Source organism: Schistocerca gregaria, chromosome X (genome assembly GCF_023897955.1).
Source record: "Schistocerca gregaria isolate iqSchGreg1 chromosome X, iqSchGreg1.2, whole genome shotgun sequence".
NCBI lineage: Eukaryota > Metazoa > Arthropoda > Insecta > Orthoptera > Acrididae > Schistocerca > Schistocerca gregaria.
Genome location: NC_064931.1, coordinates 413,276,925 through 413,853,640, shown reverse-complemented (window position 1 = coordinate 413,853,640; position 576,716 = coordinate 413,276,925). Strand labels below are relative to the sequence as shown.

General features: G+C 43.0%; 1 protein-coding gene across 2 annotated transcripts; it reads left to right on the top strand.

Annotated features, from left to right (window-relative positions):
• Positions 1-116,826: 116,826 nt before the first annotated feature.
• Positions 116,827-401,134, top strand: LOC126299045 (uncharacterized). Of its 2 annotated transcripts, none has more exons than XR_007552714.1 (3): positions 116,827-117,197; positions 241,285-241,343; positions 400,857-401,134. XR_007552714.1 is itself a non-coding variant. In XM_049990697.1 (3 exons), the coding sequence occupies exons 1-3, from the start codon at positions 117,353-117,355 to the stop codon at positions 400,986-400,988; spliced, it is 309 nt and encodes a 102-aa protein (XP_049846654.1). In that variant the 5' UTR covers positions 117,216-117,352; the 3' UTR covers positions 400,989-401,134. The 2 variants fall into 2 exon arrangements, 1 of the variants encoding a protein (XP_049846654.1); XM_049990697.1 differs by lacking the exon at positions 116,827-117,197 and adding an exon at positions 117,216-117,470.
• The last annotated feature ends 175,582 nt before the right edge of the window (positions 401,135-576,716 follow it).

The window sequence follows — 576,716 nt, the reverse complement described above, 5'->3', positions numbered from 1 at the left end:
ATTGCCATCGTGAAAATGGAAATTTTGGTGACAATTGCATGTTGGCTGGCTACGAAAAAGTGAAATTTTTATATTCTTGTTTCCCAAGTGATGACTAAGGTCGACGGGAGGGATGGACTCTGGAAGTAAAGTCTCTTGTGAGGTCTGAGGCTCACCCTACCATGTTAGTGGGGTCCATAGGTCATCGTACATATCAGAATGCATGTCTCATCACTAGAGGGTACTTGAGGTACATTCCTTTTACACGGCACACACACAAAAATATAGAGACCGAAACACTTTATTATTTCTTAAATGCACAAATAATGAGACACATCTACATAAGAAAATTCACATATTTGAGCTTCCACTTTTCAACTTGATTGAAAAAGATAATACGTTTTTATACAATACGATTGCTTTTGCTGGTTGACTGTATTGCCATTATCGTCAAACGTTCATTGAAGTGCCAAATGTTAATCATAAATTAACTGTTGATGATTTATTGTACACAACATAATGGATTAATGCTTGTTCATTAATTTATTTACACTGCACTAGTATTTCTGTATAAGTGATTTCTAGAATATCAAATGTACATTGTGAAGGGAAATGAGATACAGGTGCCCCTTACCTGCATAATAGCACATGTATATTAACTATGTTTCTCTTGTAAGACCAGACGAAGAAATTGTATTCATTTTGACTGTGGTTCTACATCTGACTTTCACTGTTGTTGTTGTTGTTGTTGTTGTTGTTGTGGTCTTCAGTCCTGAGACTGGTTTGATGCAGCTCTCCATGCCACTCTATCCTGTGCAAGCTTCTTCATCTCACAGTACCTACTGCAACCTACATCCTTCTGAACCTGCTTAGTGTATTCATCTCTTGGTCTCCCTCTATGATTTTTACCCTCCATGCTGCCCTCCAATACTACATTGGTGATGCCTCAGAACATGCCCTACCAACCGATCCCTTCTTCTAGTCAAGTTGTGTCACAAATTTCTCTTCTCCCCAATTCTATTCGATACCTCATCATTAGTTATGTGATCTACCCATCTAATCTTAAGCATTCTTCTGTAGCACCACATTTCGAAAGCTTCTATTCTCTTCTTGTCCAAACTATTTATCGTCCATGTTTCACTTTCATACATGGCAACACTCCATACAAATACTTTCAGAAATGACTTCCTCACACTTAAATCAATACTCGATGTTAACAAATTTCTCTTCCTCAGAAACGCTTTCCTTGCCATTGCCAGTCTACATTTTATATCCTCTCTACTTCGACCATCATCAGTTATTTTGCTCCCCAAATAGCAAAACTCCATTACTACTTTAAGTGTCTCATTTCCTAATCTAATTCCCTCAGCATCACCTGATTTAATTCGACTACATTCCATTATCCTCGTTTTGCTTTTGTTGATGTTCATCTTATATCCTCCTTTCAAGACACTGTCCAATCCGTTCAACTGCTCTTCCAAGTCCTTTGCTGTCTCTGACAGAATTTCAATGTGATCGGCGAACCTCAAAGTTTTTATTTCTTCTCCATGGATTTTAATACCTACTCTGAATTTTTCCTTTGTTTCCTTTACTGCTTGCTCAATATACAGATTGAATAACGTCGGGGAGAGGCTAAAACCCTGTCTCACTCCCTTCCCAACAACTGCTTCCCTTTCATGTCCCTCGACTATTATAACTGCCATCTGGTTTCTGTACAAATTGTAAATAGCCTTTCGCTCCCTGTATTTTACCCCTGCCACCTTTAGAATTTGAAAGAGAGTATTCCAGTCAACATTGTCAAACGCTTTCTCTAAGTCTACAAATGCTAGAAACGTAGGTTTGCCTTTCCTTAATCTTTCTTCTAAGATAAGGCGTAAGGTCAGTATTGCCTCACGTGTTCCAGTATTTCTACGGAATCCAAACTGATCTGCCCCGAGGTTGGCTTCTACTAGTTTTTCCATTCGTCTGGAAAGAATTTGTGTTAGTATTTTGCAGCTGTGGCTTATTAAACTTATGGTTCGGTAATTTTCACATCTGACTTTCACTACTGAATTATAAGTTTTATTACTGATATTGTATCATCAGATTCTGTTATTGTGTTGAGACTTGAGCTTTTGATATTAATGGTGCTGATATTTCATCTCTGATTCTTAGCATACTAGTGAGAACAGTTAGCATCGATTGTAAAAAGCATTTAACCTTAGGTTAAAATAGAAAATGACCTTAGTTCAAACTTAACCTGGAAATCTGCACTGCATAAACATGATTACTAGATGATATCATCGTTAAGTCAGATCATATTTGACTGGTAAAAATTTGCGGTTCAAAGTCAGGTTCAGCTCTAATTGTCAGTTTATAATGTAGTGGCACTACGATTCACCGCTTTTGTTTTTAGCAGATACCAACTGAAACAATGAAAAAAAGTTTTTATTAACACAAAAAATGACAAGTAAATATATGAATATGCCATTTCCACACTGCTGATGCTCAAAATACTTTTTTTCGACATGGAAGGTTAGGTTAAGGAAATTACTGGCTACCGTGTGTGCTTAATGATCAAACTAATAACAGCTCTTGGGAGAAGACTCGTAATTTATGTGATTAGTTCAAAGACATTTTAGGCACCTAGCAGCAGAGTAAGAATGAAAATTCAAAATATTTACAGTGAACAGTTAAGTATGGGAATTTTGACAGCAGCCAATAACTATTCAGTATCACTTTATATGTTCTCTTTCGCCTGGAGTGGCAATAACTATGCAATTTGTATTAAATTTTTAACTACCAAAAATGTCCTTAAACTGCTATGATAATTCCATGTGCGCTGATAAAGAGAATGTAAGAATGTTGAAATACTACATACTGGTAACTTCATTTCATTCAGTTCAGTGGCTGAGAGGTTGTGTTGTGGACTGCTGTCTAGAAGATTTCATGTTTGAACCTGTCAATTCCTTAATTTTTTTTCATTTGTTACTGTTTTCTGTACATTATTGCTCATATAGATAATTACAACAGCATTATCATTCCATACCACAGAAACCATACCATACTGTCCATTTTCCATGCATTCTGAACCACGTTGGGCAAAATTCTGTGTGAATTACATTGTTTCCCTTCATTTATTTTACAAAATTTGAGCATGAAGATGTGTCCACAGAGGACAACAAAGATGAGATTCAATGAGTGAAATGGTAAACCCAATCTTGGAGTTAAATAACACGTCATTTAAGCTGAGGTTTCATTTAGAGAAAAGTACTGTAGAGCACTTGAGATTAAGGCTCAGAGCCTGTCTGATGAAACCAATCAAAAGAAACCCATCACTGACTGCAATGTGCTTGTTGCTGTTAACCTTAAGATTTTATGCCATGGGAACCTTTCATGTAGTTGGTGGTGATGTGTTTAAAGTGGATATAGCAACAGCTTGCAGTGCTGTCCGTAAGGTATCAGCCTTACAAGAGAATTAAAGTCAACGCCAACTTCTCTCCATGCCTCTACCTTGTCGGCCACACTGACTCTTTCTTTTTGCATACAATTATGTCTTTGTACTGACCCAACACAATTTCCAGCAGCAAATCTTTCCCATATTGAGGAAAGTTTGGCAATCTCTCCTTTTTATGTTTACTTGCTTCCATGGTTATACCATGACACCTTCGATAATAAATACTGCATATCTACGATGTATGATAAATCTTTGTGGTTGAAGTGCAGTAATCGTATCGATAGCCGATTTTAGCTGTGTTGCCAAGCATGTTATGCACTACCTAAGATCAAATCTGAACCTGCTTTGGAGGATGAAGGTTCAGCATTATACAACAGATCTGAGTCCTGAACATAGTTCCCTTTCTGATCTAATGTCAGATTTAATCTCCAGTTAGTGATGATTATACAATTGACCCTCAGATTTACTGAACTCTAACTGAGATTTGTTCCCCCAGTACTATCCCCATGTCCCAACAAAAATAGATAGCCATAGCATAACAGTGATTAATAATTTATTTCAGAATCAAACATGCTCCCATGAAATAGATGTTAGCTCAGTCATATCTGGTTTACCTGAGTGTAATTGTACTGTAGCAAGAAAGCATTCCTATTAATAAGTTTTATCAGGAAAGGTAAAAGTACAGTTTTGCAGAATTATATATATTTTGACTATGTTACAGGACAGCATTTGAAAAGAATTTGCTTGATAAATAATGGAAAAGTGTGTGCACCGATATGAAACTTTCTGGCTGGTTATAAGTTCTGTGTGCCAGACTGAGACTGAGACTAAGGACCTTTGCCGTTTGCGGGCAAATGCTCTACTTACTGAGCTACCCAAGCATGTCGGCTTTACTTCTACCAGTACCTCATCTCCTACCTTCCAAACTTCCCAGAGTTCTCTTGCGAAACTTGCAATACTAGCACTTCTGCAATGATGGATATTGCGAAGATGTGGCTTAGCCACAGCCTGGTAGATATTTCCCAAATAAAATGTTTGCTCTGCAGCAGAATGTGTGCTGATATGAAACTTCCTGGGTGATTATAACTGTGTGCTGGCCCGAAACTTGAACTCAGGACTTTTGCCTTCTGTGGGCAAGTTTAATTCCACCAGTACCTCATTTCTGCCTTCCAAACTTCAAAGAAGCTGCATAGTGAAAATCTCATTCTAGTCTGTGGTTAAGCCACATCTCCACAATATCCTTTCTTCCACAAGTGCTAGTTTTGCAAGAGAGCTCCTGTCAAATCTGGAAGATAGGAACTTAGGTATTGGTGGAAGTAAAGCTGTAGAGGTGGGTTGTGAGTAGTGCTTGGGTAACTCAGTCGATAAAAGTAATTGCCTGTGAAAGACAAAGGTCCTGAGCCTGAGTCTTCGATTGGCACACAGTTTTAATCTGCTAGGGTGTTTCAATGGAAAGGTGTTTGACACGGATGCTAGGCTAAACAGTACTTTGATGCAGTAGGATAACTTCAATAAATACTTAAAAATTCTAAATGATATTGGAAAATTCAGCACTGTGTCATCGAAAATGCAAAAACCATGTACTCTGGGAAAAAAACCTATCAATAACAAACGTTCGCCATGAAAAGACAGTAGTTTTATTGTATCAACTGTCAAGGATATTATATTATTGTGTAGTTCACTAAAAAGCAGTAACTGTTTCAGTTATGGTAATATTTCAACATTGTTACTAAACTCTACAACAGGGCTTCCCAACCTCTTCAGCTGGCGGCCCAACCTCTTCAGCTGACGGACCCCTTCTTCAGTCAAAAATCCACGGTGGACCCCTAGTCAGTCAAGAGCATAGTAACTTTAAATTTCAGAGTGAAACCCATGGGATCTGAAAGCTTCATAATGCAACTGCCATGTTCCCTATGAGCCTCCTTCCCTCCCCCCGAAGTACCAATAGTCTCTGGTTTAGAGATGAATGAAAACAACTTGAAAATACTTTTCTTTTCAAAGAAAACAATTCTGACAGAGGAGGTTTACCTTTTACAAGGTGGCATGTGAAAAGTCCTCATTTGCTTACGCTTGCAGCCAGTTGCCACAATATAGTGCCAGGGTGGTTGTTGTTGTTGTTGTTGTGTTCTTCAGTCCTGAGGCTGGTTTGATGCAGCTCTCCATGCTACTCTATCTTGTGTAAGCTTCTACATCTCCCAGTACCTACTGCAACCTACATCCTTCTGAATCTGCTTAGTGTATTCATCTCTTGGTCTCCCTCTACGATTTTTACCCTCCACGCTATCCTCCAATACTAAATTGGTGATCCCTTGATGCCTCAGAACATGTCCTACCAATCGATCCCTTCTTCTAGTCAAGTTGTGCCACAAACTTCTCTTCGCCCCAATCCTATTCAATGCTTCCTCATTAGTTATGTGATCTACCCATCTAATCTTCAGCATTCTTCTGTAGCACCACATTTCAAAAGCTTCTATTCTCTTCTTGTCCAAACTATTTATCGCCCATGTTTCACTTCCATACATGGCAACACTCCATACAAATACTTTCAGAAATGACCTCCTGACACTTAAATCTACACTCCATATTATCAAATTTCTCTTCTTCAGAAACACTTTCCTTGCCATTGCCAGTCTACATTTTATATCCTCTCTACTTTGACCATCATCAGTTATTTTGCTCCCCAAATAGCAAAACTCCTTTACTACTTTAAGTGTCTCATTTCCTAATCTAATTCCCTCAACATCACCCGACTTAATTCGACTGCATTCCATTATCCTCGTTTTGCTTTTGTTGATGTTCATCTTATATCCTCCTTTCAAGACACTGTCCAATCCGTTCAACTGCTCTTCCAAGTCCTTTGCTGTCTCTGACAGAATTACAATGTCATCGGCGAACCTCAAAGTTTTTATTTCTTCTCCATGGATTTTAATACCTACTCTGAATTTTTCTTTTATTTCCTTCACTGTTTGCTCAATATACAGATTGAATAACATTGGGGAGAGACTACAACCCTGTCTCACTCCCTTCCCAACCACTGCCTCCATTTCATGTCGCTCATCTCTTATAACTGCCATCTGGTTTCTGTACAAATTGTAAATAGCCTTTCGCTCCCTGTATTTTAGCCCTGCCACCTTCATAATTTGAAAGAGAGTATTTCAGTCAACATTGTCAAAAGCTTTCTCTAAGTCTACAAATGCTAGAAACGTAGGTTTGCCCTTCCTTAATCTAGCATCTAAGATAAGTCGTAGGATCAGTATTGCCTCACGTGTGCCAACATTTCTACGGAATCCAAACTGATCTTCCCCGAGGTCAGCTTCTACCAGTTTTTTCGTTCGTCTGTAAAGAATTCGCGTTAGTATTTTGCAGCTGTGATTTATTAAACTGATAGTTCGGTAATTTTCACATCTGTCAACGCTTGCTTTCTTGGGATTGGAATTATTATATTAGTCTTGAAGTCTGAGGGTATTTCGCCTGTCTCATACATCTTGCTCACCAGATGGTAGAGTTTTGTCAGGACTGGCTCTCCCAAGGCCATCAGTAGTTCTATTGGAATGTTGTCTATTCCCGGGGCCTTGTTTCGACTTAGGTCTTTCAGTGCTCTGTCAAACTCTTCATGCAGTATCATATCTCCCATTTCATCTTCTTCTACATCTTCTTCCATTTCCATAATATTGTTCTCAAGTACATCACCCTTGTATAGACCTTCTATACACTCCTTTCTGCTTTCCCTTCTTTGCTTAGAACTGGGTTTCCATCTGAGCCCTTGATGTTCATGCAAGTGGTTCTCTTATCTCCAACGGTCTCTTTAATTTTCCTGTAGGCAGTATCTATCTTACCCCTAGTGAGATAAGCCCCTACATCCTTACATTTGTCCTCCAGCCATCCCTGCTTAGCCATTTTGAACTTCCTGTTGATCTTATTTTCGAGGCATTAGTATTCCTTTTTGCCTGCCTCGTTTACTGCGTTTTTATATTTTCTCCTTTCATCAATTAAATTCAATATTTCTTCTGTTACCCAAAGATTTCTGCTAGCCCTCATCTTTTTATCTACTTGATCCTCTGCCGCCTTCACTACTTCATCCCTCAAAGCTACCCATTCTTCTTATACAGTGTTTCTTTCCCCCATTCCTGTCAATTTTTCCCTTATGCTTTCCCTGAAACTCTCCACAACCTCTGGTTCTGTCAGTTTATCCAGGTCCCATCTCCTTAAATTCCCACCTTTTTGCAGTTTCTTCAGTTTTAATCTACAGGTAATAACCAATAGATTGTGGTCAGAGTCCATATCTGCCCCTGGTAATGTCTTACAATTTAAAACCCAGTTCCTAAATCTCTGTCTTACCATTATATAATCTATCTGAAACCTGTCAGTATCTCCAGGCTTCTTCCATGTATACAGCCTTCTTTTATGATTCTTGAACCAAGTGTTAGCTATGATTAAGTTGTGCTCTGTGCAAAATTCTACCAGGCGGCTTCTTCTTTCATTTCTTAGCCCCAAACCATATTCACCTACTATGTTTCCTTCTCTCCCTTTTCCTACTACCGAATTCCAGTCACCCATGACTATTAAATTTTCATCTCCTTTCACTATCTAAATAATTTCTTTTATTTCATCATACATTTCTTCAATTTCTTCATTATCTGCAGAGCTAGTTGGCATATAAACATGTACTACTGTAGTAGGCATGGGCTTTGTATCTATCTTGGCCACAATAATGCATTCACTATGCTGTTTGTAGTAGCTTACCTGCATTCCTATTTTCCTATTCATTATTAAACCTACTCCTGCATTACCCCTATTTGATTGTGTGTTTATAACCCTGTAGTCACCTGACTGGAAGTCTTGTTCCTCCTGCCACCGAACTTCACTAATTCCCACTATATCTAACTTTAACCTATCCATTTCCCTTTTTAAATTTTCTAACCTACCTGCCCGATTAAGGGATCTGACATTCCACGCTCCGATCCGTAGAATGCCAGTTTTCTTTCTCCTGATAATGACACCCTCTTGAGTAGTCCACACCCAGAGATCCTAATGGGGGACTATTTTACCTCCGGAATATTTTACCCAAGAGGACGCCATCATCATTTAATCATACAGTAAAGCTGCATGCCCTTGGGAAAAATTACGGAATTTTGGATACAGTGAATGGGTTGATCACCCACTCATATTTCTGCAGCTTCTTATCTTCAGCTGTTGGAAAATAATGCTCCAACAATGACATCAAGCTTCGTAGATGTTCCAGGATTTGATGAAACAAATTCTTCCCAAGCGCCAATGTTTTGTTTTTCAAAAACTCCTTGAGAAGAGGAAAACACTCGACCTCCTCCTCCTCCTTGACACACTCTGCCCAAAAATTGATTTTCTTCTTGAACGCTCGAACTTTGTCGATAGCAGTGACCTTTGTTTCACTTTGCCCTTGGAGTGAAATATTCATTTCATTCATTTTGGAGAAAATATCTCACAAATAGGCAAGTATACACTGCCAATTTTCATCATTATTAAGGTCTGCTAATTTGGTGTTATGCTCCAAAAGGAAAGCTAATCTTAACTCGTACAATCGAGAGAGTGCATTTCCAAGTGAGAGCCACCTCACGTCTGTGTGGATAAGCAGAGAACGATGAAGGTTTCTCATATCTTCACACAGTATTGTGAAAAGTCTTGACTTCAACGGCCTTGCTTTTGTGTAGTTAATGATTTGAATGGATTCGTCTAAAACTTTCTTGAACAAAACAGGCATTTGTTTCGTAGCCAAAGCATATCTGTGGAGAGCACAATAACTACTGCTGCAATTCTTGGCGTTTTATTTTATTTTTGTTAGGTTTTTATAGCAATCTCTGGGTGATCTGAACTGAACAACAGCATGTAAATTGTGGTTAACATGGGTGTTCATATTAAACAGGTTTTTAATTTTTCCAGTGTATAGTCGACTATAGTGGTAACTGAAACCAGTAAAAAGACATTCTGGAAGGCTCAGTGGATCAACACAGGTATGTATCTATCCTTGGGGACCATGTTCACTCTTACTTGCAGTTTGTTTTTCGTCATCACGACGGCTCCTACCACATCCAGTATACAACGTGCATGTACGTGCATGGTTCAAAGAGAAGAGATGATCTTCACTACTGAAGATTAAATCTAACTTTGGCTCAGAAGGGGGTAAATCATGCTGCCACAAAAGTCTTTAGTCACTTACCTATTAGCACCAAAAGTGTGACAGATAGCCATATAACATTTAAGAGGAAATTAAAAGAATTTCTTAATGGCAACTCCTTCTACTCATTAGATAAATTTTTGGATACAATAAGTCGGTAATTTCTACAATAAAAAAAAATTAAGTGTCATGTCATGTAATATTTTGTGTAATGTAATATCTTGTATAGACTCCTTTTATTAACCTGATACGTTCCACATCATTACGAAGTGTCGTATTCATGATCTACATCTACATGACTACTCTGCAATTCACATTTAAGTGCTTGGCAGAGGGTTCATCAAACCACAATCATACTATCTCTCTACCATTCCATTTCTGTTCGAGCTATGATTTCTCTTATTTTATTTTGATGATCATTCCTACCTATGTGGGTTGGGCTCAACAAAATATTTTCGCATTTGGAAGAGAAAGTTGGTGACTGAAATTTTGTAAATAGATCTCGCCGTGACGAAAAATGTCTTTGCTTTAATCACTTCCATCCCAACTCGTGTATCATATCTGCCACACTCTCTCCCCTATTATATGATAATACAAAACGAGCTGCCCTTTTTTGCACCCTTTCGATGTCCTCCGTCAATCCCACCTGGTAAGGATTCCACACCATGCTACACAAACGAGTGTAGTGTAAGCTGTCTCTTTAGTGGACTTGTTGCATCTTCTAAGTGTCCTGCCAATGAAACGCAACCTTTGGCTCGCCTTCCCCACATTATTATCTATGGAACAAGTACTAATCTAATCTAACCAGGATGGGTTTATCATACTCCCCTGGCCACCAAGCTCTCTGGATTTAAATCTAATCAAGATTGGGCTATTCATACCGTGATCATCAGTAAAGAAATTAGTGTAGCTGGCCATGGCACTGAAGTGAGCATGGCTCCACATCCCTATTGGTATCTTGCAGAACCTCACTGACACTCTTCCTAAATATTTCGCAGCAGCCCATGCTGCAAAAGGTAGTTATTCAGGCTTTTGAGATGTGGTCATATCAATGTAACTGGACAGTGTAATTTCCACATAGTCTATGCATTCCTGTATAGGTTTTAGTATAAATGTTTTATATTCAGGTATTAAAGTGTATGATAATCACCTGGCAGGAAACTGGAAATCCCCAGATATTAACAAACCAAATAAAAGAGGACATAATTAACCACTCCTATAAATTATCATAATAACTGAACAACAGGGTGTAGATTGTGGTTAACATGGTTTTCATATTAAACAGGTTTTTAATTTTTCCAGTTTATAGTCGTCTATAGTGGTAACTGAAATCAGTAAAAAGACATAAAGACTGGTAGTGAAGCATCATATAAAATTATAAACTTGACTAATGTATGGGGACAACCAGTGGCTTTATTCAAAGTTGCTCTTTTTCTGTTAATATGCATATTTATTATAAAATAAACTGGAAGTAATTTCTATAATTATTAGTAAATGTGAATCAATGCTGGTCATAGTTTGTTGTTAGATTACTTTTTAGAAGTAGCCTACATTGATTACTCCTGCCTGTTAACGTATAAGGTGATGTGTTACATATCCATGAACGGTTCTCTTCAGATTGATCTTAGAAAACATAATGTGTAACTGAATGAGTGAAGAATAAATGAAACTTCCATTACACAGGGGGCCATACATAGAGATTTCTTGTAGTTAAAAGAGTATTCGCAGGGAACTTTAAGATCACAAAAATAAAATTTGTGCAAGTCATGAATATGGTGCACAGCTTTCTACGACTAGTTGATTTATGAATTTCCAACTTATTCTCAAAATTGAAGTGATACCAAATTTTATTATAACGTGAATGTACTGCCCCCTTTTTTTTTTTGTTAATGATAGTCATAATTGCTTTAGTAAATATTTACAAGATTTATGAGTTTGAATCCCATACATAATTCTATTACACTCTTCTGAGGAATGAATGTTTCAGGTTTCAGTGTAGACTTATCCCAGAATATTACGCCATAGGACATTTATGAGCCGTCTGGAGTGGCCGAGCAGTTATAGGTGCTACAGTCTGAAACCGCACGACCGCTACAGTTGCAGGTTTGAATCCTGCCTTGAGCATGGATGTGTGTGATGTCCTTAGGTTAGTTAGGTTTAAGAAATTCTAAGTTCTAGGGGACTGATGACTTCAGCAGTTCTACATCTCGAAACCTGGACAGCAAGCTACACCGCAATGCATCAACCCGACATGGTACGGATCCCACACTGATGAGCAATACTCAAGTATAGGTCAAACGAGTGTTTTGTAAACCACCTCCTTTGTTGATGCACTACATTTCCTAAGGACTCTCCCAGTGAGTCTCAACCTGGTACCCGCTTCACCAACAATATATTTTATATGATCATTCCACTTCAAGTCGTTCCGCATGCACACTCCCATATATTTTACAGAAGTAACTGCTACCAGTGTTTGTTCCGTTATCATATATTCATACAATAAAGGACCCTTCTTTCTATGTATTCACAATACATCTCACCATGTCATAGCAGTGGAGTGGACATGCAGTGGAATGGGCAAAAATATGGAAACACAAATAACACATACCACATTAACGTGCCTAATACAGTGCAGGAAAACCATTGGCATTCAAAACACTTTCATGTCGTACCAGAATGGATCAATACAGGTCTTTTGCTCTTTTCAAGGGAATCTCATACCACTCCTCCCACAAAATAGAGGAAAGTTCAGGTAACGATGATGGAGGTGGGCAGCGATCATGCACCTTTTTCTCCAAGGTAGGCCAAAAAGACTCAATAATACTGAGGTCTGGAGACTGGTGGCCAGGAGAGAAGCGACAATTCATCCCTGTTCTCATAAAATGAGTCCTGGAAGATCTACATCTACATTTATACTCCACAAGCCACCCAACGGTGTGTGGCAGAGGGCACTTTACGTGCCACTGTCATTACCTCCCTTTCCTGTTCCAGTCGCGTATGGTTCGCGGGAAGAATGACTGCCGGAAAGCCTCCATGCATGCTTGAATCTCTCTAATTTTACATTTGTGATCTCCTCGGGAGGTATAAGTAGGGGGAAGGAATATATTCGATACCTCATCCAGAAACGCACCCTCTCGAAACATGGCGAGCAAGCTACACGGCAATGCAGAGCGCCTCTCTTGCAGAGTCTGCCACTTGAGTTTGCTAAACATCTCCGTAACGCTATCACTGTTACCAAATAACCCTGTGACGAAACACACCACTCTTCTTTGGATCTTCTCTATCTCCTCCGTCAACCCGATCTGGTACAGATCCCACACTGATGAGCAATACTCAAGTATAGGTCAAACGAGTGTTTTGTAAACCACCTCCTTTGTTGATGGACTACATTTTCTAAGGACTCTCCCAATGAATCTCAACCTGGTACCTGCCTTACCAACAATTAATTTTATATGATCATTCCACTTCAAATCGTTCCGCATGCATACTCCCAGATATTTTACAGAAGTAACTGCTACCAGTGTTTGTTCCACTATATAATCATACAGTAAAAGATCCCTCTTTCTATGTATTCACAATACATTTCATTTGTCTATGTTACGAGTCAGTTGCCACTCTCTGCACCAAGTGCCTATCCACAGCAGATCTTCCTGCATTTTGATGAAATTTTCTAATGCTGCAACTTCTCTGTATACTACAGCATCATCTGCAAAAATCCACATGGAACTTGCAACATTATCTACTACGTCATTTATATATATTGTGAAAAGCAATGGTCCCATAAGACTCCCCTGTGGCATGCCACAGGTTACTTTAACGTCTGTAGATGTCTCTCCATTGAGAACAACATGCTGTGTTCTGTTTGTTATAAACTCTTCAATCCAGCCACACAGCTGGTCTGATATTCTGTAGGCTCTTACTTTGTTTATCAGGTGACAGTGTGGAACTGTATCGAATGTCTTCCGGAAGTCAAGGAAAATGCCATCTACATGGGAGCCTGTATCTAATATTTTCTGGGTCTCATGAACAAATAAAGCAAGTTGGGTCTCACACGATCGCTGTTTCTGGAATTCATGTTGATTCCTACAGAGTAGATCCTGGGTTTCCAGAAATGACATGATACATGAGCAAAAAACATGCTCTAAAATTCTACGACAGATCGATGTCAGAGACATAGGCCTATAGTTTTGCGCATCTGCTTGACGACCCTTCTTGAAGACTGGGACTGCCTGTGCTCTTTCCCAATCATTTGGAACCTTCTGTTCCTCTAGAGTCTTGCGGTACACGGCTGTTAGAAGGGGGGGCAAGTTCTTTCGCGTACTCTGTGTAGAATCAAATTGGTATCCCACCAGGTCCAGTGGACTTTCCATTGTTGAGTGATTTCAGTTGCTTTTCTATTCCTTGGACACTTATTTTGATGTCAGCCATTTTTTCGTTTGTACGAGGATTAGGAGAAGGAACTGCAGTGTGGTCTTCCTCTGGGAAACAGCTTTGGAAAAAGGTGTTTAGTATTCAGTTTTACACGTGTCATCCTCTGTGTCAATGCCATCATCATCCCATAGTGTCTGGATATGCTGTTTCGAGCCACTTGCTGATTTAACGTAAGACCAGAACTTCCTAGGATTTTCTGTCAAGTCGGTACATAGAATTTTACTTTCGAATTCACTGAATGCTTTACGCATAACCCTCCTTACGCTAACTTTGACATCGTTTAGATTCTGTTTGTCTGACAGGTTTTGGCTGCATTTAAACTTGCAGTGAAGCTCTCTTTGCTTTCACAGTAGTTTCCTAAATTTGTTGTTGAACCTCAGTGGGTTTTTCCCGTCCCTCACAGTTTTACTCGGTACATACCTCTCTAAAATGCATTTTACGATTGCTTTGAACTTTTTCCATAAACACTCTACATTGTCAGTGTCAGAAGAGAAATTTTCATTTTGATCTGTTAGGTAGTCTGAAATTGGCCTTCTATTACTCTTGCTAAACAGATAAACTTTCCTCCTTTTTTTTATATTCCTATTTACTTCCATATTCAGGGATGCTGCAACGGCCTTATGATCACTGATTCCCTGTTCTGCACTTACAGAGTCGAAAAGTTTGGGTCTGTTTGTTATCAGTAGGTCCAAGATGTTATCTCCACGAGTCGGTTCTCTGTTTAATTGCTCGAGGTAATTTTCGGATAGTGCACTCAGTATAATGTCACTCGGTGCTCTGTCCCTACCACCCGTCCTAAACATCTGAGTGTCCCAGTCTATATCTGGTAAATTGAAATCTCCACCTAAGACTATAACATGCTGAGAAAATTTATGTGAAATGTATTCCAAATTTTCTCTCAGTTGTTCTGCCACTAATGCTGCTGAGTCAGGAGGTCGGTAAAAGGAGCCAATTATTAACCTAGCTCGGTTGTTGAGTGTAACCTCCACCCATAATAATTCACAAGAACTATCCACTTCTACTTCACTACAGGATAAACTACTACTAACAGCGACAAACACGCCACCACTGGTTGCGTGCAATCTATCCTTTCTAAACAGCGTCTGTGCCTTTGTAAAAATTTCGCAGAATTTATTTCTGGTTTCAGCCAGCTTTCCGTACCTATAACGATTTCAGCTTTGGTGCTTTCTACCAGCGCTTGAAGTTCCGGTACTTTACCAATGCAGCTTCGACAGTTTACAATTACAATACTGATTGCTGCTTGGTCCCCGCATGTCCTGACTTTGCCCCGCACCCTTTGAGGCTGTTGCCCTTTCTGTACTTGCCCGAGGCCATCTAACCTAAAAAACCACCCAGTCCAACTCCTGCTACCCATGCAGCTGCCTGCTGTGTGTAGTGGACTCCTGACCTATCCAGTGGAACCTGTAACCCCACCACCCTATGGCGCAAGTCGAGGAATCTGCAGCCCACACGGTCACAGAACCGTCTCAGCCTCTGATCCAGACCCTCCACTCGGCTCTGTACCAAAGGTCCACAGTCAGTCGTCTCAATGATGCTGCAGACGGTGAGCTCTGCTTTCATCCTGCTAGCAAGACTGGCAGTCTTCACCAAATCAGATAGCCACCAGAAGGCAGAGAGGATTTCCTCCGATCCATAGCGACACACATCATTGGTGCCGACATGAGTGACCACCTGCAGATGGGTGCACCCTGTACCCTTCATGGCATCCGGAAGGACCCTTTCCACATCTGGAATGACTCCCCCATTATGCACACAGAGTGCACATTGGTTTTCTTCCCCTCTCTTGCTGCTATATCCCTAAGGGGCCCCATTACACGCCTGACGTTGGAGCTCCCAACTGCCAGTAAGGCCACCCTTTGCGACCGCCCAGATCTTACAGACTGAGGGGCAACCTCCGGAACAGGCTCAGAGCCATTTGAACCATTTCGACATTTATGAAAGAACATAGTATTTATATCCCGATTTATATCTCTGTCTTATTTCTATTGCAAAAGTAACTAAACTTTTGATTTTAAAAGTGTCGTAGCATGAGTGTCGTAGTTAAAGTTCTTGCACAATGTAACCATGCAAAGTAGGATAGATTACGACAGATCTTTTTGAGGTGCTATATTTGCTACTGATGCAATGTTTTATATGTACCCAACTTAATGAACAGCCTTTTTTGAAAAATTCAGAGAATGATAATTCTTGGAAGACCAGGTAAGTACTGCACAAAATATCATTTAAGATTTTCACAGTTAACACTTCTTGATTTGCTTCAACATTAATTCTTGCATCATGAACAAAAATACATAATTTGGGCTCCTGCTTCAAATGATGTTGTATGTCACTCATTTGTAGATAAACAATCTGTGACTGCTTTCTTTCCTAATCTTTCTTTTGCCAACCAGGTGGTCTGTCTCTAATAACCTTGAAGTCAGTGACATGTTAAAAAGGTGAAACATTCTCATCTCTAAGTTTTATAATTAATGATGCCCTTCCATCTGTAAGTTGCCATATAGTTCTTCTGTTTCAATAAGAAGTTAATGATTCCAGTTTTGTACCATTATTAAAAAAAAAAGACATACATTTTATGTAACAGGATGTTCAGGTTCATACAGTCAGATACTCTGAATAAGTTATAGATATCACTAACATTGCCTAACTAAATAATCTCACCAGAGAAAATATTAGTCACTCCCTTAAAAGAGCACACTAGTCACTTTGGAGCCCTGTGGATTATTTATACCTGGTATCAGGTGGTTACATGAGCCTCCAGGATTAATGTAAGTTATGACACGTGAAATTGTGTGCATGTGCCAATAAATTATATAGAGTCACTGCAGCAGTGTGGGTTGAGGTGGAGATGTGGCTGAAGGGCAGAAATGAACTGGCATGTTTGAATGTGTCCATCACCACACTATGAGTTGCCCAACTTGTTGGTGTATTGATATGGATGGACAAGTGTATCTAGAAGAAACAATGTACTACTCACATCTATGTAACACAGCATCAGAAGTGTGGCCATAAAAAGATCATGACGAACATGGACTGGAGGTAAGTGCCATACCTAATAAGTAACAATAGGTTTCCAACCTGATATGAGTTGCTTCTGTCAGTGAATCTGGGTCAGTCTCAGCAAGTTTCTGAGGGAATACTGTGAAGGAAACTGCTTACAATAGCTCGTGCTCACAGCAGCAAATACAGCTGTGTGTCTTCAACAGCCAAATAACATAGGCACTGGACAGTAACTGACTGGAGGGGTGTGCTGTCATTTGACAAGTCACAATTTTGCCTTTTTTTTCTAATGTTGTAATGCATCGAGTGCACTGAAGGCCCAATGAAGTATTTAATCTGCTCTGTGTGGAGGGTATAGTCTGAGTTCGAGGTGGTGGCGATATTTTGAGGGTGTTTTTTATACCATGATTTGGACCCACTCATTCAGATTACCATAAAAATTAACCATGATGTTTATTTCAACATTATTGGTGATAAAGTGTTGCCCTTCCTTCTAAATCTTCAAACTGAGTATGCTTTGGACACTCCCACGTTTCATGATGACAACAGTCTTGTTCACAGTGCTGCATCTTGAAATTCCTGGTTTTCTGAACACTCAGACATCCTATTACATCTCCAATGACCTGTTATATCACCCAGTCTTAATCTTATAGTAAATGTATGGTACTATTTGGAGACCAGTAGAACATCCCCACTGTTCGGTAGTCCTAAATGCTCTATTAATCAATGAGCAGCTTCAGCTGGATATAATACATCTGAAGAAGTTTGTGGGCTCTTTCCCTCACTGAATTGAATCCACTTACAAGCTAGGGGTTGGTGTTATTTGGTATTAGCATCATGTTTCCTGGAGATGACTAATTTTTTTTTCTGTTATGCTTACACTTAAGTGCACAATCTTCACAAAAATGCTAAAAATTATGAAGGCAGAGAAAAACCACACAGTACTTTTTTACACTTGTGGAACTACTGTTCTTTTAGAGAGTACCAAGTATTACCTAACTTGATCTATAAGAAAATTAGCCAATGCTTTTATTTGTAAAAGATTGCTCAATTTTTCTTATTCCAGAAAAAAAGCTTTATGTTATAAAGCTTTATGATTATTGCATATATTATGTAATTTTATATTACCACAAACAAATAACGTATGTAGTAGCTTGGGTGTACCAGTGGTACAGTAGTTACGTAGCTTGCAACAATGTGAAGTTTGTTTTGAGGGAAGCAATTTAATGGTACAAGTGGTTACATAAGCAAGGTATAATGTTAAATATTTTGGAAACAGTTTTGATGAATGGAAACAAATAACTAAAATGTATTTTATAAGTAACACCGTTTAACTGATTGTTAAACAAGCAGTACAAATAACCAAAGATCTTCTTAAGATGGTGACTTCAGTCAGTACTGTTTTGGCAGTGCACTCAAATACTGATGCTGATTGGCTGGCCATTCCAGTTATGGTGTATTTGAGGAATGTGCATATAGTACCGCCAAAGAGGGTAGGTGAGATTACAATTTTAAGTTTCTTGAGGACGAATGCAGCTATTCATGCAACAGTTTGACAGAGTTGAAATTACATGTGCAGAAAAAGCACATGGTTACAATTGTCAAAGAAACAATTGTATTCAACTGAGGGGGTGATGAGTACTCTCATATAATAACTAATTTATCATGTGCTAAGCTAGTTTTAATTATACTATCAACTGGCTAAGTACAGTAACAGTTACATTTTTCATTCTTTCTGGCCACAGTGTTAATCTGAAAATAGGTTTAAATGCATGTATAAAGATAGTTCTCTTGTATTAATAGCCTATTCTTTCTTGTTTGCCTCAAATTGTACCCTCTGTAAATTTTGCATAGCTCAAATATTTGTATTCAGAAACCCGTTCCTGTGCTAATTAAAGCTTTTGTATGTTCAAAATTACAACAGTAATGATAGAGAGTTATTCTGAGGGTGGTTTGAAAAGTTCTCAATCACCACAATAGGTCAGTGCTAGCGCAACAAGTTGTTCACATGATATTCGTTGGACCGTTGCCTGTAAACACGTGCCACATAAGTGCTCTTGGAAGAGGGCTGTGGTGGTGACATGGCTCTGTTGTTGTTCCCACATACTGACTTGTGAAGATTGAAAAAATCGAAACTCGAGCAGTGACTAAGTACTTCAGAAAGAAAGGTATTAAAGCAAACGACATTCATGCCAATTTCCAGAATACACTGGGGAGCTCTGCTCCTTCATATTCAACTGTTGCTCACCAATTGAAAGTGCGTGAAATTGCTCATGCCTATTGGATGTCATCTGAAAGGGTAAATCACATTTTAACTGACGAATTAGAAATGAAAAAATTATCTGCGAGATGGGTGCTGTGACTCTTGATGCACACGCCCACACACGTGCCATCACTATGGCAAAATTACACAAACTAAGGTATGAATTGTTGCCACACCCACCTTATTAATCTGGTATGGCTCCGTTAGACTTCCATCTCTTCTCAAAACTGAAAATTTTCTTTGGTGGTCGAAGATTTACTTCAAACGAAGAATTGATAGCCGGAGTTGACAACTATTTTGCAGGTCTGGAGGAAACTCATTTTCGAGATGGGTTCAAGGCACAGGAACATTGTTGGACCAAGTGCATTAATGTACAAGGAGACTATATTGAAAAATCAAAAAGGTTCAGTGATGTCAGTACTTTTTTTCTATTCTGTTCCAAGAACTTTTCAAACCACCCTCGTATATATTGAAGTACATCTTTGCTATGAATGAACTGATTTACAGCGGCAGAGTTTGGGCTAGTATAATCTTTCTCTAATGGTTGTTTCAGTAGTTCTTCAGTGGAAGTCTGAAGAGGAGAAGGCAAAGAGCAGTAGCCTCTTGAAGCTGTGAAAGGAAAGAATCATATTTAAATGCCATAGATCATGGAAATTAGCTCAACTGAGAAAAATGTGTAACTTGTTCTGCTGTTTATTTCAGAACATATTTTGGCTATGAACAGTACATTGGTTTTCTGCACCTCTGTAGACCTGGGTGAAGCCATTGCATTTGCTGGTGTTCTGGTTGAACTTTAGAATTTGTATATTCTTGCAGAAGGTGTTCCTAGGCACACAATTCATACTCATAATTAAACTCTTGCTGAATTTTTTATAATGTAAGGCTGTTATATACAGGGTGTTACAAAGAGGTATGGCCAAACTTTCAGGAACATTCCTCACACACAAAGAAAGAAAATATGTTATGTGGACATGTGTCCAGAAATGCTTACTTTCCATGTTAGAGCTCATTTTATTACTTCTCTTCAAATCACATTAATCATGGAATGTAAACACACAGCAACAGAATGTACCAGTGTGACTTCAAACACTTTGTTACAGGAAATGTTCAAAATGTCCTCCGTTAGCGAGGATACATGCATCCACCCTCCGTCGCATGGAATCCCTGATGCGCTGATGCAGCCCTGGAGAATGGCGTATTGTATCACAACCATCCACAATATGAGCACGAAGAGTCTCTACATTTGGTACCGGTGTTGCGTAGACAAGAGCTTTCAAATGCCCCCATAAATGAAAGTCAAGAGGGTTGAGGTCAGGAGCGCGTGGAAGCCATGGAATTGGTCTGCCTCTACCAATCCATCTGTCACTGAATCTGTTGTTGAGAAGCATACGAACACTTAGACTGAAATGTGCAGGAGCTCCACCGTGCATGAACCACATGTTGTGTTGTACTTGTAAAGGCACATGTTCTAGCAGCACAGGTAGAGTATCCCGTATGAAATCATGGCGGTGAATCAAGCAAGTACAGTACATACTGACTAAACTAAAATGAGCTCTAACATGGAAATTAAGCGTTTCCGGACATATGTCGACATAACATCTTTTCTTTATTTGTGTGTGAGGAATGTTTCCTGAAAGTTTGGCCGTACCTTTTTGTAACACCCTGTATAGCTAACTTATTATTTAGAATCAGCTGTAAGTGAGGAAAATGTGCAGTGTTTGTCAGTTTTTACCAAAGATGTGGAGGAATTTTATTGTAAATTTGTTGGTGGAAACTTTACTGTAAGTGATCATGATAATAGTGATTGGCATTCCTGTTTCTAGCTCCCTCATATTGAGAATGCAGACAGTGAATTTTACACAGCACATTATCCAGTGTAAGTGTCAATAATGACATGTTCTTGAGTTGTGAGTATTTCTAATTAATTGCCAGTATGGTTAGTGTTGGAGAACAGTTTGAAATGATTTTACGTTAATGTATGTTACAAATGTCTGTTAGCATGTTGGCCTACTTGAACAGGTTGTTGTAATATACGCAATAAGAGATTACTAATGAAGTACAGTAATCAAAGTGTCTTACAGACTTAACTTACCCACGAACAGACTCTTTGCAGAAGTCTTTCACCATTTTTAAGATCTCCTTTCAAAAGACAGCATTTTGCAATTGCTGTGTTACGTAGACTATACTTTGGGTGGATGAATGCAACATAGTGCAAATCTGCCCCATATATTAAGACTAAGTATCATAAAATACTATCTTCTGGGTTTTGGTACATAAGAAGCATGACAGGCATGTTTTGGCACATAAAAGATATAATTGATTACTAAATTGATATTTATTGATAGCACTGTTGGTACAAGAAACTAATTACAGTGTCATGAAACACCCATAACAAGGGCAACCACTTAGTCACTGAACAGGGCCAGTCACAGGAGGGACACTGAGAAACACAATAAACAATCTGTTGCTTAGCTGACAACTGCAGGCATTGACATATCCCTTTGCACAAGCGACCACTAATGCACTACACAATCTGTTGCTTGCGTGACCATTGAAACCACAGCATACCCCATTACAAAAGCAACCACTGGAATAATGACACTATCACAGCTGACATAACAAATCAGCATGTTACATCTTCAGTCTTCAGTCTGTGTGAGTATGCGTTATATGCAGGTCCAGCAAAGCTGCAGCTATGGGGACACTTCTGAAACCTCTGCTTCATAATCCTTCTGTACCTCCATAAACTGGGCACACGATGAGGTAAAAATACTCTTGGTAAAAATTGTACACTAAAATTGGAGCCTCTTTATTGGAGTCCTGTATTATATTTGCATGCAGATTCGCAAGTCCACACAAAAGTAGCAAGCCATTTAGTATGTTCCTTTTCATTTAATATGAGAGTTACACTGTACTAAGAGGATAATGAGGTGGCAGAACATTACAACAATGGTTATAAAAGCTAACTGGACTGCAGTGACTGGACTTACTGACCTCTAACTAACTGCATTTAGCATGGTGCGAGACTTCTTTTTCTTTGGTTTCTGAGGGAGCTTGTGAACAGGGTGCACCCTGGATTTGGGATGGGCGAAGCACTGTTTGATGTAATGAAACAGCACATCCAAGTGGCCAGCAGGGACTTTGGCATTCACGCAGGGCAGGTAGTGTAAGGTGTTGTCTCCATGAAAGTTGCATCACCAGGTGAGGTCCAGAGGACCAGAGGATGACTTGTCTCCAGCTTTGCAGCTGAGCAGTGCTGAGGGGAGAAACTTTGTCAGTGAGAGACCAGCACTCTGGCATGTTCTGAAGAGTTCCTTCAGCAGAAAACAACATAGTGATTTCCTTAAGAAACATGGCATGCTGCAAAATAAGAACATGGCCTCAAGGGCAGTTCTTTACTTTGTGAGAGTTGCTGAGGTGACGCTAGCTGCTGGGGATGGGAGTGTGTGATTGGTAAGATGGAGCATAAGGATAAGTTATTTCGAAAAAATGGATTCATCACAAAGCCATTGGAGTTTTAGCGTGGTGTGTTTTTCTGGTGGGACTTTTGCTGAAAAAGCTATCACACTAGTGGCAGGCTGACAGTTCTTTTACAGGAGTTGGTGGTCATTTCTCGTTTGGTGGGAGGGAGAGCAGGCTATATGATTCAGCTAGAAAATTCGGAGTTTATACAGGGATGGGGGCAAGTGCACATGGAAGAGTTCATCCAGAGACAGAGGTGAAGGTGGATCTTGGAGTTGGTCCGAGGCCCAGAGTTTCACATTCCTCACCCTGTACGTCAGACAGACAGTCGTGACGCAACATATTGCTCATCTTATGTTGACAGTTCACGGTTAGCATTATTAGCAGCCTTAGTCAGAATCTAGTCAGATCATTGCAGTTATCTGTCTCAAGTTCAGCACTGCTTTGGTACAATCATGCATTTTTCTGTGTCCAATGATTAGGCAACAGTCACTAGTCATTTAGTTGGAAGCTCCTGGGTCATTTTTAGAATGTCAGTTGTATCTAAAGGGTATGTTCTCATGACTTTCAAGTAACTCCAAGAACCAGCAGCTCCAGCTGGTGTATTCCACAGAATGTAACTTTGTAATATTAACTGAGGTTGTTAGATAGCCAGATGTATTTCATGCTTATGTTTTAATTGAATAAATTAACATATTTATTTAAAACTTGTTCCTGTTAATTCCTCTAATTAATCTCATTTTAATATTATGCAATTTTCCACTTTAGGATCCAAAGCTAGGCCATAATTTCTTTGCGTTAGTAAATCTGTTTCTGCAAAGTAATTCAACTTGGGTCGAATCTGGCTCTCAATTTTCTTGCTCAGGGTAACCATTTGAAACAGACATGGGGTTTTGAATGCATTTTAGCAGTGGCCCACTGTGGCTGACTTTGCAAACTCACAGCTGAACTAACTGTGCTGCAGTGCTATCTACAGGCCTACACAGTATGTTCACAACTTGCCCAGCAGATCATAATCCTGTCGTTGGCTGAACTGTGCAACAGTTGCCAGTTGCAGCAGCTACACAGCCCCCTCCCCCTCTTGCACCCCCCGGGAGTAGCAGAGCATGGAGGTGAATCAGGTTGTCAAGTGCACTTGTTTGCTCAGAGCAGAATTCATGGTTCTGGATCAGTGAATTTGCTGACTGGAGAGTTGGTTGTGTTGGTGGTAGTGGTAGTGGTCATGGTGGTGGTGGAGGGGGCTGGTGGTGGTGGGGATGGTGGCAATGAGGCTGGATGATGGGAGGGCATAGATGTTGTCTCAGGTAAAAATTTATAAGTTGGCTTTATGTAGTCCAGTGACACCATCTGGATGTTCCTGCTGATGGCAACTTCACCTAACAATCTCATGATTACCAGAGTAAGGAGATTGGAGAACAGGCCCAACCCCCTAAATCTGGACCATTTCATGTGGTAGGACCAGTGTCAGAGGCTCTTGAATGGAAGTTGTGCTGGGGAGATATTGGTGGTAGAAGTTCAGCATTCCAAGGAACTGACGGAGTTCTCAGACAGCTTATGGGCACTGAATTTCCTGAATAGCCTAAACGTTTTCAGTGAGGAGAGTGATGCCATCTGCACAAATGTGATGATGAAGGAATGTCACCAGGAGGGGGGGACCAAAGATGCATCCAGAGGGTTTAATGATAACTCTGAAACCATTTAGCCATTGAAATACTGCTGTCAGTTGTTCACAGTGTTGCTGCAGAGAAGAAGAGAATACCAATATGTTGTCAAGATAGGGTAAGTCACGTACCACAATGTCAATGAATCATTACCGTGTCTTTGCAGCATTTCAGAGACAAAATGTAATTTATAGTGTTCCATCGGGACAAAGGGCAAGGTGATGGTTGTTTTGGAATGTCTTCCGTGGTGACTGGTGTCTGCACGAATGCCTTCGTGTAGTCAAGGATGCTGAACACCGAAATGCCACTGAGGGCATGGTTGATGTCATGAATGTTTGGTACCAGATATTTGTTTGGGATGGAACATGCTTTAAGAGAATGATAGTCACCATAGGGTCATCAGGATGCATCCTTCTTTGATACAAGGTGGAGAGGAGAAGACTAGGGGCTGTCAAATGGTGAATGATGCCATCCTGAACCATAATGTCGAACGCAGCGTTAGCAGCAGAAGGTCATTCTGGCGTGAGGTGTCATGGTCTGCTGAAAGGATGGCCATGTGTGGTGTGGATATGATTGACCATGCTGTGCTGTGCCTCTTGTACTGCTCCAGGTGTGCGTATGATGGCAGGGAAATGATCAAGAAGGTCCTGGTACTGCCCTGCATTGCCAACATGGACAAGTTTCAGTGCAAAGGTTTGCACAACATGGCGAAACCCGGCAGTTGAGCCACCAGAGTCCTTGTCAGTGAGATGAGAGCCAGCAGTGTGAGGGAAGAGCGGAAAATGTGCTAGGAAATCAGCACCAGTAATTGACTCTGCGGTACCTGTGATGGTGAATTTGCAGCAGAAGGTGTGGTTCAGTTCTAGATATAATTGAATTGGGTAGACACCATAGTAGGTGATGAGTGAGTTGCTGACAGTTGACAGCCAAAATAGAGTTGTTGGTCGATACTCAGGGAGCAGCAGCCTCGGACAGACACACAGGTCAGACCACTGTCTATAAGGAAATGCTGGCCATACCTTCTTTCCGAGATGAACAAGCAATGTGAGGCCTCCTGGCATCTGTGCGTGCATACTTAAACATGCTACTGTAATTTGACTGGTTGCACAGTGGGTAGCACTTGGAAGTTTGCTCATCAAACATGTGGAAGTACCAATACATAGTGTGCTGGCCTATGGCATAATGACATTCATGAATGTGCGGGTGAGGGAATGGCAGTGTGGGAACAGCAGCACGAACGTGAGCTGTGAGGATGTCAATCTGGGTCAAAAGCAACTGGAATTCCTGGTTGGCCACTGTGGGTGCCAAAGAAATGCAGTCTGCTGTGTGGGAAGGTGGTATGCTGTTGTGCTAGAGGTGGTGTTGGTTAGGCTGGTAGTGGCAGAACGTGGAGCTGTAGAGAGGGCCTTGACCATGGTATCGAGGGCCACTGTTGTTGTAGTGGAAGTGTCTGCCAAGTAGCAAGGGTGGTATGTTCGTAGCTAGGCAGCTAATTCAGCCAAAGCACATGGAGCACCTCATCTGGAATTGTGCCAATGTCGACCGTGCTGTGGAGGCTGTGCAGGAACTCTGATGGAGTTCTGTTGCCAACATTGTTGGCAATAATTAGCTGACATATGCTCTCAACTGGGGACACAGAGAGGCAGTATACGTTTTGGTTTGCCTCTTGAGGTCCTGGTATGGCTCAATAGGTGGTGGTGCAGTGAAGATGTCAGTGACCTCAGTGGCATATTGCTGGTGAAGTTGGCTGACAAAGTAAGTGTACTATGTATGCTCTAATGTTATGTTACTGCTGGCCTCGACCTGCCTCAACCAGAGGGCTGAACATGTATGCCAAATAGGTAGTAGTTGGATGATGATGTGGGTGACAATGGGATGCAGTTTGCTGGTCAATGAAAAGGTAACAATGCCAGCAGTGGTTGTGTGGTCAGTGAAAGCATCTTGTTGGAGACACAGTATAACCCCACTTTTACGTTCCCGGAATTAACGTTTTCCCGCCATTTACGACAGTTTTTATCGCTCCCTTCAAATTTCCTATGTTCACAACGTTAATTCGCACCCGTTTTTACGTTAACATATCAGTAATTTTCCCTCCATTTAAGTTTTATGAAACAATATTCATGGAGGAAAAAAACTGGCGTAATTGACATAAAATGACGCAGGCACAGCGTTTGCCTTCAAGTAGTGTTTATATACATTTGACTTTCGTGACGCCGGGGTGCTCCACTAAACAAATCTTAAGTCAGAAAAAAAAAGAAAAAAAAAACGTGATTTGTATCCTGCCGCTGCCAACCACAACTCGGCGAAGTGGCTGAACGGAGAAACTGTTTCGATAGAAGACGGATGAACGCGCAACTTCTGAGGAATATTCATTTGTTTCGAGTCGATATCAACTTTATCTATCAGTACTGTGTGCTAGAATAAGTAGTACCCTTACTTTATTGTAGCCACGTCGTTTCGGCGTTAACTTGACCCTGTGATAATGATTACATACAGAGGATATCCATTTTCCAGTATTTGAAACTTGCTAAATTCGGTAGTCCACGTAACGTGTTCGTTGTCTTGTGTGAAGTGATCGAAGTCTGTGGTTAGTTGTTTCTTTCACATTGTTGTTTTCTGTCGCAGTTTAGGATGGAAAATGCCGGTACTGACAAAAGAGACAGAAAAACCCTTTCTATGGAAGAAAAAGTAAAAATTCTGGAAAGAGTTGATGTGCACCGTGGAACATGTGTTGCATTAGTGGAGTTTAGCAATACCGGTATTTACATTGAACATTATCGTGAGAAACAAAGAGCCTATTCTGGAAAGTGTAAGTAACAGTGGGCGAAATAAAAAAGAATGAAATATGAAAACTATTCTAAATACTCAGAACTAGAAGAAATTACGAAGAACTGGTTTCAGGCAGCACATGCATCCAATATTCCAATAAACAGTGAGATTGTCGTCAATGTACAGTACTTGGGATTGAGGACTTCACAGCATCAAACAGGTGGATAGGTAGATTCAAGAAGCAGTACAATATAGTGTATAAAACTGTATGTGGCGAAGAAAACAGTGTGGACATAAGAGGTTTTACAGATTGGCAGGTTACAAGACCTTTTGAAACAGTATAAACTGAAGGATATCTTCAATATTGACGAAACAGGTCTGTTTTGCAGCGTATTGCCAAATAAAATACATGCCTTTCGTACATGCCTTTAAAGGCGAAAACTGCCATGGAGCTAAACACAGCAAAGTTCGCCTGACAGTAATGTTAGTCACGAATGCGAATGGTTCCGAAAAAATTAAACCATTTGTGATTGGCAAGTCCAAAAAATCACAGAATTTTAAAAACATAAAAACACTACCAACGAACTACAGTGCCAATAAAAAAGCGTGGATGACGTCGGAATTGTTCGAGAAACAATTGCGTTGTCTTGATGCAAGAATGGGCACTCACAACAGAAAAATTCTCCTGTTAGTGGATTGTTGTCCTGCGCATCCGAGAAATATTAGCCTACGTAATGTGAAATTAGAGTTTCTGCCACCAAATTGCACAAGTAAATTACAGCCTTTGGAGTTTGGTATCATCCATGCCTTCAAAACACGCTATAGGAAGGCCATTGTGAAGAAGGCATTAACTTTGATGGAAGTTGGGAAAGACCCAGCCTCCTTTAAAGTGCAATTTTAGATGATTTACATTATATTGCGAAGGCATGGACAGATTTACGGCTGCCACCATCTCCAATTGTTTCTGAAAAGCGGGATTCATCGAAGCCGACGACGGAAATGGATCTGACACACCAGACGTGAGTGTTAGTGACAACGGTGAAAAACTGCTTGCATCATCTTGGGAAAAGCTCCAGCTTCAGCATCCGGTTCACGATTTCTTACACATTGATGACGAAGTTGTCACTGTGGAAAGTGTTTCTGTTGACGACGTTGTCGACTTCAAGAAAATGCAGAAAGTGACAGTGAAAGTGATAGTGATGAGGACAGTGAAGTCCCCTCATTTGCAGTTGTTAATGCAGCAGTGGTAACGATTAAAAAATATATTTCAGCTGAGGATGTTAATGACAAAGTTTTCCATTGTGTTTATGAACTCAAAAACCACATTGAAAAAATTCATCAGACAAAATTAAAAAAACCCACAATTTTGGATTTTTTTGTACCCATTTGTTAACGTCGCGTTTATAGACCAGCCTAATTAAAGGTCAGTATAATAAATATAAATGGCGTTGCAATCTTTTGTAAATGTGTGCATAAAATACTTAAGTGTAGTATGGTTTCCTTCCCTGGAATTTTGGTGGTGGATACAGTCTGATCTCTGTCGTAACCCCGGTGTCTACGTTGATTTGAAAGTGTCAGTTTGGCTGGGAGCTGACTAAGTCAGTGAGTGTGAAATAAAGGCTGTAGTGACAGATTGATCTGTAGTGTAATGTCGTATTTAACGCACTTTACGTTATTTCAGTCACCTATATATGCAAAATCAGAAACAGCAAGATAAATGGCCGGAAATGCAGAAGCATCTGATTCCACCAATCTGCTTTGACCCATGACGTCACACATATGGCGGAAACGGCTATACACCACGAATCCAATATGGCGCCTATGATGTCATTACGTAAACATGATAAACACGAAAATACATCGAAAAACCAACACACACACACACACACACACACGTTCCACAAGAAACCTAATAACACTAACGTGACAAGCGCGGGAAATTGGTGTTTTTTGGGTGGGGATGAACTAAATATAAACAAATTTAGACACACACCCCCATAGAAAACCACACAAAACGACGAAAAAATAAAAAAAATGGTTCAAATGGCTCTGAGCACTATGGGACTCAACTGCTGTGGTCATTAGTCCCCTAGAACTTAGAACCACTTAAACCTAACTAACCTAGGGACATCACACACATCCATGCCCGAGGCAGGATTCGAACCTGCGACCGTAGCAGTCGCACGGTTCCGGACTGCGCGCCTAGAACCGCGAGACCACCGCGGCCGGCACGAAAAAATCCTACAACACAAAACTCCCCAAATTCCTCTGGAATCGGACACTTTCCTTGACCTACATAGCTCGACATCATCTCCCGATCACACACATTGGAATTGAACACTTCCCTTGACCTACACAGCTCAACAGCAACTCCCAATAACGGAACGCCAACAGCGACAACCACACATTGTAATGGAACACTTCCCTTGACCCCAACACTCAACAAATACATTAGAAACAAGAAAAATAAAAACTTACCACAACCAAGTTCCAGCGCCGCAACCTAGGTCGGCCACCACAATCAGACAGGCGCGCACGCACACACACACACACACACACACACACACACACACACACACACACACACACACACACGAAACCACAAACCAACGAAAAAATACACACCCAAAAGAAAGACCCAACACCCCCCCCCCCCAACCCAACCTCCCACCTCACCCCAGAATAAACTACCCATAAACAAAAACCAAACGCAAAATGAAAAAATCTCAATCACACACTACAACTCAACAAAAACTGCAACAAAGTAGATCCTCCACACCAAAATCACAAACCAACGCGCTCCCCCCCCCCCCCCCCCTCATTCCCTGAGCTGCAGCCACCCACCCAAACCACCCTAACTAACCATCTTCAGGATATACATTTTACTAATAGCCCTAAGAACACCAAAAGAAACAATAACCCTCAGGGATGCTCTTCCGCCAACAATACTCATCTACAAGACACTGAAGGTTGGAAGAGCGTCTCTTCCCCCTCCCAAGAACTGACCTAACGTCTGCCCACATCTCCTCTATAGTATTTGTACAAGCCCCTGTCTCATAATTTTTGAACTCTAAACTATGGTTAACAACTAAATGATTGTATCCACTCTCACCCAACCCCCTATAAGAAAGAAATGCATCTGAAACTACAGTGGAACCTGGTTCTGAAAACTCATCAATTAACGCCACTAATTCCACCTTAGACTGCCCCTCCACAACCCTGAAAAAACATTTGGAACACCCACACCCTGGTACAACAGCCCCCCCACCCACACCCAGAGACCAACCGCGGACTTACCCCTCCCATACTTCCTTTTCCCAAACTGCAACTCGTCCACCTCCACAACAACTCCAGGTCCACCCAACTTACCCCTGTACATAATAAACTCAGAACATATTTCACTACAAAACGAAAACCAGTCAAGCACACTCCTCTCACTCACGCCAGTCTGATGCGCACAAAAACTATGTGAGGATCTATAACAAAAGTAATACGTCATCAAAACAATGTCACGCATATCCAACCTAGACTTCTCGAACCAGGAACCGCGACGTATCAAGTGCCACAGGCCATCCTTATGGCAACGCCACATATAACAGTCCCTGGTCTGAGATGCCGGACCTTCTACATCTACACCTACATCCACCTCTACATGATTACTCCGCAATTCACATTTAAGTGCTTGGCAGAGGGTTCATCGAACCACAATCATACTATCTCCCTACCATTCCACTCCCGAACAGTGCGCGGGAAAAACGAACACCTAAACCTTTCTGTTCGAGCTCTGATTTCTCTTATTTTATTTTGATGATCATTCCTACCTATGTAGGTTGGCCTCAACAAAATATTTTCACATTCAGAAGAGAAAGTTGGTGACTGAAATTTCATAAATAGATCTCGCCGCGACGAAAAACGTCTTTGCTTTAACGACTTCCATCCCAACTCGCGTATCATATCTGCCACACTCTCTCCCCTATTACGGGATAATACAAACCGAGCTGCCCTTTTTTGCACCCTTTCGATGTCCTCCGTCAATCCCACCTGGTAAGGATCCCACACCGCGCAGCAATATTCTAACAGAGGACGAACGAGTGTAGTGTAAGCTGTCTCTTTAGTGGACTTGTTGCATCTTCTAAGTGTCCTGCCAATGAAACGCAACCTTTGGCTCGCCTTCCCCACAATATTATCTATGTGGTCTTTCCAACTGAAGTTGTACGAAGTTTTTACACCCAGGTACTTAGTTGAATTGACAGACTTGACAATTGTACTATTTATCAAGTAATCGAATTCCAACGGATTTCTTTCGGAACTCATGTGGATCACCTCACACTTTTCGTTATTTAGCGTCAACTGCCACCTGCCACACCACACAGCAATCTTTTCTAAATCGCTTTGCAACTGATACTGGTCTTCGGATGACCTTACTAGACGCTAAATCACAGCATCATCTGTGAACAACCTAAGAGAACTGCTCAGATTGTCACCCAGGTCATTTATATAGATCAGGAACAGCAGAGGTCCCAGGACGCTTCCCTGGGGACCACCTGATATCACTTCAGTTTTACTCGATGAGTTGCCGTCTATTACTACAAACTGCGACCTTCCTGACAGTAAATCACGAATCCAGTCACACATAGGACCGCAGCTTGATTAGAAGTCGTTTGTGAGAAATGGTGTCAAAAGCTTTCCGGAAATCTAGAAATACGGAATCAACTTGAGATCCCCTGTCGATAGCGGCCATTACTTTGTGCGAATGAAGAGCTAGCTGCGTTGCACAAGACTGATGTTTTCTGAAACCATGCTGATTATGTATCATTTGATCATTCCCTTTGAGGTGATTCATAATGTTTGAATACAGTATATGCTCCAAAACCGTACTGCAAACCGACGTCAATGACATAGGTCTGTAGTTCGATGGATTACTCCTACTACCCTTCTTAAACACTGGTGCAACCTGCACAATTTTCTAATCTGCAGGTACAGATCTATCGGTGAGCGAGCGGTTGTATATGATTACTAAGTAGGGAGCTATACTATCAGTGTAATCTGAAAGGAACCTAATCAGTATACAATGTGGACCTGAAGACTTGCCTGTATCAAGCGATTTGAGTTGCTTCACAACCACTAAGGTATCTACTCCTAAGAAACTCATGCTAGCAGCTGTTCGTGTTTCAAATTCTGGAATATTGCATTCCTTTGGCCAATCTCATCTCATGCCCACAAATAGAGCACTTGACAACCTCCGTTATCAAACCAAAGAGCTGCAAAAATTTAATGAGCTCTAACAGAGTCTCACCTATCATTGCAGTCAAGCGAATACTGTTGATTGTATCCTTCATATCCATACCTAACCAAAAACAGCAACCAATTAATTTATTCAAATTAACACACGACCTACAGCAAACAGCACTACAACAACTTTCACACAAAACCACTAAATTGTTAACTCACTGAAACGAATTCCGGTCGAAACACAGCCAAAACGTGAACAAGTTACTAGAATGAGTAAGACCAAACTGAACCCATTACACCACACAACACGAAACCCCTAAACACACCACGAACCGCAACACAGCGACACTTACAAACGCGCCACACTCACAAACTAAACTCCGCACTGTCATGACGTCACACACCACAACAGCCTTACGTCACGGGTCAAAGCCGTCGGGTGGGATCGGACGCTTCAGTTGACCCAAATGGCTGGTACTGTACACATTTGCTGACATCACTTTCGCAGGAAAGTTACACTGAAAATGATGTAGTTTAGAGAGATCTTTAATGCAGTATACGCTTGACAGGCACTTTTCATACGCATCAAATATAAATACTAAAACTGCCAATTGCATCACTTTGGCTTTGCAAACACGTAAATCAACATGGCGGCCGTGTGGTTTGCATTATTTTTAATGCGATTTGTTGTGTTAAAGTGTCGGTGAATGTCATGTCACCTGCTAAAAATAGCACTAAATTCAGATAAGCTTTAATTTTAAAAATTCCCTGATGAGTATTTTTTTGCCTATTATCTACATATATCATACAAAACTACGAAAATGGAAAGGGGGCTCCATACACAACCAGTAAAACTTAAAAAAGTCATTTCCCACATTTATCATTTTCCTGCAGTTTATGCCATTGTTTCAAGTCCCTTGAAAAGTATAAAAGCGGGGTTTTACTGTAATTATGATGTATACACACATGCACAGCAGTTGGTTTGTGCTAGCCGGGTGCCTCCACTCTGAGATTATTTATGTAGAAAGTATAAGAGGCATATTGTGACACATAATAGACACAACTGCTCACTAAGTTAACATTTACTTATCTCATTGTTGGTACAAGAAACTAGTCACATAATGATCTCAATGTCATGAAACACAAGTCACTGGGATGACCACTTAGTTACTATACAGGGCCTGTTGCAGGAGCAACCATTGAAAAACACTGTAAACAATCTGTCACTTGGGCAACCACTGCACTCACAGACATATTCCATCCTACAAGCGACCACTAATGCATTATACAATCCATCACTTAGGTGATTACTGAAACCACAGCACCATATCACAAGAGACCTCTGAAATCATGACATTGTCATAGCACACATTACAAATCACCATGTTCCATCTTGTGTCTGTATGCAACATGTTCCACCTTGTGTTTGTATGCATTATTTGTGGATCCAGTGAAGTTGCAGTAGTGGGGACACATCTGAAACCTCTGCTCCATAATTCTTATTGACCCCTTTAAATTGGGCATACAATGGAACAAAAACACTTTTGATAAAAATTAGGCACCAAACTTGCAACCTCTATCACTGGGATCCTGCATTATATTTTTGTGTGAGTTGGTTACCTGCATACTAGCAGCACCATACCGTGGCCAACTGTGTAAGCTCACAGTTGACTGACTGTGCTGGCAATGTCTTTTATCAGGTTGTGCTTTAAGTTCAGCAGATCATGCTACTGTGGCTAGCTGAACTGTGCATTTGCCAGTTGGGGGCACTACAGGTTCTTTGAAGACACAAGTCATGGATGTAAATTTAAGACTTAACACAACAGGTGCAATGTGCACATTTGCAGTGATAGTGTACTGTTACTACGAAATTAATCTGTAGCAAATCACATCTCAACATAAACACAAAATTGGCCCAGCCTACTGCAGGGCTTTGTAGAGTGCGAGGAAAGGAAGCTGCAGTCTCATTCCTTGCATGGAATTCTGATCATCATGGCCCTAATGTATTGAAGTGATTTTCCTGTAATTTGGTTTTTACACTATCGTCTAGATGTACTATTGGTCAGTGCAGCAGGAAACACATTGTTTTATCACACTGCAATTATCATGCAATTAAGTTTCAGCATTGGATGATAGCCAGAGAATACTAACGTTATTGCTCGTACTGTCAGTTCCGATTTTTTACATTTTCTTTGGACTGTAGTCTGTGGTGACAGTATGTTTCTCAACATTTGGTTCAGTCATTGAGCTAGCAGCTGTGGCCAAGCGGTTCTAGGCAATTCAGTCTGGAACGGCACGACTGCTATGGTCGCAGGTTCGAATACTGTCTCGGGCATTGGCGTGTGTGATGTCCTTAGGTTAGTTAGGTTTAAGTAGTTAAACATTCTAGGGGACTGATGACCTCTGATGTTAGGTCCCATAGTGCTCAGAGCCATTTGAACCATTTTTTCCTCAGTCGTTGACCATTGCCTACACTGACGGAAAAAAATTGCAGCACCAGGAAATAACCGACATAAAGTAACAAAGTGTTGGGAATACATTTGTCTAGATAACATAGTTAAGTGATTATCATTACGAGGTCACAGACTAATGGAAGCACGAGATAAGCTATTGCAAACGTGAAATTCTGGTACATTAATAACTGGTGTAACCGTTAGAATGTTGAATACAAGCATGCAACCATGCATGCATTGTGTTGCACAGGTGACAGATGTCAGTCTGTGGGATGGAGTTCCATGCCTTTGCATTTGTTCAGTCAAGTCAGGGATGGTTAATGCTGTTTGTGGATGATGCTGGAGTTGTCACCCAATGCTGCCCCATACATGGTCAATTGGAGATAGATCTGGTGATCAAGCAGGCCAAGGCAACATGTTGACACTTAGTAGAGCGTGATGGGTTACAACAGTGGTATGTGGGCCAGCGTTATCCTCATAGTGGCACTAGTAGCACCACTCTTGTGCAACTGTTGCACAATCTGAATAGATATCATCTTTCAGATGTAAAAAACGCGCCTACCAACTTTCTTTTATGTCACCCAACTTCTTCTTGTTGCTGCAATTTTTTTCCATCAATTTATGTTTGCCTTCCATAAGGTATGTCTGTTTAACTTGATAAGTATTGACCTCTCCACTATAACTTCATACCTCTCACTTCTCTCTTTCGAGATGAGACACTGTTTAGGTGATTTGTCTTACAAACTTACTTTATTGATCAGTTTGATACTCTGCTCCTTCTTTCACTTTATTCAATTAATAGTTTTTTACCTACATTGCATGGTAATATTGTATTTCTTTAGTATGTTCAATGTTTGTCATCAGGGATTAAATTGTACAAGGTGGCATGAGAGGTGAAGGAGTAGGCACCTAGATTAAGGCAATGAAATGAACAACAAAAGGTTAACGGTCAAAAAACTGATCCCTGAAGATATTTATTCCTGAAAGAGAGTATACACTGGTGCCTTGAGAGGGAGAGAGGTGACCACAGAAACCCAAAGAATAGCTCATGGAAGTCTAACTCATGGCATGGGCGTGCAGAAAGGGAACATGTTAGTGGTGCAACCACCGAAGGGCAAGAGAGAACTGCATCTCCATGCAGCTCATTGTGTGTCGACATCTGAGGCAGCATGTGATTTGTCTTATGCCATCGCATTGGCCGAGGAGGTTGAACAAAATTCACTGGAGGTGTCCCTTGTTCAGCACCCATCACTGTGAGAACATGTCAGCATCCCTCGCTGAAGATGTGAGACCATGAGTGGCTGCCCAGCATCCGAGCTTGTTATAATGTCTCATCAAAGAGGAAAAAAAATTATCTTTTGAAAATGTATTACATCTGTCCTCTCCAGGTGGGGGACACCCACAAATCTTTCCCCCTCCCACTGGTAAGAAATTTATATTTATTGATGGGAATTCAAAGATAGACCAAATCTTTCGATTCCATTGGATTGTCAGCTTGAAATGGCCTTAAAACTAAGAGAGGGTTTAATATTTTGATATTTCATTGCAGAGAATATGGACATATATTAAATATTAAAGTATTACAGTGATAAAGTATGGTTCAACATAAGAGTCACAATAAACTGTCTCTTTGTTGTCTTTCCATTATCACAAAATAAGAATGTGTCTTTGTAATATCTTGCCTGGCACACTTGGATGGTCTGATCGGTGACAGAGAGGTGTTGTGCACAAATGTGCATCGGGTAGACCTTGGTGTATAACTGCAAAATGCAACGTGGCTGCAGAAGCGCAGTGGCTGGTGGTGCATTCTGGGATAATAGAAAGGTGTTAATGTAATAAGGGTCTCTTTCCTTTCAATTGGTACACCTCAGTAGTGATAGAAAGATGAGTTTGTTTCACCACTAGTAATATGAAACTAAGTTTTGTTCATTAAGTACAAAAATGGTGGCATTGAATTCAAGAATCCCTTTGAAAATTACTTCTCATGAATAACCTTACAACTATCCTTACATGTCTAAGCGGGTGGGGGATCCTTGCTTCACTGGCTTGTAAAATTGCCTGGTGACTAGCACTCAGGAGGAACAAGTTGAGGGGGTTTACAGAAATTTTTACAAAACCATCTTCTGTATGAAAACCACAGGATAACACCAACCAGCACTAGAGATAGAGGAGTGGAAATGCTGCTATGCAATGTCACAGTGAATGTATATTTCTGCCAGTGCCAATCTTCAACATATCTGATAGCACAATTCATGCTAATGAGTTCTTTTCCTGCAAAATAAGCCACTGCAAGGATTGTGGCAAGTGCTCGTCTGTAACATTAAGTGGGCAGCAACAAAATGTTATGGGAATTCACTGCTAAGGGTAGGTGCAGTAGGTACAACAGAAATGCTTTCACACTAATGTTAAAGTGGTATTCCAACTGAATTCAAATTGTTCAAATGTCTCTAAGTACTATGGGACTTAACATCTGAGGTCATCAGTCCCCTAGACTTAGAACTACTTAAACCTAAGTAACCTAAGGACACCACACACATCCATGCCCGAGGCAGGATTCAAACCTGCGACCGTAGAAGCAGCACGGTTCCAGACTGAAGCGCCTAGAACTGCTCGGCCACAATGGCCAGCATTCCAACTGAGTAGATAGTTTAAAGGGTGAAGTGATAATGTCATAGTGGGAGCTACTGAATAGCAATACATTGTTGATTATAGATATATGAAAAGTTTGAGGCACCAGGGTATGGTTGCAGCAGACTGGAATAATACTTAACAGTTTGGGTACAGAGTACAGTGTGCTATTACTGACAGGGACGAATACCGGTGATTGTAGTGTAATCCAAATTCGAAGGTGTGGAAGTCTGGTCAACTCAGCTAACATAAGAGCTATCACACAGCTTGATACATCTGATAGAATTGTTAGATCTGAAAACAAATAATTCTTGGTTTTGACACACCGTTGCAGCTTTCCAACCATTAAAGTGGCATGTGTTTGCCAGTCCTGATAAGGAATCATGGGTGTGCCAAGTAATACATTTTTGTAATGGTTCCCACACAACAGGGAATGTGTGTAAATGATAACATTTATATTCACAAGTGGTAGTTTTATTTGGCGGTAGTTTTATTTGCACTAAGAGGCTGTCATTAAGGTGGTTATTTTCACATGTGCAGCAGTGTAGTAATAAGACAGGGTTAATGATTTCTAAAGGTACCATAAGTGAAGGAAGACATTGGTTAATACAGGCACAAACAAATCAATGGTCAGGAGGGTGGAACTGAGTTTATGTTGTAAACCTGGGTGGATAATATTATGCAAAGTGTTAATGTGTTACTGAGCTGCATGAGTCTTTTAGAGAAGCATTTGTATGTCTCGTGTCACTGCTAGCACAGTAGTGAGGTTGGATAAATCCTCATGTATCAACAGGAGATCTTGGGTAACAACATTTTTAAATATCTCATATTGTATGAACCCAGTGTGTTAAATGGAGGCAAGCAGATTGTCTTCTAGATGTGTGTATCACACATGTTGGTGGCTGAGCTTGTCATGATTACTATTTGAAAGGGCAGTGGCATGTTGCATAGTGGTGTTCCATCATTTGGTGTTAGCATAGTCAGTGGTCCCAAACACAGTTTTAAATACAGATCCTCCTGCTGCAAACCACAATTTCTTTATATATTGGGGTGGAACAGCATCGGAAATGATGCATACCTGTTCACTGACATCATTAGCCAAGTTAATTACATCCTGTAGAGAATGGAAGGCTTCAGGCTGCTTAGTGCTGACTAAAGTATGCTTAAATTTTATCAGTTTCTGTGTCACATATTGCAGTTTAGCTTCTTCATTGTGGAATGATAAAAATTTGACTTCGCAAGGATTACAGCTTGATGCAGTGTATGCAGGAGATTGCTTTTACATGTTGAAATAACACCCCTTATTGGGACAGCCGAATATGGAATGGTGGCCACCTAACAATGGTGGTTAAACAGAGAAATATAATACCACAACTTAACCTGATGCACTCGATAGAAGGTATAAACCTTCATAGTATGCAATAGGAGAATGATAGTGAAGACAACATGTGAGTTCACAGGGAAGCATGCTCGTTAAAGTGTGTTTCAGTGCCTAACTACCCCTTGCACATTACTTTCAAGAGCGACCAGTAGTGTTGTCCATGAACAGCCAACACCATAAATAGTGCATCATTATGGCAGCAAAGTAAAGAATGCCCACACTTATTCACGAGACACATTGTCACAAACCCCGACATGGCACACTTTGTAGTTACAATAAGCTCTCAAGTATATTGTTGATGTATCAATCTTTAAATGAAGGAATTATAGCAGACACATGCCAGTAGCAGCAAACTTGGCAAGTGACAGATACATTACTTCTACCTCCTCATAGTGGGCGAAGGGGTGAGAGGGAAGCGAGGCAAGGGGCATTAGCCCCACCTTTAACAATGGCTGCTACTATAGCATGTAACACTTAGCAACACACAGTGTATATGTCTTCATAAAGCCACCCAAGACCTTAAAAACGGCTGAAAATCTCTGTATCAGTGAACACCAATGAGACTTAAAGTTATGACGTACAAGGAAACCATGGAATTTACCCACTTCATGTATGGAAACACTTTTAATGAATGGGGCAATCTGTTTATTCAGTTCCACTGAACCTAATTACTGTGATTGTGCAACTGTGGATAAGATCATTCTTTTAGTGTTAATAGAAGTGTGCGTAAGGAGTGTGAAAGATGGCTTGGTTATAATTGTCAAAAGGAGTTAAGCACTTCACTCCAGGTAGAGCTCAAGGACTACAATTAAATAATTAAATTTGGCATGTTATATTTGTGTCTGTCTGACTTTCATTTGGAAGTTCTAATACTCATCTCAAGAAAATGTGTAAGGTATGAGATTACAACAAGATATTAGGGACTACAAGAAGAGGATCAGTTACAGAAGAGGACACTACTGGAATAAGGGGCGGGTAACCTCTTCTCACTTTCTCTGCATATGCAAACATATAAAAAGCTGAAAGCGAAATACATACAACAAAATTCATGCCATGACTTGTAGGCTACAAGTAAGTGGTGCGATGCCATGCAGCAGGCAAGTATTTGATTGAGATACATGGCCCTGTTCCCAAGAGGAAAAAGGTGGGAAACTCGTCTACATGGCCATCACTCTCGACAGTGCAAAACATATGTTTAAAGTTATTGGTATTCCACCAAGGCTCATCTGAGTCAGCTAAGGGTGTCACTTGGCTATTATAATTGTAGTTATACAGAGGCAGCTAGTAAAATAGCTGCCAATACGAGAATGGAGAGAGTGATCTATTCTGTGTCCCAAAGAACAAGGAAACTATATCTCCACAGTGGAAATCTGTGCCAAAACCATGCCAACAGAATAAGATAAGAGTGTATGAGTAGGTTAAAACAGAATAGTCCACTAGGAAGAACTGTCATAATTGGCTGGGAATCTCTGTGTTCACTCGACACACCTCACCATTTGTGAGTTCCTGGAGGACCTTGATTCTGTATGATAATTGTAGCTGCATTGGTAATACATTACTCCTGATCATGTGATAGTGTCACGTAATGGTGCCAAGAACAGAGAGGATATCTAGGCCATGCCTGTGATGGTGGAACGGGTTTCTTCTTCTGTGGCACTGTCCTAACAGCCAGTGGCTTGTCTCTATGCTGATCTATCAGAGGAGTAAGACTGAGATGCTACACCATCCCCTCAATAAGGTTTTAACGTATCAAAGTGAATTATCACAGGACCATCTAGTAGGTGCATTTCTGTGTTGAGAGAGTAAGTCAAACATATGATTTTATAAGGGCCTTTCTAAAGGTGGAATGAACTTTTTAGTTTTGCCTTTCTTAACTGTAGGTTTGTGTAATAACACCCAGTTGCACGACTGATACAGAGGCAGTACTTCTCTTTTATTTTTCCTCTGTACTGGCTTGGCTGTTGCCTTCATATTGTTATGTTGGACTTGACATCAGATTCCTTTAAATCTGTGTGCTAAGCTCCTCACTTCTTTTGAGTCTACACAGTGGTAGCTTATCTATCTTCAAGGGAGGGCACATGGGATGACCATAAACTACCTTGAGCAGGGTGTACCCTGTTGGCTCATGAATTCTGCTATTTTAAACTGATTGTATGAAAGGAGTGTGTTTGACTGACATAATAGAGTAACACTTATTTAACAGTCTTATGCATGTGTTCAACACAGTCATTATAATTTGGATGCAAGCAGGTAGTTCTGTACTTTTTAATTGTAAGCAGTTTGAATATTTGTACAAATAATGAGGACATAACATTTGTTCCTGATCAGTTAGTATAGCATCAGGGCTGCCAAATAGTAGCACCAGGTGATTTATAAATGCTTTAGCCATGGTTTCAGCCATGATACCAGCAATTAACATTAATATTATGCATCAGTAAACCTGGTAAATTATTGAGAGGATGTACTTATTCTTTCGCTTTGGCTTTGGAAAAAAGGTTGAATTCCATCAAGGGCTACAGTTTCAAATAGTTTATATGCATTTGTTAAGGAGAGCAATGGAATATGTGACTGCATCACCTGTGACCACTGAGCAAAACACAAACATACAACATCAAGAGCAAAGTCCGAGCCATCACAGGAGAGTATAAATGTTTTTTTCAAAGTCAGGATATATCAACAGAGATGAACTCATCAAATCTTCTTTAACTTTCTGCATGAGAGTTTCATATTCTGTGGACAATTCAAAAGTTACTCCTTTCTTTAATAACTTGGTTAAAAGTTTAGTCAGAGTGGCCTAATCATTTATGAAATGATGATAGTAATTACTTAACCCCAGAAAGCTTCATAATATCTTTATATTGGTTGGGGCAGGGAAGTTATCCATAGCTTTCATCAATCACAGGTCCGGTTTTATCCCATCAGATCTGATAATATGTCCCAAGTACTGGACTTACGATTCTGCAAAAAAGTATCTTGCAATTTCAAACTTAGATGGACATTCTGTAACCTCACCAATACATTTTTCAATCATTCTTTATGTTCTTAGATAGTACAAGAGAAAATGATTATATCATCCAGATAGACCAGACAGGTAGTGGGTTTCAGACCTCTTAACAACAAATCAGTAAACCTTTGAAATGTCGTGGGTACATTTCTTAGACCAGAAGACATCTGCAAAAACTGGTACAAACCAAGAGGTAAAACAAAAGCTAGTTTGGGTCAGTCCTGAGGGGCCATCGGGATCTGATGGTAACACAAGCACAGGTCAAATGTAGTGAAAAACTTATAATTTCATAACTGGTTGAATGTTTCATGAATACGTGGAAAGGGATGGCTATCAGGGCTGGTGACCTTATTCGTTGCACATGTTCATACAAAGGTAGTAGGTCTTCTCACCACTAATAGATTTTTTCAGGAGAATGAAAATCGGGCTGAAGCAGGGACTAGCTGATGGTTGAATAATTCTGTCATCAAGTTGTTGGATTGTTTCTTCCAAAACAGACTGAAGTTTATATGAAGTTTGGTACAGTTTATGGGAAATAGGCCTTGCATTTCCCATTCGAAATCGTGCTGTACACGATCAGTATCCGGCAGGTATTGCTTCTCTTCAAAAACCCACAGATACTTCTCTAAAACTGGGTATAATAAACTTTGCTCATGGCCAGTTAAATGGGACATCTTATTCTGTAACTGTTGCTTCAGAGGTGATGTGATTGTGTAGACTACTCAGCCTGCTGATAATTTTCCTTTGTCCTTAAACCTCTTTTTGGCAATGGACTTCTCATTCTCTGTTACTTCTTGCATACTGGCCAGTATAGTTCCCCTTGGTATTGTCACATCTTGGATTCCAAAATTATCTGAACACATGGGATAGAATTTTCTCTCCCACAGTTTCTGCTCTGCACAGGTTTCATTTCACATGTCTTTGTGTTCTATCAAGGACATAATTCTGAGTGAGTGGTCAGTCAAAACGACTATCCCCTTAGGCTTCTGCATTTTGACAGTCAGCCAGAGAATGTTTCTGGTGCTGCCAGTTATCATTACATTGGTGGATTCTTTAAACTCAAAGATGTGTGGTGTATCAGAATTTCAGGGGATGAGCCCCTTCCTCGGATGCTGTCTACATCTACATCTACATCTACATCTACATCCATACTCCGCAAGCCACCTGACGGTGTGTGGCGGAGGGTACCCTGAGTACCTCTATCGGTTCTCCCTTCTATTCCAGTCCCGTATTGTACGTGGAAAGAAGGATTGTCGGTATGCTTCTGTGTGGGCTCTAATCTCTCTGATTTTATCCGCATGGTCTCTTCGCGAGATATACGTAGGAGGGAGCAATATTCTGCTTGACTCTTCGGTGAAGGTATGTTCTTGAAACTTTAACAAAAGCCCGTACCGAGCTATTGAGCGTCTCTCCTGCAGAGTCTTCCACTGGAGTTTATCTATCATCTCCGTAACGCTTTCGCGATTACTAAATGATCCTGTAACGAAGCGCGCTGCTCTCCGCTGGATCTTCTCTATCTCTTCTATCAACCCTATCTGGTGCGGATCCCATACTGCTGAGCAGTATTCAAGCAGTGGGCGAACAAGCGTACTGTAACCTACTTCCTTTGTTGTCGGATTGCATTTCCTTAGGATTCTTCCAATGAATCTCAGTCTGGCATCTGATTTACCGACAATCAACTTTATATGATCATTCCATTTTAAATCACTCCTAATGCGTACTCCCAGATAATTTATGGAATTAACTGCTTCCAGTTGCTGACCTGCTATTTTGTAGCTAAATGATAAGGGACCTATCTTTCTATCTTTCTATCACATTACACTTGCCTACATTGAGATTCAATTGCCATTCCGTGCACCATGCGTCAATTCGCTGCAGATCCTCCTGCATTTCAGTACAATTTTCCATTGTTGCAATCTCTCGATACACCACAGCATCATCTGCAAAAAGCCTCAGTGAACTTCCGATGTCATCCATCAGGTCATTTATGTATATTGTGAATAGCAACGGTCCTATGACACTCCCCCGCGGCACACCTGAAATCACTCTTACTTCGGAAGACTTCTCTCCATTGAGAATGACATGCTGCGTTCTGTTATCTAGGAACTCCTCAATCCAATCACACAATTGATCTGATAGTCCGTATGCTCTTACTTTGTTCATTAAACGACTGTGGGGAACTGTGTCAAATGCCTTGCGGAAGTCAAGAAACACGGCATCTACCTGTGAACCCGTGTCTAAGGCCCTCTGAGTCTCGTGGGCGAATAGCGCGAGCTGGGTTTCACACGACCGTCTTTTTCGAAACCCATGCTGATTCCTACAGAGTAGATTTCTAGTCTCCAGAAAAGACATTATACTCGAACATAATGTTCCAAAATTCTACAACTGATCGACGTCACTACCAAGTTGGTGAGCTGCTTCATCAAATTTGATAGTGTGTGCCCAGAAGTCAATCACACTCTGATACTGACATAGAAAATCGTTTCCCAATATGATGCCAAAGTCAGGCCTTCTCTGATTCCCTGCTACCATCTCAAATTCATAAGTGGTGTTATTGATTTTTAACTTAACTGAACTTGCAACTTCAGAATTTATAACTTCAGTAACCAAACCATTAATACATCACTGGGACAGTTTTAATGGCTGCTCATCACCAGGAGAAAGAAATGCTAAATTCATCTGGGCATTCGTGTCCACTAAAATTCGAGCTGATTTTCCTCACATTTCTCCCCTCACAATAATGTTTGCCACCTCCTTCAAACTTCGATAATTTATGGGGTTCATTGACTTTGCTTGGGGTGGTATTGTGTGGTAGGGCCTGCATTCATGCTGTATCCCTGATTAGAATGCACATGACCACAGAATGATCTTTTGATTCTGTGGGCAGTGTATTCTTAAATGCCCAAATTTTCACAATTAGGACAATGAGGTGTTATTAAACAGGTATCAGTCATGTGACAAGCACACTTTCTCAGCCACGGACTGATCCATTAGTAAACACATGGTACAACTCACAGTTACACATGAGGTTGGTAACAAAGCATCCAACTTCTTCACATAATTGTATCAGGTGGACTATTTCATGGAGTGAAATGAGGAACACAATCTTAATCTCTCTGCCAATTTGCAATTTAATACTGTGGATGAAAACATCAGTTGCATGTGCCTCAGTCCCTGCAAGGAGTACATGACTGTGGGTCATATCCCGACCAAGGGTATAAGTTTTGCACAAGACTGTTCATATGCAATATGTAAATTGTTTGAAATCTTCCCCAGACCATTGCCTGAGGGTGGACAATTTGTCAGAGCATTAACAAATGCCACACTTGTTGGAATGCTGATCTTCTAAACCTTTTGCCAGGGATCCATTTCTCTCTCCATATTTTAAGGTGTCAACCAACTCCACATACATGCGTGCACCTCCGATTAAGTTAAATCGTGCCACATTCAACAGAAAAGTGTCAGGCCAAGTGCAAACATGGCCCAAATTGTAAACATTTTGCAAAAAGGTTTCCACATTATCTATGGATTTCCCCAAGAAGGAGGGAATAGAACTGACTGCAGAAAAACTACTGACAATAGTAGATGGTTTACGTGAGGCATTAGCTGAGCTAGTTTCAACCCCTCTAGCTTTACCAAGGGTAGCTTGAACACCGAAATCTACCTTTGGTGGAGCTTGTTGGGATGCTAAGCTAGCTTTTTTCTCTTCCAAATCTGTATTTTGACCATGGCATCATTACGTCCGTGCTTCACTGTAAGGAATCAATGAGGTTTTCATCCTTGTTGTCTGAGGCATTCTTACCCCAATGTTGTGTTTTTGGAGGCACGGTTACAGCAAATGAGGAGCCTACAGTAACAATTGTGAACCAAAATAGCATACAAAATAAAACAAACCATACAAGGCTATGATTCTCTACTCCTTCAGACTGCTAGTTGGCACATACTTTCACTGGTAGGTCAGTGACAGGATACAAAAGTACAGGCGAGCAACACTTACGTTAATGACATCACATGAAGATGGGGGTGGCGGTGCATCGTGATGCCACAGACATCATGGCCCATGGGACAGTGGCAGCATGGGGATGGTGGCAGTGAAGTGAGGACTAAGCAGGTGTTGATCCCAGGACTGTCATAGCGATGGCAAAAACAGGCAGCAAGGAAACCAAATGCAGGCCAAGTTTGAGTAGCAGGCACTCAGTGAGCAGCAGAGATTTGAATAGGACATGGGCTGTGGCTGTGTGTTAGCTGGCTAGAATTCAGTGCAGCTGAGAACTATAATGGAAGCATTGCAATGCAGATGACTCACACATAGCAAGACAGTGCATCCATGTGCACAAATATGCACAAGAGTTGCAATGTTGGATATGTGTGGCATAGTGAGAACAGAGTCTATGTGCTTCACAGTACTGGTTTAATTCAAAACAGAGGTGGCCACAGGCCACACTAAAAGATGTGCCCAACAGTTGCCCATTGCTAACACATGAGATACTGGCAACAACTTGGACAACTATTCCACAGTGGATGCTGAGACACATCTCACTTATCTGACAACAGAACTGTACACGGAAGCATGAGAGATGAGGGACCTGGCATCTGGATTAATGTGTCAAGATTTTAAACATGGCTGAAACAGCAACTGTTGAAATTCTTCATGGTAAATGATGACAGCCAAAACAGTTGCAGGATAAAGATTTCTTAAAATTCTTGACCACGGTTTTGATATATATATAAATATACCTTCATCAGAAGTAAAATACCCTGAACAGGAAGACACTTTCATTAGCAAAAACTTAGCATCGGAAATGAGACAGAAAAAACACTATAGCTTAAGTAACCGTAAAATTACCAGAGTATTACAGGCACAAAAACTTTTAGTCACTTACTAAAATTACATCCCGCAATGGAGGTTAATAAAACAATTGTGCCAAAGGCGTCATCAGTAGTCAAAACATCATCTCCATTTATACAACACGATTATGGACAGAGGGTCGGTACGAACACAGCTTAGCGTCAGTACTTCGTCTATGAACTATCGTGATGAGGGTGTGAAAGCCCTAGGGCAGATTCGCTATTATGTATTTTACCGTTTAAGTTATGCGAGATTCTCGTGCATAACACTAGTGCCCTCTCTCGTTAGATGTGTTCTGTAGTGCAAGCTTCATCTGCTTGGCACTAGGACACAGGTAAATTGGTTTCATATTTTCTATTTTACATAGATGTTTTTAAATGGTTGTGATATGTATTATTTATTAGGACAGAAGGTTTGAATTAGCACAACTTCTAATAATTTTGATGTGCATGTGTATTATATTCAAGGATTTTAATGTGCACGAGTGTCTGGCACTTACCACAAGTGCCCTCTCTCGGCGGACCTATCTGCCCTACGGCTTTCACACCCTCGTCACGATAGCTCATAGGCAAAGCACTGGTGCTAAGCTATGTTTGCATGTTTTATTACTCTCCATTGCAGCATGTAATTTTAGTAAATGACTAAAACTTTTTGTGCCTTTAAAACTCTGGTAATTTTATGGTTACTTAAGCTATAGTGTTTTTCTTTCTCATTTCCGATGCTAAGTTTTTGTTAATGGAAGTGTCATCCTGTTCAGGGTGTTTTACTTCTGATGAAGGTATATTTATATATATACCGAAACCATGGTCAAGAATTTTAATATATCTTTATCCTGCAACTGTTTTGGCTGTCATCATTTACCATGATGTATTAATGAGGGTGAATAAATGACAAAAGATTATGTGCCAAAAAACTGATACGCAAAGAGGTTTATTTCCGAAAGAGGGTATACATTGGAGACTAAAAGAAAGCAAGAGGTGGCCACAGACACCTAAAGTTTTGCTCATGGAAGTCTAACACATGGCATGGCGGAGCAGTTCAATCAATGGTGAGCAAGAGAGATGATGCGACTCCATGCAGTCTCTTGTGTGTCTGCACCTGAGGCACCTTGTGATTCCTCTTAGCCCATGCCACTAGCTGAGAAGTGGGAGGAAAGTTCACCAAAGGTGTTCCTTGTTCAGCATTTATCACTGTGAGAACTCTTTTAACACATTAGCATCAATCGATGAAGGTATGAAACAGTGGGCAGCAGCCCAGAATTCAAGCTAGCTACGATGTCTCAATGAAGAAGAGAAAAATTATTTGTAAAAAATGTTATCATGTCTCCAGGTGCTGGACACTTGCACAAAATACTCTTTCAAAATGATCCAGAAGCAAACATGTTAACTGCATACTGGAAGTTGTGGACAAAAACTGTAGCGTACCGGTTTATCATACTGAAACGGTAGATTAGATCACATTTAGCTCTTTGGCGCTGTGTTATTTTGTAGTGTCTGTGTGCACAAGTTGCTGGCCAGTAAAATTAAATATGCAGTGAAAAACATCCAGTAACTGGTTTTGTGGTCAAAGAGTAGTTGCTTTTAGGAATGCAACTGATAGGCACTTATTAGTTTTGTACAGGACAGCTTAAGTTAGATCAAAACAAACATACGCAAAGAAAGATCTGATCATTTTGGTACATTGTGCCCCCACCTTATGCAGAACTGCTTGATGAATGGGCTCATAAAATGTTTGAACGACATAACGTATGAGGAGATAAAAGGTGGCCAAAATAAAAGTGGACTGGAAAATACCTGAGGATGAAATGAAATACATTAGCATAGTTAATGAAAAGAACTACACTTTACAGAAATTGCCACTGTTAATGGTGTGAATAAGTTATAACACTGTTATTACAAACTGCTTATCTCAGAACAGTTTTATTTCAACCACACTGTAGTAATTGGCTTCCCCCTCCCGGTGTTATACTTCTCTTTCAAATAGTGCTCTTCTACTGCTGGCTTAGTGTACCACACCAGTCTATGTTTTTAATAAAAGTGCCTCAGTACATAGCTATTTTCCCAAATGGATATTTTCCAGATTTATATGGCGAATTATACACATTCCTCTTTTTGGTCATGTGACATTTTGTACAGACATAGTCAATGGAAAGTACTGAGGATATGAAGATTACACATTTATAAAAATATTAATAGAATTTACCACAAGTGATGTGTATGTACAAGTTTGATTGCAAATACACATGATTATGTTAATACAACATCATACATACAGTTCATCACACACATCATTGCTAAAATATGCCTGGTAATATTACGTTACAAAATTCCACTTCATTCTGGAACAGAATGAACTGGGTTCCATCACAAATGACCTTAGCTGATGATGTTTCAGAGATGATTAGATAATTATGCACCATAATGGCCACGTTTCTGATACATCAATGTTGTGTCATAGGATACATAAATTTAATTGCAGTTTCTGGTTCTATAACTGTGCACAGAACTGTCTTGGTGTATACATTTGAGGTGCACAAATATACACTTGTAAAGAGTGTTATTTCGTTGTTCAGGCATTGGAGGTTCAGTAGTGGAAAGAAAACATGAATCTTATCTTCTTATGCTGCAAATGATTCTGATGGCTTGTTTTTGGTTTTTGAATATACACTCCTGGAAATGGAAAAAAGAACACATTGACACCGGTGTGTCAGACCCACCATACTTGCTCCGGACACTGCGAGAGGGCTGTACAAGCAATGATCACACGCACGGCACAGCGGACACACCAGGAACCGCGGTGTTGGCCGTCGAATGGCGCTAGCTGTGCAGCATTTGTGCACCGCCGCCGTCAGTGTCAGCCAGTTTGCCGTGGCATACGGAGCTCCATCGCAGTCTTTAACACTGGTAGCATGCCGCGACAGCGTGGACGTGAACCGTATGTGCAGTTGACGGACTTTGAGCGAGGGCGTATAGTGGGCATGCGGGAGGCCGGGTGGACGTACCGCCGAATTGCTCAACACGTGGGGCGTGAGGTCCCCACAGTACATCGATGTTGTCGCCAGTGGTCGGCGCAAGGTGCACGTGCCCGTCGACCTGGGACCGGACCGCAGCGACGCACGGATGCACGCCAAGACCGTAGGATCCTACGCAGTGCCGTAGGGGAACGCACCGCCACTTCCCAGCAAATTAGGGACACTGTTGCTCCTGGGGTATCGGCGAGGACCATTCGCAACCGTCTCCATGAAGCTGGGCTACGGTCCCGCACACCGTTAGGCCGTCTTCCGCTCACGCCCCAACATCGTGCAGCCCGCCTCCAGTGGTGTCGCGACAGGTGTGAATGGAGGGACGAATGGAGACGTGTCGTCTTCAGCGATGAGAGTCGCTTCTGCCTTGGTGCCAATGATGGTCGTATGCGTGTTTGGCGCAGTGCAGGTGAGCGCCACAATCAGGACTGCATACGACCGAGGCACAAAGGGCCAACACCCGGCATCATTGTGTGGGGAGCGATCTCCTACACTGGCCGTACACCTCTGGTGATCGTCGAGGGGACACTGAATAGTGCACTGTACATCCAAACCGTCATCGAACCCATCGTTCTACCATTCCTAGACCGGCAAGGGAACTTGCTGTTCCAACAGGACAATGCACGTCCGCATGTATCCCGTGCCACCCAACTTGCTCTAGAAGGTGTAAGTCAACTACCCTGGCCAGCAAGATCTCCGGATCTGTCCTCCATTGAGCATGTTTGGGACTGGATGAAGCGTCGTCTCACGCGGTCTGCACGTCCAGCACGAACGCTGGTCCAACTGAGGCGCCAGGTGGAAATGACATGGCAAGCCGTTCCACAGGACTACATCCAGCATCTCTACGATCGTCTCCATGGGAGAGTAGCAGCCTGCATTGCTGCGAAAGGTGGATGTACACTGTACTAGTGCCGACATTGTGCATGCTCTGTTGCCTGTGTCTATGTGCCTGTGGTTCTGTCAGTGTGATCATGTGATGTATCTGACCCCAGGAATGTGTCAATAAAGTTTCCCCTTCCTGGGACAATGAATTCACGGTGTTCTTATTTCAATTTCCAGGAGTGTAGTTTGACTACAAGAAGAATTTCTCCAGAGTATTACTTCATATATGATTGATGACTGGAAATGTGCATAAAACACTTGTACTGCTGTTTCTCTGTTACATATAACACATTGACTATAGTTTAGCTGTAAGAACTTTTGTTAATGTTAATACACTATAGCAAAGAGCTTCTCAAATGCTTTGTGAAGCCAACAGCTGAGTTACTGATCAGTAATTGTTTACATTGGCTGTGGCTTTCTATTTGTGCATGAGGATGACTTTCGCAACTTTTAGAAGATTTGGATATGTACATGTGCAAAAGGAACGATTAATAATACGCTTCAGAAGTTCAAAAATATAATGTTGTGTTTGATTTATAATACAGTGTAGAATATCAGCAAAACCACGACAGTTTCTTTAATCTGAATGTCCATGGTACACAAAAGAGGTCAGAACCCTCTTACATAAGGAACGAAAAAAGCATGCAAAATTTAAAAGAACAACATAAAAATCTCCAAGGCTTAACTTGGCATGCACGTTGAACGACGCCATTTTATTCCCCAGTTAGTTATTCCCCGAATAGCGTTTATGTCCAGTCAAGTTGGCAACCTGGGTACTTTCGCTTACGCCATTTAATAATTTCTTAGTCGTCGTCTGTAGAAATAGTGTGTCAAATATGAATGATAAGCGTTCCAGATCGCAAAACTATTCGCTTCAGGATACTTTGAGGCTAGTAGATACTGTAGATGAGTTCTAGAGTGTAGTAGAAAACACGAAAACTGCTGCATTCTCATTTAATGAATATATTAGTGCAAAATATTTAACTATATTAGTAGGGTACTAATATGTGTAACAATATAACGACCTATCTTGCAGAGGATCAGGTATTTCTTGTATGAATAATAACAGATCTTTCTAGATTTCCGAATAAAGAACGGAAAAAGTATGCCACATTTTCCATTCACAAAAAACTTCACATAGATCGACAGAGCAGGTACAACAGACGAACGATTCTCTTTATCTTTAAGAAAGTAACACGTAACTATAATACTCGTAAAAGGTAGCGGAGGCAACAGATTGGTGGCGCCACATATGCGGAATATAAGTTCCAAGCTGTGTACAATTATAGACACAATTTGATATAATTGGCAACAGAAGGACGCCACAATTCTATTCAGATGCAACATTTCCATCAAATGTAGCTGTATGGTAGATAGTGAACAGTAAGTAGCCACATAATATGGAAGCAACTGTGAAATGCGGTCTGCTTTGGGAAGTAGTTGGTTTTTTCAGTCTCTCCAACAAACTGTGACAACACAGGCATCATGGGGACTGATTTCATTGAAAACTCTGAGAAGTGTTGCTGGCTAGCTAGCTAGTTGCTGTGTTTACGACTTAGAATGATTAATTCATTACAGTGACAATGAGTGTTCTACAGAAAATACCTTTGATGAATTATTGAACACTATTTGTGCATCCAATTTTGCAATTCTTGGGCATATATAAATCCTGTTTCTATGATGTGATTACTAATTATATTGAGAGTTCTATGAGAAGAACAAGGTGACAACATATAAAATAAGCAACCATTATTTTTTATAATCCTAAATATTTGAGGAACAGTAACTATGTCATATAATTTTGACTTGTGCAATAATCTCTAGCAGCTACATGTATTCAAGGAGGGAAGGGGAAGTAACTTGATGCATGACACTTTCACTGTGTTCTTCCTTCTTTTCTACAGGCATCTCAGCTTAAAACTGTCAGTTTTATTTTCGTAATGAAAATACCTTTTGTCAAACGTAAAGGAATTAGAGGAGTTGCAGGTGGTGCTGCTTCAAAAGTAGCTTGACTAGAATCAAAGAAGGAAGGAACAACTGTATTGGTTCAAAAAGAGCATAAAGCTCTAAAGTAGATCCAGAAAATAAAAATTAAAACAAACGATTTCAGGATAAAATATATTAAATAATATACATTTGTTTATTTTATTGTCATTTATTTACATCAGAGAACCTAAGTAATTAAAAAACTGTCTCTTGTGCATGTTGTCCAGTGTCATGCACATCCTTTTAATAATCGTGCTGTCTGTCCCCTTAACAAAACTAATGAAGTCTCCACTAGACAGAAGGATATCACCAGAGGCAAAATATTTGAACATCCTTAGTAGCTTGTTCATTGGTGGAACAGGGTCAATTCTGAAATAAAGAAAAGAACGACATGAGACAGTTCAAGAGAAATTTAAAAACATAACTTGCCAGCCAATCCTTCCACTGTTATGATTATGTAGATTCAAAAACCAAAGATTCCTGTTAGCTGAATGATAAGTACCTATGTTCTTATAACACAAAGATAACAATTTTACTTTATGATAAATATGAATGTGGTTATGTGGACAATATTAATAACTGAGAAATACAAAAGTTATCTGCTACTGCTTTCTTAAAAAAATAGTTCTCTGTTAATTTTACTGTGTTAAAACATAGCAGGAGTAAAAACAAATAATTTACATTTTTATGGAAATAATTCTACATGGTGGACAATTTTGTTGCTCTGAAACATTCACTAAAAGATGGAAAATTGTTGTCCCAGTAGGAGATAAGAGTGAATAATATTTTCTGCTATACATTTGGCTGAATGAACTCAGAACATTTGGGGATTATCAGACTTTTTATTATATTAAACAATCATAATAAGGCACCTATTTTAGAAAAGTAGTACTTCACACTAGTACAATATAAGACATTTCAGTGTAAGTTCCTTTCAACTAGCTACAGTTTGACACAAGGAAGGGCACTGAAAATAACTTGATATTCAAGGAAAATAAAACCATATCATTCCAGGCATTCCTTCCACTTGCTACAACTGTGCATATTCAATAATCAGATTCCTCTGCTGCTCTTATAACATGCATATATAGCTACTATTTTATGATAAAATGGTTGGGCTTATGTGGATTATACTAATAATTGAGAAACACAACAGCTATGTTCTATAGCTAAAATGCTAACTTTTGTCTCAGTCTTACTGTGTTAAACTTAGTCTAAGTAAGCACAAATAGTTCACAAGCTTCAGTGAGTAACAATATGTGGGAGACAATGCTGTTGCTCTGAGGCATTAATGGGCCTCTGATCCTAATATTTGATTTTTTTGATTTATTGATCCCTTTTCATCTATAGCTGCACAATGAGCAAGAGATATTGGGATTTTTATATTAATATTAACAGTTTTTTTACATATAATATTCTTTGTACATAATAACACACATCAATATATCAGTTAATGATGAATACTTAAATAAATGTTGCTATGCTAAATACAGAGAGATAAAATTCAAATGTTCTTCTGAATGAGACAACATTTGGGAAAACATAGAAAAAATTAGTTTTGTAGGTATTCATTTACTGTGTAAAAGCAGTGATCAACCAAATACGACTTCAGTTTAGATTTGAAATGACCAATGTTTTGTATGTGTTTAATGTTATCTGGTAAGGCATTGTATAGTTTGATACTAGGATGGATAAGGCTGTTTTGAAAAAAAAAAACTTTGTGTTGGCACTTTGAACATGTACATCCAATTTTTGTCTTGTATCATAGCTGTGTATTGTGTGATTTTGAGTGATGAGTGGTCTTTTTGTATGTAAGTTTTGCTTTAAATACATTCTGTTTTCAAGTATATATATGCAAGGAAGTGGCAGGATCATCCTTTTTTGGAAACAATGGTCTACATGATTTGCAATTATCTACCCCTTCCATTATTCTTATAATTTTTTTTAAATTTTGAATGTTTTGATGGCATCTCCAGAATTTCCCCAGAACATAATCCCATACTGGAGGGTGTTGCAGCTGGTACAGTTGTTTAAGGCATGTAACACAAAACAAGAAGTACTTAACTTTTTGTTCATCTGCTCAGTATGTGCTTTCCATTTCAAGTTGTCTTGTAGATGAAGTCCAAGAAATTTGGTACAGGCTGTTTTGGCAATTGTCTGTCCATATAGCTCTAAATTGGGTGATATCAGATTATTTGTTTGTGCTGTGTGTATATCCATAGCTACAGTTTTTCAGTGTTTATTATTAAGTTATTGTCATCAAAGTAACATGTTAGCCTGTCAGTGGCTTCTTTTATGTTTTTACAAGAGTTTCTTCTGAGTTTCCTGTAATTAGAACACTCGTATCATGAGCAAATTGAAATATTTTACTGCTGTCATTGCTTATGTTTAGGTCATTTACACAGAGTAAGAACAGAACAGGACACATTACTGATCCTTGTGGCACTCCATATTTAACTGTCAGTAGCTTGGAATTATATTTCCTAATGACATTGTCCCTTTCTTGACCTATTTCCACATATTGTTCCCTGTTCTTAAGGTAAGAGCTGAGCCAGTTGTTAGCTGTTCCCTTAATGCCAAGATTTTCTAGCTTGTGTAGCAATTTGTTATGATTTATGGTGTCAAATGCCTTTGACAAATCTAAAAATATGCCCATGGTAAGTTTTTGTTGTCTAATGCTATAAGTGCCTCTAATATACTCCTGGAAATTGAAATAAGAACACCGTGAATTCATTGTCCCAGGAAGGGGAAACTTTATTGACACATTCCTGGGGTCAGATATATCACATGATCACACTGACAGAACCACAGGCACATAGACACAGGCAACAGAGCATGCACAATGTCGGCACTAGTACAGTGTATATCCACCTTTCGCAGCAATGCAGGCTGCTATTCTCCCATGGAGACGATCGTAGAGATGCTGGATGTAGTCCTGTGGAACGGCTTGCCATGCCATATCCGCCTGGCGCCGCAGTTGGACCAGCGTTCGTGCTGGACGTGCAGACCGCGTGAGACGACGCTTCATCCAGTCCCAAACATGCTCAATGGAGGACAGATCCGGAGATCTTGCTGGCCAGGGTAGTTGACTTACACCTTCTAGAGCAAGTTGGGTGGCACGGGATACATGCGGACGTGCATTGTCCTGTTGGAACAGCAAGTTCCCTTGCCGGTCTAGGAATGGTAGAACGATGGGTTCGATGACGGTTTGGATGTACAGTGCACTATTCAGTGTCCCCTCGACGATCACCAGAGGTGTACGGCCAGTGTAGGAGATCGCTCCCCACACAATGATGCCGGGTGTTGGCCCTTTGTGCCTCGGTCGTATGCAGTCCTGATTGTGGCGCTCACCTGCACTGCGCCAAACACGCATCGACCATCATTGGCACCAAGGCAGAAGCGACTCTCATCGCTGAAGACGACACGTCTCCATTCGTCCCTCCATTCACACCTGTCGCGACATCACTGGAGGCGGGCTGCACGATTTTGGGGCGTGAGCGGAAGACGGCCTAACGGTGTGCGGGACCGTAGCCCAGCTTCATGGAGACGGTTGCGAATGGTCCTCGCCGATACCCCAGGAGCAACAGTGTCCCTAATTTGCTGGGAAGTGGCGGTGCGTTCCCCTACGGCACTGCGTAGGATCCTACGGTCTTGGCGTGCATCCGTGCGTCGCTGCGGTCCGGTCCCAGGTCGACGGGCACGTGCACCTTGCGCCGACCACTGGCGACAACATCGATGTACTGTGGAGACCTCACGCCCCACGTGTTGAGCAATTCGGCGGTACGTCCACCCGGCCTCCCGCATGCCCACTATACGCCCTCGCTCAAAGTCCGTCAACTGCACATACGGTTCACGTCCACGCTGTCGCGGCATGCTACCAGTGTTAAAGACTGCGATGGAGCTCCGTATGCCACGGCAAACTGGCTGACACTGACGGCGGCGGTGCACAAATGCTGCGCAGCTAGCGCCATTCGACGGCCAACACCGCGGTTCCTGGTGTGTCCGCTGTGCCGTGCGTGTGATCATTGCTTGTACAGCCCTCTCGCAGTGTCCGGAGCAAGTATGGTGGGTCTGACACACCGGTGTCAATGTGTTTTTTTCCATTTCCAAGAGTGTAGAAAGAAGTGAACTGCTGATTCAGTTGAACGGTTTGCTCTAAATCCGAGTAGAGATTCTGACAGAATACCATTATCCTCTAAGAAGTCTGTTAGCCTCTTATTGAAGAGCCTTTCTAACATCTTTGAGAAAACTGACAGAAGTGCCAGTGGTCTGTAGTTGGAAATATCATCTTTGTTTCCTTTCTTGTATAATGGCTTTTGATGTTTTCAAACATGAAGTAAAAGTTCCTGTAGTAAAAGATAGCTTACATGAGTTGGTCAAGGGCTCAGTAATCAAGTCCCCACACTTCTTTATAATGAAATCAGGTATATCATCTACACCCACAGAGTGTTTCATTTTGAGACTTTTTATTGTAACCTGTACTTCTTCTATATTTGTTGGGTATAGAAACATTGATCTGCTTGAGACTTTTTTCCCTGTTTCTGTTTCACTAAAAGGCGGAAAGTTGTTCTGACACTGCTGTGGTGTATACAGAAAGGGACATTCCCAACAGAATATAGAGTAGTACATTATTTTTTGTTATTAACGTAATGTGGTTGAGTGAAATTGAGGCACTACTGTTTTACCAAAGCGTTTAGCAACACGAAAAATCGATATTTTGTCCAAAACAGGAAAAATTTCAAAAATGGTTCAAAACGCTCTGAGCACTATGGGATTTAACATCTGAGGTCATCAGTCCCCTAGAACTTAGAACTACTTAAACCTATCTAACCTAGGGACATCACCCACATCTAAGCCCGAGGCAGGATTCGAACCTGCGACTGTAGCAGTCGTGCGGTTCCGGACTGAAGCGCATAGAACCGCTCGGCCACCATGCCCGGCCAGGAAAAACTGTTAATATAAATATTACACACAAATGGTATGGTTTTTCAGTTTGGTTAAGTCTATTACGACACTGTATGCTAAATAAAACGAAATAGTCCTTTCCACTACACGGCAGTTGGAACACACGGGAGATAAGCAAGATTATTTTGGCACGAATCGCCGTTTTTATGTGCCCGATCTATATAACTAACACAACGGAATTCACGAAGTCCGTCATATGCCCCACAGAAGACTGAAAAGGTGAAGCACGGCTTCCTTTGATAAGTGAAATCTAGATTTAAATTCGGAATCGGCGTTGTCTCACTTTCTTCTTCTTCCTCATTCTCATGAACGGTTCATCTAAAATCTCGCCATCGCTGTCTGTATGTGTCACTATTCTTGCCATCTTGAAAACGTATTCCCCGGTTAAGCTCGGTAATCGACCAGAAATCGCCGGTTAAGTCATCTCATATTTATTCTCTGGTTAGGCGTTATTCCGGGTTCGTACGACGCGTTTCTCCCTCTATTCCGATAATGGAGCTTAACAGGCTTTTAATCGGAGAATGTACAACCTGTCCCAAGACTGGTAATGTTTTACTGGAGTTCGAAACTTATCGCAGACTTCAATGCGAGATGCGTTTAATAGCTTCTACAACGTAAGTCTGCCTCGAAAGCTGACAGAAAATCCAAAGAGATTCTGGTCGTAAATACCAGCGGCAAGGAACAATCAATTCCTCCACCGTACGATACCAATGGTAGCATTAACCATAGACCATATATAACATAGAACACGCATGTCCCTCTCTCTGGCGTGTTCAGGATTTAACCCACATCTAAGTCACGTGACTCAGGGCAGAAAGCCGAGTTCCTGTCTTTATGCGGTGTGTGAAGTGGAGCTGACAGTTACAGTTTTTCCCATTTGTAGCTGAAATCAAGCTCTGATTTTGACAATTCAACGAACTGTAGCACTACTGTTCCACATGTAGTAGTGCAGTTAACGTAGGTTTTCCGAAATTCCTGATAACAAAGCAAAGGTTACTGCTTTTACATGTCGTCGCGTTGAAACGTATTCACAATTCTTTTTAACAAGTGACAGAATAACTGTTGTTTAGTGAATAATTTTTTTATTTTCACTGTGAATTTTTGTAGTTCACCACTTCCACAGGAGTGGAAGACAAAATAACAATTTCGCAAGCAGCATTAATTTTCTAACGATTCCACAATACGTGTGAAATGTTATATGCTTCTGCAAAAAAAGGAAATGCGTTTACGTGCATGTCAGGTATTTACACAAAATAAGGGCATATGTTTTGTGACTTTTTCTTAATCTAGTACAGATACTGAAACGATAGGAAGCGTAATATATTACAAAATGTTGATTATACTTGTGTAGTGATCTGGATATTAACAATATACCGTCTTCAAATCTTAGTCATTCATCAAGTTTTGCATCCAAGGACCAACATCCATCTTAACCTTCAACTAATGGAAAAACCTCTGCAAGGACTTTGAAATAGTTGCCTTTCATAATTGTGATTTTCATCTATTTGTGAAGTGTGCAGGGATAAAAGAAGACTTCTCTGGGCATATAGGAAGGTCATTAATTATGCTGCTAATAAAAAGCACAAAATTTGATCTATAACGAAATTACACTGTAGATTGAGAAACACAGGGATGTGGACTGAGTCAAGATCTACAATAACAACAAGCAAATTGTAGACAGTCTGTATTAACATTAATATACTACCTATACACTGCATTGTTATATTTATACCTACAGCAGGAAAAAGGAAGTTCCTACTTTGGAAAAAGCTGCCACATTTACAGTTACACTACATACACAAATCAAAACAGTTTTGCATCACCTCGGTTCCGAGAGTTCCGGAACTGTATAGAAAATTGGTATAGAGATCAACATGAACACCATTTCCGCCCTTTTTACTGCACATGAAAACCAAACATTGCATGTAGTACCACCATACATCGAGACCTTTAGAGGTGGTGGTCCAGATTGCTGTACACACCGGTACCTCTAATACCCAGTAACATGTCCTCTTGCATTGATGTATTCGTCGTGGCATACTACCCACAAGTTCATCAACGCATTGTTGGTCCAGACTGCCCCATTCCTCAACGGCGATTCGGCGTAGATCCGTCAAAGTGGTTGGTGGGTCACGTCGTCCATAAACAGCCCTTTTCAATCTATCCCAGGCAAGTTCGATAGGGTTCATGTCTGCAGAACATGCTAGCCACTCTAGTCGAGCGATGTTGTTATCCTCAAGGAAGTCATTCACAAGATGTGCACGATGGGCGCGCCAATTGTCGTCCATGACGGCGAATGCCTCGACAATATACTGCCGATATGGTTGCACTGCTGGTCGGAGGATGTCATTTACGTATCACAGAGCTGTTACAGCGCCTTCCATGACCACCAGTGGTGTACATCAGCCCCACATAATGCCAACCCAAAACAGCAGGGTATCTCTACCTTGCTGCACTCTCTGGACAGTGTGTCTGAGGCGTTCAGACTGACCAGATTGCCTTCAAACACGTCTCTGACGACTGTCTGGTTGAAGGCATGTGCAACACTCATCAGTGAAGAGAACGTGATGCCAATCCTGAGCGGTCCATTTGGCATGTTGTTGGGCCCATCTGTACTGCACTGCATAGTGTCGTGGTTGCAAAGATGGACCTCGACATGGACATCAGGAGTGAAGTTGCGCATCATGCAGCGTGCTGTACACAGTTTGAGTCATAACATGACGTCCTGTGGCTGCACGAAAAGCATTATTCAACATGATGGTGTTGCTGTCAGCGTTCCTCTGAGCCATAATCCGTAGGTAGCGGTCACCCACTGCAGTAGTAGTCCTTGGGCGGCCTGAGCGAGGGATATCATCGACAGATGCTGTGTCTCTGTATCTCCTCTATTTTTGATGTATGTTTGACTCCCACTGTTAGCTTAATACTTGCTTGATTACCGTTCTATTTTCCAAACAAAATAGTTACATATATCTGCAAAAAACTGAGTCGTGCTTATTGTGCATTACTATTTAACATATAGCTTTGCAACACACATTCATGCCTACCAAGTAATCAACAGAACTTTTTAATTATTGTATCTACACTGAAGCGCCAAAGAAACTGGTACAGGTATGCGTATTCAAATACAGAATATGCAAACAGGCAGAATATGGCAGCGCCTTCGGCAGCGCCTATAACAGACAACAGGCATATGGCGCAGTTGTTAGTTTGGTTATTGTTGTTACAATGGCATGTTATCAAGATTTAAGTGAGTTTCAACATGGTGTAATAATCAGCGCCTGACCGATAGGACACAGCGTCTCTGAGGTAGCGATGAAGTGGGGATTTTCCCATACAACCATTTCATGAGTGTACCATGCATATCAGGAATCCGGTAAAACATCAAATCTCCGACATCGCTGTGGCCTTAAAAAATCCTGCAAGAATGGAACTAATTACGACTAAAGAGAATCGTTCAATGTGACAGAAGTGCAACTCTTCTGTAAATTGCTGCAGATTTCATTTCTGTACCATCAACAAGGGTCAGTGTGCGAACCATTCAACGAAATATCAGCGATATGATCTTGCAGAGCAGAGGGCCCACTGTTGCAAAACTCGATCCCGCAAATCACTTAAGCATTATTCTGCTGGAGCAGAAGTGAGCCAGCCTCGGAGAGGAAGCATTGTATTAATATTTGAGAAGTGACAATGGACAGCGCTGACCAAGTGGTGCCAGGGAACAAACAAGGCTACATGCCAAACAGTGGCAGGCCACGACAGGGGAAATTTCCTCACCTCCCCTTATATGGAAATGGAAGTATACTGAATACGTGACTAGCCTCGCCTAGTGCATAGTAGCATGTTCTAGAAGCCGCCCTGTGACGGCACACAAGCAGTATAAATAAGGGCTCACGAGGACCCAGTCAGTAGTCGAGATCTGCGGTGTATAGAGGTACAGACTCTTTGTTGTTCTGCACCAGACATGGGACTTACAAGGGGAAGGCCTCAGACACGGCCAACCGATTCGGCTCAGATTTGACAAGTCGCTTGTGTACAACCTAAAACGAAGGAATCTAAGATATTTTGGGTCAACACCCCCACGTTTTTGAGAAAATCACCCCTAAAGGTTATGACGAGCGATCGACTCAAAATTGGCGGGATCGATAGATAATTCTAAATAGAGCATTTTTCATCATCAGGTATGAGGTCCGAAAACGCATACTTTTCCAGAACTCGAGGTAAGAAACTTTTACAAATGCCGCTTCTGTACCCACATGATTAACGCCTATCGCCGACAGCGCCGTTAGCGTCTGCCGGCACGGTAGCTCAGCGTGCTCGGTAAGGGGTTAGCAGGCCACTGTAATAAAAAAAAACGGAGTTAATCGATCAACAACGAACTTAAACGGATGTCTTACGACGTCCGCTCCGAGCAGATGCAACGAACGAAACCGAACAAATTGAGACTAAAAAAAAAAAAAAATATTACGCGACAGCCAAGGTAACTGGCTGGTAATCGGTAAACCCGCGTTCGAATCTCGAAGAAAACTAGCGGATGTTATTCTTTTCGTTTGTATTTTTCCATATCTCAATTTATAGGTATAGGGGGGTTAATAAGGTAAGTAAATCAATAAGGAAAGATAATAATAATAAGGTAGGCAAACTAATTTCCCAAACGCCGTGAGTTAGTAAACTATTAAACTCTTAAGCATTGTCACATGAAAACAACTCAGAGTAAAAGTGCTGCGACTTCCTCACGAGGGATCACAGATAGTCAACCGTGCGACACTTGTTTACAGCGAGGAGAGTTATTTTGTCCTGGTTGCCTCTTCGTCATATCATAGGGAAGGAAAAGTGTAGCTGTCGAAAGATTGCATTCATTAGATGCTCTTGGTGCCGTGAGTATATTTGTCTCGAATGTTTATATGACAAGTACATCCATCTAGTTGTTCGAAGAAAAGTGAGGACACGTAACAGTGACTAGAAGAGCCACTGTAAAGTGACCTGGAGTAACATTTTAGTTGTTTACTATCCCAAGAGATTTGAGAAATTTATTTGGCTACCTTATTACCATTCGTATCATTCCTATCCCTATCAACTGAGATATGGAAAAAAACCAAAAGAATAACATCCACTACGTTTCTTCGAGATTCGCAGCCAGTTACCTTCGTCGTTGCGCTATCGGTGCTGTCGGCGAAAAGCGTTGACCATGTGGGGACAGAAGCGGCAGTTGTAAAAGTTTCTTACCTCGATTTCTGGAAAAGTATGCTTTTTCTGACCCCATACCTGATGATGAAAAATGTTCTGTTTACAATTATCTACCGATCCCGCCAATTTTGAGTCGATCGCTCGTCATAACCTTTACGGGTGATTTTCTCAAAAATGCGGGGTGTTGACCCAAAATATCTTAGATTCCTTCGTTTTAGGTTTTACTCAAGCGACCTGCCAAATCTGAGCCGAATCGGTTGGCCGTGTCTGAGGCCTTTCCCTTGTTAGAACTATTCACCAGCTTGGCTCCGTAATACTCATGGAGGTAAATTCAGTAGATTGGAATTTGAAGACTCTTCATTTTTCAGATGAGAGGGAACTGATGACTTATACCCTGCTTCCCTAACCAATACTGGCTGAGTTCTGTACTCTGCACCACCTCATAGCTTGATTCTTCCAGCTGTTGGAGTTTCGGAAGCTACGCACACCTACTTCCACTCGTCGAGAGGGTCGACAGAGGTAAGTTGTAGCAACATGTGACTGAGTTGTAGCAACGTTCCAATCTCACTCCCTGTCGGGACGTGACAGGAGCGGAAGAAAAACTGGCGCGAAGTGTGGGGTAGTAGGTGGCCATCCAGGAGAGACAGACATCCAGAGTACAGGAATAGGCGTAGAGGAAGTAGAAATGGAGCAAAAGAGGCACAGATAGCGGAAGCAAACATGAACAAGAGACAACATCAGCAGCAGACGTGGGCAGGAAGCCCATCTTACCAGAAGTGCCATTGCCAGCAGACATGGGCAGGAGGCCCACCGTACCAGAACTGACAGCGGCAGCAGACTGGGCTCACTATTTCAGAGGCATCACTGGCTGCCAATATTAGCGAGAGGCTCACAGTACCACTGCGGCGTCGTCATCGACTGCAGACATGAGCGTGGGGCTCACAACACAACAGTACCAGCCAGCATGTAGTGCAGGACTACTGAGAAGATTAGTGAAACTTACATCTACCACCGATTCAGCTCCCAACAGTAGTGCTAACAGACTGTACCTAAGTTATAGTGCAGCAAAATAATTAGAATTTCGACGGAGACAGGGAGCAACTCTCGTAATTTCTAGGTAACTGGGACAGTGCTTACAAACTAGTAAAACCAAACTCTAAGCGAGTGTTTCTCAAATATATTATAGGGCAAATGACGGGTTCTGCCCTTAGTAAAGTCCAAGTTAGAGATCACATTGAGACATGGTCCAGAGTGAGGGAGAGTCTGATGGAAAATTATGCAAATAAGCGTACACTAGATTTATATGCTTGCAAAATCTTTAATAGCCAGCAAACAAAGGATGAAAGTGTCGTTCAATCGGGTCTCGAGTAGATTCAGTGCAGTTTCACTTCCGGGAAGCCATGAGGAACGTGATGACGGCAGACGAGATTCCAGACAGTTGCACGTTGATAGGCAAGTTAGGAAGGGCTGTATTTATACAAGGCCCATTTAATGATAGAATAAAGACAGTAGAGCGAGCTCAAGGAGAAAGAATCACTCTGTTAGAAGCCATTGATTTAGCATGTACAGAAGAGAGCGCAATTACCTCTGAAAAAGAAAAAATAGCCGACAGGTAGTATCTCCAAAGAAAGTTGGCAAGAAATGGTGTTATAACTGCGGGAAAGAAGGTTATTTAGTGTTAGAATGCAGAAGGAAAGTCCAGATACGCAAGATTAGTCAGACCAAGGAGTCACTGTCCCAACCCATGAGAACTAAGCTACCCAAAAATAAAATAGATGTCGGCCACTTCAGAGGAAATGGTCCTCACGGAGAATGTCCTGCACCAGTGAGGTGTACTAAAGGCTACTTGATCAGACATTTTCCGCCCTGCACGAGAGCCAAACCTGTTACATGTTTTAATGCCGTTGCACAGGACACTATGCAAGTGATTGTAACGGGATTGTTGCTCCAACATACGTTGACAAGATAAGCCAGAAAATGGAACAAGAGTGAGATGCAGCAGTTACATTATGCTGCGACTGGCATAGTACACACAGCAGACTACATCAGGAAGAATGACTATGTACAGTTACATAGGAATGATAGAGAGCCAGATTGGGCTATTAGTAGGCAGTGGAGCACATGTTAGCTTAATCAAAGCTGTTGCATTATAATGGAAAGTAAGAGACCCCAGAATGGTTGTCACGATAAGAAGGAGATTCGAACTGAAGGGCAGGTTAAATTAAAACTGCATACAAAAGGAGGTGCGGAATATTATCATGATTTCCAAGTCGTAGGGGCACAAATGGACTTGCCATTCGAAGGATTAATATGAGGGACTTCTTAGAAAAGCACAGGGTGATGCTTGATTATTCGAACAGAGGTAGTAAGCTTCAAAATGAACGGGTAGAATTAAAGGAAACCACAGAGGACGCAACATTACCGAAACCAGCCTGAGTTGTAAACACAGAAAGAGCAAGTTACGCGTCTGTAATCAAACACGGACGAAAGGGAGAGTCCACGCTAACAGATAACAGATTCTGAGAGAAATAGACGGCATGGGCCGATCACAATGGTCGATTCATTCAGATCCTTTGTACTGGGATATAGGAGCCTCTACATAGCGGTGAGAACATTTGCGTATGTTGAGGGCAGGAATTCTATCACGTTAGGAGCGCTGGGAAGACTACGTTCGGCGTTATTCTGCGTTATTTTCGTAAACAGGTTCTGTTAGGGCAAGAATTTTCGTGCATACAAGCTGAGACATTAAGAAAGTGAGCGTTATACTGGGGCAGTATACAATTTCCGCGAGGTCGACACAGTGCTTCTTTTTTTTTTTTTTTTCCTCTGTCATCACCGGTAAAGACAAGTGCTGTCCAGAGATATCTCGTACATGGGGGCTGCACCTTGCAGTATGTGACGTCAGTATAACAGTGGCTGTATACATGAAAATAGGTGCAACTTACGCCTGCGTTTGGCGGCGGCTCGCGAATGTGACAACGCGCGTGTCCCTGGCTGGTCGTGCCAGCATAGGTGCCAAGGCGAACACGTATTTGGATAGGAATTTTTCTGGTGTCAAGTATGAATGGGATGTCACCGCCTCATGCCTGAGGGCATCTGTGTGTAGTTTGACAGCTGATGGCCGTGTCACTTTGTGGGGGTTGCCGCTATCCTCCAGTGCACACTACTGGACAGGGGGTGGTGGACAGTGTCTGCGCGTATTGATTGGTATATGTTGCACTATTTTGAGAGCAGGTCTGTAAGCTGTGCTGTGCATTATGTGGACAGTTTACGAGCACTGAGCACTGTGCTGCATTATTTAGGAGGGGTCTGCATGTCTGTACTGAAATTATTTCACTAAATTAGGAGTTCTTTGTGTGTCTGGAGAGCATTATTTAGGAGTAGTTTACAGATCTGTGAGCTGTGTGGTTTTTTTTTTTTTTTTTCCTTTATTGTCATTTTATACCTACAAAGGTAGGCCGGCAGCGGCCTAATATGCCGCTCTTCGGCCACAAGATACATACAAGAGATAAAAACAGGAAGACATAATCTCAAAACACAGACATGGAGGACAAAAATCAGAAGACAACAGAGAATAAAAAGAAATGAAGTCGTTCACCGACGCAGCACTGTTTCAGTTTTAAAAAGACGGGCAGCACAGCACGGAACAGAGAACACTAGCACAGGTGAACGGTGGAGCAGAAAACGAAGAAACACTCGAGGCACAGACGGGACGAAAGACACGGACACTGCGGAGATGGGCTTCGGCGCTTGCAGGGGCACTGTCCACACCGAAAAGCTGGGGGCCTGCCAAGGGAAAAAACAGGGGGAGGGAAGGAGGGAGGGGGAGATAGGATGCCAGGGAGGAGGAGGGGAGAAAACGAAAAAAGGGGGGTGGAAGCCCAGGGAGAGGGGGAGGGGAGGTAAGGATGAAAGGAGGGAGAGAGGGAGGGAGAGAAGGGAGAGAGGGTGCCCACAGGAAAATGAGAGGAGAGGGGAAGGCAACGCTCAAAGTTGGTAGGAGGGGTAGATGGAGGGGAGGAGGGCATCATCCGGGAGGGGGAGTCGGCGGAAGCCACCTTGGGAGAGGGTGTGGAGAGTGTGAAGATGGAGAGCAGGTGGGATACAGGAGTACAGGCGCGGCAGTGGGTTGGGGTGGGAGAGGATGGAAGAGACAAGCGGGTGGGGAGGATCAAGCTTGCGGGAGGTGTAGAGGATCCGTATCCGTTGGAGGAAGAGAAGGAGGTGTGGGAAGGGGATGAGGTCATAGAGGAGCCGCGTGGGGGAAGGGAGGCGGATGCGATAGGCGAGGCGGAGTGCATGCCGTTCAAGGATTTGAAGGGATTTGTAAAAGGTAGGCGGGGCAGAGATCCAGGCGGGATGGGCATAACAGAGGATAGGGCGGATGAGAGATTTATAGGTGTGGAGGACGGTGGAGGGGTCCAGACCCCATGTGCGGCCAGAAAGGAGCTTCAGGAGGTGGAGTCGGGAGCGTGCCTTGGCTTGGATTGTCCGGAGATGAGGGGTCCAGGAGAGGCGACGGTCAAGGGTGACGCCAAGGTACTTGAGGGTGGGTGTGAGGTTAATAGGACGGCCATAAATGGTAAGATAGAAATCAAGGAGACGGAAGGAAGGGGTGGTTTTGCCTACGATGATTGCCTGGGTCTTGGAAGGATTGACCTTGAGCAACCACTGGTTACACCAAGAGGTGAACCGGTCAAGATGGGATTGGAGAAGGTGTTGGGAGCGTTGCAGGGTGGGGGCAAGGGCAAGGAAGGCGGTGTCATCGGCGTACTGGAGAAGGTGAAGGGGGGGTGCAGGTGGAGGCATGTCCGCCGTATAAAGAAGGTAAAGAAGAGGGGAAAGGACGGAACCTTGGGGCACACCGGCAGAGGGGTAGAAGGTGTAGGAATCAGTGTTGTGGATAGTGACATAGGAAGGGCGGTGGGAAATGAAGGAGGCGATCAGACGGACGTAGTTAATAGGAAGAGCAAAGGTTTGGAGCTTGAAGAGGAGACCAGAATGCCACACTCGGTCATAGGCGCGTTCAAGGTCAAGGGAGAGGAATATGGCGGAGCGACGGGAGTTGAGTTGTTCGGAGAGGAGGTGAGTGAGGTGAAGGAGAAGGTCATCGGCAGAGAAGGATGGTCGAAAGCCACATTGGGTGGAGGGAAGGAAGCGGTGCCGGTGGAGATGCTGGTGGATGCGGCGGGTTAGAATGGATTCCAGGACCTTGCTGAAGACCGAGGTAAGGCTTATAGGACGGTAGGAGGAGACAGCGGAAGGTGGTTTATCGGGTTTGAGGAACATCAGGATCCGGGAGGTTTTCCACAGGTCGGGGTAGAAGCCGGTGGACAAGACCACATTGTACAGCCTGGCCAGGGTGGAGAGGAAGGGGGCGGGAGCTTCACGGAGGTGACGGTAAGTAACACGGTCGTGACCAGGAGCAGTGTTGCGTTTGGTGCGGAGTATATCGATGATGTCTTGAGTAGTTATAGGGGTATTGAGTTCAGTGTGTGTAATGTTGTCCAAGTACTGGAAGCCAGGAGCTAGTGGAGGGATAGAGGTGTCAGTTCGATCGCGGACATCGGGGAAGAGGGAATAATCGAACTGGGGATCGTCAGGGATGGTAAAGACATCGGTGAGGTAGGAGGCAAAATGGTTGGCCTTACTAAGGTTGTCAGGAAAGGGATTGTCATTATGAAGGAGAGGATAGTAAGGGGGGGTTTTGATCCAGTAAGGCGGCGGAAGGCTGACCAGTATTTGGACGAGTTAATAGGTAGGGTAGCATTAAGACGGGTGCATGTCTGTCGCCAGTCCCGGCGTTTCTTAGCCGCGAGCAAGTTCCGGATGTGTCTCTGGAGTTGCCGGTGGCGTTGTAGTATGTCCCGGTCACGCGTGTGGAGGAAGGCACGGTAGAGACGACGGGATTCTCGAAGGAGGAGGACGGCCTGTGGGGGTAAAGTGGGACGGTGCGGGTGGATGGCGACGGTAGGGATGTGGGCCTCCACGGCCTCAGACAAGGTCTGCTGGAGAAAGGATGCGGCATGGGTTATGTCATGTGGGCGGTGGTAGGTGAGGGGGTGGCTATCGACCCAGGTAGTAAGGGTATCCCGGTATGCATTCCAGTCGGCACGGGAGTAATCATGGACATACTTGGGGGGAGGGTCAAGGCGAGGATCGGGACGGGGGCGACGACCGTCTGATATGGTAAGAAGGACAGGGAGATGGTCACTGCCAATAGGGTCGAGGACGTCCACCGCTATGCGGCCAAGGAGATTGGGGGAGGCTAGGACGACATCGGGTGTGGTATTGGATTCAGGGCGGGTGTGTTGGGGAAGAGGAAGGACATCTCCTTGGATGGTGGCGAGGAACCGATGCCACCGCCGTAACTGGGTGGCGGAGCGACTATGGATATTGAGATCTGCGGCAATCACGTAGGAGGAGAAGGTACGGTCGATGTGGGAAAGGAAGTCAAAAGGAATAGGGGCAGAGGGGCGGACATAGATGGTGGCGCAGGTAACGGTGAGGCCGGGGAAGAATAGACTAAGGATCAGGTGTTCCGTGGGGTTGGGAAGGAGGGGTTGGAGCCGAACAGGGATCTGGCGATGGTGGCCAATGGCAACTCCGCCACGCGCTATCGGGAGGGGGTTGTCAGAGCGGTGAAGGAGGTAGGGCGAGGTATGGACAGTATGGTGGGGCTGGAGGAATGTTTCGTTTAGGAGGAAGGCATCCACGCGGTGGGTGGTGAGGGTATGCATAAGGAGATTCTTGTTGACAGGAAGGGAACGGATGTTGTTAAACAGGATACGTTGCTGTCGCGCCATAGTGGGAATTTAGACGAGGGTGTCGAGACGGGAGAAGGTAAAATGGGCCTGGTTATGGGAGTAGGTGGCGTAAGTGTTGAGCTGGAAGACGGAACGGGCGGCAAGGGATACCTGCTGGAGGGTGTGGGGGCGCTGAAAGGGGTGGATGTTCTGAAGGACAACGGTTACAAAGCGGATGATGTCCTCAGCTGTGGGGGGGGACGGAGGGAATTGCCGGGAGGGGTGGGGGCATCCAAGGGGCGGACAGGGACAGTGAGTTCAGGAGCGGAGGGAGGGGGTCGGGCCTTGCACTTTTGGGAGTAGGTTGGGTGTTGGAGGTTACAGGTGTTACAGGAGGGGGGGGACTGAAGGTTGGGGCACTGCCGGAGGAAGTGCGCTTCTTTGCAGTGCGGGCAGACGGGGGCCTCGCGGCACTCAGATGTAGGATGTGCATTATAGCGCAAGCACCTCTGGCAGCGGATGGACTGTGGAGGGGAGCGGGAGGGGTCGACCTTATAACGGCGGTTGAAAAGGAGGGCACCCTCCTTGAGGAGGAGGTCTATGGAGGGAGCATGCTCGGAGAACACCCGCATGAGGCGGGTGGGGCCGGCTGGATTGTGAATCCGGCGGACAGCTCGAACCTCTAGATAGGGATGGGCCTTCAGCTCCGCCAACACCTCCTCCTCCGTGATCATCGGGCTAAGCCGAGTGATCACGGCAGTGAGGGTCGGTGGGCGACGGGGCGGCTGGGGTTGTCGGGATGAGGAGGGGGGGGGGAGCAGGGGCAAGGGAGGCATGGGGACCAAACCGTTTGAGGGGAATGCGGGAGAGAATGTCGGAGTGGAGGGTGGGGCTGGGGGATGTGATCAGGACGGAGTCCCGACGGGGGGTGAGAAGGGAGATCGGGGCTCCGGGGAAGTGCTGGCGGAGGAGAAGGGTAAGATTGCGGGCCTCCAGGAGAGAGGGATCAGGGTGAGAAAGGAGGTACCTGTAGGAGGGGGAGGTAGAGGAGGGAGTAGATAGGGAAGGTGAGGTGGTATCCATGGCATCCTGGGGGGTTGGAGGGGGGAGAGTCTGCGACTTCTTGGGAGCAGAAGAGGCTGGGGTGCCGCTGGGACGTTTCACAGCGGGAGAGGGACGGGAAGAGGTGTGGGGGATGGGGACGACCGGGAGATGGCGGGAGATGGCAGGTCCCACCGGCGGTGCAGGCACTGGTGGTGGTGCTGGTGCTGGCGCTGGGGCTGGAGCTGGCGCCACAGAAGATGCAGTGGCAGTGGTTGGCACTGGCGATGGCGAGGGCGATGGTGATGGTGATGGTGATGGTGATGACGATGATGATGGTGTGGCGTGGGTGGTGGCCCGACGGGCAACAACCCTGGCGGGGGTGGCATGAGTCACATGTGGGAGGGGAGGGAATGGGTCACGTGAGGCATGGGGGGTAGGAACAGGGGAGGGAGCAACAAAAGGAGCGGGGGTGGGAAGAGTGAGGAGGGGGGGAATATATGGGGGAGGCGGTGAATGAGCACACCACGTGATGGTGGTGGCAGCAAGTGAGGGGGACGTGTACACGATTGCAGTGGTAGTGGCGGTAGTTGTGGGGGTTGTCATGGTGAGAGGATAAGTGGGAGAGGGGAAAAGAGGAAAAATAACAGGGGACAGTCAAAGGACAAGGACAAGAGACTGACGAAGAGGAAGGGTAAGACGTAAGCAGAGACGACAGAAAGAAAGACGGGCAGGGAGCGGCGGCGGCGGCGGCGGCAGCGGCGGCAGCGGCGGTCGGCAACAGCAGCAGCGGCAGGAACCGGATACGGTGGCGGCAACCGGCGGCGACGCCGGCGGGAGACCGGCGGCGGCGGCGGCGGCGGCGGCGGCGGTTGGCAAAAGCAGCAGCGGCAGCAGCGGCAGGAACCGGATACGATGGCGGCAACCGGCGTCGGCGGGAGACCGGCGGCGGCGGCGGCGGCGGCGGCGGCGGCGGCGGCGGCGGCGGCGGTGGGAACCGGCGGCGGCGGCAGCGGCGGCTGGGACCAACGGCGGCAAAGGCTCGGGACAACGGCAGCTGCAGCGATCACTGAAACTCCTAGCACTTCGAAATTAACGACAATAATATCGAAGGGCGCAACCCTCTCGAGTTACGCCGAAGAACGAGCTGTGTGGCGTGACCCAAGGCATATAGCTGTGTGGCGTGACCCAAGGCATATCAGAGCATGTGTTTTGTATGTGTGTGATAAATATACTCCATCCCTAAATAAAATGTTCGAAAATAAATAGAGTACATTCCTTCCTTACACTCCCCAGCAGCCCACCGCAGGCTGAGTTATTTTCACGCCATTTTCCCCCTCCAGACAACCTTCTGGGATTAGATCACAGGAGAGAAGGCAACACCCTCTGGTGGCAGTAATGTATACTAGGTCAGCTGGAGTCTAGATCTCGTGGTGGAGACATTGATTGCAAAATAAAAACGTATGTCTGTCATAGGCAGAGTGGTTTTCCCGCCATTCCCCCGCCATCTTGGATGATGTCATGCACTTTGCACGTTAGTACACATTAGTGCACGTTAGTACAAGTTAGTATATGTTAGTGCTCGTTAGTACACTTTAGTACACGTTAGTATACATTAGCTCAACTACATGGGTCGGTAAGCCTTCGGCGGACCTCGGAAGAGTTCCGCCCTTCGATACCTTGCAGAGTACTGCTACGTATCGAAGTGTTAGGGCTTCGCAGAAGTCGCAGTCGCAGTCGCAGTCGCAGTCGCAGTCGCAGTTCCGGAACCGCCAGCAGCAGCAGCAGCAGCAGCAGCAGTTTCCAGTGCCGCCAGTTTTGCAGTAGCAGTCGTCGCCGGACCCAGCCGCAGCTTCCGGACCCAGCCGCCGCCGCCGCCGCCGCCGCCGCAGCTTCCGGCCCCCGCCGCCGCCGCCGCCGCCGCCGCCGCCGCCGCAGCTTCCGGCCCCCGCCGCCGCCGCCGCCGCCGCCGCCGCCAGGACCCAGTGCTTCGTCTTCCTCTCCTGCTTTCGTTGTCGTCGCTATTCTCGTCTTCGTCTTTGCCTTCATCCTTTCGCTCCTCGACGTCTCTCATCTGTCATCTGTAATCTGTTCCTGACTTTGTCCCTTGTCTGTCCCCATTCTTCTTTTCTGTGTTTCCAGTTTTCCTTACTGCCATCATGACCACCCCCACCACCACCGCCACTACCACCGCCATCGTCTATACGACGCCCTCCCTCGCTGCCACTACTCTTACTTGGTGTGCTCAGTCGCCCCCGTCCTACTATATCCCGCCCCTCCTCACCCTTCCCACCCCAGCTCCCTTTGTCGCCCCATCCCCTGCTCCTTCTCCCCAAGCCTCCACACACGACCCCTTTCCCCCACTCCCCCACACCACTCATGCGGCCCCTGCCAGGGTTGTGTCTCGTCGGGCTACGACCCATGCCGCACCATCGCCGGCGCCAGCACCACCACCTGCAGCAGCGCCACAACCAGCAGCAGCACCAACAGCAGCACCAACAGCAGCACCAGCACCAGCACCGACACCGGGACCTGCCGCTTCCCGTCATCTCCCCGTCACTCCTGTGCCCCACACCTCCTCCCATCCTGTCCCCGCTGTTAAGCGTCCCAGTGGCACCCCCGCCTCCTCTGCACCCAAGAAGTCCCAGCATCTTCCCCCTCCCCCACCCCTAGATGCCATGGATGTCTCCCCTCCAGCCCCCTCTACTTCCTCTTCTAACTCCCCCTCCTACAGGTATCTCCTCTCCCGTCCTGATCCCTCTCTCCTGGAGGCCCGCAACCTGACCTTGCTCCTCCGCCAATACTTCCCTGCAGCCCCCATCTCCCTTCTTACCCCCCGTAGGGACTCTGTCTTGATCACCTCCCCAAGCCCTACCCTACACTCCGACATCCTCTCCCGAATTCCTCTCACCCGATTTGGACCTAATGCCTCCCTTGCCCCTGCTCCTTCCCCTTCCTCCCCCCGTCAACCCCAACCCCCACGTCGCCCGCCGACCCTCACCGCCGTGATCACTCGGCTTAGCCCGACGATCACGGAGGAAGAGGTGCTGGCGGAGTTGAAGGCCCACCCGTACCTGGAGGTGCGAGCTGTTCGCCGCATTTTCAACTCTGCGGGCCCCACTCGCCTTATGCGAGTTTTCTCCGAACACGCTCCCTCCATCGACCATCTCCTTAAGGAGGGTGCCCTCCTCTTCCACCGCCGGTATAAGGTTGACCCCTCCCGCTCCCCACCACAATCCATTCGCTGCCAGAGGTGTCTGCGTTATAACGCACACCCAACATCAGAGTGCCGCGAGGCCCCAGTCTGCCCGCATTGTAAGCAAGCGCACTTCCTCCGGCAGTGCCCCAACCTTCAGTCTCCTCCCTCCTGCAATACCTGCAACCTCCAACACCCTACCTACTCCCAGAAATGCAAGGCTCGACCTCCTCCATCCGCTCCTGAACTCACTGTTCCTCTCCGCCCTTTGGATGACCCCACCCCTCCTGGCAATTCCCTCCGTCCTCCCCCCACCGCAGAGGACATCATCAGGTTCGTCACAATAGTGCTCCAGAACGTCCATCCCTTTCAGCGTCCCCACACCCTCCACCAGATTTCCCTCGCTGCCCGTTCCGTGTTCCACCTCAACACCTACGCCACCTATTCCCACAACCAGGCCCATTTCACCTTCTCCCGTCTCGACACCCTCGTTTAAATTCCCATTATGGCACGACAGCACCGTATCCTGTTCAATAACATCCGCTCCCTTCCCACCAACAAGCACCTCCTTATGCATACCCTTACGACCCACCGTGTGGATGCCTTCCTTCTGAACGAAACCTTTCTTCAGCCCCACCACACCGTCCACACCTCGCCCTACCTCCTTCACCGGTCTGACAATCCACTCCAGATAGCGCGTGGCGGAGTTGCCATTGGCCACCACCGCCAGATCCCTGTCCGGCTCCAACCCCTCCTTCCTGACCCCACAGAACACTTGATCCTTAGTCTCTTCTTCCCCGGCCTTACCCTTACCTGTGCCACCATCTATGTCCGCCCCGCTGCACCTATTCCTTTCGACTTCCTTTCCCACATCGACCGTACCTTCTCCTCCTACGTGATCGCCGCCGACCTTAACATCCATAGTCGTTCTGCCGCCCAGTTACGGCGGTGGCATCGGTTCCTTGCCACCCTCCAAGGCGACGTCCTTCCAATTCCCCAACACACCCGCCCTGAATCCAATACCACTCCCGATGTCGTCCTAGCCTCCCCCACCCTGCTTGGCCGCATAGCGGTGGACGTCCTTGATCCCATTGGCAGTGACCATCTCCCTGTCCTCCTCACTGTATCAGACGGTCGTCGCCCCCGTCCCGACCCGCGCCATGACCCTCCCCCGAAATATGTCCATGACTACTCCCGTGCCAACTGGAATGCCTACCGGGACTCCCTTGCTCTCCAGGTCGATAGCCACCCCCTCACCTACCACCAACCTGATGACGTTACCCGTGCTGCCTCCTTTCTCCAGCAGACCTTGTCTGAGGCCGTGGAGGCCCACGTCCCTACCATTGCCATCCATCCGCACCGCCCCACCTTACCCCCACAGGCCGTCCTTCTCCTGCGTGAATCCCGTCGGCTCTACCGTGCCTTCCTTCACACACGTGACCAGGACACACTACGACGCCACCGGCAACTACAGCGACACATCAGGAACTTACTCACGGCAAAGAAACGCCGGGACTGGCGACAGACATGCACCCGTCTTAATGCCACCTTACCTATCAACTCGTCCAAGTACTGGTCAGCCTTCCGCCGCCTTACCGGATCTAAACCCTCTCCCTACTACCCTCTCCTTCATGATGACCACCCCTTCCCTGATGCCCTTAGTAAGGCCAACCATTTCGCCTCCTACCTCTCCGATATCCTTACCATCCCTGACGATCCCCAGTTCGATTATTCCCTCTTTCCTGATGTCCGTGATCGAACTGATACCTCTGTCCCCCCGCTTGCTCCTGGCTTCCAGTACTTGGACAACATCACACACACAGAACTAAATACCCCAATCACCACTCAAGATATCATTGCTACACTTCGCCCTAAACGCAACACTGCTCCCGGTCACGATCGTGTTACTTACCGTCACCTCCGTGAAGCTCCTGCCTCCTTCCTCTCCACATTGGCCAGGCTCTACAATGTGGTCCTGTCCACCGGCTACTACCCCGACCTGTGGAAAACCTCCCGGATCCTGATGTTCCTCAAGCCCGACAAACCGCCTTCCGCTGTCTCCTCCTACCGTCCCATCAGCCTTACCTCGGTCTTCAGCAAGGTCCTGGAATCCATTCTTACCCGCCGCCTACACAAGCACCTTCACCAACACCGCCTCCTCCCCCCTACCCAATGTGGCTTTCGGCCGTCCTTCTCAGCCGATGACCTCCTCCTTCACCTCACTCACCTCCTCTCCGAACAACTCAATTCCCGTCGTTCCGCCATCTTCCTTTCCCTCGACCTCGAACGCGCATATGACCGTGTGTGGCATTCCGGTCTCCTTTTCAAGCTCCAAACCTTTGCTCTTCCTCTCAACTATGTCCGTCTGGTCGCTTCCTTCCTTTCCCACCGTCCTTCCTATGTCACCATCCACAACACTGATTCCTACACCTTCTACCCCTCCGCCGGTGTGCCCCAAGGTTCCGTCCTTTCCCCTCTTCTCTACCTCCTTTACACGGCAGACATGCCTCCACCTGCACCTCCCCTACACCTTCTCCAGTACGCCGATGACACTGCCTTCCTTGCCCTCGCTCCCACCCTGCAACGCTCCCAGCACCTTCTCCAATCCTATCTTGACCGGTTCACCACTTGGTGTAACCAGTGGTTGCTCAAGGTCAATCCATCCAAGACCCAGGCGATCATTGTAGGCAAAACCACTCGTTCCTTCCGTCTCCTTGATTTCTATCTTACTATTTATGGCCGTCCCATCACCCTCACACCTACTCTCACGTACCTTGGTGTCACCCTCGACCGTCGCCTCTCCTGGAACCCACATCTCCGGACGATCCAAGCCAAGGCACGCTCCCGCCTCCGCCTCCTTAAGCTCCTTTCTGGCCGTACATGGGGTCTGGACCCTTCCACCATCCTCTACACCTACAAGTCCCTCATCCGTCCTATCCTTTGCTATGCTCATCCCGCCTGGATCTCTGCCCCTCCTACCTTCTACAAGTCCATTCAGATCCTAGAACGCCATGCGCTCCGCCTCGCCTATCGCATCCGTCTCCCTTCCCCCACGCGGATCCTCTATGACCTGATTCCCTTCCCGCACCTCCTCCTTTTCCTCGAACGGTTACGGATCCTCTACACCTCCCGCAAGCTTGATCCTCCACACCCTCTTGTCTCTCCCATCCTCTCCCACCCCAACCCGCTGCCGCGCCTGCATTCCTATATCCCACCTGCTCTCCATCTTTACACCCTCCACACCCTCTCCCTCGGTGGCTTCCGTCAACTCCCCCTCCCTGATGATGCCCTCCTCCCCTCCATCTACCCCTCCTACCAACTTTGAGCCTTACCTTCCCTCTCCTCTCCTTTTCCTGTGGGCACCCTCTCTCCCTTCTCTCCCTCCCTCCCCTCCCCTTTCTCCTTGGGCTTCCACTCCCCCTACCCTCCCCCTTCTCCTCCATCCCTCTCCTCCACTGGCATCTTCCCCTCCCCCTCTCTCTCCTCTTCCCCACACCTTTTCCCCTTGGCAGGCCACGACTCTGCTGTCTTCCATCAGTTACTTTCATCGTCCTACGCCGAAGACCATCGCCTGTGTTTGTGCCTCGACTCTCCTGCAGTGTGTTTGTGTTTCGTCGTTTGTGCTCCGCTGGTTCACGTGTGGCCATCTGCCATCTGCGTTTGTGCACCGTGTTTCTCCGCTTTTATCCATTGTGCTACGCACGTGACCGACTCCGTTTTAACTCTGTTTTGTCTACTGTTTGTACCCCGCCGTCTTGATTGTTTTTATATCTCACTCATCTCTGTTCTGTGTATACTCTGAGGCCGAAGAGCGGCATACTTGGTCCGCTGCCGGCCTACCTGTTTGTCACAGGTATTAAAATCACAATAAAGGAAAAAAAAAAAATGGGTCGGTAAGGGGACATGGCAGTCGGCTGAGAATCGTGGTGGAGACTTTAACTATTTCCTTCCAAGCCCAGGTGGGCGTGGCATTCACGAAAATTCATTACAAGTCCATAATAGCGCTCTCTGGTGGTGTCAATATGTACTAGTCCTCGTGGTGAACACAATGTATGCCGCCACCTTGAATAACGGTAGTCGCGTCATCAGATGACGTCACGGACGACAGCATTGGATGGTGATGCTGTCTATAATTGTTTAAATAAAGACTGGTGCATGATTTCGATAGTTGACGATTAACAAGCATGCTTGCAGAGTCTTTTAGAGGGATTACTATTTTGACAATTTAGGAGTTGTTTGGCTCTCTGGATGTAAATGTATTGCATTATTTACGAGTCGTGTGCCTGTCTGTAGGCTGTGCAATGCGTTATTTTGACAGTTTACAATTAGCAGGCGTGTGTGTAGAGCATTATACATGAGTTATTTACGAGTAGTTTGCAGGTCTGTATGGTGTGTGGCATGTCAGAGCGTGTGTTCTGTATCACTGTGATAAATATACTCCATCCCTTGATAAATTGTTCCAAAATAAATAAAGTACCCTTCTTCCTCTCTCCAACAGCCCAGTGCAGGCTAATTCCATTTCCCTAGAATCCCTAGGAAGAGGTAACAGTCGGCTGACTGAGTTTAGTCCAAGTGTCATTTCTTTGCAGCAATTTTCTTAGGTTGGTAGCGAAACACCAAGTGAACTTTCTTTACTGCCAATATTCAAACTTGGCGCCGGTTCCTAGGAAGAGTTGGCAGTTGGGTGACTAAGGTTAGTGGAGGTAGGCCAAGTGACCTATCTTCCCGCGATTGTCTTAGGTTGGTAGCGAAACCCCAAGTGATCTTTCTTTATTGCCAAAATTGAAACATGGCGCCAGTCCATAGGAAGAAGTGGCGGTCAGCTTACTTAGGTTACTGGAGGTAGCCCGAGTGACCTATCTTCCCATGATTTTCTTAGCTTAGTAGAGATAACCGTGGTGTGATGCATTATCCTGTTGAATTTGTACTTCCAGCCATTTTTCTGGGGGAGGGGGGCATGGCACTTTCCCACCAAAATTCAAACTTCACGCCGAAAGCCGCCATATTGTATGACGTCATGGCCTCCATCTTGGTTGACGTCATGCACTGTCGCCAAGTCTACACGCCGCCATCTTGGATGACGTCATCGCCGCCATCGTGGATACATCTAGCAACAATGGAATGTGCGATTGTGCCGCTGTTGTCCCAATACTTTTATTCAGACATTAATGAAGTTCGATACCACTGTGTTTGTCTTAATATTATTGTATATTTCTTATAGATGAACTGCTCTCTCAGGAGAATAAGGTAAACAGCATTTCTTACCGCATCATTATCAGTTTCATAAATTCTTGTGTTTGTTAAGGTTGCAGCTTTGTCTGGTAAAGTGTCAGAGGGGAGTACACTTCTGGTGACAACATTTTCACTTCCTGACCTGGTGCCAAAAAGGTGAACAGAATTCTAAAATCAGCAGTTAACATAAAAGAAAAATGAAAGTACTGATGGTAGTAGTACAACAAGCACTCATCACAGTAAAACTGAACTTATGCAAAACTTATATCCTTGTACTGTGGAAATTTATTACTGTTTAACTTAACATAAATCTTTTAGAATCAACTTTATTTAATCCAGTTTTTTGCTGCAGTGGAAACTCTGTATGAGGAGAAGAAGACAAAAAATAGTACACTCATCTTAAAAATTAAGACGACAGACACAGAAATTTGGAAACTGATATTCTGAATTACACACTGAAAGAAATATAAAGCATTAATTTCATTCTTGTCAGCAACACAAGTTAAGAAAAATGCATAGAAGGTTTACAAAATTTACATCACACAGACGAGCACAAAAGATGCAGTTCAACTGCAGGTGACGACTTCAGTAGCTGTAGGTGCTGCCACATATGCATATAATTCTATTTTCAAAACAACCACAAAAGTACTGATTACTAAACAAAACTATTTTTGTGTGGATAATTCTAATGAGAACATGGTGTGTCTTCTTACGTGTAGTCGCACTTCGTCGTCTACCTTATCTTACAATACTCAACGGGTACAACTTTTTTTCAGTTGATGTAGCCTACATGATTATCAAGGTAAGAACAGTTTGAAACATGTTTATTCTGCTACAGGAAAACATCATTCCTTACATCCTGCAAAGCTGAGGTAGCTAATTTCTTAAAAAAGGTTTTTCACATTAAAAATGGACATTTGTGTAATACTTTCTGATCCATTTTGCACAGATAAACACGATCATTTGATATAATAGATAAGCCACCTCTGTTTTTTTCTCTTCAAGATACCGGTACTAGAAACTTTAGAACATAATGAAATTTACCAAATGCGGCACTCCAGTTTTTTGTTCAATTTCCTAGCCAAATACAAAGTGTAAGAAACTGGATGAGATTTGTAATCATAGTCGTTATTTATTACAATGGCAGAGCTATCAGCACTAGTAGGTTTACCAATCTGAATGTGTACCAAAAATCTCTTCGAAGAAGCTTCAGACTGCTTGATTGATATTCTGTTCCTCCACGGCTTAACATAGCATCAAAAAAACTTCCAGCAGATACTGAGTGAGTTTATATGCCACTACGAATGTCCTTCGTGGTGCAGATCTGTTTCTGATAGTGACATACACAATTGAGCTGCTTGGGGGAACAAAATGGTAAGCGCCAAAATCACAGTTTCGAGATACAGAGCATCTAAAGTTTCAATTGATCTGCAAATCTGAATAATTTTTTGAAGAGTTCTTTTATTCTGTAGTGATTCTAACATCTATCTTCTACTATACAGACATAAATGAAACTCAGAATTGACTAAAACAAACGAAATATACAAATATTATTACATTACTATACACCATTAACTACACATACTGATATAACATCACATATTAAATTTTGCAGTAAGTCTTCAACAATTTACTGAAACTGCAAAATTATTCATCAGTCTCATTAATAATGTCTTTTTCATCCAAAACTGTTGGCTTTAGTGACAGGAAAAATCCATGGTGGACAGGAGGTATGTAATTTAGGAGCGACAGGACGTCAGCAACTTTCTTCTTTTCAATAAGCCTTGGCCGATTGTATTTAAGTCAAAGCGCAGGAACTGGTCTTTGCCTTCCACGTTTTCCGAGGCTTATTTCATGCCAAATGTCATGACAAAATGTCTCGCTGATGACTGAAGATGGTGGATATTCGGAGGTCACCTTCCACCTACATACTTTACTTAGGTAGACGTCTCGACCATCAACTGTCTTCTTTCTGAAGACAAACGCTTCTTTAGAGTGTCGTATTTGATAGAAATCCTCTCTTTTCATATTATGTACAAGCAATGGATTCTTCTTAGCCGACTTCTTGATGATCTCGCACCATTGATCTGGACTGTACATATCTTGTACTTGTCGGCGAACGTAATTTTCAGTTGTCGCGAAATCTCTATCGGACGGCAACATTGTGTGCCCGCTCACGAGGAAGTGGTGTTCAATCACACGAAATCTACCAGTTGAAATTAGATCTTTCCAAAACAGTACTATGTTCCAGTTCTTATTTTGGCCACAGCAGTTATCAGATATCGCAATGAGAGTCTCTCATTTTATGTCGTTTTCCTCAAAGTAATGTAAAAGGCAGCTCAAAATTTCCTCTGATCCACGGGCAGCAGTAGTCTCATTCCACAAAAGCAGTGACCTTTCTTCTTGACACAACCATGAACATTGAGATTATACAACCAAATCTTTCTTTTGTAAAAAGCTGCACCACAACTTAACTTAGGAACTGGGAGAGTCTGCTGCAAGTCAAAAGTCACAACATGTAGATTACTGTCTGCTTATGCTCGTTTTGTCTGGATGGCAATGTTAACTTGCACTGCTTCTGCCCGACGTTGGTGTAATTCCAACTGATGCTCCAGACTTACTTTCAGTTGCCGGCCGATGTGGACGAGCAGTTGTAGGCGGTTCAGCCTGGCACCGTGCTACCGCTACAGTCGCAGGTTCGAATCCTGCCTCGGGCATGGATGTGTGTGATGTCCTTAGGTTAGTTAGGTTGAAGTAGTTCTAAGTTCTAGGGGACTGATGATCTCAGATGTTAAGTCTCGGTTTTACTTTCTTATGTAGCATTTTCCTTCTTTTCCTGCTTTCTGTGAGTGTGTGCTTCAGTTTTATTAGATCTGTCCACATTCGTTCCTTTTAATGTGTGTCAGGGCGCTGATAACCTCGATGTTAAGCGCCCATAAGCCCCACACACACAAGCACAAGTCCCATAGTGCTCAGAGCCATTTGAACTTTTTTTTCAGTTGGGGGGTATCAGTGCTCTCAGTTTGCACTTTGAGCATGTCAGAAATCTTACACGTATCATTCTTCGGTGACTTTACTCCTATGTTATACTCTTCAGTGAAAATTCGCCTGTACTTGTCTGCAGATACAGGCTCATAGGACATCTCCTTCCAGAAAACATTCTTATAGTGCCCGTAACAAGAGGCGATTATTGCATCTGCGCCCAGGTACATCTGGCACGACGGTTTGAGCGTCTATAATGACTCACGTATTTCGGTATTTTGTCGATGTCTTCCCTGACATGGTTAACACTAGTTTCAGAGTAGGCATGCGGACGTACGGTATGCTTGCTCCTTTTGTCCTCGGGTGGCGTGGTCGATCAGGATGCGACTTTCTTCTGTATATTTTCGACACGACCACGATTGTTTTGTAGACCATGAATGGCTAGAAAAGCTTTCTTGAATACTTTTATATCACTGCCACTAACTTTTACGCTGTGGGAAATAGTACAGTTGCTTCGGGAATTTTCTCCAGCTGCTTTTCGGCGACGTACAACAGTATTTGATTTCATTGCACCAAATAAGTATGCATTTTGAACGTTTCACCTACTTCCCAAAATGTTTTGAATAGTTTCATCACATTCAAATCTCCTACTTTTTCGAAACATTTACGAGGGCACTGGCAATTAGGTCCCACAGTTGCTCCTGTACGAGAAACATACTCTTCGCCGAAATTACGCCTCTTCTGTTTAATTTTGCGTTGAGAATGGACTCTGAGCCTTTTCCGAGACGACCTCTTTGTATGTTCGAGGGCCCCTTCCTGAATGGTTTCTGCAGGAGCGATACACTGTTTGTTGCTTTGGGCAATATGAGCTGATTCGCTATTAACCTGTGTAACAATAAAAACTACTATTACCGTTACCATTATTATTATTACATATAACAATATAAATGAGAAATGCGCATTCACACACCACTTAGCGAAAAAAATGTAGTCATTCTAAAACAACCTCAAAATTAACGTACTTCAGGAATATAATGGTATGTACATGCACTTACCATTATGTTCGTGAAACGTACTAAAGACAGTATATTTACAAAATAACATACCACTGAGTCATCTGAATCGTTAGGAATGTATTCTGGATCCCTCTCGAAGATATTAGTATCATTGGAAGTATATTCCTCGTCTTCTGCCATGTTCACTGTTGCCATAATCTCGGATATGTTTTTACTTGCGCCATTCTCTCTGTCACTTACCGTTATGTTTCCGCAACCGACGGACAGTGGCGCTTACCATTAAGCTCGGCCCTGTCATCTGTTGAATGAATTTGGAACTACTAGTAAGTTTACTGCATTGTGCATCCCACAGGTGGTGTCATTAGCCATCTACCGCAAAATACACGGCGATGGCGCTTACCATTGTGTTCTCCCGAGCAGCTAAATTACGGATGAATGTAGGCAGTTAATTATATCCATAAAATCTGTTCTTATTGAGTGAACCATTAAGTTCCCACAGTCATATCTTACTAATAGAAAACAAAGGGTGTCATTACGTAACACTTCAGCAGTAGGCAATCAGACATCATCTGACTACGAAGAAATTACATGTGGTGTTCCCCAAAGTTCCATACTAGGTCCACTACTGCTTCTTGGGTATATTAATGACCTGTCACCTGTTACATTACCAGATGCCAAGTTTGTCGTATTTGCAGATGATACAAACTTTGCAATAAATAGTAAATAAAATATAAATTTAGAAAGGGCAGCTAATCAAATTTTTGCTGACATTAATAAGTGGTTCATAGCCAATTCACTGTCATTAAACTTTGAAAAGACCCACTATATGCAGTTCAGAACTTCCAAGAGATTTCCTTCTGGTGTGTGTATAAAATAGGATGACATAGAAATAGGAGAAGTTGAGAGTGTAAAATTCTTGGGATTACAACTTGATAATAAATTCAGTTGGGAGCAGCATACGAACGAACTGCTAAATCGCCTAAACAAGTCTGTGTTTGTAATGCGAATGATGACAGACATAGGAGATATAAATATAAAAAACTGGCATATTTTGCCTATTTTCACTCCATTATGTCATATGGTATCATATTTTGGGGTAACTCCACAAACAGAGAAAAAATTTTTAGAGTACAGAAACGTATAATAAGAGTAATGAGTAGAGTAAATCCAAGAACATCAAGTCGAAACCTGTTCAAAGAATTGGGCATATTAACTACAGCTTCTTAGCATATTTATTCCTTAATGAAGTTTTTTGTAAATAATACATCTCTTTTTCAAACTAACTGGTCAGTACACAGTATCATTACTAGGAATAAGAACAATATACATAAAGATTTAAAATCACTTACTCTTGCCCAGGAAGGAGTCCACTATTCAGCAACGCATATTTTCAATAAGTTACCAGCAACCATTAAAAGTTTAGTTTCAGACAAGGCACAGTTTAAACATAATTTAAAAGAATTTTGTGTGGCCAACTCCTTCCATTCCATCCATGAGTTTCTTAACAAGTGCAGTAGACCATTTTAATGAAGATTTATTATACAATACTTGGTTGTAACAGCCAAGTAACTACCTACTGTGTGAATGATGGGTGTATGGAAAGAAGATGTAGGTCTTAAGTCTGTAAATAGTGGAAGTTTAATTTTAAATCTTGTACATAATCTGACTGTTCTTAGCTGAGGATCACTGAAATGAATAATTTACTTTAATTTTTGACAATATTTGGTTGTAATAGTCAAGAAACTAGCAAATGTCTGAATGATGGATTTAATGAAACCAGATGTAAGTATTAAACCTGTAAATATTAGAAGTTTAAATTTAATTCATGTACATAATTTTACTGTTTATTGACTGAGGATCATTAAAATTAATGAAACTCAAGTTTTTCTAATTACATTTCTGTAATGTGTTTATCTGACATTGTTCCACAACCAGGAGGATTCCCTCTTTTATGGACCAATGGAATGAATAATTAATCTAATCTATTCTAAAGGAGATTCTTTTAACGTAAACTGACAGTCTTTTACTTGGTTTACATACCGGAAATATAAGTGGCAAAAGTCGTAAAATACAAACGCTTATTTTGCGTAGAAAGCGTACCTTATTGTTATAAATGGATTTCGTTTCTTATAAAACCATGACAAAACATTTCACGTGTTTTTTTGAAGAATCGTCAGAAAAGTATTGTTGCCAGCCAAACTGATATTTTATGTTCCACTCCTGTGGAAACGGTGTACTATAAGACTAACAGTGCAACAAAAACAAGTATTCACGTAAGAACTGTAAATTTGTTGCTTGTAAACAAAACTGTCAGAATGTTTCACCTGGCTACACGTAAAAACGATAATCAAAGCATTAATATTAAGAATTTCGGAGAAAAAGATTAACTGCACTACTACATGTGTAATAACAATAAGGCAAATTGCTTTTTTGTTAAAATCAACGCTTGCTTTCAGCTATAAATGAGAAAAACTGCCAACTCCACCCCACACAGTGCGTAATAAGAGAAATTCGGCGTCCTGGCCCGAGTCACTTAGATGTTGGTTTTTGTGCAATGACGTCACGCGCACTCTATTGTGTTATCTGTGGTCAATGATATTACCGATGACAATTCACTTAAGGACCGGTTGAATAATCAACGGTTAGCAGCTGATTTAGCGCTATTCCCGGAATAGCGAGAGAAACACTTTGTACGAACCAGGAATAACGCCTAACCGACGAATAAACTTGTGATAACATAACCGGCGATTTTTGGCTGGTCAGCGTGCTTAGCAGGGGAATAAGTTTTGAAGATGGCAGAAATAGTGACAGATGCAGTTGCAGACAGCAATTAGGAGATTTTGTCTGAACTCTTCATGAGAATGAGGAAGGAGGAAAAAGTGAGACGACGCCGATGCCGAATTCAAATGCAGATTTTGCCTGTTAAAGAGAGCCGTACTTCATATTTCAATTTTGTACGCGAGAAACTGGAGTATATGACTGACAGATGAGGCTATTAGTCTGTTTCCTAAAATATTACTGTTTATTTGTAGTAGAATGCATTTGATTTTAGCACTTTGTGAATTCCGTTGTGTTATTTATGTAAATCAGGCACAATAAAATGACGATTCGTGCCAAAATAGTCTCATTTTTCTGACGTGTGTTACAGTTCCTGCAGCTGTGGAAAAGACTGTTTTGTTTCATTTAGCAGTGCCTTAATAGGCTTAACCAGATCGAAGAACCACAGCAGTTATGGGTGCTATTCGTATTAACAGCTGTTTCAGTTTTAGACAAAAACATTGATTTTTCATGTAGCAAAATGTTTTGATAAGACGGTAGTGTCCCTGTTTCATTCAGCTACATTACTTCAGTAGCAGAAAATGTTGTTCCACTCTTGTTTTCTATTAGGAATTACCGATTCTCTAAAGGTCGCAGCAGTGTCAAAACAACTTTCACAGTTTAGTGAAAATTTTAGGACTGCAGGCCCATTAATGCTTCAGAGAAACAACATTGAGTCCCACATATTGTGATTCACTGCAGCTTGTGAACTATATGTGCTTACTCACGCTAAGTTTAACACAGAAAAATGAACAGGAAAGTTAGTATTTAAAAAAAAATGGAGATGCCTCCTCAGCTACAGAACATGGCCATTGTGTTTCTCAAGACAACAGTATTATCCACATAAGTCCATCCATATTTATCATAAAGTAATAGCTTAATGTGTATGTTATAGGTGCAGAATAGAAGTCTAATTAAAAATCAATGTAGTTGTAGCATGTGGAAGGAGTGCCTGCAATGCTATATTTTTATCTTCCTTTGAATATCCAAGTTATTTTCAGTGTCTTCCTTTATTTCTGATTGTAGCTAGCTGAAGGTAACTTAAATTGAAATGTCTTATACTGCGATTCTGTGAAGTACCGTTTTTCTGAAATTGATGGCTTATGATGATTGTTCAAAGTAACAAAAAGTTTGATGGTATTTTTAATGTCCAGAGTTCACTCAGCCACATCTTTAGCAGAAAATATTGTTCACTTTTATCTTCCATTGAGACAACTTCTTTCCATCTTTTAGTGAATGATCCAGATCAAACAAATTGTACATCACCTTGAATTATTCCTATGAACATATAAATTATTTGTTGTTACTCAAACTAGATTTATCACAGTAAAATTAACAGGAAAGTCAGTCTTTTTAAGAAAGCTATAGAATATGGCCATTGTGTTTCTCTATTATTAGTATTATCCACACAAACACATCCATTTTTACTATAAAGTAATTGTTGTCTCTGTGCCATAGGAGCATAGGTACTTGTCATTCAGCTAACAGGGAGTCTTTAGTTATTTAATCTCCATAATCATAGCAGTAGGAGTGGCTAGCAAGATATGTTTTTAAATTTATCTTGAATTGTCACCAAAAAATGGCTCTGAGCACTATGGGACTTAACTTCTGAGGTCATCAGTCCCCTAGAACTTAGAACTACTTAAACATAACTAACCTAAGTATATCACACACATCCATGCCCGAGGCAGGATTCGAACCTGCGACCGTAGCGGTCGCGCGGCTCCAGACTGTAGCGCCTAGAACCACTCGGCCACCCATGCCGGCAATTGTCACATGTCATTCTGTTACTTTCTTTCAGAAATGGCACTGTTCCACCAATGAAACATCTGCTACTGCCACTCAAATATTTTGTCTCTGGTGACCTTTTCTGTCTGTTGTAGTTTTCATTGGTATTGGCAAGGCCAGTAGAATTATTAAAAGTATGTGTATGCGATTGGACAACATATACAAGGGGCAGTTTTATTAATTATTTAAGTTATCTGGTGTAATTAAGTGAAAATAAAATAAACACATGTATATGGAATAACATACTTTTATTCTGTAACCATTTGTGTAATTTATGTTTTCTGGTCCTAATTTTGAACTTCATACTCTTTTCTTTTTTAAGCAACATAGTTCTTCCTCCCTTTTCTTGTTCTTGTCATGCTACCTTTGCAGCAGCACCATCCGCAACTCTGCTAATTTTTTCACATTTGAGAACAGATATAAATTACTAATAATCACATTACAGAAACATGATTTATATATGCCTAATAACTGCAAAAGTGGATGCACAATGTTCATTAATTTAGCAAAGATACTTTCTGTAAAAACTTTTACTGCTGTAATGAATTAATTATTCTAAGACATAAATACAACAGCAAGCTGGCTATCATCATCTATCAGGATTGTCAGTCAAGTCAGTCTGAATGATGTCTGTGTTGTCACAGTTGGAGACTCTGAAAAGACCAACTATTTCACACAGCAGCCCGCATTTCACAGTTGCTTTTATATTATGTCCTTACTTCGATTGTGGTGTCAACTTGACAACTGTATCAAATCGTAAATTTCATTGTACACAACATGGAACTTACATTGCACGTATGCGGCACCACCTATCTGTAGCCTCTGCTACCTTTTCTAGGCATAATATTTATGTGCTTCTTTATTGGGAAAAAAATCGTACATCTGTTGTAGTTGCTCAGTCTATCTGTGTGAAGTTGTTAATGAATGGAAATTTGTTGTATTTTTTCCCAAACTTTATTCTGAAATCTAGAAAGATCTTACTGATCAAATAACAAACACCTGATCCTTTAATTAATTTTAGGATAGATCGTTATACTGTTACCCTATAAACTTAGTTAAATGTTTTGCACTAATGTTTTCATTGAATGAGACCTTAGAGGTTTTCTTGTTTTCTATTACGCTCTTGAAATCGTCTACAGGATCTACCAGTCTCAAAATATCATTAAACGAACAATTTTTTAAACCTGGAACGCTTACCGCTGGCGTTAGACACGCTATTTTTGCAGACGACGACTAAAGTATGTATGAAACGATGTACGTGAAAACATCCAGTGTGCTCTTAAGCTGTTGTCAACTGGAGAGGAACTCTGTTCCAGGAATAACTAACCAGGGAATAAAATGGTGTCATACAGCATGTGCCCAAAGTTAACCCGCGGTTAGCATAATCCTCGGTTAACTATCCCTCGATTTAACCCGAGATTGCACAATTGGTCCTAAAGCAGAGTTGTTAAACTTAGTTTTAAGAAATTGATTCACCAAAGAAGACTAAGTAAATATTCCAGAATTCGAATCAAGGACAGCTGCCAACACGAGTAGCTTGGAAGTGGATATCCTTGGTGTAGGGGAGCAGTTTACAGCACTTAATAAATGCAAGTCTTCCAGTCCAGATAGTATACCAGTTATGCTTCTTTCAGAGTATACTGATACATATGTCCCATAGTTAGCACTCATACAATCGCTCTCTCGACGAAAGATCCGTACTTTTTTTAAAATCTTCTGGGACTTAACTGCTAAGGTCATCAGTCCCTAAGCTTACACACTACTTAACCTAAATTATCCTATAGACAAACACACACACCCATGCCCGAGGGAGGACTCGAACCTCCGGCGGGACCACCCGCACAGTCCATGACTGCAGCGCCTAAGACCGCTCGGCTAATCCCGCGCGGCCAAAGATCCGTACTAAAAGACTGGAAAGTTGCACAAATCACACCAATAGTTAGGAACGGGAGTAGGAGTAATCCAATGAATTGCAGACCCAGGTCACTGACGTCGATTTGCAGTAGAATTTTGGAAAATATGGCTACAGTGTTCGAACATTATGAATAACTTTGAAGAAAACAGACTAGTGACACATAGTCAACATGGATTCAGAAAATATCTTTCTTGTGAAATATAACTAGCTCTTTATTCGTACGAAGTAATAAGTGCTACCGACAGGGGATCTCAACTTGATTCCATATTTATAGATTTCCAGAAGGCGTTTGACATCGTTCCTCCAAATAGACTTCTTATTAAATGTGCGTATGGAGTGTCGCTTCAGTTGTGTAGTACTCGACGGAAAATCATCGAGTAAAACAGAAGTGCTATCCGGCGTTACCTAGTGAAGTGATAAGAACTTCTGCCGTTCGTAATCTATCTAAAACATTTAGGAGACAATCTGTGAAGCCCTCTCAGACTGTTTGTAGACGATATAGTGCCGTATAGTAATGTCACAGTCGGTAATGTCATCAGACGATCAAGATGGTTTACATAAAATATGTGAACGGTGTGAAAAGGGGCAATTGATTAAGATGGTTTAGATAAAATATCTGTATGATGCGAAAAGTGGCAATTGTCTATGAATAAGGGAAAATGTGAGATCACCCACATGCGTCAAAAAGAAGACAGCTAAATTTTGGATACATGACAAAGTACATAAATTTAAAGGCTGTCGGTTCAACTAAATGCATGGGAATTACAATTAAGAACAACTCAAACAGGAACGATTTCATATATAATGTTGTGGGTAAGGGAAAATAAAAACTACGTTTTATAAGCAACAGGTTTACTGAAGGGACTGCTTACGCTATGCTTGTCCGTCTTGTGCTAGACTGCTGCTGTGCTGTGTGGGCCCCCTACCAGATAGGACTGACGGAAGACATCGAAAAAGTCCCAAGAAGGGCAGCTCTTTTTGTATTATCGCGAAATGGGGGAGAAAGTGTCACACAGATGATGTGCAAGTTGGGGTAACAGTCATTAAACCAAAGGCGTTTTTCGTTGTGGCGAGATCTGTTCACGAAATTTCCATCGCAAACTTTCTTCTCTGAATGCCAAAATATTTTATTGTTGCAAACCTGCATAGGGAGAAATGAACACCGCAATAAAATAAGTGAAGTTAGGACTCTTACAGAAAAATTTAAGTGTTCATTTTCCCATGCGCTGTTAGAGACTGAGGTAGCAGAGAAAGAGTATGAAGGTGGTTTGAGAATCCCCTGCCAGGCACTTAAGTGTGAACTTCGTAGTAATGATGCAGATGTTAATGAGGTCACTCTGTACGATATGTTTGAGACACATATTCCATGGGAGGTTTGTAGATTTCACTGTGCTGCATACGAAGAGTTTGAGAGCTATTTAGAATAATATCATTTGCTATTTTCCTGAAGTACTCATTAAAACTATTGGCTACTGAAGTGGTATCAGATTCTTCTCCATATTCCTGTTTAAGCTTGTATTTTTTGCCACTGGCTGTGTGCCTGTTTCAGACCTGATGATATTCCACGGGACCTGTGTCTTGATTTGCAGGTCTGTTCATCATTACCAATATTTTGAAACTTTAGTAACTTTGTGGTAGATAATACTTTACTCTTTGATATAGCTTTGCATTCCTAATTTTAGTTCGACACAGACATGACAACACTGCAGAGTAGTCATTGTCGGCACAAATTATCTACAGGGTGAGTCACTAACTATTGCCACCTAGAATAACTCCGAAAGTACGATAATAGCCGAAAAGTTTGTGGGACAAATGTTACATGGGGCAACGGGGGCAGTAATATGACGTTGGTTTTTTGTTGCTAGGTGGCGTCTGGGATACTATAGTTTAGTACTTATTTTCTGATAGCGGCTATCGAGACGAATCCAGTGATGTGTAACAGTAAGGCCTTAGACGGTCAACGAAGGTCAAAAATGTGGCATGAATGTCCATTTACAGAAGGAGTTCGAAGTGATGACCATTGGCATCAATCAGTGCTGTAATCTCCTTATCACGGATTGAGTGGTATTCCTTATCACTTCGGCACTTATCGAAGCACATGCTCTGACAGTTCTCTCTCATTCAAATACTAAATATTCGCTGAATACGGCGTATCCATCTAACGTACCATTGACATGTAAACACCAGTTGACCGTTTCGCAATACAACATTAATAGCAACGGTAAGACTAGTATCGGCGAATGAAGCGAATGTGGATGATTTATTCCTTAGAAGAAAAAGTCGATATGCTTCTCATTTACGGAGAATGCCAACGAAATTCAGTGAGAGCTAGAGACTTATACGCAGAAAGATATCCTCAACGTACTCACCCTACACGTCGTGCATTAAAAACGTGTGTATGATAAATTGAGAGCAACTGGATCTTTAACGCATTGGAAACATATCCTGCAAAGGAAAGTTACTAACGAGGAAACGGAAATTGGTACTCTTGCCACTGTGGTTCGAGAGTCTTTTGTTAGTTCGCGTCCAATCACAAGGGAACCTGGCATGAGCCAGAGCAGAATACAGTGAAACAAAAGTAAATTAGGGCCAATGTACATAAATATTGTTCGTGTTAGCATATCAGTCTCTACCAAGAATTACCTGGTACGGATTGTATGCGTCGCATTGAATTCTGCCGATGGGTTCAACTTCAGATTCAGAGGGATAACACTTTTATTAATTTGTTTTTGTTTACTGACGAGGCTACATTCACGAACCATGGAAATGTTAATTTGCACAACATGCTTTTTTGGGCAACTGAAAATCCATGTTGGCTGCCGCAGGTTGCACACAAAAAACCGTGGTCGGTGAATGTATGGTGTGGGATTCTGGAGGACAGCTTTATAGGCCCCTATTTCATCGAAGGTAATCTTAATGGTAGGAAGTACACCACATTCCTGCAAGAAACATTAGGTCTGTTACTGGAAGAAATACCTTTAGGAACGAGGAACAGGATGTGGCATCAACATGATGGATGTCTGGCACATTTTTCGCTGATGGCTAGAAATGAGTTGCAGAGACAGTTCCCAAATCGTTGTATTGGACGTGGAGGAGGTGTGTCGTAGCCGGCTTGTTCGCCAGACTTGGCGCCTCTGGGTTTTTTCCTTGTGGGGATTCGTAAAAGACATTGTTTATAAAGATCTTCCAACTACACCTGAAGATGTGCGAGACAGAATTGTCAGAGCATGTGCTTCGATAAGTGCCCATGTGATAGGGAATACCACTCAATCCATGATAAGAAGATTGCACCGCTGCATTGATACCAATGGTCATCACACCTGATGTAAATAGACGTTCATGCCACCTTTGTGATATTCGTTGACCTTCAAAGACCTTGCTGTTACACATCATTGGATTCGTCTCAATAGCCGCTATCGCAAAATAGGTACCAAACTATAGAATCCTATTTTTAAAAAACCATAATTTTGACCTTCATATTCCTAAAGCGACCCCAACTAGCAACAAAAAACCAACGTCATATTATGGCCCCCGTTGTCCCATGCAACTTTTGTCGCACATACTTTTCAGCCACTATCACACATTCGGAGTTATTATTTGTGGCAATAGTTAGTGACTCGCCCTGTATACTAACCAACGATGGGTAGACTACACACCAGGGCGCTGTAACCTGGGAGACGGAATGAATTTCAACAGACAATTCAATCTACAGTAACTGCCGGGGTGGCCGAGCGGTTCTAGGCGCTACAGTCTGGAACCGCGCGACCGCTACGTCGCAGGTTCGAATTCTGCCTCGGACATGGGTGTGTCTGATGTCCTTAGGTTAGTTAGGTTTAAGTAGTTCTAAGTTCTAGGGGACTGATGACCTCAGAAGTTAAGTCCCATAGTGCTCAGAGCCATCAATCTACAGTGGAATACAGAGTCCGAACACCACGTGGAGAGCGAACAAAGAGGTAAACACAACACGCTGCCATTGCAGCCAGCTGACAACAGCGCATATTGAAACAGAACACTGCGCAAGGTGGATGGTTGTCTGTGGACGTTGAAATAAGCATTAGAATTGCTGGACTAGGCCTATTGCCGCTGGCAGGTAAACATCTACGTCAGTCGTTCTGCCCAAGCTAGACTTCGCACGTGCCCTCCGAGACAGCGTCATGTACTATTCCACTGTGATAACCACACCAGCTCCTCTGCATAAATCTTGATGTCTGTTGACAGGGATACTAAATCCTTCCCCCCCCCCCCCCCCTGAAGAAGCCATGTGGGGCCAAAACTGGTAAAGTTTGTGCCATGACACCTGGCGCAAGACTGGAGATGGCGCAAGATTCCTTGGCAGCAGATCGATCATCGAAGGAGACAACCCCGAAGGAGCTTGCTCCACCAGAGGTTGGAAAACTGCAGAGGCTGGGGTAACAGTTCGTCCACTAACATGGGCGGGGGCGAAGACTTTGCCACTGGCGATCAGGGAGAAGAGGGCAACAGTTCATATTCTATAGGCTCTGCCGCAGTAGGCACACGAGCTAACCCTATTTTCAGCGTATTCCATGATTGAATGTAGGATGGCAGAGGATGTGGTGCAGGCAGAAGCGGGTGAGCATCCTGTTAGAATTGGGAATCTCCGCCTCCCCATTCAGAATAAAGCCGTGACCAATCTTGTCGTCCAGCTGACCTGCGAGATGGCAGCATTTAAGATCCAACAGGTCATGGCTACAACTGACTGGAACGGCGATTCAGCGGCTCCAGCATAACCGAACAACTGCTGACGTTTGTCGCCCACCACTAAACCTGACAGCTACTCGTACTGCTGGCTGAAAGACTGGACCCAAACAGCAACTCCATGAGGAAAATACATTGGGCTGCGATTGTCTGGGGCATTCAGCTCAGAGTGCAACAGATTCAACGGACCACGCAACTTGTGCCCATGCAGACATTCTGCCATACTACATCCGTTAACCAGCATCGTCTTATACATATCCAGAAAATATGACAGTGACTTGTCTCTTTACTGGGGTCTTGAATATACACATGAAACGCTCCACCTATGAGTTAGATGCTGCGTTTAATGGGCTAGTAATCAGATGCTGGATACCATTGCAATGCGAAAGTCTTCAAACTCTCACAACGCGAACTGCTGACTGTTATTGGATATGAGGGTCTAGGGGTGCTCTCGATAGAAAAAATTACTGACAACATATCAACAATTGCTGTCGACATTATGGAATACAGTTTGGTGACATACGGCAAACTTAACAATGTATCAACAACCAGTAAGCACATGCTTTCCACAAATAGGTTCACAATATCGATGTGCACCCTGTCCCAAGGGTACTTCAGGACCGTCCAACGAGAAAACTGATATGACACCATAGCCTGGTTTCTTGAACATGCCATACAAGCTCACACAAGATGTTCAGTGTCGCGACTGATTATTGGCCTGTAGACACGACAAAATACCAAAGCCTTCGTATACAGTGAAGGCGTCCTGCAGCTGGACTATGTAAGGGCTCAGTGTCTGAGGGACGACCATTCGACAACTTTGCTCCCCCATGGTTAACACAAGGACCTTCTCGACAACGCTGAGTCGATCATATAGGAGAAAGAACGTACGCTATGCTGAATCAACTCCCGAAAGAACACGCTCCGGCCACCCCACTCTGAGAGATGAAACAGTTTTGTGGAAAAGCAAATCGACAACTGTGGCGGTTGTGACCTCCTGTACTGTCAAAGGAAAATCCAGTAACGCCTGCCGCAAGACATCGTCCAAGGCGAAAACGAGAGCCTCCTGTCAGTTGAGCTCCAGATTCGATCCCACTGACAATTGTGAAGGTGCATCCACATTCGCATGCTGGGTGGTGGATTGGTATTGAATGTCATAAAAATAATTACCGAGGAAGAGCACCCACCTCGGCAATCGATGGACAATTCTCAAAAATGGTTCAAATGGCTCTGAGCACTATGGGCTTAACTTCTAAGGTCATCAGTCCGCTAGAATGTAGAACTACTTAAACCTAACTAACCTAAGGACATCATACGCATCCATGTCCGAGGCAGGATTCGAACCTGCGACCGTAGCGGTCGCACGGTTCCAGACTGTAGCGCCTAGAACCGCTCGGCCACTAAGGCCGGTGGTGGACAGTTCTATTTGGCAGCTTGGAACGAGGGCCGAATAAGGAGACCAGTGGCTTATTGTTGTTGATTAGTAGGACTCTGCCTCATACAAGAAGATGTGAAACCTTATAATTCCGAAAATGATAGACAGTGCCTACTTTTCCACCTGTGAATAATTACATTGTGCCACAGAAGTGATGGGCTGTTCAGTGTCATCTGGGTTCTGATGGGCTATGACCACACCAGTGCCGCAGCCCAGGATTAAAAAACTTTACCCGGCGTAAAAGAAGCCAAACAGAGAGTACAGCGCAAGCACTGCTTGAGGGACTGAGAAGCCCATTGACAGACAATAGACCAGACAAATGTAATGCGCTTTTGGCGAAGTTGATTTAGAGGATGTTTTGGCAGCATGATAACTTCACTGTATTGCTAAGCGGATTAAAATTCTAAGATAATGTATTCCCTCTTTGCTATCAAAACACAGCCCACTCTTCTAATACAAGGTCACATCCCGTAAGCGACGTGATAACATGCGGATCAGATAAATTTTCAGTCATTTTTAACAAATCAATACCATTTGTGCCTTGTTCTTACAACAGGCAGCCTCAGGGTTTTCTCGTGCATGCTTGCTTAATTTGAACATACAGGAAGTAAATTTTTTGCACAATGCATATTTTGATTTTTTATACTTTTCACTTTAACCTTGCATTTTCATCACTTTTTCCTACCTTTAGTGCATAATATTAATCTATTGTGGGTAATACTGAATTTTTCTCAGTTTTACTCCATAAAATAAGGAATTTATGTGAAGAACGATAATTATCACGGAGTTTTCACCAAGCAGAGATATAATTTCGTTACTTAGGAGTGCTGTATTTTCTCAAACCACTAAGAAGCAGTCATGATCTAATTTGTTCGGCAGAGAAACTAGAACAGTTTTTGGTGGCGAAAATGCGTAGTATCTGGAATTATTCAAGCCTACACTTTCGAATACTTGCTCATTTAAGAGTTCGTCTGTCACTTCTTGCAATGTAGAAAAATCGTTTTGTGCGTTAACAAATTTCTCAGCATATAAACACATCAGCCTGAATGAGGAGAATTGGAATTAATGTTAATTTATTGTGTGGCTTTTGGTGCTGCAAGTATCTGGAGAGATAGCCTGTTCTCCTTTGATGCAGCTGAGGGAACTGAAATCTGTTAATAAAGAAATGAAATAGGAAATAAATGGCTGTGGCATATAGTAAGAGCCCAAAACCGGCATTCGCCTAAAATCAAAATTGGAAACCACAGGAACCCAGTTCCCCACCTCCTTCTGCTCCCTGTCCCCATGCCCCTGCCCCTCCACCTCCCCCTCCATTCCCCTCACCCTCCCTCTCCTCACCCCTCTACCCTTGAAAATGCTGTGAAATTGAAATTTGATTGGAAATTCAAAAAACGACAGGAAATTTAAATTTATTGGCAGGAATATCAAATTTTGTATGTTCACTTTGAAGTTCATAGATCAAATGACCTAGTTCACAACACCACCACCAGAGGGCACTATTGGACCTCTCCCATTCCCTTCTTCACCCCCCCCCCCCCCCACCATCCTCCTTTTGGAAATTGGCGGGAAAAGGACTAAGTATGTGCTGGGCTGCCACATAGGACAGATATCAGTCTTTTTTTGTATGAACTGTGGAATATTGTTTATTTAAACAATTTTAGTTGCCATTAATTGAGCACTATACAGTAGATCCATCTAGTTACGTCAGTAACCCCTGGATGTGTAGTGGATATTTTCGCTATTGGTTTAGCACTAGAGAGTTGTTCCAGCTGTTCCAGCAAATCCAGCCAACAGCCCCATATGCGAGGGATGAATAGTAATGATAGGACAGCAAGCTATCACAAAAGTACAGGAGAGTAGCCTGGTTCTGATCTACAAGTGAATAGCTGCTGCTGGGAGGAACATAAGGATGGATAATAATAATATTAGAATAGCAACCCACTGTCCAATGCGCCCGTTGTTTTTCTTAATTGTGATTTCATTCGCCTGCCCCATATGGTGCAGGGGAATGGCAGCAGCACAATCCGCCGCTCTTAATCTGAGTGACATTACAAAAAATGAAAAGAGGCAACTATACATAAAATAAGGGCGGAAAAAGGGGTATATAAAAACATAGTAAATGGAGACAATGGAAGTTAAAATATACACTGACATGGGGACGTTCATTGGGGGACATTTAGAAAAATTGACATAAAGTTAAAAGAACACAGTTGGCGATTAGTAGGGCACTTAAAAGACACTGGAGTCACGCACACAAATTAAAAGGTGGCCACAGTAAAAAAAACACACAGAACAAGAGACACTTAAAAAAACATGGAGCACACATGAAGAATAAAAACTACTGGGAGGGACCTGCCGAGGCCTCAGAGGAGGTAAAAAGAGGTGAGAAGAAGGTGCAGTGGTGTAGGGGGGCAGGAGCAAAACAAAAAAAGGGGGATCAGGAGGGGGGTGCACCAAGAGGCAGGAGATGGGCTGGGTGGGAGATGGAAGGCAAGTTAGGTAGGAGCACTGACATAGAAGGGGGTACAGGAAAGGGAGGGGTTTGTAGGAGGGAGGAAAACTGCTCAGGGGAAGAGAAGAGGAGGGGAGCAGGAGCCCTGAGGGGGAGGGGGGAAGTTGGGGTTAGAGTTGGTAGGAGAGGTAGATATCAGGGCGAAGCTCATTATCCAGGAGGGGTAGGTGCTGGAAGTTGTGTTGGGAAAGGAGGTGGAGAGTGTGGAGATGGAAAGAGAGCGGGACACAAGAGTAAAGGCAAGGCAACGGACTGGGGCTAGAGAGGACAGAAGATGAGAGGGGGTGAAGGGGGGTGGCGGGGGATCGAGGCGGTGGGCGATAAACAGGGTGCAGATGTATTCGAGACTGCGCCTGTGACACTTTGCTCCTGTATACAGGACTCCTGTAGAACATCATTTGGGAACAGAACACACTTATACCATTTATCAGTCGCAGGTCGCATCCCAGCCAACAGAAACATGGGAAATATATAGTACGACATTTTTTATAATGTATTACTGATTATCTTTCCTGAACACAGTGTCTCAAGACATCAAAGAAAACTGACGAGCTGGCCGCAGTGGCTGAGCGGTTCTAGGCTCTTCAGTCCGGAACCACGTGACTGCTACGGTCGCAGCTTCGAATCCTGCCTCAGGCATGGATATGTGTGATGTCCTTAGGTTAGTTAGGTTTAAGTAGTTCTAAGTTCTAGGGGACTGATGATCCCAAATGTTAAGTCCCATTGTGCTCAGAGCCATTTGAACCATTTTTTCAAAACTGACCAGTCACTTCCAATTATTTCCAGTTTAGTCCAGCGCCAAATACTGGTTACCTGAAGAGCCAGCCTGCCAGGACAACCGTGAGCCACAACAGCCATAAGCCTCGACTTCCAGCCACCTGACATCCTCGTGACCACTCCCACCACCAGCCACGGCACAATGTGGAGTGACTTAGACGAGCTACAGCTCCGGGTCTGATACAGACTCGTCAGTTTACAAAAAAATCCGAAATGGGGATGTTGTTTTTTCAATACAGCTCGAATTTCTCAAGAGAAATGTATATTCCATCCTTTTATGCGAGTTATTTCCGAAGATTGGACCGTACATGCGTTTTCACATCGCTAAAGTATCGTATAGAGGGTCTATACAAGGGCGATGTACTTGAGGGCAATATTATGGAAATGGAAGAGGATGTAGATGAAGATGAAGATGAAAGAGGAGATATGATTGTGCGTGAAGAGTTTGACAGAGCACTGAAAGAGCTGAGTCGAAACAAGGCCCCGGGAGTAGACAACATCCCATTAGAACTACTGACAGCATTGGGAGAGCCAGCACTGACAAAACTCTACCATCTGGTGAGCAAGATGTATGAGACAGGCAAAATACCCTCAGACTTGAAGAAGAATATAATAATTTCAATCCCAAAGAAAGCAGGTGTTGACAGATGTGAAAATTACCGAACTATCAGCTTAATTAGTCACGACTAGAAAATACTAACCCACGTTTCTAGCATTTGTAGACTTAGAGAAAGCTTTTGACAATGTTGATTGGAATACTGTCTTTCAAAGGTGGCAGGGGTAAAATACAGGGAGCGAAAGGCTATCAACAATTTGTACGGAAACCAGATGGCAGTTATAAGAGCCGAGGGACATGAAAGGGAAGCAGTGGTTGGGACGGGAGTGAGACAGGGTTGTAGCCTATCCCTGATGTTATTCAATCTGTATATTGAGCAAGCAGTAAAGGAAACAAAAGAAAAATTTGGAATAGGTATTAAAATCTATGGAGAAAAAATAAAAACTTTGAGGTTCGCCGATGACATTGTAATTCTGTCAGAGACAGCAAAGGACTTGGAAGAGCAGTTGAACGGAATGGACAGTGTCTTCAAAGGAGGATATAAGATGAACATTAACAAAAGCAAAAAGAGGATAATGGAATGTAGTCGAATTAAGTCGGGTGACGCTGAGAGAATTAGATGAGGAAATGAGATACTTAAAGTAGTAATGGAGTTTTGCTATTTGGGGAGCAAAATAACTGATGATGGTCGAAGTAAGAGAGGATATAAAATGTGGACTGGCAATGGCAAGGAAAGCAGTTCTGAAGAAGAGAAATTTGTTAACATCGAGTATAGATTTAAGTGTAAGGAAGTCGTTTCTGAAAGTATTTGTATGGAGTGTAGCCATGTATGGAAGTGAAACATGGACGATAAATAGTTTGGACAAGAAGAGAAAAGAAGCTTTTGATATGTGGTGCTACAGAAGAATGCTGAAGATTAGGTGGGTAGATCACATAACTAATGAGGAGGTATTGAATAGAACTGGGGAGAAGAGGAGTTTGTGGCACAACATGAATAGAAGAAAAGATCGGTTAGTAGGACATGTTCTGAGGCATCCGGGGATCTCAAATTTAGCATTGGAGGGTAGCGTGGAGGGTAAAAAACGTAGAGGGAGACCAAGAGATGAATACACTAAGCAGATTCAGAAGGATGTAGGTTGCAGTAGGTACTGGGAGATGAAGAAGCTTGCACAGGATAGAGTAGCATGGAGAGCTGCATCAAACCAGTCTCAGGACTGAAGACCACAACAACAACAACAACAACAACAATAACAAAGTATCGTTACACGCTGTGAAAATCCTTAACAACACTATTGCATAGGTTATATTCCATCTAAGTACATTTACACCTACATGGATCTCTGCAAATCTAATTTGAGTGCCTGGCAGAGGGTTCATCAAACCACCTTCGCAATTCTCTATTATTCCAATCTCGTATCGCGCGGATAGAATGAACATCTATATCTTCCCGTGCGAGCTCTAATTTCACTTATTTTATAGTGGTGATCGTTCCTCCCTATGTAGGTCGGTGTAAAATAAATATTTTCGTATTCGGAGGAGAAACTTGGTGACTAGGAATTTCCTGAGAAGAGTCCGTCGCAATGAAAAACGCCTCACTTTTAATGATTTCCAGCCCAAATTCTGTATTATTTCTGTGACATTTTCTCCCATATCTCTCGATAATACAAAACCTGCTGACTTTTTTTGAACTTTTTCGATGTACATAGTCAGTCCTATTTGTTAAGGATCCCAGACGCGCAGCAATATTGTAGAGGACGGACAAGCGTAGTTTATGCAGTATCCTTAGTACGTCTGTTACATTTTCTAAATGTCCTGCCAATAAAACGCAGTCTTTTGTTAGCCTTCTCCACAACATTTTGTATGTGTTCTTTCTAATTTACGTTGTTCGTAATTGTAATACCTAGGTATTTAGTTGAATTTACGGCTTTTAGATTAGACTGATTTATCGTGTAACCGAAGTTTAACGAGTTCCTTTTAGCACTCATGTGGATGACATCACACTTTTCGTTATTTAGGGTCAATTGCCACTTTTCTGCACCATTCAGATATTTTTTCTAAATCGTTTTTAGTCGATAAACGACAGCGTCATCTGCAAACAACCGAAGACGGCTGCTCAGATTGTCTCCCAAATCGTTTATATGGATAAGGAACAGCAAAGGGCCTATAACACTACCTTCGGGAAGGCCAGAAATCACTTCTGTTTTATTCGATGACTTTCCGTCAATTACTACTAACTGTGACCTCTCTGACAGGAAATCGCAAATCCAGTCACATAACTGAGACGATATTCCATAAGCACGCAATTTCACTAAGAGCCGCTTGTGTGGTACAGTGTCAAAAGCCTTCGGGAAATCGACGAATACGGAATCGATCCTAAATCCCTTGTCAATAGCACTCAGCACTTAATGTGAATAATGAGCTAGTTGTGTTTCACAGGAACGATGCTTTCTAAACCCACGTTAACTGTGTGTCAATAGACCATTTCCTTCAAGGTAATTCATAATGTTCGAACAGAATATACACTTCTGGAAATGGACCAAAGAACACATTGACACCGGTGTGTCAGACCCACCATACTTGCTCCAGACACTGCGAGAGGGCTGTACAAGCAATGATCACACGCACGGCACAGCGGACACACCAGGAACCGCGGTGTTGGCCGTCGAATGGCGCTAGCTGCGCAGCATTTGTGCACCGTCGCCGTCAGTGTCAGCCACTTTGCCGTGGCATACGGAGCTCCATCGCAGTCTTTAACACTGGTAGCATGCCGCGACAGCGTGGACGTGAACCGTGTGTGCAGTTGACGGACTTTGAGCGAGGGCGTATAGTGGACATGCGGGAGGCCGGGTGGACGTACCGCCGAATTACTCAACACGTGGGGCGTGAGGTCTCCATAGTACATCGATGTTGTAGCCAGTGGTCGGCGGAAGGTGCACGTGCCCGTCGACCTGGGACCGGACCGCAGCGACGCACGGATGCACGCCAAGACCGTAGGATCCTACGCAGTGCCGTAGGGGACTGCACCGCCACTTCCCAGGGACACTGTTGCTCCTGGGGTATCGGCAAGGACCATTCGCAACCGTCTCCATGAAGCTGGGCTACGGTCCCGCACACCGTTAGGCCGTCTTCCGCTCACGCCCCAACATCGTGCAGCCCGCCTCCAGTGGTGTCGCGACAGGTGTGAATGGAGGGACGAATGGAGACGTGTCGTCTTCAGCGATGAGAGTCGCTTCTGCCTTGGTGCCAATGATGGTCGTATGCGTGTTTGGCGCCGTGCAGGTGAGCGCCACAATCAGGACTGCATACGACCGAGGCACACAGGGCCAACACCCGGCATCATGGTGTGGGGAGCGATCTCCTACACTGGCCGTACACCTCTGGTGATCGTCGAGGGGACACTGAATAGTGCACGGTACATCCAAACCGTCATCGAACCCATCGTTCTACCACTCCTAGACCGGCAAGGGAACTTGCTGTTCCAACAGGACAATGCACGTCCGCATGTATCCCGTGCCACCCAACGTGCTCTAGAAGGTGTAAGTCAACTACCCTGGCCAGCAAGATCTCCGGATCTGTCCCCCATTGAGCATGTTTGGGACCGGATGAAGCGTCGTCTCACGCGGTCTGCACGTCCAGCACGAACGCTGGTCCAACTGAGGCGCCAGGTGGAAATGGCATGGCAAGCCGTTCCACAGGACTACATCCAGCATCTCTACGATCGTCTCCATGGGAGAATAGCAGCCTGCATTGCTGCGAAAGGTGGATATACACTGTACTAGTGCCGACATTGTGCATGCTCTGTTGCCTGTGTCTATGTGCCTGTGGACAATGTATTCACGGTGTTCTTATTTCAATTTCCAGGAGTGTATTTTCTAAAATCCTGCTGCATATCGACTTTAACAGGATGGACCTGTAATTTAGTGGATTACCCCTACTACCTTTCATGAATATTGGTGTGACCTGTGCAACTTTCCAGTCTTTGGGTAGGGGTCTTTCGTCGAACGAACGGTTGTATATGACTGTTAAGTATGGAGCTAATGCATCAGCATACTCCTAAAGGAACGTAATTGGTATATAGCCTGGACCAGAAGACTTGCTTTTATTAAGTGATATAAGTTGCTTCACTTCTACGTTTCTCATGTTGGCAGCTGTTCTCGATTCGAATTCTGGAATATTTACTTCATCTTCTTTTGTGAAGGCATTTCGGAAGGCTGTGTTTAGTAACTATGCTTTGGCAGCACTGTCTTCGATAGTATCTCCATTGCTATCGCGTAGAGAAGGCATTGATTATTTCTTGCCGCTAACATACTTCACATACTACCAAAATCTCTTTGGACTTTCTGCCAGGTTTGAAGACAAAATTTCGTTGTGGAAACTGTTATAAGCATCTCGCATTGAAGCCCGCGCTAAATTTCGAGCTTCTGTAAAAGATCGCCAATCTTGGGGATTTTGCGTCTGTTTAAATTTGGTATGTTTCTGCAACAGTGTCCCAGCCCGTTTTGTGTACCAAGGAGGATCAACTCCGTCGTTTGTTAATTTATTTGGTATAAATCTCTCAATTGCTGCCGATACTATTTCTTTGAATTCAAACCACATCTGGTCTATAATTATATTATTAATTTGGAATGAGCGTAGATTGCCTCTCAAATGAATTTTTAACAGCTTTTTTGAATAGGTATATTTTTCGCTTATTTTTGGAGGATTTGGGGATTACAATATTCAACCTCGTTACGATAACCCTGTGTTCATTAATCCCTGAATAGGTTTTGATGCTCGTTATTAACTCAGGATTATTTGTTGCTAAGAGGTCAAGTGTGTTTTCAGAACCGTTTACTATTCGCGTGGGCTCATGAACTAGCTGCTCGAAATAATTTTCAGAGAATGCGTTTAGCATTATTTCGGATGATATTTTATGCGTACCTCCGGAATTAAGCATGTATTTTCACCAACATATCGAGGGTAAATTAAAGTCACCACCAACTATTATCTTATGAGTCGGGTACGTGTTTGAAATCACTCTCAAGTTTTCTTTGAACCTTTCAGGAACTGTATAACCTGAATTGGAAGGTCGGTAAAAGGATCCAATTATTATTTTATTCCGGTTGCCAACAATGACCTCTGCCCATACTAACTCACAGGAAGTATCTACCTCAATTTCGCGCAAGGTAAACTACTTCTGACAGCAACAAACACGCCACATCCAACCGTGTTTAGCCTACCCTTTCGGAACGCCGTTACGTTCTTCGCAAAAATTTCCGCTGAGCTTATATCCGGCTTTAGGCAGCTTTCAGTGCCTATAAAGATTTCAGCATCAGTGCTTTCTATCAGCGCTTGGAGCTCTGGTACTTTCCCAACACAGCTACGACAATTTTCAACAGTTATACCAATGGTTCATGTATCTACTTTCTTCCTGTGTTCAGCCTGCACCCTTTGCGACTGAAGCCCTTCTCGTGTTTTCCCGAGACCCTCTAACCTAAGAAACTGCCAAGTCCACGCCACACAGCCCCTGTTACCCGTGTAGCCGCCTCTCGTCAGGTAGACAAATCTGTTCTTATCTACCACGTGCTGTATCACAGGGCTAGAATGTTAAACTCATTTTTGGCACATGACGGAGTGCTAAGAGCATGCTCTACCTTTATCACAGGATGTCTCCTCACTTCTGAACTCTCTTAAAGTAGACAAACGTCTTGTCACATACGAAGTCTCTCAAGGCAACAGCATAGACGAGTTGTAAATATCAGGATTATACTACGTCCCACTTTATAAATTCGATAATATAGCTGATTTTATTACGATGATGGTCTCTACTTACGTAGGAAAGAAACTGAAATTGCAGTAAAAGATCTCACCGCAACGATAAAACGTCTAATTTCCGCTCCAACTCTTCAATCATATCCCTGGTACTCTCACTCTCTCTTCCACCCACCGGTGGCAGGTCATTGATATCAAATTGATGTGCTAATTAATTAAATTGATCATGATAGTCCCGTTGCATGGTGAGTAATTTTGTCCTGCAGTCGGATTACGCTCCCCAGGTAACCATTACAGACGCTTTCATGACGTCTCTGTAGGCTTCCCACAGGCTAGTTAGTCACTTCCTCTGATGGGAGTAAGTCACTGCTCCTGAACTAATCTGTTCAGTCTATGGGGGGATGTAGGATGTTTCACTCTCTCCTCCACTCCCACAACGCCTCCGCCACTGGAATGCATGTGAACAGCTGCCACCGGGTATCGAACCTCCGCCTGTACTTCAGGGCTGTACCGCTCCCGGCCGACCACCTACCGCTCGCCAAGCCGGACAGCTGTTAATGATTCTAGACTCGCAAAAGTTGTCCTATCCTTCTCGGAAGGACTGGATGCTTAAATGTCGCTGTGGGAAATACCAGGGTGTTGAACAAAATGCTTCCTCTTATCCTTCTGCAAACTGATACTTTCTGAGACACTTTTTCGAAATATCCTGGAAAGGCTGACGCAGTTAGTAATAACAAAATACCTGCCTACTGACCGCCACACCCCAAACTCGTACGAGCCTGCACATCCAGTTTTCCCTCAGAATACAGCCCTATCGAAGTGTTCCTATTGGTACCCGCCAAGTTAGTGGGCAGATGCTTCGAGAACTCAAATGGGAATACCTAGAGGGAAGACAACGATCTTTTCTAGGAACCGTATTGAGAACTGGCGTTTGAAGCTGGCCGCAGAAAGATTATACTGCCGCCAACGTACATTTCACATAAGGATCACGAAGATAAGATACGAGAAATTAGCGCTCACATGGAGGTCTATATGTAGTCTTTTTCCCTAGCTCTATTTGAGAGTGGCCCAGGAAACGGAGTGACTAATACTGGTTCAAATGGTTCAAATGGCTCTGAGCACTATGGGACTTAACATCTTAGGTCATCAGTCCCCTAGAACTTAGAACTACTTAAACCTAACTAACCTAAGGACATCACACAACACCCAGCCATCACGAGGCAGAGAAAATCCCTGACCCCGCCGGGAATCGAACCCGGGAACCCGGGCGTGGGAAGCGAGAACGCTACCGCACGACCACGAGATGCGGGCGACTAATACTGGTGCAGGGTACACTCCGCCACACACCGTACGATGGCTTGCGAACTAAGGACATAGATGTAAATGTAAATTTAGTCTTCCTATTAAGATGTCAGTCCATCCATTTATAGGCACACAAAACTCTAGGAAGAATGTTCTCTCTTATTTATCGAGAAAACAAAAGATGGAACTTCTGCTGCTAATTGCCTCTCTGTGGAAACTTTCGTATTAGCCACTAATTTTATCATTGCAGTCACATTGCGAGTCGTATGTGAAAGGTTGTATACACTACTGGGCATTAAAATTGCTACACCACGAAGATGACGTGCTACAGACGCGAAATTTAATCGACAGGAAGAAGATGCTGTGATATGGCCGGCGTTGACTAGTGAAACGTTGTTGTGATGCCTCGTGTAAGCAGGAGAAATGCGTACCATCACGTTTCCGACTTTGATAAAGGTCGGATTGTAGCCTATCGCGGTTGCGGTTTATCGTATCGCGACATTGCTACTCGCGTTGGCCGAGATCCAACGCCTGTTAGCAGAATATGGAACGGCGTGCTGGATCGCAACGGCCTAGTATCACTAGCAGTCGAGATGACACACATCTTATCCGCATGGCTGTAACGGATCGAGAAGCCACGTCTCGATCCCTGAGTCAACAGATGGGGACGTTTGCAAGACAACGACCATCTGCACGAACAGTTATACGACATTTGCAGCAGCACGGACTATCAGCTCGTGTGCCATGGCCGCGGTTACCCTCGACGCTGCATCACAGACAGGAGAGCCTGCGATGGTGTACTCAACTGCGAACCTGGGTGCGCGAATGGCAAAACGTCATTTTTTCGGATGAATCCAGGTTCTGTTTACAGCATCATGATGGTCGCATCTGTGTTTGGCGACATCGCAGTGAACAAACATTGGAAGCGTGTATTCGTCATCGCCATACTGGCGTATCACCTGGCGTGATGGTATGGGTTGCTATTGGTTACACGTCTCGGTCACCTCTTGTTCGCATTGACGGCACTTTGAACAGTGGACGTTACATTTCAGATGTGATACGACCCGCGGCTGTACCATTCACTCGATCCCTGCGAAACCCCACATTTCAGCAGGATAATGAACGACTGCATGTTGCAGGTACTGTACGGGCCTTTCTGGATACAGAAAATGTTCGACTGTTGCAATGGCCAGCACATTCTCCAGATCTCTCACCAATTGAGAATGTTTGGTCAATGGTGGCCGAGGAACTGGCTCGTCACAATACGCCAGTCACTACTCTTGATGAACTGTGGTATCGTGTTGAAACTGCATGGGCAGCTGTACCTGTACACGCCATCCAAGCTCTGTTTGACTCAATGCCCAGGCGTATCAAGGCCGTTATTACGGCCAGAGGTGGTTGTTCTGGGCACTGATTTCTCAGAATCTATGCACTCAAATTGCATGCAAATGTAATCACATGTTAGTTCTAGTATAATATATTTGTCCAATGAAAACCCTCTTATCATCACCATTTCTTCTTGGTGTAGCAATATTAATGGCAAGTAGTGTATGTTTGCCCGCAATACTGAGAAGAAACGGTAAAGAGCTCATCTCTCAACCCTCCTTTCGCCATAGTATGGCTTACCTGTCGTATTTTCACGAATCTTCCCTTATTCGATATATAGCATTTGAATCCGCCTGATTTCGACGAGTAAGAGATGTGCCCCGCCAAGTTACAAACTTACAGAATGCTAATTCCCTTGAAATCGCATCACGAGAGCTATTGTAATGAGAAAAATAGCGCGCTAACATACAGGAGTTCACAACCATGCAGATTATATACGGAGTGCACAAAGAAATTCAGGAGTGTAGCACCTATAATTCATCGATATCGAATGATGGTGCATAAATATAGCTCTGTATGTGTCATAATCTCCTTTATAGTGGCGACTGTGTAATGGTGACCCAGTCTTCCTTGACATCACAGTGTCCCTCTCTCCCCTGGTTATTTGTGTAACATCCAATGGAGTAAAACTACAAACTATAAAAACTTCGCTAATGTTCTTCCAGTAATTTTCGGGTTTGCAGCCGGATCCCATCAACATTCTGTCACGATATTTCGGCCCAGAGACTTTGGCCATCTTCAGGTGAGTAGACGATGTACTGAAGGGTCTTGATGCGGTTTGAAGACTATGTTGAGCAGCTCGAATTTACTAGTTAGCTTCGATGTCGTCTCACTATTAGTAACTTGTTCAGTGATGATTTGACGGCTTTGTTTGAACTTACTCTCTCCTCAACTTATTTTTTATTTAATAACGAATTTTTTGAATAAACTGATGGTTCCGCCGTGGGGAGTCCCTTGTGGTGGCCAATCTTTTTATGCAGGACTTTGAGGAGAAAGCCCTTGAGTCGGCCGTGTTAAAGCCTACGGTTTTCTGGCGTTACGTAGATGATACTTTCGTTGTATCGCCTCATGGAAGACAAGAACTAGAAACATTCTTTTGTCATTTAAACTCTTTACATAAGAACATCAAGGTTACTATGGAGATTGAGAAAGATGGGACTTTACCCTTTCTAGACGTGTTAGTACGCCGTAAGAACGATGGGTCTTTGGGAAATTCGGTGTACAGAAAACCCATACATACGAATCTATATCTTCAGGCGTCCAGCTGTCATCACCCCGCACAAACCGCCGGTGTTCTTAGCACTCTAATTCATCGGGCGCATTTAATATCGGATGCTGATAGCCTTCACGAAGAATTAGTGCATCTGGAAAAGATTTTTAAAGAGCATGGCTATACTTCGCGTCAAATACGGTCGGCCATGCACAAGTATAATAACAAGAAGCAACTCTCGGAGGACACTGATGACGACTATAAATCGACTGCGTTCCTTCCATATGCTGGGAACCTGTCTTCTAAAATAGGCAGATTGCTTAGGAAGAATAATGTTAATGTCAACTTCCGTCCACCAGCAAAGAGCAGGGCCTTAGTCGGATCCGCTAAAGACGATCTGCAATTGAGGAAGGCGGGTGTTTATAAAATCCCCCGTGAGTGTGGCGCTGCATACATATAAGTCAGACGACACGAATGCTCCACGAACGCTGTGTAGAACTCAAAAGACACTGCGGCATACTTTAAGATCAGCAGTAGCAGAACATTGCATTTCCATGGAACATGAAATGGAATACAAAAATACCAAAATATTGGCACCGGTTTCCAGCTCCTGGGACTCTGTAATTAAAAAATGTGTGAAAACTTAATAAATCGTGATAACGGCTTTCAGCTGGATAAAAACTGGAATCTAGTTATTAAAATTATGCAGTCACAATGGAATCGACATGCTCAGACGATACTCAGCAACTAAATTGTTCTTACTTCACCACTGAGGACAGCACACACAACTTGGCTGCCTCGCGCATGTCACCTCCTAACGCATGCGCCGTAAACCGCCAGGGCGATTCAAATGCGCGGAATTCGCTATAAATATAATGACTGCATCAGATCTCTTCCTCGCCACCGGCTTCTACCCCGACCAGTGGAAAACCTCCCGTATCCTGATGTTCTCCAAACCCAACAATCCGTCATCTGATGCCTCTTCCTATCCTCCTATATGTCTCACATCGGTGTTCAGCAAGCTCTTGGACTCCATTCTTATCCGCGCATCCATCACCACCTCCACCGAAACCATCTCCTCCCCAACACCCAGTGTCGCTTTCGACCTTCCTTCTCTGCCCATGACCAACTCCTATGCCTCACTCATCTCATCTCCCTCCAGCTTAGCTCCCGTTGCTCCGCCATTTTTGTCTCCCTCGACCTCGAAAAGGCCTTCGACCGTGTCTGACATCCTGGTCTCCTGTTTAAATTCCAAACCTATGCCCTTCTTGTCAACTACATCCGTCTGATGGCCTCCTTCCTCTCCCGCCGCCACTCCTATGTTACCACGCATAATGACAATTTCCACATCTTCTACCCCTCTGCAGGTGTGCCCCAGGGCTCTGTCCTCTCCCCTCTTCTCTACCTCCTGTTCACGGCAGATATGCCCCAACCCCCCACCCCCTTCCAGTACACCTCTTGCAGTATGCCGAAGACACCACATTCCTTGCCCTCCCTCCTACCCTCCAACGGTCCCAACGCCTTCTCCAGAATCCCCTTGACCTTTTTGCCGCATGGTGTAACCAGTGGTTCCTGAAAATCAATTTTTCCAAGACCCAGGCAATCATCGTAGGTTGTACCACTCGCTTCTTTTGGCTCCTGGATTTCTCCCCTACCATCTGCGCCCGTCCTGTCAGCCTCTCCCCCACCCTCACCTACCTTGGCCTCACCATTGACCATCACCTCACCTGGATCCGTCATCTCCGCTCCATCCAGTCCAAAGCCCACAACCGCCCCCGACTCCTCAAACTCCTCCCTGGCCGGACATGGGGTTTGCACCCCTCTACCAACCTCCACACCTACAAATCCTTAATCCATCCCATCCTCTGTTATGCCAGTCCTGCCTGGATATCCATCCCCCCCCCCCCCAAATTCTATAAGTCCCTCCAGATCCTTGAGCGTCACGCACTTCGCCTCGCCTTCCGTGTACGCCTCCCATCCCCCACGCAGATCCTCTATGACCTCATTGCTTTCACCCATTTCCTCCTATTCCTCGAACATATCCGCATACTCTACACCTCCCATCGCCTTGATCCCCCTCACCCCCTGATTGGTCCTCTCCTTTCCTGTCCCCGCCCTCTGCTATGCCTTCACTGTTATATCCCCCCTACCCTCCATCTCTACACCCTTCATCTCCTTTCCCAAGGTGGCTTCCGTCAACTCCTCCTCCCAGATAATGCCCTCTCTGCCTCCATTTATATCTCCTATCAAATCTGATCCTCACCCCCCTCCTTTCCCCCCTTCCATCCTGTTTTCTCCCCGCCTAACCTCTTCCTATCCCCCTTCTCCCCTCCCACCCGAGTCCTTTTGTATTCCCCTCCTCTGCCTTTCCGCACTCCCTGTTGCGTCTGCCCAGCACGCACCCCCCCCCCCCCACGCTCCCCCCTCTTATGGGTCCTCGTCCTCCATCGGCTCCTTTCCCCCCTTCCCCCCTTCGTTTTTCCTCTCCTTCCCCCCTTTTATTTCCCATCATCTCTCCAGGTTCCCCCCACCTGCCCTCGGCTGTGGTATGTCATCTTTGCCAACCTTCTAGTGCAGTGTTTCAAGTGAATGTTCAGTGTTGTTCGTCTTTCCAAAGTGTTGCGAACAGAAATCATGCTGTCGCTGGGTGTGAATTTTATGTCTCTTGTGAACAGAAACCAGACTGTCGCTGTGTTTTTTAATTGTCTGTCTATTATTTTACCTGTCTGCTTCATATATATTTTATTAGCATCATCATCCCTTTGTCTATGTTTTTAAGTTCCACGATTTTTCCGCCATGTTACCATTTAAGTCTCCAAGTTTATCGCCCTTTTTATTATTTATTATTTTCATCTTTTTAAAACAAATTCTGTAGGCTGAAGAGTGTCATCCTAAGCAGCTGTCAGCACGCCCCCTTCGGTGGGAATCGAAACTCAATAAAGAAAAAAGAAAAGAAACAGGTTTCTTCACCACGTCTCTCTCTTCTGATATATTGGGAAACAAATACTGTGTGCATGTTGACATTGACCATATGTGGTGAACCCATTTAAATATACTTGTATTAGTCAACGGGAGCAGGCGACCAGTGATTGAAGTCGCCTCCACAGACCTCTGTAAAATTTCGACACCTGTATTGGAGGAAGACCATATCGACTATCAGTCACAAGGAAAGGCATCTTGTGTTGTTGTTTCATAAGCAATTTCATACATTGTTTTTTGCTTTAACACATCGAAGCACTGTTTGACTACAGCTGTGTACACAGCCTCACATTTTGTTTTTCTACCACGACTTCATGATCTGTGTCAGGAGCTAAACCGACATTAACATGCTTCGATCCATTGGCTATCACAGAAAGCTGGACATCGCATGCTGTAAACAATGCTTCCCTCACAACTCATAAGTTGTTTGAAATAAAAGACAGAGGTGGTGTTTCTTATTGACAAAAATGTGGAACATATCGCAACATTTGGAAATTGGAAGAGTTTGTGGCATTGTGGAGTGTTTCCAAACAGGTATCCAAGGCAATGACCTCTACATTTAATCTCTTCTTCCACAGTGATGGGGTAGCAGATGCCTTGGTGTTCCGTTCTGAAGAGACCAAGAGCATTGATTTCTCATATTTCAGCCATGTAAGCGACCACTGTTGCGGTGTTGGCCATCCCCAGGTGTTGCTCCCACCAAGGCTATCTCCAGCTCAAACAAATAGTGTCAATCAATTATTACATGGTAATCAACAGCGTACCAGTGGATGGATGGGATCGAAACGACACCATCGATATGGGGTGATGTGCTGTAATAAGCACAAGGGTTGATAGTGTGATCAATTTTAGCAATTTTAACAGTTTTTCCGTAATTTCAACGGCAACCAGTGACATGGCATCTTGCTTCCAAATTTCTGTATCATCGCAAAACCACCCCTCCACTACTTTGTGAGTACCATTTACTAGATTGCGAATGTAGATAGATGACTGCACAGTACGTCCATTCATGACTAATTCTTGGACATATACACCAAAATATACCAGACAACTACACAGATGCAGTTACGTTGTCTACATATTTTTGGCATTCCAATCGTAGCGCGGATTATACGATTACGATTGGCAGTCTTTTCCTGTGTGCATTGGAGGCACAGAGTATCCTCTCATTCATTGTATCAAGTTGGATATTAAAAGATCTCCCTGCACTGTCCTTGACAAACCCACCCTAGACCACTGTCGTCAATTTAATCTGCAACTGACCAGAAATAGGAGGGTACTATATCCACTACATTCCACATTTCATGAAGGAACAGAGTGAGATGAGTCCTCAACTACTGTTCAGCAAAGACTGTTCCCCACCAGTCTTACTCACAGCACCCATCCAAGTGAACAAGATCTCTCCAGATGCGTGCATGTCCAGGAGGTTAGCACTCTTATCGATGTATAGTAGATATGGGAGTGTTGTGGTGCTATAACAGACGGTTAAGAAGATACATTTGGCTTATGCATGGTGGAACTCCAGACGGATGGAGTTTGAAGCATTTTACAAAATCAACTGTGTTATCAATTCTGAATTATCGTTCTAGTGACTAAGGTCAGTACCAAGAAGGTTCTAGAAAGAGAGACATGATTGTAGGACAAAGCACATGCCCTCCTAAGGCTACATGGTTCTGCACTTATACACGCAAAAATGTTTAAGCCACGTCGTTTTCAAAATACACTACTGGCCATTAAAATTGCTACACCATGAAGATGACGTGCTACAGACGCGAAACTTAACCGACAGGAAGAAGATGCTGTGATATGCAAACGATTAGCTTTTCAGAGCATTCACACAAGGTTGGCGCTGGTGGTGACACCTACAACGTGCTGACATGAGGAAAATTTCCAACCGATTTCTCATACACAAACAGCAGTTGACCGGCATTGCCTGGTGAAACTTTGTCGTGCTGCCTCGTGTAAGGAGCAGAAATGCGTACCATCACGTTTCCGACTTTGACAAAGGTCGGATTGTAGCCTATCGCGATTGCGGTTTATCGTATCGCGACATTGCTGCTCGCGTTGGTCGAGGTCCAATGACTGTTAGCAGAATATGGAATCGGTGGGTTCTGGAGGGTAATATGGAACGCCGTGCTGGATCCCAACGGCCTCGTATCACTAGCAGTCGAGATGACAGGCATCTTATCCGCATGGCTGTAACGCATCGTGCAGCCAGGTCTTGATCCCTGAGTCAACAGATGGGGACGTTTGCAAGACAACGACCATCTGCACGAACAGTTCGACGACGTTTGCAGCAGCATGGACTATCAGCTCGGAGACCATGGCTGCGGTTACCTTTGTGGCTGCAGCACAGACAGGAACGCCTGCGATGGTGTACTCCTGGACGAACCTGGGTGCACGAATGGCAAAACGTCATTTTTCCGATGTATCCAGGTTCTGTTTACAGCATGATGATGGTCGGAACCGTGTTTGGCGACATCGCGGTGAACGGACATTGAAAGTGTGTATTCGTCATCGCCATACTGGCGTATCACCCGGCGTGATGGTATGGAGTGCCATTGGTTACACGTCTCGGTCAGCTCTTGTTCGCATTGACGGCACTTTGAACAGTGGACGTTACATTTCAGATGTGTTATGACCTGTGGCTCTACCCTACATTCGATCCATGCGAAACCATGCATTTCGGCAGGATAATGCACGACCGCATGTTGCAGGTCCTGTACGGGCCTTCCTGGATACAGAAAATGTTCGACTGCTGCCGTGGCCAGCACATTCTCCGGATCTCTCACCAATTGAGAATGTTTGGTCAATGGTGGCGGAGGAACTGGCTCATCACAATACGCCAGTCTCTACTCTTGAACTGTGGTGTCGTGTTGAAGCTGCATGGGCAGCTGTACCTGTACACACCATCCAAGCTCTGTTTGACTCAATGCCCAGGCGTATCAAGGCCGTTATTACGGCCAGAGGCTGTTGTTCTGGGTACTGATTTCTCGGGATCTATGCACCCAAATTGCGTGAAAATGTAATCACATGTCAGTTCTGATATAATATATTTGTTCAATGACTACCCGCTTATCATCTGCATTTCTTCTTGGGGTAGCAATTTTAATGGTCAGCAGTGTATTAGTCATGTGGAGCGCAATGCTCTTAATACTCTAGTGCAGTGCATATATTTCGAACCTCTGAAATACATCCACTGTCATGTTTTCTATCTCACTCACTACAGAGAAGCACTTTAAAATGATGAAACTACTTCCTTCTGCATACATACAGTATGTTGATTTCACTCTCGACCAGAATATCCGCTACGGTCGAAGGTTCGAACCCTGCCTCGGGCATGGATGTGTGTGATGACGTTAGGTTTAAGTAGTTCTAAGTTCTAGGGGACTGATAACCTCAGGTGTTGAGTCCCATAGTGCTCAGAGCCATTTGGCCAGAATATAAGAATTGTCAGAACAGTGGTTTGTTTTTCGATTAACAACTGTCTGTGTACGGATTTATGCTTTCTTTGTGTCTGTTGTCAATATGGCACTGTTTCTTAAGATGCTTCCTCGTTTTGTGTGTATCTCTAGGGGGCTGTGTATCATCTTTAATTGTTGTAAAAAATGGCTTCTGAGCGCTATGGGACTTAACGTCTGAGGTCATCAATCCCCTAAAACTTAGAACTACTTAAACCTTACTAACCTAAGGACATCACACACATCCATGCCCGAGGCAGGATTCGAACCTGCGACCGTAGCCGTCGCGGGGTTCCAGACTGTAGCGCCTCGAATCGCTGGCCGTGACCACTGATCCCGGTCTCTATATGAACATCATAAAAGGGTTCGGGTCTGTTACCACCCAAGCTATCATATTTGCACAGTGGGAACGGTGCCAAACAAGCTGTTCGAGGTACAGTTCAAAGAAAGCTCTTATAACATTTCTGCAAGAGATGTTCACCTCGCCCACCACTTACGAAGCAGTAATTTCCCCCCTCGATTTTTTTTTGGATAGGGGTGTAGTTGCTTAAAATCTCCCCCGAGTCTTTCATGTGACGTCGGCTTTATGGTTATGTAGCGTAGTAGGGGGATTAAATTTTAACACTTCAGGTGATTTAGATACGGGCCACTGACGCGGTTAGACAAGGATGACAGAAAATAATCGGCCGTGGCGTTATTGTGTAAACTAGTTCTAGTTCACCTTAACTGATTTAAGTAATCTAGACATTGGAATGCCAGTTCACCTGTTCATTAACGTATTAACGGCTGCACCACCTCACTGGATTCTCCGAGGTGACCACAGGGGAGGAGGAAGAAAATACGGTACAGCTGCAGACGAAGGGGAGGAAGTGACCGGTGACGGTGGTACCGTGACCCACGTGTGGTGCGTCGAAAGCCATGCCGAGCATGTGCCCGTGCACGAGCGCCTACAGAGGGCCGACGGCGCTTGCATCCTGTATCCTGCTTCCGCGGCCGTCGACGCACCGTTAATCGGCAGCCGGTGGGCGCCAAAATGTTAATTTTGATTTAGCTGCGAGCTCGCGAGAGGTGAACGTATTGCCCGTTACGGATCCGAAGCTGGTCTCGCTTCGAGGTCTCAGCCTGTCGGAATTACCCGTGCCGGCAGACAGACCTTCGGCGCTCCCGGATCTGCCTAGCTGACGGTTCCGGCTCCACTTGCATTGCCCGCTCTGCTATGTAAACTCGCCTCTCCACTGCAGTTTCGCTCGTGCACTCGGTCCATTAACAGCGAGTGTCCGGTGTACGGGTAGATGCTACAGCCTCTGCTGCAGTGGCTACGATACGTCACTACTACCGCCGTGTTTGTCATATTTGAGTTCGTTGTGTTAGCAATGACCATTTTTCATGCTGTGCGTTAGGTAAAGCTGAGAAATAGGCCTGTTTTTTACCAGGTGCTCTGATGCATTAGTTATAACTGTCATAGTGCACTATGTGACTATCCCGCGAAGGTGCGAGCTGCGTGCGTGAAAAGTGACATTAATGGCAGTCTCGCTTAGCGCCCTTTGATAACGGAATCAGTCATCAGATGTACCTGCACGACTTTACGCAGGAACGTCATTTGTTTCGCGAGTATATTGTGCGGTGAGTACGGCAAAAAACTGGTATCCTCTTTGGAGTTGGTCGTTGTGTCAACAGATGGCGCTGCAGTAGTCTCTGTGATAGAGCTCTATTCTCTGTCAGGGCCGCAGGCTGTGTCTCAGGTTTCTAAGTTTGAACATTATATACATAACTTTTTAATGGTTCTCGAGTTCTTTTCTCCCATCTTATCGTTTATGTTAATATCAACTACGCACATACTGTTTCTCAGAACAATTTTAAAGCTGCAAAATGTTTTATTCAAAGTGGATCCTAACGGTAAGTGGTTTATCGGTATCCATACACGAATGTAGTAGTTGCTAAGCTGCGAGAGAATCGTGTTAATTGTTAAGGAATGAGTCACCTTCCGCGAAGCTTTGGAACATCTACTTGGCAAGCGTCTCCATCACGAATGTGCTTTGTTGCTTTGAGCGGGTTGGTCACGAACTAAGTTTCATACTTGCAGCAATATGCCAGTTGCTCTTTCGCATAGCAATGTCTAACTGTCCCGAATACATACGTATGTTTCCGTTCAAAGGTAGAGAAGGATCTTTCTATACAATTTTTATATCGTACTCAATCATTTTTCATTTTATTAATCCATCTATGTTTGTTTCTTCTTTTCGCTACCAGATGGAAACATACATGCTTACGTTAAAAATAGAGGTGTAAAATGCCCCTACAAGGTATTTTATTGAAACTATTTCTTACAAGTACTTCCATCATTTCTTCACTTCATGCATGACAATGATTCGGAACAAGAAATGCCTCAACAGGACCAAAATAGTAAACGTGAAATTAATTGGTGCATTAAAAAAGAGTGAAGTGTTACTCTCAGGTAATGTTTTAATCCGATTATGCATCGGACCTGTGAGTATTACAATTTTAATCATTAGTTCCTTTACTGTGTAAGTACACTATTTACTGAAGGGTGACAATTTTCTTGTAGGCAGATCCAACTTTTATAAATGGGCGTTTATTTTCTGTAAACTGTAGGGTTATTGACATTCAGTATGTCTTCTTTCCGGCCAGAGTGGCTTCTTGACATTTTGCAGTAAATATAAGACCACACAAAATCTACTGAGATGAGAACTTGATGTTGGGATGGAAGCTAGACAACGTGGCTACAGCTGCTCGTCTTAGTTAACAAACTCTGTGTCATGTATCCACGTAATGCACCAGCCTGCTAAACTGGTCCCTATGTGTGTCAGTTCGCAGCCACGAGTAAAAATTACGCGACTCACACCGACCACAGCTTCATTGTTAGACTTGCTCAGTACGTAACAAGAAAACGACCCAGTTCCGTAAGGGGGCAAGCAGCTCAATCATTTCCTTCCAGCCGACTATCACTTGTAAATTATTCCTCTTCATCCGACGTAAATGTATTCCTGGAATAAATTCATAAATATTTCTGAATTCTGTTGATGACTTTGTGACATTTTGAGTCTTATGTTTTTAAATATGAACAATTTCGGCAAAGCACAGTTTGCGAAGCTTTTTATCTTGGAAAAGATTAAAGATCCTTGCTTGTGCTGATATTAGTCATATATTTAACTTCTTCCAACACGAATTTAGTGTTTAATCTAATTCTGAGTGTATGTTTACAGTAATTGCAGTGTTTCATTTATTCGACTAAAAAATAAAATATGGATGTACTGGTGTAGAGTTTCGTGTAGATTTCCTCGGATAACGTACTTATTTAAATTCCTCTTCTTTGTTTGCTGTTTTTCATGTTCCATCATATTATCTCCATTTTCTGGTTTTCTTTATTCAGGTCACATTGATAATGATTTTTTTCAGCGTAGGTGTCATTCATTTATTTTATTTACTGACCTATTTCTGTAGTTTACGATTCCTGAATATTATTTCAGACATTTTTTTAAATTTCTGTGATACGAGCTTAAACCTACTTACATTTTGACAATAATACTTGAATATTTGCATCGTTAATCTGTTTTCAGTCATTCTGTAAAGTTGTCCAAAATTATATGAACCTTCTCTTTGCCATTATTTAAAATATTTTCGGTATAGATTTGAAGTTTTCTCATCGCGTCTCACTTTACAGTCACCTGTTGCACGTATTTCCTGTTATTAATTTGTTTCATTTCTTTGTGACACGTCTAGCCTATCTAGATTATGTTTGACTGTTAAGATTCCGCATGCGTGTAAACATTCTGGCATTACCACTGTGGTGTCATGCCCCAGTTTTATAGTTCTTTAGGTACATTTTTTGTTACAAATGTTCTGAGTTAAATTTTTCTATTCTACCTTTTCTTACTTGCTTTGTTGTTGATTTTTCTGATACATTGTCTGTCTTAATAATTAAAAATTTCGTACATAATCTGCTTCACCTGTTGGTGTATGTTTTAGTACATCAATTTGCATTTGCTATGAATTACATTTTTAAGGCATAACTGCTAGATCACATTTGTTTATAAAGGGTGCTTTAATGACTTTTGACAGTAGTAATCTAAAACATGACTCTTACGTACTCGGATGATGCTGGGCGCAGTCAGACTACTACCCTATCCACTGCGTTGCAGCTGAATCTGCCCCTCCCTCCCCACTACCGCTATCTGTCGTCTACCAACACACCCTTGGCCAATCCATTCAAACGCTGCTTCCTTCCCCCTCCGCTCTATGGTACCACGTCACCGGGTCTCTCCACCCCACACACGCGTATTTTCAAAGGAGACACAATCTACAAACTTTCGTTTGACCAAAAGCAAATCTGTAGACGTTGAGAACTAAGCTACTGAATGGAAACTGTAACTAAATATTCATTTTACCTTTTTCGTAGCAGAATCAAAAGTAGGAATCATCAAAGTAGTGGAATGTTTCGTCATCTTACAGAACACAATTATGTAGTGGAAAACACGCAGCGCAGGTTGAAACGCTGGTATGGTGAATTGTAGTACCTATTAACACAGTGTATCACTCGGAATCTCCATGAAGTGGCTCAAAACGCAGAGTACAATGATTTCAGTTTGATTGACATTAAATAAATGCGTTGAGTTAGGTTAACCGTTCTGCATAACTTTTGACTCCTATGGGGATAAAGATGATTTGGTTAGACATTCGATTTCTGTGCAACTCACGGCTTTTATACAAATAAGCAAAGTATTAAATAACTTACCTACTTAACATTCGATAGTTTTAACATGGAACTATGCTGAATTTTATGAGCTTCACTAATGTGTGCACGATTTCCGTTGTTCATCTAAAAAACATGTAGGCGTCAACAACCAATAAACTTACTGTGGTTGTGTAAACGAAATTTTTTAAATACGCTGTTATTTCACGGTATAACTTTAATTTGCTTGAACCCTTATAACATTGAGACTTCTGGAACAGTCTTCCTCACTTCAATGAATGCTTTAATGAAAGTGGCTAAATGAAGTTATCTAAAAAAAAAAAAAAAAATACTCTCTTCCCTGTTCATGGCATCTGAAGCTTAGGCAACAGTATTCAAACGAAATATTTCTTGGAAGTTGATAAGTCCAGTGCATTAAGGTCTTTGTCCTTGTACTAGAAATTTAGTTAAGGGAAATATAGTCATGGAAAAATTTGCACTGTTTTGTTTATTTTATAGAATAACTATCGAGACGTAAGAGATATGGAAGGCAGTTTAAACACTTTTTTAATTAGAGAAATTGGTAACGACGACTGCTGACGCATCTGTACTAGTACTATACACTTATTGCTTTAATTCTACCCAGCTTTGCAATACAGTTCATCCAGGCTATACAAACATTTTCAAATGCATTCCCAATTTCTGAATCCTTCCTCGGGGAAAATTCGATTCTTTATAGTTCGTATAGACATATGCACAGCATGAGAAGAATGTTAAGCCACCTCAGTGAAAAATGTCAACGCAATTTCAAAAAAATTCGTAACTCAACGGATTTTTTCTAGGAGAAAATGGACTTATTCACGATTGTTTCTCGGTATTTTTGCTATGTTCACTTTGTATAATTATTTCACTTTTTGTTTTTCCTCTTTCAGAGATACAGTTTGATCTGAAGACAGAACAAGGCCTACTCAGCTGTTTAAAAATTTTTCACGAAGACATAATAGATCATTATACAATAAATTTTATGGTGTTTGAGATGAACGTCTTGTGTTCTAGTACAAACTACATTTCCATTAGCGCTCAAGTATAGAGCTTTTTTCCTTTATTCTTTTTTTTCACGAAAGTGTAAAGAGAAATGATTCGGAAACATTGCACAGTAATGTAGTTCATAATGAACTGAAATGTAACTTAACGACCCCCTAACTCGATCTTCACACAAAAGCATACGTCTCAGACGAATGAAGTTAAGAAAGGTATGAAGAGCCTACATTATATTAAACAAAGTGAAAATATATCTGCATTGCAAGTAAACGGTCATTTTTGTTTTGAGAACGAAATTGAACACCGAGTTATTAAATTTATCTCTTAATCACCACTTTGCAGAGCAATACTGATATTTTCAGTACTGAGTGACTGAGGTATTTACTTTATTGCATTTTTTCAACGACAACTTGTTCACCACTGACTGCATATATTTGCGGTAAATCCCAGTTTTAGCTATAAGCCATTAAAATAGTTTTTAAAAAATGAATGGGTTTGAGGATGTATGGCTCTTGGTAGCGTTGGCTATAAAAGCAAGAGAAGCTCACATACTTTTCATTTCTTTAATCCAAACTATTGGATAATGGCTTAAAGCCGAGACTGGCCTTGTGAAATCTACAATAAATATTTGCAGTTAATCGAGACATTGTTGTCACTCAAAAAATTCATCGACACTGCGAACCCAAATCCAATACAATCAAGTACATTGTATGTTGTTGCATTTGGAAACAGTATTTATAAGAGAACGCTTATTCAAACAAAACTTTGTGCATCTTAGTAAAATTATCTTAGTTTTAACACTAGTATTTTGTGATCTTCATGCTATCTATAATAGTATCACATTTTCATAAGCTTCATATTGTAACAGAAACACTGCAGAAATGCAGCATGAACTGGAGTAATTGATTAAGAGAATATAGCTATTATCGAACAATGTGGTACCTCTGGAAGTATTGGGGTGTGTTCCTTTCAAAAGCATTCTTGGAAATAGGTCAAATCTGTAACTATCACCGAAGTGCAATTATTTTTGTTTTAGAACAGCTCCGAAAAGGAAATATTAAGAACGTCTCTTACAGAATTTGAACGAGGACATCTGTAATTCACGTGTGACATACTCACGGATGTATTTCGTTGCTACGTAGGTCCACATCAACACACGCTAATCAAATACTTGTTCTGTGGCGTCTTAATTCGCAATTTTGTCTCTAGAAATGTATAATTCTCAGCTAGTGAAACATGAGCACCAGTTTAACACCGCTCCATGAAAATTTATTATAAATACATTCATTCATTCATTCATTCATGTATTTGCTTATTCATTCACATATAGTGCTCCGTAGATAGCAGCATGAAACAGAACTATTAGGGTAACAGAAAAGATCAAATATTAATTTAACAGAGAGAAGAAGCTATGATTCTGCGGACTTACTACAGAAACTACGGTTCTGTACACTTACTACAGTATGTACTAATTGTCTTTCACGGTAGTTTTATCACACGATATTAATAACGTGCAGTTAGTTTAGCCTACACACTCAAGGTGGAAATGAACCACTCAATTAAAACGTTATGAAGCCGAGATTCAAAAAGTATAATCGTTTGTTTCAGTTATCTGGAGCTGCCAGTCTGTAGTGTATTTATTGTAACGGCGGAAACTTAAACTATCAGAAATGTTATTCCCTATCTTACTAACAGGGATTTACAATTCCGAAGACGGGATATGTTGTTAGTGGAGAGGCCTTTAAGATATGATTTAAAGAATTTTGGAATTTCAGGGACTTCTCAGTTTCCTACCTTGCTTGTCCGTGAATTTCTTAACAAACTTTTTCATTAGGAAACAGTACTTACCCCGAAAACAGGCTTTTAAATTCAGTATGGTAACGGTTTTTAAATCTTATGTCCTTTCTCCCTATTTCGCAGTTCACCCTAGCGGCACTTTAATTATTACTCATAAGTGGCATTAAAGGTCAATAAGTATACTAGTATGTGAATACACGAATGTCAGGTTGCTTGAAAGGGCTTCTACATGACATTGCAATGTTGTAATTACAACCTGTCAAGGGCTTGGACAACTTTTAATCTCATCTATGTTTTCAGTATTTCGTTATGTGGAGTTCTAAATAATAGTGCGTATTTATGCTGTTTTCAGAGACGTGTAAAGAATAATGTGATTTACAGTCCGTCCTACGTGCGATTTAATGCAACAGAAATTTTCTGCTTGGGTCTCTGATGAAGATTATCATAAAAAAGGACCACCGTCGTGTAATGTAAGGAAGAAACTTCAGGACTGAATATCGAGTCAACGACAAGTATGTAGAAGCTTGGATAGAAATTGGGAAAGAAATCGGCAGCACTCCGACCTTCATTGAATTATGAAATATCCGGGAAATATAAATCTGGATAGACAGGCGATGATTTTAACCCCCATCTACCCGAATACGAGTCCAGGGCCTTAACCATTGCTCCATCTTGCTACATGACCGCCTGCAAAGAAATGGTATTCATAGAATTTCATATATAAAATCTCAGGAAACATTTCAGCATTGCGATCTTACCATTTAGCGAACTTCTTATGTCACGAGCGCATCATCAAACATTAAATGGAATTTAAAAAAGTCCGCAATAACATGAGTAAGCTTCCACATGAACTGAAGACTCCTAAAATTGTAAGGACAAGTCGCAGATTTTCATTCTCAGGTTTAAGGCTTTAATCGTGACAGACTTCCATCCACTGAAGGATGCTGTATGGCCCCTTGGTAGTTTAGAGTACTAGGAAAATATGTTTTATGAATAAATAATGTGGTACATACAATCGTTTTACGGTAAATACGATTCACTTAAATCACTCTAAAAGCAGACGAATACTCTTCATGTGTGAATACTTCAGGTCCATAAAGGATTTATGGGGAAGTGTTTATCCCTGCCTTGCTGAAAGCAGGCCTCACTCAACAAGTAGGCGTTGTAAGTGTCTTAACCTCTGTGTCATCTTGCTAGATCTCTTCGTGAATTAATTGCTTGTGAACAGCAATGACGTTAATTTCCAGGATGGCATGTGTGGCTTCGTAGTTTTTAAGTGAGGTGGTGCAGTGGTTAACGAGGAGCGGCTTCCAGATCCCCGTCAGGCCATTCTGATGTAGGTTTTCCGCGTTGTCCTTAAATCGCGAATATTTGACGCTTCCTTTGAAAAGAGCATGATTGATTCCTTCCTATGTTTGTCCTTTCAAGCTTCTTCTCTAATGGCATCGCGTCGAATGAACCTTAAACCAACATCTTTTATCTTCTCAAAGACGATAAATTGGGTTGGTACCAGACAGTCTTCGCTTGTACATTTCCGCCTATTGAAGTAAGACACATTATTCTCAAATTATGTTGAGGACACTAACAATACGAATATATTATTAACAGACTCTTAGTCTTTTTTCGAGCAGGCAATTATTATTTCTTTTACATTATTATTTTTCGCTCATTGCTCTCCGTCTTCATTCACTGTATTTTTATTTTCTTATACTAACGCCCTTAGAAGCTAGAATGCTTCGCTTAGAATTTTTGCAAATAACCTTTTAATTAAGTAACGTGTTTGCCAAAAAAATTTATCTCCATTTATTCATGGGCAATGATAGTGAGCTACAGAAGGAGACGAACATGTAAATGAAGAACAGTTTACCCTGATAACGAGAAAAGGAAAATTAGGAATTACGGTTCCGTCGACGAGATGATTTTTAGGAACTGAGCCTAAATTCGTTTAGAAGAGGAAATAAAAAGGAAATTGACCGCATCCTTTTCGAAATAATCATCGTAGAATTCGCCTTAGTCATTTAATCATTTTAGGAAAACTAAAGTAAATCTAAGTCTGGATGACAACATTGTGCTGGCTTGGATAACAAACCATTCCTTAGAGCATCATGGGATGAATCCACATCCTTTTCCAGGGAATCCTGCGGGATTTAAATAACTGAGTTCGGGGAACCGCCGAAAATGTGAATCAGCTTATTAGTTCTAGGTCATTGGGGGGGGGGGGGGGAGGGGGGTGTTAAAATAAACTGTTGATTGGTCAGTCTCATAGAGGTGCTAACTTGATGCTGTTAGAATGGAGCAGGTTCTGTGTTGGGACAGGGTTACGTTATTTCAATTCCTTTCCTTCCTTGCTCATTCACAACAACATAAGCACAACGCTACACTGTACAAACATTCACCCTAATCATTCACACTGTACATTTACGCATCAGAGACACCATTTTGCTCAGTGGTGCCATACTCGACACCATGCAGGATCTCAGCGGCCCCAAGCGAGTAGCGACCGAGAGGACAGACACTACATTGTTTCTTCGGTTGTGCAGGATCGTACAGACGCGAGAAACGTCATGTACCTTGAGTCAGGTCATGGGTTTGTTTGCAACAAGACAGATATTTATAAAGACAGTTCTATGTCGTCTGGTACCCAGTGAACACTGAGACCATTTTCGGGGTTACCTTTGACTCAGGACCAGAGAGGCCATCACTGCAGACGGAGTGATGATTTGTCGTCTTTTCAAACGACTGCCGGATCTGCGTACATTATTACGATGAACGTATCCGTATAATAAGACTTCGAAGAGAACGAACATTGTCATGTTGTATTCATTGTCCTTGTACTGGTCCAGTGTATAGCGTGATGATATGGGGTTCCGTTGGGTGCACAAACAGATCACCTCTTGTTCACACAGCCGATAGTGTGGACAGCAGGCGGCACATTTCTGACTTGTTAAGGCCGAAGACCCCTCATGTAATCTTTAATCAGGATATGGCAAGACTCCATGTTGGTGTCCTGGCCGACGTCGAGAAATAGGTATTTGACAATTGCCAAAAATAGGATGTTTTCTATATCCCTTACCCCTTGAAAACATCTGGTCATCGGATTCCGGGAGACTAGCACCACACCACACTGCAGTCACTGGGATTGACTATCTCTGCTATAGATTTGAAGCCGCATGTAATGATGTTCCTGTTATTGTCATCCATGATCATGTCCACCTGGGTTATTTGCTACCCTTCGTGGTTTTGCAATTTTTATGGCCATCTTTGGCCCTATTTGAAGTAATTTTCATGTTGTTATGTAACGGTGACAGTTAAACGTTAGTACGAAAGTAGAAAGCAGGTTGCTGGCAATATATAGTATGAATTGGAAAATAAGTGCAGTTGTAGTTTAGCGTATAGTCGACATGTAGGTAATTAGAAACGCAGCATTTTATGGGCTCTGAAGGGGATTGGAGGAAAAATCGGCCATGGCCTCGTGGATGAGTCATCTTGGAATTCGGTTGAAGTGGTTTGGGGAAACGACGGAAAACCTAAATCAAGATGACCGCACGCGAATTTATAATCGGCTCCTCTGGAATATTAGTAAAGTATCTTTCGTGACCTCAATATCCATAGCAGAACAGACAAAGAGGGGGTACAAACAAGTACAATAAGGTAAAAGGATATACAGGGTGACAATTATTGAACTATATGAAAAAAGTAAATTAGTTACTAAGTATGGCGTGCACACATTTTATTCGACATCTAAACGTCACTACAGATATTCGGATTTTAGTTATGGCGCGTTCGAGATGACTTCCATAATTGGCACAGACGAATAGCGAAATTCTGCATGAGTCGCTGAAGTTTCGGAACATCGGTGCTGTTGATGACCTCCTGAAGAGCTGTTTTCAGCTCAGCAATGGTTTTGTGGGTTACTGCTGTACACCTTATCTTCAATACAGCCCCACAAGAAGGAGTCGCATGTGTTCATATGCGGAGAATATGTCGTCGAATCAAAGCCCATGCCAGAATGTGAACCCCAAAGTGCTCCTCCAGGACATCAAGGGCTGCCCTGCTTCGATGTGGTCGAGCACCCGTTGAGGGTGAAGGGACTTCTCGATCGCGAATGGCGGATTGTCAGCCCGCAAATGCGCCAATTTCGCTTATGGACGAACCCATCCAAATGAAAGTGGGCTTCGTCGCTAAAGCAAACCATGCATGAACATACTAGTTCCCATCATGCCCCGCGGCCAACCGTGCAGCTTGAATGTCCTAACGCAAACCGCACAGAAGTTATGAAGATTTTATTTAATACAGTTCAAAAATTGTCACCCTGTAAATCATTGAATAATTACTTTCTGGAACCAACTACGCAGAGCGAATAGAAACGGCGTCGAAAAAATTTCGGAGGTGATTCAGGCATATTTCTGAAGTACTTTAATATCAGGAACCCGAGATCTCCGGTGACTCATTACACAGTAATAATATAATCGTTATTTATTCTGTTTGTTACGCCAGTACCATTTACTTCTGTGAAAATACCTTTGCAACAGCTAAGAAACCGAGCGAGGTGGCGCAGTGGTTAGCACACTGGACTCGCATTCGGGAGCACGACGGTTCAAACCCGCGTCCGGCCATCCTGATTCAGGTTTTCCGTGATTTCCCTAAATCACTTCAGGCAAATGCCGGGCTGGTTCCTTTCAAAGGGCAAGTCCGACTTCCTTCCCCATCCTTCCCTAATCCGATGGGACCGATGGCCTCACTGTTTGGCCCCTTTCACCAAATCAACCAACCAACCAATAGTGAAGAAGCCTGTTAATATGCAATCACTTAAATAGAATGATCCGGTTTCTCGTAGATGCCTATGTATGAATGCAAAAGTACTGCGATGTAGTTACTGCTGCTGTTGCTGCGGGGGCCGGCCGGGGTGGCCGAGCTGTTCTAGGCGCTACAGTCTGGAACCGCGGGACCGCTACGGTTGCAGGTTCGAATCCTTCCTCTGGCATGGATGTGTGCTATATCCTTAGGTTAGTTAGGTTTAAGTTGTTCTAAGTTCTAGGGGACTCAGAAGTTAAGTTCCATAATGCTCAGAGCCATTTTTTTGTTGCTGAGGGGCAGGACCACAGCGTCGTTGTGCCACTCTTCCATAGCATTCAGTGATTCAAACACGAAGTGTATACGGGCCAAATTTTCATCATTATACTTATCCGTGCTGTTGTGCTGCTTTGTATCACTGTTAATACACGACTAACACTATCGGAAATACAAATTCGAGACAGAACAAGTAAATACTAAATGCAAGCTTGAGGGCGAAGTGTAATGTGGGGATTGCTGTTGTTGACAGCTTGAAACGTCCCCTTAGAACAATTTATACATGACTGTGCTTAAACTGACACACAATATTTTTAGCGCAACGCAATCTGACTTTCAAAAATCCCTACGAAAGAATGGCCCTGACTAACATTAACCTATACGTTTCACAAATCACATACCTCAAAAAAATCTTCGTTACTCGAACTACTGCAAAACAGCGAGCGCCACTACTGCCAGCTAACTAAAAGAATCAAACTACGGAAGGCACTAACTACTGGTAGGTATAGTTAGCAAATGAAAGATTTTAATAGAGAACAAACAGTGTATTTACCTTAATAGTCAAAATATATATGGTAGTTCATGACATCCAGTCTTACAAATTACAAAACTCCGCCATCTCTCTCCCCACATCCACCACTGCTGGCGGCTCACCTCCAACTGCGCAACGCTACGCGCTGTTAGCATCCAGCTGCCGCTGCTCAACACAATGGCAGACAACAATGCGAACCAGCCACAGACTGCACACGGCACAGCCAGTGATTTTCAGAGCGCTACATGGCGTTACCAATAAAAAAACGTAAACAGCCTACTTACAAGCTATGAACCAGGGTTATTGAATGCGTTTGATTCCAAACAAAACACACAACCTATGTCATGAATATATGCACTGACGTGCAGAAATTTTCAGAGAAATACGTAGATAAATGGGAGCCTTTTTATGCGGATAATTATCGTTCTGGAGGTTACCACTCCCGTCGGAGAAGATATCAAGTAATAATGTCCTCGTAGTCCATAGCTGTCATGGTGCGTTCGATTACTACCACAGATACCGTGAAAGACTAGGTGAATGTCCCGCATAGCATAATACGGCCCCATCGATCTGCGTCTGTGGTTCGATGAATATTTCGAGCAGCCGTTCCCCTGTATGGCTGCGTATCCGGACACAGCCATCGACGTTATTCATCCTACTAGGCTACACGTTTACATTGATCCACGGCCAAGCCTCGAATATTCAGTACCCATTGCAATCGTAACTAACGACGCCGCTGGATCAGCATGGGAACATGAAGAGGTCGTCGGCTGTAGAGCCTCGTGTACAACAGCCTGCACTGAACGGTATGTCCAAAACACTTGTGACTGCACCAGCACAGCACTCTGTCGTCATATTTGTCACAGGTCATTGCCTATCTCGCTTTACATAGCAGGCAAGTCTCCAAATTCCACTTTCTGTGAAGGGATATGGACGTCCAACTTCTTGTCGCCTACTTATGATTTCACCGTCCTGCAACCACATTCGACAGATTCTCACGACCGTAGCACGCGAACAGGCGAGCAGCTCCGCTGTTTCTGAGATGATCGTTCACAGGCACTGGACTATAGCAATCTGCCCTTTGTGAAACTCGCTTATGGCAGTGGATTTCGCCATTTTCGGCCCGTATCGTCGCTGAAATGATTCCCCATTCTATGTAAACTGGCGGGTGAAGGGAAAGGGGGGTGGGGGAAGGAGAAAGGAAAGGAAGCGAAGAAATTCACGTCATCTGCACCAAGACTTTGAGTGGAGTCAGCACCGACGAGTGGAAATGTATGCCACACCGGTATTTGAACCCAGGATCTCCTGATTACTAACAAGTTGTGTTAACCAATGTGCCACCTGGGACAGCTGCATCAGGACTTGAGTGGAGTGACCAGTGACGAGTGAAAATGTGTGCCGAACTGCGATTCTAACCCAGGATGTCCTGCTTACTAGGCATTTGTGTTAACCATTGTGCCAACTGGACACAGTGATTATCGCAACTGCGTGGAGTATCTCGTTACGCCCCTTAGCCTGCCCTCATTCCCACCGAGTGCTACCTATCCGCAGTCCTCTTCCGCGTCTCCCTTGCTTGCTACTTTAAGATTCCTGCAGGAGGTCTAACGTGACTGTGCATTTGCACTGAAGCTGGTGGATTCATAGCCCATCGAGCTGAATCAATTATATGAGTGCGTGGTGTCTGTTCTTTCGGTTATGTCCGAAAGAACTGACACCACGCGTTCATTTAAATGATTCCCCATTTGTGACTGCTCCGCCCTTTGGTGGTCATCATAGAATGTCATCATAGAATGTCATAGAAATGTAAGAAAGTTCTGAGTAAAATAAATAAGAGTACTAAACAACCTTGCAAATTACAGAGAAATATTGTGGAGGAGTGTGACTGCATACCATAGATCCGAAGAGGAAATATGCAAGTCGGACGAGCATGTTTGAAGCTAGGACAACAGAAAAAGCACGAGTAGCAAGTATGAGGCAAAACATTGTATAAACATTTGGGTGAAAAAGAAGTTTGAAATGGGGAATTACTAATGGTGGCTCAAGAGCAGAAAAAATTACTATCGTATATACGGAACACGAGTAAATCGTGAAGAAGTGGGAGAAGGAATGAAACCTGGAGTCCTTAACGGAAATGATCAGAAAATGGAAAGAGAAGGATGTTAATGGCAGTGGCCATGAGAGACAAAAATATGCACAACGTTTACCAGAGTCAGTCACTCTTGTACACTGAAGCAGCAGTATTTGACTGCGCATCTCCGGAAAAGAATAAAAAATGACAAGTATTTGATAAAAATTTTCTACAGCCACTTTTCAGTAATTGGTTACATGACGTGTTTCGGGGCATCAATATCTCATTTTAATATCCATCACAAACCACTTATCTTATTACCAAAATTCGCATTGTGTAAAAATCATAAGTATATCCAAACTGCTCTTCCATGCTTTGCATAAATGTTATCATACCAGCGTTAAGAGCTCATACACACATAAAATTTCATGCAAGAGTATTTTCCAAATCAATCGCCAAATTCTACGTGTAGACAGCATTAAACACTGTACAATTAGTTGTGCCATTTTCACTGTAATTCAAGTGGTCTGAGAAGATTTGAAAATGGGACAGTAAGGTAAAAAAAAGTTCGAAGTGACTGTGGAATGGTTTTTGATCAGATTCCTGAAACATGACAGTCACAGTATCGCAAAATACACCCTCAAATTGCATAAAACATTTAGAACAGAAAAGAACTTGAGGAGTAGTACCTAAAGGGGATTCGAGAAGTGACCTTATTGATTTGGCTGACATTCTACATGAAAAAATGATACTAATTGACCCATAAAAGTCTGAAAATGTCGATGAGAGAAACGGCTGGAAGTACACGTTGATGATGAACGAAGGGAGAAAAATCTTGATATGAAATATAGACCGTTTATCCTTAACAGTATGGGGTGATTCAAAATGAGAAAGATCAGTTAGGCACTGAAGTACTCTGTTGTCTCTAGTGTTCCAACAATCCGTAGAAACGTCAGAAGAAGAATGTCATTTATTGAGTTTTATGTGAAAACCAGCTTGCGCTGCTCTCATATGACACCCTAACGCCACAGATCTAGGAACTCTGGTGAGTGCAGTATTTATTGACTTACGAAAAGCGTTTAACTCAGTACAAAACCAACACTTGCAAAAGAAATAACGATTATGTGGGGTACCAAACGAAATTTGTGCCTGGTTTGAGGATTTGTTGGTAGGAAGGTCTCACCATGCTGTCTTGGGTGGAGAGTCAAAGACAAATGTAAAAGTACATTCAGGCGTGTTCCAGAGGTTGGGGCCCTTTCTGTTCATAAAGTGTATTGATGTCCTGGCAGACAGTATTATTAGTGATCTTACACTTATTGCATATGAAGCAGTTATCTATAATGAAGCACTGTCTGAAAAATGCTACAAAGACATTCAGTCAGATCTTGATAAGATTTTAGTATGGTGCAAAGATTGGATACTTAGCTGAAGTGATCAGAAATGCAAAATTGTGTATATCACTACGACTACAATATCGGCGTGCCACATATGGAATCACCAAATTCATGCAAATATCTAGCTGCAGCAGACAGGACACAGAACTTTTGCAAAGAAGGTCAGCACGAATGGTCACAGGTTTCTTTGACTCACACAAGAACGTCCCGCAAACAACCGAAAACGTGACCTGACAGATGCTTGAAGATAGAGCTAGAATTAAGACAGGAATCAGGAATATTTTATAACACCCTGGGTATTACTTCCATATGGACAAGGAAGCATGATTAAACAAATTACAGTCCACACAGAGTCATTTAAGCAGTTATTTTTCCCACGCTCTGTTAGCTAATGGAACGTGGTACAATGAGAAGAACTCTCTGTCATGCTCTTCACAATGGTTTGCAGAGTATAGATATAGATGTAATCTGATTTGAAACCCTTCCAATATTCTGTTGGGAAAAAAGCTCTCATTTCTTGATTAAGCTTAAAATTTGGATATTAGCGCAGGGCAAAAACTTGATGAAACGACAGGCATAAAATTGATGATGCCTTCCTCGTAGAATGGGAGTGCATACTCAGCGCCAAAGATGTAGTGATGAAATGTAGCCTTCAGACATTGCCCTTCGAGCGGTCTCATTGTAAGAACTGACACCTATTCATATCTCGTGATTGGTACGACCACAGACCAACGCAACAGGTCATTGTAGAGGAATGACGTCATTACATACTACGTAGGCAATCGGATAGATAACCCACCGAAGAAAATAGCGTTCACTCTTCGTGAATAACGTGTTCGTGGTACACCATCTCACAGATGTTCCATTGCCTATTTCTAACAGTTCTTTTATTGACGAGTTAATCAATATGAAAATGTATTTTATCGGAAAACAAGAGGGCAAAGATTTTGTCGTGACCGACATCAGCCATCTACACGTGGCATTCACGGCGATTTTTCTTTGTGTCAGCGAGTTAAGCAATTAGCGTATTTCAGTCGTTTAGACGCTATCAATTTTCTGAGCGTGGTCTCCACGGTAGGGATGGCGATTATTGATGAAACAAACGTTTTCGATTATATCGTCTTTTTTTCTCGCCAGTTTAACCTCACTGTTAAAACCGCTCAATGTAACTAGTTTCTGAAATAATCGATTTTCAGTTCTTTATTTGCTATTATTTCCTGTAATAAAAGTAGAAGTCGGCAAAGATTAAAAAAATTGACTCTTACTATTTCAAGAATCGTAGAATCAAAATATTAAATTAAATAGGCAAATAAAAGACATTTTAGGTCGTCCACCTTTCGCTGCTTGTCTCGAAAAGTGGTGAGTGGATGAGTACTACAAAAAATCACTAATATTCTCCTACAGATTCTAAGGTTTTGAAACTCTGTTCAAAAATCATGTTTTAATCGTAAAACACACCGCTGGCTGGATATTATGAATAGTCAGCGATAAGGGTGAAAACTGAGGTTGAAGAACTCTGATTTTCGTGCTAATTTGTTCGCTTTCGAGGCCTACAAGCTTATAAACGTATCTAACGTACACACAGGCAGCAGGTCGGCTATTTTCTGTTTGTTATGAATACTGTTAATGAATTGTTAAGTTTTTAATTTATTTCTGTTACCATACTTTCCTTCCTCTTGTATTGTTTCGTAGCAATGACAGACAAATCTTTAATCTTTTAAAGCAAATGAAGCATTGTACTTCATTACTACGTCACTTCGTTAAAATATTTCCGGTCTAGGGTCGGTGCCATTCTGCAATACAACGGATGTCCGGGGACGACAGCTAGAAACTACAGGTGTGGGCAAGTCTTGCTCACTGTACGTACACACGTACATTAAGCCACGATACTCGCCAACAGGCATTTTATAATCTAACCAGTGCTGTGCGATTTTCATGCCATGTGTTTGTTGGTCGTTTCTGTCCACGTTGTTATGAAAACAACTCTGATCACTTTTCCCGTTTTCTGTAAAAAAGCAATATTTCGAACCAACGCAGATTTTTAAACAAATGTTAATTTAAAGGTGGAAAAATTTAGTACTGGTGCCATGACTAATTGATATCAGTTTTTTCGTCGTTATTAGTAAAAAATAAAAAAACACCCGTTTTAACCAAGACCAAACAAATACCGAAAAATACCGGTTATTAAGAACGAAAATACCGGTATTGGTTTCTTTTCCATTCTTACTCCGCGGAGCTTTCTCGAATAAACTTTTCTCATAAGCGATCAACAGTTTCCTAAAAAATCCACCCACTGCTTCTGAATACGTCAAGTGTAGAAATTCAGTTCCCAAATAGATAGTCTGAACACATTCTGGAGTTCGTTATTGTCGTCTGATCACCTCCTTGTGTCAGATCAAATTTGCACTAGATGCTGCACATTGCAGTTTTTATTTGTCTTTCGCGATTGTGGAAAAAGTCAGATCTTCAACATAACTAGGTACGTGATTCCTGTAAACGGCTTTTCCACAAAAAAGAATGGTCTGGAAATCTTTACTGGGGAAACGACACAAAACACAAATAGCTTTCGAGAATCTCTCTCGTTCTCGGCTATGGTACGTAGCTACTGTGTTGCCGATATTCTTACGTTGTAGCTGTTCACTTTTCCACTGAAATGGAACGTAGCTTCGTCACTGAATACTAAACTTGAAAGGAAATGGTTACCCTCCATCTTCACGCCTAGAGTGATTTCACAAAACTATACACGTTGTTGTTAATCTCCATCATGAAGAGCTTGAAGCAAATCAGTCCTGTACGGTTTGAAACACACCTGACAGACGCATGAGGAATAGCTAACTCCCTCGTGACACAAAGAGGAGACTTCACTACGCGCAAAACTGCGTAATGCGCTCTGTGTACTGAATGAACACACGGTGGTGGCGAACGCGTTTTCCCTTACATAAACGACCAGTGTCTTGAATCTGGTGGTGCCACTGTCGGATGCTTTGAGCTGTAGGAAGTGCAGTGCCGTACTCTCGACGAAAATCGTGCCGCATGGCTGTAACTGAATTACATCTGTAGAAATGGCGAAGGCAAAACGCCTTATTTTGCCGCATTAATCCACATTTCGACCCGGCTCACATTGAGTAATGAATGAGCGGGAGAGCGAGGGAGGAGCGCCATGGTGATCCCCATCGGCAACCGCAGAAACAGTCAACTTACAACTGACACCATAGCAAACTTTTAGTTCCGATGCGTTCAATTGAAACTTACTCAAAGCTTTATCTTCATTCATGTAGAAGATACAGTTTGGTGAAATCGAAAGAATCATTCTGAAACATTCTCTATCGCACGCAAGTGAGTGAAGCATGTCTGCGGTACATTCAATAGCAATCCAGAGAGGGTGATATTAACATGATCGTCACCAGGCACCGAAATTTTTCCAGACTCTGGCACTTAGGTGTGTATGAGGTTAAAGTTAGTGAAAATCACTATCAGTGCAATGAAACTGAATATCAGCAACACTTTTTTCGTGACATTGCACTGTAATTATCACGATCTCACATATAACGAAAGTCGAAAGAAAACGTGTTTATTGTGTGATGTGAAGGAGTATGCTAATTTACTCAAAAGTAGATATGGCTGTGTTTCTAAAATAGAAAAATGGCCGATTGCTCTTCTCTATAACCAAACGTAAACTATCTTTCGAAAGTTAATGTTAGTCTCATACTTAGTGAGCTTTAGGACTATAGTGAAATCCTCCAACACATTAGTGTTACTGATTGGCCGTTGCATTGCACCATCTTGTACGACGGGCTTTCAATAAATAATGCAACAATTTTTTCCTGAAAGCAGGTAGGTTTCATTTAGGATTTCCATACACAATGTTATTCCATCTCCTTCTGGCTACAAAACCCTATTTTTCAACATGATCTCCATTCACATTAATGGGAGGACCTGTATGCGCGCATGATACCACTCTACTGGTCGATGCATCAATAACCTTCCCATCATCCACATGTTGCTACCCGAGGAGTGTATACTTCGTTGGACCAACCAGGTGGAAGTCCTCAGGTGCGAGATCCCGGCTGTAGGGTAGATGAGGAAATACGGTCCAGTGAAATTTCGTAAGCAACTCTCGGACGCACAGACTTGTGTGAGGCCTTGCTCTGCCATGGAGATGGAGAAGTTCGTTTTCATTTCTGTGGCGACCAACACAATGAAGTTGTTTCTTCAGTCTTCTAAGCGTAGCACATTACACTTCAGAACTGATCGTTGCACCGTGAGGGAGGACATCAGACTCTGACGTCCAGTTGAGCAGTGGGATCTTTGACTGTGATTTATCGATCATCTCGAATGAGTGTCCACACGTTCCAATATTGCAGGCGTCACAGTTGTGTGCCGGCCGGCCGGCGCGCGGGAGATGGGACAGGATTGCGCGACATTGTTGCGATGATGACAGACACATCGCCCAACGACTGACCGTGCTTTTGTTCACTTCCAGGTATCTGTAAACATTGTGCAAGCGCCTATGCATCTATTATGAAGGCTACGTGTAGCACCACCTATCGGAACTATGTGAACATATGGGAGCTGCAGTGGGAATATTCCACGATGTTCCACAACAAATTCCGCAAATTTTCAATCGAAACTGGTCGAGAAAAACTTGTGTTGCCTTACTTATTGAACGTCCCTCGTAATAGCGTGTGTGTGCTTGTGTGTATGTGTGTGTGTGTTGTGTGTGCGTAGGCTGTCCCTTGCTCTCATCCCATAATAACATAAACAAAACACCAAGCTGCAAAAACACTCATCATAGACGTACGCACGACACGCTTACACATGCAGTAGCCTACTCCTCTCGAATGGCACATACCGAGCGAGCTGGCGCATTGGTCAGACACTGAACTGGCATTCGGGAGGAAAGCGATTCTGATTTACGTTTTTCGTGGTTTCTCTGAAATGCTGGGATGAGTCCTTCGAAAAAAGGCTTATTTTCTTTACTACCCCAATCCAACCCGTATTTTTGACGTGCCTCTCGTGACCCAGTTGACGGACCGTTGAATCTTAATCTTTCTTCCTTGCTTTTGAATGGCACTAAGAGCTGAGTTAAATGTTCATATGCTGTGAGAGAGTCGCCATTCACAGTATCACATGTTCTAACTTCAGGAGACTCTGTGGAGAGGCATATGAGTTGACCCAGAATATATGCGCGTAAAGTTTGTTTATTAACTAGCTGAGACACGCAGCGTTGCCCGGGTATTTATTTATTCCAGTCTTCTATTAGTCCATCACATCATCCTTCCTCTCTCTGTCCATCTCCTCCTTCTCCCTCTCTCTGTCCACCTCCTCCATCTCTCACTTTCTGTCTATCTCTTTCTCTTTCCTCTCTCTGTCCATTTCCCCCTCATCTATCTGTATCCTCTCCTCCTGATTCTATCTGTGCCTAACTCCTCCTTCGCCCTCGCTGGCTGTCCATTTGCTCGTCTTCCCTTCTCTTTCCACGTTATCACACTCACCCCGAAAGGAGGCTAGTGGTTCTTACCCTACAGTATTTCTTTCTAGATTGTAACTAATATGTGTATCAAATTTATTTGAAATCGTTCCAGGGGTTTAGGATGAGCTTTTTACCCGTGGCTTTGCTCGCATGTGCACAGGTCAAAAATATTTCACACATATTTAACGTTCTTCACGCGTTTTTGTACACATATTTGACTTGTATGTCTAGCGAATTTTGCCCTGCAGTCTTATTTTGACGCAGCTTAATGTTTATGATTGTTTATTATGTCGTATCCCCTGAAGTATGTACTGTACAATGATATAATTTTGCAAGTACATCCAACGGCATATGCGGATACGATCTGCAAAATGTGTCACGAATACAATTATTAGTAAAAAAGTATTAAATTAAAACGTTATGTTTCATGTGGCAGTTTTACTGCATGAGGAGGGAAACTGTAACAAGCGACAAATTTTTTCTTTTCAACATTTCGTTTGGGCGGTCAGCAAGAGGTAGTTTCGTAAAGGTTTGAAATTACGTGAAAAGTTTGTTGCAAGTCTCTAAGCGCTCTCATTCTGAAATGCTGCATAACTAAAGTATGGGTATTCTTGCGTGGTGGGCAGCGTTACTTTTTCACCACCACCTCAACTCTTTGGATAGGCTACACGGTGATTCTTTCCATAGAGTAGAAGATATGTGTACCAAGTTTCGGTTGAAATTGGTCCAGTGGCTTAGGAGGAGATGTGGAACATACAAACGTACTCATACATACATAATTACAGCCATTTTTATAATTCGTATGGATTTAGGTGCTCTCCACGCAACTACGAAAACGCTTTTAGTCATAACTCTCGTGTTTACCTTTGTTCAGTACAGCAATCGTCAATTAGTCTTTGTCATGGATTCTCCTGCAACTTTTTAATTTGGAGCACTAGAAATTTCAAAATGTTTACATAACTATTTGAACGGGTCTAAGGTTTCCATTGAGCTCCATGTTGACCAGTATGACGTGGCAGATGAAGATAGCAAAAGCCGAAGTTTTAAATTTCGTGTTCAAGAAATCGTTCAAGCAGGAGAATCGTAAAAACATCCCGTTATTTGACCATCGGACAGAATCATTTATGGACGACATAGTAATACGCATCTCTGGTGTAGGGAAACAGCTGAAATATTTGAAAGAAAATGAGTCATCAGGTCAGGATAGAATCCCAGTTCGCATTTACAGGCATTGGCGCCTTACCTAGCTTGCATTTATCGCGAATCTCTCGCTCAGCACGAAGTCCAAACGACTGGAAAAATGCTTAGGTGACTCCTGTACATAAGAAGGCTGAAAGACGGACCTGGAAAATTGCAGACCAATATTCATGACTTAGCTTTGCTGCAGAATCCTTGAACATGTTCTCAGTTCGAATACAATAAATTTTGTTGAGACTGAGAAGGTTATGTTCATGAATCAGCATGGTTTTAGAAAGTATCGCTGGTGCGAAACTCAGCTTGCCATTTTCTCGCATGATATACTGCGAACTATGAATGAAGGGCAACAGGCAGATTCCATATTTCTAGATATACTGAAAGCATTTGACACGGTGCCCCATTGAGGTTGTTAACGAATGTACGAGCTTATAGAATAAGTGCCCCATTGAGGCTGTTAACGAAGGTACGAGCATATACAGGGTGTTACAAAAAGGTACGGCCAAACTTTCAGGAAACATTCCTCACACACAAAGAAAGAAAATATGTTATGTGGACATGTGTCCGGAAACGCTTACTTTCCATGTTAGAGCTCATTTTATTACTTCTCTTCAAATCACATTAATCATGGAATGGAAACACACAGCAACAGAACGTACCAGCGTGACTTCAAACACTTTGTTACAGGAAATGTTCAAAATGTCCTTCGTTAGCGAGGATACATGCATCCACCCTCCGTCGCATGGAATCCCTGATGCGCTGATGCAGCCCTGGAGAATGGCGTATTGTATCACAGCGGTTCACAATACGAGCACGAAGAGTCTCTACATTTGGTACAGGCGTTGCGTAGACAAGAGCTTTCAAATGCCCCCATAAATGAAAGTCAAGAGGGTTGAGGTCAGGAGAGCGTGGAGGCCATGGAATTGGTCCGCCTCTACCAATCCATCGGTCACCGAATCTGTTGTTGATAAGGGTACGAACACTTCGACTGAAATGTGCAGGAGCTCCATCGAGCATGAACCACATGTTGTGTCGTACTTGTAAAGGCACATGTTCTAGCAGCACAGGTAGAGTATCCCGAATGAAATCATGATAACGTGCTCCATTGAGCGTAGGTGGACGAAACTAAAATGAGCTCTAACATGGAAATTAAGCGTTTCCGGACACATATCCACATAACATCTTTTCTTTATTTGTGTGTGAGGAATGTTTCCTCAACGTTTGGCCGTACCTTTTTGTAACACCCTGTAGAATAAGTACACAGACATGTGAGTGTCTCGAAGACTTCTCAAGTTATAGAATCCAGTATGTTGCCCTCGACGGAGAGTATTCATCAGAGAAAGGGTATCGTCAGGAGTGCCCCAGGGAAGTGTGATAGAACTGCTCTTGTTCTCTACATACATAAATGATTTGGCGGACGCAGTGGGCAGCGATCTGTTTCCTGATGACGCTGTGGTGTTCGGTAAGGTATCGAAGTTGAGTGACTGTAGGAAGATACATGATGACTTAGACAAAATTTCTCGTGATGAATGGCAGCTAGCTCAAAATGTGGGAAAATGCAAGTTAATGCGGATGAGTACCAAAAACAAACCCTTAATGTTCGGTTTCAGCATTAATAGCGTACTGCTTGACACAGTCACGTCGTTTAAATATGTGGGCGTAACGGTGCAAAGCGATATGAAATGGAACGAGCGTGTGAGGACTGTGGTAGAGAAGGCGAAGGGTCGACCTCGGTTTATTGGGAGATTTAAGGAAGCGTGGTTTATCTTTAAAGGAGACCGCATCTAGGACGCTGGAACGACCTATTCTTGAATGCTGCTCGATTGTTTGAGATGCGTACCAAGTGCTACTGAAGGAGGACATCGAAGAAATTCAGAGGCGGGTTGCTAGATTTTTTACCGGTAGTTTCGAGCAACGCGCAAACGTTACGGAGATGCTTCGGGAACTCAAATGGGAATCCAAAAAGGCGACCTTCTTTTCGAGGGCTACCGTCGGGAAAATTTAGACAAGCGGCATTTGAAGCTGACTGCCGAATGATTCTACTGCCGCCATTATACATTGCACGTAAGGGCCATGTAGATGAGACACGAGAAATAAGGGCCCATACGGAGGCATACAGACAGTCAGTTTTCCGTTTCTCTATTTGTAAGCGGAACAGAAAAGGAAATGACTAGTAGTTGTACAGGGTACCCTCTGGTACGCACCGTTCAGGTTTGCGGAGTGTCTGTGTGGATGTTGATGTAAATAATGTGCACGCCTGTAAGTTTCGCAGGTCTGTCCTTTTCGCTTATATTTTTTTGTTTTACATTGGCTTATATATGATTAGTTTGGTCTTTGTTGACTTGTTCGCATAGAGTAAAGCGCAGCAAGCCAGCTTGCGAGACAGGGAGGTGAGCCACACACGTATCGAATCAATGTGGCACACCAAGAAGACAGATTTTGGGTTTTTGACTTTTTCCCACACTCGTCTCGCAGATTCATCTCCAGGTACACATATACTCTTCGGAACCACAGTGCACAAATAGTTAACACACACACACACACACACACACACACACACACACACAGGGAGAGAGAGAGAGAGAGAAGCGCGCGTACCTGCGAGCGTAACGAAGCTTACACGATTGACAGGAAGCTGATGTACATGACTGTCCTCCAGAATAACTGACGATTGCTGAGACAGAAACTGCACCCAGCCGCAGAATTAAAAAAAAAAAAGCTACGCAATCATGAACAGGTGACTGCCCACTATTAGCGGGTCCCGCTACAATGAGACCAACGTTAGCGGACAAAGAGAAGAAATTGTTAAGGCTTTCGTGGCCACTTGTTGACAAACTGCCTATTGGCTTCTGTCTCGGGTTCTTCGGCCGACGTTCATCTAATGATTTTTCTGGTACAGGTACGTCGATGACACTTTCGTTGTGTGGAGCCATGGTGAAGAACAGGTCAGTGACTTCCTAAGGCACTTGAACAGCCTCCATGCCAACATGACATTTACCATGGAAGTAGAAAAGAACAAGAAACTGCCATTTCTAGATGTGCTGGTCACAAGGGACGGCGGAAACCTGGGACACAGCGTGTATCGAAAACCGACACACACGGTCCGATACCTGCACAAACTGTCAAACCGCCACCCGAGCCAGAAAAGAGGCACGATTAGTACGCCCGTAACGAGATCAGGACGAATATGTGAGCCGCAACACCTCAAACGAGAAATGCAACATCTGGAAACTGTCCTGAGGAGCAATGGGTACTCCACAAATTATATTAGCAGTGTAACAGAGCCAAAAACTCGGCAAAGTAAGGAACCAGAAAAAGAAATGTCGGGTACGGCCTTTCTGCCATATATTCCCAGAGTGACGGACAGAATCGGCCGTATATTGCGCAAACATGGCGTAAAGACGATTTTCAAACCGACAAGGAAGATCAAAGAGTGTCTTAGATCGGCGAAGGAGCAAAGAGACCCACTTGCAATGTCGGGACTATACCGTATACCATGCACATGCGAAAAAGTCTATGTCGGAATGACTGGACGACCCATTAACACCAGGATCAAAAAGCATAAGCGAAACTGCAGGTTGGGGCAGGTGGAGAAATCGGCCGTGGCAGAGCACGCACTAAATGAGACCGACCACGTAATAAAATTCGCTGACACGGAAGTTCTGACTGTAGAGAAGCACTATCACACGCGCTTGTTCAGAGAAGCTTTAGAAATACAAAAACACGCGAACAGTTTGAACAAGAAAGAGGAAAGCCTTAAGGTAAACGGATCCTGGCTTCCCGTACTGCCTGGAACGACCGTCGCAGGCAGCAAGAGGAGAACCGCACCGGAAATGACGGCGGAGAAGCCCTCGGACGTTGGCGCGCCAGGTCCATATAGTCTGCGGCCGCGAGCTCGGCTCCAGTTCACCACCAGCAATGGAGGGTGAAGCTTTGACAATGCCAGCCACTCGTGCTGGCGAAACGTCAGAAAAATCATTAGATGAACGAACGGCCGAAGACCCCGAGACAGAAGCAAATAGGCAGTTTGTCAAAGAGAAGAAAACTTTGGAGTTTATAGCTCTGCGAATAAAAGTGCTTTGAAATTTGCATGCATGCATTACATCATTACGCAAACGAGAAGCAAACGGGGTAACACAACCTCTTAGGTTTTTTTTCTGAATATAACTCAACTGTTATGGTGAAAAACGAAGTATGGTAATTCCATGAAAAAAAAACTACTTTTGCGGATGTGGAATTGCAGCATACTTCTTGCCATGCTGTTTCTTCTCTTTTGGAGCGTAGACCGGAGATGATTATAATTTATGGAACTACACTCCTGGAAATTGAAATAAGAACACCGTGAATTCATTGTCCCAGGAAGGGGAAACTTTATTGACACATTCCTGGGGTCAGATACATCACATGATCACACTGACAGAACCACAGGCACATAGACACAGGCAACAGAGCATGCACAATGTCGGCACTAGTACAGTGTACATCCACCTTTCGCAGCAATGCAGGCTGCTATTCTCCCATGGAGACGATCGTAGAGATGCTGGATGTAGTCCTGTGGAACGGCTTGCCATGCCGTTTCCACCTGACGCCTCAGTTGGACCAGCGTTCGTGCTGGACGTGCAGACCGCGTGAGACGACGCTTCATCCAGTCTCAAACATGCTCAATGGGGGACAGATCCGGAGATCTTGCTGGCCAGGGTGGTTGACTTACACCTTCTAGAGCACGTTGGGTGGCACGGGATACATGCGGACGTGCATTGTCCTGTTGGAACACAAGTTCCCTTGCCGGTCTAGGAATGGTAGAACGATGGGTTCGATGACGGTTTGGATGTACCGTGCACTAATCAGTGTCCCCTCGACGATCACCAGAGGTGTACGGCCAGTGTAGGAGATCGCTCCCCACACCATGATGCCGGGTGTTGGCCCTGTGTGCCTCGGTCGTATGCAGTCCTGATTGTGGCGCTCACCTGCACGGCGCCAAACACGCATACGACCATCATTGGCACCAAGGCAGAAGCGACTCTCATCGCTGAAGACGACACGTCTCCATTCGTCCCTCCATTCACGCCTGTCGCGACACCACTGGAGGCGGGCTGCACGATGTTGGGGCGTGAGCGGAAGACGGCCTAACGGTGTGTGGGACCATAGCCCAGCTTCATGGAGACGGTTGCGAATGGTCCTCGCCGATACCCCAGGAGCAACAGTGTCCCTGGGAAGTGGCGGTGCGGTCCCCTACGGCACTGCGTAGGATCCTACGGTCTTGGCGTGCATCCGTGCGTCGCTGCGGTCCGGTCCCAGGTCGACGGGCACGTTCACCTTCCGCCGACCACTGGCGACAACATCGATGTACTGTGGAGACCTCACACCCCACGTGTTGAGCAATTCGGCGGTACGTCCACCTGGCCTCCCGCATGCCCACTATACTCCCTCGCTGAAAGTCCGTCAACTGCACATACGGTTCACGTCCACGCTGTTGCGGCATGCTACCAGTGTTAAAGACTGCGATGGAGCTCCGTATGCCACGGCAAACTGGCTGACACTGACGGCGGCGGTGCACAAATGCTGCGCAGCTAGCGCCATTCGATGGCCAACACCGCGGTTCCTGGTGTGTTCGCTGTGCCGTGCGTGTGATCATTGCTTGTACAGCCCTCTCGCAGTGTCCGGAGCAAGTATGGTGGGTCTGACACACCGGTGTCAATGTGTTCTTTTATCAATTTCCAGGAGTGTAGTTTCAAGGATTCACAGCCGCGAAAGATAGGTTCCTATATCCTGACACTGATGGAGTGAGTAGCTATACAGTCTGTCGTCATCTTTGCAACTGAAATTTTGAACAGCAGCCTTTAAAGAACAGGTACGTATTGAAAAAGGAGTATAAAAAGTAATATCTGCTTGGTCTCATTGTATTTAATTAAGTATGTTGTTTGCATTAGGTCGTAGCTTACTTTAGGAAAGTATTCGCTCTGTAACCCATCAACACACGCTGTATAAAATTCCCCCGTGTTTGATATTTAATTAAATTAAGGGATTGAGAATTATATTGATACGCAGAATGCGGTGTCCTTTCTTGTACAAATGGTCATTTAATGAACAGGAGTAACTTCTGACGTGGTACAGGGACATACCGAGTGGTTTTAATTAAAGTGTAGCAATTCATAGAGGCCTAGAGCGGGCTGTAATTATCGTGTGACAGCGAAACTTGGTAGATACTCTAATGAGTTAATGCGGAACCGATTGACGCTGAAAAAAAAGTTCCAGTTATGATCCCCAGGTGAAAATCTGGCACTATGAGTGTGAGAAAGATGTATACCCGTAGAAGCCTTTCCACATGTAATGGATTAGGAAAGATGTGCAGGCGGAAAAGGTCAAACAAATGAGAAAGGCATAATGTTAATTATTAACTGCCGCTTACACAATTTATTCAGTTTGAGCATCAGAGACGTCGACCAGACGCTGCAACTGTAGAACGACGTGATCAATAGTTGCTTAGAGCAGTTCTGGTGGAATCCGAGTAGCGTGTTAGTCTATATTGGCCTTCAGATTAGGTGGAGACCGGACGTGTCCCTAGTAAACGCGTTCTTTTAGATATCCCCAAAGCCAAAAGTCCCATCAATTCATATCAAGTGATCTTGCAGGCAATGAAGCTGGAAAACCTCTGGAGGAAGGTGGAATGAAGCAGGTCTTTCAATGTACGAGCGACATTAGGTGTTGCCCAAGCTTGCATGAAAACAGTGGTTTCCACACAGTTGCCCTCTTTCAAAGTAGGGAACCAAATACTATACAAGGAGACGTCGATAACGTGCAGACGTGACGGTACATCTGGCAGGCCATCTGGTGTGTTCTCTTCAAAGAAGAACGGACCGATAATGAAAGTGCTTGTGAATCAACGCCACACAGTCACATACGGCGAGTGCAATGGCTCTTCGTGCACAAAACGCAATTTAACAGTATCCCAAATTCGGTAGTTCTTTGTATTCACTGCACCCTGTAGCGTAAAATGTGTCTCGTCACTCCACAGAATATTACCCGGCCATATGTCATCAACTTCGATTCGTGTCAGAAACCGAAGAGAAAATTGAGAACGTTGCTGCTGAGGTTTTAGTTGCTGCACTTTCTGCAACTTGTACGAGAACCAGTGTAAAATAGACCGCAAAACTTTGCGTACTGTTGAACATGGAATGGCCAGTTACAGCAACAGCAACCTCGTCAGTAACTTCCAGCGGGGTAGCTCGCCTTCCTCTTCCAGGTGCCACACCAAGCTCACCCATGTTTTCAATTTTCAATATCATCATCTTTAAACCATGTAATGACATCGCCTCTCTCCTCACACCTTTCAGTCGGCAATATTCTCTCAATGCAGCACTGTTATTGCTCCCGTTATATAAACCAGTTTCTCAACAGCCTTGCTGTTCACTCATGTTATGGCTTGTCAAATGAAAACGTAAATATCATACCATCGTAGAACAGTTTACAGAACGAGATTTGCACCTGGTGGCTACAACTGGAACTAATTTGTTTTCCAGGGTAAATACGTCCCTCATTAATGCATTAGCACTGCAATACGATAATTACAGCACACACTGACCCTCCGTGAGTAGTTGTACTTTAATTACAAACACCCAGTTTGACGGGACCACAGCTTTAGTGCAATTGAGAGAAATCTGCAGTAAGTGGCAGATTTTTATTCATTCGAGTAATGTATTCTGCTTGTGCGATTAGAGCGTAGTTCAGTTTTGCTACTGAGCGAAGTGGCGCAGTGGCACACTGGACTCGAATTCGGGAGAAGGATGGTTAAGTCATCGTCCGGCCATCCATATTTAGGTTTACTGTGATTTCCCTAAATCACTCCAGGCAGATACCGGGATGATTCCTTTGAAAAGGTGAAGGATGATTTCTTTTCCCATACCTACGCAATCCGCGCTTGTGTTCCGTCTCTAATGAGCTCGCTGACGATGGGACGTAAATTCTAATCTTTCTTTCTTCCTTTGAACAGCGCTCACAAATCTCAGACTCTTGCCAGATACACTACTAGTCATTAAAATTGCTACACCAAGAAGAAATGAAGATGATAAACGGGTATTCATTGGACAAATGTATTATACTAGAACTGACATGTGATTACATTTTCACGCAATTTTGGTGCATAGATCCCGAGAAATCAGTACCCAGAACAACCACCTCTGGCCGTAATAACGGCCTTGATACGCCTGGGCATTGAGTCAACCAGAGCTTGGATGGCGTGTACAGGTACAGCTGCCAATGCATCTTCAACACGATACTACAGTTCATCACGAGTAGTGACTGCAGTATTGTGATGAGCCAGATGCTCTGCCACCATTGACCAGACGTTTTCAGTTGGTGAGAGAGCTGGAGAATGTGCTGGCCAGGGCAGCAATCGAACATTTTCTGTACCCAGAAAGGCCCGTACAGGGCCTGCAACATCGGGTAGTGCATTATCCTGCTGTAATGTAGGGTTTCGCAGGGATCGAATGAAGGGTAGAGCCACGGGTCGTAACACATCTGAAATGTAACGTCCACTGTTGAAAGTGCCGTCAATGCGAACAAGAGGTGACCCATACCATCACGCCGCGTATTACGCCAGTATGGCGATGACGAATACACGCTTCCAATGTGCGTTCACCGCGATGTCGCCAAATACGGATGTGACCATCATGATGCTGTAAACAGAAACTGGATTCATCCGAAAAAAGACGTTTTGCCATTCGTGTGCCCAGGTTCGTCGTTGAGTACACCATCGCAGGAGCCCTGTCTGTGATGCAGCGTCAAGGGTAACCGCAGCCACGGTCTCCGTGCTGATAGTCCATGCTGCTGCAAACGTCGTCGAACTGTTGGTGCAGATGGTTGTTGTCTTGCAAACGTCCCCAATCTATTGACCCAGGGATCGAGACGTGGCTGCACGATCCGTTACAGCCATGCGGATAAGATGCCTGTCGTCTCGACTACTAGTGATTTGAGGCCGTTGGGATCCAGCACGGCGTTCCGTATTACCCTCCTGAACCCGCCGATTGAAAATATACTGCTAACAGTCATTGGATCTCGACCAACGCGAGCAGCAATGTCGCGATACGATAAACCGCAATCGCGATAGGCTACAATCCGACCTTTACCAAAGTCGGAAACGTGATGGTAAGCATTTCTCCTCCTTACACGAGGCATCACAACAACTTTTCACCAGGCAACGCCGGTCAACTGCTGTTTGTGTATGAGAAATCGGTTGGAAGCTTTTCTCATGTGGGCACGTTGTAGGTGTCGCCACCAGCACCAACCTTGTGTGAATGCTCTGAAAAGCTAATCATTTGCATATCACAACATCTTCTTCGTGTCGGTTAAATTTCACGTCTGTGGCTCGTCATCTTCGTCGTGTAGCAATTTTAATGGCCAGTGGTGTATTATTAATACACTCCTGGAAATTGAAATAAGAACACCGTGAATTCATTGTCCCACGAAGAGGAAACTTTATTGACACATTCCTGGGGTCAGATACATCACATGATCACACTGACAGAACCACAGGCACATAGACACAGGCAACAGAGCATGCACAATGTCGGCACTAGTACAGTGTACATCCACCTTTCGCAGCAATGCAGGCTGCTATTCTCCCATGGAGACGATCGTAGAGATGCTGGATGTAGTCATGTGGAACGGCTTGCCATGCCGTTTCCACCTGACGCCTCAGTTGGACCAGCGTTCGTGCTGGACGTGCAGACCGCGTGAGACGACGCTTCATCCAGTCTCAAACATGCTCAATGGGGGACAGATCCGGAGATCTTGCTGGCCAGGGTGGTTGACTTACACCTTCTAGAGCACGTTGGGTGGCACGGGATACATGCGGACGTGCATTGTCCTGTTGGAACACAAGTTCCCTTGCCGGTCTAGGAATGGTAGAACGATGGGTTCGATGACGGTTTGGATGTACCGTGCACTAATCAGTGTCCCCTCGACGATCACCAGAGGTGTACGGCCAGTGTAGGAGATCGCTCCCCACACCATGATGCCGGGTGTTGGCCCTGTGTGCCTCGGTCGTATGCAGTCCTGATTGTGGCGCTCACCTGCACGGCGCCAAACACGCATACGACCATCATTGGCACCAAGGCAGAAGCGACTCTCATCGCTGAAGACGACACGTCTCCATTCGTCCCTCCATTCACGCCTGTCGCGACACCACTGGAGGCGGGCTGCACGATGTTGGGGCGTGAGCGGAAGACGGCCTAACGGTGTGCGGGACCATAGCCCAGCTTCATGGAGACGGTTGCGAATGGTCCTCGCCGATACCCCAGGAGCAACAGTGTCCCTGGGAAGTGGCGGTGCGGTCCCCTACGGCACTGCGTAGGATCCTACGGTCTTGGCGTGCATCCGTGCGTCGCTGCGGTCCGGTCCCAGGTCGACGGGCACGTTCACCTTCCGCCGACCACTGGCGACAACATCGATGTACTGTGGAGACCTCACACCCCACGTGTTGAGCAATTCGGCGGTACGTCCACCTGGCCTCCCGCATGCCCACTATACTCCCTCGCTGAAAGTCCGTCAACTGCACATACGGTTCACGTCCACGCTGTTGCGGCATGCTACCAGTGCTAAAGACTGCGATGGAGCTCCGTATGCCACGGCAAACTGGCTGACACTGACGGCGGCGGTGCACAAATGCTGCGCAGCTAGCGCCATTCGATGGCCAACACCGCGGTTCCTGGTGTGTTCGCTGTGCCGTGCGTGTGATCATTGCTTGTACAGCCCTCTCGCAGTGTCCGGAGCAAGTATGGTGGGTCTGACACACCGGTGTCAATGTGTTCTTTTATCAATTTCCAGGAGTGTAGTTTCAAGGATTCACAGCCGCGAAAGATAGGTTCCTATATCCTGACACTGATGGAGTGAGTAGCTATACAGTCTGTCGTCATCTTTGCAACTGAAATTTTGAACAGCAGCCTTTAAAGAACAGGTACGTATTGAAAAAGGAGTATAAAAAGTAATATCTGCTTGGTCTCATTGTATTTAATTAAGTATGTTGTTTGCATTAGGTCGTAGCTTACTTTAGGAAAGTATTCGCTCTGTAACCCATCAACACACGCTGTATAAAATTCCCCCGTGTTTGATATTTAATTAAATTAAGGGATTGAGAATTATATTGATACGCAGAATGCGGTGTCCTTTCTTGTACAAATGGTCATTTAATGAACAGGAGTAACTTCTGACGTGGTACAGGGACATACCGAGTGGTTTTAATTAAAGTGTAGCAATTCATAGAGGCCTAGAGCGGGCTGTAATTATCGTGTGACAGCGAAACTTGGTAGATACTCTAATGAGTTAATGCGGAACCGATTGACGCTGAAAAAAAAGTTCCAGTTATGATCCCCAGGTGAAAATCTGGCACTATGAGTGTGAGAAAGATGTATACCCGTAGAAGCCTTTCCACATGTAATGGATTAGGAAAGATGTGCAGGCGGAAAAGGTCAAACAAATGAGAAAGGCATAATGTTAATTATTAACTGCCGCTTACACAATTTATTCAGTTTGAGCATCAGAGACGTCGACCAGACGCTGCAACTGTAGAACGACGTGATCAATAGTTGCTTAGAGCAGTTCTGGTGGAATCCGAGTAGCGTGTTAGTCTATATTGGCCTTCAGATTAGGTGGAGACCGGACGTGTCCCTAGTAAACGCGTTCTTTTAGATATCCCCAAAGCCAAAAGTCCCATCAATTCATATCAAGTGATCTTGCAGGCAATGAAGCTGGAAAACCTCTGGAGGAAGGTGGAATGAAGCAGGTCTTTCAATGTACGAGCGACATTAGGTGTTGCCCAAGCTTGCATGAAAACAGTGGTTTCCACACAGTTGCCCTCTTTCAAAGTAGGGAACCAAATACTATACAAGGAGACGTCGATAACGTGCAGACGTGACGGTACATCTGGCAGGCCATCTGGTGTGTTCTCTTCAAAGAAGAACGGACCGATAATGAAAGTGCTTGTGAATCAACGCCACACAGTCACATACGGCGAGTGCAATGGCTCTTCGTGCACAAAACGCAATTTAACAGTATCCCAAATTCGGTAGTTCTTTGTATTCACTGCACCCTGTAGCGTAAAATGTGTCTCGTCACTCCACAGAATATTACCCGGCCATATGTCATCAACTTCGATTCGTGTCAGAAACCGAAGAGAAAATTGAGAACGTTGCTGCTGAGGTTTTAGTTGCTGCACTTTCTGCAACTTGTACGAGAACCAGTGTAAAATAGACCGCAAAACTTTGCGTACTGTTGAACATGGAATGGCCAGTTACAGCAACAGCAACCTCGTCAGTAACTTCCAGCGGGGTAGCTCGCCTTCCTCTTCCAGGTGCCACACCAAGCTCACCCATGTTTTCAATTTTCAATATCATCATCTTTAAACCATGTAATGACATCGCCTCTCTCCTCACACCTTTCAGTCGGCAATATTCTCTCAATGCAGCACTGTTATTGCTCCCGTTATATAAACCAGTTTCTCAACAGCCTTGCTGTTCACTCATGTTATGGCTTGTCAAATGAAAACGTAAATATCATACCATCGTAGAACAGTTTACAGAACGAGATTTGCACCTGGTGGCTACAACTGGAACTAATTTGTTTTCCAGGGTAAATACGTCCCTCATTAATGCATTAGCACTGCAATACGATAATTACAGCACACACTGACCCTCCGTGAGTAGTTGTACTTTAATTACAAACACCCAGTTTGACGGGACCACAGCTTTAGTGCAATTGAGAGAAATCTGCAGTAAGTGGCAGATTTTTATTCATTCGAGTAATGTATTCTGCTTGTGCGATTAGAGCGTAGTTCAGTTTTGCTACTGAGCGAAGTGGCGCAGTGGCACACTGGACTCGAATTCGGGAGAAGGATGGTTAAGTCATCGTCCGGCCATCCATATTTAGGTTTACTGTGATTTCCCTAAATCACTCCAGGCAGATACCGGGATGATTCCTTTGAAAAGGTGAAGGATGATTTCTTTTCCCATACCTACGCAATCCGCGCTTGTGTTCCGTCTCTAATGAGCTCGCTGACGATGGGACGTAAATTCTAATCTTTCTTTCTTCCTTTGAACAGCGCTCACAAATCTCAGACTCTTGCCAGATACACTACTAGACATTAAAATTGCTACACCAAGAAGAAATGAAGATGATAAACGGGTATTCATTGGACAAATGTATTATACTAGAACTGACATGTGATTACATTTTCACGCAATTTTGGTGCATAGATCCCGAGAAATCAGTACCCAGAACAACCACCTCTGGCCGTAATAACGGCCTTGATACGCCTGGGCATTGAGTCAACCAGAGCTTGGATGGCGTGTACAGGTACAGCTGCCAATGCATCTTCAACACGATACTACAGTTCATCACGAGTAGTGACTGCAGTATTGTGATGAGCCAGATGCTCTGCCACCATTGACCAGACGTTTTCAGTTGGTGAGAGAGCTGGAGAATGTGCTGGCCAGGGCAGCAATCGAACATTTTCTGTACCCAGAAAGGCCCGTACAGGGCCTGCAACATCGGGTAGTGCATTATCCTGCTGTAATGTAGGGTTTCGCAGGGATCGAATGAAGGGTAGAGCCACGGGTCGTAACACATCTGAAATGTAACGTCCACTGTTGAAAGTGCCGTCAATGCGAACAAGAGGTGACCCATACCATCACGCCGCGTATTACGCCAGTATGGCGATGACGAATACACGCTTCCAATGTGCGTTCACCGCGATGTCGCCAAATACGGATGTGACCATCATGATGCTGTAAACAGAAACTGGATTCATCCGAAAAAAGACGTTTTGCCATTCGTGTGCCCAGGTTCGTCGTTGAGTACACCATCGCAGGAGCCCTGTCTGTGATGCAGCGTCAAGGGTAACCGCAGCCACGGTCTCCGTGCTGATAGTCCATGCTGCTGCAAACGTCGTCGAACTGTTGGTGCAGATGGTTGTTGTCTTGCAAACGTCCCCAATCTATTGACCCAGGGATCGAGACGTGGCTGCACGATCCGTTACAGCCATGCGGATAAGATGCCTGTCGTCTCGACTACTAGTGATTTGAGGCCGTTGGGATCCAGCACGGCGTTCCGTATTACCCTCCTGAACCCGCCGATTGAAAATATACTGCTAACAGTCATTGGATCTCGACCAACGCGAGCAGCAATGTCGCGATACGATAAACCGCAATCGCGATAGGCTACAATCCGACCTTTACCAAAGTCGGAAACGTGATGGTAAGCATTTCTCCTCCTTACACGAGGCATCACAACAACTTTTCACCAGGCAACGCCGGTCAACTGCTGTTTGTGTATGAGAAATCGGTTGGAAGCTTTTCTCATGTGGGCACGTTGTAGGTGTCGCCACCAGCACCAACCTTGTGTGAATGCTCTGAAAAGCTAATCATTTGCATATCACAACATCTTCTTCGTGTCGGTTAAATTTCACGTCTGTGGCTCGTCATCTTCGTCGTGTAGCAATTTTAATGGCCAGTGGTGTATTATTAATACACTCCTGGAAATTGAAATAAGAACACCGTGAATTCATTGTCCCACGAAGAGGAAACTTTATTGACACATTCCTGGGGTCAGATACATCACATGATCACACTGACAGAACCACAGGCACATAGACACAGGCAACAGAGCATGCACAATGTCGGCACTAGTACAGTGTACATCCACCTTTCGCAGCAATGCAGGCTGCTATTCTCCCATGGAGACGATCGTAGAGATGCTGGATGCAGTCCTGTGGAACGGCTTGCCATGCCATTTCCACCTGGCGCCTCAGTTGGACCAGCGTTCGTGCTGGACGTGCAGACCGCGTGAGACGACGCTTCATCCAGTCCCAAACATGCTCAATGGGGGACAGATCCGGAGATCTTGCTGGCCAGGGTAGTTGACTTACACCTTCTAGAGCACGTTGGGTGGCACAGGATACATGCGGACGTGCATTGTCCTGTTGGAACAGCAAGTTCCCTTGCCGGTCTAGGAATGGTAGAACGATGGGTTCGATGACGGTTTGGATGTACCGTGCACTAATCAGTGTCCCCTCGACGATCACCAGAGGTGTACGGCCAGTGTAGGAGATCGCTCCCCACACCATGATGCCGGGTGTTGGCCCTGTGTGCCTCGGTCGTATGCAGTCCTGATTGTGGCGCTCACCTGCACGGCGCCAAACACGCATACGACCATCATTGGCACCAAGGCAGAAGCGACTCTCATCGCTGAAGACGACACGTCTCCATTCGTCCCTCCATTCACGCCTGTCGCGACACCACTGGAGGCGGGCTGCACGATGTTGGGGCGTGAGCGGAAGACGGCCTAACGGTGTGCGGGACCGTAGCCCAGCTTCATGGAGACGGTTGCGAATGGTCCTCGCCGATACCCCAGGAGCAACAGTGTCCCTAATTTGCTGGGAAGTGGCGGTGCGGTCCCCTACGGCACTGCGTAGGATCCTACGGTCTTGGCGTGCATCCGTGCGTCGCTGCGGTCCGGTCCCAGGTCGACGGGCACGTGCACCTTCCGCCGACCACTGGCGACAACATCGATGTACTGTGGAGACCTCACACCCCACGTGTTGAGCAATTCGGCGGTACGTCCACCCGACCTGCCGCATGCCCACTATAGGCCCTCGCTCAAAGTCCGTCAACTGCACATACGGTTCACGTCCACGCTGTCGCGGCATGCTACCAGTGTTAAAGAGTGCGATGGAGCTCCGTATGCCACGGCAAACTGGCTAACACTGACGGCAGCGGTGCACAAATGCTGCGCAGCTAGCGCCATTCGACGGCCAACACCGCGGTTCCTGGTGTGTCCGCTGTGCCATGCGTGTGACCATTGCTTGTACAGCCCTCTCGCAGTGTCCGGAGCAAGTATGGTGGGTCTGACACACCGGTGTCAATGTGTTCTTTTTTCCATTTCCAGGAGTGTAGATGAAATAGCGAAAACCTAAAGAAGAAGAACCTGTTTAGTATCAGGTTAGTTTAGTTAGCGTGGACCACTATTTCATCACTTTTGTCACTTCAGCAACAATATACCGCTACAGGTTCACAGCAGTAAATTATAATAACATTGTAAGATACTGAATTTTTCTAGCTTTCTTCTGCATTAAGACACTGTTTAATTTAAATAACATTAAAATTAAGATCGCCAGTACAAGATATAAACTAGAACTGGCAGTTTGGACAGCAAATGATTTATTTATAGAATATTAGATTAAAAGACAGAGACATACTTAGACGATGTAAACTGACAAAGCAAAAGAAATATCTACTCAGGTTACCAAAGAGGAACATTACTGGAGCTATTGTGCAGAAGAAGAATTCAATCCTTCACAACTGTACATATAAATTTATTTTCTCTGCAAAATATTCTCTACATTTCCGAAACTTTACTGCAGACCTATTTTTAAAAGTTGGATTTCACTTTTTAAGGCTTACCACCACAAATGGTTACAAGTGAGCCATCTACGAATCGACGTATCATACTTATATTGTATATTTACCTATTATTTATTGATCTGCAAAGTTTCACGTTATAGTCTACACGCATTTAGGTCACATACACGTAGTAGCACGTTTAAAGCCAAAACCCACGTCCAAGAAGTGGCTCGAACCCGCGACCCAAAGCAGCGACGATAGACGTCGACCAGTGCACTCTACCCATGCTGCCAGTAATAGTGTTGGTTAGCTAACTGCAGTTTGTGTGTGTCTCTAGGGTCTTCTCTTGCCGCTTCTGTTTCAGATTCAACAGAAAAGGAGAAACTTTAATCACATTTCTTGCCTTCATTCTACGTAGGGGGAGTGCTTCGTATCCAGGTGAATCACCCACATTCTTGCTCGCTGGGAAATCTGCAAGCTTCCTCTCTCTCTATCTCTCTCTCTCTCTCTCTCTCTGTGTGTGTGTGTGTGTGTGTGTGTGTGTGTGTGTGCGTGTGTGTGTGTGTTTGCTCTTTGGATGGAGGATAATCTGAGTTCTAATAAACAGACGTCAAGAGACTCTGAGTACACGACGAAAATCTGTTCACTTTGGTGTCTTACAAAATGGAAGAAACTTCTGCGAAGCTTCTCATCCGCATCAGGAATCCTACCTGCGAACGATGTGTACACAATAAGAAAATAAAGTACGGCTGCTTCAAATTTTGCTATTTCTGCAGAGCAAAAGTACCGTCCACTATTCCATTTTAATAAAATACTGACTACTTCCACAACTATCTTATTAAAGCTTCGTCTATGAATGATGGCAGAGCATATACACAATGAGATAAAGAATATCCGGACACCCTCGTGTAATACAGACTTGACTATTACATGTCGCGATTGTAAAAGGAAGCGGGGAGTATAGTGGAAATTTGTGGTAATGTCTTATGGGACCAAACTGTTGAGGTAATCGGTCCTTAAGCCTACAAACTACTTAATGTAACTTAAACTAACTTACGCTATGAACAACCCACACACCCATGCCCGAGGGTGGACTCGAACCTCCGACGGGGGAACCGCACGGACTGTGAGAAGGCGCCTAGACCGCGCGCGGTTGTTAGCAGAGAAGCAGAAACAGTAGAATGGGCCGGTCACGAGAATTTAGTGGCTTCGAACGTGGAATAGACATTGGAAGTCACCTGAATAACAAATCCATTAAGAACATTCCAACCCTTCTGAAGCCACCCAAGTCGGCTGTTGGTGATGTAGTTGAGGAGTGGAAACGCGAAGGAACACCAAATGACGAGGCCGACCACATGTACTGACGGATAGGGACAGGCGAATCGTGCAGAGGGTGGTTGTAAAAAATCGCATGAAATTAGCGGAAGAAATTACTCGTGTGTTCCCATCTGCTACCAGCAGTCTATCTATCACGGCGAATATGCGGAGGGACTTATAAAGAATGGGTAACAATAGTCGGACTGCTCCTCATAAGCTACACGTTCCTGTAGCCATGCTAAGCGACGCTTGAGGTGGTGTTAGAACGACGCCACTGGACAATGGATGATTGGAAACGAATGATGAATCATGGTCTACGCTGTGGCAATCCGATGGAAGTGTCCGGGTTTGGCGAATGCTTGGAGAACATTGCCTGCCATCACATGCAGTGTCAACAGTGAAGTACATAGAGATTTCTATTACGGTATTAGGGAATGAGGCTGTTTTAAGTAGTTAGGATATAGTCCTCCTATTGTGAAGGGAAAACGCTTGATGCGGAAGGATATAAACACATTTTAAAGCGTTATGTATTGCATGTAGTAGAGAAACAGCACGAAGACGATGGTTGTTTATATCAGTATGACAATGCACCTTGTCATAAGGCAGAATCTTTGACGCAATGGACTGTGTGCAATAACATTCCTGAAATGCACTGGCCTGCCCAAAGCCCTAACCTGAACCCAATAAAACACCTTTGGAATGAGTTAGAACATCCACTCCAATCCAGACACCAGCGTCCAACATCACTACCATCTATGTTTCCGGCTCTTGAGGAAGGATGGGTTGCCATGCACCACAGATATTTATAAACCTCATTGACAGTGTCCCCAGCAGAGTTCAAGCCGTCACAAAGGCGAAGGGTGGATACACCACATACTGATATCCACTAATAAGTGTGCGGATTCTCTTGATCAGATAGTGTAATAAATATTTGCCTGTCAGCGATATACAGGCTAGATACTGAAGAGGCGTTCTGTCAATGGATTAACGAGAAAATACCTTAGAATGAATATATGAAGAGCTTATTTCAATAGCGCCACAAGTCCACTTTTGTTCATTCTGAGGTACAAAGTCCTAAAGTTAAATGAGCGCTGAAAAATCTGCAGTTGAGATACCAGAAATATTCAAGCATATGGCTTCTTGCTAGAGATGAACCTTTCTTTCTGTTTGTTTGGACCATTAATGTCAGAAGCATTATAGACAGAAAAGTGGAGGTAATGGGCTTGTACCACTACTGAAATAAACCCTTCATATCACTGCATAGATTGGCCTGATAAACAGTTCGCTATTGTTTTACGTATTCCACTGACCACCCTCGAATCAGTGGTCGAAAAGACATACAGCAAACATAGCTTAGATACTCAATGCAAAGCTAATACGTAAGAACTCATTTCACAATCAGTGCCTGCCGGATTCTCTGTCCAGTGATGTAGACGTTTCTGGATTCTAAAGCATCTACACTGTCAAATAATCTTCATAATGATTTTAAATACACTCCTGGAAATGGAAAAAAAGAACACATTGACACCGGTGTGTCAGACCCACCATACTTGCTCCGGACACTGCGAGAGGGCTGTACAAGCAATGATCACACGCACGGCACAGCGGACACACCAGGAACCGCGGTGTTGGCCGTCGAATGGCGCTAGCTGCGCAGCATTTGTTCACCGCCGCCGTCAGTGTCACCAGTTTGTCGTGGCATACGGAGCTCCATCGCAGTCATTAACACTGGTAGCATGCCGCAACAGCGTGGACGTGAACTGTATGTGCAGTTGACGGACTTTCAGCGAGGGCGTATAGTGGGCATGCGGGAGGCCGGGTGGACGTACCGCCGAATTGCTCAACACGTGGGGCGTGAGGTCTCCACAGTACATCGATGTTGTCGCCAGTGGTCGGCGGAAGGTGCACGTGCCCGTCGACCTGGGACCGGACCGCAGCGACCCACGGATGCACGCCAAGACCGTAGGATCCTACGCAGTGCCGTAGGGGACCGCACCGCCACTTCCCAGGGACACTGTTGCTCCTGGGGTATCGGCGAGGACCATTCGCAACCGTCTCCATGAAGCTGGGCTATGGTCCCGCACACCGTTAGGCCGTCTTCCGCTCACGCCCCAACATCGTGCAGCCCGCCTCCAGTGGTGTCGCGACAGGCGTGAATGGAGGGACGAATGGAGACGTGTCGTCTTCAGCGATGAGAGTCGCTTCTGCCTTGGTGCCAATGATGGTCGTATGCGTGTTTGGCGCCGTGCAGGTGAGCGCCACAATCAGGACTGCATACGACCGAGGCACACAGGGCCAACACCCGGCATCATGGTGTGGGGAGCGATCTCCTACACTGGCCGTACACCTCTGGTGATCGTCGAGGGGACACTGAATAGTGCACGGTACATCCAAACCGTCATCGAAAACATCGTTCTACCATTCCTAGACCGGCAAGGGAACTTGCTGTTCCAACAGGACAATGCACGTCCGCATGTATCCCGTGCCACCCAACGTGCTCTAGAAGGTGTAAGTCAACTACCCTGGCCAGCAAGATCTCCGGATCTGTCCCCCATTGAGCATGTTTGGGACTGGATGAAGCGTCGTCTCACGCGGTCTGCACGTCCAGCACGAACGCTGGTCCAACTGAGGCGCCAGGTGGAAATGGCATGGCAAGCCGTTCCACAGGACTACATCCAGCATCTCTACGATCGTCTCCATGGGAGAATAGCAGCCTGCATTGCTGCGAAAGGTGGATATACACTGTACTAGTGCCTACATTGTGCATGCTCTGTTGCCTGTGTCTATGTGCCTGTGGTTCTGTCAGTGTGATCATGTGATGTATCTGACCCCAGGAATGTGTCAATAAAGTTTCCCCTTCCTGGGACAATGAATTCACGGTGTTCTTATTTCAATTTCCAGGAGTGTAGTATCTGCGTGACAAAAATTGTTTCCTTAGGAGTTTCTACAAAAGAGGTGAATGCAGATCCGATGTATGAGTGTTTCCTGCATTGGGCTTAACATTTCCTATCTGGCGAAACTGCTAGACTTTTTGAAGCACATTGTTGTGGGTGGGGAAACTACACCAGGCATGAGCTGTAGCCTGATTCACATACTTAAGTTCGCGGGCCACCTCATCACGTGACGCAACATCAGCGCTCTTAGCGCATGAAGTCAGAACTATAGCGTTTGCTGGTTGGTTGATTTGGGGGAGGAGACCTAACAGCGAGGTCATCGGTCCAATCGGATAAGGGAAGGATGGGGGACGAAGTCGGCTCGGCTGTGACCTTTCAAAGGAACCATCCCAGCATTTGCCTGAAGCGATTTAGGGGAATCACGGGAAACCTATATCAGGATGACCGGACGTGTGTTTGAACTCGAATGCGAGTGCAGTATGCTAACCACTCCGCCACCTCTCTCGGTAACTATAGCGTCCGTGATGTTGATGTTTTACAATAGTGTGTTAAAAGCTTAGATTGAAAAATTCTGCACCGCCTCGGTCTCTCTCCTAAGAATTTCTTCCGTGGACGCGAAAAAAGACAAACTCACGTTGTCAACCTCACTTCGGCCAGCCACAATGCACATTGTGCCTTCTCTTGAACCAGAATCTTTCTCATTCACTCACTTCACTGAATCGAACGAAACTGTTGCATTCCTTGTGATTGTTGTTTGTATGTGTTCACATTGCGTTAGTACTACAGGATAGACATTTTTTAATTCCTCTATGCAGCTATGTGAATACCAATAAAACGTTTATAGTGGTTTCAGAGAGGAGAGGCCCTGTTGTTGTTGTTGTCTTCAGTCCTGAGACTGGTTTGATGCAACTCTCCATGCTACTCTATCCTGTGCAAGCTTCTTCATCTCCCAGTACTTACTGCAACCTACATCCTTCTGAATCTGCTTAGTGTATTCATCTCTTGGTCTCCCTCTACGATTTTTACCCTCCACGCTGCACTCCAATGCTAAATTTGTGATCCCTTGATGCCTCAAAAGATGTCCTACCAACCGGTCCCTTCTTTTTGTCAAGTTGTGCCACAAACTCCTCTTCTCCCCAATCCTATTCAATACCTCCTCATTAGTTATGTGATCTACCCATCTAATCTTCAGCATTTTTCTGTAGCACCACATTTCGAAAGCTTCTATTCTCTTCTTGCCCAAACTATTTATCATCCATGTTTCACTTCCATACATGGCTACACTCCATACAAATACTTTCAGAAACGACTTCCTGACAAATCTATACTCGATGTTAACAAATTTCTCTTCTTCAGAAACGCTTTCCTTGCAATTGCCAGTCTACATTTTATATCCTCTCTACCTCGACTATCATCAGTTATTTTACTCCCTAAATAGCAAAACTCCTTTACTGTGTCTCATTCCTAATCTAATTCCCTCAGCATCTCCCGATTTAATTTGACTACATTCCATTATCCTCGTTTTGCTTTTGTTGATGTTTATCTTATATCCTCCTTCGAAGACACTGTCCATTCCGTTCCAAGTCCTTTGCTGTCTCTGACAGAATTACAACGTCATCGGCGAACCTCAAAGTTTTTATTTCTTCTCCATGAATTTTAATGCCTACTCCGAAATTTTCTTTCGTTTCCTTTACTGCTCGCTCAATATACAGATTGAATAACATCGGGGAGAGGCTACAACCCTGTCTCACTCCCTTCCCAACCACTGCTTCCCTTTCATGCCCCTCGACTCTTATAACTGCCATCTGGTTTCTGTACAAATTGTAAATAGCCTTAGACTCCCTGTTTTTTACCCCTGCCACCTTCAGAATTTGAAAGAGAGTATTCCAGTTAACATTGTAAAAAGCTTTCTCTAAGTCTACAAATGCTAGAAACGTAGGTTTGCCTTTTCTTAATCTTTCTTCTAAGATAAGTCGTAAGGTTAGTATTGCCTCACGTGTTCCAACATTTCTGCGGAATCCAAACTGATCTTCCCCAAGGTCCGCTTCTACCAGTTTTTCCATTCGTCTGTAAAGAATTCCCTTTAGTATTTTGCAGCTGTGACTTATTAAACTGATAGTTTGCCCTGTTTTTCTCAATTTCACACACAGAGACCGATTTTGTAACCATGCGATGCTCGTATGAATTAAGAGACAAACTCGTCATAGGGAAAGTAAAGAAGAAGGTTAAGAAGGTTATTCAGTGTTTCACTGAATAATTTGAAAGAAATGTCAGGAATTTATTTTCTGCCCTTCTCTGATCAGAGGTCGGGTTTTTTCTCTGATTTTAACAATGCCGATGGAAAACTAATCTCTAAACATCGTATGTGACCCTAGTTGATCTAGTATTTTGCTTTGCTTCATTCATGGATTTCACCATTGGCAATAACTTCCGTGTACGATACGTGCCAAGCCGAATGGTGGATGGACTTGCACATTAAGCTGTAGGTTCTCCGTAAATAGCTGACTCCTCTGTCTTCCAGTGGGATCTACCCTTTTAAGGGATTGTGTTGTTGGATATGATGGTTCCTTTACTTAAGCTGGCGGCACATTGATTTCCCAGAAAAGATTATGTAAGTTATGTTTTTATTAAATTCATCTTTGACGAAATGTTACGCTACAAATATGAATATTTAATGGGAAATGTCTCTTGTGCAATAAACTGTAACTGCCCTATTTCTTTCAATTTTACCGTCAGCTATTAAATCCAGAAGTCTATGATGCTGTACGCAAACACTCGTGTTCATATGAAAGGAACTGGTGCAGTATTGCCCAGAAGTGCTTCTGGAAAATCACATGAAACCATAATCAAGATGGTCGGACGGTAAGCACGGAGTCTGAATCCTGCTCCACGAGTCAGTTATTTGTGCATTTTTCCTGACAAGACAGCGGCATAAAACCCTCTTTCGCATCTAGCCAGCAATTCATCATCCTTTCTCCGCACGATGACTGAAGCACAGGTCAAGACTGCAAAGACTATAAAATCTGTGTGTTTGTCAGATGTTTTTGTATTACTATTGTAGCCTGAAGGTGGGTTTATACTTGGAAACATGTCGCTTCATTAAATAATTTAAGTAGGTATACAATATTTTGTGACTGATAGCGGTTTCTGGAAAACCTTTTCATAAGTTACTCAACATTCGAATAAATAACTTTTCATACACGAAAGTATCCGGATAGCACCTGAGAAGAATGCTGAAGATACAACAGTGACAAATTGTAGCATGCAGTGTAATGGTGTGACAAAATAGCACCGCAACAATAAAGCACCGTTAATGGAGTACGATGGCTTGATGGTCAGACACTGAGAAAGTTCGTGCATTGGACTTGTATTCAGGATGAGAGACGTTAAAATCACCGTACGGTCATCCTGATTTAGAATTTCTTGTGCCATAAATAACTTTAAGTGAACGCTGGAGTTATTACTTTGACAAGACATCAGCTAATTTCATCTCTACTTACGTCCAATCTTGTGTTCAGTCTCTAACGATCACGTCTGAGAACTGCACGTTATACACTAATTTTATTCTTTTCTACCTTTCTATCACGAGATGTCAGGGTGCCGACAGTATAAGGTCCATACACTAGCTGAGTTTTAATGTATAATCATTTGTGCAGCATACACAAACGTTGCTAGAAATACAGGAAAAACATTCTAGAGACAGCCTGCGATCCAATATTAAAGGATAAGTAGCCCAGCTGCTTACTCACTAACAGTGATACACACGCATGTCTCTGTAAAGCTTAGTTTGCATAACTTCCACGCTGTATTGGCTAAAGTTGCTAGTCGATGACCAGGGCTCCTGATTCGATGGCCGGTGACCAGATCGGATTTATCTATAGTGAAAACTTCGATATTGGAGTCTACTTAACTTTTTGGCGACATACAAGAGGCATTTAGGACAGGCAAGTAGCGACACTGTCATGTAAGCTAGCGACATAACATTACGTCGAAAGACATACTGACGCTGTGGGCCTTGCGTTAATTTCCGTATTAATATCGAAGATCGTTATTTGTTCGACCTTTTATTGAAATGGGGAAAATTTCTTCCCGTGGCAAGCCGGATTTGAACACTTGTTTGATTATGATTTCAACTCCTGCTCCACTTTTCATTAATAGTGAATGTTCGATGCAATTGCAGAGTCGTGCAGAATTGTACCAATGTGCTACCAAGTGGTGGCCTATTGCATTTTGATCTACAACGGTAGAAATCTTAACTCAATTGAGTATGTTAATTTTATGTATATAAACTGGAATGTTTAAGCATATTTCAGTTTCGTAATTGATAGTTTAACACTGTGAGAAATAAAATAAAATGAGAAAATTTGGTATCTGTGTATGCTTTAAAAGCGTCGTCCTTGGAGTCACGACGACAAAGCACTAAAAATTCCTCAAACTCTGCGCTTGCAAAATACATTACACTCAGTTTCAAAGAAAAGTGCTGACCTTTCGAATTCAGTAATATTTAGTAAATGACTGACTCTGGATTAAATATTTGCTCTGTACATGATCTGTCCTTTCTCAAACTACCTTGATACTCACCTAAATTACTCTCCTGTGTTGTTTCTTGTCCGTTTAGTGTAATCTTCGAAAGTATGTAACATGAAATTGGGTGCTAAGAAATCCCTCTGTTATTGTTAACAACTTGTTTATTGCCTTTCTTGTTTAGTGGATTTATAAAGGCCACCTTCCATCTACTGGGAGTTTTTCTGTTTTCCAAGTTTTCTCAAAGATATATAGTCTAGCTCATTTTTTTTATTTTTGGTAGAGGCCATTTCAAAATTTCTGCGGTAATAGTGGTCTCTGCTAGCTTTATAAGATTTTAATAACATTTACAATTTCTTGTCTGGTTGGGTGTAAATTTACTTACAGATTTTCATGAAGTTCTGAGTATTCAAGCTTCTGGACTGGTTCTGGACAATTAAAAAGTTTATGAAAATATTTTGCAAGTTTTTACAAATTTTCAGTGTTTTGTAAGCAAAATTGGTTAGCCTCGTTCCATAACACTCTGTTGTTAGACTTACATTTGAAGTACCTCTATCTTACTCTTTAAATCTCAAGTTCTCCTCCAAATTTCTAATGGAGAAGGGCCTCTTTAGCAGATCATCTACAGAAAACACTTTCGTACTTAATTTCTTCACATACTCGCTTTGTTTTACCATCATCTAACCTACAACCTTTTGATTTACAAAGGTACTAACCGTAACTAAATCGAATATATTAATTTTGTTTACATAAACTTAAGTGTTATTATTAAATTTTATAGTTAATAGTTTAACATTGTGAGAAATAACATTAAATAAAAAAATTCGGCATCAGCGGGAATGGAATCCAGGTCTGCAAATTACCACTCGCCTACATTGTCAACATGACAAATTTTTAAGAAAGCCCATATACTCTATGCTTCCACAATACGCTATCAGCACTAGATATTGGTTTCTAGTTATCGTGAACAGGGCACTAATAAACATGTTTCTGCTTTCTTTTTATTTGCACACCAGCACACACTCGAAGAGAAATTGCGTGATTTTAGTGTGATTTCTGGCTGATTTTCGAGGTGAAATGGCATAATTGTAATGTGATATTTACAGCGCGCTGTAGCATATTAGCACATGATAACCGGCCGCCACGGCAAGTATGCTTATTTTTCAACGTCGACTTGTTGTTGAAGTAACGCTGCAGTGTCCTGTGGTTTCTGTTTTTGTTCAGGAATCGAGTTATGAGATACGTATCTCAAACAATATGTTTATTTTTCTCTTTTCTTTTATTATATCATTTGTTGTAATCAGAAACACTGATAGGGATAGAATCCCTGTTGTCTAACAAAGTTCTTCACATTTCTTACGATGATATTCTTCGAGAATATCTGTATCAAGTTTTACAATTCATTTAAATGTTGAAGTTTACACCCTTCCTGATCTTTGGTCGTGGTTTACATTCACGCGAACAGCATGAGGTCGATCAGCTCAACGACAAACTATATTACGGTCCACTGTTACCTCAGCGCAAAATTTGATTTGAAGCGCTTTGATTTTTTTTAGCGTTTTCGAATCATTTCAAGGTTTCTTCAGCAAAAAGAAAGGAAAGAGTGCACTTCGAATGAAACAAAACATCTGTTCAGTCGTCATATCTTTATTTTGCTGCATGTGCAGCCCCACATTACTGACAGTCTCTGCTTTATTTATTAAATAAGCCTCACATATGTTTCAAAAGAAGATAATATAGAACTGGATAAAGGGAGAAAATACTAACTTTCCTCGGGTATTTTAGGAGGTGCTATATCTGGTACGCTATGAAAGCATCTTCCTTCGTGGGGCCGAATAAAGCAGGTTTCAGTTCCGCGAACAGAACTCTATCCGTTCATGTGCCGTAATATATTCCTTTAGGGAACTTGAAGGCTGTCCTCTCCGTTTATTTCATCATACTCGGGAGTATATGTGATGTTACGATTTTCGCTAAGAGAAGCAACAGGAAATACATACTACTTGACACTTGTGTTGCGTGTGAAGCTGTCTTTTGAGAAACGTTTGGCCTCCCGCCGCCTTATTTTCAACAGACTATTTTCCTGCCTCCTTACCTAACCTCTTATCCCCCCTCTGAGGCAACCACGGAAATGCGAAGGGCTCGTACAGAACTACCAATTTGCTTTGTGTGTGAAAAGATGCCCTTTTCGTGGCTCGAATTGTGTACGGAATAGTGGGCCAACTGGACATTCCGTCGACCAGTAGCTGGCTCCACTTAAGGAAATGATTACATTCTGAGGTGTGAATCATGCGCTGTAATGTGTTCTGGCTACCGCGAGATAACAAGGGGGCGCCGTGGGAGATGAGGAGCTGTCCGTGTCTACCAGCCGCCAGCCAATAAGACGGCGCCCGATAAAATCAAGAGCGGTAAAAAGTGCCGGCCCAAAGCGGCCCTCATCACGCAACCCAACTATTATTCAATTAGCAGCGTGTCACAACGGCGAAACCTTCCGTTGCTTCCAGAACACAGGCTACAGTAACAGCAGTTACACTAACTCCGGCTTATGCACTGCGTAGTGCCTAACTTTTGTGCAGGATTACTTTGTTGTGCGCCATTCTTATTTGAAGGCAATAAAGACCTTACTGTAAGTCGTAGTTGATCTTCTACCATAACTAATTTGACGGGTGTTATCACCTCCGCAAACTGGAAACACAAATCTGCAGCATCGGTCACACTGAATGGGATAAACGTTTTCCTTAAAAGGCTCCCACAGAAGATATCTAATGAAGTTAAGTTTGGCGACAGTGGTGACCCCGGCATAGATCCGCCTATTCCAATCCAACTACCACTAAATGCATAATCAAAATAATGGTTCAAATGGCTCTGAGCACTATGGGACTTAACATCTGTGGTCATCAGTCCCCTAGAACTTAGAACTACTTAAACCTAATTAACCTAAGGACATCACACACCTCCATGCCCGAGGCAGGATTCGAACCTACTTAAACCTAACTAACCTAAGGACATCACACACCTCCATGCCCGAGGCAGGATTCGAACCTGCGACCATAGAAGTCGCGCGGTTCCGGACTGAGCGCCTAGAACCGCTAGAAACGCATAATCAATAAAAGAGCTCATAACATTACTGTGGTACGAGAAGAAACTGTCCTATTGAAAAATTGCTTCTGATTGTAACGGGAAGAAAGAGTGCTAGCGTTTGTCTGGGATTTTAGTGCTGTAATTTCGTTGTAGTGATACATACCAGAGGGGTGTAGGAAAAGTTGTTTTACAATCACAGAATCCTCACTGGGAAAGCTTTATTGAAACTCTTTGAGCAGAAGTTCTTGTACGTTCGATGGCTTGCATCAACCACATGTTAATTGAATAATATAAGTAGCCGCTGCTTCTTATTTATTTCTCACTTCAAAGCACAGGATACGTTTCAGATGTATGCATCTTTTTTCAGCCTTCTAGAAAGTAAAAGTAAAAAGTAATAATAATAATAATAATAATAATAATAATAATAATAATACCGCGTGGCTCAACTTACTGGTTCGAGTCTTTGAATTGGACATCACTTCGGCGTACCTATCCAACCACATTAATACTACCGGGTAAAGGGGCCTACAATTTCTGAACCACGTGTTGCTGTCAGCGGATCCTTACGACAATCAGAGGCCCAGACTTCTTTAAATACAGACTGAAATATTTTGTATTCCGATTGGGATTCGATCCCACGGCCTTTCGGTTTTCAAGCACGACTCTCACCACTAGACCACTAGGCCCGACATTTAAAAAAAAAAAAAATGTGAATCGTTCTGCTTCTCTTACACCGAACCGCTAATATATACGTGTAGACAAGCAATATATATAGCTTTTTACACATCCTTATATGTACTGTACACAGAAAAAGAGGCCCAAATAGCAGAATTCAAGAAGGGTTTTTGCATGATAGAAATATCGCTTTCTTTTAGAGACAGAAATCGGGTAGGTTCAAATGAAATGGAAGCCAATTCTACAGTATGGAAAGACTAACGGTCAAGAGCATATTTAAATTTCGAAAGAGATATACAAAGATGATCTATCAAACAGAATAGCTCCATATGGAAGTCAGAAACTCTTGAGTAATACTATGAAGAACAAGAGGAGTGACACAATGGTTAAAAATGGAGAAGTTCCATACAGAAATGTTACAGGAATTCAGTATGTATCTTGATAATACAGACAGCTCTAACGAAGGTGAGGATTTTCAGGACGTTAGCCCATAATTTTCTCGAGGTAATAATATTAACTAACTAATCAGCTTTTATTGCAAAAACATCATTAAATACGTCTACTGGATTTGATGAATCAAGTCTGACTACATGGAATCGGTGGACTAGAAAGAATATTGGAATGTAATATCAAACAATTTTCAGTCGTCTAATTCCCAAACTGTTGTTTTATTGGGCTACCAGTTTCGGCGATTTACTACGCCATCGTCAGGCCCCCTGACCGACGCGTAGGAAGATTCCAACCTCGGTTCCGGTTGAAGTAGGGGCCAGATTTCAAACACTGGTTTCTGTAGACTTCTGCTTGATATAGCGATCACGTCAAACATTATCTGCCGACTGTTAGATAAACACTCAAACCAAACGAGACAATGTTTTCATCTTTGACTGGTTTGGTTTGAATCTTTTCTAACAGGCGGAAAGAAAAGACACTTCGCGTAAACAGATTTTTAGAACATGGGGTTGATCATCATAGAAGGAAGATAGTTTCTCTTGATACTAACTAGAAATTCTTCACTTAGTACTTGACGGTAAGAAACGAAGACTTTAATAAACACCTGCGAACATTTCGGTGGTTTTGTTTTTTCAGACAAAGTAATATTCGTGCACCTGGAAATATCCAACACCATTCAGGCAACTCCAAGTTCTACAGTTCTGAATAGAAGGTTATCGGCTTCCAACCACTTCAGGTGGCTGAAATTCCATGAGTTTTTCTCGCGATGTTTATGAGAAACAAATCCTCAGAGATATAGGGATGAACCAATGAGAGTAATGTAGTGAACCAAAGGCTGTGGCAGATTACAAAAACTGTAAGAGCCTCATATACAACCGTGTCCTACTTCCTCGGCGACGAAACATGGTCATGATGTGACACTCATCAACTTGCTGAAGAAACCTGAGACTATCATGAGGCCATTCTTTGTATACTTTCTATATTCTCTCCCTGGTAACTTGGTATACATCTACTACATCACTGCCTGAGCCGGCACCCGGTGATGGAGGGTATTTTATGAGCCAGTATCATTTTATATCCCTTAGTTATTCCATTCTCGGATGGTGTTAGGACAGTAGGCCTCCATGAACCATCGAATTACTTTGATTTTAAGGTAATGATCATTGCATGGCAAAAGTAATATCATTCTTGACTCATCTTGTACCTAAATTCTCGGAATTATAAGAATAAGCCTCTACGTGATACATAGCACTGCCCTACTACTGGAGATTGTTGAGCATTTCTCTCAAACTAACTCAAGACACCCTTGACGAACAACGAAATTCTCCTTTGAATCTGCTATACTGATCCGAGTTCTTGACGGTTCCACACTGACGCATAATGTGCAAGAAGAACCTGCCGAACGAATACATCGTAAGTAACATCTACCGCAACATTCGAGTAATTCTATAAATGAATAGTAGCACATGATCGTCTGCATTGGTATCTCACCCTCCAGTCGAAGGTGTCCGCCTCCGTATATTTTTGACACAGTTACCCCTTCGAACATAACTTGCCGACGCTTGCTGACAAGTGATGATCGAAAGGATCGCTGTGTCAAAAAACTACGGTTACCAGTCATCGAATCCTGCCTCTATTTTCACTGCACCAGGTGGAAATCTTCCTAAACATCGGTCAGGGAGCCTGAAGATTGCGTAATATATCGCCGAAACTGTTTGCTCACTAAAATAACAATTGGAAATTTGTAGGTCTGAAGCGTGTTTTGATTCGACGTTCGGTGAAATCCAGTGTTCCGGTTCATTTGTTCAGTCTTTTTGTCTATTTGCGATCAGCAGTTGTATTGTCTCAACTTCCGAAGCATAAAGAACAACGAATTACTACGTAGACAGTCGGATATGTCAGTTGAGGACGTCCATATCCCTTTTTAGCGTTCTTTTCCTCGGTTTGTATCAGATTAACTGAGAACTACAATAACCACAGCTCATTTCAAGTGCTTCTCTTTACTATTGTTTGTTTTTTAATCATATGCTACATTCCTCCCCTTCATCCTGATCGATCGTTCTTATAATTTATTGATATCACTGATGATTTTTCTGAAATCAAACGTGCTGTGTACGCCTCCTCTCATATATTTGTTTCTACTACAGCCTATTTAATTTATTTTGGTCTATTTACCTGTGTCTTACTGTTTTCCATCTGTTCAAGAATTCTTATGGATGTTCCATCTGGTGCCATTTTCAAATGTGTCTATAGAAGGACATTCATTTTTGAAAAATGTTTTAGTTTTCCAATTTTTGGCACATTTCCTTATTTGGTCATATGTTTTATTTTTGCTGTTTTTGTTTGGACTTTGTTCTTTGGTGCACGACTTTCTGCTTTTTACCTTGTTGTCTAATAGTAGTTTTTTGTTCAGTGACACACATTTGTTTAATGCAGCTTTTGTGGCTAGACCACGATGACAAAAAGGATTACTTTTCCCTTGTTTCAGATACATGTTTTTACGTAGATGTGCAGTCGTAATTGATAGGCTGCATTCATCTTTCTCATGCTTTCCTCTAATCCCGGTGGCCCTATTGCAACTATCCATTTCCCTATGTTATTAAATTTGAGCATTTTGTTAATTTTCTGTACTTGGTTTCCTGTTGTTTGTCTTCCATGTGATATTTCTAGTCTCTCCTTTTCAGCGAATAGATGAATCGATTTTGTGTGTATCCCTTTTGTTTTTGTGTCTCTTGCCAGTATTTGCATCAACGGTCATTGTTTACTACAGACTTTCCTAATGTTATCCATTTTTAATTTGCAGTTCTGTGAAACTTCCACGTTCTCTGACTACTCTTTCAATGACTCCGTTAATCATCTCGTTGTCAGTTACAAGCGTTTCTAACAGTGCACCCTATCACTTCACTCGTGAGATCGTGTGAGAGATGGTTTCTTTAACTAAGCTCCTAGTTTTATAGTCAAAATTATTTTTTGTTTTATTTTCTTTTTGAACCCGATCCATTATTTTTAGCTCTGCACTGGTCACATTGTGGAACACCATCGTATGGGATGGCATTGCGGAAACCATGTGTGGGAGGTATTGTTTAACCCTGCCTCTGAGAAGTCGACACCCACGTTTCTCAACCACTGCGGCAAGGGATTGCGGCAAGCCCGTCTGAAATGACGTAGTGCCATTCGGCAGCGTTGCCACATAGTAGCGCGCTTGCGAAATGGCTCGGAACCAGCGACGCTTAACACGTACCGCACACATTTAACGAACTTACCAACGTACCGTATTGCATTTACTTAGTTTTAATGCCAGTTGCAAACCTTCAGATGTACAGAAAGCGCCAAGCTCATGGATACATTGATATGTGGATAATATTGTACTCTGTTTTGTAATCGCTATGGAAATGCAGCAATATACACGTGACGAGGGAATAGATTCGTCCTCACTCTCTTGTAAATTACGGCGGTAACAATATGGAGTGATCTTCTGTAAGACAGCGTGACATAATATAATTGCGTTTACTCATATTCTGCGATTCAGCTGGTTCCCTAAATATCTCCATGTCTCCACAGCCCCCCCCCCCCCCCCCCAAAAAAATGAAAAAAAAGCCAGATACGTGAACTCTCGGGTAATTTCCTAATTTCTTTAATCTCAATACTTCCTTCTTATACAACGGTCACCCTGTCAGTGGAACAGAAGCGCATTTTTTAATCCAAGAAGTTGACTGGCGAAAAGGACACGGCCTTAACAAGAGGCAGTTCACGAAACAGTATGAAGAATCACAGCTTTTCCTAAATAGTCTTAACTAGTAAACCTGGTTGGCGCCTTGCTCTTTCAGTCTACATTTTCGTTTTTTGTGTGATGTTCGACGTAATACAGAACTGATATTTCCCCTGTGTAAGCTTTGCGACTCACTGCCCTACCACCGTCCGAGTTTCATTTTTATCTCGAATAACTGACGGAATCTTGCTACTACGAGAATGGACTGATTAACCTGGTAAAATTATACTCATTGTTAGGAAAACTAGTAAGTGGACGTCATTCTTGTACAGCTTTTGTCCAAACATTGAAAGTGGTGTAAAGTTCAGATATTTGTGGTCTGTGCTACACGTTTTGCAAAATGTACACAAGTGATTACTGTCCAATGATGAAACATATTTATTAAAAAATGGACAGATGAAAAATGAGTCGAGGGAAGTTTATGGGGACTGCAGCAATACTTAAAGACTGTTTGTAGCAGGATTAATTAATTTAACCATAGCCATACCAGTAGTCCCGATGTGGCGTATACCGATACCTGTTCACGGTTCTTTTGAAGAAATAGTACCGTGACTGAAGACACCAAGTTACATTTCGTGAAATTACTGAGGTGGTACGATTTTCATGTGAACAGGGTATAATATCCTTGTGAAGAAGATGAGAACAGAATGGATAACGCGTTTAGCGAGTTCCTACTTAAAAAAAAAAAAAAAAAAAAAAAAAAAAAAAAAATTGCTAGAGAAAGAAAACTGCAAAATTACGTTTGAAAAATCAGAAAGACTTACAGCGTTGTTTTGTGACTGTAGCGAGAACGTAAATTCACTGTTATGCAAGGGGGCAAAACGGTATTCAAAACAAAATGATGAGACGGACGGCGGGAAAAACGGTGGCGTGTATTTTTTGGGAGTAAATAGTTATTATCACAATTGTCTTCTTGGAAATGTCCGGAAGAGTTATTGTCTATTGTTAGACAATGTTATTTGTCCATCTGCATAATGTGTTGAAAAAGAAGAAGAGACCAAAATCAGCCCAGAAAACTATTTCTAGCACCAGAAAATACTCTTGTTCGTGTATCTGTATTTGGGATGTCGACGTTTAGGGTGAATCACGGGGGGGATATGGAAAATCTGTGAAGAACTGTCGTACAAAGGTCCTATCCACCCTGTTCTCGAACTTTATCTCAGTGTAACTATATTTTTTTCATGTCCACTAAAAGTTGTAGAGGGAGCAAGTATTCGTCGAAAGAAGAGGTTATCTGTACTTACAACTAATAAAAATATGCGAAATTGCAAACAAAATCTTGTCTGAGGGAATTAAAAATTTTACTCTCCGCGTTTTATGTACTGTCCTGAACTGAAATTATATTTTGCATAACTTTGGTTTTTGGGAATTTTTTTTAAAATGTGTTATACCAAACCTGTCAACCTACTCTCGTATCGTGGCAGCTACATGGAACATCATTCGGGACAACACCGGATATGATCAAAATTCAATCATCTACATGCTGGGATTCTACAATTTTTCTGAGTAACTCCAGTCCATAGTTTGCAGAATACTTTCAACGTTGCACGCATTGACTCTGTTCAACACTGAATATGTACATTGTCTATAATGTCTTTACCATAAAAAGAAACTACTACAGCTGTTTCTACATGTAAAGGAAAATGCAGCGGAAAGGTATACTATAATCGTAAGAAACACACACACTATCTGATCAGAAGTATCTGGGCTCCTAGTGGAGACATTATATGAAGTGTGTCCACTCTTCGCCTTTATGACTGCTTGAACTGTGCTGGGGCACTTTCAATGAATTGTCTGAATGTTTGTGGAGGAATGACAGCCCATTCTTCCTCAAGAGCCGAAACCAGAGGAGGTGGTGAATTTGGACGTAGGCTTCTGGAGCGAATTCGACGTTCTAGCTCATCCCAACGGTGCTCCATTGGGTTCAGATCGAGAGTCTACCACAAACAATCACATCACAGATGCTGTTTTATGATAGAGTGGAATGTTATGCTGCTACAAACAGTCATGGTCCCCAAGCTGTTCCTCTACTGTAGACAATATGCAATGCTATTAAACGTGCTCATATCCTCTCCAGTTTAGCGTTTTCATAAGTGCAACAAAGGGACCACATTCTAACCGCTAAAAACACGTTCGTACTGTAACACCAACTTCTTCAAACTTCACTGTTATCAATACTCACTCGTCCTCAGTCATCCACTGTCCAATAGCGACGCTCTTCACACCACTTCAAGTGTCACTTAGCATGGACTACAGAAAAGTTGTGACTTACGACGAGTTGGTCGACCATTTTACCCCATTCTTATTAACTCGAGAACATGAGGTCTGCATGGTCTTGGTTTAGCTGTGGTTGTTTCTTCGCGTTTCTACTTCACAATCACTTCACCAACAGTCGACTTGGGCAGCTGTAGAATGTTCCTGCTGGAGTCGTTACTCAAGTGACACCCAGTGACAAGTCCACGTTGGAAGTCACTCAGCTTTCCTGTATTACCTGTTTTGCTGTTACCGCTTCTCTACTGGCCACTCAGTTCTTCGCACCTCCTTTTATATCGGTGGGTCCGCCTCTCACGACATCTAGTGGACCATTCCGCATTACATAGGGCTGTCCGGATACTTTTGACCGGATAGTGTACAAGAATGCGCATTATTCTTCCAGTGTACTCTTTTTCTTTTTACACGCAATCGTACTTCACAGTGAGCCGACATATTCACGGTCTGTGCTGTATTCTACACATTCTTTCATCACCATAGAAGTCTGCATTTTATCTCAAATGTTTTTATATGAAATTACTTTCTTTGCATTTAGCTTTTCCCTGGTCCTTTTGGTATCGAGGACAATATAAATGTATTTTAGGGGGTTTCTCAGGCCCTTTTAACCATGTGTTATCACCTCTGCCTCCAAAGCTGAAACCACAAACATCTAAACATCGGAAAAAATTGAGATAGATAGTCGTATAGTATGACATTTTACTTGTATACAGGAGGCGCAATTTTGAAATCATCGCCCAGCCATCCTTCTTCAAGTTTCCTGCCGTTTCTTCAAATCATTTTAAGCGAATACCTGGATGGTTCCTTAAGAAAGTTCATGGATGATTTACAATGAAGCGCCAAAGAAACTGGTATAGGCATGAGTGTTCAAATAGAGAGATATGTAAACAGGCAGAATACGGCGCTGCGGCCGGCAACGCCTATGTAAAACAAGTGTCTGGTGCAGTTGTTAGATCGGTTACTGCTGCTACTATGACAGGTTATCAAGTTCTAAGCGAGTATGAACGTGGTATTATAGTCGGCGCACGAGCGTTGGGACACAGAACCTCCGAGGTTGCGATGTAGTGGGTGTTCTCCCGTACGACCATTTCACAAGTGTACCGTGTATATCAGGAATCCGGTAAAACATCAGATTTCCGACATCGCTGCTGTCGGAAAAAGATCCAGCAAGAAGGGAACCGACGATTGAAGAGAATCGTTCATTGTGACTGAAGTGCAACCCTTCCCCAAATTGTTGCAGATTTCAACGCTGGACTATCAACAAGTGCAGCGTGCGAACCATTCAACGAAAAATCATCGATATGGGCTTTCGGCGCCGAAGGCCCACTCGTGTATCCTTGATGACTGCACGACACAAAGCTTTGCGCCTCGCCTGGGCCTGTCAATACCGACAGTGGACTGTTGATGACTGGAAACATGTTGCCTGGTCGGACAAATCACGTTTCAAATTGATGAACGTGTACGGGTATGGAGACAACCTCATGAATCCATGGGACCTGCATGTCAGCAGGGGACTGTTCAAGCTGGTGGAAGCTCTGTATGGTGTGGGGCGTGTGCAATTGGAGTGATATGGAACTCCTGATACTTCTATTTACGACTCTGACATTTGAAACGTTCGTAAGCACCCTGTCTGATCACCTGCATCCATTCATGTCTATTGTGCATTCCGACGGACTTGGGCAATTCCAGCAGGACAATGCGACACCCAACACGCCCAGAATTGCTACAGAGTGGCTCCAGGAACACTCTTCTGAGTTTAAACACTTCCGTTGGCCACTAAACTTCCCAGACATGAACATTATTGAGCATATCTGTGATGCCTTGCAACGTGCTGTTCAGAAGAGATCCCCCACCCCTCGTACTCTTGTGTATTTATGGACAACCCTGCAGGATTCATATTGTCAGTTTCTTCCAGCACTACTTCAGACATTTGTCGAGTCGATGCGACGTCGTGTTGTGGCAGTTCTGTGTGCTTGCGGGGGGCCTACACGATATTAGGTAGCTGTACCAGTTTCTTTGGCTCATCAGTGTATTTCTCCCATCCTTTGCAAACCGAATGTGTGGTAAGTCTCTAATGACCACGATGTCGGCAATAATGTGTGTGTGTGAAATCTTATGGGAGTTAACTGCTAAGGTCATCAGTCCCCAAGCTTACACACTACTTAACCTAAATTATTCTAAGGACAAACACACACATCCATGCCCGAGGGAGGACTCGAACCTTCGCCGGGACCAGCCGCACAGTCTATGACTGCAGCGCTTTAGACCCCTCGGCTAATCCCGCACGGCGTGACAATAATCTTTCCTCAAAATAACACGCAGTAAATGAGTTTAAGTGCGAGACTATTTGACATATATCGTGTTTAAATATGGCTATATGCTGTATGTTAGTATTATTGGAAGCGTTTATGTAATGCAATTTACTTTGATAAGGTTAAATTACGCAAAATATTATTGCCTAGGTATTTAATGAACTAAAAGTAAGCGAAGTATGTTACGTTACTGATTTGTTTCTCACAAAGATTAGAATGACACAAGGGTGTGGGTTATTGAGATATTTAAGAAACTACATAATGTGTTTCATCCATTTTAAATTCTCATAAATATTAAAAATCATTCTGCTTTAATTATGAATTCTTGTGCATATACAAAATTTATCAGTTATGTTGCATCCTTTTCAAAGTCACAGACAGCTGAAGTATACTACAATCCTACATTTATGTCGAAGAATCTTTGTGGTGTCAGCTCATTCGCTAAGTTAGTATTATACCTCTAAAGAAATGTTAATGACGTCTGTGTTTTAAAGACTCAGGTTCTTTCTTTCAGTTTCACTTTCAAAATCAGCTATGGTCTAGAATCAAATAAAATTAAAGGAATAAATAATGCAGAGCTGATAAGTGGTTTCACATTTTCCCAAGCACTATTTCAGATCCTTCGTGAACTACTAAATTAGCTGTCACACAGTAAGTTTTTTGCCTGTGAAATATCATGGACATGAAGTGCGTTGCGAACACATCATACAGCCAAACTGCTAAATGCGATATAAATGTTGCAGTCATTTCTTCATCAAAGTAGCAATGCTCTTTTCCTGTTCGTTCCTTACTGCGTAATCATACACATTTTACTGTACAGTTTTCAGCCTACACCGATGGGCCAAAACATTATGACCACTGGCTTAATAGCGTGTTTGGAATGCCGGCCGCGGTGGCCGAGCGGTTCTAGGCGCTTCAGTCCGGAACTGCGCGACTGCTACTGTCGCAGGTTCGAATCCTGCCTCGGGCATGGATGTGTGTGATGTCCTTAGGTTAGTTAGGTTTAAGTAGTTCTAAGTTCTAGGGGACCGATGACCTCAGATGTTAAGTCCCATAGTGCTCAGAGCCATTTGAACCATTTTTGAACCACCTCTGGAACACAATACAGAATCGATCTGCTTGGCATGAATTCGAGATGTCCGTGGTAGGTTTCCGAAGGTATGTGGCACCAGATGGTTTCGCAGAGGCTATGCAGTTCCCGTAAATTATTACGAGCAGGTTGTTTGTGAGCGCGGAGCTGACGCCCGATAGCTTCCCAGATGTTTTCCACCGCGTTGAGATCAGCTAAACTAAGTGGCCAAGGTATGAACGAGAGTTCACTCTCAAGCTCCTCAAAACACTAGCGTGATTCTGGCATTGTTATACGGACAGCTATCCTCTTGGAAGATGCCGTCATCATCGGGGACGATATTAGTCATGAGGCGATGCAGGTAGTCCGTAATAATGTTCACGTAGACCACAGCCCTTCGAATACTGCCACTGGTCACATAAAACCCAGGTAAATGTCCTCCACAGGACAATAATGGCCCAAACTGGCCAGCGTTCGTGACATGGCGTATGTTTCGAGGAGCCGTTCGCCTGGATGTAGGCGTAGATGGTCACGACTATCGACCTGATGTAACAAGAAACGTTATTGATCCGGCAAGGTGACACCTTCTCATCGATCCATGGTACCATCTCGATAATCCCATGCCCGTTGTAAATCGTAACTGACGACGACAATGTGTCAACATGAAACCACGTATCGGTCGTGTGGTGGTGAGCTCTATGTTCAACAATGTCTTCTGAATGGTGGGCTCCGAAGCACTTGTGCCTGCACCGGCATTGCACTCCACCGTCTGATCTGCCACAAATAACTCCTTTCTTGCTTTACACGACAGGCAAACCTCCGACCACCACGTTTAAGAATGAGGCTTCAGACACTTTGCAAAGAAGTTCCTGGCAGTTGCACGCCAACAGCTGACCACCTTCGCCGTTTCCGAGCTGCTCGTTCCCAGACACCTGACCGAAACAATCTGCCCTTTGCCAGAGTCGCTTATGTCAATGGATTTGCCCATATGCACCCCGGATCGTTGCTAGAACGTTTCCCCTGCCGTCTCTGCTCACTTATATGCTTCCCCAAACACGTCGGGTGCCCACAACGCCACAAGGCTGCATTCACTGTCGCGGTGGACAGTAGTTATAGAGTTTTGGCTTATACACTGACGGAAAAATCACAACACCAAGAAGGAGTTGTATGAGATAAGCGAAAATTTGTAGGCGTGTTTCTAAATCTGTAAAGTGACGTCTACTCAAATTTCGCGCCAGTCGCGTAAGAGTCTAAATCTACATCTACATCCATACTCCGCAAGCCACCTGACGGTGTGTGGCGGAGGGTACCCTGAGTACCTCTATCGGTTCTCCCTTCTATTTCAGTCTCGTATTGTTCGTGGAAAGAAGGCCTGTCGGTATGCTTCTGTGTGGGCTCTAATCTCTCTGATTTTATCCTCATGGTCTCTTCGCGAGATATACGTAGGAGGGAGCAATATACTGCTTGACTCTTCAGTGAAGGTATGCTCTCGAAACTTTAACAAAAGCACGTACAAAGCTACTGAGCGTCTCTCCTGCAGAGTCTTCCACTGGAGTTTATCTATCATCTCCGTAACGCTTTCGCGATTACTAAATGATCCTGTAACGAAGCGCGCTGCTCTCCGCTGGATCTTCTCTATCTCTTCTATCAACCCTATCTGGTACGGATCCCACACTGCTGAGCAGTATTCAAGCAGTGGGCAAACAAGCGTACTGTAACCTACTTCCTTTGTTTTCGGATTGCATTTCGTTAGGATTCTTCCAATGTATCTCATACTGGTATCTGCTTTACCGACGATCAACTTTATATGATCATTCCATTTTATATCACTCCTGATGCGTACTCCCAGATAATTTATGGAATTAACTGCTTCCAGTTGCTGACCTGCTATTTTGTAGCTAAATGATAAGGGACCTATCTTTCTATGTATTCGCATCACATTACACTTGTCTACATTGAGATTCAATTGGCGCAAGTAGCTCCGCCATGAGGATGCAAATCAGGTATGCTCTAAATACTAGTTGTGACTGCCGTGATCGTTATTTACCTCTGTGATTGGTCGTAATGAGTTGATGTTAGTCAAGAATGCATTTAAGATGTCGAAGACGCCATAATCAACAGCTCACAGAGTTTGAATGAGGACATGTTATAGGGCTAAGAGACGCTGGGTGTTCCTCCTGCGATACTACAGAAAGACTTGGCAGGAATGTAGCCGCTGTACATGATTGTTGGCAGCGGTGCTCACGGGAAGGTATGGTAGCAAGGAGACCACGCTCCGGACGGCCACGTGGCACTGCCGAGAGGGACGACCGTCGTGTTCGGCATATGGCTGTGGTGCATCGTGCTGCGTCTGCAGCTGCCAGCCGGCCGGGATCGCCGAGCGGTTCTAGGTGCTACAATCTGGGGTCGCGCGACCGCTACGGTCGCAGGTTCGAATCCTGCCTCGGGCATGGATGTGTGTGATGTCCTTAGGTTAGTTAGGTTTCAGTAGTTCTAAGTTCTAGGGGACTGATGACCTCAGAAGTTAAGTCCCATAGTGCTCAGAGCCATTTTTTGCAGCAGCCATACGAGCAGCAGTTGGCATCACAGTGATACAAAGTATTGTTGCAAATCGGTTGCTTCAAGGACAGCTTCGAGCCAGAGCCAGAGCCTGCAACTTACAGTCCACTGACCCTTAACCACCGCCTTCTTCGACGTCAATGGTGTCAAGCTGGAGCTCATTGGCGGACGGAGTGGAGGTCTGTTGTGTTTTCTGATATAAGTTGGTTCTGTGTCGGTGCCAGTGATGGCCGTGTGTTGGCCAGAAGTAGACCTGGTGAGCACCACCAACCAGCCTGTCTGCTGCCCAGACATGCTGGACCCACAGTTCTGGGTGCGATTACGTATGACAACAGGAGCTCTCTCCCACGCACCCTGACTACCAGTTTGTACGTACGTCTGGTAATTCGACCTGCTGTGCTACCACTCATGGATAGCACTCCAGAGAGTGTTTTCCAACAGGATAACGTTCGACCACATACCGCTGTTGTAATCCAACATCCTCTACAGAGCGTCGACATGTTGCTTGGCCTGCTCGATCACCAGTTATATCACCAATCGTGCATGTATGGCACATGATCGGACGACAACTTCAGCGTCGTCCACAATAAGCATTAGCCATCCCTGTATTGACCGTCCAAGTGCAAAATTCATGGCCGGCCGAAGTGGCCGAGCGGTTCTGGGCGCTACAGTCTGGAACCGCGCGACCGCTACGGTCGCAGGTTCGAATCCTACCTCGGGCATGGTTGTGCCTGATGTCCTTAGGTTAGTTAGGTTTAATTAGTTCTAAGTTCTAGGGGACTGATGACCACAGCAGTTAAGTCCCATAGTGCTCAGAGCCATCTGAACAATTTTTTGCTAAATTCATGGAACTATCCCACAAACTCACATACGGGGCCTGTGCGACACAATGCATACACGTTTGCATGCTTGCATTCAACATTCCGATGGTTACAGCTGTCATTAATGTGCCAACATTTCACATTTGCAATGCCTTTTCTCGCGCTTACATTAACCTGTGAACTTGCAATGTTAATCCCTTAAATATGTTACTTAGACAAATGTATTCCCAAAATTTCATTACTCTACATTAATAATTTTTTGGTGATGGTTTTTTTCCGTCGTGAATGTTTGCATCTTCTTCGTAATGACCAATATTCACTCTTTCTGGTTTATCCTAAGCATTATTATCCACCAGATATTTTTATAGTGTCTAGAATCATATGCTGTGTCCAAAACACGCTTTGCGAATTTGATATATTGGTACGGAACTTCCTGCGAGGTTCTTAATCTGCACAGTGGTAAAACACTAGACTCATATTCGGGAGGGTGGCGGTTCAGTTCCCGTCAGGACATCCAGCTTAGGTATTTCGTGATTTGCCTAAGTAGGTGAATTCCCGAAAATCCAAGCTAGCGCTCTGCCTTTAGTGATTTCGTCGTTGATGGGAGATTAAACCGTAATGTTGCTTCTTCCTTACTTAATCTAGCAATATATTGAAACTTGGATAGTTACAGATTTCTTTCTATCTCTTCTGTTTCATTTCCGTATATCTCTATTCCGAGGTAGATACCATGTTTTAATAATTATCTTCTTAGCCTAATATCAGTGTAATTTGAGGTGAAAAGCTCTTCTTGTTTGCTAATTCTGCCTTACATTAATTCATCCCACGGATAATGTCTTACAAAACGCTTCCAACTTTTGCTTTCGAGGTAACTAAAAATTACATGTTTTTTAAGATTTCCGTTTACATTTGTATCAACTTAGATACTCTGTAATAAGCGCTTTTACTGTTCTATTTGATAACACTACGTTTTCGATTTCAAGCTACTGGGGCCTGTTTCGTGATATGATGGAGGGGTCAGAGAAAGCCGTAGGGCTACCATTTATCTGGTGCACTTTGAAGATAAATGGATAATGAAATATGTGATACCAGTAACATCACAATGAAAAATGGCGTCCACTTGACCCCGAAAAGTGCAAGCGTTGGTGAAGCTTGCCTACTTGCAGCTGGAGGGTTAATGACCTTTAGCCTTGACTGTCCAAATATGATGTCACCAAGAGATGAATGTGGGAAATTTGTAGATGCACGGGAAATTTAAAAAAAATGGTAGTAGACGGAAAATTGAAGCACAAATTACTGTATTTCAACATCTCCATTATTTACCGGAAATACTTGAGCATCAAAAATTCTGCCTCATCAACAAATTTTACTTCTCTATATTATACTTCACTAAAAAGTGTTTATGTCAAATTTCATTTATCTCTGTCTCTTTGTAATAGTTACTTGATGAGGCATCAACATAATATTACGGAGGGGACTGGGAAGGAAAAAACAGCAGTAAAAGTATTCTAATTAAAACTTTTGTTTATATGTTCACACAATAAATAAATCACATTTTCACTAATGAACTAAAACTGCAGTCAACTTACCCTATCAGCACATCTTTTCGATCGCAGTGCAGATAAATTTGTATTATAAAAACATCAAATTTATTCAATAGTTCAACAACAAGATGCATTCCACTCACGGACATCTGGAAAATCTCGCAAGTGACGATCTCACCATCACTGTTTCAACAACATTACATTTAACTCAGTAGTCTTTGGTTTCCTCAGTATTATGCACGTCATATTCTGGCAACAAGACACGCGACTCAGGTAGAATAACTAAATGGATACCATTCGGCGTAGTCTACTGCTGAGCCCAAATTACAACGGTGGTGATTTTCCCATTAGTGGTTTTGCTGAAGTTATATCAAACTCACTGTAGGATACTGTAGAATAAAACCATCAGAAGCAACCATGCTACTTGAGAACCATGCAACATCCGAAATGCAATTTCCTTCGGAGCATATCGATTGACTATGGTGTTGGAAACCACGATAATCTAAGACGATGTCATACATCGTTCTGGAAAAAAAATCTTGGTAATGAGGAGTCTCACACTATAGAGAAATGGGTGTTTTCTTGAATTATAAGAAGTAATTGATAAGCAAAAATATAAATTTTATTAGTAGTAGTGCATGTTAGACTTATATTTTTTTGTAATTCGGTGATGCACCAATAGAGGACAGTATCAGCATCACCAATGATATACTTTTTACTAGTAATTGATTTATAACTATAAATATTTTCCTGTTAAGCTATCGGTTGGAGAGAAGTTCCGACAAGGAACAGCACTTAGCCGGCGAGTTTATACCTTCTCAGTCTGGTAGCGTGTTATATACCGCCGACTGAACACAATGTACCTGTGCTTTTCTCAGACAAGTTAAGGCTTGCTGACAGTTCTGTCAGCGATTTCAAGGATGCTGCTGTCTAACCGACACGAATGTCATGTTACGACAAGCCCAGAGTCAAACACAATCTCGAAAAAGTGTAGAGACATCAAGCATTATTTCGTCTCATTAACTTACATCCATAGTACGATAAATAATTGAGGGTTAATAAAACGCCCAACAAATCATTCGGAAAACTTTTGAAAATGATGCAAGAATGAGATGCTTTTGTTCATGACTGCTTGGCAGAGGCGAGTCAGTCAGCCTATCATGCAGCATGCCCCCTCGAGTAACCTGAGCGTTGTGTTCGGCAGATCTCTCATTTAAAACGTATCACGCACGTGCTTGCCTTGTACAGTCTTCCGCGAGTGGTGTAAAGTTTTTCTCAAGAGCATCTTATGTGTCTACAAATTCATGTCGTATCGTTTAAAAATTCAGACAGCATCTTCTGTATTTATATCTTACAATGTTTATAGCTGAAGAGACACATTAGTGCGTTTTTACTGAAATAGGTGTCTTGCAGACATCTGATATATGAATGATTTTTGAGGAAAATATGAGTTGTAGAAATACAAGTCCCAGTCGCTGAGTCTCGATACTCCACCAGAGACTTCGAGAGACGAGCAGCAACCCAGAGAGTGCAATATTGAATTTTCGGAATTAACTGAGATCTCTTTTACAATTTCGGTTCCAGGCCCTATCCATCGTGCAAGATAGATGGCTATAGCTATTTATTGCTTGAAGACGTATATGTCCTGCGCTGTGTCACAACAAGCATATAATAAAATTAGTGATATTTATATTTCTCTCGTTTTTGGGGCAAACATGTTAGTGACAAGTCGATATTCTTCTCTTGTTGGTGCACAATCTCTTTCACCTCTATCTTCAGATGCTTAAGTTTCCCACCATCTTGATGTAGCAACGTGTTCAAAGTCACTGACTTCACATGTCGTCACATGTCGTCACATGAAATGTGTGGGTGGGCACGGTCATGTTGAAAAATTGCGTTACGATACTGACGTATGAGACGTATAATGTTCATGATGTATTGTTGTGCATCAACGTTCTCTCAATCACTACCAGCCGTGACCTGAAGTCATATCCCATGGCTCCCTGCACCATGCCTCCAGGAGTAACACTGCTGTGTCTCTGCAAAACACTGGAAGAATGGAACCTCTCCCCAGGTTGTCATCAAACTCTCCGACGGTGGTCATCTGTGATGATGCAGATCCTTGATTCATCGCCGAACACAATGTGATATCATTCATCAACAGATTATGGTTTCCGGTCACGGCGTCACTCCAGGTGCAGCCTTTGTGTCGTTGTCTCAACGACATCCTACAAATGGGATGGTAATTCCCTAGTCTGGTTTTCTGGTCTCGAACTAATGGTGCGGGATGACACAGAATGTAGCAGGAAGTCCATTACCTGTTCTTGGGAGGCAGTTGAAGTCTAAAGGGATTACGATACACTTGGTGCAGAATATAGCGATCGTTCCTTCTGGTGGTCAGACGTAGTCAACTGGAACATCGACGATAAGTATGACTCCCCTCTCGCTCCCATACAATCCAACATCGCGACACTGACACATGTGACTGTCCCAGAGATCTGGATGTTGCCAACTAGCCAAATGGAGATTCACAATGGTGTCCCTCTCAACATCTGACGCTGTTCGTGTCCGTTATAGACCCTACTAGACCTGGTAACAATACTAAACACGAACAACACTAATGTATTCTCGTGGCTGTTCTACCTCTCACAGAGAATTGAAACTCTAATAATTTACACACACAGCGATGGTGTCTACGTGTACGAAATTACATTGACATCCAATCACGTCTTCTTGGTGCTTTGTCAGGCAGTGTATTAGCCGAATCTACTTTTCACGATCCACATGAGAGTTACTTCTACTGTTTATTGCAGCAACTTTTATTTCATGCTTACACCGTAATGATTTACTACGAAAATTCCGCCTTGTGCAACTTTTTTCATTTCAGGAAATCATTTTTCGAAGCCTTAATTGGTTTCGATGGATAATATCCTGGAAAACTAAAAAATTATATCGGTTTTTTAATGTTTGAAAAATTAGTACTGATTTTATTATGACAATATATGATTAATTCATTTTGTTATTTATTTCGTAACTTCATCCGACATTCATGGACCACGTCATTACATTAAGCGAATAAGAATTGAATCCAGTTAAAAGAAATAATAATATGACGGAGTAATATGTTTATTGCAGATTCCTAGTAATGGACAATGATTGAGGAAGTTGAATGCCTTGACATACTGCCGGCCGCGGTGGCCGTGCGGTTCTAGGCACTTCAGTTCGGAACCGCGTGACTGATACGGTCGCAGGTTCGAATGCTGCCTCGGGCATGGATGTGTGTGATGTCCTTAGGTTAGTTAGGTTTAAGTAGTTCTAAGTTCTAGGGAACTGATGACCTCAGATGTTGAGTCCCATAGTGCTCAGAGCCATTTGAACCATGTTTGAACCTTGACATACTGTTGTGCACAATTCCGGGATTCTCGTGGTATAATTTGAGAAAATCCTCAGAAACGCAGCTCACGATGTATGAACCAGGCAACCATTTTGTCATCATTAAAAAATAACATATTTCCAATCGTATTCCTTTTTGGAACAGTCACAGTTCATCGGAAAATGTTTGTAGTTCACTTATAAAACATGTAACTTAGATCCATGGAAACAACATGGGTATGGATGTGTTACACTGTGTGTGCGAAACTAACCTGCATTAGTAAAGGTTTGCGCTCCGAAATAAAAGCTGCAAGCCCTACTCACTCATCACCACAATAAACAGCTTTATATGTCATGCAACCTTCCATTAATAATTTGGCCTTTGCACACAGCGGAAACCCCATCACACTGAAACATCACCTTAGTATATTTCTAATTATATTTATTAAATACTGGTCACCTAATCATGGTAGAAGTTGTAAGAAGTAGGGATTATAAATGGAAATCGATTTCATAAATTACTAAATGATTGTTGAAATTTATAAATGACAAGGAATCTTATTCCAGTATTAGCGTTGGAAAAAATAGAAGATTAACACGAAAAAAGAAGCTAATAATGTGGGAGTTTGATTGACGTCGTTAGAAGGGCTGAAAGAAGAACAAATCAGAATTCCTCATCTTCAAGTAAACAAGAGAAATAAACTAACGTTCTCCATATCCAAGATGCGCAAACAACCAAGTAAATGCAAGCTGCTCAGAATACAGACTCTGAGGTATTGACACATCTTCAAATTGCACTGCCAGCACGGGATGACAGCCAGGAAGTGAAAAATAACCGGCACGGGACGAATCCAAGGAAACGAATGATGAGAATTCCAAGTTCTCTGTACTTAGGCCAAACTCTCTTATGAGGAGCGGCAGCAAGCGTTTAGTCGATGTGTTGGACGTAAATTTGCCTTGAAGCATGAAAATAGATGACAACGCTACGAAATTTTCCCTGATACGGCCTACAAATATGCATGGGCAATTTATAAGGTTGGTACTATGTCTTAATGCTCTCTCACTGTGGTTGTGTTGGCTGATGAAGCAGACTCGGAGTGTAGAAGGGGAGGAAATACACGGGATTGCACGAATAGAAATACTGTTGAGATGATGCGAAATTTCTCTCGTTTCATTCGTTGTTGACTTCTATATTAAATAGACACTTGTTGCATCTCGAGCAGGCACTTGGCAGCTAAGGTACCATTCCGGTCGCGTGTCAGGGATTAACGCACGGAAACTGGAACTACACAATACGCCGAGCAGTACCTGGGAAACCACCCCAGAATGCCCCTCAACTCTTGAGGAAAGCTTTTCTGTTGTACAATACAGTGACCACGGGTAGACTTCGAATCCACTTCCTTGTGTAAGAATCTTTCAGCCCACCACCCAAAAGTCTCCACTGCCTGATTTAGTTTAAGAAATAAATGTAGATAAACTGATACAAAACTGTGAAGGGATCTGTACCAGTCATGTACAGCTGTCAGCATCTATGTAAGAACGTTTACCGAAATCAGACTTCAAAATCAGTTTTAATGTATCTAATAAATATCTAACAAAATATTAATTAGAATGGAGCTACGTTAGAACACGTACATATGGAAAACAGTAAAGACCAGCTTTGTCAAGCGATTTTGATTAAGCACAAACTTCGTTAGACTGTTAAAATACATTGCGGTTGTTGATAGTGATGAATCTAAATTTACACTAAATGTTTGTCGCACATATTCAGATACGACAGATCGTTTGCAGTATGTAATAGACAGAAAATGTATGCAGTCATTATTTGCAACGGTTCTCTAAATGAGAATATAATTAACTGACAATGACAATTTCATATTTGATTTACGAAGTAAACTTATTGTATCAAGTTTGTCTTTGTAAGACTGTTTAGAAAACTGTCGGAATTGTTTCTTGATGGGAACCAAGACAATTACTTATTTCATACGAATATGTATTATGGCTAGTCATATGTCAAACATACTGGATGTTTTTTCTTGGGGTATTGGTAATTAAGTTTATCTTACTGTTCAAAAATGGTTCAAATGGCTCTAAGCACTATGGGACTTAACATCTGAGGTCATCAGTCCCCTAGACTTACAACTACTAACCTAAGGACATCACACACATCCATCCCCGAGGCAGGATTCGAACCTGTGACCTAGCAACAGTTCTGGACTGAAGAGCCTAGAACCGCTCGGTCACAGGGCCGGCTATCTTACTGTCTGAGCATGATAAGTCAATTATACAATTTGTTTCGTGTGGATAACCGCCATGGAAATCAACTTCCTTATACAACGGATGGTTCGCCGTCTACTGTTTCGTTTGGATGTGACACATGGCATTTGCTCACAATGACATCATCATGTTCGAGGGTGCTGGGTAGAAAACGTCAGAAAATTGTAGCGAAATGCAGGAAAACCTGCAGCGGATCCCCGCTATGTGAAGGGGCAGCCTGTTGACCATCACAAATAAATGTAATGTATGAAGCATAAACAACGTGGAGACCCACTGTTTTACCATTACACGTTTGGCAAAAAATCACTAGAAAATATTCCAGACGGAAAGGCTTCTAAGAGCATGTGTCCAGGGCGACCTGAAGTAGAAAGCAGATAACAGATTGAGTTTCTTTGACAGAATCTTAATGTAAAGCAATTAACCCCCGAAAGAAGTAAATTACAAGATTTTCGCTTCATCATTTCTAAGCAATGCTCTTCAGTCCGGCACCTTTAACAGATAGGGTGAATTGATTGGATACAGAAGATCCAAAGAAGAACAGCACATTATGACACGAGTTCGTTTAATAAGCTCGAGAGCATAATGTAGAAGCTCATCTCCAATATTAGGGACTATAAGACAGTCCTTCATTTACTGCTGAGTCCTCGATGGATCCTATAACTGCTGTCATTTATCGCTTAATTCACCTGTAGCAATTATTTAATAATGTGAAAGACGTCAAGTTGCCCTGTGGTTCAGAGGCGAATTCAAATTATGGCGTAGATCTCTACGTTACGATTAAAAGCCGATCGACAGTCAGTGGTTTAGTTAACAGATTTATATTTCCTAATACGAATTTTGGAGTGAAATCTCCATCATCAGGGTTTTCAATATTTGAAATAAAAAAATCTAAAGACAGAAATACCGACACTCATATAACCTTGCACTGCCTCTATTTGCCACGTTAAATAATTAATGAATTGTTAAAAATACTTTCTTGTAGGTCTCTCTGTAGCTGGCTGAGTAAGCCAGTTCAGTGGTTGGAGAAAGGCAAAAGCATACCACCTTCAGCAGGATCATGTCCAGTAAAGCATTACTGTTTTGCAATCAACCCTCATATTGAGGACGGCTTTACTCTGATGCAGACTAGCCGTCAGTCATTCTTCCATACACGATGCGTGGTGGTGGTGAGGGGGGGGGGGGGTAAAGCGGGGGGGGTAAGGTGGGGGGGGGATAAGATGGGTGGGGGGCAACGACAGTTATATGGAAGTACCTTTTGCCACACACGTATTGTTGATAGGTGTAGAGGAACTGTGTGTCGTCGCATTGAAAGCCAAATACGTGTGCAAACAACTTCCATCACCAGAATTTTCTGCAGTTACCTCCAGCCGATACTCCGCTGCCGATGCAACGGAGGCACGTATGAACCAGTACAGGGTGATTCAAAAAGAAAGAAGAGACTTAAATTATTACAGCCAAACTATAAAAAAGGTAGAAGCACATTGCGGATGTCACCGGAGTGGAGGAGTCTAAGTTTTTGTTTGTAGCAATATGGCGACTACATCACAAGAGAAATCATTTTTTGCTTGGGGATCTGCGCTAAGTCAGCCCACTGTTGAAGTGCAATGTGCATTCTGCCGTAGATTCAGGGAGAAGCTGTCTCTGCATCAGCAGATTTATGACTGGCATACAAAATTTTTGGAAGTTTGTTGCACATGCAAAGGGAAGAGCACCAGTCAGCCACGCACATCTGATGAAAATGTCGAGCGAGATACGTTCGTCACAAGTCCGACAGACCGGGAATTTTAAATTCCTGAAACAACGGTGTGGCATGTTCTGAAACGACGCCTGCATATGAAGACTTTCAAGTTGGTAATTACCGCTGCAATTGTGTCCCGACGACCATAACAGAAGGTACGAATTTTGCATTTCAGTGCTGAAGGATATGGCAGAGGACATTTTTTCCGAACGACCCATCTTTTGGGACGAATCGACTTTTCATCTCTCAGGTAAAGTAAATCACTCTACTGTAAGAATTTGGGAGTCCCATAATCTTGAGGTCACCTTCGAACATGAGAGAGACTCAACCAAAACCGAATGTTTTTTGTGCCTTTCTGTTCACAAAGTTTATGGACTTTTCTTTTTTAAGTAGGTTGCTGTGACAGGACTGTCATACCTCGACATCCTGAAAAATTGTTTGTTTCCTTACGAAGGTTCCAATGATTCAACATCATCATCCCAGAACGGTGGATTGGATGAGGTGTACGACAAAATTTTGTTCTTTGCTTTTGGCCTTCAAGTTCACCAAACCTCACATCTTGCAATTTTTTTTCTGCTGGGGTACATAAAAGACAGAGTTTGTTCCACCTATGGCAGCTACTCTTCAAGAGCTGAGAAATCGAATGGTTGAAGCTGTCGATTCAATAAACAGGTACATATACATTCGTGTGTGAAGTGAAATGGACAACCGTTTCGTTATTTCTCGAGCAATTTGTGATTCTCATGTTGAATGTACGGTCAAATCTCTGGTGTCTGTGCGAACAGAAAGCTTTGAACTTTCCTCTGTCCAGTGACATGCACAATGTGTTTCTATCTACCATAGTTTGTCTGTAATAAACAAATATATTGTTGTTTTTTTGAATCGCCCTGCATATTTCCAAGAAGCATCTCCATCATGTTCTTGACGTTATCATGACTTGGAGAACTCTTCTTCAAATTGATTTCATGCTTCGAAGAATTCGAGTTTCGACCATAACGGGCGAGATGTTACGAAATAAACGACCTCCAGTTGCTGAAAGAAAAAAAAACTGTCAGCAGTACTTAGTACTCAGTAAAATGCGTTTAGGACAGTAAAACAAAATCGTGTCATAAATTTTCTTCTTCCCAAATCGGCTGTCTGCTCTCCGCCCCCCCCCCTCTCCCTCCCACGATATAACTTTTATCTCTCTCTTTCTCTGCCTCTTCTGACCCTCCTCCCTTCCTGACTCTCTCTTGCTTTGTGTGTGTGTGTGTGTGTGTGTGTGTGTGTGTGTGTGTGTGCGTGTGCGTGCGTGAGCGTGCGTGTACTCGTGCGTAAGTGCGCGCGCATGCACGTCGGTGTACACCTGGGAACGCTGCCGTAGAAGCGTCGGCCCTTCCACTTTAGCTGCTCATTTGTGTTTCCGATCAAGATGTGCGGATCCTTTGCCGTGAGTGGGCGCTATTATATGCGGCATTAGAGGCGACCTCTTAGCAGCCCGTGGCATCATCGCTTCTTAAACAAGGATTTTGTTTTTATTTATGCGCCGGGCCGCCTGCCTGAGTGGAGGCGCGCAGCTCGCCTTTTTGTGAGCCGGCGTATTGTTTCTTTGGCGGCGCGCTGTCTGCGGCGAAACGTCTAATCATCGGCTGCTAATCGAGTGACAGCCACATTAGGCGGCGCTGTTTAATTGAAAGTAAGTACTGCTACCGCTGTCCCTGCGATGTGGTGGGTATTCTGGCAGCTACTGCGTCTGCCTCGGGCCACACGCTAACGAGGCTTTTGCCTTCTGGCATCGCGGGAGGTAGCGGGGCACAGACTTTATAGTCGTATCTCGTGTAGAGGGGAGGCGCAGAAAAAACGCAGAGACGGCGACGGGCAGAGTTTATTCATTTAGCTGGAAACCAGTGAGCCCCCGATCCTTCAAGGAATCAAATTCCGATTTATAAAACAGCTTCAAACGTCTGATTACTATCTAGGTGAGTTGATGTGTTAAATTAGTGGTGGAGATTTCCGTCACTTGAAGATGAAATTCATGATATTCCGGGGCATTGTGCAGTGAATGTACAACTGCTTTGAAATATTGCACTTACAAAGAAGGAATTTCTCTTAGCTGAAGTAGTCCTATAGAACGGTTGACTGGCTTCGGGGTAGAAATTTAGTGAAGCAGGAAAACATTTAAATTTGCAAACGTAGGTATAATTTCTAACTGATTTCTTATGAGTAACTGGAAAAGTACTTCTTGCATAACAGTTTTGAGTTCCATTTTATTACAACACATTTCAATTTTTAGGCGTCGCAGACCCCCTGGATAGGTCCCAACGACTCCCAAGTGTCCACGGGCCTCTCTTCGAGAAACATTGCACTGCACTACACTGAATGGTACATGTGTCAGCCAAGTGAAAGAGAGAGAGAGAGAGAGAATCGTTCAAATGGCTCTGAGCACTATGGGACTTAAATTCTGAGGTCATCAGTCTTCTAGAACTTAGAACTACTTAAACCTAACTAACCTAAGGACAACACACACCTCCATGCCCGAGGCAGGATTCGAACCTGCGACCGTAGCGGTCACGCGGTTCCAGACTGTAGCGCCTAGAACCGCTCGGCCACAGCGGCCGGCTAGAGAGAGAGAGAGGAAAAAGAAATACAGTCTGAAACAATATTATATGGGTTGTTAGAAACTCATTCTCTTATCGGTATATGAAAATGAAATTACGCACCTGATGGAGGTACGAATGCATCTTGCCTTCCATTTGTTGTTATTTCACCGCTCTCGCCCACGTATTAGTGGGAGATGGGTTGTCAGCAGTACAGTGTTCCACTCTTCAGCCAAGAGCTTTCTAGAAATATAAAGAAAGATTAAAACAATTACTGTTAAGGTGAAAAGTTTACGTAGGGTTTCAAAAACAATAAAAAGCATGAATTTGGTTGTCGTCTTCGTAAAAAAAACATTGTGGCCATTGTCTCTTTTAAAAAAATTAAATCAAAGGGGTAGAAAGTAAAAAAAAACTAAAGTATAAACATTTTAAAACACGCCGACGGAAGGCGACTTTCTTCTAAGAAAAATAACTGCACTTTCATTTAGAACCTAAAGAAACTGTACTGAGAGAAAAGAATTAAGGGAGGACAGAATATGTTGTATAAGGTTGAAGGGTGTTGGTAGAAAACATAGGGGTACTGTTAGATAAACTATGGAGAAACAGTTAGGTGTTAGAGTGGGTAGTGGGAACACAGAAAGTAAGGAGTACTTAGATGTGTGTGTAGGGCAATGGAATCAAGAAGGGGGGGGGGGAGAGATGGAGAGGGAAAAGGAGAGGGGAACCCTGATGTGGAATGGAATAGGTGGGGAAGAGGGTTAGTACTAGGATGGATAAATATCGAGGTGGATCTCATTGTCTGAGAGGGGGAGTTTGTTGAACTTGCGGTTGCGCTAGGGTGAGGTATATATATAGGGTCGATGAGGTGTATTTGTAAAGGTGTGGCAGCGTACAAAGATTGGTGAGGAGAGAGTTAGTGAAATCAAGTTTGTGTAGGTAATGTGGTGGTGTTTGATTTGGGCAGGCAGGGGTGGGAATTTGATGAGATGGTGGACGGTTCAAGTGGGGGAAGGTAAATGGATGCGCAAAGTGAGACAGAGTGCATAATATTCAGTGATTTGTAGGGACTTACAGAACTTCGATGGGGGCAGAAATCCATGTACTATTAGCACAGGAAAGGATGGGTCAGATCAAAGTTTTGTAAGTGGGCGAGATAGAGGAAGTGTGTAGTTTCAAAAGTTTGAGTCTATTGTGGGCTTTGTGTTAGATGTTCATAGGTGAAGTTTCCATGCTAACTGCTGATCCAGGATTAGTCCAAGGTAGTTAAGCGTGTTAGTTAATTGGGTAGGACTGTCATAAATGGTAAGGTAAAAATCATGTAGATGGAATGTGTGGACGGTTTGTCCTCAAATTATTGCCTGGGTTTTGGAGGAGTTGATCTTAAGGGGCCACTGATTGCAACAGGAGGTAAACTGACTGAGGTGAATTTGGAGGGTTCTTTGGTGTTTCTGGAGTGTAGGACAGGGGACAAGGAAAGCAGTGTCATCAGAGTACTGAAGGAGATGGAGTGACGAAGGTGGTTTGGGCGTATCGGCAGTGTAGAGGAGGTAAAGGAGAAGAGAGAGGGCGGAGCATTTGGGCGCATGTTCAGGTGTTGATGCATGATTGAGAAATAATGGTTTCAAAGACCTTGATAAACACTGAGATGAGGCTGATGTGTCGGTAAGAGGAGATAACAGTAAGGGTTTTGTACAGCTTGAGGAAAAGTAGGATTTTGGAGATTTTCCACTGTTCACGATAGTGACCGTTAGAGTAAAGGGTGTTATAAAGGGTTTAAAGGGTGACTAGAAGAGAGAAGGGGCGTTCTTTGAGGTGTAGATGGGTGATGTAGTTGTTACCAGGAGAAGTGGTGCGAATTTTATGGAGTTCTTGTTTTATGTCGTGTTCTCTGAGGGTATATTTAATTCTGTTTGTAGTATGTTGTCCAAATACTGGAAACTGGGAGCCAGGAGCGGAACAGCTGTATTTTTGCATTCATGGATTATAAGGAACAGAGAGAAATAAAAGTGGGTTTCGTCAGGTAAGGGACAGTTGCTATGGAGGAGCGGGTACTAAGGAATGGAATTACTGCCAGTGAGTTGATGGAATGCTCTCCAGTACGTGGAAGAGTTAATGGGGAGTGTAGCGTTGAGTTTGTTGCATGTCTGGTGTCAGTCCCAGCGTTTTTTTAGCATGTAATATATTCCTGACATGTCTCTGTATTTGCCAGTGTGTGTAAGTATACTCTGATCTCTAGTTTGTAGGTAAGAATGGTATAAGTGACGAGATTCCCAGAGAAGGAGTGCGGCTTGTGAGGGAACAGTGGGGCAATGAGGATGTGTGATCTTGGTAGGAATGTGGGCGGATCTAACGTCTGGCAAGGTCTGCTGCAGGAAGGACGTGGCATGTGGGATGTTGTCAGCTTGAGATATTCCAATTCGCACAAGAGTGGACTTGGATAATTTTTGGCTGGATATTGTGGTGGGGTGCATGGGAATGAGGTAGTATATAGGAGATGCTGAGGGGATTAGGATGGTGGTCACTTCCAGTGAGATTGAGGACATTTGCAGTGAGGCAGCCAAGGAGGTTGGGAGATGCTGGGATGACATTGAGAGTGATGTTGCTTTCAGGACAGGTGTAGTGTGTGATAGGACAATGTCATCTTGAGTGAGTTTGTAAACTGATGCCAATACTGGAGTTTTGCATGGGATCAACTATGGATGTTGGGGTCAATGACAATAATGTAGATGGGAAAAGTTATGTTCCATGGTGGTGAGGAAGGCATAGGAGATAGTGTAATTGGATTGAACATTTATGGTGTTGCAGGTAACAGTTAAGTTTTTGGATAAGAGCGTAAGGATAAGGTTTCCTGTGGGAGTGTTGCACCAGGGTTGTAGCCGAATAGGAACTGCAATTTCGCCTCTGGCCAGGTGAAGGGGAGTGTCTGTACCGTGAGGGACGTAGAGAGGGGTTCAGATGGTGTGATAAGGTTGGAGGAATGTTTCATTAAAGTTGAAGGAATGGACGTTATGTTGGGAAATAGTATTCATTAAAAGTGGCTTGTTGATGGATAGGGAGCAGATGTGGTGCAGCATGCTAGATTGCTGTTGTAGCGTAATGATAGGCTAGGGAGCAGGTTGCATGGGTGAGGCAACTTTTCTGAGATCTTTTTTACGTCATTTTGACGCTGATCAGTTCACTGTGTGCGTTTTCTGTTGTCTACCGACCTAACGCCTTTTATGGCGTTAGGGACATACGGTAGTGAGTATTGTATACTGTCTTTATGAGTGGTCTAATGAAAATATGAACCAAATTAATATTTATTCATTTCCATGCAGTGTTCACGTATCCTTCAGTTGACAACCTGCAGCGATCTGGGAAATTATTATGTAACGACGATAAGACTATACCAAGGTTGATTATTTTCTGATTTTCATTGTATTTTATACACCATTAACTTTAACATTCCATTACATGCCCCCGTATATATCGTACGGCCAATGGTGCGTAGTGAACGTTACATTTATTCGAGTGCTGTCCAATAAAGGTAGCCCCAGGGCACTAAGAGTGCTGTGTTTAATATGATTATGCCTTACATAATTAGTCAGGGTTGCATAAATTGTCAGTAAGATTCTAAACATACTCTGGCTCACATTAGTTTTCACAATATTACGTTTGTGAGTGTAAACTGCCAGACGGTCGTCCATTATAGATTGTTCTCAATTTAGATAACAGCATTACTCCCATACACGACGGCTATACGGAAAGTAAAACCCGATCAGTCGCTAAATGGAAACCACTGTGAAAATCAAATATGTTTTATTTGCAACATTAGCCACACCTTCCAGCTACTTCTCTACACAGTCGTTGCTCCAACTTAGATACTTGTGGTACCGTTGTACCACCTTTCCGATACTATCATCAGAGAAGGCAGCCGCCTTGTGCAAAAATGTTATCTTCATAGCCACCGGTTCATGTGAGCAGAGATGAAACTCAGGGGAATCCAGTTACGGGCTGTGATCAAACACTTCCCATCGAAAACGCTGCAGGAGAATCTGCATTGCCCCTGAGTGTGCGCGTGAGAATTGTCATGAAGAAGGAAACGCATTACAGTTATGTGATGTGGGCTGCATGACATCAGGCAGTATCTCTCATCAGGCCCTTATACTCGTTGGTTGGTTGGTTGATTTGGTGGAAGAGACCAAACAACGAAGTCATCGGACTCATCGGGTTATGGAAGCATGGGGAAGGAAGTAGGCCGTGCTCTTTCAATGGAACCATCCCGGCATTTGTCTAAAGCGATTTAGGGAAATAATGGAAAACCTAAATCAGGATGTCCGGGCGCGGGATTGAACCGTGGTCCTCCAGAATGCATTTATGTAGACATCCTTACGTGCTCACTGTGCGCTCAGAATTGAAAAGAATGACATGCGATCGTCGGACATACGAGACACTGTCCAACAAATCTGTGCAAAAATTCATCAGATTTTTGCAGTGATATCCATTTCTTGCCTCATCGGACCTTACTTTCCGAATAGCCCTTGTATATACCATCTACAGACGACGCATTCGCACCACTCTCAGGCATTTAATGTCATATGCCTATGAAAGAATCAATCTCTAATATGCTATATAACATATTTACAGACTCTCTCTCTCTCTCTCTCTCTCTCTCTCTCTCTCTCTCTCTCTCTCTCTCTAATCCACCCGCCCCCCTCCCCCCACGACGCATTCGCACCACTCTCAGGCATGTAATGTCATATGCCGATGAAAGAATCAATCTCTAATATGCTATATAACATATTTACAGACTCTCTCTCTCTCTCTCTCTCTAATCCACCCGCCCCCCTCCACCCACGCCCCTATCCACAGACCTTATCATTTGTCGCAGTGTGCAGTGTGGTTATTAGTATCCGGGAACCACCATGACGATGCCTCAGTTGTGCAATGTAACGGAAGCTTTTCTGACTCGCGGTCATTTAAATACAAATCCATATACGATAGTTCGTATTAAATAATGGTATAGGTTACCTGTATTGTTTAGTATTCATGGTTCTTGTGACTCTACTAATTATTGGTCTACTTTTGACATTCTTACAATTATATAACTCCGGAAGTATGATTAAGCAGCTCACGAGGCCCAAACAGTGTGTGATATTGTTTCTCCAGTTTTATCGTATTGGTCGAAGATAAGATAATGTATTAAGTATTTATTGATTTTGTTTGCAAATATTCTTTAATTTTGAACGAGAAGGAGGATAGCAGTACTGTATATTTGTGTGTTACACGTAAGGTAGAGAATGCTATTGTATTAATATTTCACGACGACTGTGAAGAATGGCACTGTAGGTCAGACGAGATATTGGTTGTGATTTAGTAACCTCTACATTATCTCATGATGTTCCCACAGGCGAATACTAACACAGCTCCACGTTTCGAAAGTATTACCTATGGGGCATAAATAGTTTTCATTGTACCTCAGTGTATTTCTCCAATTAAGAATTATTCGTGATCGTTGTTCAAGTCGGTGTCAGCGCCATGAATGTTTTTTTTTGTGTTAGAGGGTGGTTATACATTCCAAATATATGTAGGTTGCCTTCATCTGGAAACTGAGTAATAACGATGTGTAACGACATAAACACCTAAAGACAGAAAATATTATAACTTGGTATTTGGTATGAATAATTATAATTCCTGTGTATTAAAATTTTAGCACAAGACCTCTAACCTAACCCTACGGCAGGTAGACCGGTCAGCTTACAGCGTATAGATTACAAGGGATACTGTTATGATATATATACATTGATACATGCAATCTCGGAAAAGATGTTAACTATGTTCACAGGTACATCTGGAGACGAGACGCGAACTCTCGAAATTGGTCATGGAATAAAACCTATAAAACCATAACTGCAGCCTAAGGCTATTTTATTTATTGTTATTATTGTTACTACTGTTCGTGGCTGCGATCCCATCATCCACTACGATAGATAATGAAGATAAAACTGAACGTTTCCTGTGTAACTTTCACAAACAATGGTGATGCGCTACAGTCATAACTTCAGGAAGTTCAATCATTTCGAACCTTTACGACACCGAAGTGGCTCTCTGCACATGGCAGATTGTACCGTTAACTACTGCCAGTCGTAATATCTAACATTTGATCCAATCCAATGACGCACCAGCAGTTTAAACTTTTACTCTTGATCACTACCGGAACGTTTGGGATACTTACGAAGTCGTCATAAAGTAGCACATTCGAGAAATTCAGATTTGTAATTTTGCAGCGGGAGCCGAACGGTCTTGTAATATTGACAGGTTTCCGAAGGTTTTTTGGGTGTCTCTGGAAAACAGATCTTGTTCTTCTGGAGAAGGATTATTGAATAAATTTACAGAACCAGTATTCAGTATAGGCTGTAATCTGATTGCACTGTATCAACAGAATATTGCACAGACAGGGCTTGCGACCAAGAAAGCGGCATTTAATAAGTGTTAGCAAACGAACAGTCATTTTTCATCGTCGTATTCGCGAAAGGAACAGGAAAAGGATTAAAAGTGGTAGGAAGTACACTCTGTCATTCACTGTGCAATATCTTGAATGCCTGATTAAATAAATTCACAGTGTTTGACAGACAAATTTTCTAGTGAGATGATGTTCTGTTTAACTGTATGAACTCTAATCTGCAATTTCTAACATTAGTAAACGAGAGCTTTTAAGAAATAAAATGCGAAGTAATTCACAGAGAACGTTGGTGTAGATAGTGTATGGACGCCTGCATCTGAAACAGAACGCACTCAAGAAAAATAAAATGATTTCGAAATAAAAATCTCTGGAATGTGTTTACATTATAGGTGTAAATGGTAAGCGGTGCGTAGATAAACGCTAACACATAGCCTCTGGGTGTATGGACACCACAAGTGTCCGGAATTAAGATCCTCTTCCCACTCTTCGAAGAGAATGAGCGGAGCGATATCTGGCCGAAGCATTACGGAGCGATATAGCCATGTTTTATGGCACATTGTAGCTTTTAGACCCACTTATCAAATACTTTATCCAGTGCATTGTTTTGTAGGTGCGGAGACGTTCAGCTATAAACCATAAAACATGTTCTGCCGAAGCGGTGGGTGTGGCGGGGAAGCTTTCTGATCGGGAAAGAGAGAAAAAAAGGACGAGGACAAAGTACAAAAGACAGAAAACGCTGAGCTCACCTGGATACGCAGGATTACACAGTTTACACAGATTTATAAATGTTCTCAGTTAGTTTAGTCGCAACTGATTAAAAGTGGAACGAACAGGCTTCGGCTTTCTAGTAGCTAAGGAGGATTTCGTACTGAGGTGTAGGTAAGGAGCTTATGCCTTACATCTCTTTCTTTTTTTTCTTTATTTAGACGATCTTCAGTGAACAATGTCGATATGATTTTTAAGATTGTCTTTTTCATTCCCACTATTTACATATTAGGCTGCTGGGAGTAGTTTTGAGCATTTTTTTTGTTAAAAAGCTGCCCTAAAAATACAATTAAATTTTTCGTACTTCTATAGACTTTAGAACAGCATTTAAAAAATTTGGACATATTTGTAAATTTTAGTCGTAATGATTTACTGTCATGGTTCTTTCCTTTTTAATTAGCGCAATCTTCAAGATTTGAACTCTTTATCGTCTATCCTAACGTCAGAAGTCTTGGGCCATCTACATTTTCTTCGATCGTTCAGCCTTTTTTTCCCTTGTTTTGATTTCTAGCTCAGCAGAGTCTTTGGTAGCCTAACTGCATTCACTTGTCAAATTTTCATTTTAAATTTCTCCAATACTTTAGTATCTAGTCATTTACGTTAAGAATCTTTAGTTATAGTCTATTGTACTTCCTTTACAATAATGAGATTGCCATATCTGGGACCTCTATTACTCTGACGTGTATGCTTAGCGTCCAATTTTCACATAAAGAAAGCAAGAACGGTATTTACGGACGTTACAAATAATACCATCTACTGAAATGTATTAAATTTCATACTTAGAAACATTTTTCCACTGTTTAGCTATCAATAATTAGCTTTTTTCAGATTGACTGATTCTAACGTTTCGTCTGTACCTGAAGCTCTGTGGATTCTCGATTGCAATCCTTATGTACTCATTCGAGCAGCTGTACGTCTTGTGTAGTAAAATTATTCTTTAATTGCGGAAAATATGTTATGAGAACACATGTGAATTTTTTTCTCGAAAGGCTATCCTGATGGTGACTCTAAATTACTTAAGGCGAGTGCCATGTGCTTTGTTTGAAAAGGACACTGCTGATTTCCTTCCTTGTTCTTCCCGAACCCTCTCTTGAGCCAACACAACGTTGAACGTTAATCTTCATTCTTTTCATCGTTGGTTTATTCGCATGTTAACACGTTTCCGCTACGTAGTTTGAACACCTGTGGATAAAGAGCAGTTGATCATAGGCAGATTTAGATCAATAAATATTGTTAAGGGCTGTTCAGATGGATGAAAGTAGCGATCTCTATTCAGAAGCTCAGACCAGGACATATATCACATTCAAGTAGAGTTCCGCATTTATGAATGTACGGATAACAGTTTTATATTAAAAGTTTTCTGTAAGTCCGGAGACACTAAATAATTGGACAGTCATTTCCAAAATACTAAATCTGAATAAAAGTCTGTTAGTGAAAAAGCAAAATAATGCTATGAGGCAACTGTAGAAATGGGGCTGTCCAAAATGGACAAGTGACTTTGGAAAAACACTGCCTGACAAAGAAAGAGAAACTCTTGGAATACATGGTCTAAGGCCAATGTAACTTCGTACACGCACGCACCATGGGTGGGTATGTAAGTGATAGCGTTGCAATCCTCTGAAAGGTAGAATGGCCACCAGTGTGAATTACTGCTGTTCGTGTTTAGTTTTGATACCAGGTCTGGTGTGATATGTAAGAGGTGTGAAGAGCGTCCGATGTTATAGCTGTGAAGGCGACTGTCCGCATATGACGCTATGATGTATGTGAAGGTGGCGCCATTGAGTGACTGTTGGAGGATACAAGAGCACTTAGAAAAAATTTATAGTTGGTGTGATGAACGGCAGCTTTCTCTGAACGTAGAAAAATTTAAGTTAAGGCAGACGTGTAGGAAGACAATTCCGTAATGTTCGAATACTGCATTGGTAGTGTGCTGCTTGACATAGTCACATTGATTAAGTATGTAGCAGTCACGCTGCAAAGCGATATGAAATGGAACGAACACGTAAAGGCTGCAGTAGGGAAGGGGAGTGGTCGACCTCTGTTTACCGGTAGAATTCTAGGAAAGTGTAGCTAATCTATAAAGGAGACTACGTATAGAACACTAGTGTGACCCATTCTTGAGTACTGCTTTAGTGTTTGAAATCCGCACTGGGTCAGATCAAAGGAAGACATAGAATCAATTCAGATTGAAGTCACTAGATTTCTTGCCAGAAGGTTCGAACAAAACGACAGTGTTACGGAGATGCTTTGTGAACTGAAATCGGAATCCATGAGAGAAGGCGATGTTCTTTTCACGAAACACTATTGAGTGAATTTAGAGAAAAGCCATTTGAATCTGACTGCAGAACGACTCTACTGCCGCCAACATATATTTCACGTAAGGACCACGAAGATAAGAGAAATGGTTCAAATGGCTCTGAGCACTATGGGACTTAACTGCTGAGGTCATCAGTCACCTAGAACTTAGAACTACTTAAACCCAACTAACCTAAGGACACCACAAACATCCATGCCCGAGACAGGATTCGAATCTGCGACCGTAGCAGTCGCGCGGTTCCGGACTGAGCGCCTAGAACCGCTAGACCACCGCGGCCGGCGAAGATAAGAGAAATTAGGGCTCATACGGAGTGATACAGACAGTCGGTTTTCCCTCGCTCTACTTGCGAGTGGAACAGAAAACGCCGGCCGTTGTGGCCGAGCGGTTCTAGGCGCTTCAGCCCGGAACCGCGCTGGTGCTAAGTCGCAGGTTCGAATCCTGCCTCGGGCAAAGAGGTGTGCTATATCCTAAGGTTAGTTAGGTTTAAGTAGCTCTAAGTCTAGGGGACTGATGACCTCAGCTGTTGAGCCCCATAGTGCTTAGAGCCATTTGAACCATTTTAACAGAGAACGAAACGACTAGTGATGGTACAAGATATCCTTCGCCATGCAGCATACGGAGGCGTAGTGAGTATGTATGTAGATTGATGTATGTAGATTTAGATGTAGAAGGACACGAGGATGCCCTGTACTCGTGTGCGACAGCGTTGATAGAAAGCGAAAGACACCTCATTGTGGGCCTCCATTTGGCCAGCTAGTCGAATCATGAAATATAAAGATATGTGGAATATTCGGATACGACAGTGGCCCAGTGTCAGAATGCATGAGAACGTGAGAGCAGTCATACTCGTCAAGGTTCCGGTCGGACCGCGTATGACCACCACGAGGGAGGATCGCTGTATTGTGTACCATGCACTTCGTAACCCCTTCACATCTGCGCCTGTCATCCGAGAACAAATGACGCGCTGCTTGCTACATTCTGTGTCATCCCACACTAGTGTCCGGAGACTAATAACAACCGGACTACGAGAATACCGCCCCACGCATAGGCTGCCGTTAACGTAACAACACAAACAGCTGCGTGTGGAGTGGTGGCGTGACCTGGAAGCATGAATTGCTAAGGAATGGTGTCGCATTCTAATCAGCGATGAATCGCAGTTCAGCGCTGCCCCGAACGATCAACGTCGATGAGTATGACGGTGATCTGAAGAGAGGTCCAATTTTTCCAATGTTGTGAGGATGTAAAACGGTATTATTCCTGGTGTCATGATGTGTGGAGCTACCAGCTGTGACTTCAGGTCAGCCGGCCCAAGTGGCCGTGCGGTTCTAGGCGCTGCAGTCTGGAACCGCGAGACCGCTACGGTCGCAGGTTCGAATCCTGCCTCGGGCATGGATGTGTGTGATGTCCTGAGGTTGGTTAGGTTTAACTAGTTCTAAGTTCTAGGGGACTAATGACCTCAGAAGTTGAGTCTCATAGTGCTCAGAGCCATTTGAACCATTTTTTGAACTTCAGGTCACGGCTGGTAGTGCTTAAGAGGACTGCAACGGCCAACGGCTCGATACAGTCTGCTTTCCTCATCATGTGTTGCCTCCCATGCGACAGAATCGTGTTGTCATTTTTCAGAAGGACAATGCTGATTCAAATATGACAGGTGTCTCTATTTAGTTTCTTCGTGAAGTTGTGGTATTCCCATAAAAATAAAATGCCGTGTGACTAGGGCCTCCCGTCGGGTAGACCGTTCGCCTGGTATTCCCATGACCAGCAAGAACCCCAGATCTGTCCCCGATAGAACATGTGTGGGACAAATTCGGACGTCAACTCCGTCACAATGCTGTTGTCCAGAATATGACTGACCTGTTGCAGTATCTGTGGGCCAGTTTATCTCAGGAGAGAATACTCTTCCGAACCAAATCAGTGTGTGTTCAAAATGTTCAAATGTGTGTGAATTCCTAAGGGACCAAACTGCTGACGCCATCGGTCCCTAGACTTACACATTACTTGAACTAACTTATGCTAAGAACAATATACGCACACATCCATGCCCGAGGGAGGACTCGAGCCTCCTGCGGGAGGGGCCGCGCAATTCGTGACAGAGTTCCTCCAACCGTGTGGTCACTCCGCGTGGCAATCAGTGCGTGTATACTGGCCAGAGGGGGTGCAACGTCACAATGATAAGTGGTCTCATACTGCCAAGTCCTTTATAAATCTGACTCGATTTTTTTAATCAGTGGAGTAACATCACATTCCCTATAAACACATGATGTTTCATTTCGTTTCCCTTTCCTCTTCTAGGTGCTTAACTTTTTTTGTAAGGCAGTGTATGTCTTCTGCTGAAACCAAGGTCATCAGATTAAATTTCTTTCGCAGTGTACTTTTAAATCCAATAGACAAAATGAAGATTAAACTAATGGTTGGAAAGAACGACATAAACCACTTTGAAGAAGACGCGATTGTTTTCAATGGCTACGCACACGAATTCCCCAACTACGAGATCTTAAATAAACTGCTTATAAAATGTTTGTACCACTATCGCGATTGCATTATTTATGGTCTTTTCTCTTTCTCAATACTCTTCCGAAATCACTACGTACAGTGAACGGGATATTACGGATTGTGTACAATGGTCAGCCTGTAAACATGTCGAAAGCTCATTTCAATTTTAGAACTTGCGCGCATTGTCACTTTAAGACGAGAAGGGTTATGAACACGGAAAGTAGCATTCCGAACTGGCTTACACTACACCTACATCTACATCATACTCCGTAAGCCAGCTAATGGTGTGCGGCGGAGGGTACTTTCGGTACTACTATCTGATCCCTCCAACCCTGTTCTATTCGCGGCTAGTGCGTGGAAAGAATGATTGTCGGTAAGACCCAGTATTTACTCTAATTTATCGAATGTACTTCTCGTGTCCAATACGCGATATGAATGTGGGGGAGGAAGTAATATGTTGTCCGACTCCTCCTGAAAAGTGCTGCCCCGAAATATCAATAGTAAATCTCTCCGTAATGCACAACGCCTCTCCTGTAACGTCTGCTAGTGGAGTTAGTTTAGCATCTCCGTAACGCTCTCTCGCCAGCTAAACGATACCGTGACGAAACGAGCCGCTCTTCGTTGGATCTTCTCTATCTCTACTATCAGTCCTACCTGATAGGGAGCTCAGATAGATGAATAATATTCAAGGATCGGGTGAACAAGCGCCTTATAAGCCACTTCTATCGTGGATAAGTTACATTTCCTTAAGATTCATCCGATGAATCTGAGTCTGGTATCTGCTTTTCCCACTATATGTTTTATGTGGTCATTCCACTTAAGGTCGCTCTGGATAGTTACACCTAGATACTTTACGGCAGACGCTGTCTCCAGCTGTTTGTCATCAATAGTGTAGCATTACAGTAGTGGATTTCTTTTCCTATGTATGCGCAATACGTTACATTTATACAGCTATCGTGAGCTACAAAATGTTGAACGTTTGCCTAGTACTGTTTGCCTGGATCAACAACCGTTTCTACACAGTAGGTTTGTCACCTGGGCGTCCGTTACGATCAAGAATATAAAACCAAAAGCACCATGGTGAGGGAAAACCTGGACTGGAACCCACATCAGTGGCGTGTAGATACCATTACCCTCTAATGAAGGAATTTTGTGAAACCTGATATTCGTCCTAGATCCTCCAGTCATTTACCATACCTACCGTCAATATTTCGGTGACGACAATAATGTAGGTGCATATCACGCCCACTTCGTGAATGCCTTCTTCTATGAGGCAGGAATCAACCGAATGTAACGACCAGAGGCATCTGCTGATATGAACCAGATTGAGCACCCTTAGGGGCTGTGCGTCGTCATTGGAAAGCCATCTCCTTGACTGGATGACACCAGGACGGCCACTGACGAAGAACTGGACAGGTTTGAGGAGCAACGCGCCGACCAACTTGTGGATAATACACTCCTGGAAATTGAAATAAGAACACCGTGAATTCATTGTCCCAGGAAGGGAAAACTTTATTAACACATTCCTGGGGTCAGATACATCACATGATCACACTGACAGAACCACAGGTACATAGACACAGGCAACAGAGCATGCACAATGTCGGCACTAGTACAGTGTATATCCACCTTTCGCAGCAATGCAGGCTGCTATTCTCCCATGGAGACGATCGTAGAGATGCTGGATGTAGTCCTGTGGAACGGCTTGCCATGCCATTTCCACCTGGCGCCTCAGTTGGACCAGCGTTCGTGCTGGACGTGCAGACCGCGTGAGACGACGCTTCATCCAGTCCCAAACATGCTCAATGGGGGACAGATCCGGAGATTTTGCTGGCCAGGGTAGTTGACTTACAACTTCTAGAGCACGTTGGGTGGCACGGGATACATGTGGACGTGCATTGTCCTGTTGGAACAGCAAGTTCCCTTGCCGCTCTAGGAATGGTAGAACGATGGGTTCGATGACGGTTTGGATATACCGTGCACTATTCAGTGTCCCCTCGACGATCACCAGAGGTGTACGGCGAGTGTAGGAGATCGCTCCCCACACCATGATGCCGGGTGTTGGCCCTGTGTGCCTCGGTCGTATGCAGTCCTGAATGTGGCGCTCACCTGCACGGCGCCAAACACGCATACGACCATCATTGGCACCAAGGCAGAAGCGACTCTCATCGCTGAAGACGACATGTCTCCATTCGTCCCTCCATTCACGCCTGTCGCGACACCACTGGAGGCGGGCTGCACGATGTTGGGGCGTGAGCGGAAGACGGCCTAACGGTGTGCGGGACCGTAGCCCAGCTTCATGGAGACGGTTGCGAATGGTCCTCGCCGATTCCCCAGGAGCAACAGTGTCCCTAATTTGCTGGAAAGTGGCGGTGCGGTCCCCTACGGCACTGCGTAGGATCCTACGGTCTTGGGGTGCATCCGTGCGTCGCTGCGGTCCGGTCCCAGGTCGACGGGCACGTGCACCTTCCGCCGACCACTGGCGACAACATCGATGTACTGTGGAGACCTCACGCCCCACGTGTTGAGCAATTCGGCGGTACGTCCACCCGGCCTCCCGCATGCCCACTATACGCCCTCACTCAAAGTCCGTGAACTGCACATACGGTTCACGTCCACGCTGTCGCGGCATGCTACCAGTGTTAAAGACTGCGATGGAGCTCCGTATGCCACGGCAAACTGGCTGACACTGACGGCGGCGGTGCACAAATGCTGCGCAGCTAGCGCCATTCGACGGCCAACACCGCGGTTCCTGGTGTGTCCGCTGTGCCGTGCGTGTGATCATTGCTTGTACAGCCCTCTCGCAGTGTCCGGAGCAAGTATGGTAGGTCTGACACACCGGTGTCAATGTGTTCTTTTTTCCATTTCCAGGAGTGTATTTTAAAGGGATTCGAAGCATGTTACAATGAACGGGGTGGAGAAGCATGGTATTTAATGTTAACCGGGAGCAGACGTCTATTCTACACATGTGCAGATACTTACACTTTTGGACAAACTACCTTTATTTAGGTTATTATTTAGTTTTTATTTCGTAGTGAAATTCTTTTAATAGTGTGATAAGGCTTATTCTTTCATTCACTGTATACCTCGAATCAGACTATATACGTTCGAAAATATGCTGGCGATGAAAACATATTTGAGAATTTTATATTGCTTATGGTTACACTCCACTCCATCAACCATGGAACTTGCCGTTGGTGGGGAGACTTGCGTGCCTCAGCGATACAGATAGCCGTACCGTAGGTGCAACTACAACGGAGGGGTATCTGTTGAGAGGCCAGACAAACGTATGGTTCCTGAAGAGGGGCAGCACCCTTTTCTGTAGTTGCAGGGGCAACAGTCTGGATGATTGACTGATCTGGCCTTATAACACTAACCAAAACGGCCTTGCTGTGCTGGTACTGTGAACGGCTGCAAGCAAGGGGAAACTACAGCCGTAATTTTTCACGAGGGCATGCAGCTTTACTGTATGATTAAAATGATGATGGCGTCCTCTTGGGTAAATTATTCCGGAGGTTAAATAGTCCCCCATTCGGATCTCCGGGCGGGGACTACTCAAGTCGACATCGTTATCAGGAGAAAGAAAACTGGCGTTCTACGGATCGGAACGTGGAATGTCAGATCCCTTAATCGGGCAGGTAGGATAGAAAATTTAAAAAGGGAAATGTATAGGTTAAAGTTAGATATAGTCGGAATTAGTGGAGTTCGGTGCCAGGAGGAACAAGACTTTTGGTCAGGTGAATACAGGGTTATAAATACAAAATCAAATAGGGGTAATGTAGGAGTAGGTTTAATAATGAATAAAAAATAGGAGTGCGGGTAAGCTACTACAAACAGCATAGTGAACGCATTATTGTGGCCAAGATAGGTACGAAGCCCACACCTACCACAGTGGTACAAGTTTATATGCCAACTAGCTCCACAGATGACAAAGAGGTTGATTAAATGTATGATGACATAAAAGAAATTATTCAGATAGTGAAGGGAGACGAAAATTTAAGAAAGGAGGTGTTGACAGATGTGAAAATTACCGAACTATCAGCTTAATAAGCCACGGCTGCAAAATACTAACTAGAATTTTTTACAGACGAATGGAAAGACTGGTAGAAGAAGACCACAGGGAAGATCAGTTTGGATTCCGTAGAAATATTGGAACACGAGAGGCAATACTGACCCTACGACTTATCTTAGAAAATAGATTAAGGAAAGACAAACCTATGTTTCTAGCACATGTAGACTTAGAGAAAACTTTTGACAATATTGACTGGAATACTCTCCTTCAAATTCTGAAGGTGGCAGGGGTAAAATACAGGGAGCGAAAGGCTATTTACAATTTGTACAGAAACCAGATGGCAGTTATAAGAGTCGAGGGGCATGAAAGGGAAGCAGTGGTTGGGAAGGGAGTGAGACAGGGTTGTTGCCTCTCCCCGATGTTGTTCAATCTGTAGATTGAGCAAGCTGTAAAGCAAACGAAAGAAAAATGAGGAGTGCGTATTAAAATCCATGGAGATGAAATAAAAATTTTGAGGTTCGCCGATGACGTTATAATTCTGTCAGAGACAGCAAAGTGCTTCGAAGAGCAGTTGAACGGAATGGACAGTGTTGAAAGTACGATATAAGATGAACATAAACATAAGCAAAACGATGATCAAGGAATGTAGTCGAATTAAGTCGGGTGATGCTGAGGGAATTAGATTAGAAAATGAGACACTTAAACTAGTAAATGACTTTTACTATTTGGGGAGCAAAGTAACTGATGATGGTCGAAGTACAGAGGATATAAATGTAGACTGGCAATGGCAAGGAAAGCGTTTCTAAAGAAGAAAAATTTGTTAACATCGAGTATAGATGTAAGTGTCAGGAAGTCGTTTCTGAAAGTATTAGTATGGAGTGTAGCCATGTATGGAAGTGCAAGATGAACGATAAATAGTTTGGACAAGAAGGAATAGAAGCTTTCGAAATGTGGTGCTACAGAAGAATGCTGAAGATTTGATGGGTAGATCACGTAACTAATGAGGAGGTATTGAATAGAATTGGGGAGAAGAGGTGTGGCACAACTTGACAAGAAGAAGGGACCGGTTGGTGGGGCATGTTATGAAGCATCAAGGGATCTCAAATTTAGCATTGGAGGGCAGCGTGGAGGGTAAAAATCGTAGAGGGAGACCAAGAGATGAATACACTAAGCAGATTCAGAACGATGTAGGTTGCAGTAAGTACTGGGAGATGAATAAGCTTGCACAGGATAGAGTATCATGGAGAGCTACGTCAAACCAGTCTCAGGACTGAAGACCACAACAACGACAACCATTTTTGAACTAGTCAACGAGTTATCATATCTTTTATTAAGTTTCTGAAGCTTCAGTTGCCGGCCGCGGTGGTCTAGCGGTTCTAGGCGCGCAGTCCGGAACCGCGCGACTGCTACGGTCGCAGGTTTGAATCCTGCCTCGGGCATGGATATGTGTGATGTCCTTAGGTTAGTTAGGTTTACGTAGTTCTAAGTTCTAGGGGACTGGTGACCAGAGTAGTTAAGTCCTATAGTGCGCAGAGCCATTTGAACCATTTTTGAAGCTTCAGCTCTGAGTTAAACTAACAACATGGCTCCAAATAAAGGAAAATGAAGATGAAGAACACACTGTAGTCAGTAATATAATTACCTGATGGAACAAGAGAGTCGGAAAATCGATTTGATACGCATCTTACAATGCAGACTGTTTTGCGACCACATATGAGAATACAGCAGACCCAAATCACTGTTTTGTGTGACAGTGCGCACGCGCGCGCGCGCGCGCGCGCGCGTGTGTGTGTGTGTGTATGTGTGTCTGTGCGCGTGCGCGCTCTTGCGTGTGTGTGTGTGTGTGTGTGTGTGTGTGTGTGCGATTTGATTTGCAACTCTCTTCTAACCTCATATGCATACAGTGCAATTGACAAATATTAGACAGATCACTTGCATCTACAAAAAATTTAAACATATCGTGGTTATCGTTAGCATAAATATCGATAGTTCATTGTATTGTGATACACTGAAAGGTGTACTGTAGTAAAGAAGAATACTGTACGCAGTCGATGAAACCTACTTTTGAATTTCTCCAGTTTACGCATAGTGGCAGTTGAAACAATACATAACAGTGCAATAAGAACTAAAAATAGCTTCTTGTTTTAAAAAATGTTCCTGGGGATACAAAATGTTCATTTATGTAATGGCCCTTCTTATCCCCATACTACATGATTATTAATTTCCTGTTAAGTGTTAATAATTTCATGGATATATTGATTATGTCTAAGCTATGCAGTCATATTTGTTAAACCTTTTCTTTCTTGTATTTCAAAACAATAAATGGTTAAATATAAAAAGCGGTGGACTGTCGAATGACTATACCAATCACGGAGGTACATGTTGTTCCATCAAACTATAGCTAAAAAGTGAGGGCGCCTGTTCCTGCAGAGTTCTGTTTAGAAGCTCCTGCTCAAAGAAAAAAGTCTATGATAAGAATTAAACTTTTAATGAGCATCCTAAATAGATCTCTTACAGAAAAGTCTGGAAAACTTCTTCTGGAATATTAGGATTTGAGAGGTGTCGGTTGAGCCATTTAGCATATCGCTAGGATGCTAGAAGCCGATCTCCGGTGTCCTGCAGGGACGGGAAGCTCTTCCAAAAATTAAATAAATTTGTGAAACAGTGTCGCACAACGGATATATCTTATTGTAGAAAAACTACTAGGCATTTCCCAGTCAACCGTGGAAGTATTCGTACCGTACCACACTTGAATATATTAATGAAGGGGTTCACATAAATTGCAAAAACTAACTGTTGGTCACTGTAACAGTTCAGTTTATTATCTTAAAACATCGAACAAATGAATTCTCCACTACAATAAATATGAGTGGACAGTGGATAATTAATAAGTAAAATGTGGACAAAAGTATTTTAACTATGAAATCCGGCGTTAGCGCAGCTGGATGGACCCATGAAAGCTTAATCATGAAACTATGATGTACAGATGGCCAATGACTGCGAAAATGGTCAGTGTTTTAAAGGAATAACGCCGAAATATACTCGTAAGTACCAGCAACAACAGATCTGCCAAAAGTGGATGATGGAAGCACCTAGCTGGCTGTGGACGTTGATACTGTCAGTTAAAACCTGATGACAGTTAACTAGGCTCGCATCCCCCTCGATTCAGTTAATGCATCACCAGCTCGTTCTTACCAGTCCTCAACGATATGAATATGGAAGATGGTGGCAGTCATGGCTGGACATTCTGAGTCCAGCCCATCCTCTGTATTCAGTTCTGATATGAAGACGTCCTTCTGTGCAACGCTTCAGCCGCTAGCATGTCACCCGGCAGAAAGTATTCTCTCTTCCATTGCCTGGCAACAAGTGTCATCTGACTTAACTTTTCGGAACTTGACCGTTTCTGCCACCATAGGAAACTTGCCGGCCAACTGCAGCAGACCTTGCAAGTTTCAACCAATAATCATTTTATAAGTAAGTTGAACACATTCCTATTCTCGCGGACTGACTGTGGCGATGTGCATATTACATCACAAAATACGTTGCGTGGCAGCTGGGGATTCATTGTCACGTAACACCATATCATCACGTTTAAAATGGATGACAATGGACTTGTGCTGAGATTAATCTATAGCATATGTTCATCAAACACATTCTTACTGGGGTATGGGTACTATTATTGTTTTATGTTTTTAATGCTCATCGTCTGATGAGTTTCATGCCATGGGGTCAAAAAGTTAACCTGGTGTCAAGATGGCAACATGAAAATACATGAACACACTTATTCTTAACCTCATCTCATTCACTCATAAATACTGATGCAAGGGTTTATTTGTTTGGAGAACATATAATAAAAAGGAGAAACACCAGATAGTATAATATTACACGGACTTAATATTTTTGCAATGCTCAAGAATGAAGGCAGTGCGTTGATAATCTCACAAAAATGTGGATTACTTGTGTTCAAATTCCACACATACTCAAATCAATTTACAGTTAGGTACTGCATCCACACTATATTACAATTTCAAATCATTCATTCCATGATAACCATAGCTAACTATGTAGGGCATCACACTGAACAAGAAGAATAACAAAGATACATTGACATTCATAGAAACACAAATGTATGACAACGAATACGCAATAAAATAAAATCCTTCCACACTTACGATTTTGTATGATTATGTAGAAGTACAAACTTGTAAATTTCTAAGACTTACAACTGTCACTTCATACAACATGTGTAAACGCAAATACAATATCAGGAACGCTAAAAACTATAGATGAATTCTCATATAGACACACACTATTCTATAAACAAAGTGAGATAGATATTGGTAAATAAGTGTTCTAACTGAGACATCAAGAATAGACAGCATGAAATAATTAGTAAAATAATAGCAGCATATCCTCAGCATATACGTCATAAATATAGATATATGTGCAAATTGCAACACTGCTGATTGTGTACATCAGAATTACTGCATAAGTAACAAGGCACATATCAAATTATATAAACAACTAAACCGCATCACCGCTGATGGCGTACGTCAAAATTATTGAATACATTTTGATCGGGCCTATATGCCAGTCTATAAAATAGTCCATGAAATGCAAAAATAAAAGTACTACAGAAACAGACACTTGACTGTTTTTTAGCAAACCGACTGTTCTCACGCGAAGTGTTTTCATGAAAATTTCGACACACGAAAAAATACAAAAACCAAAGAGTTAATGTTAATAGTTTCCGTAATTTTCGCCGCGGATGCACGACAGGACTCATAAGTATAAGGTAGTAGCATATCAAAGTAACTGATGGTAGCCCTCACCAGAAATTAATGGGGTCGCTGGCATAAGGTTCACGTCTGTAGCCCCCTCTTGACAACATTGGGTCCTTCCCACATTACAAACGGTGTCTATCATAACAAAGTTCACGAGTTCCCTACTCTTGTCTTAACAGTCTTCGAAAAGTTATTAAGTAACAGTAAAACTTTGTGTCCTAGACTCACAAATATTTTGTGGAGAGTGCCATAATAATGTTCATTCTCACAAATAAACTACGAAGATATCGTGAAGTTGTCTGCAGCTTCAACATGAGTGTAAGCGAATCGCATGGCTCAAGGCTTAAGTGGACAACGATGAAGTCCCGTATCTCCTTCTGCACCTTCTCCTTGTATATCAGTTGACCCTGATAGTAGTTAACGAAAAATTTTCGGTGTTCTTTTATTTTAAACTGGTATTGGAAAGTTCGTATTGTTCCTGGTGCATCCGAAAATATGCGTAAATGAGCGTGAAACACTCTACCAAATTCCTTCTTCACGTCTGAGGATCCATTACGCCCAAGTTTCTTGGTAATCTTATCCTCTATGTTTAGTGATTCATCGCTACCCAGACCTGCAAGGCTCAGAGCTTCAAAATTCGATGCTCCGTCACTATTTGTGTAATCATTAAGACGCAAGACCAGCTCTTGGTCAGCAAAACTCGCCACCACAGTTTTGTCAATTAAATGCTCCACCATCTCGTACCTGTACATAAAATCGAATCCTAATGTGGCTCTGATTGTTAACCCATGGATTACCATGAAGTTCCACGGAATATGTGACACTTTAAGTCATCTTGGACTTGTTTGCTGATTTCGACAGACTTTCCGCGAACACCACCACAAATCTTTATATTTTTAACTGTTAAAACCGGCCAATGCCATTAACTGTCAGAGACATTGTACACACGTTTATCCAAACCCTAAATCTGGCCTCCAGTGTCCAAAATGCTTTGTAATATACTGCTGTTTATTGCAATATTACCTACGTGGTAAATGATACTAATTCCCTCTTCTTCCTACACTAACAAAGTTCGTCGCAACTCCTGATCATAAACATAATTACATCATATTTATTCCCCATGCATTCAGTGCAATGACTTCCCGAGACGTATTGCCAGTCAGTACTCCTCTCGTTATTTCTTTCTCCGTCATTGCTGTGGTTATGATGTGGACCTGGGTTTCATATTTCAATGATTTCCATACCTTCTCTTCTCTGATCATCACTCACCCGTCATCTGCCCTCTATGGCTACACCCATGCACTACGAAGAGTGTTCTAGCTCCATCTGCTACCATTTTTGCGGTGTGGTTGCCTCGTTCGTCAGTTCGCATTGGGTGGTCCATGTTGTGCATTCGCACAAAGCGCACAGGTTCCCTGACATCAAATTCACTATCATAACCAAGCTCATCAAATAACTGAAAAAATGCACCTGCATGAGTCACACCACGACCGCCTAACGCAATATCTTTTTGAATTCCATTAGGTAATTTTATCTGGCAAGTCTATATCAGCTCTTTCTGCTCAAGCGGTGGGTCCAACAACTGGTCTCTTTTGACCACTTCTTTAAAATAGCTCGTTGGATTGCGAAACTGCGATCCTGCATAAGACATCATCAAAATGCCTATTATGACACTCTCCTACTTCTCTTGCGCCCAAAACTGGTGCTGAAACGCCTGTTCAAATTCCTCGTAAGCCCTGCACCTTACCGCAATCACTCGAATAGTGTCGTATCCTCTTCTCGCAGATGTGCGTAAATTAAATTGATCTTATAACCGGAAGAACATGGCCTCGGAAGTCCATCTTGGAATTCTCCGATCCAAATTTTAGGTTGAAAACTGTTCGATCTCTCTGAATGGAAACCAAATGTTTTCTGATTTCGTCTTCTTCGACGCCATGTTAACCTATTCCCACCGGCATAGCCGACCGCGCGTTGACAGGAGGCTGTACGGGATCTCCGCGTGTATGACAGAGTCTGTCCATTAATTCATGTAATTCCTCCTCGTTCTTCCTCCTGTCTTCTTCACTCATTATCTCCTCTATCCTCTTCTAGCCACCTGAAATTTTGATTTATCTTTTTGAAAAATTCTTCCATTTGTTTGTAATGCTCATCAGAAACCCTGTTACGCTCTTTTGCCCTTTCATGTCGCTCATCCGCCTTTTTGTAATGATGTTCTGCTCTTTTCTGCTGTTCGACTTACTGTTTATGAAGCAGGTCCGTCTTCTTATACTGATGCTTGTTTCCTAATGCTATTTAGACTAGGAAAGACTGTAGATCAAAAGGTGATGGTGAAAAATAATTTGGTTCAGCTGAGCTACCCAAGCACGACTCACGCCCCGTCCTCACAGCTTTACTTCTGCCAGTACCTCGCCTCCTACCTTCCAAACTTTACAGAAACTCTCCTGCGAACCTTGCAGAACTAGCACTCCGAAAGAAAGGATATTGCGGAGACATGGCTTAACCACAGCCTAGGGGATGTTTCCAGAATGAGATTTTCACTCTGCAGCGGAGTGTGCGCTGATATGAAACTTCCTGGCAGATTAAAACTGTGTGCCGGACCGAGTCTCGAACTCAGGATCTTTTCCTTTCGCGGGCAAGTGCTCTATAAACTGAGCTAGCCAAGCACGACTCACGCACTGTCCTCAGGCAAAGGTCCCGAGTTCGAGTCTCGGTGCGGCACACAGTTTTAATCTGCCAGGAAGTTTCATATCAGCGCACATCCCGCTGCAGAGTGAAAATCTCATTCTGGAAACATCACCTAAGTTGTGGCTAAGCCATGTCACTGCAATATTCTTTCTTTCAGGAGTGCTAGTTCTGCAAGGTTCGCAGGAGAGCTTCTGTAAAGGTTGGAAGGTAGGAGGCGAGGTACTGGCAGAAGTAAAGCTGTGAGGACGGGGCGTGAGTCGTGCTTGGGTAGCTCAGTTGGTAGAGCATTTGCTCGCGAAAGGCAAAGGTCCCGAGTTCGAGTGTCGCTCCGGCACACAGTTTTAATCTGCCAGGAAGTTTCATATCAACGCGCACTCCGCTGCAGAGTGAAAATCTCATTCTGGAATTTGGTTCAGAATTGGCAACACACTGATTCATGTCCTCGCGACCAAAGACCACAGACTTGACCGTTGCCTGTGACATTGTAAAATTCTCTTCATACAGGCTTAAGTGCCTTTATTCCTGGAGAACGTATGCTATTGTCATCTTTCGGTGACCTGCAGAACACGCTTAACAAGTTTGAAACATTCAGTTTTTGGTACTTAATGAGTAGAAAGTTATAATTAATTACTGACATTACATACTTCTCCTATTTAGTTTTACATAATCCTCGATTATATACTCATTATCGCTACCACTTAAGGATGCTACGTCACAGTACAACCAAGAAAGTTGCTTAACAAAATATTCTGCTGTTTCAAAGAAATTCGTCTAACTTATAAATCCTGGCTCGTAAGCGTGACGTATTTAGTCGATCTTGTGAGTTATGAGGTTGATACAGAAACTAAGACAACAAAGGTACCATAAATTAACAACGTTCGATAGGTAAATAAACTGGAATGTGTGTCCTTATGTCATTTCGCTAACGTGCTAATGGTGATGTCAGAACCAGAAAAAATTGAGTTGAATTCTCATGGTGGGAGATATTTTTCTCATAATTATTTCACCGGCAAATAAACGTGATTTGGTTGATCAATCTTAATTTCTTTCACTTTTGCAATCATCCATAACAACACAAACACAGCACAACATTTCACAGCTACTTACAATTAACAGCCGCATGGCACAGATACACACTTGGTGTATTCGGCTCAGGAAACTTTTATTTCACCATGTCTTAATAATGGCCCTGCATATAATTAAGGACGTCAGAATCAAACCAATTGTCGCACAGATACACACAGTAGTATAACACTGATTGCTTATGTACGAATACAGGTGGCATTCTTAATGTATACTTGGAGCAGCTTAACATTTGGATATTGAAACATCTACGGGGTGGGAAGAATGAAATTGTACCAGAAAACATTTCATGTGCGATACGATAGGCCACCCAACTTAAATAATCTATCCCAGGAGCTTGTATATATTCTCAATTAACAGTATACTCGTATTTTTGTGAAAACTTTCCTGTTTAGTAAATCTGTGTACAAGTTACATAACTTTCATAATTATTTTAGTTAAATCTGTCCTCATATTTATAATTTGTACAGTATCAATTGAAATGAATGTTCTGGACATTTTATCTGCGATCCGTGTGACATCCTTTTCAGAAAGTATACTCTCATTTCTTAATTAACTTTAAATTTTGGACATCTTAATCGTACTGTGAATATCTGTACAGGTTGCAAATTACGGGTGCTTCTACAATAGGCCCAATGAGATGGAATTGACTGAGTGCCTGTTCAGAGTCATAGAGAGGACGCTCGAGTATCCCATATTTGAAGGGTAACAAATAACTATTGCTAGATTCCTGACACATTTCCTACTCATTTACATCCCTTTTGGGGTTTCCCATGACTTACAACTTGTGGAAAACTACATTTACTGGCAACTGTTTACAATACTGTAATTCTTTTAATTAGTAAGGAAACTATTTATCAGAAAAAAGCATAAATGAACTATTAATGAAAATGGGATTTAACAATTTCTTAAGCTTCCTACAAGAGGTAACTGGCACAGTTAATAAAGTTAGAAAATAATAATCAATAACAGACAGAAATCGCACATGTTATAGGAGTTAGTGAGTCCATAAATAATTTGAGCATCTGGAGCGGGATTTGCCCATGTTCTTTACCAGGATGGGATGCAAATTTACTTAGAGAGAGGAAATAGAATTTCCGCTAACGACTGGGTGGCACACTTTACGTCACCAATCCCCCCCGTTTTTGTCGTGGTACGAGTATTTTACTATGACGTTATTCACCCAATTCCCACCCGACTTCTGGTGGTTGGTCAGCTTTTAGTGGCGCCCTTGACCTATTTATCAGGTTAACCCTCAAAATATGCTCTGCAAACACAAGGTGGGGTTCATGGTGCAAAAAGCAATTGTGAGTTTCTCCAAGTGTGCCTCTTGTATGTAGACCATCTATTGACAATCAGAAAGCATGATTCAGATCATAGTGAACAATACAGGATATCAGTTCACGATCACATGTTACTTAGTAGTAATGAATATTGGCTACTGCACATGAAGTTTTTTTTCTGCGCAGGCATCAATGAACTGATTTTGCAACCGAACGTGTATTGCGCCAAATTTGGGTTTTTAAAAATAACAAATGTCAGTACAGTGGTTTGGAGTACTGATATAACTGACCATGGAACTAATTACCTATGACGGCTGATCCCGGCGGAGGTTCGAGTCCTCCCTCGGGCATGGTTGTGTGTGTTTGTCCTTAGGATAATTTGGTTACTTAGTGTGTAAGCTTAGGGACTGATGATCTTATCAGTTAAGTCCCATAAGATTTCACACACATTTTGAATTACCCATGAGAGTGCTACTTGTTTTTTTTATGAAAGTCTTGTACCAGCTCTTCGTCCAGGTCTTGAAGGCCTGAAAGATGTCGACCTGACACTATATCATCTTCTGCCTTGTGGCGTCTTGTGGATGTTGTATGGGGGGGTTATGTAGTCATCACACCACTTTCCCAGCCGTTTTTCTGTTTTTCGAGACTGTGGAGCCACTATTTATTATTCAAGTAGTACGTTGGCACCACGATGATGAATGCACCTTTACCAGTCATCCTACCAACGAAAAATTCGTGGTAGCCCAGGGAATTGAACCCAGCTTCTCCACATGACAGCCATTTACGCTGACGACGTAGCTATAGAGGGGAACTGAACGGTCTTGTACTAGTTTGTTGGTCACATCATAATAATTCATCAGTTGTATTAAGGCTTATTTGAAATGCTGTTTTCTAACACGACTGTTGAAGCCTAACCACCACCATAAGAATGAATTTAACTCATGATTTAATAACTGAACGTTGCCGTAATGCCCTAGAGAGCTGGCGCTGACGACACCACTCACAACATATACATCGTGTGGGTTGCAGCAAATTCAGCCCCTACAGTTCAGACGATGTGGGACTTGGAACTCAGTGGCCAGGCCAGCAGAGGGCATCATGAACGCTCTGGCCAGGCCACCAGGCGGTTACATGGCGATGATAGAGGTCGTTAACAAACCGCATCTCTTCATGCATCCGCCGGGTCACTTGTCGAAAATGGCCCGGAAATATCCATCTGCGAGGCTGTTATCTGCTACTTAGGCCGGCGCACGAACTTCGCAGATGCCGCAAGACCTTCACCTACGATGCGCCAAGGACTCAATCCCCACCCTCGACAGCACGCCACCTCCACTGGCTTGAGACTCTTTTTAAGTGTTTGGCGACGTATCAGCTGGGACTTGGTAACATTTATACTGTTCTACTTACCGACAAGAGAGCACTAGAATCAAAGGTTTCTATAATTGTTGGAATTCTAAATTTTCCTTTCTGTTGGACTCTTGATACTACAGCAAGTGAGGTACCAACATAAGATTTCTTAAAATGTTCATTCTTTCTATATACTGAAGTTGGCTGCATACTTGTTTACTAACATCGAGCTGGCGAAGGCTCTTTTTCTATTCACTTTGACATTCTGAATAATGCTTTATTTGGTTACTTAGAGTGTTGACTACTTCAAACATTGTGGAACGTAATGACTTATTTTGTGAACTTGGAACTTTAAAACAATTTCATTGGTGGAGAACTTCCGTTTACTTTGTTTATTGAAAATTTTGATCCATTTAGGTTCACAGAAACTTTAGTAGTGGTGGAACTGTGTTGGTTGGTCGGTTGGTTTGGGGAAGAAGACCAGAGAGCGTGGTCATCGGTCTCATCGGATTAGGGAAGGATGGGGAAGGAAGTCGGCCGTGCCCTTTCAGAGGAACCATCCCAGCATTTGCCTGGAGTGATTTAGGGAAATCACGGAAAACCTAAATCAGGATGGCCGGACGCGGGATTGAACCGTCGTCCTCCCGAATGCGAGTCCAGTGTCTAACCAGTGCGCCACCTCGCTCGGTAACTTTGTTTATCAATGAATTTGTGAGATTGTGGCTGCTTGCCTTCTTTTGTTAATTTCTCCTTAGAATGGGACACTTCAAACGTGGCGAGTGCCAGAGCAGTGCTGTGTGTCAAATTAAATACTACGTTTGAATTCAGGCTTGATGTCAACAACTAGATAAAATACGAGGCAGGTATATTGGAAACTGGGTGGGGTTGGGGGGGGGGGGGGTGAGTTGTCGGTAGACAGTTTCGATGTTATTTGACATAGAATCTATCTGACTGAGTAGGATTTGGGTGGAGTGGAGTTTGGGCTGGGCGCTGTGCAGACGTATCTTTGCCCCACAAAGATCCTTAAACAGTACTGCACCCAATCAACACAACAAAATATTTTCCTTTAAATTAAAGAACTAAAGTCGAACCTTCACCCTCAACCTCACATACACAACCGAGCAACAACATTAACAGTTTACAATGCTTGGCCCTTGGCAGTAACCAGTAATAATATCCGGTACCACTTCAGCAGCAGAACGGAAGATGGTAAAATAACCTTTTGACTTAACTAAGATCATAAACAACTATGCGTTCGTCTTACTACTACCACCATCAGCAGCCAGCTACCAAGCTCTACCAAGCTTTACCAAACTACTTACACACATATACCTTAGTAGTTTATTATACCCTAGTACAAACAAATGGTTAATCTCTTAGAACAAGTAACAAAATGGACTCTCAGCAACAACGCTAATGGTGTAGTTTCAACAACACTTTAGTATTAACACATTAATTAACACTTACAGTTTGTGGTTAACAAATTGAACTGCTTGTGGTCATAGCACCCGCACCCGCACCCACACTTACACTCCTGTGCGCCATCAATAAACAATTATATATTGTCACTTAACAACAATAGACTTCCATGATGAACCGAGCTAGCAAGTACACCCAATACACCACTCTTATACCACACAGTGCCCTGTATCAACCACAAAACCAACTGATTGAAGACGTTTGCTGCAAAAGCACTTACATAGTGCTCTTCTTGACATGCACAACCCCCTTCCTCCGGCTCTAATGAGATCGCTGTGCCAGCCGGTGTGGCCGTGCGGTTGTAGGCGCTTTAGTCTGGAACCGCGTGACCGCTACGGTCGCAGGTTCGAATCCAGCCACGGGCATGGATGTGTGTGATGTTCTTAGGTTAGTTAGGTTTAAGTAGTTCTAAGTTCTAGGGGACTGATGACCATAGATGTTAAGTCCCAAAGTGCTCAGAGCCATTTGAACCATTTGATTTGAGATCGCTGTTCAGCCGGCCGGAAACATACCATGTCAATTCCACCAGGCTGTTGTGTCCACACAGCAGCCACGCCCTCCACAGACCGTAGTGACGTATTGCCGACAGTACCGCATCACACCAGTTTCTCGAGGCCCTCGCTCTCGGCTCGGCCCAGAACTCGCTCGTTCGTCTCCGTGCAGAAACTGACTCCAACAGTTTCAGGTACAGCCTGCCCTTAGAACACGTCGGCCGCTTCGCCAATCCGGCCCCTGGCGACTCACCGCAGGCTCGCCCATCGCTTCCACCGTTGCGACTGGGCTGACTTCCGGATGATGTTGCTGGTTTTACTTGCAGCAGTTGACTGACTTCCGGCGTCAGTGCTGGCCACCTGCTCGTCCACTGTCGCGCTCGCGGCATTCACGTTTCTGCGATGTCCGCCCACTAGAAGCCGCCTCATGCGTAACACTCGATACAAAATGACACTCTGGAGGCGGGGAAATCAATCGCACCGCCCGATACGCCACTTAAACTAAAAATTGCCTCTAGTAAGGTCTTCGAATTCACCCTCACAATGTTTTTATCACAAGAGTTCCCCCGGTGCAAAAGTTTCCTGTTGACTGCACTTCTACGCTTGTCGTGTTTGGTACCCTGAGTGTAACTATTTTAGTGTAGCTGACTGATGAGTATGTGGATAGAATAGTGTTATGTTTGTGTTGATGATAATGAGAGAGAAGGTGCCGATGCTGACATCTAGGCTAGTTCTTTCAAACAGCACGACTGGTGTTGCTGAACGAACTCGGGGTGTTCACATGGAGGACTGATCACCACCAAAATTCTCACATGCCGACACTCCATAAGACTATGTAAATGAATTTCAGAGTTAACCTGTGATATTCGCCCAGTCTGATGACTAGAATCCGTTCATCACAATTTCTCTTCCCCCTTGTGAAATACTAGTAATAAGTTCTTCCACCATCAGTATTGACTCCATATCGTTCGTGTGTTTGGATCTCGCGTATGATGGCGGGTACCAGTATATAATGTGGCTGTCCCTTGACGCGGTGTCACTACTCCATCAGTGTGAAGGATTCTACATACGTGCAAGGTGGTGGCTTTGATAAGGTACAGTCCACATCCTATGAATCGACGAATGTTAATTTCAAACAACAATTCAAGATGGAATACTACACGCGTTTTGTACTGACAACCAATAATTCATATTTAGGTTCTGACAATCATTGCCATGTCATCATAAACAAATTAACGAACATTTCAGACGTAAAAAAGATCCCAGTTGCATATTTTTACACTTTTAGGGTTCCGTACTTCAATCGGCAAAAACGGAATCATTACAGGATTACTTGGTTGTCCGTCCGTCTGTCATTATGTTAAGAGCTCTTTTTCTCAGGAACGTGTAGAGGTATCAAGTTGAAATTTATGTCAAATACTATGGTCGCTTGGCGTGTAAAGAAATTAAGCTTCTAAATCAATGTAATCAAAAGATACGACTATTTATGTCATGCGGTTCAAATGGCTCTAAGCTCCGTGGGACTTAACATCTTCGGTCAACAGTCCCCTAGACTTAAAACTACTTAAACCTAACTAACCTAAGGACATCACACACATTCATGGTCGAGGCAGGATTCGAACCTGCGACCATAGCAGTAGCACGGTTCCTGACGGAAGCACCTAGAACCGCTCGGCGACAGCGGCCGGCTTATGTCATTATTTTGATGCAAAGTCACTCATCAGTAAATAAATGAAATTAAGATTCTACGGAACACTCAGAGCACGATTCCTACGCACTTGTCTAGTTTTTTTTAATGTCATCATTACTGGCAAACTTCTTGCTATGACTTTGTCACTTCAGAATTATTTCACATATCAACTGAATATGAAGTCTGTCTTCAGGTTTTCGTTGTACTTTACACGAATCTTGAGGTTATAATATTTTGTGATTTCTCAAATCCTTATTTAATGCTTGAATTTATCTATATTTTGTGTACTATTCGCATAACAACGAAATATTTTCACACTTACGCACCATTTCAGAAACATTTTGGAAAATGTTTGATTTGTACAAAATATTTTTCCACCGATTTGCGCGATTTTAGCTAGCACATGTTAAAGGCGTCCATGAAACGCTGAGCTGCACGCGGCGTAAAAGATAGTTTCTATGAATGACGAGCATCTGACGATGATCCTGCTGTGTCTCGAATGCTGGCTGAGGGAATAATAAACCATTCAAGAAACCTTAAAGGATCTGGTTGCATTTTCCACCCAAAATAACCACTATCGATCAATTTTGCTGCTTTCTTTGCACTGTTTTCGTTAAAATTATTTTCAGTAGACGCACTGTTGCCTCACCAGTGACTTCTGTGGCAGCAGTCGTCTTATTATAAGCAGCGATTCCTTTTTCATGACCTCTTGCCTCTAGCAGCAAGTTTAATTTTTCTTCCAAGTTTCAAAATATCTCATGGGTTGTGCCTTTTCTCTGTTTTCTGACGTTACTAAAGTACTTCGAAGGGAAAATTTGTTTTGGAGAGTCTTTCTTAGGAATGAAACGAAAGGAATCTCGCTGGACCAGACGATTGAGCTCGGCGGAGAAAATGCACATAATTTTATTAATATGTTTTTGTGAGCTAGATTAACCCAACAGTTTCATTGGTATCGTGTGTAGTAGATAGTTTCCTAAATAACTTCATGGGGAATTGATATCTTTACGGTCGGGATAGATAGGGGTGTAGGGGCAGCTACCTCATATTGTCACTTGTTACGAGAGGACTTGAAAAAGTAAGTTACAAATTATTGTGGGAAATCAAGTCAATTTTATTGAATGGTGCAGCACACTTGACGGTGATACAGATGCGCAACAACATTTTCCAGGATCGTACAATTCCTCGACGATGGAAATCCGCTCCTTGGTGACGGGTCCATTTGAGAATAGTTGTGTGAACGTCACTATCATTAGAAAATCTCTTTCCCCAGACGTTCTTTCAGCTTGCCGAACAGATGGAAATCACGTGGTGTAAGATCTAGACTTTCCAATCAGCATCACCCAAGTCTGCGCAGCCATGGTCAAATCTGTTGGCGCCATTTCACTGGGCGGTACGCGACATTGCGTTTGATACTCCAGAATTTCATGGTGAATCCGTGTACAGTCTAGACGTTTTGCACCCAGGAATCGTACGGTACCGCTTACTTCAGCTTTGAGTACGTTTCAAGTTGCCGCTCCACTTCAGTCGCACGCTGTGAAGCACCTGTTATCCGCACGGTAGCAGAACTGTCTCTAGGAAACCCGGAACATGTTATCTCTTCTGACAATCCGCCATTCTTGTAGCGCAATTGTTTTTGTGTGACATGTGTAACTTACTTTCTGAAGTCGTTATGTACTTGCACGCACCCCTCTGGCACGTTCACAAACCGGAGGTGTTTGTCGGCGTCCCTGGCGTGGAACTAAACGCCGATCGTAGCCATGAAGTGCATCGGAGGTCAGGCGGCAACTTTCTGCCGCTCACGTACTGCGTCGCCGTGAGACATTTCATTTCCAGATTTCGTGAAGCCAAATCAGTTGCGGCCGCGGAGCGCCGTGATCCTGCAGACGCTGCCGCAGCGTGCTCCTGCGCTCTTTAACGAAACGAAGACACGATTCCCTAACACAGGCGGCCACTTGAGCTGTCGCATTTCTTATCTGAGCCCATGTACCTCCGTGTTTTCTTGTCTGTTTCTCTGCTGCAGCGAGCATTGTCCTTTGAAAGCCGCGGAGAACAATTCCTGCAGCTCGCGTTGGTACGCCACGGGTATCCAGGTGCTTTCCAGAAGAAATTGTCCGTTCATTGACATGTTGCTGTTCTAGCCGTGGACTAGACAGACCGCCACTTACCTCTTTCTGGAGATAGTTTTCTCGAACGTTTCCGCTTTCACTGTTCGTCTATCTCTGAGTCCTTTATCCATCCACAATTATACACCTTAATATACTTCCGCACTGAATCACTACGACAGAACCACACTTTCTGTTGGCTCTTGGGGAAGAAAAGTGAGTCTTCACCTTCCTTCAATTGCGCAAAGTTAAAAATATACAAATATATTCTGGAAAGTAGAAAATTGATAGCACGCACAACACTTGATAAAAGAAAAAGAGGTGTACCCAGCAAATAGTTCATCGAAGGTCTGATAAAACGTCAGCACGCCAAAGCTATGAAGCAATGAAAAGCAAGTGGCATACAGTCTAAATGATTACATGTCAACTCAAAGCCTTTAGACGGTAAAAATAAATTTGATTTAGCTTTATCGATGACCGCCCGGATTTCTTGAATATTTTGCTTTAGAGGAATTACTATTTAACACTACCGGATTAATTGTATTCTCCTCTGGACTGCTACCGAACAGCTGGGCAAGTCTTTGCAACATCGTCTCACTTGAAGATGGCGGCTAGGGTAAATGCTAAAAAAAGTTGTTATTATGGGTGATCGAAAATTTCGGTTTGAGCTTGTTGCTACAGTGTATATGTAATGTAGCGTGACTTCGATGCTGGTCTATAAGCACTGACACGCAGGCAAGGGAGTAATGTGGCATTCGTGTCTTTGCGAAGTGCGTGCTGTAAACGCGGCAGCGTGAAGTAAGGCGACGTTATTACGAAATGCGTGCAGAGAGGACCAACGTGCAGTTTTTCTTTCCTTGGCGGCCGAAGGACAAAGACCAGCAGACATTCAATTGAGAACGAAGAATGTGTCGAAAACCACTGTTTTGGAATCGAGCGACATGGCGTGCTGCTGTTTCATGATGACACACGTCCCCATACCACAAATTTCGTAATACAGAAGTTAAGCCGACTCAAGTGAGACACGCTCAAACTCCCTCTCTATAGTCCTGATCCCTCCCCATGCGATTATCACGCCTTCGGTCACTTAAAACAAGCCTTGAAGTGTCGACGATTCCTGTCGGACGGATATATGTAGCAGACATTTATGATCACCTTCATGCAGCAAGACACTGTGTATTACCAAACGGATATCTTCAACCTGGTGTATCGATGGGATGATTGCCTCAATGCTCACGGCGATTTTGCCTGGTAGCATACTGATTCTGGACTGTATGGCCTTCGAATGGAAACTTTTTGATAGCTCCTTATAAGTTGATTTTCAGGTACGGGTGAAAACTAGAGAAGAATGATATAACACAGTAGTCCGGGAAAGCCTACACAACCGGGTAATGTTTGAAAAAATAATTTTATTTAAATTTCTTCATAAGTCGTTACGTGTAGGATCCACAGTCCCACACTTTTACTTATACACATTTACGATTTATATCTTTCAACTTGTCTGCATTATACAGTCAATTCTAGTGCTTTCATCCTTTGTAAATAAATACTTTGCATTAATATTTTGAATTTTGTTAAGAGATGAAATATGTCATATTCGAATGAATCAGTCTCTAAGGGTTTCACTTTAAAACTATTCATTTATACATACAATGGTGAGCAAAATGTAAGGACGAAAGAAACTTTGACATGGTATATTACTGCCAAGTAATATAGTTCGATGAAACTTGGATCACACGTAGAACTGCTATAACATAGTACAGAAGGTAACAGAAAGAAATACGCAATGAGACGAACAGAAACGACACTTGTATTCAAAGACAATAATTACGGTGAAGTCACCACGATTCATGATGGTTCCATGGACATTAAGAGGCGGGACATGGTTCTTATGGATTGTGTGACCACCACGGACAGCAGTGCATGCTCTTCCTCCATCAGCGCGGTTGAAAACTGCTAGACTGTCGTTGGTGCATGAAAACGTGCTGCAATGCTTCTCCTCAACGCATCCCACACGTGCTCGGTGGAGCTTACGTCAAGGGAACGGGAAGGCGTGTCCATTCGCCGAATATCCACACGTTTCAAGAGCTCTTCCACCTGCAGTGTTCGATGTGGTTGCATATTGTCATCCACTAGATTAAAATCAAGGCCGAATGCACCCCTGAAAAGACGCACACGGGGAAGGAAATCAGTGTCACAGCTAGCTTGACCGTTGAGTTCCGGTGTTCAAAATTTTGGACGTCAGTACACGCATGCAATGTTACGCCTCTTGACACCGTAGCACCTGGACCCCAAAACGATCATGTTCGAGTGTGCTGAACGTACCCTCACACGGCGAGTAGTGGAAACACGAAATATACACAGGAACGTATTTGTGGTCCATGTTTCATCGAGCTATGTTACTTGGCAGTGACACATCATGCGAAAGTTAATTTCATGCTTTTGCTCACCAGTATATAATAAGTTAATGTCCTCATCCGCGTCTTTCTATCCACATCTGAAGGCTGATCTTAGGAACTATTGTAGGAATTCTGATACGGTTTTCACTAACAGACAAACTTATTCACGAGGAATGTGTGCGTGTGTCGCCAGACAAGACGTCTAGTCGTAGACACAACATTTTTGCTACAAAGAAAACGAATGATGTTCTTTAAAAAGTCGGGGGTACCGAATTCTTAAATTATATCACTTTATATCTCACGCTCTAAGTCTTCTTGCGACAAACTACCTCCTGCCTATCGAAATCCTTCAAAACGCTGCTTATTGTTTATTCTTACGTGGCTTAACCCTTTCAGACCCGAAATTTTTCTGGAGGAAGAAAAATTTTGCTTTATGTGGTAGTGGTCTTAGATGATTTTTTTATGATTGTAGGAGCAAGATTTATACAAAAATACTACCCGTTTCCAAAAGGTACTTTGTTCACTTGGCTTCACTTTAAGGACTAAAATAACTATTTACAAAATATTCTCTATTGTAATAAATAATAAAATGATCATTCAATCATTTCCATGTAAAATAACAACAAGAATATTCATTTATACACTGGAATATAGCGAACCATATATTCTAGTGGTCACGAGTTGCTACGCACTGCCACATTGACTTGCTGGTATTCTTATAGTGATGCCCAACGGTTGGCAGCATTTGCGCGTGATGAAAATGTTGAACATTTACAAGTGTGTAGCTCAGGTTCGCTCGGGGAAGAAATACTTTTGTTGCAGATATTAGACTGTAAAGGTTAATGTACACAGTTGTAGCCAGAGGGTCTGAAAGGGTTAAATGAAATATTCCGCAGTTTAAATTGTAGGAAAATACTCACACCTGATACACAGATCATAAATTTTCTTCCAGAAGATGAAGATATCGTTGAGGCAACATGGTAACACGTAGGGATCATCTGCTGTGGGGCCCTGTGTTCAATAATGTGTGCTGAAAGATGAACGATGAGCTCCGAAATAATTTTGTGTGCACCAACATCTCACTCTGGGATCAGATCTTCCACATATAAAGCCTATCTTGCTTTGCAGGGTCGACAAGTCTCCGACCACCATGTTCTGTGATGAGACGTGGACGTCCAACATTTTGGTGCTACTCGTTCTTCAATCGCTTTCCATATTTCTTCACGACAGTAACATACAGACGACAAGCTTCGCCGTTTCCGAGATGCTCGTCGCAGGAACCGAGCTATAATATCCTGCCTCTTTTCAAATTTTCTTATGTCAGAGAAATTCCCCCATTTGTAGCCGTCGCTAGAATGATTTTCCAGTCATATTTGCTCCACTTATGTACTTTCCATAACGCCTGACGTACCCGCAACACCGCCGAGCCGCACCCAGGCTCAAGGTGGGCAGTGGTCATAATGTTTTAGGTCATTAGTGAATATTCCTGATACATACTGAGGGAACACTGAGCTGTTCGTGATGCACCCATAAGAACTTCCAGCACACTATTCTGCCATTTCTATAACGTAACAAAGACGTTCTCACTCACAGAGGGAAAGAGGCGTTCAAATGACGTGCCACATATAGGACCACAACTATTACAGCCACACGAGTACTGCAAAAACATGAAATTTGATGTTTGCAGATTCCGGTGCTATTTGTAGATGACGAGTAAGGTGTTCACACTCTTCGTTTTCATGTCGGGAACATGTACTTGAAGGAAAAAACCTACAATAAAAATTGGAAGCAAATCAATACATGCAGTTGATGCGGATTTTCTGTGAACGTCCACTCGTACTTTTAAACAAGACAAGCTACTAAAAACGAATGAATATACTGCAAGATAATGAAATAATAATTAAAATAAGAAACAGAAATCACACCATTAATAACTGAACTACCTATACATAATACTTCGTCATTAGAATAAATGCCGGCCGTGGTGGCAGAGCGGTTCTAGGCGCTTCAGTCCAGAACCGCGCAACTGCTACGGTCACAGGTTCCAATCCTGCCTCGGGCACGGATGTGTGTGATGTCCTTAGGTTACGTAGGTTTAAGTAGCACTAAGTCCTAGGGGACTGATGACCTCAGATGTTAAGTCCCAAAGTGCTCAGAGCGATTTGAACCATTGGAATAATTAGAATATATATTTGAAAATGTTTGTACGAAACAAAAGTAATTCCTCTGATGCTGGCACAGGCATTGTGAATCATGTTTGGGTAAAGAATTTCCGAATTATTTGTCTCTTTTAGAATCAGACGTTTCCAAATTTTGTAAGTAGTTTTGCTAACACAGTTGTAGCTAAACTCACCAAAAGCCTAAGGATAGTAGTATTTGGAAAATGTAGGTTATCAGATGGTGTTTTCATGTGTAACTTGTGTAAGAGTGCTGGTTTTCGCCTGTGTCTGTGAATATCTCGAGTAGAAGAAAACCGCTGCGTCCAGTTTCAGGTGCTTTGGACAACGACGTGTTGAAGAGATGGGTAGTGGTCAGTTGTCACAGATTGTGACACTGGATAGAGGGGCCATCATGCACCGGATCAAGACTGAATTCGTGGTTGGACAACAAAAATAAGTAATGAGCAGCCATACCGCCCAGAACAACCATAATGGTATGTGGTATAGAAGCATTCGCCAAATACGTGTATATCTGTTGACCGTACGGCACAGGGTAAACAGATAAGTTTGGACGCAGAGAAACTGTCATTGGACGCCCTAAGGACGCAAAAATAGCGCGTAGTGTGATGAATTGCGGTACTTTCTATTACATGCGGATCAAAATGTACCGAGTACGTCGAAAACCGGATGAGGACCATTTGCCAGTTCTTCAGACAGGCGATTAAGGAATTTTCTTATGGTGGACGTTTACATGGGATTATGCAGAACCTCTGAGCGTCTCTCAACAGTCAACGGTGGAGGAAGCAAGTGCCCAATCGTGTTGGACTTCACAATTCCGCTGGCGAAATGTACACACTAAGGCAAAAAAGTGTTGCCAATTATATCCAATTGGGACGTTAGATCTTCAAAATCCTGAGATGGTTGGAGGGCCCTGCCCACAATGTTCCAAACGTTCTGAATTGGGGAGAGATCCTGCGACCTTGCTGGACAAGTTAGGGTTTGGCAAGCGTGAAGAAAAGCAATAGAAACTCTCGCCTTGTGCGGGCAGGCGTTATCTTGCTGAAATGTAAGCCCCGACGACTTGTCATGAAGAGCAACAAAATGGGGCGCACAATATCATTATCATACCATGTGCTACAAGGATGCCGCGGATAATAACCAAAGGGGTCCTGCTATGAAAATAAATGGCATCCTAGAACAACACTCGTGGTTGTCAGGCCGTATGGCGGGCGACAGTTTGCTGGTATTCCACCACTGCCCGGGGCGTCTCCAGAAACGATTTCGCTGATCATCGGGATTTATTATTTCGAAGCGGGACTCATTCTACTCCAGTCTAAGAGATTCCAGGCCGAAGACGTGCCTGAAGATACCCCCAGGCAGCGGTGGGATACCAACCTGGCTATTGCCCGCCTTACGGCTCGACAACCAGGAGTGATGGTCTGGAGTGCCATTTCTCTTCATAGCGTGAGCCATCTGGTTGTCGCCCGCGCAATCTTACAGCAGAGTAGTACGTCGACGGCATTTTACTTACCGTTTTGTTGCACTTCATGGCAAGCCATCGTGGGCCTACATTTCAGCAAGATAACAAGGTGACTGCTGTTTATCCTCGTCCTTGCCAAACCCTGCCTTGGGCAACAAGGTCGCCGGATCTCTCTCCAGTTGTGAACGCTTGGACCATTATGGGCAGGGACCTCCAACCATCACGGGATTTTGATTATCTAACGCGCTTACTGGACAGAATTTTGCACGATATGCCTCAGGAGGACATCCAACAAGGTCGCCGGATCTCTCTCCAGTTGTGAACGCTTGGACCATTATGGGCAGGGCCCTCCAACCATCACGGGATTTTGATTATCTAACGCGCTTACTGGACAGAATTTTGCACGATATGCCTCAGGACAATCAATGACAAGCCAAGTAACTGCTTGCATAAGAGCCAGAGATGGAGCAACGCATTACTGACTTGCTCAATTTCTGAAACGTTTTCTCTTGAATAAGTTACCTAACTTTTCTGAAATTGTAATCATTTGTTTGTACATGTACATCACATCTACCGATTACCGTCCCATTCGGATAATTTTTTCGTGATGCGTCCTTTTTTCTCTTAGAGTGTGCATTCAGCAAAAAGTGCACCCTACTAAGTCCCGGAATCGTTCCACAATGGCTTGACAAACATGACATTGACATAAGAGTGCTTCTGTGGTTCAACAAGTTACCTTACCTCATTCCATCTGAGCAAACTGGGACACCATAGACTGAAGCGCGTCAGTACATTTTGCAATCACTTGGACACATCTGCGATTGAATTCAGTGAGTTTTGAGTGCTGGTTAAGCGGCAATGGACCAGAATGACTTTTCAAAGCTTTAGGTGTTTCGTGGAGTCCATGCCACGACGCATGGCTTCCATCATGAGGGCGATAGGTTATGTTGCTCGTTAACAGGCAGTGGATGGATAGCTCATCCCATTATCACGTACCCTGGTTACGAAACAGGTGTGGCCTCCCTCTCTACAACAATTACTCAAAATCAAGTGAACCAGCTCAATTACTAATCCTATCGTCCAGCGTTTAGCTTGCTTCGGGCTATTTACCTATGGTGTCTCGTTTATTTGGGGTCAAGATTATACATAAAGACAATGTTTCCATATGAAAAGCGAATGGTCGGAAATGAATATTTCAGATGCTTCCGAGTCTTGTTTTAAACTGTTTATGTTCCATAACAAATAACTGGATACTGCATCAAGACTTGTGCTGCTGCCTTGAGAGAGAGTACACAATCTATGCTGTATCCATGGTAGAGTCTACAGTTGTTTACAGATAATGACTCGTGTGTATACTATATGGTACAGAAATAAGCAGTGACCAGAAGTTGAACGAATGTGGAGATAAACGTTTCGCAACATTCCTCACCCGAATTGGAAGAAACTGAAAAGAAAACTCAGAGAAACTGTGTTGTTCAAACCACAGAGACCTGGTCAACGTTCTTGGCAAAGAATTGTTCGCTCAGTACAAGTTTGAGGAGATGGTTTTAGATTGTTTTGGAGAAGAAACGCATATTACGAGGAATACAGTATGTAGAGTACTGGTGTAGCAGCTATTACGTTCCTGTCGTAAACAACGTGTACAAGCAATGAGGCCTCAAGATTGGGAATCCGGAATTCAGTTCTGTGAATGGACTATCCATTCCTTGCAACTATACTGGTGGACGTCACTCTGAACACTTGCTATGAGCTTAAGTTGTTTACTGTAGGGTATAAGTTGTCTACGTCAATTAAAAAACAGTATATGTAACTTAGATCATTAGTTTTTCGTCCGAAAAAACCCGGTTTAGGATCCTCCATCAACTATATACTTTTAACCTTAAGAGTTTGGAACACGCTGTATATTGTGAAACTTCACGGCACACAAACTACGAGGGGTAGTCTACCGTACAGAAATCTTTGTTTGTTATAAGTACAAACTGGATTCCACGTCTTCCCAGTTATACTCTCTGTATAAAATAATTCGAATGACCTTAATATTAAAAAAAACATGGTTTTGCTTATTGTCTCTCGATCTTTGCGCCTCAGAGCTGCTCCTCTTTGTAGTAGAAAAAACTCAAGTCCATGCGTTTTGTTCGTGTGCCATCGTATCGAGAAGATGCTAGTTACGTTACACCATGGTGGTACAAAGATCCCGAAACCAGATACTGGACTGTTAGACGCACCCAGTAGTAGATATACAGTCATATCGCAATTTATTGATAATAAAGAAAAGACTGAAGTTAAGTCAGGAAAATCACTGTGAAGGGAAGGGGTGTACTGATGTATTGTGGAATGGCGATGTGCCATTAAAGTTCTCTGAGGCGGTAGATACTGTCATAATAAATGCCATCGTAGATACTTCAACTGAAAAGAAATGGACATCCCTAAAAACGGCAGTTACGGTATTTGAACAGACAAGTAGAGATACAAGGAAGCTAACTGTGAAGAGAACGAGGAGGTGGACGATATTAGTGTTTGACGTCTCGTCGTCAACGAGGTCATTAGAGACCGACAAAAAGCTCGGGTTAGGGAAGGGTGAGGAAGGAAATCGGCCACGCCCTTTCAAAGGAACCATCCAGGCAATCTCCTGAAGCGAGTTAGGGAAATCACCGGAAACCTAAATTAGGATGGCAGAACGCAAGTTTGAGTCAGAACTGTGAAGAACCCAGGGGTAACAGAAGATTGACTAGAAAAGGAAATGTATAATGTTCAGGGAAAGAAAGTTCTCCAGCAATATAAGTCATAGAGGAATGACATGAATAGAAAGTGCAGGGAAGCTAAAGCGAAATGGCTGTAGGAAAAATGTGAAGAAATCGAAGATCAAATGGTCTTATGTCAAAGTGGTAGGTGGATCAAAACAAAATGTCCAGACACTCTGTGACCAAAATAGTACTGAAACAGAGGATGACAGACTAAAGGCCGAAATACTAAATGTCTTTTTCCAAAGCTGTTTCACAGAGGAAGACTTCACTGTAGTTCCTTCTCTAGATTGTCGCACAGATGACAAAATGGTAGACATCTAAATAGACGATAGAGGGACAGAGTAACAATTAAAATCGCTCAAAAGAGGAAAGGCCGCTGGACCTGATGGGATACCAGTTCGATTTTACACAGAGTACGCGAAGGAACTTGCCCCCTTCTTGCAGCGGTGTACCGTAGGTCTCTAGAAGAGCGTAGAGTTCCCCGTTTTCAAGAAGGGACGTCGAACAGATGTGCAGAACTATAGACCTTTGTCTCTAACGTCGATCAGTTGTAGAATTTTGGAACACGTATTATGTTCGAGTATAATGACTTTTCTGGAGACTAGAAATCTACTCTGTAGGAATCAGCATGGGTTTCGAAAAATACGGTCGTGTGAAACCCAGCTCGCGCTATTCGTCCACGGGACTCAGAGGGCCATAGAAACGGGTTCACAGGTAGATGCCGTGTTTCTTGACTTCCGCAAGGCGTTCGATACAGTTCCCCACAGTCGTTTAATGAACAAAGTAAGAGCATATGGACTATCAGACCAATTGTGTGATTGGATTGAGGAGTTCCTAGATAGCAGAACGCAGCATGTCATTCTCAATGGAGAGAAGTCTTCGAAGTAACAGTGATTTCAGGTGTGCCACAGGGGAGTGTAATAGGACCGTTGCTATTTACAATATACATAAATGACCTGGTGGATGACATCAGAAGTTCACTGAGGATTTTTGCAGATGATGCTGTGGTGTATCGAGAGGTTGTAACAATGGAAAATTGTACTGAAATGCAGGAGGATCTGCAGCGAATTGACGCATGGTGCAGGGAATGGCAATTGAATCTCAATGTAGAGAAGTGTAATGTGTTGCGAGTACATAGAAAGATAGATCCCTTATCATTTAGCTACAAAATAGCAGGTCAGCAACTGGAAGTAGTTAATTCCATAAATTATCTGGGAGTACGCATCAGGAGTGATTTAAAATGGAATGATCATATAAAGTTGATCGTCGGTAAAGCAGATACCAGACTGAGATTCATTGGAAGAATCCTAAGGAAATGCAATCCGGAAACAAAGGAAGTAGGTTACAGTACGCTTGTTCGCCCACTGCTTGAATATTGCTCAGCAGTGTGGGATCCGTACCAGATAGAGTTGATAGAAGAGATAGAGAAGATCCAACGGAGAGCAGCGAAAGCGTTACGGAGATGATAGATAAACTGCAGTGGAAGACTCTGCAGGAGAGACGCTCAGTAGCCCGGTACGGGCTTTTGTTAAGGTTTCGAGAACATACCTTCACCGAAGAGTCAAGCAGTATATTGCTCCCTCCTACGTATATCTCGCGAAGAGACTACGAGGATAAAATCAGAGAGATTAGAGCCCACACAGAAGCATACCGACAATCGTTCTTACCACGAACAATACGAGACTGGAAAGAAGGGAGAACCGATAGAGGTACTCAGGGTACCCTCCGCCACACGCCGTCAGGTGGCTTGTGGAGTATGGATGTAGATATAGATGTACATGAAGACAGATTCAGTGTACTATTACCACCTCCGCATTTCGGACCGTTCTACGTCGACCGGCCACCTTCTCTTCCGTCTTCCAGTGGCACCAGTAGGATGCACTATGGAGGGTTGGAGATCAGTACAACGATCTCCCAAGAGTTTGTCAGCTTCTCAGTCGATGGGGCCCCCACTTCACATTCAGGTAGCTATCCAATTCGCCTAATGATCCCCGTCCCTGCCTTCCCGCCACGAAAATATTCCCATCGGTGTTTGGCATTGAACTTGGGTCCTACAGTGTTGTTAGAAAAATCTCCCAAAATTCTTGACCCATGTACTTCAATTTTTCGTACGACAATCTAAGAAACCTACGGACGGACACAGGATACTTATTTTTAAATATATATGGTGTATAAATATATATTTAAAATAGACTATACTACATAAGGACAAGTCGATGTATAACATTGTTACCAAAGATCTCTAAAGGTTATTGATCGATTGACTTCAGTTTTTTACGGGATACTCTAATAAACATTCAGGCGAACACGGGCATTGCATTTTTTAAACAAAAATGTACAGGTTTTCTGTTAAAAGCGACTATGACAAAGAAAATGCTCTGCTATGAGAATGTGGAGTTTCGTTTTGTTTCTTGCAGTTAGTTTTGAGTAAAATAACAGGGTATTTAAACAATTACACAAATTGTTTCTCCTATTTATATTATTTCTCTTTTATACAATTTTACACACTAATTTTATACACAACTATGTGCTGTTGTATTTACTTCCTCTCAGTCGGTCTTAACAGAAAGCAGGAATGCTGTATTTATGGCTTATCGGCTTATGATTGGAATATCTCTGCAGAATCTGAACCATCTGAAGCTTGTAATCCTACCCGCTTGCAGATTAAAATTATGCGAAATACTGTTATTGAAGCTTCTGTCCTCACAGGTATAGCAGTAGGAGAGGTCTCTCATACCCCATAACCAATTATCCCAAATGGTTTACCCATTTATTTGAGCGACTACAATTCCAAATCAAGGTTTCGTTGTCTACCCAAAGTCAGCGAGAAGGAGTGGAGAAAAAGGACAGGGGGAGAGGAGGAGATGGACAGAGAGAGGAGAGAGAGAGGAGGAGATCAGGACGTATATCCAATTCATATACATATTTAGCATTTGCGAAGCATTACCGGGCACGCTAATAGAGTTATAAAGACAGGCGTCCGTATACATTCTTGATTTCAGTGCAATGTATATATCTTTTCATAAAATCTGTAAATCCGCGTCATTTATATTCTTTGGTAATTCAGGAAATCTCTTTAAAAACGTTTTTTTTATGAAACTGATTCTTAGCCCTACTTTTCCCATGAAAGTCCTCTTTAGGCACATGTAGGCCTTTTAGTGCGATTTTAACTTCTGTAACGTTAAAAACTTGAAATCCTGGCTCTATTAAAAACTCAGCACATAAAAAAGCAAAAATAACAACACAGACTAGAAAGGAAATTTCGCTTTTAAACCTGGAAGTGAGAGCGGATGTATGGAAACAGCATGCTGAAGACCTCTACCTCTACCTCTATACTCCGCAAGCCATGTTACTGTGTAGGGAGGGGATACTGCTGATACCACTGCCTGATCCCCCTTCCCTTTTGCATTCGCGAATGGTGCATAGGGAGAATGAATGTCTGTGTACATCCGTATTAGAACTAATTTCTCGCGTGATCTTGTTGTGGTCATCTCACGTAAGTTTTTTTTTGAGGAAGTAATGTGTTGCCCAGCTCTTGCTGGAAGTTATTCTCTCGGAATTTCATTGATAAACCTCTCCGTGATGCACAACGCCTCTCTTGTATCGTCTGTCACTGGAGTTTGTTGTGAATCTCCGTAATGCTCTGGCGCCGCGCTCGGTTCTATCTTGTCTGTTTCTTCTATTTAGTAAGGTTCCCACACTGATAAGCGATACTCAAGAATCAGTCGAACAACTGTTGTATAAGCCATTTTTTTCATGGATAAATTACATTTCCATAAGATTCTTCCGATGAATCTCAAACTGGCATTTTCCTTTTCCTATTATTTGCTTTATGTGGTCATTCCACTTTCTATTGCAACGGACAGTTACTCCTAGGTATTTTACGGCAGTTACTGTTTCCATTAATTTGTCACCGAAATTGTAATCGTACAGTAGTGGATTTATTCGCCTATTTAAACGCAATATGTTACATTCATTCACGTTCAGGATCAACTGCCAATTTCCGCACCTTTCACAAATCCTCTACATGTCTTCTTGCAGTTCGCTACATTTATCTTGCGTTTCCACATTTTTATAGACAACCCCATCCTCTGCAAACAGCCTCATGTAGCTTCCGACACTATGTAATAGATTACTTATGTATATTGTAAACAGTAACGTCCCACCATATTTATTTTGAATACTCCTAAAATTACCTTTATATTTGTCGATTTTGTTCCACTAAGAGCGATGTGTTGAACCGTATCTGCAAGGAAGTCCTGGATCCAGCAAAAAATCTGGTCCAATACTCTGTAAACTCGTACATTTTTTTCACTTGGCAGCAGTTCGGAACTGAATCAAATTCCTTCCTGAAGTCGTGGAACAGGTATCAAACGTAGCACCGATGTCTACGGCGTTCTGGATGTCATGGACAATCAGTGGGACCTGAGTGTCGGAAGATCACTGTTTGCAGCAACATTCTTGATTATTGTAGAGGAGATTTTCGTTCTCCAGATAGAGGTCAACGATACAAACCTATAGCTTCAAGGGAAGGAATGTTCTGACGTGATAGAAGAAGAGATGATTTGGAACATAGTATTAGAGTCAGAATTTGACGGAGATTTGGAAGACTTACGATGAAACAAATCAAAAAGAACAGATAACATTCCATCTTAATTCCTGAAACACTGGGGGAAGCGGCAACCAAACAATTATTCTAGCTAGTGTGCAGACACTAAGAGGCTGGATTCATACCATTGGACTTTCGGAAAAGATATGATCAGTTCTGACGATAGCAGAGGCAGATAAATGCCAAAAATATTCCGCAGTCAGTTTGAAACCTGGTGAAACCAGAAATAAACTACGTGATATGGAGAAGAAAACTAAGGATCTGTTAGATAACTTTGGCTTCAGGAAAGATACAACCATCAGAGAGACAATTCTGATGTTGGGCTTGATAATGGAGTCAAAGTTTAAGGAAAATCAAGACATTTCAATACGATTTGAAGACCTAGAGAACGTGTTTGACAACACAAAGTGGTGTAAAACATTTGAAATTTCCAGGAAAATAGGCATAAGCGATAATTTCAAGACGGGTACAGTATGTACAAGAACCGAGAGGAAAGAATAAGAATGGAATAGCAAGAGGGGACTGCACGGATTAAAAAGGGCTTTAAGTCAGCGGCGGTGTCTTCCTCCCAAGCTGTTCAGCAAGTTCATCGGAGAAGAGGTGACGGTAATAAAAGACAGGTTCAGCAGAGGGATTAAAACTCAGGGTGAAAAATATCAATGATAAGATGCGTTGATGATATGGGTATCCACAGTGAAAGTAGAGAACAATTACAAGACTTGTTTAATGGAATGAAGCATTGAATATGTATTGATAGCAAATCAAAAGAAAGACTAAAGAATGAGGCACTGTAGAAATGAGGATATCAATTAATTAAGTTTTTGAGAAAATATGTAATTTCGATGATTTCAGGATGGGAAATGCGTGAGACATCCATATGATTGAATTTTATGTAAGTGGCATGTTCAACATGCTCTTCTGATTTTTCTCTTGAACTGTTTGTCCCTATAGTTCTAATACACTTAAGAAATGATTGTTAAACATATATGGTAGCTGTGAGTGATTATTTATAGCCCAGCCATTTAAATTAACAGTGATGTTATCCAGTTCCATAGCTTTGTTGTCCTGTCTCAGTCCATATAGCCGTAAGTCTGTACGCCAATTACTGATAACTGACATACTGACGATGTTTCTTGATTTATTAATACTTTCCTGATTAATTTTGAGTAGTATAACGTACAGCTACTTTACGACCTTTACTTGTTCTTGCCATCAGATACATTTCTCTTTACTTTACACAAGATACTTTAATCCCCCTACTGAACCAAGCTTTCCTTCCTTACATGGATTTGGAATGTCCTTCCTGATTAGCTTACGTGGAAAACTATTTTCAAATGATGATATGGATTTATAACCGACTAGATTAAATTTGTGTTTAGTGTTTCATTCATAGTGAATTGCGTCTTGGCCATATCTTGTGAACTATTCTTAAAAATGTTTTTCTTGGAATCATTAATTGTTCTTTCTGATGTCCACGGAGAAGTATGTAATGTGTAAGATACTGTCTCATTTACCCTACCTGTGCATCATGCTCAGAGAGAGAATTTGTTACCGAGTGTACAGTTATTTTTGGTTCTGAGGCTCATCAGACTAAACATTATCAACTGGGATCCAGTGTTTTCATACACCCAAGTTGGAAATTTTATTGTTGAGGTCAAATTGTAGGACCAAAATATGGTTAACAGGTCATTTTTCCAGTCAGAATTTTTTAAGAAAAACTACATTCAAATCACCACAGACTAACAGTTCAAAATTTTGCTTTGGGAAGCTACATACAATTACAGTTAAAAGCGAATTATTATTCAGTATTAATTCACAATCACTTGCTTCTTTGTGTTGATTACTACAAAATCTACTTGTTTCAATGTTTTTGAATTTGTGTTCTGTCTTAATGTATGTATCAACTCCTCCTTTTCCCATTTTAGCTCTATATGAGTAAGATATTAGAATGCAATCTTTCACATTTAGCTTTTATGATACTGTGGTTACATGGTTCTCAGATAGGCATAGGATGTTGCAGGGCTCTCTAAATTTTACCAACAGAAAAGTATCTCTTCTACCACATTACTCAATGCTGTAACTTTGTGGTGAATAAGCTAACCGTACATAGGTGACTCCCATTCAGGAGGAGCAGGACTGAAATCGCTGTTAAGGTATGGATTTATCGTGAATTCCTAAATCGCTTAAAGGCTTGTTCTTGTCTGAACTTGTTTGAACCTCTAATAATCTCGTCACTGACTGGACATTAAATGCTAATCTTCGTAAGCTTCTTTTATTGGCGTTTCTTGTACAGCTGCTATAATCGGTTGCACAACTGTTTAACCGCTGTTCTGCTTTTTTAAGCTATCTAAATTTTCTGTGAGTATGAATTATATTGTTGCTAACTGATGACAGTGACTGTTCTGTTTTCCTTTAAGTTTCCTTTTATAATGTTAATGCCTGCATTGTTACAGATTCAGCTCTCTGTTTGGCAACAACGACGAAGATACTCCCAGCGATAATATATTTGATGGTAAGTTGACGTACTCAAACGATAAATACTATTTTTAGAATAGGAGATAGTGAATTAAAGAATTGAGGATGTCGATAAAGTTTATTTCTAGCTTAGAATAAATTCATCAGCATTAATATTGAAGCTTATGCTTAATAAGTTGCATGTGTTATAAAAAATGTGGCACAATGCTAAGACACAAATCGAATTTTGGCTCTGAACTTAGATTAATTATCCGAGGTCAGTGCTGTTTGATGGTTTCAGTAATAGGAGAGTTAACAGAATCCCGAAATTACAGGACTTGCACAAAGGAAGTGTTGAAAGGAATCTATTTTATCTTCCCTCATTTTAATCACCACTCACATCCCTCTATTCACGCACGGATTGAATCTCGATGACATTCTACTTCTCTAAGTTTGTGGCTGCTTTCTTTGATGACAGACTCGTTCGTGGGTGCACAACGATACTTGGCCGCTGGGCTTCCGGCCGTTAGCGGTTTGTATACAGTGGTGTGTGTGTGTGTGTGTGTGTGTGTGTGTGTGTGTGTGTGTGTGTGTGCCGGCAGCAGCTAGAATACATTGCCCTATATTTGTGTGGCCTGGCATGTATTTTGTTCATACAGTGAAGGTGTTCACGACCGGTTGCCTTAGATCCGGGGTTGTACGCTCGTGGTCCATGAAACTTTTTAGTCAAGAAAGCATGTACTGAAGTTTTCAGAAACCAAAATTTAATCTACAATGACTTACTATAATCCACGGTTAAATAGCGAATAAATAGAAATATATTAAACTGAGAACAATTGTAAAAGAAGAAGACACGAAACTTACTAATAAATCGACATTAACTCTACAGAATCGATAGCTAAGTTTTAACTTCGAAAGACGACAGTTCGATATTTACGTCTTATCTCTGACAAGGATTATCCCTGACGATTATATTCACTCATCAGGGCACTTATAGCGCTCTCCGACGTCCGGCTCAGCGGAACCAGAGGCACATTTGAAAAAGTCCAGGGCAGCTCTCAACGAAATGTCTCATGGACCACGACCACGAAGCCCGGAAGATTCACCAGTAGTTGATACATTTTGTTGTTTCCAGTCAGTCATATTGAAATATAATCTTCATTCGGTTGAATTTTCAAAAATTTGTTAAATCGAACAAGCAGGAATTACATTCACGAGTATATTGACTTGGGAAGTATCAGGCAAACAGATGGATGATGATGATGATGTTTGGTTTGTAGGGCGCTTAACTGCGCAGTCATCAACGCCCGTACAAAGTTGCAATTTTTGCACAGTCCAGTTTTGTACGCAGTCCAATCTAGTCATTTCCACAAATGATGATGATGAAATGATGAGGGCAACATAAACACCCAGTCCCCGGGCAGAGAAAAATCCCCAACACCGCCTGTAATCGAACGCGAAACCCCGTGATCCAGAGGCAGCAACGCTGGCCACTAGACCACGAGCTGTGGACTCAGCAGAGGGAGATATCCATTTCCATTGGCGTCCCCTTCGCTTAGTGTTAATGTATTAATGTCTCATATGTAGTTTTGGACAATGTAGGCGTTTTACGTCACGTTGGGAGATGATATATTAATTGTTCAGGCCCAAAGAATACGTGGTATGGACTCCGGAATTTTGGGCTGATTTTAGACCACTACGGTCGCAGGTTCGAATCCTGCCTCGGGCATGGATGTGTGTGATGTCCTTAGGTTAGTTAGGTTTAAGTAGTTCTAAGTTCTAGGCGACTGATGCCCTTAGAAGTTAAGTCCCATAGTGCTCAGAGCCATTTGAATTTTTTTTTATAGGATGTTGAATTTGTACTGGTACTTTTCAGAACTGCATTAGAGAAATGTGCCACATGCCATTTTTTCTTAGCTCTGTGTATTCTTTGTTGTGACAAGCTGGCTTTCATGTTTAAATGGGAGATATACAATTAATGTGCTTCCAGAGAACACGCTAGTTTTATTTGTTATCACTTAATATGGTTCTCGTATCTTTCATAAAGCTACCACCTCGTCCACGTGCGATAAGGTTAGGACAGCACCAGGAAGAATATACCTCAGGTCACTTAAACCCTGAGCCCATAAAAGGGCCACATGAGATGCCTAAAATTACATTAGGTGTAGTGTATGTGTTGCTTTCCGTGTCAGGCTACACGTTTGTTCTGTAAAGGGGCTTCCATTTTCAGTGGTATTCCTGAATTGTTTCAGGGGATGGAGAATGTGAGGTAGGGTTCTTCAATGAGAAATTAGATTCTTCCTCTTTACGAAATGAGAGCAACTGCTTGGTCTCCGATGATGATACCATCTGCAGGAAAAAAAACTTCATCAAAGAGAACAGCACGTTTCTGGAATTCTCAGACGTTGTTATTCTGTGGGTTACCGTACAGTTGCTTCTATAGTTCCGAACCAAATGCAGCGATAAACGTCACGCATCAGTCGCATTTCGCACTCTTACAGCTACATATAGTAACAGGAATCCCCTTCCCCAAGGTTGCCGTGGAATTCGAACCTCTTAAAAATGGGAATGTGGAAGGTGTGTATAAATCTATAATACACGCTATGAGGGTTTGTTATGGGGGCATGTGTTTGTGTTTTTATTCATGTCCGAGAAGGTGACATTTCGTTCAAAACTGGTAAGCTAATGTATTGTCCTCGCACTTGTTGGCTGGGCGAAAGAGTGTTATTATTCTGCTGTGGCTCTAACGCAGTAACAATGCACAATACTAACGAGCGACCAAAACGTACACTATTGACTGTCCGTACTGCATATTGTCTCTCGTCTTCACATTGGTCAAAGTGAAGAGGCGGTAAGACACTGTTCTTGCATTGAATAGTGCAAAACAAAGATACCTGTACGGCGCGAAAAGTGGCAGTTGACTAAAATAATGAAAAGTGTGAAGTAATCCACATGAATACCAAAACAAATCCGCTGAATTTCGGTTACATGATAAATCACACAAATATAAAGGCTGTGAATTTTACTAAATACGAGGGAAAGCTGAAAAATAATGCAGCCGAATTTTTTTATTTGAAAACACTTAAAGCTTTTTAAATAATAACAAACATGATGAACACTAAACATCTATATTCTTCTTATCTACATATTTGCAGCCCTATGCCTCTACAATTGTAGCGTGTAACATGGAGGTGCGGTAATGTAACTACGCGTATGTCGGTTCGTGGGAAACAGCGTGCTGTAATCGAGTTTGGAATTCGAGGAGTTCGTCCACACATGGAGCATCCTCTCCTTCAGCACGACAATGTGAGACCTCACACGAGCGCTGATACATCTGCAGAGATCCAACGCCTTCGATTCTCTGTTACCGACTATTTTCCACACAGTCCCGACTGGTCCAGGCCGATTGTCATCTGTTTCCAAAACTTTAAGAACACCTTCGAGGAATTCACTTTGATAGTGATGAAATGGTGCAAGCAGGGGTGTGGTTGTGGCTCCACTAACAAACTGGTCACTCGTTAAGAGAAATGTGTTCCTTTGCTGGCTGACTATTTTGAGAAATCAATACACTATGTGGTCAAAAGTATCTGGACACCTGGCTGAAAATGACTTACAAGTTCCTGCCCTTCATCGATAATGCTGGAATTCAATATGGTGTTGGTCCACCCTTAGCCTTGATGACAGGTTTCGCTCTTGCAAAAATACGTTCAATCAGGTGCTGGAAGGCCCATTTTTCACGATGTCGGTCGGTGAGGCCTGGCACGAAGTCAGCGTTCCAAAACATCCCAAAGGTGTTCTATAGGATTCAGGTCAGGACTGTGTGCAGGCCAGTCCATTACAGGGGCGTTATTGTCATGTAACCACTCCGCCACAGGCCGTGCATCATGAACAGGCGCTAGATCGTGTTGAAAGATGCAGTCGTCATCCCAGAATTGCTCTTCAACAGTGGGAAGCAAGAAGATGCTTAAAACATCAATATAGGCCTATGCTGTGATAGTGAAACACAAAACAACAAGGGATGCAAGCCCCCACCATGAAAAACACCATCACACTATAACACCACCGCCCCAGAATATCACTGTCGGCACTACACACGCTGACAGATGACGTTCACCGGGCAATCGCCGAACCCACACCCTTCCACTGGATCGCCACATTGTGTACCATGATTCGTCACTCCACACAACGTTGTTCCTCTGTTTAATCGACCAATGTTTACACTCCACATACCAAGCGAGGGATCGTTTGGTATTTACCGGCACGATGTGTGGCTTATGAGGAGCCGCTGGACCATGAAATCCGTTTTCTCACTTCCCATCTAAGTATCATAGAACTTGCAGTGGATCCTGACGCAGTTTGGAATTCCTGTGTGATGGTCTGGATAGATGTTTGCCTATTACACATTACGACCCTCTTCAATTGTCGACGGCCTCTGTCATTGAACAGATGAGATCGGCCCGTACGCTTTTGTGTTGTACGTGTCCCTTTATGTTTCCACTTCACCATCACATCGGTAACAGTGGATCTAGGGATGTTTAGCAATGTGGAAATCTCGCGTACAGACGTAAGACAGAAGTGACGCCCAATCAGCTGACCGCGTTTTAAGTCTGTGAGTTCCGCGCAGCGCCCCATGAGTACTGAGGTCTCTGATATGGGTACCTGGCAGCACAATGCACCTAATATGAAAAATGTATGTTTTTGGGGTGTCCGGATACTTCTGACCGCATAGTGTATGTAGACATGAACAATAACGATATAGAATGTTAATAATTAATGTTTTACTTAAAAAAGCTTTGAGAGTTTTCACATAAAAACTTCGTAGGCGTTACTTTTCAGCTCGCTCTCGTACCTACCTAAGGATTAGTTACGAATAACTTTTATTGGAACGACCATAAAGATAATGTTGTGGGCAAAGCAAGCCAAACTCTGCGTTTTATTGGCAAAACACGTAGAAGATGCAACAGCTCTAGTAAAGAGATTGCTTACGCTACGCTCGTCCATCCTCTTCTGCAGTATTGCTGCGAGGTGTGGGATCCGTATCAGATAGGATGGACGGAGGACACCGAAAAAGTTGAAAGAGCTGCAGCTCTATTTGCAGTGTCGCGAAATACGGAAGAGAGTGTCACAGATATGATACACGAAGTGGGTGGCAGTCATTAAACAAACGCATTTCTCGTTGTGGCAGGATATTATCGTGAAATTTCAGTTTCCAACTTTCTCATCTGAAATCGAAAATATTTTGTTGATGGCCACCTACATAGGGAAAAATGATCGTAATATAAAATAAAAGAATTCAGAGCACTCACGTAAAGATTCAAGTTTTCGTTTTTCCCGCGCTGTTCGGGACTGGAACAGTAGAGAAATAGCTTGACGGTGGTTCGATGAATCCTCTGCCAGGCACTGAACTGAAAATTGCAGAATAGTCATATAGATTGTAGCCTGTGGGGCACACAATACTCATTAAAGCCTGTACTATGGTAAGTGAGCGGGGTTCACCTTATGAGAAAGGATTTTCGTATAGATATCGACCGCGTATACCTGAATGGTGGCAAATCAGACTTATACCAACTCTGTAATAACAATGATCCGTCAAGCAAGTTCGAAATGCAATTACACGTCAAGATGGACCAAAAGCAGCCCTGAAGATGTTACCAATTTGTTAACAATACTGTCGCCAGCCTGATTAGGCATTAACAGAGTTTCTTCCCTGTACAAGTTGGTATATATTCATGCAAAACAACAAGTGGTAACACTGCATAATATAGTAGAATTTTAGAACCAGAAAATCTATTGAACTGATAGTTTCACATTCTGTACTGATATAGAAAAACCATGAATACTTAACACTACACTATAATCTTCTACAAAACTTAACACTGTATATTAATCTGATTAAAATCGGGCATAGGTTACCCTAGAAATAGCACTTTCGAGCCACACACAAAATGTCAATTTTGATTTTACTTTTATATTGACTTAAACTTTTGCTTGTCAAACCAATTTAAAACACTACAGAATTCAAATGTATAAAAGGCGGGGGGGGGGGGGGGGGGGGGGGGGGGGTGAGGGGGGACCCTGAAACTGTTATGATCACTGTATAAAAAAAAAATGATTACTGAATTTATTATGCGTTCAAGATTTCCAGTATATAAGTTACTACTCTTTTCATCTTATTTACTGCTCATTTAAATGCCTTTAAATCTGTCTGGAAATAATAAACTTCATTACTATATCAATACTAAAGTTATCTTTCAACTTCGTTAGACCTTTGTTATTCATTTACTGGTTCATTAACGAAACATTTCTTTAAACACCATTCTAACATAGCTAGGTCTGCAAATAATTATTATTAACACAAATTTTAAAATTCATTTCGGGACACTCGGATTGTACGACATTTGGAAAGGACCCTGTCTAGCTTAGTTGTGAGGATAATTAAATGATGGGAAAGTTCTGGTAAAATTTAGGTTATTATTGCACAGTTCACTCTCTGATCCATACGAATACAGTACTAAAAGTTTCAACCTGCTAGTATCGATGCGGCGGTTGGCGGGCGGCGAAATGGCGAGGCACAGAGCACACATACAACTACAGCTATGGCCCTTGACGTATTGGCACTTTCGTTCTTCTTAGTGTCGCAATACTTTTCCATTTAGTGCCTATGGAATTTTGCCATACAGTGTGGGCGTTGGAACGGCATACCCGAGGCTCAGTGAAGCTATGTCTTCCAAGAGAGCCTCCTCGCTCCAGAAGGTGTTGCTCAAACCAGTGCCAAACTCAAGTTACTACTGCTGAGCCCGTTGTGCCGTGCAGTGCCCGCGTGCATTTTCTCGCGCTCGCCTGCCTTCCACCTTTTACCGCTCCCTTGCAGACAGGGTATTCACCCGAGGTTTTGCATTCTACATATCCTAACACATTGCCTACGTATGGACCAGACGCACAGTTACAATTTTAAACATCTTGCAACGGTTTCAACATTTGTTACATTTCAATCCTATTACTACACTCCTGGAAATGGAAAAAAGAACACATTGACACCGATGTGTCAGACCCACCATACTTGCTCCGGACACTGCGAGAGGGCTGTACAAGCAATGATCACACGCACGGCACAGCGGACACACCAGGAACCGCGGTGTTGGCCGTCGAATGGCGCTATCTGCGCAGCATTTGTGCACCGCCGCCGTCAGTGTCAGCCACTTTGCCGTGGCATACGGAGCTCCATCGCAGTCTTTAACACTGGTAGCATGCCGCGACAGCGTGGACGTGAACCGTATGTGCAGTTGACGGACTTTGAGCGAGGGCGTATAGTGGGCATGCGGGAGGCCGGGTGGACGTACCGCCGAATTGCTCAACACGTGGGGCGTGAGGTCTCCACAGTACATCGATGTTGTCGCCAGTGGTCGGCGGAAGGTGCACGTGCCCGTCGACCTGGGACCGGACCGCAGCGACGCACGGATGCACGCCAAGACCGTAGGATCCTACGCAGTGCCGTAGGGGATCGCACCGCCACTTCCCAGCAAATTAGGGACACTGTTGCTCCTGGGGTATCGACGAGGACCATTCGCAACCGTCTCCATGAAGCTGGGCTACGGTCCCGCACACCGTCAGGCCGTCTTCCGCTCACGCCCCAACATCGTGCAGCCCGCCTCCAGTGGTGTCGCGACAGGCGTGAATGAGGGACGAATGGAGACGTGTCGTCTTCAGCGATGAGAGTCGCTTCTGCCTTGGTGTCAATGATGGTCGTATGCGTGTTTGGCGCTGTGCAGGTGAGCGCCACAATCAGGACTGCATACGACCGAGGCACACAGGGCCAACACCCGGCATCATGGTGTGGGGAGCGATCTCCTACACTGGCCGTACACCTCTGGTGATCGTCGAGGGGACACTGAATAGTGCACGGTACATCCAAACCGTCATCGAACCCATCGTTCTACCATTCCTAGACCGGCAAGGGAACTTGCTGTTCCAACAGGACAATGCACGTCCGCGTGTATCCCGTGCCACCCAACGTGCTCTAGAAGGTGTAAGTCAACTACCCTGGCCAGCAAGATCTCCGGATCTGTCCCCCATTGAGCATGTTTGGGACTGGATGAAGCGTCGTCTCACGCGGTCTGCACGTCCAGCACAAACGCTGGTTCAACTGAGGCGCCAGGTGGAAATGGCATTGCAAGCCGTTCCACAGGACTACATCCAGCATCTCTACGATCGTCTCCATGGGAGAATAGCAGCCTGCATTGCTGCGAAAGGTGGATGTACACTGTACTAGTGCCGACATTGTGCATGCTCTGTTGCCTGTGTCTATGTGCCTGTGGTTCTGTCAGAGTGATCATGTGATGTATCTGACCCCAGGAATGTGTCAATAAAGTTTCCCCTTCCTGGGACAATGAATTCACGGTGTTCTTATTTCAATTTCCAGGAGTGTATATTGCTTGACATTTGACATAAACATTAATATTCATATTGAAACTTTTTCTTAACATAATGACATGAAACAAAAAAGAAATGAAATCAGAACATCAGTTACACACGTTTATCGAAAAATCAGAAGAAAAAATATTATTTATATGTACAATAGTACAGAGCCGTTGTTGTTACAGGATGTAGGCAAAACTCCATCTGGCCAGCCAGATTGATGTTGTCCGTGATTTCCTCAAATCCCATAGGGTGACTGCTGAAACTTTTGTGCTGAAAGTTGACAAGGGGATCTCCGATCCAATCATTGTCCAGCCCAAGCTTTTGCCGTCTAGAACGACGCCGTCGTCGGAGAATCATCAAACCATTCGTGTATTTTCTTTTTTTCATAGATAATCTGCATCCAATTTCACTACATTGACAGCGATTAGCATAGCACGCAGGTTTATTTAAAAAAAGTTTTTTTTAAATAGCAGTTCTCTGAAATAAAAGTCAATTTTGTTGAAAAAATAGCCGTTATAAATTCGTTCACCAAAAATCGGAATTAGAATATATCGCAAAAATCCTGCGTACTACAATAGAAAAAACGCCGACTCAAGTCACAAAAAGGTATAATGTAGTTGCATGTATATTTCATGAATTATACCTCCTGCCAAAATGTTGCTCTGAAAAAACAAGCGTTTGAAGTTCAAACTTATGTTTTATAATATTCAATCTAAACAAACCTTTTATTGGCAATGCCAGGACAGTACAGTTTGCTTTTTTTTGCCGATATCTAAAGACTCATTTTCATGAAATTATATCGATTAACTGACTTCCGCTTATCAATCGACGCGTTTTCTGCATGACTGGGATTAATTTTAGAACCTTTTCCAGCGGTACAAATACAATTGTTTTCCATTTTCAAACACTATCGTATTACTTCGTATAAAAAACATGCGACATGACAAGTAAAACATGCGAGACAAGGACGTGCTTTCAGACTGTATACCATGAAATAATCATATTACGAAAAGAAATTTTGTTGAGAATAGAATTTTAGTTGATAGTAATCCTTTCTGTGATACTATCCGAAATTAACAGGAGCCCTATTCCGTTGGTAACTATTATGGTATTACAAAGGTCGCATTCGAGTGACCAAGAGCGCCAGACACCCATCCAGTAAATCGCAGTTTTATCATATTTTAGTATTTGTGGCATACTTTACATGTCGGCTGGAGTGGCCGAGCGGTTCTAGGCGCTTCAGTCTGGAACCGACCGCTACAGTCGCAGCTTCGAATCCTGCCTCGGGCGTGGATGTGTGTGATGTCCTTAGGTTAGATAGGTTTAAGTAGTTTTAAGTTCTAGGGGACTGATGACCTCAGAAGTTAAGCCCTATGGTGCTCTGAGCCATTTGAAACTATTTTACATGAATGAATCTTAAAAATAGACTCTGTAAGGAACATTTTAAGCCAATAAAAAATTGGGATTAAAAAAGTTCCTGCCTTGGTCTAGGTTCTTAAGCATAACGTTGCTAACCGAGCGAGGTGGCGCAGTGGTTAGACACTGGACTCGCATTCGGGAGGACGACCGTTCAATCCCGCGTCCGGCCATCCTGATTTAGGTTTTCCGTGATTTCCCTAAATCGTTTCAGGCAAATGCCGGGATGGTTCCTTTGAAAGGGCACGGCCGACTTCCTTCCCCATCCTTCCCTAATCCTATGAGACCCATGACCTTGCTGTCTGGTCTCCTTTCCCAAACAACCCACAACCCCATAACGTTGCCAACACTTATTGAGACCCAGAATCACCTCTTATTTGCTATGAAATAATAGACGTAATGGGGGAGAGGTTCAGCGAGCTAATCCTGCCAAATCTGACATGAATGTATTGCGTCACTTAATTTTAGATATTTTTCCAAACGAGAGAAGGAATTTAAGATATCTAGGCTCTGTCAAACACATAGTTTCAGCTTAGTGTGATATTTTGATCAACAGGAATTAATTAAAACGTCTATCCTGTAAATATCGATTACCTTTAATTTAGACGCCTAAACAAAATTCTGTTCAAATTGATGAATATGGAAGGCATACAGACTTTTAGCCATCTGTGTACTGCGAATGGACGACCTGAGCCGAGGCATGCAACCCTATAGCCATTGTGTACTGCGGATGGACAAACTGAGACTAATAACGTTCCGGTCGACAAATATGAAAGCCCTCGACTGTTTGATATGGGGTAGTAGGAAGAGCAAGGTGTATGGGCACACCTGTCACGTCAGCGGAGGACGTTATTGTTCGCTTCGACACAACGACTAAAATATTTCAAAGGCAAGCGCACGTATTGGTTCATGTGCGTGAGGCTGAGCATCGCCGATGTATAAGCTCTGCATTGACGTAGGAGGTACGCAGTTCGAAGCCCGTTTTTAATGTAGACAGCGCGATGTGCTGCTTCATATTCGGTTTATTGACGTAATGTGGAACGCACACACATCTCTAACTTCGACGGTCTCCACTGGATAAGTTGTGCATTTCTTGAAAAACCGATCAGTGTGTCTTCCAGTACCACATTCAAGAAGTAACCCGTATCCGGAAACGCACGGTTTGTCCACTGAAGGTCGAGGAAGTTTGAGATGTGTGTACGTTCCACATTATGTCAATAAATTGAACATGAGTAGCACATCGCGCTGTCTACATTAAAAACGGTCTTCGAAGTGCGTACCTCCTACATCAATTCAGAGTTTACATCGGCGATGCTCAGCCTCACGCGTATGAACCAATACGTGCGGTTACCTTTGAAGTATTTTAGTCACTCCACAGAAGCGAGAAATAAGGTCCTCCGCTGACGTGACAGGTGTGCCATGCACCATACTCTTCATAATACCCCACAAAAATAGTCGAGAGGTGTCAGATCTGGCGAGAGGAGTGTTATTTGCCTCAGGTTGTCCATCCACAGTACACAACGGCTAAATGGTTGCATGTCTAGGCTCAGGTCGTCCATTTGCAGTACACAGATGGCTATACTTTTCGTATTCAGAACCAAAACGAATCAGAACAGTCACAATCGTTCGTTCTGAGACTTCGACGCTCTCTAGCGCGCAAGTCGTGCATTTCCGGATATGAGTTCCTTGTTGGAAACCGATTAGTTTGACCTCCTGCGTTGTCGGTGTTTTTTTGAGACACCCTGCACATAACATTGCCATTCCTGTATGTTTTTAGTTTGGCGATTTTGTGGTATACTTCATATTTTTAACTTCCAGAAACAAAAAACAACTTTCATCACATCAACGCAGTTCATTTAAGAAGCTATAAACAAGACCTACGTGCTTCAAAACTGCCATACCGTGACGGACTCCTTGTTAATAATAACTCAGTCTAAACGTAGGCTTCCGCGGCCGTTGTTACAGTCAGTAAAATTCTTCTGGTTTTGAGGCCGCATTGTCATCTGTAAAATTCCGACGTTTCGGCGACTGTTGCAAGGCGCCTTCCTCAGGTTGTATTGCTCTCCTCCATAGTATGTAAGTATCCAAACTAGTGCTCATTCAGCAGTTAGCAATACAACCTGAGGAAGGCGCCTTGCAACAGTCGCCGAAACGTCGGAATTTTACAGATGACAATGCGGCCTCAAACCCAGAAGAATTTTATTGAGTATAACTCAGTGATTATACTATAAACTGATATTCGTGCTAAATGAATAATACATTAAATACAATGGATTTAGGAATTATTTCATCGTTATGACAGCTTGTTTGACGCTCCAACAATGACGTCACGACGGAGGCTGAACAAGGAGAATCAGCTGAAAGTGGCCAGTACGTGAGAGTTACAGGACACAGTTGTGTCGCACGTGTTATTTATTTACCTGCCAGTGTGTTTGTGTGACATTTTCTATCTTGAAACAACTGATTTTTTCCATGCTGAATATTCAGACATTAAAAATGTTAGCATATATGAACGTATGGACGTAATAAATAGGCATATAACACATTGTTTATCGTATATTTTACTCCATGGCCATACAAACACACAACCTCAGACGCTTAACAGAAGCAGCGAATCTGTTGTTCCAGAAGAAGCAACGAGGCAAAAATTCAGAAGATAAAAACAATAACCACGGAAGACGTGGATTTGCTGATATAAATGTTTAAGGCTGGAAAAAATTTCTAGTAAACAATAAACGTGAGCTTAATCTCCAAGTCCATAAATAGACGAAACTCTAAAACATAGTTCAATGGATTAAAATAATGGCTTACAGCTTTAAACTGTATTTGATGCTAAAGAAAACAGCTTAAATACCTACGTGTAGTTGTTTCAACACGGGGATATGCATTCTCGCGGCCAAGGTTAAATCCGTAGTTATTGCACTGCAAAGTCTTGGAACGGCAATCCCTTCATATGTTTTATTAAACACTTCCTAGAAGGATGTAGCAGGTGTGCAAATGGCGCCTTAGATGACACACCTACATGCTCTTTGCTCATAGATCTTTGCAGTGTTCGTAGAACGTATTCTAGCCGCTGTTCAACACTGAGACACAATACGAACGGAAAATATGTACGAACTTATCGTATTACGGGAAAGAGACATAAAATCTATTGGGCAGTATCGTATACAGTTTTTGATCACCCAGAAACATCAGTGAGGATAAAATCACTGTTTGTAGGCTGTATGTATTTATTTTTAGTTTTTTTTTGTTAAACCAGGCTGTAAGATCTTCTGTCATATCGGACAAGCAGCTATACAAATACAAAATTCAGCCAAAGATTGTATATCAAGCGTCTCGAATTCCATATATTATTATGATTCATTTACGAATACATAATGCTAAAAAAGTTACGGTTATCAACGTAAATCATTTATAATTTTTTAAGTCACGACTGCACGTGCACCGTAAAAGAACGTGAATTTCGATCTTCAGCAACCAACATCATATTTTCGATAATCACAGTAAATCGTTACAGTAGGAGTGTGATACTTCTTGATCATATAATAATATTGTAGACAGAAAGCGGTAATCTTGTATGGGACATGTGTGACTTATTTCAAATAAAATGTCTTCAATAACCAGAAGCTGTTGCTGCCCTCTGAAAAATATGTGACCTAAAATCAATTTCAATAATCACGGTGAGTAACGACGATGACGATGATTTTGATGATGATGTTAATTATACTACTACTGCTACCACTACTACTACTACTACTACTACTACTACTAATAATAATAATAATAATAATAATAATAATGAGAAGAAATGAGAGTAGTAACGTTCTTAGAAAAGAAAACACATTACTGATACACTGTCTCACAAAAAAAGTGAAGTACGGGAGGAAGAATCGAAACTTCACGAGTCGAGAGGGTATGTGATTTTATTGGATTGATTCCAAAACTGAATGAAATTTGAAAATAATTTGGCAATACGAACTCACTTGTCAAGATGACGTCCCTTCCTCTCTCGCCTATATGGATACATTGACTCGGTTGGGACGGGTGTTAAAAAGCCGTTTTATCCTCTTTTGAAGCAAGCTGGCCACAGCTGTAGTAGCTGGTCCTTGATATCCCTGATACTGGTACTGGGACGGAGCTGGAGTTTGAGATGATCTGACTAATGTCCTACCGGTTACATCTCTCGGTATCTTTCTGAAAACTGTAGTATCTCAGCATCACGCAGAAAGATAATACAGACACATACTATGTGTGGACGAGAATTGTCTTGCTGAAAAGTGGCACCACGATAGTGTAGCATGAGAAGTAGCACGTTAAGAGGAAAGATGTCCATGTCGTAACGTTGTGGCGCTAGAGTTCTCCTAATTACTAACAATCGTGGCCTGATGTCATACCCCATGGTTTCCCACACTTTGACCCCAGGAGTAATACAACTGTGCATCTTCAAAACATTTGAAGAATGGAGCCTCTCCTCTGGTCGCCACCATATTCTCCGTCGATGATTACCCGGGGTAGTGTTGAGCCACGATTTCTCACTGAACACAATGCGACACCATTCTTCAGCACCACTCCAAACGCTGCAATTTGTGTTGTATTGTTTACGGTCGCCTGAGCACGAGACGGTGCTCAATAGTCCGGCTGCTTCTAGACTCGGACCAATGGTACGAGACGACACAGATTATTTCAAGGAGTGCATTGTTTGTTGTCGGATTGCAGACACAGTTGTGAAGGAGCTATGATGTGCTTGGTACACAATACGTCTTTCCTTCTTTGTGGTGGTCAGACGTAATAGACCAGAACCTTAGTGACGAGTACGACTGCCCTCACATTCCCTTGCAGTCCACCATTGGACCACTTTCCCTTTCGAATGCCCAACAAATCTGGACACTGCGCGATTCGGCAAGTAGGCCAAATGAAGACCCACAATGAGGCTCCTTTCAAACTCGTGGTGATAACGCTGTCTTACACGAGTACACGGCATATCTGTGTGCTTCACAGAGATTATTCATCTGACACTGTTTACACCCCGTAGTTACTCTACCAGGCCTGGTAACAACACGAACAACACTAATACACACCGATTGTCGTTCTACTTACCGCAGAGAGTTGAGACTCTAGTCATTCACGTACCTAACTATAATGTGTACGTGTACGAAATTACATTGATAACCGACCATTTGTTCTGCATGCCTCACTTTTTTGTTAGGCCGTGTATTACTAATTCTTGAGCCAGTGTCAGGCTCGTCTGAAATGCATTCTATAATGACAAGCTAGAAGGTTGAAGTGACGCCTAAGAATGAGAAGACAGTCTGTTTCTGTGTAGGGTGTTGCGGTTACGGTGGAGGGTAATGAGACCAGTCTGAATCAAGAGAATGCAAACAGTTATGAAGACGGGTTTCCAGTATGCTGGGATGTTGATGGGTCAGCAACTTGTGGTACATTTCAAGACAAACAGCCAAAGTTGAAAAATGACTCTTTTTATTATTTGATGAAGACTAGTTGGGGGCTTTATTCATAACCCACTCTCAGATCATCCATCCAATCAGAATAGATATTACTCCATATAGCAAAAAATCATGACAATCATCCAAAGGAGTGCAAAAGCCAGTGATCGAACTACAGACAACACGAGCCGTGTACCTCCTTCCTGGTGAAATGACTGGAACTCATCGGCTGTCGAACCCCCTTCGTCTAATAGGCGCTGCTCATGCATGTTTGTTTAGATCTTTGGGCGGGTTTAGTGACATTTCTGAGCAGTCAAAGGGATTGTATCTGTGATACAATATCCATAGTCATCGTCTATTTTCAGGCGTTCTCGGAACCGGGGTGATGCAAAACTTCTTTCGATGTGTGTATATAATTACTGTTATTTTTTATTCAATAGAACATTCTGATATATTTTTTGTGTTATTTTATTTTGCCTGTTTGTTGAGGAAATTGCGTTTTGTAGCGCTATGTGGTAAATCTCTCTTGTTTTCTTTATTTCTGATACAACATCCCTCTGTTTCGCTTTAAAAATCAGCAATTTTCGAGTAGAACGAGTTGATCATTGAAAATTATAATTTTTCTATGCATACTGTTTACTTTTAAGTAGGAGACAGGAGGATAACTATGTAGAACAAAAATGTTCGCAGGTTACATGGTCTTTTAGATATCCTTACTCAGTTTCTAGACCGTTCACCACTTCCGGTTTTTAGGAGACTCTAGCAAGACACTGGTCGCATACGAAAAGAAAGAGATTGTTATGATGTAACGCGCGATAGTTATACAACAGAACTAACGTATAGGTGACGTGAGTACGACCTTCACTGACGAAAGCTACTAGGAAAACTACCGTAGTCTATGCTTACTGCCGGCCGCGGTGGTCTCGCGGTTCTAGGCGCGCAGTCCGGAACCGTTCGACTGCTACGGTCGCAGGTTCGAGTCCTGCCTCGGGCATGGATGTGTGTGATGTCCTTAGGTTAGTTAGGTTTAAGTAGTTCTAAGTTATAGGGGACTGATGACCACAGCAGTTGAGTCCCATAGTGCTCAGAGCCATTTGAACCATTTTCTATGCTTACTTACAATAGTCTACAGTAGCCTACGGTACTTCTACAGCTCGACATGTACCGGTAATATTGTTGTTAATATTATAGGGTAGGCAAGTTACAGAGGTGTTGCTATGGACCAAAACAAGAACAAAAATTCTAGAAAACGTAGGCTTTAAAATGCTTACCTTAAAACCTATGAGCACTTTTTCATATGTAACATTGTGAAAGCATCTCTTCTACTGCAAGATGTTTGGATTCCACATTGTTTTAGGAGTCAGTATAGACCAATACAATAAAAAATGTTCATAAACATGGCCTCTAAAATACCCGAAGAGCTATAGGCGCTTATTCAGTGCATAAGACGTGTTTCACGGTAATGAAGATGAACAAGTGCTCATAGCTTTTATGGTATGCATTTTAGAGCCCATATTTACTAGATATTATTTTCTGTTTTTGGTACACTCTACCATCACTGAAAGTTGCCTATCCTATAATCTTAGCAACAACATTACCGGTACATGTATTCCACTGTCAGAGATATCAGATCGATTTTCGCTAATAACTTTACACCCGGTCGTTTCTGGACCACGGTCTCTTACGTAAAATTGATACATTTACCATTTTCCATTGTCCCTGAGAGTTTGTATTATCATCACGGACTCAGCTTGCTTATCACACAGTTACAAACCGGGTATACTCCCCGACTACAACTGACACTATAGTTCAAAAATTTTCAAATGTGTGTGAAATCTTATGGGACTTAATTGCTAAGGTCATCAGTCCCTAAGCTTACACACTGCTTAACCTAAATTATCCTAAGAACAAACACACACCCATGCCCAAGGGAGGACTCGAATCTCCGCCGGGACCAGCCGCACAGTCCATGAGTGCACGCCTGAGACCGCTCGGCTAATCCCGCGCGGCCACTATCGTTCCCTCGATAGAGCAACGGTGGTGAGGAGGCATGTTTCTGATTTTGCAGGCGGAAAATGTCAGATCACGTGACATTCATCGTAGACTTGTTACAGCCTGTGGCGAAGATTTTGCGAACACTGTCAGTTCCCGGAAACAATGCTTAGTATATCGTAATTGGGGAAGACGCTTTAATAATTATTATAGATACACTGAAAGAAGGGGACCGCATCAGCTCACACTTTCCATACGTGAACGATTGTTTTCCTGACAAACGCTTTACGGATGATGAACCTCCACTTCTATGATGTGGGCTGGTTGAATCACCAGTCCGCCACATGGTACGAGGCAATACTTATGCTGAGGTTAAACTGATGTCTCAAATCTAGAAGAAACGGCAAGTGGAAATAGATGAAAGCATTTTCCAAATTATGTCTCATACGTCTTTGTATCAATTTTAATACACGTTTTCGTATGACGAAAGAATTATAAAATCCATGTCAGGTTATTAGAAGTGGAGTAGTAGTTCAAATGGCCGAGGTTAGGTCGGAAGACAGCTGTGGTCCCACTGAAACAACAATCCCAACTCTCACGGAATGCGGTTTAAAGAAACCACGGGAACCTAACTCTGGATTGCTGGACCGGGCTTTCATACCCACTCCTTCGAATACGAACCATTGCATCACCTCTTTCAGTATATTGTTCTAATGATGTTCTTCATATCACAATTTGGATATTTTTCGTCTAACCGGACTATACTTACACCAGTTGAGCCATCGGAGTGCGCTTCAAGGCACTGTCAACTGATTCAGGTGTTGGGGTACAAACTAAGTCGCTGCGTACTGGAGAAGTCTGTCACGATGTTTGAAACTCATCTGCTGGTCGTTCATGCCACGAGCAGCTGCTAAGAAACCGCCATAAATCTAAACAAGCATGTGACGAAATCATCTTAGCTCAGTCGTTTCACTTAAGTTCGTTTACATTCTTCGGTTACTTGTCATTAATCGTGAGCCCGTTTTGGAACAAAAGGTTTTTAAATTTTCCTGTCAATGTCGGAAGCGTAAGCCAGCAACGAAATAAAGTACATAACTTTAGTATTGTTATTATGGGTTACAGTCATGTAGAATTTCCTAAATGATAATGCTTTCGCCATTTGATTTATTTTGTTTCCTTCTTCCTACACTACTGAATTTTCGGATTTGTACTCACTGTCAAAGTGATTAACTGTTGTCCATCGCAATTCTTTTAATTGAGTTAAATATGAAGATTTTTGGTCAATTTCTATGATAGGAAATTTACCTATGGAAATATTTTATACTTTGAGTATGTCGTCTACATAAATCCTCATAAATTGATATGGATTCCAGTGTTTTTTTTATTCTTTCCAATAATAGTGTTTGCACAAATATCAATAGGAATAAAATCCACTTATTTTCGCAAAAAATCTGTTTCTTCTACAGTTATTTACTCAAATTCGTTTTGCTCTTTTGTGTAAAAAATAGTTGGTCATTATACCATTTCATATATGAAAGGAAAAATGTATATATTGAGTAATAACTGCAATAACAACATATGAAAAGTAAAATATGGCGTTTCAGTCTTCGATCGCTATTCTTTATTTTCAATTACCGGTTTCGGGCTAGCTGCCCATCTTCAGATCTGTCAGACAAAGCTAAAAATGTAATTAATTGAAAATAAAGAATAGCGATCGAAGACTGAAACGCCATATTTTATTTAATGTACGATCGCGGAACTCCCATTGAGACAATCATGTCTAGTTTTGATATGAAAAGTAAGCCTACTCTTTCTACTAACTCTTAGTTTTAGTAACTTAGTCACTGTTTTACTGTATTGCTTCTTATTATATTGTGCTATATTGAAGAACATATATACGTTCTACCTCTGTAGCTCGTCATGTACACGTTCAACAATAGTTTCTTTATGAAGGTTGTAAAGGATTTTTAAAAAATGTTATAGTAATTTTTGGGTAGAAATTTCAAATCACAGAAGTGACACCCAAAAAAGCAGATCTGACACTCATATGATACCATTACTATTGTTATTGAAATATTTTTCTGAAATTGTCAAGTGTGACAAAAAGTTAAGAAATACCGATGATGGAGAGAAACGCCGAAATACGATTGGGTTAAGGAATACAGAAGAGTATGTGTTTTTGCACACTCAGTGGGATCTCATTCATGTTGTTATTGATACTGCGTTTATTTACTATAGTTTCAGAATTTCACTTCATATCACTTCAAAGTATTAAGTAATTTTTGTACTGGAAAAAGAATATTCAGTAATGCTTTTAGCGTTACCCAAATATTACTACAATTTGAAATAAGTAACAATGTGATTAAATTCATCTTATAATATGGGCGAACTCAAAACCAATAAACCGAAAATATAATTCCATAGACAATTGCAACGTTTATTAACGGGTACCTTGAACCAATGAATTTTGAAATTTCCTTACCATTGCACTGTGCAAATGCTGGTATATTACCTACGGTCTTCTCCAAACGTCAAAAATTTACGTGAAGTAGGATTCAGATATGTTGAGAGTGAGTCATGTAACAGGACACTGCCCTTGTCGGAAATCAGTTAGCTCTAATCAAGACACGTGGAAGTGCATAAGGAAACGTACGTCTCAGATGGCGCATTGTTTTTTGCACAATAGCAGCACCAAAGGGAATGCATCGCTGCAGGCTTGAGGCTGACAATGGCCCCTGACAATATGCGCCGATTGAGGATTTTGGCGTCACATCGCGTCGCGTGGCTGCGTCACCCGAGTCCCGCTAGGCGTGCACAATGAGAGCTGCCTAACGGTTTAGCCCCGGGCAGCAGCCGGAACCAGCGGCAGCGCTCACACGCGCCACACACTGCTCGCCGTACGCATCGCTTCCGCGCCACTCGCCGACAACAATCGAAGGCCTCGTCGTTGACGACGATGCTGGATGAGTCAAAGAATACAACGATTAGCAGGTAGAACTCACTGTTCCTCTGTGCTATGGCAGAAGTAAAGGTCGATTCACAATTATTATCACTGAACGGAAAGGAAGGACACTGTCAAACAGAGGTATGTTCACATCGGATGAAACGTCAAGACGTCACTTCGCTTAGTCTGGTACTGAGCACTGAAAGTTACGAGAACTATCAGTGATACCCAAATCCAGAACATAGTATCAGAAGAAAGAGACTACGAGGGCGAACTAAAAAGTAATGCCTCCGATTTTTAATGTGAAAACTATGAAGTCTTTTTAAATAAAACCAACGTTATTAACAATCTACAGCTTTATTCCTTATCTCTACATATTTATTTCTCAACGTAGTCACGCTGGCGACGAACACACTTCTCCCAACGAGAGACCAATGTGTTGATGTAGGATGTCTGACTTCGTTTACAGAGCCACGATATCACGTCTGTTTAAGCAGCTTCATCACTATTAATGTGACGCCCTCCAAGGATCCAATGATTCAAATGGCTCTGAGCACTATGGGACTAAACGTCTGAGGTCATCAGTCCCCTAGAACTTAGAACTTCTTAAACCTAACTAACCTAAAGACATCACACACATCCATACCCGAGGCAGGATTCGAACCTGCGACCGTAGCAGTCGCGCTGTTCCAGACTGTAGCGCCTAGAAGCGCTCGGCCACTCCGGCCGGCCCCTCCAAGGTGTTTTAAGTTTTGGAAACAGATGAAAATAGGATGGAGCCAAGTCGGGTATGGAGGACGGTCTGTTAACAGTGAACCTAAGGCGTCGCAGATGTCTCAGCGCTCGTGTGTGGTCTTACATTGTTATGATGATGGAGTGGGTGCTCAGTTTGTGGAGGCAATTTTCGAATTCGTACTTTTAGTTTTATGAGGGTGTCGCAGTACCTTTCGGAGTTTATGGTGGTGTCTTTAGGCATGAATTCCAAATGCATCACACCCTGAACATCGCAGAACACTGTGTGCATGACTTTGCCTGGCGATGCCATAATTGTGATGATATAACTGTGAACACTTTCATAACCTGTGGCAATGTTATTAAGGAACCCATAACCTCACACCAAAAAGAAATTGTTGAAACATGTCCAGTCTCCTCTGTTTCATAGGGGTTGAGGGAGGGGGGGGGGGGGGGGAGGTGAAACGTAGGGGGACATCTTCACCTTTTTGTTTCTGCTGTAGAAAGGTAACTGGACAATAAGAGGACACTGATTCTGTTGCAAAGTGGGTCGCAAGGTTGACTGATTTTGGAGGAGAGTGATCGTAGGTTCATGTACTTGCATGAAAATGATGGATTCTATGCTGTTTACTAGGTGCACGTCATTTTACGGGATACTTCAAAGATGAGGGACATAAAAGAAAAGTTGGTGTTTTGGATTTCTTCTCCGAGCACCACGCAAATACTGCCATAGCGCATCACTTGCAGCTGCCCCTGCCTAACCATGCTAATGCGCAGTGTCGTGCTGCCGCCAACGAATCGTCAGAGCGGTGATGCTATCTAACTACCAGTGAGCACCTGTCAGCGTGCCACGATTTAATGTTTAACTATTACAGCAGTGGGTTACTTAAACTAACAAATACACTCCTGCTACAATGTGGAACTGACGACATTAAAATGGGTATTGTAGTGAATTGACTGCCGCAACTATCGTGTAGAAGACTATCGCCTTCAACAACAAGTATAAAGAACTATTGCACGTAAGTGTAATATTAATAAAGACGGTGAAAAACTTCTTGCTCTAAGTCTGAGGCGCTGTTCTCCACAATATCATCGAAAGCAGGGATATTCTCGAATTGCGATATGTAGTACTAATATCGTTCTGCAATTGGTCTACTAGAGTAGTAAGAACACACTAAAGTTTGGGTGGTGTTGAAGTACACCTCCCAGACAATCAAGGCCGAGGAAAGGTTATAAATTATTATTTATGTGACCATAGTTTTAATTGTTTGCCTATAAACTGTGTCGAAATCTATGAAAAGCATCTGATTGTATTGTTCTGCTGGAGTACTAAGAAAATTGCGTTTCAGTATCAGGAGGAGGCGTATGTCTTGTAGAGAGCTGAAGTTTTAACGGAACAGTTGTTAATGGTAAGAAGCAGTACTACATTGCAATACTCTACTAAAAAAGTTGTCTGATTTCTGTACAAAATGCAACATGTAGAACACTTCACATTTTTGTTTCTGCTGTAGAAAGGTAACTGGACAATAAGAGGACACTGATTCTGTTGCAAAGTGGGTCGCAAGGTTGACTGATTTTGGAGGAGAGTGATCGTAGGTTCATATACTTGCATGAAAATGATGGATTCTATGCTGTTTACTAGGTGCACGTCATTTTACGGGATACTTCAAAGATGAGGGACATAAAAGAAAAGTTGGTGTTTTGGATTTCTTCTCCGAGCACCACGCAAATACTGCCATAGCGCATCACTTGCAGCTGCCCCTGCCTAACCATGCTAATGCGCAGTGTCGTGCTGCCGCCAACGAATCGTCAGAGCGGTGATGCTATCTAACTACCAGTGAGCACCTGTCAGCGTGCCATGATTTAATGTTTAACTATTACAGCAGTGGGTTACTTAAACTAACAAATACACTCCTGCTACAATGTGGAACTGACGACATTAAAATGGGTATTGTAGTGAATTGACTGCCGCAACTATCGTGTAGAAGACTATCGCCTTCAACAACAAGTATAAAGAACTATTGCACGTAAGTGTAATATTAATAAAGACGGTGAAAAACTTCTTGCTCTAAGTCTGAGGCGCTGTTCTCCACAATATCATCGAAAGCAGGGATATTCTCGAATTGCGATATGTAGTACTAATATCGTTCTGCAATTGGTCTACTAGAGTAGTAAGAACACACTAAAGTTTGGGTGGTGTTGAAGTACACCTCCCAGACAATCAAGGCCGAGGAAAGGTTATAAATTATTATTTATGTGACCATAGTTTTAATTGTTTGCCTATAAACTGTGTCGAAATCTATGAAAAGCATCTGATTGTATTGTTCTGCTGGAGTACTAAGAAAATTGCGTTTCAGTATCAGGAGGAGGCGTATGTCTTGTAGAGAGCTGAAGTTTTAACGGAACAGTTGTTAATGGTAAGAAGCAGTACTACATTGCAATACTCTACTAAAAAAGTTGTCTGATTTCTGTACAAAATGCAACATGTAGAACACTTCACATTTTTTTTTAAAAAAAAGGCTGTTGACCAATAAAGGGTAAATCTTTTTAACACAGACTCGAACACAGGTGACAGGTATTGTGCATAAATGCTTTATTAAAGCTGGGGAAAAATATTTCTCAGTCCAGAACCTTGTTCAAGCGATCTACCATGAATCGATATTCTATGTCGAAATGGATGATACCTAAAGGAACGTTTTCGAGCAGACTTAAACAATTCCCATATTAAAGATTCCATTCATAAATTTGCCTACTGGGGTACTAAGGACACAAGAAAGTTGACTGGTGGTGAAGTACACCTTCCAGACAATCAAGACAGAGAAAAGGTTATTAACTATGTTCTGTCTGCTATAGTTTTAAATCGATAACACAAACTCATATAGGTGGTGTCCTCTTGTAACATAATGTACTGTGGGACGTTTATGGCAGAGGAAGCATAAGTGTGGGCTAAGTCTGCATCTACATCTACATGATTACTCTGCAATTCACAATGAAGTGCTTGGTGGAGGGTTCATTGAACCACCCTTCAACAGTGCACGGGAAACGAATACTTAAATCTCCCGGTGCAAGCACTGATTTCTCTTATTTTATTATGATGATCATTTCTTCCTCTTATGGCAGGTAAGGATGGGATCTAAATTGGCCGTGACTTGTCTACGAAACCTTTCTGATAGGGATCCCATAGCTCAAAACACTATCTTACACTTGGATAGAGAGTATTAGAAGTTTGATACAAATTTTAAGTGCAGTCTTCGGTTTGTTCTTCCACACGAAGTTGTATAGGAGGTAGTAGCCCTTCTTACAGGGTATGTCTGCTCTTACGTAGACGCACAACCAACCTGAGCTGTATGCATTTGGTGTGGACACGAAATGAAAGGTGAAACACAGACACACAAAAAAACAGAAATAAGGAGATTTGCTATAAGTATCGCTTAATATATGTATCACTTTAATACATCCATATGTAATGGAGAAAGGTCTGGGAAAAGACGACGTATTTCTCACGAAACACTGTTGACGGAAAATGCAATCAACGCGGACAGACTCCATTATGTCACCACCATCGTATATCTGGCGTAGTGATCATAAAAGGGATTAGATTGAGTACAGATACATAAAGATTATCATTTTGTTTCCTCAATCGGTGTCTGAGAGTGGAATAGGAAAGAAAATCGATAGTACTGCTACAATGTACCTTCCACTGTGCACTGCGCAGTGGCGTGTAGAGTTCATGTTTAGGTGCAGATGTAGACGATTGTGGAGGGGGTTGCAAAGCCAGCAAGTTGTAGCGAAATGCAAAAATAAGAACTTCACAGGACTTATGTTGGGACTGTCTGGTTCGCAGGCCGCTGTGGCCGAGCGGTTCTAGGCGCTTCAGTCTGGAACCGCGTGACCGCTACGGTCGCACGTTCGAATCCTACCTCGGGCATGGATGTGTGTGAAGCCTTTAGGTTAGTTAGATTTAAGTAGTTCTACGTTCTAGGGGACTGATGACCTCAGATGTTAAGTCCCATAGTGCTCAGAGCCATTTTTTGAACTGTCTGGTTCAAAAGGCTCTGAGTACTATGGGAATTAACTTCTGAGGTCATCAGTCCCCTAGAATTTGGACCTACTTAAACCTAACTAACCTAAGGACATCACACACATCCATGCCCGAGGCAGGATGCGAACCTGCGACCGTAGCGGTCGCGCAGTTCCAGACTGAAGCGCCTAGAACCGCTCGGCCACTTCGGCAGGCGGACTGTCTGGAAATAAATGTAACATATTTTGTATATAAAGAGGTGACGAGGACTGTATACATAATACAACAGATACCATGCCGAGGTTCACTGGCAGAATCGTAAGGAAATGCAACTCATCATCCACGGAATAAGTGGCTTACAAAATATCTTTTCGACCGATTACATCTTCTCGTAAATGTCTCGAGAAGCTACAGTTAATTCAAGGTTCAAGCTTAAGGATCCCAAATATAGTCTTGTATACATGTGGATTATGAGTGAAATAATCTCATTGTTCTGTGTAATATTATCAATCGATCCAAATCTCGATGTAATGAATCCACTTTTACACTCATCTTCATCTACGCTGCTCGACGAAACTTATGGAAGAAATAGATAAAGTACCATAACGTATTAAGTACTCGGTGGAAATGAAAAAAAAAAACCGCTGTAGAATGTTGCCAGAGGTCTCCCAGTCGCGCACAGAAAGCTAGACGTCACTGAACGCAACGTATTGGTCGTCATGCAAAAAGACTGCTTCCACGTAATGTCAACTACAGCAGCACATGACTACAACACTATGGGACAGTCATGAAGAGACCCACATCAAACAATGGATACTACTGCAACAGGACTGCACCATCTGCGATGGTTCCAAGAGCAAAGGGACTGGTCCAACGAGCAGGGGGGTCACGCAGTCAGATGAGAGAAGATACAGTCTGAGTAGCGATCCGGGATATATCCTCATATGGTGAGAGTTAAGAAGACACAATGCACCCAGGAATATTGTCGAATATGACCGTTTTCACTGTCCAGGTGTAATGGTATGAGGAGACATAATGTTGCATGGGCTTACTGACCTCGAAAGCTATGAACACCTGTACCAGGCCAGCCACACTGTGACACTGTACTCTTTCATCATGTGCATATTTTCAGGGGTGTGCTCGACCCTGACTTCATTATTATGATGACAATGCGTGACCACATCCAACATTGCAGGTGGACTGGTTTGTTTGGAAAGGGACTAAACTGCAAGGTCATCAGTCCCTTCATCTGTTAAGTGGCAAACCAGGATTAGACATCAAAGAAAGGAGGTGAAAGGCAAATCCTGGAAAGCCTTAATGTAACTAACTCAATCATAAAACAGAGATAAAAGTCCAGAAAAAAAGACAGCAAAAACAAGTAGTTAAAAGATAAGTCAAGACAAGGCATTAAAACCAAGAAATGAAATAGAATAAAGGGAAAAAAGGTGGAAAGGGTAGAGGCCGGGCTAGGCCACAAAGCAAGGGCCACCAATTTACCCATGGGGTGGTGAGCAGGAGAGAAGTGCTCCACCAACCTCTCAGGCAGTCATTGATGCCGAAAAGCCCTACCTCACAGGTATGAATGGAAACCACTCTCGTGGGCAAAACGTAACACTGGGTCAGCCACTTTGGCGTCATCTGCTAGCATCAGATTTAGCGTGACAGAAAGATTAAGATGCCATCTCAGAATAGCCAAATAAGGGAAGTCTGTGAGTAAGTGGGCCACCGCCAGGCAAACTCTGCATCGGCAGCGGCAGCATCCTCATGTCAGAGAATGTGGTCATGGTTCAGCCAAGTGTTTCCACTACAGGGTCGACAGAGGACGGTGCATTCCCTGTGAGATGCCGGCAGGGAACTCTGTAATAGTCCTGTTTGTTTGGGGAGATCATGGCGGAGAATTCTGAGTCCAAGCTTGCAGCAATCGATGGTATATAAATGACCAAAGTTCCCGTTTCATGTGTGAAGATTCAACTTCAGGCCTTGTTTAGTTACACATGGGAGCGATGTGGAGGAGATTTCAAATGATCTTCCGAGTGATGACATAAATGCATTGGAACTTATCTAAAAATGGGGTTTAAACCAGAATCTGAAAACGACCACGATTCTGATACGAATATATTTCAGTCAACTTTAGTGGCTCTGCAACATATTAGTCGCACAGATAAAGATCTAATTGTTTGGAAAACTCCTACGTCATAATCACCGCACTAGCGCAGACCAATAAGAATTATTCATGAAACAGCTGATGTTACTAATAAATAAATTGATTATATCAGCTGGCAAATTGAAACATTACGACAAACAAAAATTGCAAGAACAGAGGATGATGTATCTATAAAAAACACATTGTTGACGACTATGGTAGATGCAAAGCTCTGAAATGCAGCAAAGAGACAGCATCAACAATGGGATGCTACATTTGCGAGGCTACCTCAAAGGACTTTAATAAATTCTCAAAAATCAAACTAATGAATGCAGAAGCTCTTCAATTCGGCCTGTCTACCCTGTTTGCCCAAATTAAATGTTTATAATTTTTATTGCATTTGTTCTACAGAATAAACATCAAGAAGTGGTAAATTCTGTCAAAAGAGAAAAAGAAACTTGTTCAAGAGAGGAGAAACGCAACACAAGAAATGTTTATAAATTGACTGGGATCAACTATAGATATTGACAAGCAAGGCTTTGGAAATGAAAGAAATACCAGTACAAGATTTTTTGCAGAACCTGAAACATCAGCAGAAATAACACGTGTAGATCTCCAACTCATTTGTTCAGGGTTATTCTAGAGGCAATTTACAATGGACGCAAGGCAGACAGACAAGTTTGCTGCTTATACTGTTGAAACAGCAAGATTCTATAGTGATTTATGTCCATGGCAACTTATGTATCCCACTGAACACAGGATTTTAGTGCATGGCCCAACTGTCATGGAACATGCCCTCTTACCCAGAGGCAGTTTACCGGAAGAAGCAGCCGAGACTCGCAGTAAGCACTTTCATTTGTATAGACAAAAATTTGCAGGAAATTCTCACGAGCAGAATACAGTCTGGACATAATAAACAATCTAGCATTGAATTCTGGTCCATTAATAACACGCATGAGACTGAAGCCAAATAAAATCAGCAAACCTTTCCTAAAAGAAACATCAGATGTGCTTCTCACAGGGGAATAACACTAATACGTAAAGTATCTAATAAAAGTACCATAATTTCGTTTCATTTCATGTTACAAAGTACGTACATGCATCATTATCCTACATATATATTCCCCAGGGTCTCATAGTGTAGAAAATACCAAATGATAATTGTAGGCAACTTTTTGCGTGAAATACCTCTATGTGCGCCGTAGGTACAGACAGTGCAAGTCAGTAGAGATATTGAAGCGAATGAAAATGTAACTTTTTTCTATAATTCATTTAATTTGTTTTCATGAGAGCTGTTTCTATAGTCATGCGTCAATTGCGTGGTACAAAATCGCTCTCAAGACGCAACAGTTTAGAGGAAGAAACTCAAAAAAAAAAAAAAATGGTTTAAATGGCTCTGAGCACTATGGGACTCAACATCGGAGGTCATCAGTCCCCTAGAACTTAGAACTACTTAAACCTAACTAACCTAAGTACACTACACACAACCATGTCCGAGGCAGGATTCGAACCTGCGACCGTAGCAGTCAAGCGGTTCCGTACCGTAACGCCTAGAACCGCACGGCCATCGCGGCCGGCGAAGAAATTCAGGAAGAGCTATTGCGCTCGTGTTTACTAATGAAACGAAATGGCAATGCACATTTCCTACTTATTCTTCAAATGCAGAAATGGCTCTCCTGTGGTCCACTACACACGAAAAATTTGCAGAATAATCACGTAAAGATACGAATATGTGGTACATCAACAAAAACACTGTTACGTGTATGTATACCGAGTGAGGCTGCTCAGTGGTTGGTTGAGACACAGGACTCGAATTTTGGAAGATTGGTGTTAAGGTACCTGTCCGTACATGTAACGAGATGCAGCTGAACGGTCGGATGAAAAGGATGCGACCTGTGTCATTCCTCACCAGGGCTTGTGCGTGGTCTCCTCTTACCTAACGAATATACCCAGCCAAATCAAATCAAAATTAAGTTACAAGCTACGATTCAAAGCTTATGTATAATCTACTTGTCAATGGATTAGCAGATTTTTGCCCATTATACGAGGAACATTGTGTCAAATTACAGTCGATTCAACTAGAACAAGTGCTTTTAGAATAGTATAAAATATCCGAAGAAATTAAGTGAGTCAAATTCTACTTTTCTTAAATGCGTTCTTCATTTTGAGAAATAATTCTTCATAAAGGTTTGTTCTACGGCTTTTATACATGGAGGTCTGTTTTTATGTTGACAAATAAGCAATCAGAAACGAAAGTATTAGTGGTGACTTCAGATTTCCTGTGGGGGTTGATGTGGGCATTTCTGTGTTCGGTGTACCTTGCTTTTGAAGTACTTTTCCATCTGGACTATTTAAAATTACATTCCAGTGGGATAATGTGTTTTAATGAATGCCACTGTTGTTAAACCCGTCTATTTTAGTTACGATTTCGTGCCAAAGATTTTCTGTGTTCATCTGCTTACTTTGTTTTCTGGGCCTGCATACATTTGAAATTTTCCTTGAGATATACATCTGCGGTTTCGTTTCCACGTCTTTATCTTCTTCAGTAGTTTTAGGAGCACTGGCTGTAAACGCATCGTTACGTAATGTGATAACTATTAGTTATAAGCCACATGTTTTTATATCGCATTGTGACACTCTTGTTAATATCATACGCAAATGCGAGCCACATTGGGGTCATGGCCACGTTTATAGATATGTAAGACCTTCCCGTGTCTTTTTTTTATTTCGTGTAACAGTGCGAGAGTACTAGTGACCATTCAGTTTCCTCATTTCAGTAGTTTCGTCTTCACAATGATTTTGCATTGCCGAAAGAGAGAAGTTACAGAAACAGCTGGTAACGTAAACATAATTAAATATGCACTATCAGTCAAAAGTTCAACCATGATAAGAACCATATACTTTATTTTAATGTACAAACACATCATATAAATTAAATACACTATCACAATAAGCATTTTCTCTCTTTATTATTAAGTAAAATACAATCTTATTTACATTTCCGCTTTTACAGAGTATTCACCATTGCTCCTCAAAAGAGCTGCAGAAGCTCTTGGCATTATGAAGATGAGATTTTGTAATGTTTTTGAAGATGTTGCAGTCCGTCACACCTGTAAATGATTTCATAGGTCCTCAAAATTATATGACTTCACATTTATGACCTTCCTTTCAAGTTCATCCAATAAAAGTTTAATGGGATTTAAGTCAGGTGACTGACCTGACCAAATCATATTCTTCAGTTCTCCACATTTCTCTTTTCTATTGACTTACCCTCTGCAGAATTTAGAAGCATGTTTGGGACCATTGCCCTGCTGCAGAACAAACCAATCATTCTCTTGTGAGATGGAGCTGCATCTTTGATCAAAATCCTGAGATACCCCTCCTTCTTTAATGTCCCATTAATTCTCACTAGATCACCGACTTTACCGCTCGAGAATCATACCCACACTATGACTCACCGCAACCATACTTCTCTGTTGTTAAACCCGTCTATTTTAGTTGAGATTTCGTGCCAAAGATTTTTGTGTTCATCTGCTTACTTTGGTTTTTGGGCCTGCATACATTTGAAATTTTCCTTGAGATATACATTTACGGTTTAGTTTGCACGTCTTTATTTTCTTCAGTAGTTTTAGGAGCACTGGCTGTAAACGCATCGTTACGTAATGTGATAACTATTAGTTATCACATTACTCTTCATACGTTCTCCCCTAAGTCTAAGAAACATTGGACGATGGCTCCCAAATACTTCAAACTTAGACTCATCCATGAATAATACTGTGGGCCATTGCTGCACGCTCCAGTTTTTTTGCTACTGTACCCATTACAGTCTTGCCACGCTATTTTGTTTTCGGCCGCTATGCAGCCCCTTAAAACTTGTTGACGAAGAGGGCAAACCACTGTTGAGACAGACATTGGAGCTGCTCACATACTATTTATTTACTTGCAAATTTTAGGCGCAGTACGAGTCCCCTGGCGTTTACTCTGCACACATATGAAGTGATCTTCCCTGTATGTTCAAATGTGTGTGAAATCTTATGGGATTTAACTGCTAAGGTCATCAGTCCCTAAGCTTACACACCTCCGCCGGAACCAGCCGCACAATTATCCCTGTATGATGTTACTCATCATCTTACAGATCGCGAAACACTTGTATTAGCAGAAATGTATACGCCACTGCTGATTGGGCTAGGCCAACTTTTCTTGCTATAGTCCTCCTACAATAGCCTTCCTAATGCAGATCTACAATTACATCGTTTTTTCAACTTCAGTCTCCTGCTTCCGTCCCACTGGGAAGTAATATTGCATGAACCTGATCAGGAACACTAACACACTGCTGGATGCACGCAATGCACTGTAAAATAATGCGAACTGATTGCTACACAGCTGAAGGAATGAGGCCTATTCAGATGGAACTATCTCAGATTGTGGCCCATCAGTGTTGTGAATATTCATCAGCGCCGCTTTATGCGAATATCCAGTAAAATACATAGGAGGCGATTAGTTTTTACATGTTTATACTTGTTTTGTTATCTGAACGGGGATATGATAGAATATTCAAAATGATATCCCTATTATAACCAGAAATCCATTGTTGTAATAAGGGATCGAAAAATTTCATCGGTAGTATAGAGGACTTGTTTATAATGATGTGCTTTCAGATTACATATTAAAAACAAACATTCAACAAAAATAAAAGATGGACACCGTTAAACATCTTCATCCACTTGAAAGCAACAGTCTTACTTCATCTGTTTTTCTTGAGTTTAGAAAACGCTTTCGCAAGAAAGTTTAGGTTCCCTTCGAAGGACACTTAAAGCTGTAAAATGTTCAAGCGCGTTGCTACACGAGAGAGAATCAAATTTCTGCTTGCTGACCAATGAGCGTTAGCCAACGAGTTGTGTCGAAACGGCGGTTAAGCAAGGCAGGGCGTGGCGACAGGCCACCAGGATGCCCGCTGTGTAATACCGCCATGCGGTCGCTCCCCATCTGTCTTCACTCTACTGTCTACTCCGCTCCCAGCCCGCAAATCGGTCCTCCTTACTTGATGCTGAACTATGGTCTCAGAAAATGCTTTTCGTTATTGCAAGGCACTACTTAATTTTAAATTGCTCAGTGAAAGAAGTTACGAGATAGAAATTTACATTCTTTTCCGCCGTGTGGCAGCAAAATACGCACTGTATGACCAGACAAGAGATGTAGTGAACCAGTGGCTGCATGTCGTTTAAATAAATGTGCAATGCCGAGGTAGTGGCAGTTTTAATAACAGTTTTCTTGCACCTGTAACGCTCGACAACATATGACATTTCCAACATGGAGAAAACTTCTTAAAATCCTCTTCGGACAAGATAGCCCGTGTTTGAGTTTCTGTGCCGTGCACTGACGTACAACAGACATGTTCACGTTGTCTTTGGAAGTAAATCAAATAAGCAAGCACCTCTCCTAACAGAATATGGTTACAATCAAAATGCCGTGATTCTGTAAATCTCCTTTCGTTCTTCTATCTTTCCTTGTCTTCTTTCATTGCAAACAACTGTAGAAAGACTTGGAAAAATTTTCTGCTCTGTTTAATAGTGATCATGATTAACCCATAACAATGAGAGAGTATCTTATAGCGAGATTATGGAAATCTCTGGAAGAAAGATGTTCTTGATAGCCATGTAGCGCAAATTTAAGGAACGTATTTGAGGAAGACTTTGCGGCAATTCTGGTGTTACCATCTAACATATCGCGCAGAAATAATGATAAGAGAGATCAGGGTGCGTCCAGAGGATTATAGAGTCACTTTTCTCTCGCTAGATACATTTGAGGTGTTAGGTCGTAAAACATGGTAGCCAACAAACTGAAAACTTACGGGAAATCGGCTGTTAAGTTTTGAGAAAAATATCAAATAGTTTGCTTTAACAAAACTCACATAATTATGTTGCGCAGAAATCCTATATGTACTGAAGAGTAAAATTCGTCTTAGCCGCTCCTCATAACATATTGTTTGCGAATATAAGAACTAAAATCAGAGGAAAGATGCCCGTAGATACCATATTTTTCATTCACGTATGAGACATTGCTACCTTGTTATCTGCCAAATACCATGTTTCACAACAACTGACGTTAAATGTTGCTTCTGGTACGTGGCAGTTACCACATAGATGGAACTTACCAGGATGTTTACAGTGCAGTGGTGTAACATGATAATCACATTGGAAATAAAATAAAATAAAGTAGCCAAAAGTTGCATTACCAATTGTTTTGTTAGTAGTTTTTAGGTACAATAATTTTACATTTAATGCTCAGGAACTAAGCTCGTGTAATATCCGTGATATGTCTTTGGAATATACTTGAACAGGCTGAGGACATCGCGCAATTTTTCCTTATAGACTGGTATTGGTGTATTATACAGCAGTGGAAGAGGTGCGTTAATTTCCCCAGAAGATCTTCTGTAAGAGGACGACATTTCAGCTTCAATGATATTTCTTCACCAGATCCGAAATATGATTTATAAACCGACAATCTGGTTCTTCGCCGACCAACAGAAGTTTGACAGACGCAGAAATTACACTATTGGGTGCTCTAAACAATGCCTTCAGTGAAGAAACTTGAAAGAAATCTCCCTGCTGCATTCTGTACACATTAAAGGGAGGTGAGCGTTGGTCGTTTTCCAAGATCTGTCCCCATTCCTCCGGGCAGTACACATACTGAATGTGATAGCTCACATACTGCTCTACTCGGCCGAAATCTTTATCTGATGGCAACATAATATGTCCAACTACTGGAAAAACATGTTCAACACGTTTTACACGGCCACTTGCCAATAACTTAAGCCAGAGAGCGACTATTGTCCAGTTTTTAGTTTGACCACAGCAGTTATCTGATATTACTATCAGTTTCTTGCACTGTATGTCATTCAAGGTGAAGTGTTTCAATATGCAACTTGCAATTTCATCACTTCCTCTCCTAGCAGTAGCTTCGTTCCAGTAATAAAAGTACCCTACGTTATTGGAGAAATCATGAATGCTGAGTTTGTAGCAAAACAATTTTCTTTTGTAAAATGCAGGTCCAGAGGAAAATTTTGGAATGGGCAACGCCTGTTGGAGATCAAATGTTAGAACAAGGGCTTATTTATCCTCTGGGGCAACTTGCAAAAATTTTTGGCCGGCAGCAGCATGTAGGTGGTGTCTCTCGATTTTGTGTCCAATTTCTTGGACATTTTTATCGTTTTCGGCGTGTTGCAGTTCAATTCTCATTGAGTCGCAGTCCTTACATGTGTCTGTCTTAGGAGGCTTGAATCCTACATTAAATTCTTCCCTAAATATTCTTCTGAACTTGTATATTAAATTCTTCCATAAACATTCTTCTGAATTTGACTGAAGATACAGGACTGCTACCACTTTCTGAACAGAACTGAGTATATTCTTCAAAACGACGTTTAACTGTGTATTCCATAGACACAATCATCTTATAAGGATTTTTGCGCCTCGTGTAGTGACTTTCGTATTTGGGAAGTTTTGATATAAAAGTATGCAAATTTTTTACATCGTCTTCTGAATACTTTTACTTGTGGTGCCCATGTGCACCTCTTTTATCTTATGGTGGAGTATGAGCGTCATTGGTTTTTTTTAAACCAAAATTTCAACTCTTCCCCTACTTTTTTGCAGTCCGTGGATGTTGAGGAAAGCAGTTTTACATACTTCTACCGTTTGCCCTTCAACCAAGATATCGTAAGTAATGGTAAATTTTCTTCGAGAGGGACTTCCACTCTTTTTCGTAGTTCTGGCAGTTTTTTTAACGTCTATTAGACCAAATAGATAAGCGTTTTGGATGTTGTAGTTTCCCATTCTATTGAACACTTCAAACACCGTGTGTCGTTCGTCAGCAACAATCTTTGAAAAATATTTTTTCTTACAAAGGCAATCTGGGCCTGCTTCCCGAGGTGCTTGTGGATTTCCTTTTCCTCGATAAGACAAATAGCTTTTACCTAAATTTCTTAATTTTTTATTTTTTTCCTGTTGGTTTACCCCACGTTTCCTTTTTCTACGTTTTTCGTTTGATTTTTCCTGGTCATCTACAGTATCCTTTTGTTCAAGAGGTACCGACGATCTTGCATAACGGACTCTACTAGGCGGATTAGATTTTCCAGAAGCAGTAGGTGACCTTACAGCCGCATTGTTTTCATCATGACTGTTGGTTGTAGACCTACTGGTACATGGTTCCGATTCACAATCCTGGTTGATATTGAGAGCGGTCGATTTCTGAAACAAAACAAGGAATACTTGTATCGAAAAGGTCATTACCCTTCTTTCTAAAACAAAAGTGCAAGGGATAATAATAAAAATCTCGTGTGCCTCCCGATTTTGTTGCTAGTCTATCAACTTGAAGCCATTTGGGAGGTTCCCGTATCCCCAACCTGCAAGAGAAGGGATCTACAGTTCATCGCGGGGGCCGAACCGCGGCTGTATCTGGCGTAATTCGTATCTTATTGAAAACGATCGGTCCGAAGATTAACTGAAAGCGCTCCGTGATCAGACCAGGATTGAATCTCGTGACCTTTGGCTTGGTAGTCAAGCGCTTAAGTCTCTACACTACAGGACGTAAAGTAAAAGTGTTGTGTTTACGTTTCAGGTAGACATTTCTTCTGAAGAGTTGAGTTACACCATGATAATTGAAAAACTCCTGAGTGATTTAACCTAGTAGGTGTAAAACATGGCCATTCTAGTAGATACCCTGGTCACCTTCGCACATATTTATAATTTTCGAGTCAAAATGAAACCTGTTTCGGTTATTTCTATATAATGCATTGTGTTTATGTTTTACGAAGTTTGGTTACCACGTACTCAGTTCATATTTGATGAAAGGAACGTTCAGAATTTCCGTTTTTGAAAAGTTTCAATACGAAACAGGCAGTAAAACTTGGTAAGTGCAGTACATACCATCTTTTACTTCAAACAGATTAAGAAATAAAGGCATCTGTTCTTACCTTTTTAAGGAGTAATTTGCATCCGATTTGTTTGCACTCATAAACAGGATAATACTCTGGACTTTCATCTTCGTCATTACAGGAAGAACTGTAGTCATAATTATTGTTAGCGCTCGAAACTTTCGATTCAAGTTCCTCATCACTACGGAACAGACTGTGTCGGGCCTCCATGTTTGTTACTTACAATGTTTTACCTGCAGTCAGCTGTCACTTACCATAACATAATACCAACATAATTTCTTACAACGTACACATCTCCCACAGATTCCTTCACCAACCTATGAAATCAGCTGTAACGAGTCCGACGTTGCCAAAAACGCCAATTGGCAAAAATTGTTAGATACCATGTTTTACGACCGAGTGCCTCATTCATGGAATAGGACACGACATATCTCACGTTGATACGATGTACCTTTTGTCTTGCTCTGTGCAGTTGGTTGGTTGGTTGTTTTGGGGGGAGGAGACCAGACAGCGAGGTCATCGGTCTCATCGGATTAGGAAAGGAAGTCGGCTGTGCCCTTTGAAAGGAACCATCCCGGCATTTGCCTGGAGCAATTTAGGGAAATCGCGGAAAACCTAAATCAGGATGGCCGGACGCGGGACTCTGTGCAGTGGTTTGACGAGATGTCGCGTGTGCTCCTGACGAGACTTTGCTCAACGTGGATCTGACACTAGTCGTGTCGTTGTGACCTCACAATGACACCTTATTCTGAGAGGAGTAATGCCTTATACCTAACTGCCAGTGACACATTTTTCCGCTTTTCTTCTAGTTTTAGCTTTTATTGTGTGGGCTGACACAGGCAGGAAGGGACAGGGGAGGGGGGCTAGAGGGTAGGACACAACCTAACACTCACAGAAGCGGGCTTAAAAAACCTTTTGAAAACCCAAATATTGTTAATATGGGAGTGGCTCACCTGGCTGTCTCTTAAGTTAGGGCTACGTGCTGCCGTGACATGCCAAATTGTTAAATTAACTTATTCAGCCAGTTTCCAGTTAACTAGTTATGTATGTAGCCCTACTGTAAATTTTTCTCGAGCTCTTTCTGGTATCCGAGAACTTGGAAGTTATAAATTCTTAGTTTAAAAACATAGATAAATTGAGCGTAGGATCGAAATAATTAGACAGTTTTCAACAGGAAACTGAAACGACATTCTCCAATGCACTTCGTTGGTATAACCTTAATTACAGTGTGCTTCACACACTTACGGAAACATCTTACTATAAACAAGTAGGTAAGTCCCTCTAGCTTCAATTATTACTCTTCAGACAAGGGTGCAAAGTGATTTTTTAAAAGAAATTCATATTTACAAACATTCCCACCTTAACTCTAAGGATTTAACGAATGATCAAATTTCAATGAAAAGCAAATTGCTTTTTGAATGCATAGCTTCTTCGCTAAATGACTTACAGTAGCCTACATAATGTCCAATTCTTGTTGTATCTGATTACACTTTCGAAGCTGGTTGTCACATAGATTTTAATGTAATTTTATTTTATCGTTTTTGTCCAATATGTACTAATGGCTTTTATGTAACATAGATTTTTTACTCTCTCACGATGTATTCCTAGTATAGCCACAAACTGCTACTAATTTTTAATGTGTAATCGGCACACGCTGACTGGTTTATTAGCTCCCACACACTAGGTTTTCCTGAGCGTCTAGGTAAGCTACAGGTACGTTTCCACACAAGTCAACTTGTAAACACGCCCTGGGACCCCTCGCAGTCTTCTGGTTGGTTGTGTCCAATCCCTGCTATCGAAGCTCGACTGCAGCTCACTTAATTGTGTTTCCTGCTAACGCGCGTCCAGCGGCCGATCTTGTTCACAGGATACTGAACAGATCAACGTATCGCCGCTGTTCCAGTGACCCATGGCGCCATCATAAACTGATGATAAAATTTGAAGAGTATACCTTCTTTTGTTTATATCTCTTTACATAGTAATGATATTTTTTATATGTCTGTTTGCTTAACACTTTGTTCATGGTTTATTGTCTTTTGTTAATAATTTTGCGTGGTTGTATGGAGTTTAATGCGTGCTTGCGCTCCAACAGTTGCAGAATTTCTTACAGTTTATATCTGCACTAGCGCTCCTACTTTGTCTACAGGCCTGTTCAGTGCCCTTCATGTCATCAGTATGTAGGTTGACTTTCATCGCACGTACTATGTACGACGTGAGATTGGACAGTAAACTGTTTGCTACTCACCACGCATATCATGTATTTTTAGCGATTTCTCTCTATTTTATTGGTTCCATAGCAAAGGTATGTTGCGACTCTTAAGCTTAACTACTGTATTTTACATTTGTTTTAACAAACCTGTTTTACTTCTGCTGTTCAATCTTTGTATTTTTGCCAACCCCTTGTAGGACGCTGACGTCAGAGTGTTATTTTGACGTTGGCTTACCAGTGATTTGAGCCTATTTCACTTCTGAAGATGATAATTTGAACCGACGAAACCGGTAAAGTGAACCAAATAGAGCTTTTCTTGTGCAACTGACGACTGACTTTTCCTCTGTTGAAATCACCTGCAGCTGCTGACTACAACTAAGAACAAAATAACCTTCAGAAAAGGTTTACATCAAATTAACTGAAAGTAAATATCTAGGCCTTGGCCAGTTGTGCATTATTGTAACAAGTAAGTACTTAAAACAGAAAACTGCAACAAATGACAGTTTTGCCAAAATCAACTCAAATGCCATAAATCGCGTATGAGAACGATTTTAATTACGCCGAAGAAGAGTGGAATGTTGTGGAAGATATTTCACAGCGGGTAAGTAACGGTTATTTCCGTACCCAACAAATGTCCAATACGTCACTATGGTCATTACATTATGCGTGGCCCAAACTGCAGAATTTACTTATATTATTTGTCATAACACCTTTATGAAACATGGTCGAAAGAGAACTGACCGTAAATTGTACACCAATCATCAAACTTAGCATCCAACCTATTGGTCATGATTTTCTGATGTATAATGAAACGTGAGATGGCAAAACTCAACATGCTGAACCAGACCTCACCTGAGGACTGAAAAACTATAGATTCACATGCTCCGGCCGGTGTGGCCGAGCGTTTCCAGGCGCTTCAGTCTGGAACAGCGCGACCGTTACGATCGCAGGTTCGAATCCTGCCTCGGGCATGGATGTGTGTGATGTCCTTAAGTTAGTTAGGTTTAATTAGTTCTAAGTTCTAGGAGACTGATGACCTCAGAATTTACGTCGCATAGTGCTCAGAGACATTTGAACCATATTCTGGTTCAAATGGTTCAAATGCCTCTGAGCGCTATGGGACTTAACATCTGTGGTCGGATTCGAACCTGCGACCGTAGTAGTCGCGCGGCTCCGGACTGAGCGACTAGAACCGCTAGACCACCGCGGCCGGCGAACCATATTTTGGTTGACATGCCCCGATAGCACGTGGATGAGAAATCAGCAGAAGAACTGAACACGACGAGGTTAGTATGGAAAATATTTCTAGGAATAAAGATGCAAGTTCTTTTCGACAATGTTCTGGCACGAAGATCTTTTAATTCCCACTTACACAAATAACCGGTGACAGTGTTTGGTCAGATTTTCCTCCAGGTCCTTTTTCCCTCGTGCAATATTTTCCAGAGTTTGTACATGTTTCTGACAGTTGCTAATGATCTTTTTATGTTGGCATTCGTGGCCACGAAATTCCGTAAAACATTTTTTGGTCAGTTTTATTTTTGTCTTCTGTTTTCCCTAACGTTTATCCCATCGTACGGGGTTCGCTGCTGTCATTACTTGACAATTATTTTAACTTTGTGGGTGGATGCCAGTCCTATTGCTGCAAGGAATGATAATGATTGGTTTGTGGGGCGCTCAACTGTGCGCTCATCAACGCCAGTACGAAGTCCCAATTTTTACACAGGCCACTTTTTTTCACAGCCCAATCCAGCCACTGTCACAAATGTGGTGGTCATGAAATGATGAGGAAGACACAAACACCCAGTCCTCGGGCATAGAAAATCCCCAACTCGACCGGGAATCGAGCCCGGGACCCCGTGATCTAGAGGCAGCAACGCTAGCCACTAGACCACGAGCTGCTGACTGACCTGAAGGAGAGAAGTCGTGTGAGCCAAATGTTTCTGAATTTATTCTGTGTGTTGCCATACTTTAACTGTGTATCGTCTTCTCAGAAGCGACAACGAGCAGTTCAACGTTTGCGTAAATAACGTGGAAACTCGGCTAAATACCAAATTCACTCTAGCCGGTGTACTAGACCAACGGTCGTTGCTTGTTCGGCGGATTCGATTGGGATTTGTCTTATCTCCGTCGCCCGCATGTTAGCGCGTTGCTCTTTAAACTATACAAGGGGCCTATAAGGAGTTCCCCTACACATTGGTTGATCTAATCAAGAAGTTAGGCAACATACTATGCTAGCACTACATTCACATGATTATTCTGCAATTTTCACTTAAGTAATTGGCAGAGGGTTCAAAGCACTACTTTCAGTCTATGTCTCTATCGTTCCACTCTCGAACAGCGCTGAAAAAAAAAAAAAAAACAACTCTTACATCTTTCATACTCTCCCACTTTTAGGTGCTTGTCAACAAAATAGTTTTAGCATGAGGAGATTGAAATTTCGAGAAAAGATCTCACCGCAACGAAAAACGCCTTCGTTTTAATGATTGCCACTCCAACTCACTTATCATATCCGTGATACTCTATCCTCTATTTCGCGAAAATACAAATCGAGCTTCCCTTCTCTGGTATTTTTCGATGTCCGAGACCGGCATTCGCAACTGCGAGTATGGACAACTATCAGCTTTATAATGGAATGATGACAGTGAAAATTTGTGTCGGACCAGAACTCGAACCCGGATTTTTCTTTTATCACGAGCGGCCGCGTTACCATTTGGCTATCCGAGCACGACTCACGTCAGACCCAAACTTCCATATATCGTCAACCATATGTCTATAATCTGTACTCGTACATCCAATATGTGTATTCCCGTACAGGGGAGACATTTTACTTGAAAGTCGCTTGCGCAGTGTCGGCGGATAAGTACGATGCATGCATGTCCGATGAAACTTTGCATTATAATTCGTAATAACAATGGCACTTGAATGTTTTGTGATGTCCCCCATCAATCCTCCCGGGTAAGGATCCCTTACCGCACAGCAGTAGTATAGCAGAGGACGGACAAGTGTAGTGCACTCTTTAGTAGATCTGTAGCATCTTTTAAGTGTACTGCCAGTAAAACGCCGTCTTTAGTTTGCTTTATCCGCAACCTTATCTACGTTATAGTTCAAATTTAAGTTGTTCGTAATTGTAATCCGTAAGTATTGAGTTGAAATGACGGCCTATAGATTTGTGTGATGTATCATGCTTGTAACACAAATTTTTTACGAATTATTTTTAGTAATCATGGGAGATGACCTCGCACTTTTCATTATTAGGGTCAAATGCCGCTTTTTGCACCATACAGATATCATCTCCAAATCATTTTACTCGTGGTATTGATCTTCTTATGACTTTATTAGACGGCAGATGACAGCATCGTTTGCAAACAATCTAAGACAACAGCTCAGATTGTCTCCTAAATCATTTATATACATTAGAAACAGCATGGGGCCCATAACACTTCCTTGGGAAACGCCAGATATCACCTCTGTTTTACTCGATGACTTTCAGTCAGTTACTACGAACTGTGACCTATCCGACAAGAAATGATGAATATAGTCGTACAAATGAGAAGATACTTCATAGGCAGGCAATTAGATTAAAAGTCGCTTGTGAGGGATGGAAACGTAGAAATATACAATCAATTTGGGTCGTTCTATCGATAGCACTCATTACTCTGTGAGAACAAAGAGTTAGTTGTGTTTCACAACAACTATATTTTCTGAATCCGTGTTGACTGTGTGGACAGATCACTTTCCTCCAGTTAATTCATGTTCGAACACAGTATATGTTGGAAAATCCTACTGTAAATCGACGTCAGCGATTTGAGTCTGTGATTCATCGGATTACTCCTTTCTTTTGTTGAGTACTGGGGAGATCTGTGCAAGTTTGCAGTCTTTAGTATGGATCTCTCGTCGAACGAGCGTTGTGTATGATTGTTAATTACGGAGCTACTATATCAGCATCTCTGAAAGGAACCTAATTGGTTTACAGTCTGGACTGGAAGACTTGCGTTTGTTAAGTGATTTAAGCTGCTTTGCTACACCAATGTTATCAAATGCGAATTACTAATATCGGCAGCTGTCCTTGATTCGAATTCTGAAATAGTCTCTTTGTTATCTCTGGTGAAGGAATTCCGAAAAACCATATTAAATAACTCCGATTTAGTGCACTGTCATCGGTAACATTACAATCGCTATCGCGCAGATATAGATTGCGTCTTGCCGATGGTGTACTTCCCACACGCCCAGAATCTCTTTGGATTTTCTGCCAGATTTCGAGATATAGTTTCGTTATGGAAACCGTTGAAAGCATCTCACATTGAAGTTATCCGCTAAATTTCGAACTTCTGTAAAACGTAGCAATTCTTAGGTATTTTTTTATTTTTTTAATTTAGCATGTTTTTTGAGTTGCTTCTACAACAGTGGTCTGACCTATTGTGCGTACGATGGGGAGGAGTCCGTTCCGTCTCTTCTTAAGTTATTTGGTATACATCTCTCCGTTGCTGTCGACACCATTTCCTTGAATTTAAGCCGCATCTGATGTAAACTTACACAGTTAGTTTGGAAGGAATAGTGGCTGTCTCTTAAGAAGGCATTTAGTCAAAGACTAGTTTTAACTCACTTTGATGTTATAGACAGGAGGACGTAGTTCCCGAAGTGGTACAAAGTCAGGCTCCGTACTCTTTCGCCGGCCAAATGTGGCCGAGCGGTTCTAGGCGCTACAGTCTGGAACCGAGCGACCGATAACGTCGCAGGTTCGAACCCTGCCTCGGGCATGGATGTGTGTGATGTCCTTAAGTTAGTTAGGTTTAATTAGTTCTAAGTTCTAGGAGACTGATGACCTCAGAATTTACGTCGCATAGTGCTCAGAGACATTTGAACCGTACTCTTTCACCGAAAGTAGGTAATGACTCGTTAAAGATCTGGGCGGTCTGTTTTCACGTGGTGGAATAGTCGAAAGCGATTTATGAAATAACGAGCAACCTGTTTCCCTCGTACATCACAGAGATGAAGACATCTTTGTGTTTTTCTTTCATTGAACAGTGGTTCTTATGGGGATCAGTGTAGCAGTTTTGTATTACAAATTTCAGTGATGCAACAATTTTATTGGTCTGAGAAGAAGTTATGAGTAAATTTTCTTTGAAAATTTGTAATATGACACATAATCGGGTGATTTGTGTCCGTCTCAACGAAAATGTGTGTCATCGAGATGACGTGTTTGGTTAGTTGTTTATTGTCTATTTGAGAGCTTGAATCGAGTAGAGTAGAACCACCAGGTTGAACGTCTTTATTGTTGTGCACGTAGAAATCATTCTCAGTACACTTTTTTCATAAAAAAGTTATTATATTGTCACCTCTTCTGATTGTAAAATAGTATTTGCAAATGACTTATTGGTAACATAAGATTAGTTGAAGAAGGACGTTATCGAAACTAATAAAGAACAGTAGAAGTGCACACTGAATAGTTTCTGGATACCGAGAGAGGAGGAGCAGTGGTTAGCACGCTGGACTCGCATTCGGGAGGATGATGGTTCAAACCCCTTCGGGCCAGCCAGATTTAGGTATTCCGTGATTTCCCTTAACCGCTTAAGGCAAGTGCAGTAATAGTCCCTTTGGAAGGGCGGCAGATTTCCTTCTTTCCCCTTCACTAATCCGGTCCTATGTTCCGTCTCTAATTGCCTCGTTGACGCTGCGTTACTCTCTAACGTTCCTTCCTTCACTTCAGTTTCTGGATAGACACTCACTCATTCTTCGCGATTGCCATCAAAAGTCTATACGCAACATTTAAGATTGCTTTGAGAAAACTTGTTTGAAGAACAGGTGATTTTACCACAGAAGTAAAACTCGCCTTTCTTGCAATTACTACAACAAATACACATGTCAGCTCTCACTAAATGCCATGAGAAACTGATATGATGCAGTGATACGTTTTGGGTTTCTTCATTAGCCTAAGTATCATCTTTTTCACATCTTGCTAGAACAATGTTTACATGGCACTGAGTCTCTACATCTTCTGGAGTGCTGTCAGTGGATTCTTCAGCAAGGCGGTTATGCTGTGGGAAAGACAGTGAAGATGAATTTCGATCCGCTTCACAGCTAAATGCTATAAGTAAACGATGGTTTCACTATGCAACGTCAAAATCCTCCGAATGTCAATACACAGATGATCAAGTATCTCTAATGTCTGCACTCAGTGTTTCCTTCGAGAAGGAAGTTAATTTCATAAACTTCGTTCTGTCTGTATAGCATAATACTGCATAATATATTACGAATTATTTGCTGTTACAGAGAAGGGACTTGAAAAGTTGGTGTGTTGCTTATGATGGTCCTTTTCGCCTATTTTGTTTGGTTAAAGTTTTGTGGCTTTAGTTATATCTCACTCTTCACCACGTATACAGGGAAATCCAATCCGTAAACCACGTGATAGCTTCACGAGGTTCCGCCTTATTTTGGAGATAGATATGAATTTCTAGATTCATGTACTGCTATGTGACAGTTTCCACACGTCACATGGCGCTTATTATGTAGCATTATGTGCTCTAAATACTGACACCTGGTGTCCGTTAACGGGTTTGATGTGGAGGCCCCTACTTTACAGTAGCACAGACTATCCTACTATATTATTGCTATTTTTGTTGGTATCATCTTTAGTCTGAAGACTGGTTTTATGGATTTGTATAACAAGGAATAAGCCAATGGCCTTGCTGTAGTGGTAACGTGGTTCCCGTCAGACCACCGCAGTTAAGAACTGTCGGGCTTGGCTGGGACTTGGATGGGTCCCGTCCGTGTCTGGCGAGCGCTGTTGGCAAGTGGGGTGCACTTAGCCCTTGTGAGATAAATTGAGGATCTACCTGACTAAGTAGCGTCTTCGGTCACGAAAACTGGTAACGGCCGGGAGAGCGACGTGCTGAACACATGCCCCTCCACATCCGAATCCAGTGATGCCTATCGGTTTAGAATGACACGGCGGCCGATCGGTACCGTTGGGCCTTCGGAGACCTGTTCGGACGAAGTAATTAAAAGTGTAACGAGGAATGACGGGGAAGGGGGGGGGGGGGGTTGAACGTCAAAAAAGCCACCGTCTTTTGCAGCTCAGCATTTAAGTTTTCGAAAAATTGTCATATACGTGACCACATTAACTTTCTGTTCCTCTTTGTGCAAACTGGATTCCGGAACTAATAGTGCACCAAACCCAGATCCAATCATTGTCAAATGAGGTACCTGATATGATCACCAGATGACTCCACTCAGGGGGTACATTTAATATATGATCCTCTACAGACACACCTAGCATTACCGTGTGTCTTCCACAATGGAAATGGCGTTTTCGGGCAAAAATGTTCCTACTATTAAATCAGAACTTAGCTATGACGATTTGAAAAATAACTCTTTGAATAGAGTTGTCGTTCCGACTCGAAATTCCGTAGATTGTATCATCGAGTGAATTCTGAGCTTTGGGGTAATTTACAGGAATTGTGTGATCTGTGGCAGGCATCTGATACCATGTAGAAACCAAGTCACAAAGTGAGGCTCATATGTCTGGGAAACACAGTATCAGGCGAGTAGTCAAAAGCTTCAAAGCAACTGTTTATATTAAAAGAGTTCGAAGTATATGGAAGCAAAAGCAAAGAACTGTTTCAAATTCCTGATAAGTTAGGTACTTAAATTAAACAAATATAGCACGCCAGAGAATCGACATTTTTATATTCCTTTGGAAAAGCTATTCTCACTTTGCTTTTAGTTAAAGCATCCAAATTTTGTATATTTATTGCTGAGGTGATTAATCCCAAGAAGAGATAAACGATCTCTGACGTCCAACAAAAGCAGTTTTTACGTAAAATCATAATCACAAATAATCTATGGAAGGAGTAAAATACACTCCTGGAAATTGAAATAAGAACACCGTGAATTCATTGTCCCAGGAAGGGGAAACTTTATTGACACATTCCTGGGGTCAGATACATCACATGATCACACTGACAGAACCACAGGCACATAGACACAGGCAACAGAGCATGCACAATGTCGGCACTAGTACAGTGTATATCCACCTTTCGCAGCAATGCAGGCTGCTATTCTCCCATGGAGACGATCGTAGAGATGCTGGATGTAGTCCTGTGGAACGGCTTGCCATGCCATTTCCACCTGGCGCCTCAGTTGGACCAGCGTTCGTGCTGGACGTGCAGACCGCGTGAGACGACGCTTCATCCAGTCCCAAACATGCTCAATGGAGGACAGATCCGGAGATCTTGCTGGCCAGGGTAGTTGACTTACACCTTCTAGAGCACGTTTGGTGGCACGGGATACATGCGGACGTGCATTGTCCTGTTGGAACAGCAAGTTCCCTTGCCGGTCTAGGAATGGTAGAACGAAGGGGTTCGATGACGGTTTGGATGTACCGTGCACTATTCAGTGTCCCCTCGACGATCACCAGAGGTGTACGGCCAGTGTAGGAGATCGCTCCCCACACCATGATGCCGGGTGTTGGCCCTGTGTGCCTCGGTCGTATGCAGTCCTGATTGAGGCGCTCACCTGCACGGCGCCAAACACGCATACGACCATCATTGGCACCAAGGCAGAAGCGACTCTCATCGGTGAAGACGACACGTCTCCATTCGTCCCTCCATTCACGCCTGTCGCGACACCACTGGAGGCGGGCTGCACGATGTTGGGGCTTGAGCGGAAGACGGCCTAACGGTGTGCGGGACCGTAGCCCAGCTTCATGGAGACGGTTGCGAATGGTCCTCGCCGATACCCCAGGAACAACAGTGTCCCTAATTTGCTGGGAAGTGGCGGTGCGGTCCCCCACGGCACTGCGTAGGATCCTACGGTCTTGGCGTGCATCCGTGCGTCGCTGCGGTCCGGTCCCAGGTCGACGGGCACGTGCACCTTCCGCCGACCACTGGCGACAACATCGATGTACTGTGGAGACCTCACGCCCCACGTGTTGAGCAATTCGGCGGTACGTCCACCCGGCCTCCCGCATGCCCACTATACGCCCTCGCTTAAAGTCCGTCAACTGCACATACGGTTCACGTCCACGCTGTCGCGGCTTGCTACCAGTGTTAAAGACTGCGATGGATCTCCGTATGCCACGGCAAACTGGCTGACACTGACGGCGGCGGTGCACAAATGCTGCGCAGCTAGCGCCATTCGACGGCCAACACCGCGGTTCCTGGTGTGTCCGCTGTGCCGTGCTTGTGATCATTGCTTGTACAGCCCTCTCGCAGTGTCCGGAGCAAGTATGGTGGGTCTGACACACCGGTGTCAATGTGTTCTTTTTTCCATTTCCAGGAGTGTAGCTAACATCTTTAGCCAACAGATTGATGCACGAAACACAGTGATCGCTGGATAATAAGTGGGAATTTGCGGTTTCTAACGGCCCCAAGATACAGACAAAACAGAGGACTATAGATATGTTTGCAAAAAAGGTAGGCACGGGAGCTGATAATGCAAAACCGAAAAGACATTTCAACTCAACAGTCATTTCAGAGTACATTCAAAGGAACAATTAGGGAAGACAAATGTCATTGATATCAGCATATACATTGGAAACAAAGGACATAACTGACTCATCGTCTCTTTAAAAAAATGTAGATAGTCGGCCAATTAAAGCGAGAAGTGTGGGGAAAGAACATTACAGTGCACAAGGGAAACTAAACCCAAAAATAGGAAACTTCAAAAAATTAATTTGAGCGCAAGAATCACAATCAACAGAGTCACAAGAGCGAAACATCACGCCGACAGAAAGTCAAGCCATAAATCAAACAAAGGAAAGTTGCAGCACAGTAAAAAATGATTGTTAGAGGGTATAGGAGATCATCACTAGTAAATCTATGTAATGAAGGAGAAATACCGATGACAGCCGCTTTAGGGCACTGAAATAATTCAGTGGCAACAAGTGAAAATTTGTGGCGGACCGGAACTTGAACCCGGATTTCCCGCTTTACGCGGGCGGTCACCTTGACGGCTTCGACTATCCGAGCGCTTTTCACGTCTGACCCAAATTTCCAACTCCTCGTTCAGTACTTCCGTAGTGCCCTTCCCTTCCCTTCCATTCCCTCCTTTCCCTCCCCTACCCTCCACCCCTTCCCTTCCCCTCCCCTCCCCCCCCCCCCCCCCCCCCAACTGCACCGACCACTTTCCTCGCTGTTCGCAGCATCTCTCATGATTCCCACAAGAGGTCGGACCTGGGGTGCATCCGCACTGAACATACATATCACGAAAGTCCGTCAAAGCTTAGATATTACTCTTATATGTGTGGTGCCTGTTCTTTTGACATGTCCGACACCACACGTACAATAGTAAAACTATGTAACGTAACCTTTTTTTATTTAGATTGCGAATTTATAAAATAATTTGACCGGTTTCAATTGTGCCAGAAATCGTCCTCAGATCTAAAATAGACGAAAAATATTCTTCATTGAAAGATCTATCTACTTAAAATATGTTCAATATAAAACGAAAGTAACGAAAAATAAACTATACAATATCGTTACAGAGCGTAACACGTCACATGTACCACAAAATCCGGAATCGTTAAAACTACTGTGTGTTCCGTGATGCTGCTGTTTAATATAGGGAGTCGCCCATTTGCTAGAGGGCACCACTGTCTTCACAGTTTCATGATAAAATTTACCATGTTAATACAAAGTTGAACAATATAAAAATGTATGTTGGCTTGCTGGAAACATTACAATTGTTTTTTTCTAAAACACAATACTTTGAGGTTACGGCCCCGGTATAAAATTGGACTGAAACGTGACAAATTTGGAAGTGATGTGTGTACTAAATGAACTGCAGTGACTGATTAATGTTAAGTGGGACAAACGGAACTGTCTTTTAATTCACTTCTTAAAGAGCACACATACTTCCAAAATAAAACAGTTTTTGGATACACACATAGTAAAAAATAAATACACTGCAAAAAAGCAGAACGTAACATAAAAAGCCTACTTACAGCAGCTAATGGAAGATTACTTTATGTGCTAGAGGTAATTGAAATCTTTAGTAGCCAAGGAACTGATTTTAAATGAACAGTGCAAGGGTAATCGGGAAAGTATTGTTTGGAAGCTGCTATAGTGGACCGATACTTCGATGTCGTGAGTTAAAATTTGGTAGACTGACGGGAAGACGATGGAAATGCTTCCGCATGGCCTCCACTTGAAACTGGCGGCGACAACCTACATGCACCGGTAGAAAGCGTCCCTAGTGGCTGCAATCAACTTATCGGTGGAGAAATGTTCCCTCCCTGCCCTCCCGTATTTTGCAATTTTTTAAAAAATTATTTCGTAATTTCCGAGTAATGAATCTTCTGAGGATATAACATTCCTTATTGTACTTTCACTTTGCATTTTATTTGTAACTCCCATTATTATTCAGCAGCCTGATAATTAGAATTATTGTTTTATCTTACTAAACTCTTTAATTATCATAACTTAAACTATCAACATTCCTTTCTATACCGTTCAACTTGGTTTTAATATGATAAATTTTGTAATGTACCTGTGCCTACAGTGGTGCTGTCTAGCAAAATGGCTCTGCGCACTATGGGACTTAACATCTGAGGTCATCAGTCCCCTACAACTTAGAACTACTTAAACCTAACTAACCTAAGGAAATCACACACATCCATGCCCGAGGTAGGATTCGAACCTGCGACCGTAGCGGTCACGCGGTTGCAGACTGAAGCACCTAGAACCGCTCGGCCACCAAACAAGCTCTCTAGCAAATGCAAGACTCTTTTTATCTTAAATAGCGGCATCACGGAACGCATAGCAGTGTTAATGAGTCTGTACAGGTAGAGTGTTACGATTTGTAACGATATTTTGTGGTTTTTTTGTTACTTTTTTTCTGTTTATACTGAAAACATTGTACGTAGATAGAACTTTTTATGAAAATATTTTCTCTGACAATTTTAGATCTGAAGATGCTTGCTAGTTCTTCGAAAGATGTCATATCATTCTATAAATCCGCGATCTATACAAATAATGGATGTATTTAACATTAAGATTGCTTTCCCTCCTTCTTAACAATGTCAAGCAATATCGAAAATTACCTTTCCAAAGTCATGGGATTCTTTGGATTCGGGGAAATCTTTCTCACAGTTATTAAGAACTATATACATGGTACAGGAACCTCCACCAGCACAGTATTAAAATTGTGTTATCCACTTTTAGCGTCTGTCATCACTGTGAAACCCTTGCTAAGAAAACTTGATAAAAAACTTATCAGAATACATATATCCTGAATTAAAAATGTAGTTCAGATCCAGAAGGACGACATTAGTGTATATTCAATGGGTTAGTAAAATCACACACGGATACACACATTCTGCAAGGTTACCAACACGATAGTGGTGCAAAATTAAATATGCAGAATCAGAAATAATGCCTATAGATGACATAGAAACGTTTTTCAGGCAGGAATAGTTAACGGAGATAAACGAAAAACGTTAACCATGGATCCACATCTGGGATGAAAATCAAATTTTTTTTAAAATTCCTTAACAATGCACTTCTGAAATTTTAATAGAGAACAACAGGCGCATTATGTTAACACATACGAACATTCGAAATTTAATCAAGTGGTTGAGGTTTCACCCATCCCTCGTCGTACTGCTAAACAAATTTCAGAAGCATTAGCATTGTACGTGTCTAGCCTGAATCTACTCATCAATATTTCTGACCCCAGTACCGTCATGCGAAGAAACTGGCATAAGACTGTGAAATCCCAAAACGATTTACGTGAAACAGACAACCAAAATCTTAAGTGATCAAAATGGTACGACAACAAAGCATTTATTTCGTTATTTTAATTTGCGAGACATCAGAGGCTCCGCTGCTTACGCACTGAAAGCGTGGTCCCAGAGTATGTGAATTAAGTTAGTTGATGTGAAATCCATCCTACATATACCAGTTTTTTGCAAGAAGCACACGACACCAAAGCACCCTATGAAACATAAATATCTGAAGATCAACTGCGCTTAAGTATGAAAAAAACATACACAACAAAATTTTAACAAACGATATTTGAACAATGTGATTCGATACAGGGATGTAGCACTGACTGCGCTCTGCACCATAAGCAATATGGTAGCCATACCAGATTAATTAAGCCCATGTAAAGAGCCTATAAAATCATAGAAGTGGATAAGATGTAAATTGGCTACGAGAACTGACGGAAAAAATCACAACCCAAAAAAATAATTTCTATAGAGTAACGAAATTTAGGTAATGCATTTGTCTAGTTAACATATTTAAGCGATTAACATTGCAAGATCACAGATTAATGTAAGCGTGAAATAAGCCGTTGCAAATGTGAAATACTGGTACATTAATAGCCGGTGTAACCGCCAGAATGTTGAGTGCGAGTATGCAAACGTGAATGCATTGTGTTGTACAGGTGCGGATTTAAGTTTATAGGATGGAGTTCCAAGCCTGTTGCACGCGGTCGGTCAGTAAAAGGGCGGTTAATGCTGGTTGTGGATGTTGTCCCGTATGTGCTCGATTGGAGACAGATCTGATGATCGAGCAGGCCAAGGCAACGCTTCGACACTCTATAGAGAACGCTGGGCTACAACAGCGGTATGTGGGCGAGCGGTACCCCCTGGAACGCTGTTCATGAATAGCAGCACAACAGGTCGAATCAGCAGAGTGGCGCACACGTTTACAAATGGTTCAAATGGCTCTGAGCACTATGGGACTTAACAGCTGTGGTCATCAGTCCCCTAGAACTTAGAACTACTTAAACCTAACTAACCTAAGGACATCACACACATCCATGCCCGAGGCAGGACTCGAACCTGCGACCGTAGCAGTCACGCGGTACACGTTTACAGTCAAGGCCGTGGTTGCGAGAGTGGTGCTGCTGTCATACGAAAGCGCACCCTAGACCATAACTCCAGTAGTAGGTCCAGTGCGTCTAGCATGTGCGTCGGTTGGCTCCAGCCACTCAACTCACCTCGTTCTAATCAACACACGCCAATCAGTAGCACCGAGGCAGAACCAGCTTTCATCAGAAAACATTACAGACCTCTACCCTGGCCTGCAATGAGCTCCCGCTTGACACCACATAAGTCGCAAATGGCGATGGTTTCGAGTCTGTGAAATTCACGCTACAGGGTGCCTGACTGGGAACTGTCCTTGAAGGAAGAGATCTGGAACAGTTCGTTGTGTTACTGTGGTACCAGCTGGTGCTCAAATTGTTGCTGCAGATGCAGTACGATGGTCTTTCCTCTCGGTAGTGCCACGTGGCCGTCGGTAGCCCTATCTTCTTGCGACCGTACATTATCGTGACCTCCACTGCCAGCGATCATGTACAGTGGCTGCATTCCTGCCAAGTCTTTCTGCAATATCGCAGAAGGAACATCCAACTTCTCGTATCCCTGTTACAAGACCTCGTTCAAACTCAGTCAGATGTAGATAATAGTGTCTGTGTTGCCTTTAAGGCATTCTTAAGTAATATCACGTCCAACCTTAAAGGTAACTAACGCTCACGACCAATACAGTGTGTATTTGAAGCAAACCTGATTTGCACCCTCATAGTGTCGCTAGTAGCACCACTGTTATTCGACTGGTGTGAAATCTGAATAGATATCATCTTTAAAATGTGGAAACACGTATACAAACTTTCGTTTATTTCGTACAACTCCTTCTTGGTGGTGCAATTTTTTTCCGTCAGCCAAGAAAGGTGACAAAACAAGTGGAGATGAGCTGCGTGTTACAACTAAACTGGAAAAGTTAAAACGGTGGTTTTATACTTCAGATGCTATACATGGTCGCTTCCCACTTCAGTACAAATCACAGAACGTTCCTTCAACCATGTGAAATTGTCACGAAGGTTACTCTTAGAGCTGTTGTTCAAATCAAGCGTCAAATTGGTTTGTATGTCGGTTATGTCGTCAAAGCGTTGTACCATCACGTATATTTCTGCATTTTGGCGTCCTGTAGTAGGTTTATAGTGATAAATTCTATTCTCGTAACATATGACAATATTTTCCAGAAAAGAATTGACCATGTTTTGCGTTTCTATTAAGTCGCGACAGGCGTCCACGTTTCATTGTTATTGGTACAGAATCAAAGTGTGCTGGATATACTTCGCACACAATTTTCCATTCTTGAAAGCACTGTCAAGAATTTCATGTGAACTTGGTATAGAGATCCAAAATGAGATTTTCACTCTGCAGCGGAGTGTGCGCTGATATTAAACTTCCTGGCAGATTAAAACTGTATGCCCGACGGAGACTCGAATGCGGGACCTTTGTCTTTCGCGGGCATGTGCTCTACTATTTGAACTACGGAAGCACGACTCACGCCCGGTACTCACAGCTTTACTTCTGCCAGTATCTCGTCTCCTACCTTCCAAACTCGGTCTGGCACACAGTTATTTGGTACACACATCACTTCCATAACTTCTTTCAGGAGTGCTAGTTCTGCAAGGTTCGCAGGAGAGCTTCTGTAAAGTTTGGAAGGTAGGAGAAGAGATACTGGCAGAAGTAAAGCTGTGAGTACCGGGCGTGAGTCGTGCTTCGGTAGCTCAGATGGTAGAGCACTTGCCCGTGAAAGGCAAAGGTCCCGAGTTCTAGTCTCGGTCGGGCACACAGTTTTAATCTGTCAGGAAGTTTCTTGATATAGAGATGTTGCTCCATTGCCATTTGTGTCACAAAAGCGTTGACACAATACGGCCGCACGTTCACTACTTACAACTATTGCCTTCTTACAGCTGACTGGTTGATGCACTTCTGTTGTTTATAGTAAGTTGTTACCTCAAGCTGCCACCGTAGTTACTTTGTTGACGTCGTCATCCGCCAGCAATAAAATTATTCTCGGAGCTTTCTGGACAGACGGTGAACTTCCCCATAAAGACACGTATTGTCACAGAAGGCGGCTTCAAAGGCTTTCTAAAACAACAGTACTGACAACTGCTGCTGAAATTGAAAAGCAAGTATAAAACACCTTGCAAAGTTACCTAAACACCATAATCTGTTCATAGTGGGACAAAATCCAACCTAACAAAGCCATTCGTCCGCGACAGTGCAAACCCAAAGGAAAAGGAACGCGATGTGGTTTTACGAGATACATTAATTTGATGAAAAATTTATTTTGTCAAAGAATTTAGCCTAAAATGCAAGATATTAAACTGAAATATATATAAAGATGATGCTAGATATCAAAGAATTCCAGATGTCAAGAGTGACTGAATTTCTTCAGCACAAGAAATGTTACTTTTACTGAAAATATTTAGTTAACAGAGAATCGTAACCTGTGCTTTTTCCTTTATTTTGGATTAATTCGGAAAGGAAAAATTCCCAGAGGAAAAACAGGTCCCAATAAAAAAACTTGGAAAGAAAACTTTAAGGTGACGCAGAAGTAAAGTCTCGTCTTCTACTTAGGAGCAACAGGCTTAAAACCCTGTTGAGACATCTACATTTGGGTTGCAATCGTTTCCCTAAGCCTCCTGAAGAATTAGCGGAATCGTACCTTAGAAAAGGACACTGCCGATTTCCTTCGCCATCCTTCAGCAGCCTGATGCTCCATATTTTATGATTTCATTGCTATGGGGACTTTCATCCACAATTTCTTTTATAGAAATAGGAAACACAGAAGGTATAGAAATTCTCTTCCAAGACAGCCAATGAATGTAAACTACTGGCCATTAAAATTGCTATACCAAGAAGAAATGCAGATGATAACGAGTATTCATTGGACAAATATATTATACTAGAACTGGTATGTTGTTTCATTTTCACGCAATTTGGGTGCATAGATCCTGAGAAATCAGTGCCCAGAACAACCACCTCCGGCGGTAATAACGGCCTTGATACGCCTGGGCATTGAGTCAAACAGAGCTTGGATGGCGTGTACAGGTACAGCTGCCCATGCAGTTTCAACACGATACCACAGTTCATCAAGAGTAGTGACTGGCGTATTGTGACGCGCCAATTGCTCGGCCACCATTGACCAGACATTTTCAATTGGTGAGAGATTTGCAGAATGTGCTGGCCAGGGCAGCAGTTGAACATTTTCTGTATCCAGAAAGACCCGTACAGGACCTGCAACATGCGGTCGTGCATTATCCTGCTGAAATGTGAGGTTTCGCAGGGATCGAATGAAGGGTAGAGCCATGGGTCGTAATACATCTGAAATGTAATGTCCACTGTTCAAAGTGCCGTCAATGCGAACAAGAGGTAACTGAGACGTGTAACCAATGGCACCCCATACAATCACGCCGGGTAATACACCAGTATGGCGATGACGAATACACGCTTCCAATGTGCGTTCACCGCGATGTCGCCAAACACGGATGTGACCAACATGATGCTGTAAACAGAACCTGGGTTCATCCGAAAAAATGACGTTTTGTCATTCGTGCACCCAGTTCGTCATTGAATACACCATCGCTGTCTGTGATGCAGCGCCAAGGGTAACGGCAGCCGTGGTCTCCGAGCTGATATTCCATGCTGTTGCAAACGTCGTCGAACTGTTCGTGCAAATGGTTGTTGTCTTGCAAACGTCCCCACCTGTTGACCCAGAGACCGAGACGTGGCTGCACGATCCGTTACAGCTATCTACATCTACATGATTATTCAGCAATTCACATTTAAGTGCTTGGCAGAGGGTTCATCGAACCACAATCATACTATCTCTCTACCATTCCACTCCCGAACAGCGCGGGGAAAAACGAACACCTAAACCTTTCAGTTCGAGCTCTGATTTCTCTTATTTTATTTTGATGATCATTCCTACCTATGTAGATTGGGCTCAACAAATATTTTCGCATTCGGAAGAGAAATTTGGTGACTGAAATTTCATAATAGATCTCGCCGCGACGAAAAACGTCTTTGCTTTAATGACTTCCATCCCAACTCGCGTGTCATATCTGCCACACTCTCTCCCCTATTACGTGATAATACAAAACGAGCTGCCCTCTTTTGCACCCTTTCGATGTCCTCCGTCAATCCCACCTGGCAAGGATCCCACACCGCGCAGCAATATGCTAACAGAGGACGAACGAGTGTAGTGTAAGCTGTCTCTTTAGTGAACTTGTTGCATCTTCTAAGTGTCCTGCCAATGAAATGCAACCTTTGGCTCACCTTCCCCACAATATTATCTATGTGGTCTTTCCAACTGAAATTGGTCGTTATTTTAGCATTTAGGTACTTAGTTGAATTGACAGCCTTGAGAATTGTACTATTTATCGAGTAATCGAATTCCAACGGATTTCTTTTGGAACTCATGTGGATCACCTCATTTAGTGTCAACTGCCACCTGCCACACCATACAGCAATCTTTTCTAAATCGCTTTGCAACTGATACTGGTCTTCAGATGACCTTACTAGACGGTAAATTACAGCATCATCTGCGAACAACCTAAGAGAACTGCTCAGATTGTCACCCAGGTCATTTATATAGATCATGGACAGCAGAGGTCTCAGGACGCTTCCCTGGGGAACACCTGATATCACTTCAGTTTTACTCGATGATTTGCCGTCTATTACTACGAACTGCGACCTTCCTGACAGGAAATCAAGAATCCAGTCGCACAACTGAGACGATACCCCATAGGCCCGCAGCTTGATTAGAAGTCGCTTGTGAGGAACGGTGTCAAAAGCTTTCCGGAAATCTAGAAATACGGTATCAACTTGAGATCCCCTGTCGATAGCGGCCATTACTTCGTGCGAATAAAGAGCTAGCTAGCTGCGTTGCATAAGAACGATGTTTCCTGAAACCATGCTGATTGCGTAGCAATAGATCGTTCCCTTCGAGGTGGTTCATAATGTTTGAATACAGTATTTGATCCAAAACCCTACTGCAAACCGACGTCAATGATATAGGTCTGTAGTTCGATAGATTAATCCTACTACCTTTCTTAAACACTGGTGCGACCTGCGCAATTTTCCAATCTGTAGGTACAGATCTATCGGTGAGCGAGCGGTTGTATATGATTGCTAAGTAGGGCGCTATTGTATCAGCGTAATTTGAAAGGAACCTAATCGGTATACAATCTGGACCTGAAGACTTACCCGTATCAAGCGATTTGAGTTGCTTCGCAACCCCTAAGGTATCTACTTCTAAGAAACTCATGCTAGCAGCTGTTCGTGTTTCAAATTCTGGAATATTCAATTCGTCTTCCCTGGTGAAGGAATTTCGGAAAACTGCATTCAATAACTCGGCACAGCGCGGCGAAGGTATTGACTGCGTCTTGCCGCTTGTGTACTTTACATACGACCAGAATTTCTTCGGATTTTCTACCAAATTTTGAGACAATGTTTCGTTGTGGAACCTATTAAAGACATCTCACACTGAAGTCCGTGACAAATTTCGCGCGTCTGTAAATTTTAGCCAAACTTCGGGATTTCGCGTTCTTCTGAACTTCGCATGCTTTTTCCGGTGCCTCTGCAACAGCGTTCGGACCTGTTTTGTGTACCATGGGGAATCGGTTCCATCTCTTACTAATTTATGAGGTATGAATCTCTCAATTGGTGTTGCTACATCTCGTCTACATTTGCATAGTCAGTTCGGAAGGCTTCTAGCGACACTTTATCGGCTTTTCTAAATGAAATTATTTTGCGTTTGTTTCTGGTGGATTTGGAAGAAACGGTATTGAGCATAGCTACAACGACCTTGTGATCACTAATCCCTGTATCAGTCATGATGCTCTCTATACACTGACAGCAACTTCTTGCAGTCGCTTTGAGGATGAGATGCCTGTCATCTCGACTGCTATTAATACGAGGCCATTGAGATCCAGGACGGCGTTCCGTATTACCCTCCTGAACCCACAGATTCCATATTATGCTAACAGTCATTGGATTTCGACCAACGCGAGCAGCAATGTCGCGATACGACAAACCGCAATCGCGATAGGCTACAATCCGACCTTTATCAAAGTCGGAAACGTGATGGTACTCATTTCTCCTCCTTACACGAGGCATCACAACAACGTTTCCCCAAGCAAAGCCGGTCAACTGCTGTTTGTGTATGAGAAATCGGTTGGAAACTTTCCTCATGTCAGCACGTTGTAGGTGTCGCAACCGGCGCCAACGTTGTGTGAATGCGCTGAAAAGCTAATCATTTGCATATCACAGCATCTTCTTCCTGTCGGTTAAATTTCGCGTCTGTAGCACATCATCTTCTTTGGGTAGCAATTTTAATGGCCAGTAGTGTATGAAGTGTTATTCAAAAGCGAAGGTTTTTCCCGTAAATAGTGAAAATTTTCCACTGTAACGTTATCAGCGAAGGATAGTGTGCTGTAGCGAGTGAAGTAGTACTTTCCTGTCTTATATGCTCATAGCTGACCAGCAAGCTTTATTCTGGTAATCAAAGTTCTTATATCAAAATAACGACACTGAATGAAGGGAAGAATTGAAAGCAAATTCTTTGAAATGTATCATTACTCCATCTTCGCTTTTCTGAAGTTACTGTAATAAGTCCAGTCTTTTAGTTACGCAGGAGGTAATAGTTTCAATACTGACCGGGAATTAAGACTTGTAGATTTTGGGCAAAGATGTCTGAAAAAAAAAATAATGGGTACAGATCATATCATTACACTGTCAATAAAGTCTGCAGGGTATGTGACCGAACTGTCAATATTTAAAATTCCTCCTACATTTCCTGTTGCAAATAGCCTTCCTCTGTTATCAAAATACCCTGAAGAAGGCCAACTGCAAAAGTGTCCGAAACGCAGGAGAATTTTACATGTAGACCATGCAGTCACATACCCTGAAGAATTTTATTGATAGTGGCAACGGCTGCTGAAGCCTATGCTTACATATCAATGCACTATTGAGACTTAATGTAGGTCTTAAGTGGGACGACTAAGAGAAGAGAGTTAAAGCTCCATGTGAACAATGATTTTGCAGTCCAAAAGAATGTGTTGTATGTGAACTAAAACTGACGGATAATTAAATCTTTATTATTACCACTCGTGCTTGGAGCGTAGAAGAAGAAGAAGTGAATGGCATCGGTAGTTTAAAGTAGTATAGTGTTTTATCTATGTTGCGACGGATGTAAGGGTTAGAGAGAATGCGTGCATTAAGAGTTGCTTTAAGTTACATCCGACGGACAGATCAAGTACCTGGTTACTACAAGACACTTTGTGGAGAGGTTTTGTGTTTACTCCACAACACTGGCGTTGTGTCTGGTGAACAGGACCTTTTCGTCATTACCTCTTCTCCCCCTTCTTCCAAATACTTGTGCTGAAAATCTCTTTCAAGCTCCGAACCGATTGTCTGAGGAGGGAGCGTTCCCGGACTAGTAATGGAAACTCCACCAGAGCTCACGACTAGGATAACTTTTTGCGGTACCTCTTATGTACGGAAACGCTGCTGGCATACACTGACAGCGACTTCTTGCAGTCACTTTGCGAGCTGCCTGGATGAAATGTGAAAATACAGTAAAAAATACAGAAATCGGAAAAGATAATATATTACCATCTAGTTATTGTGACGGTTTTCCTAAACGTCAGTACAGCTTATTTTTGGTTAAGTCTGTTTCAAAATTCCTGTAATGGCGAATATGTGCTCAACATAAAGTAGCATTTTGTTGTGATTACTAATATTTTTTGGGGGGAGGATGAGGGGAGACACTTGCTTTCGTTAAATAAGTTACAACGTGTCACGATAATCGCGTTTGTCTCTATCACCAACCGACAGTTTTCTGGAAATCCTGAAAAAGAAAGCAGTTTGACTTACAGACGTTCGTTGTTCTAACATGTCTGTCGGACTTCTTGGATCGTGTACGCCGTATTCCCTTGTCGCTGGAGTTAAGCTGATGTTATGGTAAGCAAAAGGTCTGTCAAAGCGTGAAGATGAACTGTAACCGAGTCTGCGAGGAGGTGTCACAGTTCTTGTGAGCTCTCGAGTCGTTGACACTTTAATGGTACTGACAGCTCTTTGTGCTCTGCGCCGCGCATTTCTTTTCCCTTTTTTCGTCTACGCTCAGGCAAACTCCAGTTCGATTCCCATGATCGGAGATTCTGCTTCCATTCCCAATGTCACGCTTGATTTCGCTGGGTAGCTGCGGAAGTACAGAGGTAAGCCGCTGTGGTGAGGTTTGCTCGCAGTGATACCACTTCGGGGCTATGTGCATAAGAGATGCAGTGAGAGAAATACTGATACGGATCTAAGCTTATGCACGAAGTATTCGTTCTCACAGCCATGCTCGTTGCTATTTTGAAGACGTTCAGCTACGTGAGACAACTAGACAAGTCACAATGTCAATTTTATCTGAATCGTAACGAGTATTCTCCAGAAAGCAACGTTTGAATGCAGATGGATGGATATGGATGGATATGGTGGATATGGGCGCTCAACAGTGTAGTCTTTAGCGCCCGTGAATGCAGAGTTAGAATCGCCGTTGCTTCAAAGCACAAGCAGCACAAGAATGTGATGACAGCAAATACCCTGTAAGGCAGAAAAAAAAAACTTAGTCATCACTAAGGAATTATCCGAATGGGACGAAAATCGGTAGAGACGATTTCGAGAAATTAGTCTCTTGTTGGAAGAAATGTTTTCTTCGACAGGGGGAGTATGTTGAGACATAAATATGTAGACATGAAGAATAAAGATTTAGAATGTTAACAAAATTTGTTTTATTTATAAAGTTTTAAGAGCGTTCGCTTAACAAGTTCGGAGGCATTGTTTGCAGCGCACCGTCGCGCCACTTTGCACCAGATACCGCTCGTCACCTATAGAACATGTGTGGACCCAGCTGAACTCCACGAGAGCGTCAATATTCAGGCTATCAAGGGCCAGTTACAATAACTGCTCAACACAGTATACAACACCTGAATGGCGCTCGTCTCAGACGAATCATTACTGTCATCCAGCCCGAAGGGATACAGCTTCCTACTGACAATAACCAATAGTGTACTCGTAATGTAAATTTCATTGTTGATTTAAGTTGATTCTGTACTCACCGAAATAAAACCACATTGCGTCAGGTTCACCTCACTTCCTCCTCTTCGTGTAGATGCTTAACTCTTTTTGTCTTAACGAGTTAACGTCATGCCACATTGGCACAGTTGCGCAGTTCTCGGTCACCTGTGATACTGCCAAGCAGTTGCCGGTTTTTTCTAGGTTGGTCTTATAAGGCCATCACACAAAAGATTATTCACCCCCAGGAGACATCACGCTGATGCCATGAAACTCTGCCTCTAGCCTTCATAATAATCTTATTTCGGTGAGGAAGACATTCTGTAAGTTTCTTTTAGGCATGTAATACCTGACTGATTGTTATATCGCGGTAAGGTACCAAGTTGCATGAATGATAACTGTTACGCTACACCCCTTGCCCCATGTAGTTCCAGACATTTTCTATGGGATTATGATAGAAAGTTATAACGGGCCATTAAAGATGCAACTAGATGTCTGAGTGTTCGTCAAACTACGAACGTAAGTGTGCGACCCCGTGAACATCTTGCTATCTGAGAAGACGAGAGTTCAGAGCACACTCATCATGAAAATGTAGAAGAAAGAGCAGCACTTGGTCAACAAGAATGCTTAAATTAACACCATGGTTCATGTTTACGGTAACTTTAATGAGTGGACCAAACTCATGGTAAGAAAAACACTCTAAAAACATCACAGAAACATCTCCGGCCTAAAACTAAACTCTCCACATGCTGCAGCTTAAAAGTTCAAAAAATGGCTCTGAGCACATCTATGGTCATCAGTCCCCTAGAACTTAGAACTACTTAAACCTAACTAACCTAAGGACATCACACAACACCCAGCCATCACGAGGCAGAGAAAATCCCTGACTCCGCCGGGAATCGAACCCTGGAACCCGGGCGTGGGAAGCGAGAACGCTACCGCACGACCACGAGATGCGGGCGCAGCTTAAAAGTCTCTCTTCATTTGAAAATAGGCAAAATTCCGACTCGTCGGATCACACTATACACCACCAGTAAGTTTCTGTCCATTTTCTGTGCTGCTTGGCCTATTTAAGAAGTGCAGATTTACGTGTCGTTGTGAGTAATGTTCTTTTGTCTGGTATCCAACTCCAAATGTCCATTACATGGAGCTCTATTCGAAATGTAAGCTCGGAAACTGGTTGACATGGGACTACGTTCACAGACAGCAGCAATTCCTGCCGGACTGTCATTGACATGGAGTGATACTCTAGTCCCCGTCGGTTAGGGTCTCAATACGGCCTCTTTTCTTACATCGTGTTACGTGGCTACGAGTGATGCGTCATTCGTTGCAGATACGTTGAACAGTTCGCATTGACGCTCTAACAAACTAGGAAATTTCATTCACAGTTTTGCCATGGGCGCATCCAAACACGGAAGCCCCTTTCTGGCATTCTGTCACGTCGACCTATCTTACTGCGGTGATTCTATGCATCCTACTGCCACGTACGCAAACGTTTACTGCCTTGGCTTATGTCAGAGGTGGAGAGTCAGACCAGCGCCTGTTACTAGCGCCATATCATCTACAGCGTTTTACAACGCTTTCAAAGTGCTCTGTTAAAGGGATCACTAATATTTTGTCCGATTACCTGACTCTTGATATCCTTTATTTTAATGAAATGCGGTAGGTGGAACTCTAAGGAGGGTCGTTATTATGATTCTCCCATGAATCGACAGTTTTACACTTATTGCAGTGATCGTTTATCCGATCATCAGAAGAAAACACTCCACCTGCAGCTGCAGAAGAATGCCTGTAATACTATCTCCGTTTACCATCCTGTCCGGGAGCACAGTTTACCTTGTCGGGTAGTAATGATTTATTTACTCATCGTATCAGAAGCAAATGATATAAAATACATAAATACTCAGAAAGCTAATAAAAGAAAATCGAAACAGTTATTAAGCATTTACAGATTTGATTTCCGTTACCGTGTTGGTATGAAAGGCACAGCAACATATAAAATTAGGTCTGTTCACCCCACATTCATAAACATCTAGAATCCACATTGAAATCCCATCTCCTTTTGACGCCTAAGCCATGTCGGTCCAGTGACTTCCAGTGATTCATTATTCTGTATGGCCAGGAGAGAGTTCTTCGACTACCGTTCATCTTTCAGTACACTAGGTTCTAACAAGGCCCCCAGAGTAGACAACATTCCATTGGAACTACTGACGGCCTTGGGAGACCCAGTACTGACAAAACTCTACCATCTGGTGAGCAAGATGTATGAGACAGGCGAAATACCCTCAGACTTCAAGAAGAATATAATAATTTCAATCCCAAATGAAGCAGGTGTTACCAGATGTGAAAATTACCGAACTATCAGATTAATAAGTCACAGCTGCAAAATACTAACGTGAATTCTTTACAGACGAATTGAAAAACTAGTAGAAGCCGACCTCGGGGAAGATCAGTTTGGATTCCGCAGAAATGTTGGAACACGTGAGGCAATACTGACCCTACGACTTATCTTAGAAGCTAGATTAAGGAAGGGTAAACCTACGTTTCTAGCATTTGTAGACTTAGCGAAAGCTTTTGACAATGTTGACTGGAATACTCTCTTTCAAATTCTGAAGGTGGCAGGGGTAAAATACAGGGAGCGAAAAGCTATTTACAATTTGTACAGAAACCAGATGGCAGTTATTAGAGTCGAGGGACATGAAAGGGAAGCAGTGGTTTGGAAGGGAGTGAGACAGGGTTGTAGTCTTTCCCCGGTGTTATTCAATCTGTATATTGAGCAAGCAGTAAAGGTAACAAAAGAAAAATTCCGAGTAGGTATTAAAATCCATGGAGAAGAAATAAAAACTTTGAGGTTCGCCGATGACATCGTAATTCTGTCAGAGACAGCAAATGACTTGGAAGAGCAGCTGAACGGAATGGATAGTGTCTTGAAAGGAGGATATAAGATGAACATCAAGAAAAGCAAAACGAGGATAGTGGAATGTAGACGAATTAAGTCGGGTGATGCTGAGGGAATTAGATTAGGAAATGAGACACTTAACGTAGTAAAGGAGTTTTGGTATTTGGGGAGCAAAATAACTGATGATGGTCGAAGTAGAGAGGATATAAAATGTAGACTGGTAATGGCAAGGAAAGCGTTTCTGAAGACGAGAAATTTGTTAACATCGAGTATAGATTTAAATTTCAGGAAGTCATTTCTGAAAGTATTTGTATGGAGTGTAGCCATGTATGGAAGTTAAACGTGGACGATAAATACTTTGGACAAGAAGATAATAGAAGCTTTCGAAATGTGGTGCTACAGAAGAATGCTGAAGATTAGATGGGTAGATCATATAACTAATGAGGAAGTATTGAACAGGATTGGGGAGAGGAGAAGTTTGTGGCACAACTTGACCAGAAGAAGAGATCGGTTGTTAGGACATGTTCGGACATGTTCTAAGGCATCAAGGGATCACCAATTTAGTATTAGAGGGCAGTGTGGAGGGTAAAAATAGTAGAGGGAGACCAAGAGATGATTACACTAAGCAGATTCAGAAGGGTGTAGGTTGCAGTAGGTACTGGGAGATGAAGAAGCTTGCACAGGATAGAGTAGCATGGAGAGCTGCATCAAACCAGCCTCAGGACTGAAGACCATAACAACAACAGGTTCTAACATGTCTCAGTTTTGAAGGAAGAACTTTTATTCATTGAACGACAGGAATAGCAATTACACAGACCAATTCGCCGCAGACAAAATGGTTCAAATGGCTCTCAGACTTATAAGGTCATAAGTCCCCTAGAACTTAGAACTAGTTAAACCTAACTAACCTAAGGACACCACACAAATCCATGCCCGAGGCAGGATTCGAACCAGCGACCGCAGCGGTTTCGCGGTTCCAGACTGTAGCGCCTAGAACCGCACGGCCACTCCGGCCGTTCGCTGCAGACAAATCGTATTGAAGTGGCCTGTGTCATTGAGAACTATTGGGGTTGGATAAAAATGCTGAAACACTGCGAGAAATGTATGCTTGAAGAGAAATTCAGATGCTAGCCAAGCCTACGTGTAGAGCTGTTGTATTCGACCTCGAACGGCACTTGTGCAGCGACCTCAAGTCATTTCAAGTGTCACTCGTGGTCATAACCGTACAGTTGCAAGTGCATTATGTCAGAGATAAGTGAATTCAAACGTGGGAAAATTGTTGGTGTTAGTATAGTTGGTGCTTCTGTAGCCAGATAGCGGAATTATTTCGTGTATCAAGAGGCACCGTGTCGAAGATTTATATCGCATACAAGGAAAGCGGGAAAACACCATACGCTAAGTCAAAACGCGGACGAAAGCGTGTAGGGAGTGATCCTGACAGACAGTCACTGAAGAAAAATGTGACGAAAAAAAGAGGACGATACTAGCTAAAGTCATTGCAGAACTGAATGTCACTACCGCGAACCCTGTCAGCACAAAAATAACACAAACGTAGTTCCCGAAACAGGGAATTGCAGGGAGAGCTGGAATTCATAAGCCGCGCATAAGTGATGCAAATACCCGTAAGAGGAAAAAATGGTGCACAAGCTATAAAACCGGGACTATGGAGCAATGGAATGAAGTCATTTTGCGGGATGGGTCTTGTTGCACAAGGTTTCCAATTTCTGGGCGAGTTTACATTCCAAGAGTGAAACAAGGTGGAGATTCAGTGAAGATATGGTATTCCATGGGGCCTATGGCTATTCTGCAAGGTCACATAACTGTTAAGTTATGACTATTTCAGCTGATCAGGTCCGCCCCATGGTACAGTGTTTGTTCCCTGTGTTCCAAAACGACAGGGCCCCTGTTCACAATGCTCTCATCCCAGTCTTCAAGAAGGGTCGTCGAGCAGATGCGCAAAACTATAGACCTATATCTCTGACGTCGATCTGTTGTAGAATTTTAGAACATGTTTTTGCTCGCGTATCATGTCGTTTCTGGAAACCCAGAATCTACTCTGTAGGAATCAACATGGATTCCGGAAACAGCGATCGTGAGAGACCCAACTTGCTTTATTTGTTCATGAGACCCAGAAAATATTAGATACAGGCTCCCATGTAGATGGCATTTTCCTTGACTTCCGGAAAGCGTTCGATACAGTTCCGTACTGTCGCCTGATAAACAAAGTAAGAGCCTACAGAATATCAGACCAGCTGTGTGGCTGGATTGAAGAGTTTTTAGCAACTAGAACACAGCATGTTGTTCTCAATGGAGAGACGTCTACAGACGTTAAAGTAACCTTTGGCTTGCCACAGGGGAGTGTTATGGGACCATTGCTTTTCACAATATATATAAATGACCGAGTAGATAGTGTCGGAAGTTCCATGCGGCGTTTCGCGTATGATGCTGTAGTATACAGAGAAGTTGCAGCATTAGAAAATTGCAGTGAAATGCAGGAAGATCTGCAGCGGATAGGCACTTGGTGCCGGGAGCGGCAACTGATCCTTAACATAGACAAATGTAATGTATTGCGAATACAGAGAAAGGAGGATTCTTTATTGTATGATTATATGATAACGGAACAAACACTGGTAGCAGTTACTTCTGTAAAATATCTGGGAGTATGCGTACGGAACGATTTGAAGTCGAATTATCATATAAAATTAATTGTTGGTAAGGCGGGTGCCAAGTTGAGATTCATTGGGAGAGTCCTTAGAAAATGTAATCTATCAACAAAGGAGGTGGCTTACAAAACACTCGTTCGACCTATACTTGAGTATTGCTCATCAGTGTGGGATCCGTACCAGGTAGGGTTGACGCATCGCGGTGTAGCTTGCTGTCCAGGTTTCGAGAGGGTGTGTTTCTGGATGAGGTATCGAATATATTGCTTCCCCCTACGTATACCTCCCGAGGAGATCACGAATGTAAAATTAGAGAGATTCGAGCGCGCGCGGAGGCTTTCCGGCAGTCGTTCTTCCCGCGAACCATACGCGACTGGAACAGGAAAGGGAGGTAATGACAGTAGCAGGTAAAGTGCCCTCCGCCACACACCGTTGGGTGGCTTGCGGAGTATAAATGTAGATGTAGATGTAGATCTTCCAGGACTCGTTTTAAGAGAACGGGGATGAACTGTCGCTTCTCACCTGGCCACCAGTCTCCAGACCTCAGTATTATTGAGCCTTTTTGGCCTACCTTGGAGAGAAAGGTGCGTGATCGCTGCCCACGTCCATCATCGTTACCTAAACTTTCCTCTGTTTTGCAGGTTGAGTAGTATGAGATTCCCTTGAAAAGAGCAAAATACCTGTATTGATCCATTCTGGTACGACGCGAAAGTGTTCTGAATGCCAATTGTTTTCCTGTGCCGTATTAGGCACGTTAATGTGGTATGTGTTGTTTGTGTTTCCATATTTTTGCCCATTCCACTGCATGTCCACTCCACTGCTATGACATGGTGAGATCTGTGCCATTAAGGCATATACAATCGATTGAAGAGTAGTACAAAGAAAGTGCAGAAACCATCATAGTTTTGGTGGTGCTCTCCATGTTGTTCCAGTCGATTTACACATAACATTGTCTCCGGTAGCTAATCTGAGTTTCATGCTGGGACAGTTCTGCTTCTTAGACGAGATGTGATTCAAAATAAGAATGAGGTACTTGGGAATTGCACTGTGTTACAGTGTTTTTCAATTCGAGGAGGTGCCTAAGCTCCTCTTCGCGTCCTTAGTCTTTGTGCCTGAGATATGAAAGAATGTTGAATTTTTGGCGGGTTGGGTTTGAACTGATTAGTTTTGTGTAATGTAGAGAGTATTTATAAGGCTATTTAGAACTTTTCGTCTACAAGCACAAAATTTATTTTTTTGGTCGAAGATACTGAGTTAAGAAGAGTAGATGTAACTTTGGGTCCCTTCTAGTAGAATTTGATCATTTTTATAGATGTTAAACAAAAGTAGCTCTAACAGTGATACACTCTCCGAGGGAAATCATTTTTCTATTTCCTGTACCTGTTTCAACAACATTAGAATTTCTAAAAGAATTCACCATTCTGAAAGATATTTCTGACAGTACAGGTTAAGAAACAGTGTTTGCAATTTTTTTGATGTTTCGAATAAAATACGGGATTTCACAGTATCGTATGTTGTCGTAACTTCTATTAAAATAGCTCTTGTCATCTGGTGTCTTTCGTACTAGCCTTCGATATGCTGGATCCGGGTAACTATTTGAGATTTGCAGCTCTCCCTTGCGATAAAGGCTGTTTTCATGAAACAGAGAGTGCCTCAGTCTTTTTCTTCGGCAATGGCAGGACTAGTCTTTCCAGCGTCTTGTAAATCCGTCAGACTAAAGATATCGGCTAATAAAGTTCTCAATTGTTCTAATCACTGACAGTTTTTAATATGGGTATAACTTTACCTCTCCCCGTAAGAGAGGATATACGCAGTTGATATCCGTATGACCTATGGCAGCGCCAACCATAGCGCCATCTGGTTTCCCCCTTCAAGTTAGACGAGTTTCGTTCTTTGCAGTTTTTTCGTTTGATGCTTATTTCGTGAGATATTTGGCCCGGTCACTGGGTATATATACTGACCATTAAAATTGCTACACCACGAAGATGACGTGCTACAGACGTGAAATTTAACCGACAGGTGATATGAGAAAAGTTTCCAACCGATTTCTCATACAATAACAGCGGTTGACCGGCGTTGCCTGGTGAAAAGTTGTTGTGATGCCTCGTGTAAGGAGGCACGTTTCCTACTTTGATAAAGGTCGGATTGTAGCCTATCGCGATTGCGGCTTATCGTATAGCGACATTGCAGCTCGCGTTGGTCGAGATCCAACGAATGTTAGCAGAATATGGAATCGGTGGGTTCAGGAGGGTAATACGGAACGCCGTGCTGGAGCTCAACGGCCTCGTACGACTAGCAGTCCAGATGACAGGCATCTTATCCGCATGGCTGTAACGGATCGATGTCTGAGTCGACAGATGGAGACGTTTGCATCTGCACGAACAGTTCGACGACGTTTGGAGCAGCATGGACTATCAGCTCAGAGACCATGGCTGCGGTTACCCTTGACGCTGCATCACAGACAGGAGCGCCTGCGATGGTGTACTCAACGACGAACCTGGGTGCATGAATGGCAAAACGTCTTTTTTTCGGATGAATCCAAGTTCTGTTTACAGCATCATGATGGTCGCGTCCGTGTTTGACGACATCGAGGTGAACGCACATTGGAAGCGTGTATTCCTCATCGCCATACTGGCGTATCACCTGGCATGCTGGTATGGGGTGCCATTGGTTACACGTCTCGGTCACCTCTCGTTCGCATGGACGGCACTTTGAACAGTGGACGTTACATTTCAGATGTGTTACAACCCGTGGCTCTATCCTTCATTCGATCCCTGCGAAGCCCTACATTTCAGCAAGATAATGCACGACCGCATGTTGCAGGTCCTGTACGGGCCTTTCTGGATACAAAAAATGTTCGACTGCTGCCCTGGTCAGCGCATTCTCCAGATCTCTCACCAATTGAAAACGTCTGGTCAATGGTGGCCGAGCAACTGGCTCGTCACAATACGCCAGTCACTACTCTTGATGAACTGTGGTATCGTGTTGAAGCTGCATAGGCAGCTGTACCTGTACACGCCATCCAAGCTCTGTTTGACTCAATGCCCAGGCGTATCAAGGGCGCTATTACGGCCAGAGGCTGTTGTTCTGGGTACTGATTTCTCAGGATCTATGCACCCAAATTGCGTGAAAATGTAATCACATGCCAATTCTAGTATAATATATTTGTCCAATGAATACCCGTTTATCGTTTGCATTTCTTCTTGGTGTAGCAATTTTGATGGGGTGGTCCATTGATAGCGACCGGGCCAAATATCTCACGAAATATGCATCAAACGAAAAAACTACAAAGAACGAAACTCGTCTAGCTTGAAGTGGGAAATCAGATTTCGCTATGGTTGGCCCGCTAGATGGCACTGCCATAGTCAAAAGGATATCAACTGCGTTTTTAAAAAAAATAGGAACCCCCATTTTTTATTGCATATACGTGTAGTACGTAAGAAAATATAAACGTTTTAGTTGGACCACTTTTTTTCGCTTTGTGATAGATGGCGCTGTAATAGTCACAAACGTATAAGTACGTGGTATCACGTAACATTCCGCCAGTGTGGACGGTATTTGTTTCGTGATACATTACCCGTGTTAAAATGGACCAAATACCAATTGCGGAAAAGGTCGATATCGTGTTGATGTATAGCTATTGTGATCAAAATGCCCAACGGGGATGTGCTATGTATGCTTCTCGTTATCCTGGACGACATCATCCAAGTGTCCGGACTGTTTGCCGGGTAGTTACGTTATTTAAGAAAACAGGAAGTGTTCAATCACATGTGAAACGTCAACCACGACCTGCAACAAATGATGATGCCCAAGAAGGCGTTTTAGCTGCTGTCGCGGCTAATCCGCACATCAGTAGCAGACAAATTGCGCGACAATCGGGAATCTAAAAAAACGTCGATGTTGAGAATGCTACATCAACATCTATTGCACCCGTACCATATTTCTATGCACCATGAATTGCATGGCGACGACTTTGAACGACGTGTACAAATGGTTCAAATGGCTCTGAGCACTATGGGACTTAACATCTGAGGTCATCAGTCCCCTAGAACTTAGAATTACTTAAATCTAACTAACCTAAGGACACCACACACATCCATGCCCGAGGCAGGATTCGAACCTGCTACCGTAGCGGTGGCGCGGTTCGAGACTGAAGCGCCTGGAACTACTCTGCCACATCGGCCGGCCGACGTGTACAGTTCTGCCACTGGGCACAAGAGAAATTACGGGACGATGACAGATTTTTTGCACGTGTTCTATTTAGCGACGAAGCGTCATTCACCAACAGCGGTAACGGAAACCGGCATAATATGCACTATTAGGCAACGGAAAATCCACGATGGCTGCGACAAGCGGAACATCAGCGACCTTGGCCGGTTAATGTATGGTGCGGCATTATGGGGGGAAGGCTAATTGGCCCCCATTTTATCGATGGGAATCTAAATGGTGCAATGTATGCCAATTTCCTACGTAATGTTCTACCGATGTTACTACAAGATGTTTCACTGCATGACAGAATGTCGATGTGCTTCCAACACTGTCCGGCAGATATCGCGCGTGTTGTTGAAGCGGTATTGAATAGCGTATTTCATGACAGGTGGATTTGTCGTCGAAGCACCATACCATGGCCCGCACGTTCACCGTATCTGATGTCCCCGGATTTCTTTCTGTGGGGAAAGTTGAAGAATATTTGCTATCATGATCCACCGACAACGCCAGACAACATGCATCAGCGCATTGTCAATGCATGTGCGAACATTACGGAAGGCGAACTACTCGCTGTTGAGAGAAATGTCGTTACACGTATTGCCAAATTTATTGAGGCTGACGGACATCATTTTGAGAATTTATTGCATTAATGTGGTATTTACAGATAATCTCGTTGTAACAGCATGCGTTCTCAGAAATGATAAGTTCACAAAGGTACATGTATCACATTGGAACAACCGAAATAAAATTTTCAAACGTACCTACGTTCTGTATTTTAATTTTAAAAAACTACCTGTTACCAACTGTTCGTCTAAAATTGTGAGCCATATGTTTGTGACTATTACAGCGCCATATATTACATAGTGAAAAAAGTGGTCCAACTAAAATATTCATATTTCTTTACGTACTACACGAATATGTAATAAAAATGGGGGTTCCTATTTTAAAAAAACGCAGTTGATATCCGTTTGATCTATGGCAGCGCCATCTAGCGGGCCAACCATAGCGCCATCTGGTTTCCCCCTTCAAGCTAGGCAAGTTTCATTCTTTGTAGTTTTTTCGTTTGACGCTTAGTTCGTGATATACACTCCTGGAAATGGAAAAAAGAACACATTGACACCGGTGTGTCAGACCCACCATACTTGCTCCGGACACTGCGAGAGGGCTGTACAAGCAATGATCACACGCACGGCACAGCGGACACACCAGGAACCGCGGTGTTGGCCGTCGAATGGCGCTAGCTGCGCAGCATTTGTGCACCGCCGCCGTCAGTGTCAGCCAGTTTGCCGTGGCATACGGAGCTCCATCGCAGGCTTTAACACTGGTAGCATGCCGCGACAGCGTGGACGTGAACCGTATGTGCAGTTGACGGACTTTGAGCGAGGGCGTATAGTGGGCATGCGGGAGGCCGGGTGGACGTACCGCCGAATTGCTCAACACGTGGGGCGTGAGGTCTCCACAGTACATCGATGTTGTCGGCGGAAGGTGCACGTACCCGTCGACCTGGGACCGGACCGCAGCGACGCACGGATGCACGCCAAGACCGTAGGATCCTACGCAGTGCCGTAGGGGACCGCACCGCCACCTCCCAGCAAATTAGGGACAGTGTTGCTCCTGGGGTATCGGCGAGGACCATTCGCAACCGTCTCCATGAAGCTGGGCTACGGTCCCGCACACCATTAGGCCGTCTTCCGCTCACGCCCCAACATCGTGCAGCCCGCCTCCAGTGGTGTCGCGACAGGCGTGAATGGAGGGACGAATGGAGACGTGTCGTCTTCAGCGATGAGAGTCGCTTCTGCCTTGGTGCCAAAGATGGTCGTATGCGTGTTTGGCGCCGTGCAGGTGAGCGCCACAATCAGGACTGCATACGACCGAGGCACACAGGGCCAACACCCGGCATCATGGTGTGGGGAGCGATCTCCTACACTGGCCGTACACCTCTGGTGACACTGAATAGTGCACGGTACATCCAAACCGTCATCGAACCCCTTCGTTCTACCATTCCTAGACCGGCAAGGGAACTTGCTGTTCCAACAGGACAATGCACGTCCGCATGTAGCCCGTGCCACCCAACGTGCTCCAGAAGGTGTAAGTCAACTACCCTGGCCAGCAAGGTCTCCGGATCTGTCCCCCATTGAGCATGTTTGGGACTGGATGAAGCGTCGTCTCACGCGGTCTGCACGTCCAGCACGAACGCTGGTCCAACTGAGGCGCCAGGTGGAAATGGCATGGCAAGCCGTTCCACAGGACTACATCCAGCATCTCTACGATCGTCTGCATGGGAGAATAGCAGCCTGCATTGCTGCGAAAGGTGGATATACACTGTACTAGTGCCGACATTGTGCATGCTCTGTTGCCTATGTCTATGTGCCTGTGGTTTTGTCAGTGTGATCATGTGATGTATCTGACCCCCAGGATTGTGTCAATAAAGTTTCCCCTTCCTGGGACAATGAATTCACGGTGTTCTTATTTCAATTTCCAGGAGTGTATTTGGCCCGGTCACAATCAATGGATCATCATATATATAGGATGATTGGCACAGCGTTGTGTATACAAAATCACATGTAAGCAGTCGGAAAAAAGTATATATTGGGCAGTCAGTCTCATCTGTCGCAATTAGGCTATCTGAGCATGAGTGGAGATGGAGATTAAGGAAGAAAGACTCGACCTTTGCTGATCATCTTTCAACAGAAAACCATTTATGTGACGTCGAATGTGAAGTTTTATATTCCGTTCAGAAAAGCAGAAGGATGACCATACTGAGAATAATGGATCCCAACAAACACATGACACAGAATTCCTGATTACTACTAAATTATCAGTCTGAATTTCCTTTCTCCCATTTGTTAAATTATGTTTTCGTTACAAATACTGGATTCAAACTGTAAATTTATCTTATTTCTCATCAGTTGTTAAATGTATCTCAACACAAAACTTTGTTTACCCCATTTTCAGTTTATATAAGTATATGTAAGAAAAATGTAATGTTTTCATAGATGTTCGCCTATGTGAACACTTTGTGTCATTTTTGTATCTTTTGTACAAATAATATCTGCGTACGTCGCACATAATGTTTTGTCTGTGTTTGCGACTTTCAGTTGTCCTCTGAAGACGGCCTAAGAAGCCAAAAGCCGGTTAGAGACCAAATAGATGTAGTTTTACAGAACATTAGGAAGTGTTTCCGTTTTAATGTTATTATTAACATTTTCAGTTAATAGATCATCCAAGCCGGCTGCCTTTCCTTCTAGGCCGTAATACAGATGCCAACAAAACAGAAATATTGATATAATATACGGCATGCTCGAACTTGCCAACGGCCTTACCTTGTTGGAAACACTGGTTTCCGCCCAATCACCAAAGTTAAGTGATGTCGGGGCCGGTGAAGTCCTGTATTGGTGACCACCTGGGAGCACCTGTGTCGTTGGCTGAGGGACACGTGAGTCACCGAAGTGGCGTTCAATTAAAAGATTTTCATTAGGTCGTTGCGCCATATGACTTTTTTATTGTAACACTCGGACTAGTGCAGAAAATGCATCATTTGGAATGAAAACTTTCACCTGATAGCAAAGGAATAGTCATGGGTTTCTTCTTTGTATCAAGGCCCAAATCAGGTGTTACTAGAGAAAACTATCACAAAAACCATATGAAATTAAAGTAGGATGATTGAAATAAGATCGGTGAAATGTGGTCCTGTATCTGAGAGTAAATCCGAAAAGAGAAAAAGAAAATTGAGATGGAACGTTATGGTTTCCAAACCCTCCATAGGTTACTATGAATGATAACACAGTTATCTCCGTCAATTCAACATGTCACCATCCTGGTGTAGTTATATGACGTGTCTGAACTATCACGATAAAAGACTACTAGGCATGGATATTCACAAATCCTGCACGCTAGTAAAATTTTACTTCATGAATGGAATTTATGTTCAGGACTTACCTAATACAAAGGATTCGTAAGCTACAACCCTATTTGTAGGTATCCAATCATATACTTCTCACTCAAGGATTTCTCTATTAAATAAATTTACACACATGGTCGACAAACGAGTTACCACTGACAATGTCATTCAACACAACACAAAATATCGTAACTGAAAAATATTACTAATCACAACTACGTAGCTCATTTGCATGTAAAAAGCAATTTATCGTTGAAGCCATGTTGGTGCGGTGTTACAAAGCTAAGTACTGACGACGTTATTTGTGCACTGTTATACAGTTATTAAATTTAATAGTTTTCAGCGGTGATTTGTGCTGTTTGTGGCGGAATAACGATTTAATAAACTTTTGAAACGTTGGCCTGTTGTAGTTTTTAAAGTTCTCTGTGCACTGAAGTCGTTTAGTTTTCAGATGACGTTTCTTATTGTTTCTAGTGAAATATTTCAGTAAAATTTTCATTTAGTGTATTAAGTACGTTGAGTGTTTCAGTGGCCACTTGAATTTTTAGTTTTAGCTAATAATTTTGTGAAGTTCTGTTGGTATTGTTGTTAGCTGTGGTGTATTAGTAGTAATACAAATAGCTGCGTTCTTAGTAGACAGAGAATTTGGTGACAGCTATTGTTAGTTCTGTAAATAGTTCTACTGGTGTAACTGAACTTAGGTAACGTAGACATATAGTTTTTTTGAGTAACTGTAAAATTTTTACTATGAGTGAGAAGTGTGGGCTCTGCGTAGATTTGTGAGTAGTGGGTTACGGTGTGGGATTTGCTCAAAGTATTTTCACTGGGGAGAATGCAGTGGGGAAGCCAGTGGGCATTCTAGCGAGATCATCTCCTGGGAATGCTGAATCTGTGGTAGAAATAAGTTGATAGAGGAGCAGGAGCGTACGATCTGTACTCTGCAGGCGCTGTTACAACGCGCAAAGGATGAACTATATAGGTTAAGAAGGGAGAATGGTGGTGGGGAATGGGAACTGGTAGTTATCAAGAAAGCAGGTAGGAGGAGGAAGTATTCAGACCGTTATTCTTTGCGTATATAAAATATATTTGACCAACAGTGAGAGTTGAGTGGAGAGGAGCCTCTTGTAGCTGTAGATGTACGGAATGTGCAGCAGTCCTGAGCAATTAGGAGGTCTACGTCAGGTGCAAAGTCTAACAGAAAGAAGGTTCTGCTGCTAGGTAGTTCCCATGGTAGAGGTGTGGGCCAGCAGTTGCAGGAAGTGTTGGGGAGTGAGTACCATGTCACTATCATTGTGAAGCCTAGTTCAGGATTGGCTCACGTGACTGAGAGCACAGGGGAGTTATGTAGGAATTTTACAAAGGAGGATCAGGTAGTGATAGTGGGTGGAGCAGGGAACAGTCTTGATAGGGACAGAGAATATGATGTAGGTGGTGACCTGGTAAAGATAGCTACATAAACCGTTTCCACTAATGTGCATTTCGTGAAACTGTGTCAGCGTCATGATCGGCCACATCTTAATGTGGCTGTTAGGCCCGTTAACATGGGGCTGGAGAGGGCGCTGATGGCAGAGGGCATGGGTCACGTTTCAGTGGTGCCAGTTGGGTCTATCAGTAGATCGGATTCGACTAGGCATGGCCTGCACCTCAATAGGTATGGGAAGGGGAGGCTGGCAAAGTTATAGGTGACAGTGTAGTGGGTGGTGTTGGGATCACTCATGGAAAAATTCCTGTAGTAGTCGGTGTTAGAGCTGCACCTTTTTTAGATTGAAGTCTGCTGATAGGTATACTGCTTAAAGGAAGTCCCTCTAACTAAGGGCACACCTTCAGATGACGTCATATTTCCAAGTAGAGAAGGAATTTGCATATTTCAACAAAATACACTCCTGGAAATGGAAAAAAGAACACATTGACACCGGTGTGTCAGACCCACCATACTTGCTCCGGACACTGCGAGAGGGCTGTACAAGCAATGATCACACGCACGGCACAGCGGACACACCAGGAACCCCGGTGTTGGCCATCGACTGGCGCTAGCTGCGCAGCATTTGTGCACCGCCGCCGTCAGTGTCAGCCAGTTTGCCGTGGCATACGGAGCTCCATCGCAGGCTTTAACACTGGTAGCATGCCGCAACAGCGTGGACGTGAACCGTATGTGCAGTTGACGGACTTTGAGCGAGGGCGTATAGTGGGCATGCGGGAGGCCGGGTGCACGTACCGCCGAATTGCTCAACACGTGGGGCGTGAGGTCTCCACAGTACATCGATGTTGTCGCCAGTGGTCGGCGGAAGGTGCACGTGCCCGTCGACCTGGGACCGGACCGCAGCGACGCACGGATGCACGCCAAGACCGTAGGATCCTACGCAGTGCCGTAGGGGACCGCACCGCCACTTCCCAGCAAATTAGGGACAGTGTTGCTCCTGGGGTATCGGCGAGGACCATTCGCAACCGTCTCCATGAAGCTGGGCTACGGTCCCGCACACCATTAGGCCGTTTTCCGCTCACGCCCCAACATCGTGCAGCCCGCCTCCAGTGGTGTCGCGACAGGCGTGAATGGAGGGACGAATGGAGACGTGTCGTCTTCAGCGATGAGAGTCGCTTCTGCCTTGGTGCCAATGATGGTCGTATGCGTGTTTGGCGCCGTGCAGGTGAGCGCCACAATCAGGACTGCATACGACCGAGGCACACAGGGCCAACTCCCGGCATCATGGTGTGGGGAGCGATCTCCTACACTGGCCGTACACCTCTGGTGATCGTCAAGGGGACACTGAATAGTGCACGGTACATCCAAACCGTCATCGAACCCATCGTTCTACCATTCCTAGACCGGCAAGGGAACTTGCTGTTCCAACAGGACAATGCACGTCCGCATGTATCCCGTGCCACCCAACGTGCTCTGGAAGGTGTAAGTCAACTACCCTGGCCAGCAAGATCTCCGGATCTGTTCCCCATTGAGCATGTTTGGGACTGGATGAAGCGTCGTCTCACGCGGTCTGCACGTCCAGCACGAACGCTGGTCCAACTGAGGCGCCAGGTGGAAATGGCATGGCAAGCCGTTCCACAGAACTACATCCAGCATCTCTACGATCGTCTCCATGGGAGAATAGCAGCCTGCATTGCTGCGAAAGGTGGATATACACTGTACTAGTGCAGACATTGTGCATGCTCTGTTGCCTGTGTCTATGTGCCTGTGGTTCTGTCAGTGTGATAATGTGATGTATCTGACCCCAGGAATGTGTCAATAAAGTTTCCCCTTCCTGGGACAATGAATTCACGGTGTTCTTATTTCAATTTCCAGGAGTGTATAAGAGGTATTAGAGATAAAGTTAGTGAACTGCTTAGTTTTTCAAGGAGTTCCTTGCGGGATGGGGGAGTGGCTATGTACCTAAAAAACAGTATTCTATTTGAGTCCATAGATGTGTCACAGCACTGCACTGAACAGATATTTGAATCTTGTGGAGGGGTAGTTGAATTTAGTGAAATTAAGCTTCTAATTGTTGTTGTTTATAGATCCCCTAACTATGACTTAGAGCATTTCTGCTCAAGCTAGAGAGGGTTCTTGATTCACTTTGTAGGAAGTACCAGAAATTAGTTATATCTGGCGACTTCAATATAAATTTTCTATATGATAGAGCAAGAAAAAGTATGTTAGTAGATCTCCTAAATTCATAAAGTCTGATGCAGACTGTGTTTTTTCCAACTATGGTGCAGGGGAACAGAAGCACAGCCATAGACAATATTTTTATCATTCTTCATTACTAGATGGGCATTCTGTTAGTAAAAGGGTGAATGGCCTTTCAGACCATGACGCACAAACTGGAACACTAAAAGGCTTTTTTACTCAAACAAATGTCACATATAATTACAAACCGTGTAGGAAAATTAATCCAACAGCAATAGAGAGTTTTTTTAAACCTTGTCAAGGAACAAGAGTGGCAGGATGGTTTTAGTGCCGATAACATAGATGATAAATACACACCTGGAAATGGAAAAAAGAACACATTGACACCGGTGTGTCAGACCCACCATACTTGCTCCGGACACTGCGAGAGGGCTGTAAAAGCAATGATCACACGCACGGCACAGCAGACACACCAGGAACCGCGGTGTTGGCCGTCGAATGGCGCTATCTCCGCAGCATTTGTGCACCGCCGCCGTCAGTGTCAGCCAGTTTGCCGTGGCATACGGAGCTCCATCGCAGTCTTTAACACTGGTAGCATGCTGCGACAGCGTGGACGTGAACCGTATGTGCAGTTGACGGACTTTCAGCGAGGGAGTATAGTGGGCATGCGGGAGGCCAGGTGGACGTACCGCCGAATTGCTCAACACGTGGGGCGTGAGGTCTCCACAGTACATCGATGTTGTCGCCAGTGGTCGGCGGAAGGTGCACGTGCCCGTCGACCTGGGACCGGACCGCAGCGACGCACGGATGCACGCCAAGACCGTAGGATCCTACGCAGTGCCGTAAGGGACCGCACCGCCACTTCCCAGCAAATTAGGGACAGTGTTGCTCCTGGGGTATCGGCGAGGACCATTCGCAACCGTCTCCATGAAGCTGGGCTACGGTCCCGCACACCATTAGGCCGTCTTCCGCTCAAGCCCCAACATCGTGCAGCCCGCCTCCAGTGGTGTCGCGACAGGCGTGAATGGAGGGACGAATGGAGACGTTCCGTCTTCAGCGATGAGAGTCGCTTCTGCCTTGGTGCCAATGATGGTCGTATGCGTGTTTGGCGCCGTGCAGGTGAGCGCCACAATCAGGACTGCATACGACCGAGGCACACAGGGCCAACACCCGGCATCATGGTGTGGGGAGCGATCTCCTACACTGGCCGTACACCTCTGGTGATCGTCGAGGGGACACTGAATAGTGCACGGTACATCCAAACCGTCATCGAACCCATCGTTCTACCATTCGTAGACCGGCAAGGGAACTTGCTGTTCCAACAGGACAATGCACGTCCGCATGTATCCCGTGCCACCCAACGTGCTCTGGAAGGTGTAAATCAACTACCCTGGCCAGCAAGATCTCCGGATCTGTTCCCCATTGAGCATGTTTGGGACTGGATGAAGCGTCGTCTCACGCGGTCTGCACGTCCAGCACGAACGCTGGTCCAACTGAGGCGCCAGGTGGAAATGGCATGGCAAGCCGTTCCACAGAACTACATCCAGCATCTCTACGATCGTCTCCATGGGAGAATAGCAGCCTGCATTGCTGCGAAAGGTGGATATACACTGTACTAGTGCAGACATTGTGCATGCTCTGTTGCCTGTGTCTATGTGCCTGTGGTTCTGTCAGTGTGATAATGTGATGTATCTGACCCCAGGAATGTGTCAATAAAGTTTCCCCTTCCTGGGACAATGAATTCACGGTGTTCTTATTTCAATTTCCAGGAGTGTATAAGAGGTATTAGAGATAAAGTTAGTGAACTGCTTAGTTTTTCAAGGAGTTCCTTGCGGGATGGGGGAGTGGCTATGTACCTAAAAAACAGTATTCTATTTGAGTCCATAGATGTGTCACAGCACTGCACTGAACAGATATTTGAATCTTGTGGAGGGGTAGTTGAATTTAGTGAAATTAAGCTTCTAATTGTTGTTGTTTATAGATCCCCTAACTATGACTTAGAGCATTTCTGCTCAAGCTAGAGAGGGTTCTTGATTCACTTTGTAGGAAGTACCAGAAATTAGTTATATCTGGCGACTTCAATATAAATTTTCTATATGATAGAGCAAGAAAAAGTATGTTAGTAGATCTCCTAAATTCATAAAGTCTGATGCAGACTGTGTTTTTTCCAACTATGGTGCAGGGGAACAGAAGCACAGCCATAGACAATATTTTTATCATTCTTCATTACTAGATGGGCATTCTGTTAGTAAAAGGGTGAATGGCCTTTCAGACCATGACGCACAAACTGGAACACTAAAAGGCTTTTTTACTCAAACAAATGTCACATATAATTACAAACCGTGTAGGAAAATTAATCCAACAGCAATAGAGAGTTTTTTTAAACCTTGTCAAGGAACAAGAGTGGCAGGATGGTTTTAGTGCCGATAACATAGATGATAAATACACACCTGGAAATGGAAAAAAGAACACATTGACACCGGTGTGTCAGACCCACCATACTTGCTCCGGACACTGCGAGAGGGCTGTAAAAGCAATGATCACACGCACGGCACAGCAGACACACCAGGAACCGCGGTGTTGGCCGTCGAATGGCGCTATCTCCGCAGCATTTGTGCACCGCCGCCGTCAGTGTCAGCCAGTTTGCCGTGGCATACGGAGCTCCATCGCAGTCTTTAACACTGGTAGCATGCTGCGACAGCGTGGACGTGAACCGTATGTGCAGTTGACGGACTTTCAGCGAGGGAGTATAGTGGGCATGCGGGAGGCCAGGTGGACGTACCGCCGAATTGCTCAACACGTGGGGCGTGAGGTCTCCACAGTACATCGATGTTGTCGCCAGTGGTCGGCGGAAGGTGCACGTGCCCGTCGACCTGGGACCGGACCGCAGCGACGCACGGATGCACGCCAAGACCGTAGGATCCTACGCAGTGCCGTAAGGGACCGCACCGCCACTTCCCAGCAAATTAGGGACAGTGTTGCTCCTGGGGTATCGGCGAGGACCATTCGCAACCGTCTCCATGAAGCTGGGCTACGGTCCCGCACACCATTAGGCCGTCTTCCGCTCAAGCCCCAACATCGTGCAGCCCGCCTCCAGTGGTGTCGCGACAGGCGTGAATGGAGGGACGAATGGAGACGTTCCGTCTTCAGCGATGAGAGTCGCTTCTGCCTTGGTGCCAATGATGGTCGTATGCGTGTTTGGCGCCGTGCAGGTGAGCGCCACAATCAGGACTGCATACGACCGAGGCACACAGGGCCAACACCCGGCATCATGGTGTGGGGAGCGATCTCCTACACTGGCCGTACACCTCTGGTGATCGTCGAGGGGACACTGAATAGTGCACGGTACATCCAAACCGTCATCGAACCCATCGTTCTACCATTCGTAGACCGGCAAGGGAACTTGCTGTTCCAACAGGACAATGCACGTCCGCATGTATCCCGTGCCACCCAACGTGCTCTGGAAGGTGTAAATCAACTACCCTGGCCAGCAAGATCTCCGGATCTGTTCCCCATTGAGCATGTTTGGGACTGGATGAAGCGTCGTCTCACGCGGTCTGCACGTCCAGCACGAACGCTGGTCCAACTGAGGCGCCAGGTGGAAATGGCATGGCAAGCCGTTCCACAGAACTACATCCAGCATCTCTACGATCGTCTCCATGGGAGAATAGCAGCCTGCATTGCTGCGAAAGGTGGATATACACTGTACTAGTGCAGACATTGTGCATGCTCTGTTGCCTGTGTCTATGTGCCTGTGGTTCTGTCAGTGTGATAATGTGATGTATCTGACCCCAGGAATGTGTCAATAAAGTTTCCCCTTCCTGGGACAATGAATTCACGGTGTTCTTATTTCAATTTCCAGGAGTGTATAAGAGGTATTAGAGATAAAGTTAGTGAACTGCTTAGTTTTTCAAGGAGTTCCTTGCGGGATGGGGGAGTGGCTATGTACCTAAAAAACAGTATTCTATTTGAGTCCATAGATGTGTCACAGCACTGCACTGAACAGATATTTGAATCTTGTGGAGGGGTAGTTGAATTTAGTGAAATTAAGCTTCTAATTGTTGTTGTTTATAGATCCCCTAACTATGACTTAGAGCATTTCTGCTCAAGCTAGAGAGGGTTCTTGATTCACTTTGTAGGAAGTACCAGAAATTAGTTATATCTGGCGACTTCAATATAAATTTTCTATATGATAGAGCAAGAAAAAGTATGTTAGTAGATCTCCTAAATTCATAAAGTCTGATGCAGACTGTGTTTTTTCCAACTATGGTGCAGGGGAACAGAAGCACAGCCATAGACAATATTTTTATCATTCTTCATTACTAGATGGGCATTCTGTTAGTAAAAGGGTGAATGGCCTTTCAGACCATGACGCACAAACTGGAACACTAAAAGGCTTTTTTACTCAAACAAATGTCACATATAATTACAAACCGTGTAGGAAAATTAATCCAACAGCAATAGAGAGTTTTTTTAAACCTTGTCAAGGAACAAGAGTGGCAGGATGGTTTTAGTGCCGATAACATAGATGATAAATACACACCTGGAAATGGAAAAAAGAACACATTGACACCGGTGTGTCAGACCCACCATACTTGCTCCGGACACTGCGAGAGGGCTGTAAAAGCAATGATCACACGCACGGCACAGCAGACACACCAGGAACCGCGGTGTTGGCCGTCGAATGGCGCTATCTCCGCAGCATTTGTGCACCGCCGCCGTCAGTGTCAGCCAGTTTGCCGTGGCATACGGAGCTCCATCGCAGTCTTTAACACTGGTAGCATGCTGCGACAGCGTGGACGTGAACCGTATGTGCAGTTGACGTACTTTGAGCGAGGGCGTATAGTGGGCACGCGGGAGGCCGGGTGGACGTACCGCCGAATTGCTCAACACGTGGGGCGTGAGGTCTCCACAGTACATCGATGTTGTCGCCAGTGGTCGGCGGAAGGTGCACGTGCCCGTCGACCTGGGACCGGACCGCAGCGACGCACGGATGCACGCCAAGACCGTAGGATCCTACGCAGTGCCGTAAGGGACCGCACCGCCACTTCCCAGCAAATTAGGGACAGTGTTGCTCCTGGGGTATCGGCGAGGACCATTCGCAACCGTCTCCATGAAGCTGGGCTACGGTCCCGCACACCATTAGGCCGTCTTCCGCTCAAGCCCCAACATCGTGCAGCCCGCCTCCAGTGGTGTCGCGACAGGCGTGAATGGAGGGACGAATGGAGACGTTCCGTCTTCAGCGATGAGAGTCGCTTCTGCCTTGGTGCCAATGATGGTCGTATGCGTGTTTGGCGCCGTGCAGGTGAGCGCCACAATCAGGACTGCATACGACCGAGGCACACAGGGCCAACACCCGGCATCATGGTGTGGGGAGCGATCTCCTACACTGGCCGTACACCTCTGGTGATCGTCGAGGGGACACTGAATAGTGCACGGTACATCCAAACCGTCATCGAACCCATCGTTCTACCATTCGTAGACCGGCAAGGGAACTTGCTGTTCCAACAGGACAATGCACGTCCGCATGTATCCCGTGCCACCCAACGTGCTCTGGAAGGTGTAAATCAACTACCCTGGCCAGCAAGATCTCCGGATCTGTCCCCCATTGAGCATGTTTGGGACTGGATGAAGCGTCGTCTCACGTGGTCTGCACGTCCAGCACGAACGCTGGTCCAACTGAGGCGCCAGGTGGAAATGGTATGGCAAGCCGTTCCACAGGACTACATCCAGCATTTCTACGATCGTCTCCATGGGAGAATAGCAGCCTGCATTGCTGCGAAAGGTGGATATACACTGTACTAGTGCCGACATTGTGCATGCTATGTTGCCTGTGTCTATGTACCTGTGGTTCTGTCAGTGTGATCATGTGATGTATCTGACCCCAGGAATGTGTCAATAAAGTTTCCCCTTCCTGGGACATTGAATTCACGGTGTTCTTATTTCAATTTCCAGGAGTGTATAATGCTTTCCTTAACACATTTCTCATGCTCTTTGAGAGTTGCTTTCCATTAGGACGTCCTAAACGGGGTACTAGCAGTATCAGGCAGCACAGGTGGCTGACTAGTGGGATAAGGGTAGCATGTAGAACAAAGCGGGAATTATATCAAAATTTTAGAAGTAGCCACAATGAAGCTACAGTAGCCCATTACAAACAGTATTGTAAGGTGCTTAAAAATGTTATTAGAAAGGCAAATAGTATGTGGTATGGAAACAGAACAACTAATTCTCAGGATAAAATTAAAATCATATTGTCAGTTGTGAAGGAAGTGTCTGTGCAGCACAAGGTCGACTATATTGTTGCGTAGATGAAGGTGTAATTACATGAATGATGAACGCTAACTTCACCTAACGAAGGTTTATTCAGCACTTCTACATACAAGACCTCAAATCGAACTGCCTCCAGCCTGAACACATATAGTATATACAAGACTACAGAACATTCCAGTACAATGATTCTGGACATGTGTGGCTACTTATAGAATGGACTCGAACCGAATATAGAAATTAAAATCGTACAATCCAGATGAATTTTGAACTCGTGACCCTCCATGCAACAATTTAGTGTCATAACCACTACATCACAGTGCTATTCAGCTTCTTCTCCGACGATGTGAAGTCAGTTCACAGTAAAAATATCTCTGTTGCTGATAAACCAGATACATGTACAGTATTTAACAATCATTTCCGAGCATTGATGTTGAGTTAAATAAAAATTTAGTTTCTGTAGGGAATCATACAACTTTTTTTGCCAAATGCCTTTCCAAGATTGATGTCTGAAATACTCCTCTCTGATATAGACAAAGGGGAGGTTGAGTCAATAATTAAATCACTGAAGACTAAGGACTCTCATGGATATGATGGGATGCCTAGCAGAATGTTAAAGTACTGTGCTGCACGTGTTAGCCCTGTATTTAGCCATATTTGTAATTTTTCCTTTAGGAATGGTCAGTTTCCTGAACGATTAAAATACTCAGTAGTAAAGCCGCTTTATAAAAGGGATGGTAAAGTTATTGAAAAGGCTGTGTGTGTAAGGTTAATTGATCATTTTATCTCACACGATTTGCTATCAAATGTTCAGTTCGGCTTTGGAAGTAGTTTAACAACTGAAAACACTATATTCTCTTTCCCCTGTGAGGTACTGGATGGGTTAAACAAAAGGTTTCGAGTGCTAGGCATATTTTTTGTTGTAACTAAGGCGTTTGATTGTGTTGATCACAAAATATTGCTCCAGAAGTTGTACCATTACGGAATATGAGGAGTAGCTCACAATCGGTTCACCTCTTTCTTTAGCAACAGACAGCATAAGGTCATTATTCACAATATTGAGAATGGCTGTGATGTGGGGTCCGAATGGGGTACAGTTAAGTGGGAGGTGCCCCAGGGATCAGTATTGGGGCCACTCCTGGTCCTTATGTATATAAATGATATGCCCTCTAGAATTACAGGTAACTCTAAAATATTTCTGTTTGCTGATGACACTCGCTTGGTAGTAAAGGATGTTGTGTGCAACAGCGACCCCGTTTCAAACAGTGCAGTTCATGACGTAAGTTCATGGCTTGTAGAAAATAAACTAACGCTAAATCACAGCAAGACTCAGTTTTTCCTGTTTCTAACACACAATGCAACAAAACCTGCCTTTTTAATTTCACAGAATGAGCATATGATTAGTGAAACTTAACACTTCAGATTTGAAGGTGTTCAGATAGATAGTAACCTGTCGTGGAGAGTCCATGTTCAGGATCTTGTTCAAAGACTTAATACTGCCAGTCTCACTATTCGAACGGTATCTGAAGTGAGTGATCGTTCGACACGAAAATGAGTCTGCTTTGCTTATTTTCATTCGCTTACGTCAAATTGTATTATATTTTGGGATAACTCTTCCCATTCTAAAAGTATATTTTTGCAATATTCGGGAAATAAGTGCTGTAAGTTCACGAACCTCTTGTCGACCCTTGTTCACGAGTCTGGGTATTCTGACATTGGCCTCACAATATATATATTCCATACTGTCATTTCTTGTTAACAATATTAGTTTATTCCCAAGAATAAGCAGCTTTCACTCAATTAATAGCCGGCGAAATGAAACCTGCATTTGGATGGGACTTCCTTAACTCTTGTGCAGAAAGGTGTGCAGTATACCGCTGCATCCATTTTCAATAAGCTACCACTCGAATTCAAAAATCTCAGCAGTTTTTCGTGTTCATAAACATTTTATTTTTATCTGTAATTACTTTTATGTTGTAATTACATGCACTGATATGTTCCATGACCTTGAAGATTTGCCCCTCAGTTTGGTATTATGGAAATTGACGTGTAAATAAAGAAAAATAAAAAAAACATACAGACATAATTTAGTAAACCTAGGGATACGCTTGATCTGCTTTTAACATGTTGTAGTGTAGATCAAAATAAGAGATACACATTTTTATACGAGCCCATACGGCCGTTAGGCGGGTGAAAGCCCCGCTTGAAAAGAGCTGAATTGAGTTTAATATTTCTTAATGAATACCGTTGAGACAGTAACAGATACACAAAAAACTTCAAATAAGAGTTCTATGGTTTTTTACTGTACGTTACAATGCTGCACTCAGATTTGTCGAAAATGTCATTTTTTTCGAAATCCCTTCCCCCATACTACTTTCTGTTTTATTTCAACACAAGACTAATAGCGAAACGTATAGCACCATAAATACCAAATTCAGGCATAGATAATGAAGTGTTATTCCAAAGACGCATTTGCCAGAAATAAGATATAAGATGTGTCCGCTTCAACCCCATGCCAGTTGTCAGTTGTGTTGTATCTGTGTTTTCGTTTTGTATTTGGCGTATTTTTTCAAGTTGTTATCTTTTCAAATGTACCAAAAAAAGTTTTGCATCACCTCGGTTCCGAGGGTTCCGAAACCTGTACAAAAAATTGGAATAGAGATCAACCTAAACATCATTTCCTCTCTTTTTATTGCTCATGAAAACCACACATTGTATGTTGTACCACCATACACCAGACCTTCAGAGGTGGTGGTTTAGATTGCTGTACACACCGGTGCCTCTATTACCCAGTAGCACGTCCTCTTGCTTTGATGCATGCCTGTATTCGTCGTGGCTTACTTTACACAAGTTCATCAAGGCACTGTTAGTCCAGATTGTCCCACTCCTCAATGGCGAACCGGCGTAGATCCCTCAGAGTGATTGATGGGTCACGTCGTCCATAAACAGCCATTTCAATCTATCCCAAGCATGTTGGATTGGGTTCATATCTGGAGAACATGCTGACCGCTCTACTCGAGCGATGTCATTATCCTGAAGGAAGTCATTCACAATATGTGTACGATGGGGGCGCGAATTGTCGTCTATGGCCAGCCGTTGTGGCCGAGCGGTTCTAGGCGCTTCGATCTGCAACCGCGCGACCGCTACGGTCGGAGGTTCGAATCGTGCCTTGGGCATGGATGTGTGTGTTGTCCTTAGGTTAGTTAGGTTTAAGTAGTTTTAAGTCCTAGGGGACTGATGACCCCAGATGTTAAGTCCCATAGTACTCAAAGCCATTTGAACCATTTTTTTGTTGTCCATGAAGACGAATGCCTCGCCAATATGCTGCCGCTATGGTTGCACTATCGGTCGGAAGATAGCATTTACGTATCGTACAGGTGTTACGGCGTACAACAGCCTCAAATAATGCCACCCAAAACATCAGGGAACCTCCAGCTTGTTGCACTCACTGGACAGTGTGTCTAAGGCGTTCAGCCTGACCGTGTTGCCTCCAGACACGTCGCCGACGATTTTCTGGTTGAAGGCATATGTAGCACTCATCGGTGAAGAGAACGTGATGTCAATCAGGAGCGGTCCATTCGGCATGTTGCTGGGCCGATCTGTACCGCGATGCATGGTGTCGGGGTTGCAAAGATGAACCTCGCCATGGATGTCGGGAGTAAAGTTGCGCATCATGCAGCCTATTGCGCACAGATTGAGTCGTAACACTACATCCTGTGGCTGCACGAAAAGCGTTACTCATGATGGTGCCGTTGTTGTCAGGGTTCCTCCGAGCCATAATCCGTAGGTAGCGGTCATCCACTGCAGTAGTAGCCCTTGGGTGGCCTGAGCGAAGCATGTCAGCGGCAGTTCCTGTCTCTCTGTATCTCCTCCATGTTCGAACAACATTGTTTTGGTTCACTCTGAGACGCCTGGACACTTAACTTGTTGAGAGCCCTTCCTGGTACAAAGTAACAATGCAGACGCGGTCGAACCGCGGTATTGACCGTCTAGGCTTGGCTGAACTACAGACAACACGAGCCGTGTACCTTCTTCCTGGTGGAATGACTGGAACTGATCGGCTGTCGGACCACCTCCGTCTAATCGGCGCTGCTCATGCATGGTTGTTTTAAAGTTTTGGACTGGGTTAGTGACATCTCTGAACACTCAGAGGGACTGTGTCTGTGATACAATATCCACAGTCAACGTGTGTCTTCAGGAGTTCTGGGAACCGGGGTGATGCAAAAGTTTTTTGATGTGTGTGTTTGAAAGTGTTGGTACGTTATTGTTGTAACGTTATTGTAAATTTATACACTAATGACGAACCGCGGAATTATCTAGCTTAAAAAAATGCTGAATACACCAAGTAAATCGGACAGTTTCAGTTTTCATGACAGGAGCCACAAACATGATTACAGTTTTTAAAGCAATAGTGGATATATGTCTCATATTTAGGAAGTTTTTGTTGAGTGGAACCACTCTAGTACCATGCATATTTGTGAAGGTTTACGACTCCGGGAGAAGAAAACTGATTACGAGTGAGGGACTGTATTTTTGGAATTTTATTTCCTGATTGCATGTTAACGTTGTAATTATATAATTACGTCTGAAAAATATTTCAAAATTTTTTTCCAAGGCCGAATAATGGCTGAATCGTAGTGACCATTCCAGCAGGAATAGTTTAAATATTCGCCTGTTTTCCATATTTATAAATTGTGCTAAGTATTTTTTCGTTTTTCCCTGTGCATGATTCTAAACACAAGATAGACTTAATTCGTATTAGGTACATAAACCTGTTCATACCATTTCTTTACGAGGTCTGACGTCAATATACCTGACGTACAAGTGAACACAAGGACATTATCTGCTTTGCATAAATCTTTTTCAACTTTTGTTCCGAAATCGCCACCTCTTTTTCTTAAAACTGTTAGCGAGGGTGCCATTAAGTTTCCTCCTGCATATATAATGGGGTGCATCGTGTAACTACATGTTAAAGCATTCAAGGATTTTGCTAGAATTTCATTTTTTATGTTCCTCTGTAGGATAACATTGCTCCTGACTCAATTTCAATACTGAAATCTGGCTGGCCAGAGTTATACACATTGATCCGTCCAGACCACACAATTTTCCATTTCAGTCTCCACGAATTCGTAAGACTCCCCTCTCAGTTCCACTTTATTCGCTATTTGCCCTTGACTGATGAATTATTGATTTTACTTGAAACAAAGTAATGCCTTACTTTAAAATTGTGAATCCATTTTGAAGAAGCCTTGAACAAATGTTGTGATAAATTACCATCATTCCTCGCTTGTAAAGCCCTCTTCTTTATTTCAGATCATGTATCAGTACTGATTTGTCCATGACAATTTGAAATTTGTCTAATAAATACTTGGAGATACCTGCAGCAATTCGTGCTTCTCGTTTATAGAGATCTTCTCTGTTTGTGACCTTTTAGTTTCTATGTTTTACAGTTTCAAATTTATTTGTATCAGATCGCCAAATGTAACGGCTTTTTGTTTATACCCAAGGTCTGAGACACATTTTGCTTTTTTATCCTCTTCCACCATTTCTTCACTATGTTCTTCATTTAGTGAAGGACCTGAAATTGCGCTTTCGTCTTTAAGCCTTAAAGTAGTGTGACTTTCGATAAATATGTAACTACCGATGGCGTCTTTAATCAAATGCTTCAAAAGTAATTTCTTCGCTAGTGATCATAGTGCCCGCGTCGTACTGTGGCTGATCAAACTTCGTACGTAGTAAATGCAAAATATTTTCTAGGTTCTTCGAAATTATTCCTGAGTACATAGTCGTATAACATATACATGTACGAACAATAAAATATTCGTAGTCTTTAGGCCGTTAACCGAAAGAAACAGTAGACTGCGCGTCTAACACTCGGCGTGTCAGTATCATAATCAGTGATGCGAACTAGGCGTCCCGACACGCAGCGTCTCCCACACCACTTGTCCCCCACTCCTCTGCCCGTGGGCTTGGGTAAGGTTGATCGGCCGAGGGAAAGAAAGGGGAAATCCTTTCTTCCTTCCTGCTCCTGTCATTAAACTGCTATTGTCAAATGACTTAGTGCGACAAATCAAAGTACATTTAGCGTTTTTTTTATCCGAACGTTTCTGTTCTTCCTCATTATTGTACAGATTTACAATAATGACACGACACGACACAATTTCAAATATAACATTCATCATCATCATCATTTAAGACTGATTATGCCTTTCAGCGTTCAGTCTGGAGCATAGCCTCCTTATAAAATTCCTCCATGATCCCCTATTCAGTGCTAACATTGGTGCCTCTTCTGATGTTACACCTATTACTTCAAAATCATTCTTAACCGAATCCAGGTACCTTCTCCTTGGCCTGCTCCGACTCCTCCTACCCGCTACTGCTGAACCCATGAGTTTCTTGGGTAACCTTGCTTCTCCCATGCGTGCAACATCACCCCACCATCTTAGCTTATTCGACCTAACTGCTACATCTAAAGAGTTCATTCCCAGTTTTTCTTTGATTTCCTCATTGTGGACACCCTCCTGCCATTGTTCCCATCTACTAGTACCTGCAATCATCCTAGCTACTTTCATATCCGTAACCTCAACTTTGTTGATAATGTAACCTGAATCCACCCAGGTTTTGCTCCCATACAACAAAGTTGGTCGAAAGATTGAACGGTGCACATATAACTTAGTCTTGGTACTGACTTCCTTCTTGCAGAAGAGAGTAGATCGTAGCTGAGCGCTCACTGCATTAGCTTTGCTACACCTCGCTTCCAGTTCTTTCACTATGTTGCCATCCTGTGAGAATATGCAGCTTAAGTACTTGAAACAGTCCACCTGTTCTAACTTTGTTCCTTCTATTTGGCACTCAATCCGTTTATATTTCTTTCCCACTGACATTACTTTCGTTTTGGAGATGCTAATCTTCATACCATAGTCCATGAATTTCTGATCTAGCTCTGAAATATTACTTTGCAAACTTTCAATCGAATCTGTCATTACAACTGTCATCCGAATATGCAAGACTGCTTATTTTGTGTTCACATATCTTAATCTCACCCAGCCAGTCTATTGTTTTCAACATGTGATCCATAAATAATATGAACAACAGTGGAGACAGGTTGCAGCCTTGTCTTACCCCTGAAACTACTCTGAACCATGAACTCAATTTACCGCCAACTCTAACTGCTGCCTGACTATCCATGTAAAGACCTTTAATTGCTTGCAAAAGATTGCCTCCTGTTCCATAATCTCTTAGAACAGACAATAACTTCCTCCTAGGAACCCGGTCATATGCCTGTTCTAGATCTATAAAGCATAGATACAATTCCCTGTTCCACTAATAACACTTCTCTATTATTTGCCGTAAGCTAAAGATCTGGTCCTGACAACCTCTAAGAGCCCTAAACCCACACTGATTTTCATCCAATTGGTCCTCAACTAATACCCGCACTTTCCTTTCAACAATACCTGAGAAGATTTTACCCACAACGCTGATTAAAGAGATACCTCCGTAGTTGTTACAATCTTTTCTGTTTCCATGTTTAAAGACTGGTGTGATTACTGCTTTTGTCCAGTCTGATGGAACCTGTTACGAGTCACATATCATTTCAGTTATCCTGTGTAGCCATTTAAGACCTGACATTCCACTGTATTTGATAAGTTCCGACTTAATTTCATCCACCCCAGCTGCTTTATTGCATTGCGATCTATTGACCATTTTCTCCACTTCCTCAAATGTGATCCTCTTTCCATCATCATTCCTATCCCATTCTACCTCGAAATCTGAAACGTTACTGATCGTATTTTCACATACATTGAGCAACTCTTCAAAATATTCCCTCCATCTGCCCAAGGCATCCACAGGATTCACCAGCAGTTTTCCTGGCCTGTCCAAAATACTTGTCATTTCCTTCTTACCTCCCTTTCGAAGACTGCTAATTACACTCCAGAGTGGTTTTCCAGCAGCTTGACCCATAGTCTCCAATCTGTTTCCAAAGTCTTCCCAAGATTTCTTCTTGGATGCTGCAATTATCTGTTTGGTTTTGTTTCTTTCTTCAACATAACTTTCTCTGTCTATCTGAGTTCTAGTATGTAGCCATTTTTGATACGCCTTCTTTTTCCTTTTACAGGCTGCCTTGACTGTGTCATTCCACCAAGCTGTTTGCTTCTTCCTACTTTTACACACTACTGTTCCAAGACATTCTTTAGCCACTTCTAGTATTGTGTCCCTGTACCTTGTCCATTCCTTTTCCAATGACTGTAATTGACTACATTCAACTAACTGGTACGTTTCTGAGATCGCTGTTATGTACTTGTGCCTGATTTCCTTATCCTGAAGTTTTTCCACTCTTATCCTCCTACATATGGACCTGACCACCAGCACTTTCGGCCTCACAATCCCAATTTCACTGCAGGTTAAATAATGATCAGTGTCATCAAAGAATCCCCTGAATGCACGTGTGTCCCTCACAGCCTTCCTGAATTCCTGATCTGTTATTATATAGTCAATGACAGATCTGGTTCCCCTGCCTTCCCAAGTATACCTGTGAATGTTCTTATGTTTAAAAAAGGAGTTTGTGATTACTAAGCCCATACTGGCACAGAAATCCAAGAGTTGTTTCCCGTTCCTGTTGGCCTCCATATCCTCTCTAAATATACCCATAATCTTTTCATACCCTTCTGTTCGATTTCCAATCCAGGCATTAAAATCACCCATGAGCAGAACACTGTCCTTGTCCTTTACTCTAACAACTACATCACTGAGTGCATCATAAAAACTATCCATCTTATCTTGATCTGTCCCTTCACAATGCGAATATACTGACACAATCCTAATTTTCTTGCTAGACACTGTAAAATCTATCCACATCAGTCAAATCAGTCAAATCAGTCAAATCAGTTAATTATTTCACATAAATATTGTTTCTTTATTTGTCTATCATAAGTGCTCATGTATACTCATATTGTCAGTTAAATGGGAATTAACATTCTCCATTAACAGGAATCTCTTTACAACCGCCTTTCTATATCTGTTATTTTCATCTTCGCCACTACCACTACTACTACTATTATCTTTTTCGTAACCACTACTGCCACTTTCCATCTTTCTTTTCGCTCCCTTCTCCGATACTTCCAGCGTGTTTTTCACCTTTAGTTCACAGACGCTTGAGTCAGTCACGACCTTGGACACCTGTAAACATGTTTTCCCCCACAAAATCCAGCTTTTGTCCCTCTTCCGGCCAGCAGGTAAACGGAGCGCGCTCGGTCCTACAGGCGGCCACAATGGGACGGACCAGTTCCGGCGGCGGGCTCTTTGTTGCCCACGCGAACGCGCAGTCGCTAACGGCTCACTTCGACGAGTTCTGTGACCTGTTCTGCCAATCGCTGTTCCACATTATCCTCGTCTCTGAAACTTGGTTGAAACCAAACATTTCTTCCGACGCTATCCGAATCGCTGGTTACTCTCTCCTAAGGGCAGATCGTGAAACACGACGCGGGGGTGGTGTGGGTGCCTATGTTCGCTCTGATCTGACACCTACTGTACTATGCACATCGGATGCAAAGGGCGAAGGAGAAGCAGAGTTCTTATTTTTCGAAATAAATACATCAAATCAGAAACTGCTAATTGGAGTAATCTATAAACCTCCAAACGTCGGTGCCATGTCCTCCTTTCAGTCTGCCCTGTCCTCACTCGTGACACAGTATGAACACATAATCATTATGGGCGACACAAACATCGACTTACAGTTAAAATCTCCCTCTGCCGAAAAACTAAGGCGACTGTTCCACTCCAATGATATGAGTTTAACACCGCTGGACCCAACTCATCACACGTCACACAGCCACACACTCATAGATATAATAGCAACAAAGCGACCAGATAAAATAATCCGCGCCAATCAGACATCCGCTCCGGGACTCTCTGCTCATGACGTGATATTCTTAAATTACTCAGTGCATACTACCAAAGAAAAATCTCACTTGGTAACCTACAGAAACTTAAAAAATGTTAACCATGACGCTCTTCAAAAGGATTGCTCAGACATCCCTTGGCATGATATAAGCAATGAACCGACTTTAGACGGAAAAATTCGGCAATTATGTAGCAAAATTATTGCACTGTATGATAAACATGCTCCTCAACGCACTGTCAAGGTAAAGAGAGCTCCTGCTCCATGGCTCACCACTGCATTACGCCAGTTAATGAATAAACGTGATGCTGCACACAGGGCCTTCAAGCGTAACCCAACTCCCGAGGCGTACGAAGCTTATAGGAAACTCCGAAACAGAACGAAGCAAAGCGTGAGAAATGCCAAAATCAGACATGCCCGCTCTGTCGTATGCGGCATATCAAAACCTGCTGCACTGTGGAAAAAGCTGCGCAGTTTCGGTATAGGGAAGCGAAGATATGACGCTGTTTATCAAGCGTCTGCAGAAGAATTAAACGATTTCTTCTCAACAGCTGTAATCTGCCACGCAGCGACAAATTACCAGCCCCAAGATATCAATCTCTTGAGAGACAAGTTTTTCCTAAAACATGTCACTACCGGCACAGTACACAAGGCAATTATGAGAATCTCTTCTGAGGCAGTAGGAAATGATGGAGTGAGCATTGGCATGATTAAAAACGTCGTAGCCACTATTATTCCAGTTATCACAGACATCTTCAACCTGTCTCTTGTCAGTAGTATATATCCTACTGAGTGGAAGCAAAGTTTAATCCAGCCTATACCCAAGACTGACAACCCTAAGTCGCCAGGTGACTACAGGCCGATCAGCATACTACCTGCAATATCTAAAGCCCTAGAATACATCGTCCATGAACAGCTGACGGATTACCTCAAAACTCATAACATCCATGACGAATATCAGTCAGGCTTTCGAAAGCACCATAGTACAGCAACTGCATTAATCAAAGTAACTGATGACATTAAACATGCTATGGACAGACGTGAAGCTACTATCCTAACACTGCTTGACTTTAGCAAGGCTTTTGACACAGTTGACTTCGATATATTACTAATTAAAATGAAACAGCTGAATTTCTCAATCAGCGCAATACACTGGTTCGACAGCTACCTCAAAAACAGAAGTCAACAAGTCGTTTGTGGGTCGGAAAAGTCATCATGGAAAAGCGTGCACTCTGGAGTTCCCCAAGGCTCCGTCCTTGGTCCACTACTCTTCTCACTGTATATTAATGATATTTCTTCAGTGATTCACTCCTGCAGATACCATCTATATGCTGACGACATCCAACTGTACATAAGTGCAAGCCCCAAAAACATTGCTGGCGCAGTAGCGAGTATGAACGCAGATCTTTGCTCTGTTTCTCGATGGGCACAGAACCTAGGTCTGAAACTAAACCCCAAGAAATCCCAGGTCACACTTATATCTCATCCAAAGTTAATCAGCCGGTACTTTCGCGAAACGGTCCCTAAAATACTCCTCAATGGTACCCAACTACCATACCAAAAAACAGTAAAAGACCTTGGAATAATCTTGGATGAACACCTAAACTGGGAAGAACAAACAGTCACAGCTTGCCGGAAATCGCTCTCCTCCCTACATGCAATTAAAAAATTTAGAAAAATATTTCCAACCCATGTTAAACAAAAATTAGTCCAAACACTAGTCTTGCCTAATCTTTACTACTGCGATGTAGTTCAACACGGCACAAATAGTGAAAATTCTAGATGCCTCGAGCTAGTGATGAATGCTTGCGTCAGATACGTGTGCAATATTCGGTTGTATGATCATATCAGTCCTTCATACTCCCAGCTAGGTTGGATACGCCCACATGAGGCACGCGATCTCCACACGATGTGCTTACTTCATCGATTTCTTAGCCACTGGTGCCCCCAATACTTATCTTCTCACATTAAACATCTATCATCATTCCACAATCGCAATACCAGATCGGATACGTCTATCATCTTGGCTGTACCTTTACATAACACAAAATCTTTCTCCGTGTCATTCTCCATCTCAGCCATACGACTATGGAACGCACTCCCCTGTGATCTGCGTCTTATCCAGAACTACTCAACATTCAAGAGGGAACTCAAAACTTACATATTAGGGACGGTATAGCCACCATTGTTGTGCCCCTAACATCTCTTTCTTTCTTCTCTCCATCACAGCTTCGAATTTTACCATTCTTTTTCTCTTCCTCTAACCTATCTACCTCTTATATATCTCTTTCACCCCATTCTATCGTCTTATGTCTCTGCTCGATGAGAATAACTCACAAGCTGCAAGAATATAACGAGAAAATTCCCCACTAACTGACATTCACAAAAGAAATGTATGTTTACTTTCATATACTTAGTCACTATTATTATTATTATTATTATTATTATTACTATTATCATTATTATTATCATTATTATTGTTGATTGTTATAATTATTTTTATTGTTATAACTATCATTGTACTACTGTTATAATCTCAAATTTTTTTTCGTTTGACATCAATACTGCATAATACGTTAAATGTTCTTAATGTTATTTAGAAACTGTAACTCGTTCAATCTGAGTATGCCTGGTTAGGTGTAAGAGAGGGCCTGAAGGCCCTAATCTTGCCAGGTAAAATAAATGCATAAATAAATAAATAAAATAAATAAATAAAACGTCCAGCCCTATCTTACTTGCAGCCTCTGCCAGCTCTACCTTCTTCCCATAGTTGCCCCCATTGGTATTAATAGCTCCCCATCTCATTAGCATTTGTTTTCCAAGTCGTATCTTAGGAGTCCCTGGTTTGTCAGTTAGAGGTGGGACTCCGTTACCTCCAAAGGTCCGAGGCATTTTGCTCTGATTGTTGCTAGCATCATATTTAAAGTACCAGGGAAGCAGAGTGCTAGCCTTACTTGCCTCGAGTCCCATCGGGTTTTACCCCTAACGGTTGAGGGACTAACCGGTGGATTTGGTAGTCTTTGCCGTATGAGCACAAAGGCGACCACTACTCAGAATATGTCCGAGTAACTGGTATCCCGACTGTCGGGACCACTTACTTGGCCACTCATACGTTGCCCGTGGTTCATGAACTAGGACATGACTACAGGAACCCACACCATGAACCACAAAAATAATACATTATTAAAAATAAAAAAGATACTGTTTAAAAAATACACCACATGTGAAAAGAAGACACAGATACAATACAAGATATTTTATATTTCATAAAATTAAAAAAAAACATATGGAGATCAATATATCTAAAACACACATTTAGAATATATTTATCTGGGAAATAGTTATTGAACAACCGAACATGACAACTGGCGATGAAGCAGAGACATATCAGGCACGCGTGCAGCGATATACAGATATTTCTGAAAAATACGTCTTTGGAATACCACTTCATCGTATACCATTGAACATAGTATTTATTGTGCTGGACGTTCTGCTACTAGGCAAACGTCGAAATGAAAGGGAACGTAGTAAGGCACTTTCACAATACAGTTCTTACTGAGCCTGTTTCATACGACTGTTAAGACAGCTCGCGATCAACTGCCACATTCCGTCATCGCGTCCTCCTCTTCCAACTTCTGTTTCAATGTAGCTCTAGAACGATGAACCCATTTAATGCTCCGTCGTCGTCGTCGCCGGTAACAACTACATCATTTACACTGGGGTTTTTGCACAATGGACAGCTGTCTCGCAATCATCCTGCACGTGAGCCAACTCGCAAACACTATTCCTGCCGACTGCCCTCTATCGATTCTCTCTTGTTACTCCTCCTCGCGACTGTGAATATGCCTTTTGCTTTCATTGGTCTCAAAGGTTATTCCGACCATTTTACATTTATAGAATATAACTCTGCCCCTCTTTTAAAGTACAGTATTTTACATAGTTGGATTTTTCGTTCTTATACAATTTCATTTTACAACAGCTATATTTATGAATATTTATGGAGTATAAAATTACAAAGAACTTCGGAAAGCTAGCTTTACCTGTTAGACCATACATATAGCACCATGAAGCGGCAACAGATTTAACTGCTAGCATTCGTTGTAGTGTGAACTAAGCAGGTTACGAAAAGAAAAGGAAACAAAAGAAAAAGTAACAGAGATGTTCACAGATGAGGAGCGGTATAATTACACTTAGTATGCAGTATGCAGTACAGAGAGAGTACCGTTGATAGACTGTTTGTTATCAGCAGGAGCCAAAATATGCACTATCGTACAAATAAAGTTAACGACAAATGACAGTCGAATGTATTAGCGTTGGTATGTCTTCTAACGGAGGGACAGTTTAGGATACGTATAGAATGCTTTACAGAGATTTGAAGCTTCCGTTTTGTTGTGGTCTAATACAATATGACTCAGATATGTGGCGAAAGGAATATACACTGATTAGCCAAACATTTTGATTACTGGCCACAGCGAGATTAAATGCTGCTTGCTGGGTTTGCGGACACATGACGGTAAGGAACAGTAGACTGGCTGACAAAAAAAGTGAAGCACCTAGAAGGAGAGGTGATAAGGAAAGAAACTTTACGCTTTGAGGATTTCAGAGATTACAGAATCGAGTCAAATTTACAATGAATGAGTCCACTTATCTTTATGACGTAGCAACCTCTCTGGCCTGAACGCATTTACTTATTCGGTTGGGAGGGATGTCATGAAGCCGTAATGTCCTCTCCGGAGGTAAGCTGCCAATAACTGTTGTAACTGGCACTTGATATCCGGAATACTGACACTGAGACGGAGATGACGTCGGACACACGTTCTATTGAGGATAGATCTGAGGATCTTGCTGGCCACGGGAGTACCTCAACATCGTGCACACAATTTACAGAGATACCAGCCGTGTGTGGACGGGCATTGTCGTGTTGAAAAATGATACCGGGATACAGACACATAAGAGGTAACACATGACGACCCAGGATGTCCGTGACGAACGTTATGCCATTAGAGTTCCCTCAGTCATTACCGAACGTTACCTAAAGGCTACTGTTGTAGGGTGGAGAAAACATGACTAGGCGACAAGATGGCGGACGTCCACACCTCATCAGAGCACATAGAGGTCAGAGGTTTAAGCACCCTGTAAAACAGGGAAAGGAATGGTCTTTGGCAGAAACCAAGTAAGTGGTTGTGTTCAGGTATGCCATCATCAAAGTGAATAGTTCCTTGAAACTTGCACTGCACCTAAGTTCACAGGCTGAATGGAGCAATATTACACTATGGGGCTTGCATGAAATCTGTGATACTAAGCCGGCCGGAGTGGCCGAGAGGTTCTAGGCGCTACAGTCTGGAACCGCGCGACCTCTACGGTCGCAGGTTCGAATCTTGCCTCGGGCATGGGTGCGTGTGATGTCCTTAGGTTAGTTAGGTTTAAGTAGTTCTAAGTTCTAGGGGACTGATGACCTCAGAAGTTAAGTCCCATAGTGCTCAGAGCCATTTGGTGATGCTAAACGATGACACCTAGACAGCCGTGGACTATGTGATATAGTTCCGCCTTTTATGCAAAACGCTGCTTCTTATTGTTACCCAAAGATGTTTCGGCACCTCTGTGCCATCATCAGTGGGTTTTGTTTACTGAAAAACTTGATTTTACTTTACATGGTTTTGGCTGACCATCCTGCACTGTGAGCTTGTTGTGTTTTGTTGTGACAGATCCTTCTTCTTTCGCGTCCTGATGATACTTCACACACATGTTAAATGTAATTTTATAATTTTGGTTTCACTTCGCAAAACGCGGTGTAGACGGATTTGTTGTGTGTCCTTCAGGACTAACTTCAAAAACATTTCATTTCCAGTGTAAATTTATGCAAGCTGGAAGTAAGACGTGTTACAGGAAAATTTTAGATAATATTTGTTAATAGGCTAGGGTTTACGTAGCGTTGTGATTTTGGTTTCCATTCCTTTTCTTCTGCAGTAGTTGTTAGGGTATTAATTTGTGCAGCTGGTTTTTAACGGCAGTGGGGATATTCTTGTTGAGAGTTCTAACTCTTGGGGATCCACGTTGTGTTTAATTTGTATGAAAAATCCAAGGTTAATTTGAACAACATTCCATCCGCTTAAATTTGAAACGCTATTTTCATATGTGACATAGCCAGTACAACAGAAAAGCAATGGTATCAGGTGGCTAACGTGAATTTCCACATAGTTTATAGGCAAGTGCCGGCCGTGGTGACCGAGCGGTTCTAGGCGCTCCAGTCCGGAACCGCGCTGCTGCTACGGTCACAGGTTCGAATCCTGCCTCGGGCATGGATGTGTGTGATGTCCTTAGGTTTAAGTAGTTCTAAGCCTAGGGGACTGATGACCTCAGATGTTGAGTCCCATAGTGCTCAGAGCCATTTGAACCATTTTTTATAGGCAAGTAATTAAAACTATTGGCAGAGAGAGCATATTTTGTAATCTTTTCTCAGTCATAATTATCTGGAAGGAGTAGTTGTACATAGGAAGCCTTTGTGTGCTCTTATTACACTGGTAGACAGATTGCAGAGCGACATGAGTGCTACGTATATGTTTTATATCCGAAATCTTTTATAGGAAATAGTTTAAGTTTGCTGTTTTCCTTAAGACCTGTGGCATAACATTGTCTGAAGGAACCAATTCTAATTCGGTAACATATGTCTGCTTTTACAGTATTACGAAGAAAAAAGTCCTGTCTTGAGAAAAATATATTTCTCCTGCGTTAATATGACACTTATGTATAATAAATGTGTCGTCTTTGTTGGTGCCTGCATTATAATTTTCACCACTACACTGAAGTGAGTAGCACACAGAGTACAGCGAGCATATTTTTTAAAAAAATGCTGTATTTGGAATTTAGTACATTTATTCAGGTTTCCATTGGGCCAAACACACAGTCCATTTCGCAGTTATAGATCGTAGCTTCCAGCATGGAAATGGCATGATCTTTAGCCAAGGAAGACGTAACAGGCTTATCGTTGTTAACAATCACATTATCACTTTCCAGGTAGTCCTCCTCTTACATCTTGAAGTCGTGGTTTGATGTTAGTCAGTCACATATCTCCAGTTTGTGAAAAATCAAGGCAAAGTCTTGCGTTACATCCTCCGCCATAAAGTGATAGCTGCCGTAAAGTCCAGGTAATTGATTTATTATAACATGGATTTTAACGCCGGCCGCGGTGGTCTCGCGGTTGTAGGCGCGCAGTCCGGAACCGTGCGACTGCTACGGTCGCAGGTTCGAATCCTGCCTCGGGCATGGATGTGTGTGAATTCCTTAGGTTAGTTAGGTTTAAGTAGTTCTAAGTTCTAGGGGACTAATGATCACAGCAGTTGAGTCCCATAGTGCTCAGAGCCATTTTTTTTTTTTTTTTTATTTTAACGGTGGGCAGGTCCACTTTATATGATATAACTATTTTCTTATATATTTAACAGTGATAATAAGGCTGTTAACTGCATTACTGCATACGGCTGCAAATAGGAATACAAAGAAAGTTAGAACGATATTTCATTTTAGCAACAGGGACAAAGGACAAAGTTCAGATTACGTCAAAGATCAACATGAAAATTTCATCTTCAGCACCGATAATGTTGGGCATCAATGAAAAACGTTGAAGAGCATCGTACAATACACTTTACACAGGTATGCGCTGAGAGAAAAGTGGAGAGATGGAAAAGACACAACGTGGCTGCCTCGAAATCAAAGAGAACTTCATTGGAATTTTAAACATACTCAAAGACTCACCGACAAACACTAAACGAAGCCAAAGTTAGCGTAATGAGGGCTATGCGTGAATTGTTGAACGAATTCGAAAGCAAAATTCTATCTACCGACTTGACAGAAAACTCTAAGATGTTTTGATCTTATGTTAAATCAGTAAACAGATCGATGCCACTTTTCCAGACACTATGTTACCATAATGACAGTGAAACAGAGGATGACACAGAAATGGCCCAAATATTACTTTTTTTTTCAAAACTGTTTCTCGGAGAAAGATCACACTGCAGTACCTCCTTTAAATTTCCGCACGAACGACAAAATGACAGATATCGAAATAAGTGACCGAGGGATAGAAAAGAAACGGAAATCAATCAACAGAGAAAATTCCACTGTTCCTGATGGGATACCAGTTCGATTCTACACAGCGTTTGCTATAGAACTTTCCTTCTAGTAGCAGGGTGCCGTAGAACCTAGAGGAGTACGCTCCTAATGATTGGAGAAAATCACTGGTCATTCCACAAAACTATGGGCCTATATCTCTGACTTGAGTCTTTTGTAGAATTTTGGAAGGGGTTTTATGCTCGTGCATTATGCTAGTGACCAAAAATCTCCTCTCTAGGAATCAACATGGTTCCGAAAATAACGATCGTGTAAACCCAGCTCACTCTGTTCGTCCAAGAGACTTATAAAGCAGTGGATACCGGCACCCAGGTGGATTCCGTGTTCCTTGACTTCCATAAGGCGTTAGTTGCAGTTCCGCACTGCTGTCTAATGAACAAAATACGAGCGTACGGAATATCGGAACAACAGTGTGATTGGAGTGAAGAGTTTCTAGCAAGCAGAACATAGCACGTCCTTCTGATTCAAGAGAAGTCTTCCGACGTAAAAGTAACTTCAGGCATGCACAAAGGGATCATTAAAGAAGTATTACTTTTCACAATATATGTAAATGACTTAGTAGATAACGTCGCTAGTTCCGTGAGGCTTTTCGGAAATGATGCAGTTGTATACAGAGAAGTTGCAACACTATAAAACTGTAGCGAAAGGCAGGAAGATCTGCTGTGGATAGACGCTTCGTGGAGTGGCAGTTGGTTCAAATGGCTCTGAGCACTATGGGACTAAACATCTGTGGTCATCAGTCCCCTAGAACTAAGAACTACTTAAACCTAACTAACCTAAGGACATCACACACATCCATGCCCGAAGCAGGATTCGAACCTGCGACCGTAGCAGTTACGCCGTTACGGACTGAACGCTTAGAACCGCGAGACCACCGCGGCCGGCGAGTGGCAGTTGACCCTCAACATAAACAAATATAACGTACTGCGTACACATAGACAGGAACACCCATTAGTGTATGATTACACGATTGTGGAACGATCACTGGAAGCAGTTACTCCAAAAAATATCTGAGTATGCGTGAAGAGCGATTTCAAGTGAAATGAACACACAAAATTGATAGCAAGAAAGGCACATACCAGTCTGAGATTCTTTGGAAGAATCCTCAGTAAATGTAGTCCATTAACAAAGGAAGTAACTTGCAGAACACTCTTTTCGTCAATACTTGAATACTGCTCGTCAGTCTGAGATCCGTACGAGATAGGATTGATATAGAAACAAGAGAGGATCAAAAGAAAGGCAGCATGTTTCGTTACAGTTTCAGTTAGTCCACGTGACAGTATCGTGGAGATGCTTAGCCATCTCCAGTGGCAGATGCTGCTAGAGCAACGTCCTGTGTCACGGTATGGTCTACAGTCAAAATTCTGAGCGCGCACTTTCCTAGAAGAGTCGACGAATATATTGCTTTCTCCTATGTCCCGTATATCTCGCACAAAGACCATGAAGGTAAAGAAGATAAAATTAGAGAGATACGAGACCACATGAAGTCTTACCAGTAGTCTTTCTTCCCGTGAATTATATGCCACTGGAAATAGAAAAGGGGAAAGTGACAGTAGTACAAAAAGTACCATATTCAGCACATAGTAAGGTGGCTTTCGAAGTATACTTGTGAATGTAGGAAACAGAGTGTAAGACTGGCGACAACGGTATTACACGTTAGTGCTATATTGAAGACAGAATTCTGTTAAAGAGATAAAGCACACTTCGAAATTCTATACCGAAGAGGATAGTACCTAAACAAACAAACGTGTCGACGAGACTCAAAACTATTCCATATTAAAGCTTTCGTTCCGTAGTTTGCTCGGCAGCGGGGATGGGGGAGACACGTAATAAAGACACATTGAAGTTGACTGCCGTAGAAGCACAGCTTCCAGACAAACAAGACCGAGAAACGGTATCTCTGTCTCTATTTGTATAAAGTAATGGGTTCTGGAACATTTATCAGAGAGGAAGCACAAGGATGGAATTGGTAAGAACGGGGGGAGGGGGGGGGGGCTATAAATCGCCTATATTGCTCTCTTAGACAATTATTGGTAAAGATCTCATACCGTACAGCAGTACGCTGGATGAGTACTGATAACATTAGTAGTTCGGTACATCTTGTGCTGCGGTTCGTTGGCAGATTGTTATGGAAATGTGATTCATCATTCATAGAATAAGCGGCTTACAAAATACCTTCTAGGAGAGGTTACATCTTTCCAGGCACGTCTCCAAAAACTACAGTTATAGGAACGTTCAGCTTAAGATTCCCATGTAGACTCCTGTATACATATGATAATCTCACTGTTCCGTGTAATATTGTCAAGTAATGCAAACCTGGATGTTCAAAAAATGGTTCAAATGGCTCTGAGCACTATGGGACTTAACATCTGAGGACATCAGTCCCCTAGGCTTAGAACTACTTAAACCTAACTAACGCAAGGACACCACACCCATCCATGCCCGAGGCAGGAATCGAACCTGCGACCGTAGCAGCAGCACGGTTCCGAACTGAAGCGCCTAGAACCTCTCAGCCATAGCGGCCGGCTGTACGTTTTAGAAATTAGATTAAATTAGGTTAATACCTGCTCCATAGACCATGAATACGGCACTTCATAATGATGTGGAACGTGTCAGTTTAACAAAAGATTTCTTTGCAAGCCATAATTCAGGTATTTTAGACAAGTTGAAGACATCTAGCAACGATATTTCTACGACACTCTTGGAGAATGATTATAGTATGAATAGAAATCATACGATTGTACCTGGGAGGATACTAAATCGCCTCCTGCATTCGTTCTTGAGATCAACGCCTTTTAAATAGAACTATGACAGTGCGAACAATTATGTGTTGTCTCTCGACGAGTCGCCCTACAACTGACCCCGGGTAACTGAGTTGCAGAAGTAGTCTTCAGCAGCAGCTGAAAAGAAAGTCTAAAAAACTGTACAGGTTTGTGTGAGCAATCAGTGTTCTTGTACTTAATCTTCGGGTGCAATGGAAGAAAAATTATCATTTGAGGTGCAATGAGAAGAAATATAACACAGTACTGTGCAATTTCTTTTCTAGTCTGTAGACGTATTTGTGTAATTACGTTGTTTAGAGCGGGCAGCCAATATGCGCAGTGACGAGAGTATAAAATGAACGTTTCTCTATGAAGCAGCAGGGAACACTGTGGGTCTATAGTCTGTCGTGAGGTATGAAACCTTTATATGCTGAGGATTCCACGTAACACTCCCGAGAAGTGGCGTGGCATCGGAGGAACTACATACCCACAATCGTCGGCACTAACATGCGTTATACGCAGTCTGTTTGGCCGGATCGTGCGCAAAAACCTTTGTTCACGGTTCGACTGCAGGTGTGAGGGAAGCGTGGTGTGTGTACATTTGAAGTCGGTGACGAATCTCTCGGACAAAGGCTGCCCGCCGAAACAAAACACTTCACTATTGTGCTGCTCTCCGCTACGCATCTGTTTTTAGGCGTAACGTCGCTGCTGAAACGACGCGCCTTTCTACACAGCTAATGTGATGATGGACGGGTTGGATGAATTTCATAAGAAGAACTCTGCCAGTAAATCTCTTGGAGCATTACAATTTCATCTGTCATTGTGGCATAGAGACTGCGCAGACAGAGGCCAGTGAAATATTTTGAAGCTCCAGTCATGGCATCATGACTACTGGATTTTGTCAGAAACATTTCATCTCCTCTCTTCATTTAAAAAGGAAATTGGATTGTGCGCCAGTACTTCGAATAAGTTTAGGACATTTCTAACTTTTATTTACTTGTATGCGGACTTAATTTCTGATAAAATTCTTCGTTAAATACAGCTTCTAAACTGAGCAATACGCCCCTGACTGATACCAGATTGGGATCTATGCACATTTGTGATTTCTGGTCAAGAGAACCCGACGCAATGGCATTTGCACCAATTCAGCTCGGAAAAAACGGCGTAGAAAAGTCGAAGCAGACAGTTTCACACCGCTTACAACGATTCAAACTGGCTCTGAGCACTATGGGACTTAACTGCTGTGGTCATCAGTCCCCTAAAACTTGGAACTACTTAAACTTAACTAACCTAAGGGCATCACACACACCCATGCCCCAGGCAGGATTCGAACCTGCGACCGTAGCGGTCGCGCGGTTCCAGATTGTAGCGCCTAGAACCGCTCGGCCACACCACCCGGCTACAACGATTCGATGTCAAGCCAACACAATGGAGGAATCTGTACGGCCAGCGGTCAAAACGGCCGACATCTGGAGACGTGGTCGCGTAGGTGGTGCAATACCCGCTCATTGCTGCGTACGACTACAGGATACACACACACACACACACACACACAGTATGAGCCGAAATGTCGCAGTATCTCCCAGAAAGCAATCATCCTGCCGACTCTAGCACACTCAAGAGCTTATGTTGCAACTTTCGATGTCGATAAAGCATACTGGCACCTTCTTCAATCTTACCATTTTGCTCAAAGGTTCTTCGTTCTCGAACCTTCAGTATATAACAGTGATCGTTTCATCGTTCACTAGTGGCCGCCGCAGGGCCTACGTGTGCGTCGCCGGCACGGTAGCTCAGCGGGTTCGGTCAGAGAGCCTCTGTAATAAAAAAAACTGAGTGGAAGGATCAACAAACGAACTTTAATGGATGTCATGTGACGTCCACAAAGACGAAACATAACGATCAACAACGAACAAAAGGATAAAAAAGTGGTCAGCGCGGCAGAATGTCAATCCTAACGGCCTGGGTTCTATTCCCGGCTGGGTCGGAGATTTTCTCCACTGAGGGACTAGGTGTTGTGTTGTCATCATCATCATCGTTTCATCCCCATCGACGCGCAACTCACCCAAGTGGCGTCAAATCGAAGGACTTGCGCCCGGCGAACGGTCTACCAGACGGTAGGCCCTAGTCACAGGACATTTATTTATTTACAGATCTAAACATTGTACGAATGACTCTTAAATAAGAAGAACTTGACGTCAGTCGAACTTATAAATGGCTTTAGAACTGAGGGCATTATAGGTAACCGCTGAGAATTTTATGTACCTGCTATGACGCTATATGAGAAAAATGGATTTCCGCTCCACCAAAATTCTACCGCTCTCTCCATAGCCCTGAACAACGCCTCACCGGCTGCATCCGTTTACTGTCGTTCTCTCGAATGCTGCATGGGTTTATAACGTTCCCTCTTTCCTCTCCGACAACTAACACTGTCCTTACCTATGCTCATTTCTTATAACTTCTTGCCATGAAGTGAAGTATTCCAGTATTTTATAAAGTTTATTCAGTTTCTAAAAGACTTTACATAATTTAAAATTCCAATGTTGTTTTTAATTGTGTTAGTTTATTTTCTAAATAATCTCGTGTAATTAGTGGACATCTACTGCTGCCAGACCATCGTCACCCATCAGACAATGTAACGACAATAAAGGAAAAAAGTAGACAACCGATTGTAAGGCTGTAATAGTGCCTGGTTTCTACTATGTAGCTCAGTAAATCGACTGATGGTTCAAATGGCTCTGAGCACTATGGGACTTAACTGCTGTGGTCATCAGTCCCCTAGAACTTAGAGCTACTTAAACCTAGCTAACCTAAGGACATCACACGCATCCATGCCCGTGGCAGGATTCGAACCTGCGACCGTAGCGGTCGCGTGGTTCCAGACTGTAGCGCCTAGAACCGCTCGGTCACCCTGGTCGGCTAAATCGACTGATCATTAACATTCGCAATCGCTCTGAAGCATGAATTCACTTGCTACGAGCAGTATAAGGCAGTCTAGTGCTCTGAAAATCTTAGGCTGACGAGAATAAATGAAATGGTAAGCGTAAATCTGCAGTTTCTGATAGCAAACAGCAGGCCGTCTGTTAGGAGAGCTGCTACTGGCGTCTTTTGTAGGCTCCACTTCTGAGGTGTGTCCAAGAGTCGCGAACGCGCCTCAAACAGTTGTTAAGATAAACGCAAGACTCGTTACTTCGCGACGGACTGAAGCATTCAACTGCCACAAATAGTCTCTCGAACTGTGGTGCAGTGCGTGCTGTAGGTGGCTCGTTCAAACCTGACCACCAGCAATTATTTGTTGTCCACATACAGGAGGACGATAGGAGGTGACTTGAATTTTTATATATAGAGAAGAGAAGAGACGAGGAGACTAACCTTTTGCCTGTGGCCTCGCCCGCGTATGCATACTTTGAAGTGACAAAAGACATGAGATAGCGATATGTACACATACAGCTGGCGGTAGAACCGCGTACGTAAGGTATAAAAGGGCAGTGCATTGATGGAGCTATCATTTGTATTCAGGTGATTCATCTGTAAAGGTTTCCGACGTGATTATGGACGCACGTCGGGAACTAATAGACTTTGAAGGCGGAATGGTAGTTGGAACTTGACGCATGCGACATTGCATTTCGGAAATCTGTAGGTATTTCAATATTCCGAGGTTCACAGGATCAAGAGTGCGCCTAGAATAAAAAATATCAGGCACTGCCTCTCTCAACGGACAACGCAGTGGCCGACGGTCTTCACTAAAGAACCGAGAACAGCGGCGTTTGCGTAGACTTGACTTGTCACTGCTAACAGACTAGCAACACTGTGTGAAATAACCACAGATATAAATTTGGGACGTACGTCAAATGTATCCGTAAGGAAATTGCGCCGAAATGTGGCGGGAATGGGATATAAAAGCAGACGACCGACGCGAGTGCCTTTGATAACAGCACGACACTCCGTGCAGCGCCTCTCCTGGGCTCGTGACCATATCGATTGGACTCTAGACGACTGGAAAACCGTGGTCTTGTCAGATTTCACTTGGTAAGAGCTGACGGTAGAGTTAGAGTGTGACGCAGACCCCATGAAACCATGGACCCAAGTTGTCAACAAGGAAATGTTCAAGCTGGTGGTGGCTCCATAATGGTGTGGGCTATGTGTACCTGGAACGCACTGGTTCCTCTGGTCCAACGGAACCGATCATTGATAGGAAATGGTTATGTTCGGCTGCTTGGAGATCATTTCAGTAATTCATGGACTTCATGTTCCTAGAAAACGATCCACAATTGTTCGCGACTAGTCTGCAGAATATTGTGGATAATTCGAACGAATGATTTGGGCACCCATATCGCGAGACATGAATCAAAATGGTTCAAATGGATCTGAGCACTATGGGACTTAACATCTGAGGTCATCAGTCCCCTAGAACGTAGAACTACTTAAACCTAACTAACCTAAGGACATCAAACACATCTATGCCGAGGCAGGATTCGAACCTGCGACCGTAGCAGTCGCGCGGTTCCGGACTGAAGCGTCTAGAACCGCTTGGCCACCGTGGCCGACTGACATGAATCCTGGCGAACATTCATTGGACATAATCGAAAGGTCAGTTCGGGACCAAATTCCTGAGCCGGCAACACTTCAGTGGTTATGGACGGCTGTAGATGCAGCATGGCTCAATATTTCTGCAGGGGACTTCCAACGACCTGTTGAATCAATGCCACGTCGAGTACGTGCACTACGCCGAGCAAAAGGCGGTCCGACATGATATTAGGAGGTACCCCATGACTTCTGTCACCTCAGTGTATATTGCAGACATATCCTTCTCCTCCTTCCTTTGTCAACTCCTTTATGGCCCCGACTCTCGTTGCAGGAGATGTGGAGTGTTTATTTATTGCAGTCTGTAATTACTGATGAAGCTTTGCAGGTCCATACCGAAAAGAGTCATTCCCAAATACACTATGTGATCAAAAGTATCCGGACACACCGAAAACATACGTTTTTCATATTAGGAGCATTGTGCTGCCACCTACTGCCAGGTTCTCCATATCAGCGACCTCAGTTGTCATTAGACATCGTGAGAGAGCAGAATGGGGCGCTCCGCGCAACTCACGGATTTCGAACGTGGTGAGGTGATTGGGTGTCACTTGCGTCATACGTCTGTACGCGAGATTTCCACACTCCTAAAAATCCATAGGTACAATGTTTCCATTGTGGTAGTGAATTGGAAACGTGAAAGAAACGTACGGCAGAAAACTGTACAGGCCGACCTCGTCTGTTGGCTGACAGAGACCGCCGACAGTTGAAGAGGATCGTAATGTGTAATAGGCAGACATTTATCCAGACCGTCACCCAGGAATTCCAAAATGCATCAGGTTCCACTACAAATACTATGATAGTTAGGCGGGAGGTGAGAAACCTAGGATTTCATAGTCGAGCGGCTGCTCATAAGCCACACATCACGGCGGTAAATGCCAAACGAACCCTCGCTTAGCCGCGCGGGATTAGCCGAGCGGACTAGGGGGCTGCAGTCATGGACTGAGCGTCTGGTTCCGGCGGAGGTTCGAATCCTCCCTCGGGCATGACTGTGTGTGTTTGTCCTTAGGATAATTTAGGTTAAGTAGTGTGTGAGCTTAGGGACTGATGACCTTAGCAGTTAAGTCCCATACGATTTCACACACATTTGAACATTTTTTTTGAACCCTCGCTTAGTGTAAGGAGCGTACGCATTGGACGATTGAACAGTGGAAAAACGTTGTGTGGAGTGACGAATCACGGTACACAATGTGGCGATCCGATGGCAGAGTGTGGCGAAATACCCTGTGAACGTCATCTGCCAGCATGTGTAGTGCCAACAATAAAATTCGGAGGCATTGGTGTTATGGTGTGGTCGTGTTTTTCATGCAGAGGGCTTACATCCCTTATTTTTTTGCGTGGGACTATCACATCACTGACCTACATTGATGTTTTAAGGATCTTCTTGCTTCCCACTGTTTAAGAGCAAATCGAGCATAGCGATTTCGTCTTTCAACACAATCGAGCACCTGTTCATAATGGATGGCCAGTGGCGGAGTGGTTACACGATACTAACATCCCTGTAATGGACTGGCCTGCACAGAATCCTGACTTGAATCCTAAAGAACACATTTGGGATGGTTTCGAACGCCGACTTTGTGCCAGGCCTCAACGACCGACATAGACACGGCTCTTCAGTGCAACACTCCGTGAAGAATGGGCTGCCATTCCAGAAGAAACATTCCAGCACATGATTGAACGTATGCCTGCGAGCTGGAAGCTGTCATCAAGGCTAAGGGGTGGGCCATCACCATTTTGAATTCCAGCATTACCGATGGAAGGGTGCCACGAAGTTGTAAGTCATTTTCAGGAATTTTCCCAGATACTTTTGACCACATGGTGTATCTGAGGTGGTAGCGTAGAAATTACGATTTGTTCACAGAGAGAATTATGCAAATTGAACAGCACATCTGTAGTTACACCATCCACATTAAGAAAAGAAATGTACACAGTAATATTTATGTAACTCAAGAAATTACTGTACACAACGTTCTTTATTTCTCCTCCAGGTGTTAAGATGCATAAATTTTGGGGTGAACCCAGTGTAGAGCAAGCGTCTCTTGGATGTCCGTGGGAGAAAAAGAGAGATTACAATTCCACTCCGCAGTATGTAACACTCTGAGTCTGTGCCCTATTTATCGTAATCGAAAATGCAAGTCGCACGGGAAATTGTAGTCTCCGGAAGGTAACGGAGAGGTCTGTTAGAATAAACGGTGCTTGTAGGATGTACACTGTATCACCTTCTCCCTTTCCTTTTAAGAGGGCAGCGTCAATCACACTGGCCAGACACACTGTGTCTCTCACTGTTTTTCATCGAGCCTCATGCTGTTGTAAGATCTCTGAGTCTCTAGATGTTGTTATCCTACGTCTCTTATCCGTTTGTTATTATGATACTTGAGACGTAATCCTATCGTCAAGGTGGCGTAGGATGAGTACGAACAGATGCATTGTGAAGGGAGCTGCTGCGTCAGGACATCAGCCGAGGCGAATTTGTAAACGTCCCCTATCAAAACGCCTCAGTGTTGCTGGTGGTATGTAAACGCTTCTTAGGAAACGCATCAATGTTTCTGGTACTGTGTTGACGGACATCGTTTTGATTCTGTAGTCGATACCGGTTCACAGTTGAAAGTTGTCCGAAGCAGTTCCAACTGTGCGGATTTTCCTTACGCTTTTCGGCTATTATCGCCACTGTATATGTGTCCATGGTCCATTTAACACGTGTTTCACGCGTCAGTCGATCTCCTCCAACCATTTCTCTCTGTCTACTTCCCCCCCGCCCTCCTTCTCTCTGTCTATGTCCTCCTCACGTTTCTATGTTGATCTCTCCCATAAGCTGTACCACCCTTCCCCTCTTTATGACCATCTCATTCTCACCATCGTCTGTCCATCTGCTCCTCCCCACTCTCTTTGTCAAACTTCTGTTCCCCCATCTCTCTGCCCCTGTCCATATATTCCTATCCTCTTTCTATCTGTCTACCTCCTGCTCCTCGTCATCCTTGTCTCTGTCCATACACTCCTCTCCCACCTTCTGGTCAACTCTGACTTTCCCCTCTCTCTGTCCACCCCTTCCTCTCCTCTCTCTCACGCTATACCCTTTCCCCCCCTCTCAGACCAACTCCTGCTGCCCCCCCTCTCTCTCTGTCCATCTCTTCCTCTCCATTCTATCTGCCAATCTCCTCCTCCCCCTCTCTTTCTGTTTATCTGTGATAGCCCCCTCACTGTCTGTCAATCCCTTCCTTCCCATTTCTCTCGTTCTATCTCACTTTCACACCTCTATCTGTACATCTCATCCTCCTCAACACCATCTCTACAGCTCCTCCTCCCTCTCTTGCTATGTCGATCTTCAACTCTCACCTCTCTGTCTACATCTTCCTTCCACATTCTTCTGTTCATTTCATCCTCTCCCCTCTCTCCTCCTTCCCTTTCACAGCTCACTTGTGCTCATCTGCACATGTAACAACTGCAAGGCATGCTATTACCACCCACACAACATACCTGCTCTCCTCTCTATCTGTCCCTTTCCTCATCTCATGCTCTCTGTCCATCTCATCCTCTCCCTCTCTCTCTGTGCATCGCATCCTCCCTTTCTTTGTCTACCTCATCCTCACCCTCACTCACTACCCCTCTCCTCCCTCTTTCCTCAGCTGTATCCATCCGCACCTGTAGTCCCTTCAAGGCATGCCGATATTATCCACACATCATGCTTGAAGGTCTCTTAGGCATGCAGCCGGGTTGACTGGTCATTGTAGAACGAAGTTTCGACGGCGTAACGTGCCATCATCATCAGGTTACTCCTGTTGACTGATATTGGTATCAGTCAGCAGGAGTAACCTGATGATGATGGCACGCTACGCCGTCGAAAATTCGTTCTACAACGGCCAGTCAACCAGGCTGCATGCCCGAGAGATCTTCAAGCATCTTATTTGCTGGGAAAATCTACGCACACACATCCACACAACATGTCTGTCATGCAGGGCAGCCTACATGTTTGCCCTCATCTCCGCTCCCATGGGAGATAGGAGGTTCTATTCTCCACAGTGCTGATTCTCAAGGAGAAAACAGTGCATCAACCAAATTTGGTTGAAATCGATTGAGTAGTTTAGTAGGAGATGCTGGACACACACACATATATGTGTACATGCATACATCCTGTTTTATATATTGTACAGAATGACCAAGTTAGGAGTGTAAGAGACAGGTTAGTCTGTATCTAGAACGAGATTTTCACTCTGGAGCGTAGTGTGGGCTGATATGAAACTTCCTGGCAGATTAAAACTGTGTGCCAGACCGAGACTCAAACTCGGGATCTTTGCCTTTCGCGGGCAAGTGCCCTACCGTCTGAGCTACCCAAGCACGACTCACGCCCCGTCCTCACAGCTTTACTTCTGCCAGTATCTCGTCCCCTACCTTCCAAACTTTACAGGAGCTCTCCTGCTAACCATGCAGAACTAGCACTCCTGAAAGAAAGGATATAGCGAAGACAAAGGTTAGCCACAGACTGGGGGATGTTTCCAGAATGAGATATACACTCTTCAGCGGAGTGTGCGCTGATATGAGACTTCCTGGTAGATTAGAACTGTGTGCCAGACCGTACTCGAACTCGGAACCTTTGCCTTTCGCAGCAAGTGCTCTACCACCTGAAATACCCAAGAACGACTCACGCCCCGTCCTCACAGATTTACTTCTACAGTATCTCGTCTCCTATCTTCCAAAATTTACAGAAGCTCTCCTGCAAACCTAACTGGAGTGCTTCTGTAAAGTTTGGAAGGTAGGTGAAGAGATACTGGCAGAAGTAAAGCTGTGAGAACGGGGCGTGAGCTGTGATTGGGTAGCTCAACTGGTAGAGCACTTGCCCACGAGAGGCAAAGGTCCCGAGTTCGAGTCCCGGTCTGGCACACAGTTTTAATCTGCCAGAAAGTTTCAAGTTAGGCTATAAATTGAGGGGTAATAATGTGAAACAGTAATTGACACCAAAACGATTTATTGGATATAAAGTATGCAGAGGTCCTACATATGGATGGGAATGGGCCGGCCGCTGTGACCGAGCGGGTCTAGGTGTGAAGTCCGGAACCGCGCGACTGCTACGGTCGCAGGTTCGAATACTGCCTCGGGCATGGATGTGTGTGATGTTCTAGGGTTAGCAAGGTCTAAGAGTTCTAAGTTCTAGGGGACTGATGACCTCAGTGCTCAGAGCCATTTTGATGGGGATGGGGGCATTGCCGAAAATTTTAGTCCCCCCAGGATCGATCTGACGCATACCAAAGCCAGTAATAGAGAGTGAGCTGCCATCCAGGTCCGCTATAGGTAAAATTCACCTGATCTAACTGGAAAAATCTTATTGGTTCAAATGGCTCTGAGCACTATGCGACTTAACTTCTGAGTTTATCAGTCTCCTAGAACTTAGAACTAATTATACCTAACTAACCTAAGGACATCACACACATCCATGCCCGATGCAGGATTCGAACCTGCGACCGTAGCGGTCGCTCGGATCCAGACTGTAGCGCCTAGAACCGCACGGCCACTCGGCCGGCGTTCTTATTGGTCACGCCGCAACATTAGCGCTGACACTACAGCATCGGCACTGGTGGTAAGGCATGTGGGCTCCTGTTTCTCTATCCAGCCTAGGAAAACAGACCTAAAATATCGAGGCTGTTACAATACTTAATAATAATTACATATCATAGAATATATAAGAATGGAGGTTTTTGATCATCATTTGTAGATACAGGGGAGCAAAACTGTAGTCACAGGATGTTACTTAGCCAATACCATGTAATTGCTGTCCTTCCCTTTCAGTGGAAGCTGGATGAATAAGGTGATAGCAAGTCATGAAGTTGGAGCAGCGGTGAGATCCTCAGTGCGATGCACCGAATTTTACAATGACTATTTTAAACATAGAGTGGCAGGTGTGTTGTGTAGATGGTAATAGTATGCCTTGCATAGTTCATGCGCTGTCTAATGCGACTGCTGTGCAAAGACTGTCCCCATGTATGCGTACACCATGATTACTCTACCACGCAAACATTTGGGATTTCACTTGTCTGGTATGAGACGTTCCTGGGGGGCTCCACTGGGGGTTGAACCGCACAATAACCCTGGGTTCGGTGTGGGGCGGCGGTGGCGTGGGTGGATCGCTGTTTCCTGTTGTGGGGTTGTGAACCACTGAGGGCTACGGTGGGTTGAAACCTCTCCGTCGGTTCTAGGTTCCAAGTTTAATACACAATGCACAAAACATTTCATAAAAAATGGAGTCGATGTGTTAAAGAAATAAGTACAGTCAAGGGATGTACTTTTCATTCTACACATTTAACGAAATTAGTCTTCACCCCCCAACCCCCTCTAACCTTACAGCCCCCCAACAATATCACTTGGAGGTTCCTCTGTCTGTACAGCCCCCCTGTCAATTTCATTTACTTGTAAGGAAACTGGTTTGTTATTCAGGCTCTTCAGTGATAAAATGTTACCGTTACAGCAACTAAATAAATACAGCATCCTAACTCTATAGATGAAACCAAAATTATCTCTTCTGAACTTATTTCAGACTGTCGAACGAGGTACTGGAAATAGCCAAAAATATTTTCTTTGCTCAAATGCACTGATACAGGATACAGATAAAAAAAATCTGGCCTCTGCTGCTCCATCACGAGCCCATTAGTGCCTGCATATTATGCGCTATGACTGGCTCAAAACACTCTAAAACCCAGCAACTGCTTTCAAAATATAAAACAGTCTTTAAAAATAGTTCAGAACACTATTACTGCTTTTGCTTGTGTTATTAAACATCATTTTCAGATGCCCGGAGGAACAATTTATTTCCAAATACATTCATTGTACACTATTTCACACATGCGTTGCACCTACTATTCTCTAAAGTTGCTACAGTTGCGCTATAATGCGCAGTTCCAAGTACCCAAAAACTTCCGTCAAATGTTCCCAAGTTGCGTAAAACTCAGTAGAATCGTCCTGTTGCTGACGGAGGGATTAAGACACTAGACTCGGACCTGGGAGTAGCGAAGTTCAAATTTCTGTCTGGCCGTTAAGATTTCAGTTATCCATGGTCTCCCTTAATTACGTCAAGTGAGTACCTGGATGATTCCTTTGAAAAGGACACTGCCGATTTATTCTCTGTCGTTGCCCTAGCTTTGGTCGTGTAGTGTAACTAAAGACCTCGTCGCTGATGTAGTGCTGTAGCCAAAACATTATCCTTTGTTTCTTATAATCGGGTAGGCAGAACGAAAGGTCAGTTCATTAGTATTTAGTCATTTACAGAAAATCTTACGTGTTATCATGATCATGAATGTAATGGGAATTTTCATTTATCCTCATATGACAGTTATGGGTGTTAAATACTTCTGCAGTAGTGAAACAGCATCATGACTAGATGGAATGAAATAGGGGGAGTCACATGTTTGGGGTATCCGTATAATTGAAGAAAACTATGGTCATTCTGGAAAAACTTGTTTTAAGGCAAACTATTCGTAATTGCGGCATTCCAGATAAGCTGTTAGGTGATATCAAGTCCACAATATATTGTTCTGGTGCTGGTTTAATCGTAGTTTATAGATGCTAAAAAGTGTTTTCATCAAATTCTCGCACTTTCACTGTTTTTCGACGTCCTGCATTTGCCTCTTTGAGTAAAGATATGCCCATTACTCTCGAACACTGGTCTGCAACCGCAGTGTTGTCGGCTGCTGACACTCTTTTATTTAGTAATTGTTTAGTCCAACATCTTTTCTTTTCCGTAGAACTCACAGTTTCATGGTCAATGCTAATGTCGACTAGCTCTTTGTTACCTAACCATGGTGACTGGTGCTATATACCACACGAAAACTTAAGAACAGCAAAATAAAACACAACACCTGATTCGTCGGGCAAAATCGTACTGCTAGATACAGCCAACGCGGTCTGCTTATTGGACAAGCTTCGAGCTCTCGTCTCTAATTAGCTGCTGTTTTATTACCACAGCGCAACGAAGGTATGCTTCCATGTTCGACAGGGCTGCGGGAGGTCATAATGTTGCAGGCCTGTTGGGAAGTAGGCATGTTGGCGTGCGCAAGAGCATGTTACTGTCAGTGTACAGAGGGAACTCAGGCAGTGTGTTTCATACAGGGTATACCTGACCTCCACCTACAAACTTTCAGAGGTAGTAGCATAGACCAAAACAAGAAAAAATGTCTGGTAGACATGGGCTCTAAAATGAATACTTTAAGAGCTACGAACACTTGTTCGTCTTTGCTACTGTGAGACGCGTATCTTCTACTGGACAACTGCTCATAGCTATTATGCATGCAGTTTAGATCCAATGTTTAGTAGACAGGTTTTACTTGTTTTGGTCCATACTACCACTTCTGAAAGTTTTTTGATGAAGCTTTGCTTCACCCCCCCTTCACTAGGATAACAGATTATTTAAAATTTAGTGATAATCAAACAATGTAAATGTTCTACAAACAACGAATGATTTTCGCCATACATCTCAACAAACCTGATTTCTCTAGACACTGGTTGCACTCCATTCCATTCCATTCACATTCTCCACTGAGCGATAAGTAATTGTTCGAATATCTCCTTCCATCGAGAAGCATTTTACCCTTGAGTTGCATGAGCTTCTGGATAGTGTAATATTCAATATATCGCAACAATAAGAGGAAACCCAAGTTAAATAATGTTTTATTGTGTATTTTATTAACAATCCTACGGAATGGTTACATCACTGAATTTGTATCCAAAATAGTAATCCTCGGCTAGACAACGTGGCGTAGTTACATTTGAGGAAACGAAGTTGATGTCTGAATAACGGTAGTTAATAATATAAAGAGCATATGCTAGTCATTACTTTGTAAGCTCGCTACCCAATTTGTCTACAGATCTATTTAAAAATATTATCAACATCTTAAACGCATCAAAAGATATTGCTGGTTTAAACATCACATAACTCACTCTGACTACACTGAGGTGACAAAAGCCATGGACTGCCTCCTTGTATGGTGTCGGACCGGCTTCTGCTCGGCGTGGTGCAGCAGCTCGACGTGGCGTCTGCTCAAGAAGTTGTTGGAAGTCCTCTGCAGAAATACGAGACCTTCTGCCTCTATAACCGTCCATAATCGCGAGAATGTTGCCGGCGAAACATTTTGGGCACGAACTGACCTCTCGATTAAACCCCACTGAAGGGTGCTATGGGTGGCCAGATTATTCGCTCGAAGTGTCCCAAATGTCCTGACATGGTACATTGTCATCCATAAATATTCCATCGTTGTTTGGGAACATGAAGACCTTGAGTGGCTGCAAATGGTCACCAAGTAGCTGAACACAACCATTTCCATTCAATCGATCGGTTCGATTGGACCAGAGGACCCAGTCCATTCTACTAAACATTCACACAGCATCATGGAGCCACCACTGGCTTGCATAGTGCCTTGGTAACAACTTGTGTCCATGACTTCGTGGGGTCTGTGCCACACTCGAACCCTACTATCAGCTCTTACCAAGTGAAACTGTGACTCATGTGACCAGGACACGTTTTTCTAATCGTTAGCGTCCAGATGAAAACTGTGTGCCCGACCGAGACCCGAACTCGGGACCTTTGCCCTTCGCGGGCAAGTGCTCTACCATCTGAGCCACCGAAGCACGACTCACGCCCGGTACTCACAGCTTTACTTCTGCCAGTATCCGTCTCCTACCTTCCAAACTTTACAGAAGCTCTCCTGCGAACCTTCTGTAAAGTTTGGAAGGTAGGAGACGGATACTGGCAGAAGTAAAGCTGTGAGTACCGGGCGTGAGTCGTGTTTCGGTGGCTCAGATGGTAGAGCACTTGCCCGCGAAAGGCAAAGGTCCCGAGTTCAAGTCTCGTTCTGGCACACAGTTTTAATCTGCCAGGAAGTTTCATATCAGCGCACACTCCACTGCAGAGTGAAAATCTCATTCTGTTAGCGTCCAGTTGATATGATCACAAGCCCAGGAGAGGTGTTCTTAGCAAAGGTACTGTCGACGGTCGTCTGCTGCCAAAGCCCATTTACACCAAATTTCGCCGCACCGTCTTAACGGATACGTTTGCCATACGTCCTACACTGCTTTCTGTGGTTATTCGCCGCTGTGTTGCTTCTCTGCTGGCAGTGAGAACCCCACGTAAACGCCTGTGCTCTGTGAAAGACGTCGGGCACTGTGTTGTGCGTGATGAGAGGTAATTCCTGACATTAGTTATTCTAGACAAATTCTTGACACGATGGATCGCGAAATATTGAATTCTCTTATGATTTCCGAAATGTACTGTACCATGCGTCTAGCTCCAGCTATCATTCCGCGTTTAAAGTGTGTTAATTCCCGCCGTGCGTCCATAATCACGTTGGAAACCTTTTCACATGAGCCGCCCCGACTAAAAATGACAGCTCTGTCAATGCGCTGCCATTTTGTACCTTGTGAATGCGACATTACCGACATTTGTATACGTGCGTATCACTATCACATCACTTTCGTCACCTCAGTGTATATTGGAATGAATTTATGTACTATCTTTACAAAATACACCACTGGCCATTAAAATGGCTACACCACGAAGATGACGTGCTACAGACGCGAAATTTAACCGACAGGAAGAAGATGCTGTGATATGCAAATGATTAGCATTTCAGAGCATTCACACAAGGTTGGCGCCGGTGGCGACACCTACAACGTGCTGACATGAGGAAAGTTTCCAACAGATTTCTCATACACAAACAGCAGTTGACCGGCGTTGCCTGGTTAAACGTTGTTGTGATGCCTCTTTTAAGGAGGATAAATGCGTACCATCGCGTTTCCGACTTTGATAAAGGTCGGATTGTAGCCTATCGCGATTGCGGTTTATCGTATCGGACATTTCTGCTCTCGTTTGTCGAGATCCAATGACTGTTAGCAGAATATGGAATCGGTGGGTTCAGGAGGGTAATACGGAACGCCGTGTTGGATCCCAACAGCCTCGTATCACTAGCAGTCGACATGACAAGTGTACTCAACGACGAACCTGGGTGCACGAATGGCAGAACGTCATTTTTTTCGGATGAATTCAGGTTCTGTTTACAGCATTATGATGGTCGCATCCGTGTTTGGCGACATCGCGGTGAACGCACATTGGAAGCGTGTATCATCTGGCATGATGGTATGGGGTGCCATTGGTTACACGTGTCGGTCACCTCTTGTTCGCATTGACGGCACTTTGAACAGTGGACGTGGCATTTCAGATGTGTTACGACCCGTGGCTCTACCTTTCATTGGATCCCTGCGAAACCCTACTTTTCAGCAGGATAGTGCACGACCGTATGTTGCAAGTCCTTTACGGGCCTTTCTGGATACAGGAAATGTTCGACTGCTGCCCTGGCCAGCACATTCTCCAGATCTCTCACCAATTGAAAACATGTGGTCAATGGTGGCCGAGCAACTGGCTCGTCACAATATGCCTGTCACTACTCTTGATGAACTGTGGTATCGTGTTGAAGCTGCATGGGCGGGTGTACCTGTACACGCTATCCAAGCTCTGTTTGACTCAATGCCCAGGCGTATCAAGGCCGTTATTACGGCCAGAGGTGGTTGTTCTGGGTACTGATTTCTCAGGATCTATGCACCCAAATAGCGTGAAAATGTAATCACATGTCAGTTCTAGTATAACATATTGGTCCAATGAATACCCGTTTATCATCTGCATTTCTTCTTGTTGTAGCAACTTTAATGGCCAGTAGTTTATATATTTATACTAGAATGGACCAGTACGGTTGTATTTGGAATAATGACTGTTCGTATCCACAGTCGATGTAGAATGTTACTAATAAAGGCCTTCATGATCTCTTAACATCATGATTGCGGATTTAATTCATTATGTTGTTTACCTTATATATATATATATATATATATATATATTTAACTTACAGCTTAAGGAAAGTTTGTGACCACAGACCGCCACTGTTACATACCGTGGGACTCGATCTCTTTCCGGGCTTTTTTTATAGGCCAGGATTTGAGCAGCAGATACTTCGTGCTGCAGGGAATGGCTTCTTAGTAGACGGCATAACGAGCACGTTTGTAGCAGTTCATGCTATTTATGTAACTTTTATATGTGTTCCTCAGTACTTCGACGACCACGAGGCCGTAGGCGAACACAGCAGAGACTTCTGATGCCGTGTGGCTGCCGGCGGCTACACGATGCACTAAATTTACAGTACAGTATATAAGGCAGTGCTGTGCTCTAACTTTTATTTCGTGATTGAGTTGACGCCAGTGTATAGGAAGTCAGATACAATATCTTGAGAAAACTTTGGAATTTCGTTTTTTTAACTTAAATCACTATCCATGGATATTACTAAACCACTATCCATAGACATTACAAAATCAGCATCCCGTAACCCGCTAGCAGTTGCAGGATGCCTAGCTAGCGGCTTCCAGGAGTAACTACAATTTGATTTTCAATGTTTCGCGTAGTTATCGACCGAATTGAAGCTCTTAATATGCTGTCATAATCTACTCATTATGAGATATGATCTTACGTTAAAGGTTTAACACAATAAGACAGATATTACACTTAGAAACTGTGTATTTGTTTTGAGGTAGCGTAACTGATGGCTCGCAAATATCAGGATGATATTCATCCTGTATTTGAGAATGAGAGCACTTAGCGACTTACAACAATTTTTATACATAATTTCAAACCTTTGCGAAAAAGTTTTCTCTTTGACATCCTCTGCAAAATGATTAAAGGAAAGAAGTTTATTGGTTCCTACATTTACGCTGTTCATGTAGTAAAACTGACGCATCAGGCATGACGCTTTAATTTATTTCTTCTTCACTACTAACTGTATCAGTAACACAATTTTCAGTCAAATGCCCGCATATAGCACTGAATGTACCTACAAAATTATATCAATTTACGACATATGGTTCAGGAGATATGACGTCATGAATACTGTGATACGTGAGAAAAAAGTAGCTTTTGTTTAAAAGCGACCGCAGATCACCTGTGTTTGATAATGGGAGCACTTATCTACTCCCCACAAACTTTAAGCATAGTTTCCAGTCTTCCTATTTTTTTTTCTCGTATGTGCTTAACGTCAATTTTTTTAGCACATTAACTCACTTGTAACAAGAAGTTCGAAGCTGTTTCACACGTGGGTTTGGGTTCTTGAAGGAATCAGGGGTGCGCTGGCACCGTATTACACTGAGAAGAGCATGTATCCACTTCAGTCACACAACGTCGGGAGCGAAACACTGCATGGCAGCAGTAAACATGTTGAAATACATAGAAATGAGAGCAGAATTTTCATACAAGAATTTTATTTGAATAGATTGTACTTTATGTACTCTTTTTATAAAGACTGGTGACATCAACAACTACTTATTCTTAATGAGCAGTATCCTATTAATCGGCTTTCTTCAAATCGGGTCTACTCTGTCTGATCTATGCGAGGTACACCTGCAGGACGAGTAACAGACAGGCTATCCTCCCAAATATACCCATAACCAATACGTTTATCCAGATGTGGTTTCTGTTAAGTTACAGCGGACACTGTGACTATTTACGTGACGCACTTAAGTGATTATTAACGTTTATAACTGCCAACTTATGACATCGATTTCTTAAACTCGAAGTATATACTTTTTCTGTGTCATTGGAGAGAGCCTTCTAACAGGACGTCAAAGATATACTGGGTGAAGAAGAATTCACACACTCGGACTCCGCAGTGCGATTCCTCCCATATTAGCAACATAAAAATTTCTATCGCAAAATTCCGTCCTTTCCATATTACCGGCAGTAAATGGACGTTAAGGTTGGCAATTTGGCAACACTGTAATCACATGTACGGTAACTACCTCTGTCAGCATATAGCAATAGTGTTGTGCAATTGGTGCAGTCGACAGCGTTTTGGGTTAGCACGTAGAAGGTCGAGGGTTAGATTCTGGATCAAGGCGTATTTGTTTTTATTTGGTAAATGTAGTCTGCGTGGTACGGTATATGGCGTGTTAATTAAAGTGGGTCGTCTACGATACATTTGCACTGACGCACTTCGAAAAGAGAAATGGAAGTTCAATCGTTTTCATTGGTCAGCTTCTAAAGAAGTCTTTTGCACGTCGTGGACGCGAACTGTTTCGCACCATTGCAACTACTAGATTCTAAACCTGTATTCTGTATACCCACCCCCATTGGTCCCATCGATTAGTACCAACTATTATGTTTGCCGCTTTCAGGTCCATTACATTTCGTTAGGGCCTTACGTCACCAGTACAACACGCTTTGCAAATCGTTTCGGACCATTAGTATGTATTATCATCATGGAACAACTAATTATGCCTTTCAACATTGGGTCTGACAAGCGCATGCTGTTTAGAATGTATCTCCATGCGTTACTATTATTATTATTGTTATTGTTATTGTTATCGATGATAATGTGGAAGCATCACATCCATTATCGTTAGGGAAATAGTGTAATTTGAAAACGAACATTTCACAACTAGTAGCGTCGTGCTGAACCACGCAGGACAAAAGCTGTAAGACAGGTTATGTACGTTAGGTGCTACTAATGACATGTTTATACCGTATGCTCTGTTCACCGGCAGGGTCTAGTTGCTAGCGGAGTAACGCACTCGTGACAGGCTCCATGCACATCCGTACACATATCGTATTTTCCTCTTTTGTTATTCTAAAACAATGTGGCAGACGTATGGCATACACAAACGTTGAATATGTGGATATTCTTCTGGTCCTTGGTGCATCTGATAACCAGGCTGGTGTTGCTGCTAGATGTCCCGGTCGATGACATCCAGATAAAAATGTGTTTCGTTGTCTGGAGCTTCGCCTTCGAGAGGCAGGTTCACTCCTTCCACCACTGCGTCACAGAGGTCGTTCACGGTCTCACCGTACTCTAGCTTCCTGAAAGCTGTACTGAAGGTCACACACCAAGAACCTCTGCATAGTACATGTAACGTAGCAAGGCAGCTGCGTGTATCGCAACTCGCAGTCGTTGACGTGCTGCACAAGCATAGGCTGCATCCCTATCATTATTTTTAACGCAACAACAGCATCCTGCAGACTGCCGTCTGGGAATGCAACTTTGGGAGTGGTTCCAACAACAACAGGAAGCCAACGACTTCATAAACAATGTAATTGGGTCGGATGAAGCAATGTTCACTCGTGAGAGTGTCTTCAATAGGAACAACGCCCACCATTGGTGTGACGTTAACCCGCACATCACCCGCAACCGTGGATATCAGTTCGCTTTGGCATCAACGTTGGGCCGGAATATTGGACAGCAGGAGATTGGGTCTCTATTTGTTGCTTGACCTGTTTACAGCAGGAAGGTATCATGGATTCCTTTCAAACTATTTGCCTGATGCAGTGGAAGACGTTCCGCTTCATGTTCGGCAGAGGTTATGGTTTCAACATGATATTTTGGAATCAATGTGCCCCAGTATTTAGTCAGAACATTTCCAGGGGAATGGCTAGGAAGGGGAGGTCCAGTTCTGTGGTCTCCTACGGGTTCACCTGATCTAAATTCCCTGTATTTATTCCTGCGGGGACACTTGAAGGAGCAAATGTATTCTACTCCGCCTATACATGTGGAAGAACTGATGGCGCTTGTTCACGCTGCTGATGTGTCGGTGGATGCAGCCAGGTTGCGATGAGTCCAGAGCTGAATGATCCAGAGGGTCTAGGGACCGATGAGCTTAATAGTTTGGTCCCATAGGAACTTTCCGCTAATTTTTCTAACGGACCGGGCAATGTTGGACGTGCAGGGGGGTCGCTTTGGGCATCTGCTCTGAGGTTAATGTATTCTTGTGTAAACGTCATGCGGTCATTAATAAGGAAATTATTATTGCCACTGGTTACTAATGTGTTAAATCTGACTGAACGTACTGCATGTAGTATGAATGGCTACTAGATGGAAAGTTATTTAACTGTATAATCATATTTGGCATCTCGAAATTGATATTGGTTTTGTAGTTTTTCTGTCCTATGACAGGTCATTTGTTTCAACTGTCTGTTTCTGACTTGTGTGACCACGTTTTTGTTATGTTTGCCGTCACATAACATTAGGACGTAAATTTAGGATGCGTGTGATTTAAGGAAATGTGTATACTACAGCACTATATGGCAGAATGAAATTGGCAAATAAAAACAAATACACTTCGACCCACAATCGAGCTCTCGACTTCCTGCATTACAACCCAAAATGCTATCCACTGCACCTACTGCACAGCAGTAATGCTCTGTGCCGACAGAGGTATTTACCGTACATGTGATTACAGTGCAACCAGATTGCCAATCTTTTACCTCCATTTACTGCTGGAAATACGCGCAGGACGAAATTTTGTGACAGACATTTGTGTATTGCTAGTACGTAAGGAATCGAACTGCGAAGTCCTAGTGTGCGAATTTTTCTTCACCCTTTATTATGTGCATGCTGAACTTGAAAGATAACCAGTGCTCCACCATCAAGAGAAAAACACTGTAAGCAAACTCGTAACTCACGTACGGTTAGTTTGCTTATTATTTAAAAAATGGTTCAAATGGCTCTGAGCACTATGGGACTTAACTGCTGTGGTCATCAGTCCCCTGGAACTTAGAACGACTTAAACGTAACTAACCTAAGGACATCACACACATCCATGCCTGAGGCAGGATTCGAACGTGCGGCCGTAGCAGCAGTGCGGTTCCGGACTGAAGCGCCTAGAACCGCTCGGCCACATCGGCCGGCAGCGTGCAGATCATTTTGGGTTTCCCGAAAGACCGATACAATGACCTCCAAATGCTATATTACGAAAATCTGTAATTATCTGTGCGGAATGGGCAGGAAATCGCCTTATTGATACAAAATGAGTTGCCCTTCATCTAGTGAGGTGTCTTTCAGTAACTGTGACAGGATATTTTTTAGTAATTGAAAATTTTATCATTAAAACAGGAAGCACTGATGAGATTCTTGAAAAGCCACCACTACACCTTGGCAGAACAACGTCGTTGTTTTTGGAAATTTGTGGTAAGTCTTATGGGATCAAACGGCTGAGGTCACCGGTCCCTATAGTTACACACTACTTAATCTAACTCAAACTAACTTACGCTAGTGACAACACACACACCCATGCCCGAGGGAGAACTAGAACCTCCGACGGGGGTAGTTGCGCGAATCGTGACAAGGCGCCTAAGACAGCGCGGCTACCCCGCGCGGCACATCGTTGTTTATACACTTCTCGCAGATAGCGCCATTTCCAACTGCCCAGTAGCGCATATTGCAAAGTTTGATTTGCTTATATTTTGTAAACGATATCTCATCTGTAAGTAAAATCTTGCATGGAAACCCTTTGCCGTTGCCGTAGACACCATTTGGAGAACAGTAAGCAATTCTGCAAGTCATTGCCATGAAGCTGCGGATGCATCAAAACGGGGAAACGATGAAATGCATTAGAATGTAGTAATCGCAGAACGTTCCTTTAGCTGATACCACTTGCACATTATAGTTGCCCTGTAGTTACGTGTGGACTACTTGGTACTGCTGCTATAATGTTATCAGTAGTTGTTCTTTTTCGTTGGCGTATTTTATTTTACACATTTCCAGTTTCTTGAGATTTTATCCATAATCTTTTCAAGGTGATATGGTGAGGGCTTGTCACCAGCAGGGTACCTTCCGGGTATTACATGGAAAAAGTATTACTCCAAAATTCGTTATTAACTAAAGGTATAAAATAATACTTACAATACACGCTGTAAAGTTATGGTATACCGTAGTTTCTAGGTAGCAGACCCATATGTACGACCATATCAGCAATAAATAAGTAAATATTCTTCAGAAAGCAAACACTCCCCTGCTCTAACAGTTTGGCGACATTCACTATAAACGAAAACTACGCAACTACCCCCGACGGAGGTTCTAGTTCTCCCTCGGGCATGGGTGTGTGTGTTGTCACTAGCGTAAGTTAGTTTGAGTTATGTGCTCAAAAGTACCCGGACATCACTAAAACCATTCGGTGCATTGTGCTGCCACCTACTGCCAGGTACTCCATATCAGCAACCTCCGTAGTCATTAGACATCGTGAGAGAGCAGAATGAGGCGCTCCGTGGAACTCACGGACTTTGATTGTGGTCAGGTGATTGGCTGTCACTTGTGTCATACGTCTGTATGCGAGATTTCCACACTCCTAAACATACCTAGGTCCACTGTTTCCGATGTGATCGTGAAGTGGAAATGTGAAGGGACACGTACATCACAAAAGCGTACAGGCGGACCTTGTCTGTTGACTGTCAGAAACTGCCGACCGTTGAAGAGTATCGTAATGTGTTAATGTGTAATAGCAGACATCTATCCAGATCATCTCACAGGTATTCCAAACTGCATCAGGATCCACTGCAAATATTATGACAGTTAGGTGGGAGGTGAGAAAACTTGGATTTAATGATCGAGCGGCTGCTCATAAGCCACACATCACCCCAATTAATGCAAAACAATGCGTCTTCTGGTGTAAGGAGCGTAACCATTGGATGACTGAACAGTGGGAGAACGTTGTGTGGAGCGAAGAATCACGGTACACAATGTGGCGATACGATGCTAGGGTGTGAATATGGCGAATGCCCGGTGAACGTCATCTGCCAGCGTGTGTAGTGCCAACAGTAAAATTCGGACGTGGTGGTGTTATGGTGTGGTCGTGTTTTTCATGGAGGAGGCTTGCATTCCTTATTGTTTTGCGTGGTACTATCACAGCACAGGCCTACATTGATGGTTTAAGCACCTTCTTGCCTCCCACTGTTGAAGAGCAATTTGGGGATGGCGATTGCACCTTTCAACACGATCGAGCACCTGTTCATAATGTACGGCTCGTGGCGGAGTAGTTACATGACAATAGCATCTCTATAATGGAGTATATATAGAACATTTTTGGGACGTTTTGGAACGCCGACTTCATGTCAGGCCTCACCGACCGACATCGATACCTCTCCTAAGTGCAGCAATCCGTGAAGAATGGTCTGCCATTCCTCAAGAAACCTTCCAGCACCTGATTGAACGTATGCCTGCGAGAGTGGAAGCTGTCATCAAGGGTAAGCGTTGGCCAAGACCATTCTGAATTACCGATGAAGAGCGCCACGAACTTGTAAGTCATTTACTTCAGATACGTTTGATCACATAGTGTACATCCATATTTTAGACAGTCCTGTTCATTGTGAAACTCTGAATAACTTCAAGAGCAAGTTGTCGAATCCAAAACAGCGGAGCACGTATTGGCAGGCTTCAAGCGCCCGTATGAACATACAGACTGTACTTGATTTATGTGTTTACTTGCATTTGGTATTTTAGGGTAGAGGACCTCTTATCGTGATGGCGGGACAGTGGTTTACGATGCTGGTATCTTCCTATAACATGATCGTTGTCACACATGCTAACTGGTTGACTTCCTCTTCTATGGTGCTTTCCATTGGTATATAAAAAGCACATATTTCCCTTAAACAATGTTGTTGCCATAATTTAACAGTTACAAATTTTAAAAATTACTTGCTTACGTCAGAAAATTCACCACATCGTCCATTATAACTTACAGAAAGAGCACCTCGATATACAGCGTTAGCCAAAACTCCACCAACAGAGTTTCGAAGGTGGTCGTCTGGACAATAACAAGAAAAGACTCTAGTAAATCTTGGGTCTAAATTGCATACCTTAGGAACTCTGAGCACTTATTTAATAGAAGAGAGATGTTTCACACTCGCGAAGGTGAGTAAGTGCTCATAGCTCTTAAAGTATGCACTGTAGAGCCCATGTTTACTGGACGTTATTTCCTTGTTTTGCTCCGTACTGCCTCCTCTAAAAGGTGATCGATGGGGTTCTGCTTCATCCTGTATTTAATGATTCCGGACATACACAAAAAACACACACCACGAAGAAATTATCCGAACTGGACGGAAATTGTTAGATGTGATGCACGTGTAAAGACGAAAAAATGTTTAAATATTCGGAAAAATTGGATGATTTAGAACAGAGAAAGAACTTCACAAACTACGCAAGTGAACAACGCGTTGAGCCACCTCTGGCCCTTACACAAGCAGACATTCGGCTTGGCATTGATTGACAGAACTGTTGGATGTCCCCCTGAGGGGTATTGTGCCAAATCCTGTCCAACTGGCGCGTTAGATCTTTAAAATCCCGAGCGCTGGAGAGCCCTGCCCATAATGCTGCAAACGTTCTCAATTGGGGAGAGATCCGGTGACCTTGCTGGCCAAGACAGGGTTTCACAAGCAGCAGAATCTCTCTCCATGTGCGGGCGTGCATTATCTTGCTGAAATGTTAGCCCAAGATGGCTTGTCATGAAGGGCAATAAAACGGGGCGTTGGATATCGTCGACGTGCCGCTGTGCTGCAGAGGTGCCGCGGATGACAACCAGTGGGATCCCGCTATGAAAAAAAAAAAAAATGACACTCCAGACCACAATTCCACCGGGGCGTCCTCAGGCACATTTTCGCTGTTCATCACAATTATAATCCATTCAATGAGATTACAGGCCGCATGTGACAGACAGTATTGCAAACGCGCTTGTTGGTGCAATGAGGTCAATGGCAGTCAGCGTGAGGGGTGCCATGAACTTAGCCTCTTTTCTGTGACCCGCCTATTAATGGTCTTTGTGGTCCAACTAGACGTCCTCTTTCAAATGCTGACGTCTGCGTTTGTTGCTCACGTGCCTGTCTACGAGAAACAGTTACTGTCCAGCTGAGTACATGGAATTCAGAAAGACTTTATGCCCTGTTACCGACATGTCCACTGTTTAGCATACTCGCCTGCTGCGCGGTGAATTTGCGCTGCAGCGTCACACATCTGTCCATCGACCGCCAAAGTTAACAAATTTGCATTTTCCGTCGATACCTGCATGAATATCGATTTCTGATCAGTTTGCATAACTACTTCGTGATTTTTTTTTTTTGAGTGTATCTGAGGAGGGATATCTTAGAGCATTACATGAAGATGCAGCCCTAATTTCATCATATGTCAAGGAATACATGCCAAAGTTACATAAAATATGAATTATTGCAAAAGTGCGACTGCTGTCGACCAAGAAGCCATTCACCGCGGCAAAAACTATTCCTTGTTCAAATCTGGGTAAACGACGAGACTCCGGAAATGTGCCAACTTATACTTTCCCTTTGGAAAAGTAGAATGTTCCTGGTTGCGCAACAGTGACGATCGTTGGTCATATAACCCTGTCTTGTCGTAGTGAAGAATGTGTACAATCTTTGTAGATCAAATTAGTCGCTTGCAAATCATGAGTGTGAGCATGCCTTGAATGGCATTTAGTTGGTGTCAACAATAATAGAAGCACCGTTTGGTACTATTTGTATGCTATATTACAATTTCCACGTGATTTGTGTTTGATATGTACAGACATGACAGCCGTCGTTGTATCGAAGTGGCACTTGTAGGACATAATTTATGTTACGACTGGTATTACTCTGGGAGCGCTCTAGTAAGAAGTTGCCTCTGCATTCTTCTTTAAGAGCACAGGAACCATTATCTGAATGAGAACCCGACACTCTTCAAACAGTCAGAATATAGAGGTACAATACAGCTTGAAAATACTGTTCAGTGGTGACACGTCATACTAAGAACATCAAACAACAAATAATGCGTGCTCCCGTACATAAGTTCGCGCGCGGGTGCGCACACAAAAAAATGGTTCAAATGGCACTGAGCACTATGGGACTTAACATCTAAGGTCATCAGTCCCCAAGAACTTAGAACTACTTCAACCTCACACACATCCATGCCCGAGGCAGGATTCGAACCTGCGACCGCAGCGGTCGTACGGCTCCAGACTGAAGCGCCTAGAACCGCTCGGCCGGTGCGCGCGCGCCCACACACACACGCACACACACACACACACACACACACACACACACACACACACACACACACACACACACACAGACAGAGCTTACACCCACACTCGAACACACACATGAATCACAGCACGTAAAAATAATGGTAATAAATATTCATACAATTTGCTATATTCTATTGGTACACAGATATGTTTTCTCACTACTATACATGACGGTAAAGTATCTAGTGGGGTTATGCAGAAAAGAAGAACCTTTCTTTGTGTTACTCTAGATTTACAAACCTGACGAATGTCGATGCAAAGCTCGATCTAAGCCCCAACTAATTTAATATATGGACAGATATCAGTTACGAGATCAGTTCTTTGGGAATTTGTTCCGGTAATTCAAAAATGGCTCTGAGCACTATGGGACTTAACTTCTAAGGTCATCAGTCCCCTAGAACTTAGAACTACTTAAACCTTACTAACCTAAGGACATCACACACATCCATGCCCGAGGCAGGATTCTGTCCCGGTAATTAGATGTGTTGTTTATTAGAGAAGAAATTCTATTTTCTGCAATTCGACGTCTAGCGGTTTGTAGTCTCTTTCCCTTTCCTCTTTTATGTTTTGTTAGTTTGTAAATCGTGATTAGGATTAAAAAGAACCATAACTTCAATGGTTGTTTGTGACCGAAACAAGATTATGGTCACTGGCTGTATTACTTAGGTTCTTTTTGGAGTGCACGTGTCCTCAGTACACGATGCAGCTGGGGAGTTAGAAACAGAGCAAGGGATAAAATAAAGAGAATGAGAAACTTGGAACCTAACTTAGAACCTACCTTTGACGAGAGATACCTACTTTTTGTATCTTTAGTTGAGCAAGCGACTAAAAAGGCACAGTTAAGAACGAAGTATAAGTTTTAGAGAACAGCAGAATAAGAAGGAAGCTAAGGGTTTTAACTTAATGTTAACGACGAGGTCATTAGATATAGAGTACAAACTAGGATAGAGAAGAATGGCGGCCATGCCCTATTTAAAGAAATCATTCCGGCAAGCTCTGTAGCCGAATTAGCGAAACTATGGAGATATTTAAATCAGGATACCGTGCGAGGCTCCGAACATTGCTCCTTCCACATGAGACTACATTTAGTTAACCAATGCACAATCTACGTCGGTAGGGACGAAATTTCTGCGAATTCAGCACGACAAAATCCTATGCAAAAGTTTTTGCAGCAAGTGTAAAACATGTTTTTATCATTTACAACTATGTGGATCTTTTGGCTTACTGTATACCGTTGTTGGATTATCCAGAACAAAATTTATTCGCACATTTGCCCAAGTTATTCCACTTCACAGAGTTTTCCGCATTTAAAACTACGTGCAGGTAGATTAGGGTAGCGTATACAGAAATATTTGTTTTAATATAAATTAGTTTTCAGACTCTTTGTGTAAACACAGAAAATAAACAAAGCAATTTTAACGTGAAATAAAGCACAGTCTTAAGTAACCTTCATCTTTAAAGAGAAAGCAGTAATTTTACCCTGTAGAAACAAATATAATACTGTTCCATTAGACACAGCTGTGAGTTTGGGCGTATTATAGCGTATCATACCCAAGCGGCAGGACGCTTAGTTATTATCACTGAATGCGTATATTTAGCCCTGGAGTCTATGTATTTTATTGTTTCTCCGACGAAACTTTGCCATACTTCACCGGAGGTACATTTTCCAAATCTTTTCGATGTGAATTGTCACGATGTATCATAAGACAATCCATTAAACTGAATTGGCCTTTAATAAGTTGTAGGTGTTAGAGTTGCACTTCCGGAATAGAATTTCTTTCTAAATTAGCATTTTTCACGATCACTTGTGCTTTGAATATATTTATTATTATTTTCTTCAATAGATGGTGAAGATTTTGTGCTCACTTATACTTAATTTTTAGAATCGAAAGTAACTGTTTGGTCCACACTGGCGTCCAAATGTTAAGTATAACAGAAAAGTCGGAAAAAAGGAACGACAAAAGTTGGGCAATGACTACTTATTACCTACAAGATTTCTCGTCTGACCAAAACTGTGATATTTTTACAGGAAGTCACTTCTTGTTTCAGACAGGCACGTAATTCAGTGGTAACAAAAGTCAGTCCACTGCATATTACTGGCGGAATAAGTGTAGCTGGCCTCAGACAGCTCGGAATAGCCTCGCTGTTTCGTAAATCGGTAAGCGGTGGTTCGAGTGCAGTCTCGTTTATGGGTATAGGCTTTACGTTAACTAGTGTATTTTCAATGCAAAATAAAGTAATCAGTAGTAATTACTAAATACAGTGAGTAATGAATAGAGGTTGGATTTTTGCATAAATTCATGTTTGGCATGTGTCATTTAAAGTATAAATCTTTTTGTGAAAGCGTGGAACATATTTCCCACCAAATGTATCGCGTTCTCCTAGCGAACGTAAAAAGAACGCTTAGTAAATGAAAGATAAGTAGCTAAACAGTAAAGTTGAAGTGCTCACCTATACGAATCTATCATTGTCGTCGTCAAGTGACATTTATTCACTAGATGGAACAAGATTGCATTGTATTATGGCGATAGCAATTAGAGGCTTGAATTCTCTTTATTGTACATTTACGTACAGTTTGTGATATCACTTAAAGGAAAGAGCAATTAAAAGAGTAGCAGCTTCAGTTACGGATAGAGTGGCCGCTCAGACTGTTGTTGCTGTACACATCGAAGTTACAACAAACCGGTAAGTAAATTGCTGATACGGTAATTCAATAATGACTTTCGCATTTGGAAGTGATATACGCATCATTATCAAAGTACTGACAGCATTGCAGAAAACAATCTGTTGTGTAATAGTCTGTGCGAGGAGCTTGTGTCGAAAAAAATAGCCTGGATGAACCTGAAAACGGCACTGTTTTAAAAATGTACTGGTATGAAAATTCACAGATACTTGGCATTAAGAAAGAGGTGCCTTGATCCAGTTTTTTTTTTTTTTTTTGGTGACACCAAAAGTGAAACATAAATACTGTCAGAATTTGCTGAATATGCGTGTTAGAAGAAATAGCTGAATTCTGTCCTTAGCTCTTTATATTCTGCAAATATTTAGGATACCTTGAGAATCAAGACAATTGGAGATGTGCCCGTTTGGCTTTCTGTAGCTGAGACCACCAACTCATACAGAAGATACATCCGTATGATAGTGAAACTGAATCACAACATATGATTTTTAGTAGCGTACTGGAGCAGATTAATTACGCTAGTATTGCCAGAATAGTGGGTGACGCAATAAATACATAATAGTTACTTTTTTCAGACTGATACGAAACTGTGAGTAAAACGTAATGTAGTAAAAGGAAAGTACTTACGCTACTTTTTAAGTTCAGAGAGAGACTAAACTAAACTAAACTCCGTCCGAATAGGCCTTGGAAGGCCCAACGGTACCGACCGGCCGCCGTGTCATCCTCTCACCACAGGCGTCACTGGATGCCGATGTGGAGCGGCATGTGTTCAGCACACCGCTCTCCCGACCGTATGTCAGTTTACGAGACCGGAGCCGCTACTTCTCAATCAAGTAGCTTCTCAGTTGTTTCACAAGGAATGAGTGCATCCTGCTTGCCAACAGCGCTCGATAGACCGTTTGGTCACCCATCCAAGTACTAGCCTAGTCCGACGGCGCTTAACTTCGGTGATCTCACGGGAACTCAGAAATACACTGGCTGTCAAGAAAAGCGAAGCAGCCCGAAAACATAGTTGTATGTCAGCGTAACTTCGTACATGTACACATCATAGTCGGATATGTAAATGATTGGAGCTGCAATTCCCTCTGTCAGGCAGAACAGCCTCCAGTGTGCATTAGTGTTGTTCGTGTTTAGCATTGTGACCACGTCTGGTTCCCCGGTAGCTGAATGGTCAGCGTGACGGATAGTCAGTCCTCTGAGCCCGAGTTCGATTCCCGGATGGGTCGGGAAATTTTCTCCGCCCAGGGACTAGATGTTGTGCTGTCGTCATCACCATCCTATCATCCTCATCGACTTAAGGTCGTCGCAGTGGCATCAAATTGAAGGACCGGCACCCGGCGAACGGTATGCCCGACCGGAGGCCCTAGCCATTCGATTAAATTAAATTAAAAACCCGGTCTGTTAGACGAGGGCAGGCATACTTCTCGTCAAGGTTCCGGTTGATCACGTCTGACAATCACAAGAGAGGAGCGCCGTATTGTGCACCAAGCGCATCGTAACCCCTTCACATACATGCCTGACATCCGACCACAATTAATGGACTCCCTATAACATTCTGTGTCATCCCACGCCATTGGTTGGAGGTTATCAGCAACTGGACTAGAGTTATCGTCCTATACGTGGGCTGCCGTAACAGCAGAACACATATGGCTGTGATTGGAGCGGTGCCGGTACAGGAAAGCATGACGTTATATTGTATTCAGCGATGAACCGTGGTTCTGCACTACGTCGGAAGACCATCGACCATAAGTATAGCGAAGATCTTGGGAGAGGTACCGCTCTTGCAATGTTTTGGGGAGGCACAGTAGTTTTACTCCTCCGTTATGTTGTGGGGAGTCATCGGGCATGATTTTAGGTTTCGGTTGGTACGTCGCATACATCTTGCTTCCTCATGTGTTACTTCTCATGCGACAGTATCGTGGTGCCATTCTCCAACAGGACAATGTTCGTTTAGAGATGGTACATGTACCTGTGAATTGTTGGTGGGTACCACCGTAGTCTGTCCGGGCCAGCTTGCCGCAGGAGAGGTCATACTGCAACGTTCTTTGCAAAGTTAACGCGATTTTGCAATCACTAAAGTAACTTCACATAGTCTCTCCACCCGTAAGTTTCATTCCATTTCCTGTTTAGTTTCTGGGTGATTCATTTCTTTTTATCAGGTAGTGTATTAATGTAATATTTTTAATGAATTTTACGATTTTTGAGCTACTTTATGGCCTAGTGAAGAAAATAAATAACAGTTTCTCGCAATGGTCACAGATGCCGTCGCATACAAGAAAAAAAAAACTAGAAAAATTCTGACGGATTTCTGTTCCAAATTAAAGCATGTGACTTGTCTGACACATTCATTGTACTGAGTAGCACAAGAATAAAGCTACCTGCACACTGATGTTAAAACTATAATTTCCAGCATAAATAAAGCTTTCAACAGCAAAATCTTTCAAGGAGATATGATCAACTACACTGCTAGTCATTCAACCCGTATTTAATAGGGGTCAGGTTACTTTGTGCTGCTATGATCATTTTTCACTTATTAAGAAAATAGGGTTGTCTTATTTGACGGAAATCACGAAAAATTTATCAAGTACGGTAATGTGATATGTATCCAGCACCAATACAAATTATCTTTGGAATAACCTTCCTCGTACGTAATGAGGCAGTTAATGAAGTTATAGGTACCTGCAACTTTAATTTTATAATTTTCTATACAGGATTTACTTTCCATGTACCACGATATGTGCTCCGAAAATACACGACTCCATACTCGATGAACGGCGATCTGGAGGTGTAGGAGACTTAATTCCTGATGGAAATAATTAGGTGGAGGCAAAAAACATGGGCATATGATTTGTTCGTGAAGCCAGCTCGTTGATGAGTGAAGGAACTTGAGAAATATTAGGTGGTTGATTGTCCTAGCAATATTTACTATGGCGACAGTGGGCAACAGCAAGTGGTCTCACTTGCACGTTATAGTTTAATGACTAAGGGTTTCGGGTAGCAAGATGGCAAGCACCAGTTATCAAGTTTAAAATAGTGGTAGTTTCATCACTGAAGCTTCCTGTCAGATTAAAAGTGCGTGCCGGACCGAGACTAGAATTCGGGGCCTTTGCCTTTCGCGGGCAAGTGCTCTACCAACTGAGCTACCCAAGCACGACTCACGACCCGTCCCCACAGCTTTACTTCTGCCAGTACCTCGTCTCCTACCTTGCCCGCGAAAGGCAAAGGCCCCGAGTTCGAGTGTCGGTCCGGCACACAGTTTTAATCTGCTAGGAAGTTTCATATAAGGGAATACTCCGCTGCAGAGTGAAAATCTCATTCCAGTTTCATCACTGTTTGAAGCTTGATAATAGATGTCTGCCACCCGACATCAGTCTTCATGAAAATGTAATACGCAAGTGAGACCATATGCTACATAGCCTGCTAGATTCTCCTAGTAGCACTGCTACATTAAATTCCTGTATCCAAACGTCATTTGAAGCGTATGTAATCTTTTACAGATTGGAAAACAGACTTAACAAATTTATTGCTTAGAATCTGGAAAAAATATTTATAAACATACTGTAACAGACACAGATAAAAGCCGTCAGCAATGTTAATTTATTACCGTCGTTGTTGGAAACTGTTAATAAAGCATTTTATACTGTAAGCTGATTCTGTTTTATGTTGGTTCACTTCTTTTAAGTACGTGGTAAATGTATTTATAGGGCATATTTACCATATTGTAGACCATATTTACAACATTCTGTTTCACATATCTGTCAAATTTAGCGCATAACTATCAATATTTCGGTTACTTTTAGAGTATTCGGCCTCCAGTAATGAGTACATTCATAGGATTACTTAAATTTAAAACCAAATTAAATAGAAGTGATAAGCAGAATGTAATATTTTCAAGTTTATAACGTGATACATCACCGACGACATTTAGCCTCTTCTCACAGGGGAGATGCCTTAGACATCGCAAAGCAGGTGAGACACACACCACAATGTCAGTCGCGCTGAGTGTGCCACGAAGAGTGAACTCAAGGCTTTTGGGTGGCCCCTAGACACAGGAGACGGGGATTGTTGGCCAAGAATAAGTTCAATAAGAGTAACTATACCGCATCAGGACCGATACCACTCCTTAGATGCCCAGTGATCTACATTTGCATCTACGTCTACACTACTGACCATTAAAATTGCTACACCGCGAAGATGACGTGCTGCAGACGCAAAATTTAACCGACAGGAAGAAAATGCAGTGATATGCAAATGATTAGCTTCTCAGAGAATTCACACAGGGTTGGCGCGAGTGGCGACACCTACAACGTGGTGACATGAGGAAAGCTTCTGACCGATTTCTCATACGCAAACAGCAGTTCACCGGCGTTGCCTGGTGAAACGTTGTTGTGATGCCTCGTGTAAGGAGGAGAAATGCGTACCATCACGTTTCCCACTTTGATAAAGGTCGGATTGTAGCCTATCGCGATTGCGGTTTATAGTATCGCGACATTGCTGCTCGCGTTTGTCGAGATCCAATGACTGTTAGCAGAATATGGAATCGGTGGGTTCCGGAGGGTAATACGGAACGCCGTGCTGGATCCCAACGGCCTCGTATCTCTAGCAGTCGAGATGACAGGCATCTTATCCGCATGGCTGTAACGGATCGTGCAGCCACGTCTCTATCCCTGAGTCAACAGATGGGGACGTTTGCAAGACAACAACCATCTGCACGAACGTTTATCATCTGCATTTCTTCTTGGTGTAGCAATTTTAATGGCCAGTAGTGTACATTATTATTCTGCGGTTCACAATTAAGTGCCTGGCAGAACGTTCATCAAACATCTTTCAATCGAGAACGTTGGCGTGGTAGTTGCGATACTGGCATCGTATTCTGTCAGAGGAGACATTCACTGCCCTGTCCGGGAACCCAAATTTATTTTCTCAATAATTTCCCTAACTCACTAAAGTCGAATGTCGGGACGGCTCTTTTCAAAAGGACGTGGCTGGCTTCCTTCCTCATACTTACCCGCAACCGTTTAGTGCTGCGTCTCCAATGATACGGTGTTCCACCGTGAACTTCATTCCTCTAAATCCAATGATATCGTCAGAAAATTTTGTGCAGTATTTAAAGCGGTTTTTGGTAGTTTGGGTTTTCCATAAACTGTGCGTAGGATGCTGAGCGCAGATTTTCGCCATAATGGCAGTTAACACTATCTGTAAAAATATATAAAATTTTAATAGATGCCGCTACTAGTAGCAGTTCTGTTACCTTGCTTAAATTACTACATTTTTACTGCATGTTTCGAAATTTGGTATAATCAGCAAGCAAACATGGTAGTGATAAAACATTTAACTTAAACATACATACGCCGTCCTTCTAAAACGTTAAGAGACTGATTTTCTTCCTGACGTACAAACGACGTCAGATCAGTAACTGCGGTGCCAGGTTGGACTAACAGCTGCTCGGGGTAGTCGTGTGGTCTTAGGCGTCTTGTCACGGTTCGTGCGGCTCCCTCCGTCGGCGGTTCGAGTCCTCTCTGGCATGGGTGTGTGTGTTGTCCTTAGCGTAAGTTAGTTTAATTAGTGTGTAAGCCTAGGAACCCATGACCTCAGTAGTTTGGTCCCATAGTCCTTACCACAAATTTCCAAATTTGGACTAACAGCTATAAACAACAGTTGTGCATTCGACTAGTCAGTTATGAGCAGCCAATGTTGGATGTCTGGACACAGTGTGTCAATGTTGTTGTGTCAGAATGGAGCAACAAACTGAACATCTCAGAATCAAGTGTTCAAGATATTCTCCGGAATGTTTTGAGAAAGAGAACAGTGTGTGCAAGGTTTATCTCGCATACCTAGACACCTGAACAGAAACAACGACTCGTGAATTCATGCTGGGACTTGACTGAAATGCAAAACAGATGCAATTCTTTTACAGAAACAAATCACGAGAGACGAGACTTGGTGTTATCACTACGAACCCCCTCAAAACGACAGAGTGAGTTTTGGGTCTCTGATGGGTCACCACACCCGAAGAAGGTGCGAATGTGACGCGCGAGTGGAACAACGTCTCAAACAACGAATTTTGCCACAGTTTCACATTGTTGCATGAACTTTCTGTGCATTGTACAGAAATGGGGGAAAATTGTGTATAACATCTAAAACGTTAAAATCACCACCTCAATTTTTATCGAGACTGCCGAAAAAAAAATTGTACACCTGGAAGGACGGCATCGAACTTTTTCCGATGACGGCATATGCGACGTGGAGGATAGTATATATACCGATAATGGTTTCAACTTCGTTCGCCAACAGATAGCGTAGTGGCATCGCTACCAAAGCGCCACCTGTGTCTACTCTTTAGCAGGGAATGCTTACAGCCAGAAGACTCAGTGTGGTCCAGTCGTATGTGAAGCAAGCAGGCAACCATTCCACGGAGACGCATTCGTGCTTCCTACAGCCGAAAAAGCGAGTTTGAAAGTTACCAAATTGTGTCCCTCCGAGTAATGGGATGGTCCTTTTGGAGAGATGCCACATTAGTCAGACGTGCAGTTGTGCAACATTGCTGGTAACAGTGATCACGTGAACATTCTTACACCCGTAGACGAGGTTCTGAACGTCCAGGATCGTCGTCTGTAAGACCAGGAGTGGCAGTTCGTACTGCTAGCACAGCACAGATAAGAGAGCTTGTGTTCTTAGACGTGTCAACACGAACTGTTGTGAACTAGTTATTAGCAGTCAACTACAAGGAAGCACACATCTAGCCCGTATTCCACTCACGCCACAGTATCGCCGAGCACGGCGCGAGTGGCATCGATGAAAGCAGATTGTGCCTGCACGTAAGTGATGGTGCGTTCTGCCGTTATTGCTATAGGAAGGTGATGTGTTGTTTCAACATGATAATGCTCGGCCATACCCTGTTTGTGGAAATCAGTGTGCTCTGCAAGAAGTGCACCAACTTCTTTGGTCAGTACGATCTCCGGACTTGTCTCCTAAAGAACACGTGTGGGACGTGATGGGACGAGAAGTGATCGTGCGGCACTTCATCCAACTCTTACAGAACTATGTGGACGGGTCGAGCAGGCGTGGGATAACGTATACCAGAACAGTATTAGCCGTATGAACGATCGACTGGATGCCAGATTCAGCGCCTGAATTGCCGTTCGTGGAGGCTACACCAAGTATTCATATGGGTGTTTCAGCATAGGTTGATGCCTGGTACCTCTTCGCTTGTGCTGCTGATCTGTAAATGTAAACGTTTCAAGTACTCCAAACGCACTGTTGCAACAGTAAATCTTGAGCGAATTACACTACTGGCCATTGAAATTGCTACACCAAGAAGAAATGCAGATGATAAACGTGTATTCACTGGACAAATGTATTATACTAGAACTGACTGCAATGTGGGTGCATAGGTCTTGAGAAATCAGTACCCAGAACAACCACCTCTGTCCGTAATAACGCCTGGGCATTGAGTCAAACACAGCTTGGATGGGGTGTACAGGTACAGCTGCCCATGCAGCTTCAACACGATACCACAGTTCATCAAGAGTAGTGACTGGCGTATTGTGACGCGCCAGTTGCTCTGCCACCATTGACCAGACGTTTTCAGTTGGTGAGAGATCTGGAGAATGTGCTGGCCAGGGCAGCAGTCTAACATTTACTGTATCCAGAAAAGCCCGTACAGGACCTGCAACATGCAGTCGTGCATTATCCTGCTGAAATGTAGGGTTTCGCAGGGATCGAATGAAGGGTAGAGCCACTGGTCGTAACACATCTGAAATGTAACGTCCACTGTTCAAAGTGCCATCAATGCGAACAAGAGGTGACCGAGACGTGTAACCAATGGCACCCCATACCATCACGCCGGGTGATACGCCAGTATAGCGATAACGAATACACGCTTTCAATGTGCGTTCACGGCGATGTCGCCAAATGCGGATGCGACCATCATGATGCTGTAAACACAACCTGAATTCATCAGAAAAAATGACGATTTGCCATTCGTGCACCCAGGTTCGTCGTTGAGTACACCATCGCAGGCACTCCTGTCTGTGATGCAGCGTCGAGAGTAACCGCAGTCATGGTCTCCGAGCTCATAGTCCTTGCTGCTGCAAACATGGTTGTTGTCTTGCAAACGTCCCCATCTGTTGACTCAGGGATAGAGACGTGGCTGCACGATCCGTTACAGCGATGCGGATAAGATGCCTGTCATCTCGTCTGTTAGTGATACGAGGTGGTTGGGATCGAGCACGGCGTTCCGTATTACCCTCCGGAACCCACTGATTCCATATTCTGCTAACAGTCATTGGATCTCGACCAACGCGAGCAGCAATGTCGCAATAGGATAAACCACAATCGTGATAGGCTACATACCGACCTTTATCAAAGTCGGAAACGTGATGGTACGCATTTCTCCTCCTTACACGAGACATCACAACAACGTTTCACCAGGCAATGCCGGTCTACTGCTGTTTGTGTATGAGATGGAAACTTTCCTCATGTCAGCACGTTGTAGGTGTCGCCACCGGCGCCAACCTTGTGTGAATGCTCTGAAAAGTTAATCATTTGCATATTGCAGCATCTTCTTCCTGTCGGTTAAATTTCGCATCTGTAGCACGTCATCTTCGTGGTGTAGCAATTTTCATGGCCAGTAGTGTAGAATCCTCTAAAAAGATGTAATAATTTTTTCCGGAAGTGTATTTTTTAATCCAGTCTCGAAATTTATTGGACTGTCAGGATGGACTGTGTGTTTTTTAACCCTGTGACGTGTTCCCATTATTATAACTATGGCCCTCTCGAATTTGTTGTCCATTGTCTGAATTCTATCATCACAACGCGCTTTTTACTATGTAAAATAATAGCCGACTGATGATGGAACCACTTAGGTCACTTTCAGGCTGTTTCATGATCTCCGATTCCGAGACAAAAACTTAAACACGAAATTTATGGAACACGCTGATGAAAGGAGAAAGGCTGCAGTCACATGCGGAATAAAGTTTAAACATATAGAGGCATGTGCCGTACAAGACTTTTCCTCGTCCTCCATTAAAAATGACGTGTTCTCACGTAGCAGGAAAATAGTAGCGTACCCACAGTGAATAACTGCTCAGCAAGTACTGTCCTTGCAACACAAGTATAAGCCCATGAAAAAGAAGAAAAATTTAGCGTGCCTCATTATGAAAGAAATAATTATTCACTTGGTACGTGCCATTTGGCAGTACGTCCACATGGGTCACCCATACGGCCTGCACGAACTCAGTTCGTGGCGGCGACGGCAGTGGACGCATTCCTGTGCGCGCCCGCCGTGACGTCGGAGGCAGCTCACACTGGCCGTGTCATTCCCCTCCTTGGAATTTATATTTATGATACGTATTACCTCAAACATAGTCGGCGTCGCAGGAGAATATCACTAAATTCTTACGATCGCGTAGCCGTGCTGAATAATAAGATTGATCATACAATGGCGTGCTAAGAGCCATTGTATGCTTATATGTGCGGCCGCGGACAGCCTACTTCGCATGTCACATTGACATCTTCGCCAACCGAAATATTTGCACCTGTTTGGTGATATTTTGCTCACCAGATGGAAGGAAATTGTTTAAATGGCGATCCCTAAGTTTGCAATTCTGGGCTGTTATTGCCGTGTAGCCATTACGGTAGCAGAAAACCATTAAGCTGTTCATCGCCTCGCTGCAAATATATTCTGTACACATTTTACGAGGTAGGGAAAAATATTTTATGCTGTTTAAGAATAATGTAAATGTCTGTTTTGACTGGTTTATTGTCAAGTTTGTTAAATAGATTGCTACTGGAGAGTAAATATATTTTCAAGTGTTGGAGATGCAATTAATTAATCTAAGGTAGACCACATAATGAAGTAATGCTTACCATTGTGGTTGTTCAGGTTGATGATAAACGTGGACTTAAAATACATATCTCAACGGCATTTACTATTACATGCAGTCCCGACTTGTTAAGGCCAAACTTCAGTAATATATGTTCCTCATAACGTTAGTTTATGTTCGGTAAGAACAAAAGAATAAAATAAATCAAAGCAGTTGGTCGTAAAAGAATAAAACGCCTGTGTGAACACAGTTGATTAATGGCGACAGGAAGGCATCCAGCCATAAAATTAAAATGATCGTCATTAATGCGCAGTTGCTCGTCATTGCTGGTCCGTGTCATGCCGAAACAAACGCTGAATATAAGTAAGATGACTACCGGGGAAAACACGGGATGTGTAAAAATGTACACCCTGTGTAACATTTCATCTCTGGCTACACAGGGTAATTAGAAGTAAGAGTAAGATGTACTTGCATCAGCTGACTGCTCCCAGAACTCGTGTTAATTGAAATCGGGAGCGACTAAGATCACGTGTAGAACACTTATACTGCGCAACTCCTACGCTATGTGAACGTGCACAAAGACAATGGTTTACGAGGAGCTCTCGGATTACAAAACGAAGTACGATATTTTAAAGGATCCCTTTCTCACAGTAACCAATTAATTAAAATTATTCTTAATTAGCATCAGGATTTGTATGGACTGAAGTTTCAAACTCATTAACCAATGGCCAACGAGACCAGACGAGCGACCATCACGCAGATGGTTCCTAAACCTACATGTTCACGCAGACTATCCCAAACTATTGAAGATGATAGAAGATGCTAAAGTAAGAACTTCGATATAATGAACTAATGGTCGGAGACGAATACGTAGAGTTTATTAAGTCGCATTACACAGCAACAACTCAAGCTTATAGAAACTTCTCGAAGTAGCAACACTCAGACCAAGTGCATGCCTCACAACATAACCCATTCACATAACTGATTTCTGAGTTGCGCCTGTTTCCCCATTGTATTCGAAGTATAGTTTTCACAAACAAGTAAATCTCCTCAAACTGTACTGTGCGAACAACTCTTTGTCGAGAATCTGGGTCGCATCCTAGTGGCTTGAATGACCGATTTGCTCATGATTTTGTATTTACAGCAATAAAATGCATCCAGCTGCTATATTGCCTTTTTTACGAAACCTTACTCTTCACTCTGCTTCCCGTGCGGAACATCCTACTGGTCAACAAATTAAATGCATATCTGCTAATTTCCATGACGACTAATACGCCATCTCTGACAACCAGTCATGAATTTTAAATTTTATCATGTTCGATCGTGGTCATTTATTGTGCGTTGCCTTTAAAGGTAGTAGCATATTTGTTCAGAGCCTCAGGTACTTTATTATTGTGAAACAGAAGCAGTTTATAAACATGTACCTAATTCAAGTATGTTACTGCCCGAAATGTTAATTTTAAGATCAGCAGTTCTGTATTTCAGCATACTCAGTTTAGATTCCTCTACCGTCTACACAATTTCAACCCTAAAGGTATGGGACATACTGTCGTCAGTTAGACCGTAAGACGAAAAGGAAGAAAGGAAGACTGTGTGTCGGACCGAGACTAACTTGGGATCGTTGCCTTTCACGGGCAACTACTTTACAACTGAGCTACCAAGCACGACCTACTACCCGTCCTCACAGCTTCGCTTCCGCCAGTATCCCATATCTTACCTTCCAAACTTCACAGAAGTCCTCCTGGCAAAGTACGCATAGCAAGCACGGAAGCTCAGTCGGTAGAGCAGCCGGCCGGAGTGGCCGTGCGGTTCTAGGCGCTACAGTCTGGAACCGCTCGACCGCTACGGTCGCAGGTTCGAGTCCTGCCTCGGACATGGATGTGTGTGATGTCCTTAGCTTAGTTAGGTTTAAGCAGTTCTAAGTTCTAGGGGACTGATGACTTCAGAAGTTAAGTCCCGTAGTGCTCAGAGCCATTTGAACCATTTTTCGGTAGAGCACTTGCCCACGAAAGGCAGAGGTCCCGAGTTCGTCTCTTTCTGTCCGGCACACAGTTTTAATCCGCTAGGAAGTAGGATGATTTTAGATCATATTATGGAGAGCATACTTCTTACTCCACAGTATTTTCATGATGTTATAGCGCTTGTATTTTAAGGGATGCAAATTAAGTAAATGAGTCAGCTGCTCTGACTATCGCAATTTCCCTGTCAGCTGAGGGAAGAATTCCTACTTGCAAATATTCTGCCCGCTGACTGTGAGGACATCAGGCTTCTTTTCGTACTACAAGTGTTTCTGTTACCAGAATACATAACATTAAAGAGGGGCAGGGGCAAAGCTACGAACCATAGTTAAAGGAATCAATATATACAACAGCGTAAGGAAACGTAGCGCCTCCGAATTCTTTATGTGTAAACTCTTTAAAGATTTTAAAAGAAAACAAACGTTATTAACACTCTACATCTGTATTCTTCATGTCTACATATTCGCTGGCTTAGGCAGCTAGAATGGTTCAAATGGCTCTGAGCACTATGGGAATTAACTTCTGAGGTCATCAGTCTCCTAGAACTTAGAACTACTTAAACCTAACTAACCTAAGGACATAACACACATCCATGCCCGAGGCAGGATTCGAACCTGCGACCGTAGCGGTCGCGCGGTTCCAGACTGTAGCGCCTAGAACCGCTCGGCCACCCCGGCAGGCCCGTAGCTAGAGGGCTCCGAATAGTAGCGTGTAACATGGCGGTGTGTAACGTAACTATCTCGGTGCGTGAGAAACAGTGTGCTGTAATCGAGTTTTGAATTTGATGAGTTCGTCTACACACGGAATACCCTCTCCATCAGCATGACAAAGAACTTAAAGAACACCTTCTAGGAAATCACTTTGATAGTGATGAAGAGCTATTAATTTCAATGGGGGCTACTCTGGGAAGAAGGTAGAGCTGGCAGAGGCTGCAAGTAAGATGGGGCTGGAAGTTTTAGTTGTTAGTGACATTCGGGTAAGGGGTGAGAAAGAAGAGGAAGTGGGAGAATACAAGGTCTACCTGTCAGGAGTCAAAGCAGGAATAGCACATGGGGTGTAGGGCTTTACATCAGGAAAGAAATGGAACCCAGTGTAGTTGCAATAAGGTATGTAAACGAACGACTGATGTGGATAGATTTGAAAGTGTGTAGCAAGAAAATTAGGATTGTGTGAGTATATTCGCATTGTGAAGGCACAGATCAAGATAACATGGATAGTTTTTATGAGGCGTTCAGTGATGTAGTCGTTAGAGTAAAGGACAAGGACAGTGTTCTGCTCATGGGTGATACACACAATACTAGAAGTGGCTAAAGAATGTCTTGGAACAGTAGTGTGTAAAAGTAGGAAGAAGCAAACAGCTTGGTGGAATGACACAGTCAAGGCAGCCTGTAAAAGGAAAAAGAAGGCGTATCAAAAATGGCTACATACTAGAACTCAGGTAGACAGAGAAAGTTATGTTGAAGAAAGAAACAAAGCCAAACAGATAATTGCAGCATCCAAGAAGAAATCTTGGGAAGACTTTGGAAACAGGTTGGAGACTATGGGTCAAGCTGCTGGAAAACCATTTTGGAGTGTAATTAGCAGTCTTCGAAAGGGAGGTAAGAAGGAAATGACAAGTATTTTGGACAGGTCAGAAAAACTGCTGGTGAATCCTGTGGATGCCTTGGGCACGTGGAGGGAATATTTTGAAGAGTTGCTCAATGTAGGTGAAAATACGATCAGTAATGTTTCAGATTTCGAGGTAGAATGGGAAAGCAATGATGATGGAAATAAGATCACATTTGAGGAAGTGGAGAAAATGGCCAATAGATTGCAGTGCAATAAAGCAGCTGGGGAGGATTAAATTAAGTCGGAACTCATCAAATACAGTGGAATGTCAGACCTTAAATGGCTACATAGGATAACTGAAATGGTCTGTGAGTCGGGACAGGTTCCATCAGACTGGACAAAAGCAGTAATCACACCAATCTTTAAACATGGAAACAGAAAAGATTGTAACAACTACGGAGGTATCTCTTTAATCAGAGTTGTGGGTAAAATCTTCTCAGGTATTGTAGAAAGGAAAACGCGAGTATTAGTTGAGGACCAATTGGATGAAAATCAGTGTGGGTTTAGGGCTCTTAGATGTTGTCAGAACCAGATCTTTAGCTTACGGCAGATAATGGAGAAGTGTTACGAGTGGAACAGGGAATTGTATCTATGCTTTATAGATCTAGAAAAGGCATATGACCGGGTTCCTAGGAGGAAGTTATTGTCTGTTCTAAGAGATTATGGAATAGGAGGCAAACTTTTGCAAGCAATTAAAGGTCTTTACATGGATAGTCAGGCAGCAATTAGAGTTGACGGTAAATTGAGTTCATGGTTCAGAGTGGTTTCAGGGGTAAGACAAGGCTGCAACCTGTCTCCAGTGTTGTTCATATTATTTATGGATCATATGTTGAAAACAATAGACTGGCTGGGTGAGATTAAGATATGTGAACACAAAATAAGCAGTCTTGCATATGCGGATGACTTAGTTGTGATGGCAGATTTGATTGAAAGTTTGCAAAGTAATATTTCAGAGCTAGATCAGAAATGTAAGGACTATGGTATGAAGGTTAGCATCTCCAAAACGAAAGTAATGTCAGTGGGAAAGAAATATAAACGGATTGAGTGCCAAATAGGGGGAACAAAGTTAGAACAGGTGGACGGTTTCAAGTACTTAGGATGCATATTCTCACAGGATGGCAACATAGTGAAAGAACTGGAAGCGAGGTGTAGCATAGCTAATGCAGTGAGCGCTCAGCTACGATCTACTCTCTTCTGCAAGAAGGAAGTCAGTACCAAGACTAAGTTATATGTGCACCGTTCAATCTTTCGACCAACTTTGTTGTATGGGAGCGAAAGCTGGGTGGATTCAGGTTACCTTATCAACAAGGTTGAGTTTACGGATATGAAAGTAGCTAGAATGATTGCAGGTACTAGTAGATAGGAACAATGGCAGGAGGGTGTCCACAATGAGGAAATCAAAGAAAAACTGGGAATGAACTCTATAGATGTAGCAGTCAGGGCGAACAGGCTTAGATGGTGGGGTCATATTACACGCATGGGAGAAGCAAGGTTACCCAGGAGACTCATGGGTTCAGCAGTAGAGGGTAGGAGGAGTCGGAGCAGGCCAAGGAGAAGGTACCTGGATTCGGTTAAGAATGATTTTGAAGTAATAGGTTTAACAACATCAGAAGAGGCACCAATGTTAGCACTGAATAGGGGATCGTGGAGGAATTTTATAAGGAGACTATGATCCAGACTGAACGCTGAAAGGCATAATCAGTCTTAAATGATGATGATGATGGAGTGATGAAACTGTACAAGCAAACATTCTATAATGACGGTATCAATACATTGGTCTCTCGTTGGGAGAAATGTGTTGGTCGCCAGGGTGACTATGTTGAGAAATAAATGCGAAAACATGAAGAATAAAGATGTAGAACGCTAATATTGATTGCTCTATTTAAAAAACTTTAAGAGCTTTCACATTAAAAATTTGGAGGCATTACTTTTGAGCTTGCTCTCTTATATTGACAATCAATAACAAATTAAACACGATGTATCTTTGTTACACTATGGAATGACATAAGCCCACAATTACTGATTACTCTTCGGTAAGCGGTTGTTTGTAGGAAAAGTTATTAACATAAGAAGCGCTATACACTGATAAGCCAAAACACTGCCTACCGCGACGCTGGATGCCGCCTGGTGGCATTGCGGACACGAAACGCGGTAACAAAACTATGTAAGTGGAGCACACACGGACGGAGGATCACACTGGCGAAGAGGTGGGCTGCAAACGGATAAATCCATTGAGATTCTCTGACAAACGACGGCTGCGGAGATGGGTACGTCGAAGAGACGTGTAACTATCGAGCTGCAGATCGCCCATATTAACAAAGGGGCTACCAACGGTGTCTCCGTAACGACCGTTCAGCGAACGTTGCTGCGTGTGAGACTCCGCAGCAGATGGTTCAAATGGCTCTAAGCACTATGGGACTTAACATCTGAGGTCATCAGTCCCCTAGACTTAGAAGTACTTAAACCTAACTAACCTAAGGACATCACACACATCCATGATCGAGGCAGTATTCAAACCTGCGACCGTAGAAGCAGCGCGGTTCCGGACTGAAGCGCCTAGAACCGCTCGGCCACAACGGCCGGCTCCGCAGCAGACGCCTGGTTCATGCCCCCATGCTGACTGCTGTTCATCGGCGACGAAGGCTCGAGATTGCACACTAGTAGCGCAACTAGATGTCCGCTAAAAGGCGACATGTGGCTTTTTCAGATAAATCACGTCTTATGCTCCTTCGGGCAGATGGGCGTTTACGTGTACGACCCTGCAACAGTTATCGGAAGGGTACGGAACAGAGGAGAGAGCGTTATGTCCTGGGAAAAATTTTCGTGGCATTCCGTGAGTCATCTCGTCATTCTGGAAGGCAAAGTGAATCAGCACATGTTTGCATCTATCCTTGGGGACCATGTCCATCCGTTTATTTTTTCCTCGGTAAGAAGACATCTACCAGCAGGAATATCCAACATATCACGCAGCTCGCAGTGAACGTGCGTGGTTCAAAGAGCACCAGGATGAGTTAGCTGTACGCCATTGACCACTAAACTCCCGGGTTTTAAAACCAGTCAAGAATCTGTGGGTCCACGTCGATCGAGCTGTTGGCGCCGTGGATTCTCAACTGAGAAACTTGGCGCAACTGACCACAGCACTGGAGTCGGCCTGGTCAAACAATCCTGTCGGTACCTTCCAGAAACTTGCTACTCTCTTTCTACACGTCCGCGCTGCAGAAGGTGGTTATTTAGGCTTTGACAGATGGACTTATTACTGTGACTGGACTGTATATAAGGTCTCCACTGGGCTCTATCCAGAACAAGAACTTCATGATCTACTGTTCAAATGAGGAACATTTGTTTAACATCATACCTAAAGCAAACGCATGTAAAGAGGAAACTAGAGAACTCTCATTGAAGTAAGTCGATACATAAAAATAATACTTAAAAATACTCGTAATTTTACACAGAACATAAGATTAAAATACCACTGAAGGCAACTCATCACTCATGAAAGATTAATAGCAAATTTCTGAAAGTGACTGTGAAAATAAAAGGTCGCATTGCCGGATTGCATTGTGATTACGTATTTTCCTATCGGAGCTCGCCAAGGGAGTGGCACAACCAGCGAATCCAGAAGTTTTTTCTCTGTACTTTTGAAAGGTCAATCAGCAGACACTTTTCTCTCACGCGATCTGTTCCTACTCTCATTTCATAAACAAGATTTAATTTATTAAAACTGAGGCTACCATTTACACAGGCGTTCGAGAGGTGCGAGCATCGTATTTTCATCCATTGCGATCTGGTTTGAAGTACACGCTATTAGCAGCGTTTCAGTTCATATAATATATTTCAGCACTGCGTCTGCAGGAGAAGAGGAAAGTTCGTGCCACCACAACAGGAAAAGCGCACTTTTTTCACATACCATATACAAAAAATCGAACAGCAGTTGTGGTACTCACCTCCGTGAGCTAGTTCAGTGATGTTTAGAACGAGCTCTTACTAAAGTCAACTAAAAACACCTCATTTCGGCCCACAACTGCATGTCACATCTCACAATAAGAGGGAAAAAATGTGTAAGTCTTTTTGATGAAATCGAGCGACCATGTTTTCATGAATCTAATTTAGGCATAATTGTGATTTCACTCACGTATATCCATAGGACTGTAAAATTCGGTGACACCACTGCATTTCAACCAGATACTACCCCAACACACGTTGCTTGGATTTCTTCTTACAACAGACACATTTCGCTCATTTCCTGGCCTGTCTCTTGGTCTGCCTTGTCACCAAGAGTACTTCTGCAACAAGTGTTACAGAACATTTTTCACGTATCCAGACAGGCTGATGTTAAAAGATGAGGAAACATATCGGACGTTCCTATATTTTGATGTCTCGGTGTCAATTTTGAGGTTGAGATTGAAATGTCATCACTGACTGCTAGGTTTCTGCTGTGTCGTCCGAACAAGACACAGCCAGGGCAAAAACACCACAGGCGCAAAGACGCGAGATGGTGTCAGTGGCATACAGACTCGCCACTTGTGCGAGTTCCACCAGCGCCATGGGTGGCGCTGAGGATGAAGATATCGACTCCGCCTCGGCCAATTGCCGGCCGAGTACAATCCGCCAATGACCGCATGATAACAGAGAGAAGCTTACTTGGAGGACAGAACAGCAGCTCTCGTCCTCTTCGCTATAGATCATCGTCCAGGGTTGACTTAGACAGGGAACGTCGTTTAGTGAACTCTTTAGAAGTGAACAGACAGATGTTGTAAATTGCATTTTCTATATACTGTAAAGTTTACCTACGATTATTTGCACTCAGGCATTGAGGGCCTTTTCTTTGTGTTATATTACAAGCAGTATTGCAGACTTCATTATTCAATTAGTCACAAAGATAAGTAAACCTTTTCGTCTCATATGTGTGACTTTGTTATAAATTTGCTGGAGTGCTGTTGAACCTTTGTTCTCCCATCCTGTTACCTGACCCTGGGGCATAACTGTGTAATAGTGGCAGGGAGAAATTGTCTTAGTGGTTACTGCACCAGAAGCCGTTTCATGAACTCACAAACTCGGTCTACCGTAACATCAGTGGCAACTTGGCCTCCACAGCACTATCGACGAGGCCTTTACAAAACTGGCGACAACGGTTTACAAAAGTTTCTTTTCTCGGTAATGCTGTTATATTAGTGCGAGGCTTAAATAAGAGGTGGTTTTCCCCACACATTTGGCGAATGCGAGCTGGTTCTATATCCTCGCTTCAGAAACTCAAATCATGATCCTATAACACACCATTAACCTTCAGAACAATGTTAGCATGGTTCGCAGACAAACTGCATTTACGCAAAACTCCTCTCCTAATGTTTAGATGAGGTTTTTTGCGTAGGCATGGCGTGTGAGGAGAGAAAAATGGTTCTAACCACTATGGGACTTAACATCTGAGGTCATCAGGCCTCTAGACATAGAACTACTTAAACCTAACTAACCTAAGGACATCACCCACATCCATGCCCGAGGCAGGATTCGAACCTGCGACCGTAGCGGTTGCGCAGTTCCAGACTGAAGAGCCTAGAACCGCTCGGTCACAGCGGCCGGCGAGGAGAGAAACATTTGTACAATATGGAGTTTATCATTTGAGTTAACGCCAAAAATAATTCTCTGCAAATCCTTTATACTTAAGAACAAAGAGGTTAGTATTTATTACGCTTAGGGTCGCGATAGCTGCTTTAACCCAGGCAAGGCAGACTATTCACCTTTTCTTCTTCAATTCCAGCTAATGCCATGCCTAACTGTGTGCTCACAGCTGTCATTTGAATGACATGACATTAGGCAGTTTTGACGCTAATCTAATTCACAGCCACCCCTAAGACATATGAACACCTAAGATAATATGTGTTAAACAAAATGCGGTAATATGAGAACGTAGTTGCTAATGGAGAAATTCTTGAATAGATGTTCATCGCTATTCTTTGCATGGAAGGAAACCAGAAAAAACATTTATCCAAAAATGCGAAAACGTACGAAGTTCTGTCTCAGACGACTTCGATCTCGAAACTGCGCTGAACTCTTTCCTATTGCAGTTCAGTTTTAAAAAATTCCTTGTTTTCAGTCTTATATACACGCATATAAATGTCACTGATATTCCCTCCTATACTCTATACAGGGTGAGTCCGAATACCACATCATAATTTTCAAAGGTTTCTCAGCGATATTTTCCAAATAAGGGACCTGTAGCTCATTACAGAGTAAGAAGGTAATTATAATTTATTCAGTGTGTTATCCCAGTTTCAGTGAAAATACATTTGCAACAGTGATAAATCCTATAATATGCAATCACCAAAACGGAATAATCCGGTTTCTTGTAGGCTCTTAGATACAGGTGCAAACGTACTGTAATATGGTTGTTCGTGAGACATAGTTTCATTTCATTCAATTAACACGTATACGAGTATAGCATATAACTTTTCATCAGTGAACCTACAGTTGAAACCAACCAGAGACGGAACTAAGCATTAGCGACTGCAAGCATGACGGCGAAGAGTAAAGTGGGCGTTAACATCGTTAGCAGCAAATACCGTGAGGGACTGGGACAGGTTTGTTTCCAAACAAACCACACATCATATACCGTCGACACTTGGGCTGTTGAGCAGATTCTTCAGCGCAGCACAAATACTAAGATAAATGGGAGTGAGAAATCAAAAGTATGCAATTACTCCGTGACGAGCCACTGGAGACGATGGATGCCTTACCAATCAATTCAGAAAATATTCCTCAACAACCATCGAAAATTTAACGATGGAGTTTGGCTACATCCTGTGCATTTAAAATACGAATAAGCAGTTAAAAATTTCCCTTCCAATTTTTATTTTTCAAATCCAGACATATAAATGAAACAGCACGATTTTTTGATAGTCCTTGTTATGAAAATTGGCCTTTCATACAAAAAATTAATAACCTTTCAGCATTACTGAAATTCCTGGAATACTTGATCGTTTTCGGACTGAGAAAAAAAAAACCTTTAACTTGAAAAAATCGTATAATCTAGGCAGAGTATACGATTCACTTCTTGTATTTGAGAATTAAAACTGTTTGCTGGACCGAATCTCGAACTTGAATCACTATTTCTCCCGGTCAGTACGCTACTGAATTTCCTTTGTATTTCAAAATTTTATGCAACAATGCGACTTGATAATGATGAATGGACTTTCTCAAACAGCGATCAGTTCAGCTGAGAATAATGGACACAAATTTACTTCAAACACATGTCAAAAATGGAACAATGCTACATTTTCATGTCGAAGATAGGGTTGCAGGATACTACTGTGCTAGCTGGAGATGGGAAAATATTATAAAACAAATCAGAATAGCTCGCAGCTATTTAAACATTCCTCCCCATGAACCATGGACCTTGCCGTTGGTGGGAGGCTTGCGTACCTCAGCGATACAGATAGCCATACGGTAGGTGCAACCACAACGGAGGGGTATCTGTTGAGAGGCTAGACAAACGTGTGGTGCCTGAAGAGGGAGAGCAGTCTTTTCAGTAGTTGCAGGGGCAACAGTCTGGATGATTGACTGATCTGGCCTTGTAACGCTAGCCAAAACGGCCTTGCTGTTGTGGTGCTGCGAACGGCTGAAAGCAAGGGGAAACTACAGCCGTAATTTTTCCCGAGGGCATGCAGCTTTACTGTATGATTAAATTATGATGGAATCCTCTTGGGTAAAATATTCCGGAGGTAAAATAGTCTCCCATTCGGATCTCCGGGCGGGGACTACTCAGGAGGACGTCGTTATCAGGAGAAAGAAAACTGGCGTTCTATGGATCGGAGCGTGGAATGTCAGATCTCTTAATCGGGCAGATTGGTTAGAAAATTTAAAAAGGGAAATGGATAGGTTAAAGTTAGATATAGTGGGAATTCGTGAAGTTCGGTGGCAGGAGGAACAAGACTTTTGGTCAGGTGAATACAGGGTTATAAATACAAAATCAAGTAGGTATTATGCAGGAGTAGGTTTAATGATGAATAAAAAAATAGGAGTGAGGGTAAGCTACTACAAACAGCATATTGAACGCATTATTGTGGCCAAGATAGATACGAAGCCCACGCCTTCTCCAGTAGTAAAAGTTTATATGTCAACTAGCTCTGCAGATGATGAAGAAAATGATGAAATGTATGATCAGATAAAAGAAATTATTCAGGTAGTGAAGGGAGACGAAAATTTAGTAGTCATGGGTGACTGGAATTCGAGAGTAGGAAAAGGAAGAGAAGGAAATGTAGTAGGTGAATATGGAATGGGGGTAAGAAATGAAAGAGGAAGTCGCCTGGTAGAATTTTGCACAGAGCATTACTTAACAAAGCTAATACTTGGTTCAAAAATCATGAAAGATGGTTGTATACATGGAAGAATCCTAGAGATACTAGAAGATTTCTGATATATTATATAATGGTAAGACAGAGATTTAGGAACCAGGTTTTAAACTGTAAGACATTTCCATGGGCAAATCTGGACTCTGACCACAATCAATTGGTTATGAACTTTAGATTAAAACTGAAGAATCTGCAAAAAGGTGGAAATTTAAGGAGATGGGACCTGGATAAACTGAAAGAACCAGAGGTTGTACATAGTTTCAGGGAGGGCATAACGGAACGATTGACAGGAGTGGGGGAAAAGAAATACAGTAGAAGAAGAACGGGTAGCTTTGAGGGATGAAATAGCGAAGGCAGCAGAGGATCAAGTAGGTAAGAAGACGAGGGCTAGTAGAAATCATTGGGTAACAGAAGAGATACTGCATTTAATTGATGAAAGGAGAAAATACAAAAATGCAATAAATGAAGCAGGCAAAAAGGAATACAAACGTTTCAAAAATGAGATTGACAGGAAGTGCAAAATGGCTAAGCAGGGATGGCTGGAGGACAAATGTAAGGACGTAGAGGCTTATATCACGAGGGTTAAGATAGATACTGCCTACAGGAAAATTAAAGAGACCTTTGGAGAAAAGATAACCACTTATATGAATATCAAGAGCTCAGATGGAAACCCAGTTCTAAGTGAAGAAGGGAAAGCAGAAAGGTTGATCCTGCCTCGGGTATGGATGTTTGTAATGTCCTTAGGTTAGTTAGGTTTAAGTAGTTTAAAGTTCTAGGGGACTGATGACCTCAGATGTTAAGTCCCATAGTGCTCAGAGCCATTTTGAGCAGAAAGGTTGACGGAGTATATAGAAGGTCTATACAGGGGCGATGTTCTTGAGGACAATGTTATGGAAATGGAAGAGGATGTAGATGAAGATGAAATGGGAGATACGATACTGCGTGATTTTTGACAGAACACTGAAAGACGTGAGTCGAAACAAGGTCCAGGGAGTAGACAACATTCCATTAGAACTACTGACAGCCTTGGGAGAGCCAGTCCTGACAAAACTCTACCATCTGGTGAGCAAGATGTACGAAACAGGCGAAATTCCCTCAGACTTCAAGAAGAATATAATAATTCCAATCCCAAAGAAAGCAGGCGTTGCCGGCTGAGTGGTTGTACGGTTCTAGGCGCTACAGTCTGGAGCCGAGCGACCGCTACGGTCGCAGGTTCGAATCCTGCCTCGGGCTTGGATGTGTGTGATGTTCAAAAATGGTTCAAATGGCTCTGAGAACTATGGGACTTAACTTCTGAGTCCCTTAGAATTTAGAACTACTTAAACCTAACTAACCTAAGGACATCACACACCTCCATGCCCGAGGAAGGATTCGAACCTGCGACCGTAGCGGTCGCGCGGCTCCAGACTGTAGCGCCTAGAACTGCTCGGCCACTTCGGCCGGCCTTTGTGTGATGTCCTTAGGTTAGTTTGGTTTAATTAGTTCTAAGTTCTAGGCGACTGATACCTCAGAAGTTAAGCCGCATAGTGCTCAGAGCCATTTGAAGCATTTTAGCCAAAGCAGGTGTTGACATATGTGAAAATTACCGAACTATCAGTTAAAGGAGTCACAGCTGCAAAATACTGCCGCGAATTCTTTACAGACGAATGGAAAAACGGGTAGAAGTCGACCTCGGGGAAGATCAGTTTGGATTCCGTAGAAATGTTGGAACACGTGAGTTAATACTGACCTTACGACTTATCTTAGAAGAGAGATTAAGGAAAGGCAAACCTACGTTTCTAGCATTTCTAGACTTAGAGAAAGCTTTTGACGATGTTGACTGGAATACTCTCTTTCAAATTCTGAAGGTGGCAGGGGTAAAATACAGGGAGCGAAAGGCTATTGACAATTTGTACAGAAAGCAGATGGCAGTTATAAGAGTCGAGGGACATGAAAGGGAAGCAGTGGTTGAGAAGGGAGTGAGACATGGTTGTAGCCTCTCCCCGATGCTATTCAATCTGTATATTGAGCAAGAAGTAAAGGATACAAAAGAAAAATTTGGGGTAGGAATTAAAATCCATGGAGAAGAAATAATAACTTTGAGATTTGCCGATGACATTGTAATTCTGTTAGAGACAACAAAGGACCTGGAAAAGCAGTTAAATGCAGAATGGACAGTGTCTTGAAAACGGGATATAAGTTGAACATTAACAAAAGCAAAACGAGGGTAATGGAATACAGTCAGATTAAATCAGGCGATGCTGAGGGAATTAGATCAGGAAATGAGTTTTGCTATTTGGGAAGCAAAATAACTGATGATGGTCGAAGTAGAGAGGATATAAAATGTAGACTGGCAATGGAAAGGAAAGCGTTTCTGAAGGAGAGACAGTTGTTAACATCGAGAGTAGATTTAAGCATCAGGAAGTGTTTTCTGAAAGTATTTGTATGGAGTGTAGGGAAGTGAAACATGGACGATAAATAGTTTAGACAAGAAGAGAATAGAAGTTTTCGAAATATGGTGCTACAGAAGAATGCTGAATATTAGATGCGTAGATCACGTAACTAATGAGGAAGTACTGAACAGAATTGGAGAGAAGAGGAATTTGTAGCACAACTTGACTAGAAGATCGGTTGGTAGGGCATGTTCTGAAGGTATCAAGGGATCACCAATTTGAGGGCAGCGTGGAGGGTAAAAATGGTAGAGGGAGACCAAGAGATGAATACACTAAGCAGATTCAGAAGGATGTAAGTTGCAGTAGTTACTTGGAGATGAAGAAGCTTGCACAGGGTAGAGTAGCATGGAGAGCTGCATCAAAGCAATCTCTGGACTGCAGACCACCACAACAACAATAATATAGTTTGTGTGAGAAATCTTGACAACAGTTAAGTAACGGTTATGGTCACGTTATCTCAGTGATTATTGTAACAAATACTTTGTTTGAAATCTTTTACTTTTTGAATTCTTTCGTTAAGATTAAACAATTTTCTTTACCATAACGACAGACAGTTAGAAATTGTATGTTTACATTTAGATTTTTCACGTATGTATCTGTGAATTATTTAACGTTCAGATGTATAAATGTCCATAGTATTTAAGGTTCCACATACTAAGTCATTCAGAATTTTCCTTCAAGAAAGGAATATTTCTCCGTTTTGATGTTTTTAACCCCATTGAAGGAACACGGGACAGCACGCCGGTATCTGAAATTGTAGCTCACTATAATGGAAACATTGTTTTGTTTCAGGTGCTGGGAACTCTGAAACGCTGCAGTACCGAAGTTGGAAACTGGACTGGAAATTTTGAAGACAGTCGGAAGGCTGTGAAACCCTGTTCCTCAAGCGCTTGGCAGCTGCTGAAGTTGAAGCAGAGCAAGTGAACGGCGTGCGTTTTGTTGATTTGTTAACCGGACTGCAGTATTCTGTTCTTGTATTTAACGTAGAGTGATTATCTGTGATGTTCACCTACTGAAGAATCGTAAAACGCTGTACTATGAAAATTGTGTTACCAAATAAAGAAAGATAAAATTTCTATACGCAAATGACAATGTTGTACCGTTTCTTTAATCCAGTCACCTATGAGAAAATAGTAATGTATGTGTTGAATGAGAGTGCGGGGGAAGAAATTCTACACTTAGTGAAGTTTGTTGGTAAATCAGTTCCTTGTTGACAGGCAAACAGACTGAGCTGGCTTCGAAATAACGTAAGTCACCTGATTCGTATTCTGGAGGAGGAGGGTTGTAATCCACGTACTGCCCTCCTGATCATTTCCCCTAATTACTCCAGGTGAATGTATGCCTGGTTCCTTTAACAAGGTTTCGATCTGTTCTACCTGGTCACATCCAGTTAGAACACTGGATATAGTCACACATCATAGCAGTAGATTGACGTGTAGGATTTGTTTGTATCCGAGAGCCGTTCAGGGCCATACCCCTGACCAGACCTCACGGCGTTTACCTCTGATGCTGTAAAGAAACTTCCCAGTACCTCGTATGAGACTAACGGTCGTACACGGATAGCAAAAATGTGCGGTAGTGATAGAGCGTATCCTCGGCGGCGATTTGTAAGAGAAGCATCACCAATGTGGTCTCTCTAATACCAATATCATGTGTTCGAAAGGAACTGACTGGGAACGTAGCGTAACAGAGAATAGTTCTGGCTAATCCGGGTTTTAGTCTACACTCATATTTCGAATGCGTCGGCACAACGGTTCGTCGTGATCCTCCGTAGGCAGTACATTAAATGTATTTGCAGTTGTGAATATGAAAAACCAGCAGCTGTATAACGGAATGACGACAGTGAAAACTTGTGCGGGATCGGGAATCGAACCAGGAGTTCCCGCTTATCGCGAGCGGGCGTATACCATTAGACTGTCCGAGCACGACTCAGAGCTAGACATAAATTTCCATATGTCGTCAACCACGTGTCTACAACCTGTATTCGTACATCTATTACGTATGTTCCCGTACAGGGGAGACATTTTACTTGAAAGTTGCTTGTCCGGTGTCGACTGATAAATACGGTATTGCAGTGCCTGTGTTATTCCGAATTATGATCCATTGTTCCTTTGGACATGCATGCAGGTTCAAAGAAACATTACATTGTAATTCGGAATAACAAGGGTACTGCAATATCGTATCCATAAGCAGTGGTCGGCGGTATTACCACTTGCAGAGAAAATTTCGCCAGACGCGAACACCTAGTGGTAATTTTTGCTTTATCCTGCTACACGCGTCTTAGCAGTTTGTAGCTATGTCAACTAGTGCCGACGATACTGTTAGATGTACCACTAGGGGCCCACTTACCAGACTTAAGACGGCTGATGTTTACTACTAGCACATCGCTACACATGTGCCTCATGCGCAAAGGGCACTTTCCTCTTGTGGCCCTCGCACAACCGACAGCTGGTACTCGTGACTCGTCCGTACCACCATACTACTACTGGCAGACGCTTGGAGGTGCTCCTCTTCAGACAGTTTCATCCTTGAAGACAGTGATGTTTCTGGAACAGTTCCTCAGGCGTTGTGTGTAACCTACGGCTCAAATGGTTTTGATCAACAGATCAGCAACAGGTAACCTGTACAACGGCCGGCCTGTGTGGTCGAGCGGTTCTAGGCGCTTCAGTTTGGAACCGCGCGACCGCTACGGTCGCAGGTTCGAATCCTGCCTCGGGCATGGATGTGTGTGATGTCCTTGGGTTAGTTAGGTTTAATTAGTTCTAAGTTCTAGGCGACTGGTGACCTCAGAAGTAAAGTCGCATAGTGCTCAGAGCCATTTGAGCCATCAGATGTTAAGTCCCATAGTGCTCAGAGCCATTTGAACCGTTTTGAACCTATATAACAGTGGAGAAAACATGTGAGATTTATTTGACGATCCAACTCTCAGTGTTACGACATGCGACGAGAACGCCGGGAATGTTCAAATGTGTGTGTAATCTTATGGGACTTAACTGCTAAGGTCATCAGTCCCTAAGCTTACACTCTACTTAACCTAAATTATCCTAAGGACAAACACACACACCCATGCCCGAGGGAGGACTCGAACCTCCGCCGGGACCAGCCGCACAGTCCATGAATGACTGCAGCGCCTTAGACCGCTCGGCAAATCCTGCACGGAGAGAACGCCGGATAAAGTGTCATAACGTAATGTACCATACATAAAATTATTTCCCACAGTCGGTGGGGGTAACATACCGCGTCACTGAAGCCATTATACGTGGTACAAAGAAACTGAAATACTTGGATACGATACATTTGTACAGTGAAAATTGCAGTAAACAGAAAAACCAATTAATACCGAGAAATAATCTTAACATATTTTCTGTATTCAGGTTCCACGCAACAGAGTAGAGTGTAATAGCCGTATGTGAGCTCTGAACATTTGTGGAAGCCACATACGGGTGAATCACCTAAAACTTGCACCGCAAATATTGCGGATGTGGAAAGTGCTGTTGATATGCGGTTTTCACATAGTGGATTGGTAGTCAGGGGCTCTTATTTTTAGCCAATCAACAGGTTGTAATAATACTCCGAAAGTGTATTGACATTAACAAACTAAAAGTATGGTAAATTATAATGCCGGTAGTGTTAGTTGCAGGATTCAAGGAGATATCGTATTTTGAAAAGTTCTTTTTAATTAAATGGCTCTGAGCACTATGGGACTTAACATCTATGGTCATCAGTCCCCTAGAACTTAGAACTACTTAAACCTAACTAACCTAAGGACATCACACAACACCCAGTCATCACGAGGCAGAGAAAATCCCTGACCCCGCCGGGAATCGAACCCGGGAATCCGAGTGTGTGAAAAGTTCTCACACCGATACTTCTACAACACCTGTGGTAGCGCACACTAAAGAACAACGCAAGTGCATTCACTAGTTATGAAGAGTCTGATCAGTAACAAGGTAACTGACTATTACAGGATGTGTTCAAAACCTGCATGTACGCCTTCATGGATACCCCGCAGGTCACTGCACGGCGCGTGGTGAAGGGTACTCAGTACCACTACTAGCCGTTTACTTTCCCGTTACGCTAACGAATACAGCAAAGGAAAAACGACTATCTATATGACTTCGTATGAACCCTAATTTCTAGAATCTTACCTTCGTGGTTCTTACACGTAATTTATGTTGGAGGCAGCTGAATCGTCCTGCAGCCAGCTTCAAATGCCAGTTCCCTAAACTTTCTCGGTAGTGCTCCTCGAAAAGAATGTCCCCTTCCCTCCAGGTTGCACTAGCGTCTTACGTGCGGTCTCCTTTAGAGATGAGCCACGCATCCTAGAATTCTCCCAATTAAACGAAGTCTACCATATTTCAACGACGTGACTGTGTCAAGCAGGACGCTACTAATGATGTATCCGAACATTACGGTATTTTTTCCTACTCATCAGCATTAGCCAACATTTTTCTGCATTTAGAGAAAGCTGCCATTCATAACACTTTTGTTTAAGTCATCTTGTATCCTCATGCTGTCACTCAACTTTGGCACCTCCCCATTCACAACAGCATCGTCAGCTAACAACCGCAAATTGCTGCCCACCGGCGGCGGCAATATATGCTCCCAGTCTGGTATGCAACGGCTGCTGTACACGAGCTAGCATTTCAGCGGAGGTGTCGGAACAGACTGCAGTAATACGTCGTTGCATATCATCGGGTGTAGCTGGTGTGCCTTGTAGACAGCGTCTTTCAGCTTTTTCCACAGAAAAAAGCTTACGAGCGTCAAATCCGGGGAACGTCCGGCCAAGTTAATTTGGAAACGATTCGTGAAGACATGCTGTAGTACTTCGTCCACAATGAGCTGGACGACCATCATGTTAGTACAACAGCTTCCACTAGTCTGCAAAGGAATGTCTTCTAGCATCCGTGGAAGATGGTCTGTTGGGAGGCTGCGATACGTGCGCACGTTCAGTATTCTGTCTGTGAAAAACAGGCCTTTGAGCTGATGGTTCACTATCCCACACCACACGTTTACACTCCATGGACGCTGACGTTCCACCTGGCGAAGCCAATGGGGATTGGCAACCGACCAATAGGGCATGTTTCGGCGTTTCACCTGGCTATGATTGGTAAATGTGGCTTCATCACTAAACAAGATACATGATACACCTGAAGTACCTATCTTAATGCCCAAGTACAGAAGTTAACACGATCCTCATGACCTACTCCATGCAGCTCTTGATGGAGATGTCATAGGGACGGAATGTTGACGAAGAATGCGTAGGAAACTTGACTGACTCATTCGACTTCCTCGTGCGATTGGATGAGAGCTAACGTACGAATGAACTGCAACAGCAGCAAGAGCATTAATTTCTCCCCTTCCGGCGTCAGTTGTTTCCTTCTGTTACATTGTCTGAGTGTTACACTACCACTTTGGTTGTAGAGGTTGATAAATAACTACCGAGATCTTGCCGCATACACCGTACAGGAACGAACTGCATTTTTCCTACACTCTCCATACACCATGAGCATGTCGGCTTTTTCTGCATTGGTAAATTCCATCGTTTACTCACGACCAACTGTTGGGGCTGTCACACACTAACTGACTATTAAGTCGTAGTTCGCTCAAGGAACACACAAGCACCCTGTAAGCAAACATAACGATCTCGTACCTAGCAACTGCGCTGGTTGAATGGCACAAACAAGTGTCGGTGTGAAAGCTTTCCAAAGTACGATATTTCGTAAACGGCTCGGACCAGAATCCGGAAACAAACACTACTGACATGTTAATTTACCCTACTTTTAGTTTGTTAATGTCAGTTCCACTTAAAAAGAGTGTATGTTTGCACAAAAATAAACTTTCTAAGTATTATTACGATGTTATTATTAGCTAACAATACGTTCCCCTGACTACCAATCCATTCTGTGAAAACAATACATCAATAGCACTTTCCATATCCGCAATATTTGGAGTGCAAGATTTGATGATTCGTTGTGTATAAAAACTTACGACCTATCAATCATACGCAGCAGCTTTATATGAGTATTATTATAGCGCAAGCTCAGTATATAAAACAAAAGGTGTAACTTGTTCACGTAGATGAAACAGTAAGCATGTAAATTTTTACTTACGTGAACTTCGCTAGTATTAGTGCAATTGTGTATTCCTGTTAGACAATTAAGCTTTTGTCATGGATAAAATGACGTAATTGGATTATAGAAAGTTTTGTAAATTCGGCAGCGCATGCCATGTGAGAGCATTCATAAATGTTAGAGGACTGGTGGTAACACTCCGCATAAAATACACAATTATCTCGATCACAATTATTTAAAGGTTCTATGATATCTAATGTAGATGTATACACCTTACCGATCTGCGCTCTTGGCCTTGCTAAAGCAATGAATAACGCCATCGCACAAAGCTCAATACGACACCGATATGATAGCACGATCGTGTATGAGAACGACTCTACGCACCTGTTAAACTTGAATATACGTCTGTCTGGAAATAACAGATTTTACAATGCTGTATACGTTTGGAGATGGTAGTTTCACATTACAAACATTAACAGTTTTAATTAAAAGTGATATACCAACGTTTGCATACTACTGTTACGTGGTAACGAACAAATAGAGGCTCGCTGAAGTCTGTGTCTTTAATAAATATTAGCTTTTGTTGATAATTAACGAAAGTATTTGCATTATGGCGCCTATATCGTTAACCCTTTTCGTGAACAGCGTAGTCAACAGATTTTCTACGGATACGCCCCACTAGAGCTTTGGGCAAGCCACGTGTGTCAAAACAGAACAATATGCGCTTGTCTTGCGTATGAACGAAAGGAGTTGTACCACTAATAACTCTGCATCTAGTGCATCAAAGACCTCTCTCAACGATTTCTCATGTAGCGGACCGAATAAAATAAAGAAAATATGCTAGTTTATAATGGAGGTTCTATGAGCTTACATGCCACTGTACCTTAGATTGAAGCACATGCGGGCTGCACAGGATACTGAATTCTCAAAGTCAGTGCTCATGCATAATTCTGTAACCATAATGATGTGTTCACTGTCATATGTTATAACACTACTGTCCGCTACTGCTATACCATAATCTTGAACTTGGAGGCTGGTCGTGAAATAAAAACTATCTTGTTAAAGTAATTATGGTGTAAAGCAACAGAGCAGTGTTACCCTCTGAGAGGAATTTTGTTTGTGTTGACCGTGAAATACCTAACGGAGGTAGCTTATCGGAAGTGAAAGTTAGAATTACGTAAATATTTAACAGTAACAAACAATAAATTGCCTATCCACAGTGTCCAAATGATAATAACAACGGTCGCCAGCCTAATAAGGCACAAGAATGAGTAACATTCTCATTCAAGAAACTGAAAATAAGTAACTTCAATGGGCAATCACAGCCTATACTTCGTCTCAAGAGAGTGCGATGAACTCTGGCACCAGCATATGTTCACGTTAAACAAAGTGCTAACAGTTATAAGAGAGCATGGCTATTTGCATAATGGTAACAGAAAATGACATACACTTTTGCCTTCAAGGCTTTGTCAACTGAATGGTCTCAATAATATTATTACCAATATTCCCTCTAGAATCATAAAAAAGGCATTGATTCAATATTACTTTTCAGAATTTTCCTATCTGACAAAAAATTGCAAATGTTCAAAAATGGTTCACATGGCTCTGAGCACTATGGGACTTTAACATCTGAGGTCATCAGACCCCTAGAACTTAGAACTACTTAAACCTAACTAACCTAAGGACATCACACACATCCATGCCCGAGGCAGGATTCGAACCTGCGACCGTAGCGGTAGCGCGGTTCCAGATTGAAGCGCCTAGAACCGCTCGGTCACATCGGCCGGCCAATTGTAAATGTAGTTCACTGCAAAATTATTTATTGTGCATAGATTAAGTCTCTCAATACTAAACACCTTCCTACTTAGAATGAAAATTAAATGGAGTTCACTAACAGATTATTTCTCACAGAATTTTGAATTTAAAAAAAGTTAATGTTCTCATAGAGAGTGGTGTTTCTATTAATTGTTATTTATCATGAGCATAAAAGATAAACTGTGGATCCTATTACACTATTAATATGCACTTTCAATACACAAGAGGAACCCAATATTGTACAGAATTTGACTTAAATAGCAATAATAATCAAAACTTTCTATAATTAAGTAACTTTGTGCATTTGAACTACTTTCAATGGAGGGGGGCCCTTAATCTTAACCACTGTAGCAGAGCAAACTAAACACACTTTCAATACACTAGAGAAAAAAGTACTTATTAACCATGAACATATAACTCTCAACAGTTACAGTTCTGAACTTTTACTTTAGTGAAACACAAATTTGAGACATCTGTTAAGATCCTTTCAACAAACAATGTTAAATTTGGCAAACTCTATTGCCATATTAATTTTAATATGCTTTCAATAAAGGACACTCGATAATCACTTTAGTTCAAACGGAGAGGAACCTGAGAGGTGTTATGATAAGGAAAAAATCAAGGTGGGTACATAAATTCATTTATAAATTACCTTATATTTGAGTACACTATAACATCCTATGATCTGATCCTTCACTGGACATTACTGTAGTTTTCCGTTACAGTGATTGCGCAATGTAGTGACGATTGCATGTTGGTAGGTGGATTTGCAGGTAGAATAGCTGGATTCTGTCATTTCTTGCTGGCGATCATAGATACCAATTTCAGAATAGTTACAGCTATTTATCCATCCATCCGAGGCATTGGAAAGCGTCAGGAAAAGCCTCTCTCGGAACCAGCACAATATACAACTTTTACATGAGTAGTTGATAGTTTGGTAGCTCGTCCCCGACTGACTCTTTGTTCCACCTTTTTTTGCACAACACCTTTTACATATGAAATAACTAAGAAACCTAAGTGAAGGTCAGCAGTTTACATAACAGTAACCAAACATATTAAACAAAACAGAACATATGCACATACTGACATTTTTACTAAAAATTGTTTAAACAAAATTACTCAACCTCAAAGATAACCAAAGAGATTATGTAAGAAAGACAAAACAAATAATTTGCTCGTATTGTACATATTAGGGAGATTACACTTCCTACACTCTAAAAGACATCCAAGTTCTTAACGGAGAAAAGAATAAACACTCCCATGGTATCGATTCAATCCAACAACATTCACAGAAACTCAGTGTTATAACATTGAACAAAACAAAAGGCAAAATAAATCAGCACAGCATTAGAGTTATGGTGTTACAATGTGTATTCTGAGGTATAAAGTTCATTTCAGTAATTTGTATTCTTCTTATTGATGCAATTTTCACCATCAGTGGTGCATGTCTCTTTTACTATGACGAGAGTGTTGAGTGTATACAGAGTCTAATACTATTTCTTATATTAATGACACAAGGTAAAGAACTGAAAATAGGTCTGACACGTAGCTCACTGTTTCCGAATAGTATGAAAGTAGTGTCCGATATTAACGTTCTCATCCTACAGATGGATAACCATTGCTGATCCTGACTTTATGGGATACTGCAAAGAGGTCTGTAATGAAACTCCAGTTATTGGCGTACGTTGGTAATAAGTAACTGCACACCAGCATCTCTATTCTCCTGTGACATAAATTCTGGCTAAGAAAATGCAGTCACCAGCACGATGGGGACAAGCTACCTCGAGAGCGAACGCCTGAATAGTAGTGTGCGTTAGTGTCCCGGATATGGAGGCTGTTTCTGAGTGTCTGATGCACTCTGCTCGGTGGCTCAGATGGACTGTAAAATGTGGGGCGGAAGACTCACACACGAACAAAGAGAAAGGAAGTAAATACGACAGCCGGTAGGCTACCACCCACACCCGACAAGGTAAGACAGAAGTAGCCTATCAGCCCAGCAGATGTTCCCGCTTAAATGAGATGCAGCCAGCTGATTTACGACGACGCGGCACTTGTGTTGACCGTCAGCGCCTCTATTACAATCTGCAGTCAAATTTTATTCTCCTTAATAAAAAGATATTTCATTGGAAATGTAGCGAGTTAATTTTCATGTTTAGGCGGGCCGGGCCCAGCGTCGTATATAAACGCTAATAGTTGTGGACACAGCGGGGGCGCAATAAATGTGTCTCATCGCCAAAGATGCGACGCTGCCCGCTCGTTACGGTCGCGTGATTTATCAGGAAGGGCCCAGGCAGCCAACAACTCATGGCCCAGGGAGCTGCGGTGAGTGCTGGGGCTCAGCTCCTTCGCGCTGCTTGGAGGCGGATCCTCTTCTCCCTTACAACATAGCTGCGAGTACTACCATAACCCTGATACACATTTTGTGCTGTATTTAATCTTCGTCTCTCTTCTGTGCCGACTGCATTCAGTCACACACGCTAGGTCAACTACCCACACGGAAAATCTAGCAAACAACCTATCTAAGAGATTATGATAAACTAACAACTGGAAAAATCTTATGGAAGAAATTCGTTATCAAATAAATGGAACGTAATCTGGGGTAATATCCACAGTGAAATTCTACACCGACCACTAAAGCCATTTGGTATGTTACTGCCAATGATGTAAACACCGTCTGACATGCCCAGGTTTCCGTGCACGTTGGTTAACAACTGGGCGCGCCGGCCCTGGATCCAGTCCGCCCGGTAGATTAACGACGAGGGCCTGTGTACCGGCCAACCTGGACGTGGTGTTTAGTGGGTTTTCCACATCTAACTGGGTGAATATTGGGCTGGTACCCACGTCCTAGCCGTCCGCTGGTGGCCGAGCCGTTCTAGGCGCTTCAGTCTGGAACCGCGCGGCCGCTACGGACGCAGGTTCGAATCCTGCCTCGGGCATGGATGTGTGTGATGCCCTTAGGTTAGTTAGGTTTAAGTAGTTCTAAGTTCTAGGGGACTGATGACCTGATATGTTGAGTCCCATAGTGCTCAGAGGCCACGTCCTACCTCACTTACATGAATCGCAAATATTTAGAAAAACGTTCTCACACTTTCACATGGGATAATACAAGACGCAGATAAATGGGGTAAACAAATTCCGTCCCAGCAAGAGACGGGGGTGGTGGAGACCGGGAGGTAATCCAGATATCCTCTACCTCTAGTACTGATCCAGAAATAAAATTCCTACCCCGTGAAGACAAGGGAAAAGGCCGGGAAAAAGAAGAAGAAGAATGATTAAATAAATACCAATTAATGATAAACTCCATTAAGTTCACTTCTAATTTGCTTCAGTGTGAAGAGACACAAATATTCTGAATCATAGATTCACATATGACAACATAGTTACGGTATCCACAAAGACACAGTAAAAACTTTCTATAGCAGTAAGGCAAAGGATGCGTATTCGCGAAGAGCAAGATTCAAACCTACTTTCGCCTATTCAGATTTAAGTTTCATGTCATTTTCTCAAATCTGTTAATGCGAAGGCTGAAGTGGTTCCTTCAAAATGAACACAACTGACATTTGGTCCCACTGTTGTCCAAACTGAACTTCGCTACATCTCTAAGGACATCACCAACAGAACGCTAACTTGTAACCTTCCTTTCTTCTCGATGGACATTACTTGAAGACTGTCAGTCAACAATCACGGACCTCGTATACACACAAGCACAATGTAAACTACAAGACCTTCAAAATTTCCGAAGTCAAGAAACGAAGCGGTAATCCAGGTGAAGGCACGTCAGCTGATTGTAGTACTCAGATTTCGACAACTGTTATTCGTATGTCGAATATGGAAAACACACAGTCAGAGGTGAGAAGAACTATTCTAACACATGGAGGAACATGCCGATGGTGATGACACAGCTCCCATACCAATATTTACTTCACTGTAATATAGATGTAGGTATGGTAGTAGGTATCTGCCGCAGATTTGGGGCAGCTTTTCGATTCATACGGAAAAGTCGCCTGCAGAAAGTACAGATAATGTGCAGGCGTAAATTGCTCTCCAGTTTTCTTGTTGGTCGGTGGCCTAATCAGAATTAATGTCATACTCTTTTGTTTGTAAAAAATTTCTTTTGGGAATCAGCAGCCACAAGGGTGACTTCCAGTTGCTGTTGACAATACGAGACGGATACTAGGCAACGCAAGTACAGCGTTTCAGAAGCCACGACCCACTTTCGCTTGGTTCACTACTGTAGTTTTTCGAGCACTTTGCGATAAACGTACTACGTACTTCCTGTAGACGAACAAGTTGGATGTAATTTTCACAGCGTCATAATTTTAGGTAAGAATTCGTGGGTGTTATGTCTTCCCGACTTAAGTTTGAGAGCTAAGAAAAATAAAAATAAAAAAAACCGGAAATAATAGTTTGCCTGAGATATGCTTAATAACTTTTCGATACCTTTCAGAATTATCTGTACAGGGTAGTCCATCTCGAAAACTATACATTGGGTAAAAATAGTGGGTAAGAGAAGTTCGTAAGCTCAAAGGGGGACATAAAATGATTCTACACGTGACCTCGAGGCTCCGCCCCCTTGAGTGGGGTGGGGGGCAACTTTTGAATCTTAAATGGAAACACCCATTTTTTATTCAGATTCGGATTCTCCATAAAAAAAAGTAATCAAGTTTTGTGTGAAACCATTGACAGACGGCACTGAAATCGAGAAAAAAGTAAAATTGGGAAAGAACTCTGATTTATTTAGAATTATCCGAGAAAGACGCATAAAATCGATAAAAAATGTGCACCAATTCTTTCGTTACGCTAAATTAAGCTATTTGTGTACAAAATGTACTGTATCCTGCTTTTAGCGTTACCCAGGAACAACGACATGGACGTAGTAGAATGATGATCCCATGGGGTGCTTCATTAGTGTGAGTCCCCTTGCCTCTCACAATTTGGGGTGCTTCATTAGTGTGAGTCCCCTTTCCTCTCACAATTTGGGGTGCTTAATTAATGAAATTAGCCACGAAGAAATAGTTCAAAATTATCCCCATTTGCTGCAGTGCATAAAGTCAATCGTCTGCGAAAGTTGTCCACAGTTTTGAGCAGCACATCCCGTGGTATGGCTGCACACGCTCTTCGAATGCGTTGCTCCATATCATTTCTGGTTGTGGGCTGTCTTTCATAAACAATATTTTTTAAATAACCCCACATGAAAAAATCAGGAGATGTTAGGTCTGGTGAATGTGATGGCCACTGAATTGGTCCGCCGTGTCCTATACACCGACCAGGGCACCATAAATTTAAAACGTTCCGCACATTTCTAGCATAATGAGGAGCTGCTCCGTCCTGTTGGAATCACATTCGTTGCCTAGTTTCTAAATCAACATCTTCTATCATCTCCAACAATTCGTCGCGGAGAAGTTGTAAATAAGATTCCCCAGTGACATTTCGGTCAAAAAAATACGGTCCTATCAAGTAACCGTTTAAAATTCCACACCAGACCACTAACGACCATTTGTGTTGATTGTCAACGGGTCTATGCCAGTGTGGATCGACAGGGGACCAATAATGAAAGTCATGGCGATTTAATTCGCCATTGTTTTTGAATGTGGTTTCATCGATGAACATAACGTATCTAAAAAAATCATTGTCACCTCTGTATCATTTCCAAGGCCCATTGGCAGAAATGCACGCGTATTTGCATATCTTTCGGGATTAATTCCTGTGTCAGTGTGATATGATACGCATGATATTTACGTGGCTTCAAAATCCTCTAAACAGTTGACTACGGTATTCCAGTTTGTCTCTGAATCGCACGACTACTAATTTCGGGATCCAGCTGAACACATGTCAGAACGGTAAGGGTACGAGCGTCGTTTTCATTGTATTCGCGATGACGAGGTGGGCGGTGCATGTATCCATTTCGAGCTCGTTGAGTGCAATTTCAAATAATGTTTTCGCTTGGATGTCGTCTGTTTGGGAAACGATCCGCATACAATTGCGCAGCTGTAACGTAATTGTTATGGCATTCACCTAAAAGTAACATTATACCAACAACTTCTGTAGGAGGATAGTGAGCCATGTTTCGCTAAAGAATAATTTACTTTCGTTAGTTGATGTTTACGGTTCACAATCTGAAAGTGAAGCGACGTCTGATCGCATTGCACAGACCTTTACACTGAGCCATAGTTCGCAGTTTGGCCACGGTAGCGCCACAGACGGGTGAGTAATGCAGTTGTGAAGAGTTCCCTAACGATATTTTAATGCCATTCCGCTTCCTCCATCGAAAACTGTGGCGGGTAGGATACATTTTGTAAAAATATAGCTTAATTTGGCGTAATGAAAGAATTGGTGTACATTTTGTATCGATTTGATGCGTCCTTCTCGGATTATTCTAAATAAATCGGAGTTCTTCCCTAATTTAAATTTTGCTCGATTTCAGTGTCATCTTTCAATGGTTTAAAAATGTTTCAGACAAAACGTGTTTACTTTTTTTTATGGAGAATCCGAATCTGCAATAAAAAATGGGGGTTTCCATTTAAGATTAAAAAGTTGCCCCCCGCTCCACCCAAGGGGGCGATGGCTGGGGGTCACGTGTAGTATCATTTGATGTCCCCCTTTGAGCTTACGAACTTGTATTACCCACTATTTATACCCGATGTATAGTTTTCGAGATAATCTCATCCGAAACTTCAGATGGACTACCCTGTATGTCATTTCACTTTCCGTACGCACAAAGAACTCACCATGTATGTGTTGCGTATATTACTGTATAAAATGTATTTGTCCAAGCATAAAACAGTCGTATGAATATAGAACTGTGTCAAGCATGAAATACATTGTAATTTTAGTATTCATGATGAATCTTTCAGAATCAGTGGTGTTGAGGCCTATGTGCAGACATACATCTCCAGAAAGCCTCATGGGTTTCAAATCTTTTAGGTGGTGCGTAATTTTCTGTGGATGGAATAATCATCAATTACACAAGTATAGAAACCAATCAAGGATGAAACCTGCATAGAAACGCCTAGTAGCAATTACGTGTGTAAATACACTGGCAGCCGTTAAAATTGCAACTCCAAGAGTGGTAACAAATAATGATACTTTTTACTTCTTCTTCTAAAATATAGTAGGAAGAACACATGATTAAATGTGTAGGTGATTTAGGGTATACGGGTTGTGAAATTTAGTACAAAGAGCTGACACCTCTGGCAGCAAGAACGCCTCTAATTCGGCTGGGTATCGAGCCGAAATGAGCTGAGATATTAGATACGTAAACGTTATTCCATGCTGCTTCTGTACTACGCCAGAGTTTATATATCTTAGTGGCTGGCGAGTGATAGCGTGCTAGTGTCTCGGCAATACGTTACCATATGTTTTCAAAGGTTGAGTGAACTGGAGAACAAGTTGGCCACGGAAACAGTCACACAATCGAGGTTAGTAAGCGTAGTAAAGGTAAGATGTGGTCATAGAAAACTCGCAGACAGGGACAATTCAGAAATGTAATAGCTGCTGCCTAGATTATCGGCTACGAGAACTAGAGGAGATCGTATTGTGTGCCCAATGACATTCCGTACCTTCACGGCAGATACATGACCACAGTGCCAATGATGAATATAATTTGGTAACGTTTGTTCACCGTTGTGCGGATGACAACCAAAGGGGACCTACTATGAAAAGAAATGGCACCCCAGACCATCACTTCTGGTTGTCAAGCCGTGTAGCGGGTAACAGTCATATTCGTATCCCATCCCTGTCCGGGACGTCTCCAGACAAGTCTTCACTGGTCATCGGGGCTCAGTTCGAAGCGGGACTCATCACTGAAGACAATTCTACTCCAGGCACTTGGATTCCATGACGGAGACATGGCTGAAGACTCCCCGGACTGGGGCGGGATACCAACTGAGGCCCCCCATAGAGCACGACAGCCAGGAGTGATGGTCTGATGTGCGATTTCTTTTCATAGAATGACCCCTTTGGTTGTCATCAGCTGCATCTTTTCAGCACAGCGATACGTCGACGATATTATGAGCCCCATTTTGTTGCACTTCATGACAAACCACCCTAGGCTTACATTGAAGTATGATAATGCCCGCCTGCACACGGCGAGAGTTTCTACTGCCTGTCTTCGTGCCAGATCCTACCGTGGCCAACATGGTCGCCGGATATCTTCCGAGCTGAGAACATTTGGAACATTGTGGGCAGGGCCCTCTAACCATCTCGGGATTCTGACGATCAAACACGCCATTTGGAGAGACTTTGGCGCGATATCTCTCAGGAGGACATCCAGTAACACTATCAGTCAATGCCAAACCGATTAGGTGCTTGCATAAGGGCCAGAGATGGATCAACGCGTTATTGACTTGCTCTATTTGTAAATCTCTTTGTCGAATAAATCTTCCAGTTTTTCTAAAATTTCAATCATTAGTTTGTCTGTACAGATACATCGCGTCTACCTATTTCCGTCTCATTCGATAATTCCTTCATTGTGCCCCGTTTTTCGGTCCCAGAGTGTATATAAGAGGTAGTCACATGAAACCCGAATACCTGCCACAACGGGAACATGGGATGGTTCCATTAAAAAGTAATCCTCATCCAAGTTAAGACATTTATCCCATTGTGAGACAAGACGATCAATTCGTGTTTCGTTGAATGCAGTAGGCCGCTGTCGTATCCACGACCACACTCACTCTCGCACTTCCCCGTTTGACTGAAACCAACATCCATGCATGTCTGTCTTCAGATCGCCAAATATGTGAAAATCACTTGGTGAAAGATCTGAGCTATAAAGAGAATGTTGCAGTGTTTCCCAATCAAATTGCTGAAGCGTAGCCTTCGTCGGATTGGCAGCGTGGGCACGGGCGTTGCTGTGGAGCAGGATTATTCTGTCCGACAGCATTCCTGGGCGTTTTGACTTCATGACGCGTCACTGTTTCTCCAAAGTGTCTTCATAGCCCTGCGCATTGAATGTGGTTCCACACTCGAGGAATTCGACGAATAGAGGGCCCCTTTAGTCGAAGAATCGGATCATCAAGGCCCTACCGGAAATTTCGATTTCTTTGGTGGGGGAGATGTGGGATGTTTACACCGGTGGCTTTGCCGTTTCGTCTTGGAATCGAAATGGTGGCACCTCGTGCGTGGACGTCGGTTTCAGTCGGATGAGGAGTTGCATGAATTGGCTGGACTGTGGATCCTCCAGCGGCCAACAGCGTTCTGCTAAATAGGAATTGATCGTCTCGTCCAGACGCGGCTCGTAATTAAAGGGTCTAAGGCGAAGTCACCTCAAAATATACATTAAAATAAATTTTCCAGCAACGTGTTACAGATTTACATCATCAGGGCGCATTTCGCATATTTCCCACAGAGGTTAAAATAATGCCGGCGAACGTTTTTGGAACTGTTAATATGTAATATGAAGCGATGTCTTCCGAACAGGTAGTAGCTAGCCTTAAGACAACTCCTTGAAATGCCGCTTAACTCAATGTAGCAGAAGTTTGGGGGCGTCGCTTCTAGTGAGTGCAGTTCTTATAGCCGGCACAAAGGCTCTGGTCGTTCAGCCTAAGAGTGTCCTACCAACCTCTACACAGGTTTCACGATCTACATCTACATGGATACTGTGCAAATCACACCTAAGTGCATGGCAGAGGATTCATCGAACCACTTTCACAATAATTCTCTGTTATTCCAGTCTCGAACAGCGCGCGTAAGAAGCGAACACCTATATCTTACATCGCGAGCTCTAATTTCCCTTATTTTATTATGATGATCTTTTCTCCCTAATAGGTCGGCGTCATGCATTCGGAGGAGAAAACTGCTGATTGAAATTTCGTGAGAAGATTCCGCCGCAACGAAAAACGCCTTTGTTTTAATTATGTCTATCCCAAATCCTGTATCATGTCAGTGACACACTCTCACTATTTCGCTAAAATACAAAACGTGCTGCTCCTCTTCGTTCAGATTGTACTCCGTTAGTCCTATTTGGTAAACATCCCAGACCGCGCAGCAGTATTCCGGAGGTCTGACAACCGTAGTGTAGGCTGTCTCTTTAAAAATATCTGTTACATTTTATAAGTGTTCTTTCAATAAAATGTAGTCTTTGGTTTGCCCTTCCCACAACAGTTTCTATGTGTTCTTTCCAATTTAAGTTGTCCGCAACTGTATTTCCTAGGTATTTAGTTAAATTGAAGGCTTGTAGATATGATTGATTTATCGTGTAACCGAAGTTTAACGTTCCGCTACTTGCACCAAAAGGTAATGAACAGTTGAAGAAACTTCACTATGGGATCTCTGTCTCAATATGTCTCTATTATGCTTTGATTCATCATTAATTGACGTTTAGTATCTTTGTTTTGAAAGCGTTTTAGATACTATCTTTGGTTCTACCATTGACTATTCTATCCACTGTTAAAATGAGTTTGCAAATCTATTGCCAGAGTGCACTAAGATACGGTAACGTAAGTATCACCACCTAGCGGGAGTTTCAAGAACAATTATTGGAAACAGCAAGTGAAATATGTTCCGTTTCTTGGGATTCCTTGCTTGCTGAAATTTTTTGCGGGTAACGTGCGTTATTTTTGTGATCGTGTTTCTCTTTGAGAGGGTACTGTGACTGAGTTAAGTTACCTACTATCTTCCGAATAACTGCAGCATACCACGAATTCAAAAACAGAACAGTATGAATCCAGTGTACAGTTTACCAGTTAAAAATTTGGAACACGCAGATAGGATGAAAGTGAAGGAACTTGGGGCGCCCAGACCAAACCTGAAAATCAATCAAGAACAAAAACAGTGTAAATCCAGGTAATGGTATAGAAGCAGTTTTAACAGAACAATGTATAATACAGCTGAGTAATTGTGTGGCTGTGAAGTGGAGAACGGCTTTTCTCTATTTCACCTGCCTTGTAACAAATAGTAGTGATAGTGTCTGGACTGAGGACGGTGTCACAGATTAAAACAAAAATTCACACAAGGGTGAAAAAACAAAATTCCAGTGAAAAACATTTAAATGGCTGTACTGAATTTTCAATGCCAGGGAAAGTGGACATTATGTGCCAACTAGACAATGCTTACCGCCTTAATATAATGACGTACGATGAAACCGCTATATCTTGAGTAAACTGATAGACTGCATAAAATTTGGCGACAAATTGGAGATTGCCCTAAGTAGCCATGACGAAACAGAAAATTCGAAGAGCCTAGGAATTTTTAAAGGTCTAGCTGATATAAAGGCAGAACTGGATGACATCTTCAAGTAGCACACCGAAAAATCGGAAACCGGGTTTTCTTAGGCCTTTCCAAAACAATTGAAAATGAACTACTGGAATCAGTTTACGAGATGTGCCTAAATCAAATCAGTAATGAACTGTCGAAGACAAATTTCTTTGCTATCGAAGTTGAGGAAACCACTGACAGTGCACATTTGTCACCACGGGTCGTAATAATTCATTATGAGCTGCTGGGAAAAATTAACTCACACTGCAGGCGATCTAATTGCACCTGCTCTCAGCGAGCTAGAGAAAATGAAAGTAAATGAAACACCTGAGGAACTGACAGCTATGTGTTACGACGCTGATCCTGTTATGAGTGGCCACAAATATGGAGTTCTAATCAGAATTAAAGAGGTGAATAAATATGCTCACTTCATTCACTGTTACGCATACAGTTAAATTTAATTGATGAACGTTGTGTGACTGGCAATAAGCAAGTGCAGATCTTCTTCAGGAACGTGGAAGGAATTTGCACCTTTTTTCCCAGTCTCCCAAATGCGCTGCCGTTCTTGACGAGATAGTAAAGAGACGTATTCCTACCTGTCCTTAGTCCATCAAATGGAATTTCAAATCGCGGAGCGTAACAACTATATACAAATACCAAATGGAAAATGTTGAGTGCACGGAAACAATCGTCGACGATGACAGTAATATTTACAAGACAATAAACAAGGCTATGGGACTCAAGGGTTTCCTGCAAGACGAATATTTCCTCTTCTGGCTACATTTTTTTCAATAAAGTCATGCCTCATTGTGACATCCTATTCAATGAACTCCAGAAAAGGAATATTGATGTAGAAAAAACTGTTCAATATCAGTCTCACTTTGCAGCTTCTGTACAGCACGTTAGGGCTTCACTAGACACTGACCATCACTGTGAACAGGAAGAATCAACAGCAAAACGAGGACGTTTCAGTGAATCAAGAATGGGGTGTGCAAGAGACGTCTGCAACCACATCATGACTCAGATCAGTGATCGATTCAGTTTTAACGATCGCTTGTCAGCTACACAAGTCTTTGAACCGACATTGTTTTCCAAACATAACATTGTTTCTCCAGAAAAAGAACTGAAAGTAGCTGTCAATTTGTTTAAATTAACGGTGTTGAGACTTACGTGATGAACTGAATGTGGTGTATAGCCAGAATGATTCTATGAAAGTGCCAGGTGCTTTGTCTTTGTTGAACATCTTTTATGGAAACAGTTTGGCAAAGGCTTTTCCTGAAAGTGTTAAACTTTTGCAGATAATAGTAACCTCTCCAGTGACAACAAGAGAGGCGGAACGCTGATTCTCTACATTAATCCGGGCCACAAAATTCATGCGTGATATTATGAGTGAGGAGAGACTTTGTACACTTGCGATGTGCTCTCTCGAAAAAGTACAACTGAATCAGCCAATATTCAATAAACTTTTGCAGCGCATAAGGGGAGACAGCTGATTTCATCTACAAACAAATGAATTAAAGTAAGCTAAAGTGCATTAAGAGGTGATAAGGAGCCACTCTTTGGTTGTAACTATCAACTTAGATTACGAAATGAAGTGCATAAAAAAGGATAGTGGCATGTTTAGTCATTGACACTACATGTTCCAAAGCGCGTCCTCATTCATAATCCGGCTTGTTGTACTAAATGTCAAATTTTCTGACGCTTAGCACAAGAAATCGCGGTAAAACCTGAACATTTGGGAGAGATATTTCATGCGCTATATCACTTAAAATGCATAAATTCGTAATACACAAACATTAATATACGACAAATACAGTATGTAAATTAACACGACGGATACTCACGTCAGCCAGTCGCAGCACAAGACCCGTGACGTCACGGAAACATCAGTGTTTCTTTACGCGAACTCAAACGCTACACTTCGAGAAGAAATATTAAAGTCCGAAGTTTAGAATGAAAACCCCAAATCATTAAGTGTGCAGCGAAGCTAACATATAGCGCATTAAAGATCTCTCCAAAACGCGTATTTTAATATGATTTGTTATGGTATACTATCAGGAAATGCGACGCCAGGGGATAAATAAGTTACCCATAGAGTTTATCTTGGAGTTAGCTTTGACGTTATTTAGTAGTTGATTATGAAATACAGAGAAGATACTGTATGTAAACTTTTGGCTCGAAAACTTGGTTGTGATGACATCTGCATGTCTGTAGCGTAGTTCTAATTCTAGGTATGTTCCGATTGATTAATATCGCAGCCTTCTCCAGTACGGAAACCACGAGCCACACCTGGTCTCGCCTCTCATTTGAATAAATGTCTTAACGCGTGTGATGATTACTTTTCAATGGAACCAGTCGATAGTTCTGTTGTGATGGGTGTTCGATTTTCATTTGACTGCCCCTCATACATATCCAAGTTTACTAGAAATCATTTGGATCTGATGTTTCTTGCATGCCACTGGCAGTGTATGTATATAAATCTGTGTGCCCATCTTCATAAACCACAGGTACTTGCTTATTTGAATACAGACATTACACTAATACATATTCCACAGATCATGAATACAACATTTCGTAATGATGTGGAACGTTTCAGTTTAACATAAGTTTTCTTTACACAATAAAATTTATTTTTTTGCAGTTACTGTTTCATATCTAAAAATTAATGTATTAAGTAGAAGGAGTTGTGTTGTCATTTGGAAATTATTTTAATTTGTTTTTTTAAAAGTGGTTGGCTACCTGTCACACTCTTAATACTATTTGGCAAATAAAGAAAGATTCTTGTGGCCCTACAAGTCACCCTTTTCTGTGCCAATGTTCGATTTTCACCAGAATAGTGAAGGTCACCTTTTCTTCCAGTGTTGCACCTATGCACTTCGCTCTTATTTTTGAATTCGGATGGGTTATTAATAACAAACTTCATAAGTGAATATATGAATTGCGAAGGTACTGTGAATAATCCAAGTTCCTTAAATAAACGTCTGTGAGGTGATCTAGATTGGGCTCCAGCTATTATTCTAATTACACGCTTTTGTACAATGAATGCTTTTTCTCTCAATGATGAATTACCCCAAAATATGTTGCCATATGGAAGCAGAGAATGAAAATAATCATAGTAGGCCAATTTGCTGACATGTTTATCACCAAGATTTGCAATAACCCTAATAGCAGAAGTAGATTAACCTAACTATTTCAGCAGATCATCAATGTGTTCCTTCCAATTCAATTTCTCCTCAGTGCACACACCCAGTTGTTTGAAATATTCTGCCTTAGCAACAGATTTCTGTTCAAAGTTTATATTTATCAGTGGTGTTATACCATTTACTGCACAGAATTGTATGTACTGTGTTTTCTCAAAATTTAGTGAGAGTCCATTTGCAGAGAACCACCTAATAATTTTCTGAAAGGAATTATTTACAATTTCTTCACTTGATTCTTGTTTGTTGTGTGTGGTTATTATACTTGCATCATCAGCAAAAAGAACTAGCTTTGCATATTTATGAACACAGAGTGGCAAGTCATTAACATATATTAAGAACAATGAACACCTAAGACTGAACCCTGTGGGACACCATTCTTGATATCTTCTCAGTTAGAGTCCTCTACTCATTTTTACAGACTATTTATACTATTAATTTTAACCTTCTGCATTCTTCCAGTTAAATATGAAGTAAACCATTTCTGCATTGTCCCACTCATACCACAATACTTAAGCTTAGCTAGAAGAATTTCATGATTCAGACACTCCAAAGCCTTGAGAGATTACAAAACATCCCAATGGACGATTTTTGGTTGTTCAGATCAGTTTACATCTGATCAGTCAAAGCATATATAGCATTTTCTGTTGAAAAGCTCTTCTGAAAATCAAACTGACATTTTGTTAGTGACTGATTTTTACAAATATGTTATGGTACTCTTGCATACATACTGTAACTAGCTGTGCATCTTATCTGACAGACCATTCTTAAGAGGAAAAGTCTTTATTTGATCAAATTTATCTTGGTCTATAAAAACATTATTTATCAGTGTGCTGCTTTCTTGTACCACACGAGTGGGAAAATTAATAACTGCCGTCAAATTGAAAGACCAAGTAATACTTTAAAGTCAAACTTCCTATCGGACTCTTTCAGAAAATCTATATTGAAATCCCAACAAACAATAATTTGCTTCCCACTGTCTGACAGGTAGCACCAAAAAGAACCCATTTTTAAAAAAAAATAGCTGAAAGTTTCCCAGTGGGGACCTATACACAGCCACAATTTATAAAAGTACCATTATTCAGTTTAAGCTCACACGTTCATGCTTTTATATGTTGCTCTCCACAACATTTATTTGTTTCTAAATTTTTCACACTATGGTAAATTTTAACATCTAAGGCAACTTCTCCTTTTTCCATAGTGTCGCTACTCACATGCACTGAAAACTTATATCCACCTACATTTATCTCTTCCATATCTGTGACTATACAATGTTCAGGCAGGCATAGTATAACTATTCCACCGGCAGTTTTTAAATCTTCTAAACAAACAACAAGCTCATCTATTTTGTTTTTTAATCCTCTGACATTCTGATACAAGATACTAACATTATTTTTCACTGTGCTTTTATGAGAATCTTGTGATTTTTAACATCTCTAGTACGTGCTTGTCTGAGCTTCTTATTAAGCTTAACTTCATTCCATGTTGAGTAATTGGACACTGATCTTAGCCTAAAAAAGAGGTACTCCCATGACTTTCAGGGACCCCCCCTTAAAGATTTTGCTATCATCCCAGCCAATTTACCCTTCCCTTTCCTATCGAGAAGCAGGCCATGTCTTCTGAAGTCCCACCTACCAATAAAATCAACAGGAACCAAACCTATGACTGACAAAGTAGGCGCCTGACGCAGCTAATCTAGGTCCATATTGACCCTTGTGACAGAGCTGTTCCGTTGGGGCCGATCATACCGCATGAAAGCAAGAACCAAGCCAACATTTGCCTGGTTCGTTGCAGATACTATTTTTACCAGGTCACACTCAATACTGTATCCCTGATCCCTGTCAATACTGTTTCCCCCTCCACCCACTATCGCATCAAACCCTGCTTTGAAAAACGCTTGGTCAGTGATCCAACATCTTCTGTCACTTGGCTAAGACATGCACTGGGCATTTAAAAACTTGTGACCTGGTACCTGTCACCTCATTTTTCCTACAAGATCTGACCCACAACTCTTTCATGGCTGCTGCCTACTTCTTTTTTTTTAAAAAACAGTTGGTTTCCTGGTGAAAGTCTGTTGTGTACTGACTACACTTACATGTACCTGAGCCTCTTTTTTGGTTATCTGAGGTAGCAAGGCAAATCTATTGTTTGTATCAATGATGATACTGTCACATACTGTTCTCTTTGTGTGGCCTCTGTTCCTTGCTACCACTTCCCACCTGTCGTCACTCTTCTGCCCCCATAACCTCATCAGTTCCTCCCTAGCACAATTCAATTCAGCCCCAAGGCTTTCCTTCCTGTTCAGCTATTTTCCTATCCCTTGAACATACTCTGCAATACAATGGAAAAGACCGATTTATTTTCCCTCTTCCCATCCCACTACATTCCCCCAATGTAACCATCTGTCACAACAGCTGCAAAGAACCCCAGAATCAATTTTCCTACGGCAGCTCAAATACTTCACGCTCATGGTTGTTATTAATATTTTTACAACATTTATCTAGGCAATAACAATAATATTCAATTAACTACAGATCACAAGAGTGACTAAGTTATGTGGAACACTAATATACGCGTATACTATTAATATAGTAACGTAATGCTTTTAAACTAACGTTAAAATTCAAAATATGTGAACCCGAAAAATTAGGCCTAAGATCGCATATGCGTGATAAGAAATAAAAGATATAACTTAAAACCTTTAAGTAGGTACGGCACTACTAAATGTGTAATGAAAACAACCTAAATTCTTAACTTAATACTTACGCAAACGTCTTAAATTTGCGTGTAAACCTACGTCTAACGTACGCGGAAACCGGCCCTTAGGTTATGTTTCCTGTTTTTTTTGTTCGACAAGTACTTTGTAACTAGTGAAATGTTCAATAGATAATATGAAATAGGCTCTTATTAAGTTCCTTACTGTGTAATATTAACTTAATTGAAAGCTATTATAGAATTAACTACTTACCTTCACGAGCTCAATATTTAAGCGTTTGCAGTCTGCACCAGGGATGCGAATCCAGCTGACAGCGTATAATGTAATTTTTGGTACTTGAGCCACTGTAGACGGAAAATTATTTACTTTATGGATAGCCAACTTTATAGGAATGATATCCAGACTGTGTGTTGCAGGATTTTCGTTGATAGTAGTGTAAGTGTCATGACTTGCCGTAAGGCAGAGGTGTTGGTACCGCCACGTAGGGATAAACACAAGGACCTGTGTGCGTTACATTTACAGACAGTCAAGGTGGGTCTGGATAAGTTCAGCAGGGCTTTGCTTGTTCGTATTAACTGGCGATTTGGAAATTGTTCCTGAACGTGGTCGACGGCCAATTGCACCACAAATTTCTGAAATAGTTACTGTTGCCATGGCTGAGAATGCTGAACACAAAGTGTGATTTTCAAGCAGTGCACGAGCTGTGTCATGACAGCTGAACATCCCATGATGTACCGTTTGAAAACTGCCGCCAACAATTGTGAAATGTCACCTATAGTGCAGTTGTAGGCTGTCGTGGATTCAGAGGGTCATCACATTGAGCAGTGTTTGTAACTTGGAACGCAAACACGGTACGCAGTTAATAAATGTTGCTCTCTCAAGTGGAAATTAAAATGTGTTTCTTTCAATCATTTATTCGTTATTTCTTTTCCGCATGTCCTTACAAATGATTCCACAAAGTGTCGTTGTCCGACGATCACGTATTTTTAGGGAGCCTTCTCAAGAAACAAAATTTTAGTTATAACCAGCCTGTACATCCTACTGACGGAAGTATGGGGTGATAATTAAGGTTTACGTCTTGTTGTCAAATCACAGGGCGTCAGTTCTCATTTTCCAAGCCCTTGAACGGCCGTAAAAAGATACAGTTTTGACATCACTCTTAATCTAAGTAGGAACTATCAGTTCTACAAATGACGTTGGTATAGGTAAGAGCGCACTGAGCGGAGCTGCACTGCGGGAAAGCGGCGTGGCACGAGGCGGCTCTATTTAATATAGCTGCAGTATCTATTTTAGCTGTAGGGCACGATAATACGTAGCAAATTTTGTGACTGCGCTGGAGACACAGATGTTGCTATCCGCACTTCAGCTTGACCTATCATCTATCATGGGCTATTGCCCACCCAGAGAGACCTTTTTCCACAGCTGTTTCACAGAGGAAGACCGCACTGCAGTCCCTTCTCTAAATCCTCGCATGAACGAAAAAATGGCTGACATCGAAATAAGTGTCCAAGGAATAGAAAAGCAACTGAAATCACTCAACAGAGGAAGGTCCACTGGACCTGACGGATACCAATTCGATTCAACACAGGGTACGCGAAAGATCTTGCCCCCTTTCTAACAGTCGTGTACCGCAAGTCTCTAGAGGAACAGAAGGTTCCAAATGATTGGAAAAGAGCACAGGTAGTCCCAGTTTTCAAGAATGGCTGTCGAGCAGATGCGAAAAACTATAGACCTATATCTCTGACACCGATCTGTTGTAGAATTTTAGAACATGCTTTATGCTCGCGTATCATGTCATTTCTGGAAACCCAGAATCTACTCTGTAGGAATCAACATGGATTCCGGAAACAGCGATGGTGTGAGACCCAACTCGCATTATTTGTTCATGAGTCCCAGAAAATATTAGATACAGGCTCCCAGGTAGATGCCATTTTCCTTGACTTCTGGGAGGCGTTCGATACAAAATGGTTCAAATCGCTCTGAGCACTATGGAACTTAACTTGTGAGGTCATCAGTTCCCTAGAACTTAGAACTACTTCAACCTAACTACCCTAAAGACATCACACGCATCCATGCCCGAGGCAGGATTCGTACCTGCGACCGTAGCGGTCGCGCGGTTCCAGACTATAGCGCCTAGAACAGCTCGGCCACTCCGGCCGGCCCGTTAGATACAGTTCCGCAATGTCGCCTGATAAACAAATTAAGAGCCTACGGAATATCAGACCAGCTGTGTGGCTGGATTGAAGAGTTTTTAGCAAACAGCACACAGCATGTTGTTCTCAATGGAGAGACGTCTACAGACGTTAAAGTAACCTGTGACGTGCCACAGGGGAGTGTTATGGGACCATTGCTTTTCACAATATATATATAAATGACCTAATGTATAGTGTCGGAGGTTCCATGCCGCTTTTCGTGGAAGATGCTGTAGTATACAGAGAAGTTGCAGCATTAGAAAATTGTAGCGAAATGTAGGAAGATCTGCAGCGGATAGGCACTTGGTGCAGGGAGTGGCAACTGACCCGTAACATAGACAAATGTAATGTATTGCGAATACATAGAAATAAGAATCCTTTATTGTATGATTATATGATAGCGGAACAAACACTGGTAGCAGTTACTTCTGTAAAATATGTTGGAGTATTTGAATTGGAATGATCATATAAAGTTAATTGTTGGTAAGGCGGGTGCCAGGTTGAGATTCATTGGAAGAGTACTTAGAAAATGTAGTCCATCAACAAAGGAGGTGGCTTACAAAACACTCGTTCGACCTATACTTGAGTATTGCTCACGAGTGTGGGATCCGTACCAGGTCGGGTTGACAGAGGAGATCCAGAAGATCCAAAGAAGAGCGGCGCTTTTCGTCACAGGGTTATTTTGTAAGCCTGATAGCGTTACGGAGATGTTTAGCAAACTCAAGTGGCAGACTCTGGAAGAGAGGCGCTCTGCATCGCGGTGTAGCTTGAGGTCCAGAGTATACAGAGTATACAGAGAAGTTGCAGCATTAGAAAATTGTAGCGAAATGTAGGAAGATCTGCAGCGGATAGGCACTTGGTGCAGGGAGTGGCAACTGACCCGTAACATAGACAAATGTAATGTATTGCGAATACATAGAAATAAGAATCCTTTATTGTATGATTATATGATAGCGGAACAAACACTGGTAGCAGTTACTTCTGTAAAATATGTTGGAGTATTTGAATTGGAATGATCATATAAAGTTAATTGTTGGTAAGGCGGGTGCCAGGTTGAGATTCATTGGAAGAGTACTTAGAAAATGTAGTCCATCAACAAAGGAGGTGGCTTACAAAACACTCGTTCGACCTATACTTGAGTATTGCTCACGAGTGTGGGATCCGTACCAGGTCGGGTTGACAGAGGAGATCCAGAAGATCCAAAGAAGAGCGGCGCTTTTCGTCACAGGGTTATTTTGTAAGCCTGATAGCGTTACGGAGATGTTTAGCAAACTCAAGTGGCAGACTCTGGAAGAGAGGCGCTCTGCATCGCGGTGTAGCTTGAGGTCCAGATTTCGAGAGGGTGTGTTTCTGGATGAGGTATCGAATATATTGCTTTCCCATACTTATACCTCCCGAGGAGATCACGAATGTAAAATTAGAGAGATTCGAGTGCCCACAGAGGCTTTCCGGCAGTCGTTCTTCACACGAACCATACGCGACTGGAACAGGAAAGGGAGGTAATGACAGCGGCACGTAAAGTGCCCTCCGCCACACACCGTTGGGTGGCTTGCGGAGTATAAATGTAGATGTAGATGTAGACCAATTTCACTACTCTCCTGTCGACGCAGGTGACTTAAACGCAAAACACGTAGAATGGAATTTGCGGGTCACCAACAGTGGCGCCTGGCGCCTTTTGTGTGTCTGCCAGCGGCACAGTACGAACATCCTGTGATCGTACGACCCCATCATTTATGCCAGCTGGGGTCCATCTGCTATCCTCTACGTCGCTATTCTCAACGGGGTTGGCCAGTTCACAAACACCGCGAACACTGTGCGCTCTCATCTGACCATCTACTTGTGCGGTTTGGTATAGACGTCGGGTAGCACGGAGGCAGTTCCTGCCACTGCTCTCTCCACAGCATGGACTGGGAGCGTTTCCGGGCCTACATCATCACCGTGTATAAGACTGAACCTGATTTTGTTGTCACTGTTGCTGATGGAGCCGTGGACCAACTCACGCACCAGACTCTGCTAGCAGTGGGTGCTACATACCCCAAACGTCCTTGCTGGTGGACAGACTTCTCGCGACAGCTGGCGCCTCCTATCTTTGGCGCCATCAAGGAGAAGAACCGGGTCCTCTGCCAGAGGCAGCAGATCCGTCATCTGATAACCAAGCATCTCTTAAATCAGCTGTATGGAGACATCGGGGCGATGGTCGACGAGCACCAAAACTACGACTGAGTAGCCAAAATCTCCATCTTTCGCACTGTCGATGGCAGCGCTTAGTGACTGACAAACAGGTTCCTCCGTCGGCAGCAGCGGATAATCGCCCCCGGAGATGGGCCTTGACGGAATCAGCGAACCTGATGCCAAGGTCAGAGACTCGTTATCCTGGCTGCCATAGTCGACGACGACGTCATTGAGCCCATCAAGGAGGAAGAGATATGGCTGCAACTCCCTTGCCTTAGTCCAAAGAAGTCTGGCGATCCCGATGGGCTCGAAATCGCTGCCTCCAAAATCGCTTCCTGCTGCTCGTCACCTGCGAGCATCCACCTTCAACGTCATCGTTTGGTCTGGCGTCGACCTCTCCGTATGGAAACATGCAGAAGTAATGACTATTCTGAAGAGCAGAAAGGATCTTTGGCTGCCAGAACACTAGTGGCCGATCAGCTTGCTTCCATTCTCTACAAGGAACGGAAGCTGCTTGATGCCACGCATTTTTTTCAGCAGGCCACTGTTGAGGACCTCATATTGGATGAGAAGTTATGTTTCTGGAGGGCCCACTCGACATTTCACCAGGTGTTGCGACTCGTAAACAGCCGACGGGAACCCCCGAGCGTCGTGAGTACCTTGGGGCGGTGCTCCTGGGCTTCTCCAGGGCGTTCGACTCCGTTTGGCATGCCCGCGTTCCGTAGAAACTGTTTGTGCACGTGGCCCCGACGTCACTTGCTCCGTTCCAAACGCGTCGGGAATAGATTTCACGTTCACGATGACGGTGAGGTGTCTACTGCGCGTCAGATACTTGCTCGGCCCGTTTATGTACTCATTGTACACAGATGATATCATATGATCACTTAATCACGATCAGATATCAGTTACTGTTTAATGAGTCATTGCTTATTCTGCCTTAGAATATTTACTTCGTTGCTAAGATGCAGTATTAGGAAGAATTTATAGGTAAAATGTGTTTTTCTGTCATTAATTCTAATTTTTTTCTCATACCGAGAAGATGGTATTTACCGAATCCAGTAGTAATAAGAAAGAAAAATTAATATAGGTCTCTTTCATACATTTTCTCAAGTATTTGAGTGCAGCTGGAAGTCACCTGAAAAAAATGATCGAAATTTATAACTGAAAATCAGAAGACATCGCATATACTGTTGGTCTAACATCGATGATAAAAATTAACGACAGCTGTTGAAAGTGGCAGGACAGCTCACAGATTCTTATGCGGGCAACACATGGTACAACTAGTTCTGTCGTTCCCGTTCGAACAACCCCTGAAAAAGAAATCATGCTAGTGAACAAACAAGGTCCGACACAGGATTTCTTCCTTCTGTGCGTCTTTCATTAACTATCGATGGAGGTCTTCACGAAGACGATGTGCATAGTGAGCTATGTCTCCATCATGTTGGAACAGTGGAAGGGTATGAAAATCAAATGGGACACTATCAGAAACACGGACCTGCTAACCAGTGCTGTTAACTAAGAACGCAGTAATGCAGTGTGTATCGTCATACAGTAAACGATTAGTAGGTCCCCGCATTCCACTGGTAGCATTATGCCACAACACTTTTGACTTCATAACATTCACCTCGTTTTTTTCTGAACTAGACTTCTTGGTCACAAATTGATAAAACCACCCTTCTCCTTCATCTATGAAAGTTCATATCATCATCACTGTTAAAGACCATACACAAGGGCGCTTCACTAGAGCTCTGCGACCCCATTTGCGAATTGGCAGAGGTACTCTGCAGCTGCGGAATGTAGGTGCACACTGATGTGTGACTGGTTTCACATGTTATTACAATTTATTTTTAACAGCAACGACCGCTGAACGCCTCAGTAGCCGAATGATTACGAAGATGTACCGTATTTATATCAGCGTAAGTTCGCACACATCTGCAGACCCCACCTAAGGCAATAACACCTATAGACGTCCTGAAACCGGATGATGTACCGCTTCCTAATACGAAAAGAAACGCAGTTAACTAGTTAAAAATATTATCAGTACATTACCTACTAACAAACTAAATCAAGAACATGTAGGATTTTTGGATCTGTCTGACAATTAAGAATCACTTGTTTATCTGAAACAGATAGTACAGAGAAATCTACGTCACTCTTTTAATCAAGACTTTGACTTAAAAAGAAGAAGCACAGAGATCCTATTTATCAGAATGGAAATGAGCAGAAGTGATTACCATCTTAGGTAAAGCAAAGAAATTGTTAGGGCCCCTATCATCGGTGCGGAAGCACCTGGGATAGATTCCTACTACATCCTCAGACTTTTTTCTGAGGTATGGAGTTCAGGAACAACTTCGACTCAGCCTGGTAAGGTCAAATGGGAAGCTGCTTGAATAAAGAAGCAGCGTTACTACCAGGATTCATCAACTGGCAGTAACGGCTGGAGGTATTGGCGAAATGCTGATCACACGTCATACGTTCATAGATGCCTCCTGGTAATGCCTTATACACAGCAGTCGACCAGTCAGAAGAGACCTAAAGCGTAAGCCGTGAGTGGTGTCATTTGATAACACAGTGATGACGCTATGCTCACTCGGTGGTTATTTTTCAGCGATGTTCCAGACATACAGAGAGTGTATAGATGAGCCTGACAAATTTCTCCGAAATATCGGTGTATTTTGTATAGAATGTTTTAGATTCACTTGTCGCGTAAATTCTCTGTGAAAATGTCGGCCGATGTGGCCGAGCGGTTCTAGGCGCTACAGTCTGGAACCGTGCGACCGCTACGGTCGAAGGTTCGAATCCTGCCTCGGGCATGGATGTGTGTGATGTCCTTAGGTTAGCTAGGTTTAAGTAGTTCTAGTTCTAGGGGACTGATGACCTCAGAAGTTAAGTCCCATAGTGCTCAGAGCCATTTCTCTGTGAAAATCTGAGATTTGAGAATAATCACAATTGCTATCGTCTGGAATGCAACTGCCTGTCAAAGCAGTAACGAAATTACACAGATGTAACAGACCAAGGATTAAACTGCTGCCAGCATCTTTGTTTTCACCACGACGTACAATACGAGACATCCCCTTACTCCAGTGTAGTCTCATCGTCTTACACTCCTGGAAACTGAAATAAGAACACCGTGAATTCATTGTCCCAGGAAGGGGAAACTTTATTGACACATTCCTGGGGTCAGATACATCACATGATCACACTGACAGAACCACAGGCACATAGACACAGGCAACAGAGCATGCACAATGTCTGCACTAGTACAGTGTATATCCACCTTTCGCAGCAATGCAGGCTGCTATTCTCCCATGGAGACGATCGTAGAGATGCTGGATGTAGTCCTGTGGAACGGCTTGCCATGCCATTTCCACCTGGCGCCTCAGTTGGACCAGCGTTCGTGCTGGACGTGCAGACCGCGTGAGACGACGCTTCATCCAGTCCCAAACATGCTCCATGGGGGACAGATCCGGAGATCTTGCTGGCCAGGGTAGTTGACTTACACCTTCTAGAGCACGTTGGGTGGCACGGGATACATGCGGACGTGCATTGTCCTGTTGGAACAGCAAGTTCCCTTGCCGGTCTAGGAATGGTAGAACGATGGGTTCGATGACGGTTTGGATGTACCGTGCACTATTCAGTGTCCCCTCGACGATCACCAGAGGTGTACGGACAGTGTAGGAGATCGCTCCCCACACCATGATGCCGGGTGTTGGCCGTGTGTGCCTCGGTCGTATGCAGTCCTGATTGTGGCGCTCACCTGCACGGCGCCAAACACGCATACGACCATCATTGGCACCAAGGCAGAAGCGACTCTCATCGCTGAAGACAACACGTCTCCATTCGTCCCTCCATTCACGCCTGTCGCGACACCACTGGAGGCGGGCTGCACGATGTTGGGGCGTGAGCGGAAGACGGCCTAACGGTGTGCGGGACCGTAGTCCAGCTTCATGGAGACGGTTGTGAATGGTCCTCGCCGATACCCCAGGAGCAACAGTGTCCCTAATTTGCTGGGAAGTGGCGGTGCGGCCCCCTACGGCACTGCGTAGGATCCTACGGTCTTGGTGTGCATCCGTGCGTCGCTGCGGTCCGGTCCCAGGTCGACGGGCACGTGCACCTTCCGTCGACCACTGGCGACAACATCGATGTACTGTGGAGACCTCACGCCACACGTGTTGAGCAATTCGGCGGTACGTCCACCCGGCCTCCCGCATGCCCACTATATGCCCTCGCTCAAAGTCCGTCAACTGCACATACGGTTCACGTCCACGCTGTCGCGGCATGCTACCAGTGTTAAAGACTGCGATGGAGCTCCGTATGCCACGGCAAACTGGTGACACTGACGGCGGCGGTGCACAAATGCTGCGCAGCTAGCGCCATTCGACGGCCGACACCGCGGTTCCTGGTGTGTCCGCTGTTCCGTGCGTGTGATCATTGCTTGTACAGCCCTCTCGCAGTGTCCGGAGCAAGTATGGTAGGTCTGACACACCGGTGTCAATGTGTTCTTTTTTCCATTTCCAGGAGTGTATACATATATGGATTGTGCGCCCCAGCCGCCGTTGGATAAGCAGCTGCAGCAGCAAGTCGTATAACCCTAGCTTACTTATTTGTTAGATAGTTTAATTAATTTCTTTGCGTGTTTTTGGGTACTTGCATTGTTTAGTTCATATATTTCGGACGTGTTATAGTATTTGACAGTTGTAGCATCGCGCTTTAGTGTTTACTTGGTAGATTTTTATTTAAATTGCGTGTGAGTTTCGTATAGGAGGTGCAATGTCGAGTTTTAGTTACTGTAATCGTAAATTCAGCAGATTGTAGCGCAGTCGTTAGGCATTTGTACAGGTTAGTTGATACATTCTTTGCGTGTTTCGCTTGCGTTATCTAGGCACGGACTCGTGTTTCAGTAACTGTTGTTCAACATCGATTAGAATGGACAGGGACTGCGATTGCTGTGTTCGGATGAGGGCTGACTTGGCATCCCTTCGCTCACAGCTGCAATCGGCGCTGACTTCGGTCGCGCAGCTTGAGGCTGTTGCCAATGGGCATTACTGTGGGGAGCCGGACTTGGGTATCGCGGGGATGTCAACCTCGTCCCGTCTGTCCCCAGATCGGTCTGCCGCTGTGGTTGCCTCGGTTGCTGCCCGCAGTGGGGCTGAGCCCTCGCCTGTGGTTGATTGGGAGGTCGTTCCAAGGCGTGGCAGGCAGCGAAAGGCGTCGCCGGAGGCTGATCAGAAAGCCTCCCCGGTGCGTCTGACAAACCGGTTTCAGGCACTGTCTCTGGCTGAGCCAGATGCAGCTGCCTTCCCTGTTTCAGAGGATCATTCTCAGCCTTCAAGGTCCGGGCAATCGCAGAGGGTGGGCTTACTGGTAGTTGGGAGCTCCAATGTTAGGCGCGTAATGGGGCCCCTTAGGGATACGGCGGCTAAGGAGGGGAAGAAATCCAGCGTGCACTCCGTGTGCATTCCGGGAGGAGTCATTCCTGATGTGGAAAGGGTCCTTCCGGATGCCATGAAGAGCACAGGGTGCAGCCAGCTGCAGGTGGTGGCACATGTCGGCACTAATGACGTGTGTCGCTTTGGATCTGAGGAAATTCTCTCTGGATTCCAGCGGCTCTCTGATTTGGTGAAGGCTGACGGTCTTGCTTACGAGATGAAGGCAGAGCTCACCATCTGCAGCATCGTTGACAGAACCGACTGCGGACCTTTGATGCAGAGCCGGGTGGAGGGTCCGAATCAGAGGCTCAGACGGTTTTGCGACCGTATTGGCTGCAGATTCCTTGACTTGCGCCATAGGGTGGTGGGGTTTCGGGTCCCACTGAATAGGTCAGGAGTTCACTACACTCAGCTGGCGGCTACACGGGTAGCGGAGGCTGTGTGGCGTGGACTGGGCGGTTTTTTAGGTTAGAAGGCCTCGGGAAAGTGCGGGATGGGCTGCAATGTCAAAGGGTGCTTGGCAATTACAGGACGTGCTTGGATCAAGGAACAGTCGGAATTATAGTTGTAAATTATTGTAGTTGCGCTGGAAAAGTCCCTGAGCTTCAAGCGCTAATAGAAAGCACAGAAGCTGATATCGTTATAGGTACAGAAAGCTGGCTAAAGCCTGAAATAAGTTCTGCAGAAATTTTTACGAAGTCTCAGACGGTGTTCAGGAAAGATAGATTAGGCAGAATTGGTGGTGGAGTGTTTGTGTCTGTCAGTAGAGGTTTATCTTGTAGTGAAGTCGAAGTAGATACTCCGTGCGAATTGGTATGGTTGGAGGTTATACTTAACAGCCGAATTAAGTTAATAATTGGCTCCTTCTACCGACCCCCAGACTCCGATGATACAGTTGCGGAACAGTTCAGAGAAAGTTTGAGTCTCGTAACAAATAAATACCCCACTCATACGGTTATAGTTGGTGGGGACTTCAACCTACCCTCGGTATGTTGGCAAAATACTTGTTCAAAACCGGTGGTAGGCAGAAAACGTCTTCCGAGATTGTCCTAAATGCTTTCTCCGAAAATTATTTCGAGCAGTTAGTCCACGAACCCACGCGAATTGTAAATGGTTGCGAAAACACACTTGACCTCTTAGCCACAAACAATCCAGAGCTGATAGAGAGCATCATGACTGATACAGGGATTAGTGATCACAAGGTCGTTGTAGCTAGGCTCAATACCATTTCTTCCAAATCCATCAGAAACAAACGTAAAATAATTTTATTTAAAAAAGCGGATAAAGTGTCACTAGAAGCCTTCCTAAAAGACAATTTCCATTCCTTCCGAACTGACTATGCGAATGTAGACGAGATGTGGCTCAAATTCAAAGATATAGTAGCAACAGCAATTGAGATATTCATACCTCATAAATTGGTAAGAGATGGAACGGATCCACCGTGGTACACAAAAGAGGTCCGAACGCTGTTGCAGAGGCAACGGAAAAAGCATGCGAAGTTCAGAAGAACGCGAAATCCCGAAGATGGGCTAAAATTTACAGACGCGTGAAATTTGGCATGGACTTCGATGCCAGATGCCTTTAATAGGTTCCACAACGAAGCATTGTCTCGAAATTTGGTAGAAAATCCGAAGAAATTCTGGTTGTATGTAAAGTACACAAGCGGCAAGACGCAGTCAATACCTTCGCTGCGCAGTGCCGATGGTACTGTTATCGACGACTGTGCCGCTAAAGCGGAGTTATTGAACACAGTTTTTCCGAAATTCCTTCACCAGGGAAGACGAATGGAATATTCCAGAATTTGAAACACGAACATCTGCTAGCATGAATTTCTTAGAAGTAGATACCTTAGGGGTTGCGAAGCAACTCAAATCGCTTGATACGGGCAAGTCTTCAGGTCCAGATTGTATACCGATTAGGTTCCTTTCAGATTACGCTGATACTATAGCTCCCTACTTAGCTCTCATATACAACCACTCGCTCACCGATAGATCTGTACCTACAGATTGGAAAATTGCGCAGGTCGCACCAGTGTTCAAGAAGGGTAGCAGGAGTCATCCATTTAACTACAGACCTATATCATTGACGTCGGTTTGCAGTAGGGTTTTGGAGCATATACTGTATTCAGACATTATGAATCACCTCGAAGGGAACGATCTATTGACACGTAATCAGCATGGCTTCAGAAAACATCGCTCTTGTGCAACGCAGCTAGATCTTTATTCGCACGAAGTAATGGCCGCTATCGACAGGGGATCTCAAGTTGATTCCGTATTTCTAGATTTCCGGAAAGCTTTTGACACCGTTCCTCACAAGCGACTTCTAATCAAGCTGCGGGCCTATGGGGTATCGTCTCAGTTGTGCGACTGGATTCGTGATTTCCTGTCAGGAAGGTCGCAGTTCGTAGTAATAGACGGCAAATCATCGAGTAAAACTGAAGTGAAATCAGGTGTTCCCCAGGGAAGCGTCCTGGGACCTCTGCTGTTCCTGATCTATATAAATGACCTGGGTGACAATCTGAGCAGTTCTCTTAGATTGTTCGCAGATGATGCTGTAATTTACCGTCTAGTAAGGTTATCCGAAGACCAGTATCAGTTGCAGAGCGATTTAGAAAAGATTGCTGTATGGTGTGTCAGGTGGCAGTTGACGCTAAATAACGAAAAGTGTGAGATGATCCACATGAGTTCCAAAAGAAATCCGTTGGAATTAGATTACTCGATAAATAGTACAATTCTCAAGGCTCAACCAAGTACCTGGGTGTTAAAATTACGAACAACTTCAGTTGGAAGGACCACATAAATAATATTGTCGGGAAGGCGAGCCAAAGGTTGCGTTTCATTGGCAGGACACTTAGAAGATGCAACAAGTCCACTAAAGAGACAGCTTACACTACACTCGTTCGTCCTCTGTTAGAATATTGCTGGGCGTTGTGGGATCCTTACCAGGTGGGATTGACGGAGGACATCGAAAGGGTGCAAAAAAGGGCAGCTCGTTTTGTATTATCACGTTATAGGGGAGAGAGTGTGGCAGATATGATACACGAGTTGGGATGGAAGTCATTACAGCATAGACGTTTTTCGTCACGGCGAGACCTTTTTACGAAATTTCAGTCACCAACTTTCTGTTCCGAATGCGAAAATATTTTGTTGAGCCCAACCTACATAGGTAGGAATGATCATCAAAATAAAATAAGAGAAATCAGAGCTCGAACAGAAAGGTTTAGGTGTTCGTTTTTCCCGCTCGCTGTTCGCGAGTGGAATAGTAGAGAGATAGTATGATTGTGGTTCGATGAACCCTCTGCCAAGCACTTAAATGTGAATTGCAGAGTAGTCATGTACATGTAGATGTAGATGTACACAGTCTCTTTGATGACTGAGTCCAAGTAGTTTTAAGCTTGAGGTGCAATTGGTGACACCTCACACAATATTCATAAGGCTGTGTTCGACAACAGCAGATGTATTTACAATCCAACGCTGACGTTCAGTACAGCACTGAGAAACAGTTCGATTACAAGTCCATGTAACTATTACCTACGTTCACATGGAATTTAACAAACACGTGGAACTCTAAGGCATTCGCTGCTTTACGCAGGGAGCTGCATCTCTTTCATCTTCTTAGGTAGCCGAAAGACTCTTTTAATCTATTGTGTAGATAAATACATAATGTACCTAAGCCAATTTTATGTAGAATTCTGGTAAGATAAGGTATCTGTAAGAGATGGAAATGGTTTAGAAGACTATAGTACCCATCAGCATACACGAGGACGAAAAAAGGAAAAAAAAGTCATTGGATAGCAATATGCATATATAGAGATGGCGGTAGTAGCCCGTACTCAAGGTATAAAAGGACAGTGCATTGACGGTGCTGTCATTTATATTCACGTGATTTATGTGGAAAGGTTTCCGACATGATAATGGCTGTACGACAGAAGATTCTGAATGCGGAATGGTAGCTGGAGCTAGACGCACGGGACATTCCATTTCGAAAATCGTTAGGGAATTCAATATTCCGAGATCCATAGTGTGAAGAATGCGGCGAGAATGCCAGATTTCAGCTCTCACTACGGACAACCCCGTGGCGGGTGGCCTCCACTTAACGACCGAAAGCAGCTGCATTTGTGTAGGGTTGTTGATGCTAACAGACCAGCAACGCTGCCCGAAATAACCACAGAAATCAACGCGGGATGTACGACGAACGTATCCGTGAGGACACTGCGCCGAAATTTGGCGTTAATGGGCTATGGCGGCAGAAGACCGACGCGAGTGCGTTTGCTAAAATCATGACATCGCCTGCAGCGCCTCTCCTGGGCTCGTGACCATATCGGTTGGACCCTAGAAGACTGTAAAATCGTGGCCTGGCCAGATGAGTCCCAATTTCAGTTGGTGAGAGCTCATCGTAGGGTTCGAGTGTGGCGCAGACCCCACGAAGCCACGAAGCTAACTATTTGTAGTATCGTTCGAAGAATCGATCGCGGTCCTCTGGTTTGGAGCCGAGTAGAAGGCTTAAACCAGAGGCTCAGACGATTCTGCGGAGAGCTGGGGTGCAAATTTCTCGACCTCCGCTATCGGGTGGAGAAATGTAGGGTCCCCCTGAATAGGTCAGGCTTGCACTACACACCGGAAGCGGCTACAAGGGTAGCGGAGTACGTGTGGAGTGCACATGGGGGTTTTTTAGGTTAGAGAATTCCCTCCCTAGGCCCGACAAGACGCCTCCTGAGACGCGGCAAGGTAGGAGTAGGCAAAATGCAACAGGGAATGACGATATTAATGTGCTAATAGTAAACTGCAGGAGCGTCTATAGAAAGGTCCCAGAACTGCTCTCATTAATAAACGGTCACAACGCCCATATAGTACTAGGGACAGAAAGTTGGCTGAAACCAGACGTAAACAGCAATGAAATCCTAAATTCAGATTGGAATGTATACCACAGAGATAGGTTGGACAGTGAAGGGGGAAGCGTGTTTATAGCGATAAGAAGTGCAATAGTATCGAAGGAAATTGACGGAGATCCGAATTGTGAAATGATTTGAGTGAAGATCACGGTTAAAGCAGGCTCAGACATGGTAATTGGATGTCTCTATAGGCCCCCGGTCTCAGCAGCTGTTGTGACTGAGCACCTGAAGAATAATTTGGAAAATATTTCGAGTAGATTTCCCCACCATGTTATAGTTCTGGGTGGAGATTCTAATTTGCCGAATATAGACTGGGAGACTCAAACGTTCATAACAGGCGGCAGGGAAAAAGAATCAAGTGAAATTTTTTTAAGTGCTTTATCTGAAAACTACCTTGAGCAGTTAAACAGAGACTGACTCGTGGCGATAACATATTAGACCTTCTGGTGATAAACAGACCCGAACTATTTGAATCAGTTAATGCAGAACAGGGAATCAGCGATCATAAAGCGGTTACTGCATCGATGATTTCAGCCGTAAATAGAAATATTAAAAAAGGTAGGAAGATTTTTCTGTTTAGCAAAAGTGACAAAAAGCAGATTTCAGAGTACTTGATGGCTCAACACAAAAGTTTTGTTTCAAGTACAGATATTGTTGATGATCAGTGGACAAAGTTCAAAACCATCGTACAATATGCGTTAGATGAGTATGTGCCAAGCAAGATCGTAAGAGATGGAAAAGAGCCACCGTGGTACAACAACCGAGTTAGAAAACTGCTACGGAAGCAAAGGGTACTTCACAGCAAACATACATAGCCAAAGCCTTGCAGACAAACAAAAATTACGCGATGTGAAATGTAGTATGAGGAGGGCTATGCGAGAAGCGTTCAATGAATTCGAAAGTAAAGTTCTATGTACTGACTTGGCAGAAAATTCTAAGAAATTTTGGTCCTATGTCAAAGCGGTAGGTCGATCAAAACAAAATGTCCAGACACTCTGTGACCAAAATGGTACTGAAACAGAGGATGACAGACTAAAGGCCGAAATACTAAATGTCTTCTTCCAAAGCTGTTTCACAGAGGAAGATTGCACTGTAGTTCTTCTCTAGATTGTCGCACAGATGACAAAATGGTAGATATCGAAATAGAGGGATAGAGAAACAATTAAAATCGCTCAAAAGAGGAAAGGCCGCTGGACCTGATGGGATACCAGTTCGATTTTACACAGAGTACGCGAAGGAACTTGCCCCCCTTCTTGCAGCGGTGTACCGTAGGTCTCTAGAAGAGCGAAGCGTTCCAAAGGATTGGAAAAGGGCACAGGTCATCCCCGTTTTCAAGAAGGGACGTCGAACAGATGCGCAGAACTATAGACCTATATCTCTAACGTCTGTCAGTTGTAGAATTTTGGAACACGTATTATGTTCGAGTATAATGTCTTTTCTGGAGACTAGAAATCTACTCTGTAGGAATCAGCATGGGTTTCGAAAGAGACAGTAGTGTGAAACCCAGCTCGCGCTATTCGTCCACGAGACTCAGAGGGCCATAGAAACGGGTTCACAGGTAGATGCCGTGTTTCTTGACTTCCGCAAGGCGTTTGACACAGTTCCCCACAGTCGTTTAATGAACAAAGTAAGAGCATACGGACTATCAGACCAATTGTGTGATTGGATTGAGGAGTTCCTAGATAACAGAACGCAGCATGCCATTCTCAATGGAGAGAAGTCTTCCGAAGTAAGAGTGATTTCAGGTGTGCCGCAGGGGAGTGTCATAGGACCGTTGCTATTCACAATATACGTAAATGACCTGGTGGATGACATCGGAAGTTCACTGAGGCTTTTTGCAGATGATGCTGTGGTGTATCGAGAGATTGCAACAATGGAAAATTGTACTGAAATGCAGGAGGATCTGCAGCGAATTGACGCATGGTGCACGGAATGGCAATTGAATCTCAATGTAGGCAAGTGTAATGTGATGCGAATACATAGAAAGATAGATCCCTTATCATTTAGATACAAAATAGCAGGTCAGCAACTGGAAGCAGTTAATTCCATAAATTATCTGGGAGTACGCATTCGGAGTGATTTAAAATGGAATGATCATATTAAGTTGATCGTCGGTAAAGCAGATGCCAGACTGAGATTCATTGGAAGAATCCTAAGGAAATGCAATCCGAAAACAAAGGAAGTAGGTTACAGTACGCTTGTTCACCCACTGCTTGAATACTGCTCAACAGTGTAGGATCCGTACCAGATAGGGTTGATAAAAGAGAGAGAGAAGATCCAACGGAGAGCAGCGCGCTTCGTTACAGGATCATTTAGTAATCGCGAAAGCGTTACGGAGATGATAGATAAACTCCAGTGGAAGACTCTGCAGGAGAGATGCTCAGTAGCTCGGTACGGGCTTTTGTTAAAGTTTCGAGAACATACCTTCACCGAAGAGTCAAGCAGTATATTGCTCCCTCCTACGTATATCTCGCGAAGAGACCATGAGGATAAAATCAGAGAGATTAGAGCCCACACAGAAGCATACCGACAATCCTTCTTTCCACGAATAATACGAGACTGGAATAGAAGGGAGAACCGATAGAGGTACTCAGGGTACCCTCCGCCACACACCGTCAGGTGGTTTGCGGAGTATGTATGTAGATGTAGATGTAGAAGACGCAAGTTGGCAACAAGACACTGTACAAGCTGATGGAAGCTCCGTTATGGCGTGGGCCGCGTTTACATGGAATGGGTTGGGTCCTCTCGTCCAACTAAACCGATAATTGACGGGAAATTGTTATGTTCGGCTACTTGGAGACCATTCGCAGCCATTAGTTCCCAGAGAATGGATGACGATGCGTCTGTCATCGGGCCACAATTATTAGTTGGAAGAACATTCTGTTCAGTTCGAGAGAATTATTTGGTCACGTAGATTGTCCAACATGAATGCCATTATCGGGCATAATGGAGAGGTTAATTCGTGCACAAAATCCTGCACCGACAACACTTTCGCAGTTATGGATGGTTATGCAGTCAGCATGGCTCAATGGTTCTGCAGGGTCTTCCCACGACTTGTTGATTCCATGACATGTCGAGTTGCAGCATTACGCTGGGCAAAAGGATGTTAGTATGTGTCGTATGACTTTTGTCACCTCAGTGTGTCATATGAAGGCATGTGATGCAATCGTCGGAAAGCAGAGCATGGGACGCCTCGAAGCTAAAACCGTGAGGGAAGAGGACGCCACAGCAGCTTCGGTAGCGTCACAACAGGACAGAGAGACTACAGACGTTGGACAGAAAGTGAAGGAGACAAATGATACGAGAGTGCTCTAGGAATATTTGTATTCTCAAAAGTTTTAGAAAGAAGACTGAGGGCATAACCTAGAATGGGGGGGGGGGGGGGGGTGCTGATTTGAATTCGAGTAGCCGAAGCGCTTAAGGCAACCGCTTAGTAGTCCTGGGTTAAGTCCGAGTCAGGCAGAAATTTTCATTGTCATCAGTATACAGCTTAACGGTGTTCATATTCCCAACTGCGAATACATTTCCCGTATTACTTTTCAGTATGCCCTCGTATAATATACGTTTGAGGTAATCTGACATAAGGCGCCAGATACAATGAGACGTTACTTTATTAAACTGTTTATACTCTTTGAAATGCTGATTTTTAAATGTTCATTTGTGAACGGTTTTTTATATCGTTGCCTGTGAGATTATCTGACTGCTATAAAATGTTATTCAAAGAATCAGTTACATGCATTCTTTTAATTCTGGTCACTGAAATTTCTTATTCTTTACCTTGTAAGAATTCTCAGCTTCACATGCTTGTAAGTTGCTTTGGGTTACCACTAAGATAATCGTGAGGTCAGCTTGCATCAGTCGATCTTTTCTTGAAGTTATTTCGTATCTGATTGATTAAACGAAATAATAGAATTATCATTTATTGCTTCAGATTCTTTGGTACTAACTGTTGTCATGCACCCATGTCATTAACTAACATACTTTATTTCGTTCTATTCATCACTTTGTAAAGATGCAATTTGTTTGCAATTTTCTGATTCAACAGGCACTGCAGCGACTACACATGTCGAGAAATATAAGAAATATATTCCCAGTTGCGAATATGAACCACGCTGGGGTGTATATTAGAATGACGACCGAGACTCGATTGCCTTAATCACTTGAGCTATCCATGCACGAATCACAGCCAGATCCAAACTTCCATATGTCGTCAGTCTTTTGTCGCAATCTGCACACATACGTTACGCATATTGTCGTACAGGAAGGACATATTTATCAAGAGTCGAGGGCGTGGTATGCATGTATGTCTGAAGAAACATTGCACTGTACTTCTTAATGGTACAGGCACTGCTACTTCGTATTCGGAAAGTAATCCCTCAGAAACTTTTATGTGAAAATTATACACTATTTTAAAATAAAACAAACATTATTAACATTCTAAATCTTCATTCTTCGTGTCTATGTATTTGGAGCCACCTGCCGCTTGAGAACTCCGAACTGTAGTGTGTAACATGGCGGTCTGTAAGATAACTACGTCGGTGCGTGAGGAACTGCATGCTGTAATCGAGTTTCTAACCGCAATTGAAATTCCTCTCCGTCAACATTGACAGAGCCAGTACCGCACACGTGCACTGCGACATCTGCAACAATCCAATGTCTTAGGTTCACTGTCATCGATAATCCTCCATCCAGTCACGACTAGGCCCCATCTGATTTTCATCTGTTTCCAGAAGTTAGAGAACACCTTCGAGGACTTCACTTTGATAGTGACGAAGCGGTGCAATCAGCGGTGAGGTAACGAACAGAAAAAGGGCATGAAATAGCAGTTTTATTTAGTGTTTGATATAGACGAATCGTTTAGTTGTTTGTTGGCAGGTAAATGAAATGATAGGTTTTGCATGTTTCAGAGAAATGGATAGAGCTGAGTGTTGTACAGTGAAAAAAATGTTTACTACAGAAACTGGAAACTTATGCAAACTAAGCTACAGAACGTCCATGGGGAGCTACGATCAGTGCAAAACAACACTTAAGTAGATGAATGAATTCAAACGGAATGGCACAAACGCTACAGATTTGACATGTTCTGTCACCGACTGATGTTTATTCGAAGAAATTGTCTATGAAATTGGAAGAAAATCGCTCTTGAGATTGATGAGGTGGTAGGCATCTCATATGAATGGGCACGTGTTATCGCTCAGTCTAGCTCTGTGTATCAGGAATCTGAGCGTGTGTTGAGGCTAGAATAAAAAGTGCTCACTACACTACATTACTGGAGCTGTATTACATGGACCCAACAGGGAGAGGTCTCTGAGGTATGGAAAGAAGCCAGAAATTTGCATTTTATTTAAACGAAATACACTGAAATACCTTGATATCACGAAATATTGTAGTATGGCAGAGACAATATTAACTCTAACCTAATACATCAACTTCTATGAAGAAGTTGTCCCGCTTAACGGAAGGAGTATCCCGGCGAAATTCTTTAGTACAGCTTTGAACACCATCGTATTACCGACAAGACATTCAGTAGACCCTGGCAGCTAACTGAATACGTGTGGACCCATGTATCTGAATTTTATCTCTGCTAATGTTATGTTCTTGAAGTCTTCGCAGAAGCTGTTTTTAATCCTAGTTTATATTTGTGGTTTCCACAATCTTTTTTATAAAAGAGAAATTTTCGTAATGATAATGGCCATTAATGTACGCATATATATGTTTTGTGAAAATTTTGTCGAAATATCACACCTCTTGAAGAACTTCATGCAGTATCTTTTAAAACCAAATATATCTCAAAATTGTTCCGTTACTCATTAGCTGAGAGGAAACACACAGAATAAACTATTCCCTCAATTTTTAAACAAAAGTACTAGTAATCATGCGTACTGTAAATGTAGGTGAATAAGGCGCCTCATTAATCCTAGGCATTAGGGGTTTCCCAGTTTAACTTGTAGTATATCTGCTTCTCGTATTTCATTGTTTGAGAAGACTAGTCTTATAGCTTGTGAAATCCGACAAGAGGTGCTGTATTGTATGTACCGAACCTTATCAAAGTTTAATTATAATCCATTTCTCTTGAACCAGCTGTCGATATTTTGAAATATTACATTAGCTCTCTTTTTATTGAGAGGAATTGTACTACTTTTTATTGTTATAACTGTATAATCCGGACAAAATATTCATCTTCTGACAATGCAAGTGAAAATTCATTTATATATATCTGTCAAAAACAACAAAGACCGAAAATAGATCCCTATTGTACGAAAGTCTGATTGCTGCTAATTCACAGTGTCTCTTTCTACGTAATCAACGTATAACTGATACAAAGAGATTTCTCTCCTGAAGATATAATAAAAACCATGAACCTGGTGTGTCGTGGAAGAATATTCTAGAGTGTAGTCTGACGAACTTTTGACGTGCTTATGTGACATTTGCAGAAATATGATTCCGCCACCACACTTTGGAGCCAAAACAAGAGTTATAATGAGTCGTCGAACGCCAAATTGCATCGCGAAAAGAGGAAACCGATTTATTGGCGGGAAATGAGATAACGTTTGCTTTGTGGAGCTCATAGGGAATCATCACGATTGACTGTCACGGAAAGGAAAGAACAGCGACTGTGTCTTATTACATAACGTTGCTGAAACCTTTTGGATAATGTGAAACAATAGACAACGATATTGGCTTTCAAAAGTTAATGTTTCGTTAAAACATTGCTCGTCATCATACATCAAATACTGCGATGAAAGAACGGTTTGACATTATTCTTAACATAGCTTGCCTTCAAGATTTATCGCTATGTGACTTTGGTCTGCTCCTTAACCCAAACCCAGCGAGGTGGCACAGTAATTAGCACACGGGACTCGCATTCTGCAGGACGACGGCTCAAGTGCCCATTCGGTCATTCAGATTTAGGGTTTCCTAGATTTCCCTAAATCTATTAATGCAAATCGCGGGATGGTTTCTTTGAAAGGGCACGGTTAGTGTACTTCCTAGTACATTATTGTGCTCCGATTCTAACTCTTTATCAACGGGGATTTAAACACTAGTCTTCGTTCCTTACTTTCTCTAATCCAAAAATGTCTTGGAGAGGCAACAATACTTGTCAAATGCAGAGATTGTCTTCCACATGAACATTCATTAAGCAGAGTTCTGAACAGCGTCCTTTTCCGAGGAAAGAGAGAAACTGGAATCTCACGATACCAAATACAGATTTCCACACAAAAACTGTTCCATAAACGCCTTGGAACATGCCGTGAAGATATGATAATAGTAGTTAGTCTCACCCTATATAGACAGTTATACTAGTAACAGAAGTAGGACAAAGGTAAATAAAAGTAGATACGACTCTTTCGCATTGCTACATTCAAAAGTTATAACTAAATCTGATAACAGAAGTCCAATCATAAAAAGGTACTCCGCATAACGACCACATAGTAAGGCATTAATACGAACTTCAGATTAATTCGAAATTCAATTCCCTGATGTACAAAACGAAACATCACATCACAGCGTGATATGCAATTTCAGTGTCGGTGGAGGCAGCTCTCCGAAATAAGATTATCAGCCCGACTACGAATTATAGCTCTGCTAATGAAAAGAATTTATAGTGGCTACAAACCTTCCCTTCTATGGCATCTGCGACCATGTTTGCTACTACTTAAGATCGCGTCCTCCTCTTGCGTCCACTGAAAAGAGTGCGAGGTAGTGATTGCTGCTACGAACCACAACAGTTGTAATTACGCACTCTCTGATAGAAGTTCGTCGCTATACGCCGTGCGCGCACAAAACTCTCGGAGATCAATAAGAGCTCTCTGGTAACGCCTTCGCAGCTGTATCGCGTACGGACAGAACTGCGAGTTGCGCCTACCTGCTGTAATATATTTATTTATTTTTTACTCGTTACGCGGACTGCTACGGGCCGTTCCGGGGAATAATTTACGAGAGCCTACCATGCGGGATGAATTAAATCCGCGCATATCTGCCAGCCGGAGCTGATGAATTATATTGCATTAGACTCCCACCTCACGTCGCTCCAAGCTCAGCTGCCAGGGGAGTGTTGACCTCGGCGCTGTGATGGACAAGCGGATATATTTAATTATCAGAAAGCGGGAAAGCTAGAAGATTAACGAGCATCAGACTGGGCTGAGGTGTTTATTTGCGGGTTGTAATTAAGCTGTAGCCGTGCGCGGAGAGCGTACACGTGACGAGAATGATGCGCGGCGAAACTTCTTCACTTTTTCTTCCGCACCTTTAGCTATGCCTTGCACGTCTTCAGCAGAATACTTATTCTATATCGTTGCTATGTGTTCAGTTCAATATAGTAATACGGGAGAACAGTTTTCCCTATGTTCTGCTCTAATTTACCCCTTTAAATACATTTATGAAAAAATATGTAACGTAGAAAAATGATTAATGTGGAGCAATGAAATTCTACATCTACATCTACATTTATACTCCGCAAGCCACCCAAAGGTATGTGGCGGAGGGCACTTTACGTGCCACTGTCATTACCTCCCTTTTCTGTTCCAGTCACGTATGGTTCGCGGGAAGAACGACTGATTGAAAGCCTCCGTACGCGCTAGAATCTCTCTAATTTTACATTCGTGATCTCCACGGGAGGTATAAGTAGGGGGAAGCAATATATTCGATACCTCATCCAGAAACGCACCCTCTCAAAACCTGGCGAGCAAGCTACACCGCGATGCAGAGGGCCTCTCTTGCAGAGTCTGCCACTTGAGTTTGCTAAACATCTCCGTAACGCTATCACGGTTACCAAATAACCCTGTGACGAAAGGCGCCGCTCTTCTTTGGATCTTCTCTATCTCCGCCGTCAACCCGACCTGGTACGGATCCCACACTGACGAGAAATACTCAAGTATAGGTCGAACGAGTGTTTTGTAAGCCACCTCCTTTGTTGATGGACTACATTTTCTAAGGACTCTCCCAATGAATCTCAACCTGGTACCCGCCTTACCAACAATTAATTTTATATGATCATTCCCCTTCAAATCGTTCCGCACGCATACTCCTAGGTATTTTACAGAAGTAACTGCTACCAGTGTTTGATCATATAATCATACAATAAAGGATCCTTCTTTCTATGTATTCGCAATACATTACATATGTCTATGTTAAGGGTCAGTTGCCACTCCCTGCACCAAGTGCCTATCCGCTGCAAATCTTCCTGCATTTCGCTACAATTTTCTAATGCTGCAACTTCTCTGTATACTACAGCATCATCCGCGAAAAGCCGAATGTGAATACAATTGGCTAGGTAACACATTTAAGCAATTAACATTGCAAGATCACAGGTTAATGTAAGGGTAAGATAAGCCATTACACATGTGAAATGCTGGTACATTAACAACCGGTGCAACCGCCAGAATGTTGAATGCAAGCATGCAAAAGTGTATGCATTTTGCTGAACAAGTGCCGGATGTCAGTTTGTAGGATGGAGTTCCGTGCCAGTTACACTTGGTCGGTCAATACAGGGATGGCTAATGCTGGTTGTGGATGAAGCTGGAATTCTCGTCCGATGCAGTCCAATATCTTGTTGGAAAACGTCCTCTGGAATTCTGTTCATGAATGGAAGTACAACAGGTCCAATCATCAAATTGACGTAGAAATTTACATTGAGGGTGCGTGGGATAACCACGAGAGTGTTCCAGCTGTGATACGAATTCGCGTGGGCGAGTTGTTCTAGGCTCTTCAGTCCGGAACCACGCTGCTGCTACGGTCGCAGGTTCGCATCCTGCTTCGGGCATGGATGTGTGTGATGTCCTTAGGTCAGTTAGGCTTAAGTAGTTCTAAGTTCTAGGGGACTGATGACCTCAGATGTTAAGTCCCATAGTGCTCAGAACTATTTGAACCATTTAGTACATAATTCGCTGCTCCAGTTCTTCAACTGTACGCTTTATTTTCGAGATCATCCCAGGCAGAGGAATACAGAGGACTGATGTTTGCGATCCAAAGTACAGGAGCTGCTCGATATAACGGAAGTGTATTCGCATATGCAGACTGCGAGCGCTTTTATAACCGTGCACGAAGTCACAAGCGACTGGAAAAAAGCACAGGTGACTCCTACGTATCGGAAGGGTAAAAGAGCGGATCATCAAACTTACCGACATATATCTTTAACATCGATTTGCAGTAGAATTCTTGAACATATTATCAGTTCGAATATAATAAATTTCCTTGAGACGGAAACGCTTCTGTCCACGAGTCAACACAATTTTAGAAAGTATAGCTCGTGCGTAATCCAGCTTACTCTATTCTCACATGATATACCGTGAACTATGGATTAAGGGGGACAGGTAGATTCCATACTTCAAGATTACCGAAAAAGCATTTGACACGGTGCCCTACTGCAAACTTTAATGAAGATACGAGCATACTGAATAGCTTCAGATATGTGAGTGTCTCGAAGAGTACTCAGGTAACAGAACCCAGTACGTTGTCCTCGACGGCGCGTGTTCATAAGAAACAAGGGTGTCAGGAGTGCCCCAGAGAAGTTTGATAGGATCGCTGCACTCTTCTGTAGATATAAATTATCTGGCGGACGGGGTGAGCAGCAGTCTGCGGCTGTTTGGTGCTGTGGTGTACGGGAGGCTGTCGTCGTTCGGTGACTGTAGCAGGATGCAAGATGACTTAGACAAAATTTCTTGTATGTTTGAAGAATAGCAGCTGGCTCCAAATGTAGGGAAATATAAGTTAGTGTAGACGAATAGCGAAAACAAACCCGTGAAATAGAATACTGCATTAGCATTGTGGTACTGACCCATTCACTTCGATTAAATATCCAAGCGTAATGCTGCAGAGCGATGTGAAATGAAACGGTCGTGTAAAGATTGTGGTAGAGAAGGCGAATGCTCGACTTCGGTTTAGTGTGACAATCTTTGGAAAGTGTGGTTTATGTGTAAAGGACACCACACGTAGGAAACATACTTGCGTACTGCTCCAGTGTTTGGGATCCGTGCCAGGTCAGATTGAAGAAAGACATCGAAGCAATTCAGAGGCAAGCTGCTATATTTGTTACCGGTAGGTTCGAATAACATGCATGGGTTACGGAAATGCTTCGGGAACTCAAATGGGAATCGCAGGAGCGAAGGCGATGTTCTTTTCGACGAACACTATTCAGAAAACTTGGAGAACGGCACTTGAAGCGGACTGCAGAACGAGTCTACTGCCATCAACATATTTTTCGCGGAAGGGCCAAGAAGATAACAGAAGAGAAATTAGGGTTCGTACGGAGGCGTATAGACCGCCGTTATACCATTTCTCTATTTTCGAGCGGAACAACAAAGGAAGTGAGTAGTAGTGATACAGGGTACATTTCGTCACGCACCGTTTGGTGGATTACGGAGTATGTATGTTGAAGTTAATGAAAATCTAGATTATTGACCACAGCAACTGATGCCGTTCGATGGGGGCCGTTCTCAGTGTGGCGGAACGAACGTTGGTGTAAGTGTTCATTCACTGTGTTTAGTTCGCTTCGTACATTTCGTCTGTACGACTGCTGTTCCTTGAATCCGAATAGTAAACAGCGCTTGCCAAAGTAGTTCGTAGAAATGAAAGTGAACAGAGGTAAAGTCAATGAAGCCATTAAATGAATGTTACTGGAGACCATGATATCCACATGTCTATAAGCTGTGATCTATCTACTGCTGTTTCTCTGATTACTTCAATGGGAGAACTATACAGGGAATGGCGGGATCCGGTAAAGCGACAAAAGAAGTGCCAAAAACTGTCTACATTCATCAGTCTGCAGTCAAACGTTGTAAGATACAGTAGGATTGTACACAGGCCTACAATGGGAGATTTCCCCATTGTTTGCTATTCTCATTACCTAGGTCTGAAGCTATCTTTGATTTAAAGGGTAACGATGGTCTTTTCCCGGAAAAGATTTGTTTTTAATACTGAAGATGCTACCTACAGATTTGCGTCAAGAAAGATACTCCCTCCTACATTCTTCTCATGTAGTGACCACGATGGTATAATTACATATGTTTTGGAGAGCATACAGCCATTTCTCACACACCATCCGTTATATAAATAAGAAGGAAATGATGATGGTGCTATATCATCTGCTGTCTGTCACGCTCCGTACCTTGGCTTGCGAAGTATTGTTGCAGATGCACATTTACTGTTCGAACTTCATTTTCACGGCTGTATCCCATTAACACTACATCATAATGACAAGAGCAGAGCGCTGCCACATCCAGTGTTGTGAACGACGTGATTGTTTGGCGGAAATGTGGTTCAAATGGTTCAAATGGCTCTGAGTACTATGGGACTCAACTGCTGTGGTCATCAGTCCCCTAGAACTTAGAACTACTTAAGCCTAACTAACCTAATGACATCATACACATCCATGCCCGAGGCAGGATTCGAACCTGCGACCGTAGCAGTCGCACGGTTCCGGACTGCACGCCTAGAACCGCGAGACCACCGCGGCCGGCGCGGAAATGTGGCATTAGCGTTTTGCGAAAGGTCTAGCATACAAAACGCCGTCTACTAGCAGACATAATACAATGAAACCTTTAAGGTGAGGCATAATATTGTGGTTCTGTTTTTGTGTAAGTTGCTGTGGTTCTGTTTCTTTGCTTGACAGTCACACAGAAAGATGCTAGACGTATACTTTTGGTGCCGGCTTCTTGGCATCAGCGAAGAACGTTTCCGGAGTGAGTGTAGTTGTGTATCAAGTCACGCTTGTCGTTCCTCAATATGAGAGGAGCATCATGGCGGAGAGGTTGTGCCATTGATGTTGTATTCACCAGAAGCTAGACTGACGTCTCCGTCCAGCCATTCAGATTTAAGTTTTCAACTGTTTCCCTCAACTAAATTTTTCCCATTTGGAGCTTTCTTATCTACCATTAATGAGCTCGTCGTCGACGTGTCATTAAATCCGAATCTTCTTTCCTCTTTCCATTTAGTTACCGGCGAACATCTTAGTGACACACTGAAGACTTCAACTTGCTTGTTGTTCTTCTCCATTACTTCAAAAACTCACATACTTCTCTTCAAGGACACCGTGTCAATAGCTTCTCTGTGGGAACAGACACACTGGAGAGTCTGGATTCATCACATTCTCAAGGTTGTCAGTGCAATAAAATCCTTTCTGCTTTGCACCGCTATATTCTTTGCTGACTGAATTTGGCGTACTGAAACTGCGTGGTGGACTGGCCGCTCGTAGCGTGTCGAGGCCAAGTTGACGCAGGCAGTCGATCCTTCAGGCGACCTGGTAATACAAATCAAAGAGCGCTTCCGATGAAAGACATGCATTTATCCTCGATTATCACTCCGACACACAGATTTGACCTGTCTCTATGTTTAAAAACATTAATATAGGTTTACAAGGCACGTAATTTCGAATAAACCACTTGAACTTTCGACAGCTGTCTCCACCATCGTCATCAGGAATTACAGCCACTGACTGTCGGGGTTGGCGTAGTACGCCTAACTCGACGTGGAAAAGGCTCAGTAAGTCGTTAGAAGTTCCCTGCAGGAATGTAGGGCCATGCTGCCTTTATAACTGTCAATAATTGCGAAAGTGTGGCTCATGCTGGATTTTGTACACGAACTTACCTCTAGAATACGTCGCATAACTGTTTGACACGATTCGTGTGGGACGATCTGGGTGGTGAAACCATTCACTCGAAGTGTCCAGAATGTTCTTTAAACCAATCGCGACCAGTTGTGTCCCGGTGACTCGACGTCGTTGTTTGGGAAATTGAAGTCCATGAATGGCTGCAAATGGTCTCCAAGTAGCCGAAAGTAACCATTTACAGTCAATTATCGATTCAGTTGGACAGAAGACCCAACCCATTCCATGTAAACACAGCCCACGCCATACGGAGCCACCAACAGCTTACACATGGCCTTGTTGGCAACTTGGGTCCATGACTGCGTGGGGTCTGCGCCACACTCGAACCCTATGATGAGCACTTACCAACTGAAATTGGGACTTATCTGACCAGGCTACAATTTTCCAGTCCTCTGTGGTCCAATCGATACGGTCACGAGCCCAGGAGAGGCGCTGCAGGCGATGTCATGATGTTAGCAAACGCACTCTCGTCGGTCTTCTGCCGCCATAGCCCATTAACGCCAAATTTCGGCGCAGTGTCCTCACGGATACGTTCGTCGTACGTCCCGCATTGATATCTGTGGTTATTTCACGCAGGGTTGCTTGCATGTAAACACTAACAACCGTATGCAAGCGCAGCTTCTCTCGGTTGTTAAGTGAAGGCCTCCGCCACCGCGTTGTCTGTGACGTGAGTTAATGCCTGAAATTTGGCATTGTCGGTACACTCTTAACTCTATGGATCGCGGAATACTGAAATCCCTAATGATTTTAGAAACAGAATATCTCATATGTCTAATTACAACTACCATTCCGTGTTCAACGCGTTCAAAGTCTGTTAATTCTCTTCGTGCGACCATAATTACGTCGGAAAGCTTTCCACATGAATCACCTGAGTAAACATGACAGCACCAACAATGCACAGTCCTTTTATACCTTGTATACGTGATACTTTTGCCATCTGTATTGATTCATATCGCTATCCCATGACGTTTGGCACCTCAGTGTGTACAGGATGTTTCAGGAGGAATAGTCAGCTTTCGGAGTATTTGCAACAAAAAGGTCTAGTGGACATGGGCTCTAAAATGCATACCTAAAGAGCTACGACGACTTCTTCATCTTCGATACTGTGAACCAAATCTCTTCTGCCGCAAGCTCCCGGTTTCTATATTTTAGGGCTAGACAGTATGGGCCAAAACAAGAAAAATTGTCCACTACACATGAGCTGTAAAAAGCAGACCTTAAGATGTATGAGCACTTGTTCAGTAGAAAAGATGTGTTTCGCAGTAACGAAGGTGAACAAATGCACATAACTCTTAAGAGACATTTAAGCCCATGTTCACTGGACTTTTTTTTCTTATGATCTATAAAACTAGCTCTCAAAATAAGGAAAGTAAAGAGCTTGCAGTAAAAGACATTTGTTTCACATTTTCGAAGATGAAGAACTGGTCATAACCCTTAAACTACGTATTTTGGTGCCCATGCTACTATATTTTTTGCTTCAAATGATCGTTCATGTCATATCTCTGAATACTGACCATTCATCTTGGAATACGTGATATTTATGTGGACTTAAGAGGAAAAAATGATATTTATCGCGTGTAGTGTGAGACATTTCTTAAGTTGTTTAGATTTCCTTCGCGAACGTTATGAGTCGTTATTAGCACTTACCAAGTTCTTTCGACTATAGTGATTTCTTTTTTTTTCCTTCTAGTAATATCTGACTACAAGTGCTCTTCATGTAATGCTCCATTGCTTAGAATGAATGTGACACTTAATCTATGAGAAGATATGGCCAATTGGTAACGAAAACAGCATTTAGGAAGGCTGCTACTCAAATTCCTGTCCGGCAGTCCGGATGTAGATTTTCCGCGCTTGCCTTCACCCCCAAATGGTATCTGCTAAGAAGAAATCTTTGAAAAGGTCGCAGTCGATATTCTCACCCCCCCCCCCCCCCACCCCCACCCTCCCACCCCTTTCACTAATAAAAGCTTGTTTTCCTACTGTGTTAAACCTTACTGCTTCTACTTACTGTCTATTAAAATCTGTTACGTGTATTTTCGTGTTTAACTGTCTGTGTGGTGGCGATGTGGAAACACCGTGAGATTAACCCAAAGGGGAGTGAGCATAGTAAATCTCAACATTTTAGCTAGCAAAACAGTCGTTAATACACGATATGATCCGGTTAATATGTGAGAAACCCTTGTTTTACTCAAGCTGAAACGGTAGGGAAGCGCTCGCTCTCATTAGTTTCTGTCGGATTAGCAGCATCTCACGTCGAAATAACAAAGTGCTCACATCTCCGAAAGAATCAAACTTAACAAGAAATAACGGTGTAAAATTTGACGTTTCGGTCGATAATAAATGTAATATAATTTTACCTCGGCACCACTACAAGAAACTGCTGCTTTAAAATTCATAACAAGAATCTTTCAGCTACTGTGAGAAGTTTACGGGCTGTGCATACGCCCGTCCTACGGCGTACCTCAAAGACTGCAAGTAAGCCTGTCTGATTGAGAGAAGCGTTTAATAAGCCGGCGACGTTTTTCACCACGAGAACTGCTGCTGCTAATAGAAAACAGCTGTTACGCGTGCCACGTTATCTCCCCCTCAAACTGAAACGAGAACATTTGTGGCTATAATTGCTGCAATTTGACTTAATTAATGCTTATGCTGCGATGGGCGGTGTGGCACGCATATAATGAGATCAAACACGGCCGTCCGCAGGGCGGACGACAGTAATTGGGCCCATCCTCACGCTCCCTTCAGCACCTCTTCTCTTCTCTTCTCTTCTCTTCTCTTCTCTTCTCTTCTCTTCTTGCTCTTGTTTACGTGCCGCAGGGTGAGGAGGCGTCATATTGTGTTTTAGGTCAGCCAGATGTCTGCGCTGTATTTCTAGCGACCCTAATTTTGCTTTCGAAGACATGGTTTCACATTTTCTTGATGTCCAAGCTGTTACCAACCAACAGATTTATTTTTCCTCTTTAACGGTAACCTGTGCTACAGGGCACATACTTAATACAACTATCCTCATTGTAATCATAATTTTTTCTTGGTTGCGCAACGTGTGGGGGGAAAATGTGCACATCATGTTGCTGGGACTCGAGTAAACCCTGTTAGTGTGATTACGTGTTTTAACCTGTTAGTGTGCTGTGTTTCTGAGGAGTAGACGCATCTTCAATGCAATATAAAATCCATTCTCAGGCTTATCGCTGTAACATATCAACGGTCGATAAATTGGTGCGCAGAGCCAATACGGGTTTGTATCACCTTTCTGTTTTGCAACGCAACTCATTAACCTTACGGTACAGAAATATGGAAACATCGGCTGAAAAGTGAAATTTAACAAACAGGGAGAAGATGTTGTGATATGCAAATGATTAGCTTTTCAGAGCACCGGTGGCGCACCTACAACGTGCTGACATGAGGAAAGTTTCCAACCGATTTCTCATACACGAACAGCAGTTGACCGGCGTTGCCTGGTGATGCGTTGTTGTGATGCCTCATTTAAGGAGGAGAAATGCGTACCATCACGTTTCAGACTTTGATAAAGGTCGGATTGTAGCCTATCGCGATTGCGGTTTTGCGTATCGCGACATTGCTGCTCGTGTTGGTCGAGATCCAATGACCGTTAGCAGAATATGGAATCGGTGGGTTCAGGAGGGTAATACGGAACGCCGTGCTGGATCTCAACGGCCTCGTATCACTAGCAGTCGAGATGACAGGTATCTTTTCTGCATGGCTGTAACGGATCGTGCAGCCAAGTCTCGATCCCTGAGTCAACAGATGGGGACGTTCGCAAGACAACTACCATCTGCACGAACAGTTCGACGACGTTTGCAGCAGCATGAACTATCAGCTCGGAGACCATGGCTGCAGTTACCCTTGCCGCTGCATCACAGACAGGAGCGCCTGCGATGGTGTACTCAACGACGAACCTCGGTGCACGAATGGCAAAACGTCATTTTTTCGGATAAATCCAGGTTCTGTTTAGAGCATGATGACGATCGCATCCGCGTTTGGCGACATCGCCGTGAACGCACATTGGAAGCGTGTATTCGTCATCGCCATACTGGCGTATCACCCAGCGTGATGGTATGGGGTGCTATTGGTTACACGTCTCGGTCACATATTTTACGAATTGACGGTACTTTGAACAGTGAACGTTACATTTCAGATGTGTTACGACCCGTGGCTCTACCCTTCATTCGATCACTGCGAAACCCTACATTTCAGCAGGATAATGCACGACCGCATGTTGCATGTCCTGTACGGACCTTTACGGATACAGAAAATGTTCGACTGCTGCCCTGGCCAGCACATTCTCCAGATCTCTCTCCAATTGAAAACGTCTGGTCAATGGTGGCCGATCAACTGGCTCGTCACAATACGCAAGTCACTACTCTTGATGAACTGCGGTATCGTGTTGAAGCTGCGTGGGCAGCTGTACCTGTAAACGCCATCCAAGCTCTGTTTGACTTAATGCTCAGACGTATCAAGGCCGTTATTACGACCAGTGGTGGTTGTTCTGGGTACTGATTTCTCAGGATCTATGCACCCAAATTGCGTGAAAATGTAATCACATATCAGTTCTAGGATAATAAATTTGTCTAATGAATACCCGTTTATTATCTTCTTGGTGTAGCAATTTTAATGGCCAGTAGTGTAAATGCAGGTACTAGCCAAGGCTGCAGGTGACACTGTTGTATTTGACCACCAACGGCACCTGTTGAATGCGCTCAATAGGTTGTGGCCAGAACAGTGTTCTGTGTGGTTCAGTGCTTTACGTAAGACAAATTGTTGGTGCTCGTATGGCGGGTGCTTCCGTTATCAAGGGAGCCTAAGTGTTTGCTGTTTCAAGAGGCACCGTATCGAAAATCTATGTTGCATGCTGGGAAAGCGGAAAAACCTCATACGCTAAGTAACAACGCGTACGAAATTGTGTGTTGAGTGAGCGTGACAGGCGGTCATTGCAGAGGACTGTGACGAAAAATAAGAGGACGACATCTGCAAAACCCATTGCAGAACTGAATGCCACACTCGCGAACCCTGTCATCGATTCAACAAAACGAAGAGATCTCCAAAAGTCGGGAACTGCAGGGCTGGAATTTCGAAACCATACATAATTGATGAAAACGCCCGTAATAGAAAAACTTGATGCTGAAGCCATAAAACCTGGACTATGGAGCAATGGAAGAAATTCAATTGTTGGATTAGTCTCGTTACATACGGTTGACAGCTTCTGGCCGAGTCTACGTCTCAGGAGTGAAACATGGTGGGGGTTCAGTTCAAAAAATGGCTCTGAGCACTATGGGACTTAACTTCTGAGGTCATCAGTCCCCTAGAACTTAGAACTACTTACACCTAACTAACCTAAGGACATCACACACATCCATGCCCGAGGCAGGATTCGAACCTGCGACCGTAGCGGGGGGTTCAGTGATAATTTACGTAAGGATATCGTGGAAATTCCTTGAGCCGCGTAGTTATTTTGCAAGGTCACGTTACTGCCAAGGGCTATGTGACCATTTTGGCTGATCAGGTCCATCCCACGTTACAGTGTACGTTCTTCTTTGGCGATGCTGTGTTCCAGGACGGCCGTGCGGTTCTGCTGCAGTCTGAAGCCGAGCAACCATTACGGTCGCAGGTTCGAATCCTGCCTCGGGCATGGATGTGTGTGATGTCCTTAGGTTAGTTAGATTTAATTAATTCTAAGTTCTTGGCGACTGATGACCTCAGAAGTTAAGTCGCATGGTGCTCAGAGCCATTTGAACCATTTTTGTTCCAGGACGACAGGCCCCATGTACATACAGCTCACTTTGTGAAGGACTCGTTTTGTACGCTAAGTATTATTGAGCATTTATGGTCTGCTTTGGAAAGAAGGTTGCGTAATCACGACCCACCTCCATCGTCGTTGCCTGAACTTGCCACTGTTTTGCGAGCAGAATGGTATAAGAGCCTCCTGAAAATCATACAGGATTCGGGAAGCTATTTGAGTGCCAAAGGTTTTCCCACATAGTTTAGGCATGATAATATTTTTGGTGTTTCCATATTTTTCTCCACCCCCTGTTAAAGTGTCCATAATTCGAATGCCAATACGGTCATGAGTGTGGGTCTTACAGAAATAGTGACCCAGGTGATACGAAGGCAAACACGTGTGCTGGTTGCATACCAATGCAAAATATGTTCTAAAATTATTCTGGACATAGTTTGTAGAATACGTTCTGTTCAAACTCTAACCATTGAAGCCGGTCAAACGAATGAAAGTCCGAAGACCAAATAAAGGACAAATATTTTCTAAAACAGTTCTTTGTCTTGAACATATTTTAACTAATTTCACTGATGACACAGGGACAGGGCTACATTACTTGAGACTGACAGGTAAGGTTTCCAAACGGAAAGAAACTCGCTCGCTGTCCACTACAAGTATATTTTATAATATCGGTGAGCAGTGATCTCAGAGCTTTTAGACCATGGTTGAAACGAAAGTTATGCTTCAGTTTTAGTCACAGACTGAAGAATTTGAGAGTAACAATCAATTGTGTACAACAAACAACACACAGGAAACAATTTAATTCAACCAATACGAAATGAAATTACAAGCAGCAATGTAATTCAGTCACTGAATCTACAACGATTAATGTCGTATTGCAACTAATTCTCTGGGTATTCCTTTGGTTCTAATATTTTCTGTAGGACTACTGGGTAAAAGCTCACATTAAATTCGTACTAGGTGCCAATGTTTCTCCCTGCTACTGTTGCATTAGTAAGTTTTCTCAATTTTACTGAAAACAAAGACATACCTAAATTCACATATTAATGAAAATTTTCGTACACAACTAAAGTGTATCAAGGCAGACATTAACTTATAGCGCATAATTATGGTCTGCAGTATCCTTTAATAGCATTAGTATTCAGCTTTGTAAACTGTCATTGATCTAATGGCTTTACCAAGGAACACCATTAGCGCTTTATACACGTCGATGCCATCACGCATGGAACAAGTTATCACGAGCATGGCGTACTGTGTGCCCAATACGCAGCAGAACACATGCTGAACTGAGGTGACTGAAATGTTAATCATTTCTGCAGAATATACTGATGTACATGTCCTCTGAATATATCTCTAGGCGTTCAAGGTGTTCTGTTTTTCTGAACATGAGTGTATTATGCCCGGTGTTGTCACAGAACACTTAGATTATGCTTTTTCTTGTATCATCCACATTACGTTTATTCAAGGTTCATCATATTTGTGATCCGGGAATGTTTGGTGCAGTCAACGTGATAGAAAGAATCCAGAGAGATTTCTTTACATTTCCACATCAATATCCTTAGTGGAAGGTGACATTTGCCCATCGCATGAGGCCCGAATCCAGAGTCTGCCTTTCACCGGAAACTCAGTACTTGCTGGAAATCGAAGTGGAGCTGGAATCTTTAGCTTACTAATTTGCACTATTCGAGAAACTGACTATTTGCATAAAAGAGGCATTCTGTTGCAGGAATAACGACGCTCATCAGTTGACGGCGGTAGTAGCAACGTACCGTCTATATTTCAGTTTTAAATCTGAAGATGATCTAATTCGGTCGCAACGGGTCATAGCACTTCAGTAAAAACGCGAACTAACATCTCTTTTTACACAAAATAACTTTCCATTTCCTCCTCTTAACCTTGCACGACTAGCAATCCAAAGAAAAGAACTCTTATCTACAGTATAAACTTTGATTCTAAGTTTTGGAGGATTATCATGCAGCTGGTGGCAGATTTAAGCCGTGGTCTCTTACTAAGGTTTGGGTGAAATAATGTAGCTCGTAGAATAAGGACACTGAAAACGAAAACTTTGGTTCAAATCTTTGCTTAGAGCCAATCTTTAACGCACACGGAATACTCATTATGGTGCATTTTTTGACATCGGCAAAGGGCTACGTGCTGCTTAGCGGCAACTGTGAATTATCCACCACAGTTTACGGGCGATTGTAGATAACATCCCACTAGTGAATATGAAAGTTAATCTGTGACAGCCAGTTCCATAAATTTTCTCGTTAATAAAAACAGACAGAAGAATGATCGGGATAACCTGAATATGTGCTTAGAAACACTATAACTGACTACTAAAATTAAGTCACTTTTTAGAATACCATAAACTCAAGCTGTAATGGCTGGGATGATGCTTTCTTTGTTCCGAAATAAGTCTTGAATCTTGTTGAATTTGTCTTATTAGTGAAGAAGAACGGTTGCATTCTGTCTACACCAGGTCCTTTTTTCGACTGCTGTGTGAGAATCAAAACCCACCTGCAGCAGCAACAGTATCTATGATGTTTAATGCAAAAAATAAAACTCTAGGTAATAAGCAATTAAATTATTACAACCTCAGCGACACGCTTATGGGGAGTGGTTACCTGATGTTTCATCAGAAAATAAAATAATTAATTTTTCTTGGGAAGTTCCCCACTCCCGCATAAGAAGTCTTAATGGTAATGACAATAGTGGAAATGTCGATTTCATCTTTGCATTTAGCATTATTAAACATTGGTTTCCTTACTGAACTGTATACGTAACGAAGGAAATACATACTTGAGAAAGTTACACTGTACTTCTAACAAAATGCTTTCTCTCAGGGAAGGGTCATTACTAGATAAGGTTGTACCAACAAACTGAAAGTCGAATTATGACACAATAAATAATATAATTCATTCCATGTGTGTATTTCATTCACCATTAAATATTTTTGTGGGGAGAAGAATAACATCAACAAAACAAGAGTTCTATAACAAAACAGCGGAATTTTACGTCTTCAAGTTAGGTATACATTTTGAACGAAGTAAATCTTCCTTTCACGGCTGGTACTAATGACGATAAACTTCTATTATGCGGGACTAACGCTAAAAAAGAAGAAGGAAAGAGAAACCATGTAATAAGGAAAATTGGTGGCTATATTCATTCTAATTTGCTTATTCGGCTGAGGTATTTGATTGGTACCCAGAGATCTTAGGTAATGACGGAAATGCATCGATTTCTAAGAATTTATTTTGAGCGCAGTTGAATGGTAACTGAATAAATTGCAGAGGGAATGCGTTGGTGCCATTAAATTTCAGGTAAAGACCATTAATGCGTGATTTATCAGGAATTTTCTCAGATGTTTAACATCCATCCAGTAAAATATAACCATGACCACGATAAGTGAGGGGGATAATGTAAAAACCACCTGTTAATTTTAATCAGTCACTTTAGTTAAATAATAATGACATATTAGACAAAGTGAGTTTGTAATTTAACGTCTCTTCGACGTGGTGGTCGTTAGGGACGAACTGTGAAGTCAGACTGGAGAAGAATAACGAAGAAAATAGAGCGTCACTTGTTTTAAGGAACAGTCCACGATTTTTCCTCAGCTAATATAGGGAACTACGGAAAATTTTAATTAGCGAAGCTGGAAGACTATGAAGTGCGATATTGATTTTCATAGGTACCACGAACCAGTTTCTCGAAAATGATTTCCATCTGCTATATACTGGTACGCTCAGTAAAGGGTGCTTTATTTGTATGTCAGTTTTATGAAATGTTCTCGTAACGAGATGTCTTTTGGTCCTTTATATAAATAATGTGTGTAACGGACGCTAAAACCGATTTTATCGCCTACTTTTATTATTTATTATCTTTTTTTTTTAAATTCTGTAGGCTGAAGAGCGGCGTACTAACCTGCTGCGAGCCCGCCCCCTTTGGTGGGAATCGAATCTCAATAAAGGGGAAAAAGAAACGGACGCTATCAAGAGGCATAGAAGCTCATGTCTGTTTCGTCTCTTGTATCCATGTTGCTATGTCGCATAGTGTGAGTAATTTTTTGTGACAGTTATCGATTCACATTGTTCTATGCAAGGACTATGTAATACGTGGATGGAATACATAATATTGCTTGCAGCGAGAGCACTTGATGATAAAAATTATTCAAATGTGTGTTAAAATATTATTTGACTTAACTGCTATGGTCATCAGTCCCTAAGCTTACACACTACTTAACCTAAATTATCCTAAGGACAAACACACACACCCATGCCCGAGGGAGGACTCGAACCTCCGCCGGGACCAGCCGCAACTGGATAATAACTAACTAACTTAAAATCGACATTTAAGTTGTGGGATGTACGGTAAATATATGTAGTCACTGGCGAATACGTGGTCATTCAAAAAGTTCAACGAGGCTGTGGACCCATGTGAAATGCTGTAACGTACCATAAAGTTATTTATGGCGAGAGAGTCTGAGGTTACCAAACTACAAATGCACATTTAGGGGAGGGAGGAGAGTACGCACGGATGGGTCATTCCAATTCCGAAAACGGTTGGACGATAACAGTTCCACTAATCATTGTTAAATATGTTCTGGCAGTCCTAAATTGAAGAGGAATTACCATGTATTACGAAAAAAAGAAATGACAACCAGTGCTACTTTGTAATCTGGATCTCAAGATCACAGCTTGAGGCTGTTGCCAATGGGAATCACTGTGGGGGTCCGGATGGGGGTTTGTCGGGGACGGCCAGCTCGTCCCACGCATCCCCCGATCAGACTACGACTGTGGCTGCCAGGGATACTGCCCACATTGAGGCTGATCCCTCACCTGTGGTAGAGTGGGAGGTCATCTCGAGGTGTGGCAGGGGGCGAAAGACATTCCGGAGGGCTGAACGGAAGGCCTCTCCGGTTTGTCTGACGAACCGGTTTCAGGCTCTGTCTCCGGCTGATACTGATGTTCGGCCGGAGATGTCTGCTTGTCCTGTTCCAGAGGTTGCCCCTCAGTCTGCAAGATCCGGGCAGTCGCAGAGGGTGGGCTTACTGGTAGTTGGGGGCTCCAACGTCAGGCGCGTAATGGGGCCCCTTAGGGATATGGCAGCAAGAGAGGGGAAGAAAACCAATGTGCACTCCGTGTGCATACCGGGGGGAGTCATTCCAGAACTGGAAAGGGTCGTTCCGGTTTCCATGACGGGTACAGGGTGCACCCATCTGCAGGTGGTCGCTCATGTCGGCACCAATGATGTGTGTCGCTATGGATCGGAGGAAATCCTCTCTGGCTTCCGGCGGCTATCTGATTTGGTGAAGACTTCCAGTCTCGCTAGCAGGATGAAAGCAGAGCTCACCATCTGCAGCATCGTCGACAGGACTGACTGCGGACCTTTGGTACAGAGCCAAGTGGAGGGTCTGAATCAGAGGCTGAGACGGTTCTGCGACCGTGTGGGCTGCAGATTCCTCGACTTGTGCCATAGGGTGGTGGGGTTTCGGGTTCCGCTGGATACGTCAGGAGTCCACTACACGCAGCAAGCGGCTACACGGGTAGCAAGGGCTGTGTGGCGTGGACTGGGCGTTTTTTTTAGGTTAGATGGCCTCGGCAAGTACAGAAAGGGCAACAGCTTCAAAGGGTGCGGGGCAAAGTCAGGACATGCGGGAACCAAGCAGCAATCGGTATTGTAATTGTAAACTGTCGGAGCTGCATTGGTAAATTACCGGAACTTCAAGCGCTGATAGAAAGCACCGAAGCTGAAATCGTTATAGGTACAGAAAGCTGGCTGAAGCCAGAGATAAACTCAGCCGAATTTTTTACAAAGGCACATTGTAAGTAGGCTGTTTAGGTTCTTTTTATTGGTAACGCCGCCGCCACGTAGCGCTCTGTATGAAAATCACTGACTGTCCTGTGTGCAGTCAGTGGCTGGTTGGCATTGTTGTAATACTCGCCATTGTAGTGTTGGGCGGCTGGATGCTAACAGCGCGTAGCGTTGCGCAGTTGGAGGTGAGCCGCCAGCAGTGGTGGACGTAGGTAGAGAGATGGCGAAGTTTTGAAATTTGTAAGAATTGGTGTCATGAAGTGATATATATATTATGACTACTAAGGTAAATACATTGTTTGTTCTCTATTAAAATCTTTCATTTGCTAACTATACCTATCACTGGTTAGTGCCTTCCGTAGTTTGAATCTTTTATTTAGCTGGCAGTAGTGGCGCTCGCTGTATTGCAGTAGCTTGAGTAACGAAGATTTTTGTGAGGTAAGTGATTTGTGAAACGTATAGGTTAATGTTAGTCAGGGCCATTCTTTCGTAGGGATTTTTGGAAGTCAGATTGCGTTGCGCTAAAAATATTGTGTGTCAGTTTAAGCACAGTCATGCATAATTTTTCAAAGGGGACCTTTCAACAGCGGTGTTGAGAAAGGATAGACTGCATGCAACTGGTGGTGGCGTGTTTGTCGCTATTAGTATTAGATTATCCTGTAGTGAAGTAGAAGTGGATAGTTCCTGCGAAATATTATGGGTGGAGGTTACACTCAACAACCGAGCTAGGTTAATAATTGGCTCCTTTTACCGACCTTCCGACTCAGCAGCATTAGTGGCAGAACAGCTGCGAGAAATTTGGAATACATTTCACATAAATTTTCTCAGCATATTGTAGTCTTAGGTGGAGATTTCAATATACCAGATATACACTCCTGGAAATGGAAAAAAGAACACATTGACACCGGTGTGTCAGACCCACCATACTTGCTCCGGACACTGCGAGAGGGCTGTACAAGCAATGATCACACGCACGGCACAGCGGACACACCAGGAACCGCGGTGTTGGCCGTCGAATGGCGCTAGCTGCGCAGCATTTGTGCACCGCCACCGTCAGTGTTAGCCAGTTTGCCGTGGCATACGGAGCTCCATCGCAGTCTTTAACACTGGTAGCATGCCGCGACAGCGTGGACGTGAACCGTATGTGCAGTTGACGGACTTTGAGCGAGGGCGTATAGTGGGCATGCGGGAGGCCGGGTGGACGTACCGCCGAATTGCACAACACGTGGGGCGTGAGGTCTCCACAGTACATCGATGTTGTCACCAGTTGTCGGCGGAAGGTGCACGTGCCCGTCGACCTGGGACCGGACCGCAGCGACGCACGGATGCACGCCAAGACCGTAGGATCCTACGCAGTGCCGTAGGGGACCGCACCGCCACTTCCCAGCAAATTAGAGACACTGTTGCTCCTGGGGTATCGGCGAGGACCATTCCCAACCGTCTCCATGAAGCTGGGCTACGGTCCCGCACACCGTTAGGCCGTTTTCCGCTTACGCCCTAACATCGTGCAGCCCGCCTCCAGTGGTGTCGCGACAGGCGTGAATGGAGGGACGAATGGAGACGTGTCGTCTTCAGCGATGAGAGTCGCTTCTGCCTTGGTGCCAATGATGGTCGTATGCGTGTTTGGCGCCGTACAGGTGAGCGCCACAATCAGGACTGCATACGACCGAGGCACACAGGGCCAACACCCGGCATCATGGTGTGGGGAGCGATCTCCTACACTGGCCGTACACCTCTGGTGATCGTCGAGGGGACACTAAATAGTGCACGGTACATCCAAACCGTCATCGAACCCATCGTTCTACCATTCCTAGACCGGCAAGGGAACTTGCTGTTCCAACAGTACAATGCAGGTCCGCATGTATCCCGTGCCACCCAACGTGCTCTAGAAGGTGTAAGTCAACTACCCTGGCCAGCAAGATCTCCGGATCTGTCCCCCATTGAGCATGTTTGGGACTGGATGAAGCGTCGTCTCACGCGGTCTGCACGTCCAGCACGAACGCTGGTCCAACTGAGGCGCCAGGTGGAAATGGCATGGCAAGCCGTTCCACAGGACTACATCCAGCATCTCTACGATCGTCTCCATGGGAGAATAGCAGCCTGCATTGCTGCGAAAGGTGGATATACACTGTACTAGTGCCGACATTGTGCATGCTGTGTTGCCTGTGTCTATGTGCCTGTGGTTCTGTCAGTGTGATCATGTGATGTATCTGACCCCAGGAATGTGTCAATAAAGTTTCCCCTTCCTGAAACAATGAATTCACGGTGATCTTATTTCAATTTCCAGGAGTGTAGACTGGGATACTCAGATGTTTAGGACGGGTGGTAGGGACAGAGCATCGAGTGACATTATACTGAGTGCACTATCCGAAAATTACCTCGAGCAATTAAACAGAGAACCGACTCGTGGGGATAACATGTTGGACCTACTCATAACAAACATACCCGAACTTTTCGACTCTGTAAGTGCAGAACAGGGATTCAGTAATCATAAGGCCGTTGCAGCATCCCTGAATATGGAAGTTAATAGGAATATAAAAAAAGGGAGGAAGGTTTATCTGTTTAGCAAGAGTAATAGAAGGCAGATTTCAGACTACCTAACAGATCAAAACGAAAATTTCTGTTCCGACACTGACAATGTTGAGTGTTTATAGAAAAAGTTTAAGGCTATTGTAAAATGAGTTTTAGACAGGTACGTGCCGAGTAAAACTGTGAGGGACGGGAAAAACCCACCGTGGTTCAACAACAAAGTTAGGAAACTACTGCGGAAGCAAAGAGAGCTTCACTCCAAGTTTAAACGCAGCCAAAACCTCTCAGACAAACAGAACCTAAACAATGTCAAAGTTAGCGTAAGGAGGGCTATGCGTGAAGCGTTCAGTGAATTCGAAAGAAAAATTCTATGTACCGACTTGACAGAAAATGCTAGGAAGTTCTGGTCTTACGTTATATCAGTAAGTGGCTCGAAACAGCATATCCAGACACTCCGGTATGATGATGGCTTTGAAACAGAGGATGACACGTGTAAAGCTGAAATACTAAACACCTTTCTCCAAAGCTGTTTCACAGAGGAAGACCGCACTGCAGTTCCTTCTCTAAATCCTCGCACAAATGAAAAAATGGCTCACATCTAAATAAGTGTCCAAGGAATAGAAAAGCAACTGGAATCACTTAACAGAGGAAAGTCCACTGGACCTGACGGAATACCAATTCGATTCTACACAGAGTAAGTGAAAGAACTTGCCCCCCTTCTAACAGCCGTGTACCGCAAGTCTCTAGAGGAACGGAAGGTTCCAAATGATTGGAAAAGAGGACAGGTAGTCCCAGTCTTCAAAAAGGGTCGTCGAGCAGTTGCGCAAAACTATAGATCTATATCTCTGACGTCGATCTGTTGTAGAATTTTAGACCAAGTTTTTTGCTCGAGTATCATGTCGTTTTTGGAAACCCAGAATCTACTCTGTAGGAATCAACATGGATTCCGGAAACAGCCGTCGTGTGAGACCCAACTCGCTTTATTTGTTCATGAGACCCAGAAATTATTAGATACAGGCTCCCAGGTAGATGCCATTTTCCTTGACTTCCGGAAGGCGTTCGATACAGTTCCGCACTGTCGCCTGATAAACAAAGTAAGAGCCTACGGAATATCAGACCAGCTGTGTGGCTGGATTGAAGAGTTTTTAGCAAACAGAACACAGCATGTTGTTATCAATGGAGAGACGTCTACAGACGTTAAAGTAACCTCTGGCGTGCCACAGGGGAGTGTTATGGGACCATTGCTTTTCACAATATATATATATAAATGATGTAGTAGATAGTGTCGAAAGTTCCATGCGGCTTTTCGCGGATGATGCTGTAGTATACAGAGAAGTTGCAGCATTAGAAAATTGTAGAAAAATGCAGGAAGATCTGCAGCGGATAGCAAGTGCCTAGGAGTGGCAACTGACCCTTAACATAGACAAATGTAATGTATTGCGAATACATAGAAAGAAGGATCCTTTATTGTATGATTATATGATCAAACACTGGTAGCAGTTACTTCTGTTAAATATCTGGGAGTATGCGTGCGGAATGATTTGAAATGGAATGATGATATAAAATTAATTGTTGGTAAGGCAGGTACCAGGTTGAGATTCATTGGGAGAGTCCTTAGCAAATGTAGTCCATCAACAAAGGAGGTGGCTTACAAAACTCTCGTTCGACCTATACTTGAGTATTGCTCATCAGTGTGGGATCCGTACCAGATCGGGTTGACGGAGGAGATAGAGAAGATCCAAAGAAGAGAGGCGCGTTTCGTCACAGGGTTATTTGGTAACTGTGATAGCGTTACGTAGATGTTTAGCAAACTCAAGTGGCAAACTCTGCAAGGGAGGCGCTCTGCATCGCGGTGTAGCTTGCTCGCCAGGTTTCGAGAGGGTGCGTTTCTGGATGAAGTATCGAATATACTGCTTCCCCCTACTTATACCTTCCGTGGAGATCACGAATGTAAAATTAGAGAGATTCGAGCGCGCACGGAGGCTTTCAGACAGTCGTTCCTCCCGCGAACCATACGCGACTGGAACAGAAAAGGGAGGTAATGACAGTGGCACGTAAAGTACCCTCCGCCACACACCGTTGGGTGGCTTGCGGAGTATGAATGTAGATATAGATGTAGAAGATGACTCAATGATCAAGCCGCTGGTCTTTTACTCCAGAGAAGCAGCGATTTTGCTTTAGGCTTTTCTCTGATGTACGTATGAAATTGCAACCGAAGATTATGATTCGTTCATCAATGCAGTGACCAATATTCATGTTTTATAAATTGGTTCTCCTCGAAATAAATGTGAGTGAATAAAGGAGAAGGGCTCTATTACCAACGAGACAATCACTAACACAACAAGCAATTCATACAATGAAGTTTCGCAAAGTCGACTCGGAACAAAGGGACATCACTGGCTTGATCGAGAAACCAATGAATCTAAGTCAACTGCAATAGTCTTCTAGACTATCACTTTCACGACCGTCCACGAGAAAACGAGTCTGCCTGGCTGTGCGGAGTTCGACGATTTATCGCTAATCGGCTGTACGTTGAGTGCACTTGAACTAGTTCCTCGCGACTTGGCAGTCCTAGTAAGTGTCGGATGCCATCGTGAGGATATATTAATTGGTGTCACTATAGCTATCTTCACATCCATATCAGTTCCAGAATGAAAAACGCTCCTATCGTAACACAAAGGATGTACAAGAAAGGAACGAGTTTTTCGACTTAATCTAGCAGCTTCAAAGACATTTAAATCAAAGCGTCTTGACATATTCGCACTTTCTTACTTGTTAGTATTAACACCTATGCCATGTAATATCATGCACCGTGTCAAGTAAAGTAACATGATACGTGGTGTCACGTCGTATAATACGACACTTGCCATCACGTCGCCCAACGTGGCATTTGTATGTCGTGCTACGTGACACAACGTGTATTATAGTTTAGGATGTATGCATCGCCAGTCTCGAATACTTCCTATTATAGATCCATCCACACTCTCGGTACTTCCTATTTTACATACGTCCCACTCTTTAGAGGTACATGAATTTGTGTCTATTCTTTCTTACATCCCTCGCCATACGTGTAACAGGGAAGGTTCTAAGAGAGCTCACTGCGCTGGGGAAGCAGGGTTTAAGTCGTAAAAAGTGTGAATATGTCAAGATATTTTGATTTAAACGTCTTTGAAGCTGCCAGATAAGTAGAAAAGCTAGTTCCTTTTTCTACATGCCGAATTCTGCCCAGGACATATTCGCCTGTTTACGTGCTGCGATAGTTTCCCAACTTTTAGTCTACTTTAATTTTCACATTAGACCGCCATAGCTTGCCAATCAATGTGGATTTTTATTGACTCGGGTGACGACTGATCCGTTATTGGTTTCTTTAAAGTCTTTCGAACCGTGTTGCTTATATCGTGGCAACGGATAAAGCTTTCACAAAACGTCAGGACGACCATTAATTACATGTATTTGTCTCCCTTCCTACAAAATTTGGACCAGCTCGCGTAAGTTTCAAAAAGAGTAGTGGCGCCCATAAAAAAATCTCGAAAATGTGTTTTTTGCAGTTGAAATCCTAATGAGGCTCAATTTTTGAAAGTGTACAAAAATGCATTTTTATCTGATCCACTTTAACCGTTTCCTCGCATTCGGTACACAAAAGAAAGGTTGTTATGTGCTACATGTAACTTGACTTCAAACCATCGTATATCGACAACGGATAAAGATTACTGAACAGAAAAAATAGTTTTGAGTTAACCTATATAACTTCTTTCGTGCAAAGTATAACCCGATTCGTGCAAGTTAAAGGACAGAAGTAGCGCGCTTCATAAATCTCCCAGAAAAATCTAGTATTTTTGCACGTAAAATCCAAAGGAAGCAAGATTTTTTCAAGTGGTTTAAAGTTATCTTAGAAAAAGGGACTGATACACAGGAGGACCAAATTTCAACCCTCAGTCACCTTTCAGTCCGGAGTTACTCACGGGCGACTATTCTTCTAAGTAATATCCGAACAAGGGGACTGCTTTTGCAAGTAAAATCAGAATGGCGCACATACAAATTGTGCCATTTGCTGACCGTTAAGTTCAGTCCAATTAAATGCTTTAGCAAAAAGAATTTATCGATTTGCACAATTTGCCTGGGCGCCAGATCCGATTCGTCACACAGACCTGGCTTAACGTACCGTAACATAGCTACAGTAAGACAGATGTTCAAATGGCTATACAAATGGCCACTGGTCCGGGCTGACCCAAAAACTTTTTATCTCGTATTTCTAGCTGAAGCACCGAGACGTGGATGCTGAAAACTGTGCCACATATCTCAACGAACAAATAAACGTAAACGTCAGTGATATATTGTGATTTGATCAGTTTTGTAATTATATACAATTTTTGAAAGATAGTCAACGGAAACAAAATCAACTGGCAGTTGAAGTCTGATGTGCGTATTTCAGTCTGTCGTCTAGTGTTGTTTGCTATTCTGAACTGCTGGAAATTGTAGACTTCTCTTTTCCTATATCTAGTCATAATGCTAACTCGAAACTTCTCTTTTCTCTTGTAAGTGAAAAGTGGACAAAAGACATGAACAGATTTACAATAGCAAATATAAAAGGTGTTGTGTGTGTCCAGTAAAATCTTAAACACTTGAACAATCTGAGGTTTTATGAATAATTGTTGAGAAATAAAAAAAATTGTTAAGAGAGATATCTTCCTTCTCCAAGTTTTCCCGGAATAAAAGTGAAAAAGACTAAAATGAGATAATTGAGTGTAGTGATGATGAATAAACTGTCAAAGTATTGCATAGTCTTAAAATAAGCGCGAGAAGTCACTGTTTTAATTGACCATAATTTTACATGGTTTATTTTTCAGTCGTTAACTGCAAGATTTTATCGATAAAGTATCACATTCCACTGAATACGGGAGGAGAAGACCTGTGTAACATCGCTGTCTGGTACGCAGCATAGCAGACAGCGACTTGTGTGTTAATGAAGCCTTCACTGGATCACAAAACAGCTGAAAACTTGTGTGTTCGTCGAATTAGTCAGTACTAGTTATTTAGAACTAGTATTGGTACTGGGATGTGATGGAGATGAGAAGGAAAACAGAATGAAACAATAATCAATAAAAATTTACTTGATTTCCTTTTACAAGTTTACTATACGACTACACTCCCGGAGTAACAGTGTCATAAATAATCCGTAATTGTAACAATAGCGGAAGACAGTTTATCGTATAAAGAAGAAAATGTAAAGGGTAGTATTTAAAGGAATTACCATTTCTTCGCAATAATGCGTCAGACTAACTTATAGTGGTAAAGAAAACCAGCTTCAGTTGCCACAAGCAAAGGAACACGTCCATTAACAAAGCAGTAAAATAGCAGGCTTTACAGTCTGGATGTGTATGAGTCTAAATTTGCAAGAAACTTACATATAATACGATGATAAAATGAGCTTAACAAGCTAAGCTGTATAAAGACCCTCCATTTATGTCAACGGTCATACGCGCTACAAAATATAAATCATTTTTCCCACTATTCGTACATGCACAAAGAAGTGAGCTGACGAAGAGAGACGGCACAGTTATTAACCTCATCCATTCCTTTCCGAAGGAGCACAAGAGAAGTATACTTACAGTTATTAATCAGAAATCAAATTTCACGTACAAAAATATCTCTCCAGGCGGGAAAGGTCAAATTCTACATGACTTCCTTGGTTGTATAACCGGAATTGGTACAGTAATCATAACATGCACTGTTAGTTGAAATATTGGCAATGTCTCTCGTCTGACAATGTAATTTCGTAAATAGATCTCGCCGCGACGAAAAACGTCTTTGCTTTAATGACTTCCATCTCAACTCGCGTATCATATCTGCCACACTCTCTCCCCTATTACGTGATAATACAAAACGAGCTGCCCTTTTTTGCACCCTTTCGATGTCCTCCGTCAATCCCACCTGGTAAGGATCCCACACCGAGCAGCAATATTGTAACAGAGGGCGAACGAGTGTAGTGTAAGCTGTCTCTTTAGTGGACTTGTTGCATCTTCTAAGTGTCCTGCCAATGAAACGCAACCTTTGGCTCGCCTTCCCCACAATATTATCTATGTGGCCGTTCCAACTGAACTTGTTCGTAATTTTAACACCCAGGTACTTAGTTGAATTGACAGCCTCAAGAATTGTACTATTTATCGAGTAACCGAATTCCAACGGATTTCTTTTGGAACTCGTGTGGATCACCTCACACGTTTCGTTATTTAGCTTCAAATGCCACCTGCCACACCATACAGCAATCTTTTATAAATCGCTTTGCAACTGATACTGGTCTTCGGATGACCTTACTAGACGGCAAATTACAGCATCATCTGCGAAAAACCTAAGAGAACTGCTCACATTGTCACCCAGGTCATTTACATAGATCAGGAACAGCAGAGGTCCCAGGACGCTTCCCTGGGGAACACCTGATATCACTTCAGTTTTACTCGATGATTTGCCGTCTGTTACTACGAACTGCGACCTTCCTGACAGGAAATCACGAATCGAGTCGCACAACTGAGACGATACCCCATAGGCCCGCAGCTTGATAAGAAGTCGTTTGTGAGGAACGGTGTCAAAAGCTTTCCGGAAATCTAGAAATACGGAATCAACTTGAGATCCCCTGTCAATAGCGGCCATTAATTCGTGCGAATAAAGAGCTAGCTGCGTTGCACAAGAATGATGTTTTTTGAAACCATGCTGATTACGTATCATTTGATCATTCCCTTTGAGGTGATTCATAATGTTTGAATACAGTATATGCTCCAAAACCGTACTGCAAACCGACGTCAATGATATAGGTCTGTAGTTAAATGGATTACTCCTACTACCCTTCTTAAACACTGGCGCGACGTGCAATTTTCCAATCTGTAGGTACAGGTCTATCGGTGAGCGAGCGGTTGTAAATGATTGCTAAGTAGGGAGCTATTGTATCAGCGTAATCTGAAAGAAACCTAATCGGTATACAATCTGGACCTGAAGACTTGCCCGTATCAAGAGATTTGAGTTGCGGTAACAGTACCATCGGCACTGCGCAGCGAAGGTATTGACTGCGTCTTGCAGCTTGTGTACTTCACATACGACCAGAATTTCTTCGGATTTTCTACCAAATTGCGAGAAAATGTTTTGTTGTGGAACCTATTAAAGGTGCAGAACTACGTCAGCAAATGCGGATTTCTGGCGGAATGTCAAGCCGAGGCCTACGAGAAAGGCAGGCCGTGGCGCGTACGTCACAGCACGTGACATTGCAGGGGCCAGCAGCTGTCTCCGGGGGAGGGGGGAGTGATTATTTCCGACGAGTTTAATAATTATTTATTGGGTGCTTAAATGCTTCCAGTTCTCGATAGCACACGGCAAAAATAAAACCTTTAGTGGATACCCTTTCTATTAAATATTCAATCCCCATGGGCACTTCAAGGAGCCGAGCGTTCAAGAAGTGTGGCGGACAAGCCGATTAGTGTGACAACAAGAGTTCGTTGCAGGGCTCTTATATCTCGTTGGCTCTGGGTCAAGCCACATGATATCATTTTCCTGTAAACATACTTAGGTAACTCGTAATCGCGAAACACGCCAGCGAGATTACCGAACTAGTGCTCCGTGTTGTTTGGTAATTACTGAGAGTCCTAATAGAGAATAAAGTAAGAAGTCCTCTGCAGTAACGATCAGCTTCTACACTGTCCAGTCACATTAATATGAGCACCTGTAAAAAAGCCTGAACAACCAACCACCTTTTGCAGCGTGGATCGCTGCGAGACGTGCAGGAGAAGAGTGAATGAAGTTCTGGAAGGTACCGACAAGGATTTGGAGCCACGCCGATTCCAGTGTTGTGACCACCTGCGCTAGGTTTCTCGGTTCAGAATCCATGGCGCGTATAGCCCGATCGAGGTTGTTCCACAGATTCTCTACTGGGTGGGGCCTTTGGTGGCTAGGGGAGCACTATAAACTCATCCGGTTCTCTTCGAACCACACACGTACACTCCGATCTGGGTGATACGTTGCATTGTCCTTCTGGTAGATGTCGTCGCGGCAAGGGAAAAGAAACTGCGTACAGCGGTGGATATGGTCCTAAGGACAGATGCGTACCTGTGTTGATCCATTGTGCCTTCCAGAATGGAGAGACCACTCCCGCTCAGGGAACGCCACGAAAACATTTCTTAGATCAATAACGCTTCGACGATTGTTACAGGTTGTCTGCTTTCAGACGTTTTACGCCGTAGACGACAACGACAATCTGTCGGATGGAGCAAAAAACGAGATTCATCTTAAAAGGCCGCTTGTCGCTAATAAATAGACGCCCCGTTGCGGTACTGGCGTGCAAATTCCAGCCTTCATCGCCGATGAATAGCGATCAGCATCGATGCGTGAACCAGGCGCCTGCTGCGGAGACCCATACTCAGCAACGTTCGATGAACAGTCGTTGAGAAGACACTGTTGGTAGCCTGTGATTCATCTGGGCGGTCAGTTGCTCAACACCTGCACTTCTCTTCGCCCATACACATACCGACACCCATCGTTCATTACTGTTATCTACGGCCCGTGGCACACCAAAGTTGCCTCGGCGCCGATGCACGATATGCTTTAACCACGGTGGCACACGAACAATTTATAAACTTTGCGGTTTCGGAAATGCTTCCTCTCTTGGCCCGAAAACACTAATCGCGCCTTTTTGGACGTCAGATAAATCATTCCGTTTCCGTATTACGACAGCGCCTGCACTATCATCCGCAACCCCCCCTCCCCCGTCCCCCCCCCCCCCCCCTCCCGACACCCTTTATATACCTTATACCTTCCATTGCAAGTGCTTCCATCTGTCGTCTGTAAATGGGTTTCGCACGTTGACGTTGAACATAGGCAGTGGTTACATTAACATGACTAAACCGTGTAATAGGTGTAGTTTGTTACTATGTGTTTCATGTTACACTGGCGGAAAAAAATCGTAATACCATAAAGGAGCTGTGTGACATAAACGAAAGATGGTTGGCGTGCTTCTACACTTGAAAGATTATGTCTATTCAATTTTCACATCACTTGCCTAAGAGCGGCGCTAGTAACACCACTACGAGGATGCAAATCTGGTTTTCTTAAAATGCGAGGTTGTGTAATGTACCAGCATTTCATATTTGCAATGGATTACCTCGCTCTTACGTTAATCTGTGCTCTTGCAGCATTAATGACTTAAATAAGTTAACTATACGAATTTCTTCCCGGAAATTCATTGTTTCTTGGTATTCCGATTTTTTTCTCGTCTGTGTATTACGCATGACACCATAATTAGGTCATACCAGATGAATTCTGATTGGCTACTGGCCCTTTAAAAGAACGGAGTTCCCTTGGTTTTCTCATGCAGAACAAGGTTACATGTGGTATTTAAGCAACGAGATTTTGCCACGAGAGTATCTTTCGTGAGAGAGAAATTAGCAGCTATGGTGTTATTACAGGAACAGTGGTCACCAACGGCAAACAGTCATCATTTTTTGTGTTTGTCCGAACTGACAGCAAGTCATTATCAACTTATTTAAGAGACGAACTGAAAACATTTAGATTAGAGCTGTCAAACGGAGAACAATTGTGTTAAAGGTTGAAAGACGTTTTAAACCGTGGTCTGTGTAAGTACGTTCTAAACAAAATATTAAATTATGGCAAATCTACATCTTGGTTCCATGGTATCAGTCGTAGAATATTGCAGAAACAGATTCTGCTACACTCTCACTAAAAAAGGACTCAGATTTAACATTGAACACGTGTCGGAATTACCTCTGTTCCTACAGCATATTAGTCGGAAGTCGTTTTAGTAGTAAATAGTCCAGTGTGGCAGCAAGAGAGTCAGTTCACTCCTGTTTACAAACACGATAATAGATCAGATGTACAGAATTATAGACCAATATCGCTCACGTCCATTTGTTAGAGGGTCATAGAGCATATTCTAAGCCAAAAATTTATGATCTCCGTAGAGGAATACGAATATCTCTCAATGGGTCAGCGGAGTCAGAAAAAAAACCGCTCGTGTGAAGCACGACTTGCTTTATTCATACATAAGGTCTTGCAACAACACCGCGGCTGTATAATCTGCTCCTGATATGGACAATGAACGACGTAGACTGTCACCTTGACTCACTTCATTGTTATAGGTGTCGTTCGAACGCCATTTGTACCGTATTAAATTATATATATATATATATAAAAGTTTAGTTATGATTGTATTATATTAACATAATTAATATAATTAATTATCTTTAAATAATACTTATATTAATTAAACAATTGCTTTATTATATCACAAGCGAAGCATTTATTAACGAACGACACCTAGATAATTATAATGTAGTAGGTAGTTTAGCGAAATAAACTATATACATAAATCCTGTGGGTTTTAATAATGTTGCCGCAACAGAATAAATATCATTTGAAACAAATAAAGATTTACTGAAAACGATTCACATGTATATGAACCGTGGCCTTATACTACCGAGGATTTAAAATGAAAACAAAGATAAATCTTATTTACTATAGTGCAGCAGAGCAATGTAAATGGAACACATGCGTGCACAGTCACTCGAAAATCTGACAACACAGTCTCTCTCTGTAAATCGCTGCGTATAATTAAAATTCATTATTCTTATTTATCACTGCGAAAACCGGCAAACAAGCCTCTCATAGGTGAGTTACAATATTAGAATAATTTCAGCGAAATAGGCAAAGTTCTTTGTTGCATCAGGGCCCACAACCAACGTTAATGTTGGTTTTGCGCTCCAGCTCACTCAATGAAACCACCGTCAAATATTCTAAGTCCAACGAATATTAAAGTGTTTAACTGGCGTGGCTACTCTGTATCCTTGACAATCTCCACTGCCGCCTTACACACGTGGCGATTCAGTATCACTCGCCAAAGATGAAAATTTCCAGCGACGACAGGCTACCGACAAAAGGCCGAAGAACAAAGACCGCGGTCTCATTTGCTCTACATTTGGTTTCAATTTTGACGCGCCACTGGTCTGTGCCCGTATAACTTCAGAAAGCACTAAAGTGGTCTAGGTAATGATTGTCTGGAGGATGGGTTTGAGTAACTACCTGTGTTTAATGTTTGCGTATCTTTAAAGTGGCGTTTTAGAATAAGTTTTGGAAGTTTATATAAAGATTAAGGAGGCTCATTGCCTAAATTTCGATTCATTATGTAGAGCGATGTTTGTGTTAGCACTTAAAATCTTATTGATTTACTTAGGATGAAGGCGTAATTGGTGGACTGTTCTAATATTTTCCAACGTTGTGTTTCCAGCGTATTTGTCAGCGCCTGAGATAATCCTCAATACATTATTATGGATGGTTTGGAAACGTTTGAGGGTGGTGCCAGACGCCAAAGAATATACTTTCGAGCCATACAGGATAGATGGAAGAAAAATCTGACCACAGAGGAGGCCATAGTTAATCATTCACACCTCAAGAGACGGCACAGCCATAACAAGAGTGCGTATCTGTTGTAATGCGTTTATTCCAGGAAAGACGTCAGTCAGTTTTGAGGCATAGATACGATACTGAGTCACGCCTAGGCAAATTCCGGTCACCAAAGGAGAGTTGACAGTCTGGGAATTTGATTTACGTCGTGAAATAGATAGCTTGGCATTTTATCGGATTAATTTTTACGTTCGAAACGATGCACCTCTGCGTAAGTTTGTCCAGATGCTGCTGTAATTTACGATGAATGAAAGGAGGTTGCGAAAATTGTTGTATATATCAGTATTTTCGACACATAGAGCTGTCTCACCTTTGGACCTGTTTAGGAATGTCGTTAATTTAAACAGCGTGCAGGACAGGGCTTAAGACTGAATCTTGTGTTTCAACGACTTCAGTCGGTCGTGTGTAGCTGGATCGACTACCATTTCTTAAGAAAAGCTGTCGTTGTGCAAGAAAGGAGTCGATAATCCAGATTATATACTCTAACCATCTACGTGAGTCCAGTTTGTTGAAGAGTTCATCGTGTCAGATGATGTAAAGTGTCTTTTCTATATCCAGGAATAGTGCTCCTTCGTCCAGTTATTATTCTTTTCTGTCTGTCATTCTCATCATCGACGAGGACATGGGTTCTGAACTGTGACTCGAATGTTTTTGCATAACACCCGCCTTTTCTCGATCGTCATACACGAGAACTTTCTCGCAGTGTAATAACTTATTTTCTCTGGTGGGCGCTTTCCGCTTCCTGAATATTTGTCATATTTGTCTTTTTATCGCCATCGGCGGTCTCCGTCCTCATGTAGTCGTTTCGACTGTTCCTCAAGGCTCCGCAGCAGTAGGCGTTCATCTGGGTCGTGATACCGCTGCCATAGCCTGCACTTTCTACGATTGGTGACTATGAGGTTCCAGATGCCATGGGAAGGTCCCTTGCGTCAGGTTCCGTGGTATGACTGAAGCACGGATTTGTAGTACGTATGTAAGCTTTTCGACGACCGAGTGCACTTCCGCTTCTGTCAACATTTGCAGAATTTCCTCCACAGGTTCTCCCATATGGAAGTTTTACCTGATCCGGTTTGTAACTATTTGCGATTTTTCCATCTTCTCGGCTTCGTCTTCCAGCTCCACGCTCTATATTTCGTGTCTAGATCCCCTCGTATGATTACACGATAGCCGATACGTAACAGACGCTAAAGATCCAGGTGTAATGTGTTTGACCTGGGGGGGGGGATGAGGGGGGGAGAGGATGGAGGGTGCAAGATAAGCTGAAATAATGTGCCAAATATTTCACCTTAAACTGACTTCTGCACCGGCAACCTCTATACTTTATGTCTGTGATAGATCTATGTCACGAAACTACCTTCCACCATTGAGTAGAACCGGGACACTGCAACGAGAGCGACCCAGACGATCGATTCTGTAAGACCACGTGCATGCTGCTGCTCACCTTTAAATGAACCTTCGGTGACGTCACACATTACGGAATATATATTAAATGCTGAAACAATGACCGCCATTTAGCCTTGAGGCTCCTAGTATATTTTATTAAAATAAACAGAAAATGGGTACTGTTATTGGTAACCTCTTTCTACATGAACAATACAGTATTACACGGAATTTTACTAACGGAACATCCGCAACTGAGCTGCATGGTGAGATTAAAAATATTCGCGTATGTTATGGCTTTGTTTTGTCACAAATTATTGTTATTTATAATAATACAAAATCACAACTGGTGCGGATATTTTCAATCTCATCACTGTAGAATTATATAAGTTACTATCAAAAGGTTTAGACCCGGTTTACAATATGAAACAGCTACGTTGAAATCCAAAATAAATATGGCCAATTTGGAAACTGATAGCTTTAAACAACCTTCATGCCACGTATTTTTATGCGAGTTGTACAGCATGCGTGTGACTCAAAGACTCTACAGTCGATGTTTCCGTCTGCTAATGTAGTCTTATCTTTGGCAGACAAAGAGACGACATGGCAAACGGATTTTTGTAATTTTTTAATATTGATGATACGTGAAGTTCAGAACCCAAACTTCGATTTCCCAAGATATTTCAATACAACTTACAAGATTTCTCGAAAATTCTACGTTTCTTCACTTTGTGAGTAGTGAGAAGGCATAATTTTCCAGTCAGGTTGCTTGACACTGACTTTTCTTTTTTTTTACCACAAGATATTATAATACACGGTATTAGAACAGTTGAAAACTTTGGTTGCAATTTATCTCCATTTACTTTATGTTAGTGACCCATGTGTTGTCTCCTTGCGCTGTGAAAGTATGCTGGTTACCTTATGTTTCATTAATACTAATTAACAGTAGTCATAAAGCGTTGTTGTTCATTCACGGTTCGGATTTCAAACTAAGGGCAATATTTTGGGGCATTAATTCCGGACGCATATCCAGTTATGTATTCACAGTCAAAAACTTAAGAAGTGGGGCAGCTTCCTAGTTTGAAGAAAATGCGTCCTTCTGCCCTGTCGATGCATGTTATTTCATGGAAACGTTTTATATTATTCCTATTTCCACAGAAATTTTATACAACTTTTATTACTGGCCATTTATATATACATAACGATTTAAAGTGTACACCATAGTTATCTCCAGGTAGTCATTATCTGGGATGATTAGGTGAGGTAGTAGGTATCTCATGCTGCCCTCATACTTACTACGTGTAGCTTGTGGAGGGTTTATTGGACAGGAACAACATAACTACTCGCAAAGTTTTTGTAGTGTTTGTAAATGTTCCATTTGGCCAAGGTTCTTCACACGGCACACATCTGATCGGTGGTCCAGTTCTGCCCAAATCCGTTCCAGCAAATTAGAAGAGATGGTAAGAATAGCTGTAGCAGTTTGTCGAAAGTATTAGAGGTTCTGTGATAGAGGTGGAACAAGAACGCCATCCTCGATGTAGCCCCCACAAGAAAAAAATCATAAGGCTCCAAGTCCGGCGACTGTGGTGGCGACTGGAGAAGTGGCAGGTCAGGAGCTGAAATTTTCAGGAACTACCGCCAGTGACACCCCTGACGACGTTTTTCCAAACAACTTGACGGCACCATGTTTCTTACTTATTTACTTTTTTTCGAGGGTTTAAGAGAGTGCCTTTCACATTCTGTATCATTTGCTACAATATTTTTAGTCGTTTACGAATAAAGATTTTAAACAAGATTCATGAAATTTGTAACTAACCTATACATGCAAATTTTGAAATGGAGCCTACTGTGGCGTTTGCTGACGTTCTAAGCTTTCATTTGACACTTCATCGGCTGCGATTATTTCAATAGGTTATGTGTTATTCATTTATATTGTCTAGTGCAATATTAATAATTAAAAACAATTGTAACTTTTTAATGTCTACCACAGAATCGAGCCTTAAGTTGCAGTGAGCTGGTCTCATCGCAGCGATTTATATGCTGTTTTTGGTTATATTGTATTATGTTTCTTAGGACATTAACGTAATTTCCCTGGAAATGCAATATCCATCTTATACTTCTTTCACTGTAATCGCTGTTCCGTCTTTTTCAACCACTATACTTAAGCTGCGTGGGCCCATTGGGTAAAATACCACACTCACAAATCATTCTCCTTAAATGGGGCCAGCCCTACTCGGCTGTTAACGTTCCCTCTCTCCTCTCACGCTATGATAGTAGACAACTCGTAATGTGACAATGTAAACAGGCAAATTCCATCTCCTTAGAGTTTCGCAGAGCTTTCGTGACTGTACCAAATAACTCACTACTAACCAGACTACTGAGTACCTCCACAAATATGCGGCAGACTCGAGGAAGATTTGACTAACAGGCTCCAGTATGCCATACTGGACGGCGAATTTTCCACAGCAACGGAAGTGACATGGTGTGCGCTCTGAGGGAACGTAACAGGACCTATAATGTTTTCAGTATTTCAATATACAAAAACGTTTTATCAAATAGGATCAGCAATATTATATATATTTATATGTTCCTTACTAGCTGAGTACCCGGCGTTGCCCGACTATGTATTTATTCCAATCTTCTATTAGTCCATCCCTTCCTTGCCCCTTTCAGTGTAATTTCCACAACACCTTCTCTCTGTCCATCCCCCCTTCCCCTCTGTCCACCTGCCACTCTTTCTGTCCATCTCCTCCTCCCCCTCTCTCTGTCAATATGCCCCTCCAATCACCGTCCATGTGTTTCTTACCCGTCTGGCCATCCCAGTGGGATGACGTTAAAGAGTGCCAAATGCGAAACTGTCGGAGTGGAAATTCAGTTTCTAGGACACACTCTTACATATGAGGGAATTTTACAGAGTACCGAGAAACTAAAATCAATCGCGGATTGTAGAAGGCCAACCAACAGAAAGCAATTAAAATCGTACCTCGGATTATGTGGGTTTTATCTAAAATTCTTAGGGGATGGGGGAATGAATAACCCAAATTTATGTAAATTACTAAAGAAAAATGCATCCTGGAAATGGACCGAGGAATGTGAAAAAGAATTTCAGAACATATAGGATAAACTGTGTGCGAGCTGCTTTATTACCCCAACATGACACTTCCATTCTGTTGGTCGTCGGACAGGTCAGATTAAGGGATAGGCTGCGAAATCTTCCAAGAAAAACATATCTACGGGAAGATAGAACACCGGAGCGTGGCTTTCGCCAGCTGCATACTCAACATACACGAACGTGGATACAGAATATCAGAAATGAGCTGCTTGAATCTTGTATGGATTCAAAAAGTTCCGTATGTATTTGGAAGGTAGAGAGGTAATAGTGTTATCCGACCATAAGGCCCTTAGCTTTCTGCAAGACTGTAGAATACTAAACGACCGTTTGATGCGCTGGGCAATGTTCGTGCAGCAATTTAGTTACCAGATACGCTACATTAAAGGACCGAGAATTGTATTTCCGATGCTCTGTCACGGCAATCCGTTGGAGAGGAAGACAATGAAGGGGAGGAGACAAAGAACGAATTTCAGCTGCTGTACATGAAAGGAGTACCGTGGGAAAAGGAAATTCGTGCGGTCTGCAGGGATATGCGGAGAACGCTAAATGATGACCCTGAACGGAAGAACATCAAAATCAACTTTGACAGCAAGGGCTACGAAAAAATACCCCGCTGTTTCGCAGAAAAGGTGAGAAGAAGGATTACTGGAGACTGTACTTTCCAGACAGATACGAGGGTTATTCGGAAAGTAAGGAACGATCAGTCGCAAAATGAAAACCACAGTGAAAATCGTACACGTTTTGCACGGGTGTGTTGGGCAGTGTCTCTAGAATGCCCGTAGATCACATTACATCGTCCTTTTTAGTTCTGAGCACACAGGGAGCACATAAAGATACCTAGAACAATAGTATCTCCCACTGAGTACGAAGGACTGGCGAGAAATTTCGCCTGAAGCTATGCAGCCAACATTAAATAACTGTCGTGAGTTTTCTTCTTCAAGACATCGTTTTCATATGAGTTTCATCTCTGTTCACATGAACCTCTGGCTATGAAGGCAACATGTTGACACAGACAACGAGCTGTAGGCCAGCATGAAGAATTGGAAGAAAAGCACTGGCGGCTGCCTTCTATAACGAGTGTATTGGAAAGTTGGTACAACGCTACGACAAACGTCTAAGTCGAATCGGCGACTATGGAGATTAGTAGCCGGTAGTTGTTTCTAACTGTTGCAAATAAAACAGTTTTGATTTTGACTGTGGTTTCCATTTCGCTACCTATCGTTCCTTACTTTCCGAATAGCTCTCGTATGTGGAACAGCTGATAGATTACGTCCATGTAAGTCACGGTTATTACCGGGCCCAGAAGTGTACGGAACTTATAGAGCAATACATCGACATTAATAACCTCGCCAGACGAGTACCCGCACAGCTGGCTCCCTGTGATCGCTGTCAGCGAGTACAGTATTGCACTACAACTCAACAAGGGGAAATGCAAAGTATAGTACCGACCAAGGTAGGAGAGATACTGGCGGTTGAAAATTTTGGCCCTCTGCCCACAAGACGTGGCGGTACGAAGTACATATTTGTTGTTGTGGACCGCTTTTCAAAATTTATTTAACTTTATCCGATATGGAAAGCTAGCAGTAAAACGCTGATAGCTAAATTAGAGAAGGATTTCTTACAAAACGTAATCAAACCAGGAAGGCTGTTATCTGACAACGGATCTCAGTTTACATCATACGTTTGGAACAAATTTATGAACGACCAGGGTATAAAAAACATTAAAATATCCATGTACCACCCGACGAGTAACCTTTGCGACCGGTATAAGCGACAAGTTGGACGTCTGTGTCTGACTTACGAGAGCGATAATCATTCAAAGTGGGTGGAATACGTACGTCCATTTGAGAACGTTCTAAGCAGCGCGAAATGTAACGCAACTGGATATTTGCCCTTGGAGGTGATGACGGGAGTCAAAACGAAATTTATATTAACGGAAACTGTGGAGTTCCCGCAGCGCCAAGCAGGGTCGGCAGCTGAAAGGGGGCAGGCGGTAAAATCCCGTATGGAGATGTTGGCAGCGGAAAGGAAGAAACGGCATGATGGGCAGTACAAACCTATTAAATACAAAACAGGAGACAAAGTCCTAGTACGTACGAAAGAAAAGTCCAGTGAAGTGGATGGAGAAATAAAAAAGTTGTTTGAACTGTGCTATGGGCCATTTATAGTGGCAGAATGCCCGCACCCTAATGCCTACCGATTCAAATACCATGTTTCAGGAAATTTTCTAGGATTAAGAAATGTGACAGCTTAGAGACTCTATATTGAGAAGGGGAAAGTAGTTTAAGAAATAACTGTATCTGTGTTTAGATTATAAGATTATTTGGAGGGGTAATTTGAAATGTTTTATTTCAGGATTTATTGTGGCTTGTGTGTTGGTTCGTCGCGTAAGGATTTTTTTGGCACTAGGTCTGTGCAATTATAAAGAGTTCGTTTAGATGCACATTTGGGTACGAGGAGGTCGGAGAACTCGATTATTTGGTGAACGGTATCAAGTCAATAATCAGTGCACAGTATGCATTTAAATTAGGGTTTTGGGGGTGTATAAGGGGTATATGTATGTGTATGCATGTGCTAGGCTTGAGTTTTTAGATGGTTTTATGTTTGTTGTAATTTCCAAATTATAAGTTATGGTCAGGCAAATTTGGGTGCACGGAGGTCGGAGAAATTTGGAAAATGAAAATTAATAATGCTTACCTAGGAAGACAGATGTATGTTTATCTACTTATCTGAGAATTTTTGGGGGGAATAATTTGTTGTTGTATGGAGTTACGATTTGTGTACGTAGCTTCACTGCATGGAATTAAACGAGTGGTGAGATTTGTTCATATTTGTTGTTAGTTTTGAGTCTAAGAGAGTTATTTAAATTAAAAGAAAATATTGATTTTTCGATGAAGTCGATTGGGAATCTATCACGAGATGCGTGTCTCTAGTGCGACTTGAATAACATGTCAGAATCATTGAAGAATTTACGAGCATCTTGCAAACACTGTAAATCAATTGTTTACCGTGTAGTTTAGATCTGTTTGTATCGATTCCAGTGGGGGAAACGTTCAGTGCAGATCTTGGGTGGTTTCGGAAAGTGTTTGTTTTCTGGTATCTACACCCGATTCGAATTTCAACAGTTTCGTTTCCGCAAAACGATGGCGATGGAATACAGAGCCATACAGAATTTCGGCAGGGTACTGGGCTCCTAATCTGTGGAGCGCCGCTGGAGATTTCGTTATGACGAAAAAGTTCTGAAAAAGTGAACGCGGTGGCGCTGATATTTCTGCGGCATTTCAAAAGACAGTCACTTCTGATAAATGTATAGTTCTATTTGGCATTTAATTAATATGCCCCAGTTCATAATTTACGTTAGATATAAGTTTCTTTAAATTTAAAGCATACTGCATCAACACCACTACAAATAATTACACTACTGATCTGTAAAAGATGTGGTGCTGGGAATAGATTTCTTATGAAAATATAAAACTTCGCTTCACTGTGTGGGAAGGTGCTTGGATCTTGCAATCTTGGGACCAAAATATGAGAATTGTAAAAGAAAATTAAGAAATGATAAAGAACCTTATCAAAAAAACCGAGCGAATATCAGACACGATGAGGAAAAGAGCAGCTGCATTCTATGGGCACCTAAAAAGGCTAGCTGAAAACAGGATAACACATAGAATGTTAAACTTCTTTTATAGAAACTCCAAAACACCAGTGATGTGGAGAAAGGAAGTTGAAGTAGACGGGAGGGAAATGGAAATAATAGAGGAAGAAATAGGAGGAAGAGAAGGGATCAGAGCAAAAGTGAAAGGTTTCGTGGGCTAACAGGAGAAAAAAGAAGAAAAAGACAGGTGCAATATGGTCGGCAGAAAGAAGAGAAAAACATAGGGAAAGAATGAAAAATTACTGGAAAGAAAGAAAGAGAAAAGAGAGAGTACATTAGTTATTTCATGTGGTCCTTAGTGGCCAAACCACTTACAAAATAATAATAATAGTACAAGGTATTTAGAACGATATAGAATAGCTTAGCACTTTTGAAGCAATGTTTAGTATAGTCAGACCTAGCATGCATAAAGGAAAACAAAGAAATTGAAATTAGAGTGACAGTGGCCGTTCGGAAAGAACAGATCATAAATAGAGAACTCTGCCGACAAGTGGTAGGGAAAAGTTGAGGTGGAGAGGGACTGACGAGAGTTAGCTGCACAGAATGTGGCAGAAATGGCTATTTTCACGGAAACTTCTATCAACAGCTATCTTTTGATGTTTGTATGGAACTTCTGTGATATTTTGAGGAGTACTGTCTAAAGTCGGATTACTGATAAAGAAAATGATTTAGAGAACATGGCAAAGTTATGTGATGGTAAACAGAGAATTTTACTTTGTTGAGAACGAGCATTTCTGCTGTGGAGCTCAGATAGTAGTGGAGGAGCTGAAGACCAATTGGAAAGATGGCGTTGGTTGAGAAAATGATAGAACAAACGAAAAGTATGATAATTTCTACACCTATTGGCAAGCAGCCGTGATGATTATTCGTAGACTGGTGTGATACGGTCGAAAAAGCATATGTCACAATATTCAGAACCAGTTACAGCATGCATGAGCTATCGTACGAAAGTGTTCGGAAAATGTCATCACCATAGTCAAGTATGGGGAGCTCCCTTTTAAGCTCGAAAGGAAATACATACTTCCTTATATTTCTGCAGTGAGTCAAGTGGCCCTGACACCTTTTTACAGAGTGCAGTTCGTGTTCCGTCCAGTCTAAGCGATGGTTCAGAATTATCCCCAAGTTGCAAGACTTCTCACTGACGATGCAGATGAGTACAGGAAAGTATTGGCGTTGAACGATCATAAGGAATGAAGGGATGACGTGGAACAAATTTGCACTTGGTGTAATGAATAACGGCTGAAACGTCCCCTTAGAAAAATTATACATGACGGTGCTTAAACTGACACACAATATTTTTAGCGCAACGCAATCTGACTTTCAATAATCCCTACAAAAGAATGGCCCTGACTAGCATTAACCTATACCTTTCACAAATCACTTACCTCACAAAAATCTTCGTTACTCAAGATACTGCAATACAGCGAGCGCCACTACTGCCAGCTAAATAAAAACTAACTACTGATAGGGATAGTTAGCAAATGAAAGATTTTAATAGAGAACAAACAATGTATTTACCTTAATAATCATAATATATATAGCAGTTCATGACATCCATTCTTACAAATTTCAAAACTCTGCCATCTCTCTCCCCACGTCCATCACTGCTGGCGGCTCACCTCCAACTGCGCAACGCTACGCGCTGTTAACATCCAGCTGCCCAACACTACAATGGCAGACAACAATGCAAACTAGCCACAGACTGCAAGCAGCACAGCCAGTGATTTTCATACAGAGCGCTACGTGGCGTTACCAATATAAAAAACCTAAACAGCCTACTTACACGGCTCTCTTTAAATGCATGTAATTTAGAGATAAGACCTACTGCAAAGTGAAAGAGCTGTATAATATTTGATTGGTAAATAAGTGATGAAAATCTTGAGAAGGTCGTATCGTGTAAGTATTTAGGTTTAGGGCATAATGCTAAGAAGTGATAAAGAAACAAATAATTAGGAGAGGTGAATAGAGGACTTACATTTGTTGGAACGATTCTGCGAAAATGCAGTACTAACTGCAAAAGAAATTGCATACGAAACTCTAGTGCAGCTAGTCCTAGAATATTGTTCCAGTCTTTGGACTCCTTATCAAGTAAGCACTGGAACCGACAGCGAACGTTTTCAAAGACACGCTACTACGGTCGTAACGTGTCAGTATAGCCCATACGAAAGGTCGCCGTAAATGTTCAGAAAACTGAAGTGAGAATCCTCGGAAGAAAGAGACGTGTTTAACGTGAAACCCCGTTGGATAAATTTGGAGAACCTGTATTAAAAAAAAAAACTGTGGGAATATTGGAAACGTTCCTTCTGTCCGTGTCTCGGAGGTTCTGTGGCATCGTGCCAAGTCACAGTAGCAGCCGCGGCCTGAATCCACGTACCCTTGCTCCCCTTCCAGCAGCATTTTATAGTAGATCGCTGAAGCAACGAAGAGTTCCTAGCGATTGCAAAAAAGCGCAGGTCGTTCCCGGTTTCAACGAGATCTGCAGGACAGATGGACATAATTATAGACTTATATCGTTGACGTCAATCTGTTGTAGAATTATGGAACATGTTTTCTGCTCAAGAATTATGACTTTTGTGGAAAATGAAAATCTACTGGAACTCAGCACAAACTGTTCCTACAAGAGTTCTCTAGCGCTGTAGACAACGTCGTTTAGGTTGACACTGTATTCCTTGACTTCAGAATGGCTTATGACACCGTCTCGCACTGCCATTTATTCAAAAAATTTGGGCTTATCGAGTATCGGACCGGATTTGCGACGGGATTCAAGACTTCCTTGCAGATAGAACTCAACACGTCGCTCTTAACGGGATAAAATCGACAGATGTGAAGGTAATTTCCGGAGTACCGCAAGGAAGTGTGATGGGATCATTACTGCTTACAATGTACGTAAACGATCTAGTACAAAGAATCCGATGTTCTTTAAGACTGTTCGCAGATGATGCGGTTGTCTATAAAAAAGTAGCAAAGGCAGAAAACTGTATCGATTTGCAGAATGACCTGCAGAGAATTGATGAATGATGCAGCCCCTGGCAGTTGACCCGAACGTTAATGAATATAACATATTGAGCATATATAGGAAAAGAAATTCACTACTGTATTAGTACAATGTTAATAAGAAACTGCTGGAAACAGTATCTGCCGTAAAATATCTAGGAGTAAATATCCAGAGCGACATTAAGTGGAATCACCAAATAAAACAAATAGTACGAAAAGCAAATGCGAGAATGAGATTTAAAGGAAGAAACTTTAGAAAATGTGACTCGTCCACGAAGGAAGTCGTTGATATGGTACTTGTTCGACCAGTTGTTAAGTATTGTAAGCGTAAGCGAAAGCGTAGACCAGATGTGGTTTAAATTAAAAGAAATAGTATCGCTGACAGTTGAAAGATCTATACCATATAAATTAATAAGCAATGGCAATGATCCCCCATGGCACAAAAAACAGGTCGAAACACTATTGCAGAAGGAACGAAAAAAGCATGCCAAATTTAAAAGAACGCAAAATCCCTAAGACTGGCGATGTTTTATAGAAGCTGTAAATTTAGAGCGAACTTCAATGCGAGATGTTTTTAGCAGTTTCCGGTAAGAAACTCTATCTCGAATCTCGAAGTTTGGCAGAAAACCCAAAGAGATTCTGGTCGTATGTGAGGTACACAGGTGGCAAGACATAATCAATACCTTGACTCCGCGATAACAATGGAGGTGTTATTGATAATACCGCTCCTAAAGCAGAGTTACTAAACACGGTTTTCGGAAATTCTTTCGCAACAGAAGACGAAGTAAATATTGCAGAATTACAACCAAGAACAGCTGTCAACATGAGTAACATAGAAGTTAATATCCTCGGTGTGGCGAAGCAGCTTAAAACGCCTAAGAAAGGCAAGGCTTCCGGTCCAGATTGCATACCAATCGGGTTCCTTCCAGAAATTATATACAACTGCTCGTTCGTAGAAAGATCCGTTCCCAAAGATTGGAAAGTGGCAAAGTTACCAAAGAAAGGAAATAGGAGTAATCCGCTGAATTACAGACCCGAATAAGTAATGTCGATTTGCAATAGGATTTTGGAACATATAATGTGCTCGAACATGATGGATCACCGGAAAGAAAACACTTTAATGACAGATAGCCAACACGAATTTAGAAAATATCGTTGATGTGAAGTACAAATATCTCTTTATTCTCACTAAGTAATGAATGCTATCGACACGGGAGGTCAAACTGATTTCATATTTTTACATTTCCATAAAGCTTTTGACACTGTTCCTCACAAGCGACTTCTAATTAAATTGCGTGCCTATGGGGTATCGTCTCAGTTGTGTGACTGGATTCGGATTTCCTGTCAGAAAGTTCACAGTTCATAATAACTGACGGAAAGTCATCAAGTAAAACAGAAGTAATATCTGGTGTTCCCCAAGGCAGCTTTATATCCCCCTGTTGTTCCTGATCTAAGAGACAGTCTGAGCACACCTCTTGGATTGTTTGTAGATGATGCTGTCATTTACCGTCATGTAAAGTCATAAGATGATCGAAACGAATTGCAAAATTATTTAAACAAGGTATCTGTGTGGTTAAAAAAGTGGCAATTGACTGTAATTAACGAGAAGTGTGGAGTCATCCACATGAACAGTAAAAAGAAGCCACTAAACTTAAGTTACATGATAAATCAAACAAATCTAAAGGATGTAAACTCAGCTAAATACTTAGGGATTACAATTACGAATGACTTTTATTGGAACGCTCACATACATAACACTGTGGGGAATGTAAACCAATGACTGCGATTACCTGACAGAAAATGTAACAGGTGTACTAAAGAACCTGCTTACACTACTCTTGTCCGCCCTCTTCTGTAGTATTGCTGTGCAGTGTGGGATCTACATCAGATAGGATTGACGGAGGACATCGAAAAAGTGCAAAGAAGAGCAGCTCGTTTCGTATTATCACAAAGTAGGTGAGAGAGTGCCACGGATATGATACACGAACTGGGGTGGCAGTCACTAAAACAAAAGCGTTTTTGTCTGTGGCAGGATCTTCTTATGAAATTTCAATCACCAACTTACTCCTCAGAGTGTGACAATATTTTGTTGGCGCCCGTTCACATGGCGAGAAATGATCATTACAGTGAAATGAACACCCTTAGCTGCTTACAGGCGTTGACATACGTCAACGGGGACAGATGAAAATGTGTGCCTCGACCGGGACTCGAACACGGGATCTCCTGCTTACATGGCAGACGCTCTGTCCATATTCTTTTTATTTAGCAGGAATCATATCCTTTTTTAAATTAAAATAACAAAAAGGGTACGTAACACAAATGGGCATTGATTTTTTTTTAATTGCCAGCTATCCTAGCCACTTTTTTTAACAAAAAAGGAAAAAGTATTTTGGAAGGTTTGTTATTCTGCTTTTTTAATTTTTATTTTATTTTATGTTTATACAAATGGATAAAAGGAAGGCCGTTCCTCTTCGGCTACATAAACAGAATAATAGAAAGTTGTCCCGTTACGCGAAACCCACATTCTCAACGTGTTGTCCCGCACTACATTCATAGTGCCCCCGCCCATTATACTCATTACTCGCGGCGCGATGCCGATTCCCGTAAGAGTTCGGGCACTGTTTGTGCATTCGCACAGAAGAAGAAGATGGTCAAGTGGCCGGTGAGCCTTAACTATATACATACTAAGAGGGTATCTGTTCTTTCGGACATGTCCGAAAGAATAGATACCATCTTAGTATGTATATAGAAACGATCATCATAATATTTTGAGAGAAATTAGAGCTCGCACAGGAAAATTTAAGTGTACATTTTTCTCGCGCCCTTTTTGATAGTGGAACAGTGGGTGATGATGAGGTCCCGTACTCCGACGAGCGTAGGGAACGATGCGGGAGACCCGCACCGCCGATTTGCCATTGCCTTCCTTCGACCGTAATGGGGATGAATAATGATGATGAATTCAACACAACAACATCCAGTCATATCGTGGCAGGGAAAATCCCTGACCCGGCCGGGAATCGGAGCCGGGACCCAATTCGCAGGAAGCGAGAACACTACCGCAAGACCACGAGCTGCGTAGAAGTAGCTTAAAGGTGGTTCAGTGAGTCCTGTGCCAGGCACTTTTGTGAATTTCAGAGTAATGATGTAGATGTGGGTTGTTCATCAGTCTATAATCCTCACCAGGTAGTACATACGTAAGAGATTTGAGAAGGTCCAACGAAGAGCGGGGAGTTTCGTCATAAGGTTGTTTTGTTGGCGCGAGAGCGTTACCGAGATGCTCAACAAACTATATTGGCATACGCTACAACAGAAGTGTTGTGCATCACGGAGAGTTTTACTACTGAAATTTCGAGAGGGCACTTTCCGGGAAGTCGGACAACGTATTACTTCCTCCCACAAATATCTCGATTAATGACGACGACGAGAAAATTTGGAAAATTAGTGGTAATACAGAGGCTTGCTGCCTTCCCACGCGCTTTTCGCGAGTGGAACAGGGTAGGGAGGATCAGTTTGTGGTATCAGAAGTATTCTTCGCCGCACACCATTAGGCGGCTTACGAAGTATGATGTAGATATAGATGTGCGGTGCTCGTTACAAAATACACGACGCACTGCTCTGCAGACTAGGTCACTAGGAAGTTGGTGTTCAGTAATTCATATTCACTGATGCGTTTCAGGATTAACTCGTCATCTGAACATCTGTCAAAAGGTTACAAAAGACATAAGCAACAGAGTAATAAAGGTTTTCTGAATCATGATTAACAATTTATTTAAAAAAAATATACTTGGGAAACCTGACAACATACCTGAGAAGGAAGGTGAAATTCTTCATACACCATACGGTGTCCTGTGTGAGCTAACTGCACCAACGATCGGACTACTTTCGGAAAGATTCAGAAATTCGAGTGCTGAACTGGAGTATGTAGGCCGCTAACAGTTTGTAACCTCCCCCCTTACTAATCGGCCTATCCTACTTGCGATATAAAATATGACCGTGAATCGCCTGTATACCTAATAGAATTTCTCTAATTGGAAAATAAGGCTATCTTTCCCGAAGAAGTAAAACCCATAAGTAGGGGGAAAGCGTACAACCGATCTTTCTGATAGAAAAGCCTACTAAAAATAAGAAAGTAATTAAACCGTACTGGGCTACAATTTGGAAAAATGAAAGTTATTTTGTGCATTAACTCACTAACAACACTGGACTAAAAGGGGTACCACCGATCATGAATCCAAAAGTTACCCTAATGAACGAAAAGGAAATAATGAAGGTCGCCAGCCCACTAGGGCGATTTACATCCAAAATCCTGTACAAGATGATGGGAAAGAAACATATTTATAATTAAACCCTGACGTGGCAAGTGAAGGTTGTCACCTTTGTTGACACTAATTTTAAGTGAGTATGTAATGATAAAGAAAACTGAGGAGTCACATGTATGTTAAGTTTGTCACTAAATTTTTAAAAATACAATCGAGTAATGAACTGAAATTATCCAGTTAAACTGTATGTTAGTATTGAACTTCGTTACGTGAACAATGACTTTCAGAGACCTCAACATAACATCATCAAAGAAGTTTAGTGGTAGGCAAGCACCTTTTACTTTGCAGTAACTTAATTTTCAAATTGGATTTCATATTATTGTCTGAACAATTGAGCCTTTTTTACTGACTTGGACAGAATAAAATACTAGAATACGTACCAAACCAAACAGCCATGTGATCCAAGCTATATGTAAAGTAAATAAAACTTGGGCACTCTTAATTTGTGCATTTTCTTTACATTTGGATTTTTTCCAATGATAGATTCTCAAACTTCGGTTAGCATATAAGGAAAAAAGGGAACAAGGACCCTGCTTGGTAACAATGTCTGGGGGCAACGAGGATACAATCGTCCTGAATTTAACTGATTATTATTTAAATAAAGTTCATTAATCAAATCACATTTAGTTGTGCTGCTGGGTTGGCCGTTAATACTTTCTACCAATGAACAGTCTTACTTCAGTGTTGTGCGTGCGACGAAACTCTTAGCCGACGACGAATCTGTATTGCTGGAACTGCTGCTGTTGTTGAAGACGGTAGCATCTTGTGGGGCCACAGCTAATTACAGGAACGGGCAATTGTAATTAATACAGGCTCTTCCGCCCGTCCACTGTTCTTCCTCCTGCTACTAGTTATGTGGCCGGCGCGCGTACATGATGCCGCCGAAATGGTACTCTCTACTGCGAGAGCGTTAACAGACTTCCGCACACTAGAAGCGCTGGAACCCCGCTCTCTCCGCGCGCTCTGCGCAACAAGCCCCTACCCAAAGATTTTACAACGGACAGGCACTGCTATTATCGTTGCTAGTTGATGCAAATAACAATTCCTTTGGCTTTTTCCCAGAGATCATAAGTTTCACAGTGAAACAAAGATAAATACAATGAAACGTCAACAGACTTCTACCTAAATATGCACATACAGTGAAGCAATGTTCTTACTTATTAAAAGAAAGCATTTAAATTACAAATATTTACATACAATTCAAAACAACTATACATCGGTAGCAGGTGCCACGCATCCTGCATTTTATGTGTTTCAAGTTCATATATTACTTACAACTGGCCGCTATCAACTAATGCCGATAATCGTCTCAACGAAACAGAAAAACAGTTCAAAGCCAAACGGGTTAATTCACATAAAAACATCATCCTCAAAATTGCATTGATAAAAATTAAATTTATTGTCATGAATTAAGAGCTAATGCCTAAGCAATATTCCATGCCCCACCGACTATAACGGATCCCCTCAGTCTTCCGTAATGCACTATGTAATGTGGTTTATCACGAAGGATCACCTTCACTCGACTTACAACACGCAACGAAAACTCCTCTACACTGCAGTGGGTACACGATTATACTACCACACCCTACTAACGCTGGCAGCTCCTTAATTTCGCAGACTTCCAAAACGCACCGCGGTATTATTAAACATTAGGCATTTCAGCCAATCAGTAGTAGAATGTAGGCATTTTAATTGGGCATTTCCTGCTCCCGCTACGAGAGCATCTGTAACGCACTGCTCCTGACCACGACTTTTCTAATTATTTTTCAAAGAATGTTGGAAACACCGGCCGTCATGAAGAAATTACTTTCCCTGTAAACCAGCCATGTAGGTCCCGGCCACAGTCCCTTTTGGACGAATACGTAAAGACATTAGATCAAGAGGACCATTAGCTCGAGAGGCTGAAGGAAGCCTCCTCCCATCAGAATACGTCACTGTCGTAGGTAACAGCTGAAAAGAGGTCTCACAGGCAGGGTTAGGAATTGGACGTTACACTTTATGTTGACACCAACGTATATCTCGCTTACTGACACAGATTAACGTGTCAAGTGATATCGATCGTAGCATTGATGTTAAACTGTCAGTTGAGAACCAATGTTATGATGGAATTCATTTCACACAATACTCTTTATTTTGTATTTTGGATCTTTAGTTTCGTTGAGAGCATTATTTAGGCATCAAAAATCTCTGCCAGGTAATGAATGGTTCTGCGAAAGAAGTTCTTAGAATCTCGAAGATGCAATTATCCCCATTAATATTGTTGCTGCAAAATACATCATGTAGACAATTTCAGTACCTTGCATGCTGCCTATAAAATGTATTAATTGACTTGAAATTTTATTGACATCTGTTTTACTTCCTTCTCATTGGCAGTTAACTGAAGTTTTATGGATGCTTTGATAACTTTTCGAACCTCTACCGTTTTCTCATCACGTTTCTTTATTACACCACCTGCAGCTTGCTCGACTTGAACATAGTTTACTAGTCACAGTACTTCATTTTGTATTGAGGGAGACAGAACTAGGTTAGTAGCCAGGACACGTCTCTAGGGATGAGAGCTAAATCAGTTGTTCTGGCACGCTTGTCAACGAGCAGATGGACCCTGTCAGTCAAATAGCCCCCTACTTGTCTAGTAGGGTACGTTTTACAGTTGTGATAGCGTGTCTCTTACCTTAGGAGGTGGATATGTTGTTAACTTTTAGTGCGGGTATTAATTTACATAACCAGTTGCCTAGTTGTCTACAGCGCATGGTATAAATACATTATGTTTACAAATCATGACAACTGCAGTACATTGACAGATTTTATGATGATTTTCAGCTTTGTACATTAACAATAATTGTTGAGTCGTGATATAAGGCTTATTTATTATACACAATACACTAGCTATACAAAACGTAAGTACAATACTCGAAATCAAGCCCAGGCGTAGTCGACTATGAGTTGTAGGTGAGAATCTGACCGGCACAGTAAACCTCGCAACGTTCGAATCAGTCACAGGAGTCCCCGTAGAAATAACAGCCTGAACATAGTTTCTTATCATCGAGTGAAGAGAACACGCAAGTGGTCCTTCGCTAGGCGTGTTGGCACCTTAATCCTAAGCTGGAAGGAGCTGATATGCTCCACATGATCCCGCGTGACACCCACCGGGAGGCGTGTTCCTGGCTTGTAGAGCACGTATCGACATTAGAATCACCGAATACAGCAATTTAGCAAGCATTTTGGACAAAAATGTTCCCGCCAGGAAACTTCACGCTAATACCGTGTAACAGTGCTTTTAACCTTGATAATGACCACATTTCGGTGCGGTAGAGACTTCACAAATTTCTTTAGGTAGGCCAAATCCAGCTGAGGCCTCACCTCGATGACTAGGTACCGATGAAATACTAAATTACGGGGGTGTAGGTTGCTACGTTTCAGCCTCTGTTCCATATCGCTTCATATGTTTTCTATGGGTTTAAGAGCGGGTGGTTTAGCGGACCAACTGAGATGCAGTGGGGTGCCTGGTTCTTCAGCGTACCAGGTACGTACACGTACAGCTCTATGAAGAGGGCTGTTATCATCTTGGAAAGGGTGATTTTCCACAGTACACTCACCGTGAAGCTGTAGAAGAAAGGGTAAAGCTTGATCTTCAAGAATACTGAAATAAATATCCTTGTTCTTAGTCATAGTCGGGCAGGATCCTCGTACGACCACTGTTTCTACGCAGTGAGTGGCACACCATTCCCTTAAGAAACGTTGGACAGTCCAAGGTGAACCATTAATAAATCGGGCAACGTTATTCACGGTGTGGTCATGGACATGTCGCAACACTATACATCGACTTATCTTACTGCGCTGGTTCCATACATCCGACTGGCACATACACATCACCTCACTACCACGATCTAGGGTCAACTGTAGAGGCTACATGATTAGATTAAATTAATTATTCGTTCCATTGAATCACAAAGGAGGGGATCCTCCTGTATGTGGAACATCTCAGAAAAACACATTACAAAAATGTAATTAAAAACTTGAGTTTCATTAATTTTAATGATGCTGAGTGAATAAACATTAACATTATGTACATGAATTAAAATTAAACTTCTAATATTTACAGGTTTAATACTTACATCTGCTTTCATTAAATCCATCGTTCACACAGTAGCTCATTACTTGGCTATTACAACCAAGTACTGTCAAAAATTAAAGTAAATTATTGATTTCAATAATCCTCAGTTAAGAACAGTCAAATTATGTACAATATTTAAAATTAAGCTTCCACTATTTACAGACTTAAGACTTGCATCTGCTTTCCATCATTCACGCAGTAAGTAGTTACTTGGCTGTTACAACCAAGTATTGTCAAAAATTAATGTATAATAAATTTTCATTCAAATGGTCTACTGTACTTGTTGAGAAATTCATGGATGGAATAGAAGGAGTTGGCCATCAAAAATTCTTTTAAATTATGTTTAAATTGTGCCTTGTCTGAAACTAAACTCTTAATGGTTGCTGGTAACTTATTGAAAATATGCGTTGCTGAATACTGGACTCTTTGCTGGACAAGAGTAAGTGATCTTAAATCTTTATGTATATTGTTCTCATTCCTAGTTCTGATACTGTGTACTAAGCAGTTAGTTGGAAAAAGAGATGTATTATTTACAACAAACTTCATTAAGGAATAAATATACTGAGAAGCTGTGGTTAGTATGCCCAATTCCTTAAATAGGTTTCGACATGATGTTCTTGGATTTACACTACACATTACTCTTATTATATGCTTCTGTACTCTAAAAATTTTTTCCCTGTTTGTGGAGTTACTCCAAAATATGATACCATATGACATAATGGAGTGAAAATAAGCAAAATATACCAGTTTTTTAAATATTTATATTTCCTATGTCTGACATCATTCGTATTGGAAACACAGACTTGTTTAGGCGCTTTAGTAGTTCGTTAGTATGTCGCTCCCAACTAAATTTATTATCAAGTTGTAATCTCAAGAATTTTACACTCTCAAATTCTCCTGTTTCCATGTCATCATATTTTATACACACACTAGAAGGAAATCTCTTGGAAGTTCTGAACTCCATATAGTGGGTCTTTTCAAAGTTTAATGACAGTGAATTGGCTATGAACCACATATTAATGTCAGTAAAAATTTGATTAGCTGCACTTCTAAATTTATATTTGATTTAATATTTATTGAAATGTTTGTATCATCTGCAAATAAGACAAAACTCATCATCTTGCAATGTAACAGATGATAGGTCATTAATATACACAACAAAAAGTAGTGGACCTAGTATGGAACCTTGGGGAACACCACGTGTAATTTCTTCCCAGTCAGACGATGTCTGATTGCCTACTGCTAAAGTGTTACGTAATGACACCCTTTTTTTCTATTCGTATGACCGCTGACTATCAGTTTTACGACATCTACAACGCTTCAAAGCCACCAATGAGCTCTTATAAGATGGGTGACTAATATTTTGACCGGTTATTTCAATAATAATAATAATAATAATAATAATAATAATAATAATAATTAATTGTACTATAAAAAGTACTTAAGATATAGGAAAAAGAAGTAAAACGAATAACCATTGGCAGACTGTGTAAAACTAAAATTCGTCATGATGTTTAGCGTATTCAGACAATCTACCCATGTTTTCAGACAACAAAGAATTCCCCTAAAAAACACCATGAAATAGTACCTAAAAGTTGACTGAAAATTTCTTATGATAAAACCCAATGCTTCGAGGGTTCTCTTCAATACCTAGATATGTCACCCATTTCACACAATCTGGGAAAATATATCATATATCAAAATTTAAATACCTAGGGAAAATCGTCCAACCATCTGAACTAAATTGTGAAGCAACCAAAGAGAGATTTACTAAATTACAAAAAGCGTACACAACTACATGGAATAGGAACAATAAAACATCAATACTTTGTAATGCCAAATTAAAAAATTACATCATAGTAGTCAAACCTGGAGTGTTGTACCCACCAGAGACTGTAATCATTGGGGGTAGATAATTTACTTAAGACAGGTTTTGAGGAAATCTGGATGAAACGGAAGTCTATCGAGTTATATCAAAACTTGAAGAACACCTCAGACACTGTAAGGAAACGAAGATTGAAATTTTATGACCACATTCTCAAAATAAACTATAATAGACTGACAATAAGGATCTTCTACCTTTCCATCTCAATAAAAATAAAAAACAGTGGGATACTTGAAACTGAGAAAAATCCTCCAGGTATAGGCATTACAAACAAAGTTCTACAGGACATAGATGGATTCAAGCCTATAATTGAAGGGTTACATCTAACAGAATATCGCCAGACGAGCGTAAGAAAGATAAATTTGAGGAGATGAAGAATTTTTGGGAAAAGAAGGAAGCAAGAAGAGAGCGAAGTAAGTTCAATCACGCCCCTTAGATGGCCACATCGACATAAAGAGATTCAAGAAGAAAAGGAAAAGAAAATACAAAATTACAGGAAGAGAACAAGATTTAACCATAAAATTATCCCCAGAAATAGGCTATCTACAAGCTTTCATCGGTCACAACACACCGTTTAGAATTCCATCTTTTCTTTGTTTTGATATATTATTTTTCTTGAATGAAGCCTAAGGCGTTTGTAGGACTCGATATGAATGGAATCCTCGCTTCACATGTACGTTTATACTTGTTCAGCTGTGTGAATGAACCTTATAAAGTACAAACAATTACTTGCTTACCACCTCAGTTTGCCGAAACAATTATTAAATTAATGTGTTCAATATATTCAGGGAACAATAATTCAATTTAACACGTTGAAAGCTACAATATCGCGAAACTATAACTGAGGTAACCTGAGAAGTGCTTAACGCCTCAGCTATTAGCATTTATTTGTACTCTGAGCTTTAATAGCTGCCTGTAGAACATTTTTTTTCGCAGTTTTATTTGTAGCTGCACATAAATCAGATTTTAATCCAACGCAGCAGCGCTACGAAGTGTTTTAGTATGTCTCCAAGTCCTCAACTGTTATCTGGTCTTTAGTGAATTTTATACTTACGGAGAGGATACAGTTATCTGACCGTTATGTAATGAATTATATCCCTACATTAGTTGGTTTACTAGTTAGTTACATGTTCCATAGATTATTTGAAGACTTTTTTCATCAAAACGCTCTAGAACGAATCAGTTTTCAGGATACGTGTAGATGATTTATTTTAACATTAATTAACATATTACTTTTCCATCCCATTCAAGCAACTACACTTAAAAAGGTTTTTCTTACGTGCTGCCAATTTTTAAATAAAAATTCGGCTAATGTTAGATTTACAACTTGATTTACTACCTCTCAGACATTTTATGTTATTAGGCAGAAGTTAAAATTTTTTGTTGGTGTATGTTCAGCTACTTTGAGAGTCACTGACAGTTGTAGTAATAGGTAAGTAAGGGCATTTTCTTCTTCTAGTGTTGTAAGCATTGTCATCAGTATTCTTCTTAAATTATGACGAATTATTTATTTCATTAGCGAATATACGTACTGTATATTGTTAAGGCGCAGTTAAGACGCCTAAATCCTTGAAGAGGTATCTACAAGATGATTGCTGGTGAACATCACATGTTGTTCTTACTATTCACTTTTGAGCAATCAAAACCGCTTTTTAAGTAATGAGTTACCCTAGAAAATTATTCCTTAAGGCATTAGTCAGTGGAAACATGGAAAATATGTGAGAAGGTTAATTAGGTTGTTTACAAGAGTAGGAGTTACACCAACCTTCTGTTGATATTCTGCAGCGTCGTTTTTTCACGTACGTCTGGGAATAGTCCATAACAATGTCGGACAGAGATATAGCACCAGTTTCTCTGTCCCGTACCGGATCTCCGAGACCTTAGCCCCAACAGGCTTGCTGCGAATCCAACAACTGTAATAAAAATAACAATATGGGATGGCATCACTGTTGGCAATGATGGTTAATGATCCCCTCGAGCTAGATTGCGCATGATGTTGCGAGATTTTTTGAAGACTTTACTGAGCTGAGCATGTGATAGTACATTTGTTTTGTTATTAAATTAAGATATAAATGGAATCCCGATCTTCTGTGTGTTTCCGAGACGAGACACGGACAGTATTTAACATTATTCCCTTTGTACGCTAGTAATTTTAGGCCAGTTGAATTTTAAGGCAAAGGCTTTCAAACTATAGATACTGGTGGTCAGCAAGATGGCAATGACCACCGGAGAAGCTCCTTGGCTTGAGGTAGGACGCCAGGTGGGTAGGGGTGAATTTCTGTGATTTAGTTTGCGGTTGGGACCAGCCAGGTAATGGTAACGCTAGGTAACAGATCTGGAGAGTTCACTCAGAACTCGTTCAAAAGATACAGAGCTTCTGGTAGGAATGGCCGTTTAAGGTGGCAATAGAAAATAGTGCCTACCCTGACATTCCTCTGTCTTCTTTCTGGGACCAAGTTTTTAAATAATGCGCAGCAGGCTCACTCAGTCCCACATTTGTCGACGTTCTGGATCAGGCAGACGAAGCGTCCACGTCCATCACAAAGGACCTCGTGGACAACTGCCAGCAGTTGTCAGGTCAACATGGCGAGATGCTATCGCCTACAGGTTAGATACCGCGCCATCATGCTCCACTGTTACTCAGTATTGCTAACGTTTCTCTCTCTCGCTCGTCTTAACAATACATGGGCTTTATTGATTGCAACTTTACAGGTTTTATTCTAACTGTTGCTTAGAACCCATGAGCCTGATATTAAACACTTTTTCTGATATCGAACACTCTTTCCTCCCGATTTCAATGTTTGGTATTCTTTTTACGCTGCCGTGTAAATCTGGAAAGAAAAATATATTTCAGTTATGGAGTCGAATTTAGCTCTTTCCATTGTTATGATTGTCGTACTGCTCTTCCTGCTCACTTAACCTCAGTGACTGACTTTGTTTAACCCATTTTAAAAGTGACTTCTTAATTCACTCCTGCAAGTAGGATCGAGTTAGGTGTTTTCAAGGCCACATGGCATGTTATCGCCTTCATTGAGTGTCACTTGTTAGCGGAAGCGGTGGGCATGCGAGGTGTAACGCCACAAGCGGATGTCTCTACGTGATTTGCGCTGTCCCTCCTCTCATGACGTCGACTACAGACTGTCTGCGACGGATTAATTAACGAATAAGGACTTTTATTTCTTGTATAGCTGCTGTTATGACCGAGTATCCCCACTCCGCAAGTGAAAATCGTAGTATAACCAGGACTCGGGCATACCCGCAATAATATTCATATAAGTCAAATGTTCTTCTATGTAAATGCCTTTCTTATACAGAAGACCGTTTTCGCTAACAAGGGGTAGACACATGGATAATTTGAACCTATAATGTTGAATTACGTTCTTGGGAAAAGTTTGCGATATTGTGAAACAAACGATGACGTCATACAACGATATTCCAACAACACGATAATCTCTGGTACATATGTCCTCTTTATACACTGTTGTAGACAGAAGTAAACGGTATGCTTTTTCTCGAGTATGTAAACGTTTGAAAAACTCACTTCAAATGATATCATTAACTGCACCTCGTCAATACAGTTTTAATGTCCATGTTCACGTCAGCTAGAATCGCAGCGAGGGATAACACTCTTGTTGATGATTGTAATAATGCGAATTCAAACATCACTCCGATATTAATTCTACTGACTTGCAAGGAATCAGCAATCTACCACCACAGTTAGAGCATACAAGTTCTTCAACAACGCCTAAATTCCGTTAATAATTCTATTCGGTTCCCTCGGTGTAACTCGTAAGCTCTAAATTCACAATCGTAGTGATATCGTTCACTGATTTTCTTCTATCAGATATTTATCAAACAGGTTAAACAAGCATTAAAAGTTTGTAAAGTTTCGTTAGAGTTCAGTACGCGATGAATATTGAAGCGTAAAACAATCAGTCTGAATCCTCTCAATATTAGCTTTTAGAGATATTGTTTCATTTCCGATCTTGTTCTGTGCCTAACAACAACTTCTGTCAATGAATTGTTAATTTTAGCTTCTAATAACCTCCACTGAGCTATAAGAATAGCCATTCAAAGTTGCCTGGGTAATCTTCATACAACTAGAATGTCTCAAAATTAAAGATTACGGTATCAACCAATTCTCGCAACTGAACTATCTTAATACGTCTTTCCAGAACTTATTCCATACAAATCAGTCATCAGCACGTACCGATCTGATGTATTAGAAATTTTTAATGTTAACAGTCGAACATTAGATACGGAAATGAATAAAATTTTATGTTCATTTATTATCAAAACTTTTTAATAATTGAACTAAGTTTCGATGATGTCTTCCAAGTCGTCTGCTGCCCGCTGACTGTCGGTTGGACCCAAACAGCGTCCGATATACCCGCTGCCGAATCGTCAGAACGCACTGGAACACATTGACAAACTGGATGATAGGTCATGAAACAAACACAAAACAAACATTTTCAGCACATCAATTCATATAAAATCTGTAATACAGAATTATGGTATTGATTCCTATTTGTCTGGCGTCGCTCAGCGGAACCTATCAGTGTTTGTCGCGATATGTCATAAACACTACAAATTCCAAATCCCTATAGTGTTACAGCCAGATATTTTTATGAGTTGACCGATGCCAAATATGACTCATCGTGAATCAAGTTGCCAATCTTTACGCCACTTTTAAATCTTATTAAGATCTGCTTTTTCGAGGCGGTACTTTATTATAGATAACTATATCATCTGTGAAAAGTCAGAGGTTATTAATATTAACTGTAAAATCACTAATATACAACATGAACGGCGTGGGTCCAAACACACTTCCCTGGGACACACCTGAGGTTACCTTTACCTCTGTCGACGACTCTTAGTTCAACATAATTTTCCCAGCTGAGAAATCTTGAAGCCAGTCAAGAATTCCGCCCTGTACCCGATACGATAATACTTCTCATAACACGCGTAGCTGTGATAGTGAGTCATACGGTTTTCGGAAATAAAGAAATGCTGAATCTACCTGGCTGCCTTGATCCAAGCCTTTCTGGATGTCAGATGAGAAAAATGGGAGTTGGATTTTATATGACTGATGCTATCGGAAAAGAAGACTTCAATTTTCACATAGCGATTCCAATTTCTGAATGGAATGTCACCAGAGAGTAGGTTACCTGTAACGTGAATTTTTGATCCAAACAATGAGAATGCTAAATGTGAGAGAAGAGATGGTATGTGTGATAAGTCACATCGCTGGACGGTGAATTTATTTCGTTATTACGAGTAGAAACTACAGTCTTAACTAGAGACCAACGAAACTGGGAAAAAGAAAGGACACGAATGGAAACAGTAATATTAGCTGTCGTAGTAGTCCCGAAAATAAATACATACAGAATGCATCAATAAGTGGGTATGAAGCATAGTTTTATACTTCAATATCTAAAAGTAGGTTTTATTTCGACGTCATGCTCAGTAGTCGACTTCATAAGTTGTTTGTATCTAATGACGTAAATTATAAACTTGGCGGAACGTATTTTGTACCTATATTCTCTGGAGCTTTCTTGAACTTCATACAAAAAACTGTCTTATTGCTGCACAATTTCAACTGAACTCCACGGCCTATCAATAGCATTCTTGAACTTGCCATGCCACCGATCAACCGATTAAAATGTCCATATGTTGCAAGAAACTGTCTTATTCACTGTTATGTGTGATCGCACTTCCAGACGGCAGAGCAGACTCTTAGATTTCCTTTCCCTGTTTATGAACATTTTCGGTTTTTGGAAGATGCAAGAGCCCTAAAGTCATTTTAATGAAAACTGAAGCAATAAACTTTTCTTACTTTTCTAATTATTGATATCCATTTTTTCAATCAACGCTTTCAGTGTAACAGTCGCAAATGAAGTTTGTGGTCAGGCCTATACTTTCCGAGCGCTGTGTATGTAGTAATTTCCGAATAGCTACGGTCCCGACCTCGTCGCAGATTATGAAAGTAAACCTTTCCATATACGATGGTTAATGAAATTGTCTTAAAACTTTTTGAAAACACTGACATTCATTTCATTAAATAACTGTATGGTAATTTTTCCTTGTTTCTTCACTTTAGAACTTGATTATGTGAGGTGCGACTGTCCCATGACCCCATTAGGGACATATGAGGAGATGATTATACATATACTCTTTACGGATACATACCCTGCTCTGCTTCAACATCTCACCTGCCTGATCATAAACTACGTCGCACATCGAAATACGTGAAATGAAATTATTTTCTTTGTAATCACCCTTATCGCAAGTTGATCAGCAAGCATCTATCTCACTGTATAAGCAGCAGCTATTTTACGGATGGGAGACGTAAAAGGCATATACTCTCTGTTTCCTTTTGGGTTGTCTTCGAAGAGAAAATAGTCCATAATTTTTAGTGGGAAACGGCTGTGCACAGTGAACGAATCGCAAGACTCCCAGTTTAACAGAGCAGCTCAGTTTTTTAGGAGCGAAATGCCGAAGGTAGCGAGAGCTGGAATGCAGACAACATGCTTTTGTTGTCTGCATTATTCCGTATAGTTGCCGGGCCGTTATTTATGGAGGCCGCATAGCTGTGTGCGCTATGGCCGCGGCCGTGATGTACACAGCCAAACTGGTTCCGTAGCCACAACACGAACAAGAGCGCACAGCTGATTCGGAGCACATCTGTACTTGATAGTCGCGCTATCATCCTTCATAACGGAGCGTCCTCTTGCATTGCAAATGTAACTGCGTGGCTACTGAATTTTTATGCCCGAGCTCATAAAATATTAAATTTACCCTCCAGCAGGAAGTCAGCTGTAGTTAATAGTTTACGGTTCCCGTACGTCGTTCAACATATTACTTACTAGCGTCCAAATGAAAAGCATTCTTTAGCGTTATCTGCTTTGGGTCTCTGGAAGCAAAAAGCAAACAAACAAAAAACCACATTTAGAATCATTTTCTGCTCACTCTGTGACCGTTATAACTGCTTTTAGTGAATTAAAACCATCTTGAAACACATTAACTTAGATTGCAATGAATGTAACGCAGGTCTATTGAATACCTAGACGTGTGAAGCATAAAGTTGAAAAGAAAGCGCTCCAGCTTTCGTTGGAAGAAAAATGGGGTAGTCCTTTGGGTTACACGTAACTTTATGACCAAATAATTCAGCAGCAATGTGAACTGCATACGGAGCATTATTCGCCTTTTTCAATATACACTCCTGGAAATTGAAATAAGAACACCGTAAATTCATTGTCCCAGGAAGGGGAAACTTTATTGACACATTCCTGGGGTCAGATACATCACATGATCACACTGACAGAACCACAGGCATATAGACACAGGCAACAGAGCATGCACAATGACAGCACTAGTACAGTGTATATCCACCTTTCGCAGCAATGCAGGCTACTAGTCTCCCATGGAGACGATCGTAGAGATGCTGGATGTAGTCCTGTGGAACGGCTTGCCATGCCATTTCCACCTGGCGCCTCAGTTGGACCAGCGTTCGTGCTGGACGTGCAGACCGCGTGAGACGACGCTTCATCCAGTCACAAACATGCTCAATGGAGGACAGATCCGGAGATCTTGCTCGCCAGGGTAGTTGACTTACACCTTCTAGAGCACGTTGGGTGGCACGGGATACATGCGGACGTGCATTGTCCTGTTGGAACAGCAAGTTCCCTTGCCGGTCTACGAATGGTAGAACGATGAGTTCGATGACGGTTTGGATGTACCATGCACTATTCAGTGTCCCCTCGACGATCACCAGAGGTGTACGGCCGGTGTAGGAGATCGCTCCCCACACCATGATGCCGGGTGTTGGCCCTGTGTGCCTCGGTCGTATGCAGTCCTGATTGTGGCGCTCACCTGCTCGGCGCCAAACACGCATACGACCATCATTGGCACCAAGGCAGAAGCGACTCTCATCGCTGAAGACGACACGTCTCCATTCGTCCCTCCATTCACGCCTGTCGCGACACCACTGGAGGCGGGCTGCACGATGTTGGGGCGTGAGCGGAAGACGGCCTAACGGTGTGCGGGACCGTAGCCCAGCTTCATGGAGACGGTTGCGAATGGTCCTCGCCGATACCTCAGGAGCAACAGTGTCCCTAATTTGCTGGGAAGTGGCGGTGCGGTCCCCTACGGCACTGCGTAGGATCCTACGGTCTTGGCGTGCATCCGTGCGTCGCTGCGGTCCGGTCCCAGGTCGACGGGCACGTGCACCTTCCGCCGACCACTGGCGACAACATCGATGTACTGTGGAGACCTCACGCCCCACGTGTTGAGCAATTCGGCGGTACGTCCACCCGGCCTCCCGCATGCCCACTATACGCCGTCGCTCAAAGTCCGTCAACTGCACATACGGTTCACGTCCACGCTGTCGCGGCATGCTACCAGTGTTAAAGACTGCGATGGAGCTCCGTATGCCACGGAAAACTGGCTGACACTGACGGCGGCGGTGCACAAATGCTGCGCAGCTAGCGCCATTCGACGGCCAACACCGCGGTTCCTGGTGTGTCCGCTGTGCCGTGCGTGTGATCATTGCTTGTACAGCCCTCTCGCAGTGTCCGGAGCAAGTATGGTGGGTCTGACACACCGGTGTCAACGTGTTCTTTTTTCCATTTCCAGGAGTGTACGTAAAGACAGAGTTGTGGCAGTTAGAAAGATGACCCTGTTAGAAATACTGGACATCAACAAACGTAAGACACAGAACGCCAGCTTAGTATTAAGTGGTAAAACACAATTTCCTTTCTCCCCTCTTTTAAATTAGGTTTTATTTACAAATCATAGATTGAATATTTCTCGTCTGTTTTAAATGAAACTCTACAGAAAACTTTTTCTTTTTCAGTTAATGTAATTATTTCTACATGACAAAACATGTAATACTTTCCTACGCAAATATTCAACATGTCATCATTATTGTATCTGCCACACCTTCTGTGTAAGTACTAACTGTGTTAGTCCCACCGCCATTTTATATGGGTTTGCGACGTTCAGTTGTCACCAGGCGATTGAATAAGATGCTGAAAGCTGGGGCTGTGAACGAATACATATAATTTTGCAGAAAATTAGAAAGTGTTTCCTATTGAATATTGTAAAGATTATTATTTATTTATTGATTTTTCAGCATTCTCGAAAAAGTCGAATTGTTTTAAAATATGTGTACTTAAGTACATTATGAATTTACAGTTCTTCTTTCACAAAAAAGCTTGTTACTCTGTCAGGGACAAACGAAGGCTTCTTTTTATTCTAACATACTATGATTTTGAATAATGACCCATCGTTGCCACTAAATTAAGATATTTTATGAGATTTTTGGATGAGATATGTTTGAGTTTCAGCCTGCAAACTCAGAAATGCTTTCTTCATTTGCACCCATTTCCCACCTTTCTTATGCGAAGTGTTGGTAATGTGTCGTAAGTATGACTATTTAATGTGTATTGAATGTGGACTGCAGCGTCGTAATTGTCTTGTTGACGGTAGTGTGAGAGAAGGTGACAATGAAACTCGGTATCGGCACGCAGCCTGCTCTTCTGGAATAGCAGCACCGGTGGGTACACCAAGCTGTTTCCTCATTCGACGGACTGATCACCATCGTATGTGTCACATGCTTTCGCGCTATGAGAGACTGTGGAGTGGTTTGAAATTTAATTGACGATACTGAAGCAAAGTATGATGATAGGAACTCTACACCGCCGCCGCCACCACCACCACCACCTCTCCTCTCCTGATCGGTCAAATACATCAACAGAAATGGAAAGTGTCGCACCGTGAAACACCAATGTGACATTTATCAAACTTTGCTGATACGCTTCTTGTACAACGATCATTAAATGATAAGAGTTTCATTGCATTCGGAACTGATGTCCATGAACAACATAAATATGAAGTGTGAACATGCATTAAGCCGACCGCGGTGACCGAGCTGTTCTAGGCGCTTCAGTCCGGAACCGCGCTGCTGGTACGGTCGCAGGTTCGAATCCTGCCTCGGGAATGGATGTGTTTGATGTCCTTTGGTTAGTTAGGTTTAAGTAGATCTAAGTCTAGGGGACTGATGACCTTCGATGTTAAGTCCCATAGTGCTTAGAGCCATTTGAACCATGCATTAAAGCCCTTGCATTCGTTGAGACTTGGGAGAAAACAGCCTCAGTGTCACACTAATGAGTTTATTGCTATGTCTGAAACACATGTTATGTCATATAATAGAGACCGCTGAATGATGGCTATTACGAAAGTAAATATCTTCCCATAGCACATTGTATGTGGTCCATGGACATGGAATTGGGGTTTGAACTTGCCAGTCACGGATCTGTACATTCCTCAAGGCGTCTGCGGTGTGAAATGGAGTGAGGGTCTTACGTTATCCTGTTGGAAAATACCATTTGATATCCAATATCTCCGCACACCACAGTCCTAGAAGTTGGAGATGTATGGGTCTCGATGACTGCTGGCGGCGCGGGATTAGCCGAGCGGCCTAAGGCGCTGCAGTCATGGACTGTGCGGCTGGTCCCGGCGGAGGTTCGAGCCCTCCCTCGGGCATGGGTGTGTGTGTTTGTTCTTAGGATAATTTAGGTTAAGTAGTGTGTAAGCTTAGGGACTGATGACCTGAACAGTTAAGTTCCACGAGATTTCACATGCATTTGAACATTTTGATGATAGCTGCTTCCCATGAGATCTTACAGAGCGTCTACAGATACAGTAGTGTTGATCTAACAGCCACAAACAGAACCGGCAGTTACTGATGAACGCTGCAGACAGCCACCCAGTTTCCTAGTTGACTATTGCTCTACTCCATAGAAGTCTCTGTTGTCTGCGGTGTGGTGTCGCAGTCAACGATGAACGACTACTAGAGATGTAATGCAGCTTCCGGTACTCTGTTCCCTACGGTTCGTAATCTCTGCAATGCTGGCAGCTTTTGCCATCGGTCTATTCGTCAGAGCCGGTCAGTCAATCCTTCGATTTACTCGTAGTGTAGTGCTTCTGGAGCCTATCTTGTCATCATTCGTTCTGGAGTGATTGCACCACAAACCACTATCTGTGCTATTTGCCGACATGATGCTCTCATGTCATGTCCTTCACGTCAGTAGTTCAACCTTTCCCCCAGACCGAAAGGTGGTGATAAATTGTACGTAAACGCCATTTGGGAATGCTGTGTTACGGTCTCCATCTGAAAATCCGAGTTACGTTCTACGCACCCAATAACCACTATTTAGTCACACTATTCTTCATCTGTAGGAATTTCTGCATTGATAATTAAACGAAAGGATCGAATTTTAATCAGCATGTCCCACAGGAAAATTCGGAAATTTGTGGTAAGCTCCTATGGGACCAAACTGCTGAGGTCATCGGTCCCTCGACTTACACACTACTTAATCTAACTTAAACTAACTTACGCTAAGAACAACACACACACCCATTCCCGAGGGAGGACTCGAACCTCCGACGGGGGGAGCCGCGTGGGCAGTGATTCCCACAGGAATGGGAATCCTGGAGTATCAGTTTGGTAGCGTTTGGCCAAGGAGCTATGGTGTAAACTTCCAATTTCCGTTGATGTAATTTCTTCCACCAGCAGGATCCAAACCAGCTAGCAGCGAGTCGACGGCCACCTCACAATTTTGGTTAGTGACATCGCCTCTGTAGGTAGTATGTCCTGTTGCTAATCCACTGAGAATACAAGATTCTCTGAATATCCATCACCCTAACATTACATACAATGTGTTAGGGGTACAGATACAGACACAGTGGTAATTGATACCTTAATACACTCCTGGAAATGGAAAAAAGAACACGTTGACACCGGTGTGTCAGACCCACCATACTTGTTCCGGACACTGCGAGAGGGCTGTACAAGCAATGATCACACGCACGGCACAGCGGACACACCAGGAACCGCGGTGTTGGCCGTCGAATGGCGCTAGCTGCGCAGCATTTGTGCACCGCCGCCGTCAGTGTCAGCCAGTTTGCCGTGGCATACGGAGCTCCATCGCAGTCTTTAACACTGGTAGCATGCCGCGACAGCGTGGACGTGAACCGTATGTGCAGTTGACGGACTTGAGCGAGGGCGTATAGTGGGCATGCGGGAGGCCGGGTGGACGTACCGCCGAATTGCTCAACACGTGGGGCGTGAGGTCTCCACAGTACATCGATGTTGTCGCCAGTGGTCGGCGGAAGGTGCACGTGCCCGTCGACCTGGGACCGGACCGCAGCGACGCACGGATGCACGCCAAGACCGTAGGATCCTACGCAGTGCCGTAGGGGACCGCACCGCCACTTCCCAGCAAATTAGGGACACTGTTGCTCCTAGGGTATCGGCGAGGACCATTAGCAACCGTCTCCATGAAGCTGGGCTACGGTCCCGCACACCGTTAGGCCGTCTTCCGCTCACGCCCCAACATAGTGCAGCCCGCCTCCAGTGGTGTCGCAACAGGCATGAATGGAGGGACGAATGGAGACGTGTCGTCTTCAGCGATGAGAGTCGCTTCTGCCTTGGTGCCAATGATGGTCGTATGCGTGTTTGGCGCCGTGCAGGTGAGCGCCACAATCAGGACGGCATACGACCGAGGCACACAGGGCCAACACCCGGCATCCTGGTGTGGGGAGCGATCTCCTACACTGGCCGTACACCTCTGGTGATCGTCGAGGGGACACTGAATAGTGCACGGTACATCCAAACCGTCATCGAACCCATCGTTCTACCATTCCTAGACCGGCAAGGGAACTTGCTGTTCCAACAGGACAATGCACGTCTGCATGTATCCCGTGGCACCCAACGTGCTCTAGAAGGTGTAAGTCAACTACCCTGGCCAGCAAGATCTCCGGATCTGTCCCCCATTGAGCATGTTTGGGACTGGATGAAGCGTCGTCTCATGCGGTCTGCACGTCCAGCACGAACGCTGGTCCAACTGAGGCGCCAGGTGGAAATGGCATGGCAAGCCGTTCCACAGAACTACATCCAGCATCTCTACGATCGTCTCCATGGGAGAATAGCAGCCTGCATTGCTGCGATAGGTGGATATACACTGTACTAGTGCCGACATTGTGCATTCTCTGTTGCCCGTGTCTATGTGCCTGTGGTTCTGTCAGTGTGATCATGTGATGTATCTGACCCCAGGAATGTGTCAATAAAGTTTCCCCTTCCTGGGACAATGAATTCACGGTGTTCTTATTTCAATTTCCAGGAGTGTATGTACCAACTTCAGCGTGTTAGTAGTTTTTTTCTCTGCATCTAATGGTCTTCCCGGAAACACACCACAAACTTTTGGTATCTGATGTTTTCTGCACGGTGGTAACTGCACTGTGAAGTGGACTACACGTGTCTCTAAGACTGTCCATGTTGTGTCCAAGTATCCACACTTCAGTACCTGGACTGCTTCCCAGGGGAAGATAGGTGTTAATGGCTTGCCTGTGCCACTCTTACTTGGAATTACTAATCATCCAACAAACACAGTACTTATGATGGTTATAATTATTAGTCTGCAAATGAAATAAATACCAATGTAATATTGTTCAGTATATTGTCCTCAGTCATCAGTAGAGGGTTGGGTTGGGTTGTTTGGGGGAAGAGACCAAACAGCGAGGTCATCGGTCTCATCGGCTTAGGGAAGGATGGGGAAGGAAGTCGGCCGCACCCTTTCAAAGGGAAAATCCCAGCATTTGCCTGGAGTGATTTACGGAAATCACGGAAAACCTAAATCAGGATGTCCGGACCAGTCATCAGTAGAATATGTCCACTTGCATCACTAGCTCCATGTTTGTAGTATATTAAGAAAAATATTTCTAACTGGCTACGTATATTTAGTGTGATAGCAAAAAGCAGAATTTAAAATAATTATGTAATGTGTGTACAAAGAGTATGAATTGGCTCTACGGTAATGTCAAATACAATGTAGACCAAGCTCGATAACTCACAATGTTCTCTAGCTTCTTACTGAGCGAGTTGGCACTGGCGTAAATGTCTGAGCTACTGTTCTGTAGTGGAAAAGGAGGTTCAAACTTTAGTTAAAATTTTCTGCGGTATTTCCTAAATCCCTTGAACCAAAGGAAGAGGAAAATCAGCATTTAATTTTCTGACGACGACGAGGTCTTTGGGGACGGAGCACAAGCTCGGACTGGGTAGGATACGAAAGTAAATCTATTTCATCTTTTTTGAAGGAGCCATCACAGCATTTTTCTTAAGCAGTCGTGGGAAACCACGGAAAATAAAAACCCGAATGGCCGGATGGCAATTCTAGCCATCGTCCTTCCAAATACAAGTAATAATATTTGCTTCATTTATTACAATATGGGCTTAGATTGACCTGTCCAGCGACTATTGAAGATGTTTATCTGAGTGTGTTTTCGCTACGTCGAAATATGGAATTATTGTAGAAAAACTGTGGTAGTCTGGAGCTTTGTGTAGTTTCACATTTTAGCTTTGATTATTATTTCTGGTCATTGCTAGAGTGATCTAAAGGGATTATGAAAGCATTATAGATAGTAGCATGCGTGCCATACTGCGGCCACAGTTTGTAAATCACTTGTTGTCTTTAACCGCGTGATGTTTTTCCTGTGTACAACGAAAGAACTTGAAAACTGTGGTTGGAGGAATATCAGGTGTGTTTGTGCAGGATTTTCCTACCTAATGTCCCAACGTTAACTACACTGAGCAGATGAATTTCAGGGTCGGTTACATGCCAAATCAATCTACGCAGCTCTGCGGGGTAGTCGCGCAATCGGAGGCGCCTTGCCAAGGTTCGCGCGGCTTCCCCTGTCGGAGGTTCGAATCCTCTCTGGGATGTGTGTGTGTGTGTGTGTGTGTGTGTGTGTGTGCGTGCGTGTGTGTGAGTGTGTGTGTGTGTGTGTGTGTGTGTGTGTGTGTGTGTGAGTGTGTGTGTGTGCTGTCCTTAGCGTAAGTCACATTAAGTTAGATTAAGTAGTGTGTAAGCCTAGGGACCGATGACTTCAGCAGAATTGCTCCCATACGAATTTACCACAAACTTTCACTTTTCCAATCTACGCAAAAACGTTCCAACAAATTTTTATCATTCATCAGGGAAAATGGTGAGTTATATCACTTTAATTATATCATTAGATGACTTTCCGCCTGGCAAACTCCTTTAGTTCTGTAAAGCAACGCGACTAGTCATTTTATTGGATGTACATGTTTGTGCTTCACTGGAATGAACTAAATAGTAGACAATAATCCTTACAAAAGTCACACGCATATTAACTATTGATTTCATATTCTTAGTATTTATTGTAGCTGGAGATAGGCATGCTTGACTGGAATGTTTTAGCGCCGTTTCTTACACGTATAAAAATGAAGCCACAGAAAACTCTGGCTCATTTTAAGTTGACGATTTTAAACATGCGACGGTGTCCTACAGTCTGATCGTTACACAACGTTAAATATTAATCTTCTTATCTTTACAAGTGAATTTATTGTTGCTGTTAAAGAGATAAGGGGCGATAAGGATAAATAGATTGGAGCTCACACGGAGACATACCGACAATCGTTGTTCCAGCGAATTTTTTGCGACTGGAACAGGAAAATGAGGCAGAAAAACACGATACACCTAGATATCTTTATACGCAAGACAATTAACTATTGATGTCATAAGTAATTTGTAGCCGAACAACATATTTGGACACTCTGCAGTAGATAGTCAGGTAAAAACATTTCTGAGGGAGGTATTTCCTCAAACCTAAGTCCATTGTGAGGCGAATCATGAACTCCACAGTCTGACGATCCCTCTCCCAAGGCAGAGCTGTGTCGACACTCCTAAATGCACGGGTTGATAGTCGAGTTAATTTCTCCATACTCTTTCTACGATATTTCGGCAGCTTTCCTATTTCGTTTTCGTCTTATGTCGAGTGCAGATTTCTTTGCTCGCAGTATGGGAACATGCGCTCGACACGAGATGAAGACAACTAAGGGAGCTACCGAAACATCGTGAAATGAATTTATCAACATTAGCTCGGCAGAAAACAAGTAAACCAGGGATCCATTAATTTTATAGTAAATTTGTGATTGATGACAGCTGTGTGAAGATATCTAAAGCTGGCGGCCGATGAAATGAATTATGTCTTCGTAATGCAAATCAAACGTGCTATGTAGGATACAGGTCTGGGGAGATGATTGGTTAGTCCATGCGATGCATATCTCCACCTATGAAAAATTGGTCCAGCTTAGCAGTTCAATGCAGAGAAGAGTTATCACTAGTAACGTATCATTCCTGGCCTTACCCTAGGGACCTACTGGCTGTTACGGAAGCCAGAGCAAGTTCCCGGCTTCTAGTAGAAAGGGGCATTCTCCAGCCTACAAGTTATGCCTAGCGTTTCAGTAATCTGTCAATACATTTTGTAAAGAGAACGAAAAACCAGTCCAAGTTTCAAATAGTTTACTTTTCGTTCGACGATTAGTTTCTGACAGAGACCCGTTTTCAGATCAACATACGGGGCAGTAAACCAAATTTACACTCATGCGTAATACAGTTATAGCCAAATTCTTAAGCATATACCAAAGATACACAACATATCGTTTTAAACGTACGAAACAAAGTCGTAAATGTCGTTTCTGAAGATATCAAAAAAAGTGTAATGTACATTTACAGTGCATACAGGTAACAGGCAGTTTACTCCTCCCTCTGCCGTAAGGAAGTGTCGGGACAGCCGCACACTATCAGGATATAGCAAACCGTTTTATTTATTAAAATATTCTTCAACCATCATGAATAGGACAGTTATTACCAATTCATACAGTAGCCGTACAAGTCCACGATAAAATTAATACTTTTTAAAATCATTAGCAAAAAGAGTCAAAACTTAAAACCACTGACTATTAATACGTAGCACCGCAACATTCGGCGCGTATTACAAAGTTATATACAATGTTAGAACGTAAAAATCATTTATTGAGAACAGCAAAATTAGTATTAAAAGAAATCAGAACAGTAGGAGAACTTTTTAAAAATCTTTAACAAAAAATGTCAAGTATGTAAAATTACTGACCTGTAATACACAACAGCATCACATACGGCGCGTACCACAAGGCTATATGCCATGTTGGCATGAAAAATCATTAAGCGTGAAACCGTGCAAATCAACAATAAAATTATTACTTTTTAAATCCACTACCAAAAACTGTGAACTATTTGAAACCAGCGAACAGTAAAAGAAAACAGCACTAATTAGGAGACTTAAAATCCTCATCATTTACGACCATTTACAAGCATAAAAATTTAAGTCACACCAAACTTTACGAATTCCGTGCAGATAAAACAACATTTTCATTATATGTCACACATTAAAGCAAACATTAAATCACAGGTTGTTCTTTTTTCAAGGCTCCGAAAATGTACTTGCCATCCAGAGAAGACATAGCGTAACTATACCCATGGACGTACAGGTTGGAAGTGTGGTTGTAGGGGGAGGGGAGTAGGGTGAGGGTGGATAGGATGGAGGGCTAGGAAACGGGGAGGGGGAGGAGCATGAAGGTGAAGGATACGAAAAAGGAGGAGGTTAAATGGTTAGCACAACATGAGGGTATTAGTAATAAGAGAAAGTTACTGAAAATTGGACCAGAAATGACTATACGCCAATTCTTTACAGTCTAACAGATAAAAAAATAAATAAAAACTGCCATGTACAACAGAGGAACCATATGTTGCTCAGTAGTACTCGTACAGATAACATATGCTAAGAGAAAGGAGCCAAAACAACTTTCTTAAATGTGATGAAGACCACATAATCAACCAATAACCGAGCTTCATAATATGACGTACACATCATAACACAAGCAGCGTAAAGGCACACCAAACACAGAAATGTTATTATCCAACCAGCAGCAGTCTCTAGGGACCACAGACAATAGTGCATACTTAAAACAAGAGCTGTACTCCTCGGCGTATCAGCAATAGAATATAATAACGATGTAAGAACCGAACCACATACTGTAAAATATGCAATCTATTTTTATGAAATGAGAAAGGGGGGTGAAAGGGGCGAACGAGCGGGGGGAAGTACGAGTTGCAGGCGGTAGCCAGATAGATAAAAAAGCTGGGAACTGAACTCAGTACATTACAATGAACCCAGGAACCAAATTCCGCTACGAGAATACTAGAAAATGAATAGAAAAGGGGGGGGGGATGGAGGAAGGAAATGAAGTGAAAGAAACGCGGTAGGCGGGCGAAGCCTCGTGCAAGAGTTCATGGTCCAGGGGTTGGTGGAAGTAACAACGGTTTTGGTGATGTGGGGAGAGAGTATAAACTACACACCATTTTGGAACAGAGCAAAGAACCAACTAAAACGAAAATCGGCTTGTTCGTTCACTTTATCTGGAACCTTAATTTTGCTCTTACAACTCTCTAATTGATCCAAAATATCCAACTGCATACCTTTCGATGCTTGATGTAAAACCTTAAATGTATTGTATACAGTACCAAACCGACGGCCCTCATCTTTCAAATGTTCCAAACAGTCTTATTAGAAAGACCTGCATGTTCTTTAAAGCTGATGACAAAACTTCTCCCCGTATGTCCAATATAAAATGAGTCACAGAATCCGCATTGTAGCCTACATATTCCGTATGAATTATATTTACGACCCCCCTTAGCCCCTCCCAGCTCGCAGAGCCTATGTTTCAACTTTTACCTTAGTTGCCCCCTCGTACGGAATCCTACCCTAAATCTTTTTAGGATGCAGCAGGCGAACTTTTTTGAGACTGGTCCCTTATATTGCAACATTAGATACTTTTTTCTATCATCTATCCTTGTTCGTTTCACCTGCCTATACTTCCTCTGCAAACCGGAGACCAGTGATTGCTTACAGTCATTAGCTACGGCAAACTGATTCAAAATGTTTAATTCTTTATTAACTTCGTCCTCATTTAGAGGCAAGCTCAACAGTCGTGCTACCATAGTACGAAAGTAGGCTGCCTTGTGTCTCATGGGATGATTGGAATCAGTGCAGATTATGGCATGAGACTGTGTTGGCCTCCGAAAAAAAAAAAAAATGGTTCAAATGGCTCTGAGCCCCATGCGACTTAACTTCTGAGGTCATCAGTCGCCTAGAACTGAGAACTAATTAAACCTGACTAACCCAAAGACATCACACACATCCATGCCCGAGGCAGGATTCGAAACTGCGACCGTAGCGGTCACGCGGTTCCAGACTGAAGCGCCTAGAAACCCCACGGCCACACCGGCCGGCTTGGCCTCCGAAAAATTGAGAAGCCAAGGCTCTCATCATTCTCGTAGTAAGTAAATCCAGAAAACTCAGTTTCCTATCCATTTCAACTTCCAACATACACTTAATCTTCGCATTCTGCTCTTTGAATAAATTAAAAATCTATACGACGTTGTCGTAAGTGCCCTTCACAATCATGAAAGGTTTTAAAACGTTCTCCTGTTGTTTTCTGCACGGTATCACATTTAATGATTTTTACGTGCCAACATGGCATACAATTTTGTAAGAGGCGCCATATGTGGCGCTGCTGTGTATTACTGGTTAGTGATTTTAAGAATTTAATTTTTTTGCTAAAGATTTAAAAAGTTTTCCTATTGTTCTACTTTTTAATGCTGCTGTTGCTGTTCACATTTAATGATGTGCAAACATGACATAGAATTTTGTAATACGCGCCGCATGTGGCGCTGTTGTGTACTGCTGGTCAGTGATTTACAGTATTTGACTCTTTTTGGCAAAGATTTTAAAAAGTATTAATTTTGTTGTGGTCTTGTAAGACTATTGTATGAATTGTTGCATTCTTGATGGTTGGAGAACATTTTAATAAACAACTACGCTGGCTTAAGTTCTAGCGGCTTCCCCATCACAGCAGTCGTTTTCCAACACATATTGGAAATAAGTGAGCTCCTTGTGAGGCCGGGAAGGCCCAAAGGACGTCTGCCGTCCGCCGTGTCATCCTCTGCCTTGGGGCGTCGTGCCGATGCGATATGACGGGGCATGTGATCAGCACACCGCTCTGCCGGCCGTTTTGCAGAGTTTCCAGACCGTTGAGCTGCTACTGTTCGGTCAAGTAGCTCCTTAATTGGCATCACGATGTTGAACGCCACCCGTACCAGTCCTCTCACCAAGGAGAAATCGTTAGCAGTACCGGGAATCTGACCCAGATCCTCTGCATGGCAGCTATCTATGCTGACCACTTAGCCAAGGAGGCGGACACGTTGGAAATAAACTTGCGAAAAGTCCAGGTTGGATGCAGCACTTTGCAGAGATGCCCTGTAAGTGGTGGCAGGAAATGGCCAATAAAGTGGCTGCGTTCTGCTTCTGAGGCAGACTAGCTCAACAACCTGAATGTTAAACAGTTCTGTGGAGCTACATGGATTTCGCGGAATCAAGGGGCTGGGTGGCAGGCCTCACAGATGTTGGAACCTTGCACTCTTCCTATTGGTGTGCAGATAGTGTTTTCAGATGTTTAAAATTTCTGAGGTCGGGAGTTAGTGGTCCTTCATTGTCAAAAGAAACTTTTTCAATACAGAAATCATACAAGATTTGAGCAGTTCTTTCCCATGCGATGGCGTCGAATTCTGATTAGTCATTTTCCGGTTTTCTGGGTGAGAGTTGCAGTTTGATGAGCGTGCTCCTGCTCAGCAGGAAGAATCCTCGTGTCAGAGTGCGGAGGCATTATTCAGCTAAAGGTGATGTTTAATAAAAGTGATACACTTGATGAGATGTAACTGAAGCCTGCATATTATATTTGCCTTCATAGAAGTATTTTTGTGTTACTATTTACCCATTAACTATGAACAAAGATGCTATTAAGTCATTGAGGAGATCACTGGAGTAGGAACCAGCTAGAGACTGCATTGATTTTCCAATCCAATTGTGGGAATCGGAGTATTGCGGAATGCAGTTAGGTAGCTGCAGAGTATTAATGATTGATCTGGTAGCAGCGACAAGATTAAACTTTTCTAGCAGGTCAAAGGAAGAGTCAGAAGGCCTTATGTAGACTGACTTTTATGGTGTAACTTTGCTGTAGATGGGCCGCCTGAAACACTTGACAGTTTCGAAACAATGTAATGTTTTGATACAATGAAACAGTTTGTGTTTTATGGTAGCATAGAGCTATATATTACATCATCTTCAATGTACACTGTAAATATACCATACAAACACGAACGAGATAGATTTAATAATCTGGTGCCTCACTTGTCAATATGCCGCCATAATAAATTATGCTTCAAAATACTTGTTTTCAATAGCACGTGAAGATTGTCACAGCTCTTATAACGTGGCCCTGGAATACAGGAAAGCAAAATTTGTGAAATACAGAGGACACATCTATACCCAATGCGTCAGACATATACTTCAGCGAGAAGCCAACTGGAACGCACGTGGTGTATGACGAGGTGTCAGAGCAGCGTTTATAGTGTACAAAGTTATGAGACTTTTAGTCTGGTGTCTTGGCAGCTTCGTGCATCATACAAGCTGCAATTGGCCGAGAACAGACGTTCGTATGTCTGAAATATTGGATTTAGCCGAAATTGTTGCAATTCATTTTTTTGTTACGAGTATTCTAGTGTCTAGTTTTCATAGGTTTTATGTCTTGTAATCTGTACGTGCTCTCTAATTGGCATATTATGAGATATAATTTATTGAGATAGTATGTTCAGAAACGAGGCAGTGAATTAAGGAATTGTACCCACGGACTGCTGTAATTTATTTGGTGAGTGGAGGTAACAGTATGGAGGTGTACCTATTTGCGACTTTGTGCCAGCATGACTTAGAACTTTGAAATGAGCTTTTAAAAATTCTTCCTATTGACAGCGGCCAGAAACCATGAATTTTTGAAGATTTGAAGTTAACGGCAAAAATCTATATTTTTGTATCAGTACAAGTGGTTTAATTGACGTCTTTTATACCACACCGTAAGGCTTTTTCATTTCGATACTGGCCGGCCGGGGTGGCCGAGTGGTTCTAGGCGCTTCAGTCTGGAACCGCGCGACCGCTACGGTCGCAGGTTCGAATTCTGTCTCAGGCATGGATGTGTGTGATGTCCTTAGGTTAGTTGAGTTTAAGTAGTTCTAAGTTCTAGGGGACTGATGACCTCAGATGTTAAGTCCCATAGTGCTCAGAGCCATTTGAACATTTCGATACTGAGCGTTGGGCTGTCTGAAATGTTTTCCTCGGCCACCCATAATAAAACCGCGTGACTTCAACGCTGTGTGTCGCGATTATGACCTCCCATTTCCATCGCAGAGGTGACAAAACTTAGAGTGAAATATGGATAAGAGGGGGTGTGACGATCTTTCCCTCACGTGACACGTCCACGGTAGTTTTGGAAGGAACTGCGGTGAATTTTGGTGAAAATATAAGATCGTTAACCCAACTTACTTCTCACATTAACTACTGAGCTCTGGCCATTTTTTCGCATTATTAATTAAAAGGTCTGGGATAAGAGGCCCCTGTCGAACAGTAGAAATTCTCCCTCCTGACGTTACGTTGCTAACTGCGAGCAACGTCTTCCGAGATGAGTCGGTGACCACGGCCTCTTAGCCCGGAAGTTGCTGTTTGAAACGTCGCCAGTTCATAGGGTGACGTCGCAGGATGCCACACTTTTCCGACATTACAGAGGAAGGTTTTAGGCCCCTTTGAGCCAAATGTCAAACTTCTGCGTTCCACTGGAGAAAGGTAAGGGGTTTCAAAAAGTGAGCCTTTCATTGTGTTATGCAGTGAATTTTTATGTATCCAACATGATTCTAGACTGTGGTCAAAAGGCAAATAAATGTGTTGCTCTATGTTCCCCAGTCAGTCACAGCACACCAAAGACAAGGAGTGTACCTGTCTGAAAACCAGAAAACCTTGACTTACCTTACGAGCCAAATGTTGAATCAGTGTTCTTCCACATTTTTCTATAAGGCCCCTCGTAGTTCTTGTGGATGATCCACATTTCTGAGTGTGCCATATACTCTTTTCTCATTCGCACTTAATTTTTCCTTGTTTGTCACACAGAGCAAAAATAGAACGAGACTAATTGATGGAGACAGACCAAAGAAGTAACATAACGAAATAGAATAAACAATGCAACTGACAAATAAGGCAGTTTTTCGTCTACCATTCACAAGTATCCACAGTTCATAATATTTGCACTTGATAGAACTAGAAAAGATGTTGTGTGCAAGGTGACTGAAACGCAGAGATGGGTGCGATTCCTTGAAATATAATATCAGCACTGAAACGTAAAACAATGCATACAATGACTGCCAATTTGATACCGATATCGTGATGATGTGCCTGACATATAGCTCTGCACCACTCAAAATTCTTGCTAAGGAAGTTCGTCTGAGGTAGAGGTACATGTAGCTGCCTCAAGTACTGACAGCAAGCAGATATGTCATCATTTTGCCTGTATGGAATATGTCAAGCTCCATTTTTTGGGGAACTATACGATAAACTTCCTCAGGAAACTAGAGATATAATAAGTTGCGGTACGAATACAATTTTTATCACAAAACAAAAGTATGAATGTATCGATCTTGATTTATTATTATTTATGATACACAAACAAATATTGAAATGCCCGTATTGCGTAATAACAAAACATGGAACGGTATGTATGTATGTATATATATATATATATATATATATATATATATATATATATATATATATATATATATACACTCCTGGAAATTGAAATAAGAACACCGTGAATTCATTGTCCCAGGAAGGGGAAACTTTATTGACACATTCCTGGGGTCAGATACATCACATGATCACACTGACAGAACCACAGGCACATAGACACAGGCAACAGAGCATGCACAATGTCGGCACTAGTACAGTGTATATCCACCTTTCGCAGCAATGCAGGCTGCTATTCTCCCATGGAGACGATCGTAGAGATGCTGGATGTAGTCCTGTGGAACGGCTTGCCATGCCATTTCCACCTGGCGCCTCGGTTGGACCAACGTTCGTGCTGGACGTGCAGACCGCGTGAGACGACGCTTCATCCAGTCCCAAACATGCTCAATGGGGGACAGATCCGGAGATCTTGCTGGCCAGGGTAGTTGACTTACACCTTCTAGAGCACGTTGGGTGGCACGGGATACATGCGGACGTGCATTGTCTTGTTGGAACAGCAAGTTCCCTTGCCGGTCTAGGAATGGTAGAACGATGGGTTCGATGACGGTTTAGATGTACCGTGCACTATTCAGTGTCCCCTCGACGATCACCAGAGGTGTACGGCCAGTGTAGGAGATAGCTCCCCACACCATGATGCCGGGTGTTGGCCCTGTGTACCTCGGTCGTATGCAGTCCTGATTGTGGCGCTCACCTGCACGGCGCCAAACACGCATACGACCATCACTGGCACCAAGGCAGAAGCGACTCTCATCGCTGAAGACGACACGTCTCCATTCGTCCCTCCATTCACGCCTGTCGCGACACCACTGGAGGCGGGCTGCACGATGTTGGGGCGTGAGCGGAAGACGGCCTAACGGTGTGCGGGACCGTAGCCGAGCTTCATGGAGACAGTTGCGAATGGTCCTCGCCGATACCCCAGGAGCAACAGTGTCCCTAATTTGCTGGGAAGTGGCGGTGCGGTCCCCTACGGCACTGCGTAGGATCCTACGGTCTTGGCGTGCATCCGTGCGTCGCTGCGGTCCGGTCCCAGGTCGACGGGCACGTGCACCTTCCGCCGACCACTGGCGACAACATCGATGTACTGTGGAGACCTCACGCCCCACGTGTTGAGCAATTCGGCGGTACGTCCACCCGGCCTCCCGCATGCCCACTATACGCCCTCGCTCAAAGTCCGTCAACTGCACATACGGTTCACGTCCACGCTGTCGCGGCATGCTACCAGTGTTAAAGACTGCGATGGAGCTCCGTATGCCACGGCAAACTGGCTGACACTGACGGCGGCGGTGCACAAATGCTGCGCAGCTAGCGGCATTCGACGGCCAACGCCGCCGTTCCTGGTGTGTACGCTGTACCGTGCGTGTGATCATTGCTTGTACAGCTCTCTCGCAGTGTCCGGAGCAAGTATGGTGGGTCTGACACACCAGTGTCAATGTGTTCTTTTTTCCATTTCCAGGAGTGTATATATAAACACATTTATTTTATAGTAGAACATGTGCTTCATTAGTTAAATAAATATCCTTTAAATGCATCACCTTACATGTAAAATGTACAAAACAAACAATAATGGTACATAACCTTCAGATATTCAGTTCTAGTTATGTGTTTAAAATAAGTATATTTACAATCCATATCATCTACAACTTCACAATTGCACTAGACATTTGAAGTTACCTGCTGAATAAATATATATTTTCCAAAATAAACACATAAGTAAATATTTCCACTCATAAATCGGATGATTAATCTTAAAGAAACTGCACTGTGATCAAAAACGTAAGTGTCTTTCTGTGTGCAACAAATTTTAGAAAGCTGTGCTTGTATGGTAGGTACATGTAATATATAGTGGACAAACAAAAATACCAATACGGCACCTGTAAAATTCAGTGCACATTGTCCAGAGATGTATACAATAAGAAAGATGAGATTTTGCTGTTTCATGTCTCAGTAGATCTGCTGTATTTGTTGAAAGTTGAAGTTATGAAATATCATTTCCGAAACCATTTCAGCTGAAAAAAGGAATAGTCTGTGTGATATTGTTTGCCCCTTCTTTGAGAATAAGCGCTCACACGGAACAGCGATGGCCACGATACAAAGAAGCCGGTTAATTACTTTAAGTAAGGTGGGAAACAAGATTTTCTCCCTATTATTGCGATGGCTCATGTGATCTGTATATCAGTGGCATCTTGATATACTTATTAAGCTCGAATATACTTGCAACGCCGGCCGCTGTGACCTAGCGGTTCTAGCGATTCAGTCCGGAACCGCGCTGCTGCTACGGTCGCAGGTTCGAATCCTGCCTCGGGCATGGATGTGTGTGATGTCCTTCGGTTAGTTAGGTTTAAGTAGTTCTAAGTCTATGGGACTGATGACCTCAGATGTTAAGTCCCATAGTGCTTAGAACCATTTGAACCATACGTGCAACAAGTTGCTTGTCGACAGTTTGGATCAACCCTCTTACAGCTTGATAAAAATCTTCTCAAATATGGCCACGGTGAGACCTGAAAGTGCCAACTAGAACTGGTGGTGCTGCTGGAGAATTATGTGTAGAATATTGAACGGGTTTTTGTCATATTGCACAGCACTTGGTAATAGGACTTCCTCATTTTCTTTTAAACACTGCCCAGTCTTCGGAAACCTACGCTCACTGAAGCGAGGATCCAATAATGTTACTTTCCAAGCAATTACTTTTTCTGCAAAATTTGAAAGAGGCGATTACAAAGTCCATACCCAAGTTTAGCAGTTAACGTTTCAGTGCTGTAATCTGACTTTCTCAATCTCAGACAATAATTTTGTTGGCGTTTACTGAATGAAACATCTTTTGGAGAGGTTAATTTTTTGCACGGCTGATTTTTGTGGTTACCTGCTCTAAGGTAGACAGTACTTCACAAGACTTTTCACTAATTATCCAGCTTTCAGAGGACACCTTTTTTGCGAATCCACAATGGGGATAGGGAGGGTGCCTTTTAAATGTTCTTTACTTTCAAAAGCCTGCCGAATACTTCATATGTGGAGTCGTTGGGAAATCATGTTCATGTGTTAAAAACGTGACATCCATTTGCTTTTGTATGTTGAGTAATTTCTCAAGGGATCGAGGACTTTGTTTGAAAAATTCTACTGTTGGCTTCATTTTTTCTCTTGTATCCTAAATAGGTTCAAGGCTTGCTTGCACAGTTGTATTTAAGATATGTGCAAAACAAAGTACGTGCTACTACTTGCACATCATCATTGTCTTCACAATCTGGGTACATTACCTGTAGTGAAAGCTACAATTTTGTAATTCCTTGGCACCGAGTGAGGTGGGGCAGTGGTTAGACACTGGACTCGCATTCGGGACGACGACGGTTCAGTCCCGGGTCAGGCCATCCTGATTTAGGTTTTCCGTGATTACCCTAAATCGCTCCGGGCAAATGCCGGGATGGTTCCTTTCAAAGGGCACGGCCGACTTCCTTCCCCGTCCTTCCCCAAAACCAACCAATTCCTTGGCAGTGTTTCCTGCTGTATGTCTGTTTCGCCGTTTAAAACTAGATAACAAATTTCAGAATGCAGTTTTCATCAATGAATTGTGCAGTCACGGCCATGAAGTTATCATTTTTTACAGCTGTCTATCCATCATAAACGCATTCTATCCTCCAGCTGGCCGGACCAGGTGAGTCATCACAAGCGCCGCGTATTCTGAATCGCTGTGCCCTGCAATCTCTTTGACTCGATAAGGTCCATATCGTCTCTCATAGAATAAATGTCATTATCCGGGCGAGGTACAAGGTCCCTCTCCACAAAAGGCGGTCGTTAACGTCAAAAATGTCCGGGTCGCCGATGGAGACGGCTAGTCGGACGAGGGGAAATATATAATAGCTGGGTGTTTCGCCCCCCGGTTCCACTAGAGGAGGCTCCATCCCACGTTTGGTGGTAACAGGGAGGTCAGAAGTCTCTCGGCGATCTCGAATGCCAAAGATGGCGGGGCGTCTGCGGCGTTGAACGCTTGAGTCGCGGAAGAAGTGAGCGATCCAGGGTGCGCGATACCGTCGCGTATCTCAGCTGTGTCGTTCTTGTAAGAGGCCACCGGGGGTGGTGTGATAGAAAGCGCCGGAAATGCTGCTGGGCTGACGCTGGTGCCAAGCTGTTCCCCGCTCGATGAATAACAGTCCGAGGGTGGAGATGATACGCATGCCGCACTAGGCAAGCTCCATTTGGTTCTGTGTAGAACATCTTGCGGCCCTGACTTGGTGTGACGACGCCCGGAATTATCCGGTGAACCAGAGACATACTGTCCCGCACATATCGTGGGTGACCGTTGGACACCGGATGTCGTGGTGCTGGCCGCAGGAGGTCCTTTGGCGTGCGGTGCGACGGTCTTGAAGGATTTCAACTAGTGATTGGCCCTGGACTGTAGTGTTCCTGTAAGCAGAGAAGAAAGGATGGAGCACATCTTCCTTATTGAAATTTGAATTGTGGATATGCTCAAGAAGCGCCCAGCTTTGCCGTAAGGGGCAGAAAACATGTTTTTGATAGTGTTGTTTCTGCAAAAGTACATGAACTGCACGGACGGAAATTGTGGGCCATTGTCCGAAACCAATACAGGCATACACGCAACAGACAGATATAGCTTTCCCACCCACAACAAGACAAATTCCCATGAACAAGTGAGAAACACATTTCTAGGAAATACTGAATAAACAGAAAAAAAGCATGTGAAACTGAAGCAACGGAGACCACACACAACTATGAATTAATAACAACTACTGAACTCAGACAAGCAATAAAAGAAGGAAACAAGAAAGGGCAGGTTCATGTTCTGGCGTATCCACAAGCGCCGGAACTAAGACGAACAGGTGACCAGAGAACGGTGAGGAAACGTCGGCCAATGGTGGGCGGAATTGGACTGCTCCACGCCAGGAGCGCACCCTTCAAGAAGTGAATATAAGCGCCGCTCCTGCCAGCCTAGGACTCTCAGATCACCGCGCTCGGGTTCCCGGGCTCGATTCCTTGCGTGGTCAGGGATTTTCTCTGCCTCGTGATGACTGAGTGTTGTGTGATGTCCTTAGGTTAGTTAGGTTTAAGTAGTTCTAAGTTCTAGGGGACTGATGACCATAGATGTTAAGTCCCATAGTGCTCAGAGCCATTTGAACCATTTTTGACTCTCAGATCGGCTCCAGTCTGCAACGGACAATAGTGCTACGCAATCAGAGTGTCGTGATCCGTATCAAGGGCTTACTTGAACTTTTTGTACAGCAAGAGTTTTACTGCTTTCATGTCGCCTCTCGCTCGTGACATTTGCTGTAATCAAAGTTAAGTATTGTCAATTTGCTTTCTAAAAATAAAACTACTAATGTTATTTGTTTGAATTGTTGTACAGCATTCCGAGAACGCTGCATCTCTTAGGTACACTATTAGCGACGAGTGCGCGAGACCCCACAGGTCAGACAACAAACACATGGAACACCTCAAAGACTCCATCTACAGTATGGAGGAACTATGGAAGGGTCTGATGAACAAGTAACAAAGACAGACAGAAAAGATCCTGTACGAAGGTGACGAAGATATAGTATCCCTTGATTCGTACTGATGAGTAGCGCTATAAACGCTTCCTTCGAAATATTCACGAAAATACTCGAAAAAAGACTACTCGATGCAGCGAAACATCCCTAAATGACAATTTGGAGCACTGTGGAGGCAGTGAAATACTTAAAGGACCAAATAGAAGACACACTGAGACACACAAGACGAAAGTACTATGCATACTTTGTAGATCTCAGTAAATAAAGGAAAAATACTAGAGAAGCGGAAAAGATTGACCAGTGAGGGAGACGTGCTAATTAAAACAATGGATGCATGCCTTCAACGAAATTTGATCCAAATAAACAAGAATGTTGCTTAGAGAAAATAATATAAAAATATTGGAGTTCTCCAAGGAGACCTTGTGAGTCGAACGTTATTGAAATGAGACAAACATAGTAGAGCAAGACTCAAAAGTAGAAATGACTGTGTATGCGGACAAAATGTTACTGGGATTAGCAGTAAGAGTGTACTTACGGAAGGTACTACAAAGATTAGAACAGTGAGAAATGGAAAATGACTGAAAGATGTCTGCTTTAATCAACCATCTTTCATAGGTTACATTTATTTCCAAGTCGAATGCTGGCACGCACTTTTGCTCTTGTATTGGTAACACATTGCTCAATTTCCGCATTTTCTCTGCTACATCAGCTGCACTTAGATCTTTGCCTGTGGTCTTTCAGAGGGCGCGGTCGCCTTAATGGGTATGGCAGTTTCGTAACAAGGAAGTGGCAGGTGGGGAGGGGCATTTAGTTGGAGTTTGTTTATTGTTGTCGTTAAGAGCAGCCAAACACTGCTGACCAGGAAGTGGTCGCTAGAAGTTTTATGTGATGGTCAGCCGCAGAATTTGATTTACTCTATTTCGCACTGCTGTGGACAGAGGGGTGACACAACTATGAAGTGACATTGAGCGTCGCTACGACAAGATGCTCTGAAAGGGGGAGAGAGCTATGTATAATGGAGTAATGAGTTCGTATTGTAGAAACGAGAACGACAAGCGTATATCGCTCTTCTCTATTTGTCCGGCAAGCAACACAAGATAATGAGTACTTTTTCTCTACGTCTTGGCGTGTTGCACTGCAGCATCGTAGTGTCTTAGGTGTTCTCTTAGAATGTGTAGCAGATTGACACTAACGGCTACTATCAAAGCGTGGCGGGTCTTGCTCCTTTTACGAACTGAATTTAACTGGTGCTTGGGTGCAGTAAGTTGGTACTACATTCACAAAATATATCTTGCACTTCTCATACAATTTTCAAACGTGTAATGAGAAATCGATCTTTGTATGACTGAGAGCCGGCCAGAGTGGCCGAGCGGTTCTAGGCGCTTCAGTCTGGAGTCGGCGACCGCTACGGCCGCAGGTTCGAATCCTGCCTTGGGCATGGATGTGTGTGATGTCCTTAGGTTAGTTATGTTTAAGTAGTTATAAGTCTAGGGGACTGATGACCTCAGATGTTAAGTCCCATAGTGCTCAGAGCCATTTGAACCATTGGAACTCTGCTGAGAGCAGGAGGTATTTGTACATTAATCAGTCTATCTGTGCAAGGCTTATATCAATTTGTAAGTACAATAACAAATATAAAATTAAGTCTGTTTCGAATTCGCGTCTTTCTTAAATTTAATTAACTGGAGCATCAGATTTATCAGACAGAAGAGAGCAAGCGTGAGGAGTAGGAAAACGTCTACGTGGAAGTTCAAAATATTACCGTAGCTAAAGTGAGTCAGTTTTTTTCCACCAGAAACCATTTCTGCTAGTGTTAGCTGTTCACAGAGACCGGCCTTTAGGATTGGTAATTATTTTCGGGTCAGGTAAGGTAAGTCACTTCGAGAGCTTTTCACTTTTTTTGTGGTGTTGTGGAGTTGGGGGTCATTTCAATTAAATATAACGACTTAATACACGAAAGCATAAATCTGACTTTCTGTCTTGCTAATCTAGAAGACATTAAATCAAACAAACTGTTCCGTTGCACTATATAAAAATGGTTGTCTGTAGAACCACAAGTAAGAATAGTCAGAAGCATTTTTTTTAACCTGGCCCTTATTCATTTTCAAGGAAGTTATATATACAGGGTGAAGCGAAATTAGCACACTCGGGCTTCGCAAATCCACTCCTCTCAAGCCAGCAATAAAAATGTCTGTCTCTAAATTTCATCAGGCGAGTACAACCGGCAGAAAAAGGACGTTAAAGAGTGGCAGTCTGGCAACACTGTAGCCACATGAATAGTAACTGTCTCTGTCAGCACATACTACTCGTCCTGTACCGTTGGTGGAGTGGTGGAGTTTTGGATTAACATGCAGGATGGTCCGATCCTGGGTTGGGGAACAATGTTTTTGTTTGCTAATTTCTTTGTGACATTGCATACTGTAATATATACCGTTCCACAGGTCACATGTATCCTAAATTTATAACGTTGTGTAAGGCTGAACATAACAAATACGTGGTTGGACAAATAAGAAATAGATAATTGAGACAAATGACCTGTCATAGGACAGAATAACTACAAAAGCAACATCAATTTCGAGATGCTAAAGATGACAGCAGAATACAATAACACTACATCTGCTGGTCATTTATACTACATGTAATATGAGCGCTCTGATGTCGTACACTATCAACTGTGACAATAGTAATGTCCATATTAGTGATCGCATGGCCTTCACAACAAAATACGTCGTCGTCTGAACAACAGATGCTCAAAGCCACCTCCCTGCACGTCCAAACATTGCGCAACCCGCCGGATCATACATACACTCCTGGAAATGGAAAAAAGAACACGTTGACACCGGTGTGTCAGACCCACCATACTTGCTCCGGACACTGCGAGAGAGCTGTACAAGCAATGATCACACGCAAGGCACAGCGGACACACCAGGAACGGCGGCGTTGGCCGTCGAATGGCGCTAGCTGCGCAGCATTTGTGCACCGCCGCCGTCAGTGTCAGCCAGTTTGCCGTGGCATACGGAGCTCCATCGCAGTCTTTAACACTGGTAGCATGCCGCGACAGCGTGCACGTGAACCGTATGTGCAATTGACGGACTTTGAGCGAGGGCGTATAGTGGGCATGCGGGAGGCCGGGTGGACGTACCGCCGAATTGCTCAACACGTGGGGCGTGAGGCCTCCACAGTACATCGATGTTGTCGCCAGTGGTCGGCGGAAGGTGCACGTGCCCGTCGACCTGGGACCGGACCGCAGCGACGCACGGATGCACGCCAAGACCGTAGGATCCTACGCAGTGCCGTAGGGGACCGCACCGCCAATTCCCAGCAAATCAGGGACACTGTTGCTCCTGGGGTATTGGCGAGGACCATTCGCAACAGTCTCCATGAAGCTGGGCTACGATCCCGCACACCGTTAGGCCGTCTTCCGCTCACGCCCCAACATCGTGCAGCCCGCCTCCAGTGGTGTTGCGACAGGCGTGAATGGAGGGACGAATGGAGACGTGTCGTCTTCAGCGATGAGAGTCGCTTCTGCCTTGGTGCCAATGATGGTCGTATGCGTGTTTGGCGCCGTGCAGGTGAGCGCCACAATCAGGACTGCATACGACCGAGGTACACAGGGCCAACACCCGGCATCATGGTGTGGGGAGCGATCTCCTACACTGGCCGTACACCTCTGGTGATCGTCGAAGGGACACTGAATAGTGCACGGTACATCCAAACCGTCATCGAACCCATCGTTCTACCATTCCTAGACCGGCAAGGGAACTTGCTGTTCCAACAGGACAATGCACGTACGCATGTATCCCGTGCCACCCAACGTGCTCTAGAAGGTGTAAGTCAACTACCCTGGCCAGCAAGATCTCCGGATCTGTCCCCCATTGAGCATGTTTGGGACTGGATGAAGCGTCGTCTCACGCGGTCTGCACGTCCAGCACGAACGCTGGTCCAACTGAGGCGCCAGGTGGAAATGGCATGGCAAGCCGTTCCACAGGACTACATCCAGCATCTCTACGATCGTCTCCATGGGAGAATAGCAGCCTGCATTGCTGCGAAAGGTGGATATACACTGTACTAGTGCCGACATTGTGCATGCTCTGTTGCCTGTGTCTATGTGCCTGTGGTTCTGTCAGTGTGATCATGTGATGTATCTGACCCCAGGAATGTGTCAATAAAGTTTCCCCTTCCTGGGACAATGAATTCACGGTGTTCTTATTTCAATTTCCAGGAGTGCATTTGGACCTTTCGCAGCAAAGCTGCGTCCACAGTAACAAGAGCAGCATGAACACGTGCTACCAATTCTTCCACATTCATCCGCGTAGTAGAGTACACATACTCCTTCAGGTATCCCCACAGGAAGAAATCCAGAGAATTTAGGTCAGGTGAACGCTGTGGCCATACAACTGGACCTTCACATCTGAGCCATTTTCCTGGAAATGTTCTGCCCAAATAGCGTTACACATTAATACAGAATGTGGAGGTGCACTGTCATGTTGAAACCATATCCTCTGCCGAACATGTAGTGGAACATCTTTCATTGCATCAGGCAGATACTTAGAGAGGAATGAATGATACCTTTGTGCAGTCAACTGGTCAGGCACCATGTAGGGGCCCAAACACCTGTCACCGAATATTTTGGCACAGACGTTGATACCAAAGCGAAGTTTATTTCCACAGTCGCGGGTGACGTGTGCGTTAACCTCACACAAATGGTGGGCATTGTGCATATTGAAGACACCGTCATGAGAAAATGCTGCTTCATCCGACCATATTACGGTTTTCACGAAGTCATCGATGGCTTGTTATTGGAACCATTCACAGAATTGCATCTGCTGATGGCGATCGACAGGATACAGGGGTTGCATGAAAGCTTAAGGATAGGGGTGCAGCCGACGCTCGTGCAGCACATTAACGACTGTGCACTGCGAGACACGCAGCTGCCTTGCTACACTGCGTATACTTCGCTGAGGTTCTTGGTGTATGACCTCCTGAACAGCTTCCTCAGAAGCTGGAATACGGCGAGTCCGTGGACGACCTCTGTCAAGCGATGGTGGAAGGAGAGAACCTGACTCCCAAAGGCACAGCTCCAGATGACGAAACACATTTTTTCTGGATGGCGTCGACGAGTATATCTAGCAGATTATTCAAGAGCGGCAACACCAGCCCGGTTATTAGATGCACCAAGGACCAGAACCATATCCACAAATTCATACGTCTGCCACACTGGTTTAGAGGTTTACAATGAGAATGTTCAATGCTTGTACACATGTAAATTCGATTCAGTCACTTACGCGCTACACCGCTCTCAACTAGTCCCTGTGTGGTGGACATGGCATACATTATAAATGCGCCACCAGTCCTGTGCGCTGACCCACCTAACTCGTATTACACCTGTCGCAGGTATTGTTCTACATGACTCATCCTGACACCGCTAAGTGTGAAGTGTTCGGTTTCGAATTACACTGTTTCCCTAACGTTAATAGACTTGATGTTTCCACAACTCATCGACAGAATAATAATAATAATGATAATAATAATAACTATAATAATAATGGATTGAGATAATACTAAAAAGCATTCGGTAACCAGACTCAATGTTGAAAGACATAATTAGTGGGACCATGGAGATAACTCATACAAATAGTAACCGAATTTGGGCATTATTCGCAAAGAACGTTGCTAGTCCTACTGGTAACGTAAGGCCCTAACGAAATGTAATGGACCTGAACGAGGCAAGAATAATAGTTGGTACTAATCTATGGGACCATTGGAGGAGAGTACAAAGAGAATAGGTTTCGCATCTAGTAGGTGAAGTGGTACGAATATATTCACGCCCACGACGTGGAAAGGGCTTCTTTCAAAGCTGACCAATCTTCCATTCCTACGATTGTAGTGTGCAAGTGCAAATGTTTTTTAGAGGACCCGTTGCAATCGCTGTTGACTATTAAGTTGCCAGATACCATACCACCTGGACTACATTTATCAAATAAAAAAACATATGCTTCAACTCAGGATCGAACCATCGACCTACTGCATGCTAACCCAAAAGTGTACCAATTGCACCAACAGTACAGCACGACGTCAATGTGCTGATGGAAGTAGTTACCATACATGTGGTTACAGTGTTGCCAGCCAGATTCCCACTCTTTAACATCGTTTTTCTGCCGGATGTACTTGCCGGACGAAATTTTGCGAGAGACATTTTTTATCGCTGGCATGTGGGAAGTCGCACTGCAAAGCCCGAGTGCGCGAATTACGCATCACCCTGTATAGGTCCTTAAAACAGACGCCCTACATGACCCAAAAATAAACGAATTGAAGACAGTTCTAATGGTATTCAGGGAGGAGGAAGAACATCAACCAAAGACAATACATATCTATACGATGAACCACTGCAAATACTAGGAAATATAAATATTTTGGAATCACACTGCAGACAACAGAAAAGTCTTCGGTAGGCCTATGTATATTCAGGACAGAGCAGCAGCAGCCATCAAAGCTTCATAGAAAATTCCGAACATAACCAACATATTGACAAGCAATTTGAACGCATGAAAGAGACTTATTTCATAAAGGACATCAGATTACAACACTGGCAACCTTCAACAGGACTATATCAGGAACTGGTTAACATTATGGACCAGAAGAAGAAATAGACTGACATAGAATTCCATAACACATCAGCCATCCTGAACGACATGTGGACCAGGGAGTGTACAAACCACAGGTATTTAACAGCAAGACTTGTAATACACTGAAGTGACAAAAGTCGTCCGATAGCGGCATGTAAATACACAGATGGCGGTAGTATCGTGCACACAAGGTGTAAAAGGCCAGTTCATGCGAAAAAGTTTCCGACGTGATTAACAGTCTTTGAATGCGGAATGGTAGTTGAAGCGAGACGCATAGGATAATCCACTTCGGAAATAGTTAGGGAAATGAATATTCCGAAATTAAACGTGTGAAGAGTGTGCTGAGAACACCAAATTTATGACATTACTTCTCACCACGGATTACGCAGTGGCAGACGGCATTCCGTAAGAGCGGCGTGTGTGTAGAGTTGCTAGTGCTAACAGACAAGTAACACTGCGTGAAACAACCACAGAAAGCAATGAGGGTCGCACGACAAAAGTCTGCGTTAGGAAAGTGCGGCGAAATTTGGCGTTAATACTCTATGACAGCAAACGACCGATTTGAGTGCCTTTGCTAACAACACGATATCATCAGCAGCTCCCCTCCTGAGCTCGTGACCTTATCGATGGGATTCTTGACAACTGGAAGACTGTGGCTTGGCCAGATGAGTCACGATCTCTGTTGGTAAGAACTGATGGTAGGGTTCGAATGTGGCGCAGACCCCACGAAGCCATGGACTCAAGTCGTCAACAAGGCATTGTGCAAGCTGATAGTGGCTCCAGAGTGGTGTGCACCATGTTCGCATCAAATGAACTAGATTCTCTGGTAAGACTGAACCAATCATTGTGGTTATGTTCGGCTACTTGGAGACCATCTGCAGCCATTCATGCACTTCATGTTCCCAGACAACGATGGAATTTTTATGGTTGCCAATGCACCATACCAACGGGCCACAATTATTCGCCTTTGGTTTGAAGAACATTCTGGACAATTCGAGCTCATGGTTTGGCCACCCAGTTGGCCGACATGAATCCCCTCGAAAATTTATGGGATATACTTGAGACGTCAGTTTCTGCACAGAATCCTGCATCGGCAACACTTTCGCAATTACGAACAACTTTTTGAAGTAGCATCACTCAATATTTCTGCAAGGGACTTCCAACGACTTGTTGAGTCCATGCATACCTTGTCCAGCTGCAACACGATGTCGGGCAAATAGAGGTACGACACGATATTAGGAGGTACTGTTCAAATGGCTCTGAACACCATTGGACTTAGCTTCTGAGGTCATCAGTCCCCTAGAACTTAGAACTACTTAAACCTAACTAACCTAAGAACATCACGCACACCCATGCCCGAGGCAGGATTCGAACCTGCGACCGTTGCGGTTGCGCGGTTCCAGACTGTAGCGCTTAGAACCGCTCGGCCGGCATTAGGAGATATACCATGACTTTTGTCACCTCAGTGTATATCGGTTTCATCATAAAACATGTGTCAACAACAAATTTCACGGAGCATCTGAATGTGTGTTATATGGACAAGAGTGTGACGAATATCACACCACAACGTGTACGAAGAGGACAAAGCTATAGCGTACTACAGCAAAGACTAAAAAAAAAGAACTTGCGCAAACTTGAAACTTCATGGCAGCTTAAAACTGTGTACCGAACCGACGCTCGAGCTTGGGGCCTTTGTATGCACTTGCATATTAGTACGTGATCTGAGCCTTCCCCGGCGTATGTGTTGTTTCCAAGGCTCTCGGGTGTACAGCCGGATGCGATCGTTGCGTCTCACGATATTTCGGCGAATAACCTTTGCGCGATCATCAGATGGTTGTGATGTAAGGGTCTGTATGCTCGCCCGCTAAAGACGACAAGCCTTTACTGGGCTTGACTGTGAGTAGGTTAAGCGGCTGGTATGCTATTCTTACCGTTCTTCTTTGTTTTGGGGTAGTTGTGCCTCGTTTTTTGGATTTTCTTCTTTTGTGAATAGTTGCTAGACCTTCCTCAGGATGGTGGAATACGTTTCTATTCCCTCTGCAGCTCAGGCTAGCGCATGGTTGGCCTTCGGTGGATCATGGGGCTGGTTCTCGGAGTTTTCCGTCCTCCCGTAGAACTGGTGTGCTGTCTGCTTGTACCGATCTCGCAGTAGCGGGATGCCAGTATCTTCGTGTAGCGTTTGCGTGCTATATCTGCTCAGAAGGCGCAGAGTAAGCTTCCGAGCCCGGTTTTGCACCCTCTGCAGCGTCCCGATGTTGGTGTCCAAATGGTTCAAATGGCTCTGAGCACTATGGGACTTAACATCTGAGGTCATCAGACCCCTAGAACCTAGAACTACTTAAACCTAACTAACCTAAGGACACCACACACATCCATGCCCGAGGCAGCATTCGAACTTGCGACCCTAACGGTCGCGCGGTTCCAGACTGTAGCGCCTAGAACCGCTGGGCGACAACGGCCGGCGATGTTAGTGTCGGCCGCGTTTGTCCACACCAACGCAGCATATTCTGACACTGGCCCGATTAGCGTCAAGTATGGTTGGTGTGACGCCGTGGTGCGGAGGCAACGAAGACGACTGGTTGAGCAGAGGATATAGTGCGCGAGGCCGCCCTTATGCTTTGCCCTTGACGTCTCCAGCCAGTCAGTCTTTGTTCCAGAGTGACTCCAAGGTATCGGCCCGTCTTGGTCCACGGAATGGAGCCTCCCGCGATAGTAACCTGCTGCAGGTCAGGCGGCAGCAACTTTCTTGAGAACACCACTGCCTGGCTCTTGGCAGCATTGTATTTCAGCCGCCATTTGTTTGACCAAGTTCCGAGCGCTTCGCCGTCGAGCTGCAGCAGTCTTCTCATTTCTGCGACGTTCATACGTCGCACGAGTAGCGCCGTGTGGTCGGCATATAGGGCCAATTGGATGCGCGATACTCGCAGGGCGTCGGCAGTGTAGAAGGAGTACAACAGGCACCAAAGCACTGATCCCTGCCACACTCCCGTTCGAATCGGCCGGTGCGTCGATCTTCCGTCGTCAGTGTGGACGTAGAATGTTCGTCCGGCGAGGTAGTAACGGGTACTCCATGTGGTGTAGGTACCCCTTGCACTAAGAGTTTGTACACGAGGCCGTTGTGCCACACGGAGTCGAAGGCCCTGTAAACATCGAATAGTACCGCCCTAAGGTACTGTCGCTTCTCCAGGGCGCACATGGCTTGTTCCAGCAGCCTCAGTAGCTGGTGGGCAGTGGAATGTCCGCTCTAGAACCCGAAGTGTTCGTCGGGGATGACGCAGCAGCGTCTTGACGTAGAGTCTATCGAGTATCTTCGAGAGGAATGAAAGCAGACTAATGGGACGGTAAGTGGTGGCCAGACGAGCATCCTTGTTCGTCTTCGGCACTGGCACGACTTCCGCATGCTTCCATACGGAAGGGAAGCCTTCAGTCCGAAGTATTCTGTTAAAGATAGTAGTCATGGTCCGATGGGCTATCGCTGGCAGGTTTCGTAAGAGAAACTTGTCAATTCCATCAGCTCCACGTCCACGTCGTCCTCAATAGCTGTTAAGTTCTCTGCGAAAGTGTTTGTTAATAGGCTGGCCTTCTCATCTGGATTGTAGACGTAGTTGTGTCCGACCCGTAGCGGCGGGATACGTTACCGCCGGCGAAGGAAACTTTTCACTACTCACCATGTGCTGCCGTCCTCTGGATTTAGGGAGGCGACCAGGTCAGCCCAATCCCGGTTCCTGTGGTCTTCCACTCCCGCCTTAATTTCTTTCCTCATCATGTTTAAGTGGCGCTTGGTAGCCGGCTGGTGCATGAGCTGACACTCTCGGAAGGTCCTGTTCTTTTCCCTGATGGCCTCTACGATATGAGGAGGGAGTTTACGGGAGTGGTCCCACTGCTGAGGTGGAACCGCGCGACCGCTGCGGTTGCAGGTTAGAATCCTGCCTCGGGCATGTTAGTTAGGTTTAAGTAGTTCTAAGTTCTAGGGGACTGATTACCTCAGAATTTAAGTCCCATAGTGCTCATAGCCATTTGAAGAATTTGAACCACTGCTGAGGTGGATGTCTTGGTGTGGCTGCTTGTAGAAGTCGGTGGTTCATGGATTCAAGAGTGGCGTTGGCACCTTCGGTCTCAGGTTCCGGCAGGTCCTCCAGCATGCAAGTTCACCTTCTTGTTGCAGCGGTGGCGGACAGGTAGTACAGTACTTACGGTGTCAATATCGTAAGTAACTGGCAGATGGTCGGATGACATGGCGCAGCGAGTTTTGGCGACCGTATGTTGCTCGACGCCTTTGATTATGGTGACATCATGGACGTCTGGCTGTCCTGTGGCACGGTAGGTCGTCGGGTCGAACGGCCCCATTATGATGGTGCCATTTTGCTGGGCGGCGCACGGGTGGCGGCGACCGCTGACATTTATGAGTCGGGAGTTCCACTGCGTGTGCTTTGCGTTCAAGTCACCGGCAATGAAGATCCTCCCTCCCATCGTCAGCCATGCTTCAATGTCAGCAGCCTCAGTTCCCTCTCGGCGGTCGGTAGGCCGCAATGAAGACGATGTGTCCGACTGTGGTATTGACAGCGACTCCTGTTGCCCCTCATGGTGTCCAGCGCAGACAGGTGCACCAAGTGATGTTTCAGCGATCTCTTAATGTATATGGCAGTGCCGCCGCCAGCCGTCAGCCTGTCGTTTCGGTAGCATTGGTAGCTTGCGGATCACACGTTGACTCCAGCTTTGAGATGAGTTTCGCACACGAGACAGATGATGATTCCCTCGTCATGGATGAATTGGCGAAACTCGCCCTGCTGGGGACAGAGACTGTTGAAGCCGCAAATTGTGAGACCATTGATATGGCGATTATCCATGATGGTTCTTCACGGGAACGGCGCTGGCCTGGAGGGCTGCCGTAACTCCTGCTGTTGCTGTAGGAGCTCGTTGAGAGATATCAGGAGTGATCGTAGTTATCTGACGTCTTCTCTCTGAGAAGGGGCAGCCATGGTGGCATCTTCTGCTGCTGGAGCAACGCACTGCTACTGGGCGGCTCATTTTGCGTGCCGCGGTGTGGTAAGGGCAGGTGGGCGCTCCGTGCGTCGGCCTCACCCTCTGGGTGCTGTTTGCGGAGCAGCTGCTTCTTTGTCTGGCTGTTCCTTGGTTGCTACTGTAGGATGCGGCTGTTGGTGTGGGTTTGCGGTAGGTGCTCCTCCTTTGGCGTCATTCACGAAACTGGTGCCAGGCCGCACCTTCTTAGACGGCGCTGCCTTTCCTCGCTGATTGTTGTTGGACATTTTGAGCGCCTTGCAGCCTCTTTAGCTTGCCACATGAGGCTCACTGCAGTTGCAGCGTCTTTTTTCTTTAGAGACCACTCTTTACTCTGGAGAGGGCCTGCGCATTTGATGCAGCGATGTGGCATGAAGCAGTCCTACGCCATGTGGTCTAGGTCCTGGCACGAGTAACACTGAGGCCGCCTTCTCTTAGGTCAGGGGTCTCGACTGTCACCTGTACTTGGACAATGTTCTGCAGCTGGAAAATCTTAGATTTTCGACGTTGTCTACCAGGACAACACAGAACAGAGGCATGTTCCTGTGCGTCCTTGGAGACTTCATCAGGCACGTCGATTGGACACCATAGCCCGGCGCCTCCAGTTCTTCCTTCAGGTGACTGGGCTCCATCTTCATTGGAAGGCGGCATATGACCACCTTGAGGAGTTTAAGGGGTCCGCGTTATGGGTGTAGCAGTGGAGCCCCTCCTTTCTGAACACGTCCTCGAGTTTGCTGTGTACTTCTGTGCTACCGACTTTGACCTTGAAAATATCGTTTGTGTTGACTGCGACTGTTGCTGGTTCGATCTCTGCGATCAGGTGCAAGAAATCGTTATAGGAACCACCCCACCTTACAACAAATGTGGAGGGGGAGGTGGTTTCCTCCCCTGTGAGGGCTCAGCGCCACTCACGACTCGGGTATACCACTGAAACGATTTTCCATCGGTAGCTGTTGCACTGGCTGGAGCATTTTGGCCCTAGAAACGTACTTCCTGCTTGGGACCATAAATCCCTCATGATCTTCCTACCGATTAGGAGCAGGAGCAGCAACTTTCTTCTACACCCTCTTCTTTGACCGCGACTTGCTGCTTGCAGATTGCGATGTGGAGTCTTCTTCATCAGAGGCGGCTCTGCGTTTCCGCGATGGCCAAGAGGATTTCAGGTTTTCACCCTTAGGGAGAAGTCCATTTATGAACACCACGGCATCACTCGCATTCTGGGTGCATGCTTCTGTCTTATCGGCATTCGGTGAGGTAGGATGGACTGCTGCTTGCGGCGCAGGGGCAGCTGCCTGCTTGGCGGGCGTGACGACTGCCGTCTGCGTCTTCCAGGCTGCCTCAATGATTTTTGCGTCCCCATGTTGGCGGTAGAGGTGGCCCCCGTAGCAATGCGGCGCATGGCAGCGTTGTACACATACACACAATGTGTATGGTTAGGCGGGTCGCGTAGGAGCACAGATGAAGCTGTGTCTGTTTTACGGGCTCTCGATCTCCCAGCGACAAAGTGCGAGTGCTAATGGTTTGTAGGTAGCAGGCAGGATGTCGCCGGCGGAGACGACGATCCGCCACGGCACTCGCTTCTGCGACCGAGGCCGCGTCTGCGTACTGCCGTCCCATCCTCCTAGCAGCGTTCGTCTCATCGACCAGGTGCGACAGGTGGTTCGTTATACGTCGGGTGCCGGATGGGGCCACCGACAGAGCAAACTCTGCCAGAAGGCGATCCGCCACACCCTTCGCTCCATCACCGCATGTATCTCGCCTCATCATCTCGCTAGGACTGCGTCGTGTTGAATGGTCTGTCTGCTCTCTCTCTCTCACCTTTTACTTTCCCCTCCTTGGAGAGGTGTATGGAGGAGTTTATAGCCTGTTGGCTTTTACTCCACAATGTATGTTGTGTGTGTGTGTGTGTGTGTGTGTGTGTGTGTGTGTGTGTGTGTGTGTGTGGTTGTCTTGCATAGTTTCGGCTGTCTGTGTATTGTGGTGGTGTCCTGGTGATGTCTTGTACTTGCCTGAGGTTGGCGAGATCTTGAGTATTTAAAGGATTAAGGATTGGTATTAGGACTTGGAGATTTTGGGATTTTTCTCCTCGACTTAGTCGTCGAAGATAGTCATAGGGCGTTTGTGCTTATCACGGGACACGTCACACCTACCTAGGGAGTGGATGAGGCTGTTTCCAGATCTGGAAGAGCTCTCGTAAAAAGCCCTTGCCAGATCTTGGGATCTTTCTTTGAGGAGGAGGATTTCGGCAGTGGCGTGCAATCGTCAGTGGGGAATCCCATGGGTAGATGCAGTGCCCTCCTGAGGGCATGGTTCTGCAGCCTCTGGAGTTTGTCCATATCCTGCTTCGCTGCGTATCCCCAGAAAGGGCAAGTATACTCCATTACTGGCCATATAAGGGCCTGATAGACATTTCCTCCTACAGAGCAGGGAAGGGAGTTGGTTGTGTTGAGGACTGGGTATGGGATGGACATTCTGGCACTGACTTTCCTGTGGACCTCGTCTATGTGGGGCTTCCACATTAGTCTCGAGTCCAGGGTTACGCCATATACTTGGCGGATCGGCGCCAGGGGACTCGGGATCCATGTAGGTGCAGGTGAAGGGGGATGGGACGTTGATGGGGTCTGCGTCTGCCGAGCTTCTGGGTGATCAGCATAGCTTGTGTCTTTTCAGGGTTGATGGTAATGCGCCAGCGAGAGGCCCAGGTTTCTGTGTCATCTAAAACCCTTTGTAGCCTACGAATGGCCAGGTTCTTATTCGCATTACGAATGTAAAAGGCTGTGTCGTCAGCATACTGTGACGTGTGCACCAGGGGGCTGTGGGAGTGTCCGCAGTCTACAGACTACAAAATGGGCCCAAGGACCGGTCCCTGTGGCACCCCAGCACAAATACGCCTTTTCGTGGAGGTGATTGTTTCTACCTTGACAGAGAAAGTTATGTTCATGAGATAGCTTTGGATTAACCTGACTATGCTTCTGGGGAACCCCTGTGTGTATAACGTGTATAGTAGCCCTTTATGCCATTCTGAGTTGTGCTTTGGCTACATCAAGTAGCACTATCGCGCAGTAGCCTCTGTGGTTGAAGCCCTCTGTCGCTGCTTCCACCAGTCTCATGATCTGTTGTGAGGCGAAGTGCTTCTGTCTGAATCCGAATTGGAAACCTGGCAGCAGTTGCTCGTTGGTGATGTTGTCTCGTATGGATATTAGCAGGAGGCGCTCACAGATCTTGCTGAGAGTTGGCAAGAGGCTAATAATCTGTGCGAATAAAGGATCATTCCCAGGTTTGTGTATTGCTACCGCTTCCGCTTGTTTCCAGGAAGCTATGAACTCGCAGGTATGAGTAATCACACGAAAGACGTGTTCGATAGCCGAGGGAGAGAGGCTTTTAACAACCTGGTTGGTGACACTGTCGTGTCCTGGCGCCTTTTTTGTACGGAGGGACCTAATTACTTTTGCCACGTCTTTGGGGGCGAAAAGTGGGGGTTCGTCCTCTTGGTCCTCCTCAGCATTGAGTAAGACAGCCAGTTGACGACGGACTACCTCTTCATGCTCGTCATCCTGGAGTTCTGCCCCTTGAAACTGCTTCTCGAAGGAGCTGGTGAGCACGTTGGCCTTTTCAGCATGGCTATAAGCCAGACCCCGCGCGCTGTGGAGTGGCGCCAACTTAGCGTGTCTTTCGGTGAATTGCTTGCCATGTGTGTGATCGTCTACTTTTAGTACTGTGAGACGGTTTTGCCATTGCTGGTTCCTGTGATCATTAAGCGCTACCTTCAGCTCTCTCTGTAGACGACTGAGCAGACTCCTGGTGGCCTGATTCCTGGTGATCTTCCACTCTTCTGCCACTCTGTTCTTGCGTCGGATTTTGGCTAGAAAATGATCCGGAAGTTGTACTTGAGGGGGTGAGCCATCCCTTTGTGGGGGAATGGAATCTTCCGCTGCCTGCAAGATGGTGCCTGTTAGGTCCTGTAGCGCTTGTTCTACAGTTTCGGCAGTAGGTGGCAGTGCGCGAGTAGTATCAGAGGCGACAGTTTCTCGGTATCTCTCCCAGTCTGTATGTACGTAAGACGTCTGGTACCATGGGAGTGCTACCCATTCTCCCACATCGACCTCTAGAATCACTGAGTTGTGGTCGGAGGACATTTGTTGATTCTCCTTGTGGCCACAAAGCCTGTGATCCTCCTAATTATGACTATGTCTAACATGTCAGGCGTACCTCCATTTTTTGGAAAATGTGTTGGCTCGACCAGGCCCCATGTTTCGAAGTGGTGGTCGTGCGCTAGTTGCTGCAGTTTGGCGCCTGATCTGGAGATTACTCTAGAGTTCCAATCGGGATGTTTGGCATTGAAATCGCCCCCTATTATGAGTTTGCCTTCAATTTGCCCTACAGTGGCTATGTCTCCCTCATCTATCTCGTCTTGTGGGGGTCAGCAAATTGCAACAATTGTTAGGGGTCCGGTGGCAATGGTTACTTCCACCGCCACTGCTTCAATTTTATTGGTAGCTGGTAGGTATACCAACTGGTGGGGGATCCCTCTTTTTACGTATGTGGCCACTCCTCCGCCTTGGGTTGGTCTATCTTTACAGTAGCTAAAGTAGTTGGAATCCGTCGGTTTTATTCCTGGTTTTAGGTGGGCTTCCCCCATCATGCACATGTTGATGGAGAACTTCCTTCATGAGATCTATGAACTCGACCTCTTGATGAACAATGTAATATGTGTTAAAGACGCACATTATCAGGCCTTGGATATCTGGTCGCCTATCCATGATGGGGTTTGGAAACTACTGAGGAAGTCACAGAGGGGATCAATGCTGGACTGCTGCCTGAAGGGCAATGAGGATCTGAGTGTTCTGCCTTTGGTCTTCCCTGAATTCATTCGTCATTTTCATGATGAGGTTCATGGTCTGGACCATAATGCCTAACAACTCATCAAAGAGGGTGAATTGAGTGTGGGGTTCCCTAGAACTTCCCCTGTCTTGGTGGGCCTGGTCGTTGTGTTTTTTCCGGTGTTGTTCTTGTGTGTGTGTCTGGTATCTCGACGTTTCCATGGCTTTTTGGTGCAGAAACCACTTACACATATGTTGCTCTTGATGTTTTGGGCCTTGGTTTTACCCAAGTTTTATTTGTGTGTTGTCCTGTTTTGTCTCTGTGTGGTTGGATGGGGTGATGGTGTCTTGTTTTCGTATGTGAGGGGCTGCCTTCGCACCCTTTACCTTCTGTGTGTGTGTGTGTGTGTGTGTGTGTGTGTGTGTGTGTGTGTGTGTTTTGTAGACCTCACAGCCTTGGTACCCTGCCGTGCGGTTTTCCCATACAGCTCCCACCTAATCTGCGGGTCCATGTGTTTCATGTTGCAAGTCCTGGTGTCTTGGGGTTCGGCGCATTTTCTGCAGCACACGGGCATCTGGCAATGGGCAGCTATGTGACCCAGTCCCTGACACCTGAAGAATTGCGCCACCTTGTTATTGCGCCAGAGCGAGTGCATGGTGACAGGGACTGCCAGAACAACCTTGATCTCACACATGTTCTGGGGTATGCCTGGTAGTGTGACTTGGAATACTGGCCACTTACTCTCTGCCACATTTTTGCCCATTTGCTCAACAGATTTTGTGACAAATCTCTAGGCAATCAGGTCTGTTTTGACTTCCTGGGGTGAGAGCCGTATGGGGAGGTCCCAAATGATGATGTTTTTGTTTCTTGTCTTGGTGTTGGGGGACGTCTGGTGTGATATGTTTTTGTCAGTGAGGGCCTTTTTTATGGTGTTGTAGTCTTCTATGTTGTGTAGTGTGATCTTTATTTTGTCCCTCTCCCCTCCTTATAGGTTTTGCTGTGAAGTTGTTCCCCTCGATTTGTGTTTTGATCATGTCATGGAGTTCCTCGTAGTTACGCGACGATCGGTGGGAGGCGGTGTGATGTGCGATTCTGTGTTGTTTCGTGCTGTTCCTCTGGCGCTTCGGCCACCGCCTGAGACCTGTTTGGGGTGGGTTCCACTCTCCGAGTTGGTGGAAGACTCGGCTAGAGAAAGGATTTCCTCGTCAGCACAAAACCCTCCAAATCCTCCCCGGTTTCGTGGTTCCCTTTCAGGGCAGCGGTTTCCTGGTTCCCTTCCAAGATGACGACAGGGGCTGCTGGTGGCTCAGGAACTGCGGGCTCTTCTGGGGTAGGGGGAGCGATTTGTGTTGGGGGGTTGGGATTCCTGCTCTTCTTATGACTATCCTTGCAGTCCTTCCTTGCACGCCGCTGCTTCCTGGACGTGCACTTGTGTGTGTGGGGGGGGGGGGGGTATTTAAGGAATTGGGATCGGGTGGAGGTTGGTTCGCAGTAGTGGGTTTTGGGAGGATTTTAGTCGGTTGATGGGTCTCCTACCTGCCATCGCTTAGGTTGAGGATGTGTTGAGCTAGTCGGTTTTGGGCGTTGGCAAGCAGGAGCGGGCTCAGGAAAGGGAAGGGAGGGAGTGGATCGCAAATACTGACAATGTAGTTGTTAGTTTGCGTTCTATGTGTCGTTGCATTTTGTGTAGACGTCACCATGTCCGGAGCGGAAAGGGGGGTTGCTGACAAGGGATTGCCAGTTACCACCTTTGTTGGCACCGTTGGGTTTCGTTGTTGCATTGCTGCCCTAATAACACAATGGCAGACGCGGAATTCTGGACGGAAGCGGCGGAAAACCTCTCTTTGGTTCCGCGGCCTGATTACATGTCCTGCCCTACTTTTTCCCTATTCTTGGGGGCAGCAGAGCCTGGCTCTGCGGCAACCGGGATGCTCGAAGCAGGCGGCGCGGCCCGCGGCCGCAAGAGAACGCGACTCGTGTCGTCTGCAGAATGAGACTGCCGCGACACCAAAGAACCATCCAAGCTCGACATTCCGATCCGAAGAGAAGACACGACAATTCTGCTGTCAGGCGACGCCACTCAAAGCTTTCCAAGCGCCGTTTTACTACGCTGCGAGACCTCGTTGCTAGTGCCCATCAATGTTTTGATAAAATGAAAGCCGGTGACACTTCTGGTTTTACTCCTATGCAAACGGGGGCCTATGACTGAAAGTGCGCGAGTAAGCGGAACCGATGCTCCACGCTTGACTGCCACTCAGCGAGTGGTCTATCGGCTCATTGTCGGTGTTATTTATGTCCTTCAGTCGGGCTTCGATTCCATGCGCCGACGGTTCGATTGCGACTGCCGACATAGGTAACACCACGCACTCCGCTGCTTGACTCGTTGCAGTTCACTTCATCGCTGTCGCTGTCGCCGTTGGAGTACGTCGTAGACATGACTGGGCGTTTCAAGGGAGGCGAAGCCAAGGGGTAGTCAAGATTCCACCTTTTCGCAATCCTACTGGAGCACCTGGCCGATGAAGTGCGAAGCGGAAAGAAGAGAGAGAAGAAGAAGAAGGCGCAGCAGTGCTACAAGTGCCAACAGCTTGGCCATGTAGCAAAGTCCTGTGGCAATATGGTCGTGTGCATGAAGTGTGCAAAGACACATGATACACGCGACTACAATAAACCGCGAAATGCTGCTCCGAAGTGCGTCAACTGCGGCGGTGCACATGCTGCAAATCATCGTCGCTGCAGCTATATCAAGAATTGGAGTGAGAACAACAAGAAGACTGAGACCGCTAAACCTGAAGAAGTGGCCCAACAAGACAAGGGGACCGCCCCGCCCCCCTATCCAAGAAGGGGAAGCAGGCTGCGCCGCCGCGAAGAAGACGACTACGATAGTTTCCGTGAATCGTTACAGAAAGCAATCTGTCTCAAATCCGCCATGGTGAAAGAGAGGGCGTCCCTGAGGGTGGAACTGGAAGAGGCGCGCCGTCAGCTGTGGCAACTGACGGAAGCCTTGACCTTTGCGACTCGCAAAGAAGAGGCGCCGACCCCCACTAGGAAGGGGGTAGACGTGGAACCCCAGACGACCGCCTCTCTGGCCGACGTGGAAACGCAGGTTGCTGGAGAGGTGGTCGAGGAGATGGAGGAAATGGCACAGCAGCCGGAAGAAGAGGACGAAGAAGCAGCACAAGTCGCTGCTATCACTGCTATGGTTCAAGAAGAGGCTGCCAAACACGACCACCTGCCGCTGCCGGACAAACCGCGAGCCGCTAATATGGCGATTGACATGCTAGCTGATTCACTGCGAGATGGTACATATCCGTACCTCTACCATCCATACCCCTTTACCCCTCCAAATGTTCCCAAACCCCCCTCTTCCCCACCAACCATATGACTTTGGTTCGGCAGCCGCAAACCTGTACAACATAGTCTCCAAGAAAGTCCTAGCTCTCATCAATTCCCATCCCATCTTTACGCCCCAGGATTGGCAATGCATCATAGATACGGTGCCAAGAGCGAGGACTGAGAAGAAAAACCGCTAGTCCTACTAGCACATACCAGTTATTTGATCCTGCCTTGCTCAGGCAAGTCTAGTCTTTCCCCTTTTCCCAGTTATAATCTCCATCCTATTATTTTTGGAGTAAATGTCAAATGACAAAGACCCCACATTTTAGCCAAACTCTGGGAGGCTGTCACTCATAGAGAGCAAGGAGACACAAATAATACCGACAATGAACAGACAGACCATTCCATCAGAACCACCTGATGATGGTGGAAAGTTTATTGTCGAAATATCGTGGGACTTCAACAATGGACACCCGAGAGCCCTGGAATCATTGTATATTAATGTTTAAACTGAGTTCACTTTTTTCACTGATAAAGTAAATTGTCTGAGACCAAGGTCTCTGGTTGCCCTTCAATTGAATATCTGTTTTAGGGCACGAATAGTTGCAGATGATGGTATGGTATTGGAGTGAGGTAAAAAGGGAAGTTTTGAGTATCCGTAGACGACCTCTAACCACATGTCACTGAGGAAGGTGCCAGCGTAGTCGATATGGATGTGCTCCCGAGGTTGCTGTGACATATTTTGCGATGGTGACGTGTTAGTCACGTACAGTATGTGCAGTGACCTGGGGCATGCCTGACCAGTAGAAATGCTGCCTGGTAAGCCCATTGCTACACATAATTTTCCAGTGGTCTGCATACACAAGCTGCTTGATGCACAGGAAGAGTCACTTAAGAATGACTACCCAACGCTCATCCAGCTAATGAATAGAGAAGGACACCTCTTGTGGTTCGCGGCTCATTTACCGAGTGCTAAATTTGAAGCCCAGCAACGACGTTGTTGGACAGGTGTCTGGGACAATTCTTGTTGAGGGTTCAGTGATCTGCTGTGAACTGAGCAAACTTTTGTGCAGTGTTGATGAATCCATCGAGAACATCCAGTAGCTCCTTATCAATAGCCTAACACAAACACATCAGTACCTATTCATCGAAGTGTGGATAGTGACCTATCGCTAGCACGGAGAAAGTATCCACACTGGCGTGCTGCAGAGAGGTGGATTAGGAATAGGAAAATGAAATTTCGCTAGAGGAAATAATGAAACTTTTAGGCTACTGTACTGGTTCCGTTGCTCATAGTAGACTTTCTCCATCAGCTTGGCATGCGACTCTATGCACTCTTCCTATAGTTGTTGAAGTTACTGCTGTAACACTGATGCCAATGTTCAAGAAACTGGGGGTCGATGTTTGCCTTCATTGAATGCGTGCTGCGTTCAGAGTCCTATGGTCTTCCACTGTGGCCCGAATCCTCAACGCTACTTTTTTACGCGCTTGTTTGCTTACTGTTTACCTACGTGTACACCTTTTATTAATTCACAGTCTGAGTCTGAGAGTACAAGTGGTACAAGTGTCATTTCACAAGATAACGTAAATGCACAATAGGTAAGCAGAAGTGTGGATCTCTTCTGAGTTAAACAACTACAAGCGGTTTCCTGCATTGTGCCGCACTCTGTGATGATAAAGTCTAAGCTCTAAGCCAACGCCTAGACTATATTTAGAATACACCAAATACAAGTGAAATGGCGGAGAGAAGGAGAAGTACTGTTGTCTTTAATGACGATTGAGGTATGTAATTTTTTGAAAGTACAGCAATAGCACAATGTGCAAAGTTTACGAGTACTGATAGTATTATTTAACGGAAGTTTAAGTAGACTACATTTTGAAATACGACTTGCACAGTTTGAAGCAAGGTCAGAAAATTGATACAATAGATCATAAGGTCCTTGAACCGATTTATACGTATTTGGGACATGATGAAAATTTTTGTCTAGACAAAGAAACACTTTAAACTTGTATTTGTTTCTCAAGACAGAATGGAAACAGTGAATCAGGTCTGCAGAACGTTTTCCTTAATGGAAATGAAAACAGAAAACTTTCTTTCATTGCTAAACACACAGACGAAAACAAAATACAAGGGAGGAATACCAGGCGGCTCTGCATCAAAGAAGAAAATCCTCTAACAACGCCGTTAAAGTATTCAATAAACTGTGGTCTTGAGTTTTTGTAAGTGGGCTTTACGAGGCCCAATACTGGTCCCCAATCAATATCTCTTCTGCAGTCTTTGCATCAAGGTGAGTTAGACACAAAATTTGGGAAATGGGAAAACCTTCAGTAGACGAAGAACTACATCTCTTTACCTTTACCATGAGTTCTATAACAATACATCCCATTCCCAGACCACATTACCATTGTTGTCAGAAGAGAGAACGGAGAAAGAAGAGGATGTGGTCAAAGAAGGAGACGAGGAAGACAAAAGTGCACAACACAGTGTACAGCAACACGAGTATAGCCCAGGAAGGACATTCTTCAAGAGATACTATAGGAGGAAATGGTTACGATTCTATAGACACTGATTGTGAGGTGATTACAGAAAGTGACTATGAATAATCTGTTGTATGTGCTGGAACAACTCCGATGTGTATTATTTCCGGTTTTTAATTTTATTTGACACTTATCTACTGTTTTTCAGATTATCAGAATAATTTCGCTTTAATTATCCTCACATTATCCTTCTTTTAAAGTGAACATGTATTGTACTTTGTATATCATGTGTGTTGTACCAAAATTCTTCAATAAATAACATCTTCAGTAAATAAGATGTTTTAGCAAATGTACCTGTTCTACTGTAAAGAGTTTTAAGAAGCAAGAAGTACAAGTATTTTTAATGTATTATAAATAATAATGCAGTGTCTCTACAATCTCTAGCCATATCTCAAAGTATTCACAAACTAACTGACCATCAGCGGAAATTATCTGATGTTTCGATGGTAAGTCACATAATTTATAAATAGCCATTTAACTTTGGCAGTCATTTGTGCAGTTTGCCTCAGCAAGCACTTGTACCACTTCTAATCTCAACTCCTCAGTTAACGTCTACAGAGCAAAGTAAAAGTTTGCAAAGTCTGAGCTAGGTCGGCGTGAGCGACCAAACTTGAAGGTGGAATTATATTTCCAGAAACTCTGTAATACCTCACAAAGTCGTTGTGATCACAGCAGTCGATAATCTGCATAATAATATGTAGTCTGACCCAGCAGAGTGCAGCCAGGCTCCAGTATTACGTCACAAGGTCGATGTCAACAGCCTTCACTAAGGAGAACGACATGTCGATGGAGCCTCAGCCTTTTCTTATAAACGCATACTGGTCTATAGGTGGCGGGGCCAGGTGACCCGTCAAGAACGCCGCCTAGCCGCCTATTCTGATTCGCCGCTCCCCACAACCTCGGTAACTCGATAACATCTACATGTGCTGTGGCTGAATCGACGTCTTTCTCTGAGCGACAGACAAGAGAAACTATTCAAAAACCTAAATGGTATGTAGTTGTTCCGCAAACCGAACATGTTCATGTTGAATAGAAGTTCACTGTTTTAATCACTGCACTAATTAGTTAAAAGAAACTAGTAAGGAGGCCTCTACGAAAAAAATGAGACATAGGTAATGGTGTTATGCTTTACTCTATCTATGAAGCGTGCAGACGTTGGTTCAGGTGTTACTTTCAAATTACATTCAAGACGGAGGCTGACTAGCCGGTATACCTAAGAGTCCAATCAATGATCTGCTCTGTAAATTGCCAGGAGAGAGCTAGTAGTGAGTAAGTGAGAAATTAGTAGAGATTAGGTTAATTAAAGCAAGCCGCTCCAGTTCCTAATAACAACTTTATTAAACCGACGACTGGTTTCAGAATTTATATCGGGCTATTTTCAAGTGGATCTATAAAGAAGGAAGGAAAATTAAAGTTCAACTTCCCATCGACAGTGCGGTCATTAGAAACGGAACACAACCTCGAACTACGACAGGATAGGGAAGGAAATCGGCCGTATCCTTTTCAAAGGAACCATCCCGGCATTTTCCTGGGGTGATTTACTGAAATCAGGCGAAATCTAAATTTGTATGGCCGGATGGAGATTTGAATTGTCGCGCTCCCGAATGCGAGTCCAGTGCGTTAATCTTTGAGCCACTACGCTCGGTAAGCTGAGCTGAAACTGCCGTTGTCGATGCATAATAAGATAGACACAGAAATATTTTACATAATAGGAGATGAAAAACAAAGCTTATATATGTACAGTATAATTACAGAAATAACACGTAACTTACGTTCTGGTGTAGACAAACATCAAATGATAAAAAAGTACAAGTCAGTTGTTTTAAAAAAAATTACTTGCCCAATGACATTCTGAGAAAAACGGGCGTATCGTGAGTATAAAAACTATACATTTCGCCGCGCGAGGTAGCCTCGTGATCATGGGCGTCTTGTCTCGGCTCGCGCCGTTCCTGCTGTCGGAGGTTCGAGTCCTCCCTGGGGCATGTGTGTGTTGTCCTTAGCGTAAGTTAGTTTAAGTTAGATTACGTAGTGTGTGTGCTTAGGAACCGATGACCTCAGCAATTTGGTCCCATAAGATCTTACCATAAATTTCCAAAAAAATTTCTACATTTCGATATATTAGAAGTATTCGCAGCCTTTAGCTTCAAGAAGAGTAGTATTCCGATTCGTTAGAAGTTTTAGTTTGCATACTTTAACAATAAATGGATGATATAATTTTTTTTTATTTAATAAAAGTATTAAACCGTTGCAGTGGGCTGCGCGTTCAAGTAGACTGTAATGTTACGCCCCCTATCGTGGAAACGTTAACCTTTCAAACTTACCCAGTTGGCTGTAGGAAGCCCGAGTGCGTCTCTGTGGTACTTTTGCACCACGAACACGGGGAAGTGGAGAGGGCGCTAACGTCTCTTAGACGCATTGTGAACTGCATGTTTGCAAACAGCTAGATTCAGCCACGAACTTGCACAGTATCTTTAAGGCAAGCTATTTATTCTTTCTGTACTTATACTGTACCTATGTAAGCTTTGTTTTTCATATTATCTTATTATGCACTGACAATGGCAGTTTCAGATCCACTTCAAAATATAGATACCAAAGTAAGCCTGTATTCATTAAATATGACGTGCTCCCACTGTCGTTTAATGATCTTTTTATGAGATGGTGACTTTATATCTGGCATTTCGTGGTGAGCAAATATTTTTCGTAATTTATGGCCGCTTTTTAGCTTGATGTTTTGAAATATATGTTAATTTCATAGATTCAGTCACTTAAAAATGGCATAAAAGACCGAAACCTGGGTCGTAATTAAATAAACAACAATACAGTCAAATGGCGGTGTGTCCATTTGAAAATTATTGTATAACTGTTGCTCGGCAACATAAAAACTTTTCAGTGGAAAATAGCCGGGTATAAAGGCTGCAACCGGTCGTGGGCTTAATCAAGTTCTAATTAGCAGCTGGAGCGGTTTTTCGTTGATCGAACGTACAATTGTCGAATCAGTTTCCAAAGAATAAATTTGTATGTACTATAAATGACCCAATATCCCACCACTTTGGCAATATGGAGACCTTCTCGGAGAATGGTGATGATGTCATTTGAGTGACGCATAGTTCCACCTTCCGCATCCCTTACTGCATCGGTTGCGGCGTACTCGTCACATAGGAACGGCCGATAGCCCTGTGCAGGAAATATGACGAGGGCGTCCTGAAAAGTTATGTCTCTGAATTACTTATGTGAAAAAGTTTAAAGCTTTTAAAGTGAAATAAGCATTATTAACATTCTACATCTTCATTCTTCATGTCTGCATATTTATGTCTCAACAGAGTCATCCTGGCGATGAACATATTTCTCCCAACGACTTACCAGTATGTTGACAGTGTCATTGTGGAATGTTTGTCTTTGTTGACGGAGTCACAACCTCACCTGTCCTTGTACCGCTTCGTCACTACCAAAGTGAGTTCTCGAATGTGTTCATTAAGGTTTGGAAACAGATAAAAATCTGGTGGTACCAAGTGGGGGCTCCATGGAGGACGATTTGATTTATTGATTCATCCTATAAATCTTTCCAGATTGTGGGATACGGAACAGACAGACAGACAGACAGACAGACACACACACACACACACACACACACACACACACACACACAGTCGGGCTCGCAGCGCGACACCTCGCATGCCAGCGATATAAAAATGTCTTTCCCAAAAATTCGACTGGGTAGTACATCCGGCAGCAAAAGTACGTTAAAGAGCTACAATCTGGCAACACTGTAACCACATGTATGGTGACTACCTCAGTCAGCACATATTGGTTGTATTGTGCAGTTGGTGCCGTGTATAAAGTTTTGGGTTAGCCTGCAGGAGGTCGAGTATTCGCTCCTGGGTTGAGGCATACGTTTTTTATTTGGTAAATGTAGTCCAGGTGGTACGGTACCTGGCATCTTAATCGTCAACAGCGATTGCAACAGGTCCTCTAGAAAACATTTGCACTTACATACTACAGTCGTAGAAATGGAAGACTAGTCAGCTTCGGAAGAAGCCCTTTCCACATCACCGGCCGCGGTGGTCTCGCTGTTAAGGCGCACAGTCCGGAACCGCGCGACTGCTACGGTCGCAGGTTCGAATCCTGCCTCGGGCATGGATGTGTGTGATGTCCTTAGGTTAGTTAGGTTTAATTAGTTCTAAGTTCTAGGCGAATGATGACCTCAGAAGTTAAGTCGCATAGTGCTCAGAGCCATTTGAACCATTTGAACCTTTCCACATCGTGGACGTGAATTTATTCGCAGTACTTTATCTGCCAGATGCGAAACCTGTTTTCTGTGTACCTTCCTCCAATGGTCCCATTGATTAGTACCAATTATTATTCTTGCCTCGTTCAGGTCCATTACAATTCGTTGGGGCCTTACGTTACCAGTAGGACTTGCAACGTGCTTTCTGAATAATGTCGACACTCGGTTACTATTTGTTTGTATCACCATGGTCCCACTAACTATGCCTTTCAACATCGAGTCTGGTAACCACATTCTGTTTAGTACGTATTTCAATGTATTATTATTATTATTATTATTCTATCGATAGGACTGTGGAAACATCGCGTCTGTTACCGTTAGGGAAACAGTGTAATTCGAAACCGAACATTTCACGATTTGCGGTGTCGCGATGAATCTTGCAGAACAGTATGTGTCAGATAGGTAATGTGCATTAGGTGGAACAGCGCACAAGACTGACGGCGTGTTTGTACTGTATGCGCTGTCCAACAGTTAGGGACTAGTTGCGCGCGAAGTAACGAGCCCGTGACAGACTCCATTGTAAATGCGTACAAGTATCGAATTTTCTCATTGTAAATCACTAAATCAGTGTGGCAGACATACGGCACAGACAAACGATGTATATATGGATATGCTTCCGGTCCTTGGTGCATCAGGTAACCGGGCTGGTGTTGCCGCTCTTGAATGGGTTGCTAGATATCCTAGTGGACGCCATCGAGAAAAAAATGTGTTTCGTCATCTGGAGCTGCGCCTTCGGGAGTCAGGTTGTCTCCTTCCATCATCGCATGATAGAGGTCGTCCACGGACTTGCTGTACCTCAGCTGCTGAGGAAGCTGTTCTGGAGGTCATACACTAAGAACCTCAGCGAAGTACACGTAGCGTAGCAAGGCAGCTGAGTGTCTTACAAAGCACGGCCGTTAACATGCTGCACGAGCATGGGCTGCACCCCTATCATTAAGCTTTCACGAAACACCTGCATCCTGCACATCGCATTCAAAAAATTCAATTCTGTGGATGGTTCGAAGAACAACGAGAAGCCTACGATGACTTTGTGAACACCGTAATTTGGTCAGATGAACCAACATTCTCTCGTGAGGGTGTCTTCAATATGCCCAATGCCCACCATTGGTGTGAGGTTAACCTCCACATCACCCAGGATCGTGGATACCGAGTTCTCTTTGGTGTCAACGTCTGGGCCGGAAATTGGGCGCCAGTTGGTTGGGCCCTATATGTTGTCTGACCAGTTGAATGCAAGAAGTATCACGCATTCGTTTCGAACTATCTGCGTGATGTGATGGAAGATTTTCCATTACATGTTCGGCAGAGGATATGGTTCCAACCTCCACACTCTGGAAATAATGTGCGACAATATTTGGACAGAACATTTCCAGGGAAATGGCTCGGACGTGGCTGTCCAGTTGTATGTCCACCGCTTTCACCTGACCCAAATCCACTGGATTTCTACCTGTGTGGACACCTGAAGGAGCACATGTACTCCACTCCGCCGATGAATGTGGAAGAATTTGTAGAGTGTGTTCATGTTTCTCTTGTTACTGTGGATGCACCTTTCGTGCGAAGGGACCAGAGCTGTATGATCCGGCGAGTTGCGCAATGTTTGGACGTGGAGGGAGGTCGCTTTCAGCATATTTTGTTTTCAGGACAAAGTATTGTGTTGTGAAGGTAATGCGGTTGTTAACATGGACATTATTATTGTCACTGGTCGCTAATGTGCGACGTCTGAGCGCTCATATTACATGTATTATAAATGACAAGTAGATGTTGTGTTATTGTACTGTCCTGTCGTCTTTAGCATTTCGAAATTGATATTGTTTTTGTAATAATTCTGTCCTATGACAGGTCATTTGTTTCAACTGTCTATTTCTTATTTGTCTAACATTGTATTTGTTATGTTTAGCATTACAGAACGTTATAAATTTAGGGTACGCGTGACCTAAGAAATGGTGCACATTACAGAATGAAATGTCAGAATGATATTAGCAAATAAAAACATGCGCCCCAAGCCAGGATCGAGCCCTCGACCTTCTGCATGCTAACCCAAATACACTGCACCAGCTGCACAGTCCAAACAACGCGTGCTGTCAGAAGTAGTTACCATACATGTGGTTACAGGGTTGCCAGATTGCCACTCTTTAACGTCCTTTTCTTGTGGATGTACTCGCCAGACGAAATTTTGTGAGACATTTTTTATTGCTGTATATAAGAATACAGTAATTATTTCAGCAGATACATGAATTTTAGCTTTATCCACAACGGTTCTTGCAGTAGCTTCACAGTCTTGTTTCCAGTCTATTGTATCTTAAATGATCTAGAAATTCTGCTACTAAATAGAAGCAATGATCCAATAAAACTGAACTTAGGGATTTACAGTAGCGTAAGAATGATGATACTAATGGCCACTGTAAATTTGTATAGCGCTATTTTCTGTGGAGGTTTTATAGGCTGATGTCCTTATTGACTGGACATAAAACTTTTCCTTTTGTGTTGTATCATGTTCATAGATATTAATGTTTTCATTTACATCTTTTAAACTCTTTCTAATACATTTACAGATTTCTAGTATATACATACAGGGAAGAGGAATAATTGATAACTTTTGAAAGACTGTTTTGCAAGAATTTGTTTGTCAAGCATGTTGCATTGCCCTGACAGTTTTTTTTTTTGAGTTAAGAAGATGACTGAATTAGGTGGTGTATTACTCCAGAATATAATTCCATGCAGTAGGATGCTGTGTAATTGGGCAAAGTAGGCAGTTCGGACAGTGCTATAACTTGCTTTGACAGAGAGTAAACGCAGACTGTAAAGTATTTTATTTAGTGTTCTATTAATATTATTTATATGTGTGTGCAATCTGAAGTTATTTTGAAACCATAAGCCTAAAAATTTTGTTTCCGGAGAAGATGAAATTTTTATTTTAATTTCCATACGGTTAGAGTTTCGAGGCATTGACTTGCGGAGCTATAATGTCAGGCAGCAATGGAAAATATGAAATATATAAGTCGCCACATAAAAATAAATCACTATGTAGAAAATGTGTTTTTATGCTGCCGTTGCGAAACAGCTGTAGCAAGAGCTCCTAGCCATGCAATGTGGTAATGTCTGCTAAGTCCGGAGCATATACACCACATGTTGGGGTAGTCCTCCATGACGTGGGAGGTTATCATTTAAGTGTCGTAAACACAAAATTTGTCTTGGTACACGTCCCTTCAGTGCTTTGCTGTCCATTGCCCGTTTAAGAGAAACGTCAGTCTCTACATCTTTCTCATCAAAAGGAAATCTGGACGTCTATGCGCTAGCTCTTCAACGATTTCATGGTGTCTTGGATCAGTCTCTCTTCAATCCTTCCCTAATCTTTTTCCACATCAAAATCATCATCAACTAGCTATTGTCGGCCCGCTTCATTCATGCAGTTTTCTTGAGTATCACTTCACCCATTGTGTTACATGGGATGAGAGTAAGGTAAGTAATTTGCCAAATAACACAAATATTTTTTGGTAGCAGATAGGAAACATATTTTTATTGTAACCTGATAACGGTATAAAAAAGGAGTCGTGGAGTTTTCTCACGGCTTATGCCACTTTATCTCTCTCTCCCATTTGTTGATAAGAGGGGAAAGTGTTGCACCTTGGAAAATTTTTAAGGTTTTCGGCTGTACCTGGTCCTTGAATAAAAGTTTAATGTATTTTCTTATTCAGATTTTAAATGATGTCATTCAATATTTATGTGCTTCAGTGTTATTTTCTGAAATTATAAATATTACTCCGGAAAATTAATTTTTTTTCCAAACGTGAAAACATAGTCATGTTAGGAAGAAATATTTGGCTGAAATATAAAAGCGTTGCCGGCGAAAAAGTCTTGTCAATAATGAAATTAATACTATTTCACATTATTTATGTATTATACACCATATAATCAGTAAGGGAAATCAAGCTAAGCAGAAGTATTATCAGACACCAGTTACAAGTTAAGTACTTTTTGAAATAGAAGCTACTGGAAACTATCAAAAAATTTACTTTTAAAGACAGATAAAAATTGTTAACACATTAAAGAACTCGATTCATTTCCAAGTATCATATGTTCCATGGTAAAAGACCTTCTTTTGTTCAAGGTACAAGATGGTGCAAGACCTACATAGTATGGCTTAGCTGACCACATGTCGTATACATAGTTATAAAGTATATAGAATTTTATCCACCCAAAAATTTTGTGCCTGGAGAGTTAAACCATAAATTCCAAATAACTTTAATACAAGAGTTGGAACTTAAATAGTGGCAATTATTTATTCACAACCGGTAGAAAGAGTTACATGTTTGTACCTGTTACTGTCCTCCAAAGCAGTCACCAGCGTTGTGTAGAACCCGTTGCCAGCGATGTGGAAGGCGTAGTATACCGTTCGCAGAGCCTGTTTTGTTGATGGTGCGAATGGAGCGATCTGCTGCCTGTCGAATCTCTGGAACAGTTCTCAAGCGAATGCCACGAAGTGGTTCCTTCATTTTTGGAATCAAATCAAAGTCACAAGGACTCAAGTCGTATTACTGTTCGTTTCTGGAGCATCACCTGCGACCAGCTTTGCGAAAGAAGCGGCGACACTTTCTGCGCCACCCACCCGTCAATTTGCACGACAATGCGCGGGCGCATGCAGCGCAAGCTGTGGCTGCTCTGTGCGGTCGACCGGACTGGGAAGCACTGTACCATCCACCATACTCCCCGGACTTAAGTCCTTGTGACTTTGATTTATTCCGAAGATAAAGGAACTACTTCGTGGCATTCGCTTCAGAACTGTTCCAGAGATTTGACAAGCAGCAGACCGCTCCATTCGCACCATCAACAGAACAGGCTCTGCTAACGGTATACTACGCGTTCCACATCGCTGGTAACGGGTTCTACACAACGCTGGTGTCTACTTTGAAGGACAGTAACATGTGCAAACATGTAACTCTTTTGTATCGGTTGTGAATAAATAGTTTCCACTATTTAATTTCGAACCCTCGTATATTACACAACACTTAAATTTTTAGAACGTGACATATTTACAAATGCTGCTTAAATAAAATCTCATGTCTAACAACCACAGAAACTGTTGAAAATGGCGGACACTGCCTTATGGCCGTCCCTAGAGCCCAGTCCTTAGCCTGATTGTAAAATCAGTCACTAGACTCAAGTGTGTTCCTAGGTACATCACTCTCCCCCAGAGTATTCCGTTCTGAAGCGAGTTTTCTTAATCGTACTTCTCCTGTTCCTTTTCTTTGTGACTTTCTTTCCACTTAGGGTGCAATATATACTCCCATACGTTTTGGCATAGGAGACTGAAAATCACGAACTCATTAAATATCACTTTTAAAATTCACAATTAAATATTCGCGTCGAGTATTCACTTATGGTCTTGGATGCTGCCAGAGAATCAACCTCAAAGAACATAGCACTCTTCATTCTGTTTCACTTCGTAATGCCACACTGTGCTTTCACCTGAAAGTAAAGAAAAAAACTCTGAATGACAGAATTTTATTGAAACACTAAGTATTTCCAAGTCCGGGACATTAGGGATCACTCAAGAACCATCGAGATCATTCTAAACAAATCATGTTTCAATTACAGAACATTCGAGAATGTTGCAGAAACTCCCAGCTCATTTTGGAAATTTGGAAAGCACTCCATTTTCAGAACTTTTGATAAAATTCACGAACATTCTTGAAGTTTACAGAAATTTGCAAAATATCTTAAAGCATTCCTGAAATTTACAGTGCAATTCCGAACAGATCCAGATTATTCTAATATTTTCGGTATCGAAAATTAAATTTTCACCGATTAAACCCAACAGGAATGAAAGAGATAGCTGAGACTTCAACCACTTGTCACTCTCATGACTTCTACAACATGCAGAACCACTCCAACTAAACCCCAAACCCTCTCAAACTTTCTTGTGCGCACATGTACACACACACACACACACACACACACACACACACACACACACACACACATACAGTAATACATGGAAACGGAGACAAATCAATAGGAGGGAGCTATGATTTAGTTCTATTTCATTCAATGACCTCTCACACTGACCGTGTAACATTACTTTAACTAAAATGCTGCGTAATATTTTTTTGGGTAACATGTTCATTGTATCAATACTTAAGAAAACATGGAATGGAAAATATCAAGTTGCCAGGACTACTGAAAACTGATGAGAACGAAGTTAATTTCAATATTTCAAATAAGAAGAAACTCCAAATTTAGTACCGCTGAACAGATTAAAAGGTGCCTATTGTTAGCCCTTTGATTTTCTCACCAACTATGTCATCATTTTCAGGATATATTATAAATCTGTTTGTAAGATATTACCCTAGTCGGTATCCTTGTCTTTGGGGCGCGCTTGATCATCAACCAATCATTTGCCTTGGTGGCGGTGTTTGCCATGTAAATCAGGTTCGAAAACAAATTTAGCCATTAATCTTCTTTCCTCCTTCATTTGATAGTAGTGCTTTTCGGCAGAGAGATGTTCGGTACCTTGGATTGACGTGCTTTGAAAAGTACAAAAAAATCATTATAGAATTAGAAATCAGTTCTTATTTAAAAAGTACTAAAAGAAAAATATTTGTTTGTTTTGATTTACTGATAATAGGTATGGAGTATGTTTTCATCTTGCTCGAACATTTTCGTGTGCAGTGTTCATGCAATTCGGGTTCACAATAGCATCTCCGAAGCTGGCAACAACCGACAACCTTATTCTGTTGGCCACCGCAAGATGTGTGGCGGAGGGTACATGGTGCATTACAGTCAATTCTCGTTTTCTGGTTCTAATCGTCGATGGCGCGTGGAAAGGATTGTTATCAGAACCCTTAAGTATAGCTAGCACTCATCTAATTTTCCCCAAGCGTTCACTGTTCAACGTATTAGATGCCGGACGTGATACGGTTCTCGATTCGTATTGGAAGGTGAACTTCTGATCTTTGATAGTAACACCTTACACAATACACCTTACTTTCCGCGTCTCCCAACTCTCGTTGTAGACCATTCTTGCAAAAATTATTTTTCCATGTGTTAAATAAAAATACGAAGGCTATCCACAAAACAGTTCCCACATTTTTTTTCTCAACCGACAATATTTCGCAAGCGAATCGTTACATTTACAACTACAGCTATACTCTACAAAGGGACTTATGGCCTTTGACGAGGGTACTTCGCATACCATTGTCACAATTTACTAAATGAGCCTGCAACGAAACGAGCTGCTTTTCTTTGGATCTTCTCTATTTTCGCTATTAATTATACCTGCTACGCATCCCATATTAGCGAGCAACATTCGAGTATTTGTCGAAGCAGGAGTTTATGGGTTACCTCATTTGTGGGTGGACAACATTTCCTGAGGATTCTTCCAATGATTCCCAACATGTCATGTGTCCTTCTTGCGATTATTTTTTACGTGGTCGTTCACTTTTAAATCGCCCCGTAAGCATACTCCTAGATACTTTATGAAAGCAACTGCGTCCAGTGAGTGTTCTGTAACCGTGTAATCATACAATAATGAGTATTCCTGTCCATGTATACGCAATGCGTTACGTGTGTTAATGCTGAGGGTCAATTACAACTCCCTGCACCGAGCGTTGATCCTCTGCAGGTCTTCTTGCATTTCGCTGCAATTTTCTAGCATTCCGACTTCTCTGTATACAATAGCATCATCCACGCAATGCCTAATGGAACCTCCGACCTTGTCTTCTACGTCATTTATACAGGGTGAATCATATAAACTTGCACCACAAATATCGCGGAAATGGGAAGTGCTATTGATGCGCGGCTTTCACGGAATGGATTGGTAGGCAGGGGCTCCTAGTGTTAGCTAGATTTTAATAATACTTGGGAAGTGTACTTTTTGGCCAAACATACACCTTTTTAAATGGAACAATACCTATTGATATTAATAAACTAAAAATAGGGTACATTAGAATATCAGCGGCGTTTGTCGCAGGATTCTAGGGCGCGTCGTTTACGAGATATCGCATTTTTAAAAGTTTCTACACCGACCTTGTGCAATACCTATGCTAGCACATACTAAAGAACAACACAAGTGCATACACTAATTATGTGAATCCTGACCGTTACCGAGAAAACAGACCATCGTAGGTTGTGTCCAACACGATCACCGGCAGCGGCAAAACATGCTTCGTATTGTATGGAATGACTGTTGCATTTCAGTGGAGATGTCTGAGAGCCCGCAGGTGTGGCCGAGCGGTTCTAGGCGCTTCAGTCTGGACCGCGACCGCTACGGTTGAAGGTTCGAATCCTGCCTCGGGCATGGATGTGTGTGATGTTCGTAGGTTAGTTAGGTTTAAGTAGTTCTAAGTTATAGGGGACTAATGACCTCAGAAGTTAAGTCCCATAGTGCTCAGAGCCATTTGAACCATTTTTGAATTGGATGCAAACTTGAGTCGAAGGAGGGATTGCTGTTGTCACCAGGAAGTTCCGTGAGAGGATGGAAACACTGTTGTGCTCTATTTTCATTGCAGTACAGATACAAAACAGCACAGATGCAAAGGAAATTTGAAGGAAGCCAACGGGGATTGTCAAGAGACCAATAGCACAAGTTTCGGCGGTTCACCTGGCTCTGACTGGTAAATTTGGCTTCATCACTAAATAAGATACGTGATACATCTGGAGTATCCTGTCTTAATGCCCATGTACATAAGTTAACACGGTTCACAATCATTTCCGTGCAGCTTTTGATGGAGAGAGATGTGACGCGGATGGAACTTATGTCGGTGGAGAATGCGTAGGACGCTTGCCTGATTCATGCCGCGTGACCTAACTTGCGGATCAACTGCGACAGCAGCAAGAACATTAATTTCTCCCTCTTCAGTCGTCATTTGTTTCCTTCTTTGACGTCGTCTATGTGCTACGCTATCGCTTTCACGTGACTGGTTGAAGAGGTTGATAAATAATTTCCAAGATGGTTGACGTCTATTGGGATACCTTGCAGCATACACCGTACAGGAACGAACTAGATTCTTCCTACACTCGCCGTACACCATGAGCATGTTGGCTATTTTGCATTTGTAAATCTCATCGTCCACTCACGACCTAATGCTTGGGCTGCCACACGCTAACTGACTAGCAAGTGGTAATGCACTCAAGGAACACACAAGTACGCTGTAAGCAAAGATCTTACCTAGTAACTACGTAGCTTGAATGGAACATACAAGAGACGATGCGGAAAATTTTCAAAATGTGATAGTTTGTAAACTACTCTCACTAGAATCCTGCAACAAAAACCACTGACATAAATTACCCTACCTTTAGTCTGTTAATATCAATCGTCATTGTTCCATTTAAAAAGTGTATGTTTGCACAAAAAGTACACTTTCTAAGTATTATTACAATATCTTATAATACGAGTTCCTGGCTACGAATCCATTCTGTGAAAACTGCACATCAATAGCACTTTCCATTTCTGCAAAATTTGTGGTGCAAGTTTTAGATGATTCACTCTGTGTATAATGTGAAAAGCAATGGACCTGTGACACTCGCATGGCGTACGCATGAAATTATTTTCACAACTGAAGATTTCTCTCCGTTGTGAATGATTAACTGTGTTCCTTTTGCTAGTAACTCTACAATTCAGTAACACAGTTGATCTGATATCCCGTGCGCTCGTATTCTGTTGTTTAGCAGGTACTGCGGAACTGTATCGAACCCCTTCCGGAAGTCAAGCAACACACCATCTATCTGGGCGCCGATATCGACTGGTTTCTGGATCTCGTGGACGAACTGACCGACCTGGGTTTCAAACTATTGTTGTTTTCGGAACCCTCGTTAATTCCTACAAAGGACATTTTCGATCTCCAGAAACGTCATGATTCACGAGCCTACATCATATTCTAAAATTCTACAACAGACCGACGTCAAAGATATAGGCGTATAGTTTAACTGGTCTGTTCGACGTCCCTTACAATCATCAGGAACATTTCACTCCTCTAGAGAAGTACCACACACTACTGCCAGAAGAGGAGTTCTTTCGCATATTCTATGTAGAATCATACTGATATCGCTTCAGGTCAAGTGGCCTTTCCTCTGTTAAGCGATTTCAGTTGCTTTTCTATCCCATGGTCACTTACTTCGGTATCAGCCATATTGTCGTTCGTGCTACGATTTAAAGCAGGTATCCTCTGTGAAACAGTTTTGGAAAAACACATAAAGTATTTCGACCCTTTCTGTATCGTTATCTGTTACTGTGCCATTATGGTCACAGAGTGTCTGGGCATGTGGTTTCGATCCGTTTACTGATTTAACATAAAAGTAAATATTCTCAGAATATTCTGTCAAGCTGCTAGACAAATTCGTTGAACGCTTCACGCATCGCTCTCCTCGCGCTTATTTTGGCCTTGCTTAGTTGTTCTTTATCTGTGCGGCTTTGGCTACTTTTAAATTTGCAGTGAATCTCTCTTTACTTTCGAACCAGTCTTCTAACATGGCTATCGAACCAGCGTGGGTCTTTTACATCTCTTACAACTTTGTTAGGCAGACGCCTGTCTAATGTGTATTGCATAATGCTCTTTAACTTTGTCTATTGATATTAGGTATGAATTCTTGAAGTTTCCTGAGCATTGGTGCAAAATTCCCGTTTCCTCTGACAAATAACGTGGCTGAAGCAGTGTTACAAAATGACGCTTAAAAATAAAAATATGGCATTCCAGTCATTGATCGCTATTTTTTTATTTTTAGTAACCGGTTTCGAGCTAGCTGCCCATCTTCAGATCAGTTAGATAAAGTTAAAAATATAATTAACTAGAGAGATTATATAGTTACTGATAGAACTATCTTAGCTTACAAATAATGACTCTGAGAACAAAGTTTTAAGCTTTTTTCCAAAAATTAAGGAGAAGTTAATTTATTACAGACGGTATGTTGACTACACTATTTTATTATTCAAAGGGAAAAAAGAAGTAGTGGAAGTGACTAAAGTTTTAAACGAGCAGCATCCAAAAATTCAATTCACGCTAGAAATGGAGAACAATGGAGCGATTAACTACTTAGATTAGACCATCAGAAAGGAGGTAGGTAGGCACGTTTTCTGCATTTATAGAAAAGACACTTGTTCCGACAGCATTATAGAAGCGACGTGGCACCATCCGGCACAGCATAAAAGAGCTTACTTTCATGCAATGTGCAACAGAGCCCTGAGATTGCCACCAAAAGAAGATGAGTTGCAGAAAGAACTAGGCATTATTAAGCAAGTAGCAACAGCTAATGGGTACAGGACACTAGGTGTTACACGTAAGCTTAACAAGATCAAAAACAAATCAGCGGGTATCAGTGATGATTCTAGGAAAGTTAAAGTTAATAAGTTTGTCACTCTGACATACAAAGGTCGTGTGTCGGAAATAATTGCTAAATGCTTCCCAGAAAACGTCGCTGTGGCATTCCAGAATATAGGGCAAATGCCACATAGACTAAGACATATACCAGCAACGACAAAACAAATGAAATACAACAATTCCGGAGTATATAAGATCAAATGTGCTGAATATGACAGTTATTTTATAGGGCAGACAGGGCGGAATTTTGAAATTCGATGCAGGGAACATTGCAGTCATAGCAGTCGGACAGCATTTGGAACACATGTAAAGGATAGTAAACATGAACTGAGCAATATAAATGAACAAATGGAGGTGCTACATAAAGCTCCAAAAAGTCTCTGTCTCAACGTGTTTGAAGAGATTGAAATATACGCTCACCAAATGAAAAGCCCAGACGTACTACTTAATGAGCAAAGTGATTTCATTCACAGGAGTTATTATGATATTTTTAAAGACATGTTTTAGGCTTACTCTTGAATGCAACAGCACGTTCCAGTAAGAACCATCTGCAGCGGAATGGCCCTCAGCGTACTGGCGGCGAGGTGAATTGGGCGCGGCGGAAGAGTTATTTGCGTGCCGCTGTGTACGTTCTGACGCAGGGAAATCCTCTCCATCACCAATCAGTACAAAGAAGAGGAAACACACGTTTTCGAAAGATTATACATATGTTTTAATTATATTTCTAAGTTTCTTCAAAACTTTTAAAGTATTGTAAATTATTTCAGTTCATGGTCCAATCAAAAAAGATTATGTAAATGTTATTTCTTTAAAAATGGACATATTTAAAAAAATATATTCGCCATTAATATCCATGGTGATAAAGTAACATCTTAGTACATATGCATAACTTTTACACATAGAGGGAACTTTTTACGAGTCAGGTTTCTCCAAACTGTGATATAAGGTTTTAACGGATTAAAAATTACTTTAGTTATGACAGCGAAACAATAGTTCTGTACTGACAGGTTACTCTGTAACTCCAATATATGGTATGTTTGTATTTTAATTCATTCGAAAATATTTTTGTAAGCTAAGATACTTATACCAGCTACTATATAATCTCTCTTGTTAATTATATCATCATCATCATCATCATCATTTAAGACTGATTATGCCTTTCAGCGTTCAGTCTGGAGCATAGCCCCCCTTATAAAATTCCTCCATGATCCCCTATTCAGTGCTAACATTGGTGCCTCTTCTGCTGTTAAGCCTATTACTTCAAAATCATTCTTAACCGAATCCAGGAACCTTTTTTAATTTTATCTAACAGATCTGAAGATGGGCAGCTAGCCTGAAACCGGTTATTAAAATAAAAAAAATAGCGATCAAGGACTGGACTGCTATATTTTTATTCAAAGAACGATCGCGACTATCTCAATAAGAGAATCATGTCTATTTTTGATTCAAATGACGTTTGTATGTGTTATATATTATAAGCAGCGTGTCTTGTCACTGTAGAGAAACGAAGTGTGGCTAACGTCCACCGGCCGCGGTGGCCGAGCGGTTCTAGGCGCTCAGACTGGAACCGTGCGACTGCTTCGGTCGCAGGGTCGAATCCTGCCTCGGGCATGGATGTGTGTGGTGTCTTTAGGTTAGTTGGGTTTAAGTAGTTTTAAGTTCTAGGGGACTGCTCCTGTTAATAAGCAAAAGAAATGTGGATTTAATTATCTGCACTGTTGGATACACAAAAGTGTGTGCAAGGTGAGTTGCTTGCTGTCTTAAAGTGGGAGACAAATCTCACTCAAGAAACATTTGTTTTGAGTTACTGTAACAAAATACAGTCGACAGAATACCGTTATCTCCACTCTCCACAGAAGAAAAAATTGAAAGCGACTGCATTCTTCTTGAAGATGGTGACTGTGTCTTGCGACTGTGGGGAGTGATTCTCATCAATGTGATGCTAAGATACTATTAATTCGGAAGTATAAAGGAACAAATTTACCACATCCAAGAAGCAAGGAGCCGTGCATTTTAGTGTGGAATAGACTATATTAGCCCAACCTCCTTAGGTTAAACGTAAACACTTTTGCATGCTCGTAAACGCTGATATTGCAGGATGCAGTATAATTAATATATTTATTCTTGTAAACACCTCTGTTTTATACGCAGCATGATCTTCATCATTGTTACAACATTGACTGGTGAGTGCACCGTATTCAAAGATCTCGGGGTCAGTATACCCACGCAACATTATGCCGCCGCACACCATAACAGTCCGCCCCCGGTAGCTGAGTGGTCACCGCGACAGAATGTCAGTCCTAAGGGCCCGGGTTCGATTCCCTGCTGGGTCGCAGATTTTCTCCGCTCTGAGACTGGTGTTGTCCTAATCGTCATCATTTCATCCCCATCGACGCGCAAGTCACCGAAGTGGCGTCAAGTCGAAAGACTTGCACCTGGCGAACGGTCTACCCGACGGGAGGCCCTAGTCACACGACATTTATTTATTTACACCATATCAACTGGACGATCTAAACGATCTTGTTCGAGGATGCTGTACTTACCCTCATGTACGGTGAGAGCTGGGAACACGTAACGCACCGAGGAACACGCCGAACTTGATCGTTTTGGTGGTCCAAGTGTGCTGGTGTAGGGAGACATAACGTTGCATGGGCGTACTGACATCCAATTCTTTTTAAGAGGGTTTACTCACCAGTCAACGTTATTTTGAGACTGAGCTCCTTCCCCATGTACGTCTTTTGAAGAGTGCATCCTGCCCTGACTTCATTTTTGGAGGACAATATGCGACCGCATCGAACAGCGCAGTTGGAGATCTGGGAACGAGAGGATATTCGACGAATGGACTGGGCTACCGAATCCCCCCACTTACATCCCACCGAGATAGTGTTAGGTGCTTTGGGGAGACGTGTTCCAGCACGTCCACATGCGCCGATGACCTTCCAGCAGCTATTAACAGCACGTTACAGAACATGCATTGCCGTCAGTGACGATCACGCACCCTATTAAGAACCATATCCGCCTTTTATAACGTCTAGCGGACCATATGTGACTCCAGTGTAATTATTTTCTTTAAAATAAAGTGTCATTTCTATTCGTCTCATTGCTTATTTCCTTCAGTTGACTTCTGTACGATACTTAAACAATTATTTCTGTGCATGTTCAAAGTTTCAATGAGTTATGTTACTTGGTATTGACATACAGTTTTGCACACCAGGGTAATATCTGCGAGTCTCGCTTTCATCAGCCGATTGACGTCGCGCAGCACTAAGACAGTGGACTCGAATGGACTGGTATTTGAGAAGACGACGGTTCAAATCTCCATCCAGCAATTCAAACTTAAGTTCCGGTGTAACTCTGTCAATTGGCAGCGGGGAGTTCGTAGCCACGAAAATACCTTGCAGATTAAAACTATTGTCCGGACTGGGACTCGAACCCGGGCCCCTACTTTTACGGGAAATTTTCTTACCGACTGAGCTAGCCACGCTGTACCTAATTTATCGCAGAATAACCAATGTATGCCCGTGTAAGATATCTTGTATGTGGCTGGTGAAGAAGTATTGGCAAGGTCATACGTCCTGATGGCTAGTGTGGACCACTGATCATTCTCATAGCAGTGGACATGGACGCTATCCTATGAAGGAGGCGTCCAGTACGAGCAGAGCTGCTGGACCTGGAGACTGTGCCTGCGGACGGCTGTGGGCAGAGAGCGCGCGGCGCGGCTTAAAATAGCAGCGCTACTCTGCTCCGGCCTTGGGAGCAATACGCTCTCCGGGCAGCCGCCGGCGCGCCGACGTCTTCATCGGCTCGCCCTGCTAGGAGCTCAAATATTGTTAAGACAGAGTATTAGCTTAACAGTTGAACGTCTCTAATCCTCATAACAAAAAAGTTAAGGAAAGTATACCGCAAAATGTCTTTTGTAACGAGGACAAAATCCAGTTTGCTTGCTGCTGCCATTAACAACAACAGTGATAAGTATCATAGTTCCTGTTGGGGCAGCGAGCCCGATTACCTAGTGTTGTAAATAGTTTTAAACTAATCACTTCGAATGCTCAACAATAGCAACAGGTAAACGTAACCAATATTAGGTCGGAAAATATCGTTATTAGAAGGAAAAATCGTAGCTGCAAGACAAAGGCCAGAATTTTGGAGCAGGCTTTGTGAACGAAGTTTAAAATAACTCGTTAAAACATAACATATACTATTAAAGAGAGAACAAGGTTTATTTAAGCCACCAGGCTATAAGTCGTACTATTACAAGAAGTATCACCCAAGCATGGAGCATTCACAATAGTCCTGCTTGATATCTAGCAGCCCACACATCTATATCTCTATTCCAACGTAATTAATTCATAATTCATTCACGGTCTGAACTTTCTGCAAAAATTTACAATAAAAATTGTTTGAAGTATGTATTGTTACTATTAGCGTTGTCTCTGATTGTGTAGTCTGGCATGGAAACAATTGTAAAATGCTGAGGATTAAAAATGTCGACTGTTGTGTTACTATCATATATGTATGTCTTTTATGTTTGTCGTTTGTTCTCTTAACTCTTTGTTTGTTGTGACGATGTTCATCGCAAGTAAATGAATGAAAAGAGTATGCAAAAGTTTTAGGAATTTACAATAACTAAAAAACAAAATGAAGCAAACGTGAGATTTGTTGGCTCTATTAGATGCTAGGAGAATTATGAGTGTTTCAAGCAACTCCAGACAAATAAAACACATCACTACGTAAAGAATCTGACCTCACATTACGTAGCAACTTTGACCTCGAATTTAATCCAAGTTAAAACACCGCAGTTCTTTGTTACATGATTATTTTTCAGCGCATCTTAAATTTTAGGATATACGTTAATGCCTAAAAAAGTTCTTGTTTCACGAATCCTGTAAAACTTACTTCTCGTATGGTCTCAAAGAATACGGCTGGAAGCACAGCAGTGTTACACTATTTTAGTGTAGAATTTGGAAAATGCATCACACGTATCGTCTTACAAATGTGACTGGAACACTAAAATGACCGAAAGTGTCACGTGACACGATTTCAGCCTATCAAGAATTGCAAACAGTAGCAAGTGGAGGAGAAAGGAATGTTCATGCTTTACATATACAGAGCTTTAGCCTACTGGTCTTTGTAGCGCAGGACAAACACCAGTAAAGTCATTCGAACAAACACTTCTTAATAAAAGTTGTCACTTTCCTTCGTTTATATAGTTATCTTTCTCAGCTGTCCCGTACAGTGATGCAGATTAAAAAAGCTGTCCCATTTGCTAAGTTATCCTTCCCTTTTTATCTGTCCCCTTTCCCTTTTTGTATATCAGAGGACGGCCAGTGCTGATGCAGTGTAAGCGTCCAAAATATTCTATTGCATAGCTGTGTAAGGGATTTTTTTAGTGGGCAGAATCAGACAGAGTTTTACCCTGCAGTCCATGTTATCCAGTCGATACAATGACCCAGCATAAAAAGGACACTAACGAGAAATTTAGAAACATTAATGTTTGCCTGCGGCATTGTAATTGTCAGAGACTGTAGCAGACTTGAATGATCAACTAAAAGGTGTGGACAGTCTCTTGAAAACACGTTACAAGGTAAACATCAACAGGAAAAGTCAGATAATGCAACGAGGTAAAATTAAGTCAAGCGATGCTGGTGACTGAAAGTATGGAGAGTGATCAATAATGTCCGTTCTAGGCGCGACTCCGATGCGAGTGTGTAAGCACCGACATGTAGTCAAGGAATTAGTGTGGTGTTCAAGTCTTCCGACGCGCGTGCAATAAACTCGGTAACGTGAACTAAAAAAAATGGCTCTGAGCACTATGGGACTTAACATCTTAGGTCATCAGTCCCCTAGAACTTAGAACTACTTAAACCTAACTAACCTAAGGACATCACACACATCCATGCCCGAGGCAGGATTCGAACCTGCGACCGTAGCAGTCCCGCGGTTCCGGACTGCAGCGCCTAGACCCGCACGACCACCGCGTCCGGCGTTAACGTGAACTATGGCGACGTATTAACAAATGGGTCCAAACAGGACCAACATCTCGTTATTCTTTTCTTTACTGTTAAAGGACAAACACTGACGCCGGTGGTTGTGGCCGAGCGGTTCTAGGCGCTTCAGTCCGGAATCGCGCTACTTCTACGGTCGCAGGTTCGAATCCTGCCTCGGGAATGGATGTGTGTGATGTCCTTAGGTTAGTTAGGTTTAAGTAGTTCTACGTCTAGGGGACTGATGACCTCAGATGTTAAGTCCCATACTGCTTAGAGCCATTTGAACAATTTTTGAACAAACACTGCCAGACATAAATCGGAGAATGAAGAATGTGTCCGGGCAACGTGTCTGTTGACAGCCACTGTTGTAGAATAGTGCGTCAAGTTCAGTGTTGATAATGCACGTCCCCTTATCGCAAACGTCGTATCACCGGAGTCAGGCCAACTCAAGTGGGAGACACTCGACCACGCGCCCTATAGTCCCGATCCTTCCTAAAGCAATTATCACGCTTTAGATCCCCTAAAAATGGCCTTGAAGTGTCGACGATTCCTGTAGGACGAGGATGTACACCAGGCAGTTATCGAGCTCTTGAGACAGCAGGACACTGTGTTTTACCAAACGAGTATCTTCAACCTTGTGCGTCGCTGGAGTGATTGCCTCAGTAGTCACTGCGATGTTGCCTGACTGGCATACCGATTTTGGGCTGTTCGCCCTTCGAAGGGAAACTTTTTGATCGCCCCTTATATAAGACATCTAACTATCTACGTACAAAAATAAGTGACAGGGCAAGAAATAAAGTGCACATAAACTATAGACTAGGAATAGCAACATCAGATTTTTTGAAAATTAGATATACTTTAAAACCAAATGTAAATTCAGTCAAATTAATTAAATAATAACGTCAGCTTTGCTACTAAAGAATAATGTCAGCTTTGGTAATAAATATATCCACTTATTATGACAGCCCACCAGCAGCTAATAGAGTATAGCAAAACTGAGTAAGTATATTCATGTCGTAATTCGATGTAGCAGTCAGATGGCGATCCAGTAACAGTAAAGAAGGTAAGGAACAGTTTTGGGTTATTGCAGGTAACGACTGAGGGCCACGACGACGACACATTCTATGTTTCGTCGAAATAATCAGAAACTCAATTTTAATAAGCAACATTTAAATATGTATGCGAAGATTGAGACAGAGAATTAATTTCAAAGTGGAGATTTCATTTGTTATTATTAAGCAAGAGATAGAAATCCTAAGGAAAGGTTTCATAGGTTATTGTAAAAGGGAAGGTTGCGTAACAGGATCGGCTTGTTTGGGGATGGAGACCAGCCAGCGTGATCATCGGTCTCATCGGATTAGGAAAGGACGGGGAAGGAAGGCGGCCATGCCCTTTCAAAGGAACTATCCCGGCATTTGCCTGAAGTGATTTAGGGAAATCACGGAAAACCTAAATCAGGATGGCCGGACGCGGGATTGAACCGTCGTCCTCCCGAATGTGAGTCCAGTGGTTGCGTAACAAAAGAGATATAGATGAGACGGTTATTGCGTAACAAAAGAGATATAGAGGTTTCAGTACTAGTGATATACCCCCACACTCAAATAGGCAATAATGCTGTCAATGAAGATGACGTACTCATATCCAACTACTAGGGGGCATCCGATCGACTGCTGTTGCCGATTCACGCCGGTATGGACGTGTGTTGTGAAGTGCAGCGCTGAGAGAAATTGGCCCGGCATACCAGCCAGGAACAGGCTGACATGATCTTTACATACAGACAAGCAAATGGCAATGTGTGTGTGGCAGCACGACTGTATCGGTAAAAGTAATAAAATTAACCGTGTCTGGTGGTTTTTTTGAGAGAAGTTCGTTTGCGGTAATGGATAACCATGAAAAGTACACACACAGGTGAACCAATACACACACAGGTATAGGAGGGACGGATTTTGAACACTGAAGATTATAACCCCGGTCATCAATACCAGACAGGTGGCCCACCAGCAGAAGTAAGCCGGTTGGCGGCTTCCCCCGTAGGAGGTTCGAATCCTCCCTTGGGTATGGGTGTGTGTGTCGTCCTTAGCGTAAGTTAAAGTTAGATGAAGTAGAGTGTAAGCTTAGGGACCGATGACCTCAGCAGTTTGGTCCCATAAGACCTTGCCACAAATTTCCAGTTTTAAGCCTGATGACCGTATGGAATGTTCTCCACAACTGCCACTATCCGTATCTCTTATAATGTGTACAGACCTTATTACCTATGGAACTGCCTCCAAGGTGCTGCGGTTTCTGTCATCCATCTGATTCACTGATGACACTTCCTTTACAAGGGGGTTCAATCGTCAACCTCAACACTCACCTGTAGGCTACGGAAGATTCTAACGGCATAGTGGCAGCGAACCATCAGCAATGATTCAGCCTTAATGCGTGGGAGGGGATAATCAGAGGCCACCTCATGGGACAAGTCTTTCTTCCACAACACCTCAGAGGCGAGGCATATCTATACTTTTTGTAGGTGACGCTAGCTGCTCTGCTGGGAGATGTGGCTCAGGTGGTGCAAAGGGTAATGTACCTACTAAATTATAGTTATCCAGCTTACTTTCGCATTTCCTTGCCGAGGAATCTCTGCAACATGTTCTCCGGCCAGTAGATGGGACGAGGTGGTCCAGCCACACTGCCCGCCCGGTCGGGGGACCTCATCCCTTTAGTTCTTTATCTGTCGGAGCACCTGAAAGATGTCACGTATGCCAAGCCCATCCTGGCCGTGCAGACACTGCAACAATGCATTCATGCTGATAGTGATGCCACTCAGTTGCAGGTTGTTTTACTCGAATGTCTGCGTAATTCGCTACTGGATCGTGTACGTGTATGCTTAGAGGCCTCGGTGGCCACTTTGAACATTTTGTCTACCTGTCGTCTCATCTTGATAGAGGCAGACCAAAGATGAATACAGTTCAAACAGCAATGGCCTGTGCAGAGATGAAGAAACTTGCACACGATAAACAAGCGTGAACTGCGTCAAAAAATCTTAAGACTGAAGACGATATAACAACAACATCTTTATACACTGTAAGTATTTCTTGGAAAAACAGATTATTATATCATTAAAGTTACGTGCGACTCATATTTCGCTGGTTGTCATTTTACTCAACCATGATTTTCACCACGACAACCACACACTGATAAAAGTAAACACAAAGCAAACTGCATCCCATACATTAGGTACTTTACCACTACCAAAGTAAGTATATTATATCCGCAACAGCGGGATATATGATACTAAGAGGAATATACGGCAGATTCACCTTTCACACACACGAATGTGAACTGGCAACCCAACGCACTACGCAGGAAACTAACAAGCACACACAA

Bases quoted from the DNA above. Each gene is read 5' to 3' on its own strand.
- LOC126299045 (XM_049990697.1), top strand. From the start codon at position 117,353: ATGGTTCTCGAGTTCTTTTCTCCCATCTTATCGTTTATGTTAATATCA. The intron at 117,471-241,284 runs GTAAGTGGTTTA...GCATTGTTACAG, and splicing joins ATTCAAAGTGGATCCTAACG to ATTCAGCTCTCTGTTTGGCA. The intron at 241,344-400,856 runs GTAAGTTGACGT...GTTTTGTTTCAG, and splicing joins CAGCGATAATATATTTGATG to GTGCTGGGAACTCTGAAACG.